We start from the raw sequence: 543047 nt of genomic DNA, 5'->3' as shown, positions 1-543047 counted from the left end.
CCCAATGTGCAGGTGTGGGGTTCATCACACTCTCCCTGTCCTAACCCCAGCCATAGTGTACCCCAACTTTTGCCCAGCCCTTCAACCTCTCCCACCCCCCAGTCCCCATCATGTGCCCATGGACCCCACAGAAGCTGCTCACATTCCTCCGGGAGAATCCCTTGTGGCTCACCCATAGGGGCAGGGTTAACTGGAGAGTTGGGGGGACACCCTTGAAGCTCCAAAGGGCCAGGACAAATGAGGCATTCCCTGTGGGCATAATATTTAAAGGGGTGCCCCAAATCCTGACCGGCCCCGGGGAGGGAACAGAGCACCTTCCAGGCTGGGTAATGGGTCCACTCTGTCCACCAGGGCCTGGGTTCTACCTCTGTCCTCTGGAGCCTCCTCAGCTTTGCCTCCAAGCACCCCTCACACAATTCATGGCCACTCACAGCTGACAGCAAATGGCTTCTCAGGTAGCGAGCAGAGCCAAACAATGGGCAGCTCTTTCCCAGATCAGTAAAGGAAATGGCTCCCTTCCCTTGACGGGCACCAACTGCCACGGAACTTCTGCAAGTCTCCTGGGAACTGGGACTCCTAGAACCTTCTCAGGACCTGAGTGACCAGTGGTGGTGCCGCAAATGAACAACCGTCAATTACCCACCACAGTGGAAAGGCTCTTGGATTAAACAAACTTTGCCTTTGAACATTTAGGTCATTTTCATTTCATGAAATTACTAACATATTGGGGTTTAAAACTATTGTCTTATTAAGTGCTTATTATCTGTCTTGCCTCTTCTAGATTTCCTTTCTTTTCCTTTCTTGCCTTCTTCTAGATTTGTTTCATTCCCTCCCCATTATCTTGGTTATTATACACCTTTTGTTTTTTAGAGGTACATGGACATTATAACAAGCACCCTGACTTACCTTAGTATAATACTCATTGCAACCTGATAATGAAATTCAGAAAACAATTTCCATTTACAGTAACATCAAAAAGAATAAAATATTTAGGAATAAAATTTTAAAAGAAGGGCAAGATTTGTACACTGAAAACTACAAAACATCATTAAAAGAAATTAAAGACAAATAAATGGAAAGACATCCCACGTTCATGGAATGGAAGACATAATATTGTTAAGATGGCAATTCTCCTCAAATTGATCTACAGATTCAACACAATACCTGTCAAAATCCCAGCTGTGTTTCTGCAGAAATGGAAAAGCTGATCCTCAATTTCTTAGGGAAATCTGAGGGACCAAGAAAAGCCAAGACAATCTTGAAAAAACAGCAGTTTCCCAATTTCAAAACTTCTCAATTTCAAAACTTACTACAGTTCATAGCAGTACTATTTATGATAGCCAAGACATGGAAGCAAGCTAAATGTCCACTGACAGGTGAATGTGCTATATATACAAGGAAATATTACTCAGCCATAAAAAAAGAATGAAGTAATGCCATTTACAGCAACATGAATGGACCTAGAGATGATCATACTAAATGAAGTCAAAGACAAATATCATTATGATATCACGTATATGTAGAATGTAAAAAAATGATGCAAATGAACTTATTTACAAAAAGAAATAGACTCACAGACATAGAAAACAAACTTATGGTTACCAAAGGGGGGAGGGATAAGTTTGGAATTTGGGATTAACAGATACAGATCACTATATATAAAAGAGATAAACAACAATGGTGAAAAACTGAAAGCATTTCCACTAAGATCAGGAACAAGACAAGGTTGCCCACTCTCACCACTCTTATGCAACATAGTTTTGGAAGTTTTAGCCACAGCAATCAGAGAGGAAAAGGAAATAAAAGGAATCCAAATCAGAAAAGAAGAAGTAAAGCTGTCACTGTTTGCAGATGACATGATATTATACATAGAGAATCCTTAAGATGCTATCAGAAAACTACTAGAGCTAATCAATGAATCTGGTAAAGTAGCAGGATACAAAATTAATGCACAGAAATCTCTGGCATTCCTATACACTAATGATGAAAAATCTGAAAGTGAAATCAAGAAAACACTTCCATTTACCATTGCAACAAAAAGAATAAAATACCCAGGAATAAACCTACCTAAGGAGACAAAAGACCTGTATGCAGAAAATTATAAGACACTGAAACAAATTAAAGATGATACAAATAGATGGAGAGATATACCATGTTCTTGGATTGGAAGAATCAACATTGTGAAAATGATCTACTACCCAAAGCAATCTACAGATTCAGTGCAATCCCTATCAAACTACCACTGGCATTTTTCACAGAACTAGAACAAAAAATTTCACAATTTGTATGGAAACACAAAAGACCCCAAACAGCCAAAGCAATCTTGACAACGAAAAATGGAGCTGGAGGAATCAGGCTCCCTGACTTCAGACTATACTATAAAGCTACAGTAATCAAGACAGTATGGTACTGGCACAAAAACAGAAATATAGATCAATGGAACAGGATAGAAAGCCCAGAGATAAACCCACGTATATATGGTCACCTTATCTTTGATAAAGGAGGCAGGAATGTACAATGGAGAAAGGACAACCTCTTCAATAAGTGGTGCTGGGAAAACTGAACAGGTATATGTAAAAGTATGAAATTAGATCACTCCCTGACACCATACACAAAAATAAGCTCAAAATGGATTAAAGACCTAAATGTAAGGCCAGAAACTATCAAACTCTTAGAGGAAAACATAGGCAGAACACTCTATGACATAAATCACAGCAAGATCCTTTCTGACCCACCTCCTAGAGAAATGGAAATAAAAACAACAACAAAAAAAATGGGACCTAATGAAACTTCAAAACTTTTGCACAGCAAAGGAAACCATAAACAAGATCAAAAGACAACCCTCAGAATGGGAGAAAATATTTGCAAATGAAGCATCTGACAAAGGATTACTCTCCAAAGTTTATAAGCAGCTCATGCAGCTCAATAACAAAAAAAACAAACAACCCAATCCAAAAATGGGCAGAAGACCTAAACAGACATTTCTCCAAAGAAGATATACAGACTGCCAACAAACACATGAAAGAAAGCTCAACATCATTAATCATTGGAGAAATGCAAATCAAAACTACAATGGGGCCTCCCTGGTGGCGCAGTGGTTGAGAGTCCGCCTGCCGAAGCAGGGGACATGGGTTCGTGCCCCGGTCCAGGAAGATCCCACATGCCACGGAGCGGCTAGGCCCATGAGCCATGGCCGCTGAGCCTGATGCCATGGAGTGGCTATGTCTGTGAGCTGTGGCCGCTGAGCCTGTGTGTCCAGGGCCTGTGCTCCGCAACGGGAGAGGCCACAACAGTGAGAGGTCCGCGTACCGCAAAAAAAAAAAAAAACTACAATGAGATATCATCTCACACCACTCAGAACGGCCATCATCAAAAAATCTAGAAACCATAAATGCTGGAGAGGGTGTGGAGAAAAGGGAACACTCTTGCACTGCTGGTGGGAATGTGAATTGGTACAGCCACTATGGAGAACAGTATGGAGGTTCCTTAAAAAACTACAAATAGAACTACCATATGACCCAGCAACCCCACTACTGGGCATATACCTTGAGAAAACCATAATTCAGAAAGAGTCATGTACCAAAATTTTCATTGCAGCTCTACTTACAATAGCCCGGAGATGGGAACAACCTAAGTGTCCGTCATCAGATGAATGGATAAAGAAGATGTGGTGCATATATACAATGGAATATTACTCAGCCATAAAAAGAAATGAAATTGAGCTATTTGTAATGAGGTGGATGGACCTAGAGTCTGTCATACAGAGTAAAGTAAGTCAGAAAGAGAAAGACAAATACCGTATGCTAACACATATATATGGAATTTAAGGAAAAAAATGTCATGAAGAACCTAGGGGTAAGACAGGAATAAAGACACAGACCTACTAGAGAATGGACTTGAGGATATGGGGAGGGGGAAGGGTAAGCTGTGACAAAGCGAGAGAGTGTCATGGACATATATACACTACCAAACGTAAAATAGATAACTAGTGGGAAGCAGCCACACAGCACAGGGAGATCAGCTCATTGCTTTGTGACCACCTAGAGGGGTGGGATAGGGAGGGTGGGAGGGAGGGAGACGCAAGAGGGAAGAGATATGGGAACATATGTATATGTATAACTGATTCACTTTGTTATAAAACAGAAACTAACACACCATTGTAAAGCAATTATACTCCAATAAAGATGTAAAAAAAGTAATTATTGATAGGTGAGGACTTATTACTGCCATTTGATTAATTGTTTTCTGATTGTGTTATTAAACCTTTGTTCCTTGCTTCTTTTTGTTTTTTCCTTGCTTCTTATCTTACTGATTTATTTTGTGATTTGATGACTTTTTGTAGCAGTATGCTTTGTTTATTGTAACCTTTTGTGTAACTCCTACAGGTTTTTCCTTTATAGTTATCATGAGACTTACATAAATATCTTCTATTTATGACAAAAAGAAACCCAGATAAACAACAAGGACCTACTGTATAGCACAGGGAACTATATTCAATATCTTGTAATAACCTATAATGGAAAAGAATTTGAAAAAGAATAGATATATGTATCTATAACTGAATCACTTTGCTGTACACCTGAAACATTTAAAATAAACTATACTTCAGTAAAAAATTATTTTAAAAACTTACTAGGAAGCTATGGTAATTAAGACTGAGTGTGGCTGCTATAAGGATAGATCAATGGAATAGAATTGATGAGTCCAAAAATAAACACATACATTTATGGGCAACTGATTTTAGACAAGGGTACAAAGACAATTCAATTGGGGAAAGAAGAGTCTTTTCAATAAATAGTATTGGAACACATGCAAAGGAATGAAGTTGGACCCTCACCTCACACCACCTAAAAAATTAACTAAAAAATGGATCAAAGACCTAAATGTAAGAGCTAAAATTATAAAGCTCTTAGCATAAAGCATAGGAGTAGATCTTTATAACCTTGAATGAAGCAATGGTTTCTTATATATGACACCAAAAGCATAAGTGACCAAAGAAAAAGATAAATTAGGCCTCATCAAAATTAAAAACTTTTAACAAAACTTAGAGTCAGCAGAAGGAAGGAAATAATAAATATCAGAGAGGAAACAAAATAGAGATTAAAAAATAGAAAAAAAAAAGCAATAAAACCAAGAGCTGGTTCTTTGAAAGGATACACAAAATTGACAAACCCGTGGCTAGGCTCACCAAGAAGAAAAGAGAGAGAACCCAAATAAATAAAATAAGAAACGAAAGAGGAGAAACATCAATCGATATTGGGGGGAAAAAAGAGAATATTATGAACAATTATTGGCCAAAATATTGGACAACCTAGAAGAAATGGACAACTTTCTGGAAACATATAGCCCACCAAAATTGAATCAAGAAAAATAGATAATTTGAACAGACAAATCACTAGAAATGAAATAGAATATGTAACCAAAAATACTCCCTACAAACAAAAGTCCAGGACCAGATGCCTTCATAGGCGAATTCTACCAAACATTTAAAGAGGAACCTTTACTAATCCTTCTCAAACTCTTCCAAAAGATTGAAGAGGAGGGAACACTCCCAAAAGCATTCTATGAAGCCACCATCACCCTGATACCAAAACCAGACAAAGATACCACCAAAAAAGAAAATTATAGGCCAATATCTTTGATGAGTATAGATGCAAAAAATCTCAGCAAAATATTAGCAAACCGAATACAACAACACATAAAAAAGATCATACACCATGAACAAGTAGGATTCATCCCAACTTCACAAGGATGGCTCAACGTACGCAAAAATCAATGTAATACACCACATCAACAAAAGAAAAGACAAAAACCACATGATCATCTCAATAGATGCAGAAGAAGCATTTGACAAAATTCAACATCCATTCATGATAAAAACTTTTACCAAAGTGGGTATAGAGGGACCATATCTCAACATAATAAAAGCTTTTTATGACAAACCCACAACCAATATAATACTCGATGGTGAAAATCTGAAAGCCTTCCTGCTAAAATCTGGAACAAGGATGCCTATTCTCACCACTTCTCTTCGACATAGTATTAGAAGTTTGAGACATAGCAATCAGACAAGAAAAAGAAATAAAAGGTATTCAAATTGGAAGGGAAGAGGTAAAGCTGTCCTTATATGCAGATGGCATGATACTATACATAGAAAACCCTAAAGACTCCACACAAAAACTACTAGAACTGACAAATGAATTCAGCAAGGTAGCAGGACACAAGATTAACATACAGAAATTGGTTGCATTTCTTTAACAATGAAATATCAGAAAGGGAATGTTAAAAAAAAAAAACTTTTAAAATCACACCCCTCAAAATAAAATACTTAGGGCTAAACCTGACCAAGGAGGTTAAAGACTTATATGCTGAGAACTGTGAAACATTAATAAAAGAAATTAAAGATGATTCAAAGAAATGGAAAGATATCCCATGGATTGGAAGAATTAATGTTGTTAAAATGGCCATACTACCCAAAGCAATATACAGATTTAACACAATCCCTATCAAATTACCCATGACATTTTTCACAGACCTAGAATAATCCTAAAATTTATACGGAACCATAAGAGACCCAGAATTGCCAAAGCAATTCTGAGGAGAAAGAACAAAGCAGGAAGCATAACCCTCCCAGACTTCAGACAATACTACAAAGCTACAGTAATGAAAAGTGTGGTATTAGCACAAAAACAGACATACATATCAATGGAACAGAATAGAGAGCCCAAAAATAAACTCACACACCTACGGTCAATTAATCTTTGACAAAGGAGGCAAGACTATAAAATGGGAAAAGACAGTCTCTTCAGCAAATGCTGCTGGTAAAGTTGGACAGCTGCATGTAAATCAATGAAGTTAGAACACACCTTCTCACCATGCACAAAAATAAACTCAAAATGGCTTAAAGACTTAAATATAAGTCATGATACCATAAAACTCCTAGAGGAGATCATAGGCAAAATATTCTCCAGCATAAATCATACCAATGTTTTCTTAGGTCAGTCTCCCAAGGCGATAGAAATAAAAGCAAAAATAAACAAATGGGACCTAATCAAACTTATAAGTGTTTGCACAGCAAAGGAAACCATAAACAAAATGAAAAGACAACCTACAGAATGGGAGAAAACATTTGCAAATGAGGCAACCAACAAGAGCTTAATTTCCAAAATATACAAACAGCTCATATGGCTCAACAACAACAAAAAAACCAACAACCCAATCGAAAAATGGGCAGAAGGGCTTCCCTGGTGGCACAGTGGTTGAGAGTCTGCCTGCCGATGCAGGGGACGCGGGTTCGTGCTCCGGTCCGGGAAGATCACATGTGCCACGGAGTGGCTGGGCCCGTGAGCCATGGCCGCTGAGCCTGCGTGTCCAGAGCCTGTGCTCCACAACGGGAGAGGCCACAACAGTGAGAGGCCCACATACCGCAAAAAAAAAAAAAAGAAAAAAGAAAAATGGGCAGAAGACCTAAATAGACATTTCTCCAAAGAAGACAGAAAGATGGCCAATAGGCACATGAAAAGTGCTCAATATCACTAATTATTCAAGAAATGCAAATCAAAACTATAATGAGGTATCACCTCACACTAGTCAGAATGTCCATCATTAAAAAGTCTACAAATAAAAAATGCTGGAGGGGGTGTGGAGCAAAGGGAACCCTCCTACACTGTTGGTGGGAATGTAAGTTGGTGCAGCCACTATGGAAAACAATATGGAGGTTCCTCAGAAAACTAAAAATAGTATTACCATATACGATCCAGCAATCCCACTCCTGGGTATATATCCAGACAAAACTATAATTCAAAAAGACACATGCACCCCTATGTTCATAGCAGCACTATTCACAATAGCGAAGACATGGAAACAACTTAAATGTCCATTGACAGATGAATGGATAAAGATGTGGTACATACATACAATGGAATACTACTCAGTCATAAAAAAGAATGAAATAATGCCATTTGCAGCAACATGGATGCAACTAGAGATTATCATACTAAGTGAAGTAAGTCAGAAAGAAAAAGACAAATACCATACGATATCACTTATATGTGGACTCTAAAATACGGCACAAATGAACCTATCTACAAAGCAGAAAGAAACTCACAGACATAGAGAACAGACTTGTGGTTGCCAACGGGGAGGGGTTTGGGGAGGGTTGGATTGGGAGTTTGGGGTTAGTAGATGCAAACTGTTACATATGGAATGGATGGACAACAAGGTCCTACTGCATAGCACAGGGAACTATGTTCAATGTCCTGGGATAAACCATAATGGAAAAGAATTTTGAAAAGAATCTGTATATATGTATAACTGAGTAACTTTGCTATACAGAAGAAATTAACACAACATTGTAAATCAACTATATCAATAAAAGAAGAATTACAAACTTTTGTGCTTCAAAGGACACTATGAAGAAAGTGAAAAAACAGCCCTCAGCATGAGAGAAAATATTTGCAAATCATATAGCTGATAAGGGACTTGTATTCAAAAAATATATAAAACTCGTAACACAATAATAAAAACACAAACATAATTAAAATGGGTAAAGGATACAGACATTTCTCCACATAAGGTATGCAAATGACTGATAAGTACATGAAAAGATCTCAACATCATTAGTCTTCAGGGAAATGCAACTCATCAGGGAAATGAACTTATATGAGGTCCCTGGAGTAGTCAAATTCATAGAGACAGGAAGTAGAATAGAGGTTGCCAGAGGCTAGAAGATGGAAGAACGGGGAGTTAGTGTTTCATGGGGACAGAATTTCAGTTTGGGAAGATGAAAAATTTCTGGAGATGGATGGTGGTGATTGGTTGCACCACAGTGTGAATGTACTTAATGCCACTTAAGAATGGTCAGAATGGTAACTTTTATTTTATGTATATGTAGTGTAAGCCCTGACAGTTTTTTTTTTCTTTTTTGTGGTGCTAGTGCCTGAATTAAGCTTTCATTGCCGAGGCATCCCCTTCAACACATTGCCAGCCATGTGACTAGATAAAGAGCCAGGTCACCCCCCAAACTGAGGCTCCTTTGTTTTAGAGATCTTGGTTGATTTTAATAACTGACAATTTGGGCTACTTGTTTTTGGTTTTGTTTATTTTTTCTCTTCCTGCGCTTTAAATTCCCACTCTTATGTTTTAAGTTCACCAATAAAGAGTGAGCCCTCAGAACCCTAGGCCCCCACCCTCTACCCCAATAAAAGCACAACCTCAGGTACACCCCCCACACACACATGACCTCACTGTGTGCCCCCAGATGTGCTGTGTCTGTAAGTAGTAAACTTACATACACAGGTCTTGTAAGTAGTAAACTTCTAATTCTTTCCAAGTTTCTGGATGGTTATTGCTGAAGCGCATCTTGCAATCACAGTAAGAACCACAGGACTTTTCCAACCACAACACGGTTGTTGATAGGCTAAGACCAGCACAACAGAGTCTATTTTACCACACACGCAAATCCCCACTTCACTCTGAGACCCGGGGTCTCCTGCCACTTTTGTGCCTCCCCCTCCACATCGCAGACATCTGCACTCATGCAGGACTCTGGATTCCAGATCACTGTCAGGAGGCATTCCTCTGCATCCTCATTTCCCACCTCCCCTAGGGGACTTCAGGGACCACAGAGACAACCTCATCACTCCCTGGCCTCCTGGCTCCTTGGCCTCCTCAGTTACTTCCAGCATGTCCATGCCCTGCTTTAATTTGTCCCTCCAGTTCCTGTGGGCACTGCTGCTTGCCCTCCTCCATCATCCCCTGCTGTCTTCTCCTCCATCCCTCCCTCTCTCTGATTCCCAGGGCCATCGTGTATCACACTTGCACTGACCTCGCCCCTGGTCCTTTCCTTACACCCCATGGTAATACTGACCATCTCCCTTTGTTGGACTGGTACCCAGGCTCAGTGCTGCTGGGGGGAAAAACAATCACACACCTGTACACTCACCTGGTCTACGCACTGCCGGATTGCTGCTGGGTTTTGTTTTCAATTAACTTTTGTCAGCTCACTCTACTGTGCTCTAGGACAATTCCTCTGAGTCTTAATTTTTCTCAAGTCCCTGACCTTTCCCCTCCCCCTCAGCAGACAGCCTCACCTTTTACCTCAGGTAGAAAACTGGAACCACAGGAACCAACTTTCCAAAATGTCCACAATCAAACCTGATAAAACTGAGTTGTAGCCCTCTCTCATGTAGGTGAACCCTTCTAACGTGCCCTGGGTCCCCTCCCCTCCTGCCTGTCCTCGTCTCTGCCTTTGAACCTCTTTCTGCCATCATCTTTGAGAAATAAACAAGCCATTACCATCTTAGAGGAAAACCCTCCTCAAACTCACCCTGCCTTCTACTTCCACTCCCTTCATGGCCACCCTTCTCTAAAGAATTGCCTGGAATGTCTGTCTCCATCTCTCTTTCTTTCCGTGAAGACACCCACTTGGCTTTCTCTCTGTCCACTGTACTTGGGATGCAGGAGGAGCGGAACTGGGGGGAGGGACGTGTCTTCACTGCTGAGTCCAGATGGTGCCCAGGCCACTCTGCTCACACCCTATTGGCGCCTGCCTGGTCACAAGGCCACCTAGCTGCAAGGGAGGCTGTAATTGTAGTCTCTACCTGGCATTCACGTGTCCCCCAGACTTGGAGGGTTGGGTTTGTAAAGAAAAGGAAAAGGTTGCCCAGCATTCCAGGTCTACAAGGGTCAAGCCCTTGGCCACTGTAGCTGCCCACTGACTGCATGCCTGAGGGGCACTGAGGATGGAGAAAAACAGGAAGCATTCTGAGCTTTGGATACCTGCCCCTAGATAGTTAAGATGCATATCTAAAGAAAAATATCACCCCAGATTCTTGAATCTTCCCATACATAGAAAAGTTCTAGAAAAACATTTTTTGTTGATATACTGTTTGATTCATATAATACAATGCTATAAGGTGTGCCCTGAAAGAAAATAAAGTGGTTGAAATCCCCCCCACCAAAAAAAAAGAAGAAAAGCACTAGAATTATTAACTTGAGATGTCTGTTCTTTGTGATTAGGAGTCATCTTTTGATGTGACATGTTTATTCCAGCAAAAAAATTCATATACACCCTGGCTCCTCTCTTACCTCTTCAGAGCAGTTTCTCAGAGCCACCTGAGAGGCTGTCTCCCAGGTTATAGTCTGCTGAATAAGACACTGAATAAACTCAACTCACAGTTCTACTGTGTGGTTTTTTTAAGTTGGCAGGTTACTAAGTGGATAAAGGGGATCTGTAGACAGTAACCAGTCTCCATCACGCTGGCCTAGACCCATTCTCAGAGCTCACGGTTACTATTTGGAAGTACCACCTCAAAGTCAGAGTACACAAAACTGACCTCTCCCCCTCTCCCCACCTCCTCCCCCACACCTGGTATTCCTTAAGGCTTTGCTGACCCAGTGGATGACCGGCCAGCTGCTCAGGCATCAGAGGGGTCCTGGCTTCCACTGTCGACACCAGTCAACTCTGCCTCCTCAGTGTCTCTGGACAGATCCACCTTCCTCCATGGCTACTGCCCTCTGGTCCAAGCTGCATTACCCCCTCCTCCACCCTGGGTCTACAAACACCCTCTCTCCTTCTCCACACCCACTCTTGTCCCAGCAGCACATCCCCCAGAGCATCTTTCAAAAGACAACTGTCGAGAGGGCAGACAGCAGAAGCAAGAAGAACTACAATCCTGCAGCTTGTGGAACAAAAACCACATTCACAGAAAGATAGACAAGATGAAAAGGCAGAGGGCTATGTACCAGATGAAGGAACAAGATAAAACCCCAGAAAAACAACTAAATAAAGTGGAGATAGGCAACCTTCTAGAGAAAGAATTCAGAATAATGACAGTGAAGATGATCCAGGACCTCGGAAAAAGAATGGAGGCAAAGATCAAGAAGATGCAAGAAATGTTTAACAAAGACCTAGAAGAATTAAAGAAAAACAAACAGAGATGAACAATACAATAACTGAAATGAAAAATACACTAGAAGGAATCAATAGCAGAATAACTGAGGCAGAAGAACAGATAAGTGACCTGGAAGACAGAATGGTGGAATTCACTGCTGCAGAACAGAATAAAGAAAAAAGAATGAAAAGAAATGAAGACAGCCTAAGAGACCTCTGGGACAACATTAAATGCAACAACATTCGCATTATAGGGGTCCCAGAAGGAGAAGAGAGAGAGAGAAAGGACCCAAGAAAATATTTCAAGAGATCAGAGTCAAAAACTCCCCTAACATGGGAAAGGAAATAGCCACCCAAATCCAGGAAGTACAGAGAGTCCCATACAGGATAAAACCAAGGAGAAACACACCAAGACACACAGTAATCAAACTGGCAAAAATTAAAGACAAAGAAAAATTATTGAAAGCAGCAAGGGAAAAAATGAAAAATAACATACAAGGGAACTCCCATAAGGTTAACAGCTGATTTCTCAGAAGAAACTCTACAAGTCAGAAGAGAGTGGCAGGACATATTTAAGGTGATGAAAGGGAAGAACCTACAACCAAGATTACTCTACCCGGCAAGGATCTCATTCAGATTCGATGGAGAAATCAAAAGCTTTACAGACAAGCAAAAGCTAAGAGAATTCAGCACCACCAAACTAGCTCTACAACAAATGCTAAAGGAATTTCTCTAAGTGGGAAACACAAGAGAAGAAAAGGACCTACAAAAACAAACCCAAAACAATTAAGAAAATGGTAATAGGAACATACATATCGATAATTACCTTAAACGTGAATGGATTAAATGCTCCAACCAAAAGACACAGGCTCGCTGAATAGATACAAAAACAAGATTCATATATATGCTGTCTACAAGAGACCCACTTCAGACCTAGGGACACATACAGACCGAAAGTGAGGGGATGGAAAAAGATATTCCATGCAAATGGAAATCAAAAGAAAGCTGGAGTAGCAATACTCATATTAGATAAAATAGACTTTAAAATAAAGAATGTTACAAGAGACAAAGCAGGACACTACATAATGATCAAGGGATCAATCCAAGAAGAAAATATAACAATTATAAATATATATGCACCCAACATAGGAGCACCTCAATACATAAGGCAACTTCTAAAAGCTATAAAAGAGGAAATCGACAGTAACACAGTAATAGTGGGGGACTACAACACCTCACTTACACCAATGGACAGATCATCCAAACAGAAAATTAATAAGGAAACACAAGTTTTAAATGACACAATAGACCAGATAGATTTAATTGATATTTATAGGACATTCCATCCAAAAACAACAGAATACACTTTCTTCTCAAGTGCGCACGGAACATTCTCCAGGATAGATCACATCTTGGGTCACAAATCAAGCCTCAGTAAATTTAAGAAAATTGAAATCATATCAAGAATCTTTTCTGACCACAAAGCTGTGAGATTAGAAATCAATTACAGGGAAAAAAACGTAAAAAACACAAACACATGGAGGCTAAATAATACATTACTAAATAGCCAAGAGATCACTGAAGAAATCAAAGAGGAAATGAAAAAATACCTAGAGACAAATGCTAATGAAAACACAATGATCCAAAACCTATGGGATGCAGCAAAAGCAGTTCTACGACGGAAGTTTATAGCAATACAAGCCTACCTCAAGAAACTAGAAAAATCTCAAATAAACAATGTAAGCTTACACCTAAAGGAACTAGAGAAAGAAGAACAAACAAAACCCAAAGTTAGCAGAAGGAAAGAAATCATAAAGATCAAAGCAGAAATAAATGAAATAGAAACAAAGAAAACAATAGCAAAGATCAATAAAACTAAAAGCTGGTTCTTTAAGAAGATAAACGAAATTGATAAACCGTTAGTCAGCCTCATCAAGAAAAAAAGGGAGAAGACTCAAATCAATAGAATTAGAAATGAAAAAGGAGAAGTAACAACTGACACCACAGAAATACAAAGGATCATGAGAGATTACTACAAGCAACTATATGCCAATAAAATGGACAACCTGGAAGAAATGGACAAATTCTTAGAAAAGCACAACCTTCCCAGACTGAACCAGGAAGAAATAGAAAATATAAACAGAACAATCACAAACACTGAAATTGAGACTGTGATTAAAAATCTTCCATCAAACCAAAGCCCAGGACCAGATGACTTCACAGGTGAATTCTATCAAACATTTAGAGAAGAGCTAACACCTATCCTTCTCAAACTCTTCCAAAATATAGCAGAGGGAGGAACACTCCCAAACTCATTCTACGAGGCCACCATCACCCTGATACCAAAACCAGACAAAGATGTCACAAAGAAAGAAAACTACAGACCAATAACACTGATGAAAATAGATGCAAATATCCTCAACAAAATACTAGCAAACAGAATCCAGCAACACATTAAAAGGATCATACACCATGATCAAGTGGGATTTATCCCAGGGATGCAAGGATTCTTCAGTATACGCAAATCAATCAATGTGATAAACCATATTAACAAATTGAAGAATAAAAACCATATGATCATCTCAATAGATGCAGAAAAAGCTTTTGACAAAATTCAACACCCATTTATGATTAAAAAAAACTCTCCAGGGCTTCCCTGGTGGCGCAGTGGTTGAGAGTCTGTCTGCCAATGTAGGGCACACGGGTTCGTGCCCCGGTCCGGGAAGATCCCACATGCCGCGGAGCAGCTGGGCCCGTGAGCCACGGCCGATGAGCCTGCGCGTCCGGAGCCTGTGTTCCGCAACGGGAGAGGCCACAACAGTGAGAGGCCCGCGTACCGCAAAAAAAAAAAAAAAAAAAAAAAAAAACCAAAACTCTCCAGAAAATGGGCATAGAAGGAGCCTACCTCAACATAACAAAGGTCATATATGACAAACCCATAGCAAACATCATTCTCAATGGTGAAAAACTGAAAGCATTTCCTCTAAGATCAGAAAAAAGACAAGGATGTCCACTCTCACCACTACTATTCAACATAGTTTTGGAAGTCCTAGCCATGGCAATCAGAGAAGAAAAAGAAATAAAAGGAATACAAATTGGAAAAGAAGAAGTAAAACTGTCACTGTCTGCAGATAACATGATACTATACATAGCGATCCTAAAGATGCCACCAGAAAACTACTAGAGCTAATCAATGAATTTGGTAAAGTTGCAGGATACAAAATTAATGCACAGAAATCTCTTGCATTCTTATACACTAATGATGAAAAATCTGAAAAAGAAATTAAGGAAACACTCCCATTTACCACTGCAACAAAAAGAATAAAATACCTAGGAATAAACCTACCTAGGGAGACAAAAGACTTGTATGCAGAAAACTATAAGACACTGATGAAAGAAATTAAAGATGATACCAACAGATGGAGAGATATACCATGTTCTTGGATTGGAAGAATCAATATTGTGATAATGACTATACTACCCAAAGCAATCTACAGATTCGATGCAATCCCTATCAAATTACCAATGGCATGTCTTACAGAATCAGAACAAAAAATCTTAAGATTTGTATGGAGACACCTAAGACCCTGAATAGCCAAAGCTGTCTTGAGGTAAAAAAACGGAGCTGGAGGAATCAGACTCCCTGACTTCAGACTATACTACAAAACTACAGTAATCAAGACAATATGATACTGGCACTAAAAAAAGAAATACAGATCAATGGAACAGGATAGAAAGCCCACAGATAAACCCACACACTTATGGTCAACTAATCTATGACAAAGGAGACAAGGATATACAATGGAGAAAAGACAGTCTCTTAAATAAGAGAAAACTGGACTGCTACATGTCAAAGAATGAAATTAGAACACTCCCTAACACCACACACAAAAATAAACTCAAAATGGATTCGAGACCTAAATGTAAGACCAGACACTATAAAACTCTTAGAGGAAAAACACTCTTTGACATAAATCACAGCAAGATCTTTTTTGAACCACCTCCTAAAGTAATGGAAATAAAAACAAGAATAAACAAATGGGACCTAATGAAACTTCAAAGCTTTTGCACAGCAAAGGAAACTACACACAAGACGAAAAGACAACCCTCAGAATGGGAGAAAATATTTGCAAACAAATCAACGGACAAAGGATTAATGTCCAAAATATGTAAACAGCGCATGCAGCTCAATATTAAAAAAAGAAACAACCCAATCCAAAAATGGGCAGAAGACCTAAATAGACATTCTCTAAAGAAGACATACAGATGGCCAAGAAGCACATGAAAAGCCGCTCAACATCACTAATTATTAGAGAAATGCAAATGAAAACTACAATGAGGTATCACCTCACACCAGTTAGAATGGGCATCATCAGAAAATCTACAAACAACAAATGCTGGAGAGGGTGTGGAGAAAAGGGAACCCTCTTGCACTGTTGGTGGGAATGTAAACTGATATAGCCACTATGGAGAACAGTATGGAGGTTCCTTAAAAAACTAAAAATAGGGCTTCCATCGTGGCACAGTGGTTGAGAGTCCGCCTGCCGATGCAGGGGACACGGGTTCGTGCCCCGGTCTGGGAAGATCCCACATGCTGCGGAGCGGCTAGGCCCATGAGCCATGGCCGCTGAGCCTGCATATCTGGAGCCTGTGCTCCGCGCAATGGGAGAGGCCACAACAGTGAGAGGCCCACGTACAGCAAAAAACAAACAAACAAACAAACAACTAAAAATAGAATTACCATATGACCCAGCAATCCCACTACTGGGCATATACCCAGAGAAAACCATAATTCAAAAAGACACATGCACCCCAATGTTTATTGCAGCACTATTTACAATAGCCAGGTCATGGAAGCAACCTAAATGCCCATCGACAGAAGAATGGATAAAGAAGATGTGGTACATATATACAATGGAATATTACTCAGCCATAAAAAGGAACGAAATTGGGTCATTTGTAGAGACGTGGATGAATCTAGAGATGGTCATACAGAGTGAAGTAAGTCAGAAAGAGAAAAACAAATATCGTATATTATCGCATATATGTGGAACCTAGAGAAATTGTACAGATGAACCGGTTTGCAGGGCAGAAATAGACACACAGATGTAGAGAACAAACATATGGACACCAAGGGGGAAAAGCGGTGGGGGGGGGTGGCGTGATGAATTGGGAGATTGGGATTGACATGTATACACCGATGTGTATTAAATGGATGACTAATAAGAACCTGCCATATAAAAAAATAAATAAAATTCGAAAAAACCCCACCAAAACCAAAAAAAACCCAAAAGACAACTGTCATGTCAACACAACACTTAAAACCCATCAACAGCTTCCTAGTGCTCCTAGGAGAAAATCCAAATAAGCCTCAGGGGCCTTGTAGGACTTGGCCCTTGCTCACTCACACCATTTCCCCCAGTCTCGACCCGAATGCCCCATTCCCCAGCTGCGCTGGCTTCTTCCAGCTCCTCCAAGACACCCGCTCACCAGAGGGGCTTCCTGCCCGGCATAAAATCCTGCATGCCTGCACACACACACTCACACGTGCACACAAACACCTAATTCCTCCTCACCCTCAGCTGTGGCATCTTTCCCAGAAAGGGTCCCCCATGGACCGTTCACTCCCTCGGTCTCTGTTTGCTGAGCACCCAGCACTGCTCTCTGCATCACTGTGACAGCTGCAATTAGGCACTAATTAGGCATCAGTTATCCACCTCCCCTCTTCCTAAGGCCCATCCCTTTTGATGAGCACTGCCACCCCAGGACCTGGTCCTGTACCTGGCCTGCGGCAGTCCTTCAATAAACATCACTGAGGAACAAAGGCTCTGACAAGTCTCGCTGCAAAGACTGTTTAACCTCATCTAGCCCAGCGTTTCCCCTAACATAGTTGAGCATGAAACTGTGCTTTCCTTTAAGCCCCATCACTCTTCCGAGGAACAGTTTGAAAGCGTAGATCAAGGTTCTAGCTGGTCCAACTTCCACCAAAATTGTGCTCTCCGGGGTCTATGTGTCCCAAGACACAAAGGACCAAACGTCAGATGGTGAAATGGCGGACGTGGCAGGGAGTCGGGCAGACATGCCCTTGGCCATGAAACCACAGGCTTGGGCTCAGGGTGGACGCCCTGCCTGGAGTAGAGAGACTCAGGAGTGACGTGGAGGAAGGTGCTTCCCAGTGGGTCCCACCTAAAGTCCCACCTGAGCAGAGAAGCCAGGGGAGGACCCCCAGGTTCTGGGTGGCACAATTAGCTTTCGCTATGTCCACACTGTGGGGGAAACAGCGGGCCCTTCGGAAATGCCAGGCGGTGTGAAACACTTCCTAACTGGGAAATGCATTTGGGGCCGAGCAGTGGGTGGCTGGCCGCCGTCCCCTCTGCCGCCGTCTGCTCTGCCAGCTGGGACACCTGGTTCCCTCATTTCCTTTGCTCTGACAGTCACAGCCATGGGGGATGCGCCGAAATGCTCTCCCTCTACTTACAGTCTCCTGGGAGCTCTTCCTCCTGCTGAATTAACTTGAAAGACAAGTTTCCACAGACGTGACCCATCATTAAATACAACTGCAGGACGATTTTCCTCGGCTGGGGATGCTTGCGGTGGGCGGGAGACTGGGCCATCTGGGTCTCGTCACTGTCCCCACCACACGCAGCCTCCCTGTGTCTACTTTGGCGCTGCTACACGTCCTCAGGCTGAGTTCCCGGCAGAAGGGACAGGAGGACAGGCGGCTTTGTCCTCTGCCCAGCCGTGTCCTTGCCCCTGGCCTTGGGCACAAAGGGAGAGCAGAACCCCACCGGCCAGGCTGGCTCAGCAGGGGCCTCAGGCTTCACAAAGAGGGCAGGGTGGCCAGAGAGACGTCTCCGGCCCGCAAAGTTTCTGGAGGTCACTGCCAGGCTAGGCACCTTGGAGGCCTGGGGTCTCTGTTTAGCAAGCCCCGGGGTGAGGCCCCACAAGGCACAGACGTGCCTGGAGTCCAAGCCAGCCAGGCTGGGAGGCAGGGTGGGTTAGCGGGAGGCTTTTGTAGCCAAATGCCTCTGCCTGCACAGGGCAGGGGGTGGGGGGCAGTGCTGCCGTGAAAACAGGTGTTTGACAGGCAGGCCTCGTGCTCAAAGGAGCCGGACACTGATTAGAGGTGAGAGAGCCAGGTTTTATTCGGTCCTGTTGTGATATAGGAAAAAGCTGTGCTCGTCTCCGAGGGCAGCAGAGACAGCTGGGGGTTTACAGGCAGGCAGCAGTGAGGGCGTCCTTAGGTGGAAAATTACTAAAAGGAGACAACGGGAGGGGGATTCTTCCTAAAGGCAGGTCAAGGCGTAGACATCAAAGATGAGGACGAGGGGCTTGGTCAGATGGCAAGGGTGGGGTGACATAGCAGGATTCTCTGCTGAGACTGGCTTAGGCGGGCCCTGGACCAGCCCTGCCGAAAAGAGGGCTCAGGGGGAACCTGTCTAAAGGATTGGTCAAGAAGAGCCCTTGCCCGGCTTCAGCCTGAGGAGGGGCTCTGAGTTTGGGAGGCAGGCAGGGTTGAGCCTCAGGCTCCAGACACAGGGTTCCCTCACTATGGCTCCATCTGGTGGGAGGGGGAAACAAGATTTATCCCTCACAGGTCCTGGAGGGTACAGGGCATGCCCAGGGCCACACAGCGAGGTGGTGGGGAGAGAGGTGACCCCAGGCTCTGCCTTTATTAGGGTCCGAGGGAGGCGTGTCTGGGGTTTCGAGGGGTCACTCATGGGCTAACTGAAGCATGAGTGAGAATCATGGCTCAGGAAACCGGAGGCTGGGTCACTAAGCACCTGGTTACCTAGGTCCTCCAGGACCTTCTGAAAGGGCAGCTTCACGGTCGCGGGGGCCTGGATCCCTACCTGTTTTGCAGGTGGCTGTACCATGCAGCTGGCAATACGTTCATTCAAGACGGACGTCTTGGGCTTCCCTGGTGGCGCAGTGGTTGAGAGTCCGCCTGCCGATGCAGGGGACGCGGGGTTCGTGCCCTGGTCCGGGAGGATCCCACATGCCGCGGAGCGGCTGGGCCTGTGAGCCATGGCCGCTGAGCCTGCGCGTCCGGAGCCTGTGCTCCACAGCGGGAGAGGCCACAGCGGTGGAAGCCCGCGTACCGCAAAAAAAAAAAAAAAAAAAAAAAGACGGACGTCTTTTGAAACAGATGCCTCGGGGGAACCAAAACCTAACGTCAGGCATTTACATTTCCGATTCATCTGGGACCCGCGCCCTGTCCCTCCTGCCAGCTCCCTGAGTCCTTCAAAACTGCTGTGGATGGTGCCAGTGCAGCTCTGATGCGCCCTGGCCGCAGCCCAGCCGCGTCCCGGGAGCATCCCAGGCTGCCCCTCCCACCATTCCCCTCCCCGCCCTGCCACTCCCCTCATCACGCACACACTTAATTAGTTCTTTATTCTAAGAATTGACGGCACCTGCAATCTGTGTTTTTATTAAATGTTAGATAAAATAAACTCTCTGTAATTTTCATTTTTTAAAAATCGTTTCAATCAAGCCTTTTACTTTTTTTCCACTCTTTAGAATGTGGTTCTCATGGTAGCTCCCTGGACCCGCAGCATCAGCATAATCTGGGAGTGTTACTGACGAATAAGCTCAGGCTCGCCCTGACCTGCTGAAGCGGGAAATATGGGGGTGGGGGAGCCATCCGAATTTTAACAAGCCCCCAGGAGATTCTAATGCACGCTAGAGTTTGAGAACCACTGGTTTAGAGTAAAATTTTAGTCTCTGTTTCGAGTAAATTCACTTGAAGTAGCCAGCTATCCTTAGCTATCAAGCCCTCCTGTATTTCCTTTCTTTATGGTCATACACGTTTGAGGAGAACCCGCCCTCAGGGCCTGGGTTCCCTTCAACGAGCCCAATGGTTACGTGAAGAGCAGGTGCTTCAAAGGCTCCGGTTCTCCCCATGGCTGCAGAGTGGAATCACCTGGGAAGCTGCCCGAGCTCAGGGTTCTGGCCCCACCCCCAGGTGGGCAGGGCCAAAAGCCTGGATGTTCACATCTTCCCTTGGCTCTAAGTGTGGACAGGTGTGGAAACCTGGCCCGGGTGGGGTCAGTGCCCCTCAGAGGAGAGTCTTGCCGCCCTTGGCCCATTGTAGTGGAACAGTCTCTGTGAGAGGCCCGCGTACCGCAAAAAACCCCAAAAAACCCAAAAAGAAACAGTAGCAAGAAGCTGCAAGACAACGGCTTTACCACTGAAACAGCACCATTCCTCCCACACGCTCCGTGTTTCCACGGACCATCAGACCATCGTCCTGTTTGCCTGAGATTCAAGTTTAACTCCAGACTTCAGGGGAGGGAGAGAGATACCTGGGCCCTGGGGGATGGGCCTCTGCTGGAAGGCCTTCTCGGCTTTGTTTGTAAAACAAAACGTTCTTTGAATATAGTAAGTCAGGAAAGAAGAATTTGAAGGAGGTCTGGAAATGAAATTTCCTGCCTGTGGTTGGACTCAGCCCATCTGTCTCTAAATCTACCCCAAGGATATTCATTGCACTGTGACCAGGCTGTCCCTGCATCCGCCAGACTCCTATGGTGTGGGCAGGTAATCTGGGAAGCAGGGCGGCTACCAGCACAGGCAGGGCTGCGGAGACGAGCCTTCGATTCTGTGGATGCCATCCCCAGTCCCCCTCTGGTCTCTGCTGAGACTAGGGGATTTGTCACCTCCTGCCTGGCCTCCATCCCTGAAGCCTTCTTAAGCAATAAGGCGCTATGAATCTCAGTCCTTTTGATAGGGACAGAGTAAAGATACAGAGTAGGTGATTAAATAGTTAATCCCACTAAAGGATCATAAGTAAAGGAAAAGGTATGGGAGACCCCTGTAAGTTAATGATCGCTCAAGAAAGCAGGTTTGCTTAACCACAAAACCAAGCAGGCTTGCTTAGCAACAAAACCATGCAACAGAAGCATGAGACATGCCCCCAAACGATAACACAATGGCGGCACGAGACCCACATCATGCCCAGTGAGGTCAGTAAGTTAATGACTTTTAGGACATGGTCCTCTGCTCACACTAAAAACAAAAATATAAGGAAAAGGTGACACTATACTGAAACCTGAGATGACATCATATTTTAGAATATGTTATCGCTCATTTCCATTGCACCATGACAGTGTCAGCTTGACCATGTAGGGACAAGAAAACTCCCCCGCTGACCTGGAGGAGGAATTGATGATGGAAGCATGACGTCTACTCAAGAATGAGGAAGAAGGCGGTCTTTTTCCCCTCACCGCTTTTCCTTTGATTATAAAAATGTAGCCACAAAGTTCTTGGTGCAGCACTCCCTTGCCTGACCGCTTATATCTGTCACAAGCGTCCTATACTAATAGGCTCTTTCCTAACCTGTCACCCTGCCTCTCGCTGAATTCCTTCTGCTCCAAGATAGAAGAACCTATGCTCTACTGAGTACCGACTGAGACGCGTTCTGCTGCTTTCACTTTGATCTCTTGTGTCTTTCTTTGCTGGTGGGAAAGCACTAATAAGAATCCTGGGTTGTCAGCCGTCACTGTGTGCCAGAACTTGAGACTTTCTGAAGGAAACCCAGGAAAGTCCAGGGCACACTCAGACCACTTGGTAACCTGGTTGTTGCCAGCAAAAGTGACACGGCTGCCTAGTTCCCGGGGACCTGTCAGGAATCCAAAAGAATTCCTTTATGGTTCTCAGAGGGGTCTGGAACTTTCTCAGGACCCCGCCCATTTTGTAATTAGTGGAGCCATGTTTGGAATCTGATATTCCAATTCACCAAATGCTGCTGGCTTGGCCCCTCAAGGGACTACTTTAATCGCGAAGATTTAAGATCCTCAAACTCCAGAGCCTCCTACCTGAAGGGTGATCCCCTGACCAGACCACCTGGGAAACCGCTGGAAACAAAGACTCTCCAACCCCACCCTGTGACTCCGTCAGAACCTAAATTTATCCCATCCTCAGGTGATTCAGGACAAAGCGCTGTTCCAGAGATGGGGAGATAGAAATGGGGTATGTGGGGGGGGCTGGAGCCATCCCGCCTCACAGAAAAATGGTCTTAATGAAAGACACACAAAAATGGTATATTTAACTTTGTGCAGCCGTTATGGAAAACAGTATGGAGTATCCTTAAAAAACTTAAAATAGTGTTACCATATGATCCAGCAATCCCACTCCTAGGCATATGTCCAGAGAAAACTCTAATTCAAAAAGATACATGCACCCCAATGTTCATGGCAGCACTATTTACAATAGCCAAGACATGGAAGCAACTTAACTATCCATCAACAGATGAATGGATAAAGAAGATGTGGTATATATATACAATGGAATATTACTCAGCCATAAAAAAGAATGAAATCATGCTGTTTGCAGCAACACGGATGGACCTAGAGATTATTATACTAAGTGAAGTAAGTCAGACAGAGCAAGGCAAATATCTTATGATTTCACTTATATGTGGAATCTAAAATATGATACAGGGAATTTCCTGGCAGTCCAGTGGTTAAGACTCCATACTTCCACTGCAGGGGGCACAGGTTCCATCCCTGGTTAGGGAACTAAGATTCTGCCAGCCACGTGGCATAGCCAAAAACAAAAAACAAAAAAAAAGAGTAAAATATGATACAAATGAACTTATTTACAAAACAGAAACAGACTCACAGACATAGAAAACAAACTTAAGGTTACCAGAGGGGAAAGCAGGGTGTGGGGAAGGGATAAATTAAGAGTTCGGGATTAGCAGATACAAACTACTATATATATAATAGATAAACAACAAGGTCCTACTGTACAGCACAGGGAACTATATTCAGTATCTTGTAATAAACTATAATGGAAAAGAATATGCAAAAAAAAAATAGTACATTTACCAGTGAGAACCTGCCCAAGCTAACCAAAATAGCAGGATCCTACGCTCTGGATAGAGTTTGTTTTTTCAAGTTTTGAAGGGCAGTTACATGTGTCTTTGAATAAAACCAGGAAAACAAATCAATTATTTAATTGATGATCTCTGACATGACAGAGAGAGGTTTTAAAAAATTAACAGACTTTTTTGGGAGGAATTTCAGGTTTACAGAAAAATTGACCAGAAAGTACAGAGTTCCTATATGCCTCTTACCCTCTCACTGCCCCCTCAACCCTCTCTTTTTCCTATTATTAACATCTTGTATTCATGTGGGGCATTTGTTACAACTGATGAGTCAATACTGACATAGTATTCTTAATTCTGAGGTCCGTAGTTTACATTAGGGTTCATCTTGGTGTTGTACATTCTCGGGGTTTGGACAAATGGATGATGCTATGCATCCAGCACTATAGTATCATACGGAGTAGTTTCACTGCCTTAAATATCCTCTGTGCCCCACCTAGTCATCCCTCCCTCCTCCGTAACCCTGGTAACCATTGATCTATTTATTGTCTCCATAGTTTTTGCCTTTTCCAGAATGTCCTGTAGTTGGAATCAAACAGTAGCCTTCTCAGATTGGTTTCTTTCACTTGGCAAAATGCATCGAAGGTTCCCTCATCCATGTCTTTTTATGACTTAATAGCTCATTTCTTCTCACCACTGAATAATATTCCATTGTCTGAATGTACCACAGTTTATTTATCCATCACCTACTGAAGGACATGTTGGTTGCTTCCAAATTTTTGTGACTGTGAATAAAGCTGTGATAAACATTTGTGTGTTGGTTTTTGTTTGACAGTGTCTTCAACACCTTTGGGTAAATACCAAGGAGTGTGATTGCTGGATTGTAAGAAACCGCCAAACTCTCTTCCAAAGTGGCTGCACCATTTTGTATCCCCACCAGCAATGAATGAGAGCTCCTGCTGTTCCACATCTTCGCCAGCGTTTGGTATGGTCAGTGCTCTGGACTTTAGCCATTCTAATGTGCGTGTAGTCGTGTCTCATTGTTGCTTTAAGTGCCTCTTCCCTGATGACATATGATATGGAGCATCTTTTCATGTGCTTATTTGTATCTGTGTATCTTCTTTGACGAGGTGTCTGTTTAGAACTTTGGCCCAGTTTTTAGTGGGGAGGAGAAATCTTTTAAAACATGATATTAAAAAAATCCACAGCCACACAGTGTATGATTCCATGTGTATGAAATGCCCAGAATAGGCAGATCCACAGAGACAGAGAGGAATTAATTAGTGGTCGCCAGGGAAGGCGTGGGTGACTGCTGCTTGGTGCAGGGTTTCCTTTTGAGAAGATGAAGGAGTTCTGGAACTGGATAGAGGAGATAGTTGCACAACATTTTGAATGTACTAAATGCCACTGAGTGGTTAACTTTAAAACAGTTAAGATGGTAAATTTCATGATATGTATTCACCACGATTTAAAAAAAAGAGAGAGAGAAAGCGGCCTCCATGATGAGGGTGTGAAAACACTGAAGTAAATCCAGGGCACTTGCCCAGATGGTGAGGGTCAATAGGATTTGCGTGCTGGTAGCTCCCCTTTGGACCCTCCCTCGGTACTGGAGCACCGGCTCCCAGAGACGCCCCTCTATCTCCCCCTTCAAGATCCAGGCTGCCCTCTCGCCCCACTCAGGTCACAATCACTGCGATACATCCCTCCCTTTGCACGAGCCTGTGCCAGCAATCCAGGCATGACTCTGTCCCTCACAGAGTCACCAAAAATGCCCCAAAGCCGAAGCACCCAGTCCTCAGCAGGGCAAGGTCGTCATTCACTCCTGGCCGTGGCCTTCACCAGGCACCAGCCCCACTCACCTCCCACCTCTCTGCCTGGCGTTTTGGGATGTTGAAGGTCAGCTCTCCCTCCCTGGCTCCATTCAGGACCCTCAGTCATGAGGGGATGGAAAAGGGAGCTACAGCTTCTGCTTATCTGATATCCCTTTGCCACGATTAAAAACAACTCCATGTTTAAAGAGCTCACTGTAAAACCAAAGAGGTCTGAATTGAAAATGACATGTTCCTGGAGCAAAAGTCAAGACGCAGGCCCAGCTCCCAGACCACTCCTCAACACGGCTCAATCCATCTCCAGCCGGAGTGGAATGCCACTTCCTCAGCTCCTCCCTGGGGCTTGGCCCCCTCCTCACTGAGTACGGGGCTTCCTGGCTCACCCGGGGAGGGTCCGGCTCTGAGGACACTCACCAGCTCCTGCCCATGGTGAGCCCCTCTCTGCAGCCAGCTTGGCTTCTCCGGGAAGGAGCGTTTGCAGAGGACCAGCACAGACCCCACCGCTGGGCACTTATCCACTGGCCGATGCTCTGCCTTTGCTTCCCTGAATCCTGCGAGGCCAGTGCTTCTGATCCCACAGTAGAGATGGCGGGGGGCCGGGAAGGGCGTGCCAGCCCCCCCAAGGCACTAGGTGGTGTGCCCTTGTCACCGTTAACCGGTGAAGACTGAGGTACATCCCAACACCCCTTGGACTGTGAGGGTCCCAGGGTGATGCACCTGACACTCTGGGCTTCACTCAGTGCAGCCACCCCCAGATGTTGAAGCTAGAACAGCTTCCTTCTCCTGGCCCCTAACCTAGACCGCCCAGCCCCTGAATCCTTTCTGCAGCCCCCAATCCCCACCCCAAGCCTTTGCCTTGGCTGCCAGTGGCCCCAGGCCCTGCACGGCCATGCCCGGCCATGCCCAATTGGTCTCTTTCCCAATCTTCTGCCCAGACACTGAAGGAGATGACTTTCCCATTTTCCGAGGGCATGGCCCTGTGGGGACAGAGCTCGTCTAATCACCTGTAACTCACAGGCCTCCTGGTTAAATGGTTTTCTGAGAGGGGGGAAAACACAATTACGTGCTGTGCTGGGAACACTGCGGTTGCATCTGTGGAGATTGGGTTTCCTGAAATACAAAAACCCTGAGCTCTCAGCCTCTCCCAGTCTTATCAGGACTTCACAGAGGCAGGCCTGCTGCAAGAGTCCCCTTTAAGTTCACAGCCCACCTTAGGGGTCTTGGGGGCCAGCACAGTTTTTCTCTAAAGGACCAGAGAGTAACTAGTTTAGGTTTTGGAATCTAGATGGTCTCTGTGAATACCGCTCAACTCCGCCATCGTACTTCTGAAGCCACCACAGACAACATGTGGATGATGGGTGTGGCCGTGTTCCCATAAAATGCTACTTCCAAAAACAGGCAGAGGGGCCTGATTTGGCCTGCAGACCTTATGGCTGACCCCTCCCTAGAGAAAGGAGAAGGGAAGATATTGACCAGCTTCATTTTCCTTTATTCATGAGTTCAAGATCCCTCGAGAAGGGGCAGCCCACGAAGGCCCTGCTCCCCTCACTTTGCTGGGGGACATCCTTGACTGTGTGTCCCCCAGTACATATGTTTGTTTCTGAAGTATAGCCATGTGCTATAGTACTGACAGATACTTTACAAAACCTACAAAAAGAGAACATTTAAAAGGATGACAAGGATGAAATGAGCTATTTAAATTTTTTAAAAATCTAATTTGTTAGAAGCATAAGAAACTTTGTAATTAAAAATACTTTAAAAAATTTATTAAACTATTGCTGATTTGGTGGTATGAGTTGTTTTTAAGGCATTTTTTTAAATTTAGGAGTTTTTAGTATATGTGCTGCTGAAGCGAGCACAAAATTTAGGGGTTAACATACAACATTGTATTAGTTTAATGTGTACAATGTGATGATATATATATATATATATATATATATAGAGAGAGAGAGAGAGAGAGAGAGAGAGAGAGAGAAATGATTACCACAGGAAGGTTAATTACTACCTCTATCACATCACATAATTACCATTTTTTGTTGTGGTGGTAGTGAAAATATTTAAGATCTACTGTCTCAGCAACTTTGAAGTAAAGGATACAGAATTGTTAACTGTAGTCACCGCGCTGTACACGAGCTCCCCAGAACTCACTCATCTTCTAACTGGAAATTTTACCCTGTGACCAACCTCTCCCCTTTTCCCACCCACAGTCCCTGGAAACCACCATTCTACTCTCTGTTTCTACAAGTTTGGCTTTTTTAGATTCTACATATAAATGAGATCATACAGTATTTGTCTTTCTCTGTGTGACTTCTCTCAGCATAAGGCCCTCAAGGTCCATCCATGTGGTCGCAAATAGCAGGATTTCCTTCTTTCTCGTGGCTGAATAATATTCCAGCGTGTATGTATACATACCACTTCTTCTTTATCCAGTCACTGGTTGACAGACACTTAGGTTGTTTCCATGTCTTGACTACTGTGAATAATGCTGCAGTGAACACAGGAGTTCAAATATCTCTTAAGAGACTGATTTCATTTCCTTCCAATGTATACTCAGAATTGGTATTGCTGGATCATGTGGTGGTTTTCTTTTTAATTTTTTGAGGAACCTTCATACTGCTTTCCATAGTGGCCGCACCAATTTACATTTTCACCAACAGTGTGTAAGTGTTCCCTTTTCTCCACAGCCTCACCAACGCTTATCTCTTATCTTTTTGATAATAGCCATCCTAACAGGCAGGTATGAGGTGATATCGCACTGTGGTTTTGGTTTGCATTTCCCTGATGATTAGTGATGTTGAGCACCTTTTCATGTACCTGTTGGCCATGTGTATGTCTTCTTTGGAAAAATATCTATTCAGGTTCTTTGCCCATTTTTTAATTGGATTATTTGCTTTTCTGCTATTAATTTGTATGAGTTCCTTATATATTTTGGATATTAATCCAGGGACTCTTCTAGTGTTATTTTAACCATTTTGTTGAATATTTAAAAATGTAACATCTTCCCGTTAGTTTACAAGAAAACCTGACCAACACGAGGGGAGATAGAAATTTCCTAGCCAAATTTTTTTTTTCTTTTTCTTTTTGGCTGTATTGGGTCTTCATTGCTGTGCGCGGGCTTTCTCTAGTTGCGGTGAGTGGGGGCTACTCTTTGTTGCGGTGCACGGGCTTCTCACTGCGGTGGCTTCTCTTGTTGCAGAGCATGGGCTCTAGGTGCATGGGCTCAGTAGCTGTGGCTCGTGGACTCTAGAGCACAGGCTCAGTAGTTGTGGCACACGGGCTTAGTTGCTCCGCGGCATGCGGGATCTTCCCAGACCAGGGCTGGAACCCATGTCCCCTGCATTGGCAGGAGGATTCTTAACCACTGCACCACCAGGAAAGCCCACCAAAATTTTTTAAATTGCATAACTGGGTGGCTTAAAACAACAGAAATTTATTTCTCACAGTTCTGGGGATGGAGGTGCCAGCAGCTTTGGTTCTTGGTGAGGGTCCACTTCCTAGTTTGCAGACGGCTGATTTCCTGATACGTCCTCACATGGTAGAGAGACTAAGAGCAAGATCTTAGGTGTCTCTTCTTATTAGGGCACTAATCCCATTGTGGGAGCCCCACCCTCATGACCTCACCTAACCCTCATCACGTCCCAAAGGCTCCACCTCCTAACACCATCACATTGGGGGTGAGGGCTTCAACATATGGATTTTAAGGGGACCCAATTCAGTCCATAACAGCCAGTAAGACAATCGTGGACATAAAATGGGATCATAAAAAATCATCTAAAAGAAAGCAGGAATAGGGAACAAGAGAACAGATGGGACACGTTGAAAAAAAATAGAAAGATGGTGGGTTTCAATCCATCCTACCAATGATTACATTAACCATCCCCCTCCCAGCATGAGCCAGGCCTCAGCTGAGAGTGAAGAGGTGGGGTGGGAGCCCGAGAGACCAGGAAGGAAACTAGGACCAAGGAGAAGGTTTTTAGTGGATGAGAGAGAGAAGTTACGATTTAGAACTTTGGGTTTTAATGTCCAAAAATGAGACACTTCTGACATTAAAAAGCAACCCACAGAGCTATGGACCCGGCCAGGGAAATGTAGAGCTTTAGTACGGCAGGGCATTACAGTGGAAAAGGGGCAAAGATATAGGTCAGCTGGAGAGGCAGTGTCATTACAGACCTCGGGCTGGAAGACACCCACCTGTTCCTGGTCCTAGAAGATCTGAGGGTTCCCGAGCTCAGATCCACAGACAGTGACCACCCCCCCTACAAGGTAAATGGAAAGGCTTGCCAGTAAGGAGCAAAGCTGATCTGATGTTGTTTCTATCTTTGGATTTGCAAAGCAGGTGACACCGAAGGTTTTACAAGATGGGCTCTTTCCTTGCCGCTCCGTTCACCATTGTTTAACACCCATGGGTGACCACTCTTGTGACGTCCCGGGCTGGGGGTGGTTGGAACTGGTTTCCAAAAGTCTAAGTGTGTTTATGAAAGAGCAGGAATGGGCTGGCCAGGGTCGAGAAAGAGGGCAGGGCCTCTCAGATCTGAAGAGCCGACCCCTCAACCCCTTGGTGCAAGCATCTTGCAGGCTTCTTCTGACAGTCGTTTCCACTGGGGCGGGGGAGCTCCCTGCCACCTTGGTGGAGCCAAAACTGATCCCAGAGGAGCCAGGAGGCATGTGGCTCAGCTCACTCCCCCAACACGCGTGCTGCCCCAACCAGGGGCTACGAAGGGGCCTCTCCAGGAGCCCTCCCTCCACTGGGACAAAGGTACAGAAGGTGAGGGCCATGGGGTCTGGGACTCCAGCCCTGGAACTGTGAGCTCCAGGGCTAAAGCCCACCCACCAGTGTTTCGCTCATTCCTGAATCCCCGGCACCTGGCACGGTTCCTGGAATAGAGTTGGCTCAAGAAATAGTTGAGATGAATTAATTGTTGATTAATAAAAAGTGAAGCAGAAACCATGACTGAAACCTAACAGTCCATTAAAAATGTGCAGCATTTACTCGCCAGCCCTGGGACACTAGATACTGAGGAGGAACCACTCAGGGCTTGAAAGCAGGGAGGGGGCGGAGTGAGAAGCACGAGGCACCTGCTTCGGGTGCAAAATTTAAGGGAGTCCCCAACACTCAGGAATCAAGATAAACGATATGCAATGCAATACCTGAAGAATATCCAAGTGAATGCAAATAACGCATGATAACAAAATATCCAAATTTCAAATAAAGACAGGATAAGCAGCAGTGGTACATTACAGTGTAGCGCAGGAGAGACTGACTTGAAGACACCTGAGCAGAGGATTGCAGGAATGAGGCAACCTAACTGGGTTTCCTTCCCCTCCACTCCCAGCCCCAAGCTCCCAGGCTTTTCTGAGCTAATTGGCTAGAGAACAGTGGGTGTCTGACAGGGGGAAAGGGGTTCCTGGGGCTCAGTTTAGTCCCCACAGAGAGGACCTGGGGCAGGTCTCATCTGTGGCTACTGGGGAAATGACCACGATGCAGCCCTCTGTCCCCACTCCAGGGCGTAGAGCCACCCCGCACCTGGGCCTGTGAGTCTGTTTCCAGGCGTGCAGTGGAATCAGCTCCCTGGGGCACTATGCCCATGAGAGCGCCGTGTGTTTGGAGAACATGCCTGGGAGCTGGCGTTTGGAGAACATTCTCCAAGAGATCAAACATACAAATAGCAACAGCCAGACCAAATATGACAATAGAACTCTGACTACAACCCCTGCAGCAATCAGGCCAAAATGGCCAGGACTTGGCCAGTGACTGTCAGCTTCCCTCGTTTTTGCCCCTGCTTTCAACTCAGGACCAACCTGGCAAAAATAAATATGCCCCCTAACCAATCACAAAGGATGTCCTGCTTCTAATTAGCATGCTAGCTCCCCTACGCCAACAGCCTCCAATTGCGGCTCACCCAAAGCCTTGCCTTTGTTCTGCGAGAAGCTTTCTACTGCTCTGGCTGCCACCCATCTCTCTCCCTCCCTCCATCCATCTCTCCATCCACCTCTCTCCAAATGCAGGTGATCGGACTGACTCCCTGCCCTGGCCAGCTCTGAGGAAGCAGCCTGTGCTCTTCTCGTTGGGATCCGCTTAGCTTACAGGAGCGTGGCCTGGGGCCCAGGCGCTGTCTTGGGTGCTGGTCTCTGAGTGGCTGAGCTGGTGAAGTAACAGTGCTCTGAGGGTCCTGGGCTGCTCCCTCCACCCAGAACAGCCCCCCGCAACTTACTGGAAGGGATGCGGGGCGCTCCTGAGAGGCAGAATGGCGTCATGGGTAGGAGCCCAGACATGTAGCCAAGTGGCCAGGGTTTGCAGCACCAGCCTGCCTGCAGCCTTGGCCAGCCAGCCTCTCATGCCTCATTTGTAAATGGGGGACAATGAAAGGGCCCCCTCATAGGGCAGCAGCACACAATGGATGCTAAGTCTCACCTATTATTATCACTTGTCTCCATTTTACACGTTGTCAAGTGGAACAATAAACTCACATGTTCTCATGGAGTTTTTTTTTCACTCTGAAAGCTAAAAAGTCCAAGGTCCCTGCTCTCACAGCAGCCTTCAGGCATCCCTGACACTCTAGTTCCAGCCCTTTGTGCACATTCTTAGATTTCGTTCTTTTCCTTCAACAGTCGAACACCTGGTCCACTGGGGTGATGCCAATGAGCACATTATTGTTGCTAAAAAAATTGCTAATTGCAGCAAGACTAATGGTTTCCTGGATTGTCTGCAATGTACTAAGTCTACAGGACCCCAGCGCCCTCCCTTGAAGCTGCTGCCCGCGGAGTTAAAGTGAGCCCAGCGAGAACATTCCTTCCTCCTCCTGTTTAAGCATGAGGGGTGGTGGGTACCTGGTTTCTTAACCTTAGTCTTTTCTGTTACCTTTTGTTCTTCCTCGGGTTCTCTCTGCTCCCATCTCCGTTCAGAAATTCCCCCGGGCCCGTCCACGCGCTTCTGCTTCCGGTTCAGAGATCCCAGGCCCTCAGTGTTGACCTGACCCACAGGTGTCGAAGCATGGGTCTCAGTTCTCATCCTGCATAATAAGAAGCTTCCTGTTAAAATACAAATGTATTAATGGATAAGGACAACCATGCACGCTTTTCCATAGATGGGTTTACATCACCATTTAGAACCCCAAAACACCCAGCCAAGGGGTGGGGAACCCAACCAACTCAGCAATCTCATCCCCTGCCCTGCTTTAGTTTTTCCCATAGAACGTATCACCTTCTAAAACAGTGTTTAATTTACTTATTTATTATGTTTCTTCGTTGTCTCCCTCCATTAAAAGTATAGTTTCATGAGCTAAAGCAGTGCCTGGCGCATAGTAAGTACTCAAGAAATATTCACAGAAGGAATCCATGAATCATCCATGGCGTGCATGGTCCATGCTCAGTTACATGGTCATTTTTTTCTGGTGGTTCATCTTTATCATGTTTTATGAAAGCATTAGTCGTATAATGGATTGGAAATTAATAACAAAGCAAAACAACTGGTCCTTTGCCACAGGTAATTTGAGAAGCACCAGACTAGCAGACAAGAGGTCTGAGGGCCTGGGACACAGGAAAAGTGCATTTCTAAGGTACAGGTTTAAGTCAAGAGAGTCCAGAGCTGGGATGCTGTGTGCAGAGCGGCCACAAAGGCCCGGGGCAAGCAAGCCGGGGATTAAAATCCCTGTTGGTCAACAAGTCAGTAGCAAATGGTGAAGTCTCTTGTCTTTGTGGCATCAGGGAGTTTTGCAAATGCAAATTTCAAGGACAGGCCAATATAAAAGGGCTCATTATGCAGGGACAGAGTGTGTCTGTGTGGCAAGGTGACAGTCTCCAGTTAAACACTAACCTAGATGCTTCTGGGAAGGTATTTTGTAGATGTGATAAAAGCCCATAATCGATTGGCTTTACATAAGGGAAATGGCCTGGATAACCTGGGTAGGCCCCGCCCAATCAGCTGAAAGACCTTAAAAGCAGAGCTGCGGTTTCCCTGTAGAAGAGTGCCATGTGTGGCCAACAGCTTCGGCCAGTGCCCAGAATTTCCAGTCTGCCTGTTTCCCGGCCCTATGAATTCAGACTTGGCTAGCCAGTCGTCACAATCACATAAGCCAATCCCTTGCAATAAGTCTACACACACACACACACACACACACACACACACACACACACACACACACACACACACACACACACACACACACCCTGCTGGTCCTGTTTCTCGGGTTTAACCCTGATTGACACAGAGTGTATTAGCAACTAGGGCGAAGTTTTGGTGTGGTCAGAATACGAGAAAATCACTAAAACCTCCAACTTCCGTTTATCCAAATATAACTGTCACTAGAACTCCTGCATCGTGGAGTAAGAAGCTGAACTTTCCATTTTCTCAATCCTTGGCAGCAAAGCATGGTCGTATTTTGTACCGAGGACACATCTTCTGCAAGTGCATAGCAGCCGGCATCAAAGACCACAGCCCAGCAAAGCTAATCCCGGTAGCTCTCTCTGGACCTAGTGTGGGCCATAGACCCAGCATAGGATGTAAGGCCATTTCTCAACATCTTAGTGAAATGAGATTCCGAGGAGGAAACTGAGGCACAGAGTGATGGGGTACACTTCCCTAGGGCACTGAGCTAACAGGGAGGTGGGGCTGGTCTGCGGGCTGAGTCCTCATTTATCGATAGACTGGATGATCCCTAAGAGCCTCCTACCTCTGCATCCTGGGGTTCGGTCCACGAGACAGCAAACTCAGCATCAAATAGCAGCTATCTGGTCTGGACAGCGAGCTTTTATTCTGTGAGCTTCATTACTGTTGTGATGCGTCCTACCCTAGAATCGCTGAACAGGCTTTGAGAACCTCTGAATTTTAAATCGACTTGATGAAGCTTCAAGACTCACCTGGGAGCACAGCTCTTGTTAGCATGGGCCTTAAAACCGTGGAGCGTTTTTTCGCATTTACACATGCTGGGAGTGACCGAATCTTTCAAGGGCCAGTATTGGGTATATTTTCCCAGTGCTGGGTTTTAGCTCTTTTACACACTTATCCTGGGTTTGTCTCTCTAATGCACAAACGCACCAACAGTTGACTCTGACCTCAGCACCTGGCACTTTACTCTGTCTTTGCCCCGGAAACATGGGGAAATGCCTGCCCCATGGGAAAACTTGGGGAAAGCTGCCGATCGCCAGTGGGGCTTCTTTCACATGGGAACCAACCTCACCGTGGGCATGGAAAACGGCTTCAGAAAAGCCAAACTGGGGCCCTCCCAGGACCCAAGACACACTGTGGTCTGCGGTCTGCCTGCTCATGGTGGGAGGGGTCTGAGGCTCTCCCCTCCTCCCAACCCTTTCCATTAGCTAGAGAACCTGCTTCTGCCCCTCTTCAGTGATTTGCAAAAACAGCCACAACTCTCAAGAGTCAGATAAGTCAAGTTACATACGCTAAGGAATGCTGAAATATACAAAGCCGTCCGTTTGCTTTGAATATGCAGATATTTGACATAAACCATGAAACTGAGAGGAAATCTCCAACTTTCCAAACGTGAGGAAGGAGGTGCAGGGAAGGAACCCCAGCCCGACCCCACGCTCTCCTTGGACGGAGCTGGCTGGCTGGGTCATTCCATCTGGAGGAAGCAGGAAGTTATGGAAACCAGATGCCCTGGGGACCCCTCTGAAATCAAAACAACGATAAAATGGGGGAGCAGAACTTGCCTTTGCAGACGGCCCTGGATTTTGTCATACAGGCTGGAGAGAGTTCCTGATTGATGTTTACGTCTGTAGGTCATTTTCAGGATGTTTATAAAACTGAAGGGGAGAGAATAGCAGAAACACAACACATGTTGGGTCTTTAGAATAAAAATGGATTATCTTCTACCTGGAATGTGGTTAATGCTTTAAGTTGAGCAATCAGGGGAAAACCTAGAGTCGAGATCTGGAAATTTCATTTCTCCCCAGTCTGGTCTTTTCGTAAGGATTTTGTGCTTTGAGGGTGGTTCCTCTGAGTCTCCCAAACTCTCTCCACTTCCTTGTGGAGCAAAGTGATAATGGGGAAAACCAAAGTAAAAAACACCTATCAATATTCTTTCCCAACCAGGGCAGAACGGGGAACCTCTGGGCTTCAGACTGTGAGCTTACCTGTTGTGATGGTTAATTTTATGTGTCAATTTGGTTGGGCTAAGGGATGCCCAAATAGCTGGTCAAACATTATCTCTGGGTGTGTCTTGTCAGGGTGTTTCTGGAAGAGATGAGCATTTGAACTGGTGGACAGAGGAAAGAAGATGGCCCTCCCCGATGTGGGTGGGCATCATCCACTCTGTGGAGGGTCTGAGTAGAACAAAAAGGCAGAGGAAAGGTGAATTTGCTCCCCGCTTGAGTGCAGACGTCCACCTCCTCCTCCCCTCAGACATCTGATCCTCAGGCCTTCAAACTCAGTCTGGGACTTACACCGTCGGCCCCCCAGTTCTCAGATCTTCAGACTTGGACTGAACATCTCCAGCTTAGTTTAGTCACCAGCTTAGTTTAGAGGCTGGAGAAGGCTTGGAGCCTGCCTTACTACCCTGCCGGGATGGGTCCATGAAGCTCGTGCATCGTGATGACCTGCAGTAAATTAGGCAGAGAGGCTGGAACTGCCTTGGCAGAGCATTGAGGTAAGGGACAGAGGGCTCAGGGAATGGGCAATGTTAGGATGACTTTGTTGTGTGAGATGAAAGAACCTACCACCTGACTGTGTTCCCCAGCAAAGCTCAAAGGACACCCCCTTTACAAAAGCAATAGGAAATGCTTTGGTGAGAGGGGCATTGACATGTTTGAGAGGCTCCAGGCTGGCTGTCCTCTGTGGGCCTGCAGTTTACAGTGGGGGTCCAGCCATGGGACTGGGCTCCCCAGCGTCAGTGAAGATGATGTGATTACAGAGTGGAGAAGGCAGGTGGCAGTCCTCACTGGACACTGGTAGACACTGGTAGACATAACAACTATAATGGACAGCAAAGCTAAAAGGCCATTGGGATGGGCAGGGAATTAGTGGAACTAAGACAAAAATCTAGAGCTGGTGAACAGAAGGTTGATATCAGCCATTCAGTGGAAAATCACACTGGGTCAGTTTCATGGACCAAGAGCCCACTGATGAAGGGAGGACCCTGGTCCTCCTGAGAAAGAGCCCCTGCACTGGCACCACAGCTGTTTATGATAAAGGCCCCTTAACTCTTCCTTAAATGGACTTACAGCTGTTTATCAGAGTGTTCACTGGGAAAAGGGGGACGGCCCGAATTTTGAGGGCTGGTGGATATCGAGTCTGATGGTGACACCAAGATACCTGAAATGCTATTGATTCTTGCCACCACCTGGAGGGCTCTGAGATGGATTGGACGTGACGTGAGGAATGAGTGGATCTGAGCAGTGCGACGGGTGGACTGTATCACACTCTCTGGTGTCTTCTTCACATCCTGGTGGTCCACCTTCCAGCCACAAGCTTCATGGCCTTGTAGCCTGACACTGATTTGCCTCTTCTGCACTGTGTTTCTCTCACACTGAGACGTCTCTGAAGACACGGCAAAGGACGCCTGTGGGAAACCACACAGCACTCATGCAGGTGCAAATCTAGGGGTTCAGGGGCATGAACCAATCCCCCATGGGGCGAAGACTGGCCAGTGGGGAAGACAGCCACTGATGGAATAGCATGAAGTTGCTTTCATGGGGGAATGACCAGGAATGGGATTAACAGACAGTTAGTTAAAGGCATGGAGCTGACTTTGGAAACTGGAGGAAAGGTGATCCATGTTATAAAGTGGCAAAGAACTTGGCTGAATGTGTTCAGTGTTTTATGGAAGGTGGAACTGAGGAGCAATTAAATTGGATGTTTAGCGGATGAGATGGCTTCTCACGGGGCTCAGCAACCGGGTATAGAAATGCAGATGGACAGCTTGTGGCACTGACCTACTGCTGAAGGTTTTCTGATAAAATATAGAAGAACCACGGCATAAAGGATTTGAGAATGTTGAATGGCCAGAGAGAGGCTTTGCTTCAAGGAAGACTTTCTGACCCCCTCCCTCCTACTCCTTCCAAATAAGTGACCACTGGCCCCTCTGGTCTAAACACAATGTACACATGCTCCCATCATGTCCTGATTCCCCTGTCCTGGAATACTGTCCATGTGCCTTTGGGAGCAGGGACACTGTTTTCCCCATTGAACTGTAACTGTTCAGCACACTGCCTTGGATACAGAAAAAACTTAAAAATGGTTGTTGAATTAACAAATAGAATATTAAGTAGTAATTAGCTGTAATTACACATATGTACGTGGCAACAATAATTTTCACAACAGGTCCAATCCCAAAACTTATAAAAACCAACGGTGCACAAGCCAGACAATATGTAGACCTGGAAACGTGCCCTAAAAGACAAAGAAAACCTAGCTTCTGCCATGTAGAAGTCAAGTCTGTAGCTATAAGTCTGGGTTTTGTTTGTTTATATATTTTTTGCTATTGTTAAACATTTCTGGGGAAGACTTAAAGCACAAGAGCTACTACCTTGCAATGCTAGGGAGAAACTGCAGAAGCCAAGGATGGTTCGTGGCTTAGGAAAAAAAACAAATGTTCTATCCATCGTGCTGCCTCCCTTCACTGTCTGCATAACAGAACATCTCCAGAATGACAAAAATCTCAGAGGGAAAGGTTTCTTCCTAATTACTAGGTCCAGGGAATGTTGCCTAGAAATAAGCTCAAATTAGGGATGATCTTTTAGGTGGATTCCAAACAAATGCCGAATTTGCCAACCTGACTTGCTTGCTGCATTGGATAGCCCCTGCTTCCCTCAGATTCTGGAACATTCTGGCTTTCCTCCAACGCTTCTGGTTCCCCTTTCTCATGGTCTTATGGACTCTTCTCCTTCCCTTCCCATAGCTGTTGGCACCTCTTGACAGTTAATGCCGATCAAGGGAGAAAGTACCGGAAGCCTCTCCTGAGGGAGGAGCAGCAGGGCTAGCGGGGACCCGGCAAGGAGTCAGAAGACGGGTCTCCCTCGGCCCTGCCCTTCCCGTTGGTGGCTCCCTGCTACGCCCTCGAAGGAGGGGTCTGGACCCAGTGACTGCCAGGGTCTACTCTGTTCCCAAAGGGCCCCCCTCCACATCCCTCGGTGCTGAATGCAGACACTGAGAGAGCGCTCCTGATGCTGGGTCTCCTGTTGCCATGGGTACAGCCAGAGGGTGACAGCTCTTCTGAAATCCCAGGCGTGAGATAATATGGCCTCAGAGCAAATGCGGGAGCGTGTCCTCCTGGCTAAAGTGCCCCAGAAAATCAGCTACGTGGGACTGGCTAAATGACATGGAACGTTCTGCTTTTTTCCGGCCATTTTCGTGATGGAGGGGTGAGCTGTCAGCTGTTTCATCAGCCTCCTAGCACCACTTCTGTGACCCGTGGCCCCCACCCCATCCGCACTTCTGCGGCGATGCAGCAGCTGCTCCTCAGCTGCCTCATCCGTCCCCTTGCAGAGGCAGCCAGGTTTCAAAGGAAGGAAAATGCCCACCTGCTCTAAATCTCGGCAAAAGCCTCTGTGTCACAGTCTCTTATCATTTAAATAACGTCCTGGGGTATTAAAAAGAAACCCCATAAACATATATATAAGTCACCCAGAGAGCAACACTTACAGAAAGGGTCAGAATGCAATATCAGTGACCATCCAGCCCAAACCCATCCGGGCAGAACAGGCCAGGCCAACTGCTGCGGATCAGTGTTTGGCCGTGATGTCAGAAGGAAGTTGTGCTCAGTGCAGACTGATGTTAATTATTTTTCTCTTTCAGCTCTAAAGAGCATCTTAGCGTCCAGCTGCCTCAGTGAAATGGAGTTGAGGTCATAAGGGTGAGGGGAGATGCCCGGACAGCAGGGTAGTGAGAACAGGGCTGAGGATGGAATCACCAGGGGCTGGAGAGGCCTGATGTCAGTCCAGTTAGAAGAAGGACACCCAGGGGCATCTCCAGGAGGCACAAGAACATGATCCTGCCAGAGGGCGGGGGTCAGAACCACCAGGAAGGTCCCTGGCCCGGAGGCCCGCTCCCTGCCCACACCAGCTGCCTCCAGCAGCTCTTCCAAGACTCTCAGAATGACACCATCACTCAAAATTCTGTCCAAGAGCCACTGATCAGCTGTGATCAGTCAACTACAGCCATTCTCTGGCAAGCTGCTCTAATTGATTTGCAAAGGATTTTCCCCTAAATGTCCCTTGGATCAGGTAAATGGACAAAACTGGCTGTGAAGAGAAACAACAGTTCCCATTTATGCTCTGGGCCGCATGCCTTGGTATTTCTCTGGCCTTATGACCCCATCTGTGATTTTCAAACTAGAAACAAGTATTTTTAATGCTTCTAAGAAAGAATAAATGTCTGAGGATAGCCAAGAACATCTCAAAGCTGAGGAACGATAAGGGAGGTTTACTCACCAACTATTAATATCTCCTTTGGAAACAACTGTAATGAAAAGAGTATTCTTGGCACAGGAAAAGAAGCCATTCCAAAAATATATGGGAATTTAACACATGATAAAAGTGGTATCTCAATGCAGTGGGAAAAGGATGATTTAATTAGTGGATTGTGTTGGCATTATCAATTACCTTTCTGGAGTAAAATAAACTTAGATCCTTTCCTCATAGCATAAACAGAAATGAACCTTAGATGGATTAAAAATCCAGAGGTCAAAGAAAGAAAATTAAAATTAAATATTAGAAGAAAATTTAGGGGACTATTTATTTTGGAGCACAGGCAACCTCCTTAAATAAGACAAGAAACTCAAAACTATACAGAAAAAATGGACATATTGGACCTATAAAATTGAAATTTTGGAAAATATAACACAAATAAAATCAGAAGGCCAATATTAGACTTAGAAAAATACTTGTAGTACACCTGTAAGCATAAGTTTAATATCACTTAACATCACAAAAACACCTACAAATTGACTTTTTAAAGACAACCCTAAAGGAAAATAGTCAAAAGGCATGAACAGGCAATGCACAGAGGAGGAAATTCAAATGGGCAAAGCAAAAGAGCGTGCATCATAACCAAGAGTCAGGGAAATACAAATCAAAACTACCACGAGTCACTACTTCTCACTTTTGTCAGCTCTATGTATTGCAAATATTTCCCCCCAGGCTATAGTTTGATGAAGTCTGATTTATTCTTTTTAAAAAAATCTTATGGTTAGTATTTTTTGCATCCTCTCTAAGAAATCTTTGCTTACTCCAAAGGTCATGAGAATATTCTTGTATGACATAGTTTTAGCTTTATAGTTTTAGGTTTGGGACTAGATCTATGATCCATCTCGAAATAATCTTTGTGTATGTTATGAGGTAGAGGTTGAGGTTGATTTATTTCCATTGTTTATCCAGTTGTTCCAGCCCTAGTTGTTGGAAAGTCTTTCCTTTTCCCCCACTGAATTACCTTCCTAGCTTTGTTAAACATCAACTAATTGTATATTTATAACAGCTGCTTTAAAGTCCTTGTCTGCTCATTTCAACATTAGTTCATCTTGGGGTCTGTTTCTACTTGATTTTTAAAATTTTTTGAGTATGAGTCACACTTTCCTGCTTCTTTGCAAGTCTAGTTATTTTTGATTATATGCTGGAAAGTATGAAAATACATTGTAGGCATCTGGATTCGGTTATCTTCCTTTAAAGAGTGTCAAGGATTTTTTTTTTTTTTTTTCTGGCAGGTAGTTAAATTACTGGCAGAGTCTTTTGGACCTATCAGGATTGATTTATCATTTGTGGGGCAGGTCTATTTCTGTCTTGAACATAGTCCTAGGATACAGTTCTCCTAAGGCCTGGCCTTTCTGGGGTCACACCTGAATGCAAAGGCTTTCCACACTGGCTGGGCTGAAAGTCCAACTAATGCTCCCCAGCATGATACCTCCAGTATCATGTTTGGTTCTCAGCCCTGCATCAGGCAATCTCTGCTAGGCCCTCACAGAGTCTTACCCTGCACCTGTACAGCCCAGCCCTCAGACAAGGTGCAATAGACTGAATATCTGTGCCCCCTCCAAATTCATAAGTTGAAACCTATTCCCCCAATGTGATAGTATTTGGAGGTAGGTCTTTAAAAGGTAACCAGGGATAAACAACAAGGTACTACTGTATAGCACAAAGAACTATATTCAATACCCTATGATAATCCATAATGGAAAAGAATATAAAAAAAGAATATATATGTATAACTGAATCATTTTGCTGTACAGCAGAAATTAACACAACACTGTAAATCAACTATACTTCAATTAAAAAAATAAAAATAATAAAATAAAAGGTAATTAGGTCATGAGGGTAGAGCCCTCTTGAATGAGATTAGTGCCCTTACAAACAAGATCCCCAAGAGCTCCCTTGTCCCTTGCCATGTGAGGATATAGTGAGAAGACAGCCATCTGTGAACCAGAAAGCAGGCCCTCACCAGACACCAAAGTTGCCAGAAACTTGATCTTGGACTTCCAGCCTCTGAAAGTGTGAGAAGTAAATATACTGTCTATTGTATTTCATTTTAGCCACCCAAATGGACTAAGACACAAGAATCTGCAGTGAATGTCCATGCAGACCTCTGGAACCACCCCCTCTGTGCAGATCCCTCTTCTCTGGGACCCTGATTTGCATATTTCAGCCACTCCGGCATCACAGAAGTCTCAGCAAGAACACCATTCTGCTTGGGACGCACTCCCCAAACCATGCACAAAAATGCCCCCAAGTCAGAAAGCCAAGACAGTCATGGTGGCTTCTGCTCAAGTGTTCTCTGCTCTCAAAATTACAGTCCTGTGTTGCCTGTTGTCCAATGCCTGCAGACATCTGCCTCTTCTATTTGTCCAGCTTTACACAGTGGAAAGTCAAGCCTCGCCCCAGTTATTCTCTTGTGACTGGAGCAAAAGTCCTAAGGCTTTTATGCAGCTTTGAGCTGAAGTTATCTCAGAGTTAAGCTGGGTTAGGACCACATCAACCCAAGCCTCTTGTAGGTTATACGCCTCTTAAGAACAATATGACCCTATCACTCAGCCTGTCATTCTGCATTTTGGGAATGTTCAACAAGGCAGGGCCAACACATTTGGGATGCCCCTTGCTAACCTGGGCTCCACCTGCATGAACTATTCCAACCTCTTTCAAAACCAATTCCTCTCCATCCTGAATCAAGAAAGGATTTGCTGGCGAATCAGACCATAGTCTTCATATAGATTTCAGGAATCTGTTCGATTTTATGGGTAATATTATTTGTGCAGTAAACAATCGTATGAAAGTGACCATAAATGGTTGACTTAAAAAAAAAAACAAGATTGTTCTTCACCCCCATCTGAAGACACCTCCTCATTTGACCTTGGAGTCATATGTTGATTGGCAAAGTTGACAGACATAATCTCTTAGACTTTGGCACTGTGTAGACAGGACAATTATGCAATGTCCCTCAGCCTAACATTTGCATGTGTCCCCTTCTTCGTGAACCTGAACCAACTCTGAGCATTCAGAATATATTTAGTCAATGATCCCAGCCAAGCAGCCGAGAGTAGGAACCTAAAACAATGAACTCTTGGTGGCCAAAATGCTCAGTGTCAGAGATGCAGCTTCCACAACTAAATTAACTAAAGATGGTCTCCTGCATTCTTGTTCTAGCTCTCACCATTTTTCAACAAAGTCTTTAGAATTTTCTCTGCATTTAGGATTCTGTATCAGACTATCATTTGAATGACAGGTCTAGTCTCTGCATCTCCCATAAGCAATCCATTCATTCAAATAAAGTCCTTCACCCATCAGTGGGCTGCACCCCACAGGCCTGCAGGCTTTGTATTGGGTCGGCAAAAAGTTCATTTGGGTTTTTCTGTAAGATGTTATGGAAAACCCAAATGAACTTTTTGGCTAACCCAATAGCTGCCCAGCCTCAAGACTGAAGAAAGAGTCTGGAGACAGCACAGAGACATCAGTGCTTCACTGGATAGGGGATCTTACACAAAGGGTCCTGGACTGACACCCCACTGTGTATGGCAGATGGCAGGCAGGACATGGCAGTAGCCTTGGCTACCCAGGGGAGAAGAAGGTTACCGTTTATTGGGGGAATTCACATCAGGTGGGCTCATGAGTTACCAGGGACTATTGAAGCCCTAGAATGAAGAGGACTGGGTAGTCACGTGAGGGAAGCAGGGACTAGTCAAGAAGAGGATGTACAGAGAGCAAGAGAAAGAGCCATCTTAGGCCTGACCATATACACCCACTGTGTCAATAGGTTTTCCCCTAAACTCCCACTTAGACTTTTTAACTAAATCTGTGTAGGAAGAGACAAGATCAATATAACATTACCTTTTTGCATATTATTGCAAAACATCCCACTTTCCAAACACATGATGAGAAAATGAGTGTCTTAGTCACACAACCTGGAGAGCACTAGACCGAGGTGCTTACCTGAGTCCAAGACTGGCTTGAGGGTGTCCCAGTCATCAGAATGGCACGCAGATCCTGTCTGCACCGTGTGCTGTCTGGGGGACCTTGGGCACTACCTCACTGTAGTGTCCTGACTGTGCAAATGTCTGCCTCCAAGGAGGGTCCTGAGTTTACTTAACCAAAGAAATAATATGTTTATTATGATAGTAGGAAGTCAGTAGATAATCATCATGATTTCTTACATGAAATGCCAGACAAATGAAGGGCACTATGCACAGCAGAGTGATATCCACATGGTATTTACCCAGTAAATATTCAGTGATGATGATGATGGAAATGAAAGCGTGAGAGCTGACTGCAACTGGGGGATAAGCTGCCCTGCCCTCAGTCTGTTTAGATTGTGCACAAAGGTGATGCAACGGCACCGGAACCCACCAGGTGTTTAAGGAAAAGGGCTGCAGCTGCCTAATCCAGGGGTAGGGAGGGGAGCTTAGCGAACAGGTAGCACCCATCAGGTGGAGAGAAATGGGTCAAGGATCAGAAGACAGGGGTGAAACCCCAGCAACGGCCTCCTTCTTTCTCCTTCCTACGCTGCTTCTCCTCTTATATCTTCAGGTCACCTCCATCCTTACAAATCTGGACCACTTTAAGAGTCAGAACAACCAGACAAGCTACTAATGCATCTGAATCACACTCCCTTGGGTTACAGAAAACAAGTTCTGATAAACTATTCACACAATCCTGTCCAGCATAAAGCAACCTGTGACTTACTGTCATGCATTCATTAATTGTCATTTATTCAACAGAAGGTCCCAAGGGTCCTCTATGTGTCAAGCATTGTCTAGGAACTGGGAACCCAGAGATGACCTGAAGAGGCAGACTCTCTGCTCTCAAGGAGCTGACAATTTAGTTTAATGGATTCAATGACCATATCACCTTATCCCTCATGAATGCAGATACAAGAACTCCTTAACAAAATATTTAACACATTGAATCCAGTAATATGTTTTTAAAAACCATGGCCAAGTGTGTTTTATCCCAGGGACACAAAGCTGATTTACCACTAAAAATATTATTCAGTGTAACTCACTATATTAATACACTGAAAGAGAAAAATCATATGAGATTCTGCACCTATGCAGAATCTCCATTTAACAAATTGATTTGTTAAACCCTTTAACAAATTGAGCACTCATTCATGAGTAAAACTCTCCACAAAGTAGGAAAATATGAGAACATCTTTAACCTTTTTAAGATAAAAAGCATCTCTGAAAAACCTAAGACTATCATCCCACCTAATGACAAAAAACAGAATGCTTTCTCCTAAGATCAGGAACAAGGCCTAGGTGCTCATTTTGACCATTAGTTCACACCGTATACAAAAACTAACTCAAGATGGATCAGACCTAAACGTAAGAGGTAAACCTGTAAAACTTCTAGGAGAAAATGTTTGTGATCTTGGGTTAGGCAAAGATTTCTTAGAATACAAAAGCACAAATCATAAATGAAAAATAATTGATAAAATCATTTCATCAAAATTAAAAACATTTGCCCTTCAAAAGACACTATTAAAAAGTTTAAGGGACTTCCCTGGCGGTCAAGTCGTTAAGATTCCGTACTTCCATTGCAGGGGGAATGGGTTCGATCCCTGGTCGGGAAACTAAGATCCTGCATGCCACATGGTGTGGCCAAAAAAAAAAAAAAAAAAGTTTAAAAACAAGGCCTGGACTGGGATAAAATATTTGCAACACATATATCCAACCAAGGACTTGTATCCAGATTATATAAAGAATGCTTACAACCCTTTAACAAGAAGGCAACCTGAACTTTTAAAAAAAGGCAAGTGACTTGAGCAGACATTTCGGCAAAGAAGAAATACAGGAACAAGCCAACGAACAGATGCTCAGTATCATTAGTCACTAGGAAAATGCAAATTAAAACCACTATGAGGGCTTCCCTGGTGGCGCAGTGGTTGAGAGTCCGTCTGCCGATGCAGGAGACACGGGTTCGTACCCCGGTCCGGGAAGATCCCACATGCCGCGGAGTGGCTGGGCCCGTGAGCCATGGCCGCTGAGCCTGCGCGTCCGGAGCCTGTGCTCCGCAACGGGAGAGGCCACAACAGTGAGAGGCCCGCGTACCGCAAAAAAAAAAAAAAAAAAAAAAAAACCACTATGAGATACCGTCACACACCCACTGAAGTGGTTAAAATCAGAGAGATCAACAATACCAAATACTGACAGGGATGCAAAGTAACTGGGACTCGGGTCGTTGCCGCTGGGAATGGGAGGGACAGCTTATTTGGAAAACAGTTCGGTGGTCTCCTTAAAGATGCCCATGCTCTAAGACTCAGCAACCCTGCTCCTGCGTATTTACAAGAGAAATGGAAACACGTGTCCACACCGAGATTTGTCTGTGCAAGTTCATGGCAGCTTATTCAGAATAGACAAAAACCTGTGGATGGATCGACAACGAAACACTTCGCAGCATCAAATGATTCATGCAGCAGTGTGGCCATGGGCGAGAAGGAAACCCAGCTGGTGGACCTCAGAGAGGGTAATTCCATTGTGAGCGCTGGGGGCCAAAGAACTTCTCTCAACGTTCTTGTTCTTGGGATTTTCTTGATGAGCCTGCCCCTCAGAGGGGGGCTCCCTCCCCCTGCCGCAGCAGTGGACCGCTGTTACTGGACACTTCCCAGCCTGGGCTGGGCTGGGCTGGGGCACCAGGCTATGGGGAGAGGGGTTCTCTGTTGTTGGGTTTGGGCTTCAGTCCCCATGTCCCTGCATCTCATGGTGGGGTTTTCTCGTGGCCCTGCCCTTCCCAGCGGTAGGAGATCTCTGACGGCCTCTACCTCCCCACGAGGGGCAGAGGGTATCTGTTCCTCCAGCCTCACTGAGTCTCCACCTGTGCCCCAGCGGTGACAGGCTTTGTAGTTCTTTCCACAGTGGCCGCAGGCTTTTGTTCTGTCAGGAGAGGTCTGTGGGTTTCAAGGAAGCTTTCTCTGCCCTCCCTGCCTGCCCCCACCCTTCCTGTGAGCGCACGGGGAGGTCCCTGGGGAGGACCCGTCGAGTCCCAGCACCAGTGGTTCTCTCCCCTCCAGCCTGCCTGCAGCTGTGCCTGCAGCACTTGGCTAAAAGTTCCAGCTGAGTCTCCTGACCCAACCGGACCGCGGCCCATCTCCTCCCCAGCTCTGCCCTGTGACCCGTCTCCTGCTCTCCTTGGAGGCCTGTCTTAGATTTCAGGCGAGGCTGTCACCCTATAAGCTCCGTACCTTGATGGGCTTGGAATCATTTTGTAGACTATCTAGATTTCTCTTGTTAGGATGGGAGTGTGCCTCTTTCCAGCCTTCTGTGTCCTAAGGGGAAGCCAGAATATCTAACTTATTTATCCTAAGAAACTGGAAGGGGATGGGAAAGTGACAAAATGTGAACAGTCGAAATACTGGGTAGTAGGAATACGAGCTTTTGTATTGTTCCTTGTGCTTTTCTGTAGCTTTAAAATTTCAATGATAAATATAAATAATATTTGTAAATAAATATAGACAAGAAATATTTTTAAATAAGTACATATGGTGCCAGTTTACAGGCAAATTGGACAGAGTGGTGGGTAATACGGGGACCCACCTCCTTCGATTTTGGGCGTCTGAAGTTGGGGGGGGCAGCCTTGTGGGACTGAGCCCTTCACCTGCGGGATCTGATGCCATCTCTGGGTAGGCAGTGTCAGAATTGAGTTCAGTCGTAGGACATCCAGCTGGTGTCACGGAGAATGCTCAGTTGGGGGCAACTCCCACACATCTGGTGGCAGAAGCGTCAGAGTAAAGAGTTGTGTGTGACCGTAAGGGAGAAGTGGGAAATGGGAGTTTTTCCAACATTCCACCCACATCACATTTTCCGTCTGTAGCCATTTCCAGACCCAACCTTTGAAAGCTAAAGGTAAAGCTACAGGTAAAGTTAGAAGCAATAATTGCTTGGAAAGTTTAACGGGGCCAATTACATAAGACACCCACCAACCAGTGTCAGTATTTGCAGGCAGCCTCATCCTCTTCACCCAGAACCTGTACTTATCTAAGGAACAGGCAAGGGCTATTTACTTGAGGTTTGGGCTCTGCTCCCTGGGAACTGACTGGCTGCCTCCAAGAAACATTTGGTGACTTGGACTAGCTCCCTGCTTCCTTATATTTCAATCCAGAGTCCAAGTCAAGCAAAGTCACCTCATCCCCACGGCACACCCCCTGAACTTGTTTCGGTAGGCTCCCCAGACCCGGGGTCCATCCACTGCACATCTGAACTTCAGCAAGGTGTTTCCCCGGCTGTGACATCTGGCATCTGCCATCCCCATGGGGGCCCTCAGCCTCTGAGGGAGTCCCCTGGCACCGCCGAGCAGACCCACAACTGTCCCCCTCGAGTGTGTGGGGAAGGTGGCACCCAACGCCTGAGGGAGGGGTACCACGTTAAGATGTTAGTGGCCGTCAACGGGCAGATACTTTACAGGTGTGGGCGGATTTGGTGCCCTGAGTCAACTGCGTATACGTGCCCGGGAAGAGCTGACGCCATCTGGGCAGGCTGAGGAGTTCATAAAGTCAGTAAAGCAGATGAAAGGACGTGAGGTCCAGCTCTGCCCCCACACATCTGCCCAGACTCACTTCACTGAATTCCTTCCCAAGGGGGTTGCTTCCCATGTTTCTCTTTGCCGTCTGTGTAAGTCAGGGTTCTTCAGAGAAACAGAAGCAACAGACCGCAGAGCTTGCTTCCTCTCTCTCTCTCTCTTTCTGTCTCCAGCCCGCTCTCTCTCCATCATGCGAAGACACAGCGAGTAGGCAAGACAGCCTCATCAGGAACTCAACTGGTGGCCACCTTGACTTTGGACTTCCCGCCTTCAGAACCGTGAGGAATAAATTTCTGTCATTTAAACTGCCCAGTCTGTGGCATTTTTTGTTACAGTAGCCTGAGCAGACTAAGACAAATAGATCTATGTAAAGAATACCTATTCTTTCAACAGGTATTGGGCATATAGGGAGCAGGCACAGAGTGAAAAAGCAAACTTTGAAATGCAAGGCTTCCTCCTTCCGCAATCCATTCGGGCGCCCCTGAGTTTGGCGAACACAGGCTCAGATGGGGGCTGTTTAACCTGGGGCCGTGGAAGGGACTCCACCGACTTTGCACTTGGGGCTCCCTCTGTACTTTTCTGGGAAGAACGTCTGCAGCTTCTATTAGCTTCACAGAGGGGCCAAGGCCCACAGGTAATAAGAACCACTTCCCTCGAGGTTCTGGGCGATACAGATACATAAGCTTTTGCCAGACATGCACCTTTCCCTGCAAAGAAATGACAGTTTTTCACATGGGGAGGGCTGATTCATGAAGTCCAGCATTCTCAGCAGGGGGCGTATCTTCACCCCTGATTCGGAAAACAGACTGAGACACAGCTTTGATTCCTAGAAGATGATCAGTGAGCCTTCAGATGGGGGACACACGATGCCTCTGGGAGAGACTGGCTTAAAGCGTGAAGGGAACAGGAAAGGTACGATCTGGCTCCGACAGATGCTGCTGGAGGAACCTTCGCTGGCAGCACAACCTACCCAAACACGCCCTGTGGTGGGGTCAGGTCCGTTTGGCTGCTGAAAGGAGGGCTCCACCCCTGATGCTCCTTCGATACAGGGTGACCTTATTAGAGGGACCACGTTCTGCTGACGTCTGGGGAGACGGCGCTGAAGCAGACAGGCTGGCCTGCACAAACCACTCACCCTGCAGAGCCCACCAGCGTCCAAAGGCTGAGGTCAGCCTGTGGAGCACGTGGCCCTAGCAAAGGCGGGGCGGCAAGGGAAGCAGGGGCCACTTCCCTGTCTCTGGATGGTTCTCAAAACAAGCTCTCTGCTGAGAGTTCTCAGAATCATATCACCATTTTAATGACTGACGAAAATTGTGGTCTTATTTCCACATCATCTGTAACGTCTATTCCTTCAAGAAACGCCATCCTCCAGCCAGTGCCCACAGGTTTTCAGAGGGTGTCCCCCCTCCACCCTCAAACCACAGGGCTTCCAGCAAAATCTAATAAGGCAGAGAGGGGACAGAATTTGAAATTGTGACGATCGCTCCCGGGGCACTTTGAGAAAGGACTTCTCTGTCCTGTCAACCCATCTCAGGAAGCTGAACCCGCAGCAGAAGGAGCTGCAAGGTCGTTTCCACATTCCAAGTGTCACGGCCGTCCCAGGCCCTCCTGTCCTAACAAGAGGCTGGGGTCAGGAGTGACGTTATCACAGATTGCTAAATCTCAGAGCTCCCCCCGGGAAGCCACCCTGCATCTCTTCAGTGCTGTGTACTCTGCAGTAGATGGTTCCACTTCCCTTTTCAAATAGTCACGAAGAAAGCATTACACAACTCCTAAAGGACACAAAAGCAAGTGTCTGATAGGCCCAACAATGGACCAAGTATTCAGGCAATTTTTTTTTTTTTTTTTTTTTTTGCTGTACACGGGCCTCTCACTGCTGTGGCCTCTCCCGTTGCAGAGCACAGGCTCCGGACGCACAGGCTCCGCGGCCATGGCTCGCGGGCCCAGCCGCTCCGCGGCATGTGGGATCCTCCGGGATCGGGGCACGAACCCATGTCCCCTGCATCGGCAGGCGGACTCTCAACCACTGCGCCACCAGGGAAGCCCCAGGCAATTTTTAAAGTTTTGTCTCTACTTTATTCACAAACTTCCTCTTAAAAAAAAAAAAAAAAGTGAATGAGCTTATAAATTCTAATATATACTATGGTAATGATAAAACAGGATAAAGGGTCAAAAAACATGATTAAGGGACTACCCTGGTGGCACAGTGCTTAAGAATCTGCCTGCCAATGCAGGGGACATGGGTTCGAGCCCTGGTCTGGGAAGATCCCACATGCCGCAGAGCAACTAAGCCTGTGCGCCACAACTACTGAGCTTGCACTCTAGAGCCCAAGAGCCACAACTACTGAAGCCCACGTGCTTAGAGCCCATGCACTGAAACAAAGAGAAGCGACTACAATGAGAAGCCCGTGGACCGCAAAGAAGAGTAGCCCCTGCTCGCCACAACTAGAGAAAGCCCATGGACAGCAACAAAGACTCAACGCAGCCAAAGATAAATAAATTTATATAAAAAAAACAAAACACGATTAAAAGTGGAAAGTACAGGCTATACATTGTATGATTCCAACTCTGTGACATTTTGGAACAGGCAGAGCTATGGAGACAGTAGGCAGTGGCAGAAAGATCAGGGGTGGCCAGGGGTTGGGGGGAAGTGGGGGTGAATAAACAGAGAACAGAGGATTTTTAGGGAAGTGAAACCTCTCTGCATGATACCGTAACGGCGGATACACGACATTACGCATTTATCCAAACCCATAGAATGTAAAACACCAAGAGTGAACCCTAATGTACACTGCGGACGCTGGGTGATGATGTGTCGATGTAGGTTCATTGGTTACCCCCCGAGCTCTGGTGGCGGATGCTGATAATGGGGGAGGCTATGCAGGTGTAGGCACAGGGGTTATGGGAAATCCTTGGGCCAACCCCTCAATTTATTGTAAACCTAAAACTGTTCTAAGAAAATAAGTCTATTAACAAAAATAAAAGTGCAAAGCGGGATTAACAAGTCACATGAGGAAGTGTGCCCCTGACTCTGGGCTTCCTGGCAGCCAAGATGAAGGGCAAATCACACAGCGGTTCCCGGAGATGCCGGCTTCACTTTGCTCAGAGTCACGAACAAGCGGTTCTGTGGGGCTCGTCCCTAAACCCCACAGGACAGAACCAGGCTCGGCGAAGCTACCTGTGTTCACGGGGCCCCAACGGCTTTGTGGAGAGGCCACTCAGAACACCCCTGCCCCGTGGGCCTCACCCTAACGAGGCAGGACTATGGTCACAGGGGGCCGGACTGGGTATCAAAATTGGGCCCTGAATCCAGACGTTTTCACTAAACTGGGAGAGCGTTTGGGTCAATACTCGTCCTCTCTGGCCCTCAGTCCCCAGTAAAAGGGCCCTTTGAGATCAAGGCCTAAGAGGCGGACGGCCCCCCACGTAAAATCAAGCCACGAACAATGGGAGAAGCCCCCGCAGAGCTTCCAGAAGGGCCTTTGGTGCTGGCCTGGGACTGAGCCAGTCTGAGTTCATCAAGCTGGTGTAAGACCAAGCAGCACTCCCCTCCCCGAGCCCCATGGGTTGTTCTGTGAGCACGAAGTGAGGAAAGCTCCCGTGGATTTTGCCTAGGCTGAGAGACAAACCGTTGCGGAATTAAAATTCAGGGTCATCATGTGAAACTCGGCAAGATGCACAATTAAGAGCGTTACTTTCCAAACAGAAAAGAGTCAGCATGATGTGAATCATGACGCGGAGAGACCAGGGGGCTGGCAGGGAATGGGGGATGAGGGTCGGGGAGACTCCTGGTGGTAGGGGCTGCCCAGCTGGGATCTTAAGGATGAGCAGAAGCATCCCAGGAAGATGGAGGTGGAGGAACTTCCAAGTGGAAGGCAGAGTGACTTGCGGGGCCAGGAGGCAGGAGACAGACGGTCCATGAGAAGTACTGTAAGAACCCAGAGGCTGGAAGGAAGAAATAACCAGGAAAGGCACAAGAAAGAGCCAAAACTAGGAGGCGAGCGGGGCCAGAATCCCAAAGAAGGTGGAGCTGGCCAGAGAGGCAGTGACAGCCCTGAAGTCAGGAAGGGCCGGGCTTACCCAGGTCATCAGAGAAAGGTGAATGGACCAGACAAGGGCAGCGCCGGCCCAAGGAACGCTGGCTTCTCCTGAGATGCCACCTCCAAGGGAGCGCCATGCACAAGGTCCAGGAGACACTGTGTGCTTTGGACACCTGCAGATATGGAGAGGCTGCAGGAAAGGACACTGGCCACGTGGCCCAAACCGGCATGTCCTAAACCTGTTTGCGTAACACTCAGGAGCACCTATTGACATCTGGCAGGATGCTAGTTTTTCAGGTGGTAGTTGGGGATAGTGGAGAAATGCATGAAAAGGCCCAGGACACAGGTGCTCAATAAACTGTAATTACGTCTTGCTTAAGAGCATAAAGATCGGAGGAGACTGTGTATAATAATCACTAAGGACGCTTGTCAGGAGGATGCTAAGCAGAATTCTGAATCCGTAGGAAACATAAACAGATCTGTTTCAACTGAATTTGTACAAAGATCTAATCCAAGAGTAGAAAGTAGATTTCCTGCGATGCAATGCAGCGAACCAAGAGGAGGGCTAGATTAAGGAAGATAAGGCTGGTCTGGCTGCAATCACTCTTTCCCTCTTGGTACAGGACACGAGTTCTGGTACCCAAGTCACATGACCGTCCGTGGCTAACAGGGCCGAGGTTTTCTACTATCTTCTCTGCAGCGGGTCACACACAGCAGCCTGCTTGTTTTAACCAGGTTAGGAAACAGCTCGCTCCAGGTAGAAGCTGGAGTTGATCTAAACCATGAAAATCTAGCAGAACCCTCGGCTGGAAAGGAGAGAAAGAGACACTTCACAGCACAGACTTGACCACAGAGCTGCCTGTGGCTTGTCTGTGTTGGGGCCAAGACCACCCAGCAAGGAGATCGTCGTCCTTTAACGTGAGACAATGGCCTCCCCAGGAACCGCAAGGCAGAGTCCATGGTGTCAAGTAGCCTGAAGTGGCGGCTGGCCCCGTACTTTCCTTGCTGTGCCAACACCCAAATAACCTGTGAAAGAAAAGATACAGCAGAGCACTTCCTGCAGGAGCAGCATTTATCACTTGCACGTGATCCTCTGCTCAGAGCGTTTCCCTTTCCGCCAAAGCATCTCTTTGGCGCCTTTGGGGAGGGTTCTGACGCTCTGCAGTACGAAGGGGCAGCTCCTGGGCACATCCACGCATCACGTTTTAAGAAGAAGTCTGTCCATTTGGCGCCGCTGTCCACCAGCTTGGAGTGAGGGGGTGAGTCAGCTGGCCCCTTGCTCTGGACCCCAAACTGGGATTTCATGCACAGCATGTGGAGGATCAAAGTTTCCCTGTTGGATGAGCAAAGGATTCCATAGTTTTCAATAATAATGAAAATGATGATGATGATGATGATGATAATTAAACTGAGTTCCATATCCAGGCACTGGGCTAAGGGTTGTTTCTGTTTTTTGGCTTTTTAAAATGTGCATCACCTCATTCATTCTCTTACAGCCCAATGAGGTATGTGCTGTTACATATATGTGTACATGCCCTAGTGTGTGTGTATGTATACATGTGTTATCTATGCGCACATTTCCCAGCCCTGTTCACTGAAAGGGCAAAGACACCCCAGTAGCAATGAGTACACCTACAGCCCAGATCTTGGTCTCTAAAAGGAAGCAGCGCCCCTCAGAGAAATGGTTGACCCTGGAGCTGAGGCAGGGTGGGTACAAGGTGATCCTGAAATATTTTGTGATGCCGGGAAGGGAGTCAGTGCTAAGAAAATGCAGGGCATGACATGTCACAGGACACGGAGCAGATGGATGGGGCTCCCACTGGCCAAATCTGGGACATTTTGAGCATCAAATTCATTAAGGACAATAATATGTTACAGACCTCTGGAAATAGGAATCCACACAGCTGTGCCATTAACAGGCATATAAATAGGAAAAGGAAAGCCTCCTCACAGCCAGGATGCCGAGGGCCAACTGGTCACTGGAGGGAGCACTGGGGATGGGGCTCATCATTCTGCAGCCACCAGAGTAAAGATGTGCTAGGACAAGAATCACTCACGAGGGCTTCCCTGGTGGTGCAGTGGTTAAGAATCCGCCTGCCAATGCAGGGGACACGGGTTCGAGCCCTGGTCCAGGAAGATCCCACATGCCGCGGAGCAACTAAGCCTGTGAGTCACAACTACTGAGCCCACACGCCTAGAGCCTGTGCTACGCAACAAGAGAAGCCACTGCAGTGAGAAGCCCGCGCACCACAACCAAGAGTAGCCCCCACTCACCGCAACTAGAGAAAGCCCGCGCGCAGCAACAAAGACCCAATGTAGCCAAAAATAAATAAATAAATAAAAAATCACCCACGAGGCTAAGTCTAGGGGAAAATGTTGACACGGAGCACCCCTGGGGCGATCAGAGCATAAGCTCAGGTGCAGACACGCTGAGGGTGGGAGGCCTAGTGCCCCCTGGGGGGTGCTGGGGAGAGACAGGAATCACACAGGCACATTTAGGGGCCCCAGCTGGTTAGCAGCAGTTGAAACCACGTGACTGGTCACCTACCCAGGAAGCTTATGAGTGCTAGAGGCTAGAGCAGGTGGTGGGTGGGCAGAGAGGCCAATGAAAAAGCCTGACACTGAGCTGGCAGAGAGGTAGGTGAGCCCAGATTTGTCCATCAAACCAAGAGGAGGGAGTCGAGGTAGGCACTCGGCTGAGAAGTAAGTGGCAGCAAGGCCACAGATGCAATAGGACGAACTGTCAAAAACTCCAGCAACGCTCACAAAACTTGCATATGAATGTTCATGGTTGCATTGTCCAGAGTAGCCAAAACGTGGAGCTTACCCAATGCCCATCAATGGATGAATGGATAAAAATGTGGTGTATCCATAAAATGGAATATTATTCAGTAATAAAAGGGAATGAAGTGCTGACACAAACTACAACACAGATGAATCTTGAAAACACTGTGCTAATAAGAGCAGTCAGGCACAAAGGACTACGTAGTGTATGATTCCACTTCTATGAAATGTCCAGGATAGGCAAATCCACAGAGACTGAAAGTAGTGTTTGCCTAGAGCTGTGGGGAGATGAGTGAATGCTAATGGGTACAACAGGGTTTGTTTTGGGAATGATGATTATATTCTAAAATTGTGTTCATTGCTGAACAACTCTGTGAATATACCAACTCACTGAATTGTACACTTCAAATGGGTGAATTATATGGTACAGAATTATACCTCACTAAGCCTGATATGTGTGTGTGTGTGTGTGTGTGTGTGTGTGTGTGTGTGTATGTATGTATGCATGCCTAGCAATGAAGAGAAGGAAGTGTAATGGCGCAGGACCCTATGGGGCCTTCCTGGGACAGACACCCACCCTCCCCATGTCCTCCACCTGCCTCTTGTCTGGAAGAACTTTAGCCAAAGAATAAATTTAATCAGAGAAATGAGAAAATGCAGAAACAGAGGAAAATAGTCAAACAAGACAAAATAATAATAGTTCAACCATTAAACAAAATCAAGGACCTTTAGTTCCTCCTTAAGGGCTATGGATAATATTCTGATCCATATCCTTTGAGCCACTTTGCAGATATTGAAACCCCAACCAGGAGGAAGAAATTAACTACATGATGACCAGACTGTAGCCATGAGACATAAGCTGCTCCATCTTGCACAATTCCAAGAACTGGCCTCAAGGAAACGGGAACAAACTGACCCTGGAGTCGAAGATTAACTGTACTTAAAAGAATCAAGATGACACTGATCAGACCTCCGTGTGAGCAATTTCAAGACTACTGTCAGAGCTGACTGTGCTGTTCTGCATATGGCCCCCCAACCCCGCCTTTGAACCCCTGAAACTCCCCTTTAAAAGCTCTTGCCCCCAGTCAAGGGGAAATTGGTTCTTTGGGACACGAGTCCACCTTCTCTGCAGGATTGCCAGCTTCCTCAATAAAGCTAATATCTTTCCTTTTACCCAACATTTGTCTCTCAACGTTGGATTCTTAAACGATGAGCGGCCAAACCTCAGTTTGGTAACAGAAGGAATCAGGGTGGTTGTTTAAGGCAGTGGTTCTCAAACATTACTGGGCACCAGAAGCACCTGGAGAACTGTGTCAGGCCCCAGCACAAGAGGTTCTAATTCAGTCAGTGTGGCAGGGGCCTGAGAATGTGCATTTCTAACCTATTCCCAGATGTTGCTGAAGATGCTGACCAGGGAACCACACTTTGAGAACCAGTAAAACCATGGGAAGTGATGGCATTTGTTCACTGCTATTGTTCTAAAACTGAGATGTAATTCACTTATCATAAAATTCACCCTTTTAAAGTGTACAATTCAGTGGGATTTAGTGCATTCACAACATTGTGTAACCAACACCACTAACTCCAGAATATTTTCAACACCCCAAAAAAGAAACCCTGTAGCCATGGGCAGTCATGCCCCACTCTCCCCAACATCTCCAGCCTCTGACTACCACCAATCTACTTTCTCTCTCCATAGATTTGCCTTTTCAAGACACTGCATATGAAAATCATATAAACTGCGGGTTTTCGTGTCAGGCTTCTTTCACTCAGCATAACGTTTTCAGGGTTCAGCCATGTCACAGCACGAATCTGTACTTCATTCCTTTTTGTGGCTGTATGATACTCCCTCGTATGAACAGACGAAAGTTTGTTCATCCAATCATCAGTTGATGAACATTTAGATTGTTTCCACCTTTTGGCTGTTGTGAATCATGTTGCTATAAACAGTCGTGTGCAAGTTCTTGTGTGGACATGCTTTCAATTCTCTTGGGCATATACCTTGGAATGGAATTGCTGGATCACATGATAGCTCTACATTGCACGTTCTGATGAACCACCAGCCGAGGGGACAGGCTAAGGCTTGTCCATCTCCTTACCCTGAGATGCTATGCTGAATGTCTTCTCAACTTTTGAGCTCTACCTCACTGTGACTCTTCCCTGGCGTTATGTAGGCACATCTGGAAAATGAAATAATACTAAGAATGTATTATAAAGGCTGAAGGCACATTTCTTGATCTTAATTTAAAGTTGATGTCTGACATTTGTTTCTTCTTCCAAAAAGGGCAGGGGGGTGGGGAATGACTATGCTAACGATCATTTTTGCTCCGCTCTCCTTAACGGAAGACAGAACCATGCTCGCCACTTCCGATCTTTACCATCACTAGACTTAAGACGAGAGGTTCAAGTGACACATGCTCCTGCGGAAGTGCACCTGACAAGCACGACCTTCCTTCTGAGGGCCCCTCTGGGCATGAAGCAATGCCACAGGCAACAAAGTGGTTTGGGCAGATGTGGAGTTTATTTGCTGCAGTTCCTTGGCGCTAGTTTACAATGCAAAAAAAACCAGACAAACAGAAAACGATTGGAATAATTATAATTTTTTTAAAAACCCTGTCAACAACTTTCAGTCATTTCTTTATATTTTGACAAAACTTTTTTTTTAAAACAAATACAAAATAATCTAAAAGGAGAAAAACTATACATGGATTATTTACACCTCTGATAAATAGACTAATACTGATCCAGGTGCCTCTCTGTCTAAGGTGCCTCTCTGTCTAATATTCGTGAGAACCAGGGCCAGGGACTCGGATAGCCAGAGGGGCTCCAGCACCGGCCCAGACCCCCTGGACCTCGGCTGGCACCATCCTGGTTCTCCCGCCCAGAAATTTCAGGTTCCCAGCCTGGACCCTCTTCTGCCACCTTCACGAGCTCTGGCATTAAAACGCCTGAAGCCACTCCGGGTAGGACCTACATGAAGGGGGGACCCCCAGAAAGTGACCCCACCACTCCCCTTTACAAAAGCTATTTCCAGAGATGTGAGCCTGCCCAGAAGGTGTCAGAGGAGCCAGGGTCACACTGGTGCTGCAATGGCCCAGCCAGCCCTGCTCTGCCTGGACTGGGCGCCGGGCCCCAGACGAGAGTCCCTGAGAGAACAGCAGGAGAGCGGCGGCCACGGCTCCTTCAGGCCACGCGTTAGGAGGGCAAGGCCGACTCCAGCGGGAGGCCGACCACTCCCCCTCCGGCTCCCCCCACCCGCCCCTGCCGTGCAGATGAAGGCCCGCTCCTCTCCAAGGGCCAGCACGACACGCACGGTGTAGTCCAGGTGAAGGCCAGTTCGGAGGCAGAAAAGGCTGAAGCCCTAAGGTGATCGGGTCAGACCTGCTCCCTCCTCTAAAACGAGGAATGGAGTTCAGGGGCAGGAGGAAGAAAAACCAAATAACAAACAGGTTATCCCGGAATCTCTGATGGGACTACCTTCCTCACAGTTTTGGTTATTAGGTATGTAGCTCAAGGAAAAATGCTGACTATTTTAAAGCCCGACAAGAATGAATCCTGAAAAGAGAAACAACAGCGCAGGCGGGGGGTGGATTCCCTTCTCCCCGCAGTGCTCCCCAGGCACCTGGAAGGAAAAGCATCAGCTGGAGTGGCCGGTGCTGCCCTGCAGGCCCCGAGTCTGTCCTCGCCGCGCGGCCCCCTCCCCCCTCGCCACCCCCTCCCTCGCCCAGACGAGGCCCCAGAAGCGTGGGGAGGGGGCCCGCCCGGCCCCTGCCCCTGCCTGGGCTGACACGCACAGCGGCGGCCCAGGGAGCTTCTTCTCTAGGGAGAAGCTTCCCAAAGCAGACAGGCAGAATGCCTGGACAGCTCTACCTTCTCTTTCTCTTTCTTTAAAAAACAAAAATATATCTTTATAGCATGTGGCTTCTCTTCCATTCCACTTTTTTTCTTAACATAAAATAAGATATGGGTACACATATTTATGGTGCAGGGTTGAAGGCTTCTTCCCAGGGAATAACCGAGAGGTAAATGGTCGGCTCCGAGCTCTGCTATCAGACCTGTTGAGTGGAGACTGGCGGGGAGGCAGCATGGCCGACAGGAGCTCTGTTCTTTTTAGACAGAAAGGCTCCAAACCCAAGCGTGAAGGCATCAGGCCCCCTTCTCCAAGGGTAACTGCCTACCCTTCTCCCACTTAAAAAAATTAGCAAAAGCTGAAGCTAGTCTCTAGGAACTCAGGACGATGCCTGGCAAGACGCTCCCACTGCACGGGAGGCAGGGAAGCTGCACCGGGCCTCACTCGCCGGGCCTCACTCGCCGGGCACACCAGCCCTGATGGCTGCGCAGACTCAATGTCTTTTCGTGGAAGAGACCTTCTTCTTCCGCGCGGCTAGCATCTCGTAGAAAGGGTCCCTGCTGATGGCTGCCCTGCAACACAGAAAAGGGGAGAAAGCAGAGGAGACTGAGGAACAGGACCAGGAGACACTACCCCAGGCAGGGGCTTCCTAGCAGCAGCCGTGCCCCTGACGCCCTCCCTGCTCGACCGTCCCTTTAAAGGCCATGTCACGGCATCAACCTTCACTGTGTCCACATGTGGTGTAAAAGACAAGTTTTGAGGGAGACACGTGGCACAGGCGACAAGATCACTGTGGGGTGCTTACTGCCTGTTTCAACCAAGTAATCAATTTAAGTTTAGGAATCTTCTATGCCCTCACAGCTGTGCTCTAACGCAGCAAAACAAGCGCAGTGCTTTAGTTCCATCATGACAGTGGCATTTGTCTGGAGCAGTAACCACCACACAACCCCGTGTGTCCCCTGGCACGTGGTGCATCTGATTGGCGGCCACCGTCTGTACCAAGCAACTTCTGAGTCCCCAAGAGCACCAGCTCAACAGCCAAGACCCATCACTGGGCAGTCAGGGCCCAGGCAAGCGGCCAGCAGCCTGCTCTGTGTGCACAGCCTGGTGGGGAGGGAGGCCAAGCAGCCCTTGCACTGGCCCCAGAGACACCAGCACAGGTGATGATGGCAGGCCTCAGCCACCCGCCGTCCCTCTGTATTTGTCATTCTCCACTTTCAAGCAAGGTGTGATCCACGTTTTGAAGTTTAATTTGCTTTTCCTGAGAAGTAGTATTCCAGGTGCCAACTAGCTTCTGGGCCAGTCACAAGCCCACGTGACTGTGGACCGCACTTAACCAGGTGCACGACGGCTCCTGAGGGCTGACCGGGCCCCGTTCACAGAGAGGATGTGTCCGTGCGAAACAGCAACTCAGCTCCGGGGGAGGCAGGAGCCGAACACGGCCCAGAACGCATCCCAAGGGACCCCGCCACGCAGGCATCTGACCGCTCGGAGTGCTCGGGAGGGAATCCTGCTTCCACCTTCAGAGCATTAGGGTGAGTCCACCTCCGCTTCCTGGGTGGGCCAAGCCCCCAGGGATGCCGCGGGACATCTCCAGTCCACGTGACGGGGGGCCAGGACACAGTGAAGTGCTTCGGGCTGGAAGCTCTGCCCCGGCCTTGCACATACGTGTGCTCCTTCTCACGGCCATCCTCACATGGTCCCTGGAGACACTCCGCCCCAGCCCTGGGAAGGCACAGCGGAGACGACACCAGGCAGCAGAAGCTCTCCCTCAGCGGCCACCGTCGCTGCGCTGCAGGTCTGTCTGCAGAGACACACGATTCTGTATGACCGCGTGCCCAGAGCACCAGGACCGAGGTAGCTGGAAACTCCTGGGAAGAGCACTGATGAGAGAAAATGTGCCTGCAACTTGACCTTCTGCAAAACCTTTCCAGTAACATCGTGAAGAGCTTCCATCCTATCAGGTCCCTCCTCTGGTGCCTCTGCCCCAATGTTTTCACTGGGAGAGCGTCAGAGCCAAGGGCGGCTGGAGCTGAGTGCCGCACGTGGAGGAGGATGGCTCCCTGAGTCAGAAGGCTCGGGTCTGTGGTTCGGGACGACTGAATTCACCTCCCTGTGCCCGTGTCCTCATGTGTCACCTGGGGACAACCATCCTGCTGCACCCACCTTCCCAGGGCTCTGGGTAGGGTTAAGGGCGCTGAGCCCTGGAGCTGGAACAGTGTCTGCAACTCCCACAAGGAGATGAGGCCAGCTCCGGGCAGACCCCGGGATCCACCCCTGAGGAGGCTCTGCATCCACCTCAATGGAGGGACTGGACCATTCCAAGCATGACCGTAAGGAGGGCTCGGGTTCTCTGGCTACCGAAGTACAATGACATGAAAGGCAGAAGGTACACCTGCAGACAGAGCCTTTTTGAAAGAACAATGAGTTGGGGGAGCTACACACAATCCCCTGTCAACACACGCTCTGATGCCCTAATGATCATGCAGGACAGCACACAGACCAAGAGACACAAGGGACACGGTCACCGTGCACACACAGGAAGTTGGTCCACACTAAAGAGGGCACTTCAGACTGGGCAAAATGGATTAATAAATGGTATCAGGACAATCAGCCACTCACTTGAGAAAGTAAGGTTACATCCTTTACTTCAAACCACATGCAGAGAGGATTAAAGAGTCAAGTATTTTTTTTTTAAAAACATATGGTTAAAAAAAAAAGGGTACGGGGACATGGGTAAGGAGCTCTCCATGGCCACACGTCCCCAAGGCACCGCTACTCCTCCACGCAGACCTCAGGGTGCATCCAGCACAGAGGACCCCTGAGCCTCATTATCGGTGGTGACACCAGAAACGCTGCGGTGCCTCATGGGCTCCACGGCACGTGGGACGGCCCCTGATGACACCACACTTCCAACAGCCGTCATCACCCAGGGCTACCAGAGTCCAGGCGGCATGCTGAGCACAGCGCTGCGCCATCTGTCTCACCCTCAGAACAGCCTTGTGCCTTAACGCCATCATCCAGAAGGGAGCGGCACCGTCCCCGGGAGTCCTCGGGGAGCCCCGCCTCTCACTGCTGTGTGGTGAGCAGGCTGGGATTCTGGGAGGAGGGCAGGCGATGCCGAGAGTCAGAGCGGGAACTCGGCCCGGGCTGGCCTGACTCCGAACCGGTGCTCTCCTGTCCCGCCCGTCTGAACCGCACAACTTTCAGAGGCTCTTTTTGTGGGAATAAACGACCTGCTCCTTGCCCTCACATCACCTCGTCCCCCTTCAGCCGTTTATTCACTATTTAACCCTGGCCCAAACACTACACTTGTTTTAGTAGAGGTGCCAAAAACACCACAAAAACTAGAGCATGCCCAGCCCCTCGGGAGCAGGCTGCGGCCCCGGTGGGAGAAGGCCCGTCACTCGGGGCGATGCAGGACCTGCAGGGCCTTGGTCGCCGGTCAGTGCGGCCTCGCTGGTCTCCAGGGGAAGCCTCGAGGCTCAGTAATGGGGACACCCTAAGGAAACGGCTGGGCCATGTCTGATGGGTGCAGCACTGGCAGGGAGAGCGAGGATGCACTCCCAGGGGCAAGACGGGTGTGGTGATGGGCAGCGGGTAGGATGGCGGGAGGGACAGGGTTCACAGAAGCCCCAGGGAGGAGTGGGGAGGAGGAGCTGCCGGGGCAGAACACCTCCCCCGTGATAAAGCACCGTGAAACAGGTGGAGCGAGGGCCGGGAGGAGCCCTGGACCCAAGGATCCATGTACACCTCCCTTCCCCCAGAACCGCCGCTTCCTCACAGCTCAGCAGGGAGTATGAGGCTCTGCCTCGCAACCCCGGATCACGGCCACGTGACTTTGACAAGCATTCATTACTTACCCTCTATGGGCCTCAGTCTGCCCATCTGTAAATGGGACAACAGTGTCTCACAGGATTAAGAAATTATAAAAGGGAACGGTTACAATCCCCGCTGAGCTGCCACCATGAAGACGAAACCCACTTCCTAAGACATGAAAAGGCCAGTCTGGCCAGTGGCACCTGTGCCTATAAGCCTGCCCACCTGTCCCCTCTTTGGGGCCATGAGCTGCACTTGGGAAACCTAGATGTGAGGCGTGCTCTTAAAAACGCTCAATGGTCAAGAATCCAGACACCCAGGGAAAAGTCACCGGGGAATCACAGTCAAACTACTCGCTAAGGATTCAGCACACGGGGCACAGAGGCGGGATGGGCAACCCACGGGACAGCTGGAGCGTCGCCAGCTTCAGCTGCCACCTACTTGATGCACTTGATCCAGTCCTCCTTCTCCTCAGGTGTTGGGGCTGAGATGCGGTACACCGTGTGGTTCCCCTCCACCACTCGCCCGTCAGCCTCCGTCTTACAGGCCTTAATCACTTGGTCTTTATTGTCGGGGATGTAAAGCTCAAAGCAGTTCTGAGAAGTAAGAAAGAGAGGGAGAGAGTGACAAAGATCTAAGAAAGCTGCTGACCAAGAAAAAAGTTAATTTCCCAAAAAGTAAATTTTTATTTCCAAAAAAAAAAAAGTTAATTTATTTCTTTATTCTCACCTTCATAAAATATAGCCAACATATGTTTTCCTTTGGAAAAGAGGAGCCTAGAAGTGGAATTCTGGAGAATGTAGATTGTATATAAATAGGTTTTATTAGCAAAGATATCGAGCAGATGATACACGTTAGTTCTACTCCTAATACATAGAAAATAGGGAGCGAACTGCAGGTGACTTAATGCCTTCTAAAGCCAAGCCAGCAATACGATATTCCAAAAGAGAGGAAAAATATTTATAAGTGATCTGAAGATCATAAAATAAGTGGTCCAATCATGAGAGCTTGATGCTGCCTTTTAAGGAAGCACAATTCTATACCTCGTGTGATATTCAGTAAATGACACTAAAGCTGATGGACAGAATGAAAGAGGTTACTTAGTCTCACCTTTGGCTTGAACTGTAAAGATAATTTTAAAAGTTAGGCTAACTTAAATCATATGAGTACTTTCGGGTTTTTTCTCAAGTACAGCTGACCCCTGAGTAAGGCGGGGGGTGGGTGCTGACCTTCCGCACAATTAAGAATCCACGTATGACCGACAGTCGGCCTCCGTCCGTACAGCAGTGCCTCAGCACCCGCGGACTTAGCCAAGCACAGATGGCACTCTACCGTAGGAGTTACCACTGGGAACAGTCCACGTGTCAGGGGACCCACACAGCCCCAACTTTGTTGTCCAAGGGTCAACTGTAAACCTCTGCAACTTCTTCCTGGATCAAACAGCTGCTATGCCCATCCCTTCTGTCCCCCCAAAACATCTCACCAAAAAATACTCACTGGTTTTTTGGAGTCTTCCACCTCCCGGATACTCAGGTTCTCTAATGGGATAATTCCACGGGGCTCCTTATCCTGCAGAAGAATTGGAGAGAGAAGACCTAACTGCTCAGTTTATGAACGTATGTCCTGTTACCTTCCTCACGGCAACTCAGCCCAGCTCCTGTGACTCCTCCACGACAGGAAGTCCACAGAGCAGCTTTAAAAACAAGAATAGGGTCAAGAAATGTGTGGGTGTTGTCAACATACCACATATGAATCCCTAAGACCGAAAAGCCTTCGGAGGAGGAGCTTCCATAGACGCTCTGAAAGAGTGAGTGTGACCAGAGCTGTGGGTGGCCCTCCAGTGGGGAACATGTAAGGCCCTTTCACACAAAAATTATCCTGCTTCTTTGTCTGGCCCACCTACTCATCTTTCAAGCCTCAGTTCCAGCATCAGCAACCCCAGGAAGCTCAAGTCTCGCCCGAGGTGCCCCTGTTTTGTGCCCACAACGCCTGGACTATAGTCGTGTCGTGTGTCACTACCTTCTCACTATCTCCAGCCTCACCTCCCGCCTCCAGACTGTAGGATCCTCAAAGAGACATTGCCTGCCTGACAACTCCACCTGGACCAAAAAGCACCTAAACTCCCGTCCAGAACAGAGCCCTGCGTCCCCTCACCCCCACTGGCCCTCCTCCAGGGCTTCCCATCTCAGCAAAGGACACTACCACACCTGCCGGGCCATCAGCCTTCACCTCTTCTCCCTGATGTCCAGACAACCAATGGCCAAAGACTTTGTTCCAAGTTCAACAGTTTAACCGGGCTATGCCTTGGCACCAAGCTTCCTAGGACAGATGTTCCTAAAATACCATATGCACTCTTTCGATTTGCAGATTCAGGTTTGTTTCTCCTTTTTAGGGAAATAATCTCATAACTTGTCTTTGCATTTGCAGGTCCCAGTCATTCTGGTATTGGGATCATCCTCATCTGTCCTCCACATCTGTTCGCTTGCCCTTAATTGTTTTAATGCTTGTCTTTCAGACACAATCTCTAAGACTGTCTCAAGCCTTTCCCCTAGGATAGTGATTACATTCCTAGCTAATCATTCCTTAAAGTTTTAACTTACGTGTTAATAAATAAGTTATAATTCTACAATTACATAGTCATATTCTTAATATATAGTTTTGGTTCTCATTTAAGTCTGAAACTACTGGAGAGCCAGCTATTGGTGTTCTGGCCACTTCCAGAGTCTCAGGAGAGAAGCGAGTGGAGGGAGCGCCCCCCTCAGACACCCCGAGCCCCAACTCTCCCCTGGGGTGCTGGTGTCCGGCATCTCTTGGAGCTGATGCTCACCGCACGCCCCCCACGGACAGTCTTCTTACGTGAACACACACCCGGAGCTTTCACTGATATCGCAGAAAGTGAGTCCTGTTTTTCCACTTTTCTCGTCTCCCCGGTTTCTACCCTGCAGCAGACCTCACCACTCCTCCATCCAAAGGGGGAGGAGGGAAGAATTCCTACTCGGTTTACTTCTCCCAGACTTGGGCACGGGGAGGTCTGGGGCTGGTTGTGCCTGGCCACGCAGCAAGGGGCCTTCTGCTGGCTCCGGGCTGCGCCGCCGCCGCGGCCCCTGCTGCCCGCTGTGAAGTGCAGTGAATGAGTTCTGCCCTTTCCTTATCCGGCTGCTATGTCCCCACTTCTTTCTACTAGATTTTTCCTCTTTGTCAGGTCATTTCTGTGTGGTTATCTCCACCTACCATCTTAACCCTGAGGCTCCCCCCTCGGCATCTTCAGAAACGTTTTCTCTGGACTCCCACTGCCTGATAAAATGCTGGTGTGCTGCTAGACTGAATTCAGGTAATGCCACCATGGTCGGCGTCACGAAGAACCATAAGATTCTAGAATCTCACTGCATTACCACTGAGACTGTCCCGGGACTTAGGGGTGCACTGTTCAGATGCCCCGCACATGGTTCATATTAACCCAGAGACCAGTGAAAAAGATTTAAACAAGATTTTAAAGATGTCACCAGTCTAGAAAAAAAAGTTAACACATGGGGCGGGGGGACAGGGGCAAAACAGAAAGAAATTTACCAAGCTGTTCACAGGGGTACTTTGGGGGGTGAAAAAAAAAACCTATCTTTGTACCGTTTTGGGTATTTGAAATACAGTACTCTCATAATTGAAAGGATTTTAATAACAGAAAAGCAAAGCCAGTTGCAGAACTTACGTGGTGTGAGTTTAGCCCCCATAACACACAAAATCCTGGTCAGCATTCCCTTGGAAATTGCTGAGTGACTGAATTATGAGCTGACACTGTCATGACTCTCACTCCCCATGTGAGAAGCCACATCCGCACGACGTCTGCAAGCTGAAGAACCACAGTGTGGAACACAGTGGAAACCCGCTTCACCCCCAAGCTGCGAAGGGCCAGGCGTGGACCTGCATCCTGGCTCCGACCATGCTTCACACAAACACTGCCAGGACTCTCATCCCATCTTGCTCTATGCCTTCATTATAAAGGATACTTCTAAACCTTCGTTTCCTCAGGAGGATCTCAACTGCCCTAATTTATTTAAGACACATTCCAGTGCTGCCAGTGGTATATGGTTTGCTCTTCCGATGACCAGGGAACAGGGCAGAAACAAGGGCCTCCAGCTGTGGGGAGCCCGTCTGAGCGGGATCCAACCTGAGGCTACCAACCTGCTGGGCCTCCTGGGGGCTCCTAGAGGGAGCTTCGGAAAAGGTTTTACTGTACAACCTTTATTCTCATAGTATTGTATGTATTGTAATTCCATTCCCACTAAATAAAAACCAACAAAACTTTCAGTTTAAGTAAACGTCAATTTCTTAAAACTCTAGGTAATCTCCCATTTCGTTTCACTTTCTTTTCCTCTATTACATGTTTTGCCCCTTGGCTGTGTCTTCTACATCAAGTGCTTCAGTATTTCTGCTACCATAGAATCACAATTACCTTCGTTTCCCTTTCTATGGGGCCACAAACTCTCTCTTGGCCATGGGTCCAAGTTCATTCTTTCTAGCTCAGCTCTACAACAGGCTCTACAACACATTTCTAATGCCGTGTATGATGTTGTCTGCCACTGTCTCCTGGCTGGGCGCATGGTGTCCCAATGGAGAAGTGGATGTCAGCTCTGAGCTACGGTTCCTGTGGCCAGATACCCCACACCACACCCGGGCCCCCCTCTTGAGATTCGTCTTAGCCCTTCCACTTCACATAAACTCTCCTCCTGCCCCAAAGATGCAGCAGGACAAATCTGACTGTCACCCCCTGAGTCCTCCAACCCTGTCTCATTAGAGCTGTTTAAACACAAGGCCTGGTCCACCCCCGTCCCAGCTGACCAGCAGGCGCTCACCGTCGTGTATTCAAAGTAGTAAAGGCAGTTGTCAGTCAGAATGAACCAGCGTCTTTTCCAAGTCTTTACCCTGCCACCTGCAGAGCAAAGAGAGATGTGTGTTGGATAGGAATCAACCAGCCAGCACAGGCTCTGGGGGGGCTCGAAGCTCTGCCCCCAGAGAGGGTGCAGGACGAGGATGCGGGGGCAGGGCGCCAGGAAGACACTGAGACCATGGCAGATTTACATCAGTGACGAGACACAGAGCCAAAACAGAAGCACCTTTCACAGCGTGAAAGTCTGTGGGTACAAGCAGAGCAAGCAAGTTGGGTGGCCCCCTGGAGATGACATCAGGACAGCAGATGAGAGCACGGGCTGGGGAGGGAGCTGGGACAGTGATGGACCAGAGAAGCGTCAGCAGAAGCCTATGGATGCGGTGGAAATGGGCGAACACAAGAGGAGGGGAGAGGGTCAGCCCCCTGGCTATGCTACACTGCTGGTCCACCAGCCCAGGGCTTTATCAGAACAGGACAGGAGGAGGAACCAGGAAGTAAGACATTTTAATCCCCTCACAATCAAATCCAGTTTTCCTGGAACATGGAACCCAAGTTCCTTCGGTTTCACCTTCTACTCCACCTTCCTGACTGTAGTGCGTTTCTACGCTGGCTTTTTAGGTTTCTGGGCCAGTGTCCTAAATTCCCCCAGAGTCCTGGGTGGGACAAAGCAGTATCCCTGGATCAGGGAAGAATCCACTGGTAAGCAGAGGTCCCTATTCAATTCTGGACTTCTCACCGGCATCTTGAAACAAAAATAACTGGAGGAGGAGGCCACAGGCGAAGTGAGCTCTCACGGGTGGCTGTGAGCTGTTGAAGGTTCCCTTAGTCCTTCTCAATATTTCTCAATAAGAAGAAACGCCAGGGTCATGAAGTTATCCCAAGATGACACGAAGGAAGGGAAACTTCACTATGGCCTCGGTGAGTGAAGGCACATCCTGCTCTCAATCTGACCGTGAGCAAAGCCTTTCTTCTCCTCGACTTACACCGGGTCCAGGGAAAGTTTTCTGAACATGAACCATATGAAAGGCCTTCATGTGGTGAGATACACACAGCATTTCATAAACACTTCTTACTGCCCTGGACAGGATACACTCTTTTGCTGACTTAACCTACAGAGAACATCACTTCTCCAATCCTCATAAAGAACAAGGACCATGGGGTGTAGATTTAGTGACCCCAGTCACGCTTCCTTGCTTGCCCCTCACCACAAACAGCTGAGCACAGGGTTTAGAGGGAGTATCTCCAGCTGCCAGGACGTGGCTGTGAGATCATGCCAGGTTTCCTCAAAGGATCCGACTGCTGGAGCAACGCAAATCCTGTCATGGAAATGAAGTGTCCAGCGTTGGTCCTGGTAGCAGTTTTAAGGACAACTGGACTTTCGGGCCCCTTGCATGGCTCTGCTTGGATGCCCGAACTCTGAGAGGTTAAGCGACTGATCATGAATTGCTGAGGTTCTCAATGGTCTCAATGGCACCACCTCACGGAAGGAGTTTGGTCCTGAGCCAGCACGTGCTATGCCCCCACCCGCACCCCTGCCGCTGTCAAGCGAAGACCGACTCGACTCTCTGCCCACAGCAACTGTCGGCTTCTGTGAGCACGTGCCTCTGGCCCCTAAGGCCCTAGGGCATGAATCAAGAAAACCATGGATGGAAATATGACATGCGTGAGGAAATGGGAAAGGCTGGGCAGAACCGAAATAAATCAGGAGGAGAAAGAACACAAGGAATATACTTAGAACTGGAGCCGACTTGTTATAAAAAGGAAACCCCCTTCCCCGTTTCAGAACCCGAGGAAGCAGCTCTCCTGCCTCTTGGGCCTTCACCCCCACACGGGGCTCAGCACACAGGACACCTCAACCCATGCCCACTGCCATGCGCTCCCCTCACAGGACCACCCCGGGGGCACTTGGGGCTCAGGAGGTCGTGGAAGAGGGGTCAGATGTCACAAGGAAGAAGATGGGAGGAAATCTAGGACAAAAAGCAAAGCCGGACAAATCCTCTCCCTGGTGATGAAAGCTTGGCTATTTCATTTCCCGACAACCTGCTGCATTAGCGAGACCCCTACCATGAAGCATCACGCGGTCCCAGGGACACATTTCATGTTGAAAGGGAAACAGACATGAAACAAGCAGACAGACCGATGCGCGCACCTAGGACAGTCCCTGAGGAACTCACAGGACCACCTCCCAGCCTGCGGGCCTCTACCCCGTAGATGTAAAGGCCAGACGCTGGCTCCCCCGGAGCTGGGTGGGAACCACCTGACAAGGCCCGGAAACGTTTCATAAATGTCATTGTTGGGGCCGTTCTTTCCCTTGAGGCTCTGCTCAAGTGAGGCTGAAGCAGACACCTGAGGACTTCCTCATCTAGAAAACATGCTTCCCTGAATCAGCAAGTGGGGAGCAGATACCAACGACATAACTACGAGGCCAATTTGGGGGTTTGAACGATGACTCATTGAAAAAGAGGAGGGAGAAAAACAAAACAAAACATAAAAAACAGAGCCGAGGTTGTAATGCCCTCCCCTAAAACACAGCAGATTAAACAGAAGGACTTCTAGAAGGGATTGGGAGGTTTTATCTTTTTTAACTTTACCTGGCCTCATTCTGAGTTTCAGAAACACCATTTCCCTTTTTCACGCAAAGGCAAATGTCCTATGTTGTCTAATTTACTTCTTTTCCTACTTTGCTTCTCTGGTCACGGCACATGTGCGTGAGCACACGGCTGCGGGAATCACAACCTCCTCCTCCTCCTCTCCTCCACTTCAGAAATCTCTGAAGTTCCCGAGTGTCAATTTGAGTCAGTAATATAGCATACGCCTGGCCAATAATTCCGAGAGACAATTCAGTGAATACTTTGTCTGCGTTTACAAATCCACTCTTAGTGTGTTTTCTTGCACTACTGCACTCAGGAAAGTCCAAATTGTCCCACATCTGGGTGCCCAGCTGTTGGATGCACTATGCACTACCCCTCCAAGGGAAGCATGAAAATCACTCCGCACCCCCAATCCTGACCAGTTCCCTAGGGACTGTACGGTAAGTTAGAAGCAGCATTAACACTACCACCAGCGATTTAAAACAAAATAATCAAAAATAACAAAATAAGAAAACGCTGCAGCGATTACAGTGGCCTGCGCAGAGCGAGCGAGCAGGTTGAGGGGATTACATACCTCCTGGAGTTTGGGGCAAGGAAAAGGAGAGCCAAAACCATGGAAACATACAAATGAGGGAGAAAAGAAAATTAAAACAAAGAAATTAAACCCGACTCCTTAACCTTAAGGTGCACTGTATTAGTCATTCATGTCTGCCCTGTGGGGACGGGACGTAAAGACAGTAACAGGGCAAATGCCACTGTCCGGCGTGTGAATGAGGGGCTGGCCTCATCTGCCACATCCCATCTGGTAAAGACAAGATCTGAGGCACCACCAAAATCCTGGCCTCCAAGATGCCACAAATCAGCTCTCACCAAGCTGACGTTTATTAGTGTATCCTGAATCCAGAGCAAAGACAGTGAAGATTACTTTGGGAAAATTAAATGTCTCTCTTCGGATGGCTACCTCTTTTTAAAGTGTGTGTAAAAATGCTCACACACAAGCCTGTGAATACATATGTACATACGTGTATACACAAGAATACACAATCTTATGGTTATATGCATACACAGACATATACACACAATTGCAGACGTCTGGAAGGCCTGCCTTCTGTGGCACACACATACGAAGGGGTGATTTGAAGTGTGCTACAATGAAAACACAATGTGAAGAGTTTAGGAGGGTTTGGTGGAGGTCTGGAAAAAGTAATGCAATGACCTAAAAACGAGTCTCACATTTAGTTAAATTTTTTTCTTTTTAAAAAATATGGGATGCCTCATGAATTTACATGTCATCCTGGTGTAAGAACCAAGATAATCTTCGTACTGTTCTAATTTTACTATCTGGGCTGTCAAAGCTAACACTTAGTATTAGCATTTAAACAAATTTCACTGGAGGGGGAAGCAAATCCAAACCTGGATGCACTTTTAAATTTTCCAGCAGGTTTCCTCTTAACTCTAGCCATTTGGCAATAAAGATGCAGAGCAGAGTGGCCACCTCTGGAGTGAGTAATTTTAGAGCCTTAACTTCGAAGATTCTACTGGCTTAAAGATACATGAAATGTTGACAAATTCAAGAGACATTTAAAACTCCGACCAGTGAGGTGGTGCTTAAGGAGAATTTATGAACTAAGTCATTATGTATAAACACGAGGACTTAGGATATGCTTTTAAAAGGGAATACAAATCCTACTGCCATCTGAACTAGTCAGAAATTGAAGATCTCATTTCAGTGCTTCCCAGATGTGTCAATAATGGCATAGAGTGTAAGGACTTCTAACCTCACTGGGACCAGGAGCTGAAATGGTAGAGGAGGATCATTCTAATGACACCTCCTGATAATGCAGGAACCCACACATCAAAAGGCCAAGGCAGAAGAAAACAGAGGAAAGTACTCTCTCAGTGGCCAAAAAATTAACATCGTTACGTCCGGGGGCTCTCTCTGCATTCTGAAACGGTTAATGAAATAATCACATGTGCATATGAATGTGCATAAAAACCTTCCATTTGGTTACTTTGTCACCTTCATGGCAAGGCATGACCACAAATCTCAGCAATACAAGCTCACTTTTGGCAGAGGGAAGAGGAATAATTTTTAATTTTTCTGAATGAACAAAATCATTAATGTGGCTGATTTGTATTGGAAAGGAGGGGGGAAAAAAAAACCAGCGCCCAAGAATGAGTAAGAGTGCCGTGGATTGCGCTGCAGCCAGGGCCTTGGGTTTGCCATGCACGCTGCCTGTGGGGAGCCAGATGCAGAAGGAAGTGATGATGCACCGGGGTGGGGGAGGCGGGAGCACCGGATACAAACTCGTGATGGGAAGTAGAGAGAAGGGCACAGCTGGCCGCCCTCCCAGTGGTCCGGGGGTCCGGGAAGGGAAAAGGACCAGGTCCTCCGGGAACTGCCCCAGAGAGAAAACGTGGAGCGCAAACACATGTAGGCAATATTTATGCGGGCAAGCCTATCCCCAGGAGTCTCTGTGCGTCCCATGGGGCACTAGCCGTGCATTCACTTCCTTTCTGGAGGCGATCTTGTTAGAACAGTACGAATTCATACCAAAGTCTCTCCTTAGAGCCTCCTGCACCAACCCCCTTTTCCCCACAGTGCAGGCGCGGGTGGGCGAGCGTGCGCACACACGTCCTTTCTTTCTAAGTTTCTGCGTTAGGAGCCCAAACCCAGACGGCATCACTTACCGAGCTTCAATAGCCAGCCTTCTCGGTCTGGGTTGAAGAAAGTGTGAGTAAGGTCATTCCCATCATCTTCTGGGATTTTAAAGGGTTCGTTTTTTATGCTCTCATACAGATTCTGGGATAAAAGATGACACTGCATGTCTCTGATCCTAGAAATACCTCTCCTCCCGCCCTTTCCCACCATTCATTTAATAAGTGTCACTGTGTGCCACACACTGGTGGCATAGAGAACATCTCTCCCTTTAGGGGCTCACAGAGACAAGGGAAATAAGACGCCTAATGGACAATTAAGAAAGAAAAGAGATCAGCCTGACTTCCATTCGAGCCTTTAGTTTCAGATTTATAAACCACTTTCCCCCACTGACTCCTCACTGGGCCTCACTACCAATTTCTTAATGAAATTCACATAATTATGTGTATGGTCCGAGTAGACACTGGATGATCCCATGTCCCTCCCATCCCCTCTACCAGCGCCGCCCAGGACCACAGTCTTGAATCAGCGCCAAACTCACCCGGAGCAGCTCCTCGGGCAGGTCTCCCCCGTCGTTGATGCCTCGATTCATGGCGATGAACCTCTCCACGGTGGGCTTGTCTTTGACATTGGGGTTATGCAGGCTGGTGTTCAACATGATGATGGCAAATGAGAGGACATAACAAGTGTCTAAAAGAGAAAAGCAAAATCTGATCGGAAACATCCCACCCGAAAGAACATGAAACTCCGGATGAGACAGAGAATAAAAAGCAGTGCTCTCAGGGCTTCCCTGGTGGTGCAGTGGTTGAGAGTCCGCCAGCCAATGCAGGGGACACGGGTTCGTGCCCCGGTCCAGGAAGATCCCACATGCTGTGGAGCGGCTGGGCCCATGAGCCATGGCCGCTGAGCCTGCGCGTCCGGAGCCTGTGCTCCGCAACGGGAGAGGCCACAACAGTGAGAGGCCCGCGTACCGCAAAAAAAAAAAAAAAAAGCAGTGCTCTCAAAAGAATGGGCAAAATCCACGCGCCTGGGTATGCTCTAACTGAAAGGTTATATACTGCTCACTGAAAAGAGCAAGGCACGGGAAAGAACATAAAGCATTCAAGACTTAAAGACGTTTATTTCTTCAGATTGTAAAAGAAGAACACATACACCACAGAAAACCAGAAAAGTACAACGTATAAAAAAGAAGATATAAACTACCTATAATCTCACCACCTAGTAATAACTTATTTTGCTTTCTTACATAAATGTACCTATGTGTAAGGTATCACAAATGTATCTCACAGATACAGACTGTAACACAATCAGAATGAAAAGAGATACATAGTTTTGAAGTCTGCTTTCTGGCTAATCTTATTAGCATTTTTCCATGTCAATAAAGTCTCTTTTTAAAAACATGATTTTTAATAGTTGCATACTTCATAATTCAGAGGTACCCTAACTTACATTCTTACTACCTTATTGTTAGAATTTGGATAGTTTCCAACCTTTTACTATTATAAATACCATTTAAAGCAATGTTCTTAGGCAAGAACCTAAGCCCTTTTGTTTTAGAAATGACCTAGTACCTAGAAGAGAACCTGGCAGGCACTGCCAACCACAGGAGAGGACGCCCCCCCCACCCCGCTCACCTGTGGACTGGAACACCCCGTGGTTGCACTGACAGTAGCGCTGGGCAAACGCCTCCATCATCCGGTCAATCTTCTGGGCCTCTCCCGGCAGCCGGAAGCTCCACAGGAACTGCCTAGGAGGTGAAGACAGGGTGAGTTATGGGACTTGGGGAGATAATTTGTTTCTCCGTGAATGATTTCTGCGGCAAAGGGAGATGTGGGGGACTTCAGCCTTCTGTCAAGTAACTCTGAACAGATGCAGACTAACTACTCCACATCACCATTCTCTCGATCGGAGAGAATGTATTTAGAAAACAATTAAGATTTTCCTACTCAAAAGAATGGTTCTCCTCCTCATACTGATACACAAGACTGAAATATAGATAATGCTCATTTTAAAAGAACTTCAATTTCCAGAAAAAAAGATGATACAGCAGGAAAAGCGATTTTCTATCAAAGCATTCATGACTGATCCCTTTAAGTCAAAGAGAGACCTGTGGTCAACAGATTTAATTCTGCATTATTTTCATAAATCTAAATGACAACACAAAAGATGATATTATTTACACTAATGGCAGTGAAAATACCAAATGACAATTTCTCAAAAGACACAGGTAATAGATTTAGCAAAAAAATTAATGTTGAGTTTTTTCCTTCTAAAATGAAGGGCACACTATCTACTTCCTATTCTAGGGCAGGAAATTAAAGGGTTTTCTAAAGCGAAATTGGGAAAGATTCAAAGTGTAAATATTCATCAATTTCCAAAATGTTAAATGAAAGACCTGAGGAACGGTTTTGCAAAATTTGCTTTCAATTTAATTCCCTTTAACCATCCAATCATTTCAATCATAGGCCAATAGACTACTTTCCTTTAAGATGCTTCTAGATACTCAAATAACTGCCAAAGGTAAATTTCATTAAAATGCCACACAGGGCAGACGCATAACCAAAGACCCGCCTCCCGCTCCACAAGCTGCTAGCTGTGAACACACTCACCGTAAGGCCTGGACGAGGTTGAGATCGGTGAACTCATGTAGCTCCACAAACGCATGAAGAACCTGGATGTTAAACTCATCTCTAGCAAGAGAAACAAAAGATACGGGGCGGTGGGGGGCGGGGAGAGCAGAAGTCAGACACTGATGCTGAGAATCCAAGGTCATCCCGACCCCCGACCAGGCCGCCTCCCACGCTGAGCGCTGCGGCCCCGTGGCCGGGGCGGGGAGACAGCCATCTACCTGCAGCTCTCTGTCTGCTAGCTGAACACAGGAGGAGTCCTTCCGCCCCCAAGCACGCCAGCTGCTGTTTCCCAGCACCCCTCGGGACAAAGCTCGGAGCATCATGGAGTTTGTTTCTCTAGGTAACTAACTGCTGACCAACCTACCACAGCTGTCTCCGGAGGCCTTACCTCTCCCCCAGGTAGTCACCGATGGCTGTTTTGTTGAGCCCTTCACCTTTATACAAGAACTGGGCAATGTCTTCACAAGTGTTCTTCAGCAGATCATTCTCTATTAAGAATTGGATCCCCTGGAAAGACAGCAAAGATGCCAATGGTGCCTTAGACCCCAGGAAGGTTCAGAAAGGAGACAAGGGTGCAGGAAGAATGGGTATGGGTGCTCTGGACACAGAGGAAGTATCTACTAAGTAATTCCAAGTTCTGCAGGAAGCAGGGCTCTCAACGTGAGCTGCACTCTACAAACAGGCAGGTAAGCTGTCTTAGTGCCCCTGGGTTCCAGCTGACACCATGGAAACCGCCACCTTACAGACTATGGGCTCTGGCTGCTGCCTTTCCACTTACTTTTTTAGGATCCATGTTGAATTTTTTCCTGCCCATGGCTACCTGTTTGTTCCTCTGCATGTTTTTCCTGTAAAACAACCACCACAGCCATTTCAGTACTCCAGGTATTCGAGAATTTCTGAAAGACTGATATGACCCCCACACGCATCCACTGATTTGCAGGGATTTCTGAGATTTATCCAGAAAAGCACAGGCACACTTAGGTCCAACTATGGAAGGACACTGAAATCCTGACCCTGGCCCCAGGCTCATTTGTTCCTTCTACCGTAGCGGGTTTCTTTTTTTAACATGATTTTTTAAAACTTTATTGAGGTATAGTTTACATATCATATAACATACCCATTTTGAGTGTACATCTGAATGATGTTTAGTAAGTTTACTGAGTTGTGCAACTATCACTATAATCCAGTTTTAGAGCATTTTCAAAACCCCAGAAGTGTATGCTACGTAAGTTAATAGGTTATTGCCTCAATCTGTTCGTCCATTCATCTGCTGGTAGACATTTAAAGCTAATTCCAGTTCTTGGTTATTTTAAATAAGAATGCTGTAGATATCCTCGTGCATGGGGGCACGCTCTCATTTCTCTTGAGTAACTACCTGGGAGCTGAATTGCTGGGCACAGTGTGGATATATGGTCAACATTAGGAGAAACTGCCATCCCGTTCTGCCCAGTGTTTACACTGCTTACTCTCACCAGTTCTCGGCAACTCGAGACGCCACCTGTCTGTTTAATGCCAGCCGTCCTAGCGGGTGTGAAGCAGCATCTCCTTATGACTAAAGATACTGAGCATTTTTCATGTGTCTATTATACATATAAAAGTGTTCAAGTTTTTTGCCCATTTTTTAGTTAAGCTGATTTATTTATTTATTTGTTTGTTTGGCTGCGCCGGGTCTTAGTTGCGGCATGCAGGATCTTCGTTGCCGCGTGCGGGGTCTTTGTTGCAGCGTGCGGGATCTTTTTTAGTTGCGGCACGCGGGGTTTTCAGTTGCAGCATGCGGGATCTAGTTCCCTGACCAGGGATCGAACCGGGGCCCCCTGCATTGGGAGCGCAGAGGCTTAACCACTGGACGGCCAGGGAAGTCCCTAAGCTGTTTTTTTATTAGTAAGTTTTATGTGTTCTTTCTATAGATATTCTGGATACAGGTCCTTTTTCAAATTCGGGTATTGCAAGTATTTTCTCCTCATCTGTGGTTTGCCTATTCATTTCTTTTAAGAGTATATTTTATAAGAGCAGAAATTGTAAATTCTGATGAACTCCTAGTTGTCCATTTCTTTTAAGCTACAATTTTTTTTTTGATGGCAAGTAAGAAAGCTGTAATTCAGAACTGACAATGCTGTGACTGGATGTGATGAGCTGGCCGATTTCTGCAGGACATGCAGCTTCACTAATCCCTGATGGCCCTGCCCACACAAGTTTAAAATAACAAAATCAGGGCCTCCCTGGTGGCGCAGTGGTTGAGAGTCCGCCTGCCGATGCAGGGGATACGGGTTCGTGCCCCGGTCTGGGAGGATCCCACATGCCGCGGAGCGGCTGGGCCCGTGAGCCATGGCCGCTGAGCCTGCGCGTCCAGAGCCTGTGCTCCGCAGCGGGAGAGGCCACAACAGTGAGAGGCCCGCGTACCGCAAAAAAAAAAAAATAAATAAAATAAAATAACAAAATCAAACAGTCTCATGAAGCCAGACAGGGAGACTCAGGCTTAGAAAAATATAGACATGTAGTGAATTAGAAATAGCCCATTTACGACATTAAGCAGTTAAAAAATGGTCTGGGAACCCCATTCAAAATTAAATTCTCAAAGCAACTAAGATTTCATGTAGTTAAAAGAAGAAAATAACCTGCAGACACCCCTTGTCACTTTGTGCTATAATCTCATTTCTACGTTCTCTTAAGTCTTAGGGAGGCACCAGCAAGCTTATGATGACACCCGGACACAACTGGGCCTCCAGCCTTCTGGAACTGCATTGGCACCATCCATTAAGCTTTTCCTTTACCCAAAAAGGAAAAACAGAAACTCTAGAATAGGTACACAGTGGACAAGAGAAGGGAAGAAATAGTTCACACGACAGTTTAAGGGCAATTTAAGGCTTTGGGGGACCTGCCAAGTTCTCCAGTTCAGCCTTTCCAACAATGTCAAAAGCCCTCACATTTAGAAGTCCCTGCGCTGAAGGCAAAAAGTATGGTTACGTACGTGCTTGCTAGGCAAAGAGGGCAGAAAACACACTTTCTTCTTAAATACACCACGTGTGTACAATTGCAGGCTGGCACTTGGCGATGCTACAACCACAAAACCACCTGGAAGACGACAGACTCACCTCTCTTCTGTGGACCCCAGGTTTTCAATTTCATTAGCTACTTCTGCTATCTCATCCTTCAGCCTCTGCAAAATACACAGCCCAGAATTACCAGGAGGAAGATACAGATCAAATTAAAATCTCTAAAATCTCACACAACTCCCTCCAACCAAAAACTAAAATAAAGCAAAATGAAATTAAATAAGATGACGCCCCCCAAAATCTAAAAATTTTTGGAAAATTCATCTATTCAACAAATATTTCTTGGGTTCCTACCAGATGGTAAACATTCTAGGGAATACAAAGGTGAAAAAGATACCTCCTGACCACAAGGAGTTTAGTCTAGGACAGAAATTTATAATCATACACACTATGTACAATATGTATTTTTCCACTGAAAACAGCGGCCTTAACACAGTCTGTTGGAGCACATCTGCAGCTCCCTGAACAGCGAGCGGGTGACAGAAGATTCCCAGGATAAACCACTCCCCCCAGCGCCCAGGCTGCCCGGCCAGCAGTGCTGGTGCTGGGCCAACAGTGCCGCCAAGTGGCTGGCAAAGGGAACGCTGATCCCAGCTCTGCCTTCCACCCCTCCCCCATCTAAGCAGGCCCTCAGAGTGGACGACTGTCACGCTGGAGGGGGCTTTGAGTGAAGAACTGCTAAGCTTTCCCAGCACTTACTAGTGAAGGAGGAATCAAAGAACTAGGGCCACAGCAAAGTATATTCACACCAACACTGGAGCACGCCCGGTCTTTCCGACGATACACTTTGCAGCTTGGGGTTACAGGGTGTGCCCCCTCCCGTCCCTGCCCCTGAGCTCTCAAATGTTTTACAGAGCAGAGAATTCTAAAAGAATTGGCTTCTCCAGGAGCTAAAATAATCCAACTAATGGCAACCTATCAACAGGTGTTTTCATTCCTATTTTACAGATAAAGACACTGAAGACCAAAGAGGCAAAATTCTCTATCTAGAATCGCCCTGCCAGAAAGTGGCCACCAGGACGTGGACGTGGGTCTACATAACCTGAAGCCTGGGTTCTAGTCGCAGTCAGGAGACCTGTCACTCTAGCCTGACAGCCGGCCAGCTGGGTGCAGCTTACAGAGCGCTCCTCCTCTCTGAGATCCCACTCTCACTTGTTAATAAGCAAAGCTGGTTATCAATACCTGCACTTTATCAGAACTGTGGTGAGACCAAGGCAGAAGGTGTCACGAGAAGACACCTGGTCGAGGTGGCTGCCCAGCTCCTACCTGGATGTCGGCCAGCAGCTCCTGCTTCCTCCGCCGAATGTTCTCCAGCTCCTGGCGCTCCTCTGCAGTCAGGTCACTGGGAACTACAAAGAAGGAGGGAAGGATTACTAAGAAAGCTTTTCCTCGCCAAAAATAAATACAATCCAGAGACGCAAAAGGACAAAGGTACCACGGAAGAGGTGAGAAGCCAGTGTCGGAAATGAACGACTGCTGGGGACGGATCTGGCTCCCATTCTCCGACACGATTACCAAGGTCAGAAAGGATAGTGGATCACAGAGAAGAGCTCTGATAAAGGAACAGTTGTCACAAAAAAACAAGAGAGAAAAGGCTGCCTGAGATGAGATGAGGTTGGCTACGAATGAAAGAGGAGGACTGTGGGCCAGGCCCTGGCCATTTCCATCCTGAGGGGTGCGGGGCTCAGGCCCCTGGTTAATCCATCTCTCTAGGCCTCAGCTCCCTCACTGGGTCCAGCCCTGACACAGGGCAATGTCCATGACCCTAGTGGGGAGGGGGAGGCAACAGAGAAGCAACGTGAACGACAGTTTTGTGCCATTCTGGAGGGGGAAGGCGAGAGACTAGTATGTACAGAGAAAAAAAATCTACAAGGACACACCCCCAAACTGAAACAATGTTTAACTCTGAGGATGGGGTTATGGGGACTTGTCTCTCTGCTTTATACCCTTTAACATTTTTTGAATCATATTTTTAAATGAGCTCTTATCATCAGAACAAAGTTACTTAATTCCCCATCACAGTTCTCACCACAAAACGCTTCCTCATTCCTCAAGACTCCATCTCCTCTAAAAGCAGGGGCTCAGGGTAGGAAGGCCCTACAACAGCCCTTCTGAGTGCGCGGGCAGCCAGTGGTCGATGGAAGAACAGGCATTGGCATCAGGCACGCCCGGATCCAATCCCAGATCCAACCCACCACACAGCACTCAGGCCACTTTGCACAGTTACTGACCCTATTCAGGCCGCGTTCACCACCAATAAAATGGGGACACCCTCGCCCATGCACTGGCTGCTGTGAGGGTGAAGTCCCATAGTCACTGAAGTGCACCCCATCCCACCTGGGGCTCAGGAGGGGCTCACAAGTGTTGGTCCCATTCCCGTGGGGGCCACAGCAAAGGGCCCCATGTTGCCAGATGGGAGGGGCAGTACCTGGATGCTTCCATCCTTCGCGCAGGCGCCTCAGTAAGTGAGAACTGCTCCGAATGATGTGGTGGCCACAAGCCGAGTGTGGGTAGTAAGCACTTGAAATGTGATTAGCCCAGTTTCAGATGGGCTGTGTGTGTAAAATACACACCAGTTTTGTACCAAAAAAGTAACATATCTCTTTAATACTTTTTTGTATTGATTACACATTGAAATGATAAGTTGGTAAATAAAATATATTATTTTAATTGTGCTCACAGGGGCTGCTGGAGAGTTACACTGCATTTGTGGCTCATATTATGTTTCTACTGGGCAGCACGGTGGAACAGTTCTGCTTGAAGGTGCAGTCAGGGTGCACGACTTGCCAACCATGGCACTGAAACTGAATCTACTGCGTTCAGAGCACAGTGACTCTCCGCAAATATTTCATAAAAATCATGTAAGACAATAGAAGAGGGTAGAAACAAGAGACCGCGATTAAGTCTCAGCCCAGGTTAGTTACATTAGGTTCTAAGCTGATTCTTCCTTTTTTATCCAGCTTTTCCCCACCCCTGTCTATCAAGTGTCTTTTTTAAAAAAATAAATTTATATATATATTTTTTTAACATCTTTATTAGAGTATAATTGCTTTACAATGGTGTGTTAGTTTCTGTTTTGTAACAAAGTGAATCAGTTATACGTATACCTATGTCCCCATATCTCTTCCCTCTTGCATCTCTCTCCCTTCCACCCTCCCTATCCCACTCCTCTAGGTGGTCACAAAGCACCAAGCTGATCTCCTGCTGCTATGTGGCTGCTTCCCACTAGCTATCTATTTTACGTTTCGTAGTGTATATATGTCCATGCCACTCTCTCACTTTGTCCAGGCTTACCCTTCCCCCTCCCCATATCCTCAAGTCCACTCTCTAGTGGGTCTGTGTCTTTATTCCCGTCTTGCCCCTAGGTTCTTCTGACCATTTTTTTCTTTTTTCTTTTTTTAGATTCCATATATATGTGTTAGCATACGGTATTTGTTTTTCTGTTTCTGACTTACTTCACTCTGTATGACAGTCTCTAGGTCCATCCACCTCACTACAAATAACTCAGTTTCGTTCCTTTTTATGGCTGAGTAATATTCCATTGTATATATGTGCCACATCTTCTTTATCCATTCATCTGTCGATGGACACTTAGGTTGCTTCCATGTCCTGGTTATTGTAAATAGAGCCGCAATGAACATTTTGGTACATGACTCTTTCTGAATTATGGTTTTCTCAGGGTATATGCCCAGGAGTGGGATTGCTGGGTCGTATGGTAGTTCTATTTTTAGTTTTTTAAGGACCCTCCATGCTGTTCTCCATAGTGGCTGTATCAATTTACATTCCCACCAACAGGCAAGAGGGTTCCCTTTTCTCCACACCCTCTCCAGCATTTCTTGTTTGTAGATTTTTTTGATGATGGCCATTCTGACCGGTGTGAGATGATATCTCATTGTAGTTTTGATTTGCATTTCTCTAATGATTAATGATGTTGAGCATTCTTTCATGTGTTTTTTGGCAATCTGTATATCTTCTTTGGAGAAATGTCTATTTAGGTCTTCTGCCCATTTTTGGATTGGGTTGTTTTTTTGATATTTAGCTGCATGAGTTGCTTGTATGTTTTGGAGATTAATCCTTTGTCAGTTGCTTCATTTGAAAATATTTTCTCCCATTCTGAGGATTGTCTTTTCATCTTGTTTATGGTTTCCTTTGCTGTGCAAAAGCTTTCAAGTTTCATTAGGTCCCATTTGTTTATTTTTGTGTTTATTTCCATTTCTCTAGGAGGTGGGTCAAAAAGGATCTTGCTGTGGTTTATGTCATAGAGTGTTCTGCCTATGTTTTCCTCTAAGAGTTTGATGGTGTCTGGCCTTACATTTAGGTCTTTAATCCATTTTGAGTTTATTTTTGTGTACGGTGTTAGGGAGTGTTCTAATTTCATTCTTTTACATGTAGCTGTCCAGTTTTCCCAGCACCACTTATTGAAGAGGCTGTCTTTTCTCCACTGTATATTTATTCTTGGCTACACTGGGTATTCATTGCCGCACGCAGGCTTTCTCTAGTTGTGGCGGGCGGGGGCTACTCTTGGTTGCGGTGTGTGGGCTTCTCATTGCGGTGGCTTCTCTCGTTGCGGAGCACGGGCTCTAGGTGCACGGGCTTCAGTAGTTGTGGCACGTAGGCTCAGTATTTGTGGCTCGTGGCTTAGTTGCTCCACGGCATGTGGGATCTTCCTGGACCAGGGCTCGAACCCGTGTCCCCTGCATTGGCAGGCGGATTCCCAACCACTGCACCACCAGGAAAGTCCCTAGGAAAGTGTCTTTTAAACTTCTCCAAGACCCACAATTAAGAAATGCATTCGATTTCACAACCCAATCTCCCCCATACACAACAGTATCAAAAATAATACCCTTGGGACTTCCCTGGTGGTCCAATGGTTAAGACTCCATGCTTCCACTGCAGGGGGCATGCGTTTGATCCCTGATTGGGAAACTAAGATCCCACATGCCGCACAGTGCAGCCAGAAAAAGAAAACAAAAACAAACCCCTCACCACGTGAAATCTATTGACATTTTCTACTGTTTTACTCTTAGTTTTCCTAACCGTGGCTGTGGCCCACGAAACTGATTTCATAGCCTAATGAATGCACTGAGTCCTGTAGTTTGAAATACACTCCTAATTCACTAGAGGCTGGAAGACAGAGCCATATAGAGATTCCAACAGACCACCTACACCCAAGCCCAGGCCTTCCAAGTGCGGCCTCAACTGTGTCTCTGTGAACTCAGGGGTGAGCATTCCAACAGCGACTTCAGGAGAAAGCTAACTAACAACGGATCAGTTCTAGTTAGAGCAAAAACCACTCTAAGGAACAACACAAACTCTACTGATTCATACCCCATTCTAGAGAAAAGCACACCTAAAGGAGTTCATTCTGCTTCTTCTGGACTTCACAAACCAGAAAAATTTCTAGTCCATGAAGATGAGAAGTACCCTTTAAGAAACTAATTTCCTGAGCTTCTAACATAACATGGTTTTGCAAATTTGAGGCAATAGTTCAATTTTTTAGTAGCTATTCCATGGGGGAATGAATAACCAGGCTTTGACTCTGAACCACAGAGAAGGCTTGATCAGATCACTGAGGAGTCTCGCCCCAATCAGAGGCAAGACTACGGTCCTCATAACAAGGCTGATGAAAAACAGAACCATGATGTGAAAAATTTGTATCTCAAGACTGCTGGATACCCTGAGAAGCCAATTTCTATTGTTCCAAACTGGAAACTCTCAGTGGTGGCTTCCTTTTCAGAATCTAAGCACCCAGCCATTCTGGGTTAGCCTTCGCACAAGACAGTTTTTCTGGAAGGTCACAATCTAGTTTCTGCAGTAGAAGTTCAAAATGTGCCTGCGGTCTTCCACCTTCTGAGATGCTGCTTTAGAGAGAGTAAAGGAACAAAAAAAGGTACAATCCTGCAATACCACAGAGTATGGGGAGAGGGGCCATCGGCAAAAGAGGCTTCAACGAATTTCCGGGGCAAAGAAGGCAGAGTGCCAACACCTCCCTCTGAAAGCAGACTCCACCAGGGCAGGGACCTTGTATGACTGACACTGCCGTGTTCACAGCACCCAGCACAGTGCCTGACACCCGAAGGTTCTGAATATATATTTGTCCCCAGGCAAAAACAAAGCAGCTGGACCGACACGCAGAGAGCAAGCATGGGAGAGGGTGCCCAGGGCGGAGCCTCGATTCTTATATTTGGGAGGCGTGGTACTGCCCTGTGGAGAGCAGACTTATGCCCCAGGCCCGTCCCCACACTTGGAGCTCTCATTCAGCCCATCCACCGTATCATTCTTCCGCTCACAGAGATGGCTGAGCCTCTGGCCCAAATGGGAACCAGCAGGGCAGGGAGCAGATAATCTACCCTGGAGTAGAGATAATTAAGGGAACAGAAGAAAACTTTGAAAGAACAGGAAACTATGAAAAGGAGACAACTACAGAAAAATAATAAGCTCTTGGAAATTAAACATATTTTGCCCTTCTAGCCTCTCCCAAAATAAAAAAAGTCAATAAAAGGATAAAAGATGAAGTTGAGGCACTCCTACAGAACAAAGTGCAAAAGAAAAGACTCGAAAAAAGAAGCAAAACAAAATATAAGCAAGAAGTCAGTCCATTCAGTATAATAAAGTTTTTTTAATCTCAGAGAAGTCCTCAGAGTAAAGTTCAGAAGTTGAAGGATTAAAGACAATCCTAAAGCCTCGATGAGGAGTAAAGAGGGGAACCAGACCACCCACAAAACAAGAATCGGGCTGGAGCAACAGAGATCCCGGAAGACAGTGGAAGGGGCTTTCAAAGTTCTAAACAAAAACGATTCTGGCCCGACACGCACACACACTCACGGCGTGGAGAGGATCCAATCAGAACAAGAGGCCAATGGGCTGCAAGAAGACCGTCCTCAGGAAGAGTGGACGAGAGAATGAATGGGAAAGAGCTGGAGTGTTTACGATGGGAGAAGGCATCACTGGGTCTCCTCTCAACAGAAGAACAAGGTAGCTAGAAACAGGAAAAACAAAGGCTAGAGGGAATCAGGGTTCAAGCCACATGCCAGTGGGAGGCAAGAAAGGAGGCATCGACCTTGGTGCTAGGAAGAGCTCCCAGGAGGGCACACACTCCTGTCGCGGGGCGGGTGCCGGTGGGGAGCACGTGGCACAGAGGCCACTTCAGGTTCCAGGACAAAAGCTGTATGTAATCAGCTGCGAGCATGCTGGAATGGGGGAAGAGCTGACGGAGGTGTGAGGGCCCGAGAGGGGCAAGGAGCACACGAAGGGCAAGCGGGGTCCCCGCACCTCCTCTTACAAAGGAGCAGGAGGCACGCGTGAAAGATCACAGACAGAAATCAAGGTTGTGAATGTGTGTATGAAAGTCTCAAAGATGAAAATTAAGCGACCAGACATTTGTGAAAAACTCTCAAAAATGGACAGGGAGAGAGTGAAGGAAAGAATGCTGCAAGTGAAGGAACTCAGGAGATAATCTTTGACTGTGATAAAATAATCAGCAGGAAGAGAATATTAATACAAACCTGGCAGCATCTACCAGAAGATCAAAAACCAGAAAAAGTTCATTATGAATGGTTGCTTCTGGGTAGGAGGTCTGGGAATGGAGAGAGATGGGGCACAAGAGCTCCTGAATACTTGCTTTAAAAAAATACAGTTAAGTACTACTGCATTTTTTAAATGAAAAATAAAAATGTTAGTCTACGGTCACTAGAAAAAGACAGGCCTTCTATTGGGCTGGCCAAAAAGTTCGTTCGGTTTTTCCTGTAACATCAATATGTCCTGGTGGTCAGATGGAAGATACTTCTAGCCAATGTGCAGTTAGAACCAGCAAGACATTTATCCACATTTACTTTGAAGCTGTCTCCTGACATTAACCACGCAATTTCTAAATCGCTTCTCCATTCCACACTTAGTACCCTTAAATCACAGCACTGCTTCCCTTTTGGTTCAACAAATCACCTAAGAACTTACCACAAAAAAAAAAAGAAGCAGATTTAGATCTCATTTTCCTAGTGGAATTTTGCTCTGAGGTGAGAAAAAAAATCCAGCATTTTAACAAATGTATTTTCCTCTGCTTAAACTTATCAATGCAACACCAAATTTTCAACTCAAGCCCTCATTCTCATGTTGCCCATGAGGAAAAAAAAATTCCACAGACAAAATGCTTAATTTCATTTAACAGCATGAAGAATCAAAACCACAGCTGGAGAGCCAGAGGAGTAAGTGATCCCTAGGGGCCTAGCCGGCGTCTCAAGGACCCTGGAAAGCTGCCACCAGGACACGACAGGATCAGCTGGTACTCAGAAACCACCACATCCACTCGGCACCCCGAGTTTCTGAGAAAGCAGCGTGGGCCCTTGGGAAAGGCATCTATCTACCCACGCCCTGGCTCTCCTGTGTAGCTATTAGGGTTAAACTGTAAAAGATCTGATGGGCCAGATGGCAGAGCAACAAACAACTCCTCCCCCACCCCACCCCCCGACTGCCACGTGCTGCAGCCACGCTTCTGTGCCAGGAAGGCAGCTAAACCCTCTTCTCCTGAAAAGAATGGCAACTAGGGAGGCAGCGGCCTGCGCATAAAGGACACGGGGCAGAGGGCCTGGAGGCCTTGGGAATTCATGCCTGCAAAGGTTAATTTCAATACAAGGTGTCCTGCTTCCAGCACGGGGACCAGTCCAGTAGCAGCCCCTCACCATTCCCTTGCAGGGCTCCAATTTAATGAAGGGGATTAAAGAGCCTACAACAACAAGGGACCATTGTGCTCGGCTGTGAATAGAAAAGCCACACAAGGGGACCTTCTATTTATTTCTTTATTTAAATGTTGCTCTGCGGATTTAACCGGCAGAAACCCAGAGCAGCAATGTGCTCCATCCAGCGCATACAAAGGAGGCTCTCTTAAAGGGACAGCGCCCTCCTTCCGGGCTGGGGGCGGGTACATATGCATATGCGGCATCACTAGGTCCAGCTTCTCCCTCTCCAGTGGTCACAGTCACGGGCAGGTGCCCAGAGACCTGCCATGAAGTCCAACTGAAAAGGCAGATCTTCTGACAGCAGTTTCTGCTCAATAGGAATACAGGCGGCTGCCAGCCAAAAGCGACCGCGTTGTCTGTCCTTCGTCCCCAGGGGTGACATATATCAAAGTGTTGGAGGTGCACTTTAGGGCCCAGACACAGCTCCCTGAGGTCCTCCAGCTATACCAGGTCCCTCTGCCTAGCTTTAAAATACACCATTTGCCTTATTTTTTCCACCATAATCATCAACCATCATCCTTCTTATATATAGCCCTTGCCTTTCCGTGGATAAGAAGGGTCTAAATTTAAACCAGCACAGCAGGGAAACATTTAAAAAGGTGAGGCCAAGAGTCCATAAGGCCCTCCCTTTTCCCCACGTGTGGAGAAAGTAGACAGACAGGTCTGGTCTCCACGCAGCCCAGGAGGGCGTCGGTGTGCACAAGAAGCGCTTCCAGGCCTCCGGAGCCTGCGCTGGCCAGGGTGCCCTGCTAAGCAGGGCCAGACCCCTTCCAGGCTGGAGTTTCATGAAACTGAAAACACACACAGCCTCAGAAACCACCTGCCCACCTGGAGCCACAGCAGCCTGGTAAAGTAAAGCATGAGGATTAGCAGATGCAAACTATTATACACAGAATGGAGAAACAACAAGGTCCTACTGTATAGCACAGGGAACTATATTCAATATCCTGTGATAAACCATAATGGAAAAGAATATGAAAAAGAATACACACACACGTATATGTATAACTGAATCACTTTACTGTACGGCAGAAATTAACACAACATTGTAAATCAACTATATTTCAATAAAATAAATGTTCTTAAAAAAGAAAGAAAGGTAAAGTAAAGCACTGGGCCTTCCTGTGTAAAGCACTGGGCCTTCTCCAGAAACTGTTACCAGCTCCAGAGGGAACATGAGCTATTTACAAACAGCTTTTGGGTTCAAGAGTGCAAATGTGGGAAGCTGCCCATGGAGTGAAGGCAGTGTGCCTCCAAAGACAAAGATCAAAGGGCCTGCGTACAGAACTCACGGTGTGGTGAGTGCTGGTCATACCACCAGGCACCTTCTGAATCAGCCTGTGCAGATCCTCCGGTCAGATCACTCACTCTGCCCCACCCTGGGGTAAGTCACCTTGGTCTCCCAAGAGATCCCACTGCCTTCCAATGTGAAAAAACCCAAAAGACTAGAAAGAACTCAGGCTTTGGTAACATACAAACAGTCAGCAGACTTTCACAAAACTCTCAATTCTACGCTGACGTTAGAAATACATGAGGTCAGATCTTCATGATGGGGATAAGAAAACAACCAAAATTCACAGGGTCCTTAAGTAAAGGCAACATAGAGATGAGTGAAACAGAAAGCTACAATGACTACGGGGCTTCGCTGACAGCCTCACATTTAGAGACAGACCTCAGGGTAGTTGTCAAGACCAGAGGGCACAGGAGGATGTAGCAAAGGGATGTGACCGAAATCTGAAACTTGTAGACACATATATGGCCAACAGTCTGCTGACCTGACCACCTCACACCTTTACAGAAAGTCCCCCGACTTTGGGAAACAATTCCTTTTCCCTCCAACTAAGTCAAAACTACAGCAACCCTCTGTATAATTTAATACCATATTATTCTGCCTCGAAAAGGAAGGAAATTCTGACACGTGCTAGAGCATGAAGGAACCCGGAAGACATTATGCTAAGTGAAATAAGCCAGCCACAAAAGGACCAATACTGTACGATTCCACTTACATGAGGTCCCTAGAGAAGCCAAATTTACAGGGACAGAAAGTGGAATGGTGGGTGTCTGGGGCTGGGGGAGGGGAGAATGGGGAGCCAGTGTTTAACGGGGACATAGTTTCAGTTTTGCAAAAATTCTGGAGAGGGATAGCGGTGATGGTTGCCAACAAGGTAAATGAACTTAATGCTACTGAACCGTTCACTTAAAATGGTAAATTTTATGTTACATATATTTTACCGTAATTAAAAACAAATGAAACAAAATTTTAATAGCAATATCCTGACTTCCCGATTTCTGCTTACCTTAGTCCCTTTCCCAAGAAGCTATGATTTGACTTTTGTGTAAAGCACTGGAAGAGAAGTGTCTCACCACCAATTTACAGCCTAAGTGATTCTAAAAGAAAGCATTAAATTGGCACGTGGATAGCATAACTGACATTCAACACAGGAGGTGAGAGGTGCCTTCTAGCAAATTGCCAGGTGAATATTTACTCTTCTAGTTTAAATTCTTTCCACACAAAGACCACCCAGTCTCCCACCTAGAAGTAAGTATATTAAAGATTTTATTACCATAGTCTGCATCTTTAAGGAAAACTTTGCGCCTATCTCAGCTTTTGAGACGTCTCATCTAACCGCTAACCTAACAACTCAGGCCCCCTTAACTGAGATGAGACACTGCCCAGGGATTGGGGGGTGGGGGGAGGGACACCTGTGTGGGGCTTCACTGCCTAGTTGCTCTGTGACCGGGAGAAAACCACCACCTCTCCCTGCCCTGGTTTCCTTAAGCAGGAATGGGCATGTCAGCATCCTGTCCTTCCCAACGAGAGGGTGTATAATAAACAGCTCCATAAACTGTCTCATGAAAGCAGGGTATTTTATCATCTTACCTTACATAGAGAAGGGAATCAACACATTTTATCTAATAAATCCTAGAACTCAAAGACCCGTTTGCATAACCTTATGATTCACCCAGCTAACCAAAGGGAAAATGAAGTCAAATTTCAAGGTAGGAAAAGAAACAAAGTCATAAATTTTTATCCTAAAAGTTTGGTTTAGAAAAATAAAGTTAACATCTGCTTTCAAGAAAAGCTGAAGAAAAAAAAAAAAGAAAAGCTGAACACTAGAAAATAATCATTTTAAGAACCTCAAGCTTTTCTAAAACCTAGCAGTGGTACTATGTGATCCAGCTGGACTTCTGCAGCAGTTTCTCTCCAGCACTCATACTTGCAATCTCTGTCTCCAAGGCTGTTTTTGAAAGGGTCACAGAGACTGCAAGCAGAGCTGGAGCCAGCTCGGCAAGGAGAGCCATGTTCTACCTCTGGCTCCTTGAGACATCGCAGAGCCCTCGTGCTCTCAGGGAGAGCCTGGGAGCTCCCATCCTAGCAGCCGAACCGAGCATCGGCGCCCCTCTCCTCCCTCCCCACACCAGCTGCCATCTCTGGCACTGCACAGCTGTGCCACCACATCCCTTCCCTCCAAAAGAGAGGCTCGCTGAGGGCGTGAAGAACTGAAGAAGTCAGTTCGCTCTCACTTTGCCCGCCTTCCTAAAACCTATGTATACGCTGGCCCTTTGTAAAACCCTGAATACTTCTGCAGACTGAAACATTGCCCGCCCCCAGCACCTTGGCTGACAGCTGGAACAGACCCCTGGCACCAAAATAAACGTGGGACTCCAGCTCCTCTTCTATGTGCATTTTTGGAAAGAGGGCTACCATACCCTGGGAAGGTTCCAAAGTTCTTAATGAGTAAAACAAAAACTCCTAGGGTGGGTTGAGAGGGAGATCTCGCAGGATTTGCCCCTCTGCTTTCTGCCGGCCTATTTCTAACCTCGCCAGAGCAGGACCACAGAAATCGGTTATTAGCTTGTTCCTCAACCTCAGGCCTAGAAGAAATCACACTGAAGGCTTAAACCTCTATTTGAAGAAGCTACTGGAAAAACCCTAGGAGGAGAGAGCAGAATGCGAAACCACAAGACAGACATGCAGAGAAGCAGCCGCTGCACACATCACGCTGCTGCCTGCTCCTGGCTGGGAGAGGCCGGCAGCGGCGGCGGCGCATAATAATAACAGAGGGATCCACGCTCTACAGGAAGCTGCACACGATGGGCTCACACGCGCCACCCACCCGGCCTCTTACCCAGGGCGAGTCCCCTCTCCGGCAGCCCCAGGATCCCGGCAGCCCCAGGGCGGCGACGTCAAAGCCCGGGCAGCTGGCAGCTCTCAGCTTCAGAGGCCATGGTGGCTCGGCACCGCGACCCCCCAGTCCCAGGCCCCCCGGCTGCCCCCACAGCGCCGGGCGGAGGCAGCGATGGAGCCCGCACAGAACGTGCGTCCGCACAGCCAGGGCAGAGGCGGCGGCCGCAGACACAAAAGCTGAGCGGAAACCCGGGTGGAGAGGGAACTGATGCTGGTGGGGAAGGCAGGCGTGGACGGAGACGTCGCCGGGCTGACACTTGGAGTGTGTGCTCCGTCCTCCAGGCTTATTTCCATGAATGCGATGACAGTGCCCCGCCCACCACGCCCCCACTCGCGGCCTCGGAGGGGGGACGCGCCAAGAGCCTTTGCTCACAGGCTGCAGCGGCTTTTTTCTCCCCCTTGGAAGCAAAAAGCTGATGGTGGCTTCCCAGGGAGGATGTTAACCCTTACTTAAGGTACCCTCTCCCTTCCTGAGTGGATAAACAAGAGGGCAGGATCCAGAGGGCAGGCTGTTCTGTCACCCTCAGCGCAAGGCAACCTCCTTCTGCCCAGCACTGTGTCAGCAGGCAGGGATGCTGACCACGCTGCCCCAACACAATCCCCCCCTTCCTGTCCTCTGAGGCCCTAGGCCCCCTGTCTCCACGTGGCACGCTCCAGTCTTTTTACTAAAAAGGACCTGCCTCCCACTCAGGCCGTGCGCTAGCCGCTCTCTCCACACACGGGCCATACGTGTTTCAGCACCAGAGGCTGCAACATAGCGTTCCAGTATATTCTGGTTAGGGTGAGTGAGGCAGGTGGGTCCAGGGACGATACTGTAAGATGGCTGGTGACAAGAAACGTCGCTACAGCCTGAGAGGAGTGGCTGTCAAACTCCAGAGGCGCCAGGATCACCAAGGGCACCATCAGACACACAGACCTGGGACCCCAGGCTGAGACTCGGGTTCTAGAGGCTCAGGCCCTCGTGTTAAGCCAGAACACAGGGTGACTGGAAGCCTTGTCTGCAGACCCCTCTGGGAAGCACTGCCTTTGACTAATAAGGGAAGAGACATAAGGATTTTAAAACAAGTGCCAAATAAACAAGGAGAAAAAAGAGAAAATAAACCACTACACTAGATGAGGTTCTCTGATCTCGGCACTATTGACATTTCGGGGATCATTCTGTGTCGAGGGCATCCTGGTGCCTTAGAACACATTTAACTGCACCCTGGCCTCCACCCACTGGATGCCAGTAACACCCCACCCTATCCCCCAGATAGGACAACCCCAAACGTCTCCAGACATTGCCAAATCCCCTGCAGGGCAAAAGTGTTCTGCTTAAGAACCACTGGTCCAGGCACACAACAACAGGAGGAAAAAAACTTAAAAATCCCACACCCTCCCCTGCCTTCCAGTCCTCTGCAGGAAACTGCTGACAGGAGGCATCCTCCCCCACTACACTAACGTGGGATCCATACTCTGAGGTTTCCTCATCACCAAGAGGGTCACCAGACTTAACCAAACACTTGGGCTTTGCAGCCTAGCCTGTCTTTAAAGAAACAGCCACAATATGAACAATTTTATTTTTGTGTCAAAATGGCAGTTCTCATCTAAAAGAATCATACCAAATCTACGAGAAATAAACCCTAAAATTATTTATGAAATCTTTGCTTTAAGCTGCAAAAGGAGGCAAGTTTTCAACAAACACGCGGACTGAGAGTCCCTATCTGACACTCAGTCTGGTGAGCTGCCCATCCCTCACCTGGCCCCAGGGAGAGTCCACCCTCCCTGGTCCACCAGAGCACCTCATTCCCAACCTGTTTCCGTTTCTTTCTCATTGTTTAGAGGCTCATCCTGGCCAGCCATCAAGAGCCACCTCTTACGGGGAGAACTCCCTCAGTTCACACAAATTAACCCTCACGTAAAGGCCTTCTTCATACCGCTTCCTTTGAACAATGTTTGTATCATGCAGTTTACCACCTGGTTGGACACTGTCCTGTTCCCAGGGGGTTATCTGTCCATGAAATTAAGCTCTTGCCTTCCAGTAAAATACCATAAATATTCTCACAGCACTCTGCACAGTCCTAAGGGCTATGTCCCCCTTTCTGAGCTAACATCAAAATACACAGAGACACACTCCAGGGATTTAAAGGTCCCAGCAGGCAGATCCTGACCTATCACTTTCTGTGCACGACTCGGTCATAAGGCACAGGCTCACTGTGGCTCACCAGCTACAATTCAGCAACAGAGGATCCACCACTGGGCTTGACTTGTAGTGTGTAAACCAGCAAAGGCCTCACTGTAACTCACCAGCTACAATTCAGCAACAGAGGATCCACCACTGGGCTTGACTTACAGCGTGTAAACCAGCAAAGGCCTCAGCGTAAAGCCAGGCCAGACTGGCTGGCAGCAAAGCCTGCACCACGGTCAATTCTTGGCACAAACAGTATGATCCAAGGAAGCAGGAGACAAGAAGTGACAGTGAAAAGCTACCGACAGGAAGTCTGCAGTGTGGCCCGCCTCTTCTCTGAAGACAGATCTCAATACACAGCCCCACAATCAAGTTTATGAAATCACAGCGATGATCAGAGAAAAAGACTGTTCACCGGCTAGTAATCTCAGGAAACCTACCAACAGAGAAAATAAAAGCTTTAAAAAAATTACTTTCTCAGACTTGTAATCTAACAATCTTTGGGGAAAAAATGGTCACCACCCATAAACCAGGTACCCTATTAGTAACTACCCTATTAGTTACCATAGAAGATACAAAGATGGTAAGACATGGTTCGGGCCCCCGAAGAGCTTACATGTTACTGGTCCTCTGAAAGAAAAAAGAATCAAGCAGCAAGTAAGCGCCAAATGAATGCTGGAGATAGGCGTCACGGGGTCAGAGACAGCCAAGCCCACGGCCAGGTTGTCCCAGGAGACCCCACGAGAGCTGAGGCTGGGCCATCGGTGAGAGGGCCCTCGAGGCTGGGGACAGAGGACAAACGCGGACAGGGGAGAACAAACTGGAAACGCCTAGAAAAGCTGCACAAGTCAGTCCGTGCCCTTTGAGTCCGGCATGAGCACATGTGACTGTCCTGTTGTCAGGCGGGAGGCAAGGTAGAGACAGAGTGGGAAGGGGCAAGGGGACGCCCGGAGAGACGGATGGGCAGCTTTTCCGTGGTGGCCACGGAGAAGGGACAGGAACACAGGGCGTTCAGCCAAGGCAGCGAAACTTGGGCTCAGAAGTGGGAACAGAGGACTAAGTGTCTTCTGCCCCCCTGGTAGCTCAGAGCTTGCACGGCCACCCCGGGGGACACCCGCTCCCCACACCACGCGCTGTCTCCCCAGGGCTGCCTTGAACCAGGCCCTCCGCCACGCGCGCAGGGTGGTCTGCAGCACTCGCTTATTCCACAGACAGCTCCGGAGAGGCAGTAAATCAGTGTCTTTCAATTGATCAACATCACAAACTTGCTAACCCTACGCACTCGGCCTCCCCGAGCCCCACGTCACCTGGGCAAAGGCCCTGCACCAGCCCATACCAGGCGTGGAGCGCTCCATATCTCAGCATCCCCACCTCCCCTGCTTCTGTATCACACAAAACTCAGGCATGGAGTTTCAACCATTCTACCCTATTCCTTATGCTTTTTTTTTTTTTTTTTTTACGGTACGTAGGTCTCTCACTGTTGTGGCCTCTCCCGTTGCGGAGCGCAGGCTCCGGGCGCGCAGGCTCAGCGGCCATGGCTCACGGGCCCAGCCGCTCCATGGCACGTGGGATCCTCCCGGACCGGGGCACGAACCCGCGTCCCCTGCATCGGCAGGCGGACTCTCAACCACTGCGCCACCAGGGAAGCCCAAATACTTCTTCAAAGAAGCCGAGACTGGCTTCTGTCCCCTCTCTGAGAAAGGCCTGAAGCAACCGCGAGGGTAGCAGTTCCTAACTCTGACCTCAAAGGAGAAAAAGCCAGCTCCTGGTGCCAGACACCAACCCTTCTCTGAGCTGCCCAAAGTCCAGAGAAGTGCCCCTGAGGTCCGAGAGAAGCCTGAGAGGAGCTGGAGGCACCGACCCAGGCGCCCGCTCCTCGGGTCCCAGTGGCCCTGGGTCCACTCACAGGCAGCAGAGCTGGGGCAGGCACGGGCCAGCCTACCTGATGGGGCCTGCTCCCGGCACCAGTGCAGGGGACTCATCCCTGCCGGGGCTGCTCTCGGCCACCCTCTCCCTTCTGGCCTTTGCAGAGGGCGCAGCAGAGACAGGAGGAGACTGCAGGGAGGAAGGAGGGGAGGACTGCCGGGCCACGAGGAGGTTGAGGCAGGCGGTGGGCAACGCTTTGTCCGCAGAGACCCAGGGCGGCACTGTGCCTCACAGCCACCAGCTCAAGGAGGCGAGCTGCCCCATGAGAGGGCAGGGGCCTCCTCCCTCCAGTACAAACAGATCCTCCTCTCTTCTAACCCCAAACACCAGCAAATGCCCCGCAAGCCAGCGTGCTTACTGTGCCAGGAGCAAGTCACCAAGAAAACAAGGAAGATCTGAGCACGGGCAAAAAGACCCCTGTGGGGAAAAGCTGTCCTCAGTATGTGCATCAGTTTCTAAAACTACTGTTTACCTTACCAACAAGAGTTTCACAGGAGCGCAACAGATAAAACGATATTAAAGTTCATATGGAAAATGTATGTATGAATAGCCTAGAAAACTAGGAAGAGAAAGAAAACTATGAAGAAAAAACTATAGCAGAAAACTATGAAGAGGAAGAAGGGTAATGTGAGGCGAGCCTCTGCCGGAGATTAAAGTGCTGAGACATCAAAAATTTGAAATTTCAGCATTAGAGAATGAAAACAGCAGAAAAGAAACTCAAGAGATACTGAAACACACAGGTGGCACTTCAAGTCATAAAATCTCATAAAGAAAATATTTTAAAAGATACAAAAATATAAAGAAAAATAGGATTATTCAGTCACTGGGGGAGGGGGCAATTAGCCAGCTACCCATTTGAGGGAAAACTAAGCTGAATGTCTACCTCATTTATATCAGAATAAATTCTAGCTGAATCAAATATTTTAATGTAAAAAAAGAAACCACAAAAATTCTAGAATAAAGCATGGATTAATATGGTCATAATCTCAGAGAGTCTGTTCAGTTTGCTACAATAAAATGTAAAGCTTCAGAATGGAAAATAAAGTTCTATGAGCTAAAAGGTAAACAACCAGGACAACAAATGTGCAAAATATATGACAGAGGATTAACTTCTTTTCACAAGGAGAGCAGCATATAGAGCAGTAAGACAAAGGTGGACACAACCAGCGAAAGACTTAAAAAGCAGACCCAGAAAGAGAAACACAATGGCCAGACGTGAAGGACGCTTAAACTCTCAAGTTAAAGCATGAACACACAGCGCTTCCGGTGAGTCTGGCAGAAATGAGAGCGTCCGCCAAGGGCGCGGGGGTACACAGGCGGCCCAGGCTCTGCTGGGGGAGCGTAAACGGTGCAGCCCTTCTGCAGTACTTTTCAATTCAGCAATTCCGTTTAAGAACTTATCCAATGGACGCACTCCCAAAAGTGCAAAAATGAAAACTACTTACACACAATTTGGTCATGAAAAAGAACGAGCTGACTGGTAGATGCCAGCACAGAAAGATCTCCCAGACACTGTGCCACGGGAAGGAACAGGACACCATGCGCGTGGCACCGATGCTGGTAAACGCAAGATCTGAGAAGGATGCACTTGAAACTGTCAATAGGGACTCTGTTCAGAGACGAGGAGTGTGGACAGGGAGCAAGCAGAGGCGGCGACGCCGCATTTTATACCTTTCTGTGTATCTGGATCCACAAGTGAGGCAAAATTGTATGTTGAAATTTCTATTCAGAGAAAATATGGAAATGTCACCAGCCACTTACCCCAAAACATTTGCTCAGATTAATGACTAATTATTCCTTTAGTGGAAGGAACATACTTGAGTCCTGTTATAATGCGTGTGAAATCCCTGAGGCAACTATACCATCATGCCACGCTGTCTACGTGGGATTCCAACATATTTCTATGAATCAGAATCCTGAATGCTTAACAGAAGAGACTTAAGATGCCAGAAAGAGAGGAGATGCAGAAAGAGCCACTGACTTAGAAAAGAAATGTATTGCATTTTTCTAGGTCAGAAGTTAAGCTTTCATGATTTCTCCATAGGGTAAGGAAGGAAGAACATACAAAAGTCAAGAAATTATCTTCATAAGAAGGGAAGGAGTGGCGGGGCAAGTCCTGACCATGAGCAGAGCTGAGGGCAGCAGGACTGACTTCTGTCCCCGTTTTCACTGGTGTGTCACACCCAGCACGGGCTCAGGAGGAGGACACGTGGGTCCCAAGAGCAGCGCATCTCAGCAGTGCTGCCCAGTGCCAGCCCCGGCGGAGCTCCATGTCTCCCCCCAGGAGCCGTGGACCCACAAGCCTGTGGCCCCTCTGCATCTAGTGACTGTCCCAGCTGCAAAATGAACCCATCTGAATCCCCATGAGTGGGAGCTCTTCACAAGGTAACAGGAGAAGACAGCAGCAATTACAAGTCTTTTTCTAAAAAGGAAATCTCAGCTGGGCTGCAACAAACAGAAAGAGGAGCAGAGACAAGAACAATGTAAATTCACTTTGGAAGGCTGTCAAAATGCAAGGGAAAAGTGAGAAATGGATATTATAAAAAACTTCCAGGACGTCTATCCCTCCACGTTCAACGTAACCAGCAGCAAACTCTATGTAGGTCCTGTGCTGCCAGCCCCCCACCATAAACATATTCAGCGAATCTTGCAGAGCCACAGGAAGGGCTGCACCACAAGGTCCTGACGCCTCCTGTCCAGATCTAGCGCACCTGCCTTGTCCTCGTCTCCACTGCCCATCGGCAGGCTGGGGGCTCCTAAGGCCCCAGACCTGTGTCCTTCCAAGACCCACACTCCCTGCCTCTCCTTTCCACAATGCTGGCTTCTCAGACAACTCCACCTGCTGCCCTCCACACCCCACCTGCCTCCTGGACGCTGGGTCCTGACCACTGGCAGCCAGCCCTATGCATTTATGTCCCGTACCAAAGAGAACTTGGGAGGCTGCAGAAAGCCTCAGACGATGGATAAAGGTCCGCTCTTTTCAGAGCAGAACCCGAGCCCCATTTCTGTTCATGTCTTTCATCAAGAAAAAAGGGCAGTACTGACCCTCTGTTCAATGCTGCGGGCACTCACGCTGGTGCGGTCCACAGACAGCCTATGAAATCCAGGCTAGAGCCTATGAAATCCAGACCAGAGCGAGTCCCCTTCAAAACTGGTCCCAGCAGATGGTGATGCGGGTCTGCTGAGATGTGTGCTTTGTACAGTGCCAAGCGCTCTAGCTTAAAAATAAAGATGTAACCATTTTTGATTTCGCAAAATACAAATTCAACCCCTAAGGAAGGGAGTGACGAGTATCTACAGATGTTCACTTACAGCACCTCTGCTTTTCTGTTTAATACTCGCCTCGACCTCAGCAACCTGCCCAACATGAGGCTGGCACCATGACAAGGAACGCATTTAGAGGACGGGATGAGGGGTAAGTTACCATCAGAGAGAGTATTCTAGACGCAAACTGAAAATCCAATGTCCTAAGGGAGAGGCACTCTATTTAATTCCATTCTATTCAGTGAATTTTCCTATAAATAACACTATCCTATATTCACATAGTATCCATGGCTTAAAATCTTTTTTCATTTCCATTTTTATTTGAACTTGACAGCAAAGTCTGACTATGAACTCTGTGCATTTCCTGACAATGAACTATGCACTGTTACCTCCAGTTTAGAGGTAAGACTCAATGAGTATAAATAATCCACAAACAGACCAAGCCCAATTCAAACTCACTGGCTGAGCCCTCAGCTCTTTATTTTCTCTCACGGGAATAATAAAAGCCAGGTCAGCTCAGTGTTTACTGTGCATCTGCATATGCCCAGCCTGTGCTCGGAGCTGGGATTTAAAGAGCTCCAGCCCATGCCCTGCACAGAAGGGAGAGGCCAGAGGGGTAGGTGTGTGAGCCTGTGGTGGGAGCACATGCTGCCACGGCGGCCACGCTTGCCCCAGGGCGCAGACGACACCAGGGACCAAGTGGCTTCAGAGCAGTCAAGCCTCTGAGCCAGGAGTTGAGAACAAATGAGTTCCCCAGGGCTTCCCGGGTGGCGCAGTGGTTGAGAGTCTGCCTGCCGATGCAGGGGACACGGGTTCGTGCCCCGGTCTGGGAGGATCCCACATGCCGCGGAGCGGCTGGGCCCGTGAGCCATGGCCGCTGAGCCTGCGTGTCCGGAGCCTGTGCTCCGCAACAGGAGAGGCCATAGCAGTGAGAGGCCCGCGTACCACAAAAAAAAAAAAAAACACTAAAAAAATGAGTTCCCCAAATGGAGAAGCAGAGACAGCGCGGATGCACATACCAAGTGAGGGGAGGAGGCCAGGGAGTAGCTGGGTTCCTGGGGACAGTGAGCACACCTTGGGTCAGGGCCCAGGGCACCCAGCAGAGAGCCTGGGCTATGCAGGTGAAGGACTCGTGTCACACACACCAAGGAGCTGGGATTCCATCCCAAAGAGAAGGTTCAAAGGCAAACCAAGGAGGACCAAACACTCAAAAGGTAAGATTAAACGGCTAAAACATAGCCTCAGGCAGTTAAGAAAACAGTGCTCAGTTCAGTACAATGGTTAAGTCTCACATGCACCTGCATAACTGTCACTGGTTAGTCCTCACTCACACACACCTGCATAACTGGAGTAGAAATTGATGAGCATAAGTACCAAGTAAGGACAGAGGCAAAGCCACATCTGTAACTGAAGGACTGTGGATTAGACACTCGTGCAGCAGGTAGGATCTGACTTCTTTAGACATTTTCTTTTTTTTAAATAAATTTATCTATTTATTTAGTTATGGCTACATTGGGTCTTCGTTGCTGCGTGCGGGCTACTCTTCGTTTTGTTGCACGGGCTTCTTATTGCGGTGGCTTCCCTTGCTGCAGAGCACGGGCTCTAGGCATGCGGGCTTCAGTAGTTGTGGATCGCAGGCTCTAGAGTGCAGGCTCAGTAGTCGTGGTGCACAGGCTTAGTTGCTCTGTGGTATGTGGGATCTTCCCGGACCAGGGCTCGAACCCGTGTCCCCTGCATTGGCAGGCAGATTCTTAACCACTGCGCCACCCGGGAAGCCCCTTTAGAGACATTTTTTAAAACTTCATTCCCCTGTGTGGGGCAGCTCTTTGGGTAACAATCTAATCAATGCAACTGCGTGAGAAGCACATGCTGACACTTAACCATCCCTCCCCGGGATGCTTGCGGACCTGCCCCGGAAGGTCCATTTGCTCCCTTCACTTTCATATCTGCCTGATGCCATTTCTGCATCTCACCTCAATACCTAGGGGTATCTATCTTAGCAACACTGCCCTCCCTAATGTCCCAAATAGACAACAAGATGAAACATTCCCAGGCGGGTTGAGGGAAATGGAGAACCACCCATTCTTGAAGGCGACTTTTTCAAAGCAAAGTTGCACACTAATCCTACCACTACAATCTGATCTCTAAAAGCCCTGGTCCTACTCCCACCCCTGAATCAAGGGCACACACACTGAGCAGTTTATGTTGAATGTTAAAGCCTCTAGGATGGCTAGAGGCTGAGGACATGGGACCCCTTGATTTTGACTTTGAAGCGACTGTTAGCACCCCCTCGGTGGGTCTGAAGCCAGGCTACCCAGAAGGAGCAGCAGTAAGTAAGAGGGTAGAACTGGCCCAGTGAGCAGTGGTCACCATCTGCCCAGGCCAGGCCGGCGCACCCCTACAAACCCACTGTCATCTGCCAATGTCCTCTTCCACTTTCACGAGGCTCCCCTTTTGAACGAGAGACCTTGGCTACCATGGACTCACCTTTCAGATACAAAACCTCCCATGGGGGCGGTTCCGCCCTGACCTAGAGCTGCCTCATTATCGTCCCCTCTTCACATGCCAAGTGTCATTATCAACACCAAACGCCCTCTCTCCCAAAGGCTTTCACACACGGTACAGCTTTCCAAACCATCCTGTGAATATGGTCCAAGATACTCTGTCTGACATAGAGGTAAAACTTGAAAATATACCTTATAGTGAACCAGATAAGGAAAAGCATAAAAAGGACCCCCAAGGTTTATTATCACTTTCACAAAATCCATTTTGAAAAAAGCCTAATATTTATTTCTGACTTATTCATATCATTCAGTACCAGCTACAAACCAGTATACATTTTGCTTTTTGTCTTATGGCATTAAAACATGGCCATCTGATGAAAGCATCACAAGAAAACATACACACATCCACACACAAAACTTAACCTCAGAACGTTTGAAAGCCCTGACCTAGGGTGCTTTAAGCCAGTTCTTCTGCAAAAGCTTTTGGGATTTATAATCCACAAAATTTGTCACCCTTTTACTCATAGCTTCACTGTTTATAGTGTGGGTGTGGAGAAGACGAAGGAAGTTCCCCAGACCTGACGAGGCTTCAAACAGTCTTGACTTAATACCAAAAGAGGAAGATCAAATAACTATGGATATTCTCTTTGTTACATTTTTATTTAATAAAAATGGTTATTATTCACCTTGAACCTCACCGATACTTTCAACCTGGTCTCTAACATCTTTCCTATTTAGTGTCACACTCACTCTGGGTGTACACGCAACTTGCAGAGCTTCTAAGACTGCTGCTCAGATTCAGGAAATCAGACACCATCACCAAATAGGAGGGCACATGCCACCAAGACGCTCCCAGGGGGATCTTCAATGAAAAGTAAAGAGTGGGGGTGGGGGCTGGGGGACGTCTTCAGTTTAAAAACACAGAATCTCTCTGGCTTGCGTTTCTCTCTCTCTCTCTCTCTCTCTCTCTCTCTCTCTCTCTCACACACACACACACACACACACACACACACACACACACACACAGGCAAGAGCCTCTCGGTTGGTACTCCTTCTCAAGAGGCAGTAAAACTGTCGTCACAGATTTCACATGTCAATCAAAAGAGCTACTTAAACCCCACCCCATATACCCAAGCCAGGACTGGGACTCACCATCTTCTGCTTTTGTTTTAAGGACCATCTTTTCTGTCACAGTAGGGCCCTGAAGGTTGCTGGGTTTTGTTCTTCAAAGGAGAACTCAGAGCAAAGACTTCCTGGGAGGCAGGGCAGGGTGGGGCAGGAATACCTGTGAGCTGTCCAGCCACCGGGACAGCTCAGAGCTGCTTCCTGGACCGACAGGGAACTCGCTGGCTGCACTCCTGGACCAATCAGCCTCCAGCCACAGAAGCGTCACTCCCAGTTCGAGGCCACCACCCAGTTCCTGAAGTCAAGCTCAAGTAGCTTCCTAGAGGTTAACCACCTACTCCCTGGAAGCAGTCTGAGGCTGGAGTCCAACGACTCCAGCCGTTGGAGTAACAGTGGCACTTCTGGTCTCAGATTCACCCAAAGCAGCAGACAGAGCTGGTGTTTCTCTCTTCACTTCCCAAGTACCTTCTTAGAATGGAATCACTTAAAAACCCCTGGTTGTCTCACAATGAGATAACAGCGCATTTCCCAAGAGCATGACTAAGAGATCGTAATCATTACAGTATGTTGTGAGGTCACAGGATAAAAGCAGAAGGCGGATTTTTTTTTTTTTTTTTTTTTTGCGGTACACAGGCCTCTCACTGTTGTGGCCTCTCCCGTTGCGGAACACAGGCTCCAGACGCGCAGGCTCAGCGGCCACGGGCCCAGCCGCTCCGCGGCATGTGGGATCCTCCCAGACCGGGGCACGAACCCGTGTCCCCTGCATCGGCAGGCAGACTCTCAACCACTGCGTCACCAGGGAAGCCCGTAGAAGGCAGATTTTAGAGGCCAAAAAAAAAAAAATCTAAGGGAATTATTCCCAATACAAGTTCAATTTCATCCCCATTCTATGTTCTAATATATTGCACCAAACTGTTCTTTTCTCTTACTATACTCATGACACATGTTTATTATTGAAATTAATTATAGTAGTGGCGGGGGGGGTCACCCAGGGATAACCACTGATGACATTTCAGTATATATTCTTTACAGTTTTCCAGATTTTTGTTTTATGTATTATATTCTCATTCTCTGTCTTTTACATGTAAAATTTAACTATATATGCATATCTCTTTATATCTCTATATCTCTCATATCTGTCATAGTTAACATGTATAACCACATATATTATACAATATGAGATATATTTATCCTTAAGATATACTTATCTCAAGAGATAAGTATACAGACAGTCCCCGACTTACAATGGTTGACTTTTTTTTTTTTTTTTTTTTTTGCCGCACCTCGCAGCATACAGGATCTTAGTTCCCCGACCAGGGATCAAACCTATGCCCCCTGCAGTGGAAGCACAGAGCCCTAACCACTGGACAACCAGGGAAATCCCACAATGGTTGACTTATGATTTTTCGACTTTATGATGGTGTGAAAGCAACACGCATTCAGTAGAAACCATACTTTGAATGTTGCTCTTTTCCGGGCTAGCAGTATGCGGTCCAATCCTCTCCTGTGATGCTGGGCAGCAGCAGCAGTGAGCACAGCTCCCAGTCAGCCCATGATCCCAAGGGTGAACAACCGATACACTTACAACCATCCTGGACCCAGACAACTGTTCTGTTTCTCAGTGTCAGTACAGTATTCAAGCCATTACATGAGAAAATCAACACTTTATTACAAAATAGCCTCTGTGTTAGATGATTTTGCCCCACTGCAGGGGGGCAAAACAAACTGTGTGTGTTCTGAGCACCTTTAAGGTAGGCTGCGCTAAACTATGATGTTCAGTTTAGGTGTATTAAATGCATTTTTGACCTGCAACATTTTCAACTTATGATGTGTTTATTAGGATGTCACCTGAAAGAAAGCTTCCATGAATATTCACGTAACGTTCTGGGAAAAGTCTTTTTCTCAGCACAATACCCATGTCACTCATAATCCCAAGGAGACAGAGACGCACTCAGAGTGGGAGTCTGGAGAGAAGAGAGGGACTGTCTATAAAAGTTAGGGTGGAGTGTAGGGAGACCACAGGGAGAGACGCAGCAGCAGGGCCAGTGAGAGGGGGCGGCCCTGACCCAGGCCAGGCCTGCTGGGCAGCGGAGTAGGGAGGCCGCTGGCAGGACCGCAGGTAGAGGGCTCAGCCGACCTTAGCTCCCTGGTGGGGAGAAGACACCTTGACCTCACTGTCCCCTGGCCTGCCAGTCTCCTACACAATCCAACAGGGCCAGAGGACCAGGGAGAGAATAGAGAGTGGAGCTGTGAGGGCACAACACAAACCACTAGGCCCCAGGAGCCGGCCCCACCAAGTCTCAGCCCCGTAATCACCACAGTTTCAAGACCCTCTTCCTGGGATCCTGTGCCTCTCCAGGCTCGTCTCTCACCACCATGCCTGGTTTGTTTCTCTAAGCAAAAGATGCACACATCATATAAAAAGCAAATAGTACCTAAGGCTTAAAACAGAAAACCACGGCTTCCTGACCAACTCCCCACCCCCCACCCCCGAATCATGCTTCACAGACGTAGGTCTCTCGACTATTTCTTCTGCTCATCACCTCCCTGTTTTGAAATAACTAGTTATACTACTTGTTCTCGAGTTTTCACCTCTAGACGTCAACTGCCTGCCGTGAAGATGAAGGCTCGCCTTTTACCCCCACCCCCCTCCCACGTGCACACACACATACACATGCCCACTCAGTATAATTACACAAACATTTCTGGTTAAATCAGTATTTAGTATTCCCACAAACATTGCTCACAACTCAGCTATATAATGTACTATGATTAAAATAACCACAGAATGGACTAAGTGTCCTTTGTTTGTTTCTGTTTGCTCGTGCCAAACTCTCTACCAAGCTCTGCAACTGTCAAGACGGTCAAACCCGAGCGGTCTGTTTTCTGAGATGGCCTCCCGAAACCTCCACACTCCTACTCAGCCTGGTCTTGTGGCTCTTGAGGCCCGCGTTCGGGGCACCACCCTGAGCACTCCCCCAGACATTTCCCACCGCTGGACCTGAGTCTCTGATTCCACGGTTTTTTTCTTTCTTGGATTACTTGCTCATTTTGATGAAGCACGTTCTCTAACAACTAACAGAGAGAGGCTGTGGAGGGGTGGGTTTTCATCGTCGTTGTTGTGAATTTTGCATGTCTCTTCTCTCACACCTGGCAGTCTGGCTGGGTGTGGCATTCTAAGCGAAGTCATGTTTCCTCAGCATAGTGGAGGCATCCACTCACTGTTTCCTCTTCCTGTATTGCTGGTAGTGATGGTACCATTCTGATTCCCAGTATTTTGTATGTGACCTTTTTCCCCCCTCAGGAAGCTTTTAGGACCTTATCTCTACACTCAGTATTGTGAAATTTCATACGTTATGATAGCCACCAGATTAGAACCTATGTCTGAAGTCTTATACTCTTTAATAAATTCCTGTCCTTTTTTTTTTTTTTTTTCCAGTTCTTGTTTTTTGGAATTTCTTCTATTAGTTAGACACTGGACCTCCATTGTGAATCCTTTAACTATTCTTATCTTTTCACTCCTACTTTTCCTCTCCTTTTTGAGCTGCTTTCTAGGAAATATTGTTTCAATGGCCCGAATGTTTGTGTCCCACCCACCCCAACTCATAAGTTGAAACCCTAATGTGATGGTGTTCGGAGGTGGAGCCTCTGGGAGGTGATTCGGTCATGAGGGTGAAGCCACCTTGATGGGATAAGTGCCCTTATAAGAAGAGGCCAGAGAGTTAACTAGCTCTCTCTTTCTGCCATGCGAGGACACAGCAAGAAGATAGCCCTCTATAAACCAGGAAGAGGGCCCTCACCAAGAACCCAACCAGGCCAGCACTGAGATCTTAGACTTTCAGCCTCCACAACTGTGAGAAATAAACATTTGTTGTTTAAGCCACCCAGCCTGTGGTACCTTGTTACAGCAGCCTGAACTAAGACGATTCTCTGCTTTATCTTCCAACCTTTCTACTGAATGTTCTATTTTTGCTATTTTTAATTTGCAAGAACTCACTCTTAATCTCTGAATATTCCTTTTTGATAGCATCCTGTTATTGTTTCAGTAATATAATTTCTGAGACTCTTAAGTATATAGTTATTTTTATATATAAATTTATTTATTTTATCTTATTTATTTTTGGCTGCATTGGGTCTTCGCTGCTGCACGTGGGCTTTCTCTAGTTGTGGCGAGCGGGGCTACTCTTCGTTGCGGTGAAGAAACTCCCAAAACAGACAAGTAAAACCTGCTGGGATTGTGATTTGCAGTGGCAAATCTGCATTGAATCTGTAGATCCTCTGGGAAAACTGACATCTGAGCGTGCTGGGTCCTGAGTGCACTTTCTCTCTCCATGAATTTAGGTCCTCTTTCAAGTCTTTCAATAAAATTTTAGAATTTTTTTTCCATTCCATTTCCGTTAAATTTTTTTCCAATTTTTTTTTTCACATTGTTGATAGATTTATCACCAGGTATTTAATTACTGTCGGTTGCTAATATATTGGAATACATTTGTGCTTTATATGTTGACTTTGTAAACAGCAGCCTTGTCAACCTCTGTGAATGATTCTAACAATTTATCTTTAGGTTTTTTTACCTTTTCTATATGCACAGTCAATCCACCTGTGAGATAATCGTTTCCTTTATTTCCTCTTTACAATCCTTGTGACCTTTTTCTTGCCCCGTTTCCCTGGCTAGAGCATTCGGGCCCAATTCTCCTGGGGCTCCGTGGCTGAGAAAGATTGGGCTAGAAAACCCTGCAGCACAGCACCAGTGAAGCTGCTGAGCGTGGACACCCTTCATTTCTTCGCCATCTTAAAGGAAAAGCTTTCTACATTCCTCCACAGAATATAACATTTACTGTAAGTTGTAAATACCTTTTATCATGTTAAAAAAAGACTCCTCCTCTTTCTAGTTTGTCAAGAGATTTTTTTCAGTTATGGGTGGCTGTTCAGTTCTTTTAGTAATTTTCTTGCAGGTACACATGTGATATTGTTCCAAGAATATACAACCAAGTCATGAACTAGTCAAGCCCTGCACTGTCACGTGTGGTAACCACTACTGAGTTCTTCAAGTATGTTCTAAGTATAACACACACCCTGGATTTTGAAACCTTAGCACCAAAAAAATGCAAAGTATCTTAATTATTATATTGATTATATGTTGAAATATAATGTTTTAGATATATTGGGTTAAATAAAATATATTATTAAGGTTACTTTTACCATTTATCTTTTAGCTGTTTAATGTGGCTACTAGAAAATTTTAAATTACGTATTTGGCCCACACTATGTTTTTTTGGACAGCATTGGCTAGACACACCAATGTGTGCATGCAAATTTAGTCTATAATAATAGCTAACATGTATTGTGTCTACTAGGTGTCTGTACTGTTTTAAGCACTTTTACAATAACCCTACTAAGTGGGAAAATTTTCTCCATTTCCTAGATGAAAAAACTAAAAGACAGGGAGAGAGTAAGCAAATAGCTAGTGAGCCGTGGAGCCAGGACTATAACCCAAGCAGCTGACTCCTGGGCTTGCGCTTTTAGTCACTACCTTGTACTGATCATGTGGTATTTTAGGTCAGCAGGGAAAGGATGTGCTCTTCAATAAATGGTGATGACAACTGACTATCTATTCAGAAAAAATTTAGATTCCCTTTGCCATTCTATACTTAAAAAAACAAACAAAAAACCTCCAGATGGATTATAGGTCAAAGTGTATCTTATAGATGTATATGCACTTTGACCTATAATCCATCTGAAGGTTTTTGTTTTCTTTAAGTATAGAATGACAAATATAAGTATGTAAATATAAAAAGTATATATTATATATACCTATATATGTACATATATGTACATATGTACATTTTTAAGTGAATTTTTTCTAAGTTTATTGCAAAGGAACATTACTTCCTAAGCAGGTCACAAAAACCTAGAAGTCATAAAAGAAAAAACAATTGACCAACTTGACTTCATATGAATGAACTTAATACATAAATATATTATTTATATTCTGTTTTGTATGACAAAAGCTCTCATGAAAAAGGTAAGACTGGCAGTATAGTTGGAGAAAATATTTGCAACACTTACAAGCAAAGGATTACTATCCAAAATATATGAAGAGTACCTACAAACCAATAAAAAGACAAACAACAGTAGCAAAATAGGACAAAGGATATGAACAATTCAGAGAAGACAGACAGCCAGCCAATAACCCTAATAAACAGGGCAGTATAAATTACAATAGCCAGTAGTCTGCCAGAGTGTTAAAGAGCATCGGTGGGTTGTGGGGAAGGGGACATTCTCATAGTGTGTGGTGGGGAGCAGTTGGTGCCAAGTTTCAGAAGGCAGTTTGGTAATGTCTGTCCCAGTTTAAAATGTTTATACAGTACGCCCCTATGCCCAGATCTTGGTTTCTAAATACCATTCCCCATTAAAAGGAAACTGTGATCCTTGGGGAAATGGTTGATTCCAGGGCTAGGTAGGGAAAAATACAAAATGAGCCTGCCTGGAAAATCTTGTGATGGCAGGAAGTGAGGAAGTGCTCAGAGAATGATGGGGACAGGTTGAAAGACACAGGAGCCAACTTGAGGAAGCACCCAGCCATTGACACGAAAATGGGGGGGTGAGAAAGGATGGCAAGGAACAGATATCCACATCACCCCAGAGCATCTCCCAACAAGATTCTTAGGAATCACAAAAGGACAGACAGCCACAGAAACTTACAGAGACCTGGTGGACTCATCTTTACTAGATGTTCAAGGTTAACATCACTAGTAAAAGGATGCATCACCATCATGGACCCTGACACAATGCACTAAGAACACAACCTCATTCTTGCCAAAAATGCACAACCTCAATTGAATCAGGAGAAAACTTCAGGCAAATCCAAATTGGGGAACATTCTACAAAATAATCGAGAAGTCCTCTGTGAAGTGTCAAGGTCGTGACACACAGGACTGGGAACTGTCGTGGTCAGAACTAATTGCACTGGGGTCTTCTGAATTAGATCCTGGACCAGAAGAAAAGGACCTTAGTGAGAAAACTGGTGAGGTTCCAGTAGGATTGCCAGATTGCTTATTAGTGTTGTACTGGTGTTAATTCGCTGGTTTTAATAACTGTACTGTGGTATGTAAGATAGTAACCTTAGGGGAAGTGGGGTAGAGGGCATATGGCAACTCCATGTTTTTGCAATTTTTCTGCAGGTCTAAAAATTTTCAAAATAAAAAGTTAGCTGCCCAGACCTGTTGACTCTGTATTTCAGTGTTTCTGAATCTCTTCTGCAGGTACAGAAAGATAGAAGTAGAAGAATGTTGATTGCACACATCCTGTGAGAGCAAAGTACTGGAAACAAAGTTTCATCAGTACAAAATGAAAGTATAGTACAGATTTTGCTGTGGAATGTACCAGTTTAAAAAAATTGAGGTAGATCTATGTGCTCTGACATAGGAAAATCTCTAAGACATATTAATTGGAAAAAAAAAAACTTGTAGAAAAACACACACTGTTTAACCTTGTGATGTAGGCAGTAAAAAAAAAAAAAAAAGACTTTTATTTTTGTATTTTATATGTTCTGCACTTCCCACCACCCCAGAACACAGTAATCATGTATTCCTTCTGTAATTTAAACGGAAGAAAGTATGATATATTCTGCCTCTAGTGAGATAATCCTTTTTTTGTGTTAAAAAAAACTCAGAATTATCATTTAATATTTATGCTTTCTTTTTTCTAAACACAATTCCTTTTTTTTTTTAAATCAATTTATTAATTTATTTATTTTTGGCTGTGTTGTGCCTTCGTTGCTGCACACGGTCTTTCTCTAGTTGAGGCGAGCGGGGACTACTCTTCGTTGCGGTGCACGGGCTTCTCGTTGCGGTGGTTTCTCTCGTTGCAGAGCAAGGGCACTAGGCGCGCAGGCTTCAGTATTTGCAGCACGTGGGCTCAGTAGTTGTGGCTCTCGGGCTCTAGAGCGCAGGCTCAGTAATTGCAGCGCACAGGCTTAGTTGCTCTGCAGCATGTGGGATCTTCCCGGAGCAGGGCTTGAAACCGTGTCCCCTGCATTGGCAGGTGGATTCTTAACCACTGCGCCACCAGGGAAGTCCCAAGTATATAGTTTATAAGGTTTTCTTCCATATCTTCCATGACCTGTTTCCTCTAATTTCTTTTCTTCTGTTTGCTTTGTTCTGTTGTTAATGTTCGGGGATTTTCCTTAAATGTCTAGTAAACAGAGGCTGTTTCTTTACATTTAAGAGAGAGGCACTGACAACCCGATTAAAAGCTGTGTAGTAGCTGTGACCTATTGAGTGGTGGGTGTCTTTGTAAAATAATAAAGCAATAACATGTGGATACCCCACATGTAGGACTCTGTAGGTTCTTTTTTCTTGGGCAATGACCTAAAGAAGTGATCTCCAACCTCCTACCTGAGCTATGTGGGCTACAAACCTGGCCAGCAGCATCTGGAAAGCTAGGTAGAGGAGAAAGGGTAAGGAGCTCATAAGTAAGTACACAGACTTTCACTCAGTTTCCTTACAGGCTCATCTTCATGTTTTACCAAGGGGGAAGAGAAACCGCCTTGCTACAGGAGATGGAAGAGAACTGGAAGTCTTAACTGCCTGCCATGACTTCCAACCCACCCTCCAGTTTCTAGCCTCACTCCGTATCTCTATTCTCAGAGGTCCATGGTGCCTTGAAGTCTTTCTGAGATTTGGAGATAAATTGTTCTGCTTCCTGATGGCCTCCTTCTCTGCAGCTTAGATCTTTCCTGATAAGCTGCCAATAGGGGAGGGGCTTAGAGCATGCAATCATGGGAGTGTCCTCAAACCCCCAGAAGTGCATCTGTAAGCTGGGATGGAAAGTGACCAAGACCTCAACCTTCCGCAGACAGAAATCCAGTCGCCTAGAAATACTGCAAAACTCTTTTAAAGGTTACTTCTACTTCCTGGATTACCTGAAAAATATGTATTTGTGCTGTTTTTCCTCACAGACACAAACAGCATCAAATCAGTATTGCACAAAAAAGACTTGAGAACAAAAGAAATACCGTGTGTGTCGCAGAGAATTCAAACGAAAAATTCCTGGACATGCACTTACCTTGCACCTGATCACATCTGCCAGTACATACTTCGTGAGGCAGAATTTTTGGCAGTTTTATCATCAAAAGTAAAAATCAATTAGATACTTTTTTAAAAAAAGCCCAAACCATGCCCTTTTAGCCTTTATTTTATGTATACAATCTGAATTTCAATTTTTTCCAAAAAGAGTCATTACCTTTTGCAAGAAAAAAATGAGAAAGGTGCAGTTCTTCACAAAATCTGGTCTTATTTTCTATGTGAAGAAAAAATGAGAAAGGTGCAGTTCTTCACAAAATCTGGTCTTATTTTCTATGTGAAGAAAATCCATTATCAATGCCATAAAACTGAAAAAACATGTGGTTTTGAGTTTCTGTGCATTTTTTCCTTGAGAAGGGGGTCGACACATCACCAGATGCTCAGAGAGGACCCTCGTGTTGAGGAATCTGCACCTGCACCCAGCCCTCCAAGAGTGGGTAAGGGCAGCACCATCCCTAGGAGAAGCCCGGGTAAATAAATGATAACCCATTTCCTGGTGACGATGGAACGATGCCCCAAAGGACTCACACCTGCCATCACGATCACACTCGGAAACGTGTTGTGTACGCTTTAGAAAACATGAATTTGACATATTCGCGATAACAGAAACATCTTCCTCCACAAGGACAGAGAAGCAACAGTACGATTCACAAACGAGAAAGAAGTATACTAAACTTGATGTTGATAAATACCGAACTACACCTGTAAGCAGTTGCTGCAATTTTAAATGCCGTTTAAAATAAGGTCAAAATTCCTGGATGTGGTCAGTTCAATCTGTGCTGCCCTCTGCTGGCTACATGAGAAGATTGTTAAAAGGTTTACAATTAGCCATTTTTGCAAATAAATTACCTTTTGAATGTATACTGAAGAAGAAAGTCATGTTCTACCTAGTATACAGGCCACTGCTCTGGTGATATTCAGCAATTCTCATTTTCTGAAGGGTTTTTTGTTATATGAAAATTGGTTTGCCCTTTGTCTATACACTGTGACTAATTTATGGGAATTAGATAGCCAATGGGAATTTATGTTATATGGGCAGACACAGACAACAAACAATATACACAATAAATAATAAATTAACTAGCACGCTAGAAAGTGGCAAGTGCTATGTGGAAAAGAAGGAATCAGGAGTGCATGTGTGGGAGTGGTTATTAAAGTATTAAACATGGTGGTCAGAACAGGCATCACAGAGGTGAAAGCTGAACCTCAGTGACTCCCCACAACCCAAACCAAAAACACCATACACAGGCTTCTCTTGTCCAAAATCCTGTGGTGTGTGAAATGCATTTATATTCTCCTCTGAACCTCCTACTTCCTGTTCCATTAGTCCTGTGGACTAATGAAATTAAACAGGCACCCTCTGCAAGATTGGATTCCCAAGGCCATTTCCCCATGAACAGACCTGAGCTCCGGGACCCAGAGCGACTGTGGCGGCTGAACCTCCCACTTCCTGTGTCCATTTAGGAGAAAGTCTCATCACCTGGTAACCTGAGGGTCTCTTACTTTCGACCTGAAAGAGCCCAATACCCTTAGGATACCTGCCCCCCATGTTCTAGCTGCTGTTCACACACACAGTATTCATTATTTGAAAACTCTAAGGGCTTAGTACTCTGCATTCACTCAAAAAAGACTTGGGTCTCTACTGTGTGTTCAGTTTGAGCACCACACTAGCTGGGTGCTGGGGTCCGGAGGTGAAGAGAGCACAGGCCTCTGGAGGCCCCGGGTGGTGGCAGCAGTAGCGGTCACCTAAACCACCACTCACGCTGCTCAGCACTAGGATGAGAGGGCCGGGTGCTCCAAATTCTTGGAGGAAGAGCACCAAAAATCAGTCCCTGGGAGAGGTGGGGACAATGGGGATGTGAGCAGTCCAATAACGGAGAGAGACCTGAGAAAATCCACAATCTCAGTGGCATTATCTGGTATTTAGGAGGAGATCTGGGGAGATTCAAATACCGCTTTGTGGCCACAATCTTAAAGGAAGAAGTAGAGATGACCTTTGGGGTGAGCAGGCACTGCATGGGAGAGGAAGGGCATTTTAGACAGAGCTGCCCAGCACAAGAGGCCCTTCAAGACCTGGTCCTGCCTGGCTCCCCACCCATCTACTGTCACCCCGAGAGAACCCCACCATCCACAGAGACCTACCTGCATTTCTGTCATTCACGTAGTGATGATTCATCCTTCCAGGAATGTGGCCCCAAACTTAACTTCCCTCCACTGAACAAACCCTCAGTCCAGTTACCCTACTCTTTTTGAAAATGATTTTATACCCAAAGTCACAGAATGACATTTGGGTTGGCTGGGCTGCACATTCTCTTCGCAGCCAGGAAACCTACCTGGAGAGAAGTTTGCATGAAAAAGAGACCCAGCAAATGCAGATTCAAAGACAAAAGGATGTGGAATTCCAAACAAGAACCAGGCTCACGGAGCTGCTACACAGCCTGAGGTCTTGTCACCCCAACTGAAGGGACACGTGCTACTGCACCATAATCAATCAGGTAACTTTGAAAAGCTGTATCAGTTTCCAAAGAGACACAGATATTTTCACAGAAATACAGGATTTCTTGAGCATCAAGACAACCCTGGAGGAGATCAGGAGGCACCCCTACCGCCACCATCACCATCCCCTTCCACGATGAAGGAAGCTGAGGACACGGGAGAGTGGAGCAGCCACGCCAACCACGGCTGCCAACACCAAGCCCAGTGGGGCCCTCCCAGGGTGGTGCCCTCACCCCATCTGCTCTCCATGTGGTCCCCCAGCCTGACGGGATGCACACTCCAGGCACAGGCACCAGATACCTCTAGTGAGGAAGTCATCAAGAGTGAGTTTCCTTAACTCTGTAACTGCCTAGGAGACATCCCCTCTCCACTGAGATAAGTTTATAAAATATAAATATGAACCAGTAAGAAACTTTTCGTACAGGCTGAATTCTGGTCTTTTTATCAAAGTAAACTGCTTATGAAATAAAGCATAAATAGGGACTAATAGCTAACAGCATCTGTTAGTTATTAACAGACTGAGTTTCCTATAAATGCTGCTGAGGATATACCCTTCACATGAATACCAGGAAATATGAATGTGAATGGTCACAGCAGCATTTGTAGCAATAACCCCAAAATGGAAACCACCTAAATGTCCATTAAAAGTGGAACAGATTTTTTTTTAAATTGTGGCATACTCAAAAGATAAAATATCATACATTTGTAAAAAAAAAAAAAAAAGCCTTTAAAATCAGAAGAAAACTTTACCGGAAGAATTTTATACCAAATCCAAAAAATGTTAAGTACAGATCAAAATATTTTCTAACATGCAAACTCAGAACACCGACCTCCCTCATACCCTTTCCTAGGAAACTTCTAGAGAATATGCTTCTGTAAACTTAAGGTAAACTGAAAACAGGAAAGACACAGACCAAGGAAAAGGTGATCCAACAGAGAGGTAATCCCCAGTGACTCTGGGGGGCGGGGGGGAAATGGAAACGAAGGCCGCACAGCAGACTTAAGAGCAACTGACCTAGATTTGAGCGGAAAAATGATGTGCACTGTCCAGGGGGACAAAACTGACTGATGTGCTTAAGCAGATAGAAAGCATCATAGATAAGCTTGGGGCAAAGCTGCAGTATTTTAGAAAACAATTGATAATTTCAAAGAAAACCAGACAAAGGGAAAGTTGAGGCAATTAATAGCTCCAGGGAAAACAAAGAGTTGTACCAGGAAGACAGAATGACTACAGAACACCACGTGGCTCAGTAGCGTCGTGGTCAACAAAAAGTCTGCAGAGGGACTTCCCTGGTGGTGCAGTGGTTAAGAATCCATCTGCCAATGAAGGGGACACGGGTTCCAGCCCTAGTCCGGGAAGATCCCACATGCCACAGAGCAACTAAGCCCATGCGCCACAACTACTGAGCCCCCGCACCACAACTACTGAAGCCCACGCGCCTAGAGCCCGTGGTCCACAACCAGAGAAGCCACCACAATGAGAAGCCCACACACGGCAACAAAGAGTAGCCCCGGCTCGCCGCAACTAGAGAAAGCCCGTACCCAGCAACAAAGACCCAACGCAGCCAAAAATTAATTAATTTTTAAAAAGCATGCATGTAAATTTTTATGTGGTGTATGATCTTTTAAACTATGTGTATATATTGTATCACTGTGATAAAATAAACTTTTTTTTTTTTTTGCTGTACGTGGGCCTCTCACTGCTGTGGCCTCTCCCGCCGCGGAGCACAGGCTCCGGACATACAGGCTCCGCGGCCATGGCTCGCGGGCCCAGCTGCTCCGCGGCATGCGGGATCCTCCGGGACCGGGGCACGAACCCGCGTCCCCTGCATCGGCAGGCGGACTCCCAACCACTGCGCCACCAGGGAAGCCCATAAAATAAACTTTAAAATATTTTCTATTTTTCTACCTGAATTCTACCTATTCAAATTCCAGTTCCAGAACCTCCTCCCACAACCCTCTCACCGTCACGCCATATACAGGAAACAAACTAAAGATGCTGACTGAGATTCATGGTAAGTTTCCCCTCTAAACATTTTATGATTCTGTGAACTAAGACTCCCCTTCTCAAAGATGAAAAGTGTCTGCTGAAACAGCGTCCTATGCTCTCAGGTAATCACGGAGCAATCACGTTAGGTATTCCATCAGCTCAGTGTAATACTCATCACCCACCGCGTGATGAACGGATGGTTTTAACGCTGTCCTGGGTTGAAAGGAAAATGTTTACGGATCAAACAAGCCTAATGGTGTTGTAGGGGACGATGGTGACTAAGCTATCAGGCAAGTTCATTTTTTAACTGGAGTTAAGTAATACATGACAAGCACCATCTATTTAAGATAAATTCAATTGATATTTCCAGAAATGATCTTTCTGGGGACTTCCCTTGTCATCCAGTGGGTAAGACTCCACGCTCCCAATGCAGGGGGCCCAGCTTCGATCCCTGATCAGGGAACTAGATCCCGCATGCATGCCTCAACTAAGAGTCCGAAAGCCACAACCAAAGATCCTGCATGCCAAAATCAATCAATCAATAAATAAGATAAATTTTTTAAAAAAGATCTTTCTGGTACTTTTACTACTTAGGGGAATGGTGTTCTGTGTACTTCTAAACCAAATTCAATTAATAACTTTTGGAAAAAAAATGGCCAGCCTTCAATAAATATGGAAACAACTGCCATCATGGTGTGAAATTTAAGTGTGTATGAAAGCAAAGTTCTCTGACAGCTCAAACAGTAAGGACAGATAAGGCTGGGGAACACAGGAGCTTGCCTGCCCACCCTTGGTTGCTTTGGACATCTACTCTGATGCACAAGCACTGTATATCCTCTTCCTGTTTCCTTCGCTCCCTTTCTGCCTTACTAATTATACATCACCCCCTTTCTTTGTAAAACCACAAGACCAAGTTACAAAATCGGTGCACTCCACCCATCCTTTTACTCAGCTGACAAGAGAGCAAAGTGAACCAGTGAAAAGAAGCCAGGGCCCTGCAGATGGAGCCATCACATGACAGAGGAGCAGGAGACAGACCACGCCCACCCTGTGTCACGGGGCCGAGCAGAGGAGGCGGAAGGCAGTACCACACGAGCAGCCAGTCCAAACTTCTTCTTGGTACCTGTCACTGATTTTAAAAGCAAACTAATCGGAAACCATGGTTTTGTCTAAAATCTAATCTCCTTGTTTTACAAGGCAGGTGGTTTCAGTAAAATACAAAACCAACAAGGAAACTAATAATCTTGAGGGGGCGTTTCTTCAAGATCTTCTTCAAGCTCTTAAACCACCCTTCAGATGTTTATTTTCCCTAAAAAAAACCCTCCCTTCCAGTCTCAAAAATATTCCTACCAGGTTTGCAGGCAGGTCTCTGTTTGCAGAAGCTACCATCACCCAGAGTAACACCAAGTGCTCCCACACAAACCCTCTGGGTCCACCTGAAAAGGGACAGCTAATCAGGTGCCCAGAAGGGGGAGAGCATGGGATATGGGAGCACAGTGAGGTCCACACAACAGGGAGCTGGAGTCGCATCCAGGGAGCAATGCCAGTGACCCCCACTCACGTGGCAGCAGGAGAGACGGAGTAAAACAGAGGACTTTAGAACGTGTTTGGAAGTCGAATCAACAGCACTACTAAGGAACTGGATGTGGAAAACGAGAGAAAGGGAAGAATCAGGGTTGATTTCTCAACACGTGATTTGCACACCACACGGGCAGACATGCTGTTTCCTAGCATGAGGACAGCTGGGGGCTCTGCGGTGCCACACTGAGCATGAGGCCCCATTCAGACATCTCAGGGGGATGACAAATGAGGCAGTGAGCCACCCGAGCCTGCAGCTTAGGGGGAGGAAGAAGGCTAGAGGTACCGTCGGTCCTCATAATTCAAGCAGTTACGTCCTAGAAAGTCGCTGCTAACCCTGAATTGCCGAACACTGAACCAAGGTTCCCAGGGGAAATACAGGGCTAGGTTCCTGCGAGCCCCTGATCCCACTTCCTCAAAGGATCAACACGTAAGCTTGTTTCAGGACACCTCACTGACACTGAACTCATGCCTCAGGGAGGCTCATCAAACACCTGTGTGTTCTCAGTGGGGCACACCACGGCCTTCTTGCACTGGGGAACACCAGACAGCACGTCAGCACTGTGAATGGGGCCGTTTTAAACAGAGAAATCACCAGCAGAAAGGGCAAAAACGTGGCAGTAAGCAGAGTGCATCCAGGGCCCTTGCTTAAGGCCTGAGCACTGAAAGGGGAGGCAGAGGGCCCTGGGAGCCGTGGTGAACCACCCGCATCTTTCACTGCCCTGCGCACATCCACACACAACTGAGAGAGCACCACCCTCGTGTCGATCCAGGGTTACAAACAGATTCTAGTGAGGAGGCAAACTCACAAATATGGGATCCACAAATAACAAGGATCGGCTGTATAAACTCGGGAGACATCAGAGGATAGGCAGGACTTAATTAAAGCTATTGGTTATACCAAATGGTGATTCCAAATGTTCAGAAGATCCAATTAGGGGGAAGAAAGAGGGAGAAATGTGACCTACTTTACAAACTTGCGATCTATTCCCAGATGCCTGGAGTTAGGGGGACGCCCTCTCTTCACCAGTTATAAAGCTGGTGATTTGATCTCCACTTTCTGACTGCTTTCTCTATTTCCAGCAGTTCAGAACTTGAAAGGGAAAGAAAGCACTGTTATTCATTGCTCTCTCCCACTGGAAAGGAAAGAGCTTTATCATATGCATTTCATATCAATTTCCATAGAAATTACCTTTCAAATGTATCTAACTGGAGGAAAACCTCTATCATCAATTAACTGGTTTGGGATGATCAGGACAAATAATGCTGTCAAATAAGACGACAACTGAGAACTTTGCAAAAGCACATCAATGAGTTTGTAACTGTGACCTAGTAAATGGAGATAATGTCACAAACTTCTTATCAGAAAGTGATGGTAGAGATTAAACCCTATATTGAAAATGTAAAATGCCTACTTAAATATAAAGCTAAGGGTAGTTCTGCAGAATACAAAACTTCTTGTTTAGTAAAAGACGGTCCTGCCAAAAAGTCATGTATAATCCTGGTCGGGAAACAAGACATCCAAGAACACATCAAGAAAAACAGTACATGCAGGGGTTACCCAATCTCCCCAAAGATTTACTCCTCCTTTCCTGAAGTCTTCAGGCACATGCTTGAGTGAGCTGTGGGACAAGAGTCACCAGGAGCATGAGGACACTGGGGCCAAGCCTCTCATCCCACCCGAAGGCTGACAGACTGGCCTCCCTAGTTCATCACGTGGGGTTTACACAATGACCTGAGGGAATCCTGCAGGAGACGACAACCATTAAACTAAGCACTACTAACAATGAGGACAGAAAACAGTACATAACAAGGTACTAAGTGGACTAAATCAGTGGTTTGCCACACCGCAATTATGAAAAGACCAATTTGCCAACTTTCAGTTAAATTACTTTTAACTCCTGCCATCTAACTTGTCTGGGGACATAAATCACTGAATCTTTAGAATAACCTTTAATTAATACCTTAATTCCAAAGTAGAAGACTTTCTGCCTGGTAGTTCAAACACCAAAACCCCCTAAACAACAGAATTGTTCTAAAAATATTTTACAGAACAATCCCTTCTAAAAAAATATTAACACTCGCTCCCTCCTTTTTAAAAGAAGATTTACACTTTGAGTGGCAGTGGTGCAAGCAATCTAGTGGGTGGCAAAGGCCTGGATGATGACATGAGAGGGTGCCTATCCTCTGGCTACACTGGGGGAGAGGAATAAAGTGACCATCGAAGGCTTGTCTACGTTGTGTTTGTCTCACAAACATCATGGACAAAAGCCACGAGTTACCAGGGAGCAGCTTACCTAGACACACAGAGCAACTCTGCAAAGGGAAAGCACAGGAGACGCAGGCACACAATGCTAAGAGAACCTTCCTGAGGGCTACCCTGCCCTCATGCCTGATTCTGCTGTGCTCCTGGGTGCATTTGCCCACCTGCAAGAATTTATACTTCTATATTTTTGTGTGAAGCTTTCTCTCCAATTTTAAGGAAGTACAAAATTGTGATTTTGTACAAGAACAGAAAAAAAATGTTTGCATTTACTTTGTGATTGTTCCAGGTTTTACGTCACTTTTTTTCTAGGAAAATCCAGTATTTTTTTTGATTGATGCAAAATGATAACATATTAAAACATACTTTCACTGATTTGCATATTATTCTTACATTAAATAAAAGCTTCTCTAAGACATTTTAAAACTAGTTACATACCATTTGTACATACCATTCCTTATTACATTTTACATATAATAAAACGTTTTTTAGGAGAAAAGGAAAACCCCATGATACAAGCCAACCATTCCATCCATGGATATTAACCCAAGAGAAATGAAAACATGTCCACATGATGACTTTACATGAAGGCTCACAGCAGCTTTATTCACAATGGCCCCAAACCAGAAACAATGCACACGTTCATGACAGGTGACTGCATAGATACACTGTGGTCCATCCAGACAATGGAACACCACTCAGAAATAAACAGAAAAGACTGACATCCCAAAAATGATCTCAATTACTTCATGCTGAGTGAGGGCCAGACACAGTAGAGGATACACTGTATGATTCCATTTCTATAAAATGCTGGGGAACACAAACCAATCTGTAGTGACAAAAAGATCCAGGGTGCCTGGGGTAAAGGGAGGGATGGGCTGCAGATGGACGTAAAGAACCTTTTCATGGCAATGGAAATGTTCTGTATCTTGACGGTGATGGTGGTTTCAATGGTGTACAAATCTGTCAAATATAGCTCATCAGACTGTACACTTCACATAGATACAGTTGACTGTATGTAAATTATACCTCGATAAAGTTATTTTAAAAAAAACTACAATAAGGGGGAATCAGAAAAGTTTGTAGCAAAAAGATAAATGGAAATGAATGTACTTGTTATCACTAAGTAAGATGTTCCAACGTCACCGTTGGTAACCTAGTTTGCTGTGGAGGCCCCACCAAGCCCTCCGGAATGGCCGCTGATGACGGCCTTCACAGCAGACCCTCCCCAGGCTCCTGCTGCATGTCCCCCCCTTGACTGATGTACACAGAGCACCTCACTCGACCCTTCACAATGCCCTGCAAGGCAGGTGCGACTGTGTCACTACCCCAAGTCTGTGCCCCTTAGAGAAGACAGATAATCTGCCCAAGGCACAAGGTGGCCAGGGTAAAAATTAAGGGTGACTGATGAAAAATTCATGACAGTGCACTTTGCTCTTTTTTTTTTTTTTTTTTTTGGCCATGCCACGCGACTTGTGGGATCTTAGTTCCCTGACCAGGGATCGAACCCAGGCCCTTGGTAGTGAAAGCACGGAGTCCTAACCACTGGACTGCCAGGAACTCCCAAACAATGCACTTTGGAAAGAGTATTAAAAGACAAAGTTATCAAGCCAAGTTTAAGCTTCTTTCTACCAGAGAGTCCCTAAACAGGCACTGTCCTCCCTATCTGTACAGAAAAGGATTCTAAAACCTATCTGTTCAGAATTAAATCGTGGTTTGTGTAGACTCACTTTCAAAAGTCTTTAACACAATTTGTGGATGCAGATGTCTATAAAAAGCCCTTTTCAGTCACAAGGGGACACAGGAGTGCTGAGAAGTCAGGAACATAAAGCTCAACCGCTGGCCTGTGTCCAATAAACACAAGGTGGGAAGCAGATGAGTTCTCACCCTAACTTAACTCTTAAGAAACCCTCATCTGAGCTCAACAGAGAATACAGCTGGATGAAACATACCCAGAAAAACCAGCTCCTTTTCTTGGTTAAAGGTCAAAGTTCTCCTTCCATCTAGAATGCAAGGTCCCTGAGAACTCTGTTCACGTCTAAATTCCAAGACCCACAGACTGCCCAGCTCCTAATTGGTACTCAATAAATATCTGTTGACTAAATTAACAAGAAATGACCTGGGAAAGAAGCTGCTATAATTCCCATTCTGATTTATACGAGCACTAGGCAAGGTCTTAGAATAAAGCTACCCCACCAACACTGAGAAGAGAGAGAGAAAAAAATATTTAAAAGTTACATCAAAAAACTAATGGTTAAAAAACAATTCAATGTTTGGAAGGATAAATTAACAAATATCATCATATACTAGTGTGAAATGTAAACGTAAATGTGACAGAACTTTCTGGAAAATCACTTGACAGTACATATCAAGAGACATATCAAAGTTTTTAGTCACTGACCCAGTGATTCCACTTACAGGAATCTAGCCTAAGAAAAGAATCAGAAATGTGGGCAAAGTTTTACCAACAATGATGTTACAGGGTTATCTGTTACAGGAACAGAGAGGAAACTTCTAAATGACCAACAAGAAAGGGCAATTAATCAAATCAGGGCGCCACCATATTACAATGCATTTGGCATAGGCAGGCCACCATAGGGCCCCAGCATCCCCACACGTCTTTTGTCACATCTGGTTGGTCAAGGAGACCGCAGCGTGACCTGCTGGCTCCCAGGGGAGGGCTGGCTTGTCTGCTGCTTGCTGCGGAAGGTGCTAAGCCCTGGGGCCCTGGTCCCTCGGCTGCAGACCAACCCAATTCAAGAGTGCCCATCGTCTGGGCTCATCCCATCACCCTGTGGGACTTGGTGTCAGGGAAGCCGCAGCCCCAGCCTGGGTTCCGGTGTCTGCTGGGCTCCACGTGATAAACTGTCTGGTTCTGACCCAGTGAGGCCTGCCACCTTCCTCCAGCCCCTCCTTTGGACTCTTGTTTTCCCCACCGTCCTCTATGAGGATGGGGTCTTTCCCTGGCAGATGCCACCAAAAAATCATCCATATATAAATTTTAATGGCACAGAAAAACACTTATGTTTTTTTTAAAAAAGCTACAAAACATTCCACAGAGTGACTGGAACTAGTTTTTAAGCTTTTTGTTGTTGTTGTTGCTAATAAGATCCAGACATATAACCCCCAAGCTTCAGTTTATCTAGTAATTCCAAATTTCCCTTTATCAAATCTTACACTCCACATTTCCGCAGCTGTTTTATGTAAATTACTTTCACATGCACTCTCTTATTTGACCTTGCAACAACCCTGCAAGGCAGGTAGGAAAGATACCACTGTCTACACTTTGCAGGGGACGTGGGGATACCAAGTGACTTGCCCAAGATCACAGGGCCATTAGAGACAATACCAGACCCAGAAGCCAGGCCAGACTACATGTGCAGTGCTCTTTCTACCATACCATTCATGCCTGCTCAGCACTATATAACCAGACTGCTAAAATGTGATAAATGGAGTGGATGTCCTCCCCTTTCTCTCTGCTAATCCACTTCCCTTCAAGGTGGGAACTTTTCTGAGCAGCTGCTCTGTTTTCTGTTTCATTGATTTCCGCTCTTTTATATTCTCTGTCCTTCTGCTTGCTTTGATGTCATTTTCTCCTTCTGGCTAGTCTCTTAAGATGGAAGCTGAGGTTTAAGCTTATTTTTTAAATCCTACATTTTCCAAAAAGGACTTAAGGTCGGTGGACATGTAGGGATATGCATGAAAGAAAACTATACCAAAATGTTCACAGTGATGAGTCCATGGGAGTTCATTACACTCTTCCCTGCACTTTTGCATGTGTTTGAAATTTTCCATAATGTTAACTTTTCAAAGCTCGCCCAGCATGCTAAAGAGGACATATACAATTACAGCCAGCCTAGCACAGCCAGACTATCCACCAACACCCCCTGAGGAGAGGCTGAGAGCTCCTCGGAAGACGCTCTGGCAGGTGACTGCGGGCCTCGGCCCTTCCACAGGCCTCGTGTGCCGGGCAATCCACGTCCCAAGTGGGACATGGGAAGGCTCTTTTCAGGTCACTTCCTCTGCTGTGCAGATCAGGGCTCCAGGATGGCGCCTGCCCAGGGGCTGCCCAGCAACTGAGCAACACACAGGGAAAGTGTCTTCTAAAAGGAGCAACACTAAAACCACACAGACACTTGGGGAAGCTGAAGTGGGGAGGCAGATAAACTTGGTGGCTATAATAAAGGAGTTAAAAAAAAAAAACAAACCCAAGCTTGGTTATTTTTTGCTCCTTTGATCTGCTGAGCCTCTTCTTACAAACCTCTGCTTGAAAGCTCAAAATCCTCTAAGGGGAATTCTGAATGGCCTAAAGCAAAACCCCATCAATTAGATGGTTACCGTTGGAAAAATGCATTTAACACTCAGCCAACCCTTCCTACAATCCTTGACACAAATCCTCACACCATCATTTCAAACAAACACAGGAAATAAAGGGAACCATCTCTAATGCAAGCCAGGGCCAAGCAACGTGACCCCCAAGAGAGCAGCGCAAGCTTCCTGAGAGTGTCTTCTACATCCTCGAATTTAGGCTCTTTGAAAATATGTGTGTCCGTGTGTGTACAAATGTATGTATGTATGTATGTATTCATTCATTCTTGGATCCTACCCTGGAGGGTCCTGGTTCATTAGCTATGGCTAGAGTGCGGCCCCAGAGTAAACTGCCTTTTAAACTGACACAGGCGATTCTGTAGATTAGCCAGGCGTGGACACACCATTCTAATCCCTATTTACTAGATTACCAACGCAGATGGGCAGGTTAAACAGACTATTGATACTTTTGTAATTTCAGCCTGAGTCCCGCAGCAATGCAGGAGCACACATCCTGGCTCACGCGGTCTCTACGTGCGAGATCCCCCGACTTTTGCCTTCAAACGGTCCCGAACTTATTTTCTCCAAGCGGCAAATCTCCAATCACAATTCAGTCTCACAGAGACTGTTTTCTTCAGTTCTGTGGCTCCAGGCAAGAATCGGGGGATGTGTAACCTATTTTTGTGTGGAAATCAACTGACCTTGGGGCTAACACAGAGAACTAAAACCGTGCAAACTTCCTAGAGCCTAGTAAAGCCCCTTTAAAAGTCAAAAGTGACTTCTAACTACATGCTTTTCTCTATCAATTGTGTTTTTACCATAAGGATGTTACTTTCATAATTTTTTTAAAGTAGAAGTTTAAATTCCTCTTATGAAAACGCTATATGTACACGTTTATATGTTTAAGAAAATGAGAGATAACAGCAAGATGAAAAAAGGGAAAGAACAGTAGTAGCTAGCCAAAACTCAGTTTTGTATCCTTGAAATCCATTCAGGGTGGAAATCAAACCAAATGAGCCTTTAACACGAATTTGTGAAAGAGTAATCACACCTAGCCTGCTTCCTCTACACGGATGCCCATCAAGTGACGTGAGGAAAAAAGGCAGATGACTGGGAAAATAATCACCGAACAATATCATGTCAATATATTCCTCTAGAATAATTAACTCCTTTTTCCTATCAAGCTCCATTGTTCAGGGATGTTTCCATTACCTGAAACCAAAAAAAAATTCTCTTTGCTACCACAGTAAGTACAAAAGCACTCCTAAGGACGGGCAGCAACAACATAGCCCTCTGACTGGAGACATTCTCTGTTCTGGCAATTTGATGACAAATAGGGCCGCTGAGGAGCAGAACAGGACATACAGGTCAGAGTTTGTTGCTGCTCTGCATGTGTGCTGAATGAGGAACGCTCTTCCAGGACAAGAAATGCTTAACAAAACCAGAAAAAGTCTACACAATACTGTAGTCCTTCCTATTCACGTGGAACATCTCCTCAAGAAGAGAGAGGTCTCTCCTCATGAGAAACAGCCTAGGAACAAAAGCGCTAGGGTGATGTGGTCTGCAGAACATGGCCCCCAGAGATGTCCTGACCCTAGTCCCTGGACAATGGGGATCTGGTAAATTCCACAGCAAAGGGGAATTAAGGTTGCAGATGGAATTAAGGTTGCTAATCAGCTGACCTAGAGATGGAGAGATTATCCTGGATTATCTGGGTGGGCACAACATGATCACAAGGGGGCTTAAAAGTGGAAGTGGGGCAAAGTCAGCATCAGAGTGATGAGATATGAGAAAGACTTGATCAGTCATTGGTGGTTTTGAGGATGTAATGAGAGAAATAAAACAAAACAAAACAGATGTAATAGGGCCACGAGCCAAGGGATGCAGGTGGCTTCTAAAGGGTGGAAAACGCAAGGACATGGAGGCTCCCCTAGAGCTTCCAGAAGGAACAGAGCTGACACCTTGATTTTAGCCCTGAGACCCATTCCAGACTTGTGACCCACCCCCAGAACAATAAAATAAATTTGCGTTGTTTTAAGCCACTAAATTCATGATAATTTGTTACGATAACCATAAGAAACTAATACAGTGAAGCCACTTCTTTTGTCTCTCTATGGTTCTGAGGGCATGTCCAGAAAAGATCCAAGTCAAAGCAGCATCCTACCAACATGCCCAGTTGCTTTCCTGATTTTTTTAATCCCCAAAATTTTTAATCCTTGTCAAGATACATACATTTGTCTAATACCTTAATACTTCCTAAAATAAAGTGGACTCACACCAGAAATCACCTTACTGTAGGTTACGTTAGCCCTCTTAAAGAATTTCTTCATCTCACTCATCTTTCAAGAATAGAATAATCATATGTTTTGTCCAAACATCTCTTTTTAAAGATTTGTACTGAAATCTCTGAATGCATAGAAAGCGTCCCCATAACCCTTGCAGCAAGCCAGTAGTGTGGAACTTCCTAACTGGTTATTACCACAACCAGCTGCAGCAAGAACCAAGCCCCCAAATAAACCACAAAACACAGAAGAATGAAAAAGGACAGAGCACGTGTGAGATAAGAGGGGTAAATTCTAATTTCAACAACAACTTGCAAGTTTACAGGAGCAATTTCAATGACCTTAGTTTCCACATCAAAACCAGATGGGCGGGAGAGAGTGTGGACTCAACAATTCCCTCAACAAACTCAAGAGTCTACGGTGTACCAGGCCCAGTCTTAGGCACCTGGGTTGTGTCTGGTAACAGAAGATGAAGATTCCTGTCTCCGTGGAGCTTCCATTTCAGCTGGAGAAGCCCAGCCACATGTAATAAACGTAATCGGTAGTAGGCGATGAGTGCCTGGGGAAGGGGGTGGGAGTCAAGCAGAGTTGGGGGGCAGAGGCATGCAGTGCAGGCTGCTTAATTAACTGCACGCACATCTGGGTAAGCCTCCCTGGGAGGAAGGGAACCTAAACCAAGGCTGGTAAGTGAGGGGACTGATCACGAGGACGTCCGGGTGGGAAGCATCCCGGCAGGCAGTGGGCCGAGTGGAGAGAGCAGAGGTGTAGAGGTCTTCAAGGGCCTCCCTGGAGACCATGGCCCAGAAGGTGTGCCTCCGGAGCTAGACCACAAAGGCTAGGGCAGAATCCCTGTTTCTCTGAGAATACTGTAAACCCACAAAATAATCTCTCCATTCCAACCCTGCAATCTTTTCAGAAATTCATTTCCTCCATGCTTTGTCTGGACACTGGGGGAAATCACTGGAAGTGTTTGTCAAAGTTACTGAATCAGCTGAAGAAGTCACCCTTGCCCACCACCGGTAAAAGTCACCATGAAGGAGGAGAGCCACTCCGGGGAGGAAGCGTGCCTGACGCGGCCACTAAGGTGACCACGAGGTCTGGGACTCTGAGACGACAGCCCAGGGTGCTCAGGAGCTGCTCCAACCCCACCTTATTGTTGGGTGTCATCCTGACACAAGGGTGATGGTCCAGGGGAGGTGAGACTTAGGAGGCGAAAAGCAAGAGGCGTGAGAATGAGGACGCTGGGGTCCTGGACTGCCTGGGTGTCCTGAACCACAGCCCTCTTGCAGGCGCTCCCGCAGCTGGGCTACGAGCAGTCAAATGACCAAAGGCTGGTTTCAAAAACTCCTGCAAACACCGTCATAAATCAGCATGCTCACTTAGGAAGCTAGGCCCCAAAGTCTTTTTGAGCCTGCAAAGCTGAAGTCCTGCTCCAGAATCCTCGGTGACCCCTCTAGGGGATTTTCGTACGGACAAGGCCCTGACAGGAGGCACAAACTACGAAGTTAGAGCAGCAGTGGCGGAGGGGGGGTGATGCTGGGAGGTACCATCATTCCCCTGAAGAAATACTGTGCCATCACAGCAGTCTCCTGTTTCACTGTTGGGTTTCCTCTCTCAACAGGCTCTTCTTTATTTTTATTTTTTTGAATTTTATTTATTTTTTTATATAGCAGGTTCTTATTAGTTACCTATTTTACACATATTAGTGTATATATGTCAATCCCGATCTCTCAATTCATCCCACCACCACCAGCTCCCACCCCCCACCCCCCCAACACTTTCCCTCCTTGGCGTCCATACATTTGTTCTAACAAGCTCTTCTATTTCGTCCTAAGGGGTGAAAGGTGAGGAACCACACTAGAAGGCGCCTGGAAATGGCTGAGAGGCCAGCTTCAGGACAGATCTGCAGGAGGCAGGACTCCTGTATTAACCTTCACCTGGTTACCTGGGCTTCACATATAAACTCTGGCTGCCCAACCATAGGACGTGTCTGGCTCCAGGGGACCCTCAAAGGCCAGGAGCGTGACTCCTGTCGCCACACCAGCCCCCATTTACCAGAGGCCACAGGAGAAGCCAACACAACCCAACAGACTAGGAGGAAGAAACAGGCTTTACTGTATGATCTACCTAACCCCTCAAATCTCAACCCTAAAATTAACAATGGGCTCTTTCAATATACATCTGTTTAATAACCTGCAACATAGGTTTTAACCAAAAAAGTAACCAAAGTGTATCAAGACACAGAACTCATGGAATTGGAACTCCTAATTCCGGGAGAAAAACAGAAAGTTTAGAAAGTTTATAAAAAGTATATAAGTATATAAGGTGGGGCTTCCCTGGTGGCGCAAGTGGTTGAGAGTCCGCCTGCCGATGCAGGGGAAACGGGTTCGTGCCCCGGTCTGGGAGGATCCCGCATGCCGCGGAGCGGCTGGGCCTGTGAGCCATGGCCGCTGGGCCTGTGCGTCCGGAGCCTGTGCTCCGCAACGGGGGGGGCCACAGCAGTGAGAGGCCCACATACCGCAAAAAAAAAAAAAAAAAAAAAAAAGTATACAAGGTATGTATACCTTTTACATGTATAAGCATGTAAAAGTGAAGAGAGGGGTGTGAAATAATAGGAAATAGGAATGAACAGGCTATTTGCAGCAACGTGGATGGACCCAGAGATGATCATACCAAGTGAAGTCACAGACAGACAAAGACAAATATCATATGATATCACTTATATGTAGAACCTAAAAAAAAAATACAAATGAGCTTATTTACAAAACAGAAATAGACTCACAGAAAACAAACATATGGTTACCAAAGGGGAAAGTGGGGGCAGGGATAAATTAGGAGTTTATGATTAACAGATACACACTACTATAAATAAAACAGATAAACAACAAGGACCTAGAGTACAGCACAGCACAGGAAACTACATTCAATATCTTATAATAACCTATAATGGAAAAGAAGCTGAAAAAGAATATATATATTTGTATAAATGAATCACTTTGCTGTATATTGAAACTAACACAACATTGTAAATCAACTATACTAAAATTCAAAACAAAAAAAAAGAACAAGCAGGCCGGCAGCAGAAGTGGTGAGCACACAGGCTCTGCCGTCGGAGAATCTGGTTCCAGTGCCAGCTCTGCCACTCATCAGCCAGGTCACCTTTTATAAATAAATCTCTTAACCTTTCTATCTTGTCACCTGTTAAGAGGGCGCGGCCACTGTTCTCCCCAGCCAGGATTACTGTGAGGACTCAACAAGAATGTACAGAAGATGTTTGTTCAGCAGAGAACTTAGCGCAGAGCAAGCAGTTAACTGCTGCTGCAAAAATAGTTATAGTGGTAACACATGCTCTGCAATGCTTCCACCTCGTTTCATCCCCAAGTTAGGTGGTTTACTCAAAAGTATATCTCACCCAAAACACACTGAAAACTAGAACCCTCCAGGCTCCCACAGCATTTGTTTATATCTTCATCAGAGCATCTGTCATATATTCTTCATTGAAATTTTTCAATTCATCAACCCCCCTACACTGTGAGCTTCTTGAAAACAGGGCCCGTATTTTAAAATTCTTCATAGCCTCGGCATCAAGAAAATGCCCCGACACAAAGAAGATAATGAAAATGGGATGAATAGATGGACAGATGATGGAGAGCTGGAAAATAATTTAGAAGGCAAGAAAGACAAAGGAATCAAGTATTTTTTCAAGCATGAGTAATTGGGGTGATAAGTAAATGGGGATAAAAGTTTTTTTAAAAAGGGGGGGAGGGGGAGTCTGGAGAGGAGAGTAGAAGGGAGAGAGGAAGAACGTCGCCTTCCGATGCTGAATTTGAGATGACAGAATACCCGGGGGAAACGTCAAGCAGGCAGCTGAAAATGCAAGAATACAGCTAAAAATCAAAACACTCTCTTAATTCCAATCATTAGGGCTGTTGGAAAAAGTATTTCAGGGAAGCAGAGATCATAAGAGGAAATAACTTAAGCTAAAAAGGTTGCAAACACATGCAGTCTGGCAGCTGCTGTGTGTAAAAGCCTCAACAGACAAAATGAAATATGAGCCCCATCCTACATGGGGTTCACAGCACATGGTCTATGAAAACCTTAATCCAAGACTGGTTCAGAGTAGTTTTCAAAAAAGAGTCTAAAACACAGTCTTAGGTGTCCCCACATTTAAAACAAAAGCCTCTCCATTCTGCATTGCCTTCTAGATGCTGCCCCCTCTCTGTTCATTTCATCTAGTTTCTTTTTTTTTTTTTTTTTTTTTATAAATTTATTTATTTATTATTGGCTGTGTTGGGTCTTCGTTTCTGTGTGAGGGCCTTCTCTAGTTGGCGGCGAGCGGGGGCCACTCTTCATCGCGGTGCGCAGGCCTCTCTTGTTGCGGAGCACAGGCTCCAGACGCGCAGGCTCAGTAGTTGTGGCTCACGGGCCCAGTTGCTCCGCGGCATGTGGGATCCTCCCAGACCAGGGCTCGAACCCGTGTCCCTTACATTGGCAGGCAGATTCTCAACCACTGTGCCACCAGGGAAGCCCCCATTTCATCTAGTTTCTTAAAAGAGTTCTATATATACATATATAGAACTGCACAGTCTCCTTTTCGGGCCGCTTCCTCTGCCCAGCCCTTCAACGGTGGCACGCCCAAGATGACGACCCTGGACCTCTTCTCAGTCAGCATGTCACATCACCCCTTCCCTGCCTCCACTCCCACTGGTGTGTTGGTAATTCCCTGAGTTCCAGTTCCGAATCCAGCTGCCTAAATGGACCTCCCCCCGTGGAAGGCCCGTACGAACCTCATGACTCCACTCAGTGTGTCCTCACCTGAGCTCCTGCGTTCCACTCTGCTCACTCAGTCTAGACACTCTCTATAAGTGGTCGGTCTCCCCGAGCCTCATCCTGTTTCCTTATCGTCCTTCGAAGCTCTGTCCCTCCCAAACTCTGGCAACCAAATCCTATCAATTTCAGGTCCTTACCCAGTCTCGTGCTCGTTCCCCCCTTCCTCCCACACCTACTGCCTTAACTCAGGCCCCATCCTCTACCCCGCCCGGATGCCTGCAACAGCTCCCAGAGGGGCTCCACGCTGCCCAGCTGCACCACACCAGACGGGGGAATCTTTCCAAAATGCAAAATCATCACCTCGAAACAGGCCAGCCCAACGCCTCATGGCTCCTCGTGGCACAGAGAAGAAAGTCCTGGGTCCCACGCAGGAGCCCTCGGGACCCTCCCCGCCCTCCCCCCAGGCACACAGAACCATCTGCAGCTCCCCACAGGAGCCGGTTACTCCATTCGCCTGGCCTCTGCTCAATCTCTCTGCATGAAATGTATTTCTTCGCCATATCCACCTAGTTAGCACCAACTCAACTCAAAATCCAGCCCAAGTGCCAGCTCTTCTGTGAACTGTCCTCCGCCCCATCTGGTCCCACCCTGACCCCAGGTAGAACTGCTCTCCTCTGTGTGCCTGAGTTTTCCCGTACACCTGTCACATCCACTCTAATACTCTCCTTCACAGCCTTCTTCCACGTCTGTCTCCTCCTTCTCGGCTCGAAGCATCTGTGACAGTAGGGGCTGCGTGGTGTGGTCACTAGTGCTTGTTGACTGAATAAGCCTTTATAAATTGCTCACAGAAACCAAGCCTGTTTCAGGACTACTGAAGGGGAAAGTTTTTTAATAGCATTAAACCATTCCATCATTCATACCCAACTTTAATAATTACAATATAGGCTGCAGGGGCTTCCCTGGTGGCGTAGTGGTTAAGAATCTGCCTGCCAATGCAGGGGACACAGGTTCGAGCCCTGGCCCAGGAAGAGCCCACATGCTGCAGAGCAACTAAACCCATGTGCCACAAGTACTGAGCCTGCGCTCAGAGCCCGCGAGCCACAACTACTGAGCCCGCGTGCCACAACTACTGAAGCCCGCACACCTAGAGCCCGTGCTCCGCAACAAGAGAAGCCACCGCAATGAGAAGCCTGCACACCGCAACAAAGAGTAGCCCCCGCTCACCACAACGAGAAAGCCTGCGTGCAGCAACAAAGACCCAGCGCAGCCAAAAATAAATAAATAAATAAATAAATTTATTAAAAAAAAAAAAAACAATATAGACTGCAACAATGCCAGATAAAGGCATGCTTTTGAAATAGAAACGTCCTTTTTATTTTGGGCCAGGCCACACCACACGGCTCGTGGGATCTTAGTTTCCCAACCAGGGATGGAACCCAGGCTCCCAGCAGTGAGAGTGCAGAGTCCTAACTACTGGACTGCCAGGGAATTCCCATAGAAATCTTCTTGAAGACTCAAAAAAAAAAAAAAAAAAAAAGTGGAAGACGCAGAAAGCACTGGGCTAAGGAAGGTGACATCCTGACCCTCGCTAAAGCAGCCAGCCTCACAGGAAGCAGCTCACAGCCATCTCACCACCACAAAAGCAGAAAGACAGAGCATCGCAGCATCTTGCATAATGAAGAATAACAAAAATCCCCTACACAGCCTTCACCCTATATTACATTTTTTTAGTCCATGGGAAGAGAGAAGGAAAACAACATTACCAGCAGTTTCAAAGAATGTGGGATTCACTTCTTGAAAATTTCTAAATAATTTTCCACCTCCTCCAGACCTCTATTATTGCAACTGAAACTGAGCGACAATAATTAGAGAGACAGTCGAGAGGCAGTGTGGCAATGGAGCAGATGGACAGGTTTGGGCAAAGTGCTTTTCTTTCAGAGCCCCCTGTCCACAACTTTTGTCTCGGAGAGTGAGCAGGAAAGGGGTGAAGAGGGCTACAGGAGTGGAGACTCCACCAGCCACACGGCTCTCAGGCTCAAGCTTTCCGTCCTCTGCCTCATGTCTCTCTCATTCACACACACACACACACACGTTCCCACCCTCCTCCCCCACCAAGTAACCTCTATGTTTGCTCTCACGTTGGAATAAGAAGGCGCTCTCCTTCTAGTTCTTACTGGAGAACTACCTAATCTTGAAGGCATGAAATACATAAGAAAAAACTCTATTTGGCAAGATGGTTTTTGACTAACACCCAGGACATTCAGAAAGGGGCAGGCAGGTATGAACCCTAAGATTCCACAGACTGAACTATTTATCATTGTAACCCAAACCAATAAAAGCCACTTAACTCGCAATTTCTCCCCTAAAGGAAACATTTTGTATCTGGCCAGAAGACAATATATGGGTTGAGAGATCTTCAATCTTTAAGACAAAAACTAAGGAAGTGTAAATAAGAGACTCTACAAATGGTCAAAATCTGACCCAAATCCCAATCAGAACAAATATATATTTTCCCCACGCTTAAAATATCAGAATGAGAAAAACGTAAATCAGCTGATTTAACAGAGGCCTTAAAGAAGGAGTTAATCTCAGGTAAATAAATAAAGAAACCATCATTTCATGTGAACAGCCAGGTCATAATACACAAATATGCAAAAGAAATTTTTTTTAACCTAGCTAGTAATCAACAGATATAATGAGGTGCTATTTGTAACCATTAAATTAGTTTAAAAAAAAAGCTTTCATATGCTAATCCTCACCGGTGGCACATTTGCAGTGATACTGGAACACATACCCCCATACGTGGCTAAGAACAGGGTAGACTGATACAGCCCTTTTGGAAAGCAAATTGGCACCACGCATCAAGAATTCTCAAAATCGGGCTTCCCTGGTGGCGCAGTGGTTGAGAGTCCGCCTGCTGATGCAGGGGACACGGGTTCGTGCCCCAGTCCGGGAGGATCCCACATGCCGCGGAGCGGCTAGGCCCGTGAGCCATGGCCGCTGAGCCTGTGCGTCCGGAGCCTGTGCTCCGCAACGGGAGAGGCCACAACAGTGAGAGGCCCACATATCACTAAAAAAAAAAAAAAAAAAGAATTCTCAAAATGTTTATATCCTCTGACATGTTAATGTCACCCCTGGAAATCTACCCTAAAGACCACAAAATGTGTAATTATGGTAACCTTATGCTCCAGATTTTCTAAGAAAGCCCTGACTTCATGTAATTGTATTCTTTTCAATTAACGCAAATCACTAAGAGTGGAACTACCCTAGAAACAATGAAAGTCATCAATATCATAGAAAAATGAAGAAAACTGGTTTGGCACAGGGTCAATCAGAAAAGTGTTCTAGTTTCTGTTGGGATGGAGGGTTGAAGACAAAAATTCAAGCTCGATGAATGTTAACTTTTGCCACATGGAACCTGGTTCAATCTGTTATTCCCTCAACAGTTGCTGAGCTGCTTCTATTGGGTACTGGGCCCCAGGCTTGTTCTGGAGGCACAAAGACGAAACAGCAAATCTCTCTAGACGCCACGGGCTCCCACGCACCATCCTGCGGCAGCGCCCATGCGTGTCACTGCCAACACCTCACTTTAATCTTCTGAGGACGGCAGGTGTGCCTGGTTAAGATCAACATCTCCACTCTCTCAAGAGAGGCTTATTTCTTAAAGACCTCTTCTCCCTCGTGCTGCAGGATAGGGATCAGCCTGAAGCTAATAAAAGCCGAGAGGAGTTAAGATCTGTGTTTGAGAAGTAAAAGCCTTGAACGGCACGCTGAGTTCAACGATCTTAAGAACGCATGCTCAGAAATTGGATTATTTTGTCAGAGTCATCACCACTAACATTTCCGATGTTACTACTAGATGGACCCCGCCCATCTCTACCTCGAGACCTGTCCTAAGAGAGAGGCAGGCAAACACACAGGCAACCTCTGGAGCAGCAATTCCCAGAGTCAGAGCCGTCTGAGAACCGGATTAAAGCTAAAGACTCTCCAAAAATGCACATTCACAAAAACTCTTGCATACAATCTCAGAGGGGCCTGAAAGCCCATTAAGGGGCAGGTTGCAGGTTAAAAATGTCTGCTCAAGTTCAGAGGTCACAAAGAGGAACAGAGTTACTGAGTCTTTTCTTGGGCAGGGAACCCTATGAAGGCAAAAATACCTCTTCCTTTTGCAAATGAGAATTGTGACATCCAGGAAGTACAGTCATCTAATAAGAAGGTAAAATGACCGGAAAAAAACACCTCCCAATTACTCCACAGTGTTTAGAAAGAAGCTGCCGGGGGATAAAGACCAGCCAGACACAAGCATTATGAACATCTTTCTTAAAGTGTCAATTAAGCATTTAGAAAATCCCTAATTCCACATTTTTCCAAAAAAAAAAAAAGCTTTGAAATGACTTTTGTTTGTCCTTCTCACCCCCCCCCACACCCCACATAGGTCTCCAGAGTACAGTTTATCACACCACGTGTGCAGTCTGAACCACGCTGCACTGGTCTAGTGAGTTAAGACCCTCCGAATAAACAATTCAGGATCACAGGGAGTATACGGGAGAGAGGGCTGACGAACTCAGTGGTGTGGTCTCTGGGTCCGTACAGGACACCAAAGAGTATGCCGTCAAGAAAGGCCTTCTGGTGAGTTTTCGAAATTCTCTTTCAATGAACAGAGAAACTCTAAGACTAATTCTCTTTCTTTAGCTTATTATAAATGAGCTATGTTTCAAAGGTTTTTTATACCAAGGTGGTAGCTTGGAAATCATAACCCATTTCCCCAAAGATACAATGTTAAAAACAGTACTAGTGTCCCAGGCTGACTCATGAACCACCAGTGGTTCTGAGGGAACCCCTGGACCTGGCATTCTATGTGCTTTATGAGTCCGTAGCACGCACTTCCTTTTGAAATGTGGAATCTGAATAGTTGTCTTATCTTTTGAGGTAAATTCTCTGTAGAACCTAGGAGAGAAATGGACAGTTCTGGAGACTAAGGCAAACCCTTAAAGAACTGGGAGCCTTATTCTTCATATGATTACCTTGAGCTATTAGGTACTTTTTGTGTGGTAAACCCTATGGGTGGGGAATCTTCTTTAGGTCAATATTTCTGTTTCCTCCAAAATACAAAGAATATGATTTTTTTTAATTGCATAAAGAGAAAGAAAGGAAGAACTTCTTCCTCATCTTTATGTGTGGTCAGCAGAATAACGGACCCAAGAGATGTCCCTGTCCCAATCCCAGAACCTGCGAACATGTTACCCCTACATGGCAAAAGGGGGATTACCATTGCAGAATTAAGGTTGCTGATCCTCATCTATATCCAGGTGTGTCCAATGGAATCACAGGGTCCTAACTAGAAGAGGCAGAGGTCAGAGAGAAATGAGAAGATGCTGCCTGCTGGCTTTGAAGACGGAAGGTGGCCACCAGCCAAGGAATGTGGGCAGCCTTCAGAAGCTGGAAAAGGTAAGGAAATGGACGTTCCCTTAGGACCTCCAGAAAGGAACACAGACCAGTAAACACCTTGATTTTCTCTCAGTGAGAGCAAATCTGGACTTCTGACCTCCAGAACTATAAGATAATAAATGTATGTTCTTTTGAGCCACCAAGCTTGCGCTAACCTGTCACAGCCACCACAGGAAACAAATATTCCCCTGCTTCCATTCACCCCGTCCAAGCACAAATTCATGCCACTGGTGGCAAAGCAGTCACTGTGTTAAAAGCAACCATACCAACAGCTTCCTGCCTCGCCCGGTAGGTAAGAACGCCAGAAGAGGGCACGAAGAAATCCTGGCAGAACACTGGGATCTGCAAGAGATTAAACAGCAAGAGAAGGCACAGCAGCAGGCAAAGCTGGAGAAGACTTCTCCTGGGTGGGCAGAAAGACAGAAGCCTGGAGGAGCCAAAAAATCCTTCGGGACCAGCCAGGAGGTGATTTTTTTTCAACCACAGAAGAAAAGCACACACTACTTTTACTTGGAAGGTAACAAGGGGACATCTGATGGGTACCCATCCCTCACATGCTCTGGACTTCAGGCCACGAGTGGTGGCCATTCCCCTGTCTGCCACTCAGGGCTGTGGGGCATTAACCCACCTTTTCTGCGGTCAGTGGTTCCTCAATGACTTACTCATAAATAACAGAAAACCGTAACAACATGCTTTACCCGTCTCCTTTTAACATACTCCATGACAAAGCTTGCTCCCTCAGAACTTAAGAAACAAACACCACCTATATCAATTAGTCAATAAAGCAGGATTCGGTTCCCTTTAGCCACACAAGCATTTTTAACTGTGCTCTCTGTACTCTGCTACCAAACCACAAAAGTTCACCACTTGTTCTATCTGCCATTCTTTCATCTCTCAGGAATAAAACGTTAAATTAACTAAAGCATTTCACAGAACCTTCTAAAACACGGGCGATCTGAAGCTATTTGAGGGAGGAATGCCCTGCCGATGGCCAACAGTTCCCAGGATCAGGTTAGCTGGTGGAGGATTTGGAAACTGGTAGTTTTGTCAAGTTTTCCCTGTCTGTGTGATGTGATGACTATGCCGCGTCTCTGTGCACAGATGAGAAAGCAAACTTGCGTTTCTCCGCGCCCCTCGGGCTTCACAGGCAGGCGTTTTGGACCAGCAGCCCGTTCACACAGAACGGCGGGCAGCGATCGTCAACCCGGGCCTTGGAGTGGCCGTTGGCCGAGGTCCTGGTCCCGATGGCACCCCCTGGTCGCAGCCTGTCCACTTCGGGTTCGCTGCCTGTGTTTTCTCATTTTCGTTTCTGAACAAAGACATGGACCCGGGCACACAACTTGCCAACACCTAAGGGGCCGGAAACTACGGAAAATGCCCGGGGGGAACTTAAGCGTTCGCGGGGGCCCGCGGCGGGGCTGTGGGGCGACCGGGCCTGCGCCGGACAGAGGCCCGCGACCCCCTCCTGAGACCCTGGCCCCGAATTCGCGGCCCCGAGACCCTCTCCTCGCGAAACCCGCCCGAGACCCCGGTCTCGAGACCCTCGTGCCGGAGACCCCCGCCCCGGAGACCCAGGCCCTGAGACCCCAGTCCTACGAACCCGGCCCCAGAGACCCGAGCCCGACGACCCCCGGCGCTGACCCCGGAGACCTGGGCAGTCCGACGCCGGCCCCTCAGCGCCCCTCAGCCTTCAGCCTCAGGGCCCCGGGTGACCCCTGCCCTGCGGAGGTCCCCGCCCGGCCCGGCCGCCCTAGGCTCGCGTCCGGCACCACCGTCCCCGGGAAACGCGAGCCGCCAGAGGCGCGGCAGGGCGCCGGGCCGGAGAAGGGAGGAAGCGAGGGAGAGGGCGTCCGCCGGCCGGGCCGCGGGCCGTACTGACCGTAGCTGTCGTCCTCGTCCATGGTGCCAAGCGCCGGGTTCCGCGCCGGGCTCGCCGCTCGCCCCTGGACCCGTAGCTCCTGGCCCTTCTCGCCCAGCGCGTCTCGGAGCCCCGCCCCCGGCTCCGCGCCCGCCACCCGCCCCTTGCCTCCCGCGGGGCGCCCCGCCCGCCGCCTGCGCGCCCCGCCCGCCGCCTGCGCGCGCGCACACCACCGCAGCACGCGGCCGCCTCCCGACCCGCGCCTGCGCACGCGCGCCCGGCCAGGCCCCGCCCCCAGGCCCGCGGCCCCGCCCCCACCGCCCGCGCCCCAACCCTCCGGGCTGCGTCCTATAGCCTGCCTGCGCCTGCGTACGCGCTCCCGCCCAGGCCCCGCCCCCCCGACTGGTCCCTCGACCCGAGGCCCCGCCTCATACCACGCCCCAGCCCGAGGCCCCGCCCCGGCCGCCTCCAGGGGCGCAGCGGGTTTCGGATTTCTCAAGGGCGGCACAGGCCTGGGGTACACAGCACGGAGTCTGGCGGCCCACAAAGGCCCAAGGTCGTGTCCGGCCACTGAAGGGCAGGGTGGTCCTCGTTGACGTCAGCCTCGCAGGTCCGGCCCTCCCCAGACTGCCAGAGACGCCCGGTCCTTGGTCAGAGACCAGAGCATTTGAATTCATTATTTCTGAGGTCTGAACCTTAGCACCGTGAATGTCATGAGCTCACTGCCTTTATACTTCCTTTTATTTGTCCTCTGAATTTACCCAGATCAAATTTCAAAGAGAGGCACCTCATCTCCCAGCATTTCAGGATTTTGGTGACCTTGATTCCTGGGCCTCTTAAATTTACACGTTTCTAGACTGTGCCTTACATGTTTTATTTGCCTGCCCTGGGCGGACCAATCCCCTCCCACTGGTAAACTGAGCTGCCCTTCAGGGAGCATGAGCAGTATCTCTTCACCGGGAGGTGGGCACCTCCCCAATTTTTAATTTAGAAAAATCAAGGAAAATGCCACTTTTTCTAGCCACTTCTGGATGCATACGCTCTTTCTTGGTTTGGTGCTACCCATTAAAATTATAAGTGCCTCAGTTGGAAGGAATCTCAGGATCACACATCACACAGGGATGGTCCAAGACCCTCCTGGGGGGTCATAACCCTGGACACCTAGCCAACGTGCTGTACCCAGGGGCTGCTGGAGGAGAGCTCAGCCCAAGACAGGTGCCCAAGACACCTGGCAATGTCTCCATCAGGGGGAGTTGTGACCCTCCTCAGCAGCCTGTTGGGTGAGCCCTAAAATATGCCTCCCAAGAGACAACAAAGAAAAGTAATTTCCCCTCATGGAAAAGGAATAAATGAATGATGAAACTCTAGGCTTTCTTTCCAGATCTGCTTCCTGTTAGCCTTGTGACCTGGGCAAACAGCTCAATGCCCTGGACCTGTTTCCCACCCACACAATGGAGCCTCTGCCTATAAAATCCAGGCTTCTACCCAATATTGATCTCTGAAGTGACAGATCTGTCGTTGTCTTCCTCTTGACTTCTGCACATGGATGGATGGATGGATGGATTTCAACATATCACCCTAAGGGATCCTAATCTTTACATTCCATCAGGGTGCAGCTCTGGCCCACCCTTCTGGAGGCTAAGAAAATTGTACATTCACAAACAAACATCCCTCTTACTCCGCTGAGCTGTCTGACCCAGCCTTTGGTGGAGAAGCTTGATGTCTCCAGAAAGTCTAAGAAGATGGTCTCCATTTCCTTAGGCAGGTGTTTCTTTCAAATAGTTCCAGAAGTTAGACACTTCCCTTGTATAGATTGTTATCTTACTCCTAAAAGGTTGATTCTGGTGGACCTAGCAGTTTAATCTTCACTGATTTCACCTAACTCTTGCTCACTGACCAAAACTTGGGAAGAAAAGCAATTGAGGCCACAGGTTAACTCTCACTATGATCTGAACTCCCAAACCCAGTACCTTTGGATGGGAAGGAATACAGCTGTGAATGCTAATCACATTGTTTCGTTACAGCAGTGTTTTCCAATGGCAGGTCCTGACTCTGAATGGATGAGAAACAATCACCATTGGATCAAGAGAAGATAGAATAAGATAGAATCAGTGTCCATCACATACCATAAGAACAAGATAGAATCAGTGTCCATCACATACCATAAGGATAATGTTTGTTTTGGTTGTAGATGAATGCACTGGGTAAGGATGGAAAATGTACTTGACTGCAAGTCACTGTCTAAGACCCTCTGTTAGCTCACATTCCTGGCTTGGGGCCTTTGTTGAGCTGTTATCTCCATACCGCAGATTTGGAAACTGAGGCCCACAGAGGTCACAGTGTAGAATGGGAGCCACCAGGTCAGCTTCACTTGGCTACTTGTGTCCTCAGCCCCTGGAGCATAGCGAGACCTCAAAGGGAGAGCCAGAGGCAGGAAGCAGAAGAGCTGAGAGGGCACTGGCCGCGGGTCTGGAATCTGCTGGTCTGCTACTTACCCCCAGACCTCTTCCCCCACGTCAAGAACTTTGACAATGGGTCAGGGACTTCCCTGGTGGTCCAGTGGTTAAGACTCCGCCTTCCAATGCAGGGGGTGCAGGTTCGTTCCCTGGTCAGAGAGCTAAGATCCCACATGCCTTGTGGCCAAAACACCAAAACAGAAAACAGAAGCAGTATTGTAACAAAGTCAATAAAGACTCTTAAAAAATTGTCCACATCAAAAAAAAAATTGAAAAGAAAAAGAAAATGGGTCGGGGCTCCCTGAACGCCTCTCACTGTGGTCTGTTGTTTTTAGTGGTTGATCCGCCTGACAACCTTTTTTTTTTTTAAGTTAGTGCCTCCCTTCTGTCATCCTTGCCTTACATAATAATTTCAAAAATTAGAATGACGAAGGAAGGTTTTTGAGCAGAGGTAACCCAAAATATATTTTTTTCCTGTGCTTATACTGTGATGTTTAAAACTTTTTCAGAAACAGTATTCAAAAAGGGACAGGTTACTGGGTCCTGTCCCTTTCCTACAAGGGAGCACCCACAGGCTTTTAAAAGATTGAGGCTTATTTCCGCATTTACCGATGTGAGACGATTCCCAAGCTGTATGAAGTGGAAAAAGCAAGGACAGAACAGGGGTATATAACATACTTCCATTTCTAACAAAAATACATCAACATGTGATGTACATTTACATTGTACGTTCAGCCATTTGATAAATATTTGTCGGGGGCAGGGCGCAGTGCTGTGCCATGCGCTGTTCAAGATGCTGAGGACACAGCAGCGAAGGGAGCAGCTGGAAAGCCATGCCCTCTCGGGACTCCCAAACTAGTGGGCAAGCGTGGACTGTGGCTAACAGGGCACACAGGAGACTGGGGGCTTCCCTGCCTCTGGGAGGAGAGCCAGTTGCCAGGGAAACAGGAGTGGGAGACTCTTCATTAAATACCCTTCAATACTCAAAGGGGTTGAACTGTGAACCCAAAAACCTAACCTCCAGTACCTGTGAATTGTGATCTTATTTGGAAATAAGGTCTTTGCAGATGTAATCAGGTTAAGATGAGATCATTAGGGTGGCCCAAATCCAATAACTGGTGTCCTTCTAAGAAGAGGAGATTAGGACACAGAGACACATAGAGAAGGCCTTGTGAAGATGGAGGCAGACACTGGAGAGGCCAAGCAATGCCTGGGTCATCAGAAGCTGGAAGAGGCAAAGAAGGATTCTTCAGAGAGAGTGCAGCCCTGCCAATACCTTGATTTCAGACCTCCGGCCTCCAGACATGAGAGAACAAATTTCTGTTGTTTTAAGCCCCCCAGCCCATGGGACTTTGTTATAGCAGCCCTGGGAAATACAGAGCTTTTAAATTAAACACAATATGCATGTATTACCTGTTTTATTTATTTATTTTATTGAAGTATAGTTGATTTACAGTGTTGTGTTAGTTTTGGGTGTACAGCGAAGTTCAGTTATATATATATATATGTATATATTCTTTTTCATATTATTTTCCATTATGTTTTATTATAGGATATTGAATATAGTTCCCTGTGATATACAGTAAGTCCTTGTTGTTTATCTATTTTATATATAGTGGTGTGTATCTGCTAATCCCCAAACTCCCAATTTATCCCTCCCCCAAGCCCTTTCCCCTTTGTTAACCATAAGTTTGTTTTCTATGTCTGTGAGTCTGTTTCTGTTTTGTAAATAAGTTCATCTGTGTCATATTTTAGATTCTACATATAAGTGATATCATATGATATTATTACCTATTTTAAATTAATGTTTTAAATAAGAATTTTAGAGGGGGCTTAGATATAAGATCCCATGGTAAGGGACTTTATCATTACCTTTCCGTTCTTCCTGGTGTCCATATTTCATCTGGTTCCTTTTTCTAAAACAAATGATTCTATTTCCTTGCCTTTCTCTTCTCCCATCAAGATGAGTGAGACAGCAGGGGGCCAAGTGGGCAGTGCAAGCTGGAGGGTCTCGTGAGAAAGGGGAGGACGGTGTCTCCTCCCTGCATGAGCACTGACACCCCCTCCACGTGCAAAAGGAACAACTCGCACTGCCACCCCACACGTGCTGAAGGACCACGGTCTGCTGAGGCCAATAGAACCACAGGAAGCACCACGTCCTAAGGCCTCCCCTCCATACAGAATTATAAACGGCTACCCGATGAGCCACTACTCAGAGCTCCGCCAAGGCCAGGGCCGGGGAGGGAGGGACAGTTACCTCAGATCACACCTGCTTCACAGAAGAGGAATGGGCTCAGCTGGGCCTGCCAGCCTCACCCTCCAACTGCTATGTGAACCCTTCATTCTCCCTGAGACCAAGGTGAGAGGCTGACGAGGCTGGGCAGCGGCGCTTCCGGAAGCCAGCCTCTGAGCCCTCCCCATGCAGGTTTAGACAGGTGTCCTCAGTAATACAAGACAGGGCCTGGGGGCAGCCCTCCGCCAGCCCCGCCAGCCTCTCCAGCCTGCACTCGGGAGGGAGGTGGTGCTGGGGAAGGAAGGGCGCTTGCAGAGACGCAAACCGAGCCGCTCACACGGGCCGAGGCTGGGGCATTGTCTTGCTTTGAAAACCCCCAGATTTTATTCTGCTAAAGCTTGCAATTTCTTCTGTGTGTGAATGGCACTTGGAATCTGTTTGTAATGGATCTTGATTGTGTCCAGCTGTCACAAACGGTTCCCCTGCCGCCCGACAGACAGCTGGCCACGTGCCACACAGTCCAGGCTTTCACTTCAAACAGAGGAGCTAATGCTCCAGTTCCCGCCAGATCTGCCAAAATATTTTCACTTGTGAAAAAAACAAAGGTGGGGGGACGGGGGGTGGGGGGCAGGGGCTCAGAGACAGAAGCATCGGGAGGACGGCACGAGGAGGCCTCTGGGCCAAGGACATCAACGGAGGTGGGCTGGCCTCGTTCTGAGAGGAGTCCAAGGGCACGGTCACCAACCACACTCCTGTCGGACTTACCCCTTCAACCAAGACTTCCTGGGGGCCTGGAATTTGGGACCGACCGAAGGCAACACCCACTGGTCTCTGCCAAGGGGAAGTGTCTAACTGAGGCCATGTAAGGCAGAAAACAGCAGAGCAGTACACGTAAGAAGGGAGAATAAAGTACATGAACCACGGGTCATTTCTATGACCGTAAGAGCAAAAAACCACCTCAAGGTGCATTTTAACAGTCCCAACGGTTAGCGCAGGATGATGAAGGCTGACACATCCTTTCAACAGCACAGCTGTGACAGGTGCTGGGAAACCTGAGGACGGGAATGATTTGATTAGGGCTTCTTGTCTTGAAGGATTGTCCTGGGGGCCAGGAAGGCAGACCAGGAAGCAGGTCCACTGGACGTTGGAGAACTGGTTAGAAGACAATTCGAGTCCAAGAGAAAAGTGGTGGCGACTCAAGCTGAGAGCCAGGCGGTGGGGACGGGAAAGAGAGGACTTTCCGGCAGCCAGGTGGAAAGATCAGAATTCTGTCACTGATGCGTGGGAGTAATGTGAAGGAGGTGCCGAGCGTGGCGGGCACGTTTCTGGCTTTGGCACCAGGGTGGGTGGTGGGCCCCCAGCCATGGGAGGGACACAGGTAAGAGGAGGGCAGACAAAACAATGAACTCCGTCTGGGCCACAGATTTGCCAGTAGGGTATCCAGGAAAAGATGTTCCTCGGGCTATACTGATTAGACAATGGGGTATATTGATTGGAGTGGATTGATTCTGGCTACATTGAGGTATCCAGGGCTCACCAGATCCAACAGATTTAACACTGAAGGGACAGAAAAAGAAGAGCTCTTCAGGGAGACGGGGGTGAATAGTGTCCAATCCTGACAAGAAGTTGTGGCAAAGGCTCATCAGATTTGGGAATTGGGTCACTGGGTGGAGTGATGTGGGCAGAAGGCAGACTAAGGACCGTGGAGAAGGAAGCAGAGGGCAAATCGAAGCTTTGGTGAGGGAGAGGGTAGCTGGGAGGGGACACGGAAAAAATGGGCCTTTTTTAGGATGGCTGGCACTTGAGCATGCTCACAAGAGAAGGAAGGGAGACGAGCGAGACACAGGAGGCAGAAGGGAAAGTCACTGAGGTGGGTCCCCAAGGGGTGGAAGAGGTCGGTCTGGAGAGCACACTGAGGACCCCACGGGGGGTCCTACAGACCATCCCATGTAAGAAGCATTAGATCAGAGCTGTGAGTGCGGTCCCCACCCAGCAGTGGGTTCAGCATCCCCTAGGAACGTGTTAGAAATGCAAATTCTCAGACCTCACCCCAGACCTGCTGAATCAGAACCTCGGGGGATGGGGCCCAGCAACCTGTGTTTTAACAACCCCCTGGTGATTCTGACCCTCTCTCAAACCCGGGACTAGCACAGCAGTTCTCAACGCCGGCCGCCCGGTAGAATCACACGGGAAGGGTTTGCCCAAGTCTCGCTCTCGGGAGTCTCATTTCCTTCACATTTGTATTAAATTAAATTAGTATTAAATAACTCTCCCAGGTGATTCTGGGTTCCGTGAGTGTTGGAACCGCTAGGTTAGAGGGAGAATAGACCACATGGAGAGGGAGAGAAGTTGCTATGGTTTTGGTTTCCTCGTGTTTCACTGTTTATTTTGGAGTGGGAGGGAACACTTGCAGTGGGATGAAAATCATTTGCCAAGAGTAAGGGGCACACAGGCGGTGGGAGGGCACAAACGTCGAACAGCCACTGATGGGATGGGAGAGAGGGACCCCCTGAGACAGAGCCTAATGAAGCACGGCAACCAGCTCTGGGCAGCTGGGAGGTCCTCCCCGACAGTACCAGCCGGTCCTGATGCAGGAGTGGGGAAGGAATGAGCAGGAAGCAGCTGGGCTAAGCAGAGTCTGTGCAGCAGGGGCTCCTCCAGGCACGAGCGTGGGCTAAAGGGAGGAGCCAGAGCAGGTGACCGGCCATGAGGCCCCGAAGGCAGAGAGAGAACCACACCGCTGAGCTCCCACCAGGTGTCACGTGACACATCCTCAAGCTGCCTGGGATTACCAGAACCTAGCTTCACCTAGGTCCCATCTATATGGAGGCTGGCCACGCTACCGAGACTGGGCAGGATTTGTACCCTGGCCTTCCTCACTCCATCGTACCAGCCAGCCTTTCACTGCTCGCTCCTGACTCCCGAGGTCGGCCGAGCTTCTAATGGGCGTTCACCTGGTTCCCCAGGTGTCCCGCACTTTTTCTTAATCGGGAGACTCCATGCTCCCTGGTTACCTCCTTCTCACACCTGTGGTTCTCCCCATTCTGTTCTGATAACGCAGGCTTGGCTGCATCACAGCCTTGGAATCTGTCACCCACCTGCCTCTCTGGTACGACGTGCCCTACCACTCAACGGACTTCCCGAGCCAGAGGTCTTCCCCCAGCCCTGAACCTTCCACCTTATGTTACCTTTGCTCTTGATTCCACCTCCGAATACCCAAGTGGCCCCACCTCTTCTGTCACTACCATGTCATAGTTGCAGACATGAGCACTTCTTGGCCAGCCTGTTGGACTGGTCACCTTCACCTGTCTTCTCCACCCCCGCCCCTGGCCTGCACGCACACTGCCATCAGCCTTGGGTGTGTAAAGAGCGAATCAGACCTCGCAGACCCTTGCTGACGATACCGCAGGCACTCACTGTAACCCGAAAGACACACAAAGAAAGGCTGGCATGAAAGGTTCCTACCGAAATTATCAATGGAGAAGCATCCTGTGCTTTTGCCTTGTCACCTGACAGGGTCGTTCAAGTGAGCCCCACCAGCTGGAGCCTACTCACCTGTCAACCCCCCATTCACAGCCTCCCCTCGTCCCCTAGGCCACCCCAGGCAGAGCTGGCACTCCCTCCTCCTGGTTCCCACTGGAGCCGGCAGCTCTGTGCTTGAGACCATGGGCTGCCAGGGGGAAACCTGGCCTCATTCATCTTCTACGCACCCAGAACCATGTTGCTATTGAAGGGAACCAGTAACAACACGGAAAAGCTATGGTCTTGCTTGTATGACCCCTGTGCCCAGATTTGTAGTGGATCAACTCCAGCTGCCTCCCAGCCTGTGATGCAGAATCTCTGGACACAAGTTCGGCTGGTGAGACAGGCCCATGCACTGCATCAGTCACCCCAAACTCTCTCCCACCTGCCAAGCACCCCCTCTGGTTGGGGTCCAGCACATGTCTCACCTCACCTGTTCTTACTTTGCTGTCCTCATTTTGAGCTGTCTGGCCAACCACCCCCCGCCCCCCACAGTGACTGGAATAGAGTCCCCGTGTCTGAGGGGCATGTTTGGGTGGGGCACTGTGGGGTATCACTGAAGGGAAGGAAGGGGCAAGGAGCCACGGAGCTTGGGCACCAGAACCCACTCAACGGAAACCTGCCTTCGCCTGGGACTGCACTACTTCCTGTCACCCACTCACAGGCACGGCTCCTGCCACCTGTAACCTGCGGATCACGGAGCGCTCTGCAGGGACCTGTGCCCCCTCCTGGCCTTACCCCACTTCCAGGACGTGCAGTATCAGCCAGATCCTGCCCTTCCTGTTCCCGTCAAGCCTGACAAGAGCTGCAATGTGCACGTGAGTCCAAATTACACTCTGTACCAACACTGAATTCCAGTCCACACAGGAGATGAGTTTTCCTCACCACGGCCTCTGGCATGTGGCCGGAGCAGCAGCTGGGCGTGCTCACTCGGGTCAGGGGAGACTGAACAGGCACTGACCACATCGCCGTGCCCTACCCACCGCTGTGCACAAGCCAGGCTCAGGAAGGGGTCCCCAAACCGGAGGCCTTGGTCGCCCCTGCCAACTGTGAGGAAAACTCAGTTTAGCAAAACCTACGATTTCTCCCTCATCTTTCCCTACAGAAATCCAACCATTTGGTTCAAAACATTTTCAAACAAACCTCAGTGGAATGATACCGTTTCCAAGTTTCAATCTGGTGCTCATTGAAATTCACCCTCAAAGCTCAGGGAGTCACTTCAAAGGATTTCTCCCTTCTTAAATTCAAATAAATGTATGTATTAAGACATTCAAATAAACCTCTTTATTTCCTGTTTATTCTTAACAAAGACCTGTTCTAAGCTTTGCTGCACAGACTGCTAAAGGCACCTGACTCCCACTCACAGACAGGTGACCAGAAAGTGCCTGAGGCCAACCTCACATGCAAACTGGGACAGCAGACTGGGGTCGGGGTGAACCTTTTAAAAGTCAAAGGGAAAAAAAACCAAAGACACAGGCAGGACTCACAAAAACTCCTTGTTTTATTGCACCGAGATCTTGACAACATCTGGGGCCCCTCAGCCCCTGGAGCGGAGGTGCAGGTCACGTGCCGTGGGCTCGACGCGCACACGGGGCCGAGGTGTGAGCAGGGCCCCAGCCAAGGGTCAGGGAGTGAGAGGACCCAGGACCACTGGGAGGGGTGACCCCCCCCAAACATGAAGTTAAATTAGACCCATGTTCTAAGTCAACGAAGTCTAAGAAGCTTTAGTTCTTTATACACGTACACCTAGGATCTGGACTCGTTTTCTGGGCCTATCCTTTCCCTCCCAGTTTGGCCGATGATTCTCCGTGGGATGGGAGGACTTGTCTACTTAACAGTGATACTTAAATGCTGCAGGGTCAGGCCAGTGCTCATCCCTGCCCAGAAGAAAAAGGGTACGTTCTCCTCAGGAAAAGCCTTTATAATTATATAGTGGAGAAAGGAAGAGACTTGTTTGGAGAAGAGGGAGAGAGAGAAAGGAGATCAATTCTGTGCTAACAAACAACTGAATTTTTCTTTTTTCAGCTACAGAACATGATAAAAATATGGTCGGGGAAATAGTTCACGCAGGAATGGATGTCAACATCTCAAGAGAGAAAAAAACCCTGCCCACGGAGGCACCTGCCTTCCCTCCTGAGATGGCAAATGACAGAGCCACAGGGCACTGGGGTGGGCCCCTCAGCTTTGAGCAAGGTGTGGTTGACATGCAGGAATCAGTCCTCTGAAAAAGACAAAAAGGCTCCCGGGCCAGTCCAGGCAGAGCCCGGTTCCCATCTGCTGGGACCAGAGCAGCCCCAGCGCAGGACACTGGTATTATTCTCCCCAACTTTTTAAAGAGAAATACAAAAACAGGAAGAAAAAAACATAAAGAACGACCCACATGAAAAAATTAACATAGCTCCCCGTATAAAAAATGTAACACTTTTTCGATACCACCAGGATCCCCCAGGCCCCAGAACAAGCAGCAGAGCAAAGGGCAAGGCTCCGTGAAGAAGAAAGTGGGGGCCAGACAAGTGCATTGGGCCTCAGGCCGAGGAGACCACTCGAAGGACAGGACCAGGCATTGGTCCACTCCCACACGAAGTGATACCGAGAGGAGAGGAAGCGTGGACATGCGCTGAGGGATAATCTTCAGATGTACTTCCATACCTTCTACCCCTGGGACATGCGTCCTTTTTCTGGACAGTATCACCTCACTGAGGATTTCCCATATTTATTAAATTATAAGTTCGCAGGCACAGCTTGAACAAGATAAAAAAGTGATCGTGATCTTCTCGAGTAATACAATCATCTAAATTCAAAAAGCACTCACAAAATTGAGCAAATGAAGCCAGTATTTGCATATTAGGGAGAGGAAACATATTGCTGATGGAAGCCACAGGCCTGGTCAAAAATAAATGTTTTATATCAAGTAGTAAAATAAACGGAGAATCTACCCCAAGACCACCACCTCAGTAAGGACCCCCGGTTACTGCAGCTGCAAGGGAGGGTCCAGCAAAGCCACCTCGGAACAAGTAGCAGCCTGAGGAGCAGATGTGTCGGCACATCTTTTCGGCCCCCAACCTGCCCCACTACAGCCACCTGCTCTCCGGAGAGGCTCTGTGTAAGAGAGAGATGCACTGGCAGGGCTGCCCGCCCCGCAATTCCACAGAAGGGAGAGGCAGCGGCGTGGGTCCGGCCCGGGGCACCGACTCTCTGAGGCTGGACAGGTAAGGCATACAGAGCCCCCACCTGAGGAAGCGGGAGGCGCAGGATGAGCTGGCAGCGCCAGCCGCCAGGAGTGGGGGATGGAGGGCCCGTCGAGAAGAGCAACTGGCTGCAGGCTGTCATCTCTGGAGCTCGAGGTCACACTGGGAAGGCACAGCCACCGTCCTCCCCGCTGTTCCCCGCTGTCCCCTGCAGCCCCAGGACAGCATCACAGGGCGCTCAGCCCCATCCCGGGTCCCGGTTGCTGTGCTGCCCCCTGCTCTAAGAGTCCCCGTGTCTGTCACAGTGCGTGTTGTGTCACCAGAGGTCCTGATCCACAGAAGCCCGGGGCCTCTGCGGGCCGTCCCCCATGGCAGGCCTGGAGCCGACAGAGCCAGCAAGTCCTCGGCAAGTGGCTCTTCAGTCCAGATAGACGGTCCCCAGGAAGGGACCGCGTCTCTGGAGGCTGTGAGGCAAAGAACATCATTCTTGAGGGAGAGAAACGAGACCCCAGGAGTCCCACCACCACCCCTGGAGAGCCCATCCAACACAGGCAACGCCACTGACACGAGATGGAGCCTGGAAACAGCCTGGTCCTCAATCTGCGAGTGACCGGTGTGGGCACACCACACTCCACACCGTACACACCACAGCCCATGCACGACTACACACACACACACGAACAAACTGACCCATCTTGACAGCTGCAAATTCAGCGGCGATAGCTGAGACTGGAAGCCTTAGCTGGATGAGTCACAGACCAAAAGTTCCGTCTACTCTGAAGTTTCTGGAAGGCGTTGAAGTTTCTTTTCTTCTCTCTCTTGAATTTTTTCAATTTCTTTTCCTATGACAAGAATCACAGTGTCACAATTCCCAAAAAGGGCTCCCCCAGGTCCCGGTGGCTCCTTTCCAAGTGCTTACTACGTGCCAGCACGAGTCTCAACGTGCGACCTAAACTAACAGATTGACTCTCCAGTGACCCACGGAAGGTGTCCCCACGACCCCCACCTCACTGACGGAGGAGCAGGAGCAACTGGAGGACACAGGCTTCCTGAACCCGGGCAGCGCGGCTCCAGTCTCGCCCTCGGCCACTCTGCAATGCTGCTGCCCCTTCAAACAGCCCTGAAAATCCAAGGCCTCCCCAGCGCCCTCCGAGCTGAGCTACTCCACGGCGCTCCATCCCCGCCAGGCGCCACCACGTGTCATACCTTCCCTCGGTCAAACTCTTCGTCCCAGTCGTCAATGACTGTGGCCATGCGGGCCAGCCTGCTGTCCTGAATGGCATCCTGACTGACAGCTGACACCTCACCGTCCCACGTCAAAACTGCAAGACAGACACTGGCATCGCGACCTGCGTGGGTCCCGGCTGCCCTGTGCATTTACTTCAAGGGTGAAGTTTACAAACTAGGCTGGTCTACTCCTAATTATTCAAAAAGTTTTGAGTGCCACCTTTTGGTGAAAATGGATACACAGAGAAGGAAAAGGGGGGGAACAGAGTGGTCTCCGGTGTGTAGGCCAGTCAGTGATCCTGTCACTTAAAGGCAAACACTGTTAACCCCGAATATTTAGTTCTTTTTAAGCCCATGCCCTCATTTGAGAAACAAAGATCTTGCGTTCTTTCTCCGAGTCCGAATTAGAAAAATAATGTTCTAAATAAAAACTTACAGCATGAGTGCTGGATGAGTTTTTCGGTCTGTTGCCTTCCCCGACTCTGGGATTCTAACGCTCTCCCTGGCTGGCCTGCCCTGCCCTGCCCTGCCCAAACGCGCACACTCCGCCCTCTCCCGGGCTCCCAGAGCCCAGCAGGAAGCTGCTCTGGATCCCCGCCGCAGACAAAACCCGCCTGCAGTGTTCTTGATCTGCATGCAATGGCAGTGGGGTCAGAGAGGGTACAACAGACATGTACATTCCTCTGCCCATCTTCAGAGCCAAGCAATTCCTACGCACAAGGCTCAACACAGGAGGTCTTTTTCAGGCCCCTCTACCTCCTCGTAAGCCAACCGCAGAAGACAGAAGTCTAGGCTCAAAACCAGTACCTCTTCTCCCGTAAGCTTTATCAGATGAATATTGGAGCAATTCCTGGACCACATCAGATTCTCTCTCTCTGTCCCAGGATACAAGAGGAGCCTGTCCCAGCCCTGCGATCAGAATAACATTTACATACATTAAAAATAAACCACCGAGGAAACGCTCATAACACCTTTTATTTACAACAGAATCGCAGAACTTACTAATGACAAATTCTTTAAAGAATGTGTAAAAGCAAGCTCTTCCTGCCTGCCTGCCTGCCTGTGACAAGGGAGTTAACGATTATTCTTTCTCAAGAGAAGAGGTTATTGGTCCAAAGCAACTCTGCAAAAGATGAAAACCTGAACACCGAAAACAAAACAAAAAACCTACAGGCAGCAGTGAGCCCTGGGTCTGACGGAGGAAGGGAGAGGAGTTCCCGATGGAGGCTCCTCGCCTGCAGGGAAGGGGCAGAAACCCGGAGCAGCGCGAACTGGAGGAGGTGCCGCCGCCACCAGCACCACCGCAGCTTCGCAGGGCAGCTCCCACCTCCCTGCCCCGGAGAGCCTGGCCAGCAAGGACATCTGCACAGACAGCACTGGCCGCCCCTTATCAGGGCTCTAGAAACGACGTCTGAGCTGCTCCTGGCCTCTGCCCAGTCCCCCTAACCACCCAGAACTGTCAGAATAGACTCACCTCCCTAAACACAAGCCTGACCTCATCTCTCTGGTCCGCCAATTTGGCAATGACCTGGTGCCCTTCAGGCTCAGTGCTCTGAGCAGGACGGTGTCCACTGTCTGCCCCCGACCTGTCCCCCACCCCCTCTCCAGCCACTCCTCAGCACAGCTCGGGCCCGGTGGTCACACGGAGCCACCTGCAACCCGGGCTCTGGCCTCTTTAGGGCCACAAATGCCTGCCCCAATTTTGGGATCGTGAGCAAACACACGGGGCGCTGGGCATCCCTGCAGCCCTAGCACCTGCCCGCCGCGCACTTCCTGCTCTGCACTGGGCGGAGAGGCCTGGGGCGTGGCTGCACCTCCCGCTTGGCTGACGTGCTCACAAAGTGACCCCGTCTGACGACAGCCAGTCTCTGCAGCCTTTTCTCCAATGACACACGGGCTGCCTGAAGTGGCCATTCCTCACTGCCTAGCAGTTAGTGCTTTTGCCGTGTAATTAATGGAATTCCGTGTTTATTCATGAATTGGTTTTCCCGAGTTTGATAAACTACAAATCCATCCCCGGGAACCAGTGTGCCCCCAAAGCACAAACAGCAGACCCCAGATGATCCGCCACCTGGGGGCCCCTTCCTGAGGCGCTGAGGACCTTCGCTCCCCTCGTTTAACAGACTCACTCCACCAGGAGAGCCTGGTGAAACGAGCTGGCCCACTAAGGAAAAAGAAAACGAAACATGAACGAGGCGCTTGTTGGAGGTCTCAGCCCAGGCACGGCCACAGCACACAGAACCCCAACAGCAAAAGGCCACACGATCTTCAGGAAGGCCGGCTACAAAGAGAGGCAGAGGGAGGTGAGCTTCTGAACCCAATGCTGCAAGTTCAAGTGGCAAAGAAAAATGCCAGGCTGGGCGGCCCAGGAGTAATTCCAGTGGGAAGGTTTAGATGGGAACAGCCCTGAACCAGAAGAAACACTGTGCTCACAGAACGTGTAAAGTTTACATGTACCCCATCTTTTCCTACGGGGTAGTTCGGGCTGAACGATCTGCCAGGTGAGGAGGTCCAAGTGGGCAGACAGCTGGCACGAGGGCAGAGGTAAGAGGTCTTCCAGCAGGCCCCTCCCAATGTACCGCACCTGCCTCTAGACGCACAGGGCAGACTGGCTCCCACCCCCTGCTCCCCTGGCGTCCCCTCCCGGCCCAGTGCACACCTGTGGGGCCTCCGGGAGCCTGGCCATTCACAGCTGTCCCTGGCCTGCTCCCAGGGACTACAGAGCCCCTCTGGCCCTCAGACTCACTCTCTTCTACTTCCTGCTGTGACTCCTGCTTCCTTTTTTTCTTTTTCTTTTTCCTTGGTGATGCTGCAACAGTCTCTGGCTGGATGACATCTGAGGAAGAGTAGCTCCTAGGAAGTCAGAGTTGACAGTCAGCTCCTAGCAAACTGAGGTCCAGATACCCTGTGAACTTTGGTGCATGTGTCTCAGCCCTCCAGAAGAGCCCCAGGAGACTCCACCCGAATCTGACCAGGACCTGCCCACGGTCACAGTCCAGAAAAGCACACCAGTGCGTTTTTAATCCGAGGCAAGTCCCACAAGGTGGACGACAGGACCCCAGCGCAGCCCGGCCCAGGTCACGTGACCTCCCAGCACCTATGGGGCTGGCCAGGTCCGGAACGCTGTTTCCACTCGCCACCCGCCTGGGACACCTGACGATACAGTCACGTCCCAGAGCGCCGGGCAGTGCCTGTATTTCCAGACAGCACCCACTAGGGGTGGACTGTGTGTGAGCGGAGGTGCAGGGCTCCTTGCTCTCACCCATGCCGAGGTGGGTGGTCCCGGCGGAGGCCGTCTTCTCCGCCAAGGCCCTCAGCTCCCTTCCTCCTCCTCTTCCTGCGGCTCACGCGGGGGCCGTCGCTCACGCATCCCACGGGCCAGCCGTTCCCGGGCTGCTGTCCGCCCTCTTCCTCCAGTCTGCCTGCCGGCGGCTCCGCCCGACCCTCCTTCCTGTGCACGGGGCTCCAGGGCGGCCCCGGCGTGCGCCCCGCCTGCAGAGGGGAGGCGTCCGTGTCCCCCGTGTGCTTCCTCTTCCTCCTCTTCCTCTTCCTGGAAGGCCCTGGAGGGGCCGCCACAGCCATGCAGGTCTCTGAGCCCTGGCCCTGGGTCTCTCCCACACGGGTCTTCTTCCTCTTCTTACAGAGACCCTGGGGGGGCTCCCTGGCCTCTGGCAGCTGGTGTGAGGGGGCCCGGAAGCCCCCGTTGACCTGAGGCAGGGGCGCAGAGGCGGGCGAGTGGCTCTGTGGGTCTGATGTCCCGACAGGCAGGGGGCTGCTGGACAGTGACGGGGAGTGGGGGCCAAGGGGGGGCTTCAGGTGGCTGGATGGTCTCGGAGCAGGTGACACAGCCCTGTAGGGACAGTCAGGTAGTGAGGACAGGCTGAGCTCTCCCTGCCTGCCCTCCCTCAGCCCCTTCCCTCTCAGGTCAGGATTTTAAGACTTTCGCCTGTAAACCTCAGATATATGTACATTTCAGCAAACGTTAGAAAATACATGCTAACAAATTCAAATCTTAAGATCAAAGTTAATAAAAATAGTTACATATCTCTTAGTTTCTTGTCACCAGGCAGTTCAAAGTACTTTTGCAAACCTTAATGTTTCGGATTCTCAATACAAATGTGTTGGGAGGAAACCTCCACTAAGCAATAAATGTCCAGCCTCCCCAAGTATCAGGTGTCTGAGCACAGGCGGTGAGTCTTACAAGAAAGGCAGCTATGAGCCTATGCATCTTCCACTATTACCCTTCGAGGATTTTCCTCTGAAACTTGGGGTTCAGGAAAATCAGGGAAACAGACTTTCCAGTCAGATGATACAGCAAGACAAGTAAAGGGCAGGATCTAGAGCAAATCAAGTGAGACTCTTGGATCTCCTCCTGCCAGCTACGCGACCTTGGAAAAGTCAACTTTCCACTCTGGGCCACAATTTTCTCATCTGTGAATGAGTGACAATAAACCCATCTCCAAGGGTTGTTAATTAACCAGGACTGTCTCAGCATCATCTAAACTAGACAACAAACTCTGATGGCAACATACAAACTGCACTACTGCATCACGCTACTCTGCGTTTTCTGGAATTAAAAAGAAAAAAAAAGCTATATGTCAAAGAAACAAAGAAAAAATACCCAATAAATGTCTTGGACGTTTAAGGACCTAGCATGTGCAAAACCCCCGTGGCCAGGACTGAGAGCGGGAAGGGGGCTGGACGAAGGGGACAGCGGGGCCCTGAACGAGGAGGGCAGGGAGGGCACGTCGGCGCCACGGCAACGCCAAGCCCGCCCAAACCACCCCATGGCCTCGCGCCCCATCTTCCTTCCCTCCTTCCTCCCTCCCCAGCTGCCAAAGGCCTTGATAGCCCCTCAGCCCTCAAACAAGCCATTTATCGGTAATTCTGGGCCTTTGGCCCTGGACTCACAAAGGAACACGAGCACCCCTGTACAGAGAGGGCCAGGAGGCGACAGCCCAAACCTCCGGAGGGGCATCTCCGCAGGAGCCTGAAAAGCTCCCAAAGAACCTCGCCTCCCGCAGCAGCCTCCGCAGCGCACGGGGGGCACCTGAGCCCACTCGGGAGGCCCTCAGGGCCAGGGTGACAGACCCCACCCCACCCGAGATAAGCCAGGGAGCACGGCTAGGAGACACAACCAGTGCACAGGACCCTGAGCTCACGCAGGGTCTGTTCAAACGCCCCACCCCTTCCACTTCAGGGTCCTGTCACAGGGCTGGGGGGCCATAGGCAGATCAGCTCACAGCACACACATCACCACGAGCACGTGGCAGACGACGGAAGATGAAGACAGAGTAAAAACGCCAGGGCCTGAGAGACCAAGCCGCCTCTGCCCCGCCTCTGCCCCTTCGGCAGGAGGACAGATGAGACACCGGGCAGACCTGTGTGCTGTCCCCATGGGGAGGAGCGGCCGCCCCGCTTACCGGATTGTACTGACAGGCCAGGTGGAGGCGACGACAGGGTGAGTGGGTTTCCAGGGGGAGGTGAGGTCGGAGGATGGAGAGAGGGGAGGTGGACGGAGGTCATTGCCGGTTGCCCTCCGCAGGGTGCTGGCCTGCAGTTATTGACATAAATAAAAACTTGGTGCTCTAAAAAAGGTTGCCGTGAGTGAAGAGAAAAAGTAAAAATAAAATAAAAATAAAATAAAAAATAAAAGCCCAGAAAGAAGGATGAGAGGACAGAAGAACAAAAAAGGGGGCGTGAGGGGCGGGAGAATGGTAGAAGAAGAATCAGAAGTGTTTTTGGTTAGAAACAAAAAGGAGAAAACGAAGGAAGTTTAAACAAAAATCTCAGTAAGACAATTACGTCACGGAGCTTCGAGGTGCACAAGAGGTGCCAGTCAGCCCGTGTCCCGTGTGTCCCCGTGCTCAGAGCTCCCTGCCGGAGCCCGTTCCCTGAGGCTCCCTTAGGACATCTGTCCACAGATGGAGACAGAGGACGGCTGTGTGGCCCTGACCCTCTATCGGCCACTGGCCTCATCCAATGACAGAGATGCCACAACCTGCCCGCGCCTGGACAGCCCTCCGCCACCTAGGGACGCCCAACATCTCAGCTACTCGGGCGGCCAAATGCCCCCGTGCTGCTGCCCCACCCCCCAAACTACAATCGAACCCGCTCCCCAACCCCGACCGACACCCTCCCACACACCCACCTTCCTGGCAGAAAGGGCCAGCTTTTTGGCCGGTGGAGGAGACATGGTGTTGGCGGGCTCGGGGGAGGCGCTGCTTAGGTCGGGGCACTTGGCCTTCACCAGCTCCGCGTCCTCTCGGGCCGGCAGCACCTTGGCAGGGCCGGCAGAGTGGGTTCCCTGAGAATCGCCAAGAGGGGTGGCTCCACTCTGGGGGGCTGGGGGGGGCCTGGCGGGGCCACCACCAGCAGGGTGCTCAGGGCTGGAGCCCCTCCTCTCGGTGGCTGGGCCCTCATCACCCACCTTGGGCCCAAGCCCGTTGGCGGTCCTGGCGGCCGGGGGCCGAGGTGAGGTAGAGAGGGTGGCCCTGCCGTCCCAGGAGCTGGGCCTGCGGCCCTCACACCTGCTGCCGCCTGGCTCGCCGGTGCTGGGGGGCCCCTGGGAGGTTTTGAGCGGTGGGGAGAAGTGCTGCAGGGGGGCTGGTTTCTTGACTTTCTTTCCAGGCTCATCCAGAACAGTCGGCACGTGGGTAGGCGTTTTGCAGAGTTTGGGGGAAGGGGACCCCAGGGGTGGCTTGGGAGAAGTGTATCCATTCTGAGACTTCAGGCCCGACACAGGGCCATTCCTGGCAACGGGCACCCCGAGCTCTTCAGGGGTCTGAGGCTTCTTCATTGTCACAGGGTCTGGTCTCTAAAGGGGAGCAAAGCAGAGGAGGCGGTCAAAGCCGGAGGGAACAAGCCGGCTGGCGGGGCCCCCACAAGGAGGCAGCAGGCAGGGGCTCTGAGGGGCAACTCTAGACAAATTATTTATACGGACACACGATACAGATACTGTTACTTCTTTTCAGCATCTTTTGAGTTGTGCACGTATGGGTGTGCCTCTTTATAATTATCTGTACTATGAAAGCAGTACATTTTCATCAAGATTTGAGAAATACAAAAAAATATAAAGGGAAAAAATTTACCAAGTCCCATCACCTAAACATAACCCTCCATTAACAGGCTGGTGTCTTCTCCCTTTGGTCTTTTCTTCTGACACAGGTGCACAGGAGCATCTCAGTATCACCATATGCCATTATCACCTTCCTACTCTGGCCCATCAACAAAGGTCTTTATTGTTTGACTAGCGACCATCTCATTGCATGAAGAGTTTATAACTAGACTGGCTCCAGGTCTCCCTGACATGACCACTAAGGTGCTAATTGCCCCATCCTTCTCCATAGCACCATCACAACTGGGTCTATGCCACTCACTCACCGAAATGCTCCCCGAGGCCTGCTTCGGTGCTGTTTACCATGACACGCCACCTCCACCCCCAACCAGGTCAGGGTCTTAGAGACTATGTGCTGAAGGAATGGTCAAAAGACTGAATCTTCTTCTGTACTTAGTACTCCACGCTAATTTTTTAGAAATGGAATTATGAGGCTGTTAATATTTTCATCAATTAGGATGCATACTGCCACACTGCATTTACTGTACTCTTGAGCCGGCAACAATTTTTTCCCAAAATACTTGCTAATTTGATACTACTTTGAATCACTTAAACATCCATATCCTCTGCACAGGCAACAGAGTGACTTTAAGTCACTTAGGTCATTATTTCTTTATTAGCATTCTTCCTAAAACGAATATATCTTCCCACTGTGCTGCAAAACCTGTGCACTTGGTGAGCGTTTAAGAACTTATACAATGTTGCTTAGAGTAAAATAACTTTTGTGCAACTGCAGTGTATTTGGAAAGTTATTTTCATGATGAAAACACGCAGGGTCAGTGAAGAGGCCTTGCGGTGGCCTGACCAGGGGGTGGGGTGGGGTGGGGGGCAGGGCGGGGGGGGCCGTGCTCGCCCTCAGGCGCCCCCACGCCCATCGCTGTTCCTCTGAGCAGCACCCAAGGCTTCCGGCTTTCCTGCTCTGGCCACAGTGACCATCACCTTTGCAACCAGGTCATGGCATGTCACTGCTACGTCAACTCCAATGCTTCTATTTCAGCTTCTATTTTCTTGAATGTTGGAAAGGAAAGAGATTTGCGTAAATGACTAAAACCCCTGTAGACATGTGAAGGCCCCAGCAGCCTGTGTTTGGATTTGATCTTCAGACTGAAGGGAAAGGATCACAGAAGTAGTCAACAGAGAGGGCCGTTCTATTTTTGAATTATGAATTACGTTATAAGGAAACTGCTATTATCCTGTTAATAAAACTGAGTTCTTAACTTTTTTTAGTACAAAATTTCAAATACATATAAAAATAACTTCAAGGGTATTCCTTAATTGTTAACACGTTACCACATTAGATTTCCTGCTCTCTTTCCTGTATATATATGTGTGTATGTATGTGCATATATATTTTCCTAACTATATGAGTTAAATTTTAGACACGACATCCTTTTACCTCCATATACACCCACGAGTATTCCTAAAAACAAAGGGTGTTCTTTTAGCATAACCACCGTAAAATTATCAAAATCAGAAAATTAACACTGGTACAAACTACTCACATTTTTAGTATTAAAATGTGGGGATAATATATTTTTTTCCCAGATGCTTAAGGCCAGAGGTTTGCTCGGGGAACCTGTCACTGCACTTCTGCGTGGCAGCTGCTCTAAGTCTTGATTTGCTGAGTCAGGTTTTCTCATCACTGTCCCCTCTTCCTCCTCACCACTGTTGGCTCCGTGACCCACTTCAGAAAGAACGTGGAATACAGCAGGACTGTTGTCTGCACTCTCCTTCCATCGGGCCGAGCTCCCCAGCATGAAGAGGTCTGGGAGCTCCACGATCCCGAGAGGCACAGGCACGAAGAACAGCAATGACTACATCAATCCCCTTAAACAAGTACCTTTCCAGTCACTGATGAGGATGTGGTCCCATTGCTGATATTCTTCCTGGTGTGGTCTGGAACCACCCTGGGGTGGCTGGGAAGGGAGGAGGCTGTCCTGCAGATGGAGCCCTCAGGACTCTTCTTAGAGCCTGGAATCCTGTCAAAGGAATAGAACAAAGTCAGGGAGTGTCTTACTAAAGCTGCAGAGGCTTTACCGAAACTGAGTGTGAGAAGGAATCAGAATACAGAAGTCAAGGTTACAATTCCATTCTTAAAAAAAAGGGCAGGCAGGGAGTTCCCTGGTGGCCTAGTGGTTAGGATTCCAGGCTTTCACTGCAGTGGCCCAGGCTCAATCCCTGGTCTGGGGACTGAGATCCCGCAAGCCACGCTGCACGGATAAATAAAAAAAAAAAGGCAGGCAAAGGCAGAAAAACAGCCAGAGGGAACCATGACTGTCCCAACGTGCTTCTCTGAAGCTGACTTTGCCCTTAAACCATGAGAACTTACTACGCAGCCTCAGATTCTGCTCAATGTAAGCAGAGAGCAAATTACTCAGTTCTTCCGAGATTAGAGTCTCAGTTTATCAGAAAGCCATCATCCTGGAGCAGCAAAACACCTCCCTTCTCCACATCCTCATCCTCCAGGTCGGTGACAATCAGTACCAAGAAGAGGCACCTTCCAAAGGCCTACACCCTCTTGACTACTTAGCCTCTACCCTCTGACAACCTACCTCACTGCCCACCGTGATCACTTTCCCCACAGAGGAAGGTCTGTACGCCAGCCGATAGCCAGATGGAACGCATCTAATTTGGGGCAATAACGTAATAGACAACCTTCCAATTTACATTCAAAGTCACCTCACTGTGGGGCAGATGGACTCCTGCTCTGACCTTCCCACAGGCTCTGGCTTTGACTCAACAGCCAAGTGGACGTGATCTAAGTGTCCTTCCCAGTGGCCACTCTCCACTACACCTGACTGGTAGGAGGAGAGCTGCTCCTAGAGCTTCCCTCCTGCAGAATTCCAGTCACTTTCATGCAGAGAAAGGCCAGGGAGGCCGGTCGGGGCGAGAGCAGAGTGAAGGCGAGCGCTCTGGGGGGTTGGGGTGGGGAGCCGGTTACCGCAGGTAGAAGAGGACGTAGGCCTGCTGGTTCAGAACCACCTTGATGTTGCTGGAGTGGACAAAGGAGTCGTTCATCTGGTACCACTGTCCATTGCTTGCCTGAGCAGCGCAGGGTGTGGACGAAACAAAACACAACGATCAACACTTCCGCGATCTTTACTTTTAACAAGGGAAGGAAAAAACCTTTTAGCTGCCACATGTATCCCAGTGCTGATGAACTAACTAGCAATGATTTCATAAAATGTCAAGTATCTCTATAACTTTGAATGTGCCCCCGAGGGTGCTGGAGTCCCCCTTCCTTCCTGGCACCCCAAAAGATGCGAGCTTTCCTTGTGGAAGGCTACTTTGGCAGGTCTGCTCAGCACAGCCTCTCCCACCAACATCTGGCCTTCCGAGACTTCTCCAGGGGTCTAAGGACAGGGCACTGGCAGCAGCCACCCTCCAGTGTCTCATCGCAAGGCCAAGAGTGGGACAGGTTTAAAACACGTCTTTGCACTCCACAAAGAAACAACAACAGGACCTAGACACAACCACAAAACACGGCCACTTTCCACAGAATAAACATTCTGCAGAGGTCACATCTGGACTTGTGCAAACAGGCACCGCAAACCTGCCCCCCCGGAGGTAGCACGCGTACCACCACCTAAGACAGCCTGACACGAACACAGGAGCCACTGACCTTCACGTAGCAGTAATAGTGCCCGGCGTGGCAGCTATAGCCCGAGTGGACCAGGACAGCATACAGCCCGTACATGACAGGCTCACCATTACTCTGGGACATATACGGACGGATGTTCAGGAATTCCGGATATCCCACATCCTGTTTGAAAAGCCAAGGGAAAGGCAATTACAATTCATCACTGGGAGTAAGGGTCACCTTGCCCTCTCCATCAGCTGGTCTTTAACAATGTGGGGCAATGGGCACACAGCAAGGCTGAGGCGGGGGCCTCCCTTAGTCAGTGATTAAAAAAGAAGCAGAGGGCTTCCCTGGTGGTGCAGTGGTTGAGAGTCCGCCTGCCGATGCAGGGGATACGGGTTCGTGCCCCGGTCCAGGAAGATCCCACGTGCCACGGAGCGGCTGGGCCCGTGAGCCATGGCCGCTGGGCCTGCGCGTCCGGAGCCCGTGCTCCGCAACGGGAGAGGCCACAACAGTGAGAGGCCCGCGTACCGCAAAAAAAAAAAAAAAAAAAGCAGCAGAAAAGTGCAGTCTTTCTGTGGGAGTTTCTATGAGAAACTCTTACTTTATTGTCCTGACAAGTGGTTATGGTCTCCTGTCTTGGCCGTGCATCCAAATTAGCTCTCTCACTACCTGGGTCCCACGTGTGAAAGGAGAAGAGTTGTTCATTCTCCTCCCTGCCACCATGCAGGAACACTGCAGGGGGAGCACAGGGGGACAGCGCTGGGAGTCAGGGCTTCAGGAAAACAGGTGCTGACTCCACACGGCCAACTGAAACAGCAGGTTAAACTTTTAACACAGTGGCTCAGGACGAAGGTCATGCCATAATTTATTTTAGAAATCAACAATTTTTCATAAGAAAATATTATCAAACATGATCTTTGAATGATACAGATATAACATACTTGCATTTCTGCCTGTGCACATACAGACTTTTAAAAAAATGAAGTACAGTGACTTCCCTGGCAGTCCAGTGGATAACACTCCACACTTCCACCGCAGGGGACACGGGTTCAATCCCTGGTCTGGGAACTAAGACCCCCCCCCATGCCACACAGTGAGGCCAAAAAAAAAGAAGTACGGTTTACACAGAGTGAAAATAGAAGTACAGTTTGGTGAGTTCTGACCAGTGTACACTGATGGTTACCTACACTCCATTCAAGAGACAGACACGGACCCAGAAAACCCCCTTCTGTCCAGTAAGTGCCCCCATCTCAAGCACCCACTGTTACGAGTCCCACAGCCAGTGGTTACTTCTGCCTGTTCTTGGGCTTCATACAGTTGGTACCTGTTGTCTGGATCAACAGAATGTCATGATATTCACCGACATATCTTTTCCTGTCTATTGACAATCTCAAAATCTCAAAAGCCAACACACCCAATAGGCTCAGGAGCCCCAGTCCAATCTTGCTAGACATGGGGCCGAAATCAAACAGACCAATGTTTCTCAAACTGTGTCCTAATGGCAGACTAGTTCCAGGAGATTTTATGGTGGAACGTGAGACCCTCAGGGCAGAAGCAACACGACCTCATTCAGCACTGATTATCTCCCGCTGATTTCCCAGTGCCTCTCATGGCATGGTGCAATGTAAGCCCAAGTGTTAGAATGGAGGAATGAGTGACTCCCTCAGTAACTGAGTTTAGAAAATTCCCCATAGTAAATTCCCCTTGGAGATTCAAAATACGACACAGCTTAATAAAGGCTCTGAGAAGGTCTGCAATGAAAAAGAACTATTTTAACTTGGGCTTGGCGTTTCCCAAACTCGGGTGAACACAGAACACGGAACACTTTTCTTCAGGGTACCATACTACCGTTCTGCAGAACACCAGTTTGGGAAATGTTGACCTAACCACTACCACTGCCAGTGAGAAGACTGAAAGCTCAGACAAGTGCCTCACCCCAAACCAAACAGCTAGGCTCTACCAACCGAGAACACATCTCCAACCAGGCCCTTATGAGACGAGGCATCTTCTATTAAAACACCACTGTGCAAAAAAGTAAATTATTACACTCCACAACAAGGCACAGCATGCAGCTGCACCTGCTTTAGAGACAAACAGGACATGGGAGATGAGAGCTGCAGAGCACAGTGTCCATCACACTGATTCTTGGGCCACCCAGACCTTCTATAGCAGGAACACCCCAAGCACAGGAAGATGCTAGGAAAAAAAAAAATGTTCTTGAACTTGACTGCATAATGATCATTTAGGGATTTTGCAAAAATGCGGCCTCCTGGGCCCTGTCTTCCAGGGATTTGAATCCACTCAACCTGCAGTAGAGCCTGGAATCTTTCAAAAAGCGCTGACCAAGCAGCCTGGGCACTGTGAGCGCTCACCTTGGTGATCTTCCCCCCACTGAAGTTGGCGAAGCGCTTGAGTGAGAGTGTCAGGACGTTGGACGTCCTGTGGATGGTGAACCGCTTGCTGGCCGGAACCTTCTTCTTGCATCTGCGAGGAAGGGGAGAGGAAGAGCTATCAGCTCGTGCTCTGAGCACTGCTGTCCTCACACTAGGTTAGTATCAGAATATCAGGAACTGCACTTTAAATAAGGGGTCTTCTTTAATGAGACTGTGCCCTCTGCACCCCTAAAAACTAATCAACACCACTTAAGGAAAGGAAAGCTACGGCAGGGCACCCAGGACTAGAGAAAAGGTGGAGATTCTAAAGCAAAAACGAAGTACTTTCCCGAGGAGACTAAAGAAGATGCATGGAAAAGTAACTTTGGGCTAACACAGGAAAAGCAAATTTGAGCAGATGTGGCCAAGAGATAAACAGGCAGGCAGGAAATCACCGAAAGCAAAGCCAGAAGACAAGGAAATGAAGGGGGAGAAGACAGAGGCAAAAGTGAACAGCTTCCAGAGCCAAAGGCGGTGAACTGAGAGGGATAAAAAGCGGGGTTGAGGCACAGAATCGTCCACCTGAAAAGCACAGTGATTACAGCTTTTAAACGACCTGGATATAAAGTAACACACCCACACACTGAGACTGCACAACCCTAAAGAGGACGAGGTCAGTCACAACTGCTGAAATGGAAAAATGCCAAGGACAATTCAAGTCAAAAACGGAAGCCACAGAACACGGCTTTTCGAGGAGGCAGGACGGCCTCCGGAGCAGACGGCCATGTCCAGTCACTCCACTTCTGTGCCTCAGTTTTCTCCTCCTGTGAAATGGGAGTAGTAACAGTCCCTGCCTCACGAGTGAGTGCACACCAGGCCCTCAGAACAGGGACCAGCACGGAGTAAGTGCCACATAATAAACAGCAGCTATGACAACCACGGCTATCCCTCCATCTGTGTTGTTTAAAGGTTTTCAGTTTTAAGACACATCTACGCCACTCAAGAACGTGGACAGTGATTGGGAATTCCCCGGTGGTCCAGTGTTAGGACTCGGTGCTTTCACTGCCGTGGCCTGGGTTCAATCCCTGGTCGAGTAACTAAGATCCTGCAAGCCGTGAGGCGCGGCCAAAAAAAAGAAATGTGGACAGTGGTCATCTCTGAGGGCGGGAGGGAGGGGAGGGCAGCCGTGTCAGGTTAGGTGACATATTTTCTTTCTGGCCGGCTTGATCTTTTTGCCACGAGCAAAACGAAACTTACTTCGCACACATATAGGCGTTCTCTCCACTCAGGACATCTGGTTTCACAAAAAGTTCCAGGGCACGCACGATATTTGCAGCTTGCTGAGAAGGACAAAAACAGGGAATAGAACAAAGAGCGGAAGAAAAAGGCTGACTCTCCAGAAATGCCAAATGTAAGGTCTTTTTCAGGCTGACGCAGCAAATCACAAAATTTCACTTGCATAAGAACTGGCCTGCTAGCTGCCACCTTCTGGGAGTCAGAACATGGCAAAGGAACAGGGAGCCAGGCTGTTACCCCTCCTCTGTTGACGAGGATCACAGCCCCGGGGGTTTACCAAGGCCTCAGAGGGTCCATTCCAGACCTCAGGCTGAGGTGAGCTCAACTTCTGGAGAGTCAGAGCGGGGAGAAAGGAAGGCCGCCCCGAAATGCGCAGCCTCTGTGTGAAAGCTGCCCGCAGCACACCGGACCTCCCTGCTCAAGCCCTGCACTCAGTGTGGCCGCTATTCATGCCTCAGGGCACAAAACCGCATTATTTTCCCCCTTCTTTTTGAAAAAAATAGAACACGCAGAGGGAAATGGCTAGGAAGAAATACACAAAAATGTAGGACTCCAAGTATTTCTTTCCTGATCTACCTGGATCACATGCCCTCATAGGTTCTTGTTCTTTGGGTTCTTTGCCCCCTGGTCTCCCTGTCCTAATGCAAACGAAACAGCACGACAGGGTCTATACCCGAATCTCCAGCGCCACATCCAAGTAGGGGTCGTAGGTGTCCGAGACGCTCTTGCACACGGAGCACTTCACTGCGAGAGAACAAGGGGGGCAGTGGGGTGGGTGCAGGCCTCCAGGGCACCACCTCCGTTTCCAAGTCTGAGAGCTGGAGGCAGACCACCAGCTCACCAGCCCCCTGAAATCTTGGGATGGGAAGTGCTCAGGAGGAGATGAGGGCAAACCCCGAGGTGCCTTCCCAGCCTGGCCAGCTACCCCAGGGGTGCTCACTCCCACCCCAAGGGCAGTGGCCACATCTGAGCAACTATGGAGTCTGAGGAAAAGGAACACCACCCGCATCCACAGGCTCCTGATGCTTTGCTCCAAACCCCCTCCCAGGAACGGGGCCCCCAGCAAAGCAGCAGGCGGCGCCGCGGTACACAAACCAGGCTGTAGGCCTCCTGGGCCTGGCGGGTCAGCCTGGGTGCCAATACCAAGCATTCCTAGTTAATACTCTAATCCCCAACAAGAAGGGGCAGAGAACGTTTCTCCACTTACCTCGCGATCGGAGATAGCCTCCAAAAATCTGATGGACCAAAGTCGTAGCCTGCGTCTGACGATCCAACCTGCAGAAAGGCCATGACCTTCAGGGGGAGGACAGGGGCCAAGAAGCGGGCCGGCAGCTCCGCCAGCCCCTGTGCTGTTACCTGCTCAGTGCGAGGATGGGAAAGGTCCCACCTGGTGAGTGGCAGCTCCACCCCGAGGCCTCCGCTCGTGCTGACCCGTGTGGCCTGCTCCCCACAGCAGCCGCCTCACCTCCCACGGCGCGGGGAGCAAGAGGCCGGATGGACCTGTATGTCACCCCACCCCCGGCCCAACCCTCCCGGCTCCAGCTCAGCCTCGCAGTCCCTCATGGGCACCGCACACACGCACCTCTGGGGAAGGGGAGCGCAGGGTGAGCAGGGACAAACTCCCCCTCTGAACCCTCTCAGCAGGACAGCAGTGGGTACGGGCATGGGCTTTAGGGTCCGGCAGACCTACATTCAAACCCCCAGCCCCAGAGCTGCGAAGCAGAGCGCCAAAGAGCACCTAGCGCAGCGCCTGCACCCACAGCAACTCACGTAATGAAGATTCTGGAAACAATATCCTACGTCTAGCCTCTGCTCCTGGTTTCGCTTGCAGCCCATCGAATCTGACCCACTCCCTCTGCAACTGTCCTGAGTCCCCGAGACCTCCAGGACACAAACGCAGCTGACCTTTTGGTCTTTTGGGCCACAAAAACACTACGTGGCAAGGCCCGTTCCCTGCCGGGAAGAGCTTCCCCGTGTCCACCCAGGCCCCACTCTCCTGCCCACCACGTCCTGCAGATGCTTCTGCCTCATGGGCGGGGGTGGGGGGCGGCGTGCATGCTGCTAACCCGGCACCTCCCTCCGCAGGTGGCCACCTCCCACCACCGGCAGAGCGAGCCAGGCGCCCCAGTCTCAGCCTCCTGTTCAGGCCACACGACTATTCATGGCCGTGCTGCCCAGACGCATTGAGGAGCATAGCTCCAAAACACGTGGGGGACAAACACAGGGTGAGCAGATTTTTATTCTGCACGTTAGGAAAAGAAAAATCAGCTGCCACCATCTATACTGTCACCACCACTCATCAAAGAAGGGACATTTTAGGTCCCCACACTAGCAAGGACATAACCTCAGAGCAGACTGAAAGCCTCTGGGTGTGATGCAGCTGCTGAACTCCAGGTCACCCCCCAGGTCACCGGAAGCCCGTCAGGACAGGAGCCCAGAGGACCACACAGGACCCACCCTCGGTTCAGCCAGAAGCAGGGACAGCACAGACATTCAATCACCCAGAAGTAGGAAAATAAAGCCAGACCAAAAAGCTATCCCAGATGCTCCCACCGAGCGTCCCAGAGGAAGGGAGGGAAAGGAGAAGGGACGAGGGGACCTGAGGCCTGTGTGGCACCTCCTATAAGGTGAGGCTCCCAAGCATCCTGGCAACAGGATGTGGCTGGGAGGCAGCCCCCAAGGCAGCAACTCGGCGGGAGGAGGCAGGCAGGCTCCTTGGGGAGCAGGGGGTGCAGGGCAGGAGAACAAAGGGGAAAACCAGGGTCCTGAACAAGAAACATAAAAATACTGAGGCCACACGCCCCTTCTGCCCCCAGAGGAAAAGCTGCCCACTCCAGCGTGTGCTTCGCTGTGTGGCCAGAAGGGGGCGCCCGAAGCAAGAGCCGAGCGAATCGCCAAATCCTCGTAATACGGAAGAAAAGGTGGTTCCGGTAGAAAATGGTGAAGGAGACTTGACACCCTACCTGACGAGAATCAGCCCCCCAGAGGCAACATGAAGCAGGAGAAGACAGCGACACAAACTCCAGGCTGAACTGAAGACCCCAAACAAGCATGTGGGGAGATGGAAGAACACCGTGAACACGCCTTAAAACTAAGATAAAACGACCAAAAGGAGGGAAAGTTCACTGAACTCAGGAAAGAAACAAAGACTGAACTTCGAGGGGCACATGGAGGAGGGACTCAAAGGAGATGGAGTGAGGGGCACAGGAAGCAGGGGTGGGGGTGTGTGCGGTGCGGCCGCGGGGAGGGGGCGGCTGAGACATGAGAACATCAACAACCCGGCACCCGAAAGGGCACCGTACCATCAAATACATAAAGCAGAACATGAGAAACATTCCCAGGCGTTAAGGGGAAAAAAGGGCCTTTAACACAAGCAAAAGCAATGCCATCGTGTGTTCCCGAGGGGAGAGTCACTTCCCAACCAGTGCGGGGTCACCAAAGACAGACCACTTTACCAGGCTACCAGTCAGGTTTAATGACATCAGAGTTTCATCCGCTGAAACAGAGGTTTCCCATCCTCATGGCTACAACTCAACTAACTTTCCCAAAGGATGTTCTAGATATGACTCCTGAGTTGTATTTCCAGAGTCCAGGACTCAGTTTTATTCCAAGCCTAGGCAGCACTTCCTGCCTCCTTTCTTATCTCTGAACCCAAAAACCCAAGAATGATACAAAAACACTGTTGACAGTAGCTGTTTTACAAAAGGGAGGACGAAGCAACCAACCATAAATCCGTCATGTGCATTTGTCTACGCTCTCAAATTCGGGCAGAGTGAAACCTCAAAAATCATAATCTCCTCACCCTCAAGTTTTCCTGCAGCCTTTCAAGTTCCTCCATAAAGACATTATAATTCCTACCATCCCCATCCTCAGTACCAAAATAATGAGGTGATTTCTAAAAGATGGGAAAAATCCCTGTCAGTAGCGTAAGATCCTCGAAGAGATCTATTAAAGCAATTCCCCAGACTTCCCTGGTGGCGCAGTGGTTAAGAATCCGCCTGCCAATGCAGGGGACACGGGTTCGAGCCCTGGTCCGGGAAGATCCCACATGCCACGGAGCAACTAAGCCCACGAGCCACAACTACTGAGCCCATGTGCCACAACTACTGAAGCCCGCGTGCCTGGAGCCCATGCTCCACAACAAAGAGAAGCCACCACAAGGAGAAGCCCGCGCACCACAACGAAGAGTAGCCCCCGCTTGACGCAACTAGAGAAAAGCCTGCGCACAGCAATAAAGACCCAACGCAGCCAAAAATAAATAAATAAACATTTAAAAAAGAAAAGGCATTTCCCTCCATGAGTTGCTGGGACAGAGATGGCCACCACCTGCCCTGCAGCAGGAGAAGCCGTTTCTTGGGAAGCAGTGCGACCCCTTGCTGGAGCTTCAGCTCAGGGCCACGGGGCTAAGGTCCATAGAGGCAGCCTGGGGTGGGGGGAGGAGCGCGTACTTGGCACAGCCGCTCAAGCAGGCCTTCTGCATGGCGTCAATGGTGTACCGCAGAAACTCGTGTGCATCCTCTTGGTTCCCGAAGCGGAAATGCCGGGCGATCTCTAAGGAGGAAAGGAAGAAGCATCAGGCCAGAAGGGAAGAGCTTCTGCCTGCTCTCCAAACGTCCCACTCCTGTCGGTCTCATCACCAACTCCTAGCAGACCCAGGACTAAACCCAAGCAAGGAAAAGGAGCCTGCCTGGCTTCCTACATCCCAGGTACCACCCTCACGGCAGTTATCTTCTCAATGAGACCTAAGGGCTTAAACCCTCTACACTTAACAGAAAGCACGAATGAACACCAAACATTAAGGATATGAGATCCACTGAGGAACTAAAGCTGGTTTTCCAGGAGCCAATACAGACCATGGCAGATTATCACCATGTCATCGCAATACAACTTACACGGGCTTCAAAAACCAATGAGCCCATCTTTTCTGCTAAGGGAGATATCTGACTGTCACAGCACATGGACACAGGTTTCTCTGACGTTGAGAAAAGGCCCCGCAGCCCTTCCTCACCTGCTCCCCACCTCCAGGCCCATGACACACAGCTCCCGGCCTGGCCAAACCCGCCTGATCTTCAGGGCGGGGATCACCACCACCTGGCGTGGACTGCTCCACATCCAGCCCCAGGGCTCGCTTAGTCTGCTACATTCTGTGCGCACAGCCTCCCGAGCCCTCCCTCCTGCCCCCCGCCAGAAGGAAGCCACTCTTACTTCTGAGGTCTCGGATGAAGGACACGGGTTTGATGGCATTGCCACTGTTGGCGAAGGCCTGGATGATGTGGTTCTGCATGACGCACAGCATGCAGAAGCTTCCCTGGTGACCTGCGGGCACGGATAGGCGGTTGTGGTAAGGCGAGAGCTCCCGGGACAGCTGACGACGTGGCCTCCCGCCCGGCAGAGATAGCAGGAGCCCGACAGCCCGGCCCAAGCCCCCGCGCCGCCTGCCGCACCCGGGACCCGGTCTCTCCACAGTTGCGGGCTCGGCCGCAACCCAGCCCGAGGAGTCTGAGTTTTCAAGCACCGTTTAGAACAATGTTTTCTCTGACTTCCAAACTGCATCACATGGTCAACAGGCTAGAATATTTGGGGCTTCCCGACACCCCCTTCATGTGCTCTTCAGTGCAGGAACCTCTGCTCTGGTTTCCAGGAGACACAGGGGCTTGGCCAGCTCTGGGGAGACCCCGGGCACGTGCTGCCCCAGCCTAATGGCCCGACTCTGCAGCTCTGGCGCCCCAAGCGGCCCCAGGTGACACCTACACGGTGGGGACGGGTCCATAAAGACAGGCGGTGGGCCACAGAGCCCCCAGGCTGCGGCCAGTCCCCGTGCTCTAGATAAACTATCTGTCCCCCAGGAATTAGACGAGATAGCGTTATGCTTCTACCTCTGCTTACACTTATGATCTTAAATACATAGAGAAGAGCAAAGACTACACCCCATTTTAGGTGATTTTTAAGTCAAGTACTGGTATGATAGTTGAACTCCCCTCTCAACCTCTCACAACCCTGTTCCCCAAGTGCTTCATCCTTCTCCCCAACCAGGTCACCACTGTTCCCATGCACGGATTCACTGTATTCCACACGTGGCGCTCACTCACCAGGATACTGCAGCTTCATGTTTAAGCTCACTCTCTATAAACTGTAACTGCTCTTTAATCCCTGCTCCAGACCACAGTTCATCCACACGACCCCCCTTTTCCTGCATGTCAACCCCCCCGCCTTTTCCTGCTATCACAAATGCTGTGGTGAATGGTCCTTGTGCGCATGTCAGTTTCTCTAAGGCATATACCTACAAGATACGTTTCTGGGTCCAAGGGCAAGCACATCTTTAGCTCTACAAGATATTGTAGTTGTGTATACAGTGCACGACCTTCCTAAACAGACCCAGCGCCTAACACAAAATTCACACCAATCCATTATTCTCCCCCTGAACACCTCCAATCACCCAGTTACTTAGACCTATCTCAAATTAAAAAATGAAACAGCATGCAGCCTGTTTACCATATACACACAAAAAAATCCTAGTATCTACAAACGAAAAGGGCACATGTTGGTAAAGATGTTGAGAAACTGGAACCCCTGTACACTGTTGGTGGGAATGTGAAATGGGACAGCCACTGTGGAAAACAGTATGGTAGTTCCTCAAAAAATTAAACATAGAATTCCCATATAATCCAGTAATTCCTCTTCCAGGTATTTACCCAAAAGAAGGGAAAGCACAGTCTCAAAGAGATACTTGTACACCCACATTTATAGTATTATTCACAAGAACCAAAATGTAGAAGCAATCTGAGCGTCCATTGACAGATGAATGGATAAAGAATGTGGTCTATACATAAAGTGGAATATTACTCAGCCTTAAAAAGAAAAGGAATTCTGACACCTGCTACAACAAAGAGAAACCTGAGGACATTATACTAAGTAAGCCAGTCCTAGAAGGACAAACACTTGTGTTTGTGTTACACGAAGTACCTGGAGCAGTGAGAGTCACCGAGACAAAAAGTAGGATGGAGGGTACCAAGGATGGGGGCTGGCGGGGGGGTTGTTTTTAATGGGGACGGACTTCCAGTTTGAAAAAGTTCTGGAGATGGACGGTGGTGATGGTTGCATGACAGTGTGAATGTAATTAATGCTACTGAACTGTACACTTAAAATGGTAAATTTTATGTCATATGCACTTACCATAATGCAAAAAAGTTTTATTTTTAAAAAAATGCTAGTATTTACACAAAAAATTCTTCTTGGAGGGAAATCAAAAAACCATTCATGTGATTAATGCCTTTACATGAAGGAGAGGCTTTTATTTTAGAGTTTTCTCAACTCTAACTATATCCATTCATTACTTTTATTTTTTAAATGGCAGTAATTGTGGAGAAGGCTCAAATTTAGGCAAAAAACCTAATGTTATTTAAGATAACAAACATAACAAATGTTAAGCAAACAAAAAGAGCTCCCATTTACAAAATCTGATTCATGTTAAGATACTCCTATGGAAGTCGTGTGGAAATTAAGCCTCTAATCATTATCTAAAACGCTGAGACTTTTAGACTAATAAATCATCACTCTTAAATAGGGCAACTGGGAACTCCTTGGTAGTCCAGTGGTTAGGACTCGGCGCTTTCAATGCCAAGGGTTCAATCCCTGGTCCGGGAACTAAGATACCACAAGCCTTGTAACTCGGCACACACACACACACACACACAAATAGGGCAAGTAACAATTTTACCCAGAAATACCTGAAACAGGATTCCCCAAATCCCTGGTAATATGCAAGTTTAATTTTAAAAGCCCGTGGACACTTTCTTCAGGTAATTTAGGAAAATATATCATAAAAGTTGTATCCATGACTTTGGGGACACTACTACTTAAATTTGGGGAAGAATGTACGAAAGAATAGGATTTAATCCTCCTGGATATTTTACACAGTGTTTATTTTGTGGATAGATCCTGAAGTGGTCCAGGCACGTTGCAGGACTGGGGCTCCGTGCAAGCAGCCCCTTGTCATGTTCAAGCCATACTTCCCTGGACCCTTGAGACTCTTCAAACAGTGAATTTGAGGAAGAGAGGACAGCCCAAGCCCACTTAGGGGTCACCTGGGGATCCAGTCAGGTGCCAGGAAAAAAATACTAAAACTTCTCTTAATACATTTTACTCTAAAAAAGCCAAGAAAGTAAGGCTTTCATAGAGTGACATGGAGGGACACTGGCACTCTCCCCAGGTCTGCTTGTGTTGCTCACAGGAGGAGGGGCTGCTCCCAACTCAAGCCCTTGCCCCCATATACTACAGTTTACTTATGCCAGATTATACCGACTTACAGATGTTACCTACTTTTAACTGTATTAACCCTTGCAAAGTTGACAACAGCTCAAAGATTCCTGCAGAGAAACCAACAGCAGAAGCACAGGGAACACGAAAATGGCAGAGTGACCTACAGGCTCAGGAGAGAGGCTCTCACTGCCAACGTCATGAGATAAAAACAAAGACAACCCAGTCAAACCTTAGTAAAGTCCACCCAAAACAACCTCAGCCATCACCAAGGTAACTACTGGAAACAGAGATTTATAATCAACTTCATCTTAGAAGTGTGTACTGTGCCTTGATATAGTAGCTAGTGCTGCTGTGAACCACTACAAGACATTTAAAATACTACAGTAGTCCCATAGCCTGGCCTTCTTTCATTCTTTTTTTAATAATATAACTAATATCCCTGAACACGTCATGCAATCCCAAACTTTTCTCATAACGATGTTCCTCCCACACTCCCATGTCCCTGCCTCTGGTTCTTCCCTGATTTCTAATTATTTACCTACTTTAAAAAATCACTTTTATTTAAGTTTTATCACATATACGTACACCTAAACAACAAATTGTCTGCTTTTCAATTTTATAAATAGGAATTCACGCTGCATGCAGTCTTCTGGGACTTTTTCTTCACTCGACACTATGCTACTCAGACTCATTCATGGAGCAAATCCATTCTTCTGCACTGCCGTATAATATTCTACCACGTGCCCATATAATTCAGGCACCCACTGTGTTGATGGGCACCTGGGTTGCTTACAGTTTTTTGCTGTAGGTTTCCTGGTGCACAGATACCAGAGCTTTTCTGTAGAATTGCTAAGTGTAGATTATATGACAGAGAACACCAGATCGTTTTCTAAAGCAGTTATGCCAACTCAGACCAGGAGTTTACAAAGAATCTCATTGACCTGAATCCCCTGTGACCTTTGGTACCGTCGACTTCCAAATCCTCATCGACCACAAAGGTGTAAAGCGTCTCCCAGGTTACGCGGTTACTAGTCATCTCCTCCTCTGCTCTGTGACATGAGCTCCCTCTCCTATAAAATGCCTGCTCCTAATGTTTATCTATTTCTTAATATGTTATTCTCTTTTTTCCTTGTTGATTTGTGGTTCTGTATATATTCTTGGTACCAATCCTTTGTTGTTTATGCATCCCAGGTGTCATCTCGTTTGTAGCTCCCTGTTTGTCTTTTAACTTTGTTTTTTCATGAACAAAAGTTCTTAATTTTAATGCAGGAAATTCATCAATTTTTTTAATGGTTAGTGCTTTCTCCCAACCCAAGGTCTGAAAGATACTTGCTCACGTCTGTTATAAAAGCATAGTTTTTACTTTTGAGTTTTTTTTTTTTTTGCGGTACGCGGGCCTCTCACTGCTGCGGCCTCTCCCGTTGTGGAGCACAGGCTCCGGACGTGCAGGCTCAGCGGCCATGGCTCACGGGCCTAGCAGCTCCACGGCATGTTGGATCCTCCCGGACTGGGGCACAAACCCGTGTCCCCTGCATCGGCAGGCGGACTCTCAACCACTGCACCACCAGGGAAGCCCGAGAAGTTTTTTTTTTTTAAATAAATTTATTTATTTTTGGCTGCATTGGGTCTTCGTTGCTGTGCGCGGGCTTTCTCTAGTTGCGGTAAGTGGGGGCTACTCTTCGTGGCAGTGTGCGGGCTTCTCATTGCGATGACTTCTCTTGTTGCAGAGCACGGGCTCTAGGCATGCGAGCTTCAGTAGTCGTGGCATGCAGGCTCAGTAGTTGTGGCTCCCGGGCTCTAGAGCGCAGGCTCAGTAGTTGTGGCACACGGGCTTAGTTGCTCCGCAGTATGCAGGATTTTCCCGGAGCAGAGCTTGAACCCGTGTCCCCTGCATTGGCAGGAAGATTCTTAACCACTGCGCCACCAGGGAAGCCCTTTTGAGAAGTTTTAAATCCATTTTTTGGTGTGAGTATGCTGTGAAATGGGGATTCTATTTCATTTTTTCCGTATGTAAACCCTAATTATTATTTTTTTTTGCGGCATGCGGGCCTCTCACTGTTGTGGCCTCTCCCGTTGCGGAGCACAGGCTCCGGACGCGCAGGATCGGCGGCCATGGCTCACGGGCCAAGCCGCTCCGCGGCATGTGGGATCTTCCCAGACTGGGGCACGAACCCGTGTCCCCTGCATCAGCAGGCGGACTCTCAACCACTGCGCCACCAGGGAAGCCCAACCCTAATTATTTTTAAGTTCCATTTATTTAAAACACGAGACACAGGTATATGTGAAAAAATGGTGTGTAATGCCACATGTCCACGCATTCGTGGCTCTGTTTCTGGGCTGTCTCTCCATCGTTCAGTACCTCCCTCCCTGACTCAATTCTATGCCACTTTAACGTCTCTAACTTTACAAAAAGACTTTACAGCTGCTAGAGTATACCGCTTCTCATATTCTTCACAGGTGTCTTGGTGATTTTGGTCCTTTGCTTTTCTTTTCCACGTAAATTTTAGAATCAGCTGGAGCTACAATAATCTCTACATTAATTTGGGAGAGAACCAACATTTTTATAATATTGAGGCTTCCCTCTGTGAAGGCAGCAATCTCCATGTGTGTAGGTTATCATATAATGCTCTTAAATTCCCAGGAAAGGTTTCCCACATATATCTTGGTAATTTGGGTCTCAACACTTATCATTTTTGTTGCTGTTATACAATTTTTTATAATAGCGAATTTTTTTAAACAATTTCTTATTTGGTGTAGAGAAATTCAAGTAACTTTTTGTATATTGATGTTATATCTAGTCACAGTGCCAAATTTCTCTCTTATTCCCCCGAATTTCTAATCTGTCTATGGATTCCTTCGTTTTTCTATGCAGGAATATCATTTTCAACCAACAAGAGTGTTACTCCCTCCTCTTGTCTCCTGTGTCACTGCTCTGGCCAGGACCAGCATATCAAACACAAGTACAGAGAGTGGCCACCCTTGCTTCTCTTCTTATTTTAAAAGGTGTGCTTCTACTATTTTCCTAACTGGAATGCTTCTTTGTAGTTGTTGCTAGATACTTTTTATCAGTATTAGTAAAAAAATCCCTTCTGTTGCTACTTTGCTAAGAGTTTTCTTTATCATAATTTTTTGGGGCATCTATTTTCAGGTGACATTTCTCTCTTAATCTGTTAATAAAGTGACGGCAACTAAGGTAGCAAGATGAGCAGTCACGGATGTAGAACTTACTGTGTGCCAAATACTATTCTAAGCACTCTACATAATTCATTTAAGCTTTACAAAAACGCTATGAAGGAAATATGATTATTACTTTGCAGATGAGGAACAGGTCAGGTAATTCTCAAGGACTCAGTCGCCGGGTGGCAGAACCAGGATGTAAACCCAACAGGCCAGCCTCCAGAGTGGTGCTTGTAACTGCTGTGCTATACTGGCTCCACAATTACATTTGGAGGTTTTCTGATATTAGAACATCCTTGTGTTACTAGGATGAACACAAGTTGCTCACAGTGTTTAAAAGACTATTCAGTTTGCTAGTATTTTATCTAGAATTTTTTACATGTATATTCATGAACGAGAGGGAACTGTGATTTTTCTTTCTCATATTGTGCTTGTTTAATTTTGTCATCCAAGTTAACCTCATTGAACAAGCTAGGGAGCTTTTTCTCTTTTTCTTTTCTCTGAAAGAGTTCAGAAAGCATTGAAATGATCTGTTTCATAAAAGTTTCATAAAACTTACCATAAACTGTCTCAGCCTGGTGTTTTCTTCATGGGAAAAATTTTAACCACTGATTTAATTTTGCTAATGGTTGAAAGGCTATTCAGACTTTCTGTTTTCTTCAGTTTGGGTAAGTTATATTTTCTTTCATCTTTATTTTACCCACATTCAATTTCCACTCTGGAGGATGTTTTATGATGTACATAAAACACTGCTACAAAAACAGGTGTATAAAACAACCGAATGCCCGTATTTCGGAGGTATCTTTTGAAAACCCTTTTCTCTCTTTAGGTAATTACTTTCAGACCAGTTTAGAGACCATTACTCTACCCTGATTCTCTTTCACGGCCCATCCCGTAGCCGGCACAATTCAAATGTACGATTTATCAGTTACTACTTCACTCCTGAATCGGACCCGGGCTGAACTGGCAGCACCGTGAGCACACGGGTTTGTCCACTTAGGAGACCATCTGGCCCCGAGGACCCAGGGCCACCCCACTGCATGTGCACACTCGCAGCCATGCGTGTGCACAGCCCCCCCCCCCAGAGCTCACTTACAGCCTCGCGTGTGCTCCTTGGAGAGCAGGTAGTTGGCCAGGGGCGGCGTGTAGGTCAAGCACTGCACAGTGGAGTTGAGGAAGCACGTGTTGCCGAGGTTGTGCAGCCCCGCGCCCACACGGTAGACGCGCCCCCAGCGCAGCGACAGCCGCTCCACGGGGAAGAGCACCTTCTGGGGCGCGGGGACGCCATCACCGCAGCTCTCGTATGCGTGCTCGCTGCCTGGAGGGGGAGGGATGGGAGGGAGGAGGCCGTCTGACTCCGTGCCCAGGCAGACCACCCAGAGCAAGTGCCGTGGCGCACTCGGTGGGCACGTGCTCAGAACGCGGCATCTGGGAGTGACTGGGTTCCCGCTGCGGAAGCCCAGGAGAACACCTGTCAGCCCACAGCTCTCCCTGAGGGCGTCGGTCTAGCGCCCCGGGACCCCTCTGTGGATGAGAGGACGAGGTTCTGAGAACCAGCAGCTGGAAGAACTGGGCCCTGGCACTCTGAGCCCACCTCCCTTCTCCGTTCGCTTTCCAAGGCCTGCTCTTGAACCTCTAAGGACACAGATCTCTTTCTGACCAACCCTGTACTGTTACTTCCATAACTAAAATCTACTGACCCCACGCACGACATTCACAAGTGACCACACTCTGTTTCTGGTCCTACTAATCAGTCAACGCTTCGTCCCTCCACTTGGTCAGCACAGAGCGAGGCCCTCTCCCAGTACCCTGTGTCCTGGCCTGCGGCTCATCCCCGTTCCTGTGGCAGCCGGCTCCCTCTGTCCTGGGGTTTAGCAGCACGTATTTGCTCTTCAGTGACTCCAGCTGGTAGGAGAAACTCTTGCTGGCCGGCTCAAACTCCAGCTTCTGCAGAAGGACCTTCCTGGCAGAGGAGGCCAGGAGCTTCCCCAGCTCCCCATCGTCAGCCGAGTCCCTGCGGCCAGGCTTGAGGGCTTCCTTCAACTTGTCGACTATGGGCATGGTGCATCACTGTGGGGACAGGAAAGAACACGGAGCGGCGGGTAAGCACGTCCCAGGAACAGAGCATCCCTTCCCTGACAACCCCCTCCTGGGCCTTATGGACGTGACCCACCATAAAAGCGGCTCTGGATCGGCTGCCAACCTTACAAAGGAAGGCTGACACGGGACGTAGTACTGACCACTTGGACACAGCGACGCCCACGCTTCTCCTCTCAAAAAGACAAAGTGCCTCCGCAAACAGCACTAAACGGACTGACACGGCCCGGAGGAGGCGAGACTACCTTCTCGGCGTCTTCTCTTCAACAAGTACCATCAAGTGACTTTGGACGTCATACTTGATGCAATTTCCCTCAAGAGGCGACCATGTGCTCCTAACGTCTGCTCAAAACCAGGAAAACACTAATTCTCACAAGACACTCTGGTCACACACACAAATCCATGCAATAAAGGAATTCGCATGGAGAGTGAGACGAGAACACTCATCTGTTCAGACCCATACTCTTCAAAACAAAGGCCACGAGCCTCAGGGGGCCACTGAACAGGAGAAATGAGGCTGGTCCAAACTGGGAGGTACTGTAAGTGTAGAACACACACTGGATTTCGAAGACTCAGTTTGCAAATGTAAAACATCTCAGTAATTTTAAGACTAGTTATAGGACGAAATGCTCATATTTTACGTATACTGAGTTAAATAAGTCATATTGTGACAATTCATTTCACCTGCTTCTTTTTATTTTTTAATGTGGCCACTGTAAAACTCAGTTATACTTGTGGCTTGTGTTACTGGATAGTGCTTGTACAGATTATCTTTTTAAAAGTGAGGGAGAAGAGAAAAGGTTGTAATAGGACTAGAATGGTGGACACAACAACGCCTAAACTTCAGGGGGGGTGGGGCAGAGCAGGCAGGGGCCGTGGCGGCAACTCAGGCTCTGGAAGGCAGCAGGCCTGGGTTATTCCATCATGGATTAGCTACAGACTCTAGGGACAGTCACTGTGACTGCCGGAGACCGTTCTTTGTAAAATAGGAAAAAAAAACAAGTGTCAAAGGTGCCTGTGAGCTTAGTGGGGAGACACACACTGGGTGAGAGCTGAGCGCTGGCTGCGGAACAGTCCCTAAAGCCGCAGTGTAGAAACTGTAACAAAGCGGAAATCCCCATCACCTCTAACTGCACACACTACCTGTCAACTCAACCACCCTGGCCAAAGCTCAAGGACTATTTGAGTCACAGTTAGAAAAATAGTTCCTTACACAGCTTACTCCCATCAGAAAAATGATGACTTCCCCCAGGTATGTGGTCACTGGCCTGAGCCAGGAGACCCAATTAGTCAGGTGGATCCAAAATTCTGCTTGAGTGAAAGGACCCTGTCCAGCACCTCTTGGTAAACCGTCCAGATTTATGGTCATAGGGCACCTAATTCTGTATGTGGATCGAATTTCTTTTTCTATACAAATTTCTGTAAAGAACAGAAACGTAAGACCGTTATTTAAAAAAAAAAGCAAGCACAAGTTCTTTGACATGAAAAAAATAAAAGAAGCTTTCCTAAGGGGAATTATCTAAGAGCTCTCACCAACTGAACAATGGCTGCTGGACCACATGTGGGCTTACCTGGGGTGTCTGAACTTGGGTGTGCTATTCCTGCAGCATGGAGTCAGGTGCTTGGCCGGACTAGGCAGGTGTGCTGCTGGGCCTTCAAAATCACGTGCTCCCAGGCTTTGGCCTGTTCAATCACCAGAGCCACAAGCGTGTCGTCCAGAATGGGTGTCAGAGTCTGTGGGATGAACACAGCATCACATGAGGCCAGCTCTCTTCCCGCTGTCTCATCAGCCCCTCTCCCTGGACGCGGAGCAGGAAGGCCAACCATCTACCAGGAACAGTCAGCGTTAAGGCGGAAGGAATATGGATAGCACGGGACTTAGGAAGAGTGAAGAGCTGAGCTAACTAACTACAAACGATTTCGATGGACATGATATGAAAACACTGCCCTTTGTTCCATACCTTAACCTTCACGCCAGTGACAAGCCAGTGAACAAAAATCTCCCCACACGCCAGTCAACTCCAGACTCCATCACATTTGCAAAGACTAAGAGATAACAGATAATCATCTCCAACTTTCAGATTCCATGAGCCAGTAAGAGTTCCCCCAAAAATGGCGCAATGAGAGTTGCCAAATTTTCACTCTAAGTTTGTTTTTTTTTCCTTAATTACCAACCACAATCACTGTGATTACAGAAAATTAAGGTACTTAAAAACTTTTTACTGTGAAAACGTTCATTCACAATGTAGAGAGAACATCACAGGAAACCGCCATGCTCCCCTAATTCAGCGTCAAGAATTATTGTGTAGGACCACTCGATTCCTCTCCTGAGCCCACATTACTTTACAGCAAGTTTCAGATATACCATGCCTGATATCCATAAGTAAAAGCATATTAACAGCAAAAGAAAGAAAGAAAGAAAGAAAGAACAAAAGAGCATAATAAACATGATCTCAGAATGAAGTCAATCTGTAAAGATTTCTGTTTCATGAAAACTCCCTACAATGTCCCTCTTCTTGTCAAGATCACACGTTGCTAAGGACTCTTGTCATGGGCGGATATGGGTTTGGGAACCTCTCAAAGCTAGAGGATAAACAGAACTTGGGAGATTTAACCCAATTTAATTTGAGATAAATAACTTAAAGAACACCCACCCATTCCACATAGCCCACTCCTCAATGTGGGATCAAGAGATTTTGAACAAATAGAATTTTTCAAGTTTCAACAGGAAGATCAAACCTCTACATCACCAATTCAACCCAAAACATTAAGCAACAACCTAAAAATGATTTCTGAGGTGCAGCAACCCAGAGAAAAATGTCCCTGTAATCATCACAAGCCCTCTGATGTACACACTTGCTTCAAAACTCAGGGAGGATGCTCTCTCCAGTGCACGTTCCTCACGGTCCAGGAACAGCTCACACTTATCTGTGCGCATTTCTACCTCTACTCAAATAAAGCTTCCTTAAGTCAATCACCATTCAAGAACGTTTTCTCTCCCTCCTCCCTTTAAATGCATTTTTCCAGCATAAAATGCACTGGAGACTCACAGGGTCAACCACGTGCTGGCGGGGAGGAGCCCCAGACAGCACAGGGCTGGGGCCTCCCTGGGGCGCTTTTAGAGGGGGCTCTTCTGCAGAGCAAGCATCGGTCCCCAGCCAGGAAAGAGCAAACTGAGCGCCCCTCTCCTTGGAGGCCTGATTCTCCGCATCCCTTAGAGACAGTGGACTGAGTCAGAGCCAGGATGTTTTCCTCTCTCATCCGTCTCTGTTTTAGGACGCTGCTCTAGCTCCTAGAACCCCAGGGGAGATCCAATACTACCCGCTCAAAGAAATAGGTATTTAAAAAACTCACATCTTGTACCCATCCCCTCACCAGGACCATGACCACGACCAAGACCATAAGGAATGTTACCCTCTACAGGGGTGAGCTTTCCCACATCTCTTACTAAAAAAGAATAAATAAGATATCAACTCTGCTGCCAAACTGAACGCCCTCCCCTTTATTTGGACTTAAGCCATTCCAAAGAAAGTCTGAATTCTGCATAAATGATGCTTCTATGCCTAACACCGCCACGGGCTGCTGCCTCCTCCCCAGCCTGGGCTCCTGGCCGGGGCAGCTCTTCCCTGCACCGCAGGTCGCTCCCAGTGTGTGGAGAAGAGCAGAGAGCAGACCCGAGGCAGCCCAGACGGAGGACACACTTCCAGGGCCTCCTCGTGCACCCCCGAGCCCTCTGGGACGGCGCAGCCCTAGTACCTCCCCGTGGACCCCGGAGACCCCCGTGGATGCGCAGTCCGGGGCCTCCCCGTGGACCCCGGAGCCCCTTGCGGACGGCGCAGCCCTGGTGCCTCTCCGTGGACCCCAAGCCCCTCGCAAACAAACAGCCGTGTCTCCCCGGAGCGTTCGCCGGTGCGCCCCGCGTCGGGAGTCACATTCCCACGACCCGCCGGGCGGAAGCTCTCCACCCGGCTCTCAACCCGGCCCCAGCCTACCAGACCCTCAGCCGCCTCAGCTGCTGGCCCGGCTGCAGGCCCGCAGCGCTGGCGTCTGCTCGGCACGGGCCCCGCACACGCACCATCCGGGCCTCCGCCGCCTCACACACGTGTCACGGCGACGCTTAAAGGAGCAGCGGTCCGCAGTCCTCAAGGCGGCACACCGAAAGTCCCCGGCAACTTTAAGAGGCGGTGCTAGCTTCCGCCCTATTCCCTGGACCCGCCCACAGCCACTTTACGCGCCCGCTACGTCACCTCCCCATCCCGCGGCCCCGCCAGCCTACGCGATGACGCAAGCACGCAGAGCCTGAGACGCCCCGCCCCCTTGGCCGGCGCCCCACAAGTTCCCGCAGAGCACGTGAGGTGCCTGCTTCCGGGTCTGGCGGGCCGGCGCACCTCTTTCTCACCTGCAGTAGGGGCGGTGGCGCGGGAGGCTTGGTGGAACCCTCTAGGGCATTTAGTGACCAAGACACAGGCCCGGCGAGAAGAGGGCAGCGGGCCCAGTGAAGCCCGGAGGGCGGAGCAAAGTGCTCTTGGGATTAAGGGGTTGGGAGCGATGGTATTTGACCTTTGCAGTGTCCCGGGCCCTATGCAGTTCCCTGACCCCAGTCCCTTCCTTCAAAAGCGTCATCCGTGATGACTACGTTAAAGTTTTGGTTGAATGTTTGCAAACGCGCTTTGCTTTTGCAGTACTTTTAAAAATGCCTTTCACTTAATCCGCTTGGTTGCCTTCCGTCCCGTTCCGCAGGGCAGGTGGAGAGAGTGCAGTCCCAGGCCTGACCTCCAGATACTCTCACATAAGCAAAGGAATATTGTTACTCCACAAAAAACGACTTTTCCGAAAAGGGAACACTTGGAGTACACAACACAATCTGCTGTGTCCTTGGCAGACAAGTGTGAAGGGCAGGCTGGGCGATCCTGGTTGAAACAACTAGAAACCTGGAGCTAGACGTTATATTCCCCGTACAGTCCTTCAAGCAGGGAGTGGCAATGGAGAGAGAGAATGGGTGTAATTGGAACAAAATTCACCTGTAGTTATCACTTGGGGAGTGCTGGTTTTTGAAAAAGCAAACAAGTATAAACAGACCCGCAGGAGCCTGAGGTTGAGGTCTGCCCTGTCTGTGAGAATCCCCAACTACAGAGATTCAGATTGGGATTTGTCCCGGAGTCCACTGTGCGCCCTAAAGCAATGATTCAGACTAAGACCTTCGCACTCCTCCAGGTCTGATATAATGTATAAATGAGTGATTAAAAGTGTGGGAGCAGGGGCTTGCTTGGTGGCGCAGTGGTTGAGAGTCCGCCAACCGATGCAGGGGACACGGGTTCGTGCCCCAGTCTGGGAAGATCCCATATGCCGCGGAGCGGCTGGGCCCGTGAGCCATGGCCGCTGAGCCTGTGCGTCCGGAGCCTGTGCTCCGCAACGGGAGAGGCCACAACAGTGAGAGGCCCGCGTACCGCAAAAAAAAAAAAAAAAAAGTGTGGGAGCAGGTGAGAGGCGGAGGGCTGGCAACTAGCCCAGGAATGAGGAGACCTCAGTTTTATCCCAGCTCTGCCCTAGTTAGCAAGTTGCTTTGGACACTTCTTTTGGGCCTCCATGTGATCATCTGTGAAATAAAGATGATCTCCAGCAGATCTTTGATTCTAATAACAATACTGATGACATTTGTCCCTGTTGCTGAGTTCATATTATGTGCCAGATACCAAGCTGGCCACTTGCCCACACTATCTGATTTAATCCTAATGGCAACCCTACAAAAAGATATTGTTTCCATTTTACAGATGATAAAACTGTGCAAGATCCCAGCAAGCAAGTAGTGATTTAAACCCAGGTTTCTCAGGCTCCAAGTTCACATCTTTAGCTCAGGCCCTCAGAGGTAACCCCGAAATTTTTCTTAGATGACAAAGCTATTGCCTGAAAAGGCCCACATGCTGCTTGAGAATGTGATCTGAGACCTGGAAGTTGAGAGGAGCCTTTGGCCACCCACACTCCCACCCTACTGCCCTTTCAAATTCCCTCCTAGAAGGCTTCCAAGTGGAATCTCCTAGAGGTGTGTTCACATGGCCCATAGGAAAGTCTTTTCAAAAATGCTCCATCTTGGGCTTCCCTGGTGGTGCAGCGGTTAAGAATCCGCCTGCCAATGCAGGGGACACGGGTTCGAGCTCTGTTCCGGGAAGATCCCACATGCTGCAGAGCAACTAAGCCCAGGCGCTACAACTACTGAGCCTGCGCTCTAGGGCCCGCAAGCCACAGCTACTGAGCCCATGCACCACAACTACTGAAGCCTGCTCACCTAGAGCCCGTGCTCCACAACAAGAGAAGCCACCACAATGAGAAGCCCGTCGACACAACTAGAGAAAGCCTGCGCGCAGCAACGAAGACCCAACGCAGCCAAAAATAAATAAATAAAATAAATAAAATTTTAAAACATGCTCCATCTCAAACGTCACCAGAGAAATGCAAATTAATACCACAATGAGTTAACATTCCACACTCTATGGAACTGCTAGAAGCTAAAAGACCACACATTGGAAAGAATGTGTAAGCAAATAGATTGTAAAACTGCAGGGAATGTAAAATGATGCAATCATTTGGGAAAATAATTCGAATGTTTCTTTTATGTAACATACTTACCCTATGAGCACATCAATTGCTGTCACCACTGCAACTAACTACTGCCTGTAGGCTGGTAAATTCCAAATGTGCCAACACAGACCTCTCCTCCTCATCTTTGGAAAGGTGGGTCCAGTGCCTCCTGGACACCCTGTTGCCTACTTGGGCTGCTGTGCTGGAGCTCAGACCAAATCCTTGCCCTTTTCAGCTGGTTTCCCAGTGGCTCCGGCCACTTGGGGGCACTGCTGAGACTGGTGGGCAGAGGAAAGGAGAAGCAGGCCTTTCTTCCCCTCCCTCTCTGCTTTGAGTGGAGTTTCCAGCAGCGGCTTCAACTCCATCCAGAGAGACATACTGTGGTTGCAGCCTCCCACCTGGCCTCTCCCTGGGCTCTTGTAGGGCGGCCTACAAGAGCTGCCCCTCCCTCTGCCCTTCCACCCTCGAGCTGCTGACAGCTTCCTGCTGTTCCCTTCTTGGCTTCCCAGGGAGTTTCTTCCATCAGGCTGTCACCAATCCCTACCTTAATCCCTGCTGTTTTAAAGGCTGTGCAGAGTGGTTTTGGTGTTCCTGGTTGGACCTGGACTCATGCAGACAGTGACCCCAACAATCGCCTGCCTGGCCGCATCCTGGATTCCCCCTCTCTCCCTCACCCCGTGTAAATTCTCAACAAATTTTGCTAATTTTACTTTCCAAATATTCCTCAAGCCATTCCCTCCCCTCAGTCCAATCGCCCAAGTAAAGCCGCTCCCCACTCTCTCCTGCATTACTGGAATAGAGCCAAGTCCATTGCTCAAACTGCCAAACAGAATAATATATTTAAGAGGCCTACCTGAACCTATTTCACTCCTGTCCGAAACCCTTTCCTGTCCACCCCTCCCCCTGCCTCCTGCTGATGGGAAAGCCAAGCTCCTTCACATGGTCTCTAATAGCCTCCCAGGGGCTGGCTTTTGCCTGCCTTTCCCTCTCCTCCCCAGCCAGTCCCTGCCCTGCATCCTTCAGCAGAGCTAAGTCCAAGTGCCCCCCAGGCCCCAATCAGGCTGTCTCTACTCCAGGCTCAGGTTGGTCTTTGGCCTAAAATTCCCTTTCCCACTTGTCCTTCAACCACCTCCTCTGGTGCCACTTCCTCCAAGTGGTCTTCCTGGATTCCTCCATCCCTGCCGTTAGGTTGGTGTTGCCTTGGGCTGTCTGCACATTGCACTTATACATTCAATTGGAATGTTCTCTGGACTTCTGCTCCCTCCCCCACCATGTCTCATTTCATTGGTGTGTCCCTGGACCGGTGTGCTGGAGGTACACTGGATAAATGTGAAATCCAACTAAATGGCAAATAAAATGCTAGAGATGAGGGCTTGCCTGGTGGCGCAGTGGTTGAGAGTCTGCCTGCCGATGCAGGGACACGGGCTCGTGCCCCGGTCCAGGAAGATCCACATGCTGCGGAGCGGCTGGGCCCGTGAGCCATGGCCGCTGAGCCTGCGCGTCCGGAGCCTGTGCTCCGCGACAGGAGAGGCGACAACAGTGAGAGGCCCGCATACCGCAAAAAAAAAAAAAAAAAAAGTGCTAGAGATGAGACAATTGAATAATCTCTAAATCCTGAAAGAGAAAACTGGAGAAACACTGAAGATGAAAAAATAAAGTATTCTCAATTTAAAAAAAATAAAGCTGTAACCAAAATAAATCAAATCAGAACTTACCTTAAAAAAGGTGCATTAACAAAGTAACAGTACTGTTGCCCAGAAGTCACTTGGGGGCTCCTTACTTTGGAGGTTGAGGTAAAAGGGACTGGACCCCTCCCCCGGTTTCACAGCCTGTAGATGACCAAAGATTTAAGCTAATTTCTGGAAGGATCTGTCACATTTCTAACTGTAAAGTAATCATTGTTCTTCTGACTTTTACGTCAGCCATTGTGAGTTTTGGTTCCTATGAGCCGCTGCTGCTGGGCCTACACAACCCTAACAATTTCCAGTTTCTAGAAACTGCCAAATTAGATCCAAACCCGGGTCTGGTTGAACTCACCAAGGAAAAGCCACATGGCAGGGCTCCCAGAGTTTTGTTTTAGGCCTTCTTTCCCCTGCATGCAGATGGGCTGCAATGGAATTGGGCCTGTGTTTGGTGGTTTGGCCAAAAAGTAGCCAATGGACCTTAAATCCCTGTGCTGGCCTTAAATCCCTGTGCTGGCCTTAAATCCCTGTGTTGGCTGTGGCCACTCGCCTGCCTCTTCCTTCCCCTCCCAGACAAAGCTTCCTCTCTAAGAAAACTCACCCAGCGTAAATGCCACAGGTGTGTACTTTCCCTGTGTGTTTGAGGGCAGCTTTCCCCACCTGCTAATACTGAAATCCTGCTTGAATCCTTACGGAAGCCGTGAGATCCCCCATCCCCACGGCTCTCATAACACCTCTCTGCACACCCGCCTGCCTCCCCCAAACTCCCCCACAAGGCCTCTCACTTGATCCGTCTGGGTGTTACTCCTGCTGCTGGGCTTGGTTTGATCTGCTCCTTTCCCCTCAGGTGGCTCTGGTTTTTTCTTTGTAGCACAGTGGCACTTTGCACAGCTCTGTTACTGTCCTCAAAGCATTGCTTGCATCTTTTTGGCCTCAGGACTAGATTATACAAACTTTTCAAGAGTGTTCAAGACTCTGCCTTTTAAGTCCTGGCACCACCTTGCTTTTGAGCCCTCTGCCCCCAGCACTGCCCAGGGAACACATTGTAGGCCCACCTAGACTTCTCCTTGCCATGTCTGGGCCTGCCTGGGAAGCAAGTGGGTAGAGGCCGAGGGGCCATGGCCTGAAGCTGCCTGTTGAATGGTGTTGAATGGTTGAATGGCGACTCAGTCTGTCTAGTACCTGGGAGAGGAGGTGGTAGATGTCACCCCCAAGCCAGAGAGGCTAAGAATCTATGGTGCCTCCTCTCCTCTTCCCTCCTCTTTCTGGCTGAAAACCAAGGACTCTAAGGCTCCAGAAGGTGATGAAGGGCACTGAGGGAAAGAACCCAGGTCCTGAATCAGCCATGGAGGGCACCCACCAAACATCCCCATTGGTCTTGGCAAGAAATAAACTCCTTTGTGTGAGTCCCTGGGATATTGGGCTCATTGCTACGGTATCCAGAGCTGCCTTAGCTGGTACACCTTCGCTCTCAGATCACAGGAAGGTACGATAAGGCTTTCGGGCCCCAGGGTTGTGGGCATGCTGCATCTGAGGATGAACCCTAGCAAGTGGGAATACAGCAGAGGGGGTTTGATATACCTTGTGTGGTTGGAAGGTGTCCCATAATGACAGGGTGATGCTGCATAGCAGTTTGCCCAGGGCAGTGCTGCTGTTCACCTCTTGATACTACTAATTGTTAATAGCACCCACTTTCTTTCTCAGAAGTGTCCTGGTTTGGAAGAGAAAGCACATAGGGATGAATTTCCCAGATAATTGAATTTTATTCTTTTTTTTTTTTTTCGGTACGCGGGCCTCTCACTGTTTCTTGTTTCTTGGAGGAAAAAAGCTATTAGAGCTAAATGATTCCCCAAATCAAAGCACTGCCTTTCACTGCAAGATGATTCAAGGCAACTGCCTGTGACAGGGTGAGCTGTGGGTCGGCTTGAAGCTTGAACCCAAGGCCAGAGATAGACCTGTCCGTGAACTTGAAAGTCTTAATGTAAAACCATGGCAACAGCACGTCGCTGTTAGGATAAAGCTGACCTTACGGAAATATTGCAGCTCCACCATCTTGGTTTGATTTTAAGTTAGATCAGATAAACAGATCCAGGAATAATTAGGAGGGAAAAGATAGTGCCCCTCAAACGTCTGAAGGATTTTCACCAGCCCTGATGGTTCTTCTACTGCTGCCCTGTCCCCCCACCCCACCCCACCCCACCCCACCCCCGATCGTGGTCTCGCGAACTGGATCCTGCAGAGGCTGCTGCTGTGTTTCCACTTTGAACCCACATGTGTCTGTTGGGGTTCCGGCCAGAGAGCAGGTTGTCCTCAGTTGCTCCCATTGCTTTTCTTTCACAGAATGAGCAAGGCTGAGGGGGAAACAGTGGTGTCTGGTGGAATCCCTAACAATCTGGCTACCCCATATGTGGGTCTTCAGACTGATTTAAAACTGCCTGCAAAGATCAAGAAAACTGGGAAAATTGTTGAAACCGGATCATGAGTGCATGGAGTTCGTTTTGTCATTCTCTGTGTTTCTGTCTATGTTGGAAAATTTCCACAAGAAGTGTTTTTAAAAAGTCACATTTGACCTAAATACATAAAATGAATGAAACGTTTGTGTTAAGACCCCAAATGTGGTCTGCAGGTTGGGACGGGCACCAATGCCAAGTAAGGTCATCTGTATGACACAGAAAGTGTTTGTATTATTCAATATTATTCTAATATGCCTCTGAACCATTTCCCCCATAGATCTCATCATATGGAAAAAACAATCCAGATATTTCTGCAGTGGATGGCATTTAATGCTTTGTCTCACTAACTCTTTACTGCCTCATGAGGCAGCTATGAGTTTGTTCTTGCTGATTAGGGATCTGCTACAGAAAATGGCAAACATGAATCTTCCAGCTTGTCCCTGGAATAACAAATTCTACAAGTGGGCCAGAAGGTGGTCACGTGTTTGAACATACCATGAACGGACTTTCATATGGTGACTCGCAGTGATATGAGACTCTGTTAAAGTTTAAATGATGATGGGGGGACTTCCCTGGCAGCACAGTGGTTAAGAATCTGCCTGCCAATGCAGGGGACACGGGTTCGATACCTGGTTCGATACATGCTGCGGAGCAACTAAGCCCATGCGCCACAACTACTGAGCCTGCACTCTAGAGCCTGCGAGCCACAACTACTGAGCCTGCACGCCACAACTACTGAAGCCCCTGCGCCTAGAGCCTGTGCTCCGCAACACGAGAAGCCACCACAATGAGAAGCCCATGTACCGCAACGAAGAGTAGCCCCCACTCACAGCAACTAGAGAAAGCCCGTGCGCAGCAATGAAGACCCAACACAGCCAAAAATAAACAAACAAACAAACAAATAAATAAATAAGTTAAAAAAAAGAATGATGATGGGACCATTTTTCCCAGCTTGAGGGGGAGAGAAGGGGGGCAGGAGGGCAGGGGGGCAGGGGAGGGGACTTGAGGGAGCGACTGCAATGTATGGACCTTATTTGGATCCTGATTCAAAACAACAAACTATAAAAAAGCATTTACGAGGGCTTCCCTGGTGGCGCAGTGGTTGCGAGTCCGCCTGCCGATGCAGGGGACATGGGTTCGTGCCCCGGTCTGGGAAGATCCCACATGCCGCGGAGAGGCCGGGCCCGTGAGCCATGGCCGCTGAGCCTGCGCATCCGGAGCCTGTGCTCCGCAACGGGAGAGGCCACAGCAGTGAGAAGCCCGCGTACCGCAAAAAAAAAAAAAAGCATTTACGAGACCATCAGAGATGTCTGAACACTGACTAGATCTTCCAAGACATTCATGGATTCTAATTATGTTTTCAAGGTGTGATAAAAGTATTTCAGAAATATTTTTAAAGTAGTTTTTGTTTTGGGACTTCCCTGGTGGTCCAGTGGCTAAGACTCCACGCTCCCAACACAGGGGGCCCGGGTTCAATCCCTGGTCAGGGAACTAGATCCCACATGCCACAACTAAAGATCCCATGTGCCGCAACTAAGACCTGGCGCAGCCAAATCAAAAAATAAATACTAAAAGGATAGTTCTTGTTTTTTTAGAGATATGTACTGAAACATTTACAGATAAAACTGTTTGACATCTGGAATCTTCCCTTCCTGATAATCTCGGGCAGGGTGGTTGGGGGAGTGGGTGCAGGCAGAGAAGAAAGACGGTGGGTTCATTGTGGACGATGCAAGATGGTTGCAGGGCTCTGCTTTCATGTGTGAGTGTGTGTGTGTGTGAAGTGCTCCATAACAGAAAGGAAGAAGTATGTGCTGAATGAAGGGGCCCCGTCCCGCCTCTTGGCCAGTTTAAGAAGCCATATTCACTGTCATCTGCCCCACTCTGCCACATCCCACATAGGCCTCTAAGCACCCAGGCCTGCTTCTCAGGGGATAAACCAACCCGCATCCTCCCGTGTTCCTAATCTAGAAAGCGGCAGCTCGGAACGCCGGACAAGACCACACAGAGATAGCCAGCGTTCTCGTTGATAATACTGTTTATTGTCCACGGACCGAGCGGTCACTCGAGAATGACACAAGGCATCGGAGACATGCGCTGTCTGCTTGTCGACTTTCAACAACTCTCACGTGTTCCCAGCACAGGAAGGTCTCAGACTTCATATTCCAGCAAAATCACATTGCCCCAAAAGTAAAAAAAAAAAACAAAAAAAACAAAAAAATCCAAACAAAAACGAACAAGATCAACAAAGCTTTAAATTACGGCGGCAAGTCCGATATTTCTTAATACTTATCAAGCAAAGATTTGGAAATAACTACAATGTAAACTTTATTTTAAATATTTTGAGTTGCTTGCAGAAGACAAGAATAGAGGGAGGAAAGAGCAGTGCTTAGAACATAACATATAAATTAAACAATGCTGAATGGAGAGCCTTCTTAAACTATATATATATGGCAATTATTTACTGTTGAGGGTATTTGAGTGGCTTCTCTCGGCCACCACCAGGTACTTCATCTTGACTTTTTTTTTCTGCTCAGCATGGCTACAAGACTGATGTGCGTAGACTGAATATAAAGGCCATCTTTTAGAACCAACCTACTCAAAGATTCTTTGCTTTGTAGTAATTGGAACTGGGGAACAAAAGATGGGAGACGGAAAATCAACGATACTCAAGGAACTGAAGAAAAGGTCTGAAGGAATCACCATCATAGGCTAGCTACCACGCCATTTCCACTCTGGGTCCAATGCTCCCACGATGCAGAAACCTTTGAAAAAAAAAGGTGCGAGTCTAACCCCTACCAAGGGTAATAAAAAACACAGCACAGGAATGATTACAACTGATGTCAGAAACAAACCAACACATTAAAAAAAATCAGCAGAAACAGGAGTAAATGTTACATATGATAACACCGTACAGGAAGCAGACGGGGGTGGGGTGTTATACTGATTGGAGGGTCTGGTGTTCTCGTATATACTGAAATCACAAGGACTGGTCCATTATGACATCTTACAAACTTTCTATCACTGTACAGCATGAAGACGCCCTTGGAGCGGGCCGGATTCCTGGAGAGTCCCCTAGTCTGCCCTAGAAAGGGAGTCATCAAGATCTGTGCTGACCAGGTCCCGGGTAGGCATGGGGGCTGCATGCCACTGGTGGGGGGGGTCAGGAGTCTTACAGGTGCTTTGGGGTCACCGCAGAATAGAGCAGGCTTAGAAGATGACTTTGGAAGAATTCTGCAGAAGGACCACTCCCAGGCTGACAGACTTCAGTTTCACTGTGTGTGTTTGCATAGTGTGCATGATAAACTCAGAACAGTTTATCTTTAGAACACAAGTGGGAAGAAAAAGGAGATTATCTTTACTGTTACTGAGAAATTTCTGCCTCTGCTAACTCCCATTTTACTGGCATCAGGAACCCACCTTTAGGGAACAGATAGGTTCCCTAGTTCCCTATGATCTTTCTTAACTGAGAGATCTTCGTAATACAAGAAATATAAGCAGAGGTGGGTACACCTGTAATTTGGGTTCACATATTCTCTAAAAATTCATCTGTAGAAGAATGTCTCTTAAAGCTGGCCACAGAGTCCTGGAGGCCCAGAAAGCAATGAGAATTTTACTGACGCCACCTCCCTCCAAAATCCGTCCTTCCCTGGGGAGGACTTCATTCTACGCTTCGTTAACTTCACTCTCGGGAACCCCCGCATGGCACAGTGACGGTCAGTCTTTGAGGGAGGTCATACTCTAAACCTCTGGCACCTGCTTGGGGGCCTCTGAGGCGTGTTGGGGGACAGAGCGGGACCCAGCTTTTGATGTCCTCAGGATGTGCAGACGGCACAGCCAGCTCATGCCACCAGCCACACACAACCCCTCGCCAAACAAATTTGTGCCCCTCCACCTAGATGCCGGAGGCCAGAAAGAGAAGCAGGGAGCAAGGGGCCTCAGCAGCTCAGGAAGGAACTACAAGGGCAGCCAAGCCCCGCCCCCGCAAATGTCTGCCCCAGGGCAGAACGTGGCAGGTTCCGCCAAGGGCTGGGGTGTGTGTTGGGGGCCAGGGATGGGAATCAAAGGACTTGGCTGGAGCTGAAGCTCGTTGGCCCCGCATCGCTATGAGGCCTGGGAGGGAGGCTCCCGATGGAATTCTGCAGATTAATACGATTAACTGGGGCTCCATCAAGAGCAAGCCACCGGTCCAGGGCTGCTCCCAGACACACAGAAGTCACAGGTACTGGGAGTCCGTGGTGGGCACGGGGGAGTCTGCGGGGGTACAGGGCACTTACAAGGGGCAGGGGCTGCCACCCTGGGGCCAGAGGTGGAAGCTGCAGGAACTGAGGGACATGCCCCTCTCAAGAGGAAAGGGACCTGGTAGGCCTGCTACACAGTCTGGCAACGACCCTCAAAAGTTTCTGCAAAATGCACACTTCCAGGCTCTGCCCTGACCAGGCTGGGGGACCCTTAAGTGCTGCCTGCTCAGCGTTTGTGACAGTGCCAAGGCTGGGCCTGGGAGGGAAGCCCGAGCGTCCTGCCCCCGCGCGCGCTCAAGGATGGGAGAACGAGTTGCGCAGTGTCCAGGCTGGCGGGTGGGGTATGGGACCCACCTCTGCCTCCAGACCCACAACGATGTTGAAAAGGAAAACGGGGGTGGGGAGGAGAATCACACTAATTTAGACCCACTTGGATGACTGTTTTATTCATGCTGTTTCCAGGAAGGGATGTCGGAGCTGGACCAGTCTGAACTCTTGGAGGCTTTCAATTGGCCACAGGGGTGCTGGTGGCCTGCTTACGGGTCCTCGATGTCCAGAAACTCCTGCTTGGGGGGTGCCGCTCCACGGTACCATGCACAGGAGCCGTCGCTTCTCTTGATGCAGGCGAAGAACTTGGCCTGGTGCCCGTTGATGTTCTTCTCCGTGACCCAGTCCATCCAGAGGCACTCGTCCGGAGAGGAGATGTAGCACGGGATCATGGGGCAGCGCGTGATCTAGGAAGGGGGACGCAGAGGTGGATTCAGTCAGGGACCAAGGCCACTCACGGGGGCATCTCCAGAACCTGGCAATGCACCTGGCGAAGGTGCTCAAGGGCAGTTTGCAGAATGAATGACCAAGTTGAGTGCACCAGGAAGGGAGGGAGCTGGGACTGGAGTCCAACCTGCTCCATCAGTAGCCTTTCCTGAGCCCCATACTCTCCAAATGGTAGTAGGCAGCCTGCCCAAGGCGGGACAGTACACTGTCTCTGCACCCCCAGCTACTGCAAATGCTCCTCCACTTTGGGCCATCTGGTCTACCTTCTCTGAGCATGACAAACTGGCTTCAGCTCAGCCCTGCCCTCCTGGGAGTATAACAATAATAACAATAAAGGGTCTTGAATCTACTGGATAGGTTAAAATCAAATTAAAAGGACGTTGTCTTGCTCCCAAGCACGCATGGGTTTAGAGGGGATCGGCAAGTAGCATTTTGGCAAAAGAACCTGAGTTCACAGGAAGGTGAACACCTTCAGGCCAAGCAAAGAAAAAGGAGGAACTTGCTTCTTAACTTCATGTTAGGCACAGAGGAGTTTGCTGGACTTACGTGTAGCTATAGGTCGGAATTCACGTTCTGAACGAGCTAAGGACAGGAGGGCCCATCTACCAGGATGGGCAGGAGGGCTGCACAAGCAGCACCAACCGGCATAGGCCAATCCCTGCAGCCTGCACAGGGCTGCGCTGGGCCAGCATCTTCTGAATCCAGACTCGCATCCTGTGCTGGGGCTGGGGGAGGGGCAGTGCTGATGTGTTAGGAGACAACAGGATGGGAGCCTGCGCAGCCGTGGAGGAGATCTCACCTTTTATGGCTGTTTCTAAGCATTAGCGCCGCTGTAACTGTGCTTGGTGCAACCTCTGGGCCGCTTTTAAGAAGAGGGGCTGGGGCTTCAGCACACAGACCCCACATTTACACGGACCCATGCATGGAAATGGCTGGTATGTTGGCAAAAGCATAGCACCCGGGACACTCTTTCACAAGGCACACAATTCTCTGCACTTGTACATTTGTAGAAAGATACTCCTAGGACCATGTTCTCCCCACAAAACTCCTCCTCCTAGAAGGCTTCCTTCCTAGAAGCTACAGGCCACATGGTCAGATTCCCCTTACCTCCCAAATGTCCCTGGCCGGACATTCTCACTTGTGGGTAGGCCACACCTCCCCAGAGCCCTGTCCTAAGTTGGGACTCCGTGGACTGAGAGGCCCAGGAAAGCCAGGGATCAAATCCCAGCAGTCCACCCACCTGGAGGAGGTGGTGATGAGGTGAAGCCTGGGAGGAGGTAGTGGTGGCTTACCTTGCACTCACAGCCCATCTGGTACCTGTGGTTCAGGCTCTTCTTCTGGGTGGTGCTCAGGGTGTCCCAGGGCACGATGAAGTCACAGAGGGTGATGTGCATCTTGCCATTCCCCTCGGCCTTTCCTGAGTAGACAGGGGTCACCAAGCTCAGGACAAGTTATGGGTTCTCATCCTTCTCCTGCATTTGGATGCGGCTTGGGCATGGGGAGGGTCAGTTCTGACAGTACCGTGTGCTGTGGGCTCAGTTGTGTCCCCTCCAAAACTCAGATGTTGAAGCCCTTACCCCTAGCACGTCAGGATGTGACTGAATTAGGAAAGAAGGCCTTTCAAGGATTGATTAAAATGAGGTCATTAGGGTGAATCCTAATCCAATAGGACTGGTGCCCTTATAAGAGGAAGAGATTAGACACAGACAGACACAGAGGGACGACCATGTGGGGACACAGGGAGAAAGTGGCCGTCCACAAGCCACAGAGAGAGGCCTCAGAAGAAACCAACCCTGCCAACACCTTGATCTTGGACTTCCAGACTCCAGAATTGTGAGAAAATAAATTTCTGTTGTTTAACCAGTCTGTGGCTTTCGTTATAGCAACCCGAGCACACTCATACACTGTGGAATATTTATTCTGAGTATAAAAAGAATGCAAGCTCACTGTAGAAAACTTAGAAAAGGTAGGAAATAATTTTTAAAAACTTCTCTCTTTTCATTACCTAGAGCTAAATTTTGATGCATTTCCTTCCAATATTCTTTTTTTTTTTTTTTGCGGTACGCGGGCCTCTCACTATTGTGGCCTCTCCCACTGTGGAGCACAGGCTCCGGACGCGCAGGCTCAGGGGCCATGGCTCACGGGCCCAGCTGCTCTGAGGCATGTGGGATCCTCCCGGACCGGGGCACGAACCCGTGTCCCCTGCATTGGCAGGCGGACCCCCAACCACTGCGCCACCAGGGAAGCCCCTTCCAATATTCTTTTATGCACACGTATTCACACACAAAAGATCATGTTGTACGTAGATTGTATTGTTTCCTGGATTTTTCCACCAAATATTTATTCCTAAACATTTCCTCCATTTGATGTTGAACTTGTAATTCTGGGTTGTTCCGTTATGAACAGTAAAAACAGAATTTTACAAAATCAGAAATCTGCCCTGAATTCCTTTTATTGGGGATGATGAGATGCTGTTGGTACCTTAGGCTCCTGACTCAGCCTCCTTCCTCCTTTTGTGAAGAGTTATCATTGGTGACAGCCCGGGCATTAGCTGAGCAGGAGAAAAAGACAAGCCAGCATATTCTGGTGACTGACAGAACCTAACGAGGGCCAGGGAGGTCATCTAAAATGTTGTCCCTCCTGCTACAATGGCACCTTGTCAAGAGGCACAGATGCCTAGTGATGACACCAGAGCCTGGCAGAGAGCGACACGCGATTCCCTCAGAGGCAGACAGGAGCCCCGGGCTGCACCCTCAGCATCTCAGCTTGACAAAGCTGCAGTGCATCCGACTTAATGATCTCAGGCATAGCCCTGGCCACGAACAATCTGCTAATAGAAACATAGCTCAGCGAAGCGCTGATGCAGCTTGTCGTCAACTGTGCCCCATCGGGAGGAAGTGAAACAGAAATCTATTGCCAGGGGAAAGATGAGATGGGCTGCCTGAGGCTGCGAGCGGCACCAGTGACATCGTTTGCCACCTGCCCATCCTTGGCTGGGCAGGTGGCAGGAAGCAGTCCCCAGGTATGAATTCTCATGCTCTTACTTCTTCTTTAAACACGCCTCTTACCTTCAGGAGCTCTATTTTTCCTTGTATCTGTTTAGAGTTGTATGACATTCCAGGTAAAGAAAGGGATCAAGGAGCAGAATGACTACTGTAGCATTCCTGATCCTAATAACTAAAAAAATATACGTTTGGGTGGCCTTAAACGTCAAAAATAGCTATTTTTTTTTCTAGGCCTGTAGCTATTTTCTATGAGTTCAGAATAGATGAGGAGCAAAATGGACAGATGGCAAGTAACTCCTTCCCACAGCCTGGTTTCTTCTGGCACTTACTACCTTGCCCAGCCTGGTCATTCATCAGAGGCAGGCTGAGTACTCATTCTAGTCCCTCCCTCCAGACTTCCGTAGCAACTTCCACTGTGTCAGGTGACTGGCACCAATATCCCACTTCACATTGTTCTTTGCCTTTCTTACGTATCTTGTTCCTTAACCAGCTCATAAACATGACGGGTAAGGGTTGTGTCTTAATCCTTTTTTATCCATAGTTCCTTGCACATAGTAATGGCTCAATAAAAGTCTGCTGACGATGGCGTGGGTATCTGTTCTAACAATGGGCTTCATTATCTTTTTCTTGCTGTCTTCCTCTTTAATCTTTTCACCACCAATTCAAACTTCCACAGAGAACGGGCAAAGGCAGGGCATGGGGATGAAATGGAAATTGTATAGTTTCAGTGGTCCCAGTTACTGGGCTCACATGAGCTTTAACTGTCACGTGTAAATGGTGTAGCATCTCAGAATGTTAAAAGGCGACCCCTTTCAGTAGACGTAATTAAGACTTGGTTGGGCACGTGAGCATCTGTCTGCCTTGGAAAAAAAGCAAAGTCTTTCTGGCTACAGAAAAACAGGAATTAATTAAAATTTGTAACTGAGGGTTGTATGTTTATTTTTCCTTCCGGAGGAGAGAACTGTAGAAGAAAATTACAGGGCCGATTCCATAACAGTTCCTGAACACAAGCGTCTCACGGAGCCAACTCAACATGTGAAGTTGACTCATCAGCCCAGGAGGAGGTGGGCTGCCCCAGGCTATGTGGTCACTCGTGGGGCTGCAGCCAGCGCTGGCTGAGTGGTTTACTGCGCCCCGTGATTCTTGGTTAGCCCATTCTGACTCCAGGAAAACAAGATCTAGAGTCTGTTCTTTAGAAATTAAACACCAGATTTGTTCCAGAGCTGTCTCGCCGAGCAAGGGAAGGAAGTCAGATTAGAAACGTCCCTCTGTAATGGGGTGAGTCAGCCACCAGTGGAAGTGCTTTTTATTAATCTTATGTTCCACGGCCAGTTAGGGAACTAAAATGTGTCCCATGTCACTTGCTTGCTTCCAATACTAAATGTGAAGTAGTCAAGATGATAGGCACACAGTTACCACGTGAATTCCTCTTCAAGTGTTTTTAATTTTTTTATAAGTGGAGCTACAATTTGGATGGTTTCATGTGTATGCAGCAAGCTTCTGAAATGTGTGTGGCAATTACTTGTATAACTGTCTTCTGATTCAGCCTGGGGACAATTGAAAGGGCCTGTAATAGGAGCAGCACAGGTCACATACATGTTACATGTTAAATAGCACATATGAATGGCTGAGCTTCCACGTGGGAAAAATATCAATGTTATCACGAGTGACTTGAAATTATGAGGCTTTCTGCATTTGACTCACAATGCTCCCTTGGGACATGAAGTCTTTCCCTTTCAGAAAAGGGTCTGAGCACAACTGATTTTCCCTCCACGTCCCCCAAAAGAAATAAAAGCAACCACCAGCAAACAATCACCACGCAGCCACCACGTGGACCTCCCCTCTTGTCCTGGACCCACCTGCTAAGCAGCCCTGCGGTCTCCTTGCACTCTCGGGGTAAGCGGAATGGGACAGGACCCAAGCCCCACGCTCTGCGGAGACACTGCTGGGGCTCCTGGCTGCTGGACATAAGCCATCTCCCCGTCCTGCCCCAGGATCCGGCCAAAGGGCCCCATGGTCTGGACCACCCATCTCGTGGAATGAAGGGCGGTGCCCCGCTCCTCAGAATCTCAGGGCAAGAGGCAGGTCTGACTCACTGAGAAGGGCCCCAGGAGATGAAATAATGTCCAGAGGCTACTGACCTCGAGGGAGGTGACCAACCATGGCTGCTGGGGCTCAGCTCTCTTGAGTGTGTGCAGACTGGCTATTTGGCACCTCTGGAACAAAAGGTCTGCCTTGACACAGAGGAGGGCAGGTTCTCAGTCCTGGCCGCACACTGGACTCTCCTAGGGAGCTTTACAAATGCTGATGCCGGGGCCCCACCCCTGGAGATTCTGCTTGAATTGGTCTGGGGTGCCGCCTGGGCATCAGGGTTTTTGCAAACTCCCTGTGGAATTCCAACGAGCAGTGCATGTGGAGGACTGCTGGGTTAGGCGTTGGGGCAGTGAGACTTCTAAACCTGGACCAGTGATGGAAGAAGCAGAGTGTAACAGACCCAGGGGTCAGGCGGACCAGGGTCTAAATCCTGGCGGCACCATTGCACCACTCCCCGGCAGTGTGACGCTGTCAGGGGTGTGCTGAGAAACGCCTGACCAGCAGCTCTCCTGGGAGGAAAAGCTCTGGTGTGTAGCGTTTGCCCTAATTCTGTGGTGTAAATACTCCCCCTCTGGCCAATTTCAAGCTACCACCATGACATCAACCGAAGTTTAACAATCAGCTTGAAAGTGAAAGTGGGTTCAGGCACACACCACGGGACCTGGGAGCACGGCTCCAACCTCTACTCCTCAGTTTTCCTCATCTGTAAAATGGGGATAATAGGGGGTAGTGAGGATTAAATGGAACCCACATGGAAAACATTTGGAGAACGTCAGCGCCAGGAAAAGGGTGCTCCTATTTCAATTAACAGGGAGCTGGTGAAGCCTGATGTAGAGGCCTTTAAGACAGAGCCTCAGCGTGGGTAAGGATTCAGCTGGGCATGTCTGGAAGCAGGTCCTAGCCCACACTGAGGTCGCTTTTCCACCAGGAGCCGCCCACGACAGGATGCAGGCTCTCCCTCCTTGAATAAGGGCTTCGGCAGCTCTGCAGTTTGGCCAGACAGCCCTTAGAGGGCAGTGTGGAGACCCAGCAGGACGGCTGAGGCTCTCATTTTAAAGGGTGTTAGAGACAAGGACAACAAAAGGACACAGGAAATTAGAAGCCTTTGATTTGCTAGGGCAATAAGGTCCCTAAACCAGGTGTGTCTCCGCCAGTGCCATTTCCTGTGCTACTGTGATGTCACAGTCAGGTTGTCAGCTCTCTGCATTGTGATTTTCTCCTCATCCACTTATGTTTCCTACTGTAAAAACAGTAGATACTGCAAATGTGAAATGGTGCAGCTGTTTTGTAAAACAGTCTGTCAGTTCCTCAAATGGTGAAACACAGAGTCACCGTAGGTCCTGCAGTTCCTAAGTATCTACCCAAGAGAAATGAAAACACACGTCCAGGCAAAAACTTGCACACACATGTTCAGAGCAGCATTGCTCATAATAGACAAAAGGCAGAAACTACCCCAGTGAAATGCTGAATGGATAGGCAAAATGTAGTACATCCATCCAGTGGAATATTATTTGGCCATAAAAAGGAGTGAAGTTCTGATACATGTTACAACATGAACAAAACATTAAAAACATTAAAAACTTTAAAAAACATTATGCTGAAAGAAGCCAGACACAAAGGACCATATGTTACATGATTCCATTCATAAGAAAGTCCAGAGTAAAGAAATCTACAAAGAAAGATTAGTGGTTGCTGTGAGCTGGGGTCAGGGGAGAATGGGGGTTAGGAAGGTAATAGCTAAAAGGTATAGAGTTTCTTTTTGACTTGCACACCTCTGTAAATACACCCAGACCCTTATACACTTATTATACACTTTAAATGGGTGAATTGTATGCTGTGTGAATTATATCTCAATAAAGATGTTAAAAAATAATAGGTGTTCAAAAGAAAACATTTAGCAAGTTCAGAAGGGCCTATAAAGGAAGGAAAAAAAATCTCCCATTATCCCCAAGGAGAGGGACAAAAGTCTTGAGGTATTGACAAAGAAACTCACGGAAGCAGGTGCTGGATGTGAGCATTTTGTGGAAGGGAGGGAGGTACTCGTCCAAGGAGAGATTCCAGAAGCCTCCTTGGCCCCGCTGCACCTCCCTTCCTGCAGCACCGCCCTTGCACGGCCAAGGTCAGTACCTTCTCCCGACACTACATCTTCTGGGTCCTGGCACCTGCTAGGGTCTCTGCCTCTTTGTACCTTTTAAGCATTCACTCACTATTCACATTTCCCCACGTGTGAAACTTATCTTACTTTCTTTAACTTCTTCTCCTGTCCCCCCCAGGTGGGAACATGGGCTTCCTGACAGCAGGGCCCCAGGATCTCTCTTCCTGAACCTCCTGCCATGCCGAGCACAGAGCTAGGCACCCAGTGGGCACCCGCTAAACATGTGTCGAAATATGTGAATAACCTGGACGGAAGAAAATCCCCCAAATCATGGAGATTTGGATTTGGAATTAATTTTATGATTAAATTGGGATTTGGGGAACAAAATAGGATGTCGGTCTAGGGGAGGTGTCCTGTCTCTTCTTTTTTCTTAAGTGTGTGATCTGACTCCTACTTTCCCTAGAAGAGGACAGTGAGGTTCCTTGGCTGACCCAGACAGCACCGGCCAGTATAGGGGCCACCAGCTACAGATGGCTGTTCACATTTACATTTAAATCAATTGCAATGAAGTATAATGAAAGCCCCAGCCCCTCAGTTGCACCAGCCACAGCTCAAGTGCTCAGCAGCCACGTGTGGTTCATGGCGGTCATACCGGACAGCACGGGCATACAGCATTTACGGCATCACTGGAGGTTCTGTTAGACCGGGGGGGGGCTCTCAACTCAGGGTGATTCTGCCCCCGCCCCGGGAACATTTGGTGATGTCGGAGACCCCACGACTGGGGGGAGGATGTTACAGCAATTAGTGGGTAGAAGCCAGGGATGTAGCTAAATATCCTACATGCATAGGAAAAGCCCCCCAACAAAGAATGATCTAGTCTCAAATGTCAATAGTGCTGATTATGAGGACACCTTCTCTGGACTCTGGCGGGGGAAGCCTAGGTGGGTGGGCAGAGGAGGCAGTAGAAAGAAGTAAAGGTAAATCATTTTATGTAAGAATAAAAGAGTATAATTTTTAAAAGAGATGCAGTGATAGATAAAATGTGGTCTATCCACACAACAGAGTATTATTCAGCCTTAAAAAAGGAGGAAATTCTGACATTTGCTGCAACATGGCTGACCCCTGAGAACATTATGCGCAGTGAAATCAGCCCATCACAAAAGGGCAAACGCTGTAGGATTCCACTTTTATGAGGTCCCTAGAGGAGTCAGATTCACCGAGACGGAAAGCAGAATGGACATGGCCAGGGCTGGGGTGAGGGGGAGTTTAACAGGCCTGGAGTTTCAGTTTGGGAAGATGAAAGTTCTGGAGACGGATGGTGGTGATGGTTGTACAACAATGTGAATGTGCTTCATGCCACTGAACTGTCCACCTAAAAATGGCTAAAGTGGTAAATTTTATGTTATATATATTTTATCACAGTAAAAAAAAAGAGGGATATGATGAACAAAGCAGCAGGTGAGTAGAGAGCATAATAATATCAAGAGATTTAACATGAGGTTTCCACTCTCCTTCCCCGCCTCCTGTCCAGGCTTGAGCACTTCCAGCATCTCACCTCTTTTGAGTCCACCTGACCTCACATTTCCTATGAATACCGGTTTACTTTGTTCCTTCCCATTAAGTCACATTGGTTCCACTATTCTAACAAGGGGAATGCCTAGGACAGGAGGAAATTCACTAATTTTCTGACGGGCATTAGGCAGGGAATCCCCGAGACTTCCGAATAGCACTGTGCGTATCGTCAGGGCTCTGTTCCACTTCGAGCCGCCCTGCCTCCCCGCCCCTGGACGGTCTCTAAGAACGTTCCATGCCCATATCCACATACACACCTGCAATGAGATACTCCTTCTTTCCTCCAATGTCCAGTGAGACCCCACACACTGCGGAGGAGGGGGCCGTGTAGATAAACTCTATGTCCTTGTCAGGTCCCTTGAACATCTGGTAAGAGGAGGATGAGGAACGTAAACGAATTGGGCGGCACAGCCACATTCCCATCCCGAACATGGCGGGGCGCCCCAACCTGCACCCCTGGTACTGCCAACAGGGAAAAGGGGATGGAGATGTACCAGTGAGACAGATTAGAAGATGACCATTCCTCATGCACAGGATTCCCTGGAGTCGCTCTGATTTACTTCTTAGTGTGGCAGTTGTCACCAGGCTGGGCATGAGATTGTCATCCAGAGGGACCCGCCTCAGATAACACACCTGCTCTCCCTACCACCTGTGAAGTCATCTCAGAATCCCTGGGGAGGGGCTTATGTATCTCCAGGTGATTCTGACCCATCACGGAGGATCACCACTTTTGTGTATTTCCAGGAATTTTAAGCACTGGCTACTTGACGGGAACCAGAGCGGAGAGGCACCTCTCAGTTAGGATGAACTCCTTGGGCAAGTGGAGTTTGACTTTTCAACTTGTGATTTTCTTACAGCCTCTTGGGAACAGACCTGCTGCCCAGGTGAAGGGGTGCATTGTTCCAGTGCCCGGGCAGGAAGTGAGAAAGCCACAGCCAAGGAGCTCCTGCGGCCCCATCGGGGACAGTGATAGGCAGTGGCCTGAGTGTGGCCCTCAACTGCCCTCAACTGCCAGGGGGTGCAGGCTGCTGGAAGCCAGGTGAGCGGGGGTGGGGGTAATGGAAAGGGGAGCGCACGCATGCGCCAGTACCACACAACAGAGGAGGTTAAACACGGCTGTAGATCACAGACACGCGGGCTCCACGATTCCGCACGAACTGCATCAGGACTCTTGCTGTGGCTAAACCGAGATTAATGGCGTTGCTTGGTTTTGGGGGGAAGAGTTTCAACAAGCAAACTCAAATGGAACAGGGTCATCCCAATGTCACGATGAACTGGCTTTGCAAGAGCTACACCCCAACTCATGCCAAGAAAGGTTATAAATGACGTCTGTCACCAAAGGGCTGAAAGTGCTTCTTTGCTGTCAACACCTGCCTTCTCACGACCCCTCAATGAGTCGTGAGAGCAGAGATAGCTGTCCGTCCCGCTTCATAAATAGAGGTGTAGGCACTGAGACACTGGGTCACCTCTTTAAATGACATAGGCGCAATGATTAAGCATTTCTTTGACCTTCTGGTAACATTTATGTTCTATTTTTTATTTTTGTAACAAAATTAAATATGGATGGCCACAACTACTAACCAGGTCGAAAAGCTGTTCCTCCAGCTGGAGCCTAGAATCTTCTTCCCTCTTATAGACCAAGTTAGTTATTGTCAACAACAATAACCTTCCATCAGCACTGGTCCTGTCTTCCCAACCTCCCCCCAACGTCCTCCCCCCCTCCCCACCACGTCCTCCCCTCTCTCCCTCCCTCCCAAATACGGGCTCCTTGCCATATGACCTTGAACACAACCACCATTCTGAAAACCTAACAAATGCCACCACCCCCTCGGTCTGCAGCCCCCAATGCCTCCCGTCCCTCCCCTCCCCCGGCGAAGCATCTTCTCCGTCACCGGCCAGGCTGCCATGTCCATTTCTTCCTCAACTCCCCTCTCTCAGGAAGTTGTCCCTAGCACACCTGTCCACAGGCGTCCTCCTCTCTCCAAATCCCCCCCCCTCTTAGAACATAAAGCTAACCAGGCAAGACTAGAGTCCACCCGCAGTTTGGGGGAATTCGGTCATCTGCTCTCGCATTGGTCGTGGGCTCCCAGAGGCAACAGCCAAGTTCCCACTGCCTCTGAACCCGCCATGGAGAGGTGAAGAGGCACTCACAGAACGTTCCACAGATGCTGTGAACTTGGTACCTTAAGGCTGAGGCTCATGAAGATAACACATTTCTGAAATAACCTAGCTGATGGGAACAGACCATGCCCACACAACTCAGCATTTACGGATTAAGGAAAATCAGATCCACCTGCGGCTTGATGCCCTTGCTCCTAGCTGTCTGCCTCAGAGGTGGCTGGACCGAGTCCTAGGGACCCAGTGGTGCACTGACAAGGTGGGACAGCCCCGCCTGGTCCCCGGCCCTGCTCCCAAACCTCCCACAGCTCTGCCCAATGCAGCAACCCAGGGACAGTCGCCGTTACCTTTATTTGCTTGATCTCATACTGAATCCGCTTGATGGGGTTGCCGTAGATGTCATTCCCGGAGTCCACCTCCTTCTCACTGACGGCTTTGGCCCTGATCACTGCAAAACAAAGACAGAGAGGTGAGCAGAGTCCCCGAAAGACTGTGCTGGCTCTAAGGAGGGGGCAAGGGGCAGCAGGGAGGTGGGAGGTGAGGGGCAAGATGACCCCAGCCCTGGGTACAGCATCGGACTCCATCCCGAGGGGGATGACCAGGAGTGAAGCTAGAGCCCTCTGTCGACAGGGCCCCAGAGCAGAAGCTCTCGTCCCTCACGACAGGGGGCTGCTGGGGCCGTCACTGATTTGAACAACAGCTCGCTGTTGATGTCATGCTTGAGTGCTCTGGGGCTTTTCTTCTTCCTCCCCAGTGTGTATGTATCTGGGGCTAGGGAAGCAGAGAAGCACACTGACTGGTCTGCAATCCTGATCACGCAGTTAAGGATGGTGAGAGTTCCCACCCTCTATAGCCTACTGGCAGTCAGGCTCTCTTGGGCTGAAGGCAGAGGGGGAGTTACCTACCTACGAGGGGCCCCATCATATTTAGGTTGGGGGTCTTCCATCTAAAAGGTCTATCTTGTCAGCCTCCTAATCTGTCCTCAACGTGTCCCTGAGAGATGTCGCAGGGATGATTCTCCGTAATAACACATATTCTATCAGAGGCACGGCAGAGGAAGGTTGAACATTTTAACTGTTGAATGGGGGGAGGAGACATTTAAGAGCATCCCTAGCAGACATAAGGGACAGATGCCGAGGAAAAAGGCCAAACAGAAAGAAGGATGATCCTGGAACGTGACACGAGATGAAGGAGAGGGGAAGAGGTCAGGCTGGGAAGGTTCCGGAATGTTCCCTGGGGCCTGAGGCTGCTCGGGGGCCATGCACCCCAGGGCTTCCTACTAGCAATTAAGCCAAGACTCTGCTCCAACCCATAACCTGACGGGGCGCGGATCAGCAGTTCACCCTGTCACTTGGGCAGAGCCCTCCCTTTTTTCATTTTGAGGCTTATCAGCTGGTGGCACGGCCTGTTTTAATGGCTTTAAAAGCTTTGTCCTCCAAGATTCGGCTGTTCAGGGTCACGCTGGATGAGGGTCACGTGGGTGTGAGCAGAAGAAAGAAACGAGGAGCAGACAGGCTCAGAGGAGCCTCCCACCTCCACTCCCCAATGGGCAGCTGGAATCTCAGAGCCCCCAGGCAGGGCTGTCTTTTCCTGTAGAGCAGGGAGGCCCAGGCACACGGATCTCCATCTGAGCCCATCCCCCTGGACCCCTGAAATGCGCTCGGGATCCCAGCCTGGCACCAGAGCCCCACGCCACAGCCCCAGCGCCCCACCCAGGCCCAAACCCATTCTTATTTTTTCTTCTGTCGGCGCTGAGTCATGACTGGCCAAGGCCACAGGTTCCTGTTTCCCAGGCTGAGCCAGGCCCCAACCTACAAAGCCACATCTAGGAAATGCCACCCTAGAACAGAGGGCCTTGCCCTTGGTAGCTGGTCAACCTGATCCCAGCGTCTCCTCCCACGCCCCACCCATCCTCCCTCCCCAGCACATGTTATCTTTTCTCAGTCCCATCCCGTCCAGTTCAAACATCTTTTTCGGCCGCACACTGCCCTTGTCTAAAACAGAAGACCCTGTGCAACCTGGTGCCAGCCAGTGACTATTTCGGCTGCCGTGGTGGTCCCCCACTCTTGCTGTTCCACCAGTCCATAATACTCCGTGAATCTGAACCTGCCCAGGGGTGTCCATACCTCTAGACAGGCAAGTTTCTTCTGCCTTGAATGCCATCTCCCTCTCTCTGCCTGGAGAACTTCCATTCATCCTTCAAGACGCAGCTGAAATAGCCCTTCCCCATCTTCCCTCTGGGAAATCCTGTCCTCCCGTAGCACTTGGTATATTCCACATCTCTCATCCACTCTGCTGTAAACATCGGTACCCGTCTGCTCAGGGCCCTGGGAGCTTCTAACAGATAGAAGCTACGCTCTAACCACAGAACAGTTAGGGCTCACTATTTGCTGAGCTGACCCTGAGATACTTGGATGGCAGCACAGGTTAGGTTTGTCTTGGTCCCTCTTACGACCTGCCTCATCTATACCTTATTGCAATGCTGCACAAAAAAGTGTTTATGCGAGGGCTTCCCTGGTGGCGCAGTGGTTGAGAGTCCGCCTGCCAATGCAGGGGACACGGGTTCGTACCCCGGTCTGGGAGGATCCCACATGCCACGGAGCGGCTGGGCCCGTGAGCCATGGCCGCTGAGCCTGCATGTCCGGAGCCTATGCTCCGCAACGGGAGAGGCCACAACAGTGAGAGGCCCGCGTACCACAAAAAAAAAAAAAAAAAAAAAAAAAGTGTTTATGCGAATCAGTAAACAGATTAGTCCTGTCATAAGTTTGCTCTTCCGCAGCATCATCCTCAGCTCATGATATCAAATGAACCAGGAACATCCAAAGCAGGTAACAGTTCTAAAAGGAGCAATGCTGCCAGATTTTACTATGGTACACCTAATTCTGCATGCTTTTTGGAACTTTTTGGCACTGCTTTTCTGAGGTCCAGCACCCTGCACAATGCTTACTGCATTATAGGTGTTCAATAAACACACTGCTGGCCATTAGAAAATAAGCAAAAAGTCAAAACTACAATGAGGTACCACTGCACATCAGTCAGAATGGCCATCATTAAAAAGTCTAAAATAACAAATGCTGGAAAGGTTGTGGAGAAAAGGGAACCCCCCTACACTGTTGGTGGGAATGTAAATTGGTGCAGCCACTATGGAAAACAGTATGGAGGTTCCTCAAAAAACTAAAAATAGAGTTGCCATATGATCGAGCAATCCCACTCCTGGGCATATATCTGGAGAAAACTATAATTCAAAAAGATACAAGCACCCCTGGGCTTCCCTGGTGGCACAGTGGTTAAGAATCCGCCTGTCAATGCAGAGGACACGGGTTCGAGCCCTGGTCTGGGAAGATCCCACATGCCACGGAGCAACTAAACCCATGTGCCACAACTACTGACCCTATGCTCTAGAGCCCGTGAGCCACAACTACTGAGCCCGAGTGCCACAACTACTGAAGCCCACGCACATAGAGCCCACGCTCTGCAACAAGAGAAGCCACCCAATGAGAAGCCCATGCACCGCAACGAAGAGAAGCCCCCACTAGCTGCAACTAGAGAAAAGCTCATGTGCAGCAACAAGGACCCAATGCAGCCAAAAAAAAAAAAAAAAAGACGATAAAAGCACCCTTATATTCATAGTAGCACTATTCACAACAGCCAAGACATGGAAACAATCTGAATGTCCATCGACAGATGAATGGATAAAGAAGATGTGGTACATATATACAATGGAGTACTACTCAGCCATAAAAAGAATGAAGTAATGCCATTTGCAGCAACATGGATAGACCTAGAGATGATCATACTAAGCAAAGTCAGAAAGAGAAAGACAAATATCACTTATATGTGGAATCTAAAATATGACACAAATGAACTTATTTATGAAACAGAAACAGACTCACAGACATAGAGAACAGACTTGTGGTTGCCAAGGGGGAGGTGGGGAAGGATTGGGAGGTTGGGATTAGCAGATGCAAACTATTATATACAGGATGGATAAACAACAAGGTCCTACTGTAGAGCCCAGGGAAGTATATTCCATATCCTGTGATAAATCATAATGGAAAAGACTATGAAAAAGAATATATATATATGTATAACTGAATCACTTTGCTGTACAGCAGAAATTAACAACATTGTAAATCAACTATACTTCAATAAAATTAAAAAAAAAAAAAGAAAAGAAGCAAAAACTACTCCCAAACAGTCAAGAGACTCCATTCCATTCCACACATCAAGGTCCATGCATTTTTCTCTTATAAAAGCTCCTAAGGCTCCCAGGCAGTCTGAGTTCTTAATTGAAAGGGGGCAGCAGAGGGGCTCCATCCTGCTGTAGCCCCTCCCTGCTGTGTAGCCTGAGGGAAGTTCCCTGACCTCCCTGGGACTAAGCTGCTCACATCGGAAATGGAGACACCGCCGCCAGTATCTGCACACCATCAAGGTGTGGGAGGACTAAGAGATGGGGGGGCACGTGACGCGGTGCCTGACACATGATGCAGGTGTAGCTCAGGACAGAACACACACAGCACCTCGGGGACTTCCCTGGTGGCGCAGTGGTTGAGAATCCACCTGCCAATGCAGGGGACACGGGTTCGATCCCTTGTCCGGGAAGATCCCACATGCCGCGGAGCAACTAAGCCCGTGCGCCACAACTAGAGCCCACGTGCCACAACTACTGAGCCCACGTGCCGCAACTACTGAAGCCTGCGCGCCTAGAGCCCATGCTCCGCAACAAGAGAAACCACTGCAGTGGGAAGCCTGTGCACTGCATCGAAGAGCAGCCCCTGCTCACCACAAATAGAGAAAGCCCACGTGCAGCAACGAAGACCCAATGCAGCCAAAAATAAATGAATAAACAAATAAAAATTCAAAAAAAAAAGAGAAATGGAAGGAAAGAAAGTGAAGCAAGAGAGGAAACAAAGCCCAGTTCTATGGAAACCTTCCCCGAAGTGTTAACACCCTCCAACCATGAAAGAGAAATGCTGGGCACACACCTGTCCACGTGGGTGCCAGGGATCCACAGCGCTGAGCTGCTCAGGGCAGCAGGTACCATCTGGGCTCAGCACCACTCTGCATGGGGTGGGGTGGGGGGACACAGGCAAAGCATTGGCTGATGAATTGATCACAGCCAGAGGCTCCCACAGGCAAGTCACAGATAGGAGACCTGAGGGGCCCCACAAGGGAGGGAGGGCGGGGCAGCAGCACAGCGGACCCCAGCCAACTCGGCTGCGGACATCCCGACCCTCAGCTTTCGGCCCCCAGCATGAGCCAGAGTGGGGACCGTCTTCCATGCCGAGCTCAGAGTTCCGAGTCGGACTGCCTTTTAAGTATAAATCCAAAAAGCATGGGCCCTCCTGTTGCCCAAAGGGAAAAACGGGTAAGGTGTGGAAAGGTTTTCAGTAACAGTCCCTGCCTTCGAGGAGATCCAACCCGGGCAAGAAGATAGATGATGGACAGGGAAACCAAGAAGCACACTCTTCCCAACTGCCAGTGGCGGACAGAGAAGGAGGCAAGAAGAGCTTTCAGAAATGTGTTCCCTGCCCCTAGAGCAATGGGCATAACCCTGAGCTCCAGACTGGGGGCCACTCCAAGTGAGGGATGGGCCTCTCTGAGTCCCAGGCCATTTGAAGGACAGGGCTGGGGAGAAGCAAAGAGACCCAAAGAATCTGGGAAGAAGTTAAAATGGAGGCATGGACTCATGTTTACCAAACACCCACTGCATGCTGGGCCTGGTGTTTGGCCCTGGGTTGGGAGATCAGCCTAGGTCCTGTCCAGCCCCCATGAGTGAGCAGCTCTGCTCCACCATCCCGCCCCTGGAGAACCGGAGGCAGCAGTAGGAGGGAGTCTTTATAAAGATTCCTGTTCTAACCGCTTTGGTCGCAAAAATGATGGCCTCTCCCTGGGCTGCTCAGATTTTTTCTTCTTTCTCTTCTGCCGTTAGCACAACATCTGGGTTTGAGATCAAGGGTGATACACTGGCTGATGAATTCACTGTCAGATGTTGGCTACTGGAATGCACAGCCGTGGACTTAATTCAAAGCACAAGCAACCGCAGAGCCCCTGGCCCCATCCCTCAGGCTGTGGACACCACATGACGTCACTTCCCCCACTAGGAGCCTGCAAAAACAATCCCTAGTCCGCCCAGCCAGATTTGGGATGGAAAAGAACGGGGTGGGTGGAAAGTCAAGGCTGCGGACGACGATCCAAAGAACACAGGCTATGTTCAGACTCCGAGAGATGACAACAGCCCAGGCAAAACCAACGGAGGCCAGACTGTGCCACTGCCCTGGGGGGAGGGGACAGGGAGGAGGCTGGCAGGAAACCTGGGGTGTCCTCAGCATACCCTGTAGCCATGGCCGGTCCAGAGGAGCTGCATACTCGACCAACCCAGGCCGATTTAAGTCTCTCCCACACCCCGCCAACATCTCAGTGCTCATGTGTCTGCAGACCTTATCGGGGAAGCAATGGAGATTAACACCAAGCCAAGGACATAGTCTATGGGGGAGCCAGGCCCTGAAAGAGAACTGCCTGTCAGAAGTTCATTTATGTCACACTGAAATAAACTGAATTATCTTGACTGTCTTACCACGGGCCCAACTTCTCTCCAGAGGAATGCCATATGCTACACATATGAATGTATCCTGTAGGACCTTTCCCAATGGGGCCACGCAGCTCGACATGGGCTCCCGACCCCAGAGCACGGTAAAGCTGTGGATGTCAGGACTCTGACTTTTAGACATTCACAGCCTTGCACCAACACACTCAACACCCCAGAATCCCCAGACCCTAAAGCCTGCCCAGGCAGAGCTTCCGGCTCAGGGAAAAATCACGGGTCTGCCTGCAACAGGTGCGGGAATCTCCAGGATTCGGGAAAACATCCGTCTAAATACAAGGTCAAAACCCTGAACCATGTGAGCCTTATGTGTATGCACTGACTCAGGGTGGCAAGAGTGCCTCAGCAGCAGCAGAGGCCACAGTCACCTCCCCGCCCACCTACTGCAGCCTCCAGCTCAGATCTGGAAGGGGCGCCCAGCGAGACAGGCATCAACACGGACCTCGCCGCCCTGCTCTTCAGTCCTGGTCACGGCCTCATGGAAAATGCCCAGTGGTCCCTCTGGTGAGGGGCACACGGTCTCAAAGCCATCCACTGTGCGGGAGAGGTCAGGGGCTTTCGACTGGCCGGCACATTTGCCAAAGACCCTACTGGCCCCAATCAAGAGTGGGTGGGGGCCACTCTGCTGCTGTGCCTGGAATGCGAGCCCTGGTTTGAGAGTAGAGGGTCACTTGGTCCGTTTCCTCGTCTCTGGGAAAAACTACCCGCCAACCATTTCAGAGGAATTCAGAAAGCAACGATTTTGTCCCACACGAGACCCAGGCCCCACTTACTCCAGGCCAGGCTTCGGACCCCCAGCTCTCCAGGTGTGCTCTGCACTGCTGGGGTACTTGGGGAGGGCTGGAGGGTTGCACACTCTTGTCTACACTCTCCAGAGAAGGGGCAGCGCGAGGGTAGACGTCTACACCCTCAAATCACAGAGCTACCAAAGTCCTCGCTGAATGCCTGCAGCTACATCCCGAGGCTGCCTCTTGGGATGAGTTTAGGGTGGACACAGTGACACTGTATGGCTGGTTGACCTGGCGGAGCCCCTTAACCTTTGAATTTTGATGAACTTGCCCCAAGTCCCAGTGGAGGGTGGACTGGGGTGCCTCCATCCCAGCCACCACTAACCCTTAAGGGTAGAGTCAGAAAATGAGGGGTGCCCCGCTTCCTGCGTCTACACCCCAGACACACAGCCTGCTGCTCTGCCCCATGAAAGCTGTAATGAAGTGATCATACCTTTCAGAGCCCTGCTCTGGATTACTGAGGGATCCCTAACCGCTTACAAGTAACTAAACCATCTCAGTGGGCTGTGGGGAGCACGGTAAAGACACTGTGAGCCTTTGCAATGGGCTGCATCTGCTTCTTTGGGGCGAGGGGCAGACCGCACCAGCTACAGGGGCAGGGGGCGGGTGGATGACGATTTAGAAAGAGGGTCGTGCTCACATGGACTGCAGACCGCTGGGACTCCCCAGGTTTCGGGGCCACGCCCCTCCCTACAGAACAGCACGTGGAAACGGGATGTGGCTGAGCAGCCTGGGAGATGTCACAAGGAATGCATGGCGTCAGCGCTGGCCTGGTGCCCAGAAGGCCGTGGGAGCTTCCAGCCCCACCTGCCCCTCTGACCTCACTGTGCACCCAGCCTTCACCTTTCCAGCTGCCCCATGGTGGACATGGCCCTGGGGGCTCTCCCCAAGCACTCAGCTCTGCCTTCCCTGGCCTCAATGCCAGGCCCTGTTCAGCCAGGGGTGGAGCAGACCTCCTCCAAATCCGCTTTCAGGGAAATGAAGTAATTAAAAACAGCCCTGTGATGCTGCAGGGAACCGAGGGCTTCTTCCATCCCTGTAGCAGCTGTGAGAGACCAGACCCACCCCCAGGTCCCCCAAACCTCCCCAACCCCAGGAGCCAACAGATGTCCGCGGCAGGGCTGTGGTGTCCAGCGTGAGGGCAAGACTTGGCCAGCGTGACTCAGGCCAGGGTCAAAAACGCCTGGAATGACAACTGCTCAGAGCAGATGTGTTTTTTCAGGAGTTGAGGGTGGGGCAGGGAGAGTGACGGGTGCAGGACAGACAACAGGAAACAGCAGTACAGCCCCAGCCCTGGTCCACGCTGCCCATGAGCCCGGTACCTGGGGATCTGCCAGGCCTGCCCAGTGCTGTTCAAGATTCTAGCACGTACACGTGAGCCGTTGTCCACTGGATGCCCCGTCTCCATGGAGACCAGCTCTCCCATCTCCATTTCCTGTCCCTTTGCTTTGGCTCCCCTTGGGAGCAGGAGGGAAACATCTCTAAAAGCGCCTTGGTGATGCAGAGAGAAGCTGCAGCACTCCCCGCCCAGCTTCCAAGTTGCCCTCCCAACACCCCCAGGACCCAGATAGGACCCCTGACTCAAGCCCCGCCACCTTTCCCCCCTTTTCCCTGCGGGCCCAGCAGGATCTCATGCCAGAGGCCTTGGTCACGGTCTCCAAAGCCTTGGGCTCGGGCCCTTCCCATTCACGTGCTGCTGAATCATTTGAAAAAAATGCATCCCGCTCCTGGGAGGATTTGCTGAGAACAGTGCGGCTTTGTGGAGGGAACTGCTGCTCTGCACTTTCTCCGCCAAGACCCCAAGAAAGCAGCCAAGCTCAGTCCTGCAAGCCCAAGCCTGGAGCCCGGAGCAGAGCGGGGGCAGGGGCAGGGGCAGGACCAGGCGGGGCATGGGGCTGGGCGGGGGGGGCGGAAGGGGGAGATGCTGAGAGGATTCGCGCCACCCCCGCCCCCCGCGATCCCTCCCCACCCACAGGCTGAGGAAGGGGCTGGACGGACAGCTAAGAAGTGAGAGGCAGCAGACAAGGGTCCCGTCCTCACGCTGCTGCTGGTGGGCCGTGACCTCGGGCAGGTCTCCCCTTCCAGGCTGCCTCATTTTGGGGAGTGAACACTCGAGTGCCGGGCCGGTGGCTCAGGCCCCCGTCCACATGGACAGAGCAGCAGCAGCAGTGGCCCTGGCGTGGGACGTTGAGGCATGTGGTCTGTGGGCCGACTCCAATCCACGGCATTTCTCAGGAGCCAGGAGCAGCGATGGAAAGGCTGGAACCCCAGAGCCACCCTCCCAGCTGCCAGTGTGGAGGGAAGCTGGGTGCGCAGGCTGGGTGGTTCATGCCCCCTCTCCTCGGCTAGTCCTCGTTAGCTTAGCAAGTAAGAGCCCAGGTGGCAGCCCAGCTGCCCCTTGGAGCGGGTGGTGTGTGGTGTGCAGTCCACCCGGCCTCCCGTCTCCAGCCAGGATGAGGGTGGGCTGCACTCCGCCATCAGCTCTCCATCATGTCTCCATCACGTGGAGGGAGGAAGCCGCCCGCATCTCATGGCCTGAAAGAGGGTCCCCTGCCCTCCACCCCAACTTGAAAAACCAATTTTCCCATTATTTTACATTTCTGAGATTCTGGATATTCTCATACACACTACAACCTCGCACCTGGCTGGGCAGGGGAGGGGACAGGCATAAGGACCCTCAGAGCAGCACACGTGGAATGCGGGGTCACATCCAAACCGAGGGTGCCCACCGGCCCCTCCAGGGCTGGAGCCGTCACACTGTCGAGGGAGAACTTCTGTCCCTGCTTCCGAAGTGTCCTGGTCCTTGTCGGTCACTGCTGGCCCACACCTGCCTGTGGACAGCGGACCTTGCAGCAGGCGCCGTCTTCCGCCTGTGGATCCCTTGGGCAAACGGAGGGCCTGTCCACCAGCAGGCCGGCCACGGAGGCCTTCCCTAGCGGCTGCCGTCTGGGGAGGACTCACTGGCTGGGCTGCAAGGAAGCGACCTGACAACACACGAGTGAAACAGGAACGGGGTAGCTGCCCCCAAAAGTGGGGGGATGAATCACAAAACCAGGGGAAAGTTCTAGAAGATGCAGTTTCAGAGAGGAAGAGCCCATGAGGGAGGGAGGGAGGGAGGATGCGTGGGGAAGGCCGCTGGGGGAGGACCCTTTAGGAGGAGCCACTGTGTCGGGGTCCCCACTGCCCCCTGGCAGTACTGGGCAGAACCCTTCCAGGTGGCGCTGTCCCAGGGCCCTGGGCACCATAGTCCAGTCATGTCAAAGTGACCGACAGGGAGTGAAGGCACTGTCTTCTGGGATCCCAGCCCACCCCCTGGATACCAATGAGAGATGGAAGTTACCGGTGACATCTCCATCGGGAATCACTGGAGGGTCAGCGTTTTGCGGGCGGCGGGCAGGGGAAGTCCTGGAGGGCTGTTTCATTACCCACGTCACTGACCTGGGCAAGGGGGTACCCTGGCCCGCCCCCCTTCAGCCTTCTGCGGGACAGGTGGGAAAGGGCAGGGCGTCTCATCCAGCTTCCAGGGGACAGTGTGGGAGTGACCGTCCAGGCAGAGTTGACTCAGCCTCCACCACGTCTCGCTGCCCATCCCCCACACCTACTTTTAGCTCAAGTGTGGCCAAGAAGGGACAATTCCTCACCTAGAACACACGGGCCACAAACATGACCTTTGAAAGTGGAAACAAAAATAACACACTTCAAGGCAGGCTTGCCCCTTCGTTAGACTGCGGCTCACAGCCCGAGTCACGAGGGTCTCATTACTCAGTGTTTGGGTCCCATCGCGGCCACGGCTTTAAACCCAGTGATCCCACGGCACCCCCTCCACCCTCAGACCGAGGTGATCCCGTAGCGACAGATGGGCATTCCAGCTGAGCACCCACTAAAGGCCAGCGCCCCTCCCCACAGGGAATCCTCATTTGGCCAGGGAGTGACAAAGCTCTCTTGGCCCCAGGACTTTTTTCTTATTCACGTTGGGCTCAGACCAAATTGTTGAGCAGCTCTGCAGCCCTGACCCATGGTATTCCGGAAGCAGGTGAGAGAAACCGGGCTGGGATCAAACATTTTCTCCACCTAAAATGGAAAAGCCACAGACAACGGAGACTCACATGATGGAGACGTGAGATGGTGGAAGGTTCCTCACTCAAGCTATTGATTTTAAAACAAAACTGAAAAACAAACAAACAAACAAAAAACGCCTTGTGGGATGCCATTACTGCTCCATACAAATGGTCGCATTCAGGGGTTGTGGGCTGGATGCTCAGAGACACATATCCGGTCAGTCACCCCACCTCTCTGAGTATCCCTCTATCACCATCTGTCATTGTGGTCCCTTGTTACCTATATCCTCCACTAGAACGTGTCCTATGTGTGTGTTATTCACTGTTCAGCTCCAGTTAAGTGGGGCAGTGTCTGTCACTCAGTACTTGCAAAGGAAAAACAGTATAATATCAGATCAACATTTTCCAGGGACAAAAAAAAAAGGTGAAAATGGGAAGAAAAGGAGGGATGGAACCTTTCCCACACCTACATCCCAGCCGTGGTGTTCAAACATTCCCAAAGCACTTTTTGACGCCAGGCCTTCTGATCCAAATGCATTAGGGATGTAGTTCGCTTTTTGGGAACTGGCACAAAACAGAAGCAGCTATGGAAAGAAGGCTCAGAGGGTCACATGCTATGACGCTGTGGCAAAAATGACACCTACGTGTGACACGAATGAACTAACTATGCTGGGTCCAAAATGCTTCCAAAAGACCATACATGATATAATATCCTTTTTATAGGGTTCAAGCAGAAGTAAAACTAAACAATACAGATTGTGTTCGGGTTGTCGTGCAGTGCAGGGACAACTCCCAAGTTCAGCGGGTGTACGATACACCTAAGGAGGAAGAGCGCAGAGAAGAGGAAGTAGCACACAGATAAAGCTGGTTTTCAGCAAATATTCCAGATCTTGGGTTTGGGTGGCAGGCTCACGGTTGTTCATTATATTGTCTATATGTGGATGGGCTGGGGTCGCGGCAGACCCTGCCTTCACTCTGTTGGTCACTTTGACACGGCTGGGCTATGATGCCAAACATACATAAGATAAAAAAGGCCATTGATGGCCCAATGATGCCAACATATCATGAATGAAGAGGATTTATCCCACCCAGTGCATCTGAGGTCCTTGGGAGGGAGGGAGGGAGGGAGGGAACATCTCCTTCATATGCTAAGTCCAGGGGTCAGTTAGCTCTGGCCCAAGGGCCAAAGCCTGCCTACCACCTATTTTTGTAAATAAAGTCTTATTGGAACTCGATCACACCCATTCATTTATGTGTTGTCTGTGGCTGTCTTCCAGCTGAAAAGGCAGGCGGAGAGTAGGTGCCAGAGACCGTATGGCCAGCAAAGCCTACAATGTTTACTATTGGCTCTTTGCAGAAAAGGTCTGTCCACCCCCATTCCAACCCCTAAGTATGCAACAGGCAGATAAAACCCCACCCAGTGTAGGGTCTCCATGACTGCCAAGGCTTCTGGGTCAGAGGTAAAGCTGGGGGGTAGGGAATCTACCAGACACCCTGGTTCCCCCACCACTGCCAGCCCCAGAAGGAGTCTCTAGGGCTGAGTTGCTGGGAACCACTTCCCCTTTCTTTCTCTATTTCCTCTCTCTTCCTCTTGCTTCCACCCCCTTCTTTCCCTCCCTCTCCCCCTCCTTTCTTCCTCCCTCCTGCTTTCTAATATTAAAGTTATAAGAATGTTACTGATGTCCTATTAAATGATGTTGGTTTGAAAGACGAAAAGATTTTTGTTAAATCTCTTCATTAACGTCTCAGCCACTGGCTAAGCAACAAATGATGTATCTTTTGAAACTGTGCCCGTCTGACCTTGCATGCCCCTCAAAGTCCAGTGTTTATTTCACCAAAACATCTGAAGCACTTAAATGTACCTGGTGTTTCCATCTGTGCTGTGGCACGTGAAAACAGCCTCAGCTCCGGGACACACCTTTGTGCTACAATAGCCAGACCCTCCTACCGTGCCCCACACGTTCCTGCTAAGGAGTCTTCCTGAATTGGACTTAGTTTTAAAGGCAAGATCGGCAATAAGTATGATTCCTGCAGAGGAATTCGCTCCAAAGGATGGAAGGATGACTGACGGCCCATTTTAAAGAGGCTACAGGTTTCTGAGCACATGATGCAAATACAATCGCACAGACTTGGGTGCCAGTTCTGGCAGAACGTTCGGTTATCAGTGACGTAATTTACCAGGGGCAGGACTCTCGCTTTTAACATATTCTCTGAAACTCTCACAAGCGTTTCCTGGCTTCTTCAAGAAACTGCTTGTGCAACTTGTTTTGCTCTAGAATTTGCTGTTGAAGGTCACGGATCATCTGACTGTGCCTGTCATCGTCGACGATGCTGGCCGAGGGGGAAGTGGGGCTGCGGTCATACCCTCCTTTCTTCTCCTGGTCTGGAGGGGAGTCAGGCTTCCGATGAGCCAGAGAAGCTTTGCCTCTGTTCCCTCCTCCCATCTTCCAGCTCCGTCTGGGGGTCGGCCTCCAAGCTCATCTTGGGGTGTCTGATTTGCTTGAGTGAGTCCAGCTGCTTTGGTCTTCTCTGCTCCACCTGCATTTTCTGCTTCTGCCTTGATGCCGTCAAGCCACCTCTGTCTGCCTGTTCTTGCGGGTGAAGCTGAAGGGAGCCCTGCACCAGCGCGTCAGGTCGGGGAGGCTCCTCTCTGGATTCGGGGCTGCACGAGAGCAGGTTCTCTTCATCGACAGATGTCCCTGCCTCAGGAGACCATGGTTTACTGTCATTCTTTTTTTTTTTTTTTTAGAATATTTATTTATTTGGTTGCACTGAGTCTTAGTTGCGGCTTGCTGGCTCCTTAGTTGTAGCACATGGGCTCCTTAGTTGTGGCATGCGAACTTTTAGTTGCAGCATGCATGTGGGATCTAGTTCCCTGACCAGGGACTGAACCCTGCCCCCTGAATTGGGAGTGCAGATTTTTATCCACTGCGCCACCAGGGAAGTCCCTACTGTCATTCTTAACCATGCACTTGGCCATCCTATGGGACTTTTGGTTCTTGAGCTTGCTTAGTAACTTTTTCAAGCTGGTTCTGGATGGCGTCAGGTGGGCGTCCACCCCTGCTGGACTCGCGGGCTCCCCGGCGGGCACCATGTCCATCTCTGCATCTCTTGCGTTCCCCTTTCTCTGGCTCTCCCTTCTCCACGCCTGCGTCTCCTCAAAGCCCTGTTCTTCACTGGGGCTCTGATCCATCCCAGGCTTGAGATCCAGGTGCAAGTTCAGGTGTTTTTTCAGCTTCCGGTTGGTATCAAACAACTCTTCAGAGGCAAACTCCAGCTCTCCCTGCCACCTGCTCTTGTCACAGAGCTTTGCCAGCGGTGAGGCCCCCCTTCTGCAGGTCGAGCCGACTGGCCACAGCTGTTCCAGGTCGTCGGCTTTGCCCTCGGGGCTCTGATCCAAACAGTGGTTTTTTGGGCCTTGAAGACAAGCCGTTCGCTTCCCCAGCTGCCTCCTGCCATCCTGGGCTGTTTCTGTCTCCCGTTTCTCCAGGCATTTATCTCCCCTACAGCAGCCAAGAGCTTTCCCAAGTCTGTCCCTCTGCTCAGCCCAGGGTCAACGGGATGGTGGCCCCCACCTGTCTTCGTTGAAGGCACGTGTTTTCCTTTACTCCTCTCTGGTGGGCTCAGGGGACGAGGACTCAGGCCCGTGGCTCTGGAGGTTCCCTGCCTCTCCTGGCCCACCGCTCTTCTCCAGGACGCAACAGGCAGATGCACCAGGGCTGCCGTCGGACCAGCTCTTCCCCGTGTCCCTTCTCTTGCCACACGGCCATTGTGTGCTTCCCCTCGGCCCTGGGCGACCTGGCTGTTCCTCGCTGGGTCAAGCCCTCGGAGTCAGGTTCATAGTCCTCGGCCAGTCTGCCCGCCACCGCCTCACTCCAACAGATGTGCTAAGTACAGCCTCTCTAGGCCTTGGACTCTCTGGCCTGGGGCCTCCTGCTGCTCTGCCTTCAGCTCCCTGGCCAAGCGCTGGGGCAGCTCTTCCACTGCTGGAGGTCCTGTCTTCTCTGCGAGGGCAGGTCTCCTTTCTCTCGGACGTGTAGCAATGTGTGCTTCTGCCTCAAAAGCAAAGCTTCGTTGTCGGGACTGGGGCTCCGCCGAGGGGCTCTCTCCGCATTTCCTTTTGTGTCGGGGGCCTTTGCAGACACGGCTTTGGAGAGAGGGTGGTGTAAACCAAGAGTGGAGGTTCCAGGGCACCAGGGTCGAGGAGCCACAGGTGCTACGGCCGTTTCACGGCAAGCCCACAGGGCAGGAAGATGCACAGCACTGCCTAGAGCGTTCCGAGGACAGTGAGGCCCTGGAGACGAGGCACACGGGGCTCTGAGTGCAGGACAGGCCAGGGGACGTGTCCCTCCAGATCATTCTCCTGACACCCACCCACGAGGGTCTGTTCTCCGCTCCTGATCTCTGTCTCACATGCCTTTAATGAGACCCGGCAGGGCAGCTGTTCTCAGTGGGGTGTGGTTTTGCTTCCCAGGGGAACATGTGGCCATGTCTGGAGACAGTTTTGGTTGTCACAACTGGAAGGAGGGGGGGGTGCTACACCCCCCACCCCCTCCAGTGGATGAAGGCAGGGATGCTGCAAAACATCCTGAGATGCACAGGACGGCCCCACGACAAACAGGGACCAGGCTCCAAATGTCAACAGTGCCGGGGTTAAGACCCCACCTTAGGAGACAAGTTAGGGTTCAGGTGGGGGTGATGCAAATGTCTGGCCCTCTGGAGGGAGCTACTTACAAATGAAAGGAGGAAGCGGTAAAGGAGGGAGGAGGAGCCTGCCAGGAAAGGGGTGTGTGTGTGTGTGTGTGTGTGTAGGGGGAGGTGAGTGTGGGTGAGTGTGCTGATGTGCATGTTTGTACTAGAATTCAGTGCAAACCAGAGAGGAGGTTAAGCTAGTGGTATTTCTTTTTGCACATCTCTTTGGCATCAGTCAGGGACACGTGCTCCACCAGGCCTTCCTAAAGAAGGTGCATTCACACCAAAAAAGAGTATCACTTGCAGCTGATGTTAAAAACGGCTAGATGTGTGGGCTATGGGAGCTGCTTCCTAGGCACTGCAGTCTGCACGGAGGACCCCTCAACTGTGTGGGTATCCCTTCCCTTCTTTTATTTTAGGATGTGCAGAGCCAGGCTTAGCAATTTTAGCCCAAAGTAATGCTGGTCATCAGCAACACCACTGCATCAACGGAACAACTAATGTAAACTGTGTGGGCTGCCCTCCGCTTATCTTTTTTACAGTAACCGTTGAGGTAAGGAGTTATTAGCACCCCTGGTTCACGGGTGGGGAAACTGAGGCAGGGAGCAATTAAGAAACTTGACCCAAATCACACAGCTGGCAGGCAGGTGGCAGCTGCTACTCGTGTAGACCATCTTGTCTTTGACCAATGGTCATGTAGCCACTGGCTCTTGGTAACTATGATGATGCAGTTATACATGTGGAAATGTGGTTAATATCATATTCGACCCATCTGCCAACCACGACGATGAGCGAGAGGAGAGAGAAAGAGAAAGCTGGGAAATTAAACACAATGGTTGAGATTTTCAACAAAAGCGCCACAGCCATTCAATGGGGGAAAGAGTCATTTTTTTGTTCGTTTTCAACAAATGTTCCTGGGATAGTTGGATATCCACATGCAAAAAAGATTAATTTACGCTCTTATCTCATCATATACAAAATTATATACCATATATAGAAATTAAAGTGATCACAGACCTTAAGGTAAGGTCTAAAACTACAGATGCTTGGAAGGAAACAACTGTTATCTTCATGACTTCAGGTTAGGCAAAGATTCTTAGATACAACACCAAAAGCACAAGCAATACAAGAAATTGATAAGTGTGGCATCATCAGTATTAAAAACCTCTGCACTTCAAAAGACATCGTTAATAAGTGAAAACACAAGACAAGGACTGGAAGGAAATACCTGCAAATCACATATCCAACAAAAGACTTGAATCAGTTTGTATAAACAGCTCTTACAATAATAAGAAGACAAACAATCCAATTTAAAAATGGGCAGGGACTTCCCTGGTGGTGCAGTGGTTAAGAATCCGCCTGCCAACGCAGGCGACACCAGTTCGAGCCCTGGTCCGGGAAGATCTCACATGCCGCGGAGCAACAAAGCCCGTGTGCCACAACTACTGAGCCCTCATGCCGCAGTTACTGAAGCCCGCGTGCCTAGAGCCAGTGCTCCGCAGCAAGAGAAGCCACCGCAATGAGAAGCCCGTGCACCACAATGAAGAGTAGCCCCCGCTCAACACAATCTAGAAAAAGCCCGCGCACAGCAACGAAGACCCAATGCAGCCAAAAATAAATAAATAAATTTATAAAAATAGGCAAAAGGTTGAAATAAACACATCACCAAAGAAGATTTATGGCTAATAAAGCCCATAAAAAGATGTTCAACACCAACACTCATCAGAGAAATGCAAAATGAAGATACCACTTCACACCCACTAGGATGGCTACAATGAAAAAGACAGGCAATGACAAGACTTGCTGAGGATGTGGGGACATCGGAACCCTCACATGCTGCTGGTCGGGATGCAAAATGGTGCAGCCGCTCTGGAAAACAGTTTGGCAGTTTTATAAGATGGTAAATGTAGATCTACCATATGACTCAGCAATTGTACTCCTAAGTATATGCCCAAGAGAAATGAAAGCACTTCCCCACACCAAGAAATAGAAGTGCAGAAACTGAGTAACTGTCCTGGCTCACAGGGAGGAGCTGGGTTTGAATCTGGGTCCCAGATGTCAGAGATTGAGCTTTTCCCACCCCTGGGAATGGCCACAGGGTTGTCCAAACAGGTGAGGAGAAGGAGAGAGCTGTGAATGTCTCTTCATCTGTAGAGAATGGGGAAAATTGCACCCCGAGATCCAAGGTCTATTTTGGGGCCTGGAGCCACTGGCTCACGCCCCATGTTAACTGGTGACAATGAGCAAAACCTGCACGAGCCTCTCCCACTCTGGAGGGCCCCCACCCACTCGGTCACCCGTTATACCCTGAGCGAGGCCTGCTGGGGTGGGCGCCCCAATGCTGCCCAGGTGGTTTTCCTGGAGACACGCAGATGGCTGAAAACCTGAAACATTTGGATGGTGATCTTAGGAATAAAGCCCAGAAATTAGAGTCAGCTCCCTCATTCAGGAACTGAAAACCCTGTACCAACTGGGAGATGCACCCTTGCCTGCTGCCCATGTCCCCAGCTGCCCCATGCCCTCACCTCCAAGCCCTTCCTTGCTCACTGACTTGAGACCAGTGTTCTGAGTGTCCGGGTTCTCTCTCGGGCCTTCTGATCTTGCTCCCCCGAAGTGGGACGGGCTGGCCTGTGCTGGCTGCCTTCAACCCCTCGGGAAGCCGCAGCCCTGTCCTTACAGAAGGTCCACTCAGAGCGGCAGATGGGAAGGACACTGGGCCCATTCTCCTCTCACCCTCTGCGTCCCCGGTGCGTGGAGCCAGCCCGCGGCGGTCACCTGGGTAGTGGCTCAGATGACTTTTCAGCTGAGGCAGACCCCCTCCCAGGCCACCAGGAAAGGCCAGGCCCGCAGCAGCCCTCCTGCCTTCTGATCCCTCAGTGGAGACTCCAGGGTACCCCAGGCCGATGAGGAAGAAAGGTGACCATGAAGGAGGCTGGGTGGCGCCCAAACCAGGGGCTCCAATGCCAGGTGGACCAGACTCCAGTCGAAGGGTCTCACCTGAGCCTCCTAACCAGGCTCCCTGTCACCACCCCTGTTCCACCCAACCTGACTCCTCCTCCCCAGCACTATGGCTACAGCCACTGTTCTAACTCGGCCACCTGTGTCACCTGAGCATCTGCAACGGGTCCTGTGCAGTCGGCACCAGCAAGTCTCCAAGCATAGCCAGAGGCCACCTGCCTCACGCCTTGCCTGAACTGCTAGTTAAGATGCAGATTTGGGGGCCTGCCCCAGACCGATCCCACCTCTGCCTCAGTGGGGAGGGGCCCAGAAATGCGCTCAGTTAACCATCTCACCAAAGTCCGTGGGGCAGTCCCTGGCCTATAGGCTTGGGAACATTCCAGCAGCTCAGGATCTGGCCCCCCTTCCCCAGCCGGGCATCCCAAATGCCCTTGACCCAGGTCCAACACCTTCACTGTGCCCGTGCCCGTCCTTCTTCCTCAAATAGAGCCCCCCTCATCCTACCCACCCACCTCTCCCCAGCCCTGTTCTGGTTCTTCCTCCCTGACAAGGCAGCCCCTGATTTCTGCAGCAACAGGAAAATGCTCCTGTTTTTCTCCAGGGCCCACGCCCCGGGGACATGGTTTAGCACATTTTCTTTGAAACATTTTTAAATAGCTATAAAAGGGCTCCTAGGGCTTCCCTGGTGGCGCAGTGGTTGAGAGTCCGCCTGCCGATGCAGGGGGCGCGGGTTCGTGCGCCGGTCCGGGAAGATGCAACATGCCACGAAGCGGCTGGGCTCGTGAGCCATGGCCGCTGCGCCTGCGCGTCCGGAGCCTGTGCTCCGCAACGGGAGAGGCCACAGCAGTGAGAGGCCCGCGTACCGCAAAAAAAAAAAAAAAAAAAAAAAAAAAAAAAAGGGCTCCCAATTAGCTGGCATGGCCAGAGAGAACATTTCCATATAAGTAAAGCTTACTCTTTCATGTGTAAAGTTAAACATTTCTCTGTCTCCTGAGAGTACACAGAATAGATATAATTTGACCTTACAGCTCTGGATTATCTTTAGGACTATAATATAGAGAATCCCTCAAGGGCTTTTAAGATATATAGGACCCCCACTAAAAAAAACGTATATATATATATATATATATATATATATATATATATATATATATATATGACAGAGTTCCTCTAAACTAAATGACCCCAGAATATAATTTGGAGTTTTTAAGTGTTCTTCTTATAGCTTCCTCCGTAGTTGTAACTTTCTGTCTGTGTGTCTGACAGCACCCTATCCCCCTTTTCTCATACGGCTTCTAAACTGCTGTGGACTGGGACCCACACAAAGCAGTGTCTTAAAAGTGTGTCTAAAGCGAGTAGAGTAGAGGCTGGGGGCCCTGGTGGGCTTTCCATGAGTCAAGTACATGCGCGTCCGAATCCATGGCCACCAGCTCTGGATGCGATGTCCCCGGCACTCAATCACCCACAGGGAGATGGAAAACCAGCCGTGCTGCTGGAATGCAAGCCTTCAGCTCAGATTTTTCACAGGCTTGAACCCCTGGCCAAATCTAACAAGGCCAAGCATACTGGGAAAACATCTACAACCCACACGTGGGTCCCCACATCCGACCCTGCAAGTGCCAAGTGGGAGAATGTAGCTCCGAAGGAGCAAAGCTGGAGACGAGAGGGTCTGAGCCGGCTGTGAGCTCAGAGTCGGCAGAGACCGTGGTCACCAATAGAGCCAATGTGATCGTTACCTGTGTTGCTAGCAACGCCTAAAACAAGCAGGGTAATGGTCCAGTCCAGCCCCTGCGCAGGTCAGACTCACCTGGACATTCCCGGCCGCAGCGTGAAACAGGCACTTGGAAGAACACCCACCCTGTTCCCACCCCACAGGACGCGTGAAGATCAAACGGGACGGCCTGCAAGTTTTTTTTTTTTTTTTTTTTTTTTGGCGTTATGCGGGCCTCTCACTGTTGTGGCCTCTCCCGTTGCAGAGCACAGGCTCCGGACGCGCAGGCTCAGCGGCCATGGCTCACGGGCCCAGCCGCTCCGCGGCATGTGGGATCTTCCCAGACCGAGGCACGAACCCGTGTCCCCTGCATCGGCAGGCGGACTCTCAACCACTGCGCCACCAGGGAAGCCCCTTGCAAGTTTTAAAATCAAAATATAACTAACGAAATTTTTAGGGGGACTTCCCTGATGGTCCAGTGGTTAAGACTCCACGTTTCCAATCCCTGGTCGGGGAACTAAGATCTCACATGCCACGCGGTGTGGCCAAAAAAAAAAAAAAAGAGGGCTTCCCTGGTGGCGCAGTGGTTGAGAGTCCGCCTGCCGATGCAGGGGACGCGGGTGTGTGCCCCGGTCCGGGAAGAGCCCACATGCCGCGGAGCGGCTGGGCCCGTGAGCCATGGCCATTGAGCCTGTGCGTCCGGAGCCTGTGCTCTGCAACGGGAGAGGCCACAACAGTGAGAGGCCCACACACCGCAAAAAAAAAAAAAAGAAAAGAAAAGAAATTATTAGGAATTCACCTAATCAGAAATATACACTAAAAATGAGAACTACACTTTTACTAAATAAGGAGAAAATCTGAGTAAGGGAGAGGTATGTCTTCCCAGATATGGTTCAGAGAGGCAGAGAGTGGTTAAGGATGGGAAGAAGGGCCTCAGAGTTCAGGAGGAGAATGAACAAACAAACAAAAACAGGTCACAGGAAGGAAAGTCCTCAGGAACCAAGAATGTTTGGTGGGAGGCTTGCAGGTGGTAGAAAAGTCTAGAACAGTGTACTCTGGTGGTTCAGAGTATTGACTGTGTGACCTAGCACAGGTTTCTTAACTCTGGGTGCCTCAGTCTCTGTTCATCTGTAAACCGGGGATAATAACAGCAACACCCATCATCTACACAGATGCTAGCGCTCGTCACCATCAGAAACACCCATGTGCTTGGCAAGCTGCTTGGGGAAGAGGGTGGTACTTTCTGTGCGTGTCTCCAGATGCCTGGACCAGACCACCAAGAACACATTACAAGGAGGCAGAAATTGGCCCGGGTGGAAACAAGCACTTTCTACAGGGTTGTCTTGAAATCACTGGGCTGACTTGGTAGGTAGTGAGACACCCATCACTGGAGGCATCCAAGCCAAGCCCAGATAAAACAAACATCAGAAACATTTTAAACTCCATTTCTCTGAGTTCTAGCTGCTAGAAATACACTTTGTGACACCCAGTGTGCTGCCCAGAGCTTCCACTTTTGCTCACTTCCTGACTCTCCCTCAGTTAAGTTCCAGAGTAGTGATTCATAAAGCCGGCTGGGTGTTAGACCAGCTGCATCAGAATCACCTGGTGGGGAGGTGATCATGGTGGACTATGAGTCCTGGCCAGGACCTGCTACCGCAGGTTTTTCCACCCGAATCATGGGGTGGGGTTTGCGAATCTGTATGTTTAACCATCTCCCTGCTGCACACTCAGGATAGTTCTAGAAGGCTGAGATGGGCGGGCAGCCAGCCTCTAGGAGAACAAGCCTTTGTCATCTTGTCTCTGTCCCCGACCAGCTTCATTGAGACAGACATGAGGCACAGGTTCCTCCAGACTCACAGGAGACACCAGGCTAGCTGGGGGGCTGCTTACAGCTGATCCAACTGGCGCCTTACTAAATGTCTCTTGACGATGTCAACTGCTTTCCCACCAACCTTACTACTGCAGCTACCCTGCCTAGGTCAGGGGTCCCCAGTGCCAACTGTTCTTGTTGTATGATGATCTCCCCGCTCAAACCACCACATTCACTCCCAACCCCATCCCACCAGCTTCCACTGCCCATCCTCCCCGATCCAACTGTATATGCAGAGCCCCGCGGTGCAAGGACTTTCAAATTAGCCTTTTGGCATGTGGCCTGGACACCCTTATTGGCCCACTTCCCAAGGCGCCCTCACCAAACCACTGGGCACAGAAAGAACTCCACCCTCACAATGGATAAGGGGGCGGGGACACAACAAGAACCTCGGCCCTGGGTGCTCTGCATGGGGTCTCTGGGGCCCACTGACCAAAGGTGGCTGGAATCGCAGCTCCCCACCTCCACCAGCAGCCCAGCATCCGCCCCAGCTGGTGAACTCTGGCAGCCGCTGCCACGGGAACAACAGAGCAATTGTGCTCTGACATCAGAGCGGCAGGGGGGAAAGTCAGGGACAGTGACAAGCCAGCCAGAGGATGAGCACCTGTCAGCACACCTGTTGTGGGGCCACCGATCACAAAGATTTGGCTCAAACAGCTGGGGTGATGAGCAGAGGGATGGCCACCTCAGGGGCACCCTGAAGATGCCTGACGTGCGTGTGCTTTCAGTGTTTAGAGACCATCTGGCAGGGAGAAAATCCTTCCTGTCCCAGCCTGGCAGCACGGTGACGGTCCTCATCGGGGTGTCACTCTTCTGAGCTGTTGCACCTCAAGGTCAGGGCTTCCCGACAATGTTGGCCACCCCTCCTCCCACAGGGAGGGCATCTGGTCCCACTCAGGTTGGGGACACTTGCCCCTCCAGGATCCACTGTTGAGCTGAGCCGACTGGAGGTGGGGGGAAGGAATGCTGGCCTGGGGCCCCCATGTCACCCACCCACCCACCCATCCACCCAAAATAAGAAATAGGACATGCCTGACCTCGTTTCTAGGGCTAAGGGCACCCTCCACAAATTTGACAATTGAGAAATTTAGTTTGGGGAACATGATATTGGCCCCAAGATGTCAAAGCAACCGATCTCAGGGTTTGGTTTCTTGCGAAAATCAACAGCAGGGACTTGGAACCTTGGAGGCAGAGCTGCTCCAGGGATGAAAGCCTTTGTGTGGGGCTGGAAGGGCCCTGGGGAGGTCACGTGGTCCCCAACCCGGCGTGGGGCAGCAAGTCTGCCCCTGAACTTCTCAACCACAGCTCACCACCCACTTTTTGGGCCCCTCTTCTTGGCCCCATAGACACAAAGTCTTATGTCCATTTCTCCTTCCCCAGAGCATACCCAGCCCCCAATCCCTTAGCCTCTTCTCTGCAAGGTCATGTACACCCACCTTCAGCATGGGACAAGTTTGGGGCTGGGCTTGGGGAGAGTGCAGATATCACGGTGGCCAAAAACTTCAGCTTGTGGGGCCTTTGACGCATTCCGGAATGGCCACCACTGCCGTGCTCTCCAGGTTGTTCCTGAACTGAAGATATTTCACCCAAGCCCGGGCTCTCCCGACACCATCTTAGTGATTCCTAGGATGCAGCTCCCATCCTCTGGATGAACCGGCTCTGCTCAGTGGTCTCTGCTCCATGGGGCCCGTCAATGAACTAGGACCAACCCAGCTTTAATGATGCGGGCCCAACCTACTGCTGAGCACAGTCAGACCCATACTTCAGCAAACTCTGACTTTAAAAATGACACGTATCATTCAAGTTCAACAGAGAAAAATTAGAAAACACACACTTGCAAAAGAAAGTCTAATTTCCCCTCCTTTATCTGAACATTTTCATTTCAGTAAAAAATTCTACAACCTTTGGTCCCACAGAGCATCCGAGGCTGTGATTTATTCGACCACTGCCCTGCTGCTGTATCTAAGTGTTTCTAACACTGAGATAAACAAGATGGAGGTGAGCATCCTCGTCACGAGATGCCAGCACATGTACTTCATTATTTCCCGCAAAAAAATTCCTAGCTTTAGAGTTGCTTGACCAAAGGGGAGACTCTTTTTTTTTTTAATTAACGTATAGTTGATTTACAATGTTGTGTTCGTTTCTGGTGTACAGCAAAGAGATTCAATTATACATACATATATTCTTTTTTGGATGCGTTGCCATTATGGCTTATTACAGGATATTGAATATAGTTCCCTGTGCTCTTCAGTAAGACCTTGTTGTTTATAGGTTTTATATATAGTGGTTTGTATCTGCTAATCCCAAACTCCTACTAATTTATCCTTCCCCCCTGCCCCTACCAGCTTTCCCCTTTGGTAACCATGTTTGTTTTCTATGTCTGTGAGTCTCTTCTGTTTTGTAAGTAAGTTCATTATATTATTTTCTTAGATTCCACATATAAGTGATATCATATGACATTTGTCTTTCTCTATATGACTTACTTCACTTAGTATGATAATCTCTACGTCCATTCATGTTGCTGCAAATGGCATTATTTTACTCTTTTTTATGGCTGAGTAATATCCCATTGTATAAATATACCACATCTTCTTTATCCATTCATCCGTCAATGGACATTTGGGTTGTTTCCATGTCTTGGTTATTGTAAATAGTGCTGCTGTGAACACTGGGGTGCATGCATCTTTACGAATTAGAGTTTTCTCCAGATACACGCCCAGGAGTGGGATGGTTGGATCATACGATAAGTCTTACTTTTAGTTTAAGGGACCTCCATATTGTTGTCCATAGTGGCTGCATCAATTTACATTCAAGGGGAGACTTAAAGTCCTTGACCAGCATTGTCAAAATGCCCTTCCAAGCTTCTAAATTGCTCAGGTTAGGACCAAACACACCTACTTAGTGTCAGCCCTTCCAAGGACAACAAGCCTCTTGGTCACACAGAACAGAGCAACGGAAAGGCCAAAGCTGTGACGTCCGATCTATTTCCAGAGACTTGAGCCAGGATCCGCCTCCTTAGATTCTTGGTGCCGCCCTTGGCTGCGCGATTTTGGGTAAATCATGGACTGCTCTCCATCCAGACAGGGGAGGACATCTGCCTGACCTACTACCTACCTCATGAGTCCTTGTGAAATGGAACAGATGAAGTCCTTTTGCACTGAAAATCCCTAGACAGTCGATTTTTTTTATCGAAGAGACTTATGATTCGTGACTATCTGCCAGTGGTTTTCCCCCCTGCAGAACCAGTGCACAAGAAACAAACACCACCTTAGATTTATTCCTTTGTTCCCTGCCCTGGATCCAACAGGGCCAAGGGGCCAAGATGTCACAACCAAGAATTGGGGACTGACAATGCTCGTCATGGCTCTGCTCCAACACCATTCCTCCTGAGATACCTGGTTTCTGCCTGGGCATAGCTGGGCTGGGCCATTTCTCCCAGAGGCTTCTGAGGATTGAAGATTAAATGCTGGAGGGCTGCAGAGAAAAGCCCCCAGGAGAGAACTGTGCCTGCCCCCAAAATCGCCCTGTCACAGGGTCAACAGTCCTTCCGAAAAGGGATGTTTCCCTCGGAGCAGAACAATCCACACGAACCTGAAGCCCACAAGTGACCTCCGGCCTTCTCTCCCAGCTACACGGAGTGCTGTCTGTTGACAGCACCCTGGACTCGAGAGGCTGGGGCGCCCGGGGTCACGGCGAGCTCAGACGTCATCGCATGCCTGCAAACGTTCTAGACATGCGGCCCAATAAGATCATTCCTGTGCATCTCCACATCTAACGCGTTCCTGGCATCCTTCCCACCCCGTCCTTGTTCTCCACACCCTCGCATGTCATGGGACCCAGGTGAGGACAAGGCAGCCTGGAGAGGGTCAACCAACTCTGCACAGTGAATTTTCAACTACCTGGAGTGACCAGGGAGTGGTGGCACGGAAAAGGCAGGCCAGAGGACCATCAGAGGTACAGTTTCCATACGGGGCTGGGAGCCGGCGTGAGCGCGTCTCCCTTACATTATGTGGCCTGTGCTGAAAACCCATCCACCGGCCCTGAGCTCTTGATCTGGACCGAAGGAAGGGCAGCAGAAGTGAGCTGGGCCACAGAGAGAGAGGCCAGGCTGAGTTTTACATGCTGTAGGAAGAACAAAGAAAGCAGAGGGGGCCAGGAATGTCAGAGGAGGTTTCTTTCCCTTTTGCACACACATGGCTTTCTTCTTGAGGAGCTCTGGGGACAGAGGCCACAAGGTTTCACAGAAGCAACATGCAGGGTCTCAGAATTCTAGATGGAGTGGGCGGGGCTGACATCTATTGAGTCCCTCCCATGCTTTTGCACACCTTACTCATACATCAGAAATTCACTCAGCATCGGCTATGGCCTGGCCCTGAGGAGTTTAATTCTGCTTTTGCAGAAGAAACTGAGGCTCACAGAGGCACAGAGTCAGGACTCAGAACCAGCTCTAACAGGCTCCAAAGGCCCAGGCTTCTTCTCCCAATACCTCCTACTTCGTCTTTTTTCCTCTAAAATGTCGGTCCATTTCATTCAGTCCTTGGTTAAGAATCAGCTGTTGAAGCGCCTCCTAACTAGGGCCTATGACTGTCATCAGAGGGGCCTTGGCCATGCCTGGTGCAGAGGCGGGGTGCTGAGCCAACTCGGTGAGGATGCCCTGACCCTAAGGGGTCTCCCGGAAAGCCCAACCAAGATCTCCAGACCACAGATCAGAAAGGGCCACATGAAGACTCATCCCAAGCCAGGTTCTGTCCCCGGGAACTCTCCACCCCGGAACGTTCCACTACAGAGGGGTTATGGCCTTTAAACTTATCCCTCCCTCTCTTAGGCCCACAGGTTCAAGATTTGCTGTATCTTTGGGGTCAGTTCAGAGAATGATATCCACAAGCATCATTTCTTCTGGAAAGCAGGGAGCAGGCCACCAGGTGAGAGGTGAGCCAGCCCCAGGAAGCTCACACCCAGGGGTGGGGGAAAGTTTTCATAAAGGGCCAGATGGTACAATAACTAATGTAGCTCTGTCGCTACCACGCAACGCTGCCTTGTAGCTCAAAGGCAGCTGCAGACTTTGTATTAGGAATGGGCGTGGCCGCATCCCAGTAAAACTGTATTTACCACAATAGGCAGCCGGGGGCAGGGGTGTAGTTTGCCAAGCCCTGAAAGGCCAGCAGAGTTTTAGGAGGCCGACTGCATCCTGTGCGTCCTATTGTAGGGCACGGCCTTGCTGGGGCAGCACCAGGTGGAAACACACCACCTGAGTCTCACCTAGGAAACCTCAGACGTACTCAGCTCAGGGGTCCTCGGGATGCTGCAAAATCAGATAGTAGTGATGGCTGCACAGCTCTGTGACTGCACTAAAAACCACTGAATTGTACACTTTAAATGGGTGAACAGTATGTTAATTACACCTCAATAAAGCGTAAGTCTCTGAGGCAGAAAAACAATAACCGTCTTCTTAAGAAGCAATAAACCCTTCCCTAATCTGCTTCTTGGAGGACGCGCTCCCCCTCCCTCCGGGCTCAGGGCTCTCACCCTCTCGCCCGCAGCCTTGTCCTCTGCCTCCCCCATCCTGAAGAAACCTCCACCCCTGTCTCCCCATTGCCTTTTAACTTTAAAATAATTATACAACTCACACACGTTAATCACAGAAAATTTAGAACATACAGATAAGCAAAACGAAATAAAAATCACACTTGATCTCACCCACTGCCTAGAATTTTGACAGTCACCCTTCCAGACTTTTCTCTACATGCACAATAAAAAAAAAAAAAAAAAAGGATAGAGATACATACAGAAGCAATAAAACTTCTGTATGCCAGGGAGTTTTCACCATAAAAACCAGTGACAGTGGTTATCGAAGGGAAAGGAAGGGGTTGGGACCAGGAGGGATTAACTGAGGTTTCAGGGTGGCAATGACTTGTCTCTTGAGTATTTGATTGATAACTTTTTGTTACAATGTACAGTTACGCATTGTGCACTTAAAAATTATATTAGACAGTGTTTGAAATGTGAAAGCATACTGCCTGTAACTGGGCTTTTAAATTTAATGCACTCTGAACATTTTTCTAGGTCAAAAACATGAATCTATAATACTGTTTAAAATGACTGCTTAATATTCTGCTGTCAGGATAGAGCTTAATTTAATTTAGCTCATCTCCAATTGATGAGCAAATCTCACGAACAAGGTCAGCTTCCAGGAGTTTCCATCCTTCATGCTCCCCAGAGACCACCCCCTCCAAGCCAAGGTGGACCAGAATCGCTACGTTCAGCCTCCTTGCTGTTAAGCCTCCTTTCATTTTAAAACCCTCTGTCTTCTTACTCTGCTGTTTGATAGTCATGTGACCCAAGCAAGTTAATCAGCCCGTGCCTCAGTCTGATCATCTGTAAAATGGGGATAACCGTGAATCAGACACGTTAACACGAGGAACGTGTGGATCACAGTTCTAAGCACTTAGCACGGATGATGACAGCTGCTGTTACTGTTACTTGTCACAGTCACTTTTCCTTCACAGAACTACCACGGTTTCCCTCCTAGTTCCCTGGCCCCCTCCTGGAGGCACCAGAGCCCAGCTTGTGTGTCTCTGCGCCCCCCTACCTGTGTGATAACCATGGCCAGACCTCAGGGCTGGGTGAAGATTACACATCCAGCACAGCATCTGGCACAGAAAGAGCCGGTCCCCCCGCCCCAACCCCGAGAGCCTCCATGGACACCGTCCTAGGCACTGCACCTCTGCCCTTTCTTGTGATCTTTGCCCACAACCTTAAAAGGTAGGTAAATTATTATCTCCTCTTTGGTGATGGAGAAACCGAGGCAGAGGGCACTTGCCCAAGATCTCTCCCCTGGACTGAGTTGTGGGGCTGCAGAGTAGCTGCCCTAACCATGCTGCTCCAAACCTATGTGTCCCCACTTCCAACTGCCTCTGCTCCCACTTCCTCTTCCCTCCGAGGCCCCTCACATACTTCCATAATCTGCTGTAGCTACTACAGCCGGAGACCCCACTGTCTCTCTCAGCAGAACTCAGCAGGGAACCCCACTGACCACCTGACCACGTTAGGGGATGCCTGGCCCTGGCCCTGAGGTCAAACCCCAGAGGCAGCCCCCATCCCAGCCCGTCACCCCCCTGCCTGCCTTCCGTTTCCTAAGTCCCCCCCTCGTGCAGGTTCCTGCTCCGCTCACCTGGGTGACTGACTACAAGCCCTTAACATTGCTCTCCTGCCTGAAGCTTCCTTCCCCCTCCCCCCGTGTCTAACAGCTCTCAGGGAGGTGGGGGGACAACAAAGACCCCCCTTGATTCCCACTGCGGGGGCTTCAGGGTCTGCTGCTGCGCCCAGGCACAAGGCTGCCCACCCTTTGGTTTCAAAGCCCCTTCCCACCATGTCTCTCACCCCTCCCAACAGGCCATAAAAAAGTCTTTTACAGGCAGTGATTAACCTTTTAGGGGTCACATACCCCTTTGAGAACCTGGTGGAAGCCATGGCCCCTGTCCACAGAAAAACATGGACACACACACACACACACACACACACACACACACACACACACACACACACACACACACACACACACACACACAGCTTTGCTTACAGTTTCAGGGCTCAAGACCGCCCCCCACCAGGCCCATCTCTGAACAGACGTCCATGCCCCCCAGGTTAGGACCCTTCTTTATAGAGATTACATCTCAATTTGATTTTTACAGCAAACACTTGCCCAGTCCGCCTTGCTGGGGTCTCCAGTAGCTTAACCTAGGATGCTAATTGGACGAGGCTGACCCCAATTTTGTCAGCTACAAAATGGGATTCCCCCGGGTCTCTATCACTTTCCCACTGGAGCTGCACATGCACGCAGTGATGGAGGCACCAAAGGCTCCAGGATTCCAGCCAGCCCAGGCCTCAGGGGTCCTGGAGGTGGGCCCTGGGAGAGCCTGGGCTGGGGGAGCCAGCTTCATTCCTGCCCTTTCTGAGATGCTGGTACCCAGACTGCCCCTCAGTCTGGAAGTCCTCCTCCCTCCCCACTTCCCTTGGCTGCCTTTCCTCCCAGCATTCTGGGGCATCTCACATGCGCCTCCCCCCACCCCGACACCCTATGGCCCTCGCAGTCTATGGACCCCGTAGCAACTAAACAGAAGCCTAGCCCAGCACTCAAAATCTACCTGTTTGTTTAAAACTATGCACAAGTGCAGCTGTCAATCCGTATAGTAAGGTATCTATAACGTTCTCTTCTCACACCCAAATTGTCTTGGGTACCCGCTTTGGAAATGACTGCTCTGTGCAAACTCTGGTGGGTGTCAGAACCACCTGGAGAGTCTGAGAAGTACCCATGCCCACGCCCTGAGCCCCAAGGGTCCAATATGGGACGCTAATTCAGACACCTGCCTTTCAGCAAACTCCCTGGGTGATGCCTGCTGTCACCCACAGGTACACACTCTCAATGCCTCTCCTCAGGCCCTCGGGATGGAATGCAAACTCTATGGGATAAACCAGATGTCCAGGCCCACCCTACCTCTCGGGCCCTCCTGCCCCCGAGCCTGCTCTGTACCCAGACTCTCTTGCACCTTTCCCAGGCAGCCTGTCCCTGTCCTTGGCACTGCAAAATGATGCACTTAACCATGCCTGGTACATGTTCCCCCAGCTCCATCCTCCAACTTAGGGTTCTTTACGCTTTCAACCTTGATTTCCTAAGTCTGCTTTTCTCTTTCCAGAAAGACCATCCTAGCCACAAGACCACTTGCCCTCAGCCCCTTGTTTGTGTGTGTGTGGAGTGTGTGTACTCTCACACACACTGCAGGGTGGAGGGGTGTCCAGGGCAGGGGAGAAGACTCGGTGGCACTTACACCCCTGCCCCTAGTCTGCCTTCTCTTTATCTCCTTTCACGCTTTTTTCCCCCAGTTTTATTGATATAATTGACATACAGCACTGTATAAGTTTAAGGTGTACAGTGTAATGATTTGACTTAGATGTATTATGAAATGATTATCACATGTTCAATTAACATCCATCACCTCATAGATATAAAATAAAAAACAAAAAAAATGTTTTCCTTGTGATGAGAACTCTTAGGATTTGCTCTCTTAACTTTCTTATACATCATACAGCAGTGTTTGCTATAGTCATCACTTTGTACATTACATCCTTAGTACTTATTTATTTTATTGTTTTTTAATTTTTATTTTTTAATTTTTTTTTTTTTTTTTTTTTTTGCGGTACGCAGGCCTCTCACTGCTGTGGTCTCTCCCGTTGTGGAGCACAGGCTCCGGACGCACAGGCTCAGTGGCCATGGCTCACGGGCCCAGTTGCTCCGTGGCATGTGGGATCTTCCTGGACCGGGGCACAAACCCGCGTCCCCTGCATCGGCAGGCGGACTCTCAACCACTGCGCCACCAGGCAAGCCTAATTTTTATTTTTTTAACTTTTTATTTTATATTGGAGTCACAGTTGATTAACAATGTTGTGACAGTTTCAGGTGTACAGCAAAGTGATTCAGCAATACACATGCTTTTGCTTTTTCCTGCTGTTTTTTCCCATCCTTCAGACCTCCTGGGGTCCTCCAAGCATACCTCTTAGCCATTTTGGAACCCAAGGGGTTCATCTGCTCCCACAGCCCCTTGGGCACTGGATCAGCAGCTCTGCATCAGGACAAGGGTGGCTGCGCCCACCCCCCAACCCCCAAGTCTGGGAGTCGTCTAAACCCGCACCAATGGGATGCTCTGGGCAACCCAGCTGAGATGACAAAGAAGAGCGGTAGGACCCAAGCCCATCTGCAGCTCAAGGACTAGCGGCCAGGACCGCCGATTCCATGGAACCCAGCAGGCCCCAGGCTGCAGGCTGGCACCATGTCCTCAGATCAGAGAGGGAGGAACACGTGGGGTGGGGAGAGCTCTCTCCCAGCCACGTGCCATGCCCGCAGCACAGCCTCCAAGCGCTGCACACATCTCTTCCCATCTCCCAACCCAGGTTCCAGTCACTCCCCTGGAGAACACATCCTTCCAGGAACACTGTCCAAGACCAAGCCCAGGAATTCGAGGGCCCCCCATGGCCACCTCCCCATCCTCTCATCGGAACCCGTTATCTCTCTTCAGATGCCCAAATGCTTTTCACCTTGTGACAGTTACTTGGTTCATTATTTGCCCGAAGCACATGGAGGCTGACTCACTTTAAGCCACGCCCCTGGCGGGCGGTCGGGGTGGGGGGAGTCTACATGCCTTCTGCCCACCCTGACCCACACAGTCTTAAACGTGCTTCCACACTGCCTGGCACCAGTGTCCTAGTGCTCCTTCCTGAGGGCAGGGATCATACCTTGCTTCTCCCTTATGTCCCCTGGGGCAGAGCTGGGCACTGTAACTGCTTGTTGCAACACAGGTGAGCCCGATAGGAAAATCGGGATTGCGAAACACAGACTGATTATACACTTTGCGAAAGGAGTTGCCAACAGTGTCCTTACGCAGCACCACCCCCATCCCAGCCCCCGTGCACTCAAGGCCTCACTCAACTCACAGGAAGCTCATCTGCCTTGCTTTTCCCGAGCACGTGTTTGGTGAGGATGCTGCCATTTCTGAGTGCCTACTGTGTTTCTCCCCGAGTGGCCGCTATCTGGCCCCCATCAGCGTGTGCCCAAGGCCAGCCTGTCTGCCCTGGCAACCAGCACGTGCCCTTGGCTGTGGGCCCTGACCCACCTGGTGCTAGAGACCACAATGGGAGCATCCTGAGAAAGATGGCATGGAGGCTGCCCTCCTGGGAGACAGTGGCCCTGGGCCTCGCCATCCAGGCCATGGGGGAGACTTTATCATCTGGGCCCAGAGAGCTCCTGGATTCACCCTCGACTCCAGAAACCGGCCCAAGCGGCCCAGATCTGCCAAGCCACTCAGCTGGCTAAGGAACTCCAGGCTCCCACACTGTGGCACTACCTGAAGAGCAAGCCCAAAGCTGGTTTCCAGCCAGGTTACTGGAGCTGTACAGGCCTGTAGGAGATGGCGAAGGACCTCATTAGATGAGAGGGAGTGAGGCTGGCGGCACATCCGAGCAGGGCTCTGAGACGCGAAAAGACTTCCTGGAAAGGAAGCTCATCCTCACTTTTCTGGAAAGGACAGGGAGGAGCAGGCTTCCAGGAGGAGCCCCGGTCACCTCTTCCCACCCCTTCATCCTCAATCTCATAACCTCATAACAAACTCTTTTGCCGACCCCAGTTCCAATCCTACCGGCTGCAAGAGCTAAGGAGATGCCTCCCAGAAATCCTTACACAGGCAGACAGAAAAATGACTGTTTCCTAAGCCAACTGCCTCTTGTAGACACCAAGCCATTTCACAAGCCTGCATCCAGCCAACAATTAAAGGAGCCAGCATACTGCATTAAAGGTCAGTCTTTAGGGACCCCAAGTACAGCAGACCATCACCCTTCCTGGACCCCCGGGCCACTGCCCTAGTGGCACAGTCACCTGTAGGGCTTTAAAACTACAAAAGCCGGGCTTCCCTGGTGGCGCAGTGGTCGGGAATCCGCCTGCCGATGCAGGGGACGCGGGTTCGTGCCCTGGTCCGGGAGGATCCCACGTGCAGCGGAGCGGCTGGGCCCGTGAGCCATGGCCACTGGGCCTGCGCGTCCAGAGCCTGTGCTCCGCAACGGGGGAGGCCATGGCAGTGGGAGGCCCGCGTACCGCAAAAAAAAACAAAAAACAAAAAACTACAAAAGCCAAGGTCTGAGCCAGACTTTTGATGTCTGCAAAGAGATCCAGACCCAAGGCAATTATGCTCTCGGCCAGAGTGGGGAATCATCACCAAGGAAGCCATGAACTTGCAACACCTAAAGGAGAAGCAGATGTGGAAAGGCTATAGCTTTCACCGTGGGGTTTACTCCATGGCCATCTGGGGCCTACACCCTGGGATGTCTCTGGGACATATCCCGAGTTGACTAAGCACAGAAGGGCTGCCCATGGAACAATACTGAGCAGCATCCACCCCAAATTCACGTCCACCCAGAACCTGTGAATGTGACCTTATTTGGAAATAGGGTCTTTGCAGATGTAATCAAGTTAAGATGAGGTCATAGCAGACTAGGGAGGGCCCTGAATCCAATGACTGGTATTCTAACAAGAGGAGCGGGCACAGAGACACACGCACAGAGAGGAAGGCCACCAGAAGACAGAGCAGAGGTTGGAATGATGTGTCTACAAGCCAAGGGACACTAAAGATTGCTGGAGCCACCAAGGATGGAACAGATTTTCCCTTAGAGCCTCCAGAAGGAACCTACACTGCTAACACCTTCATTTTGGATGTTAGGCCCCCTAAACTGTGAGAGAATCAATTCTTGCTGTTTGACACCCCTCAGTTTGTGGTCACTTGTTACAGCAGCCATGGGAACTTAATGTAATGGGCTTTGAGGTGCGACCCTGGTATCAGTAGGCCCTGTGGAACCTCTGAGCTGGGCTGGGGTTAAAAGTTTTGGCTCTACGATGATTTTGATGTGATGACTTGGACACAAATGCCAGCAGATGCAGGTGGAGGAGAGGGTAACGCGCAAAGCAAGAGGGGGCCTTGGGGCATTCGGACACTGCTGGACCCTGACCTTTGCTGCCCTTGATCCAAACCCAAAGCAGAAACGGCCCCGGCGCTGCCTCAGCTGACACTGGGCAAGGATGGGAGTGGCTGGCTGGGCATTCTCTCCGTGCGGCCGAGGGGTGTGAGGTGGACCCAAGGCCCGACCCCTTCCTGCTCAGCCCCTGTAAACCAAGCCCTAAAGCCTCCTGAGCAATGGATTCCTTCTGAGCCTGGGCCTGATTCTGCCCTAGAAGCACAGCCTCTCTCTCTGCAAGGGGCCTGGACAGGCCTGGACTCCCAGGGGACACCACATGCAAGGCCAATCCTGGCTCCGCCACTGGGAGGAGCCTCTCCTCCCCCGGCCCGTCTTGCTGAGCAGCGAAGCCAAACTGGAGAACTTCCCCCAATTCGGGTTCTGTGGAAACCACTCTGCAAGCACACACCGTGCCCCAAGTGCAGGTGGCCTGAGCTACGTGATGCGCACAGGTAGGGTCACCTGAAGACTTCCCGCGCCAGGCAACAGCAGCAGCTCCAAGGGCCAACTGAAGCGTGGCCAGGAGCTGTGGGGAGTGTGGGGAGATCAGAGGGGCATGGCTGACAAGAGGAGAAACCCGGAGACCCTGCCTTTGAGTCTGCACAGGTGAGGGCAGCTTCACCACAGCTGGCAAGAGGATGCGTGGCTGGCGGCTGAGACTTAGAAGCAGAAAACAAACCTGTCAGGAAGTGAGAGTGAGCTGCAGAGGCCCACCTGCTGTGTATCCGTCCTTTTGGTTAAACTGAACCTGCCCCAGGAAAACCTGGCTGACTGTCACCAGGGCAGTAGAGGCCTGCAAGTGTCAGAACTGGATGGAAACCTCCAGGGCCCAGCTGGTTGCTCCCATTTCTGCTGCATTCTCCCCACTTCTGTCTCCTGCCCCTCTGTGTATCAGAACAAATAACTGGGCTCTCCTCCTTTCCTCGCTAGCTCCCATGTGTGGGGAGCAAGGGGTCCTGAGGGGAACAGATATTCGCTGGGGACTCTAAGCAGCCATACAACCCTACCTGCAACCTCCAGTCACCAAAATCCCCAGCTTGTGTGGATGTCCTGAAAAAGCAGTCACCACTCAAGGACCCTCCTGCCTGTCCCTGTGTGCAATGCCTCCTGGGCAGGACGTGGGAGGAGCCGGCCCTGGGCCTCTTTCCAGCTGCTCCACTGAGCCCGTGGGGAACCTGACCAGGGGAGGGAAGCTTCCATCCAGCCCCAACCTAATCTGGTGAGCCCCACAGGCGGCTTGGTGGGAGAGGCCCAGGCAGAGCAGCTCTTCCCCACCCAGCTCCAAGCCCAGAGGAGCCCAACTCCCATCTCACCTGTGAAAGTTTCTTCCTGGGGTCCCCGGTCCTTCAACCCACCGAGGTCGAGAGTCCCCCCACCCCCAAGGCTGTGTCCCGCACTCTCCCCGCTCCGCCCCCCCTCCCCACCCCCCGCGCTGGCATCCCGGGGCCCTCCGCCTGCCAAAATCCAATCCGTTCCCTGGCTCCCTTTTCTGGGGCTGGAGCTGCAGCGGAATTTCGGTGGAATTTTGAGGTTGAGAAGCATCTCGGCAGAGAGGAAAAGAAAGGAAGAGAAGGAAGGGGGGAAAGAAAGTACGATTTTGGCATCAACTTGCAGGATTCTAGAAGGTACCGAGGCCCCAGAGGCGGGCGCTGGGTCACTCTGCAAGATGCGGGCGGGCGGGGCGCGGGCGAAACCTCCGGGTCCAGCACGCCCCGTAGGGGCGGTGGGCGCCGGGCCGGGGCGGGGTCGCCGTCCTTACCTACGTCTGCATTGCAAAACGCCTGTTGCGGGTGCACCGGGGAGCAGCTGCAGGCGTCGGTCGGGCGGAGCAACGTCCCCAGCAGCAGGAGGCCGAGCACAAGCCGCAGGCTGCGGGCCGCGGCGCCCATGGCGGGCGGGGGGCGGGGGCGCGGGCTCGGGCTCGGGCTCCGGCTAGCCGCCGCCGCCTGGGCTCGGGGCGCTCCCCTCTCGCCGGCCGGGGCCGCGCGGGTCTGGGTGGCGCTCCGCGGCCGCGCCCTCCGCTCCGGCCCGCACTCGCTGCACAAACTTTCTCGGCTCTTGGTCGCGGGGGCGATGAGGGGGCGCGGGGCGCGGGGCGCGGCCGGCAGCGCGGAGACGAGAGCGGGCCGGGGGCAGCGAACGAGCGAGCGAGAGATCGAGCTAGCGCGCCGCGGGCCGGGTCGCCGATACTTCTCTGCCTTCTATGGATGTGTGCGCCGCAGGCGCGAGCCGAGCCGGCCTTTTATTGCTCTCCAAGGATTGTTGGGCTCCGCCCCCCGGTGGCGGGCGGCCAATGCCGGCTCCGGGAGCTCCCAGCGGCCCCCTCCCCGCTCGCCTCCCGCGCCTCCCGGCCCTCCCCCAAGCCCGGCTTTTGTTGTGTCCAGCCTGGCACCGCAGGGACCCGCCGCTGCGCACCTGGCTTCCTACCGCCCGGGACCGTACCCCGCAGCCTCCCAAATCTCCAGAGCTTGGGAGAAAGGGGGCACTGCGCGAGGACAGTGCCCAGCGGACCCTGACTCAGCACTTGGGACTCGCAGCCCACCCCTCCAGGGCACAGGCGGCCCACCCACCACCCCTTCCCCTCCAGCTTGGCACGGGAGATGTACACTGCCTGATTCCCTTCCACCCCTGGGGTCCCTGAGATTCTAGCCCGGGATTGAGGAAAAGGATGTGCGCTTTGGAGCAGGGGTCGTTCCCTGCCGCCCCTCTCCCAGCCCCCTTTTGCTGGGTGGCCTCCTGAAATTTACCGAGGATTCCTTTTTCAAATGGAGGCCTTAGAATTTTAAGTGCGCTTGGCCAGTAGAGTTGGAGGGGGAGGGGAGAGTGGTTACTATGAACAAAACAGGATTTTATATAAACTGTCCATATTTTTGACCAGCCAGCGGGGCGGGGGGTGGGGGCAGGAGCCCAGGAGACAGTAGGATTGGATGAAGGCATTTTCCGGGCTCTGCTCCCTTAGCCCACAAATGTGGGAGCTGAAGGACTTTTCCCAAAACAGTTCTGTGTTCCAAGGAAGGGCAGAGGGTCTTAGAGGTGTGGATGGCACAGAAAGCGTGGCCCCGGGGGTCCCTGTCTACCTGTCTTTGAGCCCTCTCTGTGGTGGGCACTGTTACACAGAAAGCCTCGTTCTTGCCAGCAGGATGTTTGTAATCTAGCCGGGGAGTTGTAAACTGAGAAAAATGACACAATTAAAGAATAATTGCCCGCTAAACTGTGTTGCTGACTTGAGATGTGAAACTGGGAAATACTGAAACAATGGAAAAACAGCTTCTTTCTGTTTATGCGTGCTTTGAAACAGACAACTTGAAGAAAAGTTAAATAGGCAGGGCAGTTATTTTTAGTACTCTAACAATTCCAAAGTCACTTTTTCGGCTTTTGTTTCTGTAAAATAAAGTCGTGTCATTTGTGAAATGATGTTTGATGCTAATTTTTAAAGTACAGTTAATTTGGAAAATTATCGCAAGTTGGCTGCCTGTAGCCTTTTCATTTCTTTCTTTCTTTGTTATTGCAAGTGGAATGAAATGCTCTTGAAGTTTACGGAAGCTGAAATCAATTCGTCAGTTTATGAAAGAAACAAATATCTATCTTAGGGGCTCTCAGCCTTCAGGCAAGATAGACACATAAATGATCAAGCATGCCCGAGGGTGAGAAATACATTACAGGTAGGTTGATGATGGTGCAGAAGGGGATCGGGGTCCATGCCAGGCACAGGGCAGGAAATGAGGGGCCTGGGCTGGCCTTCCTTCCCTCCTTCCATCAACAACGCTTACTTGAGCATCTGCAGTGGGCACTGTCCTGAGAGCTGGGCATTCAGGCCTCCACAGAACGGACAATGGTCCCTGGGCCAGTGGGTAGAAAGACTCCTGAGCTGGTGAAGGAGAGAGAAGTGAGGGGAGAGGAGCCATGGAGGAGATTTTAGAGGGTCTGGGAGGGGACCACGTTTTATTCTGAGGTCAGAGCTTCTGGAGGGTTTGGAGCAGAGGGGCAAAGCGGGCCCCTCTGAAAGGATGGAGCTCTGTGGTAGGATCGGCAGGAGTGAGGGCAGAGGGTTTACCTGTGACTCAGAGATGGAGCAGCCCAGCCTCCTCACTGGCCTTGCCAAGCCTCTGTCTCCCCATCCACAAAATGATGATAAAGTCCCCTACCTAGTGGATTTCTGAGCATGGCTGAGCAGAGGCTCTAAAATCCAGTGCATGTGGTGGCTGCCATCAGGAGGCATTGAATGTTAAATGACTTTCAGGAGGGCACAGCAGGTGAAAGGACAGAGCAGCCCCCGAAAGCTCACCCCACCCTGACTGGCTCAGCCATTTTACGGTGCCTGTGGCGGCCTTGGCTCCTGGGCGCCCCGCCTCATTACCCCGACCTCTCCATTCGTCCTCGTCATCCTCTGCCTGTGCTCCTAGTTAGAATCTTCCCATCTCAAAACCACGGGAACTGAGGCCCCAGGTGAGGAATCTACTGAAGACAAGAAGTAGATTAGGATCTGGCTACGGTGTCAACAGATGCCCTTTCACACGCTCTCTGCTCCACCGCCAAGAGGGCTCAGCAACTGGGGATGAATGTGGGGAGAGGGCCGCAGCTCTGACCTCTGTCCAAGGAGGGAGGTCGGGGTCAGGGCGCCCCATGTGCAGGAAGAAGGAGGACCCGAAGGCTGATAGCTCTCTCCATGGGCTTCTCTCCTAACTAGCTTCCCCGACCTTGATCTTAGGGGGCAGGCTAACAGGGGAGCCATACGGGAGACCCCCGCCCAGCCCCCATGTGCATTCTGACCACAGCCTGCTGGACCTCGGCTTGTATCTGTGACTCCCGGCAGGACTCAGGACAGACAGGAGGGGGCAGCACCTGCCAGGCCGGCCGGGGAGGGGGGCTTCTAGGACCCTCAGATCACCACCCGCACCCCCTGGGGCCACTACTTCCCACCAGGAACGCCCACTTTGCCCCTGCCTCCTTCCCAAAGGGACTTTCTCAAGGCAGAGCCCAGCAGAGTTGTCAGCCGGTCCCACCCCTGTGGGAGCACACCTAGCAAACACGTCCTGGGCTGGGCTTGGCAGCGTAAACGCTGTCCAGGGTCAGAAGGAAAATGCCAGCTCCGCCTCCTTCCTGCTCCTCTCAGGTAAACCGAGTCAGAGTGACCTCACCAGCCTCAGAGAGGAGGCCCTGTCCAGCCAGCACGAGGATAGGCATCAGAGGCGCCTCTTCTCACTCGATTCGCTCTCCCAGTTTACCGAAGATCCATTTCCTCCTGAGCTTGGAGTGTTTTCTCCCTTGAGACAGCTGCAGCGGAGCTGAAGGCCTCACACTCCTTCTGGCAGGTTCCAGAGAGCCAGACGCTCTACAGTATGTAGTGTGAAAATCGGTCCCACAGGCTCAGGAATCTGGCCCCGAAAGAGTGGGTGTGTCTCGGGCAGGTCCTGGGGCGCGGGAGCTGGTGGCTGATGAGGGTGAGGGATGCGTCCCTGTGCCTGGCGGTTTGTGATGTGTGGCCCCCAGAGAGGAATGGGAAGCTGGCATCGGGGTCATGATGCTCACCCCCCCCACCGCGTCGACTCCGGGCATCAGATTCGTGGCCACAGTAGGTGGCAGTGCCACACGCAGCCCAGACATCTGTCCCCAAAGTTCCTTGCTGGGGCTGTTTACCATAGGACATCCCAAAGGTGACAAGAAGGTGAGTAAGAATGACCTGTGTGTGGCGTGAAGATGGGCCACGGGTCACTGCACAGTCAACATGAGCATCTTCATGATCAGCCGTGGACACTCTAAAGGACATTTTGATTTTTGTTTCACTTCATTAATTTCATTATGAATCCTCTTCCGCTGGGCCAGCTTCTCAGCCTCGGCACCGCTGACCTTGGGGCCAGACCTTTCTCTGGTCGGGCCGTCCTCTGCACAGTGGGGCTGTCCTGTGCATGGCGGGGGTATTAAGCAATAACCCTGGTATCTACCCTCTAGATGCCAATAACATCTTCCCCCCAAGTTGTCACAACCAACTGTCCTCAGATGTTGCCTAGTGTCCCCTGGGTGGCGAAACCTCCCTAGTTGATAACCCCTAACTAGGGAAACTGATAAAAAATCGTTGGTCTTGAGACCAAATGCAGAGACATAAACAACAAGGTTCTCTTTCTGTAGGGAAAATAGTAATGCGTAGGGAGGGTCCCTGCACCCACGCATCACCCAGAGAACAGGCTGGGAGATGGTGCTGTGTCCATACTGGTTCTCATGGGAGAGAGGGAAGGCAAGAAATAGTATAAAGATTGTTGCTTAAGAAGTGCCCATGGATGGACTTCCCTGGTGGCGCAGTGGTTGAGAGTCTGCCTGCTGATGCAGGGAACACGGGTTCATGCCCCGGTCTGGGAAGATCCCACATGCCGCGGAGCGGCTAGGCCCGTGAGCCATGGCCGCTGAGCCTGCGCGTCCGGAGCCTGTGCTCCGCAACGGGAGAGGCCACAACAGTGAGAGGCCCGTGTACCGCAAAAAAAAAAAAAAGACGTGTCCATGGACATTCCCTGGTAAGTCCAGTGGTTAGGACTCCACGTTCTTACTGCCGAGGGCCTGGGATCCATCCCTCGTTGAGGAACTAAGATCCCACAAGCCACAGGGCCAAAATAATAATAATAATAATAATAATGTGTGCATGAGCATACAGCATGCGTGATAGTCCATTTATGGGAAATTACACATATGCAGGGATGCAGACGGATGTATGAACAGGTGTTCACCAAAAAGTTCATTGCATGTCTCCGGGTGACGGGGACTTAGGTGATGAGATAGATGTCATATCCTGCTCCTCGTGTGGGGAAAGCAATTTTCAGATGATAGTCCAACCCTAAAATGGACAGCAGAAATATGGCTATTTTTCTACATTTGCAGTACATCACTGCTAAAGCCTGCCCTGGCTGCAGCTCCTCTAGGCATTTACTTTCCAAAGCTCCCGCTCCATCCTCTCCACTGCTTTTGGCTCACGCCTCCCATTGGGGTTTCTTTGGCTGCGCCTGTGGCTATACTTTATGCCATCCCATAGAGCATCTTTAAGAAGGCGGGACCTGGCCTCTCTCCTTCACTCCCTGCCTCTGCACCTGTCAATCCCCCTTCCTCCCCTCCCAGGCAGGTTCCCCTCTGGGCAAAGGCAGCCTTGAGCCAGGGCACACACCTTGCAAGCCTGCCTGTGTCTTTTTTTTTTTTTGCGGTACACGGGCCTCTCACTGTTGTGGCCTCTCCCGTTGCGGAGCACAGGCTCAGGATGCGCAGGCTCAGCGGCCATGGCTCACAGGCCCAGCCACTCCGCGGCATGTGGGATCTTCCTGGACCGGGGCACGAACCCGTGTCCCCTGCATCGGCAGGCGGACTCTCAACCACTGCGCCACCTGGGAAGCCCCCTGCCTGTGTCTTAATTCCCCACTGCCCACTATGCAGAGAACAGCCTTCACAAACTGGGCAGCAGTACTCACACCACCCATGCTGCACTGATCCATTCTAGAGTGACTCCAGAAAGAAAGGAGGGAGGGGGGAGGCTGTCCTGGGGGTGAACAGAAAGCCCATGAAGTAAGTTGTTGGCTTGAAGACACTGCCTCATCTGAAGTATCCGGAGCAGACAGCCTAGACCGGCAGCATGTAAACACTTCCTCCAGGGAGGCGGCTCTGGCACAGCCGTGGTTTCATCCCTGGGCCGGGAAGCCTTTTCAGACCTTGCTTCCCATGGACTCTCAGATGACACTGCCTCTCCTCCCTGTGGCCGCGTTTTGCCTCCCTGTGACTCAGAAGGAACTCCAGTCCTGCAAGGGAGGGCACATCCCTCCTTCCGGTAGCGAGGGAGGGCCAGGGAGCCGCTCCTGCACAGTCTGTGCTCCAGAAGTCCACACCCCGGAACTGTGCTTTTCTCCTCCGGTTCCCCACCTGTCTGGCTCTCAGCTCTCCCCGAGCTGGGCTCTTCCCAGAGCCCCCTGTAGGCTTCATTTACATGGAAAACAAAGGACTATGAGAGACACTAGGCAGTGGCTCTCTTTGGGGCACTGCTCTGCATTTTCTCGTGCCCAGGCCATTTCCTTCTGGCCCTGGGCACGCAGTCATGTGCTTCCTCGCATGGGCGGGTTAGGGAGGTGGGCCAGCGAGCAGAGATGGGACCAGTGCTTCTCCATCCTTGGCTTTCTCCCGGAAGCAGCCACAGCTGGCATTCTGGGGACCAGGGGCTGGCCAGGAGCGAGGGGCGGGACAGCTGGGGGACTGGCTGCCCAGCTCAGCAGGGGATGGTTGGGGCTGGGTTTTCGTGGTTTCAGGTTCGCCTCCCTGCAAGCCAGAGGCAGGAGGCTCAGGTTTCCAGCCCCGCCATCCTGCTCTTCCTTTGGTGTTGAGAGTGATGGCCCATGGCCATGATGTCATCGCCTAATCCAAACAGAAGGGGGGCTGGTTTGGCGGCGCTGGCTGGCTTCCCATGCTGAGTGCAGCAGTAAATTTCATTTCAAGGCTATGATTAGGACGATGCCCAAGAATTTCCTCTCTCTCTCCTTCCTCTCCCCAATCCTATTTTCCTTTCCGTGCTCCTGCCTTGCCTTCTCTCCCCCTTGCCCTCCCGCCCCGCCCCGGTCTCTCTTCTCTAGGGATGCCTCAGGTTCTCGGTGAGGTCAGCCTGTGGTCAGCATCACCAAGCTCCTTCCATCCCCAGTCCGGTTTCTTGTCACCTTCAGATTCCAACCTGTCTCCCTCCCTCCCTCTGTGACGAGCTTCGGAGCAGACGGATGAGGTCCCAGCCCCTGGAGGTCATCCACTGGAGTCCGGGGTGAGGGCGAAGGGACAGAATGCCTAAAGGCCCTCGTTCAACCTTGAGCTGAGCTGCCAGACAAGATGGAGAGCAGGGCGTGGGTGGCTCTGGTCCCCAACAAAGAGATCAGAAGGCAACGAACAGAGCCAGGAGGAAGGCGAGGAGAGGCCCGGCTCCCTGAAAAGTGATTCATCAGGTCCTCACCGCCATTTCCAGCTGCTCTCTGGAGTTGTGGGCCTGGCTCGTTGACTCTCTGTCTTTGGCACTCCCACTCTCTCCTCAGCTACGAGACAGCAGCCCAACTCCACAGGCGAGAGGGGCCAAAAGGCAGTGGCTCGCCCTCTGGGACCCCATGTCCCCGGGCCTGCCCAGCCCCTGATAGAAGTGGGATCACGTGTGCAGTCCTGCCCCAAATCCCACTGCTTCTCTCCTCGTCCTGCACAGCCCCAGTTCTGTGCAGGCATTCCCTGGCCCGGGAACAAGGCCAACACCTAGTCACTGCTGGAGGTGACTTGCATCCTCCAGCACAGCCTCCCCTGACAGGTGTCATCTGACCACAGAGCCCGGTCACCTGGATGCCCACAGGGAAGGCAACAGGGGCTGGGTGGGCTGCGTCTCTCAGCACCCAGGCAGGCTGAGCTTCCTGAAGATACAGAGGGTGCCCTGGGTCCCCCTCGGCGCTCCCCATCGAGTTGGACTGTGGTCTGACTCCTAAGGCCAGGAAGAGGGGTGTCCCAGGTGTGGCCTTCTGGCTGGCGAGTAGCCCCCTGTCCCCCCCACCCCAGCCCGCCACCAGGCACATGGCTCTCCAGCGCTCCTTCCCCGCCGAGCCTGGACGTGGCCTCAGAGCCTTCCTCGCCATGACCCAGGAGCCAGCTCAGACAGCCAAAGGGGGCTCGTGATTGATTTCCAGCCCAGGGAGATGCCCGGCCGGGGTCGTGTGGGGAGCAGGCCACCCTAGGGAGGGGTAGAGATGGAAACTGCCCTTCTGTGGCCCGTTTACCTGGAATTCTCAGACCACTTGCGTTTTCTCACACGGGTTACTTGTCTTCATGTCTGCCTTCCCCAAGACTTCCAACTTCTTAAGGTTATAGCTCACTTGTTTACTCATTCATTCATTAATTCATTCATTCGACAAGTTTGTATTGGGCCCCAGCTGTGTGTCAGGCATGTGCAGGTGTCGGGGATGTGGATGGAACAAAAACAGCCCCTTTCGTGCTACAGCATGATCCACCTTTTAGTAGAAATACAGACAGAGATGATGGCAAAGTGTGTTGGGGCCCAGACCAGGAGCAAGGGCACCAGCGAGGTCTGGAGGGCCTGGGATAGAGACCTGGAGGTTGGTCAGAATGATTCAGATAAGGTGGGAGCACTGTTCTAGGCAGAAGGACCCAGAGGTAGGAGGACGCAGGAGCTGCAGGAGGGTCCTGTCAGCTGAGCGCAGAGCTGGGTGGGGGCAGGGCGGATCTGGACGACGTGAGGGGTGGGAGTCGGAGACAGGCAGCAGCTGTCCGTGGTGACTCACTGCTGAGCAGAATGATTGGAAACACATGTCCCACCGAGAGGCGCATTCATTACTCACAGCCGAGGGTTCTTGGACAACATGGGAGTCAAGAGGGAGACTGGTGGGGAAGGAGAGTGGTCGGCGGGGCCAGGGAGGGGCTCCGGGCTCCCTCATGGTCGGTGCCCCCCGTCTGCACCTTGACATCCTTTGCCGAACGCTCCTCAACTCTGGCTGAGTTCCTACTCGATACGTTAAAAACAACCTTTTTATTATGAGAACTTCCAGACATATTCACAAGGAGAGAGAACAGTGTAATGTTCACCCATGTCCCAGTGCCCGGCTTCGAAAATGATCAACTCATCCAATCTTCTTTCATCAACACGTGCCCCAGTGGACGACTTGGAAGCAAATCCCAGACATTGTATGTAGTTCCTCTGTAAACATTGGAAGAACATTTTTGTTGAAGGCCTACTTTCTCTTTTTCCGGGTAGAGAAGCACACTAACTTCATTTTATGAGGGTTTCTCACAAGATTTTTTCTTCTCTTTGGGCTAAACCTGCTCCCCAGAATCAGATAAACCAGGGTTTATCCTCCATCACCAGCTGTGTGACTCGTGCCCCATGGCTTAACCTCTCCTGTCTCTGCTTCCTCATTTGGAAAATGGGATCCCGCTGGTAGTACCCTCTTCAGGAGCTTGCAGGAAGGCATCCAGCACATGGCAGGTCTCGGATGATATTGGTGATGAAGGCTCCAAGAAACAAAGCAGATCCCACAGCCAGGAGGCTGTTGGGGCCAGGATTCAAACCCTAATCTGCCAGACTCCAAAACCTGTTACTTTTTCATACCTTAGGCATGGTCAGCATGCCCGATCAGCATGCTTTTTAGGATCCACTGAACCAAGGTTGCCAGTGACTTTTGGTCATGATCTGGAAGGTCCCTCTGCCCTGAAACTCCTTCCCCTTGGAACAGGGTTGGGGGAGATGTCCAGTAGCTGGGAAGCAGTTTCTTTAAGAACTCAAGGCCCTTGGGAATGAGCAGCAAATGGGGCCTCCCAGCCAATGGGAGGGGAGAGGGATGAGAAGAGGGCGTCTCCCTCCACCTGGAGGTAGGCTCAGATCTTCCCACCTGGGAACAGGTACTCTCAATGTAACCCTGAATCTATGGGTTGTAAGGAATAAATACCCAGATGAGACAGGTTGGCTAAAGTGGGCTTTCTTCAAAGGATGTAGCCTCTGAACGTCTGGAATCTGGAGAACCCTCAGGCCTACTTTATCGCTCTTGTGCTTCTCACTCCTCCGAATGGCTCATCTCAACTACTTGCCTGTCTCTCTGTCTCCTTTCTCTCCTTGGATTTCTCTGCGTTTTCACAGCCCAGCCTGGCTGCCTTTTTATCCAGAGCATTCTTATGAGCGCAGATCCAATGGGCCAGCCGGGGTCAGGTGACTACCCACTCCTGGCTCAATGGCTATGGCCGCTGGTACCAACTGGGTAGTCAGAGCCTGGGGTCTGAAGGACAGGCTGGCCCCGGAGGGGAACGGGAAGGGACACCTCTCTGGAGTGAGGGCAGGGCCCCCAAAGAGAGACACTCGGGTGGGCGGACAGTTGGGCCCTTGACTGCCCACCCATGAGACAATCATACCCTTTGAACCCTTCGGCATTTGGAGAAGGCAGTCAGGGTCTGGGCCCAGGATGATGGCTCTGTGCCATTGGCTTGGGAGAGGTTGGCTCCAGCAGAAGAATCCTGTGGGGCTGCACCTCCCAGGCCTTGTTATTGCTCACACCTTGATGGGGCAAAGAGCCCTATTCAAGGCTATGAGGTCAGAACCCTGGCCTTGTCTTTGACCGTGTCTCCTGGCAGCGGTGGAGGACAGCAGCCGCTCCAGGCTCAGACGTCGCCTGGAAGGCATGTCTGGGGCTGATACTCTCTAACTGACTGCCAGAGAAAATATTTTTTGCAGGTTCCTTGTGAGCTGAGAATGGAAATGCAACACCCAGCAGGATGAGTGGGGGAGGGAGGCCTGCCTTTCTCCGAGAATCAGGAAGACACCTGGGGATGGCATTACCCAGGCACAGCTGGGATGGCCGGTCCTTGGTGGCCATTAGGGGCCCAGGTGAGCAGAGTGGCCAAGGGTGGGGAAGGCCCAGGACCAGGGCAGATGATGGGGTTGTTAGAAAAGTGTGTGCTCTAAAAAGGCAAATGAGATGAGTCAGGCTGAACCGAAGGGCTCTAGCTTAAAATAAACAAACAGAAAAACAAACAAAAAAACCTTCTAAAAAGTACAGAATTCAGCCTGAGTTTTGAAAGTTCAAATAAACAAAGAAAAAATATGTAATCAATACTCATACAGAGAGAACCAATGTTAGTATTTTGGCATCTATTACCCATTTTTTACTTATGTAGCAAGTAATATTGTATGTTCTACTTTGTAGCTGCCTTATTTTAAACCCAGGAAGGTATCATGAACATCTTTCCATGTGATTAAATATTTTCCTGCAATACTATTTTAAACATCTGCATGGCATTCTGATGTAGGCTCTGCCCAGAAGGCAGGATGAAGTTGCCAATGGCAATGCCAGGCTTGATGGTCCCTATAGCTCCCAGTCCCAAAGAGTAAGCAGGTGTCCTCAGCCGTTACTATGGCAAAATACTTGAGGAAGGCTCTGATTGGCCAGGCTTGGATCCTAGACCCATCCTTGAGCCAATCACTGTGGCCAGCGGGATTGAGGGCTCTGATTGGTTAGGCCTGAGGCACATGCCCATCTTGTAGCCAGGAGGAGGCTGAGGGGAGGGATGCTGAACAGACAAAAAGCATAGATCCCCCACAGACTGCCAGCCAACAGGAGCTCCACAGATATGCGTGGAAGGACTGTCCAACAAGGTACTGGGTCTAAGACTAAAGAACTGTGTGACATGGTCCTTACCCTGAAGAGGCTTACAATTTGAGGGAGACCCCAAAATACGCAAAACCAATTAAAGAAAGGTTAAATGCCAAAAATGAGATAAACACAACAGGAGGATTTTGTGGCAGGACAGACTTGGGTTCAAGTCCCATTTCCACCGTGATGTTGGCCAATCTCTTTACTCCTCTGGGCTCGAGCTTTCTCATCCATAAAGTGGAAATAATACCACATTCTTCGGGGTATGGTGTGAATTCAGTCTGTTGACATAAGAAGAGCCTAATTTGGAGTCTGGCATATAGTAGGTGCTTGGTAGAGGGTAATTAATATTAGTAGTGGCAGGATTTGTGCAGAGGAGGGGGAGATTACAATGCACAGACCAGGTGCTTGGAAAAAGTTTAAAGGTGAATGGTGGATTCATCAGAGCAAAAGGTGGAAACCACTCAAATGTCCATCGAGTGATGACTGAATAAACAAAATATGCTGCCTCTGGGCAATGGACTAGGATTTTGGCATCAGAAAGAATGAAGCGCTAACACATGCTACATCAGAACTTCAAAAACATGCTCACTGAAAGAAGCCAGACACAAAAGGCCACATATTATATGATTCCATTTATATGAAATGTTCAGAATAGGCTTAGGGCTGAGGGAGGGGCAAAAGGGAGATAGTTTCTTTTTGAAGTGATAAAAATATTTTAAAATTAACTGTGGGGATGGCCGCATAACTGTAAATGTGCCAAAAACTATAGAATTGTACACTTTAAATGGATGAATTGTATGATATATGAATTATATCTCAATGTAACTTTTTTTTCCCCAAAGACATGTGAATGGTGGAAGTTGGGTCTTAAAGGTTGGGTCAAGTTTGGATAGTCAAGACAGAGAAGCTTTCCCCGGGGAAGAGGTGGGGGGCATAGAGGGGAGCCAGTCTGGGCTTGTGGGCACAGACCTGGCGAGGATAGGCTGGTGGGCGAAGGGAGCACCTGAGGAGAAGCTGGCAGGGAGGGCGAGGCAGGGGCTGAGGACATGGTTCAATGAGAACCACTGAAACAAAGTCCCCCTAAAACCGAGTTTCTCTGCCAAGTTTGTGATTAGCCTCTCTATTCAAAACGTGATTCCCAGGGACTTCCCTGGCAGTGCAGTGGTTAGGACTCTGCGCTTCCACTGCAGGGGGCATGGGTTCGATCCCTGGTCAGGGAACTAAGATCCCATGTGCTGCACAGTGTGGCCAAAAAAACCAAAACAAAATGAAAAAAAAAACGTGATTCCCTTTCTTGTCCAACACCTGTTCCCCTCAAGACTGAGAGGTATCAGAGAAAAGGGGGACTGAAACAGCATGCCAGCCCCTGTGTCCCTGTCCTTTGCAGTAAAAGGCTTTTGCTTTAGTCTCCCAGGCCTCCCCTGAGTCTCAGAAGGGCTGGCTCCAGAGTTAATGATTTGGAAATGTGAAGATGTAGAAACAAAGAATATTTGTTGGTCGGGAGAACTGGTAACAATTTAGACTATAAACCAGACGCATAACAAGGTCACCGAACTCCCAGTTCCCTGAAATATATAGATAAATAAATGTTTGACACTCAGTCCTAAGTGTTTTTTATGGGATGCAGACCCACTCCAATGAAAACTGCTGACGCAAGCATGTAGACCCCAGACCGGTTGAAACCAGAAGGCTGGTGATACTCAAAACTTCACCTTGATGCCAACCAATCAAGAATTGTACGCAAGCTGATCAGGCACCCTGCCACCCCCTCCCTCACAGGACCTGTAAAACCTTTGTCTCCCAACCGGCAACATGGAGATGGTCTTAGGACAGCAGTCTTTCCAGGTTGCTGGCCTCCTGAATAAAGCAAATTTTCCTTTTCCACCAACACTTGTCTCTTAGGTATTGGCCTTTTGAGTGGCAGGCAGCCGAACTTGTGTTTGGCACCGGCCTTGTCTGGTTACACCAGCACCGAGGCCCCTCCCAAGAGGAGCCTAGGCACAGGGCTTCAGCTTCTCCTTCAGGCCTGAGAGGGCTGAGACAAACAGGAAACGCTCCCGGAGCTCAGCCGGGGGACACGGGGAACAGGATGGGAAGTTGAGGCAAAGGCTCAAACCTTGTGCTCCCAGGAAAAGAGCTTTAGTGGTACAGCCATCTCTGCTTGCTTGGACTCTGTCCTCTGCCGAAGAATGGCCTCTCCCCTCCTCAGTGCCCTGCACGTTCTCCATCCAGCTGTCACCCTGCTCGTCTCTAAGCCAGGCCCCACGAGAACCAAGCTCATCCATCGTGATCTAACCAGTAAGGCATGGGACTCCCCACGGCATCACCATCAGCTTCTCTGTTGCCCTCCTCTCTCTTGGGCAGGACAACCTCCAACCTATGAGTATTTGCTGCCACCCGGCACCCACCGTAGCCCCTGGAACCATGGGGTCTGCTGGCTTGGCTCCTGGTCTGGGGACCCAGGTGGTCTGAGTGGGGGTCGTGTGTGAGGGAGAGAAAAGAGGGAGGTGAGAACAGCTTCTCTTTCTTGGGCTGGCAAAAGCAGAGCTTTGCTGGCAAAAGAACAAGGGGAATCAAAGCCATCGGAAGATGGGGTGGGAGAAAACACAGGTGTCAGACACAAGGACTGGGATGGAGTGACAATTCGAAGTGGGAGGGGAGGGGGAGGGGCCCTGGGGCTTGTTTCCTCTCACGGGGCATCTTGGCAGGTGCCATTCCTGTGACTCCTACCTCTGGCTTCAGCAGCTTGGAGGATGAGTGCCTGCCTCTGACCCGCCCTGAAAGAGAACATCATGGGTTCCCTGGCTGGAGAGGTACCGAAAGACATTTTTTGTTCCGGGACAACATACATACAGAGAAGTACACAAATCTTAAGTGTTGAGCTTGATACATCCCTGCAAAGTGAAGACAGTGAGTGACCACCATCCAGAATAGTGCAGAAGTGGACCACCGCCAGCACTGGAACACCGCCTCCCGGTCAGTCCCCCATGTAGACTTCGTTCCTGCCTGCTAGCACTGGGCACCCACTGTGCCAGGCTTCTCTTTTTAGGTCTGATCACCCCAAACCCATATCCCCATTTTTCAAAAACCTGTCCAGTCATTTTTGCAAAGATGATTTTATTCATATAGAAAATGCGGGGACTTCCCTAGCAGTCCAGTGATTAAGACTGCGGGCTTGCACCGCAGGGGGCATGGGTTCAATCCCCGGTCGGGAAACTAAGATCCCGCATGCCATGTGGTGCGGCCAAAAAAAAAAAAAAGAAAGAAAGAAAAGAAAAGAAAGAAAATGCAGTCACTGCTTAGTTGGGTTAAGCTTTTAATTTCTTGCCAACAGTTTGTACTTATCTGTACGCGGGTGACCATCTCAGAGGAAAAGGTACCAGGTGACAGGAATCGTGTCTGTAGAAATTGCTTGACACCTGGAGGAATATCCAGAATTTGGTCTAACAATCCTCTTCCCTTCTTGGGGCAAGCAGCCCAGAACAGAACTAAAGGATGGTTCTGCCATGGTTAGGATGTGAGAATCACAGTCGAACACCGTGAGAAAGAAAACCGCATCCGGCAATGATAGCTGCATGTGGTCGGGCTGGGCGTGTTGGTGAGGACCCCTGGGATGCTGATTCAGGGCTCCGTGTTAAGTGAGATTTTTAAACCATTCTTCTTGTTTGCACCTGTTGAGTTGGAGTTTTCTTTTATTTGCAGGGGAAAGCAAACCAAATAGAGACCCAATGTCAGAACAAGAGCCAGCTCCATCAGCTGAAGAGATCCCATTTTCTGAAAAGACTGATACATCTTCCTTATTTTGCTAATTTCCCACAGATGGGGAAGACGGGTGACCACCATTCTGGGATCAGCCTTAGGACTGGGCTCCAGCCAGCTGCTCTGAAGGAAGTGCTGTGGCCCCAGGGGTGGGCGTGGGGAAAGACCTGCTGCCCACACACTGTGACAAGGGTGAGGGTGGGTCCAAGTCTGGGAGCTGAGTGGGGGCTGCAGAACAAGCTGGCTGGGTATGCTTTTCCCAGAAATGTTCTTGGAACACTCATATGTTATTTTTTTTTTTTTGAGGCTTTCTTTTATCGCGCTCAGCAAAGCTTTATATGCCAAAGCTCCTTGATGAGGCTGGATGAGTAGGAGAAAATTTAACTTGCGAAAAGTTAACCTTCAACAAAGAAAACGAGAAAGGTTGCGTGTCTTGGGCTGAAGGCTTTTACAGCAACGAGGCCAAGTTTTTTGCCATGAAATATGCTGATAGTGTAAAAGCATCCAGGCTCGCCTCATTCCGGCCACACCCCTGTTTCCCATGAAGGTTCTCCTTGGTCTCTCTACTGCCACTCTGCCAAGGGCCACCTCCACAGCCCAGCTGCTCTGGTGACCAGGCACCTACTTGATTTCTCCTCGCCTCTTTTGCCAAAGTCACATTGTGGGGGACTCAATTGCAATGTGGGTTCTGTGTTTGGGCTTTGAAAACAAGAGGCAGTGAAAGAACAGCACCAGATATGGAAGCAGAGAAGAGAAGGGGGTTTTGATATAAACACCTGAAAATTCTGGAAGAATAGCTACACTTGTTCTCATTTATTTTCTCTCCAAGTATGGTTCAAAAAATGGAGTGTCACCAGCTGTGCTAGGCACTGGGCATAGAGAAATGCTTGAGGCCTGGTCCCTTCTTCTAAGACACTTGTTGTCTAATCACATAGACAGACGTACAGACAATTCCTATAAAGAAATAGGAAAAATATTACAATAGCCTCCTTCGTTGGTTAAGATACTCTCAATTATAAGTAACTATGCATCAAACCCATACAGTCTTAAACAGTAAAGTAGATTTACTGACTCACATAACTGAAGAGTCCCTATGGAGGGCAGATGTTGCTATAATTGATCAAGGTTCACCCCTTCTCGGTGCCCCTGCTTCTTTCTCAAATTGGATCGCCTCATGGTCACAAAATGGCTGCCAGTGAAACCAGGCTATATACTTCCACATTCAAGTTGCTTTCTTCAGCCATGGACCAGAAGTCTTGAACTTTGCTATGGAGTGGTTAGCAGCGTAGACTTAGAGCCATACACACCTGACCTTTAACTCTGTCTCTGTCATCTTCTGGCCTTGTGGCCTTGGGCAAATGACAAACCCCAGTTTCTGTAAAGTGCAGAGAACAACAGCACCAGTCTCACTGGTTTGTGGTGAGAAGTAATGGAGTAAATGAGACCAAGCACTTAGCACAGCCCCCGGCACGTAGTCAGTATTCCGTGAATGTGGCTACAGGGGGCACTGGTTGCATCCTGAGCTTCTTCCTTTCTCTGGGGGACCCACACCTCCCCCACGCAGCCCAGACACTCTGGGGAGAACCAAGTCTTCCCTGGCTCCAGGGGTGACACACAACCCATCCTCTGGCCCCGGGTATCAGTTTAGTGCTGGGCATGTGCCCCAGACTGGCTCAGTGAGAGTGGAGATGTTTGCAGGGGGTTGTGGCCGATCATATTTCCAAGATGGTGACAACAGTAATTCCCATCCCACAAATTCCTCATGGATGCAGCCTTGACGCTCCTCCCATGAGTGGTAAGGACTATGGCTCATCCCCTTGGATCCAGGCAGGGCTTTGTGACCACTGCAACCAACAGAGTACAAAGGAAGTGATGCTGTGTGACTCCTGAGGCCAGGTCATAAGAATGCCATGCACTCCTGCCTTGTTCTCTTGGAGCCCAGGCACCATGCTGTTAGGAAGCCCAAGCAGCTCTGTATGAGGAGGAACCAAGTTCCCAGGCAGCATCAGCACCTGTTTGTCAGCCACGTGAATGAGCCATCTCGAAATGGATTCTCCAAGCCCCAGTTTAGCTGCCCCAGCTGATGCCATGTGGAGAAAGGATGAACTGGTCTTGCTGAGCCCTGCCCAAATTGCAGGTTTATGAGAAAAATAAAAGATTTAGTCACTAAGTTTTGGGGTTGTTTGTTGTACAGAAATACGTAACCAGAACAGGAGTTCAGAAAAAGAGATTCACTCTGGCATTTAAAAGTTTGATGTAGAGCTGGAGGCACTGTAGCCATTTTGGCAACATGAAGGAAGCCGGTGTGAGGATCGCTACTGGCTGTAGCAGTGTGCTGCTACAGAGGATAGAAAGGAGAGGTGGACCTGAACCTGGTCCTCTGGACATGGCTGAACTGCTAGCTCAACCACCCATGAAACCCACACAGCTTCTGGACTTTCCAGTTAATGTGAACAGCCATATCCTCTCCAAAGTTTAAGCTTTTCTGAATTGGATTTGTCACTCATAACCCAAAGCATCCGAACTAGGATATCAACTGTCACTAACAGGGGATCACCACCCGGGTTTAAGCCTAGAGAAATGTCCCAGTCAGGTTATCTTAGAGAGCAGTAATGATGGTGGCTCATAGAGCCACCTGGACAGAGCTGGGAGGCAGTGAGACCACCCAGGAGGCTGCAGCACAACTCCTGGGCAGGAGAAGGTGGGGCTCCAGGGGATGGGTCTGGAGAAGGACGTTGCTGAGGGACAGTTCACAGGTGCTGTGCTTGGTACTCTGAGTGATAGAAAGAGATATTAATCACCACTCGGACAGGCAATTGAACTATCAGCAGTGACTTGGAAAAGGCTGCACCGACCTTTCCCTCCCCCGCTCCCCTCCACTACCACGGGACTGAAACCTTCCTCTCCTGGCTGCAAGGCGGGGTTAGAGATCTCTGGAAGGATTCAGAAAAGGCCCCAAGGGAAGTGGAAACTTCCAGGCCCAGCGTCTTGGAGGCTCGTCCACTGCCCACCACGCTCGGACAAACCTCTGTCCCTGCTCAGCCCGCTGCCCGCCCTCCATGTGTTCTTGGCTGGTCCCCACCCAGCCTGACCTCAGCCCATCCCACCCTCCAGCCAGCTCCGTGGGCCTCCCCGCCCCCACCCCGGCCCCCCTCACACAGCTGGGAGTTGTTACTGCAAGCCCACAGATGTTTACTAAAGGCCTTGCTCTGCATTTTCTCCCCTCTGGTAACACAGATTCTTAAAGAGGCCCGGCTAGTTTCCATGCTCCGGGGCCTTGGCACTCCCTCCCTCTGGGTTCTTCCCAGGGGCGCCCTCTTGACCTTGTGTGGGGGGCAGGTGCCAGGGTTGGCACAGGTAGGGCCAGCAGGCCGGGTGACTCCCTCAGTGGTCAGCCCTGGGGCTGCAGTGGCCAGGCCACCCTGACTGTCCGGGGTGTTGGGGGGAGCCACCTACCCAGCCTCCTTTTCCTCCTTGGCTACAGGGCATTCAACCCCACCCCGAGGAAGCTCAGGACAAGTCCCTGAGACCCACTTCTCAGGGGACGCCATGCCAAGGTGCCCTCGGCCAGGCCTCACCCCCAGACCGAGGGAACAAACACAGGCGCTCCAGGGCTTGGGCAGCTCGCAGCCCAGAAACACCCCACTGTGCCAAAATGAAGAAAATCCTTCTTAAAAGAGCTGAAGCTTTTAAGCATTTTCAGAAATCCTCTGACCTTGCATGAGACCAGGCAGGCTGCCCGCGCACGTGTCCAACAGACCCCGCCAAGGTCAAAGGGAGCTGCCTGGCCCAGCGGGGTGGGAGGAGCTGGCCTGGCCTGCCATGTGGTGAGTGGTGAGGCCTCCTTGCCATTCCCGAGGCCCGGGCCGCCAAGGGGGGGCCGCTGCTGGGGCCTGCCCGGCTGCAGCGTGGGTTCCTCTCCCCCTCCCTGAACCCCAGTCAATGCAAAGCCTTCAAATTACCGGGAAGCCTGAACCCCAAACCTGCAACACTGCCTGTGGTCTGGAGGGAGTGGAGGAAAGCTTATGGCTGGGCTGGCCGCAGTCAGGGGTGGGTACCGGGGTCTCTAACTGGGGTCTTTAATAAAAGAGTCAAGGTTCCTGGAGGACCTGGCACAGTGCTGGACGTCCACGAACATCTGGTAATGGTGATAGAAGATGCATGAACGTCCCACATGGACTGAAGTTTTGTGTCCACACCTCCAAATCCTCATGTTGAAAACTAACCCTCACTATGACGGCGTTATGAGGGGATCAGGTCAGGAGGGTGGGGCCTCAGGAATGGGGTTGGTGCCCTTATAGAAGAGAACCCAGAGCGCCCCTTTACCCCTCCTGCCCTGTGAGGACACAGCAAAAAAGATGGCCATCTATGAACCAGGAAGAGGACTTCCACCTGACACCAAATCGGACTCCAGCCTCCAGGACAGTGAGGACTAAATTTGTTTTATAAGCCACTAGGTTATGGTGCTCTGTTATAGCAGCCCGAGCAGAGTAACACACACCCTAACCCTCATGACACGAGGGACTGCGGCCCATGGGAGCCTTCAGATCCCCTGACGACAGCCCCTGCAGAGAGGAAGTGTATCAGCACTCACTTTACTGAGATCAAACTGAGGCTCAGAGAGGTGAAGCCTTCTGCCTAAGGTCACACAGCTGAGAGGAGTCAAGCCTGGAGAAGTGATGCTAAGGCTGTATTTCACCATCTTTTGCATTGGATCCACCTGGAACTCAGAGGTCACCTTGCTTCTCTGGTTATAGATGCACAGTGAGCAGCAGGTGTGGCCCGGGGTGGTGGCTACAGGGTAAATCCAGGGCAAACAGGGGCTCAGCTTTGGTTTAGGTGCTTTCAAATGGGCACCTCCTGGTGAATTGTATTTCATGGTGATGTCCTCTAAGATAAGAGGGTGGATGGGAGGGGGCGGCCAAAGGCCTCCCCTGAGGTGGACTTCTCATCGCAGGCTTGAGCGTGGCCCCAGCGTCAGAGCAGGAGATGATAAAGCCACCAGCCCGAGAGATGGCTAAGGTCAAAAGCAGCCCTGGTTACCAGCACCACCCTCCTAAGTCTTTGTGTTGCCAAGGCAACGCTCCTCCAGAGCTACCCATCCCCACGTGGGGTCTGCTGTGACTAAAGCGAAAGCCTCCTTAGAAAAGGCTTGAGGCTGGTCTGATGGGCTGAGCTGCTCAGCACACCACACACAGAGTCACAGGGAGCTGCCATGGGTACCGTCCCCTCCCAGCCTCCCTGCTCGCAGGCAAGGTTCTAGGGAAAGAGACCAGTGCCCCCTCATCTCCCACCCGTGACAGCCTCCCTCCCCATTGCTTTGTTGAGCTATCCTGGCCACACACCTGGTTGGCTCCTGCCTGCTCCTCTCCAGCCCCTCCCTCACCCCCATGGCAGCAAAAAGGAGATGGAGCTTGGGGAGCCTGAACAGAGCCCACCCTCCCAGAATGGGATAGTGAGGCTGCGATACTGTAAAATATCACATACTGAGAAATATACACTGGGTCTTTGTCCCTGGTTCCTGGTACAAGAGCTTCTAAAACCCTTGGAATTTCCTGAGTGACTGGGTGAGAGGAGCATCATTTCACATTCATAAGGAGCCCCTTTGGACCATACCTGAGTTTATGAGAATGAGGTGGCTCTCGGTGTGCCCCTCGGCAGCCTCAGGATGGGGATGGCTGCCCCAGGGGCCAACCCGTTTCATTAAAGCTTGGAACTTTTAGCCCCAACCCCTGACCTCCGGGGAGGGGAGACGGGCTGGAATTAATCTGGGATGGTGGCGGCGGGTGAGAACAGAAGCTCGGCACCCTCCCCGATACCTGTGCATCTCTTCCAGTTGCCTCTTTCTGCGTTGCATCCTTTATAATAAACTGGTATTAGTAAGGACAGTGTTTCCCTGAGTTTGAATCATTCTAGCAAATCCTACACCTGAGGAGGGGGTCGTAGGAACCCCTCGCCCCACTCCAACTTGCAACTGGCATCTGAAGTGGGAGGCAGTCTTACGGGACTGAGGCCTTAACCTGTGGGGTCTGCACTAACTCCAGGTAGTGTCAGAGAGCTGGAGACGAGGTGTTGGAAACGACAATACAGATTCGGGGTCAGGAGGGAAAATCCTCTCATTTGGAGTCAAGTGTTGTAACAGCAGTACAGAGGGGCAAAGGCATCAGAGCTTTCAAAGCTCCCAGGTGGGCTTCCCTGGTGGTGCAGTGCTTGAGAGTCCGCCTGCCGATGCAGGGCACACGGGTTCGTGCCCCGGTCTGGGAAGATCCCACATGCTGCGGAGCGGCTGGACCCGTGAGCCATGGCTGCTGAGCCTGCGCATCCGGAGCCTGTGCTCCGCAACGGGAGAGACCACAACAGTGAGAGGCCCGCGTATCGCAAAAAAAAAAAAAAAGAATCTGCCTGCCAATGCAGGGAACACGGGTTCAAGCCCTGGTCCGGCAGGATTCCACATGCCGCGGAGCAACTAAGCCCATGTGCCACAACTACTGAGCCTGCGCTCTAGAGCCCGCGAGCCACAACTACTGAGCCCGTGTGCCACAACTACTGAAGCCCACGCGCCTAGAGCCCTTGCTCCACAACAAGAGAAGCCACCACAATAAGAAGCCCACGCACCACAACGAAGAGTAGCCCCCGCTCGCCGCAACTAGAGAAAGCCTGCGTGCAGCAACGAAGACCCAACGCAGCCGAAAATAAATGGATTTATTAAAAAAAAAAAAAAAGCTCCCAGGTGGTTCCAATACACAGCCAGTAGCTGTCACTGGTCTAGACCTGGGGGGGATATTGCAACTGAGTGACCCAGAATCCCTGGAGGGCTCGGAAATACAGATCGCAGCCCCCTCCGTAGGGTTTCTGACTCAGTGAGACTGGGGCAGCCCTGAGCATTTGCACACCGCTAGCAAGTTTCCCAGCCATGCTCGGCTGCCGTTTTGCAGCTTTTTCACTTCATCTTCTTATAACTCCAAACAAGATTTAAGTTCTAAGTGTTTGAGTGTTTTCCCCCAAGGTGTAGACGTGGGAGCGGAGAAAGCTGGCATAGGTCTGTGTTGACCTTTTGTTTGAATGCATGAATTGATCCATTCATTCAACCAAGATTCAAGGGTTACCATGCTCCTGCTCTGTGCTGGGCGTTCCTGGGATCTGATGGTGGAAAAGATGAAATCAGTCTAGTGGCAGCACAGACACACGTGGGAGTTGGCCATGCCCTGTGCAAGGATTACTGAGGGGGGACAGAGAGTGTGTCATGGACACAGGGCGGGGCAGCTGCCTCCAGGCTGAAGACAGAGGTATTCCCAAGAGGTTGGGTATCTGAGCCACTGGTCCCCAGAGTGTGGTCCCCAGAGTGTGGTCCCGAGAGCGTGGTCCGAGGACCAGCAGCGCCAGCATTACTGGAGCTGGTTAGAAATGCAGAAGCTCAGGCCCCTTTTAACAAGAGCCCAAGATCTGAGGCTCCTCTGAGGTTGAGAGGCCCCCAGACCTGAAGGATGCATAAGAATTAACCTGGTGAGGAAGAGGGGAGTATTTCAGAAAAAGAAATCATCTGTGTGTATTCTAAGGAAGAAAAGAAGTTCTGTTGATCAGAGCTAGGATTTGGGGGTGGGTGGAAGAGAAGCCTCTTTCCTTTCCCACTAGGGATACTCCTGGCTCCTCTCCGCCACTTAACTGGCCAACCAAACCTCTGGTTTTCCAGGTTGGGGGGCTTTCAGTGCGTCACCCTACCCTTGACTGCCCCAGGAGGTGGGGGGACTCCTCATCGGTAAACCTGGAGCATCATTTTGCTGAAATTCCAAGAGCAGATTTGCTCTTTGGAAAGTCAGCTCTGGCTTCCCTGTGGCACCTGGACCGGAAGTGGTGCCCAGGTGGGCTCTTTAAACAGACGGGGGCTGAGCAGTGTCACCGCAATGCTCCAGAAAAGAGAGGCAGGAAAAGGACCATTTGTCTCAGCCTCCTTGGGAGAGGCTGGTCCGTCTGGGCGGGGACTCCAGAGATGAAAGGGGGCCTAGAAGCCGGCAGGGTCCCACCTGACGGAAGAGGAGCCTGGGGCTGGGTGGTGGGTAGGGGAGCAGGGAGGGCCCCTATCTGCTCAGCTCCGCAGCTAAGCACTGGAACTCAGGACCCTGGTCTCCGGTCCCAGTCTCAGCCGGCTGCCTCCATGATCATCCCCCAACAAATGCCAGCCGTTCCATCCTGTCACCCTCTAACGATTAGAATGGGCCTCCTTACATTACGCCAAAACCTGTTTCAATGGCTTTCCTGCCTCGGCCTCCTGGAGCTTTGAAAGATGTCGTGGTCCACGATCCATTCAAACCAACCTTGCCAATCCCACCGGGAACACCGCAGATGGATCAGACTCACCGTTGGTGTCTAAGTGTCACTGAAGGAGTCCCGTGGTGGGATTGAGGGGGGCGTCCCCTTGGGACAGGACTCCGCCCCGCGGCACCGGCAGGATTCGGACTACAGAATGCACGTGAGCACTGAGCAACTCCTGTGCCTGCAACTCTGAACAGCCCCATAGTGGGATGAATGGTGTCCCTCCAGAAGATACGTCCAAGTCTTGATCCCCATAGCTTGTGAATGCGACTTTGGAGGAAGGGAATTTGCAGCTGTAATTAATTAAGTTAAGGATCCTGAGAGGAGACCATCGTGGATTTAGGGTGGGCCCTCCATCCAGTGAGGGAAAGGAGAAGGGGGTTCGAGGCACAGAGTGGCAAGGGGAGAAGGCCAGGAGCTGACACAGGCAGAGACTGGAGTGATGCAACTACAAGCCAAGGATGCCTGGAGCCCCCAGAAGCTGGGCTCAAGACCAGGACGGATGTTCCCTCAGAGCCTCCAGAAGGAAGCAACCCTGCCAACACCTGGATTTCGGACATCTGGCCTCTAGAGCTGTGAGAGACTAAATGTGTGTTGTTTCAGGCCCCCGCAGTTTGTGGCGATTTGTGCTGGCAGCCCCAGGAAATTAACACGAGTCCCCAGTTCCCGTCCCTCCCCCCGGAGGCAGGCCTGGACACACGTGCAGCCCCCTGGATCTGCAGCGGGCAGGGCAGACCTGGGCCCCTGCTCCAGCGGGGTTTGAGGCCGTCTCCAGCATTAGGATCAGAGGGGTCAGAGGTGTTGGCGAGCTCCGCGAGGCAGAGGTCCCCAAGCCTCCTCCCGTCAGGCCCTGCTTGAGCAAGTTCTAGTAAGGAGCCAGACAGGGCAGCCGTGACTCAGGCCCCGCACCCTCCCTGCCTTACCTGGGCAAGGCAACGACGCCTCCGTCCTGGGGCCCCTTGGCGCCCTCTGGACCAGCTGCCTGCCCTCCATCTTTAGCACTTGTTCAGCCCATCTCCCGACACCTCCTTCCTTTTCTCTCTTTAGACCACAGCCCACGGCCGCTCCTCCAGCCTGATTCCTCCAACCGGGTTACAACTCCCCCTCTCCCCCTCGGGCGCACGCGTCATTCTGTCTATATCTCGGCTGTCTCTGCCGGTCGTTTATCTCCTGCAGGCAGAGACCCCAGCTCAGCCTGGAGGGGCCTCCATGAGATCTTCCTGCAGCGATGGCCTGAACGCACACATCCGGTGCGGGCATCGATGTGGATGAATCGGCATGGCATTCGGGGAGCGATCGCGTGGGGAACAGGGAACCGGGAAGGAGCTCCACATTCCTTCCCTGCCGTTTTGCAATGACCACATGCTTGGCTCCGAGCTCCTGGCGTCCCCACCAGTGACATTCTTTCAGCAGATCAGCTGCTGCCACATCAGACCTTTTCTGTCCAGCATTCCCTGAGGCCCCGGCCCGCCACCTTCGCCTGGGGCCACATGGGTGGGGCACCAGCAGGTCACTGTGAATTCCAGCCATTTTGGGAGGTCTGAGCAGGTTTGTGTGAGGTTGTGGCTGAAACCTGGGGGGGTGAGGGCCTGAGTAGGGGGGAGACAGCTTTTAAAAAACATTTCATTATGTCACCTACACCTCCATTGAAAAGTAAATTTAATAAATTAAAAACAAACAAACACCTCTCCTTGCCCGAGGGATACACAAGTGTCTTCAAGGGGAAAGTCTCCTGTGAAACCCCTCCCCCAACAGAAGCACGGACATGGGTCATAAGCTCTTTGCCCCCAACCACGAGCGCCCCAAACCAGTAACTGTAGCTCCCCTGGGCCCCTCCCTGGGATCGCCCAGGACTGCTGCTCAGTGGAGGGGGGATGGGGTTTAGGTTCCGGAGTGAAAATCTGCGTCGTTTTGGGAAGGAATGTGTGAGACATGGAGCCTCAACAGACAACAGTGAATGTTCAAGGCAGGATTGTTCTACATGTTTGTTTGTCCAAGTTGATGGTGTGTCTTGAAGATCTTTCACGGCAGTACACAGGGGTCCACGAAGTCCTTTTGAACAGCTGTATGATTTTCTACTCTACGGAGGGCCTGTAACGTATTTATCCCTCAGTGCATCTGAATCTCCCTCCTGTCTTTGGGAAACCTGTCATCACGTGAGCTGAAAAGACCAGGTCACTGCTCTCAGATGGCCTCCTGGGGCCTTGAGTCTGCAGCCTGTGCCCGGCGACGCAGGGCTGGTTCAGGGTGCTTGCTGGGGGCGGTGGAACGGCCACAGAGGCAGCATCCGGAAGCCAGGGTCCCACAGGGCAGTGAGCAACTCCACGGGCCGGGCACTGGTGGTTTCAGTTCCAACCTGACTCTCTGGGTCCTGCTGTTCTCGGCTTCCTAGTTACAAACAGCCAATTACAAATAGCAGTTACTCGCGTCACGAGGTGGAGTCTATTTTCCTAACCCTTGGATCCCTGCTGGCCCTGGGATGTCGGGGGTGAGTTCCAAGCCTGGGCCTTGGGAGGCCTTGAATCTCGCATCATGGAACACTGCCCACCACGTGACCAAACCTGGGTCAGTGTCCACCAGGATGGGAGACCATATGGACGGAGCCCTCCCCCCGCCAATTCCTGCCGTCCCAGATGAAGCCTCAACATGAGTGAGCCCAGCCAACCCTGTGCAGAGCAAAGATAACCGGTCCCAGCCGAGCTCAGCTGGTCACACACAGATGAATGGTGGGGGGAACGAGCTGCTATGTTTCGCAGTGGTTAGTTACTTGTCGAAAGTTACCTGGGACACTAACCTTCCTTAATTCCAGCTCAGTTCCTGGGCCTGGTTCTCTAGCCTTCCCAACCATTCTGCGAGCTTCCTAATTCCTTCCACAAATCCCTTTTCTGCTTAAGTTCACCAGAGTTGGTTTCTGTTTTTAACAACTAAGGATGTTGGCTGGTATAGAAATTGATGCTGGAAATGCGTTTCAGGGAATGGACCCTCAGAGGAGTGGGGGGCTGAAAGCAGAGGACATCCCATTTGTACACACACATACCAGAGTGGCTGCAGTTAAAAAGATGGAGGCTGTGAGGTGCCGGTGAGGATGTGGAACAAATGACTCACACATGCTGCCGGGAAGCGTGGGCCCTGGGACAACTAAATGCACTGGCCCAGCAATTCCACTCCTGGGTACACGCCCAAGAGAAATGAGCCCACGTGTCCACCAAAGATGTCACAAGAATGCTCGTAGAAGCTTCACTCAAAACACCAAAACACTGGAGACAGTCCCAAAGCTGTAGAACAGGTTGAATTGTGGTAAATTCAGACAATGGAATTCTGCTCTGCTGCGTGGAAAAATACGCATGAATCCCAGACAAAATACTGAGCTAAACAAGGCCATCACTGAAAGGCACATGCTGCTCTTCCACTGAAGAGCACTGAACTAAGCTCTATATACTTGTATATACGCATAGATATAGATATGCATAGGTATATGTATATGTTAGACACCAGGAAATCTGTTTCCCCCAATTCCACTGGCATCCAGGGATGGGAATCTGGCATTGCACACAGTCATGAAGAAGCTGATTCAGTTATTGCCTGTGGTTCCTTGGAACGAGGTGTTCAAGGACTGCAGGGTCAGAGGTGATCGTTTCTAGTGGGACAAAAGTAAGGATGAAGCAAGTGAGGCACCTTAGGTGAAAAATTTAAGATGTGTTCAGCCTCGGGGGATAGACAGCTGGGGAAAGCCCTTTGTTTTTTTCTGCTACCTCCTTCCTGCTTCCTGAAAGGCAGACATGATGACTGGAATCCCAGCAGCCATTATGGACCACAGGGTAACCTTGAGGATGGCAGTCACATACTAAGTGGTGTAGAAAGAGGAGGAGCCTACCTCTCTTCCATGTGAGAGAAAAATAGAGTATCTCTTATAAGCCACTGCTATTTTTGGTTTTCATTATATGAAGCCAAATCTAAAAATATCGAATACAGGTACATCCAACAGAGATCTAGCGTCCTTGCTAGCTTGAGCAGCTGAGAGTGATGCTAATTATCTCCGCAATTGGTTGACTGAAAACTGGCCTCCCTGGGGGCCCATGAATTCCTCCATACATGTAGAGAAAGGAATCCAGGAGCTGGGACCCCTGAAGAGTGTACTGTGTGCAGTCAATTTCTAGCCCCTGATCTGGAAAAACCCAGACAGCTCTCCTCCCTACAAGACCTGGTGAAATGCACTGGGGAAGGAAGCACCAGCCTCTTAGAAAGTACCCTTGTGGCTTATCTCTGAAGGTCAGAGAGGGCCCCCTACCAGAGACACTGCCGTTGAGAGGGCTTCCCTAATGCAATGGGAAGGATGTGGTTAATTGTCCATTAGATGCTCAAGACCAAAACAGATAAGCAGCTTGCAAAACTCTTACTTGATTTGTATCATTGAAAAAACAACAACAACAAAACCTGAGAAGTGGTAAGCAGAAGTGATTGTGCCATCATGATAGGGGTGTGGTCCCCTCCCAATTCCTGGGTTGCCCAGAGCCCCCTCAGAGGCAAGCGGTCAAACATCTTAGGGCCTGGACTTAAACAGTCTGTGTGGTACTGACAACCTTCCTCCTGGCCATTAACCAGGTGACCGAGAGCTCCCGGCAAAGGCTTCACGGGCTCTCGTGGTTAGTAGATTATCCTGAACTAGACCAGGTGAAGATCCCAATAGGCCCTTCTGTTCCAGACATGGCCTGATCGGAGCAAAGTGTTATAGCCCAACAAGTGGAATGCAGCCGTTGTTGGGAGCAATTCTCTCTCTCTCTCATGTGCGGGCACATACACACACGCACACGCACACACACACATACAACCTGCCTCGGGACCATGTCAGCTCTCTGATTCTGGACCCGCCTCCTGCCATCTCACCATGCCACAGCCATCGCCCTGGGCCGAATTGAAGACAGGTGGCCCTGGCCACTTAGAAAAGGGTACCACCTCTGGACATTTGAGGTGACACGTACCACGCTTGGTGCTGCTCCAGCCCTTTACTGGTGACCCAAAAGGGCTGGAGGCAGAGCATGAGGCAGCTTGCCCCGAGGTATCAACGCCCTCCATCCAAGGAATCAACGTTGAACTAGATTTGGACTGGTCCTCCCCACCCATCAGTCTGCCTTACTGCTACCAACCCTGGACTCACCGAACAGCATGGTGCCTGGATGGCTGCCCCCAGATCATGCAGGTGCTGAGGCCCAGGGACTCACTGTCGTATGAGTAGCCCTTGACACGGAATTGGTTTGTGAATTCTTCCATGATGAAAGATGGAAGAACCTGGGTCTGAGGACAGGTCAACTGCCCATTAGCCAATCCTGGAATCAACCTACTTCCAGATTCCTTAATAAATTCTTTTATCATTTACTGCCAAACCAAACCAAACCAAACCAAACCAAACAAAACAACCCCAAGCAAAAACCCAACCCTGTCCTCCAGTCTGTGGCTCACGGCCAGTGTGTGGTTCTCCCTGACCTGGAACCCCAGTATGGGAGCCAGTGGTGGCCGAGCAGGACAACAAGTCCCCCAGGGGCAGATGTTTTGCTTCTGGTCCCCCTAACTCTGGGCTCTGCTGGTTTAGAGGTTTTATACCTATGAGAGGAATGTTTCCACCAAGAGACACCTCCACGCTGCATTGACCAGAAGCTGAGAGCAGCATCTGGCCTGTGGGACCACTCATGTGCTCGGGCAAATGCATGCAGAAAGAAAGCAGGAGGCCTGCCCTAGGCTGGTGGGCCCTGATCGTCAGGGGGACAGGTCCGCCACTCGAAAGCCCACAAGGAGGATGGAAGGAACTCGGTGATTTCTCGGGTGTCTCCTCAAACTGCCGGATCCAATGGCTCAATGTGGGGCTGTAGATTTCCTTACAGCCAGGATCCACCAGGGCCTTGAGCTCTCTGGAAGGTTCTGGTTATCTGACCAGGGCTGTACCTTCACTGCCGAGGTGCTGTCTGTGGGCAGAGGTCCACGGAGTGGGTAGGAGAGGGGAGATGCTGTGGTCTCTTGACTCATTGCTACAGCGAGGACAGCGTTCCCCTGTGTGTGTCTGGTGTACATTGATAATGAACATTTCCTTTCTGTCTTCCTTTACCTGCTGATGTGGCCGACAGTGGTGATGGCAATGGTCAACGGTGTGATTTAAAGTCATAGATTTTTTAAATGTCAAAGGACCGCTACAGAGGTGGCCAAGATGGTGGGCCTGGAGCCTGGGGGGCCTGGGGGCACCCTTTGGGAAAGGGTGAGGCTGTGTAGGGTCAGGCGGAGGTTTTGTGTCCCTGCTTTTGTTTTCGCAGGGCCGCTGGGGAAGAGGAGTGTGTGGCGGGGACGGCTGTGTCTTGGCTGCCCAGCCTGTGAACCTCCCTCCCATTGGGTGAGCCTTGTGCCGCCTCCCTTCTCGAGGCCAAAACAGTCCAGATACTTGTTCTCTCAGACCCTGGCCAAGAGTGGAGGGCACATGGCCTGAGCCTGGCCAACCAGATGCTTCCACTGGGGCCCGGTGCCTGGAGTGTGCATCACAAAGAAGCGGGGAGAGTTTAGAATTCCTGTCCTGCTTTGGTAGGGGCAGCGTCCAGCGCCCAGAACCCGGTGATGGCATTCTAACGGGATGTACCCACAGAACCTCAGGCCTGGTTCCCCCGCCTTGGCCTAGATTCTGTGGTCTTCCAGTATCCTTCTAGTATATCCTTCTTCTGCCTGACCACCCCATTGTGGGTGTCTTTTATTTGTGGTCAAGCACTCTGTTGGTGGCCTTTTAAGGTTCTTTGCAAATTTCCATTTTTACAAACAACGCTGAGATGAGAATCTCTGCCCCCATCCCTGTGCACATGTGCAAGGATTGATGGAGAAAAGATTCCAAGCACGTGCTGTTCCTTCTACCTGGACCACAGCCTCCTCCCATTTCCCCCGCATCTGCTGCCCTGCACTCTTCATTTCTCCACTGAGATCCACTAAAGTAGCTCCAGCCTGTGCCTCCCCCCTGCCACCCTCTGGTTTCCATCACCCGTTACTCCAGCTTGTATTTACCCCAAGTGTTTTACTTGTGATCGCCTGTCTCACCCACAAGACTGCAGCTTCACACGGAAAGGACTGGGTCTGCTCATTCACTGGACCCCAGGGCCCAGCACACCCAATATCCGAACACCCAGTGGACTCAACAACTCTTTCTGCATGAACAAGAGAACTTAGGAACCACAGTGCAATTTTTTTTCTTTTTTAATAAATTTATTTATTTATTTTTGGCTGTGTTGGGTCTTTGTTGCTGTGCGCAGGCTTTCTCCAGTTGCGGTGAGCGGGGGCTACTCTTTGTTGCGGTGCGCGGGCTTCTCGTCGCGGTGGCTTCTCTTGTTGCGGAGCACAGGCTCTAGGCACGCAGGCTCAGTAGCTGTGGCTCACGTGCTTAGTTGCTCCGTGGCATGTGGGATCCTCCCGGACCAGGGCTTGAACCTGTGTCCCCTGCATCAGCAGGCAGATTCTCAACCACTGCGCCACCAGGGAAGCCCTCACAGTGCAATTTTAATGATCTCAGATAAGGGACAGCAGAGGGCGGAGTGAAAGGCAGGGTAGGAGACCCGACAACTCCTCGTTCACATCTTGTTGCTTCCCGACAAACCAGCTGGGCAGTGGGAAGTGGGAGTTCTCGGTTTGTGGACTGCACTAGTTGAAACCTTCCAGTAATTTCTTTAAGCTCGGAGAGATCAACGGAAGCAGGGGGGCCATCTGGTGGCCGGTGGCTGGAGATGGTTGCAGAGAGGAGGTGAAGGATGGCAGGTGCCCAGCCTCCAGGCGCTCCTGCCACCCTGGCTCCCCCAGCCTCGGGTCTAGTCCACACCCGTGGAGTTGGTCAGGTAGAAGGGACGGATGGCGACTTGGAAGCTGCTGAAGGACCCTGCTGGACAGGGGAAGAAGGAAGCCCTCCTGGAGCTGTTGGTGCCCAGGGCGCTGGGGATCAGGGCCTTCCAGCCCTCGAAGTTGGTGACGTCCGCCACGAAGTTCCTCCCACAGAGCATCAGGGCCTTGTTTTCATAACCGATAGTGGGATTGGAGTAGCTAGACTTGGAGAGGGCCAGGACGGGGGGGTCGTCAGAGGAGCACGAGAACCCGTAGTTCCAGCAGCTCTGGATGGTGGGGAGGTAGACTAAAGACCAGGAGACTGAGCTGCCCTGGAAGAGGAAGCTGGGGTGCTGGGGCGTCTGGAAGGACCTGGAGGGGTTGTAAGTGGAACCCCTCACGGAGGCGCTCCAGGTGGGCGAGGTGTAAAGCCGGGGCTGGTAGGTGTCCTCGGTGAGGTTCAGGCCCCTGTACTGAGCCAGCAGCTCGAAGGGCACGGTGTGGAACTCCAGGGCCTGCAGCATCTTCTTCTGGAAGAGCGCCTCGTGACTCTGGTACAGGGACAGGTTAAACTGCAGCGTGAAGAGGTCCCTGGGCGGTATCATGGGGAACCGCACCCTCTCCACCAAGCTCTCCACCTCCCCGTGGGAGATGTGCCTCTCCTGGCTCCATTCATCCAAGGCCAGCAGCACGGCCAGCTCGCTGGGAGTGACCAGCTCAGTCCTGGAGAGCAGGTCTCGGAGCAGGGCCGTGGGGACACTCGGCCAGGCCGAGGCCTGCGTCAGGGCCCCGAAGTTCCAGGCCATGTACTGCATGCAGATCTCCTCCAGCACAGGGTCCCGGGTGGCCAGGGCATAGGCATAGAGGTCCAGGGGCGTCCGGAAAGAGGGGTCCTGGGGGAGGAGGATGGCAAAGAGGTGCCCGCAGTAGCTCTGCAGCTGCTTGGCCCCGAAGGCAGAGGCGAGCTTGTGCAAGCACTTCACTGACGACAGAGAGACGTCGATCCTTCGGGAGTAGAGGTACCTGCGGGGAGACAAGGGCTGATGCCTGGTAATACTCCTTCCCCGCAGGACAACAGGTGTGCCCTGGTGCACGTGTGCTATTGACCGCTGACACCCGCGGTGCTAGCTATTTCAAGGAGCATTCAGAGCCCCCTGATTTATCTCCTGGGTCAACCCACATTCCAAGCTCCCATTTGCTTAGAGCCAGGTGTGGGCGGATCCCAGGCTCCTTGAGGATGTTGCTTCATCCTCATCTGTGAGGGAGGTGGTCGCACCACCTCCTCCACCATCACCATCGTCCTCACGGGCTGGACCCTGGGCGCCAGGGCCTGCCGGCCATCCTGGGCATCAGCATTGCCCTGCCCCTCCCTTCCCACCGTCACGCACCTGGCCAGACCCCTTCGGGCCCCCACTGGGTGCCCGTGGGCGCCCCTCTGACACCAGCACCTGTCTGGTGCTCCCGTGACATGGGCATCGCCGCTGGCCACCTCCTATCTGCCTTCCCCACCAGCCGTGAGCCCCGCGGGCAGCACCCAGTCTGTGCCATCTGCCATGTAACTCGGTGAGCCACCAGGAAGCCCTTTGCTGTGTGAAGACGTGTGCGGAGGGAGCCTGCTGGGAAGGGAAACGATAGGCTGTGGCTGCTGTCTCCTGGGACATGGTGAGTGGGGTCCTGCTTTGGGAAGAGCCAAACTCTCCCCATGGTTTCTCTCGAACGCTGAGCCTTCCAGGAAGCAGCGGACCTGGTGGCTACCCTGTCACCTGAACATGGAGCTGGGGGCGCCCAGAGCAGAGCTGGGGCCCCGCAGTGTCCAGTGCCGGTGGCAGAGGTGGGCCCGCCCTCCTCCCACCCTCTCTGCCCTCGTGCACTCAACACATCACTTGATCCTGCTGATGACCATGAACTCTGGGGTAAAAAAAGGGCATCTGCACCCTCTGGCCCGTCTCCCATAGCTGGGTATCTGCCTGGTGGTGGCCTGAGCCCAGGAACCTCCGCCCTGGGCAGCACCCGGACAGCGGACGGGGCACTGCCTCTCTCATAGGCAAGGGGTGCCGCAGATGGCCATTGACAAAGGGAGCGAGGAAACCGCAGAATGTTTCTGTCACCACCTCTTAATCCCGCTTTGGGGCCAGAGAGGGATGGTTCCCAGCCACTGGGAGCTTTGCAGCTCCCACCCGGTGACGCCCCAGCCCGGCTGGCTCTCCCCGGTCTGGGCACACTGGCCACCCTCAGCTTCAGGCGGGCACCCGAGTGGCTGGGGACAGGGGGTCGCAATCAGCCCTTCGGCCTTGCCCCACCATCAGGGAAGAAAACATCCCGAAAGGTAGAAAAAAGACCAAAGGCCCTGGGGTGTTAGTGACCCCCAGAGACCCCAGAAACTGGTGAGAAGCTGGATTACTGACAGAAGGCTCTGAACAGCAGGTGCCGCGTGGGGACCACTGGGCAGAGGGAAGGGGAGCGTGCGGGGCAGCCGCAGTGAGCAGGGGTCTTCTGAGGCCTTCGGGGGCCTGGACGGGGCTCACTGCAGCCTCTCTGCCTTAGGGGAGGGAGAGACACAGGGGCAGAGAGAAAGGAAGAGAGAGAGAGGGAGGGAGAGACAGAGACAGAGAGAGACACAGGGAGACAGAGAGACAGAAAGAGACAGGGAGAGACAGGGAGAGAGAGCTGGAGCACATGGCCAGACAGTCCAGAAAATCACTGAACTCTGACCAAGGGCGGTGACTGCAGCTGGGGCCGGGAAGCTGGGGGCAGGCGCAAACGCATTACAGATATCAGTCCTGCTAGGAGGGGCACAGGATGGCGGCCAAGTTCTTATATTGTCTTTGGCTGAAAAGAAACCGCTTAAGGGCTTCCCTGGTGGCTCAGTGGTTGAGAGTCCACCTGCCGATGCAGGGGACACGGGTTCGTGCCCCGGTCCGGGAAGATCCCACATGCTGCAGAGCGGCTGGGCCCGTGAGCCATGGCCACTGAGCCTGTGCGTCCGGAGCCTGTGCTCCGCCACGGGAGAGGCCACAACAGTGAGAGGCCCGCGTACCCCCAACCCAAAAAAAAAAAAAAGAAACCACTTTAATCTGTTTTAACCGCCATTTGTTGTTTTCTCTTAAACGTCACTTTCAGCTACCTACAGCTTTGGGTCACGAGAGAGAACAGCTTTCATAGACGTGGTTCTTTTTTCAAATCGATGCTCTCAGAACACCAGCCCCCGGGAGGCCCCTCGGGTGGGGACAGAGTGGCCCCCAGCACGGTGGTCTGGGGGGAAGGGGCCGCCCCTCGGGGCCCACTCTCCTCATCTGGGAGACGGGCTCCTGAGCGTGGCCGGCCCGCTGGTTAGACCCAAGGCCTGGGCGGCCCCACCTGAGGGCTTCCCCCCACTTTTCTCCGGCAACAGATTTGGATTCAGGTTTTTAAAAAAATTTTTCGAGTGAGCAGATCAGTCAGGTGAGAAGAGGGAGACCCTTTAATAGTTGTTTTTTGGATACTTACGACACCTGAGAGACAGGGGTGTGCATGTGTGTGTGTGTGCGTGTGCGTGTGTGTGTGTGTGTGTGCTGCCCCATCTCTCACAGCCCCTGCAGAAAGAATGCATAAGAATGTGCGTGTGAATGTGAGGATGCATGGCTGTGAAGGCAAATGTATGAATGTGTGTGTGTGCACACAAGTGTGTTCACCCAAGCATGGCTGTCATCGGTGCCGTATCCCTTGTCCCTGCGGTTTGCCTGGAGGGGATGCTGCCCAGTCCCCAGCCCCCCGCCCCGAGGACACTCACTTGATAAAGTCTCTGACGACAGGCACACACTCGGTGTCCACCTCCATGGTGATTCTGCTGCTTGGCTCCTTCCACAGGCCATGTGCCTCGGGGTTGGTGGACAGGATCAGCTTGTGGGCACACATGCCCAGCTCGTCCTCCTCCTTCATCTTCACCGTGATGAACAGGTCACAGCCCTTTTGGCTCTCAAAGATCTGCTCTAGAGCTGCGGGGAGCTCGCTGGACAGGTCCAAGGTGTGCATGTCTCTGGTTTCTAAGAGGTAGAAGGGAACGTGCCGTGTTAGGAGGGGCCCTGGCACTTGCTTCCTTTGTGACCTGAAAACACTTTTGCTCCCTGGAGTCAGTTTCTTCCTTTAAATCGTGGCCCTGGTCCTGCCTTATCTACTCAGAAAGGCTCCTGGGGAGGAAAGGAAAGGACAGCCCTGGAAGACAGGGTGCTGTTGCCCTCCGTGGCCCAGAGCCCCCGCTCTGTCAAACACCCCTACTTAGCTCATCTGCCTCCCCCAGATTCAGACAGCACATCCAGGTGGGTGTTTTGGAGGCGCTGACTTCCAGAGCCTGGGGCCCCATCCCAATCAATCACTCACCCAGATATGACCTTCTAAAACCCAAACCTCCTGCCTGGTTCGGTCTGAAGAGGGAGGGTCTCATGGCAACCCTATTTAGAGTTTTGAGGTTCTCAGCAGCCTCCTTCAGGGGACCGAGGCCTAGAGAAGCTACTTGAAGCCCCCAGGGTGGTTTGGGAGTGATGCACCGCCTCTCCTGGCCCCTCCCAAAGCTTAGCAGGGAATTAAATTCCATCTGTTTTTTCTTTGCCATAAACAGGTTTGAATCAATTCTGACAATTAAACCAGGTGGGTTCAGCCCCCCCATTCCTCCCTGCACCCCAGACTCTCCTTTACTCTCATCCCGGGGCTCTCCACCAGGCCAGGGCTGCTTCCTGACTTGCACCCCAGCCCCACAGCCCAGGTGTGTCTCTTGCACGTGCCCCCACGCTCCCTGTGTGAGCCCAGGGAGAAGGACAAGTGGTCACAAGAGACGAGATAAAACTGGGACCCGAGGACTCAAAACTGCGGGGCAGCCTCGGTCCATTTAGAAAGTCTGATGGCGTTGAGGAGAGGGCAGGGCTGGGGCTGTTTGCAATCAGGCCTTTCTGCCCCCAAGAAATGTCTAAAGCATGTTCAGCACGCTGTCTAAGCCCGGGTTCTGGGGGTGTGCTGTAATATGTTTTGGAATGAGAACTAGCAGAAGCAAAATGCTGGCGTTTCGAGAGATAAGCCTGCAGTGTGTAGACACGGGGTGCACAGGCACCTCGTTTTAATGTGCTTCACAGATGCCGCGTTTCTCTGAAACTGAAAGTTGTGGCAACTGTGCCTTGAGCTACACCATTTTTTTTTCCCAACAGCATTTGCTCACTTTGCGTCTCTGTGTCACATTTTGGTAATTCTCAGTCCCCTTTGATGTTACTATTGGAAAAAGATTATGACTTGCTGAAGGCTCAGATGGTGGTTAGCATTTTTTTTAGCAATAAAGTATTGTTTAATTAAGGTATGTACATTATTCTTTTAAAAATTAAGGTGTGTAGAGTGTTTTTATTTTCATCGATAGCTTTTCTGGTTCACTGATTTTACGCCATCGATCTATTATATTTAGAACTGGCTAGTCTTTAAACTTGTTCTCTACAAAAAAAAAGGAGAAAATATGCATATTTATTTTATCTGAAACTCTTCAGCTTCAATCCTCTCAATGCGACAAGGCCTTGCCTGTGTACAGCTGAGCACGGGTGTCAGCCTCCCCGCACCTCCCCCCATCACAGGGAGGGGGCGCTGCTGGGTCAGGAGCCTGCACCCGGTGACAGCTGCTTTCTCTCTTGCAGGAGTGACCTAGAACTCTGGACTAGGATCAGAAAATCTTTATTCCAGTTCTAGCTCTGCTTCCAACTAAGTGTGCTTGCTTATTTATTTAATTGAAGTATAGTTGGTTTACAATATGTTAATTTCAGGTGTACAACATAGTGATTCAATATTTTAGTATGTACATTGTTTCTTTAGACATAATACTATTGCACACTCGGTAGACTACGGTATAGTGTAAACATAACTTTTACAGGCACTGGGAAACTCAAAAATTCCTGTGACTCGCTTTACTGTGATACTCGCTTTCAGTGGTTTGGAACCGAACCTGAGATATCTCCGAGGTGTGCCTGTATTTGGAATGTGGCTCATTGCCCGAGAATCGGGTTAAATGGAGCATTTCTGAGCGGCTCCGGTCGGGGGGGTGGTAAGGAAGTGGGGATCTGTTGCTGTGAGGTGGTGGGAACTGGGCCTTTCCTGCCCCTCCTGGAAAGCAGGCACCACCTGCGAACCTTTGCACGGGGAGGTGTGTGATCCGCGTGGAGGGGTGGGGAGCCGGCGTGACCACCGTCCCTGGGATCCAGGGCTCGGGCTTCCGTGGCAGCTCTTGGGCGGGGGGACAGGGAGGGCCCTGGGGCTCAGGATGGGGCACGCCCCCCCGCCCCCACTCACCGTTGGTGCAGATCACGCCGGCGTCCTCGTCATGTCTACAGTTGCTCTTCATCCAGCCCAGGGATGTGCAGTTGGCCAGCGAGGGCTCTGTCCCTGTGCACTCCACCTCGTCCAGCATGATAGGGCCCCTTCCTGGTGGCACAGCAAGGATGACAGAGCCTGGAGGGGGAGCTGGGGCTCTCGGGGCCCTTGTAACGTCATACCATGAGCTAGCCTTGTTCTCACAAGGTCTGTCTTCCTCGTAGATATCAAATTATTATACCGTAATTTATGCGTCTACCCCTGTCTCTGAATATTTGGATGATTTCCCTTTTTTTGTATCACAGGCACTGCACACAGACTTTTCTTTTGGGGGGAAACTGTTTCAAGAAGGTAAATTCCCCTGAGTGGAGCCACTGGGCTGGAGGACACGGCCGCCGGCCAAGCCTGAGTGTGCGCTGGGCCGCCTGCGCTCAGCCAGCACGGGGGCTTCGGCGTCTTTGAAACCTCTGCCAGCACTGAGCTGGCGGGAATGCCATTTGCCCGCCTTAGGTACGATCCCTTCCTGGGCCTGGTTACTTAGCAGCATGTCCAGCTTTGGAGGACCTGGGGACCCGCAGGTTACCTGGCCCGAAGGTGGCTCTGCCCAGAGCCTCGGTGGCATTCTTGAAGCCCAGGGCTCGGCAGACAACGCTGGCATCTGTCAGGTCCCACAGGTTGTCACACACCGTCCCCCACTGGCCTCTGTAGTAGATCTCCACGCGGCCCTCGTTGGCGGTGTCCCCGTTGGCCAGCCGCATGTCACCGTCTTGCACACCTGCAAGCTCCCGAGGGAGAGCAGGGGTCAGCAAGGTTGAAGGCCGGGTGCTGGGCCTCCATCCCAGGGCAGCAGCATGGCCGCCCCACCCTCCTCGGGGGTCATGTGCTTTCATGGAGGCAGTAAAGTTCTCCCCAGTAGGGGGTGACCCCTGGATCGTTAGCTTTGAAGACCCCATCCATCCTCGAGGGGATCACGCCCCGGGGAGGAGTGGAGAGTACACATAGACCACCCCACACACACACAGTGAGGGGAGACTCCACCTTTCTTGTCTCTGAGGTCTGAACCCTTCATTGGTAGAGGAGGGGCAGAGGGGGTACCCGGTGCCACCTGAGAGTAGGGTGGCAGGACCCCAAGGAAAGAATGGGGGATGGGGCGGAGGCCCACACTGACTCCACTGAGGGTGTCTGGGGCTTGGGGTGGGGCTTGGAGTGCAGCCCGGGCACCACAGCGAGGACTGCTGGAAGGGCCGTGCAGGAACTCCAGGGGCAAGCAGGCCCAGGGCGCCCCGGGACTCAGGCAGAGCATGCCAGGCAAGGAGAGGAAGCAGGGTCCTGGCCCTACACCTGTTCTTCTGGGACTCAGCCTGCTGACCTCCCCTGCCCAGCCCCACCTCAGCCCACGCTGCAGCTGACAGGGGCAGGCAGGAACTGGGCGCCGTGTCAAAGGGCACTTCTCTGATGCGGGGCAACAGGCCTCTGTGGGGTCACCAGGATGAGGAAGGGCCTCGAAGTGTGAAGGGTGAGGACAGCCGTCCAGGACTCTGGAAGTCTGACTGTGTCCAAAGGGCACTGGCCTCGTGTCCCCAGGGTTTGGCCAGTCTGTGGGCCCCTCCTGCCGGCTCCCTCTGGTTCCCATCGGATGAAATGGTGACTCCCTTGGCATCCCCCCACCGAAACATACAAGCCATGACTTGGGACGCCCGGGGCTTCAAGCAGGAGAGAAGACCCGGGCTGACTCCCGTCACCCAGGCACCGGGCAGAACATTGCCTTGATTTTCTGCAAAGAGGGGGCTGACCCCACAGGGCAAGGGAGCAGCAGCTTCACAGATGCTGCTTTCCAAATCTCCGGGGCCCCGCTCACCTTGAATCCCCGTGACCAGCAGCCACATCCACAGGAGCCGCAGGGGGGCCATGGTCTTGCCTGGGAGCCCCTTGTCCTGCAGCGAAAGGAGGCAGCCGAGTGAGACGGTGGAGCTGGACAGCCCTCGGCACCAGGGCCGGTGTGTCCACCCAGCCTTCGGACCCTGCTCACGGAGGGCGGCCGGCGGGTGCAGGGTCTGCACCCTCAGAGCCGGGAGCCTGGGGAGCGCCCGGTGCTCCGGGTGCCTCGGCGGGGGCCCCTTACCTCATCTGAAGGTGGTCCTCCGAGGACGAGGAAGACCTGCCCAGAGGAAGGGGGGGTCTCTGGGCAGCGAGGACAGTGGGAACAGGAGCCCATCTCAGAAAGCTAGGCCCTGGGCGTGGCTGCGGGGGGATGGGTGGGGAGGGTGGAGAGGGAGAAGGCAGGGGGTGCGTGGCCCAGATTGGGAGGGCCTGGGGAGCCTTGCTCAGGATGGGGCTTTATCTTCAGTCAATGGAGCCCTGAGGGGGTGCCCTGAGGTCTGCAGCAGACGAAGAACATTCTGTGGGTTCTGGACCAAGTGAGCCCAGGAAGGGAGGGGGCGGCAAGAGCAGGGTCGGGGGACGCATCAGGAGGAGGCCCCAGGAATCCGGGCAGGAGTGACAGAGGGACAGCCAGCAGTGAGAGAGCTTGGGCTGGGCGCGTCGGGAGGGGAGGACAGGGGTCAGGGCTGAGGCCCGCGCCTCTGACTGTGCAGCCGGGTGTGGGTGGGGAGAGGCTGGGGGGAGGGGCACCGGATGCGAGGACCTCTGAGGTCAGTGTCCCCAAGGAGCAGAGGCTCGAAGAGGCGGGGGACCACCAAGGCCACACAGCCAGCCCTGGGCAGGCAGGCAGGGGGGACCCAGGTCTCCCCACTTTTGCCTGGACTTCGTGGTTCCGTGTAATTGTCACTGCTCACTTTTCCCCTCACCCCCATCCTGCCCCTCACTTGCCTCCCTCCCCTCCTGTCCGCACAAGGGGGTGGTCACTGCAACACCCACACTCACCCCTGGGGCCCAGCAAGCAGGGATGTGGCCTCTCTTGCGGCTGCCCCTCAAGTCAGGGCCTGGTGACCTCAGGGCGGCGCCCCAGGCCTGCGTTAACCAGACCCCCGGGGGCTCCCAGGCACGAAGCCCTGTTAACCATCATTGAACGACATACCTGGGCCAGGACCGCTCACACCACCGGCTCGTGGGATCCTGACCACAAGCCTGAGCAATGCTCCGTTGACCCCACCTTACAAGTGAAGGGCTGAAGCCCAGAGGGGTAGCCGGCTCGGCTCACACAGCTGGGGAGCCGTGGGTGGTGTGTGTGTGTGGGGGTGCCCTCCCTTCATTACACTGACCTCAGCAGATGGCCAAGGGCCTAGCATGACCAACCGCCCAGTGCATTGGGGCCTGTCCCGGCTTTAGCACGGGAACTCCTGTGTCCTGGGACATGCCCTCGGTCCCAGGCACACGGGGATGGCTGGTCACCCTCTGCACTCCCCAGACAGTGGCAGCCACCAGCTTTGCTCATCCTGAAACAGGAACTCAAGGCCCCAGACAAATGGCCATTTAGGCACTTGGCACGTGGTATGCAAATGTCACAGTACTTCAGGTGGCCGTGACCACCCATTTTGGCCTGACTCATTTGGAAAGTGGGACAGAGCTTATGCAGACTGGAAAAAGGTGCTCTTCCTTGGGGCAGGTTTAGCCTGGGCTGAAAAGCACTGATCAGAGAGAGCACCTTGGCTGAATTCCGAGCCTGCTTGCCCCTTGGGCTGGTGTCCTTGTGTGCCAGTGAGCAACCTGCCCAACTGTACACAGAGACTCTTTGGACATGGGAGCAGCAGTGATGGTCCCTGGATTCAGGAGAAGCACCAGATCCCCATCTGGGTACAAGCAGGGAGACGGCCCCCATGAGATTACATGGTATAGAGAGAGGGACACCCACCTGAGAGCAAGAGGCACAAGCTTACCTGCCTGAGACAACTGCTGATGGCTGTCCTAAAGCCTCCCACCTGCAGGATCCCTCTGCAGACCAATCTTCAACCCAGAAAACCCTTCCAGTACAGAGCGTGGTCAGGCTGGTCTCAGGAAATGCTTCAGAAAGCTCAGTCTAGTTTCGATTTCTAGAAACCACCTGACACTGTTTTCTTCTGGGGTTGGCTGCCGCCAAGGCTTTCTGCACCACCCCGATCCCCCTCGGTGCTAACTGGGGCGGTGGGGGTGGCAGCGGCCCATGGCGGCAGTGTCTGGCTGATTTTGTAACCAGAGCAAGGCGGCTGACAGCCACATTTGAATTTCAATACTCTTCCGAGCTGGACCAGTGCCAGGCCCCGGCGCTGGGGGAGGGGAAGGAGGAGCAGCAGCGGACAGCGGTCAGAAGAGCAGAGGGTGGGCATGGACAGGCAGGGTGTGCATCCGGGGACTGTGGGCTCTTTCACCGCACACCCTGAACCATTTCCTGGGTCTCACACACTGCCAGCAGAGGCGACACCGCCCAGGGGGCTGCTCACTCTGCTCTAAGCACTTGACAAGCCTGACCTGAATGTTGCACCCTGCTGGGGTGGGGGCGGAACCTCTGGAGTGGACATAAATTGTCCTGCCCGCCTCACGCCCACTCCCTTGCCTTTCCTCTGACAGAGAGCCAGCACCTCGATTTTCCCCTGGGGAGGCACCCCCGTCTCACCCTCAGGTTGTGTGACTCCTCTGGGGCTGACCTGGGCCTGGCGGGTGGGAGACAGATGGTGTCGGGGAGGCGCCATGATCCCAGCCGGCCCAGGGAGTCAGCTTCAGGCTCCTGGAACGGGACCCTGCAGGGAGCAGGCAGCCTGGAGATGCTGATGTCCGTGGTGCCCCAGACTGTGCCTTGAGGGAAGTCCAGCTGAGGATGCAGGTGAGGGAAGAGCTGAGAGATGGAGGAACCTCGGTCCTGATGCTACGGCTTGAGCACCTGCGTCCAGCTGGCCTGAAGTCAAGGCCAAGCCCTGGCTTCAAGGTTAAATGAGGCAATCGATCTCTTCTATTTCTGTCACTTGCATCCCAGGTTCTGGACAAGAGTTGTCCCCTTGGAATGTCCCCAGGTCTCTCTAACCCAGTGGCTGTCGACCTGGTCGGCACATGAGAATCACCCAGGAGTTTCACAAACTCCCAAGGCCCAGACGCATTAAATCACAATCTCTGGGGTGGGGACAGGCATTGGCATTAAAGCCTTGCAGGTGGTTCCCATGTGCAGCTGGTGTTGAGAACTACTGGGGGAGACAGAGTTTCCCTGGCAGACCTGCGTCCAAGAGAGTGAGCCCCCAGGTCAACCATTCAATGACTATTTGCCCTAGACGTGAGGTCTGAGGGGGCTACCGGCTCATCTAATCCCCTCCAAAGGAACCGTAAAGATCAGTGGGGAGAGCAGTAGAAACGTAAGTGGCAGAAGAGACAGGGGAGTTTTAACATGCCATCCAGCAGAAGGAGCCTCAGTGCTGGCTGACACAGAAACCCCAGCACTGTCACTTCTAGCGTCCATCGGTACTTGCAGCAGTAACTGGCCAGTCTAGGTCAGGAGTGCATAGGAAGTCCTTTGGGAGGTACTGGTGGCAACGTCGAAAAACCCAAGTTGCCGAATCTTTATTCCCTGAGTCCTTTCCTGCTGGAAAGTCCTTTGTGTGCAGGTGGTAAAATGTCAGACTGAGGCCCAGACATGGAATCAAAGCACGGGTGTCTGTTCCCCTCCGGCTCTCAGGGTCTCTCCAGCCTTAGGACCACAAAGGGAACGAGAACGGGAACTGAGGCCATCTGCTCCAGAGAGGAGTGGCTCAGCTCTGATAAGGAGACCAGCTGAAAGCCCCGACACTGTGGACAATCGGGCCAGTGGTGAGAGTGTTGTAAGCAGGAAGCAGGAAGCCACAGCCGAGAGACATGGTGGCGAGAGTGCTGGGGGCTGTCTGAGACCAGAACCCTTACGACGCCTGTAAGACACTCTTTGTGCCTCCTCTCCCGCCCCCCACCAAACACGGAACGCTGCCTGTAACGCTAACGTCGAGGAAGCCGGCACTGCTGTCAGCTTTTGACAGGACCCATTCAATACTCCCAACCTCCACGGGAAGTAGCTGCTCTTATTAACTCTTTAATAGATGAGAAAACGGAAGTGCAGAGAGGGGAAACCCAACCACTTACACAGCTGGGAGTGGGACAGCTGGGATTCCAACCCACACTTTTCTTTCTTTTTTAAAAAACTGGCTTGAGGGACTTCCCTGTGGGTGCAGTGGTTGGGAGTCCCCCTGCCAACACAGGCAACACGGGTTCATTCGGTCCCTGGTCCGGGAGGATCCTCCATGCCGCGGAGCAGCGGGGCCCATGCGCCACAGCTACTGGGCCTGCACTCTGGAGCCCGTGAGCCACAACTACTGAGCCTGTGTGCTGCAGCTGCTGAAGCCCGCGCGCCTGGAGCCTGTGCTTCGCGGCGAGAGGGGCCGTCGCAATTAGAGGCCTGTGCACCGCAGCGAGGAGTAGCCCCCGCTCACCGCAACTAGAGAAGCCCGCACGCAACAACGAAGACCCAACGCAGCCAGAAATAAATAAATAAATTTATAGAAAAAAAAATTGGCTTGAGATCTAATAATTTACACACAATAAAGTGCATCGATTTAATGAGTTTTGCCAAATGTATACAGATGGTAACCATGACAGTCATAATATAGAAAACATTCTCATCACCCCCAAATGTTCTCTTATGCCTTTGCTGACAATCCCCTCTGCCAGCCCCCAACCCTGGCAACCGGGGATCTGCTTACTGCCACTGCAGCTCTGCATGTTCTAGAACTTCATATAAATGGAAATACACAGTATATAACCTTTAACTTAGCACATGCTTTTGAGACGTCACTGAGAATATCAGTAATTGGTTCTTTTCTCACGAGTAGTAGCCCACTGTGTGGACAGACCTCAATCTGTTTCTGCACTTATGCATTGATGGACATTTGGGTCACTCCCAGTTTTGGACTACACTCACCCTCCCCACCGCCCCCTTATCCGAGGCTTTGCTTTCTGCAGTTTCAGTTATCCGTGGTAAATACAGTCCAAAAATATTACATGGAAAATTCCAGAAATGAACAATTCGTGAGTTTTAAATTGTGCACTGTTCTGAGGAGCGTGATGAAATCTTGCGCCATACCACCTGGGACGTGCATCATTCCTTCATCCAGCGTACCCCACCTGTTAGTTAGTAGCCGTTGTCGTTATCAGATCGACCGTCCAGATCTCACAGTGCTTGTGTTCAAGCAACTCTTATTTTACTTAATAATGGTCCCAAAGCACAAGAGTAGTATGCTGGCAGCTCGGATATTCTCTTACTGTGCCTAATTTATAAATTAAACTTCATCATAGGTAGGTATGTATAGGAAAAGACAGTATATATGGGGTTTGATACTACCCACAGTTTCAGGCATCCACTGGGATGTCGGAGAGTATCCCCTGTGGATAAAGGCGGGACTCCTGTATTACAAATAAAACTGTTAGGAACATTTGGAGACAAGTCCTTGTGTGAACATAAGTTTTTATTTCTTTTGTGTAGGGATAAGATTACTGGGTCGTATGGTAGGTGTATGTTTAACTTTTTCAGAAACTGTCGAACTGTTTTCCAATGTGGCTGAACCATTTTACAACCCTACTGGCAATTTCTATGATGGTTCCGGTAGCTTTAAATCCTTACCACTACTTGGTATTGCCAGTCTTTTCAGTTTTATCCATTCTGGTGGGTGTGTAGTGGAATCTTTCTGTGGTTTTAATGACTCATGATGTGGAGCATCTTTTCACATGCTTATTTGTCATTTATGTCTCCTCTTTGGTGAGGTGAAGTGTCTATTTAAATCTTAGACACATTTTAAATTGGGTTGTCTTATCACTGAGTCGTATAAATTCTTTATATATTCTGCCTACGAGTCCTTTAGCGGATACACGACTTGCAAATTGTTTGGAATGAAGAACTTGCCTTTTCATTTCCTTAACAGTATCTTCTGAAAAGCAAAGATTTTGAGTTTGGAAAAAGCTCCATTTTCCATACTTTTGGTGTCACATCTAAGAAATCTTTGCTTAACCTAAACTCACAAAGATTTTCTACTGCATAGAAATGTATAGAATTTTGTAGTTTTAGCTCTTATATTTAGGTCTATTATCTAATGTGAGTTAATTTTGTGTATGGCAGGAGATGAGGGTTTCAGTCATTTATTTCCATATCGAATAGAGTTGTCCCACCACTACTTATGGAAAGACAATCTTTTTCCCACTGAATTGCCCTGGCACCTTTGTCAAAAATCAATTGACCACACACATATGGGTTTATTTCTGGACTCTCTTCTGTTCTCCTGACTTTATATATCTGTTCTTCTTATGGCACTAATACATTTTGATGACTTACAGCCTTACATTAAGGCTCGAAGTCAGATAGTATCAGTCCTTCAACTTTGTTTCCCTTCCTCAAAATTTGAGTCTTTCCACCCATGAAGACAGCTTATTCTTTGATTTATTTGGGTCTTCTTTGATATCTTTCATCAGTGTTTTATAGTTTCAGCATATAGATCTTGCACATATTTTTTTAGATTTATATCTAACTATTTCATGTTTTCCGGTGCTATTATAAATGACGCTGTTTTAAAATTTTTCCATTTCCAACTGTTCACTGCAGCTGCACAGAAACAAAATCAATTTCTGTATTTGAACTGTGTATCCTTCAGCTCTGCTATACTCAGCTGTTAGTTCTTTTTTGAAGAGTCCTTAGGGTTTTCCTATCTAGTTGATCTTGTCCTAGGTGAATAAAGCCTGTTTTACTCTTTCTTTTCCAATCTAAAGACTTTTCTTTTTCTTGCCTAATTGCACTGTCTGGGACCTTGCATAGGACAGCGGGTGAATGAAAGTAATGAGCACAATGCCAGTTCCCTGGTTTGATCACTGAGCTGTGGTTATGTGAGAGGCTGTCACTGGACAAAACTACATGAAGGGAACACAGCAACACTATTCTAGTTTGGCAACTTCTTTGTGGTTTAAAATGACTTTAAAATAAAAAGTGGTGGGGGAAAAAAGTGGTGAAAGCTGACTTTCTTGCCTTGTTCCCAGCCTTCGACGGAAAGTCTCTCACCATGAAGTATGATGTTAGCTGCAGGTTTTTCACAGATGACATTTACCAGCTTAAAGAAGTTCCTTTTATTTCTAGTTTGCTAAGGGTTTCTTTGCTTATTTGTGTGTGTGTGTGTGTGTGTGTGTGTGTGTGTGTTTTTGCGGTACGCGGGCCTCTCACTGTTGTGGCCTCTCCCGTTGCGGAGCACAGGCTCCGGACGCGCAGGCTCCGGACGCGCAGGCTCAGTGGCCATGGCTCACGGGCCCAGCCGCTCCACAGCATGTGGGATCTTCCCGGACCGGGGCACGAACCCGTGTCCCCTACATCGGCGGGTGGACTCTCAACCACTGCACCGCCAGGGAAGCCCTATATATTGTTTCTTTAGGTTAGAAGTGGATTTATTCAGAAACACACTCCACAGACAGAGTGTGGGCCATTTCAGAAGGCGAGAGTAGGCTCAGAGCCTATATTCTTTTTTTTTTTTTTAGTATTTATTCATTTCTTTGGCTGTGACGGGTCTTAGTTGCGGCACGCGGCATCTTTGTTGCTGCGTGCAGGATCTTAGTTGCATTATGTGGGATCTAGTTCCCTGACCAGGGATCGAACCTGGGCCCCCTGCATTGGGAGCGTAAAGTCTTAAGCACTGGACCACCGGGGAAGTCCCGGAGCCTATATTCTTAACCACTCTGACCAAAAGAGCATCTTCAGACTTGGGGAAAAGTTGGACTGGATGATTCAGTTTCCAAAGTCTCCTCGTCTGCAAAGGTCCATGGGTCCCTATCCTGTGAACTCCCACAGCACATCAGCCGTCCTGTGTCAAGAAGGCTTCTGGCTTGTTCCTTGCCAGGAACCCCTCTTCACCCCCACAGGGAGCGCACCCTTCACTGAGCCCCTGTGTGAATCAGCTCTCATATCCCCTGGGGCAGCGCCAAAAGACAACACAGACCAGGAGACAAAGAGAATACATTTTATTGTTTGCAAAACAATGGCTCCAGTAGGAAGGAACACAATCATTATGCTTACAGCAGCAAATACAGGGGGGAAAGGCTAGCTTTAAAATATTTGAAAATCACTGTGTGAAAATGGTGCTTCTGGGCACCTGAGTCTTGGATCTCAACTCAGTGACTGTCTCCAGTCCTCTAATTCCATCTTTGTATTTTTAATATCACACAGCCCTGATGTCATTCATGGATGTTTATCAAGGAGGTGTGTCAGGGAGCCCAGCTAGGCAAAGTCAGAAAAGACTTGGGCCTTCAGACTGTGTCCAGTGGGAGCTGAGTTCCAGAGAAACATGTCACGTTCAAAGGTTTGTTTTCTGTTCTTTTGGTGTTTGTTTTACAGTGGAAGAAACAGACAACCAGCACAAGAATGAGGGATCCTTCCTGGGTCTCCTCCAAGCATCTGTATTAAAGTTTCAAAGCGGGAAAAGTCTGTGAGACAGGGGGTCCACACAGTAACAGCCAGAGCCTAAAACACGGCCCTTCCCGGCCATCACGAACCCTACATTCTCCTGAGGGGTGAGGTAGCTTCTGGGTGAGGGGGCACCGTGGGCTGATGGCAACGGCCCTTCTAGGCTCTGGTTCTGGCTGACCTCTGTCCCAAATCCTCCGCCTTTACCCTGGAGCGTGGAGAAGAGGCCACAGGTACTGAGACACACCAAGGTTTCTGTGAAGAGTTTCCAGGAAGAGGAGGCTGAGGAGAAATAAAAGGCTAGGACAGAAACCACAGGGCCAGGCAGGCCTCGTCCACAGCCTCCAGGGTAAGGGAGCCCCAGTGCCTGGGGCAGGGTGTAGGCTCACCAGAACCCAGGGCCCCACTTGACTCAGGAAATACAAATTCAAGTCATTCATGGAAGTCTTTAAAGGAATGGCAATTTCTGATAATTGCTAGAAACAGCAATGTATCCTTATCCTTATCTTTGTATCCTTTGACCAAGGACTTAGAAACGGTTGAAAACTTGACCAACTGTAATTGCTTAATTACCATTTCCTTCACTGCTGGGAATGAATTTGTTAACTACAAGACTTTGTTCTGATAAGATTTGCCAATTCCATTTTATAAGAAAGGAAATTACTTTAATTAATATAAGTTAATAATGAAAACTTCAAAGTGCTACACCACTGCAGAATTTTCCTGAAGGCAGAAAACGGGGTCGGTCACTTGAATGGAGAAGTTTGATGACGGGGCAGACGGTGGGCCTGCGTCCCCTCTTGCAGCACTTTGGGCACCTGCAGCGTTCCCGGCAGCCTGCCCTCGCTCTCACAGCCCTGTGATGTCCTGTATCGTAACCAGGTTCTTTTCCAGGGGTCTGGAGGGGTGGGTTTAATGCCCGAGGCTCACGAGGAAGGAAAAGGAGATGGCCCAGGAGCACCTAACTGGCAGGCCTGCTTCAGACTCACTGCTGTGTTCCCAGAGGGGGCACAGTGCTTGACACACAGTAGGAGCTCAAGAAATATTTATTGAACAAAAGAAGAAATGGAGAGAAAAGAAAGGTAGGTCAGATGGAAGAAAGGGCTGAATCAGAGGATGGGCCCCAAATTAAGATGCCTGCAATGACTAGCTTACACCACCAGATGGCAGTGCAGGGAAATGTCCGGCCTGCAGTCCCAGGACCCCCAACCCTTCCCCTCTGAGAAGCCACATCTCAGGCTGGGACTGAGCTCCCAATTCTGGAAATCTCTAAACCAGGCATACACCTCAGAGTTCCGAGGAAAAAAGAAAAAAAAAAAAAAAAGCAAAACTAAACATCACAATAAAAGTGCAGTCCTCGGGTTTTTATAAAATTTGAGTCCTGACGTAGCTTAAAACCGTCCACCCCCCAGCCTTGCTCATCGTCTTGATTTTTCCCAGTTTAAATGAACTCTATGCCCTCATACTTCACACTCCCGATCTTGGTCTCAGGCAGGAGGAAACGTCCGTCGAGCGTGAAGGCCATGATATAGGTGGCGATCTGGCCGCTGTCCTCCTCGGACTTGAGGGCCACGATGATCTGGTCATCGGTGTTGGGGATGAACTTGAAGGAGGAGAAGCCGTGCGTGGGGACCACCTCCCCCACGTGCCGGACAGAGATGTCGCCGAAGTCCTGGGCGGCACTCAGCAGCAGGTTGGTGCCCCTGCGCTCGTCCTCCTTCTCGCTGTAGCGCTCGTGGCTGGAGCGGCGCGGCAGGAAGAACCAGCGCTGCAGTGTGTCGCTCCAGCAGGCAGACTCGTGGATGAGGTAGCCTGGGGACACACAGACCGGTCAGCGCCCGCCCTCCCCAGAGCCAGGGCGGCCTCGCCTCTGCACGCAGACCCGCGAGAGGCCCGGCGCCGGAGCAGCATCACCGTCATCTTTTCTTTAGGTTTCCATGTGCTTTTGTCCCCACTTGTCCAGAGTGACTGAGCCCGGGACAGCAGCACAGAGCCCACGGGGCTGCGCTGAGTCTCTGCTGCGCCACTCTCTGGCCACCCTTCCTCGCCAGCTTCCCCAGCGCTGCCAAGTAGCCGTGGCTGCGAGGTCTGTCTGTATTTCGCCTCCTTGGTGCTACTCAAGTGGCACAAAGGAGAGCGCCAGGGGAAGAGGCATGAGGAACACGCAGGTCCGATCTGTGAAGATGGATCAGGGCGGGTGGGGAGAGGCTGCCTCGAAGCAGAAAAGTATGGGAAGTGAGCCTATCTGGGCGTGAAGCCATGTCCTCAGTCACATGCCCCAGGCCTAGAGGTGACCAGGCTGCTCTAAGCACCGCCATTCCCCACTACAAACCGTAACTCTTGAAAATGGGGGCAAAGAAGCAAAGCTCTGTGCACCTGCTCCCACCACGTCACATGCGAGGCCTGACCCCAGGGTGGTGGCTGGGAGGACGCTGTAGACGGGGCTGCTGTCTGAGCCTGCCGGGCCGTCTGTCTGGGTGAGTTGGGGTGAGAGAAGAAATGTCTCATTGGCCCCTGAACCCAGTGGCCTGGTGGGAGCAACTGTCAGAGACAGCCGAATCGTCAAACAAGCAAGAAGCGAAGCCCATGCTCGGCAAGCAACACGTGGAGCCCGCATGCTCGCAGCCACCCATCTGCGCAGCGCCCGCCTGCGGGCCTGGCTCTCACCTGGCGGCCGGATCCCAGCAGCAGCCCGCAGGGCGTTGTAGCTGGACACCCAGTTCTCGTGGTCCACGCTGCCCCTGCAGCCCACCACCTTCACCCACTCCGGGTTCTCGTTCAGCACCTCCCCCGTGGCGGTGGTCCATTCCTTGCCCAGGCCGCCCACATACAGATGCTCGTCCTTCACAGCCAGCCACTCGGCTTTGAAGCCTGGGGACAGGGAGACAGGGGGCGGGCCTGAGGCGACGGCCAGCCCTCTGCTGGCCTGGCTCCGTGTGTCTGGTCAGGCAAGAGCAGAGAGCCCTCTGGGTCCGCAGCCTTGGGTGTCAGAGGTCCCTCGGGGCGGCGACAAGAGAGCAGAGGCCAGGCCAGCCTGCTGGGAGCTCCACCCCAGAGGGGAGGCGGTTGGGATCCTCTCCTTAGCGCTGACCCCACGGCGTTCACGGGGCGCAGACAGGCACCACCTCTGCCTGCTGCCTCCCCCTTCTCTCTCCTGGCCCTCTGGAGCCCCCGCATCTTCCTCCCAAACTCACCCCAGAAACCCCGCTGGGACCACCTGCCTCACAATCCACGGGAACCCTCCTGCGCCGTGCACAGCCAGAAAGGCCCACCCTCCACTCACAAATCTCCGCGGACCCCAAGCTCCCTGTTTCTCGAGCTGTCAGCTCCGACTCAGACTACGCCCGATCCTAGGAAAGTGTAGGGAAGTCTCAGTCACACGTGCCTCAGAACGTGCCTGCAGTCCTTGAGGCCACACCTGACATATCCCTGAGTCAACTATGTGCCAGCGCCCAGAGCTAAGTGGGGCTTGGCGTGGGGGCTCACGGTAGCCACGCCAAACAGTGTGTGTTTTCTTAGACAGATTTACTTACTATGAGCTTAGTTTTGAAGGCTGTGTGGGTGCTTTGTTCTTCTAGCATATTCTCACCTGTTCCTACACCGTGCTCTAAATTGTGCTTGCTTCCCAAATGTTTTGCAAATTTCCTGCCAGCCCGAGGAGCTGGGGCTGCAACCCTCCCTGCAAGATGCTTCTCTGCAGGTGGCTCTGGATGACGGACCACAGGGCAACCCTGAGCTCCCTTTATCCTGTTTTCCTCCCAATCCAAGGGGCAAACAGAACTACTGGATGGTGCCCTACGCGCCCTGACAGCCTGAGGCAGGAAGCGGACAACCAATGTTTTCAATAAAACGGTGGCTGAGATAGTCCTGCCAACCTGCCCAGCCTTGGGCAAACTCGGGAGAGGTTTTTATCACCAGGAGAGGGGGAGGAAGAGGGGCAGCGGGAGGGCCTGGCAGCGGGCCCAGTGAGTTAATGCGATTCCTCCTTTGACCTCAGGCGCCTGCCGTGGAGTTTGGCTTTCTAGAAGGTGCGGACCCACCCGAGGGCACAGGCACGCGCAGAAGTTGGTGTCAACTCTCCTGCTGCCCTGTCCGAAGGCTCTGGGCATGCAGGCTCCCTCTCACAGCTCTCCTATCCACCTGCTGGCAAACAGCAGAGCCGTGGGGCACAGCCCATGCCAGAGGTCAGATTCCACTCAAGGGGTGGGGGGCGGCCACTGCTGCTCACACAGACCTTCCTTCTGCTGGGTTTTCAGAAAGGAGACGTTTGCTTTTTAATAAAGTCTTGGTTCAAAATGAGAAAATCTGATGCCCCGGCTTTAAAGGTGAGGCATGTGGAGGGTGCAGTCCCAGCGTGCTCTCAAGATGCCGTTTAGGACACAGAAAAGGGGCTGGTTCCTGGGGGCCGTGAGAGCAGCAGCGGTGGAGCCCAGCCATCCTCCTGGAGAGGCCCCGCCTCCCCCGCAGGCCCCCAGCAGAAGCTCGCACTCCTGGACACAGCTTTGGTCTGAGGTCTCGGAGGCTTCTGCTCACGCTCTTGGGGCTGCAGGTCAGAGGCAGGGAGGAGACTAGATCTCCCTGACGTCCCCTCCCTCTGGACCCGTGACTGCTTCACTGCACAGGTGTGCAAACCAAGCCAGCTGAGGGTGACCCAGGACCTGTCCTCTAGCACCACAACGAGCCCAGGGGACAGATGGCCCGACTGACCTTTCCCCACGGTTCCGTCGCCATCGGACAGGATGACCCAGGGCACGGCCTTGGAGCCTTCGATCTGGTAGACGACGCCTGTCCGGTCATCCACGGAGTAGAGCTTCCCATTGAAGACAATCAGATCCGACAGCTCCATGCCCCGCCCCTTTTCCGCCAGGTGGGACTCCAGGACCTCACGGCCTTGGTCCCACTCCACGGCCACCCTGTCCCCACTGTCTGACAGGGTCAGATAGCCCTTCTTCAGGTAACTGACCCAGGTGTTCTCCTCTTGGGCCCTTGACTCCGTGTCCAGGTCGGCGATGACAGCGATTCTGTACCGAGTCCCGCCCGGTGTCCTCTGGGGGGCTGATAGCGGGTAGGTGTCGTTGTACCGGTCAGCGGATGCCTGGCCGAGCCTCCAGTTGTGGGCATTGGGCACGGGGGGCCGGCCAGGAGGAGGGCGGTGGGCGTAGAGCAGCCAGAGGACGGCAGCACCCACGAAGGACGGCAGGATCACCTTCCAGCGGGGGCGGAAGCGGGGGTCTGCGGCCTTGGTCATGGACGCCAGCACGGGAAGGCCCCCCACGCTGATCCGGAGGGAGTGCATAGACTCATTCCATTCCAGGGGGTCGGAGGGCTGGACGGGCATCAGACTGAAGGGCAGGCGGGACCTGCAACCCAGGGGGAAAGGAGAGAGGTCAGCGACCTGCCAGGCACAGCGCTTCCCACTTATGTGAGGGCACACGGTCTGAGGCCGCCTCAACCAGGGTAAACAGCACTGCCGCGACTCTGTGCCATTACTACTTCCTTGGCTTAAGTAAACCCCAACTTTTGCAGTACCTGTGTTTACTCTTATTCCGCAAGAAGAAAGGTCTTCCTAAAGCAATGTTATTCCATCTCCTCTATCCCAGCTGGCAAGACAGAAAGCTCGGTGAGAGAAGGTTCCGGTAGAAGGTTCTGTGCTTTGCAATCTTGCGGGAGGGGCAGCACGTGCTGGGGGGTGGGGTGGGGGTCAGTCAGGACAGGGGAACAGAGAGAGTACAGGTCTGTATTTTAATCCAAGGTCACCTCAGCCGAGAAGCCCTCCCTGACGGCTCTGCTCCCGGCGGCACCCTCCATCCCCTTCCTTGGCATCTGTCACCACCTGACATCATGTTATAGTTACCAGTTTGTTCACCTGTGTCCCCAACTCCTAGAACAGTGCACAGTGCAGACGCGCGCTCACTGAGTGAGTGAGCTTTTACTTCCTCCTGGGTTAGGTTTCTGTAATATTCAAATGTAAGTATAAAACACATTCAATCCAAACAAAAATAGTTCTGGTTTTGGCAACCTCCGTCCCCTGGCGTCTTTCTGTCATGCAAATGGCTGAGAGACCAGAGCCTGATGGGCCCTCGCCGCCTGGAGCCCAGCGTGTCAGCTCCAAGGACAGCGTGGCTCGCCACGGCCCATTCCCTGGGCGCAGCTCGAGGCACAGCTCGAGAGCTGGTTGTAGCGGCCAGGAACAGCAGCTCTTGTCCTCAGCACAGACCACGCAGCTCAGCGAGGCCACAGCGGCACCAGGCCGGCGCTGTCTCCAGGGCAGAATCAGCCCAACGCCAGCCCTCGGCCGCTCTCAGTCTCGGCCTCCAGCTGTAACTCAGTAGGTCTCAGCCTGAGAAACTTCCCTCGGGCCATGGAACATTTCTGCCTTGGCCCCCAAAACAACCAACGGTGTGACTTTCCGTGCAGATGCTCCTCCCTCCACCAGGCAGCAGCTGGGAAGGGTGTGGGGACTCACGGGGATCTGGAGGCTCTGTGCCACCCCCCACCCTTTGCCCCCAAAATGCAGAGCATGCGGCCCTGCTCCTAGGATGGAAAATCACGGCCACAGGTCCACATGGAAACCAGGCCTTCCCCTTCCCTTGCTTTCTGGACATTCTTAGGTTTCAGCCACAGGGTCAAGTGCAGAAAAGTGACTTCTAAGGAGGAAGCAAGACGCGTGGGGCCCTGCAGAACGGCCTCGGAGCCTTCCTCTCCTTCCCTGGGCACTGGCTCCCAGCTCCCCTCCTGGAAGAGGGCTCCCTCCTCCCCCAGGAAGCAGCCCCCCAAGTTGCCATGGAGCCGCAAGCTGGTTGCTGAGGACTCCGCGGGAGAAACAGGAGTCCCAGCCCCTCCTCTGGTCTCGCCAAACCCAGGCTTCAAAAGCACAGCCAGGCCAAAGCTGCCCTGTGTCCACGTCCAGCCCAGTGTCACCACTGAGCTCTCAATTCCTGCATCTCACCTCCTAGTCAGAATTCTGCCTGGATTTCTAACATGCATTCGCTCACAAATCCTCCCCCCAAGGAATAGAGGTGGTGATGGAGGAGGGCCATAATTGCAGTTGCCCTGGTCAAAACTTTCATCGAAACCTTGGGAGATGGAACTTTCCACCTGAACATACTTCAACAGTAAGTTATGAACCACCGCCACCTCGAAAAGCCTAGGCACAGCCTTGGTTCCCCTCCTCCGCAGCACCTGCTCCGCCAGCAGGCCCTAGCAATCTGGCCACCCGTCTCCTCCCCATCTGCTCTCATGGCCCCTTCTCACCGCAACCACACAGGCCGCCCTCCAGCCCCTGCTGCCACTGCCCTCCCTGACAGCCACTGGTGCCCTGCAGCCAGCGACATCTGCTATTCAAGCCAGTCCCTCTGGCCACGTCATTCCCTGCTTCGTGAGCAAACCCTCGCTACTTACACGACCCCTGCCAGCCTTCAACCCTCCCCAGTGACAGGCCACACCAGCCTCCCTTCTGTCCCGACATCCCAGCCGGCCCTCGTCCCCCAGACAGGGCTTGCCGTCCTCCCGCCCCGGCTCCTGGATCCTCGCTGTCTCGCTTTCACCTCCTCAGAAGGACTTCCCTGCCCACCCTGTGCCCGCCCACCCTCTACCCCACAGCATCCAGTGCTGAAGGAGTGAAAAATACACCCACTTCCTGAGCAGCCCCTCAGCGTCTTGCCCCTGAGCCCCACCTTAGTTACACCCAAGCCCACGGCCCTGGATCAGTCCCTGATGGTCGAGCTGCCCCCTGGTCACAGAGCTGCAGGTGCAGTGCACACAGTGTCCGCCAGTGAAGATGCGTCACAAGATTGTGATGTGGCGTCCTCACTGCCTCCGGTCAACTCTCTCCCCATTCCTGAGTCACTATCCTATCACCAGTGATCTTGTCCCATCTCCTGCCCCCTCGCTCCCAGCAGAGAATCTGAGGCCACCATCAGCAGCCAGGGGCCAGTGGAGCCCGCCGGCCACCCAGCCCTGGTCCGGGCAGAGCGCTTCCTGCTGCTGCTCAGGCTCAGTTCAGCCACGCCTGCTCTTCGGGTTCCTTCCTGCTGTCTGTACTTGTCCAAATCTCCTATCCGAGTCACCGCTCCATCTCCAGATTACACTCAGGTACACTGAAAGTGGATGAACGGTGAATCCATGAATCTACAAATGAATGGAGAGCCCGCCCCGACCCTGTGACACCTCTGTTCCTCCCCACCTCACCATTCTGGAACAGCATTCACTCTCCCGTCCATGCCAGGGTCTGCCCCCTGCCCCCGCAGATGACCCACCGACAGGCCTGCTCTTGGGGGCCAGGCTGACCCTTATCCCCCTGCCCACGCGCCTCCAAACACTAAGCAGTTTAAATGTCAGCTTTAGTGTAACAAGAAGTTTGTCAGTCCCACCACGTGCAGCATAATGGGCTGATTTTATATAACCCGGGAAACTGGAACCAAGTTGCTGCAGTAAAAAGTCACAGGCTCTTTGACCAGCCAGGCTCACCTGTTCAGGGGCCCTGCAGCCAAGTCCTCTCCTGCTCAGAAACCCCAGGGCACTGCACCCCTGCTGGCTTCCTTCTCCATCGCCAGCCCCACTGCAACATCCACAGAAAGAAGTCGCTGGTTGTCAAGGGGCAACAACCATCCAGGAGGCTCGAGTCCGAATTTCCTTCCCGGTCCCCTCTTTTTAGGGTGGGTATCAAGAACGGCTCACTGACACTCATGCTTTTCCGGTTTCTGTCGAACCAAACCTTCTTTAGAAAACAGGCCTGAAACAGCCAGGTGTGGCATTGGGGTGTGTCCACTTGCCAGTGGGTTCCCAGGCCCAAGGAAGGTGGTACGACCTCTTCCTGCATGTCTGTCCAGGGTGACGCCATCTCCCCACCCCAGAAGCAGGAGCCCCTCCGAGGTCTGGTTACGGTTAAGAGTGAGGACAGGCTCCGACACCCCTACCTCCACGGGCCATCCTTGGGCCTTTCGCCACTGGACTTAGCAGGGCTTAGACAAAAGCAGGCGGCAACTCTGGACACAGCTGAGGGCCTTTCTGTAGCTTCCTTTAGGAACACGGGTGTGACAGGTGGCAGGGCAAACAGGTTTAACACAGCTGCCAGGGCAAAACTCCTCCCCTTCAGGATCTAGGGAGGCAGGAAGCGACAGGAGGCCCCTCCCAGCTCCCTGTCGCCCAGAGTGGCGGCCACTCTCCTCCCAGCCTCTCACTCCTGCAGAGCAGCTGCCTTCCCTTCCCTGCCTCGGTCTCTGATCTGAATGGTCCCCGAGAGTGAGAGCGCAGCGGCATCCAGACAGCAGACGGGCCTCAGAGTTCCCGCTCTGCTCACTGCCCAAGGGCACTTCCTGGTTAGAAAGTCAAGAGCTAATCCCGTCGACATCACTGACTTCAGGGCTGCAAAGACAGAGGCCAAGGGCTTCAAGGCCGCAGTGAGACAGCATCTCAAAGGATGTGGATGATGTGTCTCAGCTCCTTGAGAATGTGACCTGATTTATGGCATTCTTCTGTTTTGGACTCGCCAAAGCTTACTATTTTGTACTTGAAAAGTCCATTTCAAATTTGGACAGGGTGGGCAGCAGAAGGAAACCAGGGAGGAAGGAAAAGGTCCCAGTAGTCCAATATGTCCTTTAGGGACTCCTGAGGTCAGGGCTGACTCTGGGTGCTACCTAACTCTGCACTTTCCCTGACTCCTCTCTTTCTCTGCAAACAGGCATTCACAACTGCTTACTGAATCCAGTTAAATACACTTCGAGATAACTTAGTTTTCAGCCCTCTGTCTTGTTTTGAAGTCGCTACCCAAGAGGAGCGAATTCGTTTTCTGCTGCTGCTGTAACAAATCACCGCAGACTCAGCAGCTTCAACACCACAAACTTATTTTACAGTCTCGCAGGACAGAAGTCTGACGTGGGTCTCACTAAAATCAAGGGCTGTGTCCCTGCCTGAGGGGCTGGTGGAGAAATCTGCTTCCTGGCCTTTTCCAGCTTCTCATGGCCCCTCCTCCACCTTCAAAGCTGGCAGCATTGCATCTCTCTAGCCTTCCTGCCATCATTTCCCTCTGAAGTTCTCCTGTCTCCCTCTTCCACTTTTAAAGACCCTGTGATTACACTGGGACCACCTGAATAATCCAGGATGATTTCCCCATTTAAAGATTGCCGGTTAACAAGCTTAATTCTATCTGCTACCTTAATCTCCCTTCGTCACGTGATATATTTGTAGATTCTGGGGGGTCAGGATGTGGACACCTTGGGGGGGCATTATTCTGCCAACCACAAGGAGGGAGACAGGGAAAGAACCTCCAGCTTTTCCCAAGGGGCAGGGCCATTCACACACGGCTCTGTCTCTGGGGCAGGCGGCACAGTGTCAGGATCATCCACAGTTTGCAGTTATCCCATCACAGTAGGGCTGCATGAGCTTCAGTTGTATCGTTAATGTTATACTTGGAGGATTTTTAGCCAAAAGTTATCTGCCCGGTTGGAAGTGAGGTCCAAAACGAAACCACACATCATTGGGGTTGCTTCCCAGAGAGCCCACAAATATGGGGACACCATCACCCCACGATCGACCTGAATCAGGGCTTGCTTCCACAGTGGAGGTGCACCTGCAAGAACCCATCTTCTCCCCCACTTTTCTCAGTGGCCAGCATCACTGGGACTCATTCAACCCTTGGGACCCCCTGGAGCCCTTCTGGGTGGGCTCCAACCTCACCCTCACTCTCACACCGCCAGTAACCGTAGCTGTATCCGGTCTGGCCCCGTCTGCACACTGCCATCTAGAGCCCGACTCCGGCCTCATTCCCCACGACCCATTCTGCCGGCTGAGCACGAATGGAAGTTGGGCTCTGCTTCAGAACCTGGAGCTGTGAGTTCCACTTAATGACTGGACTTACTACAGAGAAACAAGTAGGATTCAAAAAAAAAAAAAGTGTAGAAAAAGAGAAAACCAAACGTCTTCCCAAACAGATTTCTCTATTATCAGGATTATTTTTTCCTAATTGATCACCTTGGTCTAATGAAAAGGAAAATCAACATAAAAGTCCTTAAAGATCAACATGAAAGTTTTAGATTCCCCTAATGTTGGCATTTAATAAGATCTTTCCAGCAATCTCCACAGTCCAGAGTGTGACTGGAGGGAAAAGAATAATCACTGTCTTTTTTTTTTTTTTTCAGTGTCCTAGGTACCATTCCACAAACATCTGAACAATAGAGAAATAACTTCCTTATCATAGTGCAGAGCCATTTCAGGACTCTGGACCACATTCCCAGAGCTGAGATACTCTTGTTTTTGCAGGAGAAAACACTAGGGCATTTATCCACCTACCCCCCACACAGCTGCCATGAGGATGGCCACATTGCTGCCTGGGAAGTCCTGAGACTCAGATGAAAGGGGCGTGTGTCTGCGGCAGCCTGCAAGTGCTCACCTCAAAGGCCACATTCAGGGAGTGGGGTAGACACAGCCACTCCTCCTGCACCGATTCCCTCCTCCCTGCCTCTGTGGCTCGGGAATGCCTGGCACACGCACAGGGTGCCGTCAGACTGGCATGTAAAAAATCCCTCAAGTACCAACGGCTTAAAGTCTATGACGCTGCTGTGGGCTATGAAAAAAAGGTGTGAACTACATTCGGTGAACATCTTTAGGGGGAAGATAGGAGACTTTCAGCTAACAGAAGGTATCAAACGATCAGATCATATGGTGGCACAAAGTATACTTGAACACACGGGATTTCCTCCACCACCCTGTGACGTCAGTGCCTTCAGTGAGTAGATGAGAAATTTGGATGAGAAAAAGAGTGAGAAGACAGAGAATCCTATCCCCAGACCACTACAGTGGCCTCGTGACAGCTCCTGAACAAATCTACACTTCCCCTGAGTCCTCTCCCCAAGACACTCTCAGGACTCAGCCCCTACCAAGTGCAGAGGGAGGGGCTGGCCAGTCAGTGTGCCTTCAGGCCGAATAGAGGGCTCATTGAGGCCGGCAGGGAGGGGCCCCCTGGGGAGGCGGCTGGTTGCTCTGGGAGGTGCCCCACCATGCCCACAGGCTCAGGCTGGGCTGTTCCACTGAGAGGCCTGTGGGGTGGGGCTGGGGGCTGGAGGAGGGACCACAGCCTAATCCAGGAAGATCTTTCTCAATCAAGCTCCTCAAAGGGAGAGGAGGGAGAGGCTGCAGAGACCCCCCGGCTCCTGAAGGACTGCAGCACTGACTTCCTTTTCATGGACCCCCTGTGACCCCATGCTTTTGTCAAGTTTTGGTCCTTACACTGAAGAGCCAGCAAGATTCAGTCGACACCAGGAGATGCGCGCTCCCAAACCTACAATCTGTTGAGAACGTGGTAGGAAAAGATGTCAAGCACATACCCCGAGACAGGCAGGCAAAATGCAGCAAGAGTGCTAAGGGACACTGGTCTCCTGGGGGACACTCAGGTGCCTGGGAAAAGATGTGCCTGGCAGACAGATGAGTGAGCGCAGGTATAGGTGCCTGCCAAGCCTAGGGACATGAGGGCAAGGGAAAGGCACCAAGCGACAAGGATGGGCAAGAGGTGCCTGTCCCAGGGATGGTGCCCATCCAGGCCAGATGGAGGCTGGGAGGAGGGGAAAGGGAGGATGCACAGTTTGTGTGCAAAAGGAAGAAAAGTGCTGAAGGGAAGGAGAGGAAGGCCTGCTGGGGTGGGGAAGGCTGGCCTGCTGCAGGTATGACAAAGTGCCAGTCAGAGAGGGGAGGGCTCCCTAACTGGTTAGGAGAGGCCCTGCATAGGTCAGAGGAGCAGCCATGAAATCACAGGGGGCAGGAGAGGGTTGTTCTCAAGGATAGTTAAGCGTCAGAAAGGGAATGCACCCTTCAGGGTCAGAGGGGGTGATGTCCCACCCTAGTCAGAGCGGGGAGGTGTCCACAAGTCGGGGGTTGGGGCGGGGGGGAGTCTTGCAAGTCTGAGAGGAAGGAGTCCTGCAGTCAGAGAGAGCAGGAGTCCCCCAGGTGAGAAGGGGTTGGAATGCCGCCGTCAGACGGGGTAGGTATCTCATAAGTCAGAGAGGTGTCCCGCAAGTCAGAGGAAGTAAGAGTCTTACAAGTCAGAGGGAGGAGGTGTCCGCCACCAGTCGGGAGAAGAGGGCAGTTTCTCAGAGTCAGAGGGAGGCGTCCCACCCCAGTCAGCGAGTCAGGGGGCAGGGGCCCCGCTCAGTCAGATGGGGAGGGATCCTGCGGGGCCGGGGTCGGGACGCGGCGGGGTCGGAGGCGGCGGCAGGCGCCGGCGGCCGCGGGCAGGCCGTCACTCACCCGGTGCGGGCTGGCTCCGGGGCCCGCGGGCGGCGGGGCCTCGCTACGGGGAGTGCCGGGACCTAGCGAGCGGCCGACTTCCGCCCGGCGTGCTCGCCCCGCCTCCGGGCAACACGCTCCCGGCAGCCTCTGCTCTGCGGCTGCGCGCCGGGAGCCGAACTGGCTGCTGGGAGTTGTAGTTTTTGCTGCTCAGCGAGCGGGTCCTGGAGGAGGAGCCGACGGCCAGGGGATAGACCGGAGGGAGGGGCGCTGGGCGCTGCCCACCCGCAGGCCATCTCCGCCACGTTATTCCGGAACGTTGGCCAAGGCAAAATGGGACGGGGCTAGACTGAAGGCTATGAGGAAGGGGTTATCATTCCTCGAGCTGAGATTATAGGACCCCTCGCCTGGAGGCAGAGAAGCGTGGGCCCCTTTCTGCCACCCTCATTCTCAGAGAGCCGCTCTCCTTGGCTTTTCTAATCGGCCACATCGGAATGTTGATCCGTTTCCAAAGCAAAGATCAGATCTACAGGCTGTACTGTCCTGGGAGGTCGAGGGTCCTGGGGATGGGGTGGAGGTTTCGCTGCCACTGGTTGGCAATCAACGAATCCTTTCCCAAATCAGGGTCTCTGATTCATCTCGTTTTGCCAGTCTCCTCCCCAGCCCCCGAGCTGTTTTAATGGACGTGTTAAAAGGTATCCTGGCCCTTCACTCCCCAAGTCCTGCAGTGTGCCTATTTCAGAAATCCTGAAAAAACCTGGTAGCAGTGGCGCGTCACCCAAGAGCTTGGCTAGGAGGGTGCCTCAGTGCTCTGCAGGTCTGCACCTGATTCAGCCTTTCGGTGCCTGCAAACAGCCTCGTGTCTCCCGAGAGCTTACAGATGCACAAGGGAAAAATTCAAATTATATAAATGGTGCACAGTGAAAAATAACCCCCGGTCCCGTTCTGCATTCCCTGCCCAGAGGCAATCACTATTACTAGTTTCTTGTGGTTATTCCTAGAGGTATTTTATGACACACAAACTAATCATAAACACATATATTAAATTACCTTATTAAAAAAATGGAAATGTGCTGAACATGGTTCTGCATTTTTTTGGGGGGGGAACCGTCTTGAATTCATTTGTTCCATACACCATATATACTGTTATTATTGTAAATTCTTCAAATCTTTTATTTATTAAGATATCTAAATCTATATATGCCTCCCAGCTTAAGAAATAAAACCTTAGCCCTGTTATCCTGAAAGCTCTTTTGGTACACCTCCCTCTTCCCAATTCCCTCCCACCCCAAGAGGTAACCACAATCTTGAATGTTGTGTTAATAATCATTCTCCTGCTTTATTTTATAATTTTAGCAAATAGGTATGTATCCCTAAACAACATATATACCTATTATAACTTTTACAACAATGAAATAAAACTCTATGCAGTGGATGAAAGATCAGGTCGCTCCAGAGGTATTATCAGGTGTATTAATTTTGCCCACTGATGGCATTAAATGTCTTTTCATTGCCTGATTACTGAGAGTTTGTGTTTCTTTCTTATATTTTTTGGTCATTTCTATTTCTTCTTCTGGAGATGCCCCAATATCTCTGTGCTCTTTTTAGAAAATAATCCATCTTCCCCCATTGATGTGTATGCAATGCCAGTTTTGTCATAGATCAAGTTTCCTTATACACATGGGTCTGTCTGGGGGCTTTCTGTTGTACTGGTATAATTTCTCATAGTAGCTCCAATATCACTGTCCTCATGATTACCTCTTTATAATATGCCTTCATATGTTGCAGGACAATTCCCCACTCCCTCCCACTATATCCCACCCACCCCAGCCTTTTAGGATTTTGAATGGGATTGCTTTGAACCTGTAGATTAATTGGGAGAGAACTGAGATTTTTATGGTGATGAGTCTTCTACCCACGAGCATGGTTTGCCTTTCCATTTACCGAGGTCTTCTTTAATGTCTTTCAATAAGGTTTGTAATTTTTCACTTCACGTTAATGCTTGTTCCATATCATTATATAGAGAGCTGCTTCATTCTCTAGAGAGCCACGTGGTATTCCACTGTGTGGATGTCCTGTAATTTCTTTTAACAGGCCCCTAATGATGTCCTTTTAGGCTATCTATGATCTTTCTACATTAAAGTGATGCTTCCGGGCATATCCCAGAACTTACTTATTTGAGCACAGTTATAAGTATATCTGTAGGATAAATTCCTAGAAGAAAAATGGTTAGATCAAAGGGGCCTTGCATCGTCTGGTGAATAGACACTGCCTTCCCGGGAGGCTGTGGCATGGAATTGCCTTCCTCCCAGTCTACAATCATGTACAACCAGGTTTTCCTTCTGATTTTCATTGTCCTTGTCTTCTTTGCATCCTAGGAGACTTCACCGTGACCTTCTCTTGGAAATTCTCTCCTCCTTTTGTTTCTGTGGCTCTGCATAAAAAACTGAAAATTCTTCACTTTAATTGTTCATCATGTGTCTACTTATTCATTCACTCATTCATTTCAGAGTGAAATGCCTAGAATTGTGCAGTCCACCAGGGGGCCCTCCTATTTTGTACATCAAGTAAAGTAGTATTACTTAACCGGTCCGTCTAGGACTATCTCTGTGTAACTGAGAGTGCCAGAAAGGAATTCCCAGAATAGGGGAGTAAATGTTGAGAGATGGAGAAACAGAGGCATGGGGCATTTAATGGCTTGATTAGAGTCGGAAAGCATATAAAGGGCAAAAGTAAGACAGTGAGTGTATTTTCCTCTCCCCGACCTCCCCATCTTGGCATGGAGTCCAGAGGGCAGTCCTTCTCATAGTGAGAGTGTCTTCTGCAGGTGTGAGGATCATAGCAGATTAGCCTGTTGCATCCTTGCAGTTGCCAGTCTGATTCCCACCTGCCCCCAACCCTTCCAGAACACCAGCAGCGCCATCCAGGAGCAACGAGGGTGGGCCAGCGGCCAGAGAGGCTGGGTCTGGCTGCCAAGTTTCCATCTCAGCTCCTTTCCCAACTCTCCACGGAGGCTGTCCCACCCCCATCCCTTGGCAGTGGGACGCCACCATCCGAGCCTGCCTGTAGCTACCCTTTGGAAGGGAATTCAAAAGTTTGCAATACCAGTCTCTGCCCTTGAGAGTGGGATGGCTGGGCAGCCTGGCCCAAAATAGCTGGGAGAGGCAGAATGTTAGGGCCCCAGGGGGAAAAATCACAGCGCCGCTAATGACAGGCTGTGCTTATCTGGAACCGAGTGCCTTGCCGACGTTAACCGAGGTCACGTAGTTTTTTCCGAGGATGAGAAAACAAGCAGAGCACAGTGACAGGCCCAGGGAGAGAGAAGGAATTGCCAAACCAGGGAGTGCACAGAATGTGCTGCGTCTGGGCGGGGATTCCAGGGAATATGCCCCCCTCCCAGCACCATGAGCCGCTGGGTTTTACATCCCATGAGCTGCCCTTGTCTGAGAATGTGGAGCCACTTGGGAATGAATGTTCAGGAAGACTTTAGGAGTTTGGCTCAGACATCCTTGTGCAGGAGGTGTGGGATCCTAGGGAATTCCAGGATGGGTGTGGCCTACAGCTCTTCTGGGAACTTAAGAGACCTCTTTGGGGTGGGAGGGCTCATCATTCTGGTTGGCCTTGGCCTCTGACCCATCACAGGGCTGATGAAATCTCCCCCAGTCACTGCTGCTGGCTTTGGGTTCTAATTCGTTAATTTTGGTTTTTCACCATGACTCTTGTCCTAGAGCTGGCCCAGACTGCCTGACGGGAAGATATTTGCTGAACTGAGAACATTCCGCCCTGGTTGCTGGGGGCGGGTGGCTTTGGCCACAATGGAGAGAATCAAGCATTGCCAAAACTTTCCTACTTACCACTTTTTTTTTTTTTTTTTTTTTTTTTTGCGATACGCGGGCCTCTCACTGTTGTGGCCTCTCCCGTTGCGGAGCACAGGCTCTGGAAGCGCAGGCTCAGCGGCCATGGCTCACGGGCCCAGCCGCTCCGCGGCATGTGGGATCTTCCCGGACCGGGGCACGAACCCGTGTCCCCTGCATTGGCAGGTGGACTCTTAAGCACTGCGTCACCAGGGAAGCCCCTTACTTACCACTTTAAAGCAGTAAGGAAGTACCTGACAAAGGGCATCAGGGCCCTGGCCAGCTCCATTTGCGTGACATAATATTTCTTTTATTGAGAGCTGACTTTGCTTTCTTTGGGAGCCTAGCCTTGCGAATCTTTGCCCAGTTGCCTGTTGGCTTGAGTTGTGGGCCCTGGTGGCACTACCCAACATGTACTCAGACTTCAGTTCCCATTCTCTGGAACTTCCCTCACCTCTGAGACTTCTCTTTCTCATGAATATCTTGGGAAACCCTAGGCTCTTGTTGTCACATTTAATATCAACACCCCCTAACCCCCAGTTTCTGCCTCAAAAAAATGAGTAATCTCTTCCTAACTCTTGGGAGATGTGGGGACTCAACCCAAGAGGAGAGAGGGAAGAAGATTATACCTGTAATAACACTGATAGTTATAATGAACATTCTCATGCTTTACCCCAAATCCCCCAGTACAAAAAACTCTGAAAACTTAGCATTCCCCTAAATGTGGCACAAAACAAATTTCACAGAACAGTGTGACTTGAACTGTTGGGAGACTGTGCATGCCCTTTATTTGTCTCACTTAGGACTATGTACGTGTCTGATGAAGGGGCCCTGCCCAAAGCCTACTGGGTAAGATGCTCTAGTGATAGTTGCGGCCTATTCTAGGCACATCTGTCCTCACGGGTTCCAGTAAGACACCCTGGACCTGGTTCTGCTTTACAGGCAAGGGGACTAAGGCTTGCCAAGGTAGGGCAGCATCCCCTGGCTGAGGACTTAAAGACTCCTGTTAGAACAAGCCAGCTGCTGCAGGAAGAGATGGTCACTGTCTGGCTGTATTTCTAGAGTTCTGCTCTATATTGGGCCTCTGAGTTCATGTCTTGGAAGGATCTTAAAGGTAACTATCTTTTAGTTTTTCAACACCAAAGCCGTCTTGCATGGGGGACAAGAGGGGGACAAATCTTCCAACTTTGCATCTCTTTCTCTTCCAAGCTGCGTGCCCAACTTTGCATGCATTGAATTCTGGTATTGGTCCAGGACTTTCCCAGGTCTGAGTCTCCTGGGTAGGGCAACAGGGAGTTTTCCCATTGCACTCAGGGGGTTCCCAGTTCCTAGGAGTTCTGAGAATGACCCAAATCCTCTAACGTCCCGGACGAAGGTCCCACAGAGGCTACATGAAGATGTAGCCTACTTGCCTCTTCTCTCGTGTTGCTGTCACCCTTCTGCGAAGGTTATTTGAGGACAGAGCAACTAGAGGAAGGTCAGTGGGTGTGCTGGGCCCGGGTCTTGTTTACCAGGACACGTCCTTGGGTTATGCGTGGGAATGAAGATGAGCTTATCTCTGGGTTTTCCTGTGTGGATAAGCAACCAGGGATGTAGGGTTTGCCAAGTCTCAGACACACGCCAAAGATCATGAGCAGTTCTGAGTCTTTTTTTTTTTTTTTTTTTTGCGGTACGCGGGCCTCTCACTGTTGTGGCCTCTCCCGTTGCGGAACACAGGCTCCAGACACGCAGGCACAGAGGCCATGGCTCACGGGCCCAGCCGCTCTGCGGCATGTGGGATCTTCCCGGACCGGGACACGAACCCGTGTCCCCTGCATCGGCAGGCGGACTCTCAACCACTGCGCCACCAGGGAAGCCCTCTGAGTCTTTTAATGCCAGCTGAAATGAAACCACATCTCCAGGGGAGATGCATGTACTTAATCTTGCTACGGTGTCCTTGAAGTTCTCCAGGGTCACGGAGCATCAGGACCACTTGTCCTTCTGCTCCCACAGGAGCAGGTTGGTGGCCAGGGTCTTTTCCGTGCCTGGAGCCCTCCGTCTTCTTTCATCTCCATCATTCTCAGCTTGCCCTGGCGAGAAGGTGTGCCAGGTGGATGTCAGAAATGCACTCCCCCTCCTCCTCCTGTTTTGATTTCTTAGCCTTCCAGGCAGACACATGGGGAGAAGAGGTGGAGAAGAAATTCCAAGGCAAGGAAGAGTGAGACTCAAGTCTGCTTTGCCCCGAGCATCCCAATCCGGCATCCCTGCTACATCTCCTGTCCAGGTGTAGCCAGAGGGAGAGGCCCTGGGAGGAGTGATGACAAAACAAAAAGTGCAGGGAGGACATCCAAACATACTGGAGAGACCATGGAAGAGGGGGAGAAACAAAAAAGAAAGAAAACCATTATCATTACAGCAGAGTTGTGTTCCTCAGGCCAGATCCTTCCTCTTCTTTTGATTTGATAAGATTCTAGAACTATCCAGACTCAGACTTTGGGGATGGAGACCAGCCTGACCAGGGGCAGCTCTCGAGAAGCCTAGGGCAGCTTATCACGATGTGAGGAGGGGCCAAGGAAGTTGTATAAGGTGGAGAAAATGTCTGTTCTTCATATCAAGGAATGAAAGGCCTGATGGAGACTGAGAAATGCTGACTTTCCAGCTGGCCTCACCCACCCTGCCCTGGCTCACACGTCCCCTGGAAAGTCTGCACCCCTAGCCAGGGTTCTTAACCTTTGGATCACAGACTCCTCAAAGAATCTGATCAAAGCATTAGACCATCAGCGTCCAACAACGCACATGTGTGTACACACACGGGCGCACATGTGTGTACACACACGGGCACACATGCAAGTTTGTGTTCTGTTTCGGGGGTTCAGAGATTCCCCCAGACCTGTCCATGGTCCCCGGACCCCAGGTGGATGTCTCACGTCTGCCACCATCTAGGGGACAGATTCCAGGGGCTTGGCTGCAAGCGCGCCAGGAGCTCCTTGGAGCCCATCCCCCTGCCACCCAGCAACTCGGAGTTCCCAACCTTCCTTGTTCTGGACCCCCGGCCACTCCCGCACCTGGAGGGACTTCCGGACTCTCAGAGCCCCGCCCCCAGTCCCCGGCCCCCGCCAACTCCCGGGGTAGCCAGGAGGAGGGCTGCGCTGGGCTCCCCTCCCCCCACCCCGGGCTCCCCTCCCCGGGCACACACACAGTTAATCCTCGGCGGCTGCTGTTTGGATAAAATGCGCTGGGAGCGTTCGAGGCTCCGCGGCCACTCACATCTGGCCCGGGTTTGCTCTTTACGCGTCTGTCCCGCTTTCTTCGGTTCTTCCTCTACTTTCGAGAAACCGCGTTTCCGCTTCTGGCCAAAGAGACCTTGTAGCCGAGGAGATCCAGGTGCCAGGGAGCGGCCGGCTGTCCTGCACCCCGACAACTTTCTGCACCCTCTTCCCGGAGGACTTTTTCCTTCCTGCCTGCTCTCTCCTTCGACAAGTCTGGTCTTCCCCCGACCTGGCGGGGAGGGGGCTCCGCCGCTGGGAGATGCTCTAAGAGAGGCCGCGGGGAGGACGCGGGCGCCCCGCTCGCTCCCGGACGCTGGTGGCTGGAGGTAGGTGGCCTGGCGGACGGGACGTGGCCCTGGCGGGGGTGGGGGGAAGGGGGGGGATCCAGTGCTCCTTTTCCTGGCTTCAGCCCGGTCGCGGAGCAGACAGACACCTACATGGGGCGAGGAGCGGGGTGGGAGGGGCCGGAGGGCACTTGCGGCAAAGGGGCAGAAAGACCAGGAGTTGGCGGAGAAGGGCCCGGTGCCGGTTCCTGATACTCCCTTCGGAGCCGAGGTGCCGTGGAGAGCCGTGGCCGTGGTTTCCCTCTGTTCACCAGGGAGCAGGGGGCTTCTGTGGCAGACAGATGCTGTCAGGAATGATTGTTACCTCCCCCGATTTTTGTGGCGTTGTTTATCTTGCTTCACTCTTCCCTGGGTGTGAAAGGGAAAGGAGTGATACCCAAGTCACCTCTGCACCTGGTGGGGAGACCCTACCCCAATAGTGCCTGGACTGTCTGAGAGCCAGCCCTGCCTGTGGGCAACTTGGACCCTACACAGAACAGGGAATGCTGGCTTTGGCCCCTGCATCTAATGGCTTTGGTGTTCCTGGAGGGGATCCAGCCTGGACAGGAAAAAATAATGTCCCTCTCGGGGGACCCTCTGGTCTGCCCACACCACTGAATGTGGCCCTGGTCTGGGCCCGAGTCACTGAGCTGCCCTTGAGCCTCTGGACTGTGCATGCCTCTCTGTGCACTACCAAGTACCAAGCATCTCCACGGCACAGGTGTGATCCCCGCCTGTCCTGGGCACCCATGTTGTGTTAGCCTGGGCCCCACCGTGCCGATTCCTGGACAGCTGCTGTGTCTTCCGTGGGACCCCAACGTGCTTTAGGTGCTCACGGGCCCTCCTGATCCACTTGGGAGGAAGGGAGGAAGCTGCTTCTCTCTGTGACTTGATCCCGTCTCCTCTGTCTCACTTGGTTTCTAAGAATGGAGGCAGTTCGGCACACTTGGAGCTTCCTCTTTCCGAGCTTTGAAAATGGGGAGTGTCCTGAGAAACTGAGTTTTCTCAACCACTAGCTACATCCTGGGTCCCTGGGGGAGGATGTGAGGTCCTCAGAGACGCTGGGCCTTTGCTTTTTATAGTTCAGGGAAGCAGGCGGACAGCCCCACGTGCAAGTTCACAAGTCGAGGCACTTGCCTGTGCGTACTGCAGGGAGGGGCCTGCTGTGGGAAATACGTTCTCCAGGAGGCCCGCTCACTGTCCTTGCCAACTAGAGAGGCAGGAAACATACAGGTGAAGGGAAGGTGGGGGCTGCAGAGGGTTGAGCTGCCCTTTCCGGTCCCCCTTCTCCACTCTCCCTCTTGACCTGAGAGCTGAGGCGGGGCTTAGAGATGACCCAACAACAGTGGCAATATAAATAATGGCAGCCATAGATGTGTGTGTGTGTGTGTGTGTGTGTGTGTGTTTCCCACACAGCAAGCAGTGAGCAAATGCTGATTCTCAACAATTCTATCAATGGCACTCTCACCCCTGAAAAGCTCAGAGAGGCTGTGACTTGCCCAGAGGCAGTAGATGGAGGACCTGAGGCCTACATCTCTGTGCCCAGAGAAGGCGTGTGACTTGCTCAAGGATGCACAACTTTCCAAGCCGAAGCTGGAACCCAAGCTTCTCGGGTTTCCAAATTTCCACTTCCCAGCTGCCCACAGAGAAAGTTCCCTGGGGCCAGAAGGACAGCCAGGGTCTGCTTCCCAGGGACTCTAGCCCTAGTCTCTGGCTCTCTCTGTTTTCCTTCTCCCATCTTGAGTCTCTTGGGATGCCAAGGAACATGCTGCTGGTGAGAAGCAGGTCAGGGCCACAGACAAATGTAGGTGCCAGAGGCCTTGGATGGGCCCTCTTCCTGCCAGAGGACACCGCTGCCTGTCTGGGGCAGGGGCAGCCATCCAGTGAGGGACACGCGCACAGGTGGGGGCCGAGAAGGCCGACATGGCCCCAGGAAGGGTGCAGGCAACTCCCTCCTCATTGCTGGGACGTAACCTCCCTATTTAGGGCAACCAGCACAGCATAATTTTTTTGGAACATGCTTCTTTCTGTTATTCTTCCTGGTGCCTCCCGCCCTACCCACCCCCCCGCCCCCCCCAGCTGTAATTAGCGTGACTCATAAACCAAATATTCTGGCATTGAACTTCACCCATCAAAACAAAGATGAAAAGAATTTTGTAGATACAGTCGTGCTGCTGGGCGTCCTCACCAGACGTGAGCTTGCCATTGCGTTTTTGTCTTCAGGGGCCGGATCTTTGCATGAGTCCCTGTTCCTGGATCTCGGGTGGCTGAGGCTCCAGGGCCCTAGGGGAGAGGTGGTGGTGATAGCTTGCAAAGGAAAGGAAGAATAAGAAGTTTCCTTTTTGTTATGGTCCCCACACTCTGCTGACTACTTAAGGTAACTCTGCCTGCCCCATCCACTGGAGAGAGATGTGAGTGTTTTGGAAGCAGCCTCGTCTCCCTGCCCTGAGAGTCCAGAGATCTTAAGTGGGGGTGATAGTCTCCTGGGGCACTTCATCTTGGTGGTGTAACTACCGTGTGGGCAGAGGTTTATTATTTTCTTCCTATTTTTACCTGCTGAAATCTGCCTTCTCGTAAAGTCAAATGAGACAAGGCAGCTCCCTGGACCGGACCCCAGACACCTCCCTGACCCCTCACACAGTACGAGGGAACATCTGCCCACTTGGAGAAGGATTTGGAAAAGGACCATCAAAGCCTGAACAGGTGCTTTCTTCCGTGCTCTAGGGGCAGCCCAGTGAGCCGGTCCCACCCGGCCCAGGATTCAGGATTCTTGGGGCCCCGCCCAGGCATCCTCAGCCTGGCAGGACCAGTTCTGCTCTTAACCACGGACATGCAGAAGCGCAGAAGCGAGCACACTGGCTCTTTTCCTCCTCCCCAAGCCCCGCAGTGAAACTTCTGCCACTGCAGCCTGTGACCTCTGACCCTTGTCTTCCTGCCTCTCGGGGAGGGGCTCGATGCTGTGAGCAGGAGTGGGAGCTCTTGAGCTCATTGGGGGCAGCTTTAGCTCTGGGTCCTCGTCAAGGTTGCAGCTGAGAGGGGCCTGAGCAGCTGGAGGTGGAAGTGGCGCTCGGACACCGGGAAGCCGCTCATCCTTGCCCACGCTTGCTTCCCAGAATTGGGCTCAAAGCAGGATGGGTGTGGGCAGAAGCGCCAGAGGCCCCCCACTGCCTACCGGGGTGTCCCTGGCCTGCCCAGAGGCCTTTGGAGTCAAACACTGTCCAGCTGTGGGCAGCACTGGCACAGTCCTACTGGGGCATCCTGTCCCATCCTGCGCCTCCGTGTCCGACCACCTCCCTGCCCGACCACCTCCCTGGCTCCTGTAGGAAGTTTCCTTGAAATGAGATGGAGCACAGCAGGAGACTGCGGGCAGGAGGCAGGATGGGAAGGGAGCCCGGGAGAAGAGGCGGACAGGCGGGAACAGAGGCAGGCAGGCGGGGCGGGCAGTGGGGGAGGTGGGGAGCATGCGGACGCCAGGTGCTTGGTGCCTTGTGCTGGGTCAGACGTTGCTGCCAGCCGCTGGTGAATCCACACTTGGGGGGAGGCTCCAAACCTTTCGCCTCCGTTGCACGCTGCCCCCAAGTGGGGACATCTGGTTACCAGCCGCCCTCTGCCCTGGGGACCAGCGAAGGAAAAGAACCTCTCCTGAGAAGGCTGCCAGCCCTGGTGGAGCTGCGGCCGGATGCAGGCCAGACATCGGCTGGGCTGGGCCCTGCAGCTCTGCTCTGCAGGTTCTGAGGCTGGTGGTCAGGGTGGGGGACTGGGGTGCGCTTGGAAACACTTGGGCCCTTTCTGCTTGTGAAGAGTCTAAAGTGAGTTCTGGTGAGAGATGGGTGGGTCTGGGTGGGGTTTGGGGTGGCCATGGCACTCAGGCCTTCCAGCATTCAGGACATCTATCCCCCACCCCTTAAGGTATAGCTATGAGAGCAAGACCCGTGGTTCTGTAAACTGGCCTGACCTACAAGGAGGAGACCCTGAGAATGGGCCCTGCAGAACAAGCAGAACCAGGCCTGGGCAGCTGGGGCGCTGGGCTGGAGTCTGATGCCTGCCCTTCCCCCTTCTGTTCCGTTCTGCTCCTGGTTCCCTCTCTGCAGGGATCTCTCCTGTGGGGCCCCTCCCACACCTGACCCCTGGCAGCCCCCAGGGATGGGCAGACACAGGGCACGCTCACTGCACCCCCTGCAAAGAATGTCACTTCTTTACATCGTTCCCTCCTGCCAGCTGCACTCGGCCTCAGTCCCCTTTGCTTCTGAGCATCAGAGGGCATGGGGGTCAGGGTGGAACCGTTCACCATCCCTGTGAGATGTGGGCTTTCCCCTCCCCTCCCCTGCAGAGCTCACCTATGCACTGTTTTCTCTCTACCCTGCAAAAGCAGTGTCTTCAAAATGCACATTCAGTGGGCCACAACCCCCATGCCCCTTCCATTCTGAGGTGTGAGGGAGGTTCCTGGTGATTCTGTGCCTAAACCCAAAGGAACTGAGCTCCAGTGGTGGATGTTAAGATGCTGGCACCGGGAGATCTTAGCACACTGCTTTGATGAGGACGGTTATCACGGATCCCTGGTGCCCCACATGGTGCCAGGCATGGAGCAGGCCCTCAGCAATCTGCTGAAGGGATGAATGCAAGGTCTCACCTGGGGGATAAGTTCCTCAGGGCCCGGGGCTGCTGCCGCTGTTCCCACCGTAACCGAGTGAGCTTAGCAGATGGACACCCGCCTGGCAGGCGGGAGTGCCCTCAGGACGGTGGTTTGTCAGGACCAGCCTGTCCTACCTAGCCGGCATCTTTCTGGAGGCCCCCTCGAGGCGAAGTGGCAAGAGCTCTGCTGTCAGACACACCTGGGTCTCACCTGAGCTGCAGCCCCTGCCACGGCAGGGCCTGGGGTGAGTGACTCCCTCCCTCTGAGCCCATTTGTTCTGCTGAGAAATCGAGGTGACTGTAGGGGACAAGTTCAGTAGCCTCCATAAAGCACGTGCCCAGAGCCCGGCAGGCAGCAGGTGCTTAACCAGAGCTTTGTTAGAAGGAATCTCTGATAAATGACGGGGCTGCTCCTGGGCCCATTAAGTCACCTGGCTGTTGAGCAGAAGTCCTGATGATGGCCTCAAAGATTTGGCTCCATTTTCTCCTGTTTTGTGGCTTTAGGCAGCTTCCTTCAGTGGCAAGTACACCAGTGACTGGTGTGTCAAAGGCAGGACAAATCCCCTGCTTCTACAAAACGTGTTCTCCCTGGCTGGCCTGATTCTAGCCCCACTTGGGTGCCTTTCCCGGCGTAATCAGTACCCACGGTAACTCCAGGGTTCAGCTGCCCCAGGGGAGGGCCTTATCTTCCTCTTGTTCCACCGTGTCCCTAGAATCCAGCCCTCTTCCCAGTGCGCAGTGGACACTCAACAAACACTTGCGAAAGAACGTGGGACTTCTGGGCTTCCCTGGTGGCGCAGTGGTTAAAAATCTGCCTGCCAACGCAGGGGACACGGGTTCGAGCCCTGGTCCGGGAAGATCCCACATGCCGCAGAGCAACTAAGCCCGTGTGCCACAACTACTGAGCCTGCGCTCTAGAGCCCGAGAGCCACAACTACTGAGCCCGCGTGCCGCAACTACTGAAGCCTGTGCACCTAGAGCCCATGCTCCGCAACAAGAGAAGCCACCACAATGAGAAGCCCGCGCACCACAATGAAGAGTAGCCCCCGCTCACCGAAATGAGAGAAAGCCTGTGCGCAGTGACGAAGACCCAATGCAGCCAAAAATAAACACATAAAAAATTCTCTAAAAAAAAAAAAAAAAAAAAGCACGTGGGACTTAAGCACGAGGGCAGTTTATATCCCCCACAGTCCCGCCTGAGCCACAAACTTGCCACACCATCCTCAAGCCCCGCCCCTGTTCTCCTTTTCTAGGCAGAGACTCAAATTCCCCTGAATAAACAAAATGCTCTCTTAGTTCCGAGGGTGGGGCTTACTTATCATTTGTCTAAGTGGAAAATAATGTGTACTTAATGTGAAAAAATATGTGACGGTTATAGGGGAAAACCCCAGAGACCCCAAAATAAGAAAATGGCAAACATCCGTATTTTCATCACCCAGAGATAATTGCTGCTAGCAGCCAGGTGGGTGGCCTTCAAATCTCTGGGCTAGTGTACGTGCATGTGTGGATGTGTTTTTATGTATATATGTTTTCAACCTGCATTTTCACTCACCAGCATTTTACGAACATCTTTCCACGCCAGTAAATATTTGTCTGTTTACAGAGGTCAGTCCTTGGTGCTACCAGTTGAAGTTGCCTCTCCCCCTCCCAGCATCATTTATTTATTTATTTAAATGCCTTTAAACAGAGCATGTGTTTCTGGGTTCGGAGCAATCTCCACCCCTCCCTGTCACATTACACCCAGCCCATGGCCAATGGCTGAAGGCATTTGAGTTTGCCAGCCTGACCAACCACCTCGTCTTTAGTTTTCCATTGTGTGGCTGCACCATCATTTGTTTGATTAGACTGCTTTTGCAGGACATTGAGGTGTTTTGTAACTTTGGCTGATGGAGGCAATGGGTGGTAAATCTTTTTTTAAAATAAATAAATTAATTATTTTGCATCTCACTCTATTTATTTTTTAACATCTTTATTGGAGTATAATTGCTTTACAATGGTGTGTTAGTTTCTGCTGTATAACAAAGTGAATCAGCTATACATATACATACATCCCCATATCTCCTCCCTCTTGCGTCTCCCTCCCACCCTCCCTATCCCACCCCTCTAGGTGGTCACAAAGCACTGAGCTGATCTCCCTGTGCAATGCAGCTGCTTCCCACTAGCTATCTATTTTACATTTGGTAGTGTATACATGTCCATGCCACTCTCTCACTTTGTCCCAGCTTACCCTTCCTCCTCCCCATGTCCTCAAGTCCATTCTCTACGTCTAAAAATATGGAACGCTTCACGAATATGCGTGTCATCCTTGCTCAGGGGCCATGCTAATCTTCTCTGTATCGTTCCAGTTTTAGTATATGTGCTGCCGAAGCGAGCGCTTGTAACTCTTTTTGAAGCAGGAGGCTTTCTGAGTGCTGATAAGAGGAGCATTTGAGAAAAAGATGGCTACCTGGTCACATCGGGATACAGCGTTCTGATGACACTTAATGGTGTGACCTGGGAATTCCCTGGAGGTCCAGTGGTTAAGACTTCGCGCTTGCACTGCAGGGGGCATGGGTTCGATCCCTGGTCGGGGAACTAAGATGCTGCATGCTGCGTGGTGTGGCCAAAAATAAATAAATAAATAAAAAACAATAGGGTGCCCTGGGTCACTCTCCCCACCTCCCTTCTCCCCCCCACCCCAAACCACCCCCAACCTGAATTAGAGATTTGAACACACTGGCTTGAGTCCTCTTTGGACGATGGCTCTGCTACTTGGGAAGGGCTGAAAGGGACTGTGGAGTTCGGTCAATACTGAAAGTCAGACCCCAGGCACTGGAGACACGTGTGAACTGAGACACATCTCCTGTGTATGAGGACCTCCTGGTCCGTGGGGGGACCAGACAAGGAAGCCAGTCTGTGCTAGATACTGGGGGAGGAAACTTCCTGGAGGAGGTGGCATCAGGCCGGGCTCTGAAGGACACAGCGACGAGGAAGGTGGCCGGAGAAAGAGACAGAGGACAAGACCGTGGTGTGACTTGGGACTTCCGGTGGCTCCAGTTGGCTGGAGTGAAGGATGCACATGCAGGGGTGGGGCCAAGGGGTCCAGAGATGAGGCAGGAGGCAGATGGTGAGGCGCAGCGCTTAAATGTTTCCTTTATTTTCATGGAAGCCTTTTGAGCCAAGGGGGGCATTCAGATCTGCAGGTTTGAAAGCTGCCTCTGGCCAGCAGTTTGGAAGGTAGAGGAGAGACGGGGAGACCAGCGCAGGGCGGAGAAAGAAGCAGTGACAGCGCCCGAAGGGAGGGAGAGGAGAGACTTCCAGGGGGCCTGGTTACGGTGCAAGAGAGGCCAAAGTCTGCAGAGCTCGGAGATGCGGGCCGGGGGCCCTGTGTGAACAGCTGTAAGCGCTGAGGAGGAGCAGGGATGGCGGAGGCTGGGGAAGAAGACAGGGAACTAACTGGGGGCTTGAGCATCTTACGACAGAGCGAAGAGGACATGATCTGGAGACAGCTGGCCATCTGGGTCTGGACCAGTGCTGTGCACTAGGACTTTGCGATGATGGAAGTGTCCTCCAGCTGTGCCGTCCAAGAGGGTAGCCGTTTAAAATGTGCTCGAGTGGCCGAGAATGGAATTTTTCACTATGTTTAGTTGTAAAGAATTTAACTGGCCCCAGAGGCCAGAGGCCAATGATCTGGAGAGCGCAGGCCTACAGCTTGGTGGCCGGGGACGCCTGCCGGGGACAAGGATCAAGGAGCTGTCCACTGAAGCTATCACACAGGAAACGATGGGCGGAAAGTGTTTGGAGTGAGAGGGGCTGAGGGCTGAGGACACGTCTGGAAAACACCTGTCGCTAAGGGGGAGGTTATGGAGGGTAAACACAGGGAGACAGTGTGGGCCGGATTGGGGGCCGGGAGGTGGGCGGTCATCGCCGGCAGGCGCCCTGCAGCCTGCACGGGAGCTGGACATCAGCGATCTCAACCAGAGCAGTCTGGGCTGCAGCAGGCAGTGGCAGGACTGACTGGATGCTGAGCTAAATTGTACTCTTGACTTAGAAGCCGTTAGACGTGGGACAAAGTTCTACCTTTTGCCAAGCTTTCCCTGGAGATGGCTGTAAAATGCAGCAGTGATTTCCAGGCCCTGGAAAACGAAAAACGGTGTGGTGCTTGTAAAAGGGATGGTGCGGTCGGGGCACAGGCCGTGGAATTCCCAGCTTTTTCCTCCCGCCATCTTGGGAATGGTCAGCCCCCGAGGGTGTCACCTCTGCGGGGCAGTGGGACGTGGGCCAGGCCACCTGCAGCGCGGGCTCACGGCAAGGCACGAGCTGTCAGTAGCTCTTCTCTCTCACACGGTTCTCAAAGCGGGGACCAAGCCTGCCGCCCGAGGCCTCACAGCTGGGAGGTGATCTAAGGACAGGGCTCTAGTCAAGGAAATCTTTGTTTGCACTGGGGAGGCTGGGCTGGCCAGGTGCCCCCGAAGGCCCGCCGCCTGCAGCCCACGTGGTCTCCTTGTTTGCAGGGCCTGGGCAGAAACTTAGGCAGTGTCTTCTCTCAGGTCCAGGTAAGCCTCTCCTGGTCTAGGTGCAGTGAATTGCCTCAGGAGAGGATGGAGATGTTGCAGGATGGGAGGATGCCTGGCCCCTCTTTCCTTCACTGTTTTATCCCAAGTCAGCACAAAGGAAGCCCTCGTTTATTAATTAGCAAGTAGCCCTGGAAGACTCCATCTCTATCGCTGGCCTTGGGCTTTGGAGGTAACCAAATAAACCCCCAAACCTTAAAAAAAATAAACCCTCGGGGACTTCCCTGGTAGCACAGTGGTTGGGAGTCCGCCTGCTGATGCAGGGGGCGCGGGTTCGTGCCCCGGTCCGGGAGGATCCCGTGTGCCGCGGAGCGGCTGGGCCTGTGAGCCATGGCCGCTGGGCCTGCGCATCCGGAGCCTGTGCTCTGCAGCGGGAGAGGCCGCAGCAGTGAGAGGCCCGCATACCGCAAAAAACAAAACAAAACAAAACAAAACAAATAAACCCTCTTCCTCTAAGCCAGAGGACAGCTCCTTGGAAAAAGGGAAAGAGGGAGATTCATCAAGTGAGCTGGGCGCCAGGATGCCCTCATCTTTTGGGAAAGGCACAGCTCACCTCCAGTTGACCAGAGCTCCTCTAATAAAGGATGCACAGCCCCCACTGCTGCTTCCTCTAAGGTTGGGAGGAAGCGGGAGAGGGTCCGAGACTGGCTGGGGCTGCCCCATTACAGAAGGGAAAATTAGATATGAAATGGCTTCCTGGGATTGGCGAACAAATGTCATTTATCAAGTGGAAGCCACTCTACTTCCCTCCTGCCCATCACCAGAGGAGTCTGGTAAGTGGAAAATGAGTGTGATGAATGGCTTCCGGGGAAGGAAAGCAGACGTCACATGTTAGACAGTCCTCATGGTCATCAGGGCCAGAGGGACACCCCAATATGGGGCTTTCTCTTTTTTTTTCTTTTTTTTGCAGTACGCGGGCCTCTCACTGTTGTGGCCTCTCCCGCTGCGGAGCACAGGCTCCAGACGCGCAGGCTCAGCGGCCATGGCTCACGGGCCCAGCCGCTCCGCGGCATGTGGGACCCTCCCAGACCGGGGCACGAACCCGTGTCCCCTGCATCGGCAGGCGGACTCCCAACCACCGCGCCACCAGGGAAGCCCGGCTTTCTCTTTTCTGTGCACCCCAGGATCTGAGTCCAGGGAACCTTCTGCAGCAACTGGAGAGCTCTGAGTGTCTCAACGGGAGAATTTCCGCCAGATGTCGAAGCAGAGAGGGGCAGCCCCAGGGCTTCCTTTCTGGTAGAGAAGATACCAGGGAGGGGAGGGTGGCAGGAGCACATGTGCGGAAGGATTGCTGGTGGCTGAGGGATGGTTGATGCTGTGTTGAAACAGGGACTGATTGGATGCTGATCCGCGTTGCCTTCTTGACCTAGAAGACCTTAGGTGTGGGAGACAGTCCTATCTTATGCCAAGCTTCCTTGGGAGAAGCATGTAAAATTTGGGGGTGGTGTCCAGGCCCTAGACAAGCCAGACAAAGATACTTATTTTGGGTGAATTGAGGTCTGGGACACAGCCAGAGCTCCTGGAAAGCATCAAATGGCACAGAGGAGCAGAGACCTTCAGGAGGTATTAAAGAGGCTTGATGACTGACTCGATGTGGCAGATATGTGAGAGGAAGGCGTCTAAATGACTCCCAGATTTCTGGCCCGCTGTTTGTTCATAGTTCCTACTCCCCCACCCCCCAACTTCATCTGAATAGAACAGAGCTGCCCAACAGAGCTTTCTGCAGTGATTGAAATGTTCTGTGCAGTCCAGTAAGGTAGCTCCCACCTCCCTGTAGCCATTGAGCCCCTGGAATGTGGCTATCGTGACTGAGGAATGGAATTTAGAATGGTCTTTAATTTATTTTAATTTAATTAATTAATTTTTTTGGCCATGGTGTGCAGCATGCGGGATCTCAGTTCCCCGACCAGGAATCTAATCTGTGCCCCCTGCAGTGGAAGTATGGAGTCTTAACCACTGGACCACCAAGGAAGTCCCTAGAATGTTCTTTAATTTTAATTGGTTTAAAATGAAATAGCCACAGGTGGCTAGCGGCCACTGTAGTGGACAGCACAGGCCTAGAATGTCACATTTTGAGTCAACATCTGCTGCTCTGCCTTGAGCTGTGATTGTGTACATATCTGTCTCCTTCACTAGACAGTAATCTTTTTTTTTTGTGGTACGTGGGCCTCTCACTGTTGTGGCCTCTCCCGTTGGGGAGCACAGGCTCCGGATGCGCAGGCTCCAGACGCGCAGGCTCAGCGGCCATGGCTCACGGGCCCAGCTGCTCCGCAGCATGTGGGATCTTCCCGGACCAGGGCACAAACCTGTGTCCCCTGCATCGGCAGGCGGACTCTCAACCACTGCGCCACCAGGGAAGCCCTCTTTTTTTGTTTTTAATACTTATTTATTTTTATCTATTTGGCTGCGTCGGATCTTAGTTTTGGCACTCGAGATCTTTGTTGCGGCACATGGGCTTCTCTCTAGTCGCAGTGCGCGGGCTTAGTTGTCCTGTGGGCTTAGTTGTCCTGTGGCATGTGGGATCTTAGTTCCCCGACCAGGGATCGAACCAGCGTCCCCTGCATTGGGAAGTGGGTCCCTAACCACTGGACCACCAGGGAAGTCCCCATGGATGGTAATCTGGAGGTCAGGGAGTATATTTAATGTGCGGTGGAATCACTGTTTCCCAAGCTCTTACCCGATGCTGTGCAAATCACGGGCATCCAGTAAACCATGCCTGTGTTCAATTTTCTGCTGAGAGGGAATTCCTGCGCTCCATGGGCATTTCGACTTGTCTTCTAAACTCCTTCTAATCCAGGGAGATCCTAGGCTTCTCGCCTCTCAGAACAGCTGGTTACCCGATGAGGATTAAGGAAGAGGGAAAACTAGGTTTATAAAATGCTTTTGTCAAAGGGCACTGGGCGGGGTTGGCAACAAGACAAAAGGCAAACGTGGAGCTTGAGGGCTAGGAGTTCACTGTCAGAACACAGGCATGACACCGTGGAGGTGGGCGGGCCCCGCAAAATGACAGGACCGATTTTAAACGGATATAAGGAAACTTGCACTTGTGTATGAATATCATCTCCTTAGAGGATTCACCACAGATCCATTCGAGGGCTGGGAGGCTAAAAATTATTAGCCAGGAAGTGTTCTCAGACTTCCTGCCTTCCTCCGGACCCTGTCATTGACCCAATTCCTCCTTTTCCCCTCCCACCTACTGTAGAGGGGGATTCTTCCTTGCTGGGGGAGGTTAAGATGCAGGGAGATGGGGAGGGTTGAGAAGAGGGGAGGGGAGGAGCTGCATGTCCTGAAGGGAGTGGGTGGGAGATAAAGATGTTCATGGAATTGCTATGGAATTTGGAACATGAATGTCTTCGCAGGATTTGGGGTAGGCAAGTCCAGTTCTGAGTCATGTTGGAATTAACCTCAGATGTCTTGACCGCAAGGCAGCCAGGAGACTGGACCACTCGGGTCCAGATTCACAAGGGTTACACACCACTGGCCAAGGAGTCCTGGGGGCTGCTCCCCGGACCTGCCTCACTGAGCACAGCACGTTCTTTGAGTCACCTTTCTGGGGGCATACCTCCCCCCTTGCAGGGCACTTCGTTTCACTGGAAATTGCTAAAGAGGGCTGGAACCAAGTTTGGTTAGATGTTGGCCAATACTATTTTTGCCCAAAAGTGAGTAAAATGATCATAATGTCATGATGTTGACTTTGCTGTGGGACTTAGGAAAAGCGTTCTGAAGATAGCTTTGAAGAGGGAAAGCTTTCAATCTGGGTTTGCTTTGACCCCAAAGAGGAGGTCCTTGAGGAGAACCACCAGCCTCTGCTGCCCTCACACAGTCCTCCTGGCACCTCCGACTCTTTGCTGGGTCATCACGCCCCCTCACCTCACTGATATCATCACCCCTGCACCGGCTGCATCCTGGTCCCCACCTCTTCTATCTAGGTACAGAAAATCCCTTTTCCAGACTTAGAAAGAAACGTACCAATGTGCAAAAGTGTACTTCCATTGAGGGTAGAGGGCTGATTCTCAGCTGGGAGGATTTCTGCCTCTCAGGGGATATGTGGCAAAGTCTGGAGATGTTTTTGATTTTCACAATTGGGGGTGGGGCTGTGCTGATGGAATCTAGTGGGTGGAGTCCAGAGATGCTGCTAAACATCCTACAATGCACAGGACAGCCTCCCACGACAAAGGCTGATCCAGCCCAAATGTCAATGGTGCCGAGGCTGAGGAACCCTGGGGACAAAAGAGTCCAAGATAGCTCTGTACTTTCTTTTGCTGTTATTTTCCAGCTTTTCCCAAATGAATATATATTACTTTCGATTCAGGAAAAAAATATGTTTGAAGAAAGGAAAACCTCTTTTCCTTTCAAGTGATGCAAGCTTGGCATTGAAAAGGAAAAAGAGAGTAATTATCAAGGCGCCAAGGAGAAACAGAGGAAATACAGAAATAGGGCAATAAACAAATTTGGAGAATTCAATCTGACAAATATTTGTTGAGTTCAGGGTGCTGCAGGATGCTTGGTGGGTCCAAGATGAACAAGACCGTATCCCAAGCCTAGAGGAGGTCACAGGTCTGCTGTGAAGAATCTTCTAGGCCAAGAAAAACTCTGCAGAATGAGACAATATGAGAAATGCAAGCAAAAAAGAGCAGGGAGAGTTTGTTCCAGTTGAGGGTCTGGGAGGCCTTCAGAAGGAATATGAAGCACCTGAGTTGGGTCTTGGGTAGGATTTTTTTTTTTTTTTTTTTTTTTTTTTTGGCTGCGTTGGGTCTTTGTTGCTGCGTGCGGGCTTTCTCTAGTTGAGGAGAGCAGGGGCTACTCTTGTTGCGGTGGCTTCTTTTGTTGTGGAGCACATGCCCTAGAGTGGGCGGGCTTCAGTAGTTGTGGTGCATGGGCTTAGTTGCTCCGTGGCATGTGGGATCTTCCTGGACCAGGGATTGAACCCATGTCCCCTGCACTGGCAGGTGGATTCTTAACCACTGCGCCACCAGGGAGGTCCCTTGGGTAGGATTTTGATGTGATCTGAGGGCAGCCTGTTGGATTCAAATCCAGCCCCATGGCTTAAAAAGTGGGCAGCCTTAGGCTAATCGACTTCTCATCACGGTTTCTTCATTAGTGAATTCAGTATAATAATGAATGAATATTGTCTCCTTAAAAGATTCACCGCAGGTCCATACAAGACCTGTGATGGGGTAAAAACGATTAATGAGGAAGTGTTCTCGGAAGGAACCCTAACCTTTAGGGTTGTAAGGATGAGTGGAAATGATGCAGGGATGCCCAGCACTGGGCCTGGGGCAGTTGTCAGTCCTGTTAGCCTGGTTATTAGCAGAAGAGAAGAGGACAAAAGGTGCTCCTGGCCAGGGGAGAAGGATGGGGGCAGGTGGGCAGGTGCCACCTGGGGGTGTGGCTGGAACCTGGTGCTCAAACTGTGGTGCCTTGGCAACACCTGGGGGCTTTTGGAAAATGTCTGTCCCAGATCTGCCAAATCAGAATCTGCATTTTCACAAGATTTCCCAGGTGATGTGTACGTACGTTGCAGTACGTGAAGCAGGGAGCTTGAACACGGGATGAGGGGTGCTGGGCAATGCAGGCGAAGTGTGGGAGCTGACTGGGGAGGGTGGTACCCACCCTGGCAAGGAGCCTGGAGAAATGATAGATGGGTAGAGGGGGCGAGGAGAGAGGGAGAGATTCTTTTAATATGTATTTTATAAATTACATTTACATGTACAAATTTTCTTTGCCAAGTGGAGGGGAGGTAGTGGACATTTTGAGGAGGGGGGCTGGTCCAAGCAGTCTCTCTGTCATTTGGAAGGTCTCTGGGTCCTGACCCTTGGCAGGTAGAGAATGTGGAGGTGGGGGCCCAGCTAATCCACTGCAGGGGATGGGGGTTGTGCAGAGAATTGAAGAGCGGGCAGAAGTGTGGGTTCAGGGGGTGGGGGGATTCCTGGGGAGGCCAGGCTTCCTGGCTCAAAGTCTCATAGCACATCTCTGAGGATCCATCGGGAGAGCCTCGGCTCTGGTTCCTGGTCCTCGGCCTCCCCCGGGTTCTCCTGACTTGGCACGGGGCTCCAGCAGCGAGGGCGGCCAGAGCATTCTGCCTTCAGAGCTAAAACAGCGAGCCTACTAACACGCAGAATAAAGAACAAAGCCAAAGAGTCGGCCCCGCGGAGAGGGTCGTGCCCTCACCGGCTGCGAGGCCTCTGAGCCATGGAGTTGAAGGAGGTCCATGGTGGCCCGAGATGCGTGAAAGGAGCATTCATCTGGGTAGACGATTACCGACAAAAACAGAAATCCGTCTCAGTTTTTTAGTTTTCCTTAGACATGAAAGAGGAATTAAAGACAAATCAGACAGGACCTTCTGAGGCTGTTCCCTTGCTTTGATGCTTTGCCCCTCCCCATGATGCCTGGTTCCCGGCCCCAGCCCAGCTGCAGGGTGGAGGCGTTCTTACTCCCCTGGCCTCAGTTCTTTCACTGTGCAGGCCAGGGGGTCCAATTAGGTGTCCTTGTCAGCCCCTTTGGTGTTAAATTGTATGATTCAGTGAACAAAATGGGCTGGGATTGACCACCGTCGCCCCCTCCGTGATGGGGAGGTTTCCCAGCCACCAGAAACAGTCGAGGCACGTGTAACTTCTGAATCCACACACCAGAAACGGCTGAGGCACGCGCGTAAATCCCACAGCTGGGGTTAGCCAGGGTGATACCTCTGACGGTGAGAAACCGGTGGGATGTTTTGTCTGTTTTAAGCCCAAGCACTGCCCCCTAGTGGGCTCACTGGGAACCCCCAGTGGACAGCTCTTTCTGGAAGGACTATCTCAATCCTGGACAAAGAGGATCCGGTCTAGAGCTTTTTGGAGAGCCATGGGGCTGGCTTCGATGACAATAAATGCCCTCTGCGGCTGGGCGCCCCCCGCCCAACATCAGATGCTCGAGGACACGCTCTTGCGCCCCCTGGTGGCCAGAGAGCGACGTGTCAGCACCTGCCTGCCCACTGGGCCCCACAGTGCAGGCTGGGGCAAAGTCCCTGGACAGTGGACCCCCCAGATTCATTCGGGATTTTGCTCATTGTCCTAACAGGGCCGAGACACGATCATCTGCAGAGCTCAGGGTTGAGGGGTCTCCTTCCTGGGAGGCGTGGGGGGCCAGGCAGAGCCATGCTCAGCGGCAGCATGTGGCCTGGTGCTCCAACGCCAGCCTGGCCCCAGGGCGTGTGCGTGAGGGTGTGCAAGTCTGTGCGTATAAGTCTGTGAGTGTGCTGAGAGTGTGAATGCCTGGTGTGGGCATGCATGTGTGCACGTGAGTGTATGTACATGCACGTGAGTGCACCAGAGTACACGTGAGTGTGTTGAGTGTGCAAGTGTAAACACAAGAGAGTGTGGGTCTGAGTGTGTAAGTGTACTGAGTGTCTTGAGTGTGTACAGAGTGTATTTGTGTATGAGTGTGTATTGAGTGTGTGAGAATGGGTGTGAGTACGTGAGGGCACGTGTATATGTGTATGAATGTGCACCGGGGTTTGTGAGTATGTATGTTGAGCTTGTGTGAGTGTGTGTGTGTGTGTGAGTGTGAGTGTGTGATCGCCGTCCCAGGAAGAGCGGCAGCTGAAGCACTTAGTGGGTCAGCTTAGTGGGTCGGGCAAGCACTGCAGGCTTGTTTCCCTGCAGGGCCCTTCCAACCCATGTCCTCCCCGTGTGTCTCCCCAGCAGGGCTCAGCGGGAAGATGGGCCCCCGTGGGCTGGGACTCACGCTGGCGTGCTGCCTGCTGCTGGCCTTCGCCTGTGGCCCGGTGCTGGGCCGCGTGCCCCGTGGGCAGCACGAACAGCAGCAGCAGCAGGGGACCAGGGAGCCACCGCTGGACCATGCTGAGAGGTGAGGCTGTGCGGTGTGGATGCAGGAATGCTGGCTCAGCGGCGGGGATGAGCCTGGGGTTCAGGTGCCCCAGGGGGCTCGTTGGCAGCTAGAGGGGAAGGAGCAGAGGCCAAGGCTGAGGAGCCGGTGCTGGGGGACAGAGGCGCCATTTCTCCTGTCAGTGACCCGGGCTTGTTATCTGAAACTGCGGACAGTAACCCAGCCTCATTCCAACCCCAGAGGAATGTGGGTCTGCGTGAGGTTCTGCAGCCACATCCTGAAAAGAAGAACACACCAAAACCCCAACCCCCAGCTCTCGGTTTCTTTGCATCCTTGCCTGTCCTTTGAGAATACCTTCTAGGGTTCTAAGTATCACCTGGAAGTAGAAGACAGGGATGATGCTGGGCTGAGAGCTGATCTCCATCACCCTGATGTCTGATCACATTGCAAGATGGGGGATGGTGGCTGAAGACTGGCACAAGAAGTGGTGGCTTTCCTTGAAAAGTTATGAATTTCTTCCAAATGGCACTGTCTTCATATATATGACCTTCGATGATATATAGACTCCAGGCTATTCGGGATATTTTGTAGGGATACATAAAATGCTTAGGATTACTCATGAAAATGTCATTCATCAAACGTGAGGTCCTAGACACCTGATGCTGACTTTGAGTTTCTTTATCACTTTGAGCTTTGGGCTGACTTGATACCTGAGGCTTCGGGCTATCTTGGAGTACAATGGAATTGCATAGGATTTGGGGCAAAGTAACATCATTCTTCTTCTTTGTCTTTTCTTCTCCTTCTCCTCTTCTTCCTCCTTCTTTTCATTCAACAAACATTGATTGAGGGCCGTTATTGGTCTGGCCATCCTCTAGGCACTGGGGACACACATGTGAATGACACAGTCACTGGCCTCCAGGAACTCCAAGGCTATGGGGGGACAGACACACACGATCCAGTTCAGTGTGTCCACAGTGTGGACGTGCGGGGTGGGGGAGGGGGTTGGGGAAGGCTAGGAGGAGGAGCGACTGGGTCTTGAAGGACACCTGAGGAGCATCCCAGGCGCAGGAGGGGAAAGCTGCCTGGCAGCCAGGATGGCACATGTGAAGTGTGGCCATTCCAGTGTCTGGCAGTGTAAGGGCTGGTAGGTCGTTTGGGTAGGGAGGTTGGATGCCGGAGGGTGGAGGATGGGAGGGAAGATGAGCCTGGTGGGAAAGGGTCTCTCTGGAACTTCATCCATAGGGGAGTCATGGAGAGGTTTAAATTTCATGGTGTCCTAGAAAGAATGCTGGAGGGTAGCAGAACAGAGGATGAATTGGCAAGGGAGAGATGAATTCCAGGAGGACATTCAGAACAGCAGTGATCCCTAGAGGTGAGGGGAGCCGAGGGCCCAGCTCCTGGAGGTACTTTGATGGTGGGGTGGGCTGACTCCTCAGGACTCCATGATCCTCAGAATGGATTGGTGAGGCCAGAGAAGCATCTGCAATGAGGCTGAGGGTTCCATGCTGGGCGACTGGTGATGCTGCTGCTGCTGTGAACAGGGTTTGGAAAGAGAAGATTCTAGGGATGAGCAGCAGTGATGGGCCATCAGTTTGGGACACGTCTCATGTGGGGCTTGTTGAATCTCTAAATGGAGACTTCTGGTGAGAGGTGGGCGGGGGTCCATCTGGGAGACTAGGGCTTGTAGGTAGCTGAGTTTAGGGTGTATAGATCCATTTCCTGGATTGTCTGTGGTCTGAATATGGGAGCAGAGTGAGACAAAGAGCTGACCCTTCAAGAGGGACTGCGCCACCTCCAAGATGGTCGTGTCACAGCCAAAGAGCTGCAAGCAGATAGCACGGTGCAGTGCAGTGTGACGCCTTGAGGTAGCAGCATGGAGCTTTCGCTGCCCCTGCCCCCCGCCCCCCAGGAGCAGATCTGGTTGAGCCCTCTCATTTGCAAATGAGTCAGCTTAACATAGCATCTTCTAGAATCCTAGATACATGAAGGGGATGTCCAGTCACTCCACTGGCATGTCACGTGCCAGGTTTCTCCCACGTAGCCTCTATCTTGTGAAGCTTCTCAAATTATTGCCGTTTTTGTTATCGTTGTTTCCACGACTGTCATTGCTGTCAACAGAGGGCAGGGGGCTCTTTCTGAACCTTCACTAAAAGCCTCAGAATTTGCCAAGAGCCAACGCAGTCTCTGTGGAGGGAAAATTAACACAGCCTCACACATCCAGGTGAGAGAAAGCGAGACAGGTACCCTGGGCCCTCTGGTGGCAGAAGAGAGAAGAGTTCTTGGCTCTGAGAGCTCTTGGCTTTCACGGTGATGTCTTTACTCTCCCTTAGGGAGGAAGAAAAGCATGAAAAATACAGCTCCAGGCCGGAAGAGGAGCCTCCCGCATCTGGGTGCTTTCGCTGCTGTGACCCTGGTACTCCCATGTACCAGGCCATGCCGGTGCCACAGATCAACATCACCATCCTGAAAGGTCAGGCACAGAGACCAGCAGGGGGGACCGTCCCCTGGGGAGGGGGCACTGCTCTGTCCTGATTGGAGGGCAGGGCAGAAGACGGAGTTAGGGAGGAGTGGGCAGGAGCAGAATGGCTCCCTCAGGGCACCGAGCAGAGGCATGCTGTCATCTAGGGGGGAGAAGGAAATGCCGTTCCTGAGTCTCTGGCCCCTTTCCAAGAGGAGGGGTTGGGGAGGGATCCACAGGGGAAGGAGCCTCAGGGCCGCTCGGGGTCTCACCCCACCTGCCTTTGCGCCGCAAGCCTCAGATTCACGGTCCCGTGAGCAGCAGATAATCTTGCACAGTCTGGGACGGTTGAATCGGGAAGCCAAGCGGCCCGGGTCCCAGATCCTCAGGCCCAGCCCCTGCGTCTGTAGGTCATTTGTTCGGAGGGCGCCGTGGGCCCAGCTGCTGCTCCTGTTGCTTTTGGATAAAGCCATACGTTCCCTTTTCTTCGCCAGGACTTTCAAGAAGGAAAAAAAAAAAAAAGATTGCTTCCGGATGAAAATAGAATAATCCTTGAGGTTGCTTGACGCCACGTGTTTTCCCGTCCCGTTTAGGTGAGAAGGGCGACCGAGGAGATCGGGGCGTGCAAGGCAAATATGGCAAAACAGGCTCCATGGGCGCCAGGGGCCACACGGGACCCAAAGGGCAGAAAGGGTCCATGGGGGCCCCCGGGGACCGGTGCAAGAACCACTACGCTGCCTTTTCGGTGGGCCGGAAGAAGCCCCTGCACAGCAACGACTACTACCAGACGGTGATTTTCGACACAGAGTTCGTGAACCTCTACGGCCACTTCAACATGTTCACGGGAAAATTCTACTGCTATGTGCCCGGCATCTACTTCTTCAGCCTCAATGTGCACACCTGGAACCAGAAGGAGACATACCTGCACATCATGAAGAACGGGGAGGAGGTGGTGATCCTGTACGCCCAGGTGAGCGACCGCAGCATCATGCAGAGCCAGAGCCTGATGCTGGAGCTTCAGGACCAAGACGAGGTGTGGGTGCGCCTCTTCAAGGGCGAGCGTGAGAATGCCATCTTCAGCGATGAATTTGACACCTACATCACCTTCAGTGGCTACCTGGTCAAGCCCGCCACCGAGCCCTAGCCGCCCGCTAGGGCTAACCTCCATCGCCACAGGCTAACCTCCCATTGTCCCCGTGCCCCGCCCTGCTCCACCAGACCCCCTCCCCGACCCGGGTTTCCCCGGCCCACACCTCCCCAGCTTTGGCATTCGACATGACGCCCCTCGTGGGAGTGGGAAGCAACATCGGCTGTGTGGTCCCAGGCCTTGCCGTGTCCACACATGAAATCACCAGGCGGGTGCTTGCGAGAGCTCCCCTCTGTGTGCACGTCCTTGAGTGACCCCTGCACGCGTGCCACGACGCGCCAGGGTGTCCCAGAGTAAGCCACCCTTGCTCCCATTGCTGGGAATAATTAAGCCAATTCTAAAGGTTGTGAAAGGAGCAAAGTAAACCATGGAAAAGAAAGGGAGGCATTATTATTTTTGCCTTTCTGCCAGCCTTGCTGGCTCCAGGCAGGAGGGCTGTCTCCCCTCGAGGCTGCCAGAGACTTCCTGTAAGAGAAGATCTAAAGTGGATGCCAAGGGTGACAGGGGAAGGGGGTGGGGGGCGTGGGGACCGGAAAACCATGTCTGGCTTAATATTTTAGGCCACGTAGGAACCTTCTTGGGGGACAGCTGGACTGACGTCCACATCCTGTGGACATTCCTGTGGCCTTGCCCGAGGGCTCAGCTGGCCCTTCTGAGCCACAACGGCGAGGGGGTTCGAACTGGGCAGCAAGGGTCAGCTCCTCAGAGGGACAGCCAAGCCCTCGGCCGTGGCCTCTGCGTCGGTGAGCAGCCTGCTTGCCGGAACCCGCAGGCTCCTGGCGGCAGATGGCCCCTGGCAGCCCAGCTCAGTACAACCCAGCAGAGCCGTGCATCCTGGTATGGCTCTGCCCGCTCCCCCGCCCCACGCTTGCGTCCTGGACGGGGCCCCACGCCTGTCACACTGGCATTGGCTTTCTGTCCCTTCTCTCCAGCGGGTTAGCTGTGGAAGGACCCAGGGCCTTTGATTTTGCAGCAGCTGTCATGGCTACACAACTTCTTCAATAGACCCTCCTCACCCACCGTCTCAGAGTCCTGCTTCCCAGAGGTTTCACCATTCAGCGCCCCAGCACCCTCCCCTGGGGCCTCTTTGACCAGCAGCCTAAGACCAATGCAGGAGGGGGCTTTCCTGGGCCCCAGAGCAGGGGAGAGCTGGAAGGGACTGGAAAGCTCCCCCCTCCTGTCTCAGGAGCTCCTGCATGGCTCAGTGTCTGAGAGGGGAGAGAGGGCACGTCCCAACCACCGGGGTCAGAACCTCTGCTCTGAGGGGGGTTGGGGGGATTCCTACAGTGGGGCGCTGCCTGGATTGGTGCTCTGGCCTGTGGCTGACTTTGGCCCGGCAGCCCTTCCCCACTTCTCTACATCAACGCCCAGGGCCAGGGTCACCCTGCCTGCTTGGGCCCTAAGCCCCTACAGGAGCCTTCCCACTGCCTGCCTGCTAAGCCCTGATCTTGACCGATCCCTCTGCCCTCCCTGAGCCTGGCCATTGGGTCTGGGGTCTACACATCCTTCCCTCTGAAGGACTTCTGCTGGTCAGACTTTAAAAACTGTGTATATGTGTGGGTGAGCTGGGGAGCGGGGCACCCGCCTCCTGCTTTGTGCTGCCCCAGTGCTCTTCCAGGAAACATTAAACTTGGAATTGTGTGTTTCAGCATCGTGGCCTCCTCAGTTTGGGTGTTGAACCAAATCCTCCTCCTTTCTATCCACCCCACCCCACTGCCGGAACCCTGCCTACTGCCTGTTGGAGGCCTGGGGGCCCTCAGCTTGGCACCTGGGGACATTGGTACCCAGCAGGCACAGGCTGGGCCTTGAACTGCCTCATTCGTCACAGGAATGCATTTCACAGTTGGACATGGCCCCTTTGGATGCCCTGTAGGGGAGGAGCCTTCCTTGCTTCTTCCGGCTTCCGATGGCCCCAGGTGTTCCATGGCTTGTGGCTGCATTACTCTAATCCCTGCCTATCTCTGTCTTCATGTGGCCTTCTTTCCTGGATCTCTTAAATCTCCCCTCCCTTCTTCCCCAGTTGTTGGAATTAGGGCCCACCCCAAATCCAGGATGATCTCCTCTCAGGATCCTTGACTTTATCACATCTGCAAAGACCCTATTTCCAAGTAAGGTTACATTCACGGTTAGCAGAGGTCAGGACCTGGACCAATCTTTTGGCCCATGGATGGACACAGTTCAACCCACTACAGCAACTTGCAGGCTTGAATACACCCACCAACAGCCCCCTTTATGGCCAAGCGGTGAAGAGCAGATGTTTCTTCTTGTCTCCATCGTTGGCCAACTGGGTTAGTGGCCAGGGCCCTTATCAGACTGCCAGCGGGCAGTGCAGAAGCTGCCTTGGTCCAGCAGGCTGACAAACAGCTGCTGTCCTCCCTTTGTCTGGTTCTGGGGTGAGCCGGTGCGGCCGTGCTCGGCCTTGCGCTGGGGCCAGACCGGAGCAGGAGGACACTGCAATCCCGCTCCCTGTGGGACAAAGATTGGGTCTCACCATCCTGCAGCTGAGGCCACCGGGCAGAGGATGCAGCTGGGAAGAGGGGCTGAGTGCATTTCCCAAAGGTGCATGGAAAGAATGAATCAGCTTCATCCAGGTGCCCACTGCGCGCCCTCTCTCCAGGGACAGTCACGTGGCGTGGAGCGTGTATCACCTGTCCCACTGCTGGCCAAGCCAGCATGCAAGAGGAGGCAGCCTTTGCTCTGGAGCCCACCCAGTCCCCTTTCAGGGTCCCTCACTCTTTAATCTCTTCCACACCCAATCTTCCACTCCCTTCCTGCTGACATTTCCACTCTGCTCTTTCTTGCTCCTGCTTTGTGCTAGCCCAGGTGCTAGGTGCTGGGGGCACAATGACAAATAAGACATGGTACTTGCCATGTCTAGAGGACTTTTCTAGGACTTTAACTGCAGTGTGACATGGATGCCATCTTCTCAGGAGAACAGCACGTGTGGCCCCTAGTTATCTGCTCCACCTGACCCCTGGCCAAAGCAGTCTACCTTGCATTGGCTCCTTTCCCCATGTCCTGACCCCGGCTATTGAGGAATTGGCTAACCATCCCGGGAAAAGTTCTGATAAACTCAGCTGCAATACAAATATTTGTGTTTTAGCAAAAGGACTTAGAAATGGCTGATGACTCAGCCAAAGGAAAGAACTGCTTATGTTAGAGCTTTCAGGAGTCTTTGTAGCCAGGGGCGGGAGCAGTGAGGAGGGCACGCCCAATCCCATGGGGGGGGTGTGTGTGTGTGTGCGCGCGCACGCACACGCGTGCTCGAAGATAATTTTCTGTGGGGCTCACTACAGGAACACGATGGCATGGTGGCAAAGCTAGTTTTATTGGGCCACAGTAATGAGACTGGGATAAAATGAGAGTTTCTTGTCCAAATCATGGAAAAACCAGAAGGTTACAGAAAATAATAAATAAAACAAGATGCCTCCATATGCAAAAGAGTAGTCTCTCTACCTCATACCATATAGAAACATTAACTCAAAATGGATCAATGACCTAAATAGAAGAGCTAAAGTAATAGCCTTAGGAGAAGAAAGCTTAGGTGTAAAACATCATGACCTTGTATTAGGCAATAGTTTCCTACATATGACACCAGAAACACAAGTAACACAAGGAAATTGGACATCATAAAAATTTAAAATTTTCTTCATTAGGGACTTCCCTGGCTGTGCAATGGTTAAGACTCCACGCTTCCACTGCCGGGGGCATGGGTTTGATTCCTGGTCGGGGAACTAGGATCCCGTATGCCACACAGTGTTCCAAAAAAATAGTAAAATAAAATTAAAATAAAAATAAATAAAATAAAAATGTTGCATCAAAGGACACTGTTAAGAAAGTGAAAAAACAACACAGAATGGAAGAAAATATTTGCAAATTGTATCTGATAAGGGACTTGTATCTAGAATATATAAAGAACTCTTGCAAACAAATAATAAATGACAAATAACCCAGTTAAAAATGGCAAAGTGTCTCAATAAACATTTCTCTAAAGAAGATAAACAAATGACCAGGAAGCACATGAAAAGATGCTCAACATCATTAGCTCCCAGGGAAATGCAAGTCAAAACCACAGGGAGCTACAACCTCACAACCAATAGGATGGTTGTAATTAAAATGACAAAAGTTGGCAAGAATGTAAAGAAATTGGGACCCTTGTACACTGCTGGCAGGAATGTAAAATGGTGCAGCTGCTTTGGAAAATGGTCTGGCACTTCCTCAAACTGTTAAACATAGAGTTACAGATAACCCAGCCATTCCACTCCTACATATGTAACCCCCAAAAATGAAAATATATGTCTACACACAAACTTGTGGATGAATGTTCTTAGCAGCATTACTTGTAATAAACAAAAAAGTGGAAACAACCCAAATGTCCATCAGTGGATGAATGGATGCATAAAATGTGGCATATCCATTCAATGGAATATTACTCAGCCATAAAAAGGAATAAAGCACTGATACAGGCTACAACATGGATGAACCTCAAAAACATTATGCTGAGTGAAAGAAGCCAGTCATGAAAGACCACATATTGTATGATTCCATTTATATGAAATTCCAGAATAGGCAACTCCATAGAGAGAGAAAGTAGGTTAGCTGTTTCCAGGGGCTGGCGGCGGGTAGGGGGAGTGACTGCTAACTGGTATGAAATTTCTTTTTGTAGTGATGAAAATGTCCTAACATAGATAGCAGTTGTAGTTGCACAACTCTGACTATACTAAAAACAAATGAGTTGCACAATTTAAATGGGTGAATTGAATGGTATATAAATCATATTTTCAATAAAGTAGTTATAAAAAGCAAATAAAACACACACACAGGGCTTCCCTGGTGGCGCAGTGGTTGAGAGTCCGCCTGCCGATGCAGGGGACACGGGTTTGTGCCCCGGTCCGGGAAGATCCCACATGCCGCGGAGCAGCTGGGCCTGTGAGCCATGGCCGCTGAGCCTGCGCGTACGGAGCCTGTGCTCCACAACAGGAGAGGCCACAACAGTGAGAGGCCCGCATACCGCAAAAAATAAATAAAACACACACACACACACACACACACACACACCCAGAATGCCTTGCCCTCTTCTGTTGAGCTGCAGAGCCAGTCTCATTACCCCAGGCTTGACTTAGCATGGGGCTAGGGTCCAGGGTCCAATGAGGTGGGATGGGAGTGTCAGGGTTAGTTCTTCCAAGAGCATTAACGAACAAACATTTTGGAATCAAATGATGGATGAGATCACGCAAACACAGGAGGCTGACTCAGGTGCCAAGTGAAGCATTCCAGAAGGAACAGCTAATTAAGGACCATGCCTTTCTCTCTGAAGTCCCCACACAGCTGGAGTAGGGACTAGAAAGGTAAAGTGACCTCAAATGCCCCTACCTCAACTGGCCCTGGTAACCAGCTCCTCCCAGGGCATAGCCCTTTTCTCCTTAGGTAGATGACCAGGCGAGGACAAGAAATTTCTACCTTAGAGATTTTCACAAGTAAGATTAGAAGTCCACACACTCTAGATAATTTGAAAACATCCCTGCCTAAAGACAGAGAAACTGTTCCAGCTGTTCAATTGAGATAGCCACTAAGTTAGTTGTCCATTCAGTTGAGAGTCTACCTACTAAAAATATCCAACAAGTATGTATTAAATACTTACCATGTGGGGGAAAAACTCACAGCAGAATTATCACAATCAAAAATTAAAATAATGATGCTGCTACATTTGAGGAGATAAAAGACAAGATTGAGAACTGTGGCAAAGAACTTGAAACTAATGAGAAAAAGAGCCACATGGAAACTCTAGAAGTGGAAAATAAAACGAGTGAAATGAAGAACTCAGTGGATGAGTATGCCAGCATATTATACAGAGCTGAAGAGAAAAATCAGTGAATTAGAAGATAAACCTGAAGAAAATATCCAGTAAGAAGCATGGAGAGACAAAAGAAGCAAAGGACAGAATAGAGGCAATATCAGGCGACACTGAGAAAGACCTCCTTGACATCTAGGCTCAGAAGTCACACCACAGCCACTTTGGCCATATTCCAGTGGTCAGCCCAGAGAAGGGATGGGTAAAAGGCTCTATCTTTGGTTGGGAGGAGACAAAAAGAATTTGCAGCCATGTCTAATCCATCAGAGATGCCACTTACAAAATGTCATTTGCCTCGGAGTAAATCTAACAGTAGATGTGTAAGACCTCTACATAGAGAACAAAATATTATTAAGGAAAAAAAATCTAAATCTATGGACGGTATGTTGGTTCTTGCACTCTCAGAGGCAGATGCCAAGACAGGATTGGAGATACACAAGATGTGTAATTATAAAAGGATATAACTCAGGAACAGTCAGATGGGAGAGAGACATAGGGGAAAGTATGTGGGGAGGGCCTGGGAGCTTCCATGCTCTTTTGGGAGGGTGCTACCCTCCCAGCACCTCCATGGGTTCACCAGGCCAGAAGCTCCCCAAACCCTATAGTTCAGGGGGTTTTAAGGAGGCTTCATTACATTGATTGGCCATCGGTGATTAATCCAACCTCCAGTCCCTCTCCCCTCCCCGGAGGTGGAGGTTTGCATACTGAAAGTGCCAACTCTCTAAGCAAGGTTGGTTCCCTAGCAACCAGCCTCCATCACGTGGTGGTAGGGCTCCCCAAAAGTCACCTCATTAACATGAACTCTGTTGTGGCTGAAAGGGGCTTGTTATAACTCACAAAAGACACCTTTACGGTTCTTATCATTTAGGAAATTCCAAGGGTTTTAGGAGTTCTGTGCCAGAAATGAAGACCAAACATATATGTCTTATTATAAATTACAATATCACAGAGCCCAAAATAGACTCAAGCATGTGTGGGCACTTGATTTTCCAGAAAGGAACAGTGCAAAGCATGGGGTAAAGGACGGTCTTTCCAAAAATCATGAATGACTGAGGGTTCATATGATAAAAAATAAAACATAGATAAAAAATAAAACATATATACAGAATAGACAAACAACAAGGTTCTACTGTATAGCACAGGGAACTATATTCAATATCTTGTAATAACCTATAATGGAAAAGAATCTGAAAAAGAGATAAAGGGCTTCCCTGATGGCGCAGTGGTTGGGAGTCCGCCTGCCGATGCAGGGGACGCGGGTTTGTGCCCCGGTCCAGGAGGATCCCACATGCTGCGGAGCGGCTGGGCCCGTGAGCCATGGCCGCTAGGCCTGCGCGTCCGGAGCCTGTGTTCCGCAACGGGAGAGGCCACAGCAGTGAGAGGCCCGCGTACCGCAAAAAAAAAAAAAAAAAAAAAAAAAAAAAGAAATATATATATTTAACTGAATCACTTTGCTGTTCACCTGAAACTAACACAACATTGTACATCAACTATACTTCAATTAAAAAATAAAATAAAATAAAATGTGACCTCCTCCCTCACCTTATAAACAAAAATAATTCCAGGTGGCCTGTAGACCAGAAGGGGGAGGGCAAAACAATAAAGCTTCTAGAAAATAACAGAGGATGGAGTATTCCATATTCTCATGAGTTGGGCGTAGGGAAATACATTTTGAAAAAGACACAAAAGTACTAATTGTAACAGAAAAGTCTGATGAATTCTACTGCAACAAAATTAAGGATTGTTTTGGATGAGTTAGCAGGGCACTAACAGAAATTACAAAGCATCTAGAACTTACTGAAAGTGAAAGCTGTTGCTATCAAAACCTGTGGGATACAGTGGGATACATCTCAGAGGGAAATGTATTCCCTCAACTGCATTTATAGGAAAACAAGAAAAATTTCAAAGTAAGTGAACCACACTGTCTACTTTTGAAACCAGAAAAAGAACAGCAAAATAAATCCAAAGAAAATAACAGGAAAGAAAATAAAAGCAGAAATGAGTGAAATAGAAAACAAACAAAAAATAGAACAAAATGAAGAGCTTGTGTTTTGAAAGGACTGATAAAATAGACAGTCCTTCAAAAAAAAAAAAAGCATCAGGAAAAAAAGAAAGAATACTCAAATAAACAACACTGGAAATTAAAGAGAGGGCATAACCAAGAGATCAAAACATATGATTAGAACTGACTTAATACCCTACATTTGAAAACCTCAATGAAATGGACCCTTTTATAAGAAAACACTTACTAGCATAAAATTGGCCCAGGAAGAAAGAGAAAAATCTGAATAAGTCAGTAACCAGAAAGGAAGATGAAATATTAAAGACCTACCCTCAAAAGGTAACTGGAAGTTGTAGACATAAAAAACAAAGAACTAAACTTCACAATTATTAACTAAAAATTCAGGAAAACATCTTCATGACCTTAAGTCAGGACAGCACTCCTAAATAGAAGAAAACAGCAAAGCCAGAAAGAACAGCATTAATAAACTTGACCATATGGGAATCTAAAAGACCTATAGTACAAGATAAGCAGACATATATTTGTTCCATTTATGTATGTAAGAGGCAAAATATTAGTATTTAGAATATATGCAACACCTACACATCAGGAATGAAAGACAACACAGTAGTAATGGGCACAAACCACCCCCTAACAGGTATGACACAGAAGAAAACTCATTTCCAAATGGCTGACCAACACGAAAAGCTGCAACTTCAATTTAAAACAACAGCCAGACACCTACGGGCACCCAACCGGTGAGCAAAAATCTTCAAGTTCTATAATATCAGTGTTTGAGAGGTTGTGGAATAACCTGTATTTACCCCGCACTGGGGAGGATGTTGGTGACAGAGCACTCGGATGGCAGTTTGTTAGTGACTTAAAACTGAAAACGTGCGTGCTGTCACTCTCAGCAACTCTAATCCTGTTTTATCTGAAAAAGAAAAAAACATACGTATACCTCAAACAGTCTATGCAAATATGTTCATTTTAACATGTAAAAAATAATAGCAAACAAACGTTTACTATTTAAATGTCCACCGATGGGTAGATAGGTAAGTAGACTGATGTGTCAAAATGATAGCAGAGTAAACAATAGTCAAAACAAACAAATTAGAGCTATTTCAATCAATGTGGCTTGATTTCAAAAATATTACTGAGTGAAAAAAAACAAGATACAGAATAATGTGTACAATATGATACCATTTTTTTGATACCATTTTTATGAAACACAAACAATGTTATATGGTCCCAGATATATACAGGTGTGTAAAAGTACTTAAAGACATCTGGAAGGATACAGGTCAAACCAATAGAATTGGGGGAATATTGAGGGGTCTCAGGAGGACAGGGGAGGCAAGGAAATCAAGAGGGAGGTGGATTAAAGGGAACATTCATTTCATCTGCAGTGCTTTAAATTTTTAAAAGGAGAAAATGAATGTAACTGTTGTGCAGGTATAATGATACAGGGACCCAGCAAGGGCAGGCACCGCAGGTTTGCCATGATTGTGTGCTCATAGATGGAGGTGCACAGGCAGACGTGAACCAGGAGGGGCTCAATATTTGTTGTGCAGGATGTTCAAGCAGGTGCCTGGGCACAGCCTCGAGTGGGTGTAAAGGTGAGGCGGGTGGCTAGAGCCAGGAGCTGGGCCCAGCATCCTTTCATTCCTTAAGTCTTTGCTGAACACCTAGGAGAACTCTGTAAAAGGAAGCGTGTTGAGCTGCACCATGCAGGCCTGCAAGCCCCGTGCTGGCCCAGCTTCAAGACCAAAGAGCCTGGAGTCAGTGACAGACACATCAATGGTTTAATGAATGGGGGAGCTTACATGTCGGAAGCAAGGTCCTGGAGTGACAACCCACCATTTTGTGTGCAGTCCACAGTGGGCAGGACGTGGCGGCGTCTTTGCTCCCAGGGGGAGGGGGTGGTTACCAGTTATAGGGGGAATTGACATCAGGTAGGCTCATCAGTTACCAGGGGAACAAGCAGAGGGGCACACTCCTCACTGCCCCTTTGATAAGCTATCGTGTTGATGTTCAGATCTAAAGCTAGAACAATCTAGCCTGGGCCAGGGACAAGTATGTAGGAAGGTCAGTCAGGTGAGTAGGGTGCAGGTGGAATAGGCACTGATGGAGCAGGGGATATGAGAGAGCAGAGAACAGCCACCTTGAGGGGCCTGACCATACAGAACGATAGTTCAGAAGTAGTCTTTTTTTTTTTTGCGGTACGTGGGCCTCTCACTCTTGTGGCCTCTCTCGTTGCGGAGCACAGGCTCCGGACGCACAGGTGCAGCGGCCATGGCTCACGGGCCCAGCTGCTCCGCGGCATGTGGGATCTTCCTGGACCGGGGCACGAACCCGTGTCCCCTGCATCGGCAGGCGGACTCTCAACCACTGCGCCACCAGGGAAGCCCCCAGAAGTAGTCTTTAATGTGATTTTTGCTCTCATCCCAGCTGGTCTGAGGTAGCGCTCTGTGTGAATGGAAAGTGGGATTTACTGCAGAAGGAATGCACTGAGGAACAATAATAAGATAATAAGATTTTGAAGAAAAAGCCCCCCCCCAAAACAAAAACCAACCAACCAAAAACCGATAACAGCCTTGCAAGGCAGGCTATTATTTTGAGAGGTTTTTCTAAATTCCTGTGTTCTCCCCCTGTCGTAGTTAGATTCAGCTACCAAAATACTATCGGCTTAAATCAGACCATAGTTTATTTTCCTTACATAGGAATTCAAACACCAGCAGTCCAGGGAAATACTGTGGTCCGTGCCACTGGGGGAGCCAGGCCCCTTCTCTCTGGTTGCTCCATGCCCTCCCAATGTGGCTTCTGTCTTACAGTCTCAGATGGCTGCTGCAGTGCCTACCATCACATCTCACACCCACCTGGCCGCCAGCCGAAAGCAGGGAAGAAAAAGTGGGGGACGTGTTCCTTTGTTTTGCAGGCACAGCCAGAATTGCGAGTGTGACTTCCATTCTCGTCTGGAAACCAGAACGTGCTCGCCAGGCCCCTCTAAACTGCTGGGGATGTTGTCTTCATCTGGGCAGCCAGCAGCCAGCTGCCAGCTAAAACATGGGCTTCTCTCCCTAAAGTTCAAGGGGAGGAGGGATATTGGGGACAATTTGTTGCTGCCACACCCTTCAGCACATGAACAACGAAGCCTGTGGAGCAGGTGACGTCCACTCACCTGGTTCTCGCTCCTGGCCCTGGGAAATTGTGGAGGCCAGAAGGGAGAGAGTGGAGGAAGGCAAAGCAAGCAGATGTGAGTCCAGGTCTCAGGTTCCCGAGCCAACCTGGCTTCCTGTGCTGGCATGGACAGAGCCAGGAGGTGTCGGTGGGGCCCCCATGGCGGGGCAAGGGGGCTCTGCAGCAAGGCTGCAGCGAAGATTCACAGCTAGGGCTGCCAGATTCAGCAAACTCAGGATCCCAGTTCACTTTGAATTTCAGATAAATGAGAAAGAATTGCATAGTATAGTCATGTCCCGTTTCCATTCGTTGTTTATCTGGAAATCAAATTTAATTGGGTGTCCTGTACTTTATCTGGAAATGCTACAAGGTGAGGGTTTTAGGGGGCCTAGCCAGGCTTTGGAGGGGTATGGAGCCCCAGTGGGACCAGCGTGAGCTCAAGGCAAACATGGGGACCTCCAGGCTCGCCCTGATCCAGGACAAGGATCTTGAGACCAGGAGCCAAAGGGACCTGCAGGGCAGGCGGCAAAGCAGGGGCCAATGCAGAGGCCACAGACCAGAGTCTTCCCTGCTCTGGGGAGGGTGTGCAGCGTGACTTAAACTTCCCTGCTCCCCCAGACCAGAGGGCAACACTGCCAAGAGGAGAGAAGGGAGGCCCGAGTATTTTTTTCCCCCAGAGACTGAGCATTACCCTAAAGAATCTCTAAGAACTATGTTTTAGTTCTGAGGACGGAAAGTTTTTTTTTTTTTTTTTTTTTAAATTTATTTATTTATTTTTTTTTGTGGTACGTGGGCCCCTCACTGTTGTGGCCTCTCCCGTTGTGGAGCACAGGCTCCGGACGCGCAGGCTCAGCGGCCATGGCTCACTGGCCCAGCCGCTCCGCGACACATGGGATCTTCCCGGACCGGGGCACAAACCCGTGTCCCCTGCATCGGCAGGCGGGCTCTCAACCACTGTGCCACCAGGGAAGCCCTTATTTTATTTTTTTTGCGGTACGCGGGCCTCCCACTGTTGTGGCCCCTCCCGTTGCGGAGCACAGGCTCCGGACGCGCAGGCTCAGCAGCCATGGCTCACGGGCCCAGCCGCTCCGTGGTATGTGGGATTCTCCCAGACCGGGGCACGAACCCGTATCCCCTGCATCGGCAGGCGGACTCTCAACCACTGCGCCACCAGGGAAGCCCCGGAAAGTTTATTTTTACCACTAAGCTGCAGGTAAGTGGCTTAAATCCAGATCAAATGCAGACTCCACATCTTCTGCGCTCCCCTGAGCACTGCCAGAGGAGGCTCTTGACCCTGTTCCCCCTTCTCAAGGCAGACTTCCCGGGGCTTTGCAGTCTCCGTCCTCCCTGTGGTCACTGCCGCCTGCTCCCGAGGGCCCTGTCTTCTCTTGCAGCATGGCCGGGATACATATTCCACAGTCTAGTCATTTTCCCCACTCTCAGGGTTTATGGAAGCTTGGGGCCTCATAAAGTTCAAAGTCTGCAGTGATAATAAAGAGGCCCACTCAACTTGGCTTGGGCAGCAGGACGCTCCCAGCTGTACGAAGGGGTGTTGGGGGCTGGGTGAGGGGCGCCTTGGGCAGGCCCAAACTCAGCCCTGTGTGGCCCAGCCTTGAGTCCAGGCGCTTCTCCTCACACTCCACACACTGGGAACCCCTCTGTGCCCAAGATGCTGGGGAGGTGCCACCTCTGAGATACCTCCAGGCCCTGTGGGCTTGGGGCCCTGCAGATTTGGGGGTGTAGAAAAAAATTTGTGGTTCAGTGGAAACTATGCATTGTCTACATACTGCACATCCTGCTGTTATGTGATCCTAGCTTTTTTAAAAAGTTGAGGTATAGTTGATGTACAATATTATATAAGTTTCAGTACAACATAGTGATTCACAGTTTTTAAAGGTTATGCTCCATTTATAGTTATTATAAAATATTGGCTATATTCCCTGTGTTGTACACTATATCTTTGCAGCTTATTTATTTTATACATACACAGTAGTGTGTACCACTTAATCTGATTCTAGCTTTTTTTTTTTTTGCGGTACGTGGGCCTCTTACGGCTGTGGCCTCTACCGCTGTGGAGCACAGGCTCCGGAGGCACAGGCTCAGTGGCTATGGCTCACGGGCCCAGCCGCTCTGCGGCATGTGGGATCCTCCCGGACCGGGGCACGAACCCGTGTCCCCTGCATCGGCAGGCAGACTCCCAACCACTGCGCCACCAGGAAAGCCCTGATTCTAGCTTTTTATCATCTTCTGTACAACGTGTAAATTGTCTTGTCCAGACGTTCAGTGATCTTGCCCACCCCCCACTCCTGTGGAAAAACTCATTCTGCCTCTATTAACGTTCTCATTTCAATATTCCTGATCTATAAAAGGCTCTCTTTTTAAATTCACTTTTGAACTGGTTATAATACCTGTCTGGTTCCTTCGCTGATTAACGAATAGGACAGTCTTTAACATTTGTCTATATTTATACCTGAATGAGAATTATTATTTCACCTTTTTCTGAAAATTATCTTTGAATAGGGACTAGACGAATTGAGTTCAGATATCGCTTCTACAATTTGCTGACTTTATGACCTCGGGAGATCGCTCATCTGAAAAAGGAGGCTGGCGAGGCCAGAACTGGTACAAAGGTGTTTTCCGGAGCCCTGGGCTCAGACCCCGCCCCCGCCCCGCCCCTCGTCTCGGCCCCGCCCCGCCACAGGCCCCGCCCCCAGACCTTCCTCCGCTACAAAGGCCCTGCGGCAGGTGAGCCAGCCCGTAGCGCGAGCCAGGAGTCCCACCGGAGCCCAGTCGGGGCGGGGCAGCAGCGCCGAGAAGTCCCCATTGGCCGGCTGGCGGAGTCAGGGGCGGGTTCCAGCCTGCGATTGGCCGGTAGCCGGGCTGCCGGGCGGCGTGGGCGGGGCAACGTCATGGAGGCCGCGGGCACCCGGGCCCGGGCGGCTGCGCGGCGGCGGGACCGGCGGCTGCGGGCGCCGGCGACCGTGAAGGAGCAGCGGGATCCCCAGCCAGGCGTGCGGCTGCCGCAGAGGAGGTGGGTAAGAGACCGGTGGGCGAATCCTGCGGCCCAGTCCCGCGGCCGGGCAGTGGGGCCAGAGTCGATGGGCGCCCGGCCCAGGCCCCGGGAGGCGCGCTGGGAGCTCCGGGCGCAGGACAGCAATCTTCGGCCCCCAAGCCCCCTGTCCGCGCCGCCCCAGCCCGCACAGCAGCAGGCACGGACAGAGTCTCGGAACCGGGATGCGACCTCAGCAGCGGGCCAGGCTGGGAATCCTGGCGCCCTGGCGGGAAGCTTCGACATCCTCATCTGCGAAATTCGTTGATCGTGCCTCCCACCCCTGGCGGTGGATCTGCGCAGAGGTTCCGAGCGTGGCATTTTTAATTGCTCAGGGCAGGCCAGCGTGTGTAATTAGGATTATTCGTGCCCATGCTGGGCAGGAAAGGGGTTGGTGCCTGGAGCGGGGACATCTGAACTGGTCTTTGAGGAGGTGGAGGATTTCAGTAGGTGGAGGATGGACAGAAGGGTGTTCCAGTTTGAGGGAACAGAATGGGCAAAGGCACGTTTCCATAGTTTGCATTAAAAAATGTAAGCCAGAGGACATCTCCCCCTGCATGTCTAAGTGCGGGCTGGTCTGTTGGCTTCAAAGTGCTCTTTTTCTTTACCCTTTTATTTAAAAAAAATTTAACTCTTTCTTTGCTTAGAATTGAAGAGGCTCAAGAAGAAGCAGTCTTTCGAGAAGTGGTCAGTTTTACCCCAGACCCTTTGCCAGGTGAGAAGGACCGAGGCTCTGAACACTTGTGTCCGTGTTCACTCTTGGAGCTTCTGGACAGGGCTGTCCCCTCCCCCCCTCAAGTTTTCTGTTATTAATCCCATAATTTCCACTGATTCCTCGCTGTTTCCCTCCTCTGAACCAGTTCGATATTATGACAAGGACACCACCAAACCCATCAGCTTTTACTTGTCTTCCCTGGAGGAACTCTTGGCGTGGACGCCCGACGTGGAGGATGGCTTTAACGTGGCCTTAGGGCCCCCCGAGTGTCGGCAGCCCCCTCTGAGCAGCAGGAGGCCCCGGACTTTGGTGTGCCATGACATGATGGGCGGGTACCTGGATGACAAGTGAGGACACTGCGAGGGCATCGCCTGGCGGGAGGGGATGGAGGGGAGGGAGCGTGCCGTGTGGCAGAAGGAGCACCGGATGGGGAGTCAGGAGGTGGGGCATCAGCCCACACTGCCATCACCTGGGAGAGGAACTCAGGCCTCCTTGTTTTGTCTGTAAGAAGAGGGCACTGGATTAGGCAATAGCTGACGCCTCTTTCAGCTCTGAAACTGTTTGATTCTGGGGACTACCTGCACCTGAAGTCCGGGAGGCTGGAGAGGGCACCACAGCCGGGACCCTCTTCAGATGGCCTGGCCCAGAAACTTGGTTCTTCAGCTGATTTCTTTTCTTCATCCTCACTCGAGCTCCCTTCCATCTTGGCCCACTGGCTCTGGAGTCGTTCCACTCCCTACCCCCGCAGCCGGGGGCACTTCCTCCAGGTTGCTGCGGGGTCAGCTTAGATATCTTAAACGTCCATAAAACAATCTTGGACATGACGATTGTTGGGGAAGGCTTGAGTCAGAGCTGGCCATCAAGGTACAGACAGAGGCGGGTGATGTAACCTCGGGTGTAGCTCACGTGGTTGTCAACCCCAACCTTACCTGCAGGCAGGCTGTTTCCTGGGGAACTGCTGACCTCAGAATAGAGTGGGACCCCAGGCACGGGAGCTCTGCACGAGCCCCTCCCCGTCTCTTTCCTTCTGTCCTGTGTTTGTCTGCTTGTTGAGGCTAAACACGCTCAGTCCATCGGGTCCCATGGGGGGTACCTGCACGGCCTGGTGAAAACGTTTCCCTCACGACCGACCCTCTCAACATCCGGGCTGTGGCCTGATGCTGCTTTTCAGCCCAGTCATTAGGCAGGGCCTGGCTCACAGCAAGCTTGCCGTTAGTGCCGACCGGATGGAACTGAAGAGAATCTTCACTCACTCACCATTGCCCTCTCTTTTCACCACGGGGTCGTCATGTCCTTGTCTGTTTCTGGGTCGTGACTTTGTTCTCTTTCTTCACTAGGTTTATTCAGGGCTCAGCCACGCAGAGCCCCTATTCCTTCTACCACTGGCAGTACATCGACGTTTTTGTGTACTTCAGCCATCACACGGTCACCATCCCCCCGGTAGGCTGGACCAATGCTGCCCACAGGCATGGGGTCTGTGTGCTGGGTAAGAGCCTCCAACCCTGCCAGACTTGTTGGCACACCTGCCAGGTGACCCAGTGATGAAAGGGCTTGGGCTGGGCTTCCCTGGTGGTGCAGTGGTTGAGAGTCTGCCTGCTGATGCAGGGGACACGGGTTCATGCCCCAGTCCGGGAAGATCCTGCATGCCGCGGAGAGGCTGGGCCCGTGAGCCATGGCCGCTGAGCCTGCGCGTCCAGAGCCTGTGCTCCGCAACGGGAGAGGCCGCGGCAGTGAGAAGCCCGCGTACTGCAAAAAAAAAAAAAAAAAAAAAAAAAAAAAGAAAGAGCTTGGGCTTCGGCTGCTGCTTAGTGGGTAGAGCTCCTTACCTGCCTTGATGGGTTAGGACAGGCAAAGCCAAACTTTTTCTGGAAAGGACCAGATAGTAAATATTTTCAGCTTTCCAGGCCACTGGGTCACTATTGGAACTGCCAGAGAGACAATAGCCCCCACAGACAATAGACAAACAAATGGGCTGGGCTGTGATCCAATAAAACCATTTTTACAAGAAGAGGTGGGGGGCTGGATACAGGCTGTAGGTGGTCCACCCCTGGGGAGAGCAGTGCTCCTCAAGCTTTCTCCTGCATCCAAATCATTTATTGGCTTGTCTAACACTGATTTTGGGGCCCTGCCCCCAGGGTATCTGATTCATTTGATATCTGGGGACGCTGGGAATTTGAAATTCTAATAAGTTTGCAGGCGACAGTGCTGGTGCAGGAACCACACCTTGGGAACTGCTGGGTCAGAGGGGAAATGATCCCCGGGCCCGACCTTGTTTCTCTCCCGTCCCACAGGGACTTTCATCACCGAATGGAAAGAAGGGGAGCGGCTCTGTGAGGCCTTCCTGGCTGGGGACGAGCGCTCATACCGGGCGGTGGCCCGGCAGCTGGTCCTGATTGCCCAGTTTTTCCGATTCGATGGCTGGCTGATCAACATCGAGAACTCTCTGAGTGTGAGCAAGCCTGCCCCTGGCGCCTGGCCCGCCAGCCCCTGTGCCCCGCGGGGACCCTCCATTGCACTCCTCGGCCTCACCAGGCTGGTCCCTGCTACGGCAGCACTTCCTCCGTCTCAGTTAAAGCCGGCTCCTATGCCTCTGCCACTTCACAGGGAGATGGATGTTCTCCAGCGCAGTGTCCAGAAACCTTGCCCGCTGAGCTTTGCTTCTCTGGCTCCTTCAAGGCGGCCCTTTATTCCTCCTCGGTCTCTGCTTGGGCCGCATGTGTGGCTTCCTCTTCACGCTGCCCTCCGCATTCATTGCGTTTTATCTTCTCCTGATTGCTGAGTCCATGTCCTTCCTGCTTCAGAAAGAACGGAAAGTCGGACCTCTGGCTGGACCCTCTGCTCGGCAGCCGTGGGGCTGAGGGGCTTCTGGGACCAGGACCCGTTTGCCTCTGGGGTTAAGTGTCCTCCTGTCTGTCCTGTGCCAGGCGCTTCTCATGACAGACCTCTCTGGGCCTCACGGAAGGTCTGTCTCCTTCCCTGTCTCCAGCTGGCCGCCGTGGGGAACGTGCCCCACTTCCTCCGGTACCTGACCACTGAGCTGCATCAACAGGTCCCCAGGGGCCTGGTGCTCTGGTATGACAGCGTGGTGAGCAGCGGGCAACTCACATGGCAGGATGAGCTCAACGAGCACAACAGGTGAGCCTGCAGGAGGGCGGCCTGGGCCCCTGGACAGGGGCAGGAGCTCCCTCTGCCTTCCGGCATGGCTGCCTTGGGGAAAGTGAGGGACGGGCAGAGTTGTCTGATACCCCGAGCACCACCAGAGAGAAGGAGCGCCTGGTCAGCCCGGCCGTGCCCAGCTTTACGGGCCACAGTCTGTGGGCTGGGTCCCGGAGGCAGCCCGCAGTCTGTGGGCTGAGCGGATGCAGGTGCTTGAGGGGAGAAGGCCCGGGCTTTACGGCCCACCCTTGCCGCCCCCAGGGTCTTCTTCGATTCCTGTGATGGCTTCTTCACCAACTATAACTGGCGAGAGGAACATCTGGAGCGGATGCTGGGGCAGGCTGGGGAGCGCCTGGCCGACGTGTACGTGGGAGTGGATGTGTTCGCCCGGGGCAATGTCGTCGGGGGCCGGTTCCACACGGACAAGGTGGGTGGTGGCCTTTGAGGCCGGGGAGGTGGTGGCAGTGGCCTGGGTGCCTGCTGTTCTTGTGGACCTTTCATGGCCGTGTGCACCTCAAGGGAAAGAGAGGCAGCGGTGATCCTCCCCAGAGTGGGGAAACTGAGGCACCAAGAAGCAAGCTCTGCCCTAAAATCCTACCTTCCAGCCCATTTCTACAGTCAGACGGTACCATTTTTACCTAGGTGTTAATGTCCAAAGCACCTCTTCCGACTGCTGGTCTCATCTGTAGCTTTACTTCCTTTTGGACTACGTGCTTTGCAGGGCACTGAACTAGCATTGTAAAGCAAGAACGTGGACTCAGAGGAAAGCCGGGGGGCATATTTTGGTGTTTCCTTAGCCCAGGGCGAAGGACTGAGGTGAAACACCCACAGTTGCGGGAACTGCTGGTTTGATAACTAGTGAGGCTTTTCTGGCGAGGCAGGCGGTGTCAGCAGTGAGAAGAGAGAAGAGGGGCCCGTGGGGGCTGCTGCACCTGGTGTGGGATAAGTGGGGAATCAGCCTGTCCCGGGGCTGTCAATCCTGCCCTTCCCAGGCGCCGTGGGGACGTTCTCAACTCATTAATTAAGCTTTAAGTGAATAAATTCAATCCAATAACTGAAGATTCTCTCCGCCCCCTGTGAGGCTGATAATATAGTGTGAAGTGTAGTGAGAGAGAGAGACGTGTATTCCGTGGGCACCCCGCGTGCTGGCCCCTGCCCCTCGGACATTCCCCTCTGTGCCTCCCCGCCACCTGCGCCCTCTTCTGGGAGGCTGCAGAACTGCAGGGATGAGCCCCAAACGCCCAGAGTGGCGCTGGGGCTCCTGCCTCCCTTTCCAGGCTCCCTGCTTCCCCAAGCCCCATGTCGCCATGCGTGGACGCTGGTTGCTGGGACGGGGGCATCTCCCTGACTGCTGTCTCCCTAGTCACTGGAGCTGATCCGGAAGCACGGGTTCTCGGTGGCTCTGTTCGCACCTGGCTGGGTGTACGAGTGTTTGGAGAAGGGGGATTTCTTCCAGAACCAGGACAAGTGAGTCCTGCGCGTCCCGGGGCCTGAGTGTGGCCCATGGCAGGGAGGGTCTCAGGTGATTTCGCCAGCTTTTGGCCTTGCTCCCCTGGGAGTGGGGGTTAAGGCAGGGCAAGGGGTTCAGCTGCCCTGGCTGCTCCTGGGGGTCGTGGAGGCCAGTTAGTTATGCAGGAAAGACAAAGGTTGGGGACCCAGAGGGACCACTTCCTGCAGACTTGCAGTGGGGGGCTGCAGTCACTCGGGAAGGGGTGCTGGAAAGACTGGAGTCACAAGAGTGAGTTCAGGGCGTCACGGAGCCCTCTGTGGACCTGAGCCTCCATGCGTTTCTCCGCAGGTTCTGGAGTTTGCTGGGACGCTATCTGCCCACGCACAGCATCTGCTCCTTGCCCTTTGTCACTTCCTTCTGCCTGGGCATGGGGACTCGAAGAGTCTGCTATGGCCAGGTGCGTGGGTCCCGTGCTGGGTGGCCGGGGGCGAGGGGCTTCCCGGATGTGCCGCATCTTGGCGAAGGGGCTGCCTTCTCTCTCATCTTTGGTCCTCACCTGGGACCGGTGGGAGGGGGCCTCGGGCGTGATGGCTCCGTCTGCCCCCTGCCCTCCCTCCACTTCTGTCTCTTTCTTCAGGAGGAGGCCGTGGGGCCCTGGTACCACCTGAGCGCCCAGGAAATCCAGCCCCTGTTTGAAGAGCACAGGCTGGAAGGGGACGGACGGGGCTGGGTGAAGATGCACTGCTGCCTGGCAGACGCCTGGAATGGGGGCAGCTCTCTTCTTATCCGGGGGCTGATTCCGCCCGAGGTTGGAAACGTGGCTGTGAGGTAGGTGAGTGAGTGGGGCTGAGACGTAGGGCCTGTCAGCTTCCGCCATCATCCATGTCTGTCGCCTAACTGGGCAGGTGGACAGCAGAGGCCAGAGTGAGGACAGAGCCAGGATTTTGTTTTATTGTGTGAAGAACATGCAACATACAGTTACCATCTTCACTGCTTCTGAGTGTCCAGGAGAGTAGCGTCAGCTACCTGCACACTCTTGTGTGCATTTTCCTTTCACAGACCTGAGGCTGGCCTCGCGGGCAGCCCGCTCCCCATCCCTGTCCTGGAGGGAGAAGTTGGCGGACGGGACCCGGAACAGTCCCGCTTCCCAGCGGTTTCCCTGTGGCCTCTCATCACAGGACCTTCCTCCTCCAGGTTATTCTCCCTGCAGGTCCCAGTGCCGCCCAAGATTTTCCTGTCCATGGTGTACAAGCTAGAAGGGCCTTCGGCCGTGGGGGTGGCTTTGGAGCTCACCACGGGGGACACAGGCAGCTGTCACGTGGGAGGCATCGCGGCGCTGAGCGGTGAGGGGACGCGGTTGGCTCCTTCCTTCCTTACAGGCCTCTGCCTTCTCAGGGGACGTCTCGGGGAGGAGGAAGCTAGAGAGCTGCACAGGGTGCGGGGGCAGCTGGGGTTGGGGGCACTGCTGTGGTCCAGGCCTGGACAGGGAGGTTCGCCTTTCAGCTGGAACTTCTGGGCTGTGGCCCTGCGGTGCGGGGTTGGAGGTGTGCTCCTATGGGGGGGTCTCCTGCCAGCTGCGCCCTGAGAGGGAGGATGTCCACGGGCCAGTCCTGGTCATCCATCCCTGAGTTTTCCTCCTCTCCTCCCTGTTCTCCTCCTGAGGCCTCAGTCCATCGGGCCGAGAGCACTTGGGGCCACCAGGGAGTCTTGCTGGGCCCCCGGCTCCCGATTCAGTGACACCTCCCAGTGCGGTTTCCTTTGGACTCTCCTTGTTAAAGTCTTGTGTCTCCTGCCTCAGCAGAAACGAGCTCAAGGCGCAGTCCCCGACCCCTCCGGGTGCCCCCGACAAAGCTGGCCAAATGGGTGGGCCGCTGCGGCCAGCAGCTCAGCGGGGGCTGGGTCCAGCGGTGAGTCCCTCCCCTTCCTGTTGAATCCTCGGCCAGGGATGGCCATGCTGGGGTGGGGATTGAAGAGTGAGGGACCGTCCACCGAGAAACCCCAGAACTGGCGGGAATGGAGGGGCCCTGGGCCGACCCCTCGGATTTCAGGCAGCTCAGTGACACAAGACCACAGGGTCCACTTTGGGATGGAGCTCCCTGTGGCTCGGGGCCTCTGAGCAGCCAGTCTGAAGGTGCCGAGCTGAGGCCCCTTGGGACCGGCCTCTGTTTGCCTCTCCCAGCTGCTACGAAGTGAATCTGCGGGGCTGCCTCCTGCAGGCCCTCTTCGTTAATTTCTCCCGGCCTCCGGGCAGCCAGAAGGAGGAGAACTTCGTCTGTCGCCTTGGAGAGATCCAGGTGAGGTATCTCAGGGAGCTGGTTGGGGCTTGGCTAGAGCATCTGTCCGGCTGCAGATGAGGCCGAGCGCCCCCCTGCTGCCTCCGCTGGCCCGGGGGGATTGGGGCAGAGGTGCGGGGGGTGGACCTTGCAGGGCCAGGCGCCCTCCAACCAGCCCTGGGCTCTCGGGCCGTGCTGAGCCTTCTCTCTTCTGGCAGGTGGTGGATGCCAATAGCCTGCTGACCCCTCTGCCTCAGGTGCAGGCTGTGACTGTCTCGCAGGTGCGCTGGCAGCCGGCCGCCTCCGAGGGGGAGGGCGGCCCCGATGGGCTCCGGCTCAGCTGTACTCTGCACTGGGCCCACCTCCTCCCTCACGTCCGATGCTTCCGGATCCACTGCTGCCGAGGGTCAGGAGGTGACTCTCCTTGCAGGGGGCCATCGGAGCCAGAGAGGCCCACGCTCCTGGGCCTGGCTTTTGTCAACCAGTATCGGATAGTGGACCTGGCAGTGGCAGCCGCAGAGCCTGGCCGGGATGGCCGTGTGGAGTTCCTGGTGGAGCCCATCCCCAAGGAGGGGTTTCTGGTGCCGCGGGCTGAGTGGGGCAGGGCGGCCATGCTGTACTCCACGCCCCGCACATGAGCGACCATTAAAGCACAGAGTCTCCCACCTCAAGGATAAGGCTTCTTCCGCACTGGGGCCTCACCTGTGTGCGGGGAAGGCCTGAGTCCCGAGGGCTGGGCCAGAAGGTCACGGGCCCCGGAAGGCTGTGGGCTGTGGCTCTTCGTTGGGGCATTGGGATAGGAAAACTGAGAAGTCAGTTTGCTGAGTTGATAATTCCAGCGGTGAGTGGACCCCCCCTTTTTGTCTAATCCTTCTCCGTAGTATACAGTTTTCGGGTACAAGTGAAAAGATTTGGGAAAATTTAGTCTAGAAAATTCCATAAAGGGTATTGCCTAATAGGCTGAAAGACGCTTATGCTGACAATGGTGACCTTTTATTCCTGCAGTTGGGACAATTAGGAACGAGCTTAATTGTGGCGAGAGGGCCTCGGAGTAGGGCCTTGAGACGCTTCCAAGGGTGGGAATGAGATAGAGGGGCCCCAATGGGGGAGGAGAGCAGCAGGGTGGGTGGGGCCAGTAGCTCAGGAACAGTGGCCCCTGCCAGTGCTGAGAGGGTGTCCCTAGGGGACCTTCTCTCCAGGAATGGGAGCCCCAGGCCAGGCTGCGCCAGGTCACACCAGCCCCAGGCAGGGCAGGCACCCGGGCCAGACCACCTCGTGTCCTGGCTTTCCCGGTTTACCGTCCCCCTGAGCCAGAGCCACTTCCGAGCATTCCCATCGGCCCTGTGTCCTGCTTCGTCTCTTCTGGGTCGTAGGTGCAAGCTGGTGAGCCCAGTGAGCTCGGGCAGCAGGAGGCCGGGCAGGGCCCGGGAAGGCCCTCAGGGGCACCCAGCAGCCCCCCAGCCCTGGGTGCGGGCTCCGGGCCGCCTCTGTCGGCGCCCTCCAGCTCCGCCACTCCCTCGAACAGGTGTTAGTCCGGAGCATCAAGGCATCGGGACAGCGGCCCTCCCCACTGTGGCCCCTTCCTCCCGCTTCCTTCTCTCTCCCCGCACCTCCCTCCTTCCTCTGCCCAGCGCTCTGCACGGGGAGGAGGGGGGTAGGCGAGCCAGAGATGGCTTCTCCAGCCACACAGCTCCCCTGTTGACACCTGGGCCGCGGCGGTGGCTTCCCGGGAGGGGTCTCGACCCCGCAGCCTTGGGTAACCCTGCTCCCCTGCGCTCTCCAGGCCTGAGTGGGCTGTGCCCTGACCCTTTGACGAAGGCCATCAGCCCCTCGTTCTTGGGGTCTATCACCCCCAGGCCTCACAGGCCAACGATGGGGGTTACTTTCCTGTTCCTCTTGTCCTCCCCCTGTGCTACTTGACGTGGACGATGCCAAGGGCCAGGACCCTCTGGGGAGACCTCCCAGCTGGAGGGTTGGCCCCCTGTGCCACGCAGGGTCAGCAGACTTGATTTTACGCCGCAGTGAAGGAAGTGGCCGCCAGGCGGCAGTGCAGCCACACAGCATCCATCCTGGTCCTCGGAATTAGGAGAGGACCATAGGACACAGAGGGGTTCTCCTTCCGGGGCCGACGTTTGCCTCCGTCTCCACCTGCCCTGCTTCCCGGGTGCCCACGTGCCCCTTTCTCAGCCCGACGCAGGACCTCTGGTTCTACGTCTTTCCTAATTGGGAACGTTTTACTCTTCATGCCCCACACGTGTGGCCCAGCTCAGCCCCAGGACGGGAATAGGTTTGTCTAATAAGAGGGGGGAAGAGGGTTCCTGCGGGCCAGGAAGACACCTCCACTGGCTGACCCTGAACAGGTCTCCCAGCACCCCCGATTCTCCCTGTGAATCGGGAGCGTCAGGAGACTGTCGGGGTTGGGGAACCGCTCCCTGGACTCCCCCTGGAATGCTTTGAGTCCCCCGCCAATTTTGAACTTGGGGGAACTGGGGTTGGGGGCTCCTGGCGCCCCCCACCCCAGTTCCCAGAGGTGGCGGGCAGGCTGGGGACAGGACCAGGCACCCGGAAGTGGGCAGTACAGCTGCTCTTATTTCAGGAGGCTTTTTTTTTTTTTTAAAGTGCTGGTTTCCCGAATATTTTATGCAGAGAAGGAGGGAAAATTTATAGTGGCAATTATTTTCTCACAGTCTGGTGAGCAAGCAATTAGAAAAAAGGGGGTTTAGCAGAGCATGGCATGCTGTGGGATCGCACAGCCCCAGCTTTCCAAGAGCACGGTCCCCAGTCCCACCGACGGTAAAGGCTCGTATGCAGGAAAATACTATGTCGGCGTTTAAGCCTGTGCCCCTCTGGCGTGTGTAATCGCTCCGAAATAAATGATCCGACGCTGTGAAAAATGAAGAACGCAGGTCTTGGTGAGACGTGGGGTGGACAGCGCGTCTCGGGTTGGGAACCCGCTCCCATCGCAGCCACCAGCCCAAGGCTTTCAAGCTCTGGGTTTGGATTCTGCTGCTTCCCTTCCCAGCTCTCCCTCCTCTTCTGGCTGGGGGTTGAGGATGGCGGCCACTTTCCTCCACCCCACTGCACCGGGGCTGGGGACTCACACCGGGGTGGAGCAGTGGGCTTACCTTCAGGCAGCTCCTTTCCTTGGGACCACGGCTGGGCCCCGGCGCACAGGCAGAGCCAGTGGTGTGGGCAAGATCCCTGAGGGCACCAGCCTCAGCTGCCCAGCCGGCCCTCCTGTATTCAGATGTCTGCCCCACCGGTCATCAAGCACACGTGTGGAGCAGCCAGCACTCAGCAGCCGGTGGGGCCGGGGGGGGGCCCTTCTGCCCCAGACTCTGCCGGTAACGTCACAGACCTTGCTCGCAAGGTAGACAGGGCAAGGCTGCGGGGAGCACGTGTGAGCCCTGCCTCCAGACTCCGGGGACGGGATGGGGAGACGGCAGTCTGGAGGAGAGCATGGGGGCTCTAGACTCTCTCCCAGAGGGTCTTCTGACTCCCCTCTGGCCATCTGGCTTCCTGGGAGGAGCTGCCCGTCCTGGGGCCACCCACAGTGGGCGTCCTGGTCCTCTGTGCCCTCTACCCTCTGTGCCCGGGAGCTGGCAAATCAAAAAGAGTTGTCCTGGTTTGAAGAAAAATCTTTATTAATAATCTTAATAATAATAATGCGGTTGATTTGAATGGTCACACCTTGGAAGCATACAGAATGGTAAGAAAGGAAGCCTGGGGCCTGGCTGCAGTCCCGGGGTTGAGAGGGGTGGGAGGGCGCAGGGCCGGGGGTGGAGCTGCTGCAAGAAAAGGGTCCAGAACAGCAGAGGGTGGAGGGGCCTGTACAGAGGACGAAGCCGGAGGCAGGGCGGGGCTATGTACAACGGGAATAGAAAAGGAGCCTCATCTCAGTAGCTTCAGGAGCTGATGCTGAATATAAAGTGAGGTGTATTTTTTTTCCTTTTTAAGTTTCGTGAGACAGTGGAGCCATGTTGGGAGCCTACATCTTTTGTTGTCTTCTGTTGCTCCCCCGACTCCAGCTCTCCCTGCCTGGCCAGCGGCTCCTCCCTGCTGCCTGCCGTCTGCTGCCCCCGCGACTCTAGGACCTGAGCCGGGAGCAGGGGAGGGGGCTGCGGACCGCCCAGGCCTTCCCCCACCCCTGGCTCTCCCTGCTCGGACGTGCCGTCCAGACCCATAGCACCGTGACCCGAACCCTCGCCATGCAGCCAGGTGCTGGCCCGTCCCTCTGTTCCTCTCTGCAGGACTGGGTCCTGCAGGGCAGGGGCCAGAGGGCTCGACCCAGCTGCAGCGTGAGGCTGGCCTTCCCTCTCCTGGACCAGGCCCAGGGCCTCCTCCAGAAAGGGAACCAGAAACGACCAGTCGGAACAAGACCTCGGCCTCAAGGCCCTCACCCCTGGCTGGGCAGCCAGAGCCCCCTCATGTGGAGGGAGGGGGCCTGGGTGCCCTGTAGTTCTGGAAACATATCAGCCCTTGGTGTTGAGGTCGGACCCCAGGGCTGCTGGTTGGACAGCCTCCAGTGGCTGCAAACTCCTCCCCAGGTTCGCAGGACACAGGTGTTGGCGGCGCGGCAGGAGGGGTAGCCGGGGCCCAGAGCGCAAGACACAGGGTGACTGGGCACAGCCGAAGCCCCGAGATGAAAAGCAGCCCCCGTCCCCACGCCCGCCCAGCCGTCCCTCCGCTGGCACAGTTGGCAGCCAAGGTCGAGTCCTGCTGGCCACTCTTCCTGCTTGGGCTTGCAGCCGCTCGCCACTGGCCCACGCTGCCTCGAGTGGGTCCCGGAAGGAAGACTTGGTAGAAAACGGAGTCCCTCCCCTCCCGCCTCCCTCCTGCCAGCGCGCTTCTGGCGGCCGGGGGCCGCGGACCTGCTCCCTCGCTGCGGTGCGATGGCTCGTGGGCTCGCGGACTCGGACGTGGTGGATGCTTCTCGGTTTGGTTGGCTGTTTTGTTGCTTGGATCTGAACATCTTTTTTTGTTTTGTTTTTTGTTTTGTGATTTTTTTTGTGTTTTTTTGTTTTTGCCCTTCATGGTCCAAGAAGGAAACGGTGGAAGCTTTCACTACAACAGAAACAGAAAGGCGCGACTTGCAGTTCACAGGAGCACCGGCCAGGCGTGCTGCCGGGGCAGCGGGACCCGGGACCCTGGGTGCCAGGAGGGCAAGAGAGGAGGTGCCCCCAAACCGGCCCCACTCCCAGCTTCAGGAGCCCCCTTCATCTTGCGTAAGGGAATTTAATGCAGACCTCCGGCCTCCAGGGCAGAGAGGGCACGGCCAGTGGTGGGGGAAGAACAGGGCAGCGGGGCTGAGCGCAGCTGGCAGACACAGCTGGTGGACTCTGCTAAGACCTGGGTGGGCAGGGTCTGGCTGCTCGGCGCAGATGAGGGCAGAGGTCAGGGCGTGGTGGGTGGATGACGCTGCATGGGCCACGTGGGGGTCTGGAATGAGGCAGCTGAGAAGGTGCTCTGGGCAGTGGTGCTGAGCTGGCTGGGCACCCTGCGTGTGACCTGCCCACTCCATCAGCCAGGACAGATGTGCAGGCGGGGACCCGCACCCTCTAGCTGGCCGTCCACGCCCCTGGAAGCCCAGCTCTGGCACATAGGAGACCTGGGCCTCCTTGGTCCTTGCCACTTTTTCCTGTCGCAGAGGTACCAGGGCCGCATATGAAACTTCCAAAAGCTCCCGCGGCTGTCTCAGCATCACCTGCAGGCCCCAGAGCCCTGCAGCAAAGTCCCAGGCCTCTCGGGACGGCAGGTGGACGCTGAGCACTGTTCCGCCAGGGAGTCCGGAGGACGGGCACCACCCTCCCCTGCTCTCTCACTCAGACCCCCCCTCTGGAAGTGTACCTGGATAAGAATGTTTCAGGTTGGGGAAGGGGAGGTGGTGCTGCACTCTGGCGCTGCACAGACCCAGGTGCCAGGCGGGCAGGGACCGCATCTCCAGACTGTGGCTGGAGAGGACAGACTGTGGGCGGTGAGGCAGACGGGCTGAGCGGAGGGCCCTCGGGCGCTGCATGGCTGGACCGCTTTGGGGCTCTGGGGCAGGGAAATTTCTCCCTACGCTCTCCCTTCTTATAACAGAGGCTAAGGAACCCCTGAGGCTGGTGGGGCTTCCGCACGACTTGTGACAACTTCAGCAGGAAACATCAATAAAATTTAATCAGAAATGTTAGTTTAGCTGGATGGAGACGAGGAGGGCAGAGACACTCCTGTGATTAGCTGGGTGATGCTGGGGAGGGAGGAGTACTGTCGAGGCTAGGAACCCAGTGACTGGGGCAGACAGATGGGAGCCCCTTGCTTCCTGAACCCCAGGGGAGGGGCCGGGGCTCTGGCCCAGACTGGTTGGGGTAGCTTCCTGGGGAGGCCGGGCTGGCGCGTTCCGTGGCTCTGTAGCCCGGGGGAATGGGGAGTGGGCATGGCCCTCTCGGGCTCTATTGCTAGTTCTCGGGGAGGGGTCTTCTGCCAGCCTAGCCCCTCCCACTGTGTGCATACTGTACCTGAAATGGCTTGGGGGGGGGGCACAACGTCAACAGAGTCAAAATAGGAACCAAGGTTTCAGACATACAGGGGTGACCAGGGTCAAAGACACACACGCCATCGTGGGGGGGAGACCAGTTGGCCGGAGGTAAAACCTATGGACTTAGAGTCGCAGAGGTCAGCGGCGCGTGTCGCTGACCGGGAGGGGCGCACTGTCCTCCTGGTGGCTGTGCCTGGTTTTGGACTGCTGGGTTTGGTGTGTACTAGGCAGTCAGTGTGAATGCTGTTAGGGGCTGGGCCTCTTGCTAGTAGGGGGTGAAGCGGCTGTACCCTCCTCGGCAGAGGCTAGCCTGCAACATCAAAGATGAAAAACAGCCAATCAGTACCGCCTTTTGGGAGAGGGGGAAAAAGCAAAAAGAAAAAAAAAATAAGGAAAAACAAAAAGAGAAATAGCTAAATCCCGTTTTCTGCCCCCCTTATGGTCTGCCTTGGGGAGAATGGGCGCTGGTTGTCATGGCAGCAGGAGGGGCCCTGGGCCTATGTCCAACGTGGTGGTCTTGGGGTCAGGGAGGTGCTGGGGTCACCAGCCACAGTGCTTCTGGATAACGAGGCTTGAGATGTCTTTTGGCCACTCTCTTGGCTCAGGCCTGGCCCTTTCCTGCCCGCTTTATCTGTCATCTGTAATCTGGGGGACAGGTCTGAGCAAGAGCCCCACCTCCTCAGCGCCCAGCGGGGCTGCCGGGGGCAGGACCCAGCCCCTCCAGGCACGGGAGGGTGGAGGGACCTCTTGTCAGGGTTCCCAGGGCCTTGGCTCTACCAGGAGGGGCTGCATCTGCTCACCCAGCTCCGTGGGGCCTTCTGGGGTCCCTGCGCCTCCTCCATCCTGCTGGGAGGACAGGCCTTTGGCACTCTTGCTCTCCGGTGCCCCTGGGCTCCCCTGGGTCAGGGAGGCCTGCACAGGAACCTCCTGCCCTACCCACCAGTTTCCCCAGAAAAAGGAAAAAAATGGCAAGTGCCAGAGAAGAAAAGTTGGGGGAAAAACCAGAAAATCTTTAAAAAAATCAATAAAAGAAAACATAAGAGGGAACCCTCTGTGAATTACCTAATACTTTTAGCTAGCAGCTTTGCAAAGGGCCGGGCGATCCTGGAGCCAAGGGGCCTGCAAGCCACGGTTTTGGGGCCTCCATCCAGGAGTGGGTGTGGACCCCCCACCCAGAGGCCTGGGCCCCGTGGCTGCCAGCAATCACTGCAGGCTGCTTGGGATGTCTGAGGCTCGTTAAACATCAAAAAAGACAAAATAAAAATTGGGAGGGAGTAATCAAAAACAAGGGAGATGAAAAAATATCCATCTTGTCTCTGAACCTCCTCCCTCTTTACCCCTGCAAAAATGTTTTCATCTTTGATGCTGGATGCCAAGCTAGCTAAAAACCGACATTAACACCCACTGGGGTTGGGGGTGGGATGGGCCTGGGAGGTAGCTGTCCACTGCAAGCAGATTGGGGGTACAGAGTGAGCTGGGCTGTATGTGTCAACAGCTGGCCATACATACACACACACACACACACACACACACACACACACACACAGACACATTGGTCCACACACCTCCGGCCTCAGCAAGCCCATCAGGAGTGCGCCCCTTCCGTCCCGCCCCAGGCCCGCGGTCAGAGGCCCCATCTCCCCAGGAGAGGGCCTGCAGACTCAGCCGGAGCCACGGAGGGGCCACGGAGAAGGGCCTTGGGTGAGAAGCAGCAGGTAGCCCTTGTTCCCCACCTCGATGTGAGAAAAGGTACAGCAAGGGGATGACAGAACACAGAGGGACCATGGCACAGACACACCCACATGAGGGGAAGTGGAGGCCCTGCCTGCCTCTGGAGCCTCTGCCTGCCTCTGGAGCCTCTGCCGGAGGGTTTTGTTTGGTTTTCCTGGTGAGGGGAATGGAAGGGCCGGATGGGACTTTCGTTACAGGGCTCAGAAAACCGGGCCACACCAGAATGCTTCCCAGACGACCAGACGTCGTTACTGGGCAGCCGACTGTCTGGGCAGACCTGCCTCCCTCTAATTCCACGAGGGCACAAAGGGGCAAGTCCTCCCCCAACTCAAATCCAGACCTCTGTCTTCCAGGCACCAGGCCGAGGGCTGGGTCATTTCCCTAAGGGCCTGCCCACTCACCCCCACCCCCTGCCACCCGGCTGCAGCGCGAGCCATCTCGTCACGGCTCCGGGCAGCCGGGCCCCAGCCTCCTTACCATGGTTCCAATGCTGTAGGTTGCCGCGGGGCCGATGGTGTGATGGTAGGGGTCAGCAGCCGCGTAGACTCTGCCATAACTAGGGAGGTGAGCACAGGGGGTGGGGTGTGGGCAACGGGGCAGGTCGGGGGGGCAGCAGGTCTCCTGCCTCCTCCCAGACGGCGCCCCAAGGCCCCTCCCTCCCCTGCACGCCCCCTTCTTCTTCCTGCCTGTTTGGAGGGAACACAGCCGGTCACCCTCTGAACACGTCCAGCGAGTGCTGACCCTGAGCGCTGGCCTGCTGCGCCCCTGACAAGACCCACAGGCTGAGACGCGGTGTGAGGCTGCGAGGAAGGTGTGGGTCCAAGGGTGCCGCCTGCCCCCGAGAGGGAGGGCTGGGCAGTTCCTAGGCCAGAGCTGGCACGCGATGGCTGCCCTCCACGAAGCGCCCACCGCCTGCCGGTACTGGAGCCCGCACGCTTCCCCAACCTGCAGCTCTGCAGCCAACAGGCCGAGTGCCCACAGGGAAAGGTGACAGGCCAGACCCCCCGCCCAAGACCTGCCCCCCCTTGGGCCCCTGGGTGTGCTCGCAGGTGGGCAGGGGCCTCTGCTCCCAAGGTGCACACACTCTGCCTTTCTTTCTCGGGGCTGAAGGGTTTCAGGCCTGGGAGCGCTGAGAAGCGTCAGAGGCGTGCCTGAGCAGAAGCAAAGGCTCCAAATTACCTTTCTCACTCGGGCCTCCAGAGCCTGGGGAGGGGGGTTAGGCCTCCAGGGCTGGGCATCAGAGGGGCTGTCCGCTACCTGAGAACCGGGGGGTCCCAAGGCTCCCCTCTCGTGCAGGCAGGAAGTGATTACAGAAGTTTGGGGCTTGCTGGCTTGGGGTCTCCAAGCTCACGTGGACCTGCTCTCCTTTGTCCAGACCCTGTGTCCACCAAGGGGAGGCACCCCCAGGCCCTGAGTGTTGTGGGTGAGGGTTCCTGTCTGGCCCAGCCCGACGACCCATCCATCTTCTCCCCGCCCCCGCCCACTGCGGGTACCTGTCGCTGTAGGCGGCCGCGGCTGCTGCGGGCTGAGCGTATCTGTAGGCGGCATAGCCTCCCTGCAGGGTAAGGGGAGGACACGGCACACGGGCTTAGTGGGCTGGACACAGCATTTCAACCTTCATCTTGGCCAGGTGAGGGGTAGCTGGTGCAGGCCTGGGGGCACCTGGCTTCTGGTTTCGTGGCATGGTTCAGGGTGGGGTTTCTGTTCACCTCATTCATTCATTCATTGATGCGTCCATTTGTGCGTTCAACACACACGGGTGAGCATCAATGATATGTCTGGCTGTGTTCAAAGCTTTGGCACACGGTAGGAGCTCACAGAGTTGCCACCAGGCCAGCGTACCCCTGACTTTGATGCTGATGGGTATGGAGACTCGGTGCTATCCTGGACACTGGGATGGGACAAGGGCAAAGGGCATTAACTCAGACCACATCTTAGCCCTGACCAATGGACTGCTGAATTACAGGTGACAACCTAGGATGGAAATGAGGTCTTGTGTGGGGTGGGGGTGGGGGTCGTCAGCAAGGGCTCTGAGCTAGTGGAAGCAGTAAGTGCAGCCCCATGAAAGAAGAGAGGAGACAGGACCCCATCAAGGGGTCTGCCCTGGAGCCTCTACCTCCTGGTCTCTCTCTGGCCTCTGCAATGGACACAGGGTGCCTATGGGGGCTCACTCAGTGACCCCAATGCTGTTAGGGATATGGGAGATTCACCCACTGCCCTCATCATACAACTGACACCTTGTGAAACGGAGAAGACACGCCTGGCTCATCGGGCTGCTGGGGGATCCATTGCTACTCGCACCCTGAGCACAGATAACCCAGGTTTACCTGTGCTGAGGTCGCCCCCTGGGCTCCCAGGACGGGAGGGGGTGGGGGGAGTGGGGCAGGGAGTGGGAGACACTGACTGTTCACTGAGACGTACGAAACGCCAGATTCCACCCTCCCTCCCCCGGGGCTGCACTTACATAAATCTCAGCACCATAAAAGCCATCCTGATACACGACCCTGGAAGCAAACGGACAAGAAAGTGGTGGGAACGCTGGAGAGGTGGGGTAGGCCGGCTCCGGTGTCTGCTGAGGAGGGAGGGGGCAGGGTGCCAGCCCTGCCCATGGGACTGGCATTTTAACAAGCGTTTGCTCCAGTGCCCTGTTTTGGTATAACAATAGAGTAACACCCTTGCTGGTCAGCTCCTTTCTCCCACAAACCCAGGGGCCCGTCGGCCCACCTTGCTTACCCTTCCCCTACTCCACCCCAGGCAGCTGTATCCCCCCCATTAGGGTCGGAGGGCCCCGGGCCCCGGGGAACGGACCAGGGGGGGCTTAGAGAAGGCCCACTGAGCTCCAGGGCCGACCACCACCCATTAAAGCATTGGGCAGGGTGCTGGGGCTCTAAACGTCCCTCACATGCCAGCGACCCTGAGATCCGGTGGCAGGGCGTAGGTGGGTGTACTGATATGGAAGCGACTGCAGTGTGCAGTTTAGGGTTCCCACCGCCCCCCACCCCCGCGCCACAGTGCTGGAAAGGCTGCCTAGCCCCTCTGGCTGCACCACGCCCCCCTCCCCACGCCCCCGGGGCCGTTCTCCAAGCCTCCCTCCCTGTGCGCCCCAGATACTCACGCTCCGTAAGTCGGGATGGGGGGCGGGGGCGGCGCAGCCCGAAACGTATTGTACACAGCCCGGCCCCGGCCCCGTAGGTGCGCGCCCCTGTACGCAACGGCTGTGCCGGTTGTGGGGTAGGGGAACCCCGTCACTGCAGGAAAGGGCGTCGGAGAGGAGACAGTGTGAGAGGGAAGGCTAAGGGAGGGAGGGAGGGGAGGCAGGAGGGCTGGAGCCTGACCACACATCCCGCCTGGCCACACCCACATGGCCACGCCCCACCACGCCTCGGCCTGGCCACGCCCCCCGGAAAAGTCCCCGCCTAGCCACGCCCCTGGCCACGTCCTCCCGCCCAGGACGACTGGCCAATGACCGCCCAACACCCGGCCAGGCCCGCCCTAGCCCCGCGCCGCAGCTCCAGCCTTTACCCGCATAGAATTCAGGTCCGTAGACTGCCCCTACCACCGGGTTTAGCTTCCAGCCTAGAAGAGAAGCAAAGAAACCCAATCACTGTCTTCCCCATTGTCTCCCTACCTCACCCTATGCTTGGGAACCCCAAAGACTCCAGGATTAGCCCCACTGGGACATTCCGAGGCCGTGGCCACTGCAGAGGACTGGCAGGACCCCTCCCTCTGCAGTCAGGGTAGATGGATGAGGCGGGAACACAGTCCCTGGGCCCCTCTTGGGATGCTGCAGCCTCACTGGCTGAGCGCCTTCTGCTCCCTGACAGAGACCCAGTCACTGCTGACGACCCGCCTGGTGTCTTGATTCTTTTCACATTTCGGCCTTCCCCAGCCTGCCCCAGGCCCTCCCTGTCCTGGGGCACTGGCCCCAGCAGCTTGGGGTCTGCAGTGTCGGCAGAAGAGCATTAGGAAGGAAAGTGGAATGCGTTCTTATGCAACGTCTGTAGGCCCCCAGCTGGGATGGGGGCTGCTGGTGGCCTGGGTACTTTAGTGCCTGACAGCCCAATCTCATGGGAGCTGTCTCATGTGGGCACCTGGCTGCCTTCCAGGAGGGTCAGAGGCTGCCGTAAAGGTGGTTGGCCTCAGCCACGGCGACCTCCTTCACCTCCTGCCGTTCTCTGTCCTGGGTCGGGGCTCCGTTTCTCAGTGCTGAGTCCTGCTTTTGCTATCCTGTGTCTGTTTTCCCCCAAAGCAGCCAGTGGGAGGGCTGCTGGGGGAGGAGGTGGGGAGGAGGGGCCTTGGGATTAGGGATAATGAGAAGGACAGCTAGCATCCTCTGACCACTTTACCATATGCCACACTGTCCTAGACCCATCCAACGAGGAAGGTGTCACGACCTCCCATCTTACAGATGAGCAAATGGAGGCTCAGGGAGGCGCGGCAGCCTTGAATCACAGGGCTGGAGAGTGGCAGAGCCAGACCAGCTGTGGGATGCCAGACCCATGTTCCTGGCCACTCCCTGGCCCCCAGCCTCTCCCGCTCTGCAGGTGGGCAGGCTGGTCATCCTCTCCCACTAGAGACCCAGGTGCACGGGTGAAGGCCTGCTCCCACCTGAGGCTCTGGGGGTAGAAACCAGCCAGCTGAGCCTGTACCAGCTCCAGGTGGTCAGGAAGTGAGGGTGGGGTCAGCTCACCTGACCAGGCCCAGCCCCTGGCCCCTCAGCTTATTGGGGTCTTATCTTTGCAGCACACCCCCAGCCCATCTCCATGTCTCAAGCCCAGATTCTAATAGCCCCACTGCTGGGTTGGCCGGGAGGTGTCCAGGACAGAGTTTCTGGGGCCTTGTTCCTCCTGGGGGCCCGTTCTCCACACTCTCCATGAGACTGTGGGTCGCCTTCCTTCCCTGGTCCACCATCACACGACCAGCACAGATGTTTGTGTCTGAACGTTACTGCTAGGCCTCTGGAATCTTCTATAAGTACCAGGTCAGGAGGGAAGAAACGCTTCATCTTCTGGGAAGACCTCCAGTCCCGAGAACTGAGTCTTCTTAGTAAAAATCCACGATGGAGCAGAGGCCTGAGCCAGTGACCCAAGCCCACCTCCCTTAGGTCCCATCTGGCAGCTCTTCTGGGTGCAGTCAGAGAGGCTGCACTTCTGCTTCGGATGGCCCTGGCACCTCCCTCTGCCAATTCTGGAATCCTGGGTGCCTCCACCTGTTGCTCTGGCCCCAGTTCATTGTCTGGGACCCCAGATGACAGAGGCAGTCCGAGACCCACCTGGGTGGATCCTTTATTTCTTCAGCAAATAGTAACACCTGGTCAAACCTTGTGAGTCTATTTCCTGAAGTGGAAATTTCTGCCCCTCTGACTGACTGATGAATTTGAGTCCTCTGAAGAGTTAAGCAGAGTCAAGCCTCAGTCAACAGAGCCCATGAACTGGGCTTCACTGCCACCTGCAGGGAACCCAGGGCCGGCCCACTGCAGCCCTTGTCACTCTTGCCCAGGCCAACTAAGATGTTTAAATGAAACCATGTTTGCCACCGAAGTGGGCAGAGGTTTCTCCCTCTCTCCACTCCCCGTCGTTCAACCGGCCTCGGTTCTGTGCCCATTCCGAGCCAAGGGTGCAGTTGTTCAGGGATAGATTCTCTTGCGAATCCCATGTTCCTCAACATCCTCAGGTCTGCCCAGAAAGCAGGGGCGTGTGGCTCTCGGGAGAGGCTGCGCAGCCCCCTGGATCACCCTGGCCCTGTAAAAACGTCTACCTCTTCCCTTCCTGTGCTGAGCACCAGGTCACTGAAGTCATACACAGCGTGTGCTCAGGACAGGCGCAAAGCGGGGGAGCCCCCAGATTTTTAGAAAGAATTTGAGCTTTGATAGTCCTCAAAAAAGCAGGATGGGAGCGACAATAATCTAGCCTAAATGGGGTCTGGCCAGTGCCCCAGCCCTGCCCGAGGAGGACAGATTGGGGGGCCCAACTGGCGAGTCAGGCGGCAGATCCGCCCACTGTCCTGCCCTAGGTTTTCCATGCTGGCCGGTCCGCTGACTCCATGTATATCTGATCAGACCGGGACAAGAGAGTCTAGGGGTGGCTCAGTCCAGTCTTCCCTGCTAGCCGGGGTGGGAAGCAAAGCCCACGCCCTGCCAGGAGACTTGTGCTGGTGGAGCAGGGCTGCTGCTCCCTGGCTAGAGGAACAAAGTCAAAAAGGCCCCAACGAGTTCCCAGCTGCACTCAAACCAGTCCCGCACCAATCCTTGCCTGGTGGAGTTAAGTCACACAGCGGCTGAGAGCCGTCCCTCCACTCCTCCCTGCAGCAGCATTTAGCATCAGCAGTTTTGTTTCAGAGAAGACTGGCCACCTCTGCTTACAGTCGGGTCCAGGTGCACACGGGCACACTGCTCAGCCGACGCACACTATGGCCAGCGGGGCCTCAACCTTTCCGTGTTTCCAAGGCCCAGGGGTGGGCGGTGGGGGGCTGTCCTCTAACTGTCATCATACTCATTAAATACTGAGCGCCTCTAGCCTCGGCACTTAGAAAATAAGGAACGATCCAGGAAGCGGCCACTTTCCCCCTGCGCCTGAAGCCTGTCCTCGGCCTCTGGGTGCGGCCACACTCGGGAAAGCACGGGGGTCTCACCAGATGTGTGGGTGGAGGCGGGTGGCCCCAGCTCTCCTCCTGCCTCGCTGACCCACCCACTTCTGACCGCGGCAGAGCCAGGACATGAGGGGGCGCTCAGCATCCCAGGAGGCCGGCCTCCAGCAGCCTGCGCTCCTCCTGGGCCCTGTCCCCACTGCTGGCCCCTGCAGCCTCCCTGGGGTCTTGGGCCGCTTACCGTTGGTATAGGGGTTGGCAGTCTTCTTGTTGGTCATGACTCGGGCCGTGGCATTATTGACCTGCCCAGAGAGAGGGAGGGAGAGGCTGAGGGGGACATTAGCCTGTAGGCCACTGGCCGCCTGGTCCTGCTCTGAACTTCTCCTCGGTGGCCGCCTCGGAGGGGGCTGGGAGCTGGGGAGGAGGCCCTGGGACACCCAGGCAAGGCACAGGACCGCCTCCACTGCTCGCCTGGCCCCCCACCATGGCCTGCCCTCCTCTCTCCGAGTGCTGCCTGCCCCCTCACCCCCCAGCTGAGAACCTGGGCCATCACTGTTCCCAGCACTGGCTGGTGCCCAGCCTGGCCCAGGCCCCAGGCCCTCGGCTTAAGCATTGTGTCCAGTCTCACTGGCTCTTGCCGTTCACAGGACTGTTCCCACAAACCGAGCCCAGCCTCTCTCTGGCAACCCAAGGCCACTGGAGCAGCTGGTTGGTGGACTCCCCCCAAAGTGCTCTCAGCGCAGCTAGCAGAATGGCCCCCGAGACCTCTCTGCCGTGGGTGGCTGCTGAGGAACAGAATGGCCCCCAAAACTTCTCTGCCGTGGGTGCCTGCTGAGGCCCTCCTGGTTGTGGGCACCAGGGTGGTCACCCCTCCCCATGGGGGCAGCATCCCTTTCCCTTGAGGCCAGCAGAGAGCTTTCTGTGGGGGCGGGGGGCACACGTGCCCGTGGTGGTGGGGCAAGGCCAATGGGGGAGGAGCAGGTAGGTACCAAGGGAGCGGCTCCTACTGTGCAGACACCTAAGGCCGTGGTCAGGCTGCCCAGAGGACTGGGCTGGGCTGTAGGAAGGAGGAGGGCCTCTGCGGAGGGAGCAGAAAGCAGGGCAGGTGTGGAACTCGAGGGAGAGGTCTGGGCCCTACTGCCTCCCCTGCCACCACCGTCAGTGTGAGCCCCTGGGGCCTGGGGCCGCAGCCTGTGCTGCTGGATGCTGGGCTGGAGCCCGGCTGAGGTCGGTGCCTCTGGCACTCCTTCTGCTTCTGGAAACCCTCCCCCAGATCCTTCCACCGCTCTTCCAGTGGCTCCGCACTAGCCGTTGAGCCCTCCCTCCCTGGCCACCCTTGCTGCCCGCCCTGCTCAGGAAGCCCAGCTCCCAGACACCAGAGCCTCAGCACTGAGCAGGGCACACGCAGCCCCCCGGGAAGGGGTGGTAGAGGGGGGAGTGTCGGGGGACCCCTCGCCTTCTCTCCCCTCTGCGCCTCTGGGCTGGATCCCTTTCTAGGCTCTGGCTGTGTACTGCTGCCCACCCTCTGGGGGATAAAGGCAAGGGGCAAACTGCAGGGTGGGGCAGCATGGGGAGGGGGGAACGGGGCAGCTGCCGCTCCTTGGTGGGATTAATGATCTCCTCCCAACCACGGGCAGACTGGGCTGGTTGAGGTCCTTGGAGCCGCCAAGCCTCGGAGACGAGACTTCTGGGGCTCCTCCCAGTGTCTGGCTGAGCCCCACAGCTGGGGACCTTTTCCAGGAATGAGAGGGAGGGGGCAGGGTGGGGGGCCCTTGGGTGAGCCTGAGGTCTAGACCCAAAAGGCGTGGCAGGTGGTGGGCTCGGTTCCGGTCTCAGCTTGGCCCCGCCATGGGGCCCTGGCCCGGCCCTCTGCATGGCGGCTGCGGGGCTGGGTCGGGGGCCCCGGGTGACCGGAGGCGGCTCTCAAGGGCGTCCCTGCCGCAGCACACTTATCTGAGCACCTCAATTTTCCGTCCCTCTACGATCGTCCCATTCAGCTTCTCCCGGGCTCGGTCAGCATCTGAGCTAGTTTCAAAAGTTACAAACCCAAAACCCTGTGAGCGGAGAAGGACAGACATGGAGAGAAAGACATAGGATGAGAAAAAGGAAAACAAAGGAGGCGTGGGGAGTGGGGGGAGGCAGGGCAATGGGGGGCGGGGAGAGAGAGAGAGAGAGAGAGGGGTTGAGTCAGGTGAGTTGAAGGAGAGACTCGGGCAGCCCAGAGGTCTGTCCTGGTGCCACTGGCAGGACGCCCGGGAGACGTACGGCCCCGGGGGTGGGGCAGCTGCTGGCCTGGCCTGAGCCTGACCTGAGCTGACCGCCTGGCACTTGAGGGGACGGGCCAAAGCTATAAGAGAGATGCTGACCTGACCAGGGGCCAGGACTGTTGCCCTCACCCCACCTGGGGGGCCAAGGCTGGGCTTCTGGACCCAGAGTAGGGGCAGCTTCACCCATCGTCACCCCAGGAGCCCCAACCGGGGCGGGGGGGGGTCTTCCCGTCCAGGAGCGGGCACCCTCCCGCCTGTCCCCTGCAGGCCCTCCACTGAGTCTCCGGGCAGCTCCAGGAAGACCGGTGGCCCCGGGGGGAGCGGCTCGAAGGCTGGGGCTCCAAGTGCAGACAGAGAGGTCCTGGCGACTTAGAGAGAAGGAAGCCTCAGCAGCGGCAGCGACAACACAGACAGCGGGGTGGGGAGGGTGGGGCGGGCGGAGGAGCGGGGAGTACAAGCACCCGTGTCGCTCAGGGGTCCTCAGGCTCGGAGCTCTCCAGGAAGGAAACGCACATTTCACACGTTAGCCTGGCGGGACCTACAGCCGGGCGCTGTAATGGTGGCGGCCTCTGGGCGGCACCCACCTTGGAGCCCCGCTCGTTAAAAATGATCTCCACGTCTAAAATTTTTCCGAATTGCTGCAGAGACAGAGATGGGGGTGGGGGAGACAGGAGAGGGTGCGTTCAGACTGCTGGCCCGGCTTGCCTGCTCCCCATGGGACCCTTGCCCCCTGCCTGTGTCAGGTCCTCTGCCCCCGGCCCCCTTTCCGCCTCCTGCAGGGACATGAAGGTGCTCTTGGGTAGCCTGGTGGCAGGGGTGGGGGCATCCCTCCCCACCTTCCCGTGCAGAGAGCTTTTCCTGCCAGGACACTGGTCCCATCTGCGGTGTCACCAGCATTCCTCTCCTCTCCCTGCTGGGACTTTGCCACAAGTTGCTGACAGCCAGCCCTAATTCACACACATGGGCTCTGGGTAAGTCCTTCCCAAAAGGTGGGGTGCTGGTGGGGAGAGGAGCCCCTGGAAGGGACAAAGCGCTAGGGAGGGACCCTGCACCGCCTGCTGCCTGTGCTGTTTGGGGCTGGGCTGTGTGTGGGGCAGGGTGCAGTGACCCCAGGCCCCTCTGCCTGACCAGGACATACCAGCCAGCTGGGCCCAGACGCTCTGGCTGCCCCTTTCCTGCCCCGTCGCTGGCCTGGAACTCCCAAGGGGCAGCCTTGTCTCCCTCACTGGCACGTGAGACCAGGAACCTGTGAACCACGTCCCCTAAAATCCCAGTTGAGGTCCCGAGGGGCCTGTCCTGAGGTCTCCAGTGCATACAATTGATGAGTTTCCCCTTCACCCTGTAACATTTGGGAGGTGGGTGTCACGTGGGCAGGGAGGGACACGGAACCAGACAGTGAGGCGATGCCAACCCTGCCAAGTACTGGAGAGGGAGGATGGTGCTGCTGTGCTGCAGGGGCGAGTGAACTCATGGGCATCCTGCAGGGACCATGGGTGCCCCTGGGCGGCCTGTAGGGACTGAGTGTGCTGAGGCCCGTGATGTAGGGACTGGAAGGGCGTCCAAGTGAACTGACCTAGTAACATCGTAATACCAGCTGCTCTGAGTGGGGGCCCCGGGCTCAGAGAGGTTTGGCAGCTGCCCAGGCCCAGGGCCAAGAGGGGGCAGAATTCTCATCTTCCGATGATTCTAAATCCTGCCTGCACCCTACTGGGTCTAACCCCAAATCCAGTGGGGCCTGGCCCCCAGGAAGAGAGGTGGATATCCGGGGCAAGGGCAGGTGTGGGTGCTGAGTCCACCCCGAGGCCACCTCCTGTTTGCCTGACAAATCCCATCTGGGGTGGTGGGTGGCATGAGGGGAGGGCTGGGGTTCAGGGCCCAGAGCCTGCCTGACTTGCGGCAGAAGTGGGGAGTGGGCACAGGGCAGGCGGGGGGAGGAGAGTTTGGGGTGGGAGAGGGAAGAAAGGGAGGGAACACGGGCCAGCACGTGTGTCCTCTGTGGCCGGGGCTGAAGCCTGGCTGCTGCCCCCTCACCTGCCCACGGGGCAGCCCTGACACCCCGTGGGTGTCAGCACCTGCTAGGTGTTCAAATCAAATGACAGAATAAAGTCACCACGGGACTTAGGGGCCTCCCTGCAGGATCTCACAGTAACCCTGCAACTGGCTGAAATCCTACAGAGCAAAGTCTAGGAACAGACAGGGAGAATCCAGGAACGGAACGCCCACTTGCTTCCCATCGTGTGCTCTCCTGTCACCCCACCCCTGGGGCCTGGAGGATGCCCAGAGAGGTTGAGTGCCTGGGCGACAGGCAGGGCTGCTGGGTGTGAGGCCAGGAGGCTGGGCTGCCGCTCTGGGGGCACAGGGGTCCCTGGAGCCCTCATCAGAAGGAGGGGCCAGCAGAGTGATAACCTGACTGGCACTGGCCTGGGCCTGAGGGGCAGGTGGTGGAGGTGGCAGCCACACAGGTCTCTCTACCCCGAGCCTGCATCCCTCCTCCTCCCTCCTACCCCACAGGCTCGGGTCAGAGCAGGGCTGGACCCAGAGGGCAACGGCTGGCAGGAAACCCAGGGGGCCTCTCTGACACCTGGGCTGTGTGCTGGGGGTGGGAGCGCAGATGGAGGGGCCACACACACTCACCCCGAACATTTGCCGCAGGTCGGGGTCCCTGAACCGGAAGGGGATGTTGGAGACGTGTAGCCGCTTGGGCTGCTGCTTCTCTGTGGGGTCGGAGGGATGGAGCGGCTGGCTGTCCGTCTGTGCCGCGTCGTCTGTCTGCTGCGGGAAGAGGACCCGGGCTGGGAAGTGCCCCCTTCAGCTCCCATCCCACAGCAGGGGACCATCTAAGCGCCAGGTCTTCCCCAGGCCCCTTGGACGTCCCCATCCTGGGACCCGCAGGAGACGCAGCACAGCAGCACCTCAGCCTCAGGTCCCACTTCCAGGCCTTTCCCCGGGCTGTGTCTGCAACACCAGCGCAGGGCCAGGCCTCCCTGGCCCAGTGCGTCCTCCCACCATGGCTCGACCTGTCCACTGAGGTCTGACCTCAGCGGTCCCTTGGCTATCACGGTCCTTGAGGTCATGAGCGCACTGCTCCCCTGACGGCCGAGTTCTGGGACCACGGGCGCCATTTGGGGTTTCAAGCCTGATGAGAAAGTGGAGAGGTTTCAGAAGCCACCGTGGCACACATATCTGTGGCGGTGCTGCCCCCCAGGGAGGCCCCCCCCGGGGCTGCCTGCCTCTTCTTCTAACCCTGCTCTGGGGCTCTGCAACTTCCAAGGCTCAGGGGTGGCCACGTCCAGTGCTTCAGAGCTGGTCCTCATTTTGGACCCAAATGTGGGTCAAAGAGGGACTCTGAAAGACTCAGGTCTCAGGGAACAAAGCTGCCACAAAGCAAGGACCCCCCCTCCCACCAGCTCCCCGAGAGGTCAAGGCCGTGAAGAGGCCCCGAGGCGATGCAGTGCAACAAGCAGGTTGGGCTGGTGGCGTGCGCACGAGGTTCCTCTCTGGGGACTTCAACAGGGACGGGCCATCAGCTCACAGCCAGGCCGCCCTTCAGCCTGGTTGGTCCCTGCTGAGTTCCCGGAGCCAAAGGCAGGCTGGGCGTGGTGAGTGCGGGAGGACTGACCGAGGGGCCCGGCTGGCTCATCGTGACCCGGGGGCTGGCACCCATGGCCTTCTGCGTGCTGCCCAGTGTTGGTATCCAGGAGCGGAGCCGGTGACGGATGGGGTGGTGGACAGACGCTGGCTCCCTCCCGTGGGGCTCCTCCGCCCCCTCGTGCCTCTGCCCCTTGTGGGCATAACGGGCCGAGAAACACCTTTTATTGCTTCTTTCCTCTTCCCATCTCAAGTCCCGGCTCTCCTCCGGGTCTTCTGGGATCACCAGCCCAATACACTGCTTGAATTTGAACCTTTGTCTGGGGGTCTGCTTCCGGGACAGGACTCCAGACGACGGCCTGGGGGCCTACAGAGAGTGAAGCGGGGAGGGCAGGGTCCTCGAGGCCTGGGTTAGACTTTGCACAAATGGAAGTCCCACTGGCTGTGGTCTCCCACGTGGCTGGAGGAGCAGAGGCAGCTGGCCGGCGGCAAGAGGCTGGGCCGCAGAGACACGCTACGAGGACAGCTGAGAGGAGAGGTGCCGGAGAGCACTTTCCACGGGTCCCCAGGAACTGCCCGTTTGCTTCTGGTGGGTTCTGTCCACCAGAGGAGTGCTGACCAGTACCACAAGCCTCCTGGAGCCAGGACAGTGAGCAGGGCGAGGTCACTGTGACCGAGGCCTCGTGCTGTGGCTGAGGAATGGACCCCGAGGGGCAGAGCCTCACCGAGGCCAGTGGCTGAAGATGTCTCTGGACTCCTGAGTGCCTGCCCTCGATGGCCACCCTCGTCATCCTTTCTGGAAGGAAAGGGCCGCTCCCCCAACTCCTGCACTCAGCGGATGCCATAGGGGAGGGGAGGGGATGTCACCAGCTCCTGGGCACACTTCCAAGTGGTGAGCTGGGGGCCTGGAGGGCTGCAGGGGTGAGGGAGCATCTTGTTCAAAGGCCCCTTAGACCCAGCTCTGTGTTCCTGTGTTGAGAGGAAGCCCAGGGTGTCAGAGCCCATTTGTGGGTTTGAAGCTACTATTGTCTCGTGTGCGTGGGGACACCCGTGACCTGGGGCTCAGCAGGTTGGCCGTCCCATGCGTGGCAGGCCCAGTTCTGACGAGCGTGTGTTCTCTGAGCCCAAGTGTGGGTCCTGCGCCTGTTCCTGGGGGTTTACCAACAAGGGCCGACCCCCCCGCTCCCAGGAGCCCATCTTTAGCAGGGAGGCGTCTGAGGAGGAACAGCTGGTGGGGTGGGAGTGAGGTAGCAAGTCTCTGAGAATCCTGATCTGGCCTGTACATGCCCTCATTCCTGATGGGCAACACGGGGCAGCTGCCTTTGGGCTTTTTGGAGACACTTGTGGGCTCCTAGCCCCAAGCCCGGGACCTGGAGATGCCCAACAGCTCAGCCCCTTCCCCAGCTGTCCTGCTGTCCTCCTCCTCCCTTGGTCCCACTCTTCCTTGCAGAAAATAAGCCTGTGCTTCACCTTCAGAGGGCCCATCTGTGCCCCTGAATCAAGGCAGAACTGACAGTGCATCTGCTGATTCTTCGTTAAGTCTGAGCCCCACCCTCTGGCTACAACAAGCTGTGGCTCTTCCATGCAGTGGTAAGGGTGGGCCCAGTGCCCCTGTCACCCCCCTCCACCCCGTGCCTCCCACAGACCTGTGCCCTCAGCTGCTCCTGGGTACAGGTGACTAATGGACTCACCCCAGACGTGGAAAACTAGTGGGAGAGGGGCATGCAATGCTGACGCTGGGCCAGCAGAGGGCAGCAGGCAGCGCGATCTAGCGGCCAGGACCACAGGAAAGGCCCAGCTTGCGCTCAGAGGAGATGGGGAGCCCTGGGCGGGGCAGGGGTTGGGGGGGCACCACGGGAGGGTGCTGACGAAGCTGGGGCATCTGGGGCTGGGCTGGGCTGTCCTTTCGGTCCCGCCTTGGGCCCTTCCTAATAGCAGAACTGAGCCCACTGTGTGTCTCCAAGATCCAGGGTCCTCCTGCCTCTGCATCCCACCCCACAGGCCCTTAGGGGAGCAGCTGAGGGTCAGGTGGGAGAAATGGGGTGATGGGGGCAGGACACAAGTGAGAAAAGAGCCCCCCTTGCCTCCAAGCGCAGCTGTAGACAGAGGCAGAGAAATGGGTTCAATGACTGTGAAATTGTAAGATGTGCAGAGAAACCCCAGAGTGCAACAGCACACTGGCTGCCCCAAGGCGAGACGGAGGCCTTCCCACCATTTATCACAGCGGTCCAGGCAGCCTGCACCGCCTTCCAAGGGACTTTACTTCCTTTTTCTTTTTTCTTTTTTTTTTTTTTGCGGTACGCGGGCCTCTCACTGTCGTGGCCTCTCCCGTTGCAAAGCACAGGCTCAGCGGCCATGGCTCACGGGCCCAGCCGCTCCGCGGCATGTGGGATCTTCCCAGACCGGGGCCCAAACCCGTGTCCCCTGCATCGGCAGGCGGACTCTCAACCACTGCGCCACCAGGGAAGCCCTTCCTTTTTCTTTTTTAAAGCAATCTTTGCCTTTGATTCTCAAACGCAGGGAAAAGAGAAACAGCAGCAACTCTCCCTTCCCTCCCACAACTGCTCTCAGCCGCTTTGCTTCTGCGTCCTCCCCATCCCTGTGTCACCTTAGCCGTCATGGGTCCCCCTCCACCTTTCAAGGCAGCAGCCGGCCCCTCTGGGTGGGACAGCATATCTCCCACCCTCGCACCCTCTGAGGAGCCTGCAGCTCTCTTCACCAGGGCCTCCCCAAGCCCAGCACAGAGAGAGGCCAAGAGGGCCCTGGGCAGGGGTCATTAGGTCTGGCAGGGCCACAGGCAGCAGGCCAGGACCTGGTGGCCGTCACTGGGATGGGGTCAAGGCTTGCTGATGCCGCACAGGAGACTCCTGGAAATGCCCTTTCTCTATGGCCCCACCTCTCCTCATCTTTCCTGCTTCTAATGTCAGGCTGCCTGGGGAAGGCCAAGAGGAGAGTCAGAGAAGTGATGGAGGCCTGACACAGGAGGGACATAAGACAGCTGAGCAGCAGGGCTGGGAGTGCCAGGAGTTACTTTAGTAGAAGTGGCTCCTGGAATCTTAGAGCAGGACGGCCGGCGGCCACCCTCCCCAGCTGCTCCCAAGGTGGGAAGCCCCTGCTTGAAGAAACACTCCCAGTCAGAGCACTCACGCCAAAATCTTTGCCGGGCAGCTCTGGGTGTCTTCGAGGTCACCTACTAATCCAGTAACTTTCAACCGTGGGGCCTCCGTCTTCAGATCCCGACGGAAGAGCAGCAGACTCTGACCCCCTTGCAGGACCCGAAGAGCCTCAGGTAAAGAGAGGAAGGTCGAGGCTGCCCGTTCACGGGCTCAGTGGCTCTCTGGCCCCGGCACTTTCCCGGGGAGGCACTCAGCTGAGCAGGGAGACTCTCATGTCTTAGTTGGCTTCTCTCCGAGACTCCTGGGTCCTCTCCGGGGCCGTGGATTCTCACAGGCACGGAGGTCAACACTGGCCCCCTTCCACTTTATGTCCCTGATTGGTGGGAAGCAACGGCTCCCGCGGGGCAGGGTCGGTCATTTCTCCCGTGTGTCCCCAGTGCTGGCTCAGTGCCTGGCACAAGCAGGTCCCCGCAAATGTCTGCCGAAGGAAGACGACTTTTTTTAAAATTAATTTATTTATTTTTGGCTGTGTTGGATCTTTGTTTCTGTGCGCGGGCTTTCTCTAGTTGCGGCGAGCGGGGGCTACTCTTTGTTGCAGTGCGTGGGCTTCTCATTGCGGTGGCTTCTCTTATTGCGGAGCACAGGCTCTAGGCGTGCAGGCTTCAGTAGTTGTGGCACGTGGGCTCAGTAGTTGTGGCTCGCGGGCTCTAGAGCGCAGGCTCAGTAGTTGCGGTGCAAGGGCTTAGTTGCTCCGCGGCATGTGGGATCTTCCCAGACCAGGGCTCAAACCCATATGCCCTGCATTGGCAGGCAGATTCTTAACCACTGCGCCACCAGGGAAGCCCCGAAGGAAGACGACTTTGAATTTGTCGTGGTGAGGCTGTGTCAGGGGGTCCAGGAGGCCTCTGTTTGTGCTGTCGAGGTGTTAGAGGGTGTTAGCTGTCGGTCTCGGCCCCCTCTGTGTCAGCTGCAAGTCTGATCCTCTTGTCTCCCAGGTTTGCTTCCAGGGCAAACCTCTGGGGGTCAGTATTTGTTCACGAGGAGGTTGTGAGAGATTTTTCCAGATACACCCCGTCTGCTGTTGTCCGTCAGAAAGAGACCAGTTGGCCGGCCGTGACCTGTTCACAGGGAGCCCCTCTGGCTCCCGTGCTCACCTCTCTTTTCCGAGGTGGAAAAGCTAAACCAGGGAAGTATGGTTTGCCTCCCCATTCTGAGGCCCGTGGGCACTGCCCTTCTCATCCGTGGGACCCTGGGGGCGTCTATGGCAGACACCCTGTACCAGGGACACTGGGATAATGGAAAAGCCTGGTGGCTTTGGTGCTGACTCAGGCTGGGCAGTGCTTCGAGCAGGCAGGAAGGGCACTGGCTGGGGTCTGGTCCAGCCCAGGGGGCAGCTTGGGGGGGCTGTCTCCCCAGAGCTTGGATGATGCTGCTTGCACAGGGAGGGTAGGTGATATCTGGATCCAGGGGAACACCACGGGAGCCAGGTTGGGTTAGGGGGCGGAGGGAGCACAAGGAGGGGGGCACCCATCAGATGGGTGGTGCCACGCCCAGTCAGCACAGGGCATGCTGGCCTCCTGCCAGGCCCCGCTAGCCAGCAATGGGACAGAGTCAGCAGGGCCAACTGGACGAGCGCAAAGCCCCAGAGCTTGGCGGGGCGTGGGCGCACGGAGAATGCAGCGGAGGAGGTCAGGGAGGGGGATGTGGCAGCCTGGTCTACAGAGGGGCTACCTTCACAGGGCGCCCACCCTAGGTTGGCCAGGGGTGGCGGCCACTCCTGGATGTGACCCCAGCTATCAAGAAATCTCCGAGAGGTGCTGGGCTCAGCACTTTCTCCTTGGGGCTGCATTACAACCACATAATTGAAGCTATCTGATTGGAGGGCAGCCAAGCAGGTAGATTACAAGTGATTAGCAATGATAGGAGTGCCTGCAACCCGAGACAGCCCTGAGGGGCCCTGGGCCTCTCCTTGCTGCCGCCAGCCCACCCCCCGCCCCCCTGCTTGCCCCCGTGATGCCGCGGGGCCAGGCGAGCCCAGGCCGCCGGCCTCGCCCATTTCTCTCACTTCCCATTAACAGGTCACTGACCGCTGAGGACACGCTCCATCTCCCAGATGAGGTGAGAGTGCCTGAAGTTGTGGCTTGGGGAGACCGGGGTGGAGGGCAGCTAGCGGCGGTGGGCCTGGCTGCCCCTCCGTGGCACCTGCCCACCAGAAAGATCCTTGGGGTCGGATGGCGATGAGCTTGGAGGCTAGGAGCTCCTTCCTGGGGGCGGGGACCCCTGCTCTGGGGCTGCCTCTCCATACACAGGCCCCCAGGCCCCTTTCCCACAGGCACTCCCCCTGAAGTTCTGAAGCTGGGGGGCCCTTACCGGCACTGTCTGGGCCCCGGCCATGGGCTGTGTGCTGGTCTCACTGCTCGGCTGCTCCGGGTGGGTCTGTGCTGGTGTGTACAGGGTCATGCCATGCTCCGGGGGGACCGGGGTCTGGCCTGAGTAGTCCGGCGTGGGGTGCGGTGGCGGCGGGGCGTACTCGGCGGGGATGCCGTTCTGTGGCGGAGGGGGGTACTGGGCCGGGGGGTAGGGCTGGGCCATCGCTTCAGGCGGAGCCGTGGCGTCCTGATTGCCCTGGGGAAGGAGAGAGCGAGGCTGGTCAGAACTCCGTGCGGCCTGGACACTGCCCCCTTTCACTGCCCCCTCTCCAGAAGGCTCTGTGGTCTCCACCTGTACTTTCAGCAGCATTTTCCATGCCCCCTAGGAGGGGGGCTCCCCCAGCATGGGGCACCAGCTCAGAGCCGGGCTGCAGGGGGAATTCTGGGGAGCCCACGTCTGGGGTGAGACACCTCTGTGTTTGAGGCCACTTGTGCAAACTCGTCAGGCCTGAGTACACTGAAGATTTTTTTGTTTTTAATCCACCTAATTTAAAAAGAATTAAATATTTTGAGATAACTGTAGACACAACAGTTGTAAGAAGTAGCTCAGCATGATCCCGTGCACCCTCTACCCAGTGTTCTCCAGTGGTGACATCTTGTGAAACCTTCCCCACCAGGAGAGTGACATAGGTCCAGTCAAGATACAAAACAAGATACATCCCAGCAGCACCAGAATCCCTCCTGTGGCCCTTGATAGCCACACCCTCTCCCTCCTGCCTTAGAAAGGCTTTTAAGCCTCGGTGTTCTCATCAGTAAAGCAGGAGTGAGGAAAAACGATTCACAGCCTGCAGGGAAGAGGATTGGAGTTGATCGTGCAGACATGGAGCCTGGTACAGCTCGGCCTCACGGTGGCCACCGGGTGAGGTGCTCTCAGGGGGGCAAGTAGGGTCCCCGCCTCTGTCTTGAGGATCCCGGAGACATCCCAAAATCCCTCCCACCCTCTTGAAGGCCTGCTGCCCCAAGAGGGAAAGTGCTCCCTCGAGGCTGATCCCAGCCATGCGGGGGCTCTTAGAAGCCCTGACCCTTAGCAGGGCCCGGAAACACCCCAGGGCAGTGGTTCTCCAAAGGCGGTGCCAGGACCTGCAGCATCGGCGTCACCTGGGAGCAGGTAGCAAGGCAGATTCTTGGCCCCGCCCCAGACCTCCTCCTGCAGTCTGGGGGCTTGTGAGAACCACTGACATCAGGCATAAACAGCAGCCCTGGTGGAAGGTCCCTCAGCCCCAGAGAAGGGACGACTGGGGTCCTTCGTGGTGCCAGGGGAGGCAGGGGTGGAGCAGGGGTCCGGCTGTCCCTTGCTGTGGACACACACTGGGGAGCAGGGGCGGCGGCCCCTGGCCTTCTGAGGGCGTCTCCAGGGAAGAGGGTGCCTCACCACCTGGAAGGACAGGGGCCACCTCTCACTGGAGTAGCCTCCCAGCGTGGAAGGACCCTCGCACACACAGGGACGGCTGACCCTTGTGACTGCTTTCCCGATGCCCTGGGACCTTGTGTGTGCTCCCGCGCTCCCCCATCAACCTCTGCGTGTGTGTGTGTGTGTGGTATGCGGGCCTCCCACTGTTGTGGCTTCTCTCGTTGCGGAGCACAGTCTCCGGACACGCAGGCCCAGCGGCCATGGCTCACGGGCCCAGCCACTCCGCAGCATGTGGGATCTTCCCGGACCGGGGCACGAACCCGGGTCCCCTGCATCGGCAGGTGGACTCTCAACCACTGAGCCACCAGGGAAGCCCTCCTCTGCATGTTTTGACCTCAGTTTTAGCGTCTGTCTCCTTGTCCATCTCCCCCACGAGACAGGTGCCTCTTCCAGTGAGCAGGCCAGCTTGCTCGATGCTGTTCCTTCAATTGGTAACTATTTATTCACCCAAAACTGTTTAGTGGGCAGCTGGGGGTGCCAGGCTTGTGGCTCCGGTGGGGACCAGGATGGGCAGCCCCTGCCCTGGTGGGGTCTGCTATCCAGTGGGGGAGTAAATCCAACTACCCAGATGTTGAATCAATTGTTAGGGTGGGAGATGGCCTGAGCGCAATGGAGACTGAGCACAAGACCTGGTGTTCTGCCTTCAGGCTAGAGCCCTGCCCCTCCACTGTCTGCCTGCTCACCTCCCTTCTAGCCGGAGGCCTGAGGCCCCCAACTCTCTGCCTGGGGCCCGGCCCTGCCCTGCTCCCCAGGCCCCAGTGCCAGCCTTCACTGCCTCGCAGCCGACACCCCTCACTTCTGGGGTGACCCGACGCCTAATGAGAAGTCCCGTCCTCTTCTGCCTCCTTGGTGAAGCCCCCAGGTCCCTCCCCTCTCTCTGCAGAAACTGGGGCAGAGATCACGACCCTTACAAGTGGAGGGAAACACGCGTGTACACACGTGCACACACTCTTGAGGGCCCGCTCCTCGCTGGAGGGTCCCGCCTCATTGATCCCAAGTAGCCGAAAAGCCCCATTACCCAGTCGGCCAACGTGCTGGCAACGTCCCCGGCTCCCGGCCCAAGGCAGAAGCGGGGGGGGGGCTCAGGATGAGGGAAGAGGGGGCCAGCAAGGCGGGAGGGAGGCTGGCAGAGGTGGAGCCCCCAGGCTCCAGGATGGCGAGGACCGGGAGGGAGGGAGGCGAGGGCAAGGGGCCGAGGGAAGCGGGAGGGCGGAGAGCCAGGCGAGGAGTGTGGACAGGCCCGGGTGAGGGAGAGGGTGCTGTCAGCAGCCTCCGGATATCAATTAACTGATAAATATTTGATTAGAAGCTTCTCTAACTTACATCTTCCCAGTGCCCCCTCTTCCCCACCTCCTCCAAGGCTCCAGGAAAGGGGGGCTCCTCTCCCGTCTGCTTCCTTACCACCCCACCCATAACCCTCCCCAGTGCCCTCTTCCCCGGGTCCCGTCCTGGCAGAGGGGCAGCCGCCGATCACTCCCACTGCATGGTTCCTGGGCAGGAGCCCGGAGCCCAGACTGTCAGGGGAAGCTTCGACCCAGTGGGGATGCTGGGAGGTGTGTTTGGAGTCCTGAGTGCCAGGGTCTGGAGGGGTCTGGAGTGGGCAGGAAGCAGCTGTGGGACGGGGACATCTGTGACATAATGAAGTCAGCACATCTGAGCACACGGTGCTCCCTGCTCTGCGGACATGAACTCATCGAATTCCCTCCAACCTACAAGGTAGACATCACCTCCCCATTTCACAGCTAATAAAGCTGAGGTACGGGGCGAAGTGACTTGGCAGTGGCCACCGGCTCCCAAACCTGACCCTCTGTTCTCGTGCAGGGGGGTGGGGGGGACTGGAGGGAGGTGAGATTCCACAGCCTAGTGACAGTCTAGACGCTCAAAAGCACAGGGAGGGCTCCAAACCCCCCTCTTGGCCACCGAGTGGCCCCAGGTCACTGTTTATCCTCTCTGTTTCCCCATCTGCAGTGGTCATCTCTGGCCTGATTCGGTGGGTCCTGGCCAATTCTCAACACCCCCGCCCTGGGTGTCCTCCACGCCCACGCATGGTGGCTGTCGTCCATGAGTGGCCTTCACCTTGGCTGCACACGCATGGCTGGGCCCCACCAAAGGGCAGCCAAACTTTACAACAAAACTTTCCCATGAGGTTCTGAAGTGTAGCCTGGGCTGAGAGCCGCCAGACCAGACTAGGATGGAAAAGCAGTGAAGAATCAGGTTCCTCCTGAGAGGCTGTCTAGCTGCCCGGCACACAGAGGGTTGCAACAGTGAGTGTTTGTCACTTTCCTTTTCTTCCTTCTTCCCTGGTCTGTTGGGGCCACAATGAGGGAGGGGTTGGACTTGGCGGCATGAGCTGAGCAGAGTCCCCCTGCCAGGCCATGGGGCTCATCTCAGATAGCCTCATGGTTTCAGATGATCTCAGAGCAGCTTGTGAACTTGTCTGGCTTCCCAGGGGTTCGTGAATTCCCAGAGAATGGACGCCACTCACTCACCCTCCATCCCCACATCCCTGTACTCAGCACAACACTGCTGTACTCGGAAGAGTTTCAATGCACACTGGATGGGTGGATGGATGAATGGAATGACAGATGGACAGAGGGGTGGATGGGTGGATAGATGGATGGATAAAAAGATGAAGAGTGAATGGATGAAAGGTGAATGGATTAGTAGATGGACAGACGGGTTAAAGCTTAAAGACGATGGTCAGGTCACGGATCCCCACTCCCTCTGCAAATCTGTTCCTCTCTCCTGTCAGCACATTGGCCTGGCAAACCAGTAAGATCCCCTCTGCCCACTCCACTCCGTGGCCCACAACTGGAGAAAAGCACCAAATCACGCTGATTTCCTTAGATCACTTCCCTCTGCCGGGCACTGCCCCTCACTCTCAATGACCGTTTCACTCTCCCTCCTCAACCCTCCAACCCTGCTCCACTAGTCTCACTCTCAGTGACGACCGTGCTTCTTATTTCCTGGGGCAAGTGGAAGACGACGTCCATGCTCACCTGCTCACCTCCCCGCCTGTGGTCCTACCCTCGGCCTTCCCTCCCCTCCCCGCTCCTGTCTATGACCAATCACTTCGGTGCACACTGGTATCCAGCCCTTCTCACCAGCACGTGCTCACAGCTCTGGCAATTCGTTGACTCTCTGCCACGATAGGAAAAGAAAACCCTCCTTGACCCCACGGCTCTGTCAGCTACAAAGCCCGTGCACTGCTTCCGTTGGAAGGCAGTAAGTTCTAGAGAGATCAAAGTTTTTTCATCTGGCAAAGGGGAACTGAGGGCAACGGACCCAGAGGGTGGACCGATTCAGGAGGAAGGAAGATGTCGGGGGAGGGTGTGTGGCTGGCCATGAGGGTCAGGCTAGGGCTCCGTCCTCTGGCTTCCGGAGCAGGGGAGTGAGTCTGGGGTATTCATTCCCCTGCTCTCTCCCTGGGAGCCCGTCTCTGTCCCAGACCAAGGGGGACCTAGACCCCCCTCTCGAGGGGCTGCTCCAGGACCCTCCCTCCTTCTCAGTCCCAGTTGCTGCTTCCTCCTCTGACCGTTAGGCCTGGGGTGGTAACAGGTCTGTCACCACCAGCTCTGGGGTCCTGCGCTGTTCCTGGTGGCACCCCTCTGCCCATCCTCCAGACACCTCTGCAAAGAGTCTCCTTGTAAATAAACTCATGTTATCCTAGAGCCAGTGAGCCACCTGCTCCCTGCTGGATCCTGATGACACGGCGACGTGGGATGGGAGGGCCTGTCTAGCTCAAGGGACGGGTAGGGAGGGGCTCTGACCAGGGAGGGCCCGGCCAGCCTCTCAGGGAGGCCCTGTGGCTAACGGGCCTTGTCTCTGCTCCTGCATCCAGGGTGGGACTGCCTTTGGTACCAGACCCTGAGCACAGACTCAACGCATCCACTTCTAGGTGGCCCTGGGCACAGCCTAACCTCTTAGTCTGTGGGAAGGGGACAGTGACTCGTCTGCCTAGAGGCAGGGGCTGGGCGGGAGGACCTTCTATCTTCAAGATCTGGAGGTAAGACCCTCCCAGGTGTCTCTGCCCAAATCACTTGCCCAGTGGAAATTCCTACACTCAGGCCTCAGCCAGTGAGCTCCCATCTTTCGGGGTGAGGGTCCCCTGTGTGTGTGGTGTGCTGGGCGGGATGCTCAGGGAGCAGGGTGCTGGGGGGAAGGGAAGAGCGGAAGTGGCAGCAGACAGAGCCCCTCCCAGCCCCTCGCTGTGCAGTCCCCTGGGGACCCCTCTGCTCACAACCCCGCCACGACAATTAGGCTAATTGCTTCCCAGACTCCTCATCCGAGGAGGGAGGGCACCGTAGGCCCCTGGTCCGCAGGCCAGGCTGCAGAGGAAAGGGAGGCTGGCGGCAAAGGCTGGGCACCAAGCCATTTCTCCACCACCTCTGGGCAAAGCCGGCTTCTAGACAGGGCGGAGGAGTGGAGCACAGCACAACCACCAGTCCCGAGGACCAAGCTGTTAGGTGTGTGATCTGCTTGTTTCGCTCTGGACAAGGCTCACCTGCCCTGAGAGGGGAGCAGACCTCCACCCTCACAGCCACGCCCCCAAATTCTGAGCTCTACCCAAGTCACTGGCATCTGTTGAGCCTCTGCTACCTGGCACCGGGGACACACAGGAGGTGAACAGGCTGGATTTACACAGTGCCCGTGTGAGCAGGGACTGCCATCGGTACTCTGTGAACTTGGCCATTTAATCCTCCCGGGGACTTGAAGAGGCAGGTGTCACGAGCTGCATTTCACGGAGGGGGTACGGAGGCCATGGCCACGTGGGGAGTGAGCAGGAAAGCCGCCCCCAGGGTATTCCTGACCACACTCCGCTGTGTTCACAGCACGGACAGGGTCCTTACACAGGCATGGTGGAGGGCTGTGGGGAGGAGGCACCTGGGACTGGGTCTTGGAGGTGCACGGCCCATGCTCCCAGGACAGGAGGGACAGATATCAACTTCCTAAAGCCGGAGCAGGGGCCAGGCCAGAGCCTTCACGCCATGTGTGACAATTCACAGGACTAGGAGAATGGGCGGGTCAGTTTCCAGAAGAGGCGGGTTCAGAGGGCCCTCTGTGAGCATCCCTGGCCTGGCCTCTAGGCCTCCCCTGTTCCGTGCTGATCAGTGTCGGAAGGGGAGGCGGCTGACCTAGGGGCTGACGGCTGGCTGGCAGGACGTGTGGGTTCAAGTCCCCAGTGACGGCTGAGCCAGGGGACCTCACAGCTCTGACCTCTCAGCCTGGAAGCAGGATGGTCCTCCCTTCCCCATCCCAGGGCATGCAAGAGTGAGGCCTTGCCCCAAATCTCTGAACACTGGGGAATCTGCAACCCGAGCAAACCCGAGCCTCCTTCAATCCCCGAGTCTCAGATAGGAGGTGACTGCAGGTGACACCAGACCCGGCCTGCCAGACAAAGTGACTTTCATCTCTGTGCTCTCACCGGCATCCTGCCTGGCTCTGCTTGAGCGAGCCTAGCGATGCACGTTCACTACCAGTATGGAGGCTCCTTCCCTCTCAGAGCAGCTCTGCTGGGAAACTCTTCCACACGCAGAGCTGAAATCTGCCTTCTGGAAACTTCCACCCCATGCCTGCACTACTGCAGTCTGTGGACTGTCCTCCACTCGCTGACCCTCTGAGGGCACGAAGAATCCACAACACTGTACCCGTCTTGGTTGTTCCTTGGTGCAGCTCCAGGAATACGTGGGATGGTTGTTCCCATCTTACAGGTGAGGAAACGCAGGTCCACGGCTCCGTGTGAATCCGAATCCAGGCTGCGTCCCGCTTGTCCTCGCGACCACCGCACCTTTTCTTTCCCAGGGGCTGAGGGCCTGGGCGACACCCACCTTGCTCAGAGGGAGGCTCCCTCTGGCTGTGGCTGCCCAGGGAGGTTGGTTCAGGAGCAGAGGGACGGAGTTTTCAAGGAACAAGAGGGCCACCGGCGATAACGTGATGGTAACGGAGGGGAGGATGGATGCTCACAGAGGGGAAAGGGGAAAGGACCGGGGGGAGGGGGAGAATACGAGGAACAGGAGAGAAGGGGAGTCACGAGACTAACGCACTTGGTTGTTTGCTTGGAGGTGATATTCCTATTTTGTTAATGTGCTGATCACAGGAAAGTGAAGTTTTGGGGAAAAGATGATGAGATTATCAAAAAGGGATGAAGATGGGACACACGACGCTATCAAGGGAAGGGGCCAGAGACCCCCGGACGCTTGTCCGTGCTGGCCCACACATCAGGGCCTGCTCACATTCCTGCTGACACGTGTGGGTGAGTTTGGTTGGTTTGGGCAATATGTCCCGCTGTGACTCAAGGCGCACGAGCAGGAATAGCATGGGTCCTTTTTCTCCAAGGACGGTGGATCCTGGCGCTGCCCAAGGAGACCCAGGACAACCGGGATCCAGAGAGGGACCCCCGAGACCGAGAATGTTCTGTCCACTCAGTTGAGGAGGAATCAGCACCCTGGGAGGCTGATTCGTCCAGGGTCCCCTGCAGCTGAGTGCAGGCAGGGCTGGTGTTCCCACATCCGCACCAGCAGGAGTTGGGAACAATGGTGTGTGTGAACTCGATCGCTGAATACACACCAGGCACGCACTAGGCCAGGTTCTAGGTGCTGGGGTGTGCCCTGCCTCTGGGAGTGGACACCCCGGGGAGGCCCCGTGAGCATCAGCTAAATCTGAAATGTACGACGTGACTTTCGGGGGACAATTAACCTCGCCACTGTGTTGGGCTCACGCTAACATTCCAATTTCCTGGACTGACAGCAGGGGCCTGGCGGAAGCGTGCGCGGGCTGGGCACCTCCATTGCCTCTGAGTGTTTCCTGTGTAACTCATGGAGGGGAGGGGGCTCGTTTTCCCGGGAGCACCGATATGGAAATAAACAGTTACAACTGAGATTTCCAGGACCTGCCAAGACCCAGAGTGAAAGCAAGGGCGGATCCAGGATTCAGCTGGGGCTGCCCCGGGAGAGATGTCACACGTGGGAGGGCAGCAGGGGGGCCGGGGCAGCCACAGCACACGGCCTGGCCACAGCCCTCTCCCTCACCAGGTTCTTTCTTGCCTCGGACTCAGTTGCTTCCTCAGCCCAGAAACAGGCCACCTCCATGGCTCACGGGCTCCTGCCCCCAAATTTCGTGGAAGAGTGGCCCTGCCAGACAGGAACAGAGGCCCCAAACAGCCCAGGCACCCGAAGAAAGCCAGGTCCTAGCCTGCGGAGGGTGAGTGTCCCGGAGGCCCAGCGCCCATCTCCATTCGAGACCCCTCCTCCCCCTTCCAGCCCACCACCCCAGATGCACAGCAGGAATATCCCCCTCCTGGAATCTCACACCTCCCTTCCTAGAGTTCTTTAAGATGTCATTCCAGAGGCATGCAGGGTGGGTGGATCCCTGCAGGCCAGTACTTCAAGGCAGAGACTTTGGGGCATGGTCTTTGCAAGCCAGGGCGCTGGTACAAATGCCTCAGGGCAGAGCAGGGCTGCCATCAGGGTGCAGGGAACTTGAGTGGGAAGGGCAATGCCTTAGCACCGGAGCCCACCCGAACATTTCAGAACCTCAAGAGTGGAGGGTGGAGACCCCCGGGGGCAAGGGCTCACCACTGAGTCCCCAACACCGGACACAGCCCAGGAATCTAGCGGGTGCTCAGTATATGCTGAATAATGCTGACTGCAGGAGTGAAAGCCATTGGTTGAGGGCTTTTCAGAGCCCACCACCGTGTTAAGCAATAAAAAGGTGTTAGTTCATGTAATCGTCAAACAACCCGTGAACTGGCATTCTCTGTGTGAGGAGAGAAACTCAGAGCCAGAATTCACTTGCCCATGAGCACACAGCTGGCACGTGGCAGTCCTGGGACGTGAACCCAAACTTGTCTGACTCTGGAACCAGCGGATGCTGCATGACGGCTATGGACTCTTGTCCAAATGGGAGCAGAAGAGGGTGGGCCTCCACCCACAGCCCCAGGGGGAGGGTCAGTGGCAGCCCAACGCCCTCACTCCCCTTCCCAAAGATCCCGGGGCCCTGCTGAACAGGCTTTCCCGGCTTCACAGAATTCCTTCTAACCCACCTCTGGGCCTGACGTTCTCCTCCAGTGTTCAGAAGACAGGCTGACCTGGGCTCCCCTCCCCTCCCCACCAGAGGGGGAGGGAGTTAAATATCTGACAAGGGTTCTGTTGAGGGAAAGTCCTGCCTTGTGGTGGCTGCAGACTTCCGTGGTGTAAATACTCCCACTCCGCTGATTTCAAGCTACCAGCTCGGAGTCACTGAACATGGAGCTGGGAAGGGATGCACACAATCCAAGGCTCATGTGAAGGACTCCAGCACACCCCTGGGGAGAGGGGGCGCTGGCCCCAGCCGGGTTCCAATTCACCTTTCCTCATCCAGGCAACTGGAGGTCAGGGAAGGCCAGCAATGCCGGTGGTAGGTGTGAGGGGGCTCTGGGGAAGGCTGGGGTAGGGCTGCACGGGGATGGAGGGGAGACCAGCGACCCCCAGAAGACAGCTGGGAGGGCTTGCTGGGAGGGAGATGCAGAGGCTCCAAGGCCGGGGATGAGGATCCACCTGAGCGATTGTTCCTGCCCCATCCAGTCCATTCTGTCCCCTGGCAGCCAGTTTAATATCTTTTATTAATTAGGGCTGTGGGAAGGCCCGTCACACCCCGTACTGCTTCATTCAGGACCCACTGGGTTGTGTATTCTGCAGCTGCCGGCTCCCTCCCTCCCTCCTTCTCCGGGCGGGGTGATGGGGGAGAGTCTGGCAGACCTGATACTCCAGAGAGCACAGGGCGCCTTGCGTGTCTGCTCCCACCCCTGAGACCTAGAGGGACTTCAGGGGAAATCCAAGCAGAGCCCCTAGAGGTAAGCCCCTAGGACCCTGCATCGCTTGGCAAGTTTATAATCTGACGCTGCGGCCCCGTGTTCTGCTGTTCCTGGCAGCAATGGCAAAGACGGGCGGGCCCGGGCTGGGTTCCCACTGCCCCTGCCAGCTTCCCTCCAGAATCCTGGGTCTTTCCCACTTTATGTCTCCTTTTTCTTTGGTCCAAAGACCCTCATTTTCCAGTAGGGCCTCATGCCCCTCCTGGTGGCTGCCGGGTGGGTAACGGGCCGGGTCATCCTGGCAAACAGTGAGTCCTGATGGTGGAGCCCCTCCACACAGAGCACACGTGGGGCTTGAGCCTGGGCTCCCACTTAGCCCCCAGCACTGGGGCCAGTCTCCTGACACGGCTCTCTGGGGTGCCCTGGTCACCCAGCCCTCCGCCCAGACTTGGCACAAGGGTGGGGGAGCCCTGCCACACTCACTCTCGAGTGTCCCTGCTGGTGGGCCTGGTTTCTACCATCTGCACCACGAAGGCCGACAGTGCCGACCCAGAGCCACCGTGGCTCCAGAACAAAATGCACCGACTTGGCCCAGGGCCTGGAAGCAGCGTGGTCGTGCTCTACGTGTGCTCTGTGTACTTCGTGTGTGCTTCTGTGCTATTTGGGGAAAGAACTCAGGGCACCTGTGGTCCTGGACAGAAAAACACCCTACATCTCCATCTTATCATCCTCCAACTGAAATGTCAGCACCCATGAATGTGGCCGCAAACCCAGGGCGTGAGCACCACCTGAGACCCCGTCACCAACACAAACTGCAGGTCCTTCCTACCGTGCTGTGCTTTACACTCACCCCAACTCCAAAACTAGGGTGTGAGCAGACCCGACCCCGTGCCTGGCTCTTTCACACGTTTGTAAAGAAGCCACAGCTTACGATTTTAAATGTTCTCTCTCTTTCGGAAAGTGTATTTCAATAAAATGGTTTCTTTTGTAATCCTATGTATTTTATGCATTGAAGACCTTTTTTTGTGTGTGTGTGGTACGCGGGCCTCTCACTGTTGTGGCCTCTCCCGTTGCGGAGCACAGGCTCCGGACACGCAGGCTCAGCAGCCATGGCTCACGGGCCCAGCCGCTCCGCGGCACGTGGGATCTTCCAGGACCAGGGCACGAACCCGTGTCCCTTGCATCGGCAGGCTGACTCTCAACCACTGCGCCACCAGGGAAGCCCCTGAAGACCATTTTTGGAGAAGGGGTCCACGTGCTTCAACAGATGCTAAGGGAGTTCAAGGCACAAGAAAGGGTAAGAACGTCTACCCGATGGACCCCAGGGCCCCTCCCGCTCTACTGACTGAGATGCCACCCCCATCCCCCAGAATGGAGCCCAGCCATCCGCCAGAGCCCACGCTGGTCCCTCAGCCCAGACTCATCCTCTTCCTGCATCAAGTTGGGCCCAGATCTCAGCTGAAAAGCCTCAGGGGAGGGGACGGATTTTTGCAAGATTAAGCCGTAATTCCCTCCAAGCTCAATGCATACAAATCATAAACAACATGGTCCCATAAATCTCCTTCTCCCATCAGCTTCACCTCCACCCCGCCGTCCATCCTGCCTGGGGAAATCAGCAAGCAGCCGGCAGCTGCCATCTGGCAGATGTGGGTCCAGGAAAGCAGGGGTGGGGTGAGGGTGCTGTCAGTCAAGACCCCCACAGGTCCCGACTCCCGGGGGCCCTGCCGAGCTTGAGGCTGCTGGGCCAGGCAGGGACCCCCGGGGCCGTGTCTCTGCAGGAGGGCGGGAGGTAGGGGGACAAGCACGGCGCTGGGTGTCACAGGGGAGCTGGGGCCGGTCGCTGCCCCTCGATGAGTAGGGTCCTCACCCCACTTCACAAATCCCCTTGGGTGATGCCCGGCCCTGAATCTGTAGCCCTGTGTGTGTGTACGTGTGTGTCCACACATGTGTGTGCAAGCACCATGAAGAACCAGCAACAGGTCCTGGGCCGCTCCCCTCTGGGGACAGGTGGGGCCGTGGTTAACAGGAAACGGTGGCTGTCCAGGGATGTGGGAGCCAGTGGGGTCAGAACTGGGGGTGGGATGCTGTCTGTCACCTGATGGGCCCCTTTGCAGAGTCTGGAGGCCACACCCTCTTCTCCCTGCTCCCCGCTGGAGCACTGGGTGGGGGGAGTCAGGTGGCTGCCCAGTTGCCCCCAAGCGTCTCTCAACTGCTGCCTGTAGGCCTCCCGACCAGGGAAGTCAGGATCGCTGGGAGGAGACATCCTCAGCTCCGAGAGGCAAGGGAGGTGCTTGGGAAGAGCAAACCCCTTCTGGACCCTCTTCAAACCAGGCGGGAAGTGAGAGCAAGAAGGGCTGGGACGCAGCGTGCTGTCCCCTCGGAGGTGCTGTGTCCGGGGACAAGCCCATCCATCTGCTTCCCCCACCTCACAGATGAGTACAGTGAAGCTCCTGGGGATCGAGCACCTTGCCTGAGGCCTCACAGGTAGGGCTCTGACCCCAGCGTGGGCAACCCAAGGCCCCCTTCTCACCCTCGGAGCCCGTCTGCCTCTGGGAAGAGAAGGAGCTCATGGTGGTCTTGTACCCCTGCCCACAGGAGCCCTGGGCTCAACCAGAAGGAAGCTCGGGACAGCTGAGCCATCTGCCCGGGCCCTGGGGGCTGGGGAGCAAAGGTTCTGAGACGCTTTTAGGCTACCAAGAGCAAGGTTGGAGGGAGAAGCTAGAGGACACTGTTGGGGAAGCCTTAGGGAGGAGGGAGAAGGCAAGAGGGTAGGGTCCCTGAGGAGGGCCCCAGCCCAGCCTGCCAACCACAGTCACTTGCCAACTCCTGGCAGCGCCCACTGCAGCTCCCACACAGCTCGTTCTGACCCGTACCTTCACTGCCCCACTCACTCAGTCAATAACTGTTTGCTGAGCACCTCCTAAGTTTGCTGAGCACCTCCTATGTCTGGAGATGCCAAAGTGAAAAACACCACCCCAGTGCTGTGCTCATGGACAGGCTTTGTGCAAAGATTCTCTGCTGTGACCCAGGCCTCTTCCCTCCTCCAACCTTATCCCTGCCCTGGAAATGTCCAAACACCTCCTCTGGGAAGCCTTCCAGGTTATTCCCACCCCGTGACCTCTATTTTGCTCAGTCTCTCCTCTAACCTTCCCTGAGATGCTTGCTGAGATGCTGCTGTGAATTGTAAGTGGGCGAGCACATGGGGCATCTTTGTGTACACTTGAGAGTGGACCAGCAGACACCAGGCTCCTACTCAAGTGGGATGGAGAGGAAGCTCCCTCCCAGGGCCTCGTGAGAACAAAGCTACAGGACAGCGTCAAGGTGATTCCACAAGGAGGAGTGCCACACAGAACCCACTCATTCCGACCACAAATATTAGAGAGCAGCGTGCAGGCCACTCTCCCCCAAGGGTCTGGGGAAGCTGCCTCTGCATCCCCAGGATGAGCCCCCTTGCATTCACACTGGCAAGCTTGTATGTGTTTCCTGCATATTCATTAAGAAATATTAGCATGACATGACCGTGGGCAGGTGGGGGTGGGAATGGCGGGCGGGGGGTGGGCTGGACCCACCCTTGGGTGCAGCCCGACGTCTGCGCCCAGCAGCCTCAGGTCCCAGATGTCCCCACCGCCGCCACCACCACGGTGCCCTTCTCCTTGTTACTGCGAGCCCTGGGAAGGCAGACTCAAATGAAAATTCGCGAAATGTAATTAGGAAGGTAAATTTCCTGGCAACAAAGATTACATAATGCGCCCCACAGTCAAACACCTGCAGGGAGATCTGGGTTGAGAACTGTTAATTAATTCGTCGGTTGGGTGGCCCTTCTTTTGTGGGGACATTTGTGAGCTGGGGGCAGTGTCTCCAGGAGATTCCCCACACTCTCCCTGGTGGGGAGCCGTCTTGGCACAGCGGGGGAGTCCACTGCACCCCTGCATTGGGAGGGGCCGGAGGGAGGAGGAGGGAGGAGGACAGGGTGGGAGGGGAGCCCCCGGCTGGCAGACCTCTCGGTCAGAGGGGCACGACCTGCACCGAGGAGACGGGTCCACCCTGTGCCACCGTAACCGAACTTTCCAGGAACTCAGGCCTCTGCCTCTCACTCAAGCTCTGTCCACTGGGGCAGCCGGGCAGAGCACTGCCCGGGCAGCAGAAGGCAGGGAAGGTGCCGGGCAGCCTGGTAGACCCCGCAGTGCCGTGGCCCGAGAGCGGCACCCCCAGCCGGGGCCCTGCACGTGCAGTCAGGACCACGGGTGCGGGGCGGTGGCCCACGCGACGGGTGTGCCCTCAGGCAGCCTGTCCTGGGCGGGGGCCATTCTCCTCACAGCCTTAAACCCCACACGGACAATTCTCTAAACACACATAAAAGCGGGGTCCTCCCAGGGGCCCAGGGATGGCACACACAGCAACAGGCCTCTGAGCTCGCCTGTCGGGCCTGCTCTAACGGGGTCTAACGGGGCCGCAGTCTCGCCACACCTCACCAGAGGCGCTCTGTGTTCTGCTCTCAACGCCCAGCGGTCAGCCCACGGGGAGGCACCCTGACACACGCCCACGGTCACACACACACTCCACGTGCACACAGGCTCACGCACATGCATTCCCCATGCACACAAGCTCCCTTGTGCACACACACACTTTATTCACGTGCCACGCACTCACCCCATCCCCCAGGAACGTTCACACACACAGCTTGGAGCAGGTGTCTCAGCCCCGGCCTACCGACGTTTGGGGCGGCTCGTTCTCCCATGGGGCCGTCCTGGGTGTCGTAGGCTGTGCGGCAGCATCCCTGTGCCCTGCCCACTAGATGCCAACAGCACCACCCTCCCCAGGTGTGACAACGAGCAATGTCTCCTGACACTGCCACGTGTCCCCAGGTGGGGACAGAATCAGCCTCAGTCGAGCACCTTTGACCCAGATGCCCCTACCCTGCCTGGTCACCAGAACGTGCATCCATGTGGCCTCTCACGGCTGGCCCTGCAGCACCGCCTCTCCCTGCCGGGGCCCTGGCGCCTGGCCTGGCTGCACGGGCAGGCCGGCTCCGGGCCCCGGTCGACGCCTGGCTCCTGCAAGAGGCAAGCGTGGATCTAATCTTCAGCTGAGTAAATGTCCCTCATTAATGAGTTTCTTTAATTAATGGAGTTTTGGGGTCTGCTCCACTTGCTTTATTCCAGTCACACTGTGCCTCCTCAGCATAAAGCGGGCCGTTTCCTCCCGGGTAATTGAGGGAGCCGCGGCCGTTCCTGCTGACGCTGCACTTTGCTGATTGCGCCTGTCAACTCGGCGCTGACAACTCCATTTTTAAACATTTCTTCTCCAGAAGCCACGTGCACATGCGTGCTCGCGCACACACACGGGGGCAGGGCCCCGGCACCCCTGCTGCCACCGTCACAGCCGGGCACACGCATGCTCTGTGCACACCCAGAGCACTGCCGGGGCGCCCAGAGGCACATGGGGCAGAGCGCGTGCAAGGCAACACACCAGCACACGCGTGCTCACACCCGCGTCCACACTCGGCCCTCGCACGTGCACGCACCCCGGGACACTCAGAGCCAGTTTAGGCCGGGAGTGCCTGGGAAACAACCAGAGTCAGGCAGACCCTGTCCGCCTGCCCGCCTACACCTGCCCTAGAAGAAGAGTTTGCAGGGGACACTGGCACACCAGGCCACACCGTCCCCAGGTTCCCCTGCAGTCCAGTGACCCTGCTTGGCTGCCACCCGGCTCCAGTGGCTGCCCGCCCTGCTGTGACCGGGCGCCAGCTCTGGGCTCCAGGGCCTGGAAGGATGATTTACTCCCTTTCAATGGCTCATGAAAAGCTCCCTGAATTAAAAACATTTATCTTCTGGTGCTGACGAGGACACTGGGCTCTGTACCCATGAGGCTGGGCAGTCAGGGGTCACTGCTCTGCAGCCAAGGAGGGCGATGAGCTGCCCTCTTGACTCCCCTGTGGGTAGGACAGGATGGGACAATTCTTTAGGACCAGGGCTTGGCCCTGACACCCAGGTGAAAGAAGCAGAGCCTCCTGCAGGGCAGAAATGGGACCTTCTGGCACCAGGAGCCTGGGGAGGCTGTGGCCAGGGCACAACGGAGTGTTCTGCAGGAATGACGCCAGAGGGAGGGACAGTCACACTGCCTGTGTCCCGCTGGGACGTCCCACCAACTTGTCATCCCAGTCGGATGAAGTGGCTGTCATTATCCCCATAGTATTGACGGGGAAACTGTGGCCGAGAGAAGCAGAGGAAGAGTCTTGTGATCTCGCTACCAGCAAGTGATGGGGCCGGCTCTGAGCACAGCTCTGCCTGGCTCCCCTGCCCACCCTCCCTGGTTCCACGCCCCTGCCAGGCTGCTCCACCTCCGAGGGCAGCCCTGCTTACCCAGCTCTGATGGCCACACATCCGTTTACCATAAGCTTCCTGCCCCTTCTCTTCATAGGCTCCTCCCCACACCTGAGAGACGCGTGGTGTTGTCTCCATTTTACAGAGGAGGAAACTGAGGCTTGGAGAACTTTCCCGGAATCACACAGCTCGTCCGTGACAGAGCTCCCAGTATCTGCGCCCCGAGAGCTGGCCCTGGAGGGTGAAGCCTCAGCAATGCCCAGCCCTTGCCGGGGCAGCTCCAGGGAGCCCCAGAGCCAAGGTGCCACTGCCAGCTGGGTGCCAGTTGCACATGTGCGTCTCCGGATGCCCGTGTGGACCAGCGGGGTGGAACGGCGACCTGATGTGTGCGGAGCACCTACCAGGCCCTGGCACTGTCCCCTACATTAGCTGCAAAGCACACGGCGGCCCTGGGAGTATTAGAGTCCTTGTTTTTGCAGATGGGGAAACTGAAGCTCAAAGAGATCGGGCTAAGGTCCCACAGCTCAGAGAAGCACGGGGAGTTAGATCCCAGCTCACCTGCAGTCCAGGCCATTTTCCCTGGACCAGCACTTCCCAAGGCATGTGCTATAGAACTCTAGTGTTCTGGAATGTTCTAGAAAAGGCCCTGAGAAGTTCTGCAGGAAAGGTGTGTTTAACGTTGTTTCCCAAACTTCTCAGACCCAGAATTCTTTTTTTTTTTTTTTTTTTTTTGTCTAAGGTCTACCAGAAGCTGAGATCTTTGGGAAACAGAGGCAGACACCATGCTGGGTTCGGGGGGTCGGGGGCAGTTGGCTGCTGCTGGGAGACGCCATGCTGAGCGCCCTTGCTGAAAGGTCTCAGGCCCCTGGGAGTGGAGCTGGGGGCTGCCCCTCCTCTGCACCTCCCACTGGGAGCTGAGGGCCAAGAGGGCACAGGGTGGGGACCAAAGCAGTGAAGGAAGAGGCTTTGGAGTGGCTGGCTTCCCAGGATCAGGTCCTGGACACCGCATGCAGTGACCAGTTCCTAAGCACCCACTGGAGACGAAGCTCTGTACTGGGGGTGGGTGCGGGGGGAACCCCAGGCCCAGCAGCGTGGTTCAAAGCAGCTGTGAACACAAGCAAAAACAGGATGCCAGGCCAGAGAGGACAAGAGAGAGCCCCCTGCAGGCTGGGGGCGGGACTGAGAGGGGTCAAAATACACCTTGTCCTTTCTGTAATAATTAAGAATGAATGGATGTACTCCTAGTGTAACTGCAATCAGTGAAACCCCCCCAAAAAAACAGGAAGCTGGAGTCAGGTCCAGTGAATGCTTAGAGCACAGGAAAACTGTGTTCATGGCCAGCAGAGCTCCATCTGCCACTAGGAGTTACCTGGAGACCAGAGCAGAGGGGACCGCAGAGCTGGCAGGCAGAAGGCAAAGGATCTGTCTGGGGGGCCGGAGGGTGTCTCCCGAGCATCTGATTCTGAACTTGCAGTTATATCACAAGCGGCCAGGGCTGGACTTCTTTTTTTACAGACTCAGACAGGGTGATAATGGGACCTGAGGTCACACAGCAAATCGGCAGGTGAGGGTCGGGAGGCGAGTAGGGTGGGGCTGGGCATTCTGAGGTCCAAATACAGCAGAACCACAGCCATGTACCCGGGACAAGCAGGTCTGAGCTCCACTCCTGCTTAGCTGAGAGTCCCTTGGCAAATCCCTCACTTCACTGAAGCTCTGTTTTTTCATCTGTAAGGCAGGTATGAGAACAGAGCCCACTTGGGCGGCTGTATGAGACAGGAGGTGTTCATGCAGGTAAGCGGATAGCAGAGCCATGCCCAGTTAAGTGCCCCAAACTGAGCAATGCTGACAAAAATGAGCGTATTTCTAATAGTTCTGCTGCCCAGACACCCCAGGGAGCTTTGGAGAACCTGGCCTCCCCTACCTGATCTCAGGGGAAGAAAGAGAAACAGGTGAGTGAGAAGGGGAGGCACTCCCGAGAAGGGAGCCGGCTTTGCAGGCCCAGGTGTGGAGTTCTTGCCTGGTGTCTTTGAGTTTGTGGGAAGAGAGGGAGGGAAAAAGTTGGAGCTGTTTTCGTTTTATGATGCTTTTGAAATACCATCTGGATCAAGGGAAATTAAATATTGCAGCTTTTAACTACAGCCACACTGAAAACACAACCTCGCAGTAAATAAAAACACGATTTACCACCATGACGCTTTCATTTAACAAAAACCCCCTGTGCACCTCATTTGTAATTATTCCCAAACTCGGTGAAGGATGGCCCCCAGCCCCGGCCCCTCACTCTGTCATCTCCCCCCGAAGGGCGGGGAGGAGGCCAGGGAGCCTGCAGGGCTGGGCCGGGCAGGTGAGAGCCACACTGTCCCGGGAGGTGGAAGGGGTCTGAATGTGGTTCATTATGATTGAGATTAAACTGAAAAATCAGTTTTTAATTGAATGTATTCTTTGAACAGGCCCTGTTGCCCATGGCTGAGCACTAATGGAATTTCCATTCTAAGCTGCCCCTTCTCTGTGGATGCCCCCTCCTCACCTTGCTTACCCCTGCAGGACTGACCAAGCCCATGGATCACCCCCGACCGGGGCAGCAACCTGACGCAGCCTGTGGGCTTCCGAGGGCAAGGTGGTCGAGACCACCCCTCTGAAGCTCGTGTGGGTGGGAAGGGGTGAGAGCTGGAGGAGAGCCAGCTGTCTCCGTGCAGACCGGCCGGTAGTGGGCAGGAGGCTGCCTGGGGTCTTCTGAACAGGCCAAGAGCTGCTGCTTCTTGACCCAGCCTGGGGCTCTCACAAAGCGGGGAGAGGGGCAGGGCTTTCACACCGTGGGGCTCTGTTCTGCCTCCGGACCCTTACCAAGGGGCAAGTCCAAGGACAGGGGACAAGAGGGTCCCAGGGAGTGCTGCTCCCTCCCCCAACCCTGCAGGCCCTCTCCCCTACACCCCTGTCCTTGTCCTTGGGACAAGAACACAAGGTGAGGGACCTGGGTGGGGGCCAAGGGGAGACCAGGAGCCAAGGGCTTTGTCTCTGCACCTCCGCCTGCCACTTCCCCGTGGGCCTCTGAGGACTGGCTCACAGGATGTGGTCCTTTTATCTTTCTCTTGTAGGGGAGCTGGCTGGGTCTGAGATGGACTCAAGCCCCAGGAATGTGGGTCTCTGTGCCTGCGTCTTGGAGAGTCGCACACCCGGGAGAGGGGACCGGTGCTGACCTTTGCTGGGTCAGCTCGCTGGAAGCTCACCCTGTTCTCTGTCCTCGCCGGCCTCCTTCCTGCACAGGCTACCCAGGGGTCATCCCAGCTCACGGGTACAGCACCTGGGTAACCAGGATGCTGGCCTTCAGCTGTGTTGTCCTGGGGGTGGGTACAAATTGGGTTTCAGGTGTCTCCTTGACCTTCCCCAGTGACCCTCACCTTCGACCCTCTTTACCTCACATGTTTCCCTCTGCTTCCTGAGGCCCCCAACACCCCTGGGTAGGCTCAGCCACAGCATGGGGGTCTCTCCTGTGAGGCATGCTGCCACCCTGGACCATGTGGAGTGGTTTGCAGACCCAGGCTGGGCTTCAGCTGCCAGAGCCAGGGTTCCCTCCCACCAGGGAGACCTCTGCTCTGGCCCACAGGTGACCCACTTAGCCTGTCAGCAGACTCAGACCCATGTGTGGGGCTCACCAGGGATGGGAAATGGGGGGTAGTCACCCTCCAGCAGAAGCCCCTGGCCTGAAAGCTATGGCCAGTTTTGCACCCAAGGGCTGGGCATGCTTTTGGTTGGAAGGCCCTCTGAGGCCCTCTTGCAGGAAGCGCTGTTATGAGGACCCCCCTCTCTATTCTTAGTCTACAAGGGGCCCGGATAAAGGGCTCCCGCGCTCACTGTGAGGGTGCTCCTCCCGGCACCCTGTCCTTGTTTAACTGTCCACCAGCCTGCGCAAACCCAAAGCCCCTGCCTGCCCCATCGTTCCACTCAGGGACGGTCCGTGAGGGGAGGCTGGACCACAAGGCAGCCCTCGAGATGCGGGGCCTGCTCAGCCCATGCCTGGGGAAGGACAGCAGGCTCCCTGTGGCTAGTTCTGCCCAGGATACCCCCTGCAGAGAAGGACACATCTAAGTGACAGGGCCCAGCACTGGCCGTGAGGAGATGAGAGCCCTCCCTGGACAGGAACTGCTCAGTGTAGGAAGAGAGATGCTCTGGGCAGGCAAGTGGACGCAGGGCTGCCCTTCCCCTGTCTCTTGTCCAGGCCAGACTCTGTAGGCTTGGTCCATAAACTGGGCAGGGGAGCCGATGTCTGCCCACCTCTGAGCCGTTACCAGGCTCCCAGGCAAGGAGACGAGTCCACCCGTGCTCTCCCCTTTGGCTAGTTTTGCGCGAGACCAAGCGACTCTACAATGACCCCTGGGGGCTCTCAGCACATCACTGACCCATCCTCTGGGGCCGTGAGGGGCTGCCTGTCCCAGGACAGTCGGGTAACTGCTCAGGAGCCCAGAACACAGACCCTGCCTGCTGGGCAACGAGCTCTGGCCGGGACGTCTCACCCGATGGCTCACCACCTCTCCCAGGCTCTGGATGAAATTGTGATTCAGCCTTGGGGGGCAGGCCTGAGCTTCTGCATTTCAAATAAGCTCCCAGCTATACGTCTATGGACCAGTGGTTCTCAAAAGTGGCTGCACACTGAAATCACCTTGGAAGTTTTAAAAAATACCAGTGCCTGCATCCCATCCCCGGAGGGTCTGATGTCATTGATCTGGGGTGAGGCCCTGGCACAGGGGTTTTTTAAAGCTGCCTCGGGAATTCAGATGTGCAACTGAGTTTGAGAAGCACTGGCTTGGACAACAGCCAGAGGTGGCCTCAGGGGTGCCGGCTCTCTGGAGCTCTCTGGAGCTCTCTGGAGCTGGCCCCCAGCCTCTCACTCCTGCTGGGGAGAGCCTTGCCTCCTTGGGGCCTGCAGAGGCCTGCTGGGCACTGACCCTTCACAGGGTGGTGGCTGGAGAAGCTCTTCCCACACACCCCTCCCTGTCCCCCTGGTTTCTCTTGGGCCAGTTCTGGTTTGGGGAAGCCCATCCGTGTGGCTGTAGCTGAGGCTTGCCCACATCCTGTCATTTTAGCTCAGGTCGCTACTGACACGTGGGCCGGTCCTTCTCCGTGGGGGGCTGTTCTGTGCACTGTAGCAGGCTGAGCAGCACCCCTGGTCCCACCCACTAGAAGCCAGTAGCACCTAAACTCTCCCCAGGCATCGACAAAGGTCCCCCGGGGCCGGGAGAACCGCTGTTTGCGCTCAGCACTGGCCTCACGGCCCGGGATTCCAGGCTAATGCAGTCTTTTCTCCACGACCCCTCAGGTAAGGCACCCAGTGAGTCAGTCCCCCCATCTCAGTCACATCAAACCGCATCTGGGGACACCAGTGACTCAGGCATCATTGGCACTGCTCGGACTTAAACGCAGGATCTAGGGTCTGTGCCCCGACCTGCTTTAGGCTCAGGCTTAGCCCCTATTCTTCCCTTCTCCAAGTTGTTCTGGCTCCAAAACCACGCCCCTACGAGACTTTACATGGCTGCCTGCTTCCAAGCAGAGCCCTTTGGTTCTCAGGTGTTTGCAGGACAGATTGGCATGCCTCTGGCCCAACCGGGGAAGCAGCCGAGGGCTCTCCCCGCACCCTCCCACCAGCGTGTCATTGTGATCCTCAGGCCCCACTCCGCTGGTCACGAGGGGCAGCAATCCCAGCACTGGCCCACTGCTTGGGCTGGCCTGCACAGGGGGTGCCCGTTCTCACCCCACCTGGGGCTGGTTTGTGTGTGACAGCATCCAGTGTCACACTGGGGCACCTCAGCATTCGAATAGGGCCGGGTACAGCTCGTCCCCAAATCCCAGCCCCTCCTGGTGAAGGTTCACAGCCCCCTTGGATCTGAGGGGGCAGTCCTGGTCCCTGCCTAAGGCCTGGGAAAGCTTGTTCTAAGGGGCCTGCCGCCTGCTGGTCAGGTGGGTCAGCCTGCTGGATGCATCCCTGCGGCAGCGGTGTTGCCCCTCTTCAGGCTCAATCCCGTCCCGTGGAAGGGGGCAGGTGGGCAAGTGCCCCGGGCAGAGTTGGAAGCCTCCAGCTGCCAGCCACTGGGCAGGGTGTCAGCAGCCCTGTCCCTGCCCCCTCTGGCTTAAGCAGAGCACAATCCAAATCCTGGTTGCTGGACACACCCAGGGGGCCAGATCCTTTGTTTCTGATCCTCCAGAGAAAACAAGACAAAATAAAAACCGGCACGAGTGTGGTCACCACGGGCCCAGCACCCAGAGGTGGGCTCCGGCCTGCTGTGTGACTGTGGACACGGGTGCCAGCACCCGTCCAACCTGAACCAAGGCCCTGGCCGCGTTTCCATCCTCAGAGGCAGGAAGGCCCCACGTCAGCAGGAGCTGTGGTCATGGGAAGTGGGTGGCAGCGGTGGTGGCTGTGGGTTTGGTGGAAACGATGAAGTGCTTTGTGGGCCACAAGGGGCAGGGCAGTGCGTGGCCTTCCAGGGAAAGAAGGATGCCAGCCCAGTGGCCCCTTCTGCGGATGCTTTAAGTAAATTCACAGCCCTACTCAGCCTGTGCAGCCCATTTTACAGACGGGGAAAACGAGGTGCAGAGACAATAAGTAACTTGGGAATGGCAGAGCTGGGATTTGAGCCCAAAGCACTGGAAGTGGCTGTAAGAGGCAGGAAGACCCCCAACCTGAGTGTCCTGGGGGCCGCTGTGCTCCCCGACCAAGAGGGAGGAAGGCTGGCAAGACCCAGGAGAGCAGGGCTCTCAGGGCCACCAGCCAGCCCTCTATACCCTTGGCCCTGCCTCCCACCCCACATGCTCCTCCTGGCTGGGCTCTGTGCCCCCTCGTCCAGGAATGCAGGCGGGCCGCCCTCGACTAGGCGGCAGCTCATCCTGAGCTCTGACAAACCCCTTCGATCCAGCCTCTCTCTCGTGCTAATGACTGTCAACATGAAACAGAGGCTGTGAAGGGGAAGAAAATTACTCCCTGAAAAGGAATTGACTGATCCCCATCATTTCTCAAGGAATCACTGACCTGTGAATATTTCATTACCCAAAATGCTGCACCATCCATACAAAGCAGCCCCGCTGCGGCACAGCCAGGAGCTCGGTGGGGTCTGGGTGGACATGGACACCGGGGGCCGGCCTGGGCGTGAGTCTGGGGCCCGGGAGGCGCCGGACTCAGCGCTCTGCCCGGCTCTTGCACCTCCAGGCTGCGACCTAGATCCACTTCCTCATCCGAGACCCCAGGGCTCATCCTGAGCACCGAAAAAGATGGGGGCCCAAGGACGGGACTTGAAGTCATCATAGCTGCTCTGGGTCTGGGGAGTGGTGACAGCCGACACTCCTTGCCCTGTGTGGCTGGAGTAGCCACCCGGCATCTCCCGAACGTCCCAGCTCCAGATCTGGAGTCCAGTTTCCCGCCAGCGTCCCTCCCAAGCCTCACAGCTGCCTCACTCGGGCCTCACTCAGAAGTTCTTTCCCAGGCTTGGGCAAGCCTGGGTCTAGATGTTTCTAGAAGTTCTCGCTGCCCTGCTCTCCAGTGCTCTGGCCCGGGGGGTGTTGGGAGAAGGGGGGCAGTGCTAACGCTACAGACCCAATGTCAAGATGGCGTCGAGCCGGGGGAGGGGAAAGGAGCATGTACCCCGCAGCAGGGCTGTGGTTCAAATCCTGCCTCTGCCCTTGGGCTGTCAAACACCTTCCTCAGGCTTTTAACCTCTCTGGACTATCGCTTCCTAGTCCCAAAACAAGGCTAACAATCAGGGCTACCTGGTAGATGGCTGAGGGTGAAATAAGACACAAAATCTAAACACAGTGCCCGACGTGAACAAGGAGTCAGCCACCTGGAAGCAATTATTCATGGGAGACTCTGTTCTGGATGCTCAGACTCAGGTCCCCACGGGTGATCCTGGCACCCTCCGAGGGCCTACCAAGGCTGGGCCAGAGCAGCTAAGGTTGAACTCCAGAGGATAGGAAAGGCTAGGACCACCCTTCTTGGCATTAAATTGGCTCCTGAGTTTGTAAGATCATGGTGGGTGGAGGAGAACAGTCTGGGGCTTTTCCAGGGAATGTCAAGGGGCTGGAAAAGGATTCACCCAAGAAACAGCAACAATAAATCCCACGCTGCCCTGAGCTTTGGGTGGGTGGGGCCCAAACACCCAGCCTGAAGCCACCAACCGATGACAGGTCATCCTGAAGCTTAAGATGCCAAAAGAAACCCTCGAGGGGCTCAAGGCTCCCGCAGCCCCCGGAGAGAGAGACCCCAGCCGGCTGCTGGGGAATGTGATGGCTCTGTTATATTGCTGGGGTTACACTGGGGATAGTGTTTCCAAATTAGTAAACGCCAGGGAGGAGGTGGAGACATCCATCTGGGGATTAGTAGAGCATGGGAGGCAGCGTCCCCGGCACTGTGCAGCTGCAGGGAGCCAGGATGCTTGGTTGGGGCGGGGATATGGGAGGGGAGAAGGAAGCAGACTCCAGCCCAGCCCCCGACACCCTCCTGGTGGCTACACGGAGGCTACACGGAGGGCTAGTTCAGTCTGAAGATGGGAGGAGTTGTCCTGGGGGAGGTAGCGGGTTGGACAAGGGGACAAGGGCTTGGACAGCAGTAAGAGGGACTTAAGCTGGCTGCACGGAGAAGCTCGAGGCAGCCAGGCGTGTGAGACACTGGGAAGCGTGCCTTGGGGGAGTCTATGGAAAATTCCTCCTGCAGGACCACACACTAGCCTCCTTCCCTGCTGGCCACCTGCCTGGAAGCTGGACACCCCGCTGCACTCCAGCGGGCTGGGGGTGGCCTGTGTGCTCACTTGAGCCTTCTCCCACTTTGCTGCATCCCCAACTCCAGCTCCCTCCTGGGATGCTGACAAAGGGCCCTGCAGCCCTCTGGGACAGGCCAGTCCCGCAGGGTAATGGGGCAGGCTGGCTGCCATCTGTCACTGCACCGAGCTTCCATTATGCATCTTTGTAGGCCAGGGCTAGTGGACAGAGATGGGCAGCCAGCCCCGTCCTTACCGGGATGGACAGGCATTGCAAGCAGACTGTCCGTACCTATGCTAGGGATTCACATTATGTACCGGGGGTGGAGGACAGGGTGCATTTATTTGGGGGCAGACAAGGAGGGGCTCTCGGAAGCCTGGTGTCACCTAAAACAGAGGTGGCCAGGACCAGCCCTTATGGTCAGGATAAAGAAGTCTGCAGCACGGTGGGAAGCAGCGGGCACCCCGTCTGCTGGACATAATTTGGACTAGCAGTCGTACACCAGGGACACCGAGGCACGAGGTCTGCAGACAGACAGAATGAACTGCTGTGGCTCCACACACCTGGGTATCAAGGACACAAGCCAGGGGGTTAGGGGCGGGGGTGGGGGGGATGTGAGGGAAGGAGAAGCCTCGGGGGGGGTCCCCAGGGAGAGGAGGCAGTGGAGCCCAGCTGTTCCAAGGCAGGAAGTGGTTCAGAACTCGGGGGGGTCTGAGCAGGGGGGTGGGTTAAGGAAGAAATGATGCCTGCTGGGCCTGGGGAGTGCAGGCACAGAGGTAGGGCCTGGCTCTCTCCACTGGGACACACGGCACCAACCCCAACTGGCTCCATCTGCACTCCCTAGAGCCCGAGGCCGGCTCCCCCAGCCCGATGGCAGTGCCTTCAGTGCCTTGATGACACCCTTGAGTCAGGTGCACCTCCTGGGACGGGAGGCAGCTGGTCCTCCTGACCTCACACCCCTGGGGTGGCCAGGCCAGCTGAGGGCTGTGGGGCTGGGGAGGTCCAGAGCCACGACTGAATTCAGGACAGCTGGCCACCTCCTGGGGCAGGACCGGGCCCCATGGGAGCCTGGGGCAACAGAGGCTCACTCCCCATCCTCACTTCCCATCAATCCCCCACCTGCCCGGCATTCTCAGCCAGCCCCCAACCTTCCAGGGCACACGTGAGGGCAGAGAAGAGCCCCGGAGATGGATGGACTCTCCGAGTAGCTGTGGGACTTTGGGCACATCACACCCACCGACTCTCAGTGTCCCCGTCTGCCGAGTGGGGAGAACAAAGGCTCACTTCCTATGTGCCCCGTCCCTCCCCCCAGGGAGACCTGTCTGGGCAAAGTGCCTGGCCACTGCCAGGACTCACTGCCACCCCCTTGTGGCCCCGCTCGTCCCTCTGCTTGGCTGGGCACCTGGATACTCAGGACAAAAACACAGCCTTGACGGGGAGTGGGGGGCGGCAGCCATGAGGTCACCCTGCACGGGTCTGGATCTGTTCCTCACACCGCCCCCACATAGGCAGGCCTTGCTCTCCCAGTAAAGCAGACAAGGAAACTGGCGTGAGCAGACCAGCAGCAGCAGAGCCCTGGGCTGCCCACTCACCTCCTGCCCTGGGAGAGCTCAGGGGGACATGCAGATAGACAAGACATGCACCCCAGGGAGAGTAACAAGACTGGGGCGCTGGAAGCCCAGCAGGGGCACCACCCCAGAGGGACGGGCAGTCAGAAAAGGCTGGTGGGCAGAGGTGGGACTCGGAGTCACAGAAAGCTGGGGAAGGGTCTTCCTGGCAGAAAGCACAGGCACCAGGAGAGAGGGGAGGGGAGAACAAGCGGAGCTGACGCAGAAATGGGGATGCAGAGGGGTGGGCAAGCTGGGAGTTCGCACCCGCCAGCCCCTTAATCTGGGGCAGCTTCCCCCAAACATCTGGTGGGCTACAGCTGGTCTCTGCTGGAAGTCTGGGGGTGCCCACAGGGTTCGGGGTGGCGGGCCATGGGACTGTGGGGACCCCAAACCCAGAGGGCTCTGTCCCTGCAGGGTCCCACTGGGCCCGGACACCCCCAGGGAGACTCCTCCCAGGCACCCCCATTTCAGCCACACTGAAGCTGAGCAGCCGCTGATTCTGTCCAGCAAATACGGACGCTGCCTCCAGATAAATCAAGGTGCTGCACCAGCCGCTGGCCAGTGAGGAGGAGACGGCCCAGGAAGCTGCAGGAGTGGGGCACTGGCCAGTGATGGTGGCCCACGATGGCGGGGAAGTGACTTTCTTAGGGGTGGCCAAGGCAGAGAGGGCACTTTCCAGCTGGGCAGGGGACCACCGCCCACTTGGGAGGGAGGGCCTGCACCCCTGCACAGGGCGGCAGGCTGCACACAAGGGACAGGGTGAGGCCTGTCATGAGAAGGAGCTACCGCCAGACAGAGAGGCCGAGGGACCCCGGAAAGAGATGGAGGGGGGAGGAAGGGGAAGGAAAGGTGTGATATCCGAGCCAGAGAGAGAGAGGGGTTGAGAGTGCACCAGAGCAGAGGGGAGGCAGGGAGGACTGCAGAGGGAGCAGTGGAAACAGTATCCAGTAAGGAGAGGTGCAGGGCAGAGGGCAGAGGCGCTGGGGGCTCATCCCAACCGCTTCTGAGCAACAGAACAGGCCCCGTTTCTGGACTTTGCCCCGTTCTCCCGTTATTTATTTGGTGTGTTTACTGCCCCGTGTCTGCAGCCCCGGGCGTGCTCCAGTGAGGGTGCCTGGGGTTGGGTGCGCCTGCCATCCAACACACAGCACGCCCCTGCTCACTCCCAGAAGTGCAGGGCGGGGCATCTGCCCCCGAGCCTCTCTCCTCTCTGTGTCTGTCCCAAGTCTGTAAGCAGCTCACCCTTCCTGCCTCGCCCTGGTCCCGGCTGTGCCCCGCCCTGCCCTGGAGTCCCTCCCATGCGCAGAACCGTGGATCCACCAGATCCTGGAACAGGCTTGCTGGGGTGTTGGGTACCGTGGGTAAGAGAAGGGACAGAAGCGGCAGCCACCCACTGTCACCCCCTTTCCCTGTGGTCAGGGAGAAGGGGGTGGGCCTTCTAGAATGTGCTGAAGGGACTTCATGCCTCATTGAAAGAACTCCAAATCCCCTCATCTGGGAAATCGTCTTTCTCCTCGAGAAGCCCGTTTTCAGAGCTGCTGGGGGTGACAGAGGGTGCGAGACCAGCTAAGCTCCCTGAAAGGGGTTGGGGGCTCCAGAATGACAGAGGTGGCTCAGGCTGACAGGCTCTTGGGGATCACTGTGGACCAGCGCTTCCAAGAGCCCAGAGAGGCACAGGGGCTTGCCCGAGGACACACAGCAGTTATCAGCAAGAACGCCAGGTGCCCAAATTTCCCTTCCAGCGCTTTTCCTTCTGCTGCTTCTCAGTCTTTACTTGTTGCACACACGTTATAGACACAGGAAAAGAAAACAGAAAAGGAAAAGAATCACCTGCAATCCCAGAACCTTAACCCCAGCACGCGGTTTTCCCACCTCTCCACCCTGTCTTTGGCAATGGGCCTACACATTCTTGCCTACTTGGGACTGTGGATGTTGACTTTTAGCTCCTGCCGTGGCAGCCCTGCCCTCTTCCACCACACCCCTGCCCTCAGCAAGGACTCCTCCAGCTGGGCCCAATCTTCTGTGCTGTTGCCTCTGTGAAGCAGTCAACTTCACCCTCCAATGACCACTGCAGGCACCACTGGCCTCGCTCCAGCTCCCACAGCAGCCAGGGAGAAGGAGTTAAAATGAGGCCTACACTGAACTGTGCCTCTCCACCACCTAAAACCTCTTAATGATCTCATTTTCCTCTCTGAAGAAAATGCATATTTTTTGCCCCCGGCCCCCAGGGCCCTGCTGGTCACCACCCTGCCTCCCTTTCCAACTCTGCCTTGTACACCTGACTCCAGCTGCTGGGGACTTTTTTTCAGTTCTTTGGACATGCCAAGGCCCCTCTGCCTCAGGGCCTCCGTACATGCCGTTTCCTGTGCCTACAATGCTGTTCCCCTCAGTCTCTCCACACCCAGCTTCTGCTAGTCCTTCAGTTTACAAGTCTCTCCCTTGGAGATGTCCTCCATGACCACGCTGTCTCAAGTCTGTCCCACCGTTAGCCTCTATCTCAGGACCCCGTTTTCACAGCACTGAGGCTGACTTGTAAATATTTTCTGTTTCTTGTCTATTGTCTCTGTGCTCCAGGAGATTGCAAGTCCATGAGGACAGGGACCACATATACCTTGTTCTCAGCTGCATACTCAGTGCCATCACGATGCCTGGCACACAGCAGGTGCTCAAGAAATGAATGAATCAGTAATCAGATGGGTGGAGGGGACAGTAGATAGAGGAAGTCCGTCACTTGAAGGACTCAGGACCTGAGCGAGGAGGCGGACTAGGGCAGGGGCAAAGGGAAGGACGCTGAAGTATCCAGAGCACTGGGGACGATTAGATCGGAGTCGCTGGCACCTGTCCCCTCGGCTTGCCCTTGCCTTGGTGAAATAGGGGAGCCTGTGGGAGGGGGCACTGAGAAGTGGGGGCTTCATACTGCTCAGCTGGCAAGCGGCAGAGCCTCTCCCACATCCTCCTTGGAGCAAGCACCAGTGTCACCTGTGTACTGTGTCCCCTGTGCACGGGCGCGCACACACGTACTCATGCACAGGGTCCCCCTCCTGTCCTCCCAGGCGCAGGGTGTCCTGTTCCCCAGCGCTGTGGCCCTTGGCCTTGGAGTTTGTGGAAGAGTGAGGTTGCCGCGCCTGGCTCACAGAGGGCCAGGTCAGGGAGGTGGCAGTGGGCAGATGAGAAGTGGCAGCCTCCCTGCCAGATACTTGGAGCTCTGCCCACTGCACCCCTGAATAGTAGCAGCCAGTGCCAGAGCATTAGGGAAAAGCAGCCAGCGGGTGCCCTGTGGTTCCTGCCCTTCCCCAGGGTTCTCTGCCTTTCTGAGGTTTTATTCTGAATACCCAGCCTACAAAGTGGAGGTGTGGCTGCCACAGAGCAACTCAGGACCCACCCTATGCCCACAAACCCCGATGGTTCACCCAACCACCCGCGAACCCCTCAGCGATAGTCTCCTCCCTCCTCCTCGGGCAACCCCAACTCAGCAGAGAAGCTGGCACTGCCCACTCCCACGCTGGAGGCGAATGGGCAGGGAGGTTCAGGGCAGCAGGCTCCCAGCTCCATCAGACGGACACCTCGGAGCAAAGCCAGCATGAAATATTCATGCAGTAAATGGTGCAATTTTGTCTGCATTCAGCCAACTTCATGTATATTTCAGAGTATTATGAAATGATAATGTTGCCCAACAGAGAAGCAGTGAGATCAGGAGGCCGGAGCGTGGGGGGCAGGAAAATTCTCTGGGTGGAGGCGGAGCGGGCGGGGGACACCCCCAGACACTTGTCCCTTGGGAGCACAGAGATGAGGACAACCAAATCTCTGAACAGGGAGAGGAAGAGAATGGGGGTGGAAGGGATGCACCAGCTCCCAGATGGGGGCAGCAAGGGATGGCCCACGGGCTGTGGGAGCCCCTGAGGGCTCCAGATCCAGGAAGGAGACAGCCCACCCTCCACCTTCCCGGGCAAAGGCTCCCCAGGCGCCCTCCTGTCCCGAGAACTCCCCGCTTGCCTCTCCCCTCTGCTGACCACAGGGAGCTTGGGTTTCAGGCCAAGGCCTTGGTGCCCTATTCAGCAATGGCTTTCTCCAGGCACAGGGTAGCCGGCACCTCTGGGGTGGCTCAAGCTGGTCCTGCCAAAGAGGCCCCAAGTGCAGCCCCTCTGGGTTTGTATCACTCAGGGGGCCTCCCCTGTCTGGGCAGGACATCAGGGCCAGGCCTAGCCCTCCTGGCCCTGGGTCTGATCTGGCTGATGCTCTGGGCCTGGCCTGCTCGGGAGCTGCGTGTGCAGTGTCTCAGGAGGGAGGGCACGCCTGGCTTCCTTTCTGGCTCTGAGACATCTCCTGGGATCTCAGATGAGCTCTGGGCTGCAGAGATCACCCAGTGAGAGGAGAGTGTTCTCTGGCCTCTGGACACCCAGATGTCTGTCTCCTGGGCCAGGGTTCAAGTTCGAGGTACCATCGTGGCTGCCTCAAGCCTCCATTCTTCATCCACCCAGACTGCCAACCCTGGCTTCTCTAGGCCAGTCTCCCCAGGTCCCACACCAGAGGAAGAGCCCTGGCTGGGAGGCTTCCCTTCCTAAGGGACAGAGACCCCAGAGGCCTGGCAGCCCCAAGTCTTGCCAAGTTGGGGGTGACTGGGCTTCCCTGGCCCCCTCCCCTTTCTCCACTTCTACAGTTGGGCAGACCTATGGTATCACGGTCCCTGGACCAGGGGCTGACAAACTAGAGACTGTAGGGCAAATCTGGCCCTCTGCTTGTTTATGTAAATAAAGTTTTATTGGAACCCAGCCCCACCCATTCACCTGCACAGTTGATGGCTGCTTTCCTGCTGCAGCAGCAGAGCTAAGGAGCTGAGACAGAGCCTGTATGGCTCACCAGGCCTAACCTATGTACAGCCTGGCCCTTCATGGAGCAGGTTTGCTGACCCTGAGCTAGACAACAGGACTGGGATGCACTGGCTTGCTGGAATCCTCCAGCTTCTGTGGATGGGAGCTGGCTCAGCCGTGGGAGTCTGAGAGAACACGGAGGCTCTGTGCCCTTGGCTGGTGGCATCTGCCTCCACTGTGGTCACTGGGTGACAATGACTTTCATCCCTGGTGAGCCACAGAGCCACACTGTCTGGTCTGCGGCCTCTCCAGCAAGGGTGGTGGCCCCTCCCCCAAAGCCAGCTTGGGCCAGGGGGCAGGGAGGGGGCTGAAAGGCATGAGTCTCTGCAAGCCCCCAAGTACCTGGGCAGACCGCGCCTTCTTTCTCTCTCTCCTCTTGTGTCCTGTATGTCCTCGCTCTCTCGGTGTCTCACCCCACAGCCCCAGGCTGCCTGTCCTCTCTCTCTCGCTCTCTTCTGCCCCAGGCTGGGGCCCATCAGTACCTGGGCACGGTCCAGTCTGCAGCTGGCCCTTGTGGCTAGAGGGTCAACCGACTCCTGGCAGAGAGCCTTTCTGCCGGCCCTCGGCTGACAGCTGTCCCTCCCTCTGTCACCAGGTCTGCCCCTTCTCCTTTCCAGGCTCCAAGAGGCCACCAAATGCCCACTTGCCAGTTCCACAAACACCGATAGCCATGTTTCTGCCTGTGAGGCCCGAGGAATACTTGCATCAGGAACCCCTGAGGGGACCTGCTAAGAACAGAGATGCCTGGCTCCACCTGGGTGGATGAATCAGAGTGAGAACTGGCCGGTGCCATTTAATAATGTCCCCAAGGGTCTCAGTCTGGTGGAGTGTGAGGACCCAGTAGGTGAGGCTGTGCCAGGGCCAGGTCTCCATGAGTCCTTAAGAGCTCAGACACACTGGGCCCTGAGCATGCCCTGCTCCCTAGCCCCAGAGAGCCACCTCTCAGGGGAGGGCATTACGTGGCAAGGCAGAGGCAGGGGTGGGGGCGGTCCCTCCCACGCAGTTGTCACAGGTCCAGACTGCCCACCTTCATGACCCCACGCAGCTGTGGTGACCCAGGGCACCCCCCAGCCCTGGCTGTGCTGCTCCCGACCGCTTTAACCATTATTGCTGTTTATGATAATCACAGGACTGGGGAAGCAGTACAAAGGGGTGACTCCGAGCTCGAGGCGGCGGGGGTGGGGTTGGAGCTACCTCCGCTACATGCAGTACAGAACGTGGCTGCATTTGGAGAGAGGGTCTTTAAAGAGGTGATGAAGGTTAAATGAGGTCATACGGGTGGGGCCCTAAGCCAACATGACTGGTGTCCTTACCAGAAGAGAAGATGAGGACTGGACAACCGTGTGAGGACACAGGGAGAAGTCAGCGTCTACACACCCGGGAGACAGGCCTCAGGCGGAACCAGCCTGCCGACGCCCTGATCTCGAACGCCCAGCCTCCAGACTGTGAGTCAATAAATTTCTGTTGTCTAGGCTGCCTGTTTTGTGGCAAATTAATACGGCCACTTATCAGAGGACCCCAGGCAGGTGCCTTGTGCCCTGAGTTTCCTCTACTGTAAAATGGGATAACAATGGGCTATGGTGCGAGTCAGCGAGTTATCAGATGTTAAGAGCTTCGACCAGGTTGGCTCGAGGGGCACCGTACACGTTGCTATTACTGTCACCACCCTTCACATTTCCCAGGCCTGGGGCCCACTGCTTCCTGGCAGGAGGTCAGGATGTAAGTGAATAAATGGCCCCAGGGCTGGGCAGGGGTTGGGGGTTCCAGAGCAGGGGCCCAGCCACAGGCATGGACACCACCTCTGCAATTACTTAGTTTAGGTGGGAAGGGGTCTGGGCAGGCATGGCCCAGGGTATTCAGGGGTCCTCTCCTCTAGCATCCCTGGCTGATGGCCTCCGGGTCCTACTCAGGCTCTCAGGGATGGGCACCCAGGTGTCTAGGGCAGACTGTCGGCACGGGCAGCTCTGACAGTGGAAGGCTCTCCGCCCTGTAGACAGTGGCTGTGTGGCATGTGCTGAGTGTGTACCCGCCCCACCCCGGGGAGGGGGGATGTGGGCAGATCTGCACGGGACGCAGGCACGGAGCAGTGGCAGCCCCAGCCCAGTGCCAGCTGGGGTTGCTGAGAGCAAGCAGGCTGGATCCTGCCTTTGAAGGGCTGAAAGAGCCTCTTCTCAAACATTGGTCCAACCTTCCCCTGAGGGCAGATTGTGGGTGATTTGCTGCAGGCAAAACAAACACTCAGAGAAACGGAGAAAGGGTTCAGGTGCAGGCCCTGTTCCCCCTTCTCCAGTGCTGGCTGACAGCTGTCCCATTGCTCAAGTTCAGCACCAACTGCCAGAGGAAGAAAGATGCCCAGGAAGTAGAGGGCAGACCCAGGGAGAAGGCATCCTCCACCACCCAGCCCCATGTGTCCCCCCGGATGGGCCTGTGGGACAGGTGGGGGTCTCTTCTTGTCTCTGCTGGGGGATAAGCCTGGCACCCCCTCAGGGCCTGGGGTGTGGCCTGGACAGCTGCAGCCTAAGGGTGCGTTGAATCGAGCCTTGCTCTGTGCCCAAAGACAAGGATCTTTGGTGGGGGACAAAGGAAGGGACAGCAGGGCAGCACAGCGTTAAGTCTGGGGGACACTGCTTGAGCACCTGCTGTGTGCAGGCCACATCCAGCTCACAGCTGGGCACCAGGGCACCACCCTAGCTGCACAGGCCACATGGGAGCAAAAGGGTCATCTCTGCAGCAGGTGGGTAGTGGGAGATGGTGTGTGTGAGTCAGGGTGTAAGATGCAGATGGCTATGCTGGGGGCCAGGGCAGCTCCTGGGTCAATGTCCAGCACCACCTGGGCCTGGGCGAGCTCACCTGGGGGTGCCAGGACATCTGCTAAGACCCAGAGGCAGGCGCCACGTGGACAGAGGGTCCAGGAGCAAAGCTGCCCCCAGGCAGCTCCTCATCACCTACTCTGCAGGTGTGACGGAAACGAACCACAGGGCCTGCCCCAGGCCCGGACCTCTGAGACCCCACCCTGTGCAGCCACGTCATCCCATGGACAAGCTCGAGGGAAAGGTCGGGCTCCAGACACTCACGGCAGCAGGCTCCCAGGGCCCTTTTCCTGGTTTTCCCTATAGTCTCACAACAAAATTCCTTCGGGAAAATTCCAGCCTTGTCTCAGCTGAACCAGTGAATTGGCTGCATCTGTCAGTGTGCACCGGACACCGGGGTGTTGGCGGGAGCTGTGTGTCTCAGACAGAGAGGGGCCCCAGGAAGTAAGCAGCAGGGCCCTGCTCCCCAGACCGCCACCACCAGCCCCAGCCTCTGGCCCACCTGGGCCAACATCTTCTAACACGACTGCGTTCCAGTGTCCAAAGGCCATGGACATGACCCCAAGCCTCTGCTCTCGGCTGGCCTGGACACCCCCTGGCCCTCAGCACCTGCTCAAAATGGGGCCAGCAGGGAGCCCACGACTCTGCGATCACGTGCCTGAGATTGGTTCTAGCATGATGGGAGGACTGGGCTGGGGAGGGATGCCAGGGGCTCCTCCAGGGCTGGGTGGAGGAAGACAGGGGAGGGAGGGAAGGACCGTGGGGGTGAGCCAGCAGGAGAGGAGAGCGGCAATGGAGTCCAGCGAGGCAGGGGGACCAGCTGCTCCAGAGTCACCTGGCACAGAGGGCCAGGCCAGGCTGCTCTCACCGGCAGTCCAGCTCTGGTTTGGCACCTGCCCTTCCCCCTCTGCTCCCAGGCTTGGACCACTCACGGCAGGGAGCTGGGCAGGGGCCCAGGGACGGAGCTGGGGCCAGCTGTGGCCGAGAGAAGTGCGTGGCCACAACTACCCTTGGAGTGGACTGCACGGACCAGCCCTGAGCACCTGCACTGACATGGAGACAAAGGGCAGCGCATCCCACAACTGCATCCCAGACCCGCAGCTGCTTCTCCTCCCCTGCCCACCGTGCCTCATGTTCATGAAGATACTGAAGACACTGTGGCAGGGGCTGAGCGCGGGATGGGAAGGGCACAGATCCAGGTGGCTGGGCTCAGAACCTAACCCAAGCTCAGGGCGGGTCAGGCTGAGGGGCAGGGAACCCACCTGTGGAGTCAACTGGGTGCCCAGAGCTGTCAGACTGACGGTGGAGGCTGAGGCATCAAAGCACTTCCCCCAGGCCTCCGTCTGCCTGGCTGTCTAGTGGGGCTAAGACCTCTCCCTGCGCCCCCTCCCACTTGGCCTGTATCCAGGTGTTGGGATGAGGGGACGCTGGGGGAGGGAGGGTGGTAGATCGCTGCCTGAGAAATGCCTGTGAAGGCTGAGCTGTGATACTGCAGAAACACAAGAGCCTCAGGGCCACAGCCTAAGGGGAGAGACCCATCTGGCTGCCCCTGCTGCCCTCCCTCTCCTTCCTCCTGACCCCTACTCCCCTTAGGAGAAGACAGCCAGGACCTGGGGCACCTGTTGGGGAAAAGAGGCAGTGGCTCTGGACCCCAGTACTCCTATATACTCCCCTCCCCTCCCTGGGATGGAACAAGCTCCACGGAGGAGGCGGCCTGGCAAGGGCGCCCGAAAAAGTGTGGATGAAACAGAACAGAGCTGCTCGGCCCCCCAGGCCTGGGGAGGGTGGTGGGCTGGGCTGGGCTGACTTTCTAGGCACTGTGCTGTGCGTGAGTGATAAGTGAGCATCTAGCTCCTGCTCTGGGGGATTCTCCCGGGATCTGTGGCAAGTAGATAAAGCTGGGGATTAGGGAGCAGATACAGCTACAGGCCCGAGCAAAGCTCATGCGTGATGCTCTCCAGACAACCCGAGAGAGGAGGGCGGCCTGGAGCCAGGGCAGGCCTTGCAGACCCCGGCTTTCCTGGCACTTGTGAGGGGTTAGATCCCGGGGCCATGTTGGCACCTGAATCAGCACAGAGGCCGAGCAGGTGAGTGTGCAGTGGGCACACAGACCTTGGGCTGCGGGGATCAGAGCTGGATGGACCCTCCATGGATCTCTGGGCAGGCCAAGGCCTAGGTTCTAACCTCTGGGTGAATAGCAGTAACCAGAGTCTGCCACTGTCTCTCCTGTCCAAGCACTTCCCCTGGAGCTGGGCCTGGGCTCCCCAGTCACCCCCACCCCATCCCATCTGCTACTCCTCTTGCAGAAAACTCTCTTAGGACAATGGGAGACCCGCGGAGCAGTCAGAGGGGCAGGAGTTGAGATTCACTCTTGAGCTGGGCACTGAATAAGACGCCTATCTGGCCCTGGTCCTCCAGGAAATTACAGCTTAGTCAGATGTACAGGCCCTTCTGCAGAGAATCTGAAGCTGTGGGAGGATGGAGGATACAGCCAGGCAGTGGCGAGGTCACCCGGCCTGGAGCACTTGGGGGGCTCCCTGGAGGAGGTGGCTCTGCCGGAGCCTTGATGGATGTGTAGGAGGGAGCTGAGGAAAGGTCAAGATAGAGGCCAGCAGAGGTCAAGTCACGGAGGCAAGATGTACAGATATTGGTGCTCCTGGAGCCCAGGTGCAGGGTCAGGTTGGGGGAGGACACCGAGGACCTTCCCTTGATGCCAAGGAATCCCCCGACAGAAGCCTGAGAGAGGCCTAGAAACCCCGCACAGCTCTGGCATGCACCCCAATCCTGTCTCACTGGTCTTTACAGACCAGCCTCACCCATTTTGGACACCGAGAGTCTCCCTGGGCACGTGGGGGACAAAGGGCTTTCTCCCCAAAGGTTGAGCTTTGCTCCTGCAGCTTTGGTCTGAACCCTCCCCCGCCTTTGCTCTTCCTGTGTGGTCCCTCCCCCACCAGCACACTCTGGGGGACCAGGGCCTCCTGGAGGGCAGGCAGGGCCACAACATCAAAACCAACTGTCTAAGGAGATCCTGCCACCATCACAGAGAGCCCTTCAGGGGCAGAGATGGGAAGAAATTCTCGGGACTAGGCAGATCAGAAGATAGCTCCCGGCCATCCTCCCCTGCTGCCCCGCAACCAGGTGCTGGAGAAGGACAGCCCTGGGCTGACGTTCCCGCCCCCTGTAACCTCCGGTCCCATTAAGCCAGCTGCAGCAGCCCAGCCTCACCGTGCAGAGCCTGGCATAATGGAGCGTTAGAACAGAATTGAATTTCCCTTTAATTACAATGGCCCACAGATACTGTTTAATTTGTAATCGGGGGGTTAATGCGGTTTTCCCCTCTTGCAGTTGTGGGGTTGCCTGCGCACACGTGTTCTCACCCACATGGCTGCGCTGGGCCGCCCCGCAGGGTGCTGACCGTGAGTGTCCCGCCTCCCCCCACCTCCGCCCGCCTCCGGCCAAGCCCACAGCACACGAGACGTCTGTGTGGCCGTCACATGGCGTACGGCGCACACACGCATGAACCGTCCGAATAGGCAGACAGGAGCATAATTTTTCCTCTAATTACATATTCAGCACTTCTGAGAAAATGAGATTTTAGTAATTCAATTGGACTGAGAAGCAGGGCTATAATAAAATGAAATTTGTAACAATCGTGCAGTTAAATTAGTTAAATGGAGAGGAAGGAGCTGTGGAAAACCGACCCCTCGATCTCCTCAGGACTAATCAGACATTTGAACGGAGTTGTGCTAACAGAGCCCTGGCACGAGGCAGGTGGTACGGGTGGGAACGCAGAGTCAGGCCTGGCGGGCGAGGCCGGGGTCTGCAGGGGGTGGAGGGGGACAGGCAGGCGGGCAGGCCGAGAGCAGGCCGGGGAGGATCTGTGTGAGGCAGCCCAGGACGGAGGAGCAGAGAACAGAGGAAATGAAGGTGGCTGGGATGGAGAAACCCAGCCATGCTTTCTGGACCTGGTGGTTCTCAAACTGCAGCGTTTCAGAGCCTCCCTGCTGCCACCTGGAGCAGGAGGAAGTCGCCAAGGGGACGGAGGTTTGTGCAAGAGAGCTTGACGGGACGTTCCCGAGCAAAGTGGTGAGGGCTGCCTGGGGGACGGAGTCACAGCTGGGGGCTGAGACTGCGGGGTGCCCATGCTACTCCAGCCCCATAACGAGAAGCTCAAGCTGGGAGGGAAAAGCAACGTCCCCTCCTGCCCAGCCCAGAGCATGGCCGCCTCTCCCCCTACCCCTGCACCTCTCTGGTCCTGCGGTCCCTCCTTGGGGCCTGTGCACACGCCCGCGGAACCGAGCTTCAGAGGCACTGCTGAGCCTCTGTGTTAGACACAGAGCTGCAGCCTGTCACTAAACTCTGCGAGGGGACAGCAGCAGGCCCAGGTGGAGCTTTCTGGGGGGAAAGAGGCCACCCGGCCATGCCCTCTCCGCCAGAGCTGGCCATGGACGCTCAGTGCCTTGGGCGTCAAGACAAGGTGTCGACACCCAGTGTTGGGGGAACCCCGGATCCCAGAAACAAGGGTCTGAGTCTGCTCCACAAGCTGGGGCATGGTTCTGAGAGGGGCCGTGGAGAGGCCCGGGGGCATCCTGCACAGCCTCTTTCTGACTCTGAGCTGGGCCTCCTCTATCTTCAGGGGTACCATCGTCCAGGAGAACATCCTTCTGGGAAGACTCAGGCAAGATGACAAGTCACTGGAACCCCAGAGCTGGGGGGAAGGATTTGAAAAGGAAGAAGGTGCCCTGCCCAACCCGCCCAAGGGGCCTGGGCACTTTCCCTGCCGGTGCCTGTGTACTGACGAGTTCAAGGCTGTCTGGGTGGGGGAAGGCCCAGATGGAGGCCCCTGATGGTCAGCCGGTGCCAGTCTGCTTCCTGCCCAGCCAAATGCAAAAGGCTTGCAGACAGGGTGCCCCACTTTCACTAGGTCTGCTGCCAGGGGCCACCCCATACAGAACCTGTTTCCCTGCGCTCAGCTCCTCCTTGCCCAGGTGCTGTGGGCGGCTCTGGGCCAGATGGAGTCCAGACAAGCCTGCTGCAGCTCACCCTGCCTGGCCTCCTCGGAGCCTTTGCCAAAGCCCGACCCTTTTGCTGAGCCAGGTAAACAGTCTGGGGCCGCACCGAGGGGGCCCGGCTCCGAGGGTGGGTAGGACCTGCCCCCTGCCCTGCTGCCTGAGCACATTCTAGAACGTCAGCACAAGTGGCTTTCTGCCCGCCTCTGCTGGCAGGGCCCACCCTGGCCATCACCCTGGCAGCTGGGATGGAGGCAGAGGGGAAATCAGTACGAAAGCTGGAGGCGTTGGCATCAGGTTCTGGGGAGGTGAGATGAGGTGAGGGGAGGAACCTCCGGGAGGGGTGGGCTTCGCTGCCATCCTCACCTGGGCAGGGGCTGCAGGTGGACAGGCCCTGGGGCAGGGTGTCAAAGCTATGTCTGGTGGGGCGGTAGGGAGATAGCCCCAGGCCGAGCTCCTTATGGGGCCATTCCACTTACCCCTCAAATTCCCCCGAGATGCAGGTGCTGCCCTGCCCCTGATCCACAGAGAAAAGTGAGCAGCTGGGGGGCCTGCCCTCTGGGGGAAGGAGGGCAGGGCTCCCCCCCGCCTGGTCAGATCCCCTCCAGGGGGTGGGCACCATTTCACCCCTTCAGTCTGGGGAAGGGAGGTGCTACAGAATTAACGTCTTGGGCATGGCCACCTTTGCCAAGGAAACTAGCATCACTGGTGGCCTAGCCTGCAGGGCCGGGGATCAAAACACAGACAGCTCTCCTCGCTAAGGGATGGGAGCCCATGCTGTGGCAGCGGTTGGGCCAGAGTGAGCAGGGTGGGCGGGGTGAGCCCGAAGCTCTCGTCCCCCTTCTCCCAGCATCAGTCTCACCCAAGGGACCTAATGTCTCACGTCTCACTCATCTTCCACTCTTGGCGCCAGGAACAAAACGCACGTCATCGGCTAAAGGAAAGACCTGCCACACCTTAATCTTCCTAGAACCAGGATGAAGTATGCCTGTGACATGGGCCCCAGAACAAAACAGCCAAACCGAAGGGGAGAGGAGGGGGGAGTAGGGAGGGGTGAGAGCGGGGGAGAAGGATTGGGGGGGAGGGGTGGCATGCACTTTCCGCCCTCCAGAGCCTTCTGCACCCAGCCCCCCTGGGTGGGCTTCCACCTCCCAGGCTGCAGCAAGCCGATCAAATATTTATCCTTGTTTCATTTTCCAAAAGGGGAATGAAGAGAAAGCGATAGAAAGAGAGAGGAGAAAAACAACCCAAGTTTCTCATTTGAAAGTTAATTAGTCTAATTAGGTCTAATTAAGAGCCCCCAACACAACGCAGCTCACAGATGAACTGCCGGTCTCCACATTTCCTCTGGTTCTCTTTTCAGACCAAGCGTGGGGAAGCCTGGAGGGGTGCAGGTTCTGACACGGGCACGAGTGGGGTCCCCTCCCTCCTGGGGAGCAGGCAGGGGGCCCACCGAGGCAGAGCCCAGGCAAGCAGGGATTCTTCCACAGCAGGCCTTCCCAGGGCATGCTCAGGAAAGCAGGCCAGGGCAGGTGCCAGGGCAGCCTGCTACAAGGTGCTGGCAGCGGAGGTTCCGACTCCGGGGCCACAGACCCAGCAAAGCGGCAGCGGGAATGGCTGGAGGGGCTGATTTCTGAACCAAGATCAAAAGAATTAAGTAGGTTTAGCTCTGAGCCGAGGATGGAGGGGAGTCCTTGAGCCACCCACGGGGAGGCGAGGCTGTGGAAGGGGTGGGGGGATTCAGGATGGTCCGGAAGGAGGGCAGAGCCTGGTGACATCGAACACCCTGGCACTGCAGTCCAGGGGGAGGAAGCCCAGCCCCCAAGAGTGTGCACCAGAGCCAGTGAATTGGGGCTTAGCCCTCACTGGCCAGAGGGAAGTCCCGGGCCACTTGGAGCCCATCACCCCTCCTGCCAGGGCTTCCCCAAGCCAGGTCTGGCTGGGTAGTCAAAACAAAGGGAAATCGCCAAGAAAGTTTTCGAATAATGGAAATTCTGCCTCTGCAGAATTTCTCTGTGGCCACGTTACTGTTTACATGTATGAAAAGTTACTGCATTGTACACCTTATAGTGGGCGAGTATTATGACATGCGAGTTATACCTCAACAAAACGGTGAAAAATCGTAAGGGGAAGGGACTGGAATCCCTGGCTTCTGGGAACCTGGAAACACCCTCAAAATAGTGACCACGTGGACACCAAGGGAGCCAAGCTTGGAGGGGGACTCCACTGGCAGGGTCCCAGTTCCTGGCTATGGCTACCCAGGCAAGATGGGCACATCACACACACCCCCATTTTCTTATCCTCCCTGTGACTCAGTTTTTCTCTTCTGTAAAACGGGCTCACAACCTACATTTTGGGGCTGCTGGGAAACTCACAAGAGCAGTGCCAGGCACAAGGCAATGCAGTGCTGGCTCCCTCCCGCCCCTGCCCTCTCTGGGGTCTCTACCGAGCACCCTGTAGGGCAGCACTGATCTGGAGGGGTGTGTGTGCCCATGCGCTGCACTGCACCTGGGTCTGGTGGTGACACACGGTCTTCTGACCTCTCACCCTCTCCCCTGCTGGCACCCTCACCCCGAGCTTGCTCACAGCCCAGGGTCTGCCTGCATCCCCAGGGGGAGGGCCCTTGGTGGGTGCCTCTGTTTCCCTAGCACAGCTGTCCATCTCTTGCCTGGATTTCTTGCTCTAGATTCTCCCAGTCAGCCCTGGGGCCTCCTCAAGCCCAGCTCCACCCGGGCCACCAGAGCAGAGCCAGAGGTGCCAGAGCAGCCTTGGGAAGCTGCGTCTCTTGGCTGCTGGATCCTCTATTCCAGTCCCCAGCCCAGGGACAGCACAGAGCCCACCAAAGGCTCTAGCAGTTTCCAAGGAGGAAGGAGGAGGAAAATGCATAGGTAACAGCTCTCTGACTGCAGAAGGGTGGGGGGTTCCTGGCTGGATGTAAGTCACAGGGCCGGGTTGGGTGGTGGTGGTCAGTGCTTTATTTTTAGGAGCTGGAAAACAGCAGAGTTGGCACTGGGAGACTCAGGAAGCCCCAAAGGCTCTGGATGCCCAGGCCCTCTGTGACATCCAGCTCTGAGCGGCACTGACCTGTCCCAAGCACCCTAGCACCCACGGGCCCCCGAGGAACTGCACAGGCAGGGAACATTTGGCCAGGCAGGGCCTCCAATGTACACTTTCAATTCTAAATTAAAATAAATCCCATCATTAACTTGTGAATAGCACAATTACACTGCCTTTGCTCAAGCATGGGTTTAAATTGTTAACTTGCTAAATGGAAATATTTAAGATAAACTACACATTTTGTGACCTTATTTTAGCAATTCCTTTTCTGGATTTAATATATCTGGAGCTTTAAACAACAGAATAGGCCACGCCCACCAGGGCTGACCCTACCCTAGGCCTGGGGCTGGCCACTCAGGCCGCACCATGTCATCTATCCCACCACTGGGTGCAATGCTATCCCCATGGACCCAGGACGAAACTGAGGCCCGGGAAGGAGAAGGGCCAGGGTCACTGAGCAGGGGAGAGGCAGGCCTAGCTCACTTCCACCCCCTGCCAGTTTCCACTTGCCCACCATGACCAGTGCACTGACAGAGGACAGAGCAGAGCACAGACGTGCCCAGGGAGGCCAGGCTTCTGCACAACCAGGGCTCTACGGGAGCCTCTGCCTGCCTCCAGCCCCGGGGACAGGGACAGTGAAGGAGGCCCAGCAGGGACAGCCTGCACCTCCTCTGCCAGCCTGCCCGCATGCTGGTTCGTCCTCCCAGCTGCCTTGTCCTAGCGCCCAGCCAGGTCTGGGGCACGCAGGCTGTGTGTTGGCTCATGCATCTGGGGCTGACACTCTAGCCTGAGGAGCGACTCCGTCTCTACCCACAGTCCCAAATGCTTAATCACACTGCGGAGGTTTCAGACGTACACGTGTCACCCTTGGAAACCACGCACGGGCTCCCACCAGGCTACATGCTAGGCCCCCGAGACCCCTGAAATGGCCACCCTGGTCCTGCCGCGCTGCCGGGACTGTGGGAAATCTGGCGTCACTTTCTCCTTGGGATGTGAGCCCGGAGGAGCTGCACTCTGCACGCGGGGTGGAAGCAGCAGTCACCACTGGCTCTCAGACGTCAGGGATGGACATTCACATTCACTCGAGCCCAAGCACTTGCTCGTGGGGCACCCATGGCCTGGCTTTCATCCGAAGAAGCCAGAGGGTCTGGGTTTTTCTTTACGCATGCCCTAGGCAGGGGCAAGGCTCAGACGAATTGGGGGAGTCAGGGGCCACCCCTCTTTGTCCAGGGGCTCCTCTTCCCAGACTTTCCCACCATCACGTGTGGGCAGGCAGTGGGAGAGCCCCTCCCACAAGGCCCCTGGAAGGGCAGCTGAGGAGGACTCTGCAGGTCACACTCAGCCCAGGACCAGAAAGCCACTGCTTCCACTGTCCGCAAGCCCTCTGAGGGCAGTGCCTGCACCTCCCTGCTGTGGGATCCCTGCTCCAGTCCCCACGGAACAGCGGCGGCCAGACACAAAGGGCCCCGTCCTGTATGATTCTGTTAATGTGAAACGTCCAGAACAGGGAAATCCAGAGACACAGGGCAGATTAGGGGTTGTCAGAGACTGGAAGGAAGGGGGAGCGAGTGCTTAATGCAGAAGGAGTTTCTTCTGGGGGGAAATGACAAAGTGCTGGAACCAGATAGTGGTGATGGTTGCACAGCTTTGTGAATATACTAAAAACCATGGAACTGTACACTTCATGAGGGTATATTTTATGCCATGTGAATTATACCTCAATTAAAAAAGGAACCACAAATATGAACTATACGGTTAGAAAAAAGGAAAGAAAGAAAGAAGGAAAGAAACAGAAAGGAGGGAGAGAGGGAGGGATGGAAGGAGGAAGGAAGAAGTGGGTGGTGGAATAAAAGAGCCAAGTTTCCCTGCCATCCTCCTCGCCCCTTGAGCCTCTAAGCCCCACAGAGGCTGTGACAGAAGACCTGCCCCATCTTTGTCACTTGTGGCCGCTCAGCCACTTGCCAGCTGGCTGCTCAGGTGGCTGGGCCTGGAGGGGTTGCCCGGCTGGGGGTGTTGGAAAGGGCAGTGGGTAAAACAGAAAACAGACCCTTTGCTCCCCGAGGCTGCCCGTGGAGGGAGGGCAGATCTCAATCACACAGTGAATGTTTACTGAGCATCTTCATGGACCCGGCACTGTCCTAGGTGCTTTGGAAACACAGTGAACACAACAGTCCTTCCCCTGGTAGAGGCAAACAAACAAGTCAAATGTGAAGTATGTCAGAAATCCACGAATGCTACGAAGAAAATATAGCAAAGGGGATGCGAGAGAGAAAGATGAGGAGGGGTGGCTGCACTTCTAAATGGCTTAATAGCAATCAAGAAGGGTCTCATGAGAGAGAACAAAGTCTTGGAGGAAATGAGAAGGCACGCCAGGCGAGTGTCTGGGGACTGGCACTCCCGGCGAAAGACACAAGAACAAAGGCCAGGAGGCTGGAACTGCCTGGGGAGAAACACACATCCTCCTGTTCAGGTAGGCAACGCAGCCCCAGCCCATTTCAGGTAACCTCTGCTTCACGCCCTTCCCAATGTGTTTTCCCCACACATTGGAGCCTCCTCAGGCTCCATGCCTGGAATCGACCTGGCCTCCTTGTCTGTGAGGCCCTCCCAGGTGGTACAGAGGTGACCTGTGACCTTTCCGTCCCTCCTGGGATGCTCCACTCCCCTCACCTTCCACCCGGGGGGCTGCCTGCCCCCGGCCCCTGGCATGCACCTCCCTGGCCAGGTGTTTGTGACAGTGGCTTGGGGACACTGGGGCTGGGGCACGTGGGGCCACTGCTTCCTCTGGAGCCAGGAAGCTGCCTTCCCATCTACCTTGCATATGCACCCTGGAGCGTGTTTATTCTGGGGATGGTAGGACAGCAGGGACTGTCTGGGGCTGCAGCTGGGCGGATGTTAAGGGAGGACATGAGGTGAAGGTGCTAAGTGTCCACAAGGGCCCAGCCAGATGTTCACATCTGTCTGGGGCACTTGCCCTGGTCCGGCCCAACAGACCTGAAAGGAGGCTGGAGGAGAGGGCAGGACCCGAGGGTCCTCTGCTGGGGCATGCAGCCTGCCCTGGCGCCCACAGGAGGATTCTTGTGCCAGTGAGGGAGGGGGGAAGACTTTCTCCACCAAGGAGCCAGGGCCCAGGGGCTCACGAGGGCTGAGATCACGTGGTTAAGGCCACAGCCACCAGAGCAACCCACTCACCTCACATCAGTGCCAACCCTAAACCAGAAACCACCAATTCCGCAGGGACCCTCCTTCTCCATGACCCATCTGTTAGCATGTCTGGGGCACACCTCTTCTGCAAAATCTTCCTGTTCACCCCACCTTATCCCCACTGCCTGCTGGGTCAGGTCCCATCATCTCTTGCCCAAGCCTTGGTCCTGGCTGTTGCCTGGTCTGTAGTCTCCTTTCCATCCCAGATTCATCTTCCTTACATGTAGAGCTGATCATGTCACTGCCCTGCTCAAAGACCTTCCGTGGCTCCCTGTCACCTACTGAAAAAAGTCCAAATTTCTCAGCCTAGACTCGGAACCATTGCCATCGTCATTCTCACTCTCACGCTCCAGGCAGTCCAGGAACCGGCCCTGAACGCACTGAACTCTGTTTCTCCATATAAACTGCTGGCTCCCTTTGGGATGGTCCTGCCCACAGACTCACCTATTGCAGGTCCCAGCCCCACTGACACACAGGGAAGAGCCTAGCTCCTCTCAGCCTCCTTCCCAGATGCCCCAGTTGGAACTCACCTCATTCCTTCCAGACCTGTGCTGTCCACTAGGGCAGACACCAGCCACATGTGGCTACTGAGCATTTGAAATCTGGCTGGTCTGATGCGCGACGAGCCGTGAATGAAAAATACACAGTGAATTTCGAAGATTTAGCATGAAAAAATAGAAGGCCCAAAATCTCCATCATATTCCTTTTTTTTTTAGAATGGATCATTTTATTTTATGGCCGCTCGGCATGTGGGATCTTAGTTCCCCGACCAGGGATCAAACCCGCGTCCCCTGCATTGGAAGTGCGGAATCTTAGCCACTGGACCTCCAGGGAAGTCCCTCTGTCATATTTAGATTGATTAAATGTTGCAATGAAAATATTTTGGATTGGGTGAAATAAAATATATCATTACAATGAATTTCACCTGTGTCTTTTCATGCCAATCAATGTGGCTGCTAGAAAACGCAGCATCACGTGGGGCTCCCATTGTACCTCTATGGGCAGCGCTGCTCTGGGCTGGAGCAACCTCCAGCCCAGCAAACTTTTCCAGCAAATATTTTGAGCTTTGCAGGCCACGTGGTCTCTGTTGCATCTGCTCAACTCTGCCGCTGTGGCGTGAAAGCTGCCACAGGCAGCACGTGAACAAATGAACGTGGCCATGCTCCAACAAAACTTTTTTTATAAAAACAGACGGTAGGATGGATTTGGCCCAAGGATTCCTGCTAGAGATCACTGGTTTCCAGACTGTTGAAGAGGGCTACTTAGTAAAATGTATTTTCAAAAGAAGGGTGGTGGAGGATTTGAATTGCCAACCTTTTATTTTACCAAATAAGGACACTGAAAACGTGAACAGCGGGTATCACCGTCACTTAACTAAAACAGTTATTTTACACACACAAGTCAACAGATTGATCTTTATGAGAAAAGTTACTACACTTAGATTCCTAGTTATCCCACTTTGCCAGGGGTAGGTGAAGACTTTGTCAAGGACACAGCCAGCCTGTAGACAGGCACTGGGGGCCAGTGGGGCTCTGAGACCTGTAGCCACGACAGGGATCTGAAGGCCACCCTATCCACATCCCCTGAAACACACTAAGTTCTGGAGCAGTGTGACTCCCCCAGACGCCCCACTCCACGCCGATGCAGACGCAGGAGGTTTGGAGAGCCCGGGGATCTGCGTTTCTAGCTGGCTCCTTGAGCTGCTGGTCCGCAGACCAGGCTTTGAGCAGCGAGGCCTAGACCTGACTTCCTGTGATGATGGAAAAGTTCTGGATCTGCCCAGCATGTTAATCACAATACTCCATGAGCACTGAGCCCTGGAAACGTGGCTAGTCTGAGTGGAGATGTACCGTACGTGTAAAATCTACATCAGATTTCAAAGACTTAGTACAAAAACAAGAATGCAAACTACCTCATTAATTATTTCACATTGATCATATGTGATGGGTTGATATCTGGGATACATTGGGTTTAAAAAAATGTAGTATTGAAATTCATCTCTTTCTTTTCATTTCTTTTAAGTGGCTACTAGAAAATGTAAACTTTCCTACTGGCTGACGTTATATTTTTATCGGACAGCATTGCTCTAGAGCCTCTGAAGTAGAGAACCAGTCAGCCTCTGTTGCATTCCTCTGGTGATGGGGAACTTACCACCTCACGTAACAACCAATGCTAAAGCTGGGAGATGCCAGTTACAAATGTTCTTAGAGATTTTTCTCTAAACCCACTGCATGTTCGCACCCTCTGCTCCTGTCCAGGTGGGGAGGGTCTGTTCTCCCTTATGTGCCAACCTGCTGACCTCAGCCGAGATCCAGGTTGAATCTCCCGGATACCTTTATCTGATGCTCCTAATCACCCTTCTTTGAACACACCATGGTTTGGCAGTAACTTCCCCCCAAAAATATGACAATTGGGATGGAAAACACCCACACATTCGTCCTCCATTTCTAACCCCACTTCCTGGTCTGGGCAGCCCTGACCTGGTCCTGTTTACTTGCTCACCGATGAGGGAATGAGGCCCAGGAGGAGAACGGCAGTTCAGGCAGAGCTGCAATCAGAACTTGAATGTTCCTGATTCTTAATCCAGGCCTTTCCCCACCGCGCCTCACCCTGCAGCTCAAGACAGATTAAGTTTCACAGCACCCACCTTCTATGGGGACAGTTTCTGCGGGTGTCTTCTTGGGACCGTTCCCCACACCTGTATCAAGCTCTGCACGCACCACACACGGAAGCTGAACTGCCCCGAGCTCTCTTCCGGCTTCTCAACACACACAACAACCCCGCACATACACACACACAACACACAACCCACATGCACACAATATACAACCCCGCACATTCACACACACAACACACAACCCACATGCACACAATATACAACCTCACTCACACACACACTCGGCCCCCTTAGCACAGCACGGGCACAGGTGACATTTGTCTAAGTGAGACTGCACTCTGGGAGCCATGATCTGGGCACAGGGTCCTCCCGGGAAGGATGTGGGCACGAGTCCCAGCAGAACACAGCCTGACTCCTGGTGCTGCTGCCTCTGCCTTCCCGGCTCAGCTTAAGGGCTCTCGGCCCTCCTGGGGGGCCCTGCTGCCCCACCACAGCCCCCACTCCGTGTCCTCCACGTCCACCTCTGTCTGTCACCCTTCTTATCTGCCTTTCTGTGGATCCGTCCCCTCCCTTCCGGACTGGAACAAGAGCTCCGTGAAGGCAGGGTGGACGCCCGGCCAGGTGACATGCAGGGGGCCCTGGCACTGCTGCTGGATGGTACTTTGGCTCAACCCCCAGCGTCCTGCCATTTCTTGATTGTACCCTCGCTCTGCAGATGAGCCCCAAAGGCCCCAAGAGACCAGAGTGTCCTCTAGGCTACAAGGGCCGGTTGCTGAGGGGCCAGGACAGGCAGCGTCTGCCTCTACCCATCCCCCTCCGGGGGTGACACTGTGGGCCCGGCAGCCGCTCTGAGGCTGGTGTGGGACAGCTCCTCTCAGGACCACCTGGTGTGGGTGACCTTGGGGGTCTGCGTGGGACCAGCCCTGCACTGGCTTGGGGAGCAGGACAAAGCAGCCTCCTTCCTGCCTGGGGGGCTCTGGGGGCCAGGCCTCTCCCGCGAGTCCACCCGGGTTCCCCACTGCCCCTGTGGACAAGCTCCCCACTTTCCCCAGACGCGGAGCTGACTCACCACACCCGGGCACACCCGAGCCTCCCGCTGGAGTGATTAAGAGGCTGGACGCCATGCCTGGGTGGGTGGTGATGGGGTAGGTACAGGCTGGGGGGAGCAAGCAGGGGCCTCTGCAGCCCGAAAAGCCCCCTGGAAGGGAAGGAAAGGTGATGTAAAGCCCCAGCTTAGACGCCTGGACACAGAAGCTCTGGCCGGAAAGGGAAGGCGTTGGCTGGCTCCCCTCTCAGGCCACCTGGCTGGGCTCTGGACGTGCCCTCACAGACATGGGGGGAGAGATGTGTGCTGCTCTTAGAACCAGTTTACTTTGGCTGAGTTGGGCCTGTGAGCCCCAGGAAGCGGAGGACAGGGGGCTCTTATTCCCAACTCTACACCCAGGGCCCGCTGCAGAGCCTGGCACAAACAGCCACTCCATAAATAACTGTGGCTGCTGACCTCCTTCGGCTCTCCTTCTCTGTCGACTCCCTGAGCTGCTCAAAGATCCCAGGGGGATGAAGACCGTGCCTGCCCGCTGGAGCCCCTGGCTGGGGGGTGTACGGGGCACGGGGACAGGACTAGCCTTCCACTGCCTCTCAGAGGCTGCCGGCCCGTGTCCGTTGCGGCTGGTGGGGACCCCACTGTGGCAGGTGGGCTGGCACCAGAGCCACCCAGGGCTCCCCGGAGCAGCCGAGGCCTCCTGCCCAAACCCAAGTCCCAGCCCCACCCGGTCTCCTTCCAGAACTGGACTCGCTCCCCCTGTGAGTCCTGGACGCCAAGGAGCACGCTTAGCTGTGCTGGTGACACAAAAGGCCTGTGATCCCACGAAGATGCAATTTGTAATGCATGCGCAGCCCCTGAAGGGACCACATAACAGTCTGGCCAGTGGGTTGGCAGGCCATGGAGGGGGCCGGAGGGGGCTGCACGGGCTGGCCAGAGTCTGGGGGATGAGAAGGGGCTGGAATCCCCTGGGAGGAAGTCGGGGGCGAAGGGGAAAACAGAAAATGAATATAAGAGAGGTGAGAAAGTAGGCTGGGGGAAGGGGAGGAGAGGGCGGCAGAGGCCCAGCAGCAGGGAATATTCTAGGGGCAACCACTGACATCCAGGCAGAAGGGAAAGGCTGAGGACTTGAGGGAGGCACGGAGAGAGGTGCTGGAGGAGAGGCAGGGGGAAGGACAGCAACGTGCAGCCTCACTGGAGCCCCCAGCGGTCCAGGGTGGCCGCAAAGCCCCGCCCTCGGGGAGTACGGGAGCCCCTTCTGCAGGCCTGCAGTGCGCTGCTGCTTCAGGCACCTGGGTGGGACTCAGCCCCGGTCACAGGCAGGCCCCCAGCTGCCGACCTCCCTCCTGACATCTGCCTGCCTGTGGGACCACTGCCTTTGGCCCGGGTTCCAGTTGGGTGCCAGGTGCCACCCCAGAGCTGGCTAGAAGCCCTGCCAGCCTCCCGCCTTCCCCCAGGAACCTGGTACTCTGCTCTGAGCTGCCTGAGGGTGGCCATCCCCAGGACCGAGGACAGGAGACAGAGGGCACTTGGGCTGGGACCTCAGCCTCGCCTCCTCCAAGGATGGCGGCGTTCTGCGACCCCCAAGTTGTGTGGCTCAGTGCCTGCCCGCTGGTCTGGCAGGCTGTGGGCACCTGGCTGTGCCAGGGGGAGAGGACAGGCCGCAGGCACGGTCTGCCCGGCTGCAGCATTCTTTCCTGCCCTCTGCTGCCCTCCCAGCACGCCAACTGGCTTAGCCCACGCCCGCCATGCCAGCTCCTCTGCCCCGTGAAGCCCGTACCCAGCCCCATGCACCCACACCTCTGGGGCAGGGAGGCCCCACAGCAGAGCCGGGGGTCTGAGGCTGCTCGGCTCTGCCCAGCCTTCGCGCTCTGCTGGGTCTGAACATCCTACACTAGGTGACCCTCCGTCCACGCCCGGGGCTGGATCCCCCCTAGGCCACCACTCCTTGCCATGCTTATCACCCATCCAGCTACACACAGCTCCTTGCTCCTCCCTCTTCAGAGAAACCCACACCCCATGGAGGAAGATACGATAGGCCAGGACCCTCGGGTTTCGGAGGCTGGCTGCTTCCACTTTCCCCAACTCAAGGCTGCAGCTGACTTACTTCTCTTCTGTGCATGGCGAGGAAAGTGGCTGGAGGGTCCTTGTTCCTCACTAGATATGTGATGCTGGGGTCCCGCTGCCTGGGCTTGAACCCAGGCTCTGCCCGTCAGGGGCTTTATTATTTATTTATTTTTGGCTGCGCCCCGCAGCACGTGGGATATTAGTTCCCTGACTAGGGATCAAACCTGTGCTCCCTGCATTGGAAGCTCGGAGTCTTAACTGCTGGAGCGCCAAGGAAGTCCCTTGTCGGGGGCTTGACGAGTTAGCCGTTACCTAACCTCTCTGTGCCGCAGTTTCCTCAACTACAAAACGTGCACGTACACTCGGCAGATTCGGGAACCAACGTGAGCTGCCAACGAGCAAAAACTGAGGGGGAACCCATAGGAATAACCGAGTTACTTCAGCGACCAAACGACACCAGAGTAAGTTGTTTTCACCCTAAGTATGAGTGTCTCAAGGCATGGGCAGCTAGAACAGCGCTACCTCTGGTCCCCAAGGATTCCCTGGGGGGGGGCGGGGGGGCGAAGGCTCCCTGACCAGGTGGCTCAATTTGGAATGAGCATGATGGGACCTCAACTACTGGTTTAGTTAAATTCTCCAGTTCATAGGATAATTTTTAGCATGTGGCTCTGGCCACTGGAACAGACCTCAATAGCATGTAATTCTGAAGATGCAGGTGGAGAGGCTGCTGTTCTGTGCCTGCCCCTGCCCCCCGGCTGGGGTGCACTCACAGGCATGTTATGTCACCATGAACATGTGTGTCTCAGACGGGGTTCCCAGAATCACCCCACAGTGACATGCCAACAGCCCAGGAACACAGACAAGATGCCCAGGCGTGTCAAGAAGGTGTAAGAAGCAGTGCTACCTTTGCTACGGTAATTAATCCTCATTAAAAATGCCTGTGACTAGTAGCATTGCTACCCCAAAGAGAAGGATTATTAATAAGAGCAGAGCTTCCTAACGAACCTCAAAACAGACCCTAGAACTCCCTGGCCTCCCCGAGGAGCCTTTGGGTTCCACACCCTGAAGGAATGCTTTTTGCTACCAACTCCAAGAAACAATCTGTCTCACATCAGGAAGCTGGGTGGAAACACCACATCCTCCATGGAAACTTCCGGTTTCTGGCAATGTTTATGCCAATGACAACTGAGGCCATCTGCGATTTCACCTTGATTAAGAACATAAGATGATAAGATGGACAGAACTCTAAACACAGCGCTCGGGAAGGCCCCCAGTGCTCCCATCCTCCAGGGTCTGGTCCCTCTCCGACCTGCTGGCAACCTGCCAGCACAGTCCCCTCCTCTGTCACCAATACTCCTTTTTAGAAAACTTAGGGCACTTACATCTTTGTCCTTCCCCGAGGGATTTCCCAGCTTCCCAGCTGGATGTGGTGATAAGATTCTCTTTTATAGGGCACTGCAGCTTAATAATAAGTAATTACCGTGACAAAAAAATCCCATTTTGTGGGCCTGCGGGTTTTTCTTCCCACTCTCTACAACTTTCTTCTATTGGAGCCCAGACTAGGGCCTCTCAGGGAGTCCTGCTGATATTCTGGATTTACAGATGAGGTACTTCTTGCTCTGAAAGGTGATCAGTATCGGCTCCACCCCTTGCTGGCCGCAATGCACCAGGACAACAGCCTCTCTGTGTCCCATCCTTGGATCTCTAGCAGGGACCAGATGTGGGGGACCACGGCTCTGGGCTGCCCTGGAGGGGGCCGAGGTACTCACAGAGAGCCAGAGCCCCCAGGCGGCCAGCTGGGCAGGTGGGGAAACCAAGGCCAGGCCTTGTGGGGCACAACCTGAGTGAGGCCCCGGGCCGCTCGGGTGAGCTCTGAACAAATACTGGAGCCCAAACCGCAGCTGGATTTCTCCTGGTGTCGGGTGACCTGAAGTCATGCCTCGGATGGTTAGAACTCTGAAAAATACCAGCACGGCTGAGAGGCTGGGAGGAGGGACGCCTGACAACAAGCTCCTCTAATTAATTATAGAGCTGCTGCGTCTCAGAGGGGACCCGGCCCCATGCTCAGCACACTTGGGGTCCAGCCCATGCAGCGGGGAAAGGTTGATGCTTTAATAGAGAGAACGGAATTCTCTTGGTGGAGGTTTTATTTTCTAATTTCCAGTTTGAAAGGCTCTATGTTTCAAAAGCTTGCCTGTTTAAACCCTGCATCTTAATGCGCCGAAAACCACGTCTCTGGTCTTGCTTGATTTCACGTCTTTTGCTCCTGCCCGTTATCAAACGTGTGTTGAGACTGAATACACAGCCTACACATGGCACCAAGGCTCACTCACGCGGAAGACCTGCAAGCCCTCGGTGGGAGCCTGCAGGGGAGGCAAGCTCTGACTCTGGAGGCTGGGCCGGAGCCGCCCTGAGCCCCACTTCCAAGGGATGCGGGAGGCTGTCTCACTTCAAAGGTGGTTTGGGACAAGTGGGGTCTTGAACTAAATGTCACTATTTGTTTGGTATTTGGTCCTGGACCACCAGAGCTGCATGTGCTCCTATAAAAATGTGCCTCCACAAATAGCCAGGAAATGGCTGGCTAGATCTTTCCCAGTCTGCTGAGACACACGGCCATCTCCTGCAGAACAGCTGCGAAGGAAACTGGGTGTTCAAAGCTTGGCCCAAGGTGCACACTCTGGCTTTCCCACAAACAATTCTACCCATGGTTGATGCCCATTTTGGATGGGTCTGTCTCGGTTGTGGTCTTTTTGCCATCCCGCTGCCCCTACAGAAAGCTCCAAATGCCACCAGTAGAGGAAGCATCCAGTCAGCACTGGAGGAATTGGGCACCTTGGCCCCCCGGTCTTTTTGATGCATTTATCCCAACTATGAGCACTGGTCTGACTTCATCAAGATAATGCCAAATGTCTGGCATTTTTCGGAGGCTTGCCGCTGCTTCATCTTAACTTGACCCTCCCATTCAACCTGGGGGGATGGTGCTTTTTCCCTGTTTCTCAGAGGAAGAGCCTGAGGATCAGAGAGATAAACTGACTTGCCTAACACAGCCAATAAGCTGTGGATTAGTCTCCAATTCTACATTTTACCTATGGAAGCCTCTTCCTGCAGCCCAGAGCGTTCTTGCCAGTGGGGCTGGGGGTGGGGCAGATCCTGGCTACTTTGAGTGGTGGGCCCCATGACCACCTGGGAGCTTGTTAGAAATGCAGATTCACAGGCCCCACCTCAGAGATCCCCAAGGGATTCCTGCGCTCATGGGAGTTTGGGAGGCACTGGGAGGCTGACCTGCGAGGTCCACCCTGATGGCCTGCGACTCAATGACGATGGGGAATTTTGTGAGTCGGCCCTGGCCTGGAATTGGATGCCCGCTGCCTGTGGGTATGGGGGCCCTCTCAGCGGCTCTTGCTGTCACTGGGCTATGTCCAGGGCTGCTCAGACATCACAGGTGGTCCTAGGGAAGGTGCGACCAAGGACCAAGGGCTCCGGGTTGCAGGCTGCTTCCGGCCACCCTCTGCTCCCAACCATGCAGTCAGTCCCCTATCCCTTCCTCTGCAGTTGCTGACATTTGTCAATTCCTGCTGCGTGGATCTGTGTAAGGGACCGACCCAGGCGCCCAGCAGCCTGGGGACTCGGAGCTGCCCTGGCTCAGATGAGGACCCCATCTTTGTCTGCCGTGTCCCCAGCTCCTGCTGAGCCACCTCCGATGGCTCTCTCTTTCTTGGCTCCCTGGAGAGCCCAAAGGGGCACAAAAGGACAAGAACCCACCATCCAAAGGCCCAGCTCCACCTGGACCGCTCCTTGTCTCCAAGCAACACACACTTCTGCCATCCTCCCTTCAAACATACCCATGGGGGAGGTGGTGGAGGAACAGGTTCACTTAGGCCTGGCCTAACCCTGACCGTCAGCCTTGGGGTGGCACCCCCTGCCCTCTGCCTCCCATCTCCACATCCAGCCCAGGGTGCAGACCTGGTTCTATGGGAGTCCCCATGCCCCACCCCCTCCCCCCCACCCCCACCCCCCGCCCCTGGGTCAGGCAGGCCCCAGGATGGTCAGCCTGAAGCTCTCCCAGATTCACTGTCTTCCCCCTTCAAGCCCCAGGCCTCCCCAAGCAGTCACCCCGACCCTGCAGGTCCAAGCAGAGGTTGAGGATGCTAAAGATAAAGAAGGCAGCCCCACCGCGCCGCAGAGGAGGGCAGGTCGTAAGGTGTGGGCAGCCAGGGTGGGTGAGGCAAGGTACTGCAGCCCCCCAGCTGGCTCTGGCCAAGCTGGCACTGGGAACTGCAGCTCTGAGAGGCCATGGGGCCTGGGGGAGGCAAGGGAGTCCCTCCTCTGTCCCCAATGCAATGTCCCCACTGATTCCGCATTGGGTGGGATCGCAGGACCCCCGCCTTCCACACCACGGCCAGCAGGCAGGCGGCAGCTGATTTTCTGCGCGCATCTCCCCGTGGGCAGCCCTGAGGATTTGGGGGCTCAGAGTCGCTTGGCTTCCTGCACCCCCTTGCCAGCCCGAGCTTCCTGCGCAGCCCCGCAGACTGCAAAACTCTGGCCCAGCCCCCTCCCCAGTCGGAGCTCCAGGGGCCTCCCTCGTCAGCCCCATCAGGCGGGTGGCCCGCCTTCCCCGAAGCCGGCGCGCGGTCCCCGCTGCAGTAGAGCTCCGCGTCCCCGCCGCCGCCTCCGCGCGGCCCCCAGGCTTTCCCGACCAGCCAGAGAGGGGCCCCGCTCCTCGCCCCCGCGGCCCGGCACGAAGTTCCCCAAAGTGACCAGGGCGCCGAGAACCCCCGCCCCCTCCCCTCCGGCTTCCCCCGAGACTCCGCCCGCCGCCCCCTCCCGCGCCTTCGGAAAAGTTGCGAGCGACACCCCAAACTCCAGCCCCCGGCCCCGCGCCGCGCGCGCCGCAGGCGACCCCGCGCTCGGCCGCCGCGCAGGGGCGCAGTTCCCCCCATCGGGCCCCGGCGCCATGACGCGGGGAGCGCAGCGGGGCCCCCGCGGCGGCGCGGAGGCGGCCAAGTGCGGGTGTGGGTGGCGGCGCGGGGCGCACGTGCGCCGGTCGGGGGGCCGGGGCCGGGCGGGCCGGGGGCCGCTTACCTGTTGGAGGTAGAGGAAGGCGGGCGGGCAGGGCACGGAGTGCGGGAGCATGCTGCCGGAGTTGGACAGCAGGAGGCAGCCCGAGTTCGCCATGGAGCACAGCATGGGGCGACAGGGGGGCGCCCGGCGGCCGAGGAAGCTCTGCGCTCGCTGCGCGGCTCGTAGCCTCCGCGCGTCCCTCGGTGTGTGCGCGCGCCCTGCCTCCCGGGCGCCCTCTCGGTCTCCTCCTCCTCCTCCTCTTCCTCCTCCGGCCCTCCCCTCCCCCTCGTGGCGCTCTTTAAGACGGAGGCATGGAAGGAAAGCGGCACGCCTCTGCCGGGTGCTCCCCTGCCCGGGCGGGGACGCTGGAAAGAGCGCGCGCGAGAATATGGCAAAGGGAGGCTATATGCGCGAGAGAATGGGTGAGGGGAGCAGGGGAGAGGGAGTCCGTCACTTTGGAGCCACCGGAGCCCTGTCTGCAAAGAGTGGTGCGTGTGCGTGTGTGAGTGTGCGCGTGTGCGCGCGTGTGTAGCGGTGGGAGGGGGAGTCCCTGGCGTACTCCAACATCAAACAGCCCCGCGCGGAGGGAAGAGAATCCGGAACGACAGCACAACAGCGGATCCCACACTTAACCCCTCGCCCGCCGGCGCCCGCGCGGCCAGTCCTCGCACCCTCCCACTGGCCTCCGCTCGCCTCCTCCTCTCCGCATCCAGCGGCCACTCCCGAGTTTGGGGTCTGTGGAATCTCCTTTTGCCCCCTCTCTGTCCACCGGCCGCTGCGGAGAGAAGAAGCCGCTCTGCAGGCTCTGCGGCCCGACCGGAAGGCGCTTCGTCCTGCTTGGCGTTCAGAGAAGCGCCTCTTCTAAGGGAGGCCGGCTCAGTGGCGGGGATGTCGGTGATGTAATGAGGGCATCTACGCAGAGGCTTCCTCGCTAGAGAACGCTTCTCCTGCTGCCCCAGGCTTGGAAGCCCAACTGGAACCCCTGGGAGGCTCTCCCACCCTCCCGCTGTCCCCCAGGCCCTATTTACACCCCAGGCCTGCCCCAGGCGCACGGTCTTGTGGACCCTAAGTATACAGGGGAGGGGGGCAAGGGGCACTGGCCACAGCCGCCTGCTCCGCTCCCCATACCCAAACAAACACACTGGACTTGGTGTGCACACATCAATGGAGCCGGAGTGCACAGTCGGACCCCTGACCCCAGTCAGCGCCTGACAGAGGTCTTGACTGTGTCCATACACCACCACTGTGACAGGTGCGTGTGTGTACACACGTGCGTAAGTCTGCAGCTTCACCAGGCACACACACACGCACCCACGGGCCTGTCACGCATCCACACTTGCCAGATGCCCCCTGACCAAGCCCAGTTTACCAGGACAAGCCACAGGTGAGCGTGGCTGTGAGAGGGACAGTCCGCCTCTCACTGCTGTTAGAGACAGCAGGGGGACATACCCAACCTCTCGCCCCAACTTATGCATACTTCCTTCCTTATGCAAATCCCAGACACCTATTACCAATTCTGGACTCAGCTGTCCTACCTAAAAGGCACCTGTAATTCCTGGGCTCTCACTGTGGGGAGCAAGCCCCACTCTGGAGGGAAGCAGTGCTGGGACCGCCTGGCAGTGGGAAGACCACTGGCTTGGGAGTAAGGTGGAGGCAGCTTCACTTGCTGTGTGATCTTAGGAAAGTTGCTTGTTCTCTCTGGGCTTTGGTTTCTGCACCCAGCCCGAAAGTTTGGGTGGAAGATGTCTGAGATGTCCTGTAGCACTTGCTGTAGGATGTGTCCATGGGGCCATTTAGGAAGAAGCAGCAAGGGGTGGGGACTGCGGATGGGCTGCCTCCAAGCAGTTTGGGAACAAGCTCAGCTTGAACAAGGCTGACAGGTGTGTGCCCCTTGGATACCCCTCTCTGAGGCACCGCATGTCCCTCGAACGAAACACCTCCTGTTCATCTTCTTCTAAGAAGGAAAGGGGGGGCTGTGCAACGTCTGGCAGGGAGGCAGACAGAAGAAGAGATGAGGGTCAAAGGAGAGATGGCAGTGGGGAGCGCTGACCCATCGTGTTAGGTCGCCATCCTTGCCTGACCTTTTTTTTGGAATCCCTCACTGTGCTGACCCCAGGGGTGGCGCTGGCACAGAGTGGGGATGGGGGCAGTTGGCTATGGACTTGCAGAGACCACCCCTGCCTTCAGGCTGGACAGGTTATTAACTTAGCATCCCAGAAGAGGTGCCCCTACAGCCTACGACAGTAACAGGGTGGCCCAGTGTTGAGGCCTGGGGCATCTGCGGCAGGAGCACCCGACTGGGTACAGCATTTGCCAGCAGAGACCTTGCTCTTCTGTGGAGGGTGGCACCCCAGAGTGGCCCCGGCCACGGAGCCCAGGGCAGCTCTGCAGGCCGCTTGTGTCTGGAGTCGTGCTGCTCTGCCCTCCTGTTTCAGAAGCCTTCCCTCTCCTGTCCTCTCCTAGCACCTGTCAGTTTTCACTCAGGAATCTGGGCAGTCATGTAGCATTCACATTCAGCCCTGGGCTCCAAGTCCACCCTGCCTGTGACCTGTTCATTAGCTAATTCACTGTTGTTACAGAGCATCTACTGAGATCAACGCTTTATCCTTCCCATAAGAGGACTTGGGAGTGTATCCTAAACGGTGCCTGACACACAGGAGACACCAATTGAGTTGACTCTCATGCTTTTTCGTATTGTGAATCCACTGTGTGCAGACACTGCACCAGATGCTAGAGCTGTAGAAATCAAATTCTTTGTACTGGGGAGAGCACACCGTCTGGTGGGGAAACCAAGCCAGCAAACCAAGGCTGCAACCTACTGTGCTGAGAACTGTGATAGCCCAGGATAGTGGGAGCTCAGACCTGGGGTGAGCTTAGACCCGGCGTGTGGTCAGGGAAGCTTTCGTGGAGGGTCTCCTGAGCTCAGTTATTGGCCCTTAGAAAACCAGGGTGGCGGCTAATGCCAGCCTCGGTATCGGTATTGCTTCCAGCAGCCTCGCACCTGGTCATCAGTGGGCATCTCAGCGTAGCCACCTGCCTTCAAGCCTCACCTCCAAAGACTGTCAGGCCTGGAGAGCATGTCTAAACACCCATCAGCCACCTAATCACACTCGGGCTCCAGCAAGAGTGAGAACAGCAAAACAGAACAGAAAGAAAACCTCCAGAAAAAGGATTTGGACAACATGTGGGTTTGGCTTATTTCTCAGGACGGGGCTGCGTGCCCATGGCCTCCTGCGCTGTGTCCTGGACTTGTGACTTTCTCTAGGAGCCAATGACTAAATTGCAAATTGAAGAGGCTTCGGTGCACGGGGGGGGTGGGGGGTGCCTTTTGGGGGAGGTAAGGTCATGGAACAGCTAAAGAGCACCCCCCATCACTTCTTGGTCTCCCCTTCAAGAGTTGAAGTGTCAGGAGGGCAGGGAACTTGCTGGCTGGTTCACAGCCTCATGCCAATGCCTGGAGTAGCTCCTGGCAGGGATGCATTTGGTTGCCCCTGTTCCCACCCCCACCCCCAGCCCGAGGCTCGGTTCGTCCCAAAGGTGAGTCAACTATAGCTGCTGGAGGACCTAGGAAGCACAGGCACTGAGAGGGCTGGGCCAGGCTGCTGCAGAAAGATCAGTGCCCCTGGGGTGTATGTCTGGATCGTGTCAGGACCATCCCTTGTCTGTGGTCTGGAGGAGAAAGGGGAAGGATGCTCTGCGCCCCTCCAAGTGCTCCTGGGAGCCCCCCAGTGGCACGGACCATGTCTAATGTGATTGTTTCTGAGTCTGTGCCGTCCTCACCCAGAACCTCCGATGCCTGGCGCGGAGGTAACACATTAGGCTGTGGGGTACAACGTTCTTCAGATCCCCTGGACTCGTCACAGCCCTCCAGAGCCCCTGGTGTCTCCCGGGCCAAGGTGGGTGGCCCTGAGTGGGAGGGGGATGCCCGGGCGCCCAGTGCTCAGCTGTCCCCGCTTCTGGGGCGAAGGGAGGCTGTGAGCTGGGAAGAGCTGTCAATCCGGTGCTAATATTCACTACTTAAAAAAAGAGCCAAGGAAAAAAATATCCTATTCGCCCTGAATCTGAGAAGGGCCTTGTTAGGGAGGCAGGAACTGAGCTGTAATTATTTCTGTGCTCCTGGGCACCACTATAAATATCAGGCAAGGAGGCACCTCAAAAGGTCCAGATGGTTCCAAGGCTTTGGAGATCTCCTGGGTCCTCCCTGCCCCCACCCTGTGTCACCTTCCCTGGAGGAGGCCCTATTGGGGGTGCAGGCATTACCCCCTCTCCTGCACCCACTCTGGGCAAGCCTGCCTGGGAGATCCAGGCCCACAGCCTTACACTCTCAGTTTCTTTGCTGTGCACCTCTGTGAAATGGGGACATGGGGTCTCCCTGGGAGAGCATGTGCCAAAGTGTTTTAAATGGCCTGTGTTTTTTTTGTTTGTTTGTTTGCGGTATGCGAGCCTCTCACTGTTGTGGCATCTCCCGTTGTGGAGCACAGGCTCTGGACGCGCAGGCTCAGCGGCCATGGCTCACGGGCCCAGCCGCTCCGCGGCACATGGGATCCTCGCGGACCGGGGCACAAACCCGCGTCCCCTACATCAGCAGGCAGACTCCCAACCACTGCGCCACCAGGGAAGCCCCGGTCTGTGTTTTTAACAAAGGTGGCGGTTCGGTGGCCAAATGATTTGGGAAAGTGTTGGCTAACTCAACACCACCTCCAATCCTTCGGAAATTCCAAGGCTGCACCTTGGCAGATTCCAACAAGAAACAGGAAGCCCTGCGGTGCCTTTAGGGGAGGATAGGTTGGGGGTTAAGTTACTCCTGGGCCTGTGCCTCTTTCCCCTTCTGAGCGCCCAGGCTGGCATCCTCAGGCTTCACCCACGCAGGGAGAGCAGCGTGGAACTTGGCAAAGGCTTCCCAAGACAAGGAGTGAGCTCACCGTCTCCGGTTGCAGCCGGGCCATAATCTACAAAGACAGTGTGCTCTGTGCTTCCAGCAGAGCCAGAGGTCTCTGCCCCAGTGTTGGGGTGTCTGGCACAGGCTTGGGCATGAGCGCTGGGGGACCGAGGAGGCGGGAGCAGCAGAATTGTACGTGGCACCTCCACAGGGGAGTCGGCTAGGGTGGCCATGGCTCGGGTGCAGAGGGTGTGCATAAGGGGGCATGGGGTGACCCAAGAAGCATCTTTTATATGAGCCAACCAGTTGCCCACATCACCAACTGAACACTCTCCCAGGGGGATTCATGCCCCATTTCCACAGATAAAGGAACAGGAGTAGAGTCAGGGGCCAGTTCCAAGCTCGGGGCTGCTCGGGGTGCCTCCAACACCCCGACACCACTGGGGAAGTGTCAGGTTGAGGACAAGAAGAAGCTCTTAAGTCACCGTGTAAAATGTAGGAACCCCCCAGATTCCCTGAAGGCGGTGGCTTCCCTAACTTGGGCATGGGGACCGTTTCTGCTTCACCCTGGTGTGTCCTATTCTCCCAGAAGGGCAGGGGAGTTGCCAGAGAAGCCCCTGCAAGGACAGGATGCGAGTGCGCTGCCCGGGCTGACCAGGCCACGCTGGAGGCATCCAGCAGAGGGCCCACTCACACCAGCCAGAGCCTCCCCTTTGAGGTCAGTCCTATAAGGAGGGGCCACTGGGGGTGCTCCCCACCCCTGGGCCCCTCTGCATCCCTGAGCCACCAAGTGCTTTCCCAACACAGAGGGAAAGTCAGTCCCAGCCCAGGCTGCCGTGGCCAGCACCCACCGTCCAGCTCAGCAGGGACACCCCTACCCACTGGTCCTGTCCCCTTGGCCCCAGTAGAGACTGCAGCAAAAGTAAAAATCAGCGTGTAAAGGAAGTTTATTTATCTGTTTAATTAAGAGGCGTTTGCCAGCCACATTCGGGTCCATCCGTCTCACTTACAACCATGTCCCGGCAAAATTAAACATAATAAATATACGGAGACTGAAAGCAAAGGGCACACTCGAGATATATGGGCAAAGCCAGAAGTTGCACAGGGTTGCAGTTATAAGCACATCTTTCTTTGGCAAGTTCCTCTCCCCTCGGGGCCTGGGAGCCAGAGGAATGCTCTCAGAGAAGGGCTGTGGGTGCCACTCCTCCCTGCTTTTCCCACTCAGCACTGTTGCCAAGCTTTATTTATTTTAAATGAGCCCCCAGGACGTCTCCCTTCTGCTCTCCTGGAGAGGGGGAGAGAGCTCAGCACAGAGCAAAAGAACATCTGAAATCAGCCAGCACTGTGATGTCCCACCTCGGGGCTTGGTGGGTAAGAGGCCTCGGCAGCTACAGCCCTGGAAAGCTCTTTGTAGGCTTCTGCTGCATCTGGGCCACGAGCTCCTGGCAAGGAGGCTGCCTGGGCTGAGAGAGACTTGGAGAAACAGATCTGTGCTCTTTGGTGTGGCCCAGCCACCATTCAGGATGCTGGCCCCAGAAGCCACAGAAGCCAGAGGAGGGAGAAGGGCAGAATTGTTTTAAAAAGTCTCAAGAGCCTGACTGTTTGCTTAAAGTTCTCGGGAATGAGAGTGTACAAAGGGAACAAGTGGTGATGAATTGTCATTATTGATTGCTAACTGTGACAACACCTTACACTGGCTCCATGCTTTCCTAACCTTTTCATCTCATTTGATCTTCACATTGTAGATGAAGAAGGTAGAATGATGCCCACTCAGTCTATGATGACACTTCCAGGATCACAGAGGAGGCCAAGGTCACACAACTAGGGAGAGGCAGAGTTCCGGCTGGAAAACAAGCCTCCGGGTTCACAAACCCACACGAGCCTTTAGATTCCCTTCCACGACTGTGCTTGGCTCGTGTGCTCCGCTGAGCATCCTTGTCACTAGCCTTTGGCTTTCTCTCCTAACAGGATCAACCCCAAACCAAATCTGTTAATGTAATCGTCATTTGCAGTAGCTTGGGCATTTACTAATCACACTGCCGCTCAGTCTGCATGGCAATTATCTTGAATTTCCTCTTTCTCATTAGGCAGGAGGTCGCGAGAACTCAGTAGGGTTGCTGAACTCTATGACGAAGCCAAGGAGAGACGCTGCCACTGGACAGAGGAAGCCCTTTTGCAGGGTTCCTAGCTGGTCTGCCATGAGATGCTCAATGTCCTGGATCGTCATCTCACACTCTGAGCCTGGCCCACCACCTGAGCTCTCCAGTCCCACCTAAATCTGGGCGTATCTACTTATCTCCCCGTGCCAGCACTGAGAGTGTCCACAGAAAAGAAAGAGTCCTGAGAGGCACAGGAAGTCTGTATATTTGCTCGGAGTTGAAGATGCCAGCTCTGGCTGGCTCACCAATTAAATGCCCTTGGAGGGCAGAGTCCCCAGTGCAGACATGACTGACGACAGCCTCTGCTCACACTAAGGCAGGGCTCATGTTACAGCTTTATCACCAGCAGAGGCTGTGGGACCAGAGAAACCTACATAACTCACAGCTCCATGCAGCCCCGCCGGGGTGGCCCACCTGAGCGCTAAAGTTGCCCTTGGCACCCGTACCTGCTGTCTTTCAGCACCAGGGACAGCGCCAGCATCGTGTTTCTCTCTGGTCACTACCCCTGCAGCGAAACACAGTCCCTGGAAGGGAGAGGCACACTCACAGGCACAGGCAATGGAGGTGGAGGGGACATGGGGATCATAGAGTCCAGCCCTCTGCCTTCTAGCTGGCAGTCACTGAAGCTTTCAGGGACTGGTACTTTTTTTTTTTTTTCTTGAAGTACTCCACAGAGGGAGACCTGGACATCTCTGGGGAGCCCGTTCAGATCTTTATCACCTTGGCTGTCAAGAAATTCTGGCTTGTGTCTCACACAAACCTTTTCCACCTTCATTTTATTCAAAGGGGAAAAGCCTTGAAGGAATTCCAAGGGGGAGCTTGGACCAGTCAGCTGAAGCCACTGTCACCTCCTCTAACGCCCAAGAGAGACTGGGAATCACCCACCAGAACTTGTAGAACAAGGCTGTGTGCTCCAAGGAAGAGGCCCAACAACAGCCCCGCACGCTTCAGGGTGTCGGGAAGGGAAGCCTGTACGCTTGACATTTGGGGATCTCCCACCGTTGCGACCAGCATGAACTTGTGTCAAGTTCAATTAGAATTGAACTGAAGACACAAAGCATTGAGGGTCCCTAAGCAGAGGGCCATGGAAAGGGGTCAAGGCGTGTTCTTTCATCCATAGTGGATGGGTCCGGCTGCCTAGGGTAGAGGCAGCAAGGGCCCATTCCGTGCTCCCTGCCTCTTCATAGACAGCAATTGAAGTAGCTGCACTCTGCACTTTGCCATCAGTTAAAATAAATCTTACTTAACAGAGAAACCAATGCCCCTTCCTTCAGCCTTGGTTGAGGAGAGGCAACAAAGGGACAGACCCAGGAAGCCCTGTAGAGAGGTAATGACGATCAGGGGATAGTCTGGGCCCAAGGACTGTGAAAGTCAGGTCCTCCAAACTCTGAACAAATCTGAAAGATTCTGGGTCAAACATCTGCTTATAGCTTCAACCAGTTAAAAAGCAACCCCAAGGCTGCAAGGAGCAGAACGTGAGGGGTCTGGCACTGGCTCTTCCTCTGTCCCTTCCTGCCCCATAAAGCCAAAGACGCATCTCATTAAAAGCTCATTAGGAGCCTGAGGCCACAAAGGCCCAGAGAGGCGTGCTGTCCTGGCAGAGTGCATGGCCTTGGGGAGGTAGGTGTCAGGCGGCCAGTGCCAAGCTGCAGACAGGAGCAGAGAGATGGAACAGGGAGGTGGCTGGTGCTGGGAGGTGGGCACTGGGTGCAGGAGGCTCTTCCAATGAAGTTTCATGGGAGCTGAGCTTGTCCCAGGACTCATAGGAGTGGTGACATGCCTGTCTGCCAGGAAGCAGAGGAACAGAATTTACCTGCAGACTCTCTTCCCCTTACCTGCAGGGTGACAGAGGCCAAATATGTGCTCTTTCTCAGGCTTTGAGGAGGTGAGCCAGGGTGAGGAGGGAGGGGAAGGTAGGACCCTGGCTAGCATCAGCCCTGCCTGGCAGCTCAAAACACACCAGGAAGGATTCATGAATTGGTGCCCACTGGAGGATAGTGCAGCAGAGAAGGGGGCCTTGGATGCTGCTTGCTTCTTTGGATTCCCTAAAGTTTGCCAAGAGAAGGGAAGTGGGACATCTCTGGTGGAGCTGAGGGGGTCTTAGACGTGAGGCTATTCTGGGGCCCTTACCCTTGCTGGCTTCCCATCCTTCCGCTGCCTCTCACTCCTGGAGGGGGAAGCCTTCCTCCTTCCTGATCTACTCTAGCAGTGGGGTCCAGTGCTGCTTTGGCATCGACACAACTGTAAAGTTCCAAGGCATGAGGTTTCTGAGAATTCACTGGCAAGGAGGTTTGGGGGAAGTTGGCAGCCAGCTGAGGGCCCTGTGCTGCTCTTAGCAGCTCCCAGCCTTTCCTCCTGCTGAGAGTTGCTGCATTAGGATGGGTGGGTGGGGGGGAGCCGTCTGTTCCTTTTCTTACTTCTCTAGGATGCTGTGACTTTTGATTCCTGCTTGATTAATATACAGCCAACAGAGACTGTATTTAAGGCAGCTTTAATTCTCTCAGGTCACCAAACTCGGAGCAGCAAAGCTGCAAGGAGCCAGCCCTGCAGTAGATCAAACACTGGGACCTTCAAATCGCTCCGTGGCCCAATTTCTCATCGCTGCTGCTGCCTGATAACCCTCCCAGCCTGGAGCCAATATCTCCCTCCTCCAGGGGTGGGGACAGGGACTGGACGTGGAGGTCCATGGCTGCAGCCCTCCTGGAAGCCAGGAAGGAGAGCTGCAAGCACTCAGCACTTCAACACTGCAAGAGCGAGCCCTTCAGCACCAGGGACAGCTCTGACCCCCCCTCCCCCTGGGGCGTCCAGTACTGCTTACACCCCTGCCTTCCTGAGCCAAAAGCAGATGGGTGGGTGTAAAGGACCTCACTGCTTGGCTGCAGGTGGCCAGTGGCTAGCCCTGCTGATGACCACCTTTCACCAAAACATCCACCCCAGCCAAATAAATCTCACCCTGCAAGTTCTCACCCGCACAGTCTCCCTTTAAGGCTTCCTCTAGATCCAGCTTTCTTTTTTTCTTCTTATTTTTTTTTTTTAAATAGTGTAAGGTGTTTTTTAAATTAATTTATTTATATATATATATATTTTTGGCTGCGTTGGGTCTTCGTTGCTGCGCGCGGGCTTTCTCTAGTTGCGGCGAGCAGGGGCTACTCTTCGTTGCGGTGTGCGGGCTTCTCACTGCGGTGGCTTCTCTTTGTTGCGGAGCACAGGCTCTAGGCACACGGGCTTCAGTAGTTGTGGCTCGCGGGCTCTAGAGCGCAGGCTCAGTAGTTGTGGCGCACGGGCTTAGTTGCTCCACAGCATGTGGGATCTTCCTGGACCAGGGCTCGAACCCGTGTCCCATGCATTGGCAGGCAGATTCTTAACCACTGCGCCACCGGGGAAGTCCTAGATCCAGCTTTCTTATTCTGTGACCACCTCCCCAGAGAGAAGCAGGCTGGTCTTAATTAACCCTCTCCCTGCTGGTCCTCAGTGCCTGGAGCTTCTGCGGGTCCAACAGTTTCCCTTCTGGCTCTACCTCATGCCCTCCCAGCTTGTGTCATTAGCATCTCCTGAAAGGCAGGCTAATTTCTCTGCTTAGCACCTGGGTGTTCACTTGTTTGGTGGGGGTCAGGGGGGAATCCTGTGTGGCTGCCATTTCCTCCGAAACGTCTTTTATAGACCTGGTCTGTGCTGCGATCTGGGGAGGCACACGGAGCAGTACAATGCGGGAAGATTACACTCCGAAGCCGGGCTTGTAAATTACCTCCCAGTGCGGGCAGGGAATGTGCTCGTTCACGGAGAACCCAGTGTGCAGAGCCATTCTCATTTAAGAGAAGGATCTTCCTGGATCAGACTCTGATCAATCCCTGCTGCCACCGATACACCATATATTTGGAAGAAATGTTTGCATCGAAGTTGAGGAAGCCCCAGACTTGCCTCCTCATGTTCACCCCACTGCTGTTTTATTAGGATCTTTCTCTAGACCTAGCCCCCACTGGATGTATTCCCCCTACTTCACCTCTATCCACTTAAAAATATCGTCTATAGATTTTCAAATCATTGCTACACTTTCGAAGCGAAGGATGCAGTGGTTAAAAATTAACAGCAAATTTATAGGAATTCTATACAGCAATTACAGAATTATAATGAAGTGGCTGCCACCTGGCCAAGTGTGGGTAATTGGAAATCCACGCTGGGAGACTAGAATCTTTACTGTATTGGAATTGTATTTTTGAGAGTAAATGCTGTGGAGAGGGTCAGTGGAGCCTTGAGCTGGCCGGGTTCTCTGGAAGAAAGAGTGGCTGGCTCACTGGCTGTTTGGGGGCAGTTTAAAAGGAGGATCCCGTAAGCTGGCACACAGGAAGGTAGGTAGGAGTTCTGGGCTAGGGGGGCAGCCCTGATGCCTCCCAGTTTGATCTGGAGAAGGCAGGTGAGAGTATGAAGGAAGGACTGTTGTGACCAGCAGAGGGAAAGGGATCATTGAGATGGAGATGGACAGAAGGCAGTACTGGAGAAACCCAGTGTTCTATCTGTCTGGTGGGCTAATTCTCCTCAAAAAAATCAGATGGATCACTTTCTCATGAAGATGTCAGCTTTGTCCAATTTCACATGGTGCAGCCCTTATTCCCATACTCGCTACGGCAGAAATGGACTTGGGCTACTTTCTCCTCTTTGCGTCCCTTTAAGATCCCAGGCACCCAGATGGTCCAAGGTGGGTTGTAATAAGGAAGCTCTGATTCTGAGAAAGGGAGTTCTACCAGGAATTTAGGTACAAATTGCCTCTTGGTTCTTCAAGAGTTTTCTCTAGACCTGGTGCTGTCCAACGCAGGAGCCATTAGCCTCTGCTGGTGCAAAATACAAGCCAGATTTTGAAGACTCGGTACGATAGAAAGAATGAAAAATAATTTGTGTATCCAATTACACATTGAAATGATACTTTGGATATACTGGCTTAAATAAAGTATATTGTTAAAATTAATCTCACAGGTTTCTTTTTACTTTTTAAATGTGGCTACTGGAAAGTTACACATGGACACGTGGTTTGCACTATACTTCCACCAGGCGACACTGGTCTGGAGCAGGGGCATGATGTCTTTGCACTCAGCCCCCGCACCATCCACTCATTGCCTTCAACAGCGCCTGGCCCATGGTGGGATGCCCGCTGGGTCTCTCCTTGTGGCCGTGTCCAGAGAACACAAGTCTGCACTGGCGGAAAGCACACACTGATCCCCTCTACCCCAAACACAGACGTCCAGCAACAGGGTTTGCTCCATTTAAATCTCTTTGTGTTGCTCAGCTTCCATTTATTCCGTCCTGATGTCTGGGACTGGGTCTTGTCATTATGTCCTGCCAGTGCAGCTGTACAAGCCCAGAGGCCAATGGTGGTGGTAGTGGGCTGGCTTTTCTTCTTCTTCTCCCCTCCTGCCCAGGACAGGACAAGGAAACTAGCACTCCAAGACTTCTCAGCTTTGGAGCTTAGCTCGTGGCTGGTGCTTCTGCCTCCTGACCTGCACTGGGAAAAAGCATCCCAGCAGCCAACTCCCACGCAGCTGAACTTGTTTGTATTTGGCTCCTGGGGGAGCATATTGATTTTCCTCTCCAGTGTATTGTGAGAGGCTTCGGAAATTCCATTCCAGTGATACAGGGCAGGGCAATAATTATCATCATCATCAAGTGCTTTGGACAGATCAGATCTCAGGCACCTAGACTACCCTCAGCTTCATTCTATGCCCCAGCCCCCTTGAAGGAAGGGAGAAAGATGCATATCATTCTTCCCATGTCATCAGATGAATAAGATGAAACACAGAGAGCAGAGGAGTGTCCAGGGTGAAGAGGGGAGCCAAAGGCTTGGGATCAGCCCCTCCTACCTGGGGAACAGAAGCATATCATTCTTCCCATGTCATCAGATGAATAAGATGAAACACAGAGAGCAGAGGAGTGTCCAGGGTGAAGAGGGGAGCCAAAGGCTTGGGATCAGCCCCTCCTACCTGGGGAACAGAAGCAGAGCTGAGCTTCTGGGAAGACTGTAGTCCCAGGTCTCCTGATTTTCACCACACACGTGGCCTCAGCATTTGCAGAGCCCTCCACCAGCAGGACGTGGTACAGACTCAGGCTTGGGAGTCACCCCAACCTAGAAGCAAGCCCATTTCTACCCTGACCAGCCACGAAACTCGGAGCAAGTGCTTCAACATCTTGAGCTGTACTTTCTGCATCTATAAGAATGGGACACAATACCTCCCCCAAGCGTTGTGGGATTCAAAGACATTCTGTATACAAAGGAGCTGGCACACGGTGGTAGATGCTCAATAAATCATGTTAATTAATTCAACAGATATCTATTGAGTGCCTCCAAATGCTGGGCTTTGTTCTGGGTCCCTTGTCTCTGCAGCGGCCAAGTGAGACATCCAGTGAAGTTGCCTTTCTCTCCACCTCAATGGACCGAATTTGCCCTGATCACCTCCCAAGCCTTGGGGCAGGAAGTATCGTTAACTCTCAATTATATATGCAAATGGAATGGCACATTCCTCTGATAATTCAGAAAGAGCAGAGAGTCCACAAATGATTCTTATTTGAATTTGAAATGCATTCTGCTTAGTTTTGCACTGGATTTACCTTCCTAATTACTGTTTGTTCTGGCTTATGCTCAAACTTGTTTACATTCTCAGAGCTCACATTGGTTGGTGGTGAGGAGTGTGTCCCAGAAGTACGCTGGGACCACCAGGCAGAAACCAGTCACAGACTATCCCCCAGGGTGGACTAACACCTACTGAAAATGGAGCAGTGGGCACTGGGGGCTCCTTCCTGGTTTCTGCCAAGAGGGATGATGGAGGACATCTTAATTTCAGCTTCAAGTCTTCCGCATATGTGGGTGGCTGGGCATGGTGACGCAGAGGGCTGGGGGCCACACTGAATCCCATGACCTGTGTTTTCTCTCCTGGGGACGTAGAATAGAGACGAAATGTTCCTCCACTTACAGCTCTCCTTTGGGAATGTCCACATCTTGTTCTCTGTCTCTGTCTGGGCTTCTCTCTCTGTGTGTCTTCCCCTTCATGTCTTCCTGTCTCTGTGTGTGTGTCTCTCCATCACTCTCCACACCTTCCTCTACTGGTGCTATTTTGAACACTCTTCTCCCCAGGGCAAACCAGGAAACAGATATTTCTTCCAATAGATATAACTTCCATGCAGCTGGAAGTGCGGGGACCCATCTTCCCTTTAGAATCGTGAGCTTTGGTGGCCAAGGGGGTTGTAACTAAATGGACACCCCTTTTTATGGCCACTCACCTCCCCTTCAGGGCAGCGAGAAAAAGAGAAAACACAACGTGTCCATCATTTCGTGCTATCGCTCTTCTGCTTACCCCTCCCCCTGCCCCACACAGAATTCCAGGCACGGAAGAGGGGTCCTGCACCTACACGAGGCAACCAAGACAACATGCAACCATACCTTTGGCACCTGCTTCTGATTTTCTCAGCCTGCCCAGTGATTTCACCATCTGAAGGTCTTGTTCTGTGTCAGGAGAGTGTGGGATGGGCAGTCATCTCACAAGTGCTATGAGGGCAACGCTCGGTCATTCTCTATGCTGGACCAGACCAAAAGGCAAACTCCCTGAGGGATGGTTGCTTCCTGAAGGCCCTCTGCCCTGCTCATGCCAGCCTCCTCTCCATCCACACAGGCCCAGGTGCACCAGGCAGGAGGTTGACTTAGATGCCTTTGCAGCTCTCAAGGGCCCAGTGCTAAGGCTGCAGTGAAACACTGACATTTGTGTTCTGCACGCCAGCTCGCAAAGTGCGTTCCCATACGTCAGTTCAGCATGCCTCTCACATCCCTGAGAGATGGACGGGCACAGCGGGGGGAGACTGAGGCTCAGAAAACTGGGACACCCCTGCCTCCATGCATTGTCCAGGCCTCAGGCCACTCAGCTATGATTTTTAAGGATGCCAGAAAGCCCCTCCATACCTATAAGCTTTCCGAAGCTGAATATTGTGCATTTTCCAGTGGTAAGAAGCAAACCCACTCCCACAAAGATGCTGAGAACACGAAGTCTACAGTTCACTCGTGAGACTGTTGGCTGAGAGCTCGTTCTCAGGGAGAGGAAGAGGAGGCCTGAAAAACACTGGCCAGTAGCAAAGCCAGTGGGGGCTGTCCCCATGGAGTGAAACTGCACAGAGAAGGATGCCACCAAGGTAATGGGGTGGGGTCTGGCTGGCTCAGGCTATCTTCCCTGGAGACACAGACAGGGTGGCAAGGAGCTGTCAGGAAAGGAAACTAGTGGTCCCTGCTGCAGCCAGGCCCCTTTGGGTGGTCTCTGCTAGGCACCATCCCTGAAAGCTGGTGGGAAGCAGGCCATGCCTCTCAGGTGGGCTTTGGCCTCCTCTGCCACACCCTCTGTCTCACCTCGTCCTATAGCTCTCATGCATTCAGCCCTCCCCCAGCAGGTGTGGGAATGAGAATCAGGGCAAGGTCCCGACTCCTCTGTGCTCCACCCCACTGTGATGAGCGGCAGGTCTTGGGGTTCTCTCCAGGGAGGGAAATTAGCCCAGGTGAGAGTCAAGGAAGAGGTCAAGGCCAGACATCTGTAGTTCTCAACACAACAGTAGACCTTGAGATGTCCGTGACCTCTATGGTGAGAACGGGTGACCTAGAACAGCCTGGTTTTGTCCCAGTTCTGAAAGTAATTAGATGCTCTTAAGTAAGTCTCTAAAGCTTCAGTTAAAATTAAATAAAAGTAAAACTCCACTGCACCATATTTCAAGTGCTCAGTGCTCACATGCAACTAGTGGCTTCTGTGTTGAATGCCGACATAAAACATTTCCATGGCTGTAGAAGGCTCTATTGGATGGTCCTGTTCTAAAGCTTTCCTTATCTCAGTTTCCTTATCTGTAAAACGGGAAGAAAAGTACCCTAACTATTTATTGTCCAAGGCTTGGTGAGATAGCAGATGGCCAAAGCACAGTGTAAAAATTGTAAACAAAGTGGCCTCATGGTTTGTACCCAAGCTGCTGGTCTGCTGGGAATGGAGAGAGGCATGGGAAGGCCCTTGGAGAGTGGCAAGCCCACAAGACACATGCTGTTTGCCACGGCCAATCCCATTGGGTCAAAGGATGAGGTTGCAGGGGAAATCCAAAGCCCTCTCATCAATTGGGAGATGTGGTGGGCACCAGCCATGTCGCTCATGCTATCTCCCCGGCTAACAGCAAATATAAGAAAAAGAAGAAATAAACCCCACAGACAGAGCCACACGACAGGGATTGTCTCCGCCCAGAGCCGAGAGGGTAAGAGGTGTCCCTGGGAGGGCGACCGTGTGGGAGGAGAGTCCGGTGGCTCCACACACCTGGCTCCTCTCTGTACCAGACACGGGGCTGTGGGAGGGATGCCTCGGCAGAAGGGGCTGTGAGGTTTCACAGGGCACGTTCCCAGGGAGTGGCTGAAGCCAAGAAAGCTTTGCTGGGCTGGCAGAAACCCACACATCAACTCAACATAAAAAACAAAAGGGAATGTTGCACAGAGAGCAAACCTTTCCTGGGGAAGGGGACAATACCTGCCCTAAGAAACTGACCTGGTGGATGCGTCTGAGACCCCTGAGCCCCTGCCTAACACAGAGACAAGTCCCAGAGGTCCCTTCCTCAGGCCATATCGGGGTGGGGGGGGGCAGCAAGCAAAGGAAGCCATGCATCCTTGGGAGTCTCTGGAAGTGGGCAGCTGGACCAGCCACGTCCCGATGCCCCCAGGATGAGCCCATCCCTACTCGCCAGTTCTTCGTTGTCCTCAGTTCCTTCTCCATCCATTCTCACACACCTCCGTTTTCCATAAGACCCCTCTTCCCTCTCTTTGTTCTTTTAAAACATCACCTTCTCTTCGCACAAAACAAAAACAGAAAGTGACATGTATTGATAAAACTGTCGGGACCCAAGTCAGCTGTAAGCTGAGCAGCAGAGGTGGCCCAAGTGCTGCCCTAAGGAGGAGCTCTTCCATCCCACGCAGGGGTGTTCTCACCTGTTGTCCAAGTTGGAACAGATCTGCCCTTTTGGGCTCCAAAGTTAATGGGCTGAGAGAGGGAATTCTGGACACTTTTATAGGGAATGTGGGGGAGGCGGGTGGCGTGAGAGAGATGGAGAGAGGGAAGTCGGGGGATGTCTTGCTTCCAGCAGTGCGAGCTACGGGGAACTCTGCTGGAATACAGAAAGCCCAGCTTCCTACCAGGAGCACAGGTGGGATTTTCAGGGGATTGTGGGCTGAACAGGGAGCCCAGGCCCCCCCAAGCCGCTGTCCCTGGTCCTGAACGTGCCTGCTGGCGAGCGGACGCTTCTCCCAACCCTGGCGGGGCACTGGTGATCTCTGTCCATACTCTCAAGAGATTTTCCCTCATTTCTCTCTCCCCCTCCCTCCCTCCCTCCCTCTCTCTCTCCCTCTCTCTCTCTCCGTCTCTCTCTCTCTCTCTCTCCCCGTCTCTCTCTCTCTCTCCGTCTCTCTCTCTCTCTGTCTCTGTCTCTCTGTCTCTCTGTCTCGTTCTTTTGGTATTTTCCAGGACGCATACAATGTATCTGCAAGTCTCACAGTTTTTACAACTATAAACCCCTCCCACCCCTTGGACACATTGGAGGTGGAAGCCCTGCCCTCCATGCCCTCCAGCGCTGTGCTCATCTCCCAGCCTCCTCACCCCTTCCCACATGCTTCCTTTCCCCCACACTTTCCTGACGCCACCTGAGGCTGGGCGAGACTGACGAAGAGCCCGGGGCAGACTTGGGTAAACTTCCTTAAAAGTTGCCTTCAACTTTCAGACCTCCTCTTTCTACACCTCCTTCCCTGCAGCAGACGACCCAAATGCTTGGCTTATGCCACCTCCTCTCTGGAGCATCTGTCTCATCCTCCTCCTGCCTGCTTCACTGGGAGCTGTCACAATCCTGGGGTGATGACACATGTCTCAGTAATATCAGCAGTCATTACTGGGAGAATACCCTAGGTCCCCTGGGTGCTCTTGGAGGTACTGACAAGGCTTCTTTGACATGAGGGGTTGAGGGGGCCAGAGCCCAGATGGGGGAGGATTCCGGAGTGGGAAGCACAAACCCTAGGGTGCATCTGAGAGGGACTGTGCTCCCTTCTGCTGTGTAATCTACAGGCACCTCTTGTCCCAGCAAAAGGGGGGAAGCCTGGGGCTCGGAGCGCTATTGGGAGCAGAGGCAGTCCCAGGAAACTTCGGGGCTGCGTGCAGGGTGCCAGCCCCATCACAACAACTGCAAAACCCTTATTCTGGGGCAGAGCTCTACAGCCTACAAAGCTTTCACTAATACCATCTCACATGCTACTCACACCCTGCCTTGCACAGTGCTTTCTGGAGTGGTTACTCCAGTGCTACACACAGGGAGAGGGAGGCCCAGGCCGGGGACTTGCCCAGGATCCCCCAACTTAAGCCCAGGAGTCAGACACGTCTTGTGCCCCACCTCCCGCCCACCCTTCACTCCAGCCTTCTCCACAGCAGCCAGCTGTGCACGCCTGTAATCTGACAGCGCCTCCCCTCAGCACATCTTTGACTTTCTGCCCTGGGGATTTTCTGCTGCTGCAGAGTGGGCACCTGCGGGAAGCCACTCAGCCATTCTGACGCATGGGCGAACCTGGGGGTGTGCAAGGGTAATGGCGCGTGGAGCGGTCCTTGGCCAGAGGGGGAGAGGACCTGGCAGGGAATGCTCTCTCTCCACCTTGCATGTGGCCTCCTCATGTGGATTCCTCCATGGTCCCTCACGGGCTCCCTCACAGGCCTGAGCTCCGGCTGCCCACAGCAGCGATCAGCTCAACCACATACCCCTGGACTGGCTCTCCCTATTTCCCTGTTTTATTCTCCCCAGCGCCCCTCACTCCAAAGTACACTCCCTGCTTTTGAACACTTCTCCCAGGGCCTGGTGTCTGGGGGGAAACCAAGCTAAGGCAGCCCCTCAGGATGGGATTCTGGAACTGGGTGATCACCATGAGACATTGCTAGGGACCCCACTGCTGCTGTCACATAGGCTTGTGACAATCCCTGGCATGCAGGGCTGTCACAATCACACAGACTCTCACTGGTGGAGGATTGGGAAGAGGGGAAGGTGGAATGTGGAGCATTTGTTTATGCAGTTGCTGTGACAATGGTCTGGGGCAGTAGTAATTATAAGGACTGTGGAGTTGGTTGGCTTTAGAAGCTTTAAAAAAAAAAAGACAAAGACAGTCTCAGGTGAGCTGAATATCAACTCAAGGGACATTGGCCTCCATGGACGTATTTAAATAGACGTTATTTTCTAAAGCCCCAGGACTTAATTATAAGGGTAGCGGAGTTACAAAGGAGCCCGAACACACAAATGTGATACAGCTCCTTTGCCAAAATCAGAGCCCTGATAGCAAAGAGTGGGACCTAGACATGTGAACACATATGGGGACGAGCCCGAGGGTACCGCACCCCCTGAGTTTTCTGAACTCTCTGGGCTGGCCAAAGGAGCCCCTTCCTCCTTGCTAGAAGAAAGCTGGCTCTCCTTACCTGGAGAACAAGCGAAGACCTCACCTGAGGAGGTTTCTTACAAGATAACGCTTGTCCCATAGCAAGTTGCCCCTACTAGTGAGACTAGTAGCTAGAGTCAAGGTACAGCAGAGGCCAAGTGGGGGGACATCCCCAGCTTCAAGAGGAGATGTACAGGCCCAAAGGAACAAGACCTAGCTCGTACTGGGAAGCAGGAGCCAGAGTATATCCTGAAAGAGTTGGACCAGAATATAAGTATGGATAGGGGAGAAATTATTGACATAGACGTAGCTCCCCATGACTCAGGCAAGGACATCTGAGTCAATCCAATAACCAGCTTCAAGCACAGACATGCTGATGGCTTTCAGTAAATGAGGTAGAGACACTGAAACTACTTTGGCAGAGTATTAGAGAAGGGTCAGAAGGCCCAGGGTGGTGTGACCACAGAACCCACCAGCTGACCATTGCCCAGGAGGGTCCAGGGGATACTCCCTTCAAAGGCAACAAGAAATGCATTGTTGAGGGGGCACCAATGTCCGTGGAAAGCTAGTAGTGGCTGCCTTCTGCAGGCCAGGTTTTCATTAGGAGATACTGCCACTAACCGGGGTCCTTGGTATCAGTGAGGATGAGAAGATTCCAGAATAGCAGAGGCCAGGTGGCCATGTTTATCCATCACAGGCAAGGTGGATATAAGTACCACTATGATCAGCAAGGCTTGGTAGCAACCAGGGTGCCTCGAACTGCAGGATCTGTGGCCAATTGACCACAGTGTTCCTGGAGATGAGATGCGTGGGTGGCCCACTAGGGTGCTGCTTGATTTGTATAATCCAGAAAGAAATCAAGATCTGGTGAGCAGAAGACTGTTCTCAGCCATTGCAATGGAAACTGGCTGTTCCAGGTCTTAGGTAGTTCTCGGATCAAAGCCTACTGACTGAAGGGGAAGCCAGGGAGGGCTTGGCAATGACACAGCAGTAAATGCAGTGATAGTCCCCCGCATCCTTCCCCAGAGGTGACTGGGGTATTTACCAGAGAACCTGTACCTGGGAAAGGGGGTATCCAGACTTTGAAGGCTGTGGAACACGTGGACAGGGCTGACATAAGCACTAGTAAAACGGAAACGCCATCACAGTCACAAGTTAGAGGGTAGATTATGGAAAGCCAGAGATACATGACATCCTGATCCAAGTCCATCTTACAGCAGGTCCAACGGGTTCACAGACCCATCCTGTACTTTGTCTCTCATCTCTGAGTACATCATTTTGGACAAATATACTTAGCATCTGGCATAACGCTCATATTGGTTCTCTGACCTGGAAGGGCCAAGTGGAAGCCAATGAACCTTTCCCCAGCCTGGCCAAGACAGCAAATCAGAAAAAATAACAGCACCCCCGCCCCCGGAAAACTGTGGAGATTAGATCCACCATCAAGGACTTGAAGGAGGCAAGGGTGGAGGTCCCCATTGTATCTGTGTTCAATTCACCTATAACGACCAAATGAATCACAGTAGATGATGGTGGACTCCCATGAACTTAACCAAGCCTCCAAACACAGACTGCAGTGCTTTATTTACTGGAACCAATCAATAGAGCCTCTATTACTTGGTACATGGTCGTTGATATGAAAAATGTGTTCTTTACAACCCTATCAGTAAAGAGGGTTAAAAGCTCTTTGCTTTTATAAAAGAAGGATAGCAGTACACATTTACTGTATTGCCCCAGGGCTATAATTATCCTCTTGTGCTTTATCACAATGTCTGCAGGTCTTTGGTCATTTTGACATTCCAGAGAACGCCATGCTCATCCACCATGTTGAGGAGACCATGTTCATTGGGCCAGGTGGGCAGAAAGTGGTAAGCACCCCAAATGCCCCAGTAGGACACATGTGTGTCAGAGGGTGAGGAATGAACCCCAGGAAGGTCCAAGCCTTGCTCCATTAATGGAGTATTTAGAGTCTGGAGCATTCCGGAACATTTCCTTGACATTTATGTAAAGGCAAGCTCTTGTGCCCTATTTCTTTTCCACCAAGGAGAGGGCACAGGAACTCAGTGGCCTCTTTGGACTTTGGAGGCAGCATATGTTAATGTCTCCAAAGGCTACCAGTTTTGAGTAGGTCCTGCAGAGAGAGCTCTGCAGCAGTTTCAAGACATGGCACAAACCTTCCGATGGTGCTAGAACCACACTGCGGTGGTGAGGAGTCTCTGGAGAGTCTCAACCACAGACACACAGCACTGACTCCAAGGAAGTCGTCTTGAAGGCCCTGTGACGGATTGGATACAACATGGGGTGCAAGAGGAGGACTGCATCACACACTTCTTGCATCCCACCCGCCTCCTCTCACCTCCTTTCTACTCCAGGCTTTGCTGCCTGTCTGCTTAGCCGAACTGCACATCTCTGTCTATCCGAGGCCACTATGCGTATGACGCCCGCAGGGACCAATGCAGGAACAAAGTTGGGGATGCCCCCAAGTCAACACCCCATGGCACAGTCCTCCCAAAGGGCTACGGGAGCTGGTGGTTAAAACTCTCCCATCCCTTCCCTCCATGGACCGTTTGCAGGTGCCTTCTGCGTGGCCCCTCAGGGGTCTCGGTGGACTGAGCCCCAGTGACCCCCTTGCTCATCAACTCAACAATACACCCTGCAGTGGCTTTCCTCCTTCCCAGCTCCCTTTCCAGCCCTCTTTCCTTTGGATCACTTCCCAAAATAAACCTCCTGCACACAAGCCCTTGCTTTGAGGGAAAAATCTAGACTAAGACAGGTAAGATTTGAAATCTGGAGTTTCTCATCCTGAGGGAAAAGAGCCACCTGACTTCTTTCTCCTCTCCAGTTTCCCTAATGGTATTAATTGTTTTCAAATATTTGTTGGGTTAAAAGTACTTCTTGGGGCTTTCCCGGTGGTGCAGTGGTTGAGAATCTGCCTGCCAATGCAGCGGACACGGGTCCGAGCCCTGGCCTGGGAGGATCCCACATGCCGCGGAGCAACTGGGCCCGTGAGCCACAACTACTGAGCCTGCGCGTCTGGAGCCTGTGCTCTGCAACGATAGGCTGCAATAGTGAGAGGCCCGCGCACCGTGATGAAGAGTGGCCCCCACTTGCCACAACTAGAGAAAACCGTCGCACAGAAACGGAGACCCAACACAGCCATAAATAAAACAAAAAAAAAAAAAGAAAAAAAAAACTAGAACGGCTCCAGCAGAAATGGGGTGTGCCCCGCTTAACATTTAACACTTAACATTTTAACGTTTAAAAAAAAAGTACTTCTTAATATTATAATTAGCAGTTTTTTTTTAATTTAGAAAAGAGAGCCAAGTATGAAGATGATCATCTGTGATCAAACGATCTTATTAGCCTTAAGTGTTGGTCATTAACAAGAAGAACATGGTTCTCCCCTGTCAAAGTGGCAGGCAGGGCTTCCCTGGTGGCGCAGTGGTTAAGAATCCACCTGCCCATGCAGGGGGACACAGGTTTGAGCACTGGTCTGGGAAGATCCCACATGCCCCAGAGCGGCTAGGCCCGTGAGCCATGGCCGCTGAGCCTGCGCGTCCACTCCGGGAGGGGCCACAACAGTGAGAGGCCCACATACGCAAAAAAAATAAATAAATAAGTGTCAGGCACAGAGGTAAAACCTTTTTCCTGATGTCCCTAAGATCATTGCTGGATCTGAGACCTCAAGGACCTCTCGATTCACCCTCTCCTCATGGCCTGAGGCCAGAGTCAGGGAGCTCTGGTCAGAGACGCTCTAGGTGCTGCCCTTTCCTGACACTTATCTCTAGGGTGGTGTCATTGCTCCCTACCTGGATCCAGTGTCCCTTGCAAGCTCAGCTGGGAAGCTTTCCGGGCCATTCTTGGTAACCAGGTTAGAGCTGGGACTCTGGGCCAATGGGCTGTGAGGTCAGCCCATGGGGCAAAGGGACCTGGGATCTCTTGGGACATCACCCAAGGGCAGGATGCTCTGGAAGAAGCCCTCTTCTCACCTGCTTCCTGGGTCCCGCTTCCTTCCAGCCCCAGGTCCTGAGCCAGGCACCTCCTTCTAGGAGGACATCTGTCCAGGCTCAGTGCTGCCCTCTGGGGAGCATTTGCCCTCATGGAACCTTCTCCTGGGCCACCTGCAGATTCACATGCATTCGGGGCACCCCGTGACCCCCACGTATGTGCTTACTCTCTTTCTCTCCCTGTTCCCTCTCTCCTTACACATCTTCGGCTCCTTTAAATCTAGCCACTCTTGCCCCTGAATCGAGGAAATGATTATTTATTTAGTTATACAATCAATCAACATCTTGCCTCTTTCTTTTAAAACAACATGGGTTACAAGTCAGAGGCTGTGGCAACCCCAGTGGCTGGCTAAGTGATCAGAAGGTGGTCCGTCTCTGGCCAGTTCCTGGTAGCTCTCTCTGTTCTCACCCCATCATCTGACTCCTGTCTCTTTCCGGCAGCTCCAGGGAAAGGCTTATTTACAGTGACTGCAGAAACGCCCTTGCTAACCTCTGTTGGTATAACCAGAACCAAGTGGATACAGTGGAGCTGAGGCACAGCCTGGCAGGCACGCTGTCTCGCTGTCGGCCGTGCCCTGTGGCCCTCGGGATTCAGGCATCGAACCAAGGTTCTCAGTCCTTTCTGCCAGCCCCGCTATCTCCATCCCATCCACATCAGCCAAGGCCATCCCAGCCAGTAGGCTGAGGTCCTGACACTTGCAAACAGAAGGGACTCCCTTGGGCTCACTGGCAGGCAGCAAGCAGGAGGGGCTGCCAGGAGGGTGAAGACGAAGAGGCAATGGCCCCCTCTCTGTTGGGGTCTCTGACCACTGGCTGACTTCCCCTCTCTTTGGACAATTTCCAGCTTCCGGCTGGTTCCCTGTGTGGTATCTTTGTCTGAGAAGACAGTCAGCTCTTGGCCTTCTCACGGAATGTCGGTCCCACGCAAGCAAGACTGGGGGAGCCTCAAGTGAGGGGTGCCTGTCTGATGGGTGCCCCTTCCTGGTGCCTGAGCGGGAACTGCCTCAGGTCACGTCCCCACGCTTGGGGTTTCTCAAGCTATCTTTGACCTTGCTCTGCTTCTACAAAACAGGTGAGACGTGACACCTCATCTCACCTCAGGCTGCCCTCTCTCCACCCCTCCTCTTTCTTCTGCCCAGGCCACTCGTCCCACTGGTGGTTCCTGATGCACTGGGCATCCCTCCTGCAGGGGTCACTCTGGGATACTCCCCCCTCCCCGGGGGCAGGTCAGCGCACTCCCTCTGTGTTTGCACCTTGCACCTCCTGCATAGAGATGGGTCTCATTCATATTCCCAGTGTCCAGCACAAGTGGCTGCACATCATATTTGCTTGATAAAAATAAACAAAAGGAGATTGCCTGCGGAGACACAGTGAGAGGTAGAGCGTGCAGGGCTCCTGTTTGCCATAAAAGGACAGCATTTCCCTGTGTGCACGGAGGGTGCTCTAGTGAACCCTGCATCAGATAGGACAGACAGGCGAGGCTCCTCTCTGGCTAAGATAACCCCCAAAGCACATGGGGCAGGGGTCTTGGAGGGAGAATATTCTTTTGCTAAGTTTTATTTATTTCTCCAAATCTTTTTCAGAATTAGAAAACTTCATCTTAGCACCGCCATCCCCATTTCTCTGTGGCTTCATCTGGTCTTTATCTATACGTAATTACAGTTTTTGCCTAGTTATAATCAGTGTCCTACTTCTTCACTTAATGGTCTTTCAAAGACACCTTCCCTGTATCGAGTCTTCCTTCCCATCATGTTTAAAGGCTGCATAATATCACACTGAGTCGCTGCCACATAATTCACTTGTTACCTGACTGCCGGACAGGTTGGATCTAGCCGGTGCGGTTTCTTCTGCTGCTATAAATATCTTGGTACTTCAAGCTTTTTTCTCCTTTTGAATTACTTCCCAAGGATATGGTCGGTCCCAGGAGCGGGATTATGGAGTCAAAGGGTCGGGATGGCTCTTGTTACATTCTGCCAGGTTGCCCTTCAAGAAGACCGGGCTGGGGTACGTGATGCGCGAGCGCCCACCTGCCCCATCACCTGTGCATCTTGTGTCTGGCTTGGGGGGTGTGGGAATGGAGAAAGGAGGTAGCATGCAGCTTGGGCTTCTGGATACCATCAGGGCGCCAATTTTTGGAGGTTACCCCATCCCTCTCCAGGTCTTGTGGTCTCCGACTGGCCCGCGTGCCCAGTGCCACAGAGAAGACAGAGGGACTTGAGGGCAGGTGGCTCTAGCAGGCAGGGCAAAATGGGAAATGAGGGTGTGCTGTCTCCTGGCAGGGGCTATGGCTTCAGCTGTTGCGGGGGGGACGGGGCTGAATCAAGATGTTCATCTCAGCACGTTGCGGCCCCCACTTCTGACGCTGCCAAAGCTGGCCTCTGCCGCATCTCCCCACTCACTGTCCAGAGCCGCGAGCGGGATTTTCCAAACCCCAGCTGCTGACAAGCCACGGCTGGAGTAAGATAAATGGAAGGGTCCTTAATCCTAACTTCTTTCCATAATTAAGTTTTGAAATCACAATTCGCTGAACCTGGTTTCAGTGGAGCAGATGGGATGGGCTCCAGGTGGAGGCTGGCCTGTGGCACCCGGGCGGGGGTTGAGGGGGATTGCCAGCCCTGCCAATAGATCGGGAGAACTCTGCTCACTGCCCAGCCATGGGGGTGCCTTGTTCCTAGAGTCAGACTCCCCCGGGGTGGGGAAGTACTGCTGGACGGACAACACCGGCAGCTGCAGATGCTCTGTGGTGAGTCCCCAGCTCCGGTTGGACTCCAGTTTTGAGGCCTTGTTCCCAGTATTTACTCCCCACCCTTGGACGGGGCATCTCAAAACACCCTCACCAGAACCAGGGGCAGCTCAGACGGTCAAGCCCTCATTCATTCCACAGTGCTTGCCTGGTTCTTTGTTAAACTGACATCACTCATTCCCTCATTCAGCACCTCTGTAGGGGACCCACATTGTACTAGGCTCAGGGCTGGGCAGGGGGACACAGAACAGGTGAGGCCCTACTCTCAGGGAGCTCCCTGGCTGGGCCCAGGGGGGCCCGGACATGCAAAGCCCCCTCAAGCTCTGGTTCCCTGGGGCTTTTGGAGACAACCAGCCAGCATCTCTCCCTCTTGAGTCCTGCTGCGTTTGAAAATTGACAAACACCAGAGGGCATAGCCCCACCTCAGGATCCTGGGCCACACCAGGGATGTGACAGGGAAGACCTCCCTCAGCCACCCAGTTCTTCAAGGCTGGAGCAGGACTCTCTCTCCTCACCCCCTCCTCTTCCATCCATTCAGCCCCCAGCAGAGGGGGTCCATGCCCCCAGGAAGCCCTGCCTGTTCTTTGCCCTATCCTGTAGCCTGGCTTCTGTTCCCAATGTCTCCTTCCTCTAGGACCCCTGCCTTTGTCACCCTGCTTTTGGAGGTCACCTCTTGCCTCCTGCCCCCAGCAGACCCCTTCCTACTCTCTGTTCCACACTTGCCCACCCGCCTCTCTTCCCTCATTAGCTCCAAGGATTAGACTTCAGAGCAACTTGCTGCTTTCACAAAAAAATCCTGACACCCTCTTCCTTCCAAGCCCTGCGGAACCTTGGCCAAGATTACAACCCTCACCTTCTCTGCTCTTTTGAAGCTCAAATGTCCCCAGAAGGCCCACATTTCAGTTGTTTATGGGGGGTGGTCAAGGGTGAGTATATGACAGGCTAGAAAGAGGAGTGAGACCCCATCTGCCCAGGTTCCTGCCATTTCCCTGGGACCTGGACATGGATGTCACCCCAGCTACCTTCTAGACAGAAATAATAGAAAAGGGATTAAATTTCCTGTTTCTCTGGCGACCAGATTAGGGCTGTGGGAATAGTGGGGTGTGTCTCCCCCACCTCGTGCTCTCCTAGGAAGGGGACAGGGTGTGGCGGGGAGCAAAATCTCCTGGTTCAAACCCCATCAGACTTGCCCAGCCACACCGGCATCTCTGTCTTCGTTCGTCAGTTTGGACCCTTCCCGAGCCGTGTCAAGTCCCAACATTTTTACCTGCAGCTCCAACTAGAACCCTATGTCTAGCGATTGCCAGGGTGATCAGAAAATGATGGTGGAAACCAAGGGCCAGGCCCTCCCCAGGACCCTGCAGCCAGCTGGGCACGTCCCCTCGATTGGGTCAGCTCTGCTCAGAGGCACCCCCTCCTCTTCTTCCCTGGTTTATTCATGTCCTGGTTTTGTGAGGGTCCCAAGTCCTTCCACTGCGGAGGCTCTGAGCCTTCAGGGGGACTGCTGAACCTGAGAGTCACCTCACACCCAAGACATGGTATCAACCGGGTGTGGCCAACAGGTGCTGATGGGCTGTGGGTGCGATCGCTTCTCTTGTCTCTGCCCCCACCAGGTGAGACTCCGGGAACATTCGTGCCCCAGGGATGGCAGGCTGCACGAGTCACAGCCTGACTTCGTAGTTCGTGCCCCATGCACAAACCAGGGCATCTCCTCAGCCATTCTGTACCCGGCCTTGCCTGGGATTGGGAATTGTGGACGTGGAGAAAGCTATGATGCTGTGTGCAGGCGTTGCATGGGCATGAGCACACAAGACGCCACCACAGAGTAGACCTGCCTGTTTCTATTTCTGAAAGTGGTGCCAGCGGCTGTTGGATGGACGAGTGTCCTGAAGACCCTCCACGCAGAGGGAATGCCCACAACCCACCTGTGGGACCCCACTCAGACTTGGCACAGCAGGTGCTCGAGTTCATGGAATCAAGTGGAGTTGAATGTCCCCTCTGAAGGCCTAGGAAGGGGCTCCCTGGGGACTGCTCCTCAGCAGGGCTTTTCCAACTGTGGGTTTTAGGCCCCTGATAAAGTCGCCTCTGGTGGGGGGTGTCGGCGGCCCGTCCTACAACTTTCTCACTCACCATGGAAAATGGCTCTGAGGTCATTGTTGGAGTGAATGGACGCTGCATGATGATTTTTTAGTAAAACCAGACATGGCCCTGTAGTGTAGGTGCCTCACCGAGGGACCCCATCCCTCATTAATCAGACAAGCTCTCGCCCTGGGTGAGGAGAGAGGCCGGTCTGTGGGTCCAGGCGACCTGGAGCTCTTGGCCTTGACAAAATGAGCTGAAGGTGTCAAGGTCTCAAAAGTGATTCAGACCAAGAGAACACTGCTGCTGGCCCTCGCTGGTCGCTGGTGGGAAGGTACGAAGGGAATAAGGAAGGAGAAGCTACGTGGGAACAGGAAGGACCCCTGCATCTACCTGGGGAGAGGGCGGGAGGAACTCAGGGTGGGCGGAGCTCAGTCCCGGAGGCTGGGTTCGGCCCAGGGGAGGGTAGGTTTTCTGACTCCCAGGGGCTGCCCATTCTGAGACGCCCAGGAGAGAGGAGGCTGGAGACCCAGGGGCCCCCAGATCCCAGGCCTTAGGAAAAGAAGGCACTAAATCCTCATTATAAGGCTTTTTAAATGCACAGACAGGATATTAGCGTTTAAACAGCTTCTATTACTCCAGGGCAAACTTTAAAAAACACAATATTTATAGAAAACCTCATTCAGCTCACCCTGTTTGGTCTTGATTTCTCCTGCAATTATGGCTAATTTGGAGATGGTTTGCTGGCATCTCTGCCTGTTGCTAGTCAATTATGAAGCCACCCACCGGCTCCCCCAGGCTGCAGGGAGACACGAGCCTGTCTCCGAGCCCATCCCAGCTCCTGTCCTGCCTCTTCCTGGACAGGAGCAAATGCCCAAGGTGCCCCTCCAGGTGCTCACGCATCATGGGCCAGTGCCCTTTCTCCCTGAGCTGTCTGTCTGACCCTTCAGTCTGTCCTGGGAGCTCATTTTCCGAGGTCCGGCTCTGGAGGAAGAGGTGGGGAGGTGTTCGCCCCTGCAGGGCTCCCAGCCGCTGAAGCTCCTGGACCCTGGCCTTGCACATGGCTGCCCTTGTGTGTCTCTGAGCTGAGCCCAGCAACGCTGAGCCTGGGACAAGGCTGGCAGTGGGTCCTCTGTCTGCTCTGAGCTGCAGCCCCATCAATCCCGGAGCCACACTGCACCTCTGGCCCTAGGCCTGGACCTGTGCAGGAGGCAGCTCTGTAAGTAGCCTTGCTCCCGCTCAGACACAGGATCTCTGCTCCCCAAGGGCATGCCACCACCACCAACCTCCCTCTTTCTTTTATCCATCCCACAAGTATTTGCCAAGATCCTCCTTTTCTAGGGCACAGCTAGAACACTGCTCAGACACACCTGCCCACATGGGGTTCCCAGTCTGGGGGGCCATGCATGAGAAAGGAAGAATGGCAGGGCTCAGGGAAGACCAGGTGGATCCCACCTGGTGCACAGGGTTGGACATCAGACATGGGCCGGACAGAGGTGGGTGGGGAGACCCAGCGTGAGCACACACCCTGAGGCGGCAGGTGCAGGAAAGCATTTGGGGGACAGAGCAAGAGCCGGTTCCAGTCCTGGCTCTGCCAAGGGGAGCTGTGGGACACCGGGCACAGCCTTCCAGCCTGAGCGTCCTCCCTGCCCAGTGGTACCTGCACACCCCGTAGGGGTGGGGAAGAAAGCCCTGTGGACCCTGGCTCCCAACAGCTCAGCCTCCTCCCACAGCAGCGGACCAGAGGAGGGTGCTGTGGTCACAAGCAGAGCCCAGGTGGGTGAGGAAAACAAAATGTCCTCCTATCCCGGGTCACCCTGTCTTGCGCTGAATACCCCTTCTCCCCCTGTTCTGGGCACAGAACATGCAAACCATCTCTGCTTCTCAACCTGCATAGTGGCGTGGCGATCCACCCTACAGAGAGCTCAGAGAAGTCTGTTGACTCACTGAGGTCACACAGCTGTTGAGCAACAGAGCTGGATTCCAGGCCAGGCCCCAGCATTGGGCTCTCTGCCCAGACCTTGCCCTCCCACCCCAGGCCCTCTGTCTCCCCTCCTCGGTGACAGCCCTTCTCCAGGTGGAGTCACCAGGCAGACGATCCAAAGACAGAGATGCCCCCAAAGCAGGAGGGGGGCCTCTCTCATGGAGCAGGGGTCAACTTCCACACTCACCCTACCAAGGGGAACCCTGGTGGCCAGGCTGGAAGGGCCAGGGATGGCAGTCCCTCCCGCACCCAACCCTTGCTTCACCATGGCCGGGCCCTTCACAATGAGGATGGAGACCATGGGCCCCAACTTTGTCAGTTTTAAAATGGGAGCAATGATACATCCAATGCCTCCTTGAAAAGTTGTGTCCAGGCCATGGGAAAACAGGTGGTCAACTGTGTGACCCTCAGATCAGAGGAGTGGGGAGCCCTGCGGAGCTTCTGCTTCAGAGGACACCCCCTGACCAGGCCCCACTCTGCTTCTTGGAAAAAGACTCATTCATTCATTCCAGCATGCAAGGTTCCTGGAGTCCCGGGCAAGTGGTAATTATAGGGTGGGCACCAGAAACAAGAGTTGAGCGAGACCAAGCAGGGTCTTGGAGGGAGCTGCTGGTGGAGGGGAGATGGTGGAGTAAATGGGTGATGACAGTGCCCTCAGATGACTGTATGGGGGCACAGTGGAGGGAACAACACCCCACTGTGGGGTGGTCAGGGAGGGCTTCCTGGAGGTGGTGACTTCTAAGCTGCTTCTCACTTGACATGCTGCAGCCCTTCATGTCTCTGCGCACAGGCTCACCCTGAAGGGAAGGTAGGAGCCAGCTGGGTGGTGGGGAGCATGGAAGAGAGGTGTTTTAGGAGGAACAAGCCTGGGGGAGGGGGAGCTCAGCAGATGTTCCAGTTAACCTGGAAACAGCTCAGCCTGGCTGGACCACAGGAGGCATGAGAATGTAAAGGAGCTGCAGTGGGTGAGGCTGAGACTAAACAGTCCAAATGTAAAGAACTTTGTGCTCCAGGCTAAGAAGGGAGGTTAGACTTGACCTGGGCGTGTGGCACTGGGGGCTGGGCCTGGGGGTCTGGGGAAGGGGGTGGATGAAGAGAAGTTGGCAGAGACAGAGCCTGAAGGGCCCAGCCTGTGCTGGGAAGCTGGGGTTGGCAAGAATTAAGGGTGACTCTGAGAGTTCAGGTGGGTGGGAGGACCCTCCCATGATCCGTAGGAAAAAGAAGGAAAAGCTGGTCAGAAGAGAAATGAGCAGTTTCAACGTGCTGAGTGTGAGGAGTATATGGACACCAGGTGGGCATCAGGTGGACAGTGGGAAACGAGTGGGTGCCAGGTCGGGCTTCGCAGGGGTCCAGGCTGGGGTGCTGACTTGGGAGTTGGCGGTTGGAGTGCCGTCTCCCAACTTGGGGTGGGGACGTGGCTCAGAGAGGGAGATCTGGGAGAGAAGACCAAGGGAAGGGGTCTGCCTGCTGTGGCCCACCCCCGTTTCTACTGTGGCAAATCCCCACCTGGAGGTGAAGGCCAACCAGGGAAGATGAGAGGGGGAGACTCTCCTGATCAGGTTCCAGCCCTGCCCTAAAATAGCCTCAAAAATTCAGGAGGGGGGGCTTCCCTGGTGGCGCAGTGGTTGAGAGTCCGCCTGCCGATGCGGGGGACACGGGTTCGTGCCCCGGTCCGGGAGGATCCCACATGCCGCGAAGCGGCTGTGCTTGTGAGCCATGGCCGCTGAGCCTGCGCATCCGGAGCCTGTGCTCCGCAACAGGAGAGGCCACAACAGTGAGAGGCCCGCGTACCAAAAAAAAAAAAAAAAAAAAAAAATTCAGGAGGGGATACTCTGGCATGTCCCCCCGGGCCTGGCTGGGTGAATGGACAAGGGCAGAGCCCTGGAGGGGAGGGGGTCCTGGGAGGCAAGATCCTCCAAGAGAAGCCACAGCCCCCAAAGAAGCAGAGTGCCCAGACCAGGAGAAGTCCTACGAGGATCTGGAGGGACCCCCAGGCCACAGGAAGGACAAGGGGCCAGCACACGAATGCCAGCCTGGTGCTGCCAGGAGTCAAGATACACAGAGGACTCCGTTCTGCTTACTGGTTGAAGAACAGTGTCCCTGGGGCAGTGTCCCCTCAGGTTGGCCTTGAAGAACAAGGAGGAATTTGCAGAGCAGACAAAGGCTTGGGCAGCCAGGGCGTTCTCGGCAGAGCTAATGGTCTTTGCAAAAGATGGCGGCCTGGAGCATCTAGGCACACGCTGGCCCTAATTCTGCCCTGGGTGGGAATGTGGTCAGCAGGGCTCAATGGAACTCAGCTTGTGACCATAGCCGTGGGGCTGACCACAGCCATCCTGGCTCCCAGTGGCTACTGGTGGCTTCTCTGTGGCTGCCTTGGCCTCTCCTGCTGACTCCCTGCCCAGCCCACTGTCCAGTCACCCAGGTTCCTGCTCCCTGGCTCAGCCCCTCCCAGTGAGGCCCCAGAGTCCTTGAGAGCTTGCCCTGGAGGTGGGGACCCGCTGTGGCCCTGGAGGAGGACACTGCGGGGCAGGCTGCCCCTGGGCCTGGGAGAGAAGCACTTTGATGTGGGGAAGCCCTCGGCCTGGGAGGTGCTGGGGCCGCTGGCCAGGCCCCAGGGAAAAGTTCTCCCCCACGAGAAAAGCACAGAATTCATATAGATTTCCAAACCACCTCCATGGGAGCCCTGAGGCCTGTGATCACGGGAGACCGGAACTTAACACTTGTGTGTGCATGCGAGCACACACACACACTCGCACACGCACAGGCACACGTCAGGCTTTCCTTCTCCCAGTTCAGCCAGACTTAACGAGAACCACTAGTCCCAGCTAATCCCCCAGTGGGGGCCCTTCCTGCCTCAGTCTCCCCACTGCCTCTTCCCAGGTCTGGCCGAGACCCCTACTCTGATCACTGCCACTGTCATTTTCTTGGCTGAGAGGCACAGGGCTAGCCAGGGAGGAGGGTGGGGGTTTACGGGTTGGGGTTTTTCCTCTCCCCCAGGCTCCTCCCAGCTTCTGGGGTTTGGGGGCTCAGAGCTCTGGGGGTGTTGGCTCCGGCTCACATTTAGTGTCCCCACCATTCTCTCTGGGATCCAGTTTCTGTAGCTGACTTTGCAGCTCAGAGATGGGAGAGGGACGAAGGGAGCGCAAGAGATGTGGGGCTGGGGGCTGTACACCAGGTCTTGGGAGCCACCTGAAGCTTTCACGGGGGGATCTGAGGGAGGCTCCCCGCAAGGCCCGGCAAGGGTGGGGACAGGACAGCGCACCCCATGCAGGGCATTCTGGAGCCTACGCCCAACCCCACGGAGGCCACCGAGAGGAGTCTGGCCTCCTGGCAGGCAGTGCTTCCTGTCTGGGGACGACCCTGACCCCAGCACCATGCTGGCTGGGCCCTGGGGGAGAGCTGGCGCCAGCTGGGGACAGGCGCGAGGGGGCACTTTAGGGGCCGCGGTGGGCATGCTGCTTTCTCAACGTTTCAACCCCAGATCTGCCCGGAGCCGAAAAGGCAACTCGGCAGTCCACGCTTGGTACACACCCAAAAATACATCATCATTTAGAAACCGTGGCTCCTCGCAGGCTCGGGGAGGAGATCCAGTGGGGCAGCGGCGGTAGCGGGCAGCAGGGTGGGGTTGGAGGCTGTGGTCCCCACGCTGGTGCTCAGCTTAGCTGGCATTTGCAGCTGCCTTAAGTGCCGCTCTCCTCTATGCTCCTGCTGCCACCGGATCCTCTCCCCTCCCTGGTCTCTCCGTGTATTTCCCAGGTTGTTCAGCTCAGCGCCTGCTCTGGGCTCACCCACCTGCTGGGGTCCTGCCTGGCACTCCCCGGTCCGCCCGGCTTTCTGCTCAGAGCTGAGCTTCCCATCCTGACGCCCGGCACCCCCACGCAGGACCCGGGGGAGGCTCCCACGCTGTGGGAGTAGGGGAGGCAAAATCTCCCAGCCTAACAGATCTCACCATACCGGACGGGGAAGGGGAGACCTCCTCCGAGGTGAGAAGAACAGAGAGTGGGAGAAAAGGACCACCGTTTGTTTTCGCGGAAGGTCGCTCTTGGCTTCAGAGGTGGGAAGATGGAAGATGGTAGGAGCAGAGGGGAAACCTGCCCCCGAGACCCCAGTCCCAAGTCTGGGAGCTGGTGGGGAGGGAGGAGAAGCAGCTGCCGCTGCAGAGGTACAGAGTGGCTGGCTCTGGGCGCTGGACTGAGGCCAAGCCGAGATGAGGCACTGCTGCAGCCGGGCCAGAAGTTGAGTGCAGCGTGGGGGACGGTGAGAGGGTGGGGATGCCTGGGACCCCATGTGTGCGTGTCTGTGTCCCACAGCCGTCCTGCCTCAGCGTCTTCCAGGCTGCCCTCCCCACGAGCCGCTGTGCTGCTGGGGGGGCCGCTTCCAGACATGCAGCCCTGCAGAGCGGCCAGCCTTCTGCATTCCTGCTCAGGCCTGCCCAAAGCTGGCTGGCCCAGATGGCTGGCCTCCCTCAGGCCAGGGCTGCCTAGGGTCACCAGCCACCTAAGGACCCAGGCCCCGCTCCAGGCCAGGTGGGAGGCAGATCCACCGTCGCCTGAAGGCAAGACCCGCCCCACCCCCCCACCAAGGCCATTGCCCCCTCTTTGAAGGAACAAAAGAAAGAGATGAAAGGAAGCCATTCTTTCTATGGTTCTTAAGGTTCCTTCCAACGGGGGAAACTGAGGCCCAGAGGCCGGATATGGGGATGGGGGTCCTATGCGTGGAGAGTGGCAGTAGGTGGCGGGCCTCCTGCCACCCTTGGGCCTGGGCTGGTGCCTTCAGGCTGGGAGAGGACGGGGACCACCTCTGATAAGCCCAGCCATTCCCTTGCCTGGAGGGTGGCTTCTGGCCTGCTCAGGTCAGAAGGAGCCCCTCCCACCCCATTACGGCCAGCTGCCGGGGGGTGGGGGCACAGGGAGGTTTCATGACTGGCCGCAGTGGGAACCACCCTATCCATGCCCCGTCATCCCCACCTCAGGGGGACCCGGCTGAGAAGGGAGGAGGGCTGGACAGAGAAGGAGGAGGTGGGGTTTGGGGGCTGGGAGCCCCTGGCTCCCCTCCGAGCCCCGGCCTGCGCTTCCCAGGCTGGACGAACCCAAAGGAGGCACCAGGACAGAGGCAGTGACTTCAGACTTTAAACCTCTGGGGCTGGCAAGGATGCTGGTGGGTATGGGGAAGGGTGGGGGGGAGGGGGGAGGGTCTCAGAGGGCAGGGGTGTTTGTGTGCTCTTGTTGAACGCTCTGTAACTGTGTTACAAATTCCTTCACAGGCCACAAACAGTGGAGCATGGAAAAGATGTTCAGAGAAGGCCTGATGCCCTAGGAACCCACTGCCTGATTTCTAGCAGGTCTGATGAGCTCTAGGGCTCCCTGGGGGTGCCAGCAGTTATGAGCTGGCCTGTGCCAGGGAGCAAGCCTGGCCGGAGGCTTTGGAGGCCCTAGAGCCTGCAGACCCAGCTCTGCCAGTCACAGCTGTGCTCTGAGCCTGAATTTACTCATTTCTAACTGAGGTGACAATGCCAGCCATGCTCCTAGGCTGTTTCAGTGATTGGGTAAGATTGATCAAATGATCGGTGATCGAACAAGATGAATAAAAAGCCTGTACCCTCGTACCACTTGAGGATGGGTGATAGAGAAACAGGACATCACGGTGGAAAGGGGTCTCCCCGCCTCCCTGAGGCTTGAGGAAGGGCCTGGTGCCCTGTGCTTTTCAAAAGCGCCCCGCCCCCGCCCCGACACCCACCCCAGGTCCCTGGGCTTCCTCCTCTGGGTCCTTGCCGAGGTGATGAGTAGCCACACTTGTCGACACAGTGCTCAGGGCTGGCACCTGGTCACATTTCCTCTGAGTGTGTCCAGAGAGCCCTGTGAAACCAGGCTTTGGACATAGGAAGCTCACTGGGACCAGAGCGCCCACCACTAGTGGTCTTGAGAGCCCGTCCTTACTTTCTGTGGCATCCAGCCCAGTCATGTGGCCTTGTCCGTATACTTGGACTTGCCATCCTCACCCTGGTAGGTGGACAGCTCCTAGAGGTCAGGGGCTTCGCCGTGCCTGTTGTAGCCGGGGCAGCCAGCGTGGTGCTGGGCACACAGCAGATGCCTGAACGTGTTGGCCAGAGGGCTGAATAGAGAACTTAAAGGCTGCAGAGCATGGCTGGGCTGCCCTTTAGGGAGGGCGGGGGTGGGGCAACCCCTCATGGAGAGAAAGAAGCAGTTTCCTCCATGATCTGGGTCACTGTTGACAAGCCAACAGGCTGGAGGCTCAGGTCTGGAGGGTTTGGGCCACACCTCTGGGATGTGGGTGGGAGGTCTGCCTTCCCCCACCCCGAGCATTTTGGGAGCTCACCCTTTCTTGCGTGCCTCTCTATCCCCCAGGGACCTGCCCATGCCACCGGCACTGTCCCTGAATAAGTCGCATGTCTCCTGGCATCCTCTGTGCTCTGGGGTGGTCACACTATCACCCTCTCTAGAAAGACTGGCTCAGATGGCAATGTCTCGCGGGCAGCGCCTGCGTCGAATTAAGCTCTAGGGTGTCTGCTATAAAAATGCACACCTGAGTGCACACACGTGGAAATGCAGGAGCCCGCAACACAGCTGCATGCATTTCTGCACTCACACACATACACAAATGCACAGGTCCCTCCCTGCACACACATGGGTGCACACACACTCACATCTACATGACAACCCTGCCCCCACAAATGTACCAAGGTGGCACACACATCAGGGTGGCCCCCAGTTGGCAGGTCATGTCCCCCACGCCCTGGAGGTCTTCAGTTTGTCAGTCACAGGGGGACGCCGCAGGGCCCCAGCATAGAGACTTGGCTCTGCACCTGGGCTGGGTGGTGACATCTGCCACAGATGCAATCCATAGCTCTGCAGCTGGTGGCATGAGACATGGAGAGGAGGCAGCATGCTCCGGTCAGAATGCCAGCAGTTATGAGTAAGAAATGATGAGGCCAGAAGGAAGAGGGTCTGGGAGCAGCTCCCCCAACCAGTGGGGCTGGGGAGGGCATTCTAAGGGCCACCGTCCACACAATCCAAGCTCAGCTGCTCTGCGGCAGTGCCCCTCCGGCACAGCAATAGAGCAAACAACACTTTCAACAATTCAGCAGCAGGAGGGGGGGCTTGGGAAGGGGAAACCCACCTCAGCTCTGAGAGAGGGGGAAGGCGGGGCACAGAGGGAAGGCGGGTTTGAATTCACACCTGACCCCTCACATACCATCACCCCCGGCGGGCACTCCGCGTGTCCTGATCTAAAGAAGTGCTGCAGAGTCTTCTTCCTGCACAGTACCATGTGGTGGCCAGCCTCCCACCGAGAGCCTGAGGAGTCACCTGGCCCTCCCCTTTCAACAAATGAAACTCTTCTGCAGCCTTCAAGGTTGGAAAGGAACTCAGCCATCGCCGGCCAGCTGTCATCCTTAGGAAGTTCTCCCTTTAGACAGCCTGTAAAACCTGCCACCTGGACTCCTCCCTCCGACCTCAGTTGATCTGAGGCCACATGGAGCAAACCACCTTTCCCTTCGGCAGGTCAGCCCTCGGACACTCCAAGACAGACCGTCTGGCTGCCCAATCTTCCTCCACCAGGCAAACAGCTCTCATCCCTACAGCCGTTTCCCTGGGGATTCCCATGAAGCATCACAGTGGTACCTTCAAAGTGAGCCCAATGGTTCCGGGGGGCTCCAACAAGCTTCCACCTTCCATAATCTGGGAATGTACCTTCACTCATGTGATCCAAATAACATGAGTTTTCGAGGCAACCACTTATACTCAGGGTGACTGTACCCTCCAGCTTGCCTGGGACACTCTGGGTTTACAGGTAACAGTGTCCCCAGTCTGGATAAGCTATTTCATCACTATTATAGACTAAATGTTTCCCTTCCTCAAATTCACATGTTGAATCCGTGACCCCCAATGTGATGGTATTAGGAGGTGGGGCCCTTGGGAGGTGATTAGGGTCAGATGAGGTCATGATGGTGGGGCCCCTGTGTTGGGATAAATGTCCTGATTGCTTCCTGCTTCTGCTTTCCATGTGGGGACACAATGAGAAAACGGCGATCTGCAACCCAAAAGAGGGCCCTCACCAGAACCCGACCCTGCTGGCACCCTGACCTTGGACTCCAGCTTCCAGAACTGTTAGCAATAAATAGCTTTTCTTAATAAGCTGCCGGGTCTGTGGTGTTCCGTTACAGCAGGCCGAATGGACTGAGACAGTCCCGCTAATTGTACTGAACTTACTATCAGTTAAAACCCCTGAGTCTTCCCTCTCACATTCATCAATTTAGTGTTTTTGGACCTCAGAGCAAGATTTTACATTTATTCTTTTTTTTTGCGGTACGCGGGCCTCTCACTGTTGTGGCCTCTCCCGTTGCGGAGCACAGGCTCCAGACGCGCAGGCTCAGCGGCCACGGCTTACGGGCCCAGCCACTCCGCGGCATGTGGGATCCTCCCGGACCGGGGCACGAACCCGTGTCCCCTGCATCAACAGGCGGACTCTCAACCGCTGCACCACCAGGGAAGCCCAGGGTGGGCCTAATTTAAGAGGTGATGGTCAGGCCAATCTGGAGGAGCCAAGGGAAGGAGACCTGAGGCTCTTTGGGAGGAATGTTCCAGCAGAGGGAGTACCCCAGGCAAAGGCCGTCATGGGATGTATCTGGCTATTCAGAGAGCAGGCAAAGTGGCCCCATGAGCAGGAGTAAGGAGAGTGAAGGGGAGCAGTGGGAGAGGTGGTCAGAGGAATAATGGGGTCAGATCACATGAGGTCTTACATGGGAGGGTGTTGTGATGACTTTGGCTTTTCTTTAAGAGAACTGGCAGGCCTGAGAGGATCTGAGCTGAGGAGGGGTAAGTTAGAAGGTCCAACTCATCATTAAAACCCCTGTGCACAGTCCTTAAAAAGGGGGAGGACCAGGTATCTAAGGAGGAAGACCTTAAGACCATCTCCACTCACCCTAAGGATTTCTTCAGATCCAGCGCCCACAGAGGAGTGGGGATGGTTTCTCGGCTCAATTACCAGTCCTCTCCTATCCTTCCAACCTTGATCAAGAGAACATGTGTTTGTGGTGTCTTTGTTGGCACCAGGCACCTCTTGAGGGTCAAACTGCTGGGGCAGAAGGAGCCTGAATCTGGCATCACTCAGACCGGGGCTAATTCCAGCACAGCTGCTGACTTGCAGTGTGGCTTTGAGAAAGTTACTTAACTTCTCTGAGCCTCAGTTTCCTTCCTGGGAAAATGGGATAGAATCATTTACTTTCCTGGATGGTTATAAGGTTTAGAAATCACCAAGGTAAAGGGCCTGGAACACAGGTGGTGTTTGATACATGATCACCACTATAAATTCAATCAAGGGAATTGGCAGTTATAAGAATGAAGAGAGAAGCAGGTGTGAAAGTTGGGGGAGTCAAGTGAATTTATTCACCAAGAAACCGGAGAAGGAAAAACTCCAACTCGGCAAGTTGTTCAGGAGTCTCTGGGGCCCGGCCAGCCTCGGGGACCCTCAGCCTTCTGGGCAGTGACTTCCTTCTTGGCTTGGCCTGCACAGAAGCAGCTGCAGACGCTCCTCTGACCCCATCTCGTTCTGCTCCATCCTCATTCCTGCATCTCCTGTCCTCCCCTCCTTCCCTCTAATGCATCTCCAGATACCAGAGAGTCAGGAGGCTGGACACCCAGCAAAGAAGCCTGGAGATTTCTTGCTGGTTTGGCCGAGACCACCGGTTCTATGTGCCAAATACCGGAAGGCTAAATCCAGCAGAGGAAGAACAGAAGCCCTGAGAGACTGAAGCTGTGAGTTGAGCAGCTGGTGAGAGCACATCCATGGAGGCAAGTTGGACCTCTGCTTCTGAGTGGTTTTCCCTTTATTCCCATAGACTGGCTGGAGGTGTGCCACCCACCCCCTGCCCCCCGCCAGGAAGGGGTGATTATTTGCTCGGGTATCAGTCTGGCTGGTTCAGGGTGGTGTCCTGAGCACCTAGCACAGGCCCCGGAGCACAGTAGGTGGTCATGGCACCGACGTGGACGGGATCACTGGTGCCGCCCAGGGCCTTCCCAGGAGGATTTCGTGCAGGGGCAGCGGCCCTCTCAGTGTCTGCTGGCTGGGGTTCGAGGGGAAGGGTGGTAAAGAGAGCTGACCTGGGGCCAGTACTCATTATTATATACTTTATAACTTTTCAGAAAAACACTTGTTGCTGAAAGTGAGGATGTGGTCACTCCAGGCTCAGGTGTCTGGCATCCGCCTGCAGCAGCAGTAGACAGGAGCATGCATGTGATGGTAGAAAGGACAAAAGCAAAGTGCCCGGGAAGACCCTGAGCCGCTCAGGGGACATAGGGGGTGACCCTAGTGCTCAGGTGAGGGTGGAACGACCCAGGGGCAGAGGGAGGACGGCCCAGTCCTCTGTGCTGGTTTTGCCTTTCTGGTCACCTCGCCAAGGCCAGGGAGGTCCCGAATTACAACCTTGTCACATGGCGAGGGACCTCCAATTTGCTAAGTGGTGAGCCGATACGTAACCCTGCTTTTCAGCCACCAAAAGGAATAAAACCTGCCTTCTTTGTGGACCACCCCAGTGGATCGCAGGGACCTCTGGCCCTTCTGTTGGCCTTGAGGAAAGGCCTACAGGATCAGAAGGAATCCGGTGTGGGCAGCCAGGCTGGCTGGCGCCCATGTCTTTCTGCCCATCCCCCCAACAGGGGCAGACGTCCGAGAGAGACTGGACAGTTTCTCCTTTCAAGCCGCCTGCACAGGCTTTTCCCATGATGGGTTCTGTCTTATGCAGGTTGTGCCAAGGCCTCACTAGCTCCCTTCTCTCCCAGAGTGCTGCCTGCAAGCTCTCCGTGCCCCCTCTGGCACGTGCCTTGGGCAAAGCTGTCCACTCCGGAGCAGGTGGGAGGTGGCTGTGAATTCTGAGAGAGAGAGATGTGTGTCTTGCTCTCTGCACCGTGACCCGCCTTCTGCTCCTTGAAACCAGATGATAAATTACTCTGCCCAAGCCAAACACGCCCGGACAAGCCTCCTCTCCAACTGTAATTAATACTCGGGGGAAAACACAGACTCGGGGTTTTTATACTTCCGCACAAACATGGATGCGCACACATAGGCTCTTTCTGTTGTCCTCTAATCCGATCTCAAATGTTTCATGTCTGCTTCTTTTATGGGTGGCACAAAGCCACCCAGCTGGATACATCCTGAAAGCCAAAGGAGGCTCTGGGGACACCTGTCAGTCTCTGAGATGCAGAGCTTGACAGTTTGGGAGCTGATTTTCTGGCAAGCAGTGCCCACATTCCTGGTACAGTGTAGCTTTGGCCTTAGACTTAGAAATAGCCAGGGGTTTGGGTGAACCCTTCGTGATCAACATTTTTAGGCATTTCCCCCCACCCTTTGTTTTTATTCCCACTATGGCAGCCTAACTGATGCACTAGTCCAAACACATGTGTGCATACATATCAAAGAGCTCCTGACATCTGATATTCCTTAAAAAAGCTCTCTGAGTCAGGAGCTTTGCAGTCCCATGAAGCTAGACTGCTGACAACCCTGATAACGGAAATGCTCTGTCAAAGGTCGGGAGAGCCCTAGTGAGCCAGGCAGGGTCGAGTCCTCTGTGTCCCATGCTGGTCAGTTAGCTCCTCTGGTGTGGCAGGTGGAGCCATGGTTGGTAAGGGGCTCAGAAACCCAAGCTCAGGAAACCCACACTCTCTTACAGGGATCATCAACTTTGCTCAAGGGAAATTCTCGGCATGAAAAGAAGCCTGGGCAGCATGAGCCTGGGCAAATCATTTACCTGTCCTAAGCCTCGGTTTCCCCCATCTATAAGATGTACCCTACAGTCAATGGGGTAACATGTTGAATGAGCTGACAGCTGTGTGAGCCCCTCGTAAGCGGGGAGATGCTGTGCACAGATAAAGGACTAAGAGGGCAGCTCCTGCCATGCCCGGCTCAGCGGAGGGGGTGTGGGGACTGCGATTTGGAGGAATGAATGGCCTTAGCCTCTGACAGGTCCTCCTCCCCGCTCAGTTACTTGTGTTGGGGTCAAGGTGGACGCTGCCCCCGATATGCTTAAACCATGAGGCAGTTGGGGCTGGTGAGGGACTCTCAGTTCCCTTCTCCCCCACCACTGGGGGGTTTCTGACCTCCCCACCACTGAGGTTTTAAGAGGCTTGGAGGTATTGTCCTGCCCCTCCCCCATTATTCTTTACAATCAAAAGTTTCCTGAGAAGAGATTTTGTAACGAGCCCTTTGTAACCATCTTCTAAGAGCTAAGCTCTTGATACTGCAGATTCTTCTTCATTGAGGTGGGCAGTGGGTGGGCCATTCTCAAGGAAAATGAGACAATGGTGTTTGTCTCTACACTTGGACCTCTCACTCCCAGGCCCGAGGTGCCTTGACCAGAGCCTCAGCCTACCTCCTTCTCAGGAGCTCTGCCCCCTTCCACCCTGGTGTCTTGAGCCAAGAGTGGTTTTTAAGACACTGGACACCAGACAATGAAGGACAGTGATCTCTGAGAGATGGGAAACCAGTGAGGGGGGTCCCCACAGCATGCCATCTAGATAGTTTTCAGGCCAAAGTGCAGGGACCCCAAGTAGAGCCTCGTGTTGTCCTTGAGCTGAGACAGAGCTGAGAGCTGGGGAGACCAAGTTGGCTGGAGCTGCAAGACTGGATAGCAGAGAGGAGAGAGCTGGAAAGAGCAGGAATCCTGGAGAACTGTAGAGGGTCCCCAGTGAGTATTCAGCTGAGTACTCATCAGCACATGCATTTGAGGGAAGAAGCATCTGAAAGGATTAGAGGAAACTGTGCTTGGCACTCACTCGGGGCCAGGAATAGTGTGTGTCCTCACCAGCCAGACTGGGACACTTCCCGGTTCATGGAGCTCAGAGGGGCTTGCCTTGGTAGTAGGGGACACTGAACCTAGACTAACCATGCCTTGGGGCCTAACAAATCTTAAAAGCAAGATCTGAGAGGATCAAACTCTTTCTAAATAACTTAATTGCATCCCAGAACAAAGCTCAAGAGTATTTATAGGAATAAAAGTATCTAGCACCCAAGAAGATAAAATTTACAGTATGTAGCATCCAATTAAAGATGACCAGGCATGGGCTTCCCTGGTGGCGCAGTGGTTAAGAATCTGCCTGCCAATGCAGGGAATACGGGGTCGAGCCCTGGTCCGCGAAGATCCCACATGCTGCAGAGCAACTAAGCCCGTGTGCCACAACTACTGAGCCTGCACTCTAGAGCCCGCGAGCCACGACTACTGAAGCCTGTGCACCTAGAACCTGTGCTCTAGGCCACCAGAAGTGGTAACTGTATGGATAAATATATGACTTTTTCCTTATTACTTAAATCTCTTTAAAATATAACCATTTAAACAAAAAACAGCATTGTAAGGTTTTGTAAGGTTTATTACACATGCATAAATAAAATGCATGGTAATAATAGCATGAAGGTCAAGGGGGGAGAAATGGAAGTGTACTTATACTTGTGCTAAGTGGGTTAATATCACCTGAAGGTAGACTGTAATTAGCTAAATATATACATTGTAAACTCTAAAGCAACCATCAAAATAACAAAATAAGAGGTATAGCTAATAAGTCAAGAATGGAGATAAAATGGAATAATAAAAAAATACTCAATCCAAAAGAAAGCAATAAAAGAGGGAAAAGGGAATAAGGAACAAATGAGAAAAACAGAAAAAATAGTGAGATGATAGACTTAAGCCTATGCTGGATTAGAGTTTGAAAATCAATGAATATAATTCACCGCGTTTTTAAAGTTTTTTTTTTTTAAGGCAGCAGTTAGAGGAAAATGATCCTCTTTATTTTTTTTGAATTTTATTTTATTTATTTTTTTGTACAGCAGGTTCTTATTAGTTATCTATTTTATACATATTAATGTATATATGTCAAAGTTGTTTTTTTAACAAACTAAAAAAGGAAAAGCATATGACCATTTCAGTAGACACAGGAGAGGAATTTAACAAAAATCAACATCAATTTCTAATAAAAAACTGATAAAACCTTTCAACAAGCTAGCAATAGAAGGGAACTAGGAATAGAAGGGAATCTATGAAAAACCTACAGCTAATATCATACTTGACAGTGAAAGGCTTACTATCTTTTAAGATCAAGAATGTCCATTTTCACCACTTCTATTCATTGTTCTACTGGAGGTTCAGTGGAACAAGGCAAGGAAAAGAAATAAAAGGTCTCCAGATTGGGGGCTTCCCTGGTGGCGCAGTGGTTGAGAGTCCGCCTGCTGATGCAGGGCACACGGGTTCGTGTCCCGGTCTGGGAAGATCCCACATGCCGCGGAGCGGCTGGGCCCGTGAGCCATGGCCGCTGAGCCTGCGCGTCCGGAGCCTGTGCTCCGCAATGGGAGAGGCCACAACAGTGAGAGGCACGCGTACCGCAAAAAAAAAATAAAAAGAAAAAGAAAAGGTCTCCAGATTGGAAAGGAAGAAGTAAAACTGTCTTTATTCACAGACAGCATGATCATCAATGTAGAAAATCTGATGGAATCTACAAAAAAGCTACTAGAACTAGTAAGTGAGTTTAGCAAGGTTTCAGGATAGAAGATTGATATCCAAAAACATAATTGTATTTCTATACACTAGCAACAAACAATCAGAAATTGAAAGAAAAATACCATTTAAAATAGCATAAAATATGCAATACCTAGGGATACTCCACAAAAATTCACACATTATTGATTACTAGAAATTCAGTCACATATCTCTATAAATTCTCCTAGTGTGGTAACATGAGTCAGATTAAGAAACCTTGGTTTTCCCTCCAGTTTGAAGCCCAGACAAAATGTGAGCTTAAGGGGCCTCTCTCATGCTTATTGTCTCCTGGGTCCTACTGGGTTGCAACTACCTGGCTTTATAACTCAGAGTTAGTAGAAAGAGGGATGAGAGTAGTATTTTTTCCCAGGTTGGAGGAAATCCTGCACCACATTTTATCACTACCCCCATGGAAGAAGAATACAATAAAAGATGAAAATCTAAATGGTAAAGAAATCAAAAAGGGACAGGGAAAAGATCTCTTCAAACCACTTTACTTATGAAAGTATAAAAGTCCTATTCACAGTAGGGTTAATTTCCCCCCCACATTCCTTTACATGCTTCTTCCTTATGGGTGAAGGAAGGTGGGGAATCTTGCAACCTAGAGGTTATGCTCCAGCTACAATCACCCATTGCTTGGACCCTTTCTTTAAAAATGAATAAAGTGGCCATTATAAAAAATAATATGCAGTACCTAGGGATAAATCTGACAAGAGACATGTAAGACCTATACACTGAAAATTTCAAACTACAGATGAGAGAAAGGAGCCCCAATTAACCGGGGAGACATACCTTGTTTATGAGTCAGGAGACAATACTGTTAAGATTCAAGTTGATCTATAGACTCAATGCAATCCAGATCAAAATCCCAGTGGGTATTAAACAAAAAATTCATGTGTGGATTCTAAATTTAGGGGACCTAGAATAGCCAATACAACTTTGAAAAAAAAGAACAAAGCTGGAGGGCTAATATTACCTGATTTCCAGACTTATTATAAAGCTACAATAATCATGACAGTATGGTATGGCATCAAGGTAAACAAATAGATCAATGAAACTAAGTCCAGAAATGGACCCACACATATATGACAAGTAATTTTTCACCAGGCTGAAAAGGTAATTCAATGGATAAAGGACAGTTGTTTTTTTTTAAATAAGTAATACTGAAATCATGGGCTATCCATATTCAGAAAAATGAACTTGAAGCCATACCTCCCACCGTACACAAAAATGAACTCAACATAAATCATAGACCTAAATGTAACACCTAAAACCTATAAAATGTTTAGAAGAATGGATAGAAGGAAAAAAGTCTCGGTGACTTTGGGTCAGGCTAAGATTTCTTAGATACAGCATGATCTATGAAGAACACATTAGTAAACTAGGTTTTATCCAAATGAAAAAGTCAGCTCTTTGAAAGGACACTACTGAGAGGATGAAAAGTCAGACCAATTAGAAGAAAATATCTGCAAAGCAGGTGTCTGATAAAGGACTTGTATCAAGAATATATAAAGAACTCCCCAAACTCAACAATAAGAAAACAAACCACCCAAAAAATATAGGCAAAGATTTGAACAGACACTTCACCAAAGGAAATTTTGGAACGTCAAACAACCACATGAAAGGTGTTCCAACATCATTTGTCATCAGGGCAATGCAATGGAAACCACGACCAAATACCATTTCATACCTGTTAGAATGGTTAAAATTATAAAGACCGATAACACCAAGTGTTGGTGAGAATATAGAACTGTGATCCTCACACCTGGCTGGTGGTAATGTGAAATGCTGCAATCACTTTGGAAGACAGTTTGGCATTTACTTAAAAAGTTGAACATACACTTCCCATAGGATCCAGCCATTTCATTCTTGGTATTTTATCCAAGAGAAAAGCAAGCAGGTGCCTATACAAAGACTTGGACACAAATGCTCATAGCAGCTTTATTTGTAATAGCCCCAAACTGGACACAACCCAGATGTCCTTCAAGGACTAAATGGATAAACAAACTATGGTGCATTCATAGCATGGAATACTAGTCAGTAATAAAAAGGATGAACTATGGATGAATACCACCACCTGGATGAATCTCAACATAATTATCCTGCATGAAAGAGGCTAAACCCCACCCCCAAAAGAGTACATATGGCATGATTCTATTTATATAAAACTATAGGAAAAACAAACCATTTTATAGTGACAGGAAACAGATCAGTGCTTGACTGGGAAGAGGGGATTGGGAAAGGGTGGGAGGCAGAGGTTAAAGGGGCATCAGGAAAGTTTCGGGGGTGATGAATATGCTTGGTATCTTGACGGTAGAGATGATGTTGTGGGTATAAACATATGTCAAAACATTAAATTGCACACTCTAAATACACGTAGTTGATTGTGTGTGCATTATACTTTGATAAAGCTGATTAAAACACCAAGTTTGCAAACATTCAAGTCAGCAAATCACTGCATCATTCCTTAGAGCACAAATGGACTCTATATCCCACAGACAGATTCACCTGGAGACTGGTTCGTATGCTTCCATGTAAAATGAGACTCATTTTATAAAGACGGCATGGCAAGAAAGCTGCCATATGTAGCCACTGTCCTGGTGGTTACAATACTCTGTAAGAACATGAGACCAAGGTTGACTGCACTTTCTCTGTCCCCTCCTACGGAGAAAGGCATTGAACACCCACAGAGACAGGACAGCCACTCCCTGGGGACCCTGTCATGCGTCGCCCAGGGACACAAGAAGAGGAGCCCTGACGGAAAGCCAGTGAGCGGGGCCCGTGCTGTCCTCCCCACATAGCCCCTGTGGTCTGTGGTGAGTGGTTTCCAGGACAAAGCTCCCTGGCCAAGTCAAGCTCCATTTGGCCAACGCCCACTTCTGGGCCAAGCAAGGGTGGGCTTGCAGCAAAAACAATACAAAAGCGAACACCAAACTAAATTTCCAGTGTTTGGCTCAGGAAGGCGTCAGACTCCTCCCACTTGACAGCTTTATTTCCATTTCTGATCTGAGAACACGCTTTGCCATCCTTGTCACCTGCAGCCCAAGACCAAGGAGCCCATGAGGAGAAGCCCGCTGGGACCCAGGCTTACAAATACACGGCGAACCTGCCTTTTCTAATTTCGTTCACAACAAATATACATCATGTTTATAATAACTTTTCCCCCCAAAGTATAACTCTGAAAGTGAATCTACAAAGGAAGGAACAGGCGGAAGGAACACAGGGACCCAGGGCTCAGGTCACAACTGTCCAGTCCCCCCGTGGGGATCGGCATTGGGAACTGAGCCCCCTCCCCGAGGAGACCAGGCCACAGAGGGGAGTCAGACCACCCTGGACCAGTGAGCCTGAGGTGCCCTTGGTTCAGAAGGCTGTGCAGTTCAGGGGTGCACACCTGGGCCCTGAGCACCTGGGGCAGGGGAGGGGAGGGCAGGGACCAGGAAGGAATCAGCACTGCTTCCCTGGCCGCTTGGAGCTGCTAAGCAGTGTCACCTTTAAACAAACTCCTGTCCCCTCATTTCCCTGCTGGCTCCTCTGGCTCCCCAGGCCTGCCTTCCCAGGCATCTTGGACAGGCCCCTTGTGGGAATGAGCTAAATAAGCCACACGCGCTTCAGCCTCCACAAATCCCCTCCCTCCAGCGCATAGGAAACCCAGAACCCCCAGCAACCATTGTCAGCAGCTCTCAAGATGTTCAACATGGGCATATCTGTCAAAAACTATTCAGGAAAAAAAAGAGAAGGTCTTTGTACCTTTTATTCAGCCAATTTTTCCCGAGGCACTGTGGGCTCTCTAAGAAAAAAAAAGAGAGAGAGAGAAAGGGGAGAGGATTAGAATCATTGTCGTCATCGCACATCTGGTTGGTGGCTGCGATTTGCTCATTGACTAGCCAAGTCTGGAAGAAGAGGCATTATCTCCCTGGGAGGCCGAGTAAACCTGCCCACGTTAAACTGCACGGCCAGTGTGGTTGGGAGTCTACGTCTGATTTAACAGGCAAAGACAGAGGGAAACAGAACACCATGGTCCTGTCATCCAGATTTTCCAAACTCATTTTCCCTGCCACTCTGGGGTATTCCTTTGTGTTTTTTTCTCCGTCTTCCCTTTGCCCCAAACTCTGAGTTGCCCCCTCCTCTTCTTCCTTACCCCGACCTGGTTTTGAGGTTATCCTCATATGGGGACTTTGTGAATTGTGGATGTGGTGTTTAATCCCAAACTGGGTTCCCCTGCTACCTGCACTGGTTTGTCCCCACCTCCCCAGGTGTCTCTCTGTGTGGGGTCATGGTGCTCACATCTATTTTAATATTCGTCAAAGGATAACACAGGGTGGGACTTCCCTGGTGGTGCAGTGGTTAAGAATCCGCCTGCCAATGCAGGGATCACAGGTTCGAGCCCTGGTCTGAGAAGATCCTACATGCCGCAGAGCAACTAAGCCCGTGCGCCACAACTACTGAGCCTGAGCTCTAGAGCCCGCGAGCCACAACTACTGAGCCCACGTGCCATAACTACTGAAGCCCACGCGCCTAGAGCCCGTGCTCTGCAACAAGAGAAGCCACCGCAATGAGAAGCTCGCGCACTGCAACGAAAAATAGCCCCCGCTCACCGCAACTACAGAAAGCTTGTGCGCAGCAACAAAGACCCAACGCAGCCAAAAAAAAATAAATAAATAAAAATTAAAAAAGAAAAAAAAGGATAACACAGGGAAAAGTGGAAGGGCTGCTATTGCTTAAAGAGAAGTAAGAGAATTCTAAATCTCACAAATACATGATTTCAGAAGCCACTGTTGTGTGTTGTTTGGAATTAGGTGCAGCTTCCAGGAGCTTCCATTGGCAGGAGAAGCTCAGAGCTAGTGCCAGACTAGCAGGGGCCAGGCGTTAACTCCTTTTATAATCCAGGAACCTGGGGCCAGAGAGATCAAGGTACTTGCCTAGAGTCACAAAGCTGATTCCTGGGGGCCTGAGGACTGCACACATGTGTCTGGACTCCTAATCCTGCCCTTTTCTCATTGGGCACTTCAGAGATTAGAAATGAGGGAGTGTGTATGTGTGTGTGCTTTTTCTGGACTTAAATTTTCCTTATTTATTTTAGTAGTGTTTCATAATTTTATAGGTACATATCTTGCACATCCATTTTTATTGTGGTAAAATACACATAACATAAAATTTACCATTTTAGCCATTTTAAAGTGTACAATTCAGTGGTATTAAGTACATTCACATTGTTGTGCAACCACCACCATATCTGGTTCTAGAACTTTTTCATCACCCCGAAAGGAAACCAGGTACCCATTAAGGAGTCAATCCCCATCGTCCTCTCTCCACTGTGTGTGTATTTCTTTTTTTTCAACTTAGCATAAACAGGATAAAAACAAGTGAAAAGCTTCTAAAATCAAAAGGCAGTCAGACTGGACCTCTTTCTTAAGATGTAGAAAATCACCATCATTACCATCATCAACGTCACCAGGGACAGCAGGTAAATGCTGTCACTTGTTTTGCACATTTTACGTGCCAGGTGCAGGCACTATGCTTACCATCCCCATTTTTCAGGTGAAAAAACTGAGGTGCACTTTGGTTAAGCAACTGCACCACCAGTAACTGGGGCGACCGGGTTTCCCTGGCAGGTTCCCACTGTGCTGCACTCCCTCTCACCCACAAACGGAAAGAGGCACCCTTCTCCGTGGGAAACGAGGATTAAAAGCGGAAGGAGAACGTTTAATGCTTGGAGCCTGCTTGGCCTGTGTTAGAGTCTGTGCAAATCGCGCAGGTGGTGTTTCATGGGAAATCGCACCCCCAACCCCCAACCACAGCAGGGAGGGCCATGGGCCAAGGTGTGGCTGAACTTGAACCACACAGGGAGAGGCCATCACGGAGGTGGCCCCCCTGTAGCCTCTGTTTGTTGCTCGGCATCTCCCCCCACCCCCCAGTCAAATGGCAGAAGCAAGTACTTCTGGCACATGTCTACACGCAGCTCACAAAGTGACTCGATGCGATTGGAAGGCACCGTCGAATGAAGGCGTCATTAAAAAATGAGATGGATTGAATCAATCAGCTTTCATCAACTGCCGCCTTCAGTTGATTTGGGGGATTTTCTTACTGTTGCCTTTTTTCTTGTTTTTTTTTTTTTTTTTTTTCTTAAAGTGAGTTTTCCTCCCAGTGCAATTCAATTTGGTTCCATTTAATTCAATCCATCCAGCCCCAGTGAGCAAATATGCACACTGGCTGGAGCACAGGTCTGGGCCAAGTGTGTAGGAGTTGGATGCGAGGAGTCTGCTCTGCTGGGCAGGTGGCTGCAGGGCCAGAGAATGCAGGCTAGTCCAGGATTTGGAGTGGGGCACTTCCTTCCTCCCTGTCCTTGTCTTTCCTCCACCGAAACAACTCCCAAGATCCCTCTCCTTTATCCACTGTGTCCAACCCACAGATTTCCTCTAAGCGCCAGGGAAGCTTCTGGCCCTGAATTCCCAATCTTTGAGCAACATCAGCACAGATCAGGGCTGGCAAGGCATCCCCACCCCCACTCAGCCTCCACTAGTCCTAAGGTCCTGAGTCACTCCTTGAGTTCTCCTAAATGTTTCCCATGGTTACAAGTGTCCTTATTTGGTCAAAGCAAAATATTTGGTACCTACGCCATTTGAACCCAGGGGTTACACCGACTCAGTCCACATCAGGAGTCTCAGAGGCTGGAACCCATGTCCATCTCCAAAGAACCTCCATGTTTGAAAGACCCAGAACCAGAGGGGTGGTCGGGAGGACATGCTGAGCCTGATGCCTTCTGATCACCATCGGTGGCACATGACGGTCCAGCCTATATTCCTGGTGCTTCAGGCTGAGCCTCCCTGGCTCTTCCCTTTCCTCTGTCCGGGTACAGAATCTCCAGGGTAATGAAGTTTTCACCTGTGCCTCCCTGGCTCTTTCTCTTTCACCTGTGCCTCCCTGGCTCTTGCTACTTGGAAAGGAAGTGGGGCCCGTGTAGACCTGCTTCCTCTGTGGTCTGGCTCTCCTCCTGGAGTGAACCAGACGGGGATGGGCCGACTCCAACGGGGCTTGTCTTGCATTCTGAGACAAACACTGGCTTCTCCCTTCCTCTTCCACGTCCCCGGCATTTCCCATCTTCCCACCCTCTGCCCTCTACTCTCTCACCTCACCCACCCTGTCCCACCACCCCATCTGGGAGAGGAGGGAGGGAGGAGCCTGGGGCTCACCCTGCTGCATGGGCCTTGCTGACAACATCCACCCGTGTGCGTGCTGGTGGGCCGGGAAATGTGCAGCTGACTCTCAGCCTCACGGTTAGCAAACACGGCTCTCAGCCACTCAGCGGGATAATCAATTATGGAGATTTTTGCCTCCGTGATCAGGTTCGTGGAGGAGCACAGCCCATCAGACCAGGGGTGCTGGGCTCCCGAGCACACCCGTGAAAACCCTTCAGCAAAGTCCAAACAGAGCAAGATGCATTTACCAAGCTCAGAGGGTCTCCACCCGGCCCAACTCCCACTGCAACAGCCTCTGCACGAAGTCTGCTGAGCTAGAAACTGCAGACTTCCCAGGGTAGACTTGGTGGGCAAGGAGTTACCCAGAGCGGAGCTGCTCTCCATTTGCTGGGGCGGGAAGTCCCCACCATCTGGCACTCACCCACTGGACTGTGACTCCCACCCCCACCCCACAGAGGCCATATCCCACCGGCCCCATGGCCCCAGAGCCTGGTGCAGGGCCAACACAGACGGAGGCAGTGGATGTTTGGTGGACGCATGAATGAATGAACCATCCGGTAAGCATTTGCTGTGAGGGATCGGGACCAGATGACCATTTTGAGAAGCGGGACTGGGTTCTTCTAGAGTGATATTTGCTCCTGGGGGTCCCGTCATGGATGGACACTCACCCCCATGGGGACCATTCCTCACCATCTCCCTGCTCAGTTCTCCTTCACCACAGACTTCACCAGCTCACAGCTTAACCTGCCGCCCTCACCTCTGTCCCCCTCTGATGCCGAGCTCCTCTTGGGCTTTTCTCTGCAATTCTCCTTGAGAGCATTAGCATCTGCCTTTATTCAACTCCATCCAAATGACGGAGGTCACCCCCTTTAACCTGTGTTCTCTTCTGTCCATAAACCATTGGATTTTTCAGAAATTAAACCTCAACTTGCTTGTATCACCCTTGGGATAAAAGAATACGCATCCTGCACCTCTATGTTTATAACAGCCCTGTTTACAATGTCCAAGACATGGAACCATACTAAATGCCCACTGACAGACGAATGGATAAAGAAGTTGTGGTACATATATACAATGGAATATTACTCGGCCATAAAAAGGAACGAAATTGAGTCATTTGTTGAGATGTGGATGGATCTAGAGACTGTCATATGGAGTGAAGTAAGTCAGAAAGAGAAAAACAAATATCATATATTAACGCATGTATGTGGAACCTAGAAAAATGGTACAGATGAACCGGTTTGCAGGGCAGAAATTGAGACACAGATGTAGAGAACTAATGTATGGACACAAATGGGGGAAAAACGCGGGGGGGTGGGGATGGTGGTGTGCTGAATTGGGCAATTGGGATTGACATGTATACACTGATGTGTATAAAATTGATGACTAATAAGAACCTGATGTATAAAAAGTTAAATAAAATAAAATTCAAAAAAATTTAAAAAAACCTCTCAAAAGAAAAAAGATGTGGTATATATATTCAATACACACACACGCACACACATACACGTACACAATGGAATATTACTCAGCTATAAAGAAGAATGAAATAATGCCATTTGCAGCAACATGGATGGACCTAGAGATTATCCTACTAAGTGAAGTAAGTCAGAAAGAGAAAGACAAATACCATATGATATCACTTATATGTGGAATCTAAAATACAATCTAAATGAACACATCTACGAAACAGAAACAGACTCACAGACAAAGAGAACAGACTTGTGGTTGCCAAGGCGGATGGGGGGTAGGGGAGGGATGGATTGGGAGCTTGGGATTAGCAGATACAAACTAATATATATAGGATACATAAACAATAAGGTCCTACTGTATAGCACAGGGAACTATATTCAACATCCTGTGATAAACCAGAATGGAAAAGAATATGAAAAAGAATATATATATATATGTATAACTGAGTCACTTTGTTGTACACCTGAAACTAACACAACATTGTAAATCAACTATTGGGTTGGCCACAAAGTTTTTTTGGTTAGTATATACATTGTTCGATAAAATTCTTGGTGAAAATGAAAAATGTCTTTTAGTTTTACCTAAAAACGAGTGAACTTTTTGGCCAACCCAATATAATTCAATAAAATTGAAAAAAAAAGAACACTCATCTATTAGTAAAACCCATTTTTAGTGTGGGTCATGCAAAATGACTTGCCAGGAAAACTCGTCTCCCATTGTGGCCCAGACGCCCCCTCACTGGTGGCTCTCCCGTGGCACACCCTGGACTTCCTCCCTCCCCTTCCCAGCCAGGTGACGAGTCACTTGACTGTGGGGCAGGGGTAGAAAGGTATGGAGAAAGTGTAACATGTATTCGTGACTGGTTGTGACTCCAACTATTTGCTAAAATTATTTACTAGTAGCCATCTTGTCTCTTATTTATTGAGCATCTATTATGTGCCAGACACTGAATATACAAACCTCAGATCAGCCCATGAGGTAGGCATTATTATCCCCAATTTCCTGATGAGAAAAAGGATGCTCAGATATTCATCCAGGTCCATGTCACTTTAAGCCCCAGTCCACTGCACCACACCCTCCTGCACTTTTGGGGAAGAGGGTTTGGAGAAGCCATCATTTTGGAATACCTGTGTTCTTAGCCCCACTGGCAAGAATAACCCAGTCCGCCACAGATGCCTATGTTCCAGGACAAAGAGAAAATGGCCTGTCCTGTCAGGGGTGTTTGGGAGAGGAAGAGCTTGCTGATGCTGAAGGCTCTGAGGAGGCTGCCGATGATAACACAGACCCATTTCTGCAGGAGGAAGCTTGGGTGTCTGAGTCAGCTCGGGCTGCCATAAAAAAAATACTGCAGCCTGGGGGGCTTAAACAGTTCTGGAGGCTAGAAGACTGAGATGCAGGTGCTGGCGTGGTTGGGCTCTGGTGAGAGCCCACTTCCCTGCTTGTGGACAGCTGCCTTCTTGCTGTGTCCTCACACAGTAGGGAGAGAGCTGTGGTGTCTCTTCAAATAAGAAGGGCACTAATAAAGGCACTAATCCCATCAAGGGACCCTATCCTCATGACCTCATCTAACGCTAATCACCTCCCAAAGACCCCACCTCCTAGCGCTAGCACAGTGGGGGTTAGGGCATCAACCCACACATTTGGGAGAACACTAATGTTCAGGCCGTGCCACGTTCCCCAGCATTCATTCTTTCCTTTGCTGTTTTCTTTCTGCATCTTCCCAAATGTGCAGCACTGGTGCTGGGCTCTTGTTTAAGATCAGAGCAGATTTATCTGGCGTCGTACACGTTGCTGCAGTGCAGTCACCAGCCCAGGAAGGATCTTAGGGGCCCCTTGCCTACCGTGGTCATGCTGCTGGTTAGGGTCTCTGCTCAGAGAGCCTGGTGCCCACCCCCACCTTGACCTTCTGGGGAGGAACAAGGCCAGGTGGATGGTATTGAGGCAGCATTAAAAACCCTGCCTGTCCACTGCTACTCTTGTTGTATTACTTTGGATTTTATTAAATAGCCTATTTTGTGCTCTAAGAGGAACTGGAGGTGAACGGTGCAGTTTTATAAATAAAAAATTAACCGTGGGTGCCTTAAACACGACTTTTGATGATGGTCCTCACAATGCCAGAGCCACCTCAATTTAAAGGTGTTTTTTTTCCTTATTATGAAAAGAAAATCACCTTTGGAGAGACGAAGAGAGGACAGGAGAGGAGGGGAGTGGAGGGAAGAGATGGGGAGGGGAGAGGAGGGCTGCTGGCTCCTGGCTCAGAGACCCCGAGGCACTGAAAGGGAGACTGGGGAGTTCTAGCAGGTTCTGGCCATCCGTGGTTGCAGGGCCCACTGGGGTTCTGAGCACACAGCAAACAGGGCCACCAGGGGAAGAGCCATCTCCCGATGGGCCCTCACAGGGCGTCAGGGCAGGAGCGAGGTTACTCTGTGCTCAGAGCAGCCCAGACCCCTCTCCCAGGAAGGCCAGGCAGGGATTAGGGCTCCCCCAGCCACAGTCCCCCCTTCAAGGTCCTCCAAGTCCTTTAGTGCTGCTCCAGGGGGCAGGAAGCAGGTGGGTCCATCTCACCCTCTGCCCAAAGGGCTGCCCTGTGGGCTCTGCAGCAGTAACAGCACAGCTGACACCTGCTGAGTGTGCAGGCAGAGGGTGGGGAAAGCCCAGCAGTCCACTGTGGGTCCACTGGTCCCAGAACGCATGTGGCTTTGGTGCCCAATGTCTGCCAAACACTTCTGTCTGTTTGTGACTCCCCAGCAGTCCCTTCTCTGACCTGTGGACAGCTGGCTCTCCCGGCTGTGATGGACTTTGCAAACTCTTGAGCTTCAGGATCCCCACCCGGCCCAGCCCCATGGCCCCTTTGCTGCCTCGGCCTTTGCCAGCAGCCCCGATGCTGTCAATTGCTCATGCTGTGTAGGAGGCTCTGTCTGGTGGGATGAGGTCAGCAGGCAGCTGGCGGGGAGGGCCCTGGGGAAGGTGCTCCTCCACCTTAGCTGAACTCAGCATGGACCTGGGATTCGAGTGAGCTCACTGGTCAGAGGGCCAGTGGCATTTCCAGCATGTGAGCTGTCTGCCAGCACTACTGCATGTCACCCCTCTGTCCCGGGGTTGGCCAGGAGCAGAAAGTGAGGCCCAGGGAGGGAGTTTTCCCAAGGTGGACACAGCTCCGAAGGACCAAAGCTGGGACAAGAATGTCCAGTGCCACCAAGCAGATGGCAGATGGTGTGGGGCAGGGACTAGAGAACCCGCTGTGGACACGGAAAACATCCAGGGGCCAGAGTCACAGAGGAAACGTGGGAGAGTAGGGGTGGCACCTCCTCCCTGAGGAGCTTTCCAACACACAATCCCTATCACCAAGAGCCCCGCATTGGGTTACTTCAGCAAGTCTATGGAACCCACTTGGCCATCAGCCCATGGAGGAGATGCCAGCTGTACTGGGTAGAATGGTACCCCCAGAAATGTGTGTTCCCTTGGAATCTCAGGATGGGAGAGAGGGTCTTTGCAGATGTAGCCAGTTAAGGGTGAAGATGAGATCATCCTGGATTAGCTAGGTCTTAAGTCCAATGAGAGTGTCCCCATAAGAAACAGAAAAGGGGCAGACACAGGCACAGAGAGGCCACGTGACAACAGAGGCAGGGACTAGAGTGAGGTGGCCACAAGCCAAGCAAAGCCTGGGCCTCCAGAAGCTGGAAGAGACAGGAAGGATCCTCCCCTAGAGCCTTTGGAGAGATAGTGGACCTGCTGACACCTTTATTTCAGGCTTCTGGCCGCCAGGACTGTGAGAGAATAATTTCAGTTGCCGTAAGCCCCATAGTTTGTGGAAATGTGTCACGGCAGCCCCAGGACACTAATCTGCCAGCCTTCTCCAAACGCCTTAGAATGATCACGACATTTGCCCCAACCCATGCTGCATCTCTCTTGTCCTGGCCTGGGCAGCCTGGGTCCAGACCCCAGAAGCCCTTCCTCCTACTCACTGGCCCTCTGTGACGTCATTCTGATGATGTCCACTCTCCAATGCTCACCCCTCCGAGAGTTGTTCTTTCTAATGCAAACTAGAGGGATGGGGAGGCCACGGTTGAGCTGTGGTCCGAGGAGAAGGATGCTGCACGGCACGCTGGTGTCTTGCAAACGGATCCTGAGAAACATCTTTCAGGTTGAAAGACCCCAGGAAAACCATTGTTCCTTTGACGGGTATTTTGTATCCACTTAAAAAAAATAAATTTATATATTTTTGGCTGCATTGGGTCTTTGTTGCTGCGTGTGGGCTTTCTCTAGTTGTGGCGAGCAGGGGCTATTCTTCATTGTGGTGCATGGGCTTCTCATTGAGGTGGCTTCTCTTGTTGTGGAGCATGGGCTCTAGGCATGCGGCCTTTCAGTAGTTGTGGCACTCAGGCTCAGTAGTTGTGGCTCGGGGGCTCTAGAGCGCAGGCTTATTAGTTGTGGTGCACGGGCTTATTTGCTCCGCGGCATGTGGGATCTTCCCGAACCAGGGCTTGAACCCATGTCCCCTGAATTGGCAGGCGGATTCTTAACCTCTGCACCACCAGAGAAGCCCCTGAATCCACTTTTTAATTTGTTTGGGGTTTGGGGGGTTTTGTTTGACTTTTTATTGTGGCAAAATATATGTAACAAAAAATTGACCATTTAAACCATTTTTAGGTATACTGTCCAGGGGTAAATATCCAGGGACCTCCTATGAGTGGAATCACACAGCATTTGTCTTTCCGTGACTGACTCATTTCCCTGAGCACAGTGTCCTCACAGCTCCTCCATGTTGTAGCAGGTGTCAGAATTTCATACCTTTTACAGGCTAATATTCCACTATGGATAGACCACATTTTGTTTATTCATCTGTCGATGAACATTTTAAGCCACTTTTGAAGACAGCGAGAATCATACAATCAGCCATGTTTCCCATTTTTCTTTGGCTGCTGGCAAGTTCAGAAAAGAGAAGAAATGGGGCTCAACCTCGCTAGTTGTATTTCAAAGCCCCGACAGCCATTGTTTCCCTTCCTATTTCTCTTTTTCTGTTCTCTAACCTTGACTTCTACCTACGGACACATTTCTATTTTATTTAGTGTGGTTATGAAAATGGATGCAAAACCGTCTATGGGACACGGTGGGGATACGAGGAAGAAGCGTTCGCCATCTTCTCTTCTCCAAGTTGTCCTCGATGCCACACCAGCTTGGGTACCCCCTGAAGAGTGCTCAGCGTTACAGCCCCTGTCTCCAAGTTCATTCATTCACTCATTCACTCAGCAAACATGTATCGACTCCAGGAGGAGGGGCACAGCAATGCGCACAGCTCGGACTGTGGGGTGTGAACACCTTTGACTGTCTGGATTCCTGGGCGCGGCCGCGTGCTGGGGTCTGATATCGCTGAGGAGGCTGTTCTTTCTAATGAAGGTAAAGGGCCCCATCTGAGCTGTTCCCCGGGGAGCCGGGGGCTGCCACGTTCTCTTCAAAACTCGGCTGAAATGGAGTTCAGTGATGGCCAAGTCTGGGCGGCCGTCCAGTCTCCACTTGGCTCCTGTCCCTTCTGTTTCTTTAAAAGCCGGCGGCCCCTGCGCGTGGAGAGTCCGCCAGGGCTGTGTTCAAAATCACAGTTGGGATGTGTCTCCTTGTAGGTGATCCTTGGAAACCTGACGATGTACTTACAGCCTCTCCTAAGTGGGGCAGGTCTGGCCCGAGGACACAACCCCTCGGCATAAGCAGTGGGTGGGATGCTGCCCAGTTGCGCCCTGAGCAGAACGGGTCGGGGGTGGGGAGTGTGGTGGAGACGGGGGAGGGGTTGAGTTAATACACAGGACAGACAGCACCATTCAGCACACAGACAGTCTGCTATACTAGCTTCTTAGATGAGCATGTTTTTCTATCAATAATTTAGACATATCCTTTCTCCTTTGGGAGATGGGCAAAATCTCATTTCCTGAGCAAATCCCCTAAGAAACCAACCTGTTCATTCCTCTAAGATTTTCAGAAATCTGTCTCGATCAACCTACTTATAAAAGTAGCGACTTGGCTGAGAGGGCTGGGAGCTGGGTGCCAGGACAGCTGTCTGCACAGCCCATGGGAGCCAGGCGGAGTCCAGGCAACGTCCCAGGACCACGCTGGGAAGTGCAGCCAGCCCCGTCCTCCTCCACTAGTGCCTTCTGTAAATGCCATGAGGAAGTTGTGCAGAGTACAGAACCGTACTGTTGGACTTTAACACAGCAACTAGATAATTGCTTGAAGAAATAGAGAAAAGCCAGGCAGAGATGTCCATCTTAGGAAAAATCTTGGGATGAGGTATCTGCAGCTTTTTCCTGCTCCCCAAAGGGGAGAGAAGTCCCTGGTTGTGCTGGGTGCTTATGTTGGAGGTTAATCCACAATCCGGTCCCACCTGGGATGACTGGGAAACCTTTGGCGAGTTTCTCAACCTCTGAGTGCCTTAGTTTACTAACCTGTAAAGTGGGATGACAACAGTGCAGCCCCCCTGGTGCCTTTGTGAGGAGTAAAGGAGAACAGGCTTTAGCATGACACCTGGCACATTACTGGGGAGGATTTCACCCCAGTAACGAGGTAGTGAGTTTTATTTATTTATTCTTTTTACTTATTTTTGGCTGCGTTGGGTCTTCGTTGCTGCGCATAGGTTTTCTCTAGTTGCAGCGAGCAGGGGCTACTCTTCGAGTGGGGGCTACTCTTCGTTGTGGTGCGCAGGCTTCTCATTGCGGTGGCTTCTTTTGTTGAGGAGCACGGGTTCTAGAGTGTGTGGGCTTCGGTAGTTGTGGTGCGCGGGCTCAGTAGTTGTGGCGCACGGGCTTAGTTGCTCTGCGGCATGTGGCATCTTCCCGGACCAGGGCTCGACCCCGCGTCCCCTGCATTGGCAGGCGGATTCTTAACCACTGCACCACCAGGGAAGCCCCGAGGTAGTGAGTTTTAAAAGTGAAACCAAGGCTGCCCTGTCTTTGGCAGGAGGACCCCCTTCCGGCTGGGTCCTATTTCTGAGCTGGGACTTGCCGCCACAGGCTGGGAAGGGATCTTCCTGCCAGCGTGGCCAGGGCAAGTCCCCCTCCCCTGGGTCGGCACTGTCGCATGCCTTCCCCTTCTTTCAGCTGACAAAGGACTCCTGAGACCTCTAAACCACCAAGCCCTGAAAACCAACGGCTGCAATGGCCGTGAAGCCTGGGACCTAGGGCACAGCCAACCACCACCTGCTGCTGGAGCGCCGGTGGCCGAGGAGTGCTTAGGTCCTCAAAGTCACGCATTTGTGCTCGGGCTGCAGATTCGGGGGCAGGGGGAGGTACTGAGCTGTGAGTCACGTCAGAGTCCACACCTCCCTCTGTTCAGTGCCTCCTGGGTGGCCCTGCTCCAACCCTGCTGCATAACCATGTCTTTTATCTTCTGTATCCTGATGCTTCGATACCTGGGGCCTCACTGACCCTGGAGGGACCATCTCTCCCAGGGCTGGCTAATTCCTAGAGATGGCAGACAACTCCCCCAGCCCATCCTGCATGTACAAACCAACCAACCCAGAGCCCACACCCACACCTCCTCTACGGGGCTTTCACACTCCAGGCCACTGTCCACCTGCCCTAACCACCCCAGGGCCAGGTATCAGACAACGTGGGACAGCCCGTATGCCCAGAACCCACTGAAATTACTCAAGTAGCCCAACCTAAGCCTGCTCATCCTGCCTCACCTGTCTGTTCCCTTGGAAACCACAATACAGGCTCTTGCCCACATTTTCCTGCTCCCTCTGCCTTCTGACCCATCCTGGTGCTGTCCCATGCCGCCCTGTGTGGCATGCCTCCTGTTTCTACGGAACTGTGAGTATAAAGTCTTCTCCCGGCATGGCAGGCATTTTCATGTCTGTGTGTCCTATCCCACCTGATTCAAACACATCCTGGGTCCCCTTAACACCTGCCAGACTCACCCTCCCAGCTGCACTTGCTGGCTTCTCCCTCAGGATCCTGGCTCTTGCAGGAGGGAGCCGGTTTTAGGGGGTGACACCCAGTTAGCACTTGGCACAGCTTAGAGGCTGCTGGCTCGACCCAGTTGCCACTGTTAGACCTCCTCAAAAAGACTATTACTGCTCAGCAATTACCTTTCGGGATTAACACATCTCTGCCCACTTTACCAATTTCAGAGTCTTCTATTGGAATCGGCCTCAGAAGTAAAAAGTGAAACTGGACTTCTATCAGACCCATGTCCCCGGGAGCGTCTGCCTGCGACTAACCCTTGTTGACAAGCGGCTAATTGGGGATTGTGCCCATATTGACAATTGGGCCTATTTAATAACAGATGGCCGCTGTCTTCTGCTCACCGAAAGCCTTTACTGAGATGGATGGAGAGCATGGGCATTTGTCTTTATGCATACACCCCTGAGGTCCTGAGGCTAATGGTCAGGACTCTAAATAGTAGTAACAAAAATGGGGGGATAGCTTCAAGATGGCGGAGGAGTAAGACGTGGGGATCACCTTCCTCCCCACAAATACATCAGAAATACATCTACATGTGGAACAACTCCTACAGAACACCTACTGAACGCTGGCAGAAGACCTCAGACCTCCCAAAAGGCAAGAAACTCCCCACGTACCTGGGTAGGGCAAAAGAAGAAACAGAGACAAAAGAATAGGGACGGGACCCGCACCAGTGGAAGGGAGCTGGGAAGGAGGAAAGGTTTCCACACACTAGGAATCCCCTTCTCGGGCGGAGACTGCGGGTGACGGAGGGGGACGCTTTGGAGCCGTGGAGGAGAGCACAGCAACAGGGGTGCGGAGGGCAAAGCGGAGAGATTCCCGCACAGAGGATCGGTGCCGACCAGCACTCACCAGCCCGAGAGGCTTGTCTGCTCGGCTGCTGGGGCGGGCGGGGCTGGGAGCTGAGGCTCGGGCTTCGGAGGTTGGATCCCAGGGAGAGGACTGGGGTTGCCGGCGTGAACGCAGCCTGAAGGGGGTTAGTGCACCACGGCTGGCTGGGAGGGAGTCCGGGAAAAAGTCTGTACCTGCCGAAGAGGCAATAGACCATTGTTTTGGGGTGCGCGAGGAGAGGGGATTCAGAGCACCGCCTAAACGAGCTCCAGAGATGGGCGTGAGCCGCGGCTATCAGCGCGGACACCAGAGACAGGCATGAGATGCTAAGGCTGCTGCTGCTGCCGTCACCAAGAAGCCTGTGTGCGAGCACAGGTCACTATCAACACCACCCCTCCCGGGAGCCTGTGCAGCCCGCCACTGCCAAGGTCCTGCGATCCAGGGACAACTTCCCCAGGAGAACGCACGGCACGCCTCAGGCTGTTGCAACGTCACGCTGGCCTCTGCCGCCACAGGCTCGCCCCGCATTCCGTACCCCTTGCTCCCCCAGGCCTGGGCCAGAGCCCCCTAATCAGCTGCTACCTTAACCCCGTCCTGTTGGGGCAAGGAACAGATGCCCTCAGGTGACCTACACGCAGAGGCAGGGCCAAATCCAAAGCTGAACCCCGGGAGCTGTGCGAACAAAGAAGAGAAAGGGAAATCTCTCCCAGCAGCCTCAGGAGCAGTGGATTAAATCTCTACAATCAACTTGATGTACCCTGCATCTGTGGAATACCTGAATAGACAACGAATCATCCTAAAATTGAGGCGGTGGACTTTGGGAGCAACTGTAGACTTGGGGTTTGCTTTCTGCATCTAATTTGTTTCTGGTTTTATGTTTATCTTAGTTTAGTATTTAGACAACTTATTATTGTTGATAGATGTGTTTATTGATTTGGTTGCTCTCTTCCTTTATATATATATATATATATTTTTTCCTTTTTCTCCTTTTGTGAGTGTGTATGTGTGTGCTTCTTTGTGTGATTTTGTCTGTATAGCTTTGCTTTTACCATTTGTCCTAGGGCTCTGTCTGTCTTTTTTTTTTTTTTTTTAGTATAGTTTTTAGCGCTTGTTATCATTGGTGGATTTGTTTCTTGGTTTGGTTGTTCTCTTCTTTCTTTTTTGTTTTTTCTTCCTTTTTAGTTTTTAATAATTTATTTTAATTTTTTATTTTAATAACATTATTTTATTTTGTTCTCTTCCTCCCTCTCTCTCTCTCTCTCTCTCTCTCTTTCTTTCTTTCTTTCTCCCTTTTCTTCTGAGCCATGTGGTTGACAGGGTCTTGGTGCTCCAGCCGGGTGTCAGGCCTGAGCCTCTGAGGTGGGAGAGCCGAGTTCAGGACATTGGTCCACCAGAGACCTCCCGGCCCCATGTAATATCAAACAGCAAAAGCTCTCTCAGAGATCTCCATCTCAGCGCTAAGACCCAGCTCCACTCAACGACCAGCAAGCTACAGTGCTGGACACCCTATGCCAAACAACTAGCAAGACAGGAACACAACCACACACATTAGCAGAGAGGCTGCTTAAAATCATAATGAGTTCACATACACCCCAAGACACACCATCGGACCTGGTCCTGCCCACCAGAAAGACAAGATCCAGCCTCATCCACCAGAACACAGGCACCATTCCCCTCCACCAGGAAGCCTACACAACCCACTGAGGGCAGAGACCAAAACCAACAGGAACTACGAACCTGCAGCCTGCAAAAAGGAGACCCCAAACACAGTAGGTTAAGCAAAATGAGAAGACAGAGAAATACACAGCAGATGAAGGAGCAAGGTAAAAACCCACCAGACCAAACAAATGAAGAGGAAATAGGCAGTCTACCTGAAAAAGAATTCAGAGTAATGATAGTAAAGACGATCCAAAATCTTGGAAATAGAATGGAGAAAATAGAAGGAACGTTTAACAAGGACCTAGAAGAACTAAAGAGCAAACAAATGATCATGAACAACACAATATATGAAATTAAAAATTCTCTAGAAGGAATCAATAGCAGAATAACAGAGGCAGAAGAATGGATAAGTGACCTGGAAGATAAAATAGTGGAAATAACTACTGCAGAACAGAATAAAGAAAAAAGAATGAAAATAATTGAGCCAACCAACCAACCAACCAACACCAACATTCGAATTATAGGGGTCCCAGAAGAAAAAGAGAAAAAGACAGGGATGAGGAAATATTTGAAGAGATTATAGTTGAAAACTTCCCTAATATGGGAAAGGAAATAGTTGATCAAGTCCAGGAAGCACAGAGAGTCCCATACAGGATAAATCCAAGGAGAAACACACCAAGACACATATTAATTGAGCTATCAAAAATTAAATACATAGTAAAAATATTAAAAGCAGCAAGGGAAAATCAACAAATAACTTACAAAGGAATTCCCATAAGGTTAACAGCTGATCTTTCAGCAAAAACTCTGCAAGCCAGAAGGGAGTGGCAGGACATATTTAAAGTGATGAAAGGGAAAAACCTACAATCAAGATTACTCTACCCAGCGAGGATCTCATTCAGATTTGACGGAGAAATTAAAACCTTTACAGACAAGCACAAGCTAAGAGAATTCAGCACCACCAAACCAGCTATACAACAAATCCTAAAGAAACTTCTCTAGGCAGGAAACACAAGAGAAGGAAAAGACCTACAATAACAAACCCAAAACAATTAAGAAAATGGTAATAGGAATACACATATCAATAACTACCTTAAATGTAAATGGACTAAATGCTCCAACCAAAAGACAGACTGGCTGAATGGATACAGAAACAAGACCCGTATATATGCTGTCTACAAAAAATCCACTTCAGACCTAGGGACACATACAGACTGAAAGTGAGGGGATGGAAAAAGATATTCCATGCAAATGGACATCAAAAGAAAGCTGGAGTAGCAATTCTCATATCAGACAAAACAGACTTTAAAATAAAGACTATTATAAGAGACAAAGAAGGACACTACATAATGATCAAGGGATCAATCCAAGAATAAGATATAACAATTGTGAATATTTATGCACCCAACATAGGAGCACCTCAATACTTAAGGCAAATGCTAACAGCCATAAAAGGGGAAATTGACAGTAACATAATCATAGTAGGGGACTTTAACACCTCACTTTCACCAAGGGACAGATCATCCAAAATGAAAATAAATAAGGAAACACAAGCTTTAAATGATACATTAAAAAAGATGGACTTAATTGATATTTATAGGACATTCCATCCAAAAACAACAGAATACACTTTCTTCTCAAGTGCTCATGGAACATTCTCCAGGATAGATCATATCTTGGGTCACAAATCAAGCCTTGGTAAATTTAAGAAAATTGAAATCATATCAAGTGTCTTTTCTGACCACAACGTTATGAGACTAGACATCAATTACGGGAAAAAAAATCTGTAAAAAATACAAACACAGGAGGCTAAACAATACACTACCAAATAACTAAGAGATCACCAAAGAAATCAAAGATGAAATGAAAAGATACCTAGAAGCAAATGACAATGAAAACATGATGACCCAAAACATATGGGATGCAGCAGAAGCGGTTCTAAGAGGGAAGTTTATAGCAATACAATCCTACCTCAAGAAACAAGAAATATCTCAAATAAACAACCTAACCTTACACCTAAAGCAATTAGAGAAAGAAGAACAAAAAAACCCCAAAGTTAGCAGAAGGAAAGAAATCATAAAGATCAGATCAGAAATAAATGAAAAAGAAATGAAGGAAACAAGAGCTAAGATCAATAAAACTAAAAGCTGGTTCTTTGAGAAGATAAACAAAATTGATAAACCATTAGCCAGACTCATCAAGAAAAAAATGGAGAAGACTCAAATCAATAGAATTAGAAATGAAAAAGGAGAAGTAATGACTGACACGGCAGAAATACAAAGGATCATGAGAGATTACTACAAGCAACTATATGCCAATAAAATGGACAACCTGGAAGAAATGGACAAATTCTTAGAAAAGCACAACCTCCCGAGACTGAACCAGGAAGAAATAGAAAATATAAACAGACCAATCACAAGCACTGAAATTGAAACTGTGATTAAAAACCTTTCAACAAACAAAAGCCCAGGACAAGATGGATTCACAGGCAAATTCTATCAAACAGAGAAGAGCTAACACCTATCCTTCTCAAACTCTTCCAAAATATAGCAGAGGGAGGAACACTCCCAAACTCATTCTATGAGGCCACCATCACCCTGATACCAAAACCAGACAAAGATGTCACAAAAAAAGAAAACTACAGACCAGTATCACTGATGAATAGATGTAAAAATCCTCAACAAAATACTAGCAGACAGAATCCAACAGCACATTAAGAGGATCATACACCATGATCAAATGGGGTTTATCCTAGGAATGCAAGGATTCTTCAATATATCCAAATCAATCAATGTGATAAACCATATTAACAAATTGAAGGAGAAAAACCATATGATCATCTCAATAGATGCAGAAAAATCTTTTGACAAAATTCAACACCCATTTATGATAAAAATTCTCCAGAAAGTAGGCATAGAGGGAACTTACCTCAGCATAATAAAGGCCATATATGACAAACCCACAGCCAACATCGTTCTCAATGGTGAAAAACTGAAACCATTTCCACAAAGACCAGGAACAAGACCAGGTTGCCCACTCTCACCACTGTTATTCAACACAGTTTGGGAAGTTTTAGCCACAGCAATCAGAGAAGAAAAAGAAATAAAAGGCACCCAAATCAGAAAAGGAGAAGTAAAACTGTCACTGTTTGTAGATGACATGATACTATACATAGAGAATTCCAAAGATGCTACCAGAAAACTACTAGAGCTAACCAGTGAATCTGGTAAAGTCACAGGATATAAAATTAATGCACAGAAATCTCTTGCATTCCTATACACTAATGATGAAAAATCTGAAAGAGAAATTAAGGAAACACTCCCATTTACCATTGCAACAAAAAGAATAAAATACCTAGGAATAAACCTACCTAAGGAGACAAAAGACCTGTATGCAGAAAACTATAAGACACTGATGAAAGAAATTAAAGATGACACAAACAGATGGAGAGATATACCATGTTCTTGGACTGAAGAATTAACATTGTGAAAATGACTATACTACCCAAAGCAGATTCAACGCAATCCCTATCAAACTACCAATGGCATTTTTCACAGAACTAGAACAAAACATTTCACAATTTGTATGGAAACACAAAAGACCCCAAATAGCCAAAGCAATCTTGAGAAAGAAAAATGGAGCTGGAGGAATCAGACTCCCTGACTTCAGACTACTACAAAGCTATAGTAATCAAGATGGTATGGTAATGGCACAAAAACAGAAATGTAGATCAATGGAACAGGATAGAAAGCCCAGGGATAAACCCACACTCATATGGTCAACTTATCTTTGATAAAGGAGGCAAGAATATACAATGGACAAAAGACAGCCTCTTCAATAAGTGGTGCTGGGAAAACTGGACAGCTACATGTAAAGGAATGAAATTAGAACACTCCCTAACACCACACACAAAAATAAACTCAAAATGGATTAAAGACCTAAATGTAAGGCCAGACACTATAAAACTCTTAGAGGAAAACATAGGCAGAACACTCTATGACATAAATCACAGCAAGATCCTTTTTGGCCCACCTCCTAGAGAAATGGAAATAAAAACAAAAATAAACAAACGGGACCTAATGAAACTTAAAAGCTTTTGCACAGCAAAGGAAACCATAAACAAGATGAAAAGACAACCTTCAGAATGGGAGAAAATATTTGCCAACGAAGCAACTGACAAAGGACTAATCTCCAAAATACACAGGCAGCTCATGCAGCTCAATATCAAAAAAACAAACAACCCAATCCAAAATTGGGCAGAAGATCTAAATAGACATTCCTCCAAAGAAGATATACAGATTGCCAACAAACATATGAAAGGATGCTCAACATCACTAATCATTAGAGAAATGCAAATCTAAACTACAATGAGGTATCACCTCACACTGGTCAGAATGGCCATCATCAAAAAATCTACAAACAATAAATGCTGGAGAAAAGGGAACCCTCTTGCACTGTTGGTAGAAATGTAAATTGATACAGCCACTATGGAGAACAGTATGGAGGTTGCTTAAAAAACGAAAAATAGAAGTACCATACGACCCAGAAATCCCACTACTGGGCATGTACCCTGAGAGAACCATAATTCAAAAGAGTCATGCACTGCAATGTTCATTGCAGCTCTATTTACAATAGCCAGGACATGGAAGCAACCTAAGTGTTCATCAACAGATGAATGGATAAAGAAGATGTGGCACATATATAAATGGAATATTACTCAGCCATAAAAAGAAACGAAATTGAGTTATTTGTAGTGAAGTGGATGGACTTAGAGACTGTCATACAGAGTGAAGTAAGTCAGAAAGAGAAAAACAAATACTGTATGCTAACACATATATATGGAATCTAAAAGGAAAAAAAGGTTCTGAAGAACCTAGGAGCAAGACAGGAATAAAGACTCAGACGTAGAGAATGGACTTGAGGACACGGGGAGGGGGAAGGGTAAGCTGGGGCGAAGTGAGAGAGTGGCATGGACATATATACACTACCAAATGTAAAACAGATAGCTAGTGGGAAGCAGCTGCATAGCACAGGGAGATCAGCTCAGTGCTTTGTGTCCACCTAGAGGGGTGGGATAGGGAGGGTGGGAGGAAGACGCAAGAGGGAGGAGATATGGGGATATATGTATATGTATAGGTGATTCACTTTGTTATAAAGCAGAAACTAACACACCATTGTAAAGCAATTATACTCCAATAAAGATGGTAAAAAATAGTAATAACAAAAATGACTTTCGTTGTAGGAGGAGGCCCTGATGAGGACTGTTCAACTAGCTGATTTTGAGGTGTGGGCGGATGAGTCATCACGGGCAGACCATGGTTGGTCAGTGCTGAATGAATGTCTGCTTCAGTGGACACACGTGTCGGGTGAGGCTTACACACACCTTGTCTCGCTTGGAGGACGTCTGATTTATAGAAACAAGGAAGCAGGGTTGATGTGTCACAGAAAGTGTTCCCCACAAGGCTCCTTGGACAGACACCTCCCTCCCAGACTCTCCGTGCTCCCTAACTGCCCACTCAGCCTCCTTAGTGGCTCCCCAGCTTCCTTCCCATTTGCCCCCTTTCTTCCCAGTGACACATGCTTGGATCATCTTCTCTGTGCCCTAGCTCCATCCACCATCTCTCCTCCAAGAACTCCGACATCAAGGTGTCCAGCCCAGCATCCCCAGGTCCCTTCTGGACATCACTACCTGGTTATCTATGCCAGGAAACCTGCAAACTCAAGGTGTGGGGCAGAGAAGGGGTGATCGCCCCTCCTGAGAAACCCCCCAGCCCCTGCATCTCCTAGTTCAGCCAATGGTGCTGGTGCTGATCCAGCATTCAGACTTGGAACCTCTGGGCATTCTCATTTGTCCCCCTCCCTCGTTCTCCCCCAAACTGTCCTCCTGGGTTCTGTCCATTCTCCCTAGTCAGCACCTTTGTACCTGTTTGTTCCTCACCACCTGGTTAAGGGGCCCTTCTCTCCCCAGAACTCTGTGCAGCCTCTGAACTTGGTCTGGACCCTCCATGAGTCCAGCCCCAATGCGTGGCCAGATGGGTCTGCTTCATTGCAAACCTGACCCTCTCACACACCTCACAGTGCCCCACAGGCTTGGGGGAGGTTCAGACCTCCCTGAGGCTGCGCACGCCTGGTGCCAACTCACCTTTTCGCCCCCGCCTCCCCCGCAGCTCCCCATCACAGATCTACTCTCTGTCAAGGAGAGAGTCCTGTGGGTCCACAATGCGCTTGTTTGTGCCTGCAAAGACCTGTTCCTTTTCCTCCACCCATAAACTCTCCCTCAACTGAATTATCAGGTAGTCTTTGTCAGCCTCATCTTTCTTAATCTCTCAGCAGGATGGGAGCCTGTTGACCAGACCCTCAAGCCTCCTAGGCTGGCCCCACATGCTCCGGGTCATCTTCCTGCCACTCCAGCCCTTCCTTCTCCATCCCCCTTGCCTCCTCTAGTGGGTACCCCCGGGCTCAATCCAGCCCCTTTCTCTTCTTACCCTTTACCTTTTCCCCCGCTCAACTCCATCAACACTCTGGCTGCAGCCACCACCTGCATCCCAGGGATGCTGTACTTGGTACCTCCAGCTGAGGTCCCCGAGGGTCAGGCCAACTCAACCAGCCAACTCAAACCTGCATCTTCACTCCTCCAACCCGACATGTCCAAGGCCCCTGGTCCTGTCTCAGGGGTTCCATTTCAGTAAATAGAGCCATCGCCCAGCCAAGTGAGCAGGTCACCTGGGGGCCACCCTGGCCTCCCTCATGCCCCATCATCCTGTCCATCACAGATTCTGCCAGTTTGGCCTCCAGAATGCCTCTGGAGTCATCTACTTCTGTGTACCTCTATGCCACATGCCACTTCCCTGGCCCCAAAGGCCATCACATCTTACCTGGACCAGCCCCCAAATGGTCTCCTGAATTCACCCCAGCTCCCACTCAACAGCCAGGGTGACAGGGTGACTTTCATGATGCAAATCTGAACATGCCCCCTACCTCCCATTAACACACTTCCACTGCTCCTCAGAGCGGCTCGACTGGCACGCACAGTCCCACGTGATCTGGCCCTGCCCACCTCTGCTGTTGCCCTTGTCCTTTCCCCTGTGCTCCAGCCTCACGTCTCTTGTCAGTTTCTTGAGCACACCAAGCTTCCTCCAGCCACAGGGACTTTGCACCTGCTTTCCTTCTGCTTGCAGCCCTCTCCTGCTGCAAGCCTCCCCTCCGAGGCTGTAGTCCCACCTCTGACCTCGGCCGACACCACCACCCAGGAGGCCTCCCTGACCCCAGTGAGGTCAGGCACACAGTGGGAGCGCCACTCACATTGCTGAGTGAGTGGGAGGAATTTGCTTGTGAAGGGCATTCGCCCAGCACTTATGTCATCTGCCCCTCTTCTCCCAGATTCCTTATCCTCCCTCAAACAACTCCCACCCACTTCCTGGGCCCTAACCCTATGTGGGACCACTCAGGATTGTTCTACTTTGAAAGCATCATCAACCCCAGGTCTTTGGACATTCCCCCTAATTAGAGAAGTTTGTTTCGCTCCATAATCCCAGGTCATCTTCTCACCTCAGGCAACGTAGGATTAGAACATGCAGATGTCTGTATGAAGCTATAATTCAGCTCCTCTGGCCCCAACAGACTGAAGAGACGCCCCAAGTTTACGTGCATTTTGGGGGAGGCTGTGATCGCAATAGTCTGTCCCAAGGAGTAAAAAGGGAGAGGCCCTGTGGTCTGCAGAGCGATGTCCCTCACCACCCGCACTGAGATGTCCGAGTCCTGGCCACGGGGGCCTGTGATTATGTTAGTCTATGTGGCAAAGGGGGATTAAGGTAGTAGATGGAATTGAGGTTGCTAATCAACTGACCTTGACATAGATCATCCTAGATTCTCCAGGTGAACCCAGTGTAATCACAGGGTCGTCACGTGTGGAAGAGGAAGGTGGGAGAGGAGGTCCAAGTGATGTGATGAGATGTGAGAAAGTCTCTACCCACCATTGTTGGCTTTGAAGAAAGTGGAAGGGGCCACGGCCAAGGAATGCAGAGGCCTCTGGAAGCTGGAAGAGGCAAGGAAATAGATTCTCCCCAGAGCCTCCAGAGGAGCACAGCCCCGTTGACACCTTGATTTTGGGCCAGTGAGACCCATCTCAGACTTCTGGCCTCCAGGACTGTGAGATAATACATCCGTGTGGCTTTAAGTCACTAAGTGTGTTACAGCAGGAATAAGAAACTAACACGCTCCTCTTAGGGGAAAGGCCCCAGACTCACAAAATCCTGGCTCTGTTTACCACTTCCAGCCAATCTCTCTCCCTCTCTCTCTCACTCCCTGCCCCCCCACCCCCACCCCGGGACACCAGCTGGTGTGAGCCCACCCTGAGCCCTCTCCCACGTCGGCTGTGCTCTCCTTGGAGCCTGGAGCTCAGCAAAATTGCTCCCTGAGCCATTTCTGCCTCTCGGGATGGTGTCTCAAGCTGCCGACCCTCCCATGGGATGCAGTTTGGGAAGGCAGCCAGGAAACGTGAAGCCCAAGCCTGGCCAGGCCCAAGTGGATCCTGGTGGCCGATGGATGCCTTAGCAGGAGACGTGGCGCCTCCTCCTGAGCCAACAAAGAGGGGTTAAAGCCAGACAGAGTCAACTTCCTCCCTCCCTCAGCACCCATCTCCCACCACACCCCAGACAAAGCCGGGGGAGGACGCAGATTAATTTAACTTTTTTTTTTGAAGATTTTTTTCTTGGAATGTGGGCCATTTTTGTTGTTGTTGTTGCGGTACACGGGCCTATCACTGTTGTGGCCTCTCCCATTGTGGAGCACAGGCTCTGGACGTGCAGGCTCAGCGGCCATGGCTCATGGGCCCAGCTGCTCCACGGCATGTGGGATCCTCCCGGACTGGGGCACGAACCCGTGTCCCCTGCATCGGCAGGCGGACTCTCAACCACTGCGCCACCAGGGAAGCCCCGGAATGTGGGCGCCATTTTTAAAGTCTTTATTGAATTTGTTACAATATTACTTCCATTTTATATATATATATATATTTTTTGGCTGTGAGGCATGTGGGATCTTAGGTCCCCAACCAGGGATCGAACCGGCACCCCCTGCATTGGAAGGTGAAGTCTGAACTACTGGAGTGCCAGGGAAGTCCCTAATTTAACTTTTAATTATATTCACTTAACAAGATTATCCAGCTGAGGTTAAAAAAAGTCTGCTTCCCAGATGAAAAAAGCCCTCTCTTTACCTATTTATATCCACTATATACATAACCAGAATTGAATATTTCTTTATGGACCATTAAAGATTTAATGTTTACTTTATAGCCACTTTCTCTGGCAGGATGTCTAGGCACAATGTCAACATTGTTAATTAAATGAAAACAAATTTTTTTTATCACAAAGAAAGATATATATATTTTAAAAGCCACATTTGGACCAGTTAGCAATAGTCCCTATTTGCTGCTCTGGGATGCGTTGCTGGAACTGGGGGGACATCTCTGGAATTTTATATCACAGGCCCTGTGGTTTGTGTCCAGCTGGGTAGGTAGTTGCTGCCATAAAAGCCCAGCCATGTGGCTGAGCACGGGAGGCTCCAGGATGTTCGCTGAATACCTACTGTGTGCCAGGCACTCTCCTAGGTGGTTTACACACTCATAAAACTTCAATTCTCCCAACTATGGTACAGGAGGCAGGGCAGGGTCGGGGGGCGGGATTATCATCAACGAAGCTCTGTGAAGTTGAGCAACCTGCCTGAGGTCACACAGCAGAAGTAGATGGATGAGGAACCCACATGTGGATCCAGATCAGATTCCCAAACCCAAGCTCTTTCTCCTCCCCACATAGCCCCCTGAGAACAAACTCAGGAAGCAGCCTTCTGCCCACTGTGTGTCTGGACTTCTGCTGAGTCATTGGTAACTAAAGGAAATGTCCCAGGTGCCCGCCGGGTGTAAGCATGCAGCTATGCCATCGGGACTGGGTCACTGTTGGGTCCCTAACACCCAGGCTCAGTGGGCTCCCAGCAATCATTCAGGGAGTTTTAAAGTTCATGAGAGTGAGGGCGACTTTCCAGGAGGGCTCAGGTATCCTGGAGTCAGGGAGCAGGGACACTGAGGTCTGGAGGAGGCCAGCTGCTGCCCAGCACTGACCCCGCCTCTTCACAACCCTGTCCCTTGGTGGCAGCGGGTAAGGCATGCCACTTGCTCTCAGGGGCCCCCTGGCATAGAAGGCCCCTCCCCTCAGTCTGGGACACATGGCCCTGGGGTCCAGCTTCACAGCCAGACTCATGCATGCTGACCTCGAATGTAGATCCAGGGAGGGCCCCCTAGCTGTCCAGCCCATCCCTCGCCCTATCTGAGGGTCCTGGGGATAGAGATGGAACTTCAGGAAGCTGGGCCCTGAAACATGAGTAGTGCCCAGGGCGAGCTCTCAGGGCACTGCCCTCCTGTCCTGGGAAGACTCATAGCTGCCACCAGGGGCCACTGGTCTGCTGCCACCAGGGGCCACTCCTGAGCCCTTTCAGCAGCTCTAGGACTTGGGCCCCGTGCAGTGTCAGTCCAGGCCATGGGCAGCAATGTACCAGCCGTGTCCTTGTGAAGCCAGCCATCCCTGCGTGGTTTCCGCATACTGACAAGGCCACTGTTTGACTGGGCCTGATGCTTGGATGTGCCCATTGCCCAGGCAATGTCCACTCTGGCTCTCGCTATGGGCTAGACATTCTGGGGAAATGGTTGGGCTTACAGGCTGATGTAGTGGAAGGGGTAACACCTGCTCCTGGGCCCTACCTTACCCTGTTCCAGCTCCAGATAGGGCCTGGACAAGACCTCTGTGCCCAGAGCCTTCCACCCTGGGCAGGGACTGTCCGCCACACTGGAGGGCAGGTGGCCTTTTCTGAGGGCCCGAGTGGACTTTGCTGACTTCCCTGTCCCTGTGCTGCATCTGCCTGACCCTCCCCTTCTTAGCTGACCCTTCTGAAACTTGACCTCTTGCCAGGTCTTTCCCTGTAGATCCTTCCCGGGCCCACACGCTTCCCAGCCATTCTGGTCACGGTCCTGTCCCCAGAACAGGAAACGGGTAGTCAGGTGGCTATGTGGTCATGTGTGTGTGTGGGTGTGGGTGTGTGTGAGTGTGTGTTGGGGGTGGGTGTAAGGGGAGCACAGAGTAGTCATGGAGGGGGCCTCTAGGGTGACACTGCCCTAGGCCCACATGGTGAGGCCCCGCCTAGCCAGGGCCGGAGGACACTAATGACACCACAAGGGACACTTGGACACTCCAACATCTATCCTGCCACAGCTGTTCAAAGAAGTAACCTCACAGGGGCAGCCCACACTCCCCCATTTTTCACTCCAGAGTGCTGTCCCCGCCAGCTGGACTCAGGGGTAAGGCCATGTTAATTTGAACCAAGGGTGGAAATGAGAGGCAGCCAGAAGCTGAGGCCGACAGAAGCCAGCAGCCTTTAATGGGGTGCTCCATCTTCCCCTGGTGATGGCACCTCCCGGGGCAGACTCGGGGAGATGCTGAGTTGGCATCTGAATGGGCAGGGGCCGCCTGAGGTCAGCAGCTGGCAGTTGGCTTGGCCTCCTAGGCTTGCTGGTTTCCATCCTCAGTGGCACTGCAGCTCAGGGCCAGTGTCCCTCGCTTTCTCCCTCTCCCTTCCTGCAACCCTCTTTCCCAGGACCCTGGTAGAGGGAGACCCTCCTGCACATCCCAGGACAGTGGTGCTGCTGGGATTGGCACTGAGTCCAAACCAGGCGCAAGACTTTCATCTTCTGCTTCAGGGTAGAGCTCCACGCTCTGCTCGCTGGGGCCAAGGACGAGCCCAGCCACCATCCCTGCTGACTCCCCGGCTTCCTCCTGCCTGGGGGGCGCCTAGGTCCTGTCACCCAACAAACTCCTGGTCACAGTCCTCTAAGAATTTGGGGAGCTACCTTCCAAAGCCATGAACTACATGGTCCAGAGGAAATGGGCTTGCTGATGGGCCAGCAATGGTGGTCCACCTTTAGCCCTCCCCAGCCCCCCAGGGATGCTCCCCTCCCCTCCTGCCTCGACCTCCATTAGCTGTTGAGGTGAGACACGTACTAGCTCCGTTCTTTCCTGCAGGGAGGCAGGCATGCTCATCTCTGGAGCTCCTATTCCCATAAACCGACCCTCCATTTCTCCTGTGGATCCACTTTAATTACAAAGGTAAATAACAAGAAGAAATATTAAAATAAAAAAAAAACCTCTACACAAAGCAAGTTTGCTTGTGTCGGCCACCGGCTCCCAGAGCCAAGGCACAGAGCGAGGATGGCACCACGCCACTCACTAAAAGCATGAGTGTCACTAAATCAATAATTCATTTACTTTAATGAGATAAGTACTTTGAAAACTAATTGCAAACCTGCTCCATTTACTCCGACCCGTTACAGCCCTTAATGTAAATCGCAGAACCATTGCTGCGGGAAGGAGAAAGTCTTTAGGTGGAAGACACCGTGTCATCTTCCCCCCTTTCTTCTAAGAAGGAGAAAGAAGTTCTCAGTGGGGGCGGGAGAAATGTGGGGAACCGATGAACTCCATCTCTCCACCAGCCCAGCAGCGGCCTGCCACCCCCTTCCACCGCCAGAGGGGAAATCACTGGGAAAGTGGATGCAGCAACACTCGTTGATGATGGACGCCAGGAAGTGACTGTCCTAAGGCCTCCAAAGAATGGATAGTTCTAAGCCTGAGCCCTCAGCCCGTGGGAGCTTCAAACCGCTTCTCCCCAAACCCCGAGCCTCAGGCAGAATGCTCGGCCCCAGAGAAACCTGTGCAGGGCTGAGCATCCTTAGGAGAGCTTTCAGTTCATATTTGGCAAGTGAAGTCCAGAAGGGTTCAAGCGGCTTCCCCAGCACACAAGCCGGGGAGCAGAAAGGTGCTCCAACTAGCAGGTGCTGCCGAGTCAGCTAGCGCAGCCTGTGCTGAGCTGCATGCACCATTAGCAGAACCCTGAGGTTTATCATCTACGGGGGGGTGGGGGGGGCGGGGGGGGGGTTGAAGAGCCACAGAACCCCTGGGGTTGGGAAGAGATACCCAGTTCTCCTCATTGTCCTTTGCTGTTGTTTTGGGCAAAGAAAAGCAATGATGGCATATATATATATATTTTTTACAGCTTTTTATGTTAGGGGAGTCCCATATACTTCTCTCTCTTTCTGTTTTCTGGCCTTACTGGAAATCTATTCTAATTCCTCAACATAAGTCCAAGGGTACTTCTTTTTTTTTTTTTTCCAAGGGTACTTCTTGACATTTTCAGGAAGAGCCCATATAGTTTAGAGATTATGTCTCTAAACGTCTTGGAGAATGCAGAAGAACCTACTTTTGCTTTGTGGCTGGGTGCTGGTCTGGTCCAGCTCTTAGAGCTGACCTGGTGCAGGGAAGCACTGTGCCTGCAGGCAAAGTTGAAGCACTAGAAAGCGGCCTGCAATGACACCCCTAGGCTCGAGGAGGAAGAACCCAAAACTGTGCCCCTGAGTCTCACAGCCCACTCAGCCCTTCTGTACCAGGGCAAGAGCAGAGGATAGAACCTCCATCACTCGAAACCACTGTATGTACAGCTGCCGACCACCATCAGGGTTGCTGTCGGTATGATTTATACGTTTACTGAGCACCAAGAATGTGCTAGACCAGCCCTGGCTCCCTGGGGTCCCTGGAAATGGACCATAATTTCCTCAAGCTGCAATGGAGCCAGGAGCACAAATGATACTCGGGGGCAGATCCTGGCAGATTAAAAGGAGCCATAGGTTCTGGGGGCCGAGGGGGACAAGTGGGAACTCAATTCTTCTCAGCTGTGCCAAAGCAGAAGATGGGCGGGCCCTTTGGAAGATGAGAGTGTGGTAGCCCAGAGCTATGGGGAGGACACTGCGGCTTCCCGGTGAAGGCTCACCTCTGGCGGTATCCCACCTGCTCATCCTCCTGCTCTGCTGGTTGCAGATATCTTGAACTTGACCAGCTATCACAACCTACTTGTCAGGGGGAGGGGAGAGCCACTGCTCCATGTCATGTTCAAAGACACTGTCCCACAAAGTGTATCCTCAAAGACTCCCTGTGTCCTCAGCACTGTGGCCCGAGCAAAGGGCCAGCTCTTTCTAAGTGGCTGCAACTGGTTTTGCAATTCTAGCTCTAAAATCATTGCTCACAACCAGAAATGTCAAAATTCTTTCCCTTGTAAATTTTGCACATCAGGCTGAACTGTGTGTAGGAGCGGAGACAGCAGGGTGTGAACCGAATGCTGTTTCTCTATAGTTGCATTTTCCTCCTCCCCAAAACACTGACCTTATACCCAGAGTGAGCCATGACACAACCTGACATCTACGGACTCTACCCCAGAGGCTGCACTCTCCCTGGGGTGAGGGGGGTGTGGGACGTAGGGGTGCAGTACTGATTCCAGGCGGAACTGGCCCCGCAGGACCTGCCATCCATACGGTGAGGTGTTCTGGGTGCCCAGCCCCTCTGGGTCGAGGGCAGCTGCCCACAACACAGAGGCTAATGAGAAAGGTCCTGGGGTGGGGCTACAGAGAAGGGTCATCACCTAGGAAGATCCTCTGCTATGTTTCCCTTCCAAGTTGCAAATCAGTCTTGCTTGGGAGGCACTGTGTGAGGGGAAGGGAAGGGGATGGACCTTTTGGGGGCCGAGGAAGGACTGCTTTGCAACCTGGAAGGGAAGTGTGCTCAGCTGACACACGAGGAGTGGGAGGGGCAGAGCAGGGGCACAGTAGCAGCAGACATACTTCCCTTTGCTGAAGTGGCAATCCTGCGCCCCACCCCCACCCCCGGAAGTGAGCGATCCCAAGCCTGGACCATCTGTGTACACTGGCAACAGGGCATTCACACGTAACCCAGCCCGGACGGCTCCACGCGTGTCAGTCTGGGCCCTCGGGGGCCCTTCTTGCAGTCTGCCAGCTCTTTCTGCAGCTGCAGCTGCCCCAAGCTGGGGCCAAGGGTCAACGAGGCAGGTAGCCTGAGTGGCCACAGACTTTGAGAGGGAAAAGCAAACCTTACCAGCTGGGCAGTGCTGGGGTCAACCCACAGGGGCCTTGGCTAATGGCTGCCACTCTGAGGAACTCATTAGGAAGAGGAAGGCTGCCAGCTATACAAGCAGCTACTGGAGATGGTGAAGGAGCCAGCAGGATTATCCTGCCTTCAACCCTTTGGCTGAATTGTGAGTGTCAGTGGCTGGGAGATCTGAGCAAGCAGGTGAGGCAGGCCCATCGCCCATCCCATCCTGCCAGTGCCCTGGGGCAGGGTTCATCCCCAGACATCAACCCAGGCCTGCCGCTCAGCGAGGCCTCTGGATAGAACTCTAGAGCCAGGGGCTCGAACCCAGGCCCCCCCAACACTGGCTGCACAACCCTGAGCAAATAACAGCCTCTCCTGAACATCAGGGCATGTGGCAGCTGCGTGTCCTTGGCACCAGCTGCCATTCTAAGCGCTTAGCCCCTTTCTCTCTCATTCAATCCATGGGGAGGCCCCAAAGGCTGGTCTGAGCATCGTCCTCATTTTACAGATGAGGAAACTGGAGCTCAGAAATGCTAAGTCAACTGTGAGGACAAGGAGAGCGTGAACCCAGGTGGGTGTGCCTCAGCCCCCACATACCTTGTACCCCAGATGGAACCCCCCGTGAGTTTTCCCTGAGATGAGCCCCAGAAAGAGCACCCATGGTGGGCGATAAATAGAGCTACAGGGGCCCACAGGCCACCTCCAACGGCCAGAGGTCAGCTGCATGGCCGGGCCTGAGACCCTGACTCAGAGGGAATGGTCACCTGCCATGGCCGGAGGCAGTGCCCCAGGATCCAGTCCTCTGCCTAGAGAGGTTTGATCAGGCCAGGCTGCAGCTGAGGATGCAGCCAAGGTGGAGCCAGCATCTGGGCCTGAGGGGTGTCCCATCCCCCCTCCACTGGGAAGGGAAGAATTGGCCTGTCAGGAAGTCGAGTAGGGAAAGCCTGGACGTGAGAGAGGATTTTCAGTCTAGATCACAGATTCAAACAAAGTTCTTCCCTGGCTCTGAGGCCCCGCCTGCTCTGGCCTGTCCACTGCCAGAACTCATCACCTTCCTGCTTTCTCTTCAGTGTGCACTGGACTCCTTGCTGGCTATGGAGCCCTCACACCAGGGCCTTTGCCCCTGCCCCAGCTGTTCCTCACTCCCCTAGGTCTCTGCTCAAATAAAAGGATTAACATCGTAACCTTCACTCCCGCCCCCACTTCCCATTCCCACTGCATGGCACTTGGCCCTTGCAGGCTCACTGCAACTTCCTTATGAGTATAGTCCCTTGACCGTCCCTCTTCCGCAGCGCAACGTAAGCTCCACGAAAGATTCTTATGTGTTTTGTCCACGATGTAGACACTGACGTGTCTCTAGAGTCCAGGACAGGACCTGGTTCAGAAGTGACGCTTCATAAATATGTCTGAGTAAATGAGGGAAGAGGTGTGAGCGCCCACGAAATTATATGCACAAAATTCCTTCCTCCCTCCCTTGCTTCCTTTTTCCTTTCCTCCAGCTCACCCCACCCCTGCCTTCTCTGTCAGAGTGGTATCATAAAGAGCAGAGAGCAAGGTGGGAAAGGGACTGGAGGCCAGAGGGTGTAGGTGGAGATGCTCTGGCCAGATTCCACAAAGAGCCCATCCGGGACTGTGCGCACACAACTCTACTGGGGAATCTCTTAAAATGGAGATTCGATTCAGCAGGTCTGGGGTGGGGGTGGGAGGGGTCAGAGCTGAGAGCCTCTATTTCTCAGGAGGTCCCAGGTGAGACATATGGCTGCAGGTGAAGTGGATGCTGCTGGAGCAGGGACCACAGTCTGAGTCAGAGCTCAAACACAGGTGGAGAGCAGAATTCTGTTTCGTTCTGTTCTATGCTAATCCCCACAGCGACCTCAGTGTGAAGCTGGGATCAAGGCCTGCACACCCCCAGGCTTCCCCTGCTCATCAAAGACATGCCCAGAGTGGCCCTTCTCGGCCATCAGGGTCTTGGTTTCTGATGGAGTCTGCCAAGGGGAGGGAGCAGGACTGGAGGCTGCCCAGGACCAGAGTAATTGTTGGCTTGTTTTTCTGGGACTTAGAGAGGACAGAGGCATAAGAACACCTTCCCTGTTCACACAGCACAGCTGGGGATTCTGGGCCATTCACAGCACTCAAAAACGTTGAGTTATTGACATTCCTTGTCTCTGCCTGGGCTGCATTCTAAACGGAAATAAACACTTTGGAAGGGCTCCTTGTCAGTCACGGCATTATGTGGTGAAGCCAAGAACCCAAGCCTGGAACCCTGCATGCCCAGACCCTGCCCACGCCCCACACCCCTCCCCTCCCCTTGCCTGAGGGGGGTCCAGCCCCTCATCTCCAGTCCCTGCTGCAGGGGTGTGCAGGCATTTACACATTTCTCTCTGAATTCCACCCCGGCAGTTCTCCACTGAAGGAAAATCAATGGGAAGATCTCAATTAATAACACAGGGGCCAATTGATTAGGATCCTAAATTAGGTCTGTGCTTCTGCCTGCTCAGAGGGTAGGACCCCTTAATCATCGTTCCATTCTTGAGAGGTGGACTGCAGGCTGAGTGGAATGCTGGAATGGATTCCTATGTGGAGCACCAAGGGAACAGGCCAAGACTGGTACAGAAGAATCAATCTTTTTCCATCGAATAGAAACCAACCTATACACCTTCAGTCATGAGCGCGGGGGCAGCCCAGACAGGACGATGTGCCTTCTAACCCTTGGCCACGAAGCTTCTCTCTGATCGCCTCCTCTTCATTCCGTTTCAGGTGGCCTGGCTGCTGAAGCTGTGGGAGCATGCCAGCTGGGCCGATGAGTTCTCCAGGTAGGGCTGGAACAGGTGAGGCATCAGACTCCACGCCCTGAGATCTTGCCCGTGGCTGTTCTGGATGGCTGCCACTTGGCTGAGTGGGCTTGGGGCCTTGAGCTTAGGTGGGGTAACACAGCCAGGGCTAACGAGGCATTCCAGAGTCCCAAGGGCTCTGAGAAGCTCAGTGAGATCCCTCCCTCTCTGACCCAAATGGACACTGGAGCCGTCCACTGGCTGGGCTTCATCCTGCCGTGACTCCTCCCGGCTTTGGAAGCATTTATGGCTCTGGAAACACTCAGGCTGGAGTGAGAACCGCAGCAAAGGCGACCTTTTGCATGATTTCTTTTCTATTCTCCCAGCCCAGCATTTTGGATGAAGGCCAGCACTTTTAAGGAGCAATCCAAGAGAATGTTGGTATTTTATAGGTACTTTGTAAATTCTGTAGCACTTTAAATTTATGCTATTTGCTCGGAACACTGGAAAGGCACACAAACTTTCTGCTGTCACCAATGCCTGCTTCGCCGGTCAGGAGTTACCTGTCATGGCGGGGCCCTGGGGCCTGGCTGGAGAATCCTGCTCTGCTCTGTGGCTGCCCTGTGAGTAGCCGGGAGAGGAGATGAGAGGCAGGAGGCTGCTCTGACTCCTCCTGAGCTACCCCTTCCTTCTTTCTAGGCTGGTTTGCTGAGATTCACCTGGATGGCAGACCAAATGTGTCAAAGCTACCGTGCCCCTTGACTGGAACCAAAGCTCCAGGAGATCTAGGACATTGTCAGTGGTTGTCCAAATCTCCAGTGCCTGGAACAGTGCCTGGCACACAGCAGAACCTAGCAAGTATTTTTTCGGTGAATGCATGCACACACACCGTAGGGTGAACTGTGTCCCCCGTATGCCTTTGTCCTAACCCCCAGAACCTGTGTGTGATCTCGACACTGAGCAGGGGTCCTGTGGGGCTCCTGGGCACAAAGCCTTTCTGTGTCCCCTATTTCTTTGATTACAGGAAATAGCCTTCATTCAGCCTCAGTGACCTTCTGTGACTTGCAACTGGCAGATTCAAGCAGTTGTTAATTAGGGAAGGGAGGGGATGCGAGACACCGGAGAAACAAAGAGAAACAATATTTCAGCCTTGGGGCAAGGTCCTGGCTCCCCATCTACTGGACACACACAGCAATATCTTTGAGCTCTTTGAAGATACTGAACCCCCCTCCAGGTTGGAAAAGTTAACGATTAACTGATTAACCATGGCATGCTGCTCACAAGCATGTAGACCCCAGACCAGTTGGAACCAGAAGGTTGATGGTGCTGACTCCCACTTACCTCACCACCAACCAATCAGAAAAATGTCCACGAGCTGATCACGCCTTCTTTGAACCATTACTATAAAAACTTCTCACTACCCTCTCCAAGGGGGGCACAGTTTTTGGAGGTGCTAGCCTGCTGTGTTCCCTATTTGCCTGGCAAAGAAGTAAAGCTACTCTTCTTCTTTCCTCCTAAATTCTGTCTCCGTATTTCTATTCGGCACCATTGTACAGAAGCTGAGATGCCGGCAACAGTCTTACATGGAGAAAGGGTCTTTGCAGATGTGATTAAGTTAAGGATCTGGAGATGAGCTTATCTTGGGTTTAAGGTGGGCCCTAAATCCAATGACATGTGTTTTCACAAGAGAAGGGAGAGAGATTTGGACATAGACGCACAGGGGAGAAGGCCACGTGAAGACGAAGGCAGAGATTGGGGTGATGCATCTACATATCACCAAAAAACTCCTGGGGCTGAAAGAAGCAAGGGACATTCCCCCCACCCCCCCACCCCCAGAGTCTTTGGAGGAAGCACAGCTCAGCTGACACCTTGACTTCAGAGCTCTGGCCCCCAGAACTGAAATAGGAGGGAAGGGGTCAGGGCACAACCTTTAAAAGAATGACATAGCCTGAGGACATGACATAAACTGATTAGAACCAAATGGGTCCAAGATGGCGGACAAGTCGGCTTCCACTAGACCTTGAGCCTCAGTATACCCTCACTGTAACACATCAGCAAGCTAAATGACACACCCACAGGCGCCACAACAGTTCCAAGACCGACCATAAGGATCAAAAAGTAGGCGGTGGCCCAATTCCTGGAAATCCCCACCCTTCCTGAAATAGCTGGAATACTCCTCCCACTCATTAGCCTATGAAATTACCCACCCCTATAAAAACTGACAACCCCACACCCTGGTGCCTTTCTCACCTTCTGAGATGGCCCACACTGTCTGTGGAGTGTGTTTCTCTCTAAATAAATCCACTTCTTACCTATCACTTTGTCTCTCACTGAATTCTTTCTGCGATGAGACATCAAGAACCTGAGCCTCATTAAGTCCTGAGACCAGGTGTGTGATCTCAGTTGGAAGACTGTGGGTTTTGGCCGGGTTCGAGTCCTGGCCACGTGGGTTCAAGTCCCAATCTGAGGTGCACGGTTTCCGAACTGTTAGACACTTCTATTGTGTAAAGCCACCCAGTTTGTGAACATTTGTTATAGCAGCCACAGGAAACTCGGACACATGCTGTGGTCTGGAGCTTAATTCTGGCAATGTCACCCCTTCCATGTACCTCGTACACGTATCACGTCTCCCAGCTCATCCCTCCCAGTTCTTTCTGTCTTACTCCCTGCTGCTGGAGGGGGCGCACTCTGAGGACGGGCTGGGGTCTCTACCTCCCTGCTTTGTTCCTGTCAGCTGGCCCCAGGAGAAGAATCTGCCCAGGAGGAGGGAGGGAGATTGTCACCTCTGCCTCAGTCCAGAAGGCAGATTTGTGGCCATAAATAACAACAGCTCTGAACCTGTCCAGAAAGCAGCCAGGCAGCACCCTCCAGAGCCGACTCTCCACAACCTTCTCTGCAGGCCCCGCATCCAGCACTGGGCAATATGGGAGGTGGGGTGGGGTGTGGGGTGTGATCCTTGACCCCCACTTCAAAGGACCAAAAGCAGAAAGCAAACAGTTCTGACAAAGAAAACTCATACTGCTCCTTTGCCGGTAGGAATGCTTTCAGTGAAACTCAACTTCTGAAGCTCCTATTACATTTTTAAATTTAACAGTGGTCTCCTCCCCAAAGCCAGCCCTGGGGGTCCACAATTATTAACTGTCTTCAGGCAGTTCTGGGGAGCAGCAGGCCCCAGGACCCAGAGCCTCTCGCTTAACGAGGGTTTAACCTGCAGCGAGACTGTGTCCTCTCTCCCTGGTTCCCCGTCCCTAATCGTCTCTCATGAAGGACTCATCAAAAGCTTTTTGAAACTCAAGTAAATTATGTCCACTGGGTTGCTGGGATGCCTGCCATTTTATTAACTTTGTAGAGTGCTCTGGTGAGTCCAAGAGCCCGCTTTCCTTGTGGATGTGTGGAGCCGTTTGACCTCATTACCTCTGGGCACAGAGGTCTGTAATTTCCAGGGTCTCCCTCGCCAACGTTAGCGACTTTCCAATTTCCAGAAAGGGCTTAGTTTCTGAATCCCTTTCAAGATCACCGCTATTTTAAACTTTCTAATTCCATTAGGTGAATCCGTTCCCATTCCGGAGATTTACTGGGCTGGGATTTCGCAGGTAAGCTTATAAACTGCTTCCTGAGAGCCCGTGGCCGGGGAAGCCTGCCAACTCCCGAGCAGGTCGTGCACACCCAAGGCTCCAGGTGACTCTGGACAGCTGACTCAGAACTGGCTTAGGGTGGGGACCCCCACGTGGCTTGAGTCAGAAAGGCGCACGGCTCAGCAGCCTTGGGCAGCAGGAATTTAAATTCGTTGGTCATATAAACACTGCACAAATCCGTTGGCACTGTAACACTCACACCAGCGTGGAGATTCCAACGGGGCTGCTCACCCGTGGCTGCAGAGGTGAGGCTGTCTGTGCAGACCTCTGTTAGATGTCCCTGCCCTCCTGCCTGCAGCATCGAATCTCATTTCAACGTGAAGAGCACCCTGGACAGAGCAGCCTGCTGTTGGAGCAGAAACAACCCTGAATAAGGTTAATGAGTTCCCTGTGCTCTGCTGTCCTGGCCTCTGTCCCCACCCCCCATCCCCACCCGCCCCCCCCCCACCAGCTGCTGTGGGAGTCTGGACATGCTGGCTGCCATCTTCTTTTGAGGACATTTCAGCTCCTTAAGGGACATACCCTCACTGTCTTGGTCTGGCCAGCACCTTGCCTTGTTGTCCTGGGTTTTACTGACCTGCTAAGTTGGTCTCATCCCGGTGGTTTCTGTGTTTTGGTGTGCTTGTTCTGAGTGGATCTCTTCCAGTACTTTCCTTAAGGGATATTACTTGTCATCTGCACGAATGGAATTGTTTTACATTCACGTTACCTGTGACCAACAGCTTGCCTTGAAGGGGATACTACTGAGCTGGGTTCCTGGCACAGAGCTTCTGAACCCTCGGAATTTCCTGAGTGATGGGAGGTTCTTTGTTATGCTAACGAGATGACTCAGGGAGAGCCCTGGCTGGCTGCGGAATGGGGGCTGGTAACCAACCTCGGATTAGTCGGTTGGAACTTTGGACCAGCCCAATCTCCAGAGGGGGCTGGAGACTGAGTTCATTCAGTCAAGAGGCCAATGATTTAATCAATCATGCCCATATGATGAAACACTCCGGGCACCTAGGCTCAGGGCAGCTTCCTGTTTTGTCAGCACATGGATGTGCCAGGACAGTGACAGGTCTGATTCCACAGCGAGAAGGCTTGGCAGCTCCAAGCTCCCTCCCGGGGGGTCATCCTACTTGTATCCTTCATAATTCAAATGTAAGTTTAAGTATAGGGTCTTCTTTTTTTTTTTTTTTTTTGCGGTACGCGGGCCTCTCACTGTTGTGGCCTCTCCCGTTGCGGAGCACAGGCTCCGGACGCGCAGGCTCAGCGGCCATGGCTCACGGGCCTAGCCGCGCCACAGCATGTGGGATCTTCTCGGACCGGGGCACGAACCCACGTCCCCTGCATCGGCAGGCGGACTCTCAACCACTGCGCCACCAGGGAAGCCCTATAGGGCCTTCTTGAGTCCAAGACTTTCTAGTGAATTATAGAACCAGAGGGGTTCATGGGAACCCCTGAATTTACAGGTGGTTGGTCAGAGTGTGACTTTGGCTGGCATCTGTGGTGGGGCAGTCTGTTCAGGAGAGTACCCTAAGCCTCTGGGTGGTTAGTGCCAGAGCTGCATTGAGGTCCACCCAATGGGTGGAAAAGGGCATTGTGTCAGAACCCGACGTCTCTGGATCTGGGTCCCAGTCCCAGCTCTGTGTCCAGGGCGTCATATTATTAGCAGGTCACTTAACGCTTTGGGCCTTACGGTCTGATCTTTAAGCCTATGGGTTTGGGATGGACACTACCAAGGTCTCTCCAGTTCTGAAATGCTGTGACCCGGAGCCACCTGTCCCCCTGTTCCTCTTTCTGGAGGAAGCTGCCAGGAGCTCACGGTCTTGCTGCTCAGAACCCTGGCTGCCACCATGCCTCTGCGAGAGAACCCCCGAGCCACAGGGAAGACCAGGGAAGGTCTAGGTGTGGAAGCCCAACTGGCGGATGAGGAGGAGGAGAAGCTGAGATGCCCGAGAGCAGGGAAGAGGCAGGAAAGAAGCATCCCTCCAGCTGCAGGTCTTGGTGGGGCTGGAACATACCCACACGCATCTCTAACCTTCTTTCGATTTTCACTCCCCAGTGATAGAATTAAACACGCGCAGGTCGGAAATGCCCTCAGTCTCACCACGAATTCCCCTTTTGCTCCAGGAGTTTTTAATCCCTCTACTCCCCTCTACCCCATCATCCATTTTCCTCTCCCAGTTCTTGAAAAGCCCAGTAAACGAGTTTTCTGGCTGCACGTGAATTACGAACAGCTGAGATCTCAGCTTCTCTACATCGGCATCCACAGCAGGGCAGATGCTCGGGGTAAGCAGGCTTCTCCAGGCCATCCTGCCCAACCCGTTGCCGACCCCCACATCGCCTTTATGATGACCCGTAGTGCCTCTAGCCCACAAAGCCTCACCTCCCTTCCAGACTTCTTTTTATTTAGAACTTTTTAAAAAATTAATTTCTTTTCTTTTATTTATTTTTGGCTGTGTTGGGTCTTTGTTGCTGCGCACAGGCTTTCTCTAGTTGTGGCGAGCGGGGGCTACTCTTCATTGCGGCGTGCGGGCCTCTCACTGCGGTGGCTTCTTCTATTGCGGAACACAGGCTCTAGGCGCACGGGCTTCAGTAGTTGTGGCTCGCGGGCTCTAAAGCACAGGCTCAGTAGTTGTGGCACATGGGTTTAGCTGCTCCGCGGCATGTGGGATCTTCTGGGACCAGGGCTCAGACTCATGTCCCCTGCATTGGCAGATGGATTCTTTTTATTTATTTTTTTAATGGCTGTGTTGGGTCTTCGTTGCGGTGCACGTGCTTCTCATTGCAGTGGCTTCTCTTGTTGCGGAGCACGGGCTCTAGGCATGCGGGCTCAGTAGTTGTGGCTCACGGGTTCTAGAGCGCAGGCTCAGTAGTTGTGGTGCACGGGCTTAGTTGCTCCGCAGCATGTGGGATCTTCCTGGACCAGGGCTCGAACCCGTGACCCCTGCATTGGCAGGAGGATTCTTAACCACTGTGCCACCAGGGAAGTCCTGGCAGGTGGATTCTTAATCACTGGGCCACCAGGGAAACCCCCAGACTTCTGTTATTAGAAAGTTCTTCCCCAGGAATGACTGACGTTTGCCTCTGACGACTTCCCCATTGGTCCAAGCTCTGCCCTCTGGACCACAAAGTTCTACTCCTTCCTCCAAGACTGACCTCTTACTTTTTGTCCAGCTGGGGGCTGGCTGCTCACCCTCCCACCTCCCTACCCTGCAGGGTCATCCTCTGAGCTCCCTACTCCAGTTTCCATGTCAGGCCTGCTCCACCTTCCTGGGAAAATAAAACCAACCTGCTTCTTCGTGGCCTCAACCACCTGGCTGCGCCCTATTCTACGTCTGCCCCGTCCTGGACACAAGGGCTCACTCATGGCCTGGCCAACTCTAGCCACTGCGATGACCCGTCAGATGGCCTCCCTCTCCCTCTCTTCACCTCTCCCCATCAGCCTGTGATCTAGACCCCATCTTGCCGCCACCTTGCCTCAGGGCTACACTCTCCCCTCTTTCCAGCATTCCCGTTCCCTTCTTCCCACGGGGCATGCTGATCTCCAGCCTCCTTAGGACAGCTCGTCCCCTGAAATTTCTCCTTCTCCCCTCAGAATTCACACCCTGCCTTATCCAGCTTAGATATTGCTCTGGGATGAATAGTGTTCCCCCCAAATTCGTGTCCCCTGAAAACCTCAGCATGTGCCCTTATTTGGAAATAGGGTCTTTGCAGATGTAATTAGTTAAGACAAGGTCATACTGGATTAGGGTGGGCCCTAAATCCAATGACTGGGGTCCTTGTAAGAAGGGGAAATTTGTAGAGAGATACAGGCACACAGACACATGGCGGAGACAGCCCCGTGAAGACAGAGCAGAGATCGCAGTGATGCAGAGCAAGTCAAGCAATGGTGCTTTGTTCCAGGACACAGCACCCAAGGGGGTGTCCAGAGATGTTCCCTTCCAAGGGCAGGGCTGGGGGAGACCGTTGTTAGGTGGGGACTGAGGAGGGGACCGAGCTGGCTGTGAAGGGGCCCAAGGAGGTGGCGGGGAAGCGGAGTTACTTTGACCAATAGAGTCTGAGGCAAATCTACAAATTGGAGGCACCAGTGACAATGGCCTTTCTCCACTGGAATGACTGTGAGAGCGGCCTTGCTCTGAGGCTGCCTCATCTTCAGCCCCAGGTTGCCGGTGAGGAAACAAGGCACAAAGGTTAAGTGATTCAGGCAAGGTCATGCAACAAGATGTCAGGCCCGCAATTCAGACCCATTTTTTTTCTGGACTCCAAACCCAAGACCAACTTAATTTTCAGGGCTCATTGCAGCCTGAACATGCAGCCCTTGTTAAAAGAGTACTAAGACTTTCAAGACAGCAACAAAACACCACTAAAGCCAAGTTTGGGAACCTGAAGCCGCCCTGCCAGGGCTCAAGCTTGCAATCACTGTCCCCACTGTACCTCTCCACGGGCGGGGGCTTCCCTCCTGCCATCAGATTCCTCCCAAACCCCTCTCTAAGGATGAACGATGCCTGGGCCATGTCTCTCCCAACCAAGTCCCTCTCTTAATTTTCCCTCCTCCTACATCATTCTGTCCGAAAGCTCTGACCCCTGGGCAAACCACCAATCCTCGCCAGAGCCCTGTTTCCTCGTTAAAAACAGTAAGGACGCACATCATAAAAGGGTGTGGGCCACCATAGAGCGCGTCACCTGTCTGGTCAAAGAAAAGGGGTGGGCCCATGCCATGACTCACAGGGGTGCCATGCCAGAGGCTCAGGAGCCCCCCACCCAGCCCCACGCAGGCACTGGGCCCACATCGGCCACCAGCTGGCAAGGCTTGCTGCCTCCAGGCATCCTCAGGCCCTTCACTGCAATATCTCCTTTTGTCCTCAAAACAGTCCTCCAGGCAGCGGTCAGGATGTCTCCCTTTTCCAGGTGAGAGCACTGAGGCTGAGGTGAAGGAAGCAGCTGGAGCCACCTGGCCTGTGGGCGGGGGGGAGCGGCGGGGCTGGGGGAGTGCCAGCTCTGGGGGCACGTGGAGCTCCTGCCAGAGAGAATGAACCGGCACAGACTCTGGAAATGAGCCTTCAGGGCAGCCTCGATGGGCAGCCACAGGTGAAAGGCCCTGTTGATCTCTGGGGGGCTTCGAGTGAGACCCTGGTGTCACACCTGTGGGAGATTTTATCTGTGCCTGGCTGTCCTGTCCCTAGTGATGCCTGCACTGCTCAGCTGAGTTGAGACCTGGATTCCACTGGCAACTACTGGCAATACCATCACTTAATTGAAATCATAAGACAATGAGAATAATCATTAGCATTTTCTCCCAAACAGGTCCCTCTGCCCAGTGTTCTCCTGGGCTGCCCGCCTGAGGTGGAACCTCGGGCCCCACCTGTCCCCCGACCCCAGGGGCCCTTTCCTGAGAGGCAATCCCCTCCCTTCCTCTACTGGGAGCTGAGAGCAGGTCGCCTCATTCAGAGGCTTTCCTACTATTGGTGAAATCGATTCAGTTGGGTATTTTGTTCCGTTTGGGCTCTGCTGCCGCAGCTGATTTTGTCACCTGACTTGTCTCTGTCGGAGTTAGTCCCCTGAGCTGTGGGAGAGGCCCTGGCTGTAGGAAATCAGGATGCACACCCCAGCCCCAGCTCTGCCCTCCCCTCCTGACATCCTTCTCCAGGAAGCTTGTCCTTCAGATGAGCTGAGCCCCTTCCACCCGCCTCCTTGTCCCCTTCTCCAGACTCACCCCTGAGCCAGGAAACCCCAAGGGCAGTGGCAGCAGAGGAAGTCCTAGCCCAGCCAGAAATGAAAAGTGCTACCAAGTTTCAAGGGGCTCTGCCTCCAAAGGGTAGGAAGAATCAGGACTGACACCCTCAGGGACTTGGGGCCAAAGAACAGAGAGGTGACCCGAGGGCCACTGCCCACAGCAGGGCCCCCAACTCACTGGTGCTGCACGGGTGGGCAGGGGTTTCCCTGACCATGAGAGTGGATCTAGAATGTTCTCTGAGCGTCCTCTGCTGTGCTTTGGGTCGACCCTTCTACGGCTGGGCTGCAAAGTCACTGGCAGGGACCAGGGGTTGAGGGCCGCCCGCACTTTTGTCCTTTGTCTTGGTCGTAGGGCTGCTTTGGGACCAGGATGAGTCTGTGTGCAGACCACTCTGCCTGAAATCTCGTGGCTCCAGAATCGTTCAGAATGCTTGGGCTCTAGGGCTCTGAGGGGGTTAGAGAGCATTTGGTGTTGGAGGAGGATGTGCAAAGGCCCACACAGGGGAGGCTGCCTCGTGCCCTAAATCCCCAAGACCACCAGTGAAACAGCTAAGCCAGGCTCAGCTTAGGTGCTAAACGGCCTCTGGGCGGGGGAGCAAGTGGGGTTTGGCCTGCGGCCCTGGTCCTGAGGCATGTGGTGGCCTGGGGAAGGGCAGTGGCACCACGTGGCTCAGCCCTGTTGGGACTGACGCTGGTGTGACACAGGTGCGGGGAACCAGCTTCAGAGCAAAAGTGGTTAGAGCCACAGGCCCAGAAGACAGAAAGAGCCGGCTGGTAGGGATACCCCCGCCATGTGACAGGGCAGCACTTGAAGTAGGGAGTGAGACACCTTCTGCCATAGAGGAGCCTGGCCTGGCCCAGCCACGGGGGAGCAGATCCAGGTCTCCTGCTGCACCACAGTCTCTTCCCGGGTTGGTGACTCAGCACAGGGGTGCCCCCAGACTAGTATCCAGCAATACCGTAGCCACACGAAGAGATAGTCAGGTATCAGTAGGACAGCTGAGCCGGGGCAGGGGTGGGCACTGACCCTGCACACACAGATGGCTAAATGAAGGCCTCCTGCCCACCTATCCCACACTCCCCAACACCCCCCGATCAGCATCCATCTGCCGGGGCACTGTTACTCCACCTACAAAACCTTCTCAGGTTGTGCCTTTGGGCTGGAGACCCGGGGCCTTGGGTACCAGGATGCTGTGGAGGGTCACTGCCTATGTGGCCAGGAGCAGGCACCTGGAGTTCACTGCCTCAGTTTCCTCATCTGTAAGATGGGGGCAAGTTTGAGTGAAGACCTTTAATTACTCAGCATGGGGTCCTCAGTAGATGTGAGGCATCACAGCTCTTTTCTCCACCTTTAGAGGGGAGTTGGACCCCGGGAGGTGGGGGATTATCCGGGAGGGGGCAGGTCTGACCTCTCTCCTCACTACGGGGAGGCTGCTCTCAGTTGTGGGGCTCAGGGAGCCCCAGTGACACCCTGGAAATGCCCATGTCATCAGCGTGGCTTGGGGGTCTATTTGTTCTCAATAAGCCTGGGGGCATAGTTACAGGTGTCTCCACATGTCTGATTCCCTGGTCTACTTGTCCCCCAGACACCCGTATCCCAAGAAACGGCCCCACCATCCTCCCAGTTGCTCAGCTCAGAGCCCAGGAATCATTCCTAATCCTTCTCCGTCTCCTACCATTCCCCCAGTCTCTCCAATCCAAGCATCAGTGAGTCTCTCAGGGCTTCCTTCAAAACAGGTCTCCATTCCCTCCTCTCCAGGTCCTGCTACTGGCCAGGTCCAGGCTTCCATCGTGTCATCCATGCCCTGGGCTCCCACCTCGCCCCTGTGTGATCTCACAGACCTGAGAGCAAGGGCCGGCATCTCCCGCCTCACATTCTCAGCTCCGCCTGACTGGCCTTCCTGAGCCAGACCTCCTGTTTCTGTCTCTCTCTGTCTCTCCTTCTCTGCCTCTCCCTCTCCCCTCCTCCCCTCTGGGGGTTTCCTCCCAAAGATCTCATCCCACCTTCCCAGCTCCTTCCTGCCCTCGGCCCCTCTGCCCAGCACATTTTGTCCCCTGACTCCACCCGGTCAGCTAGATTTCAGAGATGCCCTGACCTCCAGGTTTGAAGTGTGGCCGGGCCTTGTCACAGCTGCCCAGTTCTCTGCATAGCAGGGGTTTCCCCTTTGGTTACTTTATCTGTGGACTAACTCCCCCTCCACCCCGACTCTTGGCTCCATGAGCTCAGGGGCTGTGTCTGTCTTCCCCTTTGCTCGTCTGCTTCCCAGCTCCTGGACAGTGCTGACCACAGAGTATGTGCTCACTCAAGTGGGCTGAGTGGAGCGAACGGATGAGCTGCGCTGTGCACCTCACCCCGCCACCACCGTGGGCGTCCAGCAGGCCCTCTCACGGATGCACAGTCATCTTAGCATTTGCCCAGCCCTTGCCGTGTGCCCAGGTTCGGACGGATGAGCAGATGTAGCATCAGCCACCCTGAAGATAAGCTCTTGTTACGCCCCCACCTCCACCCCCAACACACCCATTAGCACCATGCAACCAAGGGACACACCGTGAGTTTGGGTGAGAAGTGACGAGCGCATTTAGAAAACACTGGGGAGAGCAGTGGGATGGCCATGAAGGAAGTGGTCCTTGGTCCGGCCTGGACCTAGAACAGGAGAGTGAACATTTTCTTTAAGCACAGAGTTATCACAGGACCTGGGCACTCCACCTTGAGGTGCTGACCCGGGAGAAATGAAAACTGGTACAAATAAGTACCCGTGCACACGTGTTCACGGCAGCACTGTCCCCAGGAGCCAAAAGGTGGAAACAACCCAAGTGTTACAAATGGATGAACAGATAAACACAATGTGGCCCATCTACACAATGGAATATCACTCAGCCACAAACAGGAGTGAAGCGCTGACACTTGCTACAATACGGATGAACCCAGAAAACATTCTGCGGAGTGAAATCAGCTGGACACAAAGGCCATGTAGTGTACAATTCCATTCATGTGAAATGTCCAGAGTAGGCAAATCCATAGAGACGGAAAGATTAGTGGCTGCCTAGGGCTGGGGGTTTGGGGGAAACAGGGCATCACTGGTAATGGGTGCCGGATGTCTTTTGGGGGTGATAAGAGTGTTTTGGGGACTTCCCTGGTGGTGCAGTCGTTAAGAATCCGCCTGCTAATGCAAGGGACACGGGTTCAAGCCCTGCTCTGGGAAGATCCCACGTGCCGCGGAGCAACTAAGCCCGCGCACCACAACTACTGAGCCTACACTCTAGACCCCGAGAGCCACAACTACTGAGCCTGAGTGCCACAACTACTAAAGCCCGCATGCTTAGAGCCTGTGCTCCGCAACAAGAGAAGCCACTGCAATGAGAAGCCCGCACACCGCCATGAAGAGTAGCCCCCACTCGCCACAGCTAGAGAAAGCCCGCGTGCAGCAACGAAGACCCAACGCAGCCAAAAATAAATAAATAAATAAATAAATAAATTTATTGAAAAAAAAGTGTTTTGGAATTGATTATGGTGATGGCTGTATAACTCTGAATGCACAAAAAATCCTTGTATTTTATACTTAATTTTGGGGGCATTCAAGATGTTTTTATTTTCAGAGCCTTGTGCCCTTTAAATGGGTGAATTGTATGATATATGAATTGTATCTCAATAATGCTGCTATTTAAAAAAAAAAAAGAGGTAGTGTTTCTGGAGCCGACACCTGCCAGGCGTGTCCTGAGCACGCGTGTGCAGTGGCACACCTTGCCCACCATACCCTGTGCCGTGGGGACGGCTGCCGCCTCTCTTACAGATGGGAAACTGAGGCTCAGACAGGGCGCTTGCCCAAGCTCGCAGGGTCTGCTGGGGGTGGTGAGGACTCACATGCAGTGTGTGTGGCTCTAGACCCTGCACACTCAACCACCACTGTGTCCACCACTAGCACAAGGTGAGCCCGTGATGAGGTCAGCCATCGCCTTGCACGTGCTCTGGGGGTCAGGACTCTGCTAGGTTGGGCTGAAAGCGATGGTGCTGCCAGCTCAAGCTTTGTCCACAGGACGGGAGGAGGGACACTGGGAAGACTGAGCTTCACATCTTACCAGGGACCAGAGGAAGCCGAGAGTGTGGCCAGGCTGCCCTGCACCCTCCAGGCACAGCCCACCTGGCTCTCTGGCTGCCCCCACCTCGAGGCCCCTGAGCTTAGGTCTTGTTCTCTCCCCTACGCTCTGCCCTGCCCAGCTGTGCCCGAACCCTTCAGTGCTCTGAGGCCTCCTAGGACTCCATGGCGGTGGTGGGGGGACTGCAGCTCATCCTGTACCTTGTACTGTAAATACAGATATAAGTATTACAATTTGGTTTAATATTTAATACCATTGGGTTAATACGCATTCCAAACTCCATAAATAATCATTAGCTGAGGGTTCTAATTGCGCTGGTGGGACCCGACTTCATGACTAATTTAAAGACCAAAGACATTCCCATATTCAGCTCCCCGAAACACCATAAATCAACCTGCAGCCCCATCTCTGTAGTTAGAACCACTGGGCTAAGCCGAGGAGAGGGCAGGCTGCTGTGGGCCTTTGCCCAAGCCACCACAAGCATGCTGCCTGGCTGGGCAGGGGGCGGGCAGGGGGCTGGCAGGCTGCCACTGTGGGGCCTTGGAAGCCCCACAGGTCAAGGGGCAATGTCAGCTGCGAGGGTCGCATCTTGGGAGGGGGCCGGCATGGCGGGGGAGGCAGTGTTGGAGGCTGAAGAAATGAGCTGCTTGCAGAGGAAAGCAGAGGAGGGTGGGCAAGCCTATTGGAAAATTCTGTGGGCTTGGGGGATGCCGTATACAAATCAAAAAGCCCTGGAACAGTCCACTTGGCAGCCTCCAGGCCCTGCTCACCCCGTGCAGGATGCTCCAGGAGGTGAAAGGTTGTCTCAGCAGTGTTCTGGGTGCAGCAACCCATGTGGGCTTTCTGGGGTTTCTGCCCAAGCAAAACCCTAAGAGCTTCATGGGTGGGGAGTAGGTTTCCCAAGACTGTGTACCCCAAATCAGGGCACATAGTCTGGCTAAAGATTTTTGTTTGGTATGAGAAGGGAGCCTGAAAAGGATAGCCTAGACTGCAAATACATACAAAATCCCACTTTCAGGGTTTTATAGTGATAGTGAGGTGCCACATCTGGAATTGGGATCAGTCCAGAAGATCTAAGACATGGGTTGGCTGTAGGGCAGGCAGCAGCATCCCCTCTCTTGGCCCTGATCCTCGGGATTCCCTCTCCAGCCCTGGGAGGTCGGTAGCACCAGGGGTCCCGATGGCTGTCCCTGGTTCCAGGCTGCCTGCAAAAACAGCATCAGAAGAAAGAGGTCTCCTTCCTCAGAAAAGACGAGGACCCAGCTGCTGGTACCCCAGTGGAGGGGCAAGACCCCCAATGCTGAGCTGTAGGCGTCACCCCAGTCTTGGGGGGTGGCTCAGGTGTTGCCACGTAACACCTGTTTCCAGAAGGTGGGAGCTGAAGTCATGCCCTTCCTGACCCTACCTCTTGGCTGTTTCAGGCTGGCAGGAGCCCCCTGCCCAGCAGGACCCCACCAGGAAGTAGCCTGTCCAGCAGGCTGGGAACCAGGGAGTGTGCCAGGCCCATCCTGACCTGTGTGCTGCTCGCATTAACCCCCGCACTGGTCGGGCCTAAGCCTCAGCCTGGCGCTCTGCCAACTACAGCCTCACACTGAAGATGCTGCCAGGTTAGCCCTCCTATCCCTGCTCTGGACGGAGGCTGCAGGGGCCCATGTCTGCTTGGCTGGAGTAACCAGGGTGTATGATACTGGAATGGGAGGAGCCTAAGCCCAGCCCCTCTGGGACAGATGAGGTCATGGAAACCTGGAGAGGACAGGGCTTGCCCGGGTCATGTGGCCAGGAAGTGCAGGGCCAGCATCTGGACCCGCTCCGGACACCATCACTTCCTGGAGGAAGTGACACCAACAACAGGTTTTGACCGAGTGCATTCGTGGCACCTGCCTTTGTATTGTCACCTCATCCACTTTCTCATATGCTTCTCTCACAGCTCCCCGAGGTGTGCACCATTTATATGCCCATTTTACAGATGAGGAAACTGAGGCTTAGAGAGTTTCAGACACCCAATCATTAAGTGGCAGAGCTGGGTCTAAAACCCCACACTATGGTAAGGACAGGGATAGGGGAGAGGGCAGGGGAGGGGCTGGTCATGCCATGAGGCTGGTGTGGAAGGTGGTCTGAGTTCTTGGGAACCAGCAGGAAAAAAGACACAGAAACAGGTTAGCAGGACGTGTGTCTCTACTTCTCTAGGGTGGACACGTAGAAGGTGCTCCATATTTACTGACTTGGCTTGTACATACCCTCTGATGTTTATAATAGTCCCTCTTTTGGGGACTTCCCTGGTGGTCCAGTGGGTAAGATGCTGCACTCCCAATGCAGGCGGCCCCATTCAATCCCTGGTCGGGGAACTAGATCCTGCATGCATGCTGCAACTAAAAGTTTGTATGCCACAACTAAGAGTCTGCATGCCACAACTGAAGATCCCACATGCTGCAACTAAGACACGGCGCAGCCAAAATAAGTAAATAAATAAATATTTTTTTAAAGTCCCTTTTTAAACTATTTGTATTCTGGGACCTCTAATTATGCCAAGATTCTGGTGGGTGGAATGAGTGTCCTGTTGCAATAGCCCTGGGCAGCAGGGGCTCAGAGTTTGGTGTGCAGTGAGTGCTTGGTAATGAGACTGAATGAAAGACCATGTGACACAGTTCAAATAACTCACGGGCAGCACATGTGGCCAGCAGCTCCTTACCACCTTCTCTGTCCAGCTAGTATTTTCTTGATAAATGCAAATGTAGACATTCCCCACAACTAGCGAAGCAGATCTGCTTTGGAGAGATATGAACCTTACCAACTGGGAACTCTGGGCTCTGCCCGCCCACCCTGGCAGGAGACCACCTTCTCTGAAATGGGGATGCAGATTGGTTCTTATCATCAAGAAAGTTAGGAAAAAGGACCAGCATCATATTGGGGGGAACAGCTGGAGGTCTCAGCGACCAAGAGATTAAAGACACTGGTCCAGGAGAGCTTGGTTAATAGTGGTGTGTAGGGGGGTGAAGGGTGGCGGTGGTGGCAGTGGCGGTGGTGGAATGATCCCGAAAAGTGACTGTTAGGGACTGAATTTTGTCTCACAAATTCATATCTTGAAGCCTTAACCCCCAACGTGACTGTATGTGGAGATGGGGCCTCCAGGGAGGTAATTAAGACGGAATGAGGTCATCAGGGTGGGGCGCTGATCCGATAAGGGTTAATGTCCTTATAAGAAGAGGAAGAAATACCAAAGATCTCTCTCTCTGTCCCATGTGCACACAGAGGAAAGGCCATGTGAGGACACAGGGAGATGGTGGCTATCTAGCAGCCAGGAAGAGAGCCCTCACCGGAAATCAACCCTGCAGTCACCTCGATCGTGGACCCCCCAGCCTTCAGAACTGCGAGAAATAAATGTCTGTTATTTACGCTGCCCAGCCCATGGTATTTTGTTGTGGCAGCCCCATAAGGCTAATACAGAGGCAAGGCGGCATCTGATGATGGGAGGGTTTGGCTTGGATGGTGAGGGTGATGTTGGTAATGTGAATATTTCCATTTACAAGTGCAGCAGAAAGTAAAATGAATGATTTTACTGTGAAATTTTGAGAATTGTGTTCCACCTGTGTTATGTGGCTGCAGATCTTAGGTTCAACACTCAAAGACTCAGATCTAAGTGGTAGCTGTCTGCTGCCTGGGATGTAGAATTCCAGGTGCCCAGGGCTGGGTGCAGCCAGCTGTGGGACGCACTCCCTCAGAGATGCTCTTGCATCTCTGTTGTGAAGCTGGGCAGGCAAAGGAAGGGACCCTGATGCCGTGCTCTTCCTCTCCTCTCTCACCACCCACCAGCCCCCTTGGAACTCATGGGAATGTCTTGGGAATTAAAGCAGCGGTGCATGTCTGCGTGTGTGTGTGTGTGTGTGTGTGTGTATGTGTGTGTGTGGTGTGTGGTGTTCTTCCCAGAATAACCTAGGGTAGCAATGGGTGGTCCAGAGAAAAGATCACATGTCACCATCGAGAATATCACCACGTCCACAGAAGACCAAACAGCAGCTGCAGGTATAGATAGAAGTCACAAGGAAACCATGAATCCATCAAAAAAGGAAGCACACAGTCCTGGGTGTGATGCATGACAGACTGAAGAAGAAATGAAGGTGTGGTAACTCAGGAACCCGATGGCTGGTTGGGCACAGGACACACACACACACACACACAGTCCAGGGATACCAGGCCTGATGAGCTTTCCACAGGTACCTTCCAAACCCGCTCTGCAAGCAATTCTAAAGGGGGACTTCATATTCACCTGTCATGTGCGACAGGTTGGTCCTTTGGCATCAGCTTAGTGACACCTTTAGAGGGAATGTACTCCTTCGATTGGTATGCATTTTAGAGAGTGAATTTAAATTAAGGCTGTAGTTATGTAAATGGATTGAAGGAACACATGGGCTGGGGGCTCTGGAAGGTGGGATCAGACGTCATGCTGTGTGTACACCCTGTGTCAGAGCAGAACAGAAAAAACTGACTTTACTTTTCACACCCCCAGGTACCCCTGCGTACATGCCAGCCTGACACCAGGGACAGAGCAGGATGCCAAGGCAGGCTGTCTGTGGGTGGGGTCCTCACATTTCCATTACAGAAAAGCTGTGGGCATGTGGGGCATGGCTCTGCCATCCATCACATATTGCTTAGAACATCCTGGGCAGAACCTTCCATAAATCAAGGGTGGGAGAGGCAGTGAACCAAGCACGTTAGCGAGAGAAAGGACTGCTTGAAAGATGATCTGCTGTCATTCCCAGACTACATGAACCACCTCCGTTGGCAGGTGGGGCAACAGGTTTAGCAGGAGCTTCAGAGCCAGACAGACCTGGGGTCCAGTCACAAGCGCAGACCAGCTGTGTGGCCTTGGGGACTTCCTATCATCTTCAAACCTGAGCTTCTTTATTTGTGAAATGAGACCAGTGTTGCAGAGTTGGGGACGCGTAGAGGTGCTGTGTTGGGAATTCTCCAGGTGCCCGGGGCACAGAAGGGCTGGCAATGGCGTGTGGTCATGCCAAGATGGCCCAACTGCCCTTTGGATATTGCATCGGCATCCACAGCCCTGCACAGCGAGCATGCCCAGCTCAGCTCTGGTCCTGCAGTGACCACATTGCGAGATCTTGCTGAGGTTCGCGCCCCATGGTGTATGGATTGAACTGCCATCCTCAAGGGCTTTTTTTTTTTTTTTTTTTTTTTGCGGTACGCAGGCCTCTCACTGTTGTGGCCTCTCCCGTCGCGGGGCACAGGCTCTGGATGCACAGGCTCAGCAGCCATGGCTCACGGGCCCAGCCGCTCCGCGGCATGTGGGACCTTCCCGGACCGGGGCACGAACCCGTGTCCCCTGCATCGGCAGGCGGACTCTCAACCACTGCGCCACCAGGGAAGCCCCCTCAAGGGCTTTTAGCACATCAAAAGGTGTTAAAATCAATAAGTGGCCTTGAGGGTTTTGTTTTTAAGTACATATATGCATAATCTTTCCCTTGGTCAAGCTCATCCGGTGCTGGCTTTGGGTGCTCAGAGATCCTAGTGAACAAAACAGTCAACAGGGAAATAAACAGCCATTAGGCTGAAAACAGACGCGTCCACATAGGCACAACCCATTAATGTGATCACTGTGGAGCTGGCCCATGGACTTTGCTGAGACAAATGTATCTGGGCGGTGCGGGGTGGGAAGGGGACGACAAGAGAATCACATTAATTCAGAGGCTGTCGTATTGGGTTCCAGTTTTATTTGCTTCTTGAGATAGCGCTGACCAAAGGCCCTGCAGCTTATTACTGACCAGGCAGTTCTGGAGTGGGTTTGGGAGAGCAAAGGGACGGGGTCTGGGACACAGGGAGCTGGGGTGGCCTCCCCTGCAAATACAAATCAAGAAGAAGTTTGAAAACACAGGCATAAAAGAAGGAGTGTGGGGGTGGGGCTGAGAATGGAGGGAGCTGCTGTGCTGGCTGAAGAAAGTTCAGGAAAACCTCCATGTCAAAATGCTTCCCCCCTAAGGGATTCGCTGATGCATTTCCCTTTTAGAAAAGCGTTCTTTTCTGCTCTCGGGAGCTTAATTTCATTCGGAATGAAAAATGACGAGAGTGAATTGGACGAGCGGCTTGGACCCAGCCTGAACCGCTAGCTCAATGCACTTCATGTTTATTTAGCTGAAAGCCTGAGTGGGAAGCAGTTCCCTGCACCAAAGCAGAGGAAAGACGGGCATGGGGTGGGCAGGGAGCGTCAATGCATGGGTGTGTGGGCGTGGGCAGGCTGCTAATTCAGACGGGGTCCTTGAGGTGCCAGGAGAGGGGGCCGAGAGGGAGAGGCCACCTCTGCTGGGGGATCGTGCCACACCCTCCCTGGGCCGCCTGGACCCGTCAGGATGTAACTGCACGTGGCAGGCTGTCCTCACTCTCTGAGCATCCCCAGACGTTGGTCAGAACTGTCACCCACACCTCCTCCAAGCCCAGCAGTCAACTGTACAACGGCAGGTCCAAAGTGCGAGGGGGCCAGCTTACCAGCGGGCTGGGCAGGCTCCTGGCTCCAGGGTAGGCTAGAGGAAGAGAAAGCTGGACCCCTGGAAAGCCAGACTGACCCTCAGTTCTACCTGGCGCTCATTAGCACCAACATCTTCGCAGTTCAAGTAGCCCAGTCAACGGTTCTTACTTTAACTGCATGAGAAATAGAACTAAAGGGAAACAGAGGAAACAGCCAGCACCTCATGCGATCTAAGTGGCTCTGTTTTCAAAGCAGGTGCGGGAAGTTTCCGTTTTCAGGAAAGACATCAAGGCAGGGGTGGGAAGAGAGCTTGTGCTGAAGTTGTGGATATTTTGCCACATGGGCCAGGAAGGAGCAGCCGCTGGTGGTAGTTTTTGCTTTCTTTCATTGTTTCGTTTTTATAGCTCCTAGAATAAAGGACAGAGACGAACGTTTCCCCATGCTAAGATAACATTCCTATTTTTCACGTGTGAGTGCAGTCTGGGTTTGGAAATGCACCAGATCAAGGTGAGACTGGTCGTATGTGCTGGACCTGGAGAGAGGACCCGTGGGGAGGACGTGCTGGCCCCTGGAAATGCGTTTCTGACGCACGTGTAGTCGAGAGCCCTTCCTGATCCCAGAACCCAAGCCACGGCCGGTCAGGCAGGAATGGGGCTCTAGCATCAGGTTAGCTGTGGCCTCAAACACTGGCTCCAGCTCCTACAACTGAAGATTTCAAAACGAAGATTTTCCCCTTTGTTCATGGAATTGTCCCATTCCCTTATGTACTTCTGTACTTAGAAGTGGAAACGTATTCTGACAGCCAGCTGATTTTTATCTGCTGCACGTTTTCATGGGCCTGTGCCTGGCGTGAACAGTCTTGTCTCAAATTTAGGGTTGCTCTGGAGAATGGGGTAGAAAGCCTGTGTGCTGTTTGGGGTTTAGAAAAGCTTTTGGTAAAGCTTGGGTTATGATATTTAATAACTTTCTTAAATGTTTTGTTTGTTATCCCAAAATTCATAATCCAAATATCTTGTTCATAAATCGAGGAGAATCATAAAAAATGGGGGAGTAAGGCAATCAAGTCGGGACCCTCTTTGGCACTGAAGGCTTACAGCAGTCATGAGGAGATGAACGGCCTCGCACTTGGACAGATGCCTCCTCAGCGCTGTCTGAGAGCACTTCGGGGCCATGAAGGGGCCAGAGAGATGGCAGGCTTGGGGCCCTTCATTCTCGTTCAGCCCTGGTGCTCAGAGGGAAGGGGAGTAGCCCCAGAGAGAGCCTGAGCTTTGTGGACACTCATGGATTTGAAACCCTGCCCAGATATTTCTGCCTGGGTGACACCAGGGAAATGGTTTCACTTGCTGAGCCTCAGCTTTCTCATTGGCAAAGTGGTAGTGGTGGTACCTGCCCCTCAGGGTGTTGGAGGATTAGGGAGGTGGTGCTTGACGAAGCAGGCCCTTGGCAAGGAGTAGCCGAACCCTCTTCTGGGGCTGTGAGCTTCTCCCAGCTCCCACAGAAAAGCTGGTGTCCCCCTTTTTCTGTCCCAGACAAGTGGACAGTCAAGACACAGTGAACATGCCTATGGAATTCCCATTGCCTTTTCCTGATCCGTGTGGACGGGATGGTGCCAGTTCACAATCACACATTCACGCGGGTTCACATGATGAGTTACCCTCATTTCTGACCGTCTCCAATAGGCAGGGCCTCCACAGATTCTAGCATAAAGTTGTTTCTGCCCCAAAGCCACTTCACCAAGTAGCTAATGTTCTGTAGACAAATATTTAAATACACCAGAGAAGCTTGATTTTATAGGAACCCCACTGTGAGTCCTGTGGTGGCCTGAAGACCCATCACAGGCCTGAAGACCCCAAACCACCGGTTCCTGTTGCTGCTTTAGAAAGGCTGCATTTCTTTTTCTTTTTCTTTCTTTTTTTTTTTTTTTTTTTTTTTTGCTGTACGTGGGCATCTCACTGTTGTGGCCTCTCCCGTTGCGGAGCACAGGCTCCGGACGCACAGGCTCAGCGGCCATGGCTCACGGGCCCAGCCGCTCCGCGGCATGTGGGATCTTCCCGGACCGGGGCATGAACCCGTGTCCCCTGCATTGACAGGCGGACTCTCAACCACTGCGCCACCAGGGAAGCCCGAAAGGCTGCATTTCTGTGCACTGGGTTCCCTTCAAGTCTCGTGCAGATGCCAATGAACAGGGAGGGCACTAGCGTGAAAACGTGCCTCTGTCGGACCCCCCGTGTGGTGCCCTCCTGGATGGTGGTGCCGATCCAGAAATCTGTGGCTGTTGCTGATAAACGGCTGTCTTACCTCTCTGAGCGCTGGAAGGGACTCTCTGATGTCACCGGTGACTACGCTGATTGGCTCCTGTGCCATAGTGGTCACCTGGAACTTTCTAGAATTTCCTTCTTCTTAGGACAGCCTGGCAGTCCGTGGCTTCTCAGCTCAACTGGGTGGGGCCCTAGCCCACTCTGTTTTTTTTTTTTAATATAAATTTATTTATTTATTTATGGCTGCGCTGGGTCTTCGTTTCTGTGCGTGGGCTTTCTCTAGTTGCGCGAGCGGGGGCCACTCTTCATCGCAGTGCGCGGGCCTCTCACTGTCGTGGCCTTCTCTTGTTGCGGAGCACAGGCTCCAGACGCGCAGGCTCAGTTGCTGTGGCGCACAGGCTTAGTTGCTCCGTGGCATGTGGGATCTTCCCAGACCAGGGCTTGAACCCGTGTCCCCTGCATTGGCAGGCAGATTCTCAACCACCGTGCCACCAGGGAAGCCCTCTAGCCCACTCTTGCAGCCATGTTCCCCATGCCCCCTGCTGCCGCCTGCAGTCCTACCCCGAGGGGAGAAAGACGCCCCTCCTCCTGCCTCCATATCAGTTCCCCAGGTCTCCCCTCCTTCCTTGGCTTGTTCCCAAAGGCTGGCAAAGCCTGTTGAACAGAACATGTTGTAAGGGAGGCACTTAACGCCCTGCACCTGATACTTATTAGCTGTGCAGTGACAGTGTGCACACCCCTGGGCTGCTTTCCTCCTGATATGTGACGGGGCTTAATACTGCTTCCTGCCTTGCCAGCTGCCCCCTGAGAGCCGAATCTCCACAGCCTCTCTCTAACCATGCCCCCCACCCCCCGCCCCGGGGCTGATTCTGGTTCCTCTCCCTTGGTGTTGAGATAAGGAAAGGGTGGGATGTGAAGAGGGTGAATCCAGGCTGCGTGTTAACATGGAAGCTGGATCCGAAAGCCCAGCCCTGCTGACCAGCTGCAGTGAGGGCCGAGGGGCCCAGCAAAGGGACACCCTCTGAGGACCCCCCTTGGTCCTTGTGAGACTGTGTCCTCCACGGGTCCTGCAGGAGCACATCCACTCTCCTCCTTGGACAGAGAACCGAGAACAAGGAGCTAGGAGCGAGGTCCCCTTCCCCCCGAAGCTCTGACTCTGGAGTGGGCACTGCGGTGAGTAGAATAGATTTATGTGAATGAGGACGACACAGTGTTGGGAGACTCTGATGGTGCCTGTTGTAGAGCAAGGGATGCCTTTTCCCAAGCAAACGATGGCCCCCCATTCCCCTGGTCCCTGAGGTCCTGCCTGTGCTAAGGCAGAGGGGTCCCCGCCTGTCAGCCCCTGGGGACGAGGAGGACCATCAAGTGACACTCCCACCTGGAAGGCACCAAGCTCCCCCTCACCAAACACCGAAACAGCATTTCCCCAACCCACAGAGACCCTGGAGTGTCTGTGCAGAGGGATGGAAATTGGGTTTCAATTGATTCATTTTTCCTCCAGATTAGGTTTGCATTGAGCACGGAGCAGGTGGGGAGAGATGGATCAGCGTGGGTGCCTGGGATGCCCTTTTTTCACAGCTCAGCGTTCTCCCTCTCTGCTCTCATGCTTGGCAAAATCCACAACGTGGGTGCCCCCAACTGGGACCCCAGACAGGGCCGGTCCACTGACAGGAGACCCAGTCAACAGCAGGTACCTGGGCCAGGTGGGTCACCTGGGGTCCCTGATGAGAATCGGCGGTTCTTAGGTGGGCTCTATGGGTGGGGTGGGTGAGCACAAGAGAAAGAAGGAGCCGCCCTTGCTGGAGGGGCAGGTCCCACAGTGCTCCTCCCAGAGGCTTCCTGGTGTGGGGGCCATGCTGACCATTGGCTATATCCCGTTTCCTCCAACAAGGACAAGAGAGGACAAGAGAGGCCTCACATTTTGTTTTCCCACAACACACACACTTGTCGAGGGCATCTTAAAGGGGAGCACTCCTACACGCATGCTCATAGGAGCTTATTCCCAACAGCCAAAGCTGGGAACAGCCCAAGTGCCCATCCACAGATGAGTGGATAAACGAAACGGGGTGCGTCCACCCAATGGCAGATTACTTGGCAAAAAGCAGGAATGGGCACTGACACTTGCTATAACACAGTGAACCTTGGAAACACTATGCTGAGTGAGCAAAGCCAGACACAAAAGACCCCATATGGAATGATTCCTTTTATATGGGATGTCCAGAATAGGGAAATAGATTGGGACAAAACACAGACTGATGGTTGGCCAGGGCTAGGGGAAGGGAGAGCCTGGGGAGTGGCTACCTAATGGGTACGGAATTTCCCGTTCGGGTGATGAACACATCTTGGAACTAGATTACGAAATACCGCTGAATTGTTCACTTTGAAATGGATAATTTTATAGGAGGTGCAAACTACTATGTAAACAATAAATAAGATACAAGGATATATTGTACAGCACAGGGAATATAGCCAATATTTTATAATAACTATAAATGGATCATAATCTATAAAAATTTTGACTCATTA

At 52.3% G+C, this 543047-nt stretch overlaps 9 protein-coding genes across 14 annotated transcripts; 2 read left to right on the top strand and 7 right to left on the bottom strand.

The window, feature by feature from the left end:
• Positions 1–59660: 59660 nt before the first annotated feature.
• Positions 59661–435606, bottom strand: CYTH1 (cytohesin 1; the record flags this gene model as incomplete). 2 transcript variants are annotated; one of them, XM_079724490.1, is made up of 14 exons in its annotated part: positions 435589–435606; positions 302312–302336; positions 80068–80150; positions 78841–78905; positions 76527–76593; positions 76137–76255; positions 75728–75808; positions 74753–74865; positions 73660–73808; positions 73151–73262; positions 67834–67910; positions 64484–64555; positions 63428–63582; positions 59661–59739 (listed from the first exon to the last, which is right to left on the bottom strand). In XM_079724490.1, exons 5-14 carry the CDS (start codon positions 76584–76586, stop codon positions 59661–59663), a joined length of 1017 nt encoding a protein of 338 aa, XP_079580616.1. In that variant the 5' UTR covers positions 76587–76593; positions 78841–78905; positions 80068–80150; positions 302312–302336; positions 435589–435606. The 2 variants fall into 2 exon arrangements, with proteins under 2 accessions (XP_079580616.1, XP_079580617.1); XM_079724491.1 differs by lacking the exons at positions 302312–302336; positions 435589–435606 and adding an exon at positions 131750–131777.
• On the bottom strand, positions 149893–179278 carry USP36 (ubiquitin specific peptidase 36; the record flags this gene model as incomplete). The annotated part of the gene is made up of 19 exons (XM_079726004.1): positions 149893–150650; positions 150877–151028; positions 151393–151508; positions 152221–152322; positions 154073–154266; positions 154676–155263; positions 156837–156967; positions 157565–158230; positions 160371–160509; positions 161472–161572; positions 162153–162293; positions 164486–164597; positions 165743–165825; positions 166455–166525; positions 166989–167056; positions 170230–170332; positions 170987–171097; positions 178314–178535; positions 179026–179278. 18 exons carry the CDS (start codon positions 179276–179278, stop codon positions 150897–150899), a joined length of 3333 nt encoding a protein of 1110 aa, XP_079582130.1. The 3' UTR covers positions 149893–150650; positions 150877–150896.
• TIMP2 (TIMP metallopeptidase inhibitor 2) lies at positions 194689–243336 on the bottom strand. Its single transcript, XM_079725733.1, has 5 exons — positions 242914–243336; positions 206269–206369; positions 204061–204169; positions 196330–196454; positions 194689–194997 (listed from the first exon to the last, which is right to left on the bottom strand). Exons 1-5 carry the CDS (start codon positions 243041–243043, stop codon positions 194800–194802), a joined length of 663 nt encoding a protein of 220 aa, XP_079581859.1. The 5' UTR covers positions 243044–243336; the 3' UTR covers positions 194689–194799.
• On the bottom strand, positions 219512–230129 carry CEP295NL (CEP295 N-terminal like; the record flags this gene model as incomplete). Its single annotated transcript, XM_079724859.1, is given in 8 exon segments — positions 219512–219828; positions 219914–219975; positions 220175–220878; positions 220881–221079; positions 221082–221247; positions 221249–221354; positions 221357–221518; positions 230039–230129. Coding segments are annotated over 8 exon segments (1728 nt in total). The 3' UTR covers positions 219512–219590.
• Positions 273600–282417, bottom strand: LGALS3BP (galectin 3 binding protein; the record flags this gene model as incomplete). The annotated part of the gene is made up of 5 exons (XM_079724606.1): positions 273600–275215; positions 277962–278214; positions 280487–280618; positions 281091–281282; positions 282366–282417. 5 exons carry the CDS (start codon positions 282415–282417, stop codon positions 274183–274185), a joined length of 1662 nt encoding a protein of 553 aa, XP_079580732.1. The 3' UTR covers positions 273600–274182.
• Positions 292324–296229, bottom strand: CANT1 (calcium activated nucleotidase 1; the record flags this gene model as incomplete). Of its 2 annotated transcripts, none has more annotated exons than XM_079726149.1 (3): positions 292324–292694; positions 293550–293753; positions 295590–296229. In XM_079726149.1, 3 exons carry the CDS (start codon positions 296218–296220, stop codon positions 292324–292326), a joined length of 1206 nt encoding a protein of 401 aa, XP_079582275.1. The 2 variants fall into 2 exon arrangements, with proteins under 2 accessions (XP_079582275.1, XP_079582274.1); XM_079726148.1 differs by having other exon boundaries at positions 293550–293808; positions 295555–296220.
• Positions 328410–332139, top strand: C1QTNF1 (C1q and TNF related 1; the record flags this gene model as incomplete). The annotated part of the gene is made up of 3 exons (XM_079725732.1): positions 328410–328558; positions 330868–331007; positions 331589–332139. 3 exons carry the CDS (start codon positions 328410–328412, stop codon positions 332137–332139), a joined length of 840 nt encoding a protein of 279 aa, XP_079581858.1.
• On the top strand, positions 346085–354477 carry ENGASE (endo-beta-N-acetylglucosaminidase; the record flags this gene model as incomplete). Its single annotated transcript, XM_079725131.1, has 14 exons — positions 346085–346206; positions 346872–346939; positions 347085–347286; positions 348277–348425; positions 349231–349388; positions 349926–350074; positions 350357–350522; positions 351459–351562; positions 351894–352002; positions 352183–352373; positions 352740–352888; positions 353347–353452; positions 353725–353839; positions 354037–354477. The coding sequence occupies 14 exons, from the start codon at positions 346085–346087 to the stop codon at positions 354454–354456; spliced, it is 2208 nt and encodes a 735-aa protein (XP_079581257.1). The 3' UTR covers positions 354457–354477.
• RBFOX3 (RNA binding fox-1 homolog 3) lies at positions 360208–380229 on the bottom strand (the record flags this gene model as incomplete). Of its 4 annotated transcripts, none has more annotated exons than XM_079724489.1 (11): positions 360208–360645; positions 362544–362622; positions 363560–363621; positions 364531–364711; positions 365182–365314; positions 365589–365642; positions 368893–368953; positions 370613–370705; positions 371503–371556; positions 373553–373690; positions 379993–380229. In XM_079724489.1, the coding sequence occupies 11 exons, from the start codon at positions 380212–380214 to the stop codon at positions 360601–360603; spliced, it is 1122 nt and encodes a 373-aa protein (XP_079580615.1). In that variant the 3' UTR covers positions 360208–360600. The 4 variants fall into 4 exon arrangements, with proteins under 4 accessions (XP_079580615.1, XP_079580613.1, XP_079580612.1 ...); XM_079724487.1 differs by having other exon boundaries at positions 364531–364570; XM_079724486.1 differs by having other exon boundaries at positions 373553–373687.
• Positions 435607–543047: the final 107441 nt, after the last annotated feature.

The sequence above is a fragment of the Hyperoodon ampullatus genome (genome assembly GCF_949752795.1).
Source record: "Hyperoodon ampullatus genome assembly, chromosome: 19".
Lineage (NCBI taxonomy): Eukaryota > Metazoa > Chordata > Mammalia > Artiodactyla > Ziphiidae > Hyperoodon > Hyperoodon ampullatus.
The sequence above is the reverse complement of the archived record's forward strand: the minus strand, read 5'-3'. Positions and strand labels throughout refer to the sequence as shown.

Excerpts from the sequence above, each read along its gene's own strand:
- TIMP2 (XM_079725733.1), bottom strand. The coding sequence starts at position 243,043 with ATGGGCGCCGCGGCCCGCAGCCTGCGGCTTGTGCTCGGCCTCCTGCTG. Across the intron at positions 204,170-206,268 it reads ATGAGATCAAGCAAATAAAG|ATGTTCAAGGGACCTGACAA; the intron begins GTAACGGCGACT and ends TCCTCTTACCAG. Across the intron at positions 196,455-204,060 it reads GAAGGAGTATCTCATTGCAG|GAAAGGCCGAGGGGAATGGC; the intron begins GTGTGTATGTGG and ends CTGTCTACTCAG.